The following is a 576,716-nucleotide window of genomic DNA, read 5'->3' as shown; positions in this document are numbered from 1 at the left end:
TCCTTTTTCTTTGTTCTATTCTCTTATGATTAGATGACTGTCTTTAGTGTTATTTTCGGTTTCCTGTTTCTTTTTTGTGTCTTTATGTATTATAGACTTTTGGTTTGCGGTTACCATGAGGTTTAAGTATAGCAGTCTATATATATGTATATGTTCTTGTCTTAAGTTTCTGATCTCTTAATTTCGCATGCATTTTAGATACCCTGCCTTTGTAGTCTCTTCCCCTCAGTTACTGTTTTTGATATTATATTTTACATTTAATTGTTTTGTGTATCCTTTAAGTACTTATTGCTGATACAGATGATTTTACTGCTTTTGTCTTTTACCCTTCCTGCTAGCTTTAAGTGTGGATAATTTCTTGCCTTTATTGTGTGTTTGCCTTTACCAGCGAGTTTTTCCACTTCATAATTTTCTTGTTTCTGGTTGTGGCCTTTTCTTTTCTGCCTAGAGAACTTCCTTTAGCATTTGTTGCAAAACTGGTTTGGTGGTGGTGGATTCTTTTACCTTTCACTTGTCTGTGAAGCTTTTGATTTCTCCATCAAATCTGAACAAGGTCCTTGCTAGGTAAAATATTCTTGATTGTAGTTTTTTCTCTTTCATCACTTTAAGTATATCATGCCACTCCCTTCTGGCCTGCAGTTTCTGCTGAAAAATCTTCTGATAGCCTTATGGGAGTTCATTTGTATGTTATTTGTTGCTTTTCCCTTGTTGCTTTTAATATTCTGCCTTTATCTTTAATTTTGGTCACTTTGATAACAATGTGTCTTGGTATGTTCCTCTCTGGGTTCATCCTGTATGGGACTCTCTGCACTTCCTGGACTTGGGTGATTGTTTCCTTTTCCAGGTTAGGGAAGTTTTCAGCTATTATCTCCAAATATTTTCTCAGCCTATTTCTCCCTTTCTTGTCTCCCTCTGGGACCCCTATAATGTGAATATTAGTGTACTTGATGTTGTCCCAGAGATGTCTTAAACTGTCCTCATTTCTTTTTATTCTTTTTTCTTTTTTCTGTTTGGTGGCAATGATTTCCACTATTCAGTCTTCCAGCTCAGTTATCTGTTCTTCTGCCTCATTTAATCTACTATTGATTACTTCCAGTGTATTTTTTCACTTCAGTTATTGTATTCTTCAATTCTGTTTGGTTGTTCTTTATATTTTCTAACTCTTTGTTAAAAACTTCTTGCAATTCCTTGCTCTGTGCGTCTCTTCTCCTCCTGAATCTTTGATCATCTTTACATCATTACTCTGACCACTTTCTTGTAGATTGCCTACCTCCATGTCACTTAGTTCTTTTTCTGGGGTTTTATCTTTTTCCTTCGTCTGAAACATATTCCTCTGTCACCTCATTTTATCTAAATTGCTATTTGTAGTTTTATGTATGTGGCAGTTTAGTTACATTTCTCAACCTTCTGTAGGAGACGTTCTATGTGTCCCAGCAGTACCTTCCCCTCTCATCACCCAAGGACCATGGTCCAGCTGGTCCCATGGTAGTGTCTGGCCTGTGTTTGCAGACTTGGTCTGCAGGCTACAGGACTGTACTTTTCTTTCTCTGGTGTCTGTCCCCTGGTAGGCAAGACTGGTCTAGAGGCTTGTATAGTCTTCCTGGTGGGAGGGGCTGGTGCCTGCCCACTGGTGGGTAGAGCTGCATCTTGGCCCTCTGGTAGGCAGGGCCATTACTAGGGGCATGTCTAGAGGCAGGTGTGGACTCAAGAAGTCTTTAGGCAGCCTGTCTGTGGATGGGTGGAGCTTGTCCCTGCCCAGTTTGTTGTTTGGTCCAAGGCCTCCCAGCTCTGGAGTCTAAAGGCTGTTGTGTGGGGCCAGGTATTGTTGCCAAGATGTCAGCCTCTGGAAGAGTTCATGCAAATGAATTCTTTCTGATATGTTGGACACCAGTGTCTATGTCCCCAGGGTGAGCAACAACCACTCCCCACCTCCCCAGGAGACCCTCCAAGACCAGCAAGTAGGTCTGGCCTAGGCTCCTATCAAATTACTGCTTTTACCCTTGGTCCCAGTGCACATAAGATTCTGTGTATGTCCTTCAAGAGTGAAGTCTCTATTTCCTCCAATCTTGTGGAGTTCCTAAAATCAAGCCCTGCTGACCTTCAAAGCCAAATGCTCTGGGGGTTCCTCTTCTTGGTGCTGGATGCCAGTTGGGGGGGGGCGTGGCCTGATGTGGGGCTCAGAATTTTCACTCCTATGGGAGAATGTCTGTAATATAATTATTCTCCAGTTTGTGGGTCGCCCACTGAAGGGGTATGGAATTTGGTTGTGTCATGATTCCACACCTCCTGCCCATCTTGCTGTGGTTCCTTCTTTATGTCCCTTGTTGTTGAAGATCTTTTCTGGTAGATCTCAGTCTTTTTCATCCATGGCTGTTCTGCAGTTAGCTGTGATTTTGATGTGCTTGTGAGGGGAGGTGAGTCTAGGGACTTTCTACTCCATCATCTTAGCTCTTCTTCCACTCGCTCATATGCTTCAGTACATGTGTTCCACACTAAAAACCCCTAAAAACCCTCCACAGAAAATTTCTCATTATCAGATACTGTCTTATTTCTGAAGATTTTCTTTCTTTCAAAAATAAAATTATAATACTCTTTCAAAAAGAATGTTCAATAATTTAAACACTTATAGTTTCTTCTCAGTAACTTATTCTAAATATTTGAAAAATAGCCTTTGGACTGAAGACAGAGATTCTTAAAGTTTTACCAACATGATTCATAACATGGACTAAATCCATAGGTAGTATTTCTTTTTTTCACTTTTAGGAGTTGATGGACTGTGGTTGAGGATAGCTTTTCCTAGACCAGGAAAATGTGATATGCTTGCCAGTGAGGAGTGTAAAAACTTTTCAGTTTATTCCAGGACAGCTCTATTACAAGCAGTTATGCTGCAAGCTTTAGTAACATTTCTCTGAGAACAGGCACCATGGGGAGACAAAGGATTTGCAGATAGAGAATGGCAGTTACATTTTAGCATCACAGAGTGAGGGCAGTTGTTCACCTTTGTGGGTAACTTCCCCTGTGGCATAAACTTGCATGTGGTCCCCATGAAGGGGTATCACCTGACTCACCTTGGGCTGCATAAATTAGAAACACACTCTCAAGACAGATAAGGACGAGGGCAAAATGGTTATTCTGTTTAATCAAATTTCTGATTACCACTGTCTGAGAAGCTTGTCTTTAGATAATTTGTTTAGGGTCAAAAAGAAGATTTTTCTTTGAGTGGAACTAATCTGGATTAACCTACCTGGATAGGTGACTGTTTTCACCTTGGGGTAGTTATGCATGCCAGGAAGAAGCTATAGTTTTGTGGCCCTTTGCTGGGCAAAGATGGTCATTCTCTAATCTACTTGCACATCCTTTAAGAAATATCTTCATTCAGAAAGTGAAAACATGACCTTGGATATAATAATTCCCAGAAATTTTGGGAATAATTCTAGCCAAGGGAAAGATAGGGATCTTCCCTTTCAGTCCTTCTCCATAAGCATTTAATTCTCCAAATAATTATTTTATATGCTTTTCTCTTTGAAAATATATTTCTGTCATTCATGTAGTTAGGATATCAGTAGCTCCTCTGAATATTTTCTGAACCATTGTGCAGAAAATGATGACATAATAGCTTAATTATAGGATTATGTAAAGGAATGATTTAGACCCTAGTAAAAAGTACTCAAATCATACATGAAAATTTCCCATTTTCTGGATTCAGAAAAATTCCCTTTCCCAGAAGTTCTGTTGATGATTAACTTCACTCCAGCCTTCAACAAGGAAGTAGATACCTACAATCCACTTAACATATCAAATTAATTAAAATTTTAAAAGCTTGCTAATTTCTGGAGTGTATGCTCACTGTGTATGGAACAAAAGGTGCAAACTCTACTTTGCTGAAATGATTTTGTTTATATTATGCATCTTCCTGGTTCATTAACTCCACTTTTCATGTCAGCATCACACTTCCTTTCTTGCTCATATATGCCCAACGTCTGAATGGTCAGAGTAAAGATGATGCAGGACAGTCAGCCAAACTTTAGAAAATGACTTCATCTTCTATTGGCCAAATTCTTCTAAAGCCAGGGAAGCATCCAGATGGTCATCCATAACCAAGACAGCACTACATCCCCTAACAGAGCCTAAAGCTGTATTAGGTGAATCAGAAGAAAATTTCCTGCACTGCCCAACTGGACATTTTTCTTGGAACCTACCAGCTGTGGCATTTTTCTTTAAGAGTGCTTCTGGTTGGCTGGTCACAGAACATTGAAATAATAAGAATCTGAAGCTATCTAATATTAAAAGAATATTGACTGCTTAAGAAAATCTATGTTTAAAATGTTGCTCCCAGAAGGCCATATTAGTAACATCCCAATTGCTTTCTTTTCTCAGAAAATGACATTATTTTACCTCTTGGATGTCATTAAAAACAAACAAACAAACAAAAACCAAACTAATAATTTTATCAATACTCAGACATAAATTGGGGAAAATGTGGTAAAAATAAATTTTTCTTCCTTTCTTAAATATACTGGCCATTTTTAGGCAGATGTCTGTCCCTGTACACGTCAGACTTACTACCTAAATCATAATGATGCTAATATGTATGAAACACCCATTATGTGTCAAGAATAGGGTTAAATACTTTTGTGGATTGTATCATTAAATTGTTCTACTCAGCCAATGAGTCAGGCACAGTTATATGTAAGGAAAATGAGACTCAGAGAATTTAAGTGACTTATCCAAGGTCACATGGCTAGCAATGACAGAGACAGAATTCAAACTCACAAAAGTCTGATGTCAGACTGCACTCAACCAGTATACCACACCATAACCCTTCTCAGTGTCTTAATAGAGAAAACCCTTCTATTGGAAAAAACCAAACTAGAGAACAGCAATTCTCTCTCTCTCTCTCTCAGAGATATTTTTGGGCATGAAAATTTCTAATTCTACATGCAGAAACAGCTGATAATCATCTTTATTTTTCATGTAAGAAAGAAGTTTGTGTTCATCGAGGACTAGTTTTTTTACATGAGAAATTTAATTGTATATGCCATTTAAACTGTAGACAGTATATTAAGGAGAAATTTTTACTATGGTTTTGGAGACAACTACTTTCAAGGAAAAGGAAAGAGATAAGTATATATCCAGGTACAATTTCCAACTGTATATCTGTATGTTGTTTTTGAAGTAATGAAAATCAAATACCATCAACAATGGTCATTCCACTGAGGAAAACTCACCTTTAGAATGGAGGAATTTGTGTATTGCTTATGCTAATTTAAGAGTTACAAACATGAAAAGGAATCTCCGTAGTGTCTGATCTAATCTTGACATGAACAGTATCCACAAGATCTACTGTCAGTCACAGCTCAAATCTGCTGCCTTGGGAATAAAAAACTGCTTTGATAACTCATTGTGTCAAAGAAAAGGATTTCACTGTGTGAAATATTGATTAAAACTTTAAAATAAAATTGGTACTTTCTGAAAGAACCTTGTAAAGGTAACAGAGAAAATAATAAAGAAAATCCAAAGGGTGCTTTTAAGATTGTTTTCAAAAAGGTTGATCTTTACAGAAAATCTTGTGAAAAAGAATGTGCATTACCTTTTAATACCTACACCAATGTAATTTTTCTGCTGACAATGACAATATGCTTTCTTCACATTGCTGTTATTACTTGTTATTTTAAGATCAAAGGGCATTTGCTGTGCATTTTACTTAATAAAATAAACGTATTCCAGCCATAGCCTTCAGACTATTATTCCTCATGGTACAAACAAGTCAAGGAAAAGTCAATAGTGCAAATATATAGTTTACTGTCAAAGAAGAGCTCTGAGTCTATCTAGGCTTTTCAATTGTTTGACATATTTATAAAATACTATAATGCTAGCACAACAATTTTGGGGGGAGTTTCTATTCTGTTAGGGGATGTAGGAAACTATATAATGTGATGTCAATAAAGACAATAATCACAAACTAATTGGTACAATAGGAGCCCCATGATGATTATATTATTAAGGGGATTTTGAGAAAGGTTTAAACCATGAGAAGTCACCCTGGATAAATTTTATTGTTTCAGGGAAAATGAGGATGAGTGGGAAGAAGGCAAGAAAGTGAATGGAAATGAGGACGGTCAAGTGGAATCTCAGCTAAATTACTGTAAGCTCTTCAGAGCAAGGTAAGAGCAAAGACGTGTGTCAGGCTGCCTTGTGTGTCTCCTTCCAATGACTTTTTCACTCAGTCCACCCACGTTTACCAGGCACCCACTCTGACGACTGCTCTAAAAAAGGTAGGTCTAAAAAGGTGGTTCCTATTCTTTGACAAAAAGAAGGTTTCCAGAGAAGCATTAAAGTGCATAAAGTTTGTCTAAAGATATACATGGTGTTTGGAGAGGAAATGTGATGAGATGAAGCAAGTTATAGTGACACAGTGCCTGGAAAATAGTAAACCATCAAGAAATATCAGTTGATATAGTGTCGGGACCACTGGGGGTCCTGAAACATGGGTTGGGGCCCGCGTTCTAGTTCCTTCTCAGATATTTACCTAAGTGTGTGAATGTGCATCTGCTTCTCCTTTGGGAAGCAAAAAGTGAGCAGCTGACTTCACTCCTCACTTGAGAAGTACTTCTAAAGATGGAGTCTAGCTCTTGCAATATTAATTATATGATTTTGAGAAGGGAGGTGTTTCTCAAGTGTTCTTAGATGCAGCACAGGGAAAATGATAAGTGCCAGACGTATAGGGGTCAGAAACCCAGTGTGGAAGACACCTGGGCTGAGGCTCTGAATTCAAATCCTGAGTTCAAATCCTGTGCCTACCACTAGCTGTGTGATCTTGGGCAAGCTATCTAGATTCTGGCTTTCAGTTTCTCCTCTATGAAATAGGGATATAATTATACCTTCCTCACTGGGTTATTGAACAGAGGAAGAGAGCACATTTAAGGCGCTTAGAATTGTGCTTGGAGCATAGTATATGTTCAAAAATTTTTAGAAGCTGGTAAAATGGCTTAAGCGTGTAATACCCTGAAAGATCAAATGGTTCTCTGATTTTAACCTGGTATGTTTGCAACCACAACCCTATTTTTTCCATACTTGACTTTATCCTGATAGGGTGGTCCTTCTTTTATCCTTTTGACAGGGCCACGGACCGAGCAGTAGTTACACTACTTGCAAAATAAAATGAAGAAATGATACACTAAGCCCACTCATTTAAAGATAGTCACTCCGTTATCCCTTTCTTTTTCCCACCCCTGTTGAAATGAATTTACCTAAAAGTTCCAGAAAAATAAGATAAAACTGTAAAGATATTCCTTTGCTTGGCTTAAGATCTTTGCCTAGGTATTTCACATATCATTCTGTAGTCATGGCATACTCTGGGGGGAAAACAAATACTCTCAAAATACTCGTCTCTTTTTGACTTGGCCTTTCAGACTATTAGTCCTCTTTGCCCTTCAAATCATTTTATATTGCATAGCCAGACAAATTCAATTATTTCCCTAATGCTGAGCTCTGTGACTAACACTTAATCCTTTGGGGTTTGGTCAGAAACATTAGACCTGCATGATGTATAATGTGAAGTCGGCCATATTTACTAGCTGTGACCTTTATCATACATGATATCAATAAACAATTTAAACACAAACACTCAGGGAGAAGGTCAGGTTAAAGATAAAGAAACTGGTCTCAAAAGAAAGGCCTTTGAGTGGTATTTAATTGAATTGACTGCTTTACCTTAAAAATTATGGAAACGTTACCCTTTTCCCACAGGCCAGTTCATGTCCTGCCCCTTCCAGTCCATGATTCTAGCTATAGTACAACTTTCTTTAGCTGTCCCTTGAAAATCAATGTTTGATCATCTTGCTAGATGACAATGTTACTTTCTAATGTATTATAAAAAATATCTTTTGGGTTAAGATAACTAACAGTGGGCAATATATATAAATGTATAATATCATTAATATTTCAACCTCTAACTTTTCTTATTTTCAACACTTCATAGAACGCATTATTGGTACAACTAAATTACCCGTAAATTTACCTGTCCACTGCACTTTATTTCTTCAACGTGGAGCTGTCCACGCTGGGAGTACTAAATGTTCACCCCCAGCTACTTGTATTTCACATCAGTTTGACTTCCTGCCTCATTGACCTTGCTTTGACCTAGTTGTTACAAACTTAAATGCTTATAGGAGCCAGGCAAATAAAATGAATACAGGTATTAGATGCATATTGGTATGTGTTAAAATATATTTTCAGGGAGCCACGTAATACAACATAGAATTAATATTATTCTGCAAATTGTAGCCTACAATTTTTTGACAGTTAAGGTCTGTTTTTCTTAGAGCAGTTGGTTTGCTTAGATTTGAATGAGAAACACTTAAGCATGGATGTTTTTCAGCTATGTCAAAATTCCCTCAAACCACTCTCCATGTGGAACTGTGGCCTGGACCAAGCAAAACTTATTTGCATGGCTCATATTGAGGATATATGGTTATGTGGCTAAATATCGACCTCGTTTGATTCTTGGAATGTTACTTAGCAGAAATCGGCTCGGTGTGCTCTCTAGGCTGAAAAGTTCTGCGATTCTGGTGGATCTGCATTAATGCTTCAAAACTCCATGTCTTTGTCTAGTCTAACAGAACATATTGTGGTCTCCACATTAGGGCCACATGAAAAAGGTTAAAGTGCAGAATCCATGGAAAGTTCTTCAGATGCACATCCTCACACAGGGCCAGGGGCAGTCTTGGTGACCCACCTTTAAGGGTCTTGATACTATTTATTGCTCACTACATCACCCTTGACTTCATGGATTTTTTTTTTCCTGCTTCAATATTCTACTCAAGCCTATTTTCCCAGAAGAAAAAAAAAATCAAAGTACTATAAATCTTTTTATCACCTATTCTGGACACCTGTAATAAATATATAAATAAAGTAAAAAGAATAAATACATAATACAAGCAGTCATAATAATCTTGAAACGTATTTCAGGGTAATACCAAGCATATATTTTATTCAGTTCAAATTTCAATTACAAACGTAGTGTCACAAACCATCTCTTTGTGGGGAAAAAGCTTTCGAGACATTCTAGTAGGTGCTTAACTTACTGTAGTACCACCAGGCTTAACTTCTACTCAGTTACAATGTGTTAAAGAGAAGTTACTGGCCCCCAGAAATGTCCCTAGTCCCAACTTCTGAGAGTCCCGCAGCGGCACTCACAGCACCAGCATTTCATTATGGTGTCCAGCAGAGTCTCCCCCCAAGTAAATAGTTTTTGCAGGGCCTAGGAATTTACCAACAATTTGATTTTAAAGTGCATTACAGAATTTACAGACCCTCGGGAAATATAACGATATATTGATGAAGCTTTAGAACAGTGGACAGAGAAATGGTAGTTAGATATTTAATTTTTGCTCAGTCAGTGCATGTGAAATATCTTTATCCTTTATGGTGAATGGAACTCACCCTAAATCAGTGTGTCAGCACCATTCTTGTGCCCTGATCTCAAGCCATTCAATAAATGAAATATTGCCCTAGAAACGGGGAGTGATCTGCTTTCCAGGGGCCCTCTTGGAACCCCAGGCTGGTCAAGGAGCAATATGACCACCTTATATGCACACATCCTGGAACTCCGTGGGGCATGTGTTTAACCCCACTGACTCGATATGAGCATAGAGGGCCAGAAAGCACCCGGAAAGGGAGAAATAAGTTCAGAGTCCACCTACTTCCCAGTTCAGGCTCTGGGTACTTGCCTCAATAGCAGAATAGCACTGCTGCCCACCTCCTCCCCCAGTTTCCTTCCACCTACCCCACCATGTCTCAGCACTGGGAGACAGAAAATTTCCAGAAATGCAATCTAAAAGCCATAGTTGGGGCTCTGTTTGTCATGGTTTAAATGTTATATGGGTCCCCAAAGATGAAAATCTAACTCGAATTATCCCTGTCCTATATTGTGTTTTCTTTTGTTGTTTGTTGGTTTTATTGAAGTATAGTTGATTTACAAGTTGTGTTAGTTTCTGGTGTACAGTTCCCTGTGCTATAGTTTCCTATGCTGTACAGTAGGTCCTTGCTGTTTATTTTATATATGGTAGGGTGTATCTGCTAATCCCAAACTCCTAATTTATCCTTCCCTCCCCCACCTTTCCCCTTTGGTAACCATAAGCTTGTTTATTTGGTCATGGTCACTGGTCACCCAGTACTACTTGATAGCAAATCTGCTTGGGTAAACCTAATACAGTCAAAAGAACCAGGCTTTAGCTGTGTATGAACCAACTGCCTCATCCTAACTTATTTCTGTACCCATGTCTCTCCACGCAGTGTTAGGGACTGCCCTCCTCTATCTAGCTCCATCTGCAGCCTCGACCTGAGCAGCTGCTGATCACTGCAACAACTCATCTTTACAACAGCATGTTCATCATCCCAAGCTTCTTCTCCACACACTGGCACTGGCAAGAGCCTCACATTCTTTTTTTTTTGCGGTACGCGGGCCTCTCACTGTTGTGGACTCTCCCGTAGCGGAGCACAGGCTCCGGACGCGCAGGCTCAGTGGCCATGGCTCACGGGCCCAGATGCTCCGCGGCATGTGGGATATTCCCGGACCGGGGCACGAACCCGTGTCCCCTGCATCGGCAGGCGGACTCTCAACCACTGCGCCACCAGGGAAGCCCTGCAATGAACTTCTTTAATGAACAGCACACCCCACATGGTTGCCAGGCCTTTTCCCTGAATTTCAGGGGACACAGCTGGAATTTGCATGAGGATATGATGCGACTAACCCTTTAATAGCACACTAAAGGTGAGCTAACAGGTCGGCAGCAGTGTGTCACATGGTTGACAGGATTTGTCATACTTTGGGTCCTCCTCCTGTGGAACTTGTCACTGGTTCTTAACTTTCTCTCCCTTCTTGCCTGGAGATGGCAAATCATCCTTCTAATATTTTCCCAAATGTTTCCATGCTGAGAGCTGAAAGATGTGTGAGGAGATCTTGCTAAAGATAGTTAAGAGACATGTCAGGGTATTATTATGGCCATTTGACTTGGATTGGTCCAAGGAAACTAGATCTCACGTGAAATAAGTCAAAATAGCAGATTTACTGTACTTAACAGTAGTTTTGTGATGTGTGACCATAGAAATGACCAATCTTGATGTATGTCTTGAAAAGTAGCAAGTTAAATGTCTCTGAGAGTTAGCTCATGGAAGGAAGATTTTGAAAATCATAAATGTAACTGCACTAAAAGTACTATTTCACTTTGTTCTGTTTAAAGAAATTAAGATTCATTCCAGTGGTGATAGTAGACGGGTATATTTTAACTTGTTTTTCAAGATGTGCTGCATTTTTAAGAGATGCATTAGGTACTCCATGAAAAGCGCACCCATCAATAGTTTTAGTGTCCACATGAGAGACTATAATTTCACTGTACTGTATGTTTACCAGACCACATCTGAATTATTTGTTCTCCAGTTACACATATAATGTTTTAAAAGGATCAAAGATCAAACAGATTGTGCACTGAGGAGGATGGCTGGAATTGAGATGTGTTTGAATATCCAAAGCACATGAGGACAGATAAAATAGTTGAGGATATTAAAACTAACAACAAGATGGAATAACTGGAAAAATATCAACAGAGTTGTTTAAACAGAGGCTGAGGATGATTCATTAGGAATGTTGAAAGAGATTTGGGCATTAGGTGGAAATTTGGACCAAATGACCTTATGATTCCTTCATATCTATAAAATTAACCAAGCAGAGAATTAAATGGATTACAAGGCCATTATAATTTACATATGGTATGACATCAGGCAGAAATAGACAATAGTCAAGTGAAATCTAAAAGAGGACTGAGAGATAGAAACACAAACATATAGAACCTTAATTTATAATAAAGGGACCCAACAGATCAATTAATAAAAGATAAATTGCTTTAGAATATAGTGTTAAATAATGTCTCATTATATGGATAAAAACAAGATTGGATCACTAAATATCAACACATTACAGAAGATGGTTCCAGGAAATTCCCTGGCAGTCCAGTGGTTAGGACTTGGCACTTTCATTGCAAGGGCCTGGGTTCAATCCCTGGTCCGGGAACTATGTTCCCACAGCTGATGCGGCACAGGCAAAAATAAAATAAAATAAAAAAAAGATTCCAAAAGAATTAAATACTAAATGTTAAAGGTAACACTATACAAATATTAGTAAGATAAGTTAAAAAAATCTTCACGATAGGAAAGGACTTTTTAAATTTCAAAAGCACAAAGCATAGGTGGAAAAGGTTGTTTAATTACATTACATAAAATTAAGAATTTATGTCCAAAATGGCCTCTGAACAAAATTAGTACATATAAAACAGAATGGGAAAAGATATTTGAAGTCTACAAATGGCAGAACAACAAAAGCTAGAATTCCCAAAAATCAACAGGTCAGTGCCAATAGAAGAAGTGACAAAGAGGTTGAAACTGACAGAGTGAATAAGAATTTTACAGAGGAGAAAATCAAAAAAGCTAAGAAACGTAAGAAAGTGCTCACAGTCACTAGTAAACAGAAAATTGTAAATGTAAAGGCAAAAAGATATACCTATTAATGGCCCAAAAATTGAAATGCTGGATAATACAAAGTGTTGACTACTGAGAATATAGATTATAAAACTCATGCTGGAGAGATTCTATTATTTCCTCATAAAATAAAGTTATGCATGCCTTATTTTTGGGAATTCCACTTTTTTTTTTTTTTTTTTTTGCGGTACGTGGGCCTCTCACTGTTGTGGCCTCTCCCGCTGCGGAGCACAGGCTCCGGACATGCAGGCTCAGTGGCCATGGCTCACGGGCCTAGCTTCGCGGCATGTGGGATCTTCCTGGACCGAGGCACGAATCTGCGTCCCCTGCATCAGCAGGCGGACTCTCAACCACTGCGCCACCAGGGAAGCCCGGGAATTCCACTTTTGATGTATGGTTCTAAGAAATTCTCACACAAATCTTCAGACAGATACGTACATCAGTGTTCATTGCAGCAATATTTATAGTAATAGGGATTTTGAGGCAACCTGAGAATGCATTGCTAGAAGTGTAGAAAAGAAAATGAAGTCAATGTACACCACGAAATACTGTGTATGAAATACTGAGCATTGAAGTAATGGATTAGAGGTATACAAAAAAATATGAATGTTCTTAAAATATAGTATTTAATGATAAAATTGAAGAAAGATGATAGATATTGTCAGATACAGCACAATACCATTTAAGTGCATTTAAAACACATGCAGGGCTTCCCTGGTTTCTCGAACATGATTTAAAATTTCCATCAGACTGTAAACAGCTTCCTCAAATTATTTCCCAGTTTGAATCAGAAGTTACACTTCCCTAATGCCTGCCATTAGGGAAAGATAAAACATACCAGAAAGGGGGTTGGGAGGCTGGATGGAACATAGAACGTTGTGGTACACGTATGGTCTGACATAATAGTTTCAAGCTGGATTTATGTTGATTTGGTTGTGTTTTATGAGCTTGCTTAGTAATCTATGTAGAACAATAAAAATGTATGCTTTAAATAAAATATAAAATAATAGGATGATGTTGGTAGACTGATTAAACCACATACCTACTGCCTTATTTATAACTTTAAGTACATGATTCTATCAGACAGGAGTGTAGAAACCAAAAAAAAAGAAAATCACAGAAGCCTAAAAAATATAAAGTATATGTAAATATATAAACATTGTGCTAGATTCCTCTATAAATTAGGATAATGTTTTGCATGTCATAGTGGTATTGACAAAAAATGTGTCATTATAATACGAGTCCATAGATGCAGATTTATTGCTAGAGAGAGAATTCTAGGTCACTGATAGGAGAAAGAAGAGACTCATCAATTCCTTGAGTAGGAATAGAGTGTCAGAAATCCCTGCTCAGAAAAACCTCTCACACACTTTCCATAATTTATGACTAATTTGGCCTTTTAGCAACTGCAGATAGCACAGGGAGTGTGTGTGTACTGGGCTGGGGTTGGGGGAGGGGGAAGCTAGTTTATAGAATATTCACAATTTGCTGTCAATCATTTAAATTAAATTGGGGTTTTACAAACTGTAGTTGTTGACCCAGTAATGAGTCTCCATAAGCAATTTTTAAAAAATAAAACACTGTGGTCCTTTGATACACTTAAAATAAAATATCATAAGCAGAGGAGTGTACACAAATGTGTGTAAATTTTTGAATTTCTTACTAAGTTCCGAATGAATGTCTCATATGACACTGTCCACCTTAGAATTCTAATTATGTGTAGAAACCATTAGCTTCATTGGATGATTTATATTCTTCAAATCTCTAAACATAGTATTCTTTTCCACTGCCAAAATTAAAACATTATTTTCTACTCTGGAATGTTTTAAATATAGAAATAGTTGTGCTATTATTATGTAATATGACATGGTGGAAGACAGAGTTTGGAGTTATACAAAAATGAAAATCCTGAGAAATTAAGTTTCTCAATTTCTTCACCTCTGAAATGGGACCTGTAGAATCAGCAAGGGAAGAAACTGTATTTCCACGCCAGTTCCTATGTCTCCCAGTGTTCTGAGTTGGGCAGAGGTTTGCATGGCCTGGGATAGAACCTCTTATCTGTCACCTGATAGTTGAGTTTATTTGGGAAAATCTTTTCCCTTTCTGAACTTCCATTTCTACATGGGTAAAATGAGGACAACAATGGTACCTACTTTCAAGTATTCTTATTAAAACTACATAAGATTGTACAAGTAATACACATGCTAAATATTTAGTAAATATGAACCATTGCTATTTTCAACTGTAATTCAGGCCATTTCTGTACATTCTCATCATCTGTAACTCTCTTGGTTCTTACACTTTTGTTATTCATTAGATCTTAAGTATTATTTTTGAGAATTTTACTTTCATCTTCTTTCAGATTCAAAATATAATGTTAAACCACAAACTATCCAATATGTCTTGATTACCAGAGTCTCCTCTTTTTTAAAAGAAGTTTTATTCATGCCTCCACCATTTGATTTTTCCAGTTAATCAACATCTCCTTCTGGAGGTAAAAAATAAAAGACAAGGGGAAACTTTTAATCAATGTATTTTGATAAAGTGAGATTTTGGAGGTCTGGATTTCACCTATGAATGGCTATTTAGAAATCTCTCTACATTAGAATTGATTAAATAATTACATAGAATAGTTTGAATTTAAAATAGAATGAGAAAAATAACTGTAAAATGGCCAACAGTTACTGAAGAATTTCCCCTCAGTTCTAGTCAAGTGATTTCTCTCAGAATTCAGAATTTTGTTCAAAACATAAGACAATAAAAAATAGTCACTTTCCAGTCCACATATATCTTAAAAGGGTTTTGTATGCACCAGGCACCATAAGGAAAGATAATTCAAAGCAACATCTTATTTAGGAAGAGGATAACACAGAACCTCCAACAGAGAACTTTCTTCAGGCAGGTCTGAAAGTCAGATCAACTCCCTGAATAACTGGCTCTGGAAGACTTTTATACCTGAGTATCAACTCAACTATATCAAGCACTATATTCAGAGGAGGGAGTTCTCTAAAGTATCCCAAAGCATGTTGTCCTGTATGGATCTATAGGGACTGGAAAAAGTAACATTCAAGCTTGCCTTATGCGATGCATTCCCTAGTGATACTGTCAAATCAAGACATCTGTAAAAGTAGTTAGAATCCTCATGGAATTTTAAGTTCAATGATAATAGTGAAGTAGCTAAAGTATATAATTTCAAGATTTGAGGTTGTTTCTTGAATACTAAAACTGGCGTTTGGATTTCCTCATGTATTACTAAATAATTATTTAGAAGCAGATTTTAACATTGTCTAACCAGCTTAAATGTTTCAGCTCTATCTCTGTAACTTAGTAACTTTATCATCATTTCTGGAGAAAAACTGACTAAAGAACTAGATATTATCTCTTTTAAAGCATAACTCCATTAAAATTTTTTGAGTGATTTGTCATAAATTATTATGTAAATGCAGAATTTGTAACTTGCTTTATTATAAACCTATGGCACAAATAAAACCCGTGTACACAATTTAACTAATGTAATGAAATGGTAAGAGTATTCAATGTCCTCTCAGTTTTAATGTCCTCAAAATCACCAATTATAGTCCAAATCATAAATTTGTTGGCAATTTTTCTATTTTCTATTGGCTATTAAATGTAAAGTATATATTATTATCATCTAAAATCTCAAAATATAGATCCTAATTAAATTCATAAAGTTTTTAAATAAAACAGTGGAATGAACTTGAAGAACTGAGATCAATAGAAAATTAAATATGATATCCATAAATCAAAACCTAGGAACATTTTTCAAGATGATATTTATTTCATATACTGAGTTTCACTTGAAAACCAAAGTAAAACTAACCCTCACAGTCACATCAAAATTTTGCTTTTATTGTGACTCTCTCTACCTTACCATAAAATATTTTCACAGAAAATAGGTCTATCATGATTATGATGGCCCTAATTATGGGGTGGAGGTGCATCTGACTTAAGTTTGATATCCTAGTATAATTATTAATAGTATGCTGTTTACTTTCAAACTTGTCCTGGGTTGGAAGATAAAATTGTATTGCTACCCTAATCATAACTCAATATAAGACAATGGCCATATTTCACTTATGGATATACTGTGTGTGAGAAAAATAGGGGAAAGTTTATAATTGCTCAAAATGATCAAAAGCTAAATTACAGTGAAATTTAATCTTCAACGATATGTGAGATTAGTTCATTAGCCATATTCAAAGATACACCTGACTATTTATTAGATAAAATGTTTACTCAGCTTTGGGTCAACTCTACAACTAGAAAGGGAAGTAGTGAACTCTGGGCCAAGTTTGGTTGGCCAAAATAAACTTGCTAATTATCTCCTTTTCTGAACTGTAAATCTAATCTGTTGTTCAACAAAAGTACAACTAGTGCAACTGCATACATGACCTTCCTTTATAGGGACATCAGCTTCACCTTCTTGCTGAATCACCTTTAATTCAAGGTTATCTTTATAGTTTGATCTCTCCATTATGGCAAAATTACTCTTATCAAGAACATCAGCCCTTTCCCTTGATACCAAAAGAATACTTTTGATATATATCAATGACTGGAACCTTGCTACTAAGAATTATAAATTGCTATGGCTGACAAATTAAAGTCAAACTCTAATTACCTCAATTTGTTGTAAGTACACTAAATTATTATGAAAGGAGTTACACTGAAATCTCTAAGTACCAAGTGTTCTCTTTATAGCTAAAGAATAAGTTGCTGCTTTTCCTATCATGCCTTAGGGATATATTTTATTGTGTAGAAATCTATCAGAAGAGATTAGAAAATAAAAATTTACTTTCTACTTTTCAGTCTTTCACCTTTAACAAGTATTTGGCTACAATTTTGCCAGCTTGGATGGTGGTAGTTCAATGATTTCATTTGTTGAACCTTAAGAACTATCTTCATTTTTTTCCTGATCTGAATTTGAAGAAAGAGAGTCTAGAGAAGTCCTTTTTTATCCTCAGTCTAGTGACAGTGAGACAGACATTTACTTCAAACATATTCAGATACAGAAAATTCTCTCTGTATTATAAATAAGAGGAAAAATACTTGAAATAATAAAGTAACGATGTATATTTCTCTTTTCCTTACTTCATACCCTACTTCCATATAATTAAAAGTAGAATATTTTGCCTGATTATCATTAGTTCCTCAATCTTCAAGTTCAAGATTATAATCCATGTAGAAAGAGTAGCTTTCCAATATTATTAAATGAAATGAGCTCACCATAATTTTAATAACAAATTAACATAATACATGTAGTCTTTTTACAATTGAGCAAAATTGTAAACTAAAATAGCTTTAGTTTGCTACTCCTCCATCCAAACAAAACCACAAAACTCTGTTTTCCTTGACTTACTATGTAGGGACAGTTGGACCACATGGCATTAGATCAATTAGAATCTCTACTCTTCCTTTCTCATGTCCCTCACTTCTCTCATCACAGCACAGATTCTAGACCCTGAGATTACTTGACAGTCCCTTCCTCTCTGATGGCTGCACTAGGACTCCATGTCCCTATATTGGAAATGTCCATACACTTAAAGCATTCAACCCCATTTCTGACTTCCTTTAGAGAGAATATCTGAAAATATTTTCAATAGTGAATGATCTGGGATATTGTCCCAATACAGCCTTCCAATGCCTATTTTCACTACCTGCTTTTCTGAATTGTTTCCTCAACACTACATACTCTCTTCAAAATGTGGGAAGGTTATTTCAAGTTGTGCATATTTTAGGTAAATAATGTGTGTTTTGTTTTGATAAATGGTAATATGCCTGTATTTATCTTTCCTTCTCCTTTGCATTTTTTCTAACATCTTTATTGGAGTATAATTGCTTTACAATGGTGTGTTAGTTTCTGCTTTATAACAAAGTGAATCAGTTACACATATACATATGTTCCCATATCTATTCCCACTTGCGTCTCCCTCCCTCCCACTCTCCCTGTCCCACCCCGCTAGGTGGTCACAAAGCACCAAGCTGATCTCCCTGTACGATGCAGCTGCTTCCCACTAGCTATCTATTTTACGTTTGGTAGTGTATATATGTCCATGCCACTCTCTCGCTTTGTCACAGCTTACCCTTCCCCCTCCCCATATCCTCAAGTCCATTCTCTAGTAGGTCTGTGTCTTTATTCCTGTCTTACCCCTAGGTTCTTCATGACATTTTTTTTCCCTTAGATTCCATATATATGTGTTAGCATACGGTATTTGTCTTTCTCTTTCTGACTTACTACACTGTGTATGACAGACTCTAGGTCCATCCACCTCATTTCAAATAACTCCACTTCGTTTCTTTTGATGGCTGAGTGATATTCCATTGTATATATGTGCCACATCTTCTACATCCATTCATCCGATGATGGACACTTAGGTTGTTTCCATCTCTGGGTTATGGTAAATAGAGCTGCAATGAACATTTTGGTACATGACTCTTTTTGAATTATGGTTTTCTCAGGGTACATGCCCAGCAGTGGGATTGCTGGGTCATATGGTAGTTCTATTTGTTGTTTTTTAAGGAACCTCCATACTGTTCTCCATAGTGGCTGTACCAATTCACATTCCCACCAGCAGTGCAAGACTGTTCCCTTTTCTACACACCCTCTCCAGCATTTATTGTTTCTAGATTTTTTGATGATGGCCATTCTGACTGGTATGAGATGATATCTCATTGTAGTTTTGATTTGTATTTCTCTAATGATTAATGATGTTGAGCATTCTTTCATGTGTTTGTTGGCACTCTTATTATCTTCTTTGCAGAAATGTCTATTTAGGTCTTCTGCCCATTTTTGGATTGGGTTGTTTGTTTTTTAGTTATTGAGCTGCATGAGCTGCTTGTAAATTTTGGAGTTGAATCTTTTGTCAGTTGCTTCATTTGCAAATATTTTCTCCCATTCTGAGGGTTGTCTTTTGGTCTTCTTTATGGTTTCCCTTGCTGTGCAAAAGCTTTTAAGTATCATTAGGTCCCATTTGTTTATTTTTGTTTTTATTTCCATTTCACTAGGAGGTGGGTCAAAAAGGATCTTGCTGTGATTTATGTCATAGAGAGTTCTGCCTATGTTCTCCTCTAAGAGTTGGATAGCTTCTGGCCTTACATTTAGGTCTTTAATCCATTTTGAGCTTATTTTTGTGTATGGTGTTAGCGAGTAATCTAATCTCATATTTTTTAATGTACCTGTCCAGTTTTCCCAGCACCAATTTTTGAAGAGGCTGTCCTTTCTCCACTGTATATTCCTGCGTCCTTTATCAAAGGTAAGATGACCATATGTGCGTGGGTTTATCTCTGGGCTTTCTATCCTGTTCCATTGATCTATCTTTCTGTTTTTGTGCCAGTACCATACTGTCTTGATTACTGTAGCTTTGTAGTATAGTCTGAAGTCAGGGAGCCTGATTCCTCCAGCTCCGTTTTTCATTCTCAAGATTGCTTTGGCTATTCGAGGTCTTTTGTGTTTCCATACAAATTGTGAAATTTTTTGTTCTAGTTCTGTGAAAAATGCCAGTGGTATTTTGACAGGGATTACATAGAATATGTAGATTGCTTTGGGTAGTAGAGTCATTTTTACAATGTTGATTCTTCCAATCCAAGAACATGGTATATCTCTCCATCTATTTGTATCATCTTTAATTTCTTTCATCAGTGTCTTATAATTTTCTGCATACAGGTCTTTTGTCTCCTTAGGTAGGTTTCTTCCTAGGTACTTTATTCTTTTTGTTGCAATGGTAAATGGGAGTGTTTTCTTGATTTCACTTTCAGATTTTTCATCCTTAGTGTATAGGAATGCCAGAGATTTCTGTGCATTAATTTTGCATCCTGCTACTTTACCAAATTCATTCATTAGCTCTAGTAGTTTTCTGGTAGCATCTTTAGGATTCTCTATGTATAGTATCATGTCATCTGCAAAGAGTGACAGCTTTACTTCTTCTTTTCCGATTTGGTTCCTTTTATTTCCTTTTCTTCTCTGATTGCTGTGGCTTAAACTTCCAAAATTATGTTGAATAAGAGTGGTGAGAGTGGGCAACCTTGTCTTGTTCCTGATCTTAGTGGAAATGCTTTCAGTTTTTCACCATTGAGGATGATGTTCGCTGTGGGTTTGTCATATATGGCCTTTATTGTGTTGAGGAAAGTTCCCTCTGTGCCTACTTTCTGGAGGGTTTTTATCATAAATGGGTGTTGAATTTTGTCGAAAGTTTTCTCTGCATCTATTGAGATGATCATATGGTTTTTCTCCTTCAATTTGTTGATATGGTGTATCACATTGACTGATTTGCATATAATGAAGAATCCTTGCATTCCTGGAATAAACCCCACTTGATCATGGTTTATGATCCGTTTAATGTGCTGTTGGATTCTGTTTGCTAGTATTTTGTTGAGGATTTTTGCATCTATGTTCATCAGTGATATTGGCCTGTAGTTTTCTTTCTTTGTGACATCCTTGTCTGGTTTTGGTATCAGGGTGATGGTGGTCTCGTAGAATGAGTTTGGGAGTCTTCCTTCCTCTGCTATATTTTGCAAGAGTTTGAGAAGGATAGGTGTTAGCTCTTCTCTAAATGTTTGATAGAATTCGCCTGTGAAGCCATCTGGTCCTGGGCTTTTGTTTGTTGGAAGATTTTTAATCAAAGTTTCAATTTCAGTGCTTGTGATTGGTCTGTTCATATTTTGTATTTCTTCTTGATTCAGTCTTGGCAGGTTGTGCATTTCTAAGAATTTGTCCATTTCTTCCAGGTTGTCCATTTTATTCGCCTAGAGTTGCTCGTAGTAATCTCTCATGATCTTTTGTATTTCTGCAGTGTCAATTGTTACTTCTCCTTTTTCATTTCTAACTCTGTTGATTTGAGTCTTCTCCCTTTTTGTCTTGATGAGTCTGGTTAATGGTTTATGAATTTTGTTTATCTTCTCAAAGAACCAGCTTTTAGTTTTATTGATCTTTGCTATCATTTCCTTCATTTCTTTTTCATTTTTTTTTTTATAAATAATTTTTATTTATTTATTTATTTATTCATTTATTTATGGCTGTGTTGGGTCTTCGTTGCTGCGTGCGGGCTTTCTCTAGTTGCGGCAAGTGGGGGCTACACTTCGTTGCACTGTGCGGGCTTCTCATTGCGGTGGCTTCTCTTGCTGCAGAGCACAGGCTCTAGGCACGCAGGCTTCAGTAGTTGTGGCACGCGGGCTCAGTAGCTGTGCTCATGGGCTCTATAGCGCAGGCTCAGTAGTTGTGGCACACAGGCTTAGTTGCTCCACAGCATGTGGGATCTTCCCGGACCAGGGCTCGAACCCGTGTCCCCTGCATTGGCAGGTGGATTCTTAACCACTGTGCCACCAGGGAAGCCCTTTTCGTTTATTTTTGATCTGATTTTTATGATTTCTTTCCTTCTGCTAACTTTAGGGTTGTTTTTGTTCTTCTTTCTTTAATTGCTGAAGTTGCAAGTTTAGGTTGTTTATTCAAGAAGTTTCCTGTTTCTTAAGGTAGCATTGTATTGCTATCAACTTCCCTCTTACAACTGCGTTTGCTGCATCCCATAGGTTTTGGGTCGTCATGTCTCCATTGTCATTTGTTTCTAGGTATTGTTTTATTTCCTCTTTGATTTCTTCAGTGATCACTTCGGTATTAAGTAGTGTATTGTTTAGCCTCCACGTGCCTGTAGTTTTTACAGATCTTTTCCTGTAATTGATATCCAGTCTCATAGTGTTGTGGTTGGAAAAGATGCTTGATAAAATTTCAATTTTCTTAAATTTACCAAGGCTTGATTTGTGACCCAAGATATGGCCTATCCTGGAGAATGTTCCATGAGCACTTGAGGAAAATGTGTATTTTGTTGTTTCTGGATGGAATGTCCTATAAATATCAATTAACTCCATCTTGTTTAATGTATCATTTAAAGCTTGTGTTTCCTTATTTATTTTCATTTTGGATGATCTGTCCATTTATGAAAGTGGGGTGTTAAAGTCCCCTACTATGGATGTGTTCCTGTCAATTTCCCCTTTTATGGCTGTTAGTATTTGCCTTATGTATTGAGGTGCTCCTAAGTTGGGTGCATAAATATTTACAGTTGTTATATCTTCTTCTTGGATCGATCCCTTGATCATTATGTAGTGTCCTTCTTTGTCTCTTGTAATAGTCTTTATTTTAAAGTCTATTTTGTCTGATATGAGAATTGCTACTCCAGCTTTCTTTTGGTTTCCATTCGCATGGAATATCTTTTTCCATCCCCTCACTTTCAGTCTGTATGTGTCTCTAAGTCTGAAGTGGGTCTCTTGTAGATGGCGTATATATGGGTCTTGTTTTTGTATCCATTCAGCCAATCTGTGTCTTTTGTTGGGAGCATTTAGTCCATTTACATTTAAGGTAATTATCGATATGTATGTTCCTATTCCCATTTTCTTAATTGTTTTGGGTTTGTTATTGTAGGTCTTTTCCTTCTCTTGTGTTTCCTGCCTAGAGAAGTTCCTTTACCATTTGTTGTATGGCTGGTTTGCTGGTGCTGAACTATCTCAGCTTTTGCTTGTCTGTAAAGGTTTTAATTTCTCCATCAAATCTGAAGGAGATCCTTGCTGGGTAGAGTAATCTTGGTTGTAGGTTTTTCTCCTTCATCGCTTTAAATATGTTCTGCCAGTCCCTTGTGGCTTGCAGAGTTTCTGCTGAAAGATCAGCTGTTAACCTTATGGGGGTTCCCTTGGGTGTTATTTGTTGTTTTTCCCTTGCTGCTTTTAATATGTTTTCTTTCTATTTAATTTTTGACAGTTTGATTAATATGGGTCTTGGCGTGTTTCTCCTTAGATTTATCCTGTATAGGATTCTCTGTGCTTCCTGGCCTTGATTAACTATTTCCTTTCCCATTTTAGGGAAGTTTTCAACTATAATCTCTTCAAATATTTTCTCAGTCCCTTTCTTTTTCTCTTCTTCTTCTGGAACCCTTATAATTCAAATGTTGGTGTGTTTAATGTTGTCCCAGAGGTCTCTGAGACTGTCCTCAGTTCTTTTCATTGTTTTTTCTTTATTCTGCTCTGCAGTAGTTATTTCCACTCTTTTATCTTCCAGGTCACTTATCCGTTCTTCTGCCTCAGTTATTCTGCTATTGATCCCATCTAGAGTATTTTTCATTTCATTTATTGTATTGTTCATCATTGCTTGTTTCATCTTTAGTTCTTCTACGTCCTTGTTAAATATTTCTTGCACTTTATTCTATATCCAAGATTTTGGATCACCTTTAGTATCATTATTCTGAATTCTTTTTCAGGTAGACTGCCTATTTACTCTTCATTTTTTAGGTCTGGTGGGTTTTTATCTTGCTCCTTCATGTGCTGTGTGTTTTTCTGTCTTCTCATTTTTCTTATCTTACTGTGTTTGGTTTCTCCTTTTTGCAGGGTGCACGTTGATAGTTCCCGTTGTTTTTGGTGTCTGTCCCCAGTGGCTAAAGTTGGTTCAGTGGGTTGTGTAGGCTTCCTGGTGGAGGGGACTAGTGCCTGTGTTCTGGTGGATGAGACTGGATCTTGTCTTTTTGGTGGGCAGGTTCACGTCTGGTGGTGTGTTTTGGGGTGTCTGTGGGTTTATTATGATTTTAAGCAGCCTCTCTGCTATTGGGTGGGGTTGGCAGCCTCTCTGCTATTGGGTGGGGTTGTGTTCCTGTCTTGCTAGTTGTTTGGCATAGGGTGTCCAGCACTGTAGCTTGCTGGTCATTGAGTGAAGCTGGGTGCTGGTGTTGAGATGGAGATCTCTCGGTGAGTTTCGCCGTTTGATATTAAGTGGAGTTGGGAGGTGTCTTGTGGATCAGTTTCCTGAACTTGGCTCTCCCACCTCAGAGGCACAGCACTGACTCCTGGCTGCAGCACCAAGAGCCTTTCATCCACACGGCTCAGGAGAAAAAGGAGAGAGAGAGAGAGAGAGAGAGAGAGAGAGAGAAGAAAGGAAGGAAAAGAAAGAAAGGAAGAAGAGAGGGAGGGAGGACAGAAGGAAGAAAGGAAGGAGGGAAGGAAGGAAAGAACAAAGGCAAGAAAGAAGATAAAATAAAATAAAGTAAGATAAAATAAAATAGTTACTAAAATAAAAAATAATTAAGAAAAAAAATTTGTTTTAAAGAAAAAAAAAGCACGGATGGATAGAACCCTAGGACAAATGGTGGAAGCAAAGCTATACAGACAAAATCTCACACAGAAGCATACACGTACACACTCACAAAAAGAGGAAAAGGGGAAAAAATCATAAATCTTGCTCTCAAAGTCCACCTCCTCAATTTGGGATGATTTGTTGTCTATTCAGGTATTGCAGAGATGCAGGGTACATCAAGTTGATTGTGGAGCTTTAATCCGCTGCTTCTGAGGCTGCTGGGAGAGATTTCCCTTTCTCTTCTTTGTTCTCACAGCTCCCAGGGGCTCAGCTTTGGATTTGGCCCCGCCTCTGAGTGTAGGTTGCCGGAGGGCGTCTGTTCTTTGCTCAGACAGGATGGGGTTAAAGGAGCAGCTGCTTTGGGGACTCTGGCTCACTTAGGCCGGGTGTGGGAGGGGTACGGAGTGTGGGGCGAGCCTGCGGCACCAGAGGCCAGCAAGACATTGCACCAGCCTGAGGCGTGCCATGCTGCATTCTCCCGGGGAAGTTGTCCCTGGATCCCGGGATCCTGGCAGTGGCGGGCTGCACAGGCTCCCCGGAAGGGGGGTGTGGATAGTGACCTTTGCTTGCACACAGGCTTCTTGGTGGCAGTAGCAGCAGCCTTAACGTCTCATGCCCGTCTCTGGGGTCTGCGCTGTTAGTCGTGGCTCGAGCCCGTCTCTGGAGCTCCTTTAAGCAGCGCTCTTAATCTCCTCTCCTCGCGCACCAGGAAACAAAGAGGGAAGAAAAAGTCTCTTGCCGCTTCGGCAGGTCCAGACTTTTCCCCGGACTCCCTCCCGGCTAGCCGTGATGCACTAACCCCCTTCAGGCTGTGTTTACGCTGCCAACCCCAGTCCTCTCCCTGAGCTTTGACCAAAGCGCAAGCCCCACCCGCCCCGGCGGTTGAGCAGACAAGCCTTTCGGGCTGGTGAGTGCCGGTCGGCACCGATCCTCTGTGTGGGAATCTCTCCGCTTTGCCCTCCGCACCCCTGCTGCTGTGCTCTCCCCAACGGCTCCGAAGCTTTCCCCCTCCGTCACCCGCAGTCTCCGCCCGAGAAGGGGCTTCCTAATGTGTGGAAACCTTTTCTCCTTCACAGCTTCCTCCCACTGCTGCAGGTACCGTACCTATTCTTTTGTCTCTGTTTATTCTTTTTTCTTTTGCCCTACCCAGGTACGTGGGGAGTTTCTTGCCTTTGAGAGGTCTGAGGTCTTCTGCCAGCGTTCAGTAGGTGTTCTGTAGGAGTTGTTCCACGTGTAGATGTATTTCTGGTGTATCTGTGGGGAGGAAGGTGATCTCCGCGTCTTACTCTTCCGCCATCTTCCTGTCTAGCCCCTCCTTTGCATTTTTATTGAGGTTACCGTTAGCTGTGAATTTTGCTAAATGATACAAGTGAGATGAGAGTATTAAAACACTGATTTATTTGAGCATTTCTACTTTGTATTTTTTTCTTACGATTTATTTTTATTTATTTATTTATTTTGGCTGCTCCGGGTCTTAGTTGAGGCTCAAATGATCTTTTTTTCAGTTGTGGCATACAGACTCTTAGTTACAGCATGCCAGAGTGATCTAGTTCCCTGACCAGGGATCGAACCTGGGTGCCCTGCATTGGGAGAGCAGAGTCTTACCCACTGGACCACCAGGGAAGTCCCTCTACTTTGTATTTAATATACTATTTCTAGCTAAGGTATTAACTCATTCTCTCTAAGTTGAGATATTATAATTCAGTGTCTCATTTAAATTATAAGCGCATAAATATCAGAACTTGTAAACTTCACAAATCCCAAGAAAATCCCCTCCTGAAAAGTCCTACTGTGAAGAAACAATTTATTAAAAGAAAAATATAATTTAGGATATAATACGATTTTCTAAAATGTGATGTGATTTTGTGTGTGTGTGTGTGTGTGTGTGTGTGTATGTGTTACATATTTGGTTTCCTGAAAATAAACTTGTTTTTCTTGAAAAATCAGTTCTATATTTGGAGCAAACTAAATTATTTCTTTTCCAGGTTTTCATGTAAACCATATATTTTTTGCCTCTGAAGTTCCCCAAAATAATTTGGTTTTCAAAAACAATTTATGATTGTATTTATTAAGTTATGACCCATTTCCATCTTTGCCGTGCTTTCTTCTTCCTTTTTCTGCATTTAAATTCTCAGATAATGGAGAATATGCAATAACAAGAAAATGAGATACTGAAGGCCAATTTGAACTAATATAAACAAATTTTCAGTACTCACCCTAAGCATAAAAATACTTAGAGATCTTGTTGGACTCAGTTCCCAACGGGATCTTAAAGCTTATTTTCTTAACTATATTCCAACAAGTTTTTTGTTTTTTTTTTTCGGTACGTGGGCCTCTCACTGTTGTGGCCTCTCCCATTGTGGAGCACAGGCTCCAGACATGCAAGCTCAGCAGCCATGGCTCATGGGCCTAGCCGCTCTGTGGCATGTGGGATCTTCCCGGACTGGGGCATGAACCCGTGTCCCCTGCATCGGCTGGCGGACTCTCAACCACTGCGCCACCAGGGAAGCTCCCAACAACTTTTAAAGGACATTTTTAGATGCCCCATTGCCTTGGTGTTTTACATTAACTAACATTGCTGTTTTTAAAATTTACTTTCTTTGTGAATTTATGAGTCTAGTGACTTCGCGTATATTATATCCTCACATTACCAAATGAATTTTGAATAAGTTTTTAAATGATTTTCATTCTTTAATTAAATGATCTCTACTGAAAACAGCATAAATTTGCATAAATTTCATATGCATGCAAAACTTAATATGCACGTTTCTTAAAGCAATATTCAAGGTAATTACTCAATACTCAAACTTTCTGGCAATTTCTTTATCACTTTTTGCTGAGAACTAATGTCCTACAGGCAAAAGTAAATTGTAAATATTAACTAGAAGATTTATAAATTCATATGCTTTTATAAAATTATACCTAAAAACGAGTCATTAAACTTTGAATAAGTATTGAAGCTGTAATAAATTATATTGTCAGAGGTTAAAATCAAACATATATTGATTTGAGTCCACTAATAGGGACAAAAATTAAAAATGAATAAAAGAAAAGCAGAACAAAGTGTAAAAAATAAAAAAGAGAATCTAAGATTAGCAGTGGAGATATGGGAAATATATTAATATTTCTGGAAATCCATGCTTTTTTTTAATTGTGTAATTTACAAGCACATATATCAAATTGTGTTTTACCAATATACTGTTAATTTATATATCTCTGCATTAATTAATCAAACATTTGTTAAAACACCACCTGTATGCCTGCCACTTTCATGGGTACTGGACATGCAAAGAGGAGCCAATAATCTAATGAGGTACAAACTTAGATAAACAACTGTTTCCATTCTTGTAGAGGAGAAATACTACCTTTCTAATGTTTAATGATTCTTTAGGTCTCAGCCTAACTGCCACTTTGTCTAGAAACTCTACCCTGAGCAATATTCCTTGCCCACAACTAGCTGCATCTAGGCATTTTCTTAACCTTCTATTCTTTCTTTATTGTATCACTTGCCACACATTATTGTAAATACTTGTTTTAAGATTCAACTCTGATTCTGATTCTGGCTTAGCATCAACTAAGCTTTGGGAGGGCAGATACGAAGCTATCTTGCTTACATTTATATCCCTTGTGCCTAGCACAGTGCTTGACACATGGTACATGTCTAATACATACTGGTTGAATGCATGCTAAAAGAAAGAGGGAAAGGGGAAAGAGAGGGAGAGAGAGGAAAGAGAAATGAGGAAGGAAAAGGAAGGGAGGGAGGGAGGAAGGGGGACCAATTTTCCAATGGAAACCTCTCCTTTTTTTCTTCAATGTATTCTTTTATTTATTTATTTTTTTAACATCTTTATTGGAATATAATTGCTTTACAATGTTGTGTTAGTTTCTGCTTTGTAACAAAGTGAATCAGCTATACATACACCTATATCCCCATATCCTCTCCCTCTTGCGTCTCCCTCCCACCCTCCCTATCCCACCCCTCTAGGTGGTCACAAAGCACCGAGCTGATCTCCCTGTGCTATGAGGCTGCTTCCCACTAGTATCTATTTTACATTTGGTAGTGTATATATATCCATGCCACTCTCTCACTTCATCCCAGCTTACCCTTCCCCCTCCCCACGTCCTTAAGTCCATTCTCTACATCTGTGTCTATTTCTGTCCTGCCCCTAGGTTCTTCAGAACCATTTTTTTTTAAGATTCCATATATATGTGTTAGCATACAGTATTTGTTTTTCTCTTTCTGACTTACTTCACTCTGTATGACAGTCTCTGTGTCCATCCACCTCACTACAAATAACTCAATTTCGTTTCCTTTTATGGCTGAGTAATATTCCATTGTATATATGTACTACATCTTCTTCCTCCATTCATCTGTCTATGGACACTTAGGTTGCTTCCATGCCCTGGCTCTTTTAAGGTCAGTTGTGGATAGAATTCTCAATTTCTCTTCATATCAGTCTAATAATAACAATAGTTGGGAGATCAGAAGAAAGTAAAATTCAGAAAAAATTATCACTCACTTCAAATTTAATATACTGGGATGGGGGTAATGGAGACATATGGAAACATAGGATCTGATTCTATTTTCAGTCTATCACCAAATACTAGCCAGAGCTATAATCCTTTGAAAAGTTTGAAAAAGACTCTCACTAAATCATAACTAAAGATGTCTGTATTTATTCATCAAATATTTGCTTGAGCAGCCAAGAAGCAGGAAGATTTCAAAATGTTTTCTACCTGAAATGACTCTATGGGGTACTAGGTAAAAACATCTAGGAGTCATTTTTTTTTATGTAATCTATCCAATGTTAGAATTTTTTTTAAATTACAAAATCAGTAGAAAAATATTTATGCATTTCAAAGGGCAGTGGTCACTTAAAATTAAAAGAGCAAGCTTTCTTTTTTCTGTTTTACTTTTTGTCTTTGGAGCTGTATTTTCAAAGTTTTCTACAGTGAATATTTATTATATTTGTATTTAGAAAAGATAAAGATGAATGTTATCAGAAGTGGAAATTGTGTAACTGTACTGAGCATAAAATCATATAGCAAAGTGTCACATGAGTGTTTGTATTTGAATATGCACATATCCATGTATTGCCCACTAATTATCTTTATCAAGAATGACATAGTATGTATTGAATTATGTCCTATTTAAAATAGATTATCATACTTTAATTTTTTTAATTGATTGAATATAGAATTGTCCCATTCCTGTCTTTTTTGCTTGTAGGATTTTTTAACTTAACTGCATTGTCTTCTGAAAATCATAATTACACTTAAAAAATTGGAATAATTGGGTCCAAAGTATATACATTTTCCAGGTTTTTGAGTTACATTGATTCACACTTTCTAGATAGGTTGCCCATTTCATTACTTCCATGACAAAATTTATTATTATAATCCTTGGAAATATTTGCTAATTTGATAATAAATGACCAATAGCTTAAAGTTATTCTCACTTGAGCTTTTGTTCATTTGTTAATAGCATTTCTAAATATTATTTTACGTATTGATTAGGGAATTTTTTTGTACTATTAGTCTATTTGCATTATTTTTATTCATATAATGTATGCATTTGTGTTTCATCACTTTGTGTACTACCTGTTTAAAATATATTTGCAAATCAAAACTAATTTATCATCTTTATTCAGCATTACTTAAACCCATTATATAAAAAGTATATTGAAATATTAATTTCATCCAGAAGAAAGATTTTGATACCAACTTGACAAATTAATATATCTGAGTTATAAACTATTTGGATCATGTTAACAGGCTGAATTTTTAATCATCAGTCTATGTTCAAACTATATCATTCTGTATTCAACTACCAGAGTTTGGGAAATTAAAACATGAAATTAACAAGTTATTACCTTTGCCAATAAATCTTTTATTTTTACTGCAAGATAGAGTGACCATTTATGCTAAGAAAATTTGCTTTCAAGCTCTAAGATGCTTCTTTAGCAATAGTATCATTGTAATTATGGTAGTAAATGGTTCAAAGTGCACCTAATACATTCAGAGTTCACCAAATTCTTTGCATTTCCAGTCTGACCTGCATCATATTTATTGGGCCTTAATGGCTGTGGATCACAACAAATTCAGGATGCTTCTGGAAAAGCAAAACCTCTCCTATTAATAATGCAGCAGTTGAACATTAAAGTACTGTCACTATGTTATTTTATGATGTGATAAAAATGTTAAAAGTATATAACTATACAACTGCAAGGGTACATTTGGCCATGAGTGTGTTTTAAGTACTAAAGAGAAACATGAATAAAATAAAGACCAACATGGCTTTCATGCAGCTAAAAAAGGCACGATCCATGTTATCAGGCACAATGACAGTATGTGTATGTGTGGTGTGTGTGCATAGGTAAGTGTAATATACTGATTTCATGTCTTTGTGTGTGCTTGGCTATGAATGTGTGCTCATACATGTGCTCTGTGTGTTTCTGTGTATTTGTGTGTGTGTATGTGTGTATGTAAAGGTGGTGTCCAGATTTCATGGCTTGAAGTTGAAGGTTTCTAATGACATGTTCAGAAAGTGAAAGGATGGATGGTGAGGGTATGAAGAAAGGGGATGAATACTTTCTGAGAGCAAAGCTGGGAGCGTCAAACCTAAGTATTCAGCACTATCAGTAAACCCGGCAAGGCCCGGACTAGTTTGTAAAACAGTGCTGATTTCTTTCATAGAAATTGTATATTTAAACAAAACAATTGATTTTTGAGAGGTGTCTGTATTAGTTTTCTATTGTTGTGATACAAATTACCACACATGTACTGTCCTCTGCTCAGAGTCTCGCAAGGCTACATTCTAAGCGTTGGCCAGGCTACTGTCATATCAGTAAGCTTGATTAGAAAATAATTTTCTTCCAAGTTTAAGGTTGTTTGGCAAAATTTATCTCCTTACCATGGTGGACTCAAGGTACCTGTTTTATAGCTGATGGTTGACCAGGGTGACTTTCAACTCATAGAGGCCACCTGCAATCCTGTGCCACATGGTCTTCTCCAAAGACAATTTACTGCATGGCTGTTTGCTTCTTCAGGGGCAGCAGGGGAATCTTGTCTAATCTCAGGAAGGGCCCAATTGCTCATTCAAGGGCTTTTATCTGATTAATAAGGTCCACCAAGGATAATCTTTCTTTTGATTAAAAATCAACTGATTTGGGACTTTAATAATATCTGCAAAGTCCACTTACCTTTGCCATACAATGTAGCCTAGTTAGGATTGATGCCCATCCTATTCACACTTCCCACCACTACTCCACAGTGGGATTATACAGGTGTACACCAGGGGGCAGGAATCTTGAGCACCATCTTAGATTTCTGCCTGCCACAGTGTCAAAACTATTTTAACATCCAATACAATTTACCTCCACCCAATTCCTGCCTCCAATTACCAAGGCTATAATTTAAGAGCTGTTTGCAAACTTCACGAGGTCTCTTTCTAACACTCTCACTTTTGTCTACATTCACCATAATCCAATACATTGCTTCATTCCTTGATTTATGCATAGTCCCCAAACCCTTAAGATTGATAAACGATTGCACAGATCGCTGGTTTCAATTTAGTTTCCCCCCCAAAAACCCGCTCACTGCTCCTGCATACTGTATCTTACAGAAACAGCATGGAAAAGAGAGAGTAAATGCTTTTCCCACAGGCAGGCATGAATTTGATTCTCCTACTTTTTTTTTTTTTTTTTTTTTTTGCGGTACGCGGGCCACTCACTGTTTCGGCCTCTCCCATTGTGGAGCACAGGCTCCGGACGCGCAGGCTCAGCGGCCATGGCTCACGGGCCCAGCCGCTCCACGGCATGTGGGATCTTCCCGGACCAGGGCACGAACCCGTGTCCCCTGCATCGGCAGGCGGACTCTCAACCACTGCGCCACCAGGGAAGCCCTCTCCTACTTTTTATTAGAACTTGGGTAAATCATTTCACTTTTCTGAGTCTCAGTCTCCTCATCCGTCAAAAGAACTCATAATATTTACTTTCACTATAGCTAGATGGAGAAAGTATATAATGCATACATAACACCTAGGAGAATATATGGAACACAAGAAGTGCTCAATAAGAGGAAAGCTCTTTTCTAAGTATACATAGCCTTTGATAGTGGCTCTAGGCTCTGTACTGCTCAGCTATCATAATAATAGCTTCTATTTACATTTTATGTTCTAGGTCATATGCTAAGTACATTCTTCACAATGATCTCATTTAATGTTGCATCAGTTCCCTGTGGCTGCTGTGACAAATTACCATAAATGAGTTGGCTTAAAACAGAAATTTATTCTCTCAGTTCTGGAGGCCAGAAGTCCAACATGAACGGGTCAGCAGGGTCACACTCCCGTGAAAGGCTCTAGAGGGGAATCCATTCTCTACCTCTTCCAGCTTTGGTAGCTCCAGGTGTTCTTTGGCTTGTGGCCACATCACTCCAGTCACTCTCTGCATTGTCACATGGTCTGCTCCTCTTCTGTGCCTTTTTTCTGTATGTCTCCTATAAGGACACTTGTCATTAGGTATAGAGCCCCCCCACCCCGCCGCAGATAAATCCAGGACGATGTCCTCCTCTTAAACTCTGTCAGTTAATTACATCTGCAAAGATCCTTTTTTCTAAATAAGGTATTCATAGGTGCTTGGAATTAGAGCAAGGACATATCTTTTGTGGGAGCAACTGTTTAGCTCACTACCAACATCATAACATCCCTGAATTTTAAGTACTAGTATTATTTCAATTCATAGAAGAAATAACTACATTTAAGAGATATTTAAGTACTTCTCCCATGATCACATGGACAATTAGTAGTAGGAATGGGGGGGGGGCTACATACACACTTCTGTCTCCCAGCCTGTGCCCTGAAACCCTTGCTGCACATTGTTCTGGCACATCTTAGCAAGTCCTAGAGCTCTTGGGAAATCTTATCTTGGAGGACACATTTATTAGTAAAAGAAGAAACTTTTACTCTTTTTTCCTTATAGGATCTTAACATGACTTTTTGAAACTGTCAGAATCATTTCTTCTACTGAAAATTAACCTGAGTGTGGGAGTGAAAGTTGAATTGCTTTAAATTTGAAGATGTCAAAGTGAAGGTCGTGTAGATGCCTATCTTGTTCTTTAATTAGATCTGAGTTCTGTACTAAGATTTTAAAAGCAGGGTGAATCACTTCACCTTTGTGCTGTGATCTTTGATGCTTTGTTGCTGACCCTTGTCACCACAAATTACCATGATCAGAGACAATTTGGAAAAGAAAGTAAGTTCGGGAGTTTTGAAGAATCCCATTGTCTCTCCCATTTCCCATCATTCCATTTTTGTCTCACCTTTCCAACTAACCTGGACTTCTTCTGCCTATGTATGATTGATTGTTCATTATGATAAGTGGTTAATACGTCTCAGTTTATACATATATGACTTTTAAATGAGAACAAATTTCTTTCCCCACAGGACTCTTATCAGTTCATCCAAAAAGAGTCTCTCCAGTCTCAGCAACTAGAAATCACTTTTACATATTTATACTTTATATGTATATTTTATAATGACAATATAATTAAATGTATAAGAAGTCACACACTCTAATGGAAAAGTCTTAGGCTAGGATCTATGAAAATCTGTGTTCTAGTTTCAGTTCTGCACTAATTAATTGTGAGACCTCAACTGAAAGCCAAGATGAGCTTTGTGCATTTTCCTTATTTGCAAAACAGATAACTTCTTGACTCAGAGTATTGCTGTAAGTAAAAGAACTTATAAAATAAATGTTGAAAAGCTCAGGAAACAGAAAAAGTGTGTTCTAATCTTAAACATAGAGGATAAAAGAATAAGAAGCAATTGAAATACAAATTTAAAATCTATAAAAATATTTGGAGGTTTTTATCAGTCATTTTTCTACAGTTATCATGGTTTATTTTAAACTTTGGCATTCTCTGCTAATGACATTGGGGTAGATGATCAAGATTTCAGGAGGCCTGTAATGTTGTAAATGACATATAAATTTGATTCCACTAAAACACTTCATTCTATAATGGCAATTCTGCAAATTCCAAGAAGTGTCTTTGCAAATTTATTCTAGCCTCTGTTTACCCTTAGCCCTTAATTTCCAGATGTGTTACAATACTTTAAGTGAAAGCTCATCAGCCAGCTCTAGGGATCTTTAATTCTCAGGCATTTACTTCAGTGGTTAAATAGTAACCAAGTGTGTAGGCCTTTCCAAGAGATGGTAAAGAGGTTTGTAGGAGAATACAAGTTGATTGAAATGTATTTAAGCTCAAAAGATTAGTATAGTTGTCCAGGGACCAAAGGGACTTGTGTCGAGTGGAGGGGAAAAAGATTGGCCTGCTGTTTTCCACAGATAGTTTGCATTTAAAACATAAAGTAATTAAGTGTTTTAATTTTGATCCCCGTGGTGCCTCTCCTTTCAGAGCTCAGTAGGGAGGGTGAACGTAATTGGTATCATTTGGAAGGTTGAGTGCCTAAGGTTGTAGCAAGCCTTTGTTAGTAGTTGAAAATTGACATTTTGGTTTAATATGTTGCTATATTTATCCATTCCATTCCTATTCAGATTTATTAAGCAGAAAGACTGTGCCTACACCCACGTTCAAAACGTAGCCTGAAGTCTTCAAAAGTTAGGGTAAAATGTATCTGTCATCTGAAAGGTTAACAGTGTGTTCACCTGGGCAGATGCCAAAGCTGAACATGTTTGTGTGTGTGTGTGTGTGTTTTGTTTCTGATGTGATTTTGTACTCAGACAATATTATACATTATTTGTACAGTTTTACTTTACCCTAGAACATATTAATGTGTACATCCTATACGGTCCCTTTGATTTCCTAGTTAACTAAGCCTTTGAGTTAGGCTTATATACCAGGAATAGTTGAATAACAGAATAGATTGTTTTTCAGTTGATATAATAAAGGTAGAGAAATATAAAAGAACATTATCTTTAAAAACAAAGTTAGACTTGTTTACCACTGAGACATCATCCCAAAACAGTGCCTGATATGCCATAATATGCTCCTATAGTTGACTATTCAGTAACTGAATGAATCTGTGCATTTTAATTTCCTGTCATGTGATACAGTATGGCAGCTCTGATCCTGTCCTTGGCTGAATACCTTGAGGATACGATGATGTCCATGGAATGGGTTAGATTTATTGTTTAGGTGAGGATATTTATATCGGGTCTACCAGCGCCTAACTTTTTCTATTTGTGTTGCAGCTAGAGGTGTGTTGGACTAGGCAACTAAAGATCTAGATTTGAATATATGACTCATTTGTCTCAGATGCAAAATGGACGTCTCAGTGTCTTTCCCATCTATTTTAAAGAATAGTCATATAAACCAAAAGAAAGAATGTACACAGTCTAGTTGAAACTCCAAAGATCCTATGTTATCCAAACGTGAGAGATTATTTTTCAGGGTAGATGAGAAGCACATCACCTGCATGAACATTTCTGGTTACGAGGGAAAAAAATATGTGTGAATTGATAAACAAAGAAGTATTGAAATCTTTTTCTTTCATGTGGGATTGAATGGGAGAAACAAGCCTTTAAGCAGTATGTTGAAATGTTGACACAGAGTGTTTGTTAATACAAAACTGAATATACAGTCAATTCACCTGTTATATTGTTTTCTAAACAATAAGATCAGGACTACATTATTTAAAGCAAAGTGTTAAATGCTGAATAAATAGGGGTTTTTACCACATTCATTAATATTTTAGCCAGGGACTATTCTTCCATCAGTTCATTATCCTGCAAAATTATTCTTATATCATTTATTTATTTATGAAATACTGTGCAATCCTGTGACCCAGGTATGAATGAATATTAAATAGTTAAACACAATAAAATTTTCTGCTAGTTTTCTTGTTCCGAAAGTAAACAATCTTTAGAGATATTTTAAAATTGGGAAGTAAAAAAAAGGTGACAGAACAATTAACATGCTAAAGTGAGAAAGAAATTAAATGCAAAATATATAATTTTATAAGTAAAAGAAACTCCTAGTTTCTTTTATAAGTAAAAGAAACTAGGAGTGCATAAAATCTGAAGATTGTTGCAGGTAGCAATGTTCAAAATCAAAGTGGCTTAAGGAAAAACATAAAGTGTGGAGGGGGCATTATTGCATGACAAAACTAAAATGTCTAGGGATACTTCTAAGTTAAAGCATAGCACAGCTGGATCAAGAGGCTCAAACAATATTGCCAGAAAATTTTCACTCTCTATATCTTGGCCCTGCTTTAATATGTGTAGGCTTCATTCTCAGGGAGACAATTTCCTCAGTGCCAAAATGGTCACGGCAGGCCAAGGCTTACTTCCAAAATCTAGCAAACTCAGCCACAGTTTGGCTTTTCTACAAATAGTTCAAGCAAAAGCCTCCAGGTCAATGCCCATTAACTTTGATTGATCAAGCCTGGTTTACATGTCTACTTCTGAATCAATCACTGTGGGGAGGGCAGTGTGGGAATCTCATGGGCAAGCTGTGGATGATGGGCCCGAATCTAAACAGGGGGAGCAGAGTAAGGCTCATCCAAACTACATGATCAGAGAGTCAAAGAAATGAGCAGTTACACAAAGAAGAAGTAATCAATGCTGGGGACACAAAATCAACAAACGTCCACTGCAGAAAGCAGTACAGCAGTGATTATAAAATAATAACCACAATATTAATACAGAAAACAGTCCTCCCTAAAAGCCCACATTATCTCTGCTTAATACTTTTTCTTAATGCTTTTTTCTTAAAATCATGGGGAATTACTTTACACAGTTAAATTACAAAGTTATAGAAAGAAAAATTGAGAAATGTAAACAACAGGGAAAAGCTAAAAAATATTTTGGGAAGAAATGGAGGTGTAAAATTGAAGAAGAAAAATTGGAGAAGAGCAAAAAAATGCAATGATAAGATAAAGGAGGGTATACAAATGGAATAAAATAACTCATTAGCTAGCTATAAAATATGATTCATTCATTTTTTTTCACTAGTCAAAGTAATCTTTAAAAGTCCAATATGTGTAGTCAACATAGAAAATACCTGGGAAGAAGAACATACACCACAGTGTAATGGTGGTTATGAGTGCAAGTCAACTCAAACAACCCATCAACAAGCTCACCAAGGGATAATCCTGTAGCTGCCAGCAAAATGGTTTGAATTTTGTGCCAGAAGACCAGATGCTGCTCTGTTAAAATCAAGTCAAAATTAAAATTAAAGTCCTGTGAAAGAATCTGTAGCCTATAGTGTCTACTTTCACAGGTAGAATAAAGGAATATCCATAGTGAGAAACAGAGACCTGTTTGTGAAAGAAGGAAGTTTACCAGAAAAACTTGTTTAAAGATAATTAAGGTTGTGTGCTCTGTGTGTGTGTGTGTGTGTGTGTGTTTAAAGCCTATTGCCAAATAACAATACCTCATAGTTGTACAGTTCTTTATCATTTTCACTAGAAATTTCAATTTAATACTCTAAAACAAGTTAGCATTATTATTATTATTCTGCTTTCATTTTTTTAAAAGCTGAAGGTCAGAAAAGATAAGTAATCAGTGACCCCTAACCCTAACAGTCTTAGAACCAATGAGGTGGCAAACTGAAAGTTAGAAGATTCTAATTTTGGAGCTTCAGAGATATGATCCCCACTGGAAGCTTTCTTGAACTCTGTTCAGAATTTGGTAAAAGGCAAAGTTTTGTTAGAAAATGGCTCTTTCTTGCCTCATTTCTTATACCCAAGTCTAGGCATTACTCAAGTAGTTAAAAGATCTTATTGTTGACCACTTTTATTTCATGAATATGAAATATTATGATTTATTTTAAAGAGCAATATTTTTAGATTTTGGTAATAATTCCATGATACCATTTTACCATGGCTACATAGATTAAAATAGCAATAAGAAAATACTTATAACCAAGTTTATGAATTTCCCAAATATATTTTTATAGGAAAAGGTATTTACAATTTCTTTTAATCCCTTTAAATAATTAAAAGCAATCCACAATTAATAAACTTATATCATGTTCTTATTTTCTTGGGGAATGTAACAGAAAAAAATGAAAGTTGGATTGGAGAGCATTTTAAATACCATAGAAGTGGCAATCTCTCTCAAAGCAAAGTTTAAAACATGTCAGGAATTATGGTGGTTGAATCGTCCCAATTCAACCTCCTTATCCAAGAAAATAGATAAAGAAAGCAGATGAATTTTAGAAACCAGTTTCATGGCTGCGAACAGAAGCCAACAGTCACAAAACTGATTGAGCAGAAGCAGATTTAGAGAATGGCTATGGTTACAGGTGTGAGGCCTTTAGACCCCAGTAGGAGTGAACCAATTTGTGTGTGGGATCTGGATGACGGGCCAGGGATGCCTAATTGGACCACATTTGTTGAATCAGTTGCTGACAGTGAGATATCACAGATGAGGAAAAGGCTGAATCAGTCCCCCCATTTCACCAAATAATGCATCTTCCATCATTCCCAACAGAATCTACAAAACGTAACCCTAAAGTCAACATAAGTGTAAGAAATTTGGTGTCCCTGGTACTTAGCAATGATGTAGAGTCAGAAAATTCACTTCCAGTAGCTGCCCAAAATTTTCATCGAATAAACAAGTAATTAAGTTGAGGTGTAATTCTTCCTTACTACCTGTCTGTTCCCCATGTGGATACTGGGCCCTCGTACTGCTACCAGTAATCACGTTTGTTTATTCATTCGTCCACGTATCCATTAATTAATGAATACAACAAATAATTACAGAATGCATATTAAATGTCATTCTGGGCTCATTGATGGTCAAAGTAGAAGTCATGGAGGTTATAGTCTGAAAACATAATGATTAGTCCTCCTTATAAAGAGCTCTTACTTGTCATTCCATTTCCCTTTTGCTCTCCTTAATCGCATATACATTGCCCTATCTTCTGTAGGTTAAGATCTGTGCTCACACAACAACAGTTGATTATTGCTTTATGTCTAAACTTATCCTGGGGATAATATAGTTGCATGTTAACTAGAACCTTATAGAGATAATTAAATTAACCAGGGATCTGAGATATAGTAGTATCCTGGTGCAGGACAATTACATCTCTCGTAAACCAGGTTGCTATATGTTTGCCTCCCTCATTTGACTCTTGACCCTATTGAGGCTGAAATTTCATATTTTTGCTTGTACATTGTAGAACAGTGCCTGGCAATGTTCATTAAAACAAATTGAACTGAAATTACTACTTACCTAGTACAGGTTCTACCCAAACCATAAACCACTTAGAAATATATTAAGAATTAGTTTTTTTAAAATTTATTTTCTGGTTTGGGTACTTTATAAACAAAATCTTAGAATAAGAACAGTGGTTTACATATATATAATAATAGGCATTGCTTTTGGTTTGATTTCCTGAGTCATTTTAAGTGTCTTTAATGATAATTTTGACTCTGGAATGTTAGACATTTTGTAGAACATCATTCGCTCAGGCAAAATGAACAGACACACTAAAAAATACAGTTTTTGAATTATTTGATTGCAGTAAATTATAATTTTCCTTCATCAACGATTCTTTGTCAAAAGCTTATTGGTATATAAAAGAAAAGGCACTTATATTCATATAATAGGCATTGTAAAAAAAATTGCCAGGATGGCTACCTTTAACCAAAGTACCTTGCATAAAAACAGAAAAATAATCTTTAAAAACTTACCTTTATTTTGTAACTCTTTTGTTCTTATGACCACTGTTACTCCTCATCTTCCTATATGTTACCCGAAATCTATCAGTGAAATAATGCCATGAAAACAAGAGTACAAGAATTCTCTTGGGGAAACTGGAACTTCCAGGTACAAAAATGGTTTGCAGAAGAAGAAAAAAAAAGCTCTAATTCCACTTGACTCTCCAGCTTTTTAATATTTTCAAAATTAATTTTCATAAGAAAACTGAAATAATTGCTCTATAGTTTAATCGATGGGGGCGTGAAACAAAAGAGATTTATTCATTCATTTACTTATTTGTTAAACATTTTTTAATACTTATTTCTGTCAGGGACTATAGTGGGTGCTGTAGTCAGCAGACAAACTAAAAACATGATGTTTGTGTTCACAGCACATATATTTTGGAAGAGGAGGGGTTAGTTAAATAATTAATAAAAATTTCACCTTTTTCAACTGGTGTGAAGTTCTAAGAAGTGCCTATAACAGGAGGACTTCAGTTGAGATGTTGAACTTAAATGACAAATATGAATGAATTACACAAAAAAGAGGTAGAGTATTCCATTTCTCTTTTTAGAAATAGCATGGTTATAGCAGATTTACAAATGTTTCCACTAACATCCCTGTATGCAAAGGAGAATTAATTTATACCTCAGGGGCCTGGGAACACAGCAAAAAGCTTTTCTCCAAAAAGAAGGTCTCAAAATTCTTGGAAGATCCTTGGATCTTCTAGCAACAATTTCCAAATACACACACACACACACACACACACATGCATACACACATACACAGGGAACTGAAATAAAAACACTAAGAGAAACTGTTCAATGGTTCCAAAGCTCAGGTCCACAGAGCTACTACACATGAGAACAAGCCAGAAAACTTGTAAAAACATAAATTCTCATGTACTCCCCCTAGTATAATGCTTCTCAGGTAGCTTCTCATATACTCTGATATGAGAATCCCTGAGATACTGGACACCATTTTTTCAATAAAAATGGAGCAGGTTTTATATGGTACAAATATTTGAATGCAGAAATTACTTTTTTATATGGTACAAATATTTGAATGCAGAAATTACTTTTTTATAAACTAGAAAAGAATAAACATATAATAAATATATAATTATAACATATAATACATTATAAAAACCAATTTATTACATATAATTACCCTAAATTCTGATACCAAAACATGATAAGAAAAGCCCTAAAAGGGACAGAGACTTGTTACTATAAGAATACAGATTTTAAAGTTCTTAAAGCAAATACTACAAACTTAGTCTAAAAATATGCTAACTTATAATTCTCAAAAAACATGTAAAGTGTATTTCTGGAATGTAATAATGATAATATTAAAAAACAATTGTTAAGGACTTCCCTGGTGGTGCAGTGGTTAAGAATCCGCCTGCCGGGCTTCCCTGGTGGCGCAGTGGTTGAGAGTCCGCCTGCAGATGCAGGGGACATGGGTTCGGGCCCTCGTCCGGGAGGATCCCACATGCTGCAGAGCAGCTGGGCCCGGCCGCTGAGCTTGCGTGTCCGGAGCCTGTGCTCCGCAACGGGAGAGGCCACAACAGTGAGAGGCCCGCGTACCGCAAAAAAAAAAAAAAAAAAAAAGAATCCGCCTGCCAATGCAGGGGACATGGGTTCAAGCCCTGGTCCGAAAAGATCCCACATGCTGCGGAGCAACTAAGCCCATGAGCCACAACTACTGAGCCTGTGCTCTAGAGCCTGTGAGCCACAACTACTGAGCCCACGTGCTGCAACTACTGAAGGCTGCGTGCTTAGAACCTGTGCTCCACAACAAGAGAAGCCACTGCAGCGAGAAGCCCGCGCACTGCAACGAAGAATAGCCCCCGCTCGCCGCAACTAGAGAAAGCCTGCATGCGGTAATGAAGACCTAACACAGCCAAAAATAAATTTTTAAAATTCCAAAACAAAAAAAAAAATTGTTAATGTGTTTAATTACATTGGTAGGACAAAGAGAAATACCATATTTTTTTCAATATTAAAGAATTGATATAATGCAAATTAATTCCAGATTAAAAACAAAAACGCACAGACACACTCACATACATTCCCTTCACTTACAACCCCTAAAACTAGAAGACCTACTACATGAACACAAGAATTTTAAAAAGTTATATAAATTATCCCCATTGTCATAAAAACATGACATCAGGAAATGAGTGCTTAAGTGTGTAAGGCACAAGGCAAGTGCTTTACATTCATAATTTAATTTTAAAACTAGATGCAAAAAATTTCAAAGTCCACTGTTTTGCTATTTCCAATTTTTTTTTTTTTTTTTTTTTTTTTTTTTTTTTTGCGCTATGCGGGCCTCTCACTGTTGTGGCCTCTCCCGTTGCGGAGCACAGGCTCCAGACGCGCAGGCTCAGCGGCCATGGCTCACGGGCCCAGCCACTCCGCGGCATGTGGGATCCTCCCAGACCGGGGCACGAACCCATGTCCCCTGCATCGGCAGGAGGACTCTCAACCACTGAGCCACCAGGGAAGCCCCTATTTCCAATTTTTAATAACAAAATCAGAATGGTAGAGACAGCATTTAAACTTAGTTCTCATAGTCTTCGAAGCAAGAATTCATTATCAATATACGATATTGAGTTAAATCTATAAGAAATTGGAATTAGATAATGAAGGTGAATACTTCTGTAACTAAAATATGACAGCGAAAAGATGATTGATAAAAAATGGCATAGAAAGTAAGAACATAGGGCTTCCCTGGTGGTGCAGTGGTTGAGAGTCTGCCTGCCGATGCAGGGGACATGGGTTCGTGCCCCGGTCTGGGAGGATCCCACATGCCGCGGAGCGTCTAGGCCCGTGAGCCATGGCTGCTGAGCGTGCCCGTCCGGAGCCTGTCCGCAGCTGGAGAGGCCACAACAGTGAGAGGTCCGCGTAGCGCAAAAAAAAAAAAAAAAAAAAAAAAATTAAGAACATAAACAATTCTTTAAAGGGCAGATAAAACACACTGAGGAAAATATTTTTGTTTACTTATTAAAGTCATTGTCTTTAACGTTTAAAAGTTCTCACATATTAATATATGAGAGGTACATACTACATTAGAAGCATTTTAAAAATTTGGAGATAAACTGGGCAATACTGCTGCAGACATATTTAGCTTCACTAGAAGTTATATGACATGCAAATTAAAACAAAAGGAAATATTATTTTTGCCTGTATAGTAGTCTGTGGAAGAGTGAGGTGAAATGAGTGAAATATCTCTTCATACATCACTCTTAAAAGTATAAATTGGTTGTCTTTCTGGGGGTAAGTTAGGTAACACATATCAAATGTCTGAAATCGTTTCGCCATTGTTTACCTAGGGATTCCACTTTAACTAATTTGTCCTAATGAAATAATCTGAATGTACCCAGACTGTATACAACTACAATGACTCCAGTGGTATTTATGATGATATAAAAATAAAGATAATCAAAGTGCCCCCGCAAATGCAGAAAGTTAAAGCTTTGTTGCATACCTATAGGCTAGAATTCTCTGTAATCTTTATAAACCTGCGAGCAAGGTTATGTAATAAATTAGGAACACACTTTTTTTATTAGGTAAAAATAGAAATAATTCAAAAATTGTGCAAAATTGTTATTTGAGGAAAAAATACAAAATGGTTTGTACGGGGCAGCCATAATTTTGAGGAGGAATAAAACCTATACACTCACATTTACTGACTCAATAGTGGAAGTAACTGTAACAATTCTAATAGTGGTTGTTTCTAATAGTACGTTTATGAGTAATTTTACATTCCTCTTTATACTTTTCTGTATTTCTCATATGTTATACTGAACATGAAGTAATTTTATAATCAGAGAAGTTCTGAAATAGTCTTAATAGAACGACATATCTGTAAAATGATTAATCTAGTAAGAACACCATGTCTGTGTCATTTAGCTGCACAAACTTTATTTCAATAATATATGCAGACATAAGTGACACGGAAGTACTCATAGGACTGGTTTCAAAGTTACTTGAAGAATTTTACATCATCTTTATATGGGACTGTTACCACTGGTTTGTCATCAGATAAAAAGAGGCACCAATGATTTGGCTGTCAAAAATCTTTGTATTTCTTTTCCAGAAACATTTCAAAAACAGCATTGCTCACTAAGATTAGAAACATCATCAAATTCATTACTTCTTGTCAGTGAGATGTACATAGCAAAATAATTGTTTTCCTCTTGTCCTACAACTTGGCTGAATTTAAAGAAAAATGAAAATTGCCATAAGCAGAGATAAACACTGTGTATGAGAATCTTACAAAAACATATATCCTTCCAGAATTCAGCTCTCAATAAAGTTCTAGTGCCGCTCTCTCAATTGAGTGCAGGATGTGTTTTATTAAATGGCCACATGAGGTGTAAGAACACTTGAGAGCAAACCTTTACAATGTTTCCACAGCTAGCTGATTTACAGACCGCTGAAGGAGGAAGGAAATTGGGTAGCAGTTTGTGTTCTTAAAAGCCATCAGCTCTGAATAGATATTATCCTCAAGAAAAGGAAATAGCATCTGAGTAGCTTACACTGAACCCAATTTTGTTTTTCATTGTGTAGTTGGCCTTTCTTAAACGGAGAGAACAGAGAAATCTTCTCTATGCTCCTTGCGTTGTCTACAAAAAAAACACATGTTTAATACGGTAAGAGAAAAACTGGCACAGAACTAATTTTCTAAATGACAAATCTGCATTTTCAGTGTAGTCACATTTAGTCAACAGTTTATGTGAAAGCACATCCCAAAAGCATATTAGAAATGTGTCAATACATAAGAACATTCATAAGTATGCAGAGAAAGGCTTACTGTTTGCCAGACACTATGATAAACCCTATGGAGACTACAAAAGACATATAAGGCATGCCTCCTGCCTTCTGTGAGATTACAGTTCATCTGAGACGATACAAATTTATTGAATGCTTTCTCTCTTCCTGGAGCTGAACTAAGCACTTTGCAAGATTACCTCACTGAATCCTCAATAATATCTTAAAATGCATATTATTATCCCTATTTTACAAATGAAACTGTCAAATTCCAAGAGGTTAAGTATTTTGCCTAGGATGGTATACTCATTAAGTGGCAGATCTGGGATTTGGAACTCTGTCAGATTTCAAAATCAGTGATTTTAACGCTCTGCTAACCTACCTCATCCAGACGATTTGAACAGGATTCCACCGTGTCTTACTGCTGGTCTTTACCAGTACTACTGCTTTGCTAAAATATAAGACATTTTTAAGAATGTATATTTTATTAAATGCTCTTTGAGGCAGTTCTCTTCCTTCTGGTTAGTGATATGGGCTTATTGAATCTCAAATCGTTTATATTTATATATATTACATATCAAACTTTATATGAAATTAGTGAACTCCATATATGTGTACATTGAGCTTTTGTTGTATACTCTGACCTGGCATCCAACTATTCTTTAAGTTGTGTAGGCTATTCTTTGCTATAAATCAAGGCTTCAACCAAAATTGATTCAACATCCATTTTTCCCCTCATATGTCACTGCCACCACTAAGGTCAGCTAATGCGTTACCTGTTGAGTCTCAAATATATCCACAAAAACCCCATAATCTGTGTATTTTAAGTGAATTATTATGTATGGAATTATTAATATGCCCTTAGTCATATATCTATTGTGAATTTTAAATGACTGAATTTCTTTTTTTTTTCCCTAACTTTTTTTCCTGATGAGCTACATAGTTAGGATTTAATGGCATTTCACTGCTATTTAATATGTTATCATTTGCAACCCTTTGTTAAACTTATTCCTGGAAATGACTTTTTTTAAATTATGGAAATGTAGATTATACAGAAGTTTGGGTAAGTCGCAATAGAAAATTTCATTGCACCCATTTCAATATTCTAGCAGTACTTATGGGTATCTTGACTATGTTTGGTATTTATTCACCAAGGATAATGTTTAGTACTTGAAACCGCATAGTCTGTAGGGCAAAACAATTACTTTATGGTAAAATATCAAACTTTTACTAAACCCTTCAAAACTCAGTGTGGTAATCCAATTAAGAGGACTACACTGGTTTCAGATCTTTAGAATTTACATTCCCCATTCCTCTCCAAAATGGGTAATGTAAATAGTTCTCAATTGTACTCAAAAGGAGAGCCATAAGTATTAATGCCAACTTATGTAGAACTAAAAATCAAACTTACAGGTTAACTGAGAGAGAAACGTGACTTCCACAAAAATATTGACTGATTTGACTGAGTCAACAGATTATAAGCTACAATATGTCCTGGAAGTCATTTAGAAGTTTCCCAGTATCGCTGTTTGGAAGGAGTTAGAGAGTCCAATGCTATCAGTCATTTTACACTAATATCCCAATCAACCAAAATGTATTTGATGCATTCAACAGTGATGGAAAGTCTGTCATGAAAATATAACCACACCTGTTTTTAAGAAAACAAACAAACCAAAAACACCTCTGTATGGAAACATGAGATAGTATTCATTTTGGTAATGGAGAGGGCTCTTTTCATTTACTTAAATAGGCTTTGAAACAATTTTATTTAAAATTCATATCTGGCAAGTATAGTAATTTCCAGCCAGCATAGTCAGTTGTTCAATACAGGCGCTACATAAGTCTGCTCAACAACGTAAACACGCTGCCTCAGAGCGATCTCACGAATTAAACAGCTTGTTTCCCAGAGACAGGAAAGTATAGAACAAAATTAATAGTACAGCTACTGTATCTCAGTGGGGAACTACCCTCAAGCCTGAATCATTGCAGAAGAAGAGATGTTAACAGAGCTGATCTTAGTGAGTATGAGAGTGAAAACGCCTGTGAACTCAAGAGAGAAGAGTAGGAGGGTTGATTTGGAAGCATGCTGTTAATTAGCTAACTTAAATGAAAGTCATGTAAAAGGCTAATTAAGTGAAATTGATGCGCATGGTCTTGGTCTTTATTTTGAATACAGCTGAATCAATCTCTGAGCCAGAGAATCCAGTTCCAGAAACATGTTTCCGTGGGATGGATGCTGATAAAAGAGGTTGATTTCAGCTGTTTTTTTTTTTGTTTTTTTTTTTTTTTTTTTTTTTTTTTTGCGGTACGCGGGCCTCTCACTGTTGTGGCCTCTCCTGTTGCGGAGCACAGGCTCCGGACGCGCAGGCTCAGCGGCCATGGCTCACGGGCCTAGCCGCTCCGCGGCATGTGGGATCCTCCCGGACCAGGGCACGAACCCGTGTCCCCTGAATCGGCAGGCGGACTCTCAACCACTGCGCCACCAGGGAAGCCCTCAGCTGTTCTTAAAGGTGTGTTAATCATGTGCTGGTGGTTTGCCAAGCCCAGCCATCCATATCAATTCTGTCTTAGGAGACACTTGATTTATGTAAGATTGTCAGACACATTAAAAGTAAGAAAAATTTAATACTGACCTCATTTTATTATCTGTCTAATTATAAATCCCCATGGCCTTAGCTGCATTGCTGACTAGGAAAGTGTTATGAGCTACCATTCCACCCAGAGCTGAAAAATGCAGAGTAAGGTATAGGACTTTTGTTGTACACTTTTAAAAATTATGTCTTCTTCATATTTATTCTCATTGATTTGAGGCTGCACTTTGCTTCATTTTGCACATATGAAAGGCATATTTGAGAATCTACAATGTAAGACATCCTTCTAAGAAAAACTTGAAAATATTCCATATTGTTTTGCTATGACCAAATCAACTTCCAGCAAGTTTAATTCTATGTAAATCAGAGAAATGAAGAAAAGAAGAATGGATAATGCTTAATATCTTTAGGGATTTATACATCTCAATTTTTACAGGTAATAGAGTAAAACCCAATGGAAGCTCCAAGGAAGTTGGGAAGAGCTATTTGAACAAATTTTTAAAATAAAAACAGTGATCATTAATTGAGTACTTTCTGTATGCTAGTGACTATGCTAAGCACACAAAGACATTATCCTACTAAAGCTTGATTTTAAAAAAGCCTCTGTGAAATTATAACTCCCATTTTAGAGCAAATTCAACTGAGAGTAGGAGAATTTAATTAATTATGTATGATTACAGAGTCAGTAAGAAAAATAAAAAGGCTACAAACTCAAGTCTTTCTCCAGAGTCCATGCTTTCAACCCTAAACACCTAGACTGTAAAATATACGGGCATTTTCCTAAAAGACTCATTTGGGGAATTTCTTAATCCCATCCCTTTAGCAAAGTTCAAACTACTGACATATTTGTACCCTGGTAGAAAGTATTTGATATTTCAGCCCCTGCTCTTTCTTTTTTATGAAATTTAACTTGTAGGTATTATTATTACTATTACATATTTACATCCTAAAGATAGGTGACTAGAAGTAGTAGAAAGGCCAGAAACTCTTTTGTACCTTTTTCATTATTAAGAGCTTGAAAATTTAGTCCATATTTTATTAGCTTTAACTGTTTATACACTTTATTGTCAAGCTGAATAACTGACAAAAGGATTTCTTGTAAGATCAGAATTTGTACACTTTTTCAATGGAGTCTAAGCTATGTTTAACCATGGCATAACTGGGCACGTCTGGCAGACTGATTGACAGGGATCAGCCAGAAGTATTTTTTGCATGAGGTACAAAGAACCCTTCAGAGAGAATTTACCTTAAGAGAGACAACCCATAATTCTGCACAATAAGAAATCCTCTTCTAAGCTGTGAGAGGGAAGGGCAATTCAAAGCACAGTGTGATATCTGTCACTCAAATTTGTCTTCCGACCCATCTGTAATGGGGCTAGGACTGAACCTCAGAAATAGTAGGGCTGAAGTATAAAGCCTGGAAAAGAATTCTCCTAAAAGCTCCATAAGATATTGAGGATACAAGACATTATACACAATGAAAAGGGTGTACGTACTATGCTCACAAACATAGTTCCAGTGTGCTGACTGCTGTGAATTATGTCCAGGTTTAGTGCTGCTTTGATATACTGAGGGGCACACGTGTGGAGGCAGTAACAGGACACAGGCCCAGGTGGGAGGACAGACACCTCACTCGATGAAAGGAACCTCAAGAGTAGTGGTATCTGGTGCCTGTAATTTGGTAGCAGCTGGAAATAATGTCAGTGGTGACAGGTGGTACCAAATATGGAATCTCACAGGACCCCCGGCACAGAAAGCAAATCCCTGACAGAGGACACTCAACTGTGGCACTGGTGAGAAAGCTTCTCAAATATATATAGTGAGTTTTATTAAATGAGGTCAGAGCAGAAGAGCAGGGAGAGGAAAAGGGTATGCACTGATATGGATGATAAAGAAAACTCTTCTTTTTTTAAAAAAAAATTACTGAAGTATAGTTGATTTACAATGTTGTGTTAACAGCATTGTGATTCAGTTATACATATATATACATTCTTTTTCATATTCTTTTCCATTATGGTTTATTACAGGATATTGATATAGTTTCCTGTGCTATGTAGTAGGACCTGTTGTTTATCCACTCTTTGTATAATAGTTTGCATCTGCTAACCCTAAACTCCCACTCCATCCCTCTCCCAACCCCCCTTCCCCTTGGCAACCACAAGTCTGTTCTCTGTGTCTGTGAGTCTGTTTCTGTTTCACAGATGAGTTCATTTGCATCATACTTTAGATTCCACATATTAGTGATATCATCCAGTATTTGTCTTTCTGTAAGAGAGCTGTTCTTGAATCATGCGGTAACCCTGACCAGAGCCTCCCTCCAGACAAGAGATGTTGGGCTAAAGTTCTGATAAAATTTGGTAGTTGTAAGAACAGAAAATAATGTTTGCTTTTTTTATTCAGATCAAGAAAATTATAAGATCCTTCTTATGAAAGTTACAAGAGCCTTGCTAGGATACCAAAAATATCTATTGATTTTCACTTTTGCAAGTGAAAGATGATGGGTCTGGAGTTCGGCTGATATCCATTTGATATTTATGGAATGAACATGGCATAGTTTGTAAGTAGAAACAGTGTTGTCTCTTTTTATATTCATGTGCCTTATTTATAGTCATCTTATTAATTATATGTCTTCAATTCTGTTGTCTAGAATATCTCCATGAGACCTAGGCTGTGAATTTTAAAGGGTCACTCACTCAGAGGATTGTGCAAATGTTAACCTTGTCTTTACTGGCCTCACCCGACTCTGGGCCATGGAAGACCCCCTTGTCATGCTCCTGATTTGATTGGAATGCTTTCGAAATTTTACCATTAAATATGATGTTTGCATAATTTTACCATTAAGTATGATACAGATTTTTGAAAGGCACTCGTTATTCAATTAAGAAGGGCATCTTACATTTTTAGTTTGCTATTAGTTTTTTAAATTAATATTGAATTTGGACAGTTGCTTTTTATTATTTGATATTCTTGTTTTTTTAATCCATTATTCAGTCAGTATAGTATGTTACATTAATAGATGTCTATGATGTTCATTTATTGTTACATTCCTGAGCTAACCTCCTTTTCTGTAAAGCCCAATTCAAATACCACTCTTGATCTGTCACACAAAAGTAATGTCTTCCTCCCTCCCCTAAATTGCTACCACTCTGTATTTACTTTTCTATATATTTTAGTATGTTCTACTTTGTAATGTATTTAGATATGTTCATGTTGTTTCGCCTACTCCTTTCTTCATCATAATGCAAAGAATAATGCATTAGAAGCCAGGGAAGTTGAAATGAACTCAAGGTCTTCCACTTACAAAAAAAATTCCTAAGGCTCAATTTCCTTTTATGTAAAACAAACACCATGATGCATGCCTTCCCGGCCTTATAAACATTTTTTTCTTCTTCTTCTTTTTTTTAACATCTTGATTGGAGTATAATTGCTTTACAATGGTGTGTTAGTTTCTGCTTTATAACAAAGTGAATCAGTTATACATATACATATGTTCCCATATCTCTTCCCTCTTGCGTCTCCCTCCCTCCCACCCTCCCTATCCCACCCATCCAGGCGGTCACAAAGCACCGAGCTGATCTCCCTGTGCTATGTGGCTGCTTCCCACTAGCTATCTACCTTACGTTTGGTAGTGTACATATGTCCATGCCACTCTCTCGCTTTGTCACAGGTTACCCATCCCCCTCCCCATATCCTCAAGTCCATTCTCTAGTAGGTCTGTGTCTTTATTCCTGTCTTACCCCTAGGTTCTTCATGACATTTTTTTCCCCTTAGATTCCATATATATGTGTTAGCATACAGTATTTGTCTTTCTCTTTCTGACTTACTTCACTCGGTATGACAGACTATAGGTCCATCCACCTCATTTCAAATAACTCCACTTCGTTTCTTTTTATGGCTGAGTAATATTCCATTGTATATATGTGCCACATCTTCTTTATCCATTCATCCGATGATGGACACTTAGGTTGCTTCCATGTCCTGGCTATTGTAAATAGAGCTGCAATGAACATTTTGGTACATGACTCTTTTTGAATTATGGTTTTCTCAGGGAATATGCCCAGTAGTGGTATTGCTGGGTCATATGGTAGTTCTATTTGTAGTTTTTTAAGGAACCTCCATACTGTTCTCCATAGTGGCTGTACCAATTCACATTCCCACCAGCAGTGCAAGAGTGTTCCCTTTTCTCCACACCCTCTCCAGCAATTATTGCTTCTAGATTTTTTGATGATGGCCATTTTTTTTTTTTTTTTTGCAGTACGCGGGCCTCTCACTGTCATAGCCTCTCCCATTGTGGAGCACAGACTCCGGATGCGCAGGCTCAGCGGCCATGGTTCATGGGCCCAGCCACTCCATGGCATGTGGGATATTCCCGGACCAGGGCACGATGTGTCCCCTGCATTGGCAGACGGACTCCCAACCACTGTGCCACCAGGGAAGCCCAATAATGGCCACTCTTACTGGTGTGAGATGTTATCTCATTGTAGTTTTGATTTGTATTTCTCCAATGATTAATGATGGTGAGCATTCTTTCGTGTGTTTGCTGGCAGTCTGTATATCTTCTTTGGAGAAATGTCTATTTAGGTCTTCTGCCCATTTTTGGTTTGGGTTGTTTGTTTTTTTTGTTATAGAGCTGCATGAGCTGCTTGTAAATTTTGGAGATTAATCCTTTGTCAGTGCTTCATTTGCAAATATTTTCTCCCATTCTGAGGGTTGTCTTTTGGTCTTGTTTATGGTTTCCCTTGCTGTGCAAAAGCTTTGAAGTTTCATTAGGTCCCATTTGTTTATTTCTGTTTTTATTTCCATTTCTCTAGGAGGTGGGTCAAAAAGGATCTTGCTGTGATTTATGTCATAGAGTGTTCTGTCTATGTTTTCCTCTAAGAGTTTGATAGTTTCTGGCCTTACATTTAGGTCTTTAATCCATTTTGAGCTTATTTTTGTGTATGGTGTTAGGGAGTGTGTTCTAATCTCATACTTTTACATGTACCTGTCCAGTTTACCCAGCACCAATTATTGAAGAGGCTGTCCTTTCTCCACTGTACATTCCTGCCTCCTTTATGAAAGATAAGGTGACCATATGTGCGTGGGTTTATCTTTGGGCTTTCTATCCTGTTCCATTTATCTATCTTTCTGTTTTTGTGCCAGTACCATACTGTCTTGACTACTGTATCTTTGTAGTATAGTCTGAAGTCAGGGAGCCTGATTCCTCCAGCTCCATTTTTCGTTCTCAAGATTGTTTTGGCTCTTTGAGGTCTTTTGCGTTTCCATAAAAATTGTGAATTTTTTTGTTCTAGTTCTGTGAAAAATGCCAGTGGTAGTTTGATAGGGATTGCATGGAATCTGTAGATTGCTATGGGTAGTTGAGTCATTTTCACAATGTTGATTCTTCCAATCCAAGAACATGGTATATCTCTCCATCTATTTGTATCATCTTTAATTTCTTTCATCAGTGTCTTATAATTTTCTGCATACAGGTCTTTTGTCTCCTTAGGTAGGTTTATTCCTAGATATTTTATTCTTTTTGTTGCAATGGTAAATGAGAGTGTTTTCTTGATTTCACTTTCAGATATTTCATCATTAGTGTATAGGAATGCCAGAGATTTCTGTGCATTAATTTTGTGTCCTGCTACTTTACCAAATTCACTGATTAGCTCTAGTAGTTTTCTGGTAGCATCTTTAAGATTCTCTATGTATATTATCATGTCATATGCAGACAGTGACAACTTAACTTCTTCTTTTCCAATTTGGATTCCTTGTATTTCCTTTTCTTCTCTGATTGCTGTGGCTAAAACTTCCAAAACTATGTTGAATAAGAGTGGTGACAGTGGGCAACCTTGTCTTGTTCCTGATCTTAGTCGAAATGCTCTCAGTTTTTCACCATTGAGGATGATGTTGGCTGTGGGTTTGTGATATATGGCCTTTATTATGTTGAGGAAAGTTCCCTCTATGCCTACTTTCTGGAGGGTTTTTATCATAAATGGGTGTTGAATTTTGTCGATAGCTTTCTCTGCATCTATTGAGATGATCATATGGCTTTTCTACTTCAATTTGTTAATATGGTGTATCACATTGATTAGCGTATATTGAAGAATCCTTGCATTGCTGGAATAAACCCCACTTGATCATGGTGTATGATCCATTTAATGTGCTGTTGGATTCTGTTTGCTTGTATTTGTTGAGGATTTTTGCATCTATGTTCATCAGTGAAATTGGCCTGTAGTTTTCTTTCTTTGTGACATCTTGTCTGGTTTTGGTATCAGGGTGATGGTGGCCTCGTAGAATGAGTTTGGGAGTATTCCTCCCTCTGCTATATTTTGGAAGAGTTTGAGAAGGATAGGTGTTAGCTCTTCTCTAAATGTTTGATAGAATTCGCCTGTGAAGCCATCTGGTCCTGGGCTTTTGTTTGTTGGAAGATTTTTAATCACAGTTTCAATTTCAGTGCTTGTGATTGGTCTGTTCATATTTTGTATTTCTTCTTGATTCAGTCTTGGCAGGTTGTGCTTTTCTAAGAATTTGTCCATTTCTTCCAGGTTGTCCATTTTATTGGCATACAGTTGCTTGTAGTAAACTCTCATGATCTTTTGTATTTCTGCAGTGTCAGTTGTTACTTCTCCTTTTTCATTTCTAATTCTATTGATATGAGTCTTCTCTCTTTTTTTTCTTGATGAGACTGGCTAATGGTTTATCAATTTTGTTTATCTTCTCAAAGAACCAGTTTTTAGTTTTATTGATCTTTGGATTCATTTATTTTTCATTTATTTCTGATCTGATCTTTATGATTTCTTTCCTTCTGCTAACTTTGGGTGTTTTTTGTTCTTCTTTCTCTAATTGCTTTAGGTGCAAGGTTTGGTTGTTTATTCAAGATGTTTCCTGTTTCTTAAGGTAAGATTGTATTGCTATAAATTTCCCTCTTAGAACTGCTTTTGCTGCATCCCATAGGTTTTGGGTCATCTTGTCTCCATTGTCATTTGTTTCTAGGTACTTTTTGATTTTCTCTTTGATTTCTTCAGTGGTCACTTCGTTATTAAGTAGTGTATTGTTTAGCTTCCATGTGCCTGTAGTTTTTACAGATCTTTTCCTGTAATTGATATCTAGTCTCATAGCACTGTGGTCGGAAAAGATACTTGATACAATTTTAATTTTCTTAAATTACCAAGGGTTGATTTGTGACTCAAGATATGATCTATCCTGTAGAATGTTCCATGAGCACTTGAAAAGAATGTGTATTCTGTTGTTTTTGGATGGAATGTCCTGTAAATATCAATTAAGTCCATCTTGTTTAATGTATCATTTAAAGCTTGTGTTTCCTTATTTATTTTCATTTTGGATGATCTGTCCATTGGTGAAAGTGGGGTGTTAAAGTCCCCTACTATGAATGTGTTACTGTCAATTTCCCCTTTTATGGCTCTTAGTATTTGCCTTATGTATTGAGGTGCTCCTAAGTTGGGTGCATAAATATTTACAATTGTTATATCTTTTTCTCAGATTGCTCCCTTGATCATTATGTAGTGTTCTTCTTTGTCTCTTGTAATAGTCTTTATTTTAAAGTCTATTTTGTCTGATACGAGAATTGCTACTCCAGCTTTCTTTTGGTTTCCCTGTGCATGGAATGTGTTTTTCCATCCCCTCACTTTCAGTCTGTATGTGTCTCTAGGTCTGAAGTGGGTCTCTTATAGACAGCATACATATGGGTCTTGTTTTTGTATTCATTCAGCCAGTCGGTGTCTTTTGGTGGGAGCATTTAATCCATTTACATTTAAGGTAATTATCGATATGTATGTTCCTATTCCCATTTTCTTAATTGTTTTGGGTTTGTTTTTATAGGTCTTTTCCTTCTCTTGTGTTTCTTGCCTAGAGAAGATCCTTTAGCATTTGTTGTACAGCTGGATTGGTGTTGCTGAACTCTCTCAGCTTTTGCTTGTCTGTAAAGGTTTTAATTTCTCCATTAAATCTGAATGAGATCCTTGCTGGGTAGAATAATCTTGGTTGTAGATTTTTCTCCTTCATCACTTTAAGTATGTCCTGCTAGTCTCTTCTGGCTTGCAGAGTTTCTGCTGAAAGATCAGCCATTAACCTTATGGGGGTTCCCTTGTGTGTTATTTGTTGTTTTTCTCTTGCTGGTTTTAATATTATTTCTTTGTATTTAATTTCTGACAGTTTGATTAATATGTGTCTTGGTGTGTTTCTCCTTGGATTTATCCTGTATGGAACTCTCTGTGCTTCCTGGACTTGACTAACTATTTCCTTTCCCATATTAGGGAAGTTTTCAACTATAATCTCTTCAAATATCTTCTCAGTCCCTTTTTTTTTCCTCTTCTTCTTCTGGAACCCCTATAATTCGAATGTTGGTTTTTTTAATGTTGTCCCAGAGGTCTCTGAGACTGTCCTCTGTTCTTTTCATTCTTTTTTCTTTATTCTGCTCTGCAGTAGTTATTTCCACTCTTTTATCTTCCAGGTCACTTATCCGTTCTTCTGCCTCAGTTATTCTGCTATTGATCCCATCTAGAGTATTTTTAATTTCATTTATTTTGTTGTTCATCATTCCTTGTTTCATCTTCAGTTCTTCTAGGTCCTTGTTAAATGTTTCTTGCATTTTCTCTATTCTATTTCCAAGATTTTGGATCATCTTTACTATCATTATTCTGAATTCAGTTTCAGGTAGATTGCCTCTTTCCTCTTCATTTATTAGGTCTGGTGGGTTTTAATCTTGCTCCTTCATCTGCTGTATGTTTTTCTGTCTTCTCATTTTGGTTATCTTATGGTGTTAGTGTTCTCTTTTTTGCAGGCTGCAGGTTCGTAGTTCCTGTTGTTTTTGGTGTCTGTCCCCAGTGGCTAAAGTTGGTTCAGTGGGTTGTGTAGGCTTCCTGGTGGAGGGGACTAGTGCCTGTTTTCTGGTGGATGAGGCTGGATCTTTTCTTTCTGGTGGGCAGTTCTACGTTTGGTGATGTGTTTTGGGGTGTCTGTGGGCTTATTATGATTTTAGGCAGACTCTCTGCTAATGGGTGGGGTTGTGTTCCTGTCTTGCTAGTTGTTTGGCATAGGGTGTCCAGCACTGTAGCTTGCTGGTCGTTGAGTAAAGCTGGGTGCTGGTGTTGAGATGGAGATCTCTGGGAGATTTTCACCGTTTGATACTATGTGGAGCTGGGAGGTCTCTTGTGGACTAGTGTCCTGAAGTTGGCTTACCCACCTCAGAGGCACAGCACTGACTCCTGGCTGCAGCACCAAGAGCCTTTCATCCACACGGCTCAGCATAAAAGGGAGAAAAAGTAGAAAGAAAGAAAGAAAAAAAGAAAGAAAGAAAGAAAGAAGGAAAGAAAGAAAGAAAGAAAGAAAGAAAGTAAGATGAGAGAAGGAAGGAGGGAAGGTAGGAAGCAAGGAATGAAGAAAGGAAGAAAGGAAGGAAGGAAGAAGGAAAGAAGAAGGAAGGAAGGAAGAAGGAAGGAAGTAGGAAGAAGGATGGAAGGAAAGAAGATAAAATAAAATAATGTAAGATAAAATTAAAAAATAATTATTAAGAAAAAAAATTTTTTAAAAAACAAAAAAGAAAATGTACGGATAGAACCCTAGGACAAATGGTGAAAGCAAAGCTATACAGACAAAATCTCCCACAGAAGCATACACATACACACTCACAAAAAGAGGAAAAGGGGAAAAAATCATAAATCTTGCTCTCAAAGTCCACCTCCTCAATTTGGGATGATTCGTTTTCTATTCATGTATTCCACAGATGCAGGGTACATCAAGTTGATTGTGGAGCTTTAATCCGCTGCTTCTGTGGCTGCTGGGAGAGATTTCCCTTTCTCTTCTTTGTTCGCACAGCTCCCGGGGCTCAGCTTTGGATTTGGCCCCGCCTCTGCATGTAGATTGCCTGAGGGCATCTGTTCTCTCTCAGACAGGATGGGGTTAAAGGAGCCGCTGCTTCGGGGGCTCTGGCTCACTCAGGCCGGGGGGAGGGAGGGGTGTGGATGCGGGGCGAGCCTGCGGCAACAGAGGCCGGTGTGACGTTGTATCAGCCTGAGGTGCGCCGTGCGTTCTCCCGGCGAAGTTGTCTCTGGATCCTGGGACCCTGGCAGTGGCGGGCTGCACAGGCTCTCCGGAAGAGGGGTGTAGATAGTAACCTGTGCTCACACACAGGCTTCTTGGTGGCGGCAGCAGCAGCCTTAGCATCTCATGCCAGTCTCTGGGGTCCGCGCTTTTAGCCGCGGCTCGCACCTGTCTCTGGAGCTCCTTTAAGCAGTGCTCTTTATCCCCTCTCCTCGCGCACCAGGAAACAAAGAGGGAAGAAAAAGTCTCTTGCCTCTTTGGCAGGTCCAGACTTTTCCCCGGACTCCCTCCCGGCTAGACAGGGTGCACTAACTCCTTCAGGCTGTGTTCACGCCGCCAATCCCAGTCCTCTCCCTGCACTCTGACCGAAGCCGCAGCCTCAGCTCCCAGCCCCACCTGCCCCGGCAGGTGAGCAGACAATCCTCTCGGGCTGGTGAGTGCCAGTTGGCACCGATCCTCTGTGTGGATATCTCTCCGGTTTGCCCTCCGCACCCCTGTTGCTGTGGTCTCCCCCATGGCTCCGAAGCTTTCCCCCTCTGCCACCTGCAGTCTCCGCCCTCGAAGGGGCTTCTAGTGTGTGGAAACCTTTCCTCCTTCACAGCTCCCTCCCACTGGTGCAGGTACCATCCCTATTGTTTTGTCTTTGTTTATTCTTTTGTCTTTTGCCCTACCCGGGTACGTGGGGAGTTTCTTGCCTTTTGAGAGGTCTGAAGTATTCTGCCAGGGTTCAGTAGGTGTTCTGTAGGAGTTATTCCACGTGTAGATGTATTTCTGGTGTATCTTTGGGATAGAAGGTGATCTCCGCGACTTACTCTTCCACCATCTTCCACGAACCCTTATAGACATTTTAAAGTATCTAAATGAGATATGATGAACATGGTATTCTGTAAATGTAGAAAGCTTCATACACATCACTTTTATTATTGATCATTAAACTTCAAAACTTGCTAAAATTTAACTCAGTATTGACTATGCTTGGAGATAAAAATTACGTTGAAAAGATCTTCAGATTTCTATTTTAATGCCAACCTGGAATGAACAGTAACAGCAGTAGTTATACTGAAGGATTATCAGTTATCCTTTCATATGTTATAAATCAAATTGCCTTGAGGCTCACCATGCAATCTTTGAATGTCATATACCCCCTGCAAGAGATGGCAGATACAAGTAGCGTAAGGGGATCATTGTTCTGCTTTAATCTCAAAGATTATTTTTTGAGGTCCTACTGAGAAAATGATCTTGAAAGGGAGAATTTGTGAAAAGCGTGAAAGAAGTTTCCAAATTCTAAAAATTTCCCACTACATATACAAAACAAACTTTGGATATCAGCACATCAAATATTACAGTAAGTCCTAGTGTAGTAAACTCAGGGTATTCTGAAATTTGCACAGCATCACTTCTGTTCACCACTGTGTACTGGTAAAGGTAGATCACAGGGCCAGCCCAAATTCAGAGTGGAGAAATAAACTCCACCTCCTGATGGGCAGAACTGCATATTTATACTGCAAAGGACATGAATATATGGAGGAATAGAGAGTTGGGGACATTTTTGCAAACTACTGCACCTATCCATAGCAAAACCCTATAATGGGGGTATTAGATATGGTGACAGAAAAGTCAAAAGCCAAGAGGGCTTGGCCTCATTCTCATTTGGTTATATGGAAAGTGAAAGCCACAGGGTTCCAATGCGCAGTAGGAAGACATAAGAGGAGCCTATATTAGAATAGTCAGCTGTCCCTTTCCTCCCATGTGTCGTGAGGTGAGTGTGATTAGATATTCTGCCTGCCCTGTGGGAGACAAGGAAATGATAAGCTGAGAATCAAGATCTGCTATGCAGTCACGTGGCAAGGTGCAAGCTCCAGAAGCTGGGGCTAAAAATTCCAAATAAAGATCATATAGATAATGTTGCTTATACACACAATTTCTGCACCATTAATAAGAAATATAAAAGCTATCAGTCCCTGACTGGATGAAGAAATAGTTTATATGATCTCTAGCTCTAGACTAGCTAAAATACCGAAGTGGAGACCAACAAAGAATGAAAAGGCACACAGATTTTATTGTTCTCCTTCCCCCAACCCTACCCCCACCATAAGGTCAAGCACACTACCCCATATATGCTGGGGAGGAGAAAGATTTCCATCTTGGGGTGGAGAAGTGTTGGAGTGGGACCAGGACACTGAAAACTGAACATTTACTCAAAAGAGACATGAGTGACAAAGTTGTCTGAAAAGGAGATGCACATATCAGAAGGGATCAAGATACCACAGTTTGGCAACTTAAAAAAAAAAATCTATTCCCCGATGACTGGGGAGTTAAGATTATATCAGATACATAAAATATAAAATGTCAGTTTTTTTTGCATAACAGAGAAGCAGTAAGGGACAGTTCTAGATTTTGTGTAGGCTCTGTTCAAGAAAAATGAAACAAAATATATAATGTTTACAAATATGACCCAGACACCTGATTCTGTGAACTCTTCCTGAAGGCTCCAAGTCTCAAAAAGGACTCATCCAACTCCCACAGGAAAGGGACCTGGAAGTGCTGCATCATTAGCGTCACAGTAAATTTGCCTCTGATAGCAGCATATCGAATACAAGAGGTTTCTATAAGTGTACCATCATCGGACTTCTCTTTTTTTCTACAGGAATATTTGTATAGTGAGTTAAGGAGTGCTTGTACAAAGCAGGTGGCAAAGCAAAGGTATTAAAGTATTTAGACCGAACATGTTCCTGTAGGTAAAAAGGCTATTTACTTCCTTTTCTTCTAAGTTCAAATAGGCATGACCACTTTATAGGTCTTGATTGGAAATTGTCTTACATATGTCTTCAAAAGCCTTGAAGATTGAAGTATTATATGCTGTCAGCAAAGCCATATGAATGGGGTAGCCGAAGGCCCAGGATAGAGAGGCCTGAGAGTTTCCTGCAGCTGATAGAGAAGCACCACTGCCTATTCTCCACAGAGCTACCTGTCTCCCATCTTCTCAGGTCTAAACATCATGTCAGCTCCAAAAGAAATCTCTGATGTGCATTGCAGATTTCTCCTCACCTCTCCACAGCATTTCCCTTTGATTCTCAGGACCTAGTAGAATGTGCAAGTTCCCTGTTCTACTTTGGTGAGCCCATATCTGGCCCTCTTCCTCAAATCCTGTTCAGTCTTTCATGGTCCTAGTGACCAAATTGTGATCACAACCAACTTTGTGATTTGAGTTTAACCTGCTGAATGTTCATGTCTAGTCTTAATCATGGAATAGGGTCATCTGTCATTAGGCTGCCTTCATCATTCCCAAGGAAGGATTACATTGTTTCAGTCAAACCTATACTGAAAAAACTTTTATGACACTAGTCTGTTGTAATCTAATAATTAATAAGCCATTATCTGTTTACCTAAGTCACTTGATTTTCCTATTTATATGTAAAAAGAATTTATCCAGTCAAACTTCATTCCATGTGTTTCTCAATACTTTATAACAGGTCAAGATTTTAATATAGTTTGGCATTGTTATTTTATATTCACACAATTACATGAAATACTCTGGTTTAAAATTCAGTAAATTTAAATTTAAAACTGTAATTGTCCTTATTTAGTTGCCACTTCATTTTTTAGAATTGCAGTTTATAATTATGCATGCTAAAAATGACAGGTTTTTATATTCTCCTGTTGACTGACAAAACAACTCTTCCTATACATTCCATCATTTTTGCCTCACTGAACTGTGAAAACTACTCAACTATTTGAAATTTATTTTGCAATATTTACTAAAATATAATCTGATATTCCAATCTCCCAGCACACCATGAGCTCACTCTAAAAGTTTCAAAGAGGTGAGAAGATAGCTGTACAGCATTAATGGAGTGTTTTATACTACTCCTTCTTAAAGCTGTGATACAAGGCAATCTACTCATATAAATTCAACATTCTTCTTCTATAGTCAAAGGCTATATTTAGAAAAACATATAAAAGTTGAATCTATCTTATGTAAGAAACCAATTTTCATGCCCTGTTACTTCCTTCTTAACAATGGCTAAGATAATATGAATGCAGGTACTTTCATTTCAGTGAGAATTCCTATAAACCAGATATCTTCACCGCCCCTGTTTATACAGTATTCAGTCTATTTAATGAAGATGTTATGCTTTCACAAAGTATTTATAACTGCTGGGTTAGAAAGTTCCTCTGACATAAATAGGTCACATCATTAGAAAGACCAAGTATCCATTGACTTGAGCCCATTTTTAGAAACTTGAAGCTTGTCTGCCCAGTCAACAGTTATTAACTCCTCCATTTACAAAATCACCAGGCAACATGACTGAGAGAGAATATTTCTTAAAATAAATGAAAACCAGTGCATGTTAGATGTTATAGCAAAAGGAAACTATCATGGGGTGGAGAGAAAGTAGAGCTTGAGGATATAGATCTGAATTTTAAGTGTCACTAACTCATACTTTGGTGTGAGCTGGTTGAGCAGAGTTCTCTCTTCAGGCCTCAGTCTGCTCATCTGTAACATTCTGTAGTTAAACTGAAGTAACATTTTCTAAGATATATTCCACGAGTTCTACAGTCATGAAATGTTTTCAGAAAAAAGAAAAAAGGAGAGGGGTTTAAGAAGGTATGGAGAGAGTATATACTAAATCAGTACATTCACAGTGCATATTCATGAGACCCTGAGTATCTTGGCAGTAAAGAAATGTCTTACATCATAATTCTTTTATGAATATATTTAACCAGAAATTCCCTTCCAAACTCTCCTTTTTATGTAACATCTCTTCATACACCAAAGAAATACTATTCCAAGAGAGAAACATTATAAGAGGTTGATTTTTAAGGTTCTTCTAGCTTTAACGTATGACATGCATCTCTGAAAGCCCTACTTTCTCCAAAAGTAGATTTCCCAGTCTTGAAGCTCCTGGGTGAAGAGTTTCACCCAGTCTGGCATTCTCCTCTCCAGTTTTGCCTGCACAGAAGCAGTCACTGCTCTGGAATTGCTCCAGTCATCCGGGGGGATGAGACAATCATCTGGCGGGATGAGCCACCCATACACTCATCTTCTTGGCCTCTGGTCAGGTCACCTCCTTGAAACAGGCTCCCTGTGCTCTGCTCAGGGCTCACACCCATGTCCCAGGCCAGTACATTCTCCAACGGTCCACAGCAATCTTCAGGTCTACTCAGACTCTGGTTAGGATCACAGAGCCTGGGAACCTTCGCCCACCACCACCACCCCTGCCTAGCAAGAGCTGAATTTGAGCTCTGCAAGAGAAAGAGCATTCCGCTTTAAGAAGATAAAAATGTCAGCTCTCTGGTAACCTTCCACAGGTCCATAGATGGTTAAGCTGCAAACAAGCAGAACAGCTTCAAAAGGTACAATTATAACTGAAAATGTAACTCATAATCCATTTATTTGGTGCAATAGCTGCTAAAGGATCCATTATCAGAGGCTGGAAAAAGAATTTCTCTCTCCTATGGATCTTACATTCTATCCCAGGCTGCACAGAACTCGTGGTAACTGACTATTCTCTCACATTGTCCTGCTGTTTTCCCAACTTCCGGGGAATCCCCTCACACTCAACTTTACTCTTCAAGGAGACACAGTTTACTGGATATTACCTACATTAAACATAATATTTTGTTTAGAGTTAATACATAATAAAAGCTTAACCCCCTTATTCAATAAAATCTAAGAAAAATAAACGAGACTATGAGTTGAGAATCTTCCATTTTTAAGTAACTTAGTGAAAACTAGGTTAAATAATAAAGGAAATATATCAGCTCAAATAAATGAGATGTTTTAATAAATATGCTCTAAGTGAGGCATAATTCAGAAGCTCAACAATGTTATGAAATACCTGTTTCTTTTCCTTCTTTTTTTTTTCCTTTTTTTTAAAATGTGTTTGACATTTTTTTTTAACGGATGTTTACTTGATTTACAATGTTGTGTTAATTTCAGGTGTACAGCAAAGAGATTCAGTTATGCATACATATATATCTATTTTTTTCATATTTTTTCCCTTATAGTTTATTACACAATATTGAGTAGAGTTCCCTGTGCCATATGGTAGGTCCTTGTTGGTTATCTATTTTATATATACTAGTGTGTATATGTTAATCCCAAACTCCTAATTTATCCCTCTCTCCACCTTTTCCCTTTGGTAACCATAAGTTTATATAAGTTCATTTGTATCATTTTTTTTTTTAAGATTCCACATATAAACAAAATCCTATGATATTTGTCTTTCTCTGTCTGGCTTATTCACTTAGTGTGATAGTCTCCAGGTCCATCTTACTACAAATGGCATTATTTCATTCTCTTTTATGGCTGAGTAATATTCAATTGCAAACATATACCACATCTTCTTTATCCATTCATCTGTCAGTGGACAGTTAAGTTACTTCCATGTCTTGGCTCTGGTAAATAGTGTTGCAGTGAACATTGGGGTGCATATATCTTTTTGAATTATGTCTTTCTTTGGATATATGCCCAGGAGTGGGATTGCAGGATCATATGGTAGTTCTGTTTTTAGTTTTTTAAGGAACCTCCTTACTGCTCTCCATAGTGGCTCTACTATTTATATTCCTACCAACAGTGTAGGCGGACTCCTTTTTCTTCACACCCTCTTCAGCGTTTATTATTTGTAGACTTTTTGATGGTGGCCATTCTGACTGGTGTGAGGTGATACCTCATTGTAGTTCTGATTTGCATTTCTCTAATAATTAGCAAAATCTTTTCATCTGCCTTTTGGCCATCTGTATGTCTTCTTTGGAGAAATGTCTGTGTAGATCTTCTGCCCATTTTTTGATTGGGTTGTTTGTTTTTTTTGATATTGAGCTGTATGAGCTATTTGTGTATTTTGGAAATTAATCCCTTTTTGGTCACATAATTTGCAAATAGCTTCTCCCATTCTGTAGGCTGTGTTTTCATTTTGTTTATGGTTTCCTTTGCTATGCAAAACCTTTTAAGTTTAATTAGGTCTCATTTGTTTATTTTTGTTTTTATTTCCATTACTTTAGGAGACGGATCGAAAAAGATACTGCTGTGATTTATGTCAAAGATTGTTCTGCCTATGTTTTCCTCTAGGAGTTTCATACTATCCAGTCTTACATTTAGGTCTTTAATCCATTTTAAGTTTTTTTTTTTGTATGGTGTTAGAGATGGTTCTAATCTCATTCTTTTACATTTAGCTGTCCAGTTTTCCCAGCACCTCTTATTGAAGAGACTGTCTTTTCTCCATTGTGTATTCTTGCCTCCTTTGTCATAGATGAGTTGATTATAAGTGTGTGGGTTTATTTCTGGGCTTTCTGTCCTGTTCCATTGATCTATATGTCTGTTTTTGTGCCAGTACCATACTGATTTGATTAGTGTAGCTTTGTAATATAGTCTGAAGTCAGGGAGCATGATTCCTTCAGCTCCGTTTTTCTTTCTCAAGGTTGTTTTGACTATTCAGGGTCTTTTGTGTTTCCATACAAATTAAAAAATTTTTTGTTCTAGTTCTGTGAAAAATGCCATTGGTAATTTGATAAAGATTGCACTGAATCTGTAGATTGCCTTGGGTAGTATTTTGACAATATTAATTCTTCCAATACAAGAACATGGTATATCTTTCCATCTGTTTGTGTCATCTTCGATTTCTTTCATCAGCATCTTATAGTTTTCAGAATACACATCTTCCGTCTCCTTAGGTAGGTTTATTCCTAGGTATTTTATTCTTTTTCATGCGATGTTAAATGGGATTGTCTCCTTAATTTTTCTTTCTGATCTTTCATTGTATAGAAGTGCAAGAGATTTCTGTGTATTAATTTTGTATCCTGCAACTTTACTGAATTCATTGATGAGGTCTAGTAGTTTTCTGGTGGCATCTTTAGGATTTTCTGTGTATAGTATCATGTCATCTGCAAACAGTGATGGCTTTACTTCTTCTTTTCCAATTTGGATTTCTTTTATTTCTTTTTCTTCTCCAATTGCTATGGCTAGGACTTCCAAAACTCTGTTGAATATAAGTGGTGAGAGTGGACATTCTCATCATTTTTTTTTTTTTTGCCTTAGGTGGTATGTGTTCCATTATAAGATATACTCACCTCATGGTAAGTGATTCTGTGAACCACATGCTTTATCATTTATATCAAGCAGGATTAGTGTGAAACCGACCTTTCCTGAAGATCATACAAGAGTCTTAAGCTTTATTTTGATTGATTCAATCAGGATATTTCCCCGTCGAAAAAAATGGAAATACTGAATATCTTAGGTCTCAAATTACCAGTTACTACTAACAAGGAAAGTGTTGGGCTGAATGATTTGGAATAGGTCTACTTTGGGAAGTGAGGATGGAGCAATGCCATCTGAATCACATGTTCAGTTTCTTTCAAATGTGTGAAGGGGAGTGGAAGCTTCAGAGGCAACCACAGTGACAACTCTCTCTCTCTCTCTCTCTCTCTCTCTCACACACACACACACACACACTTTAAAATCCATATTTCATGAAAAATGAAAACAAATAAATATGAGAGAATTATAAGCATTCCACTGGATAAACCAAGCCTCAGAATGTCTACCACATACAGAGTTCCCTTTTGAGGTCATCTGTCCCACCCTCAGAATATGCTGAAAGTATAGCCCTTAATAAGTTGTGTTTTATACCATGTAGCATGCCCTATGCATGGGCCTCTTGTCCTAAAGCGGCAAATCCATAGGCTATGAAAAATGACGAGAGCCAGTCAGACACTCTCCTTGACTGTGGAGATACCCAGTTTATTGTTGGAGCTGAGACTCTTAAGTGTGCGAATGAGCTAGATATGGAGCCCTGAGGTCTCGTGGGAATCCAAAGTTATGAGTAACAAGAAGCTATGAGACAGAGAATTTATACGGGTTAGAAAGGGAAGAAGTCTGGCCTTAATGAGAGGAGGTCAGAAGGTACAAGAGAAAAGACACAAAAATGGAGAAGGGGACATAAAGAGTAGCCACATCTGCAGCATCCCCATTCCTGAAGGATTTTAGCCCCAGTTTCTATGAGAGCAACTCCACTTCTCATCCTGAAATCCCTGCTGCTATTGTTGCTCTCCATATGTTCTTTCATAGCCACCTACCCCTTACATATGGTATTTCAAGTGAGTTCCTGTTCCATATAAATAATAGAAGCAAACTGAAAAATATATTATGAAAGGATTCTTTGTTTAACCTAGTAATTCACTATGGGGTTCTTTGAAAAAAACCTGCATTCCTGTTATTTTTAAATTTATAACAAAAATTTACTTGACATATCCAAGAATAATTGTTTACAAAGAGATGGACCATAGTAAATCTTTTTAAAATGTATTCTTTGGGCTTCCCTGGTGGCGCAGTGGTTGAGAGTCCACCTGCCGATGCAGGGGACACGGGTTCGTGCCCCGGTCCGGGAAGATCCCACATGCCACGGAGCAGCTGGGCCCATGAGCCATGGCCACTGAGCCTGTGCGTCTGGAGCCTGTGCTCCACAACATGAGAGGCCACAACAGTGACAGGCCCGCGTACCGCAAAATAAATAAATAAAAAGTATTCTTTTAGATTGCCTGCAAGAATTTTGAAGAAGGAAAATGTAACACCCTCCTCCCCAAATGTTTTGGTCTTTGCTAATACAAACTAGAGAACACAGCAAAGCCCTGGGCTGAAGATACCTGTAAGGCCGGGGATATGTGACTCATTTAAACATATGCTGATTTACTCCCTGGTTGAGTCAGGGAAAGTTGAAATGACTATTCCCAAGGTGTTAAACAGGGTTGTTGATCTGCTTACCCACTTGTTATTGAATAAGCGTGTGCTTTATTTCTAATTTACAAAATATTTCTAAAATACATTTAGATGTAAATAGCTGTCAAGACACTTCCAAATAATCATTATTAAATTTAAGAATTGAATCCAGTTTAAAAATTTTAGTGCTGTGGTGATCTATGAAGCCACAGTTACATTCTGAAAATGAATTGTAAAATTCTTTGATACTCTTTTTTTCTGAAAAGAAAATCTAAATTTGGTAAGTTCATCTACCATGCCAGGAGAGAAGAGCCATTGATACACTGCTCTGGGTCAGTTTTCCTAGAAGCAGGGGTTCCGTACTCCTAACTGACCTGCCAGTTTGAAATCTTTTCTTGGCAACTGTGACTTCCTACAGTGTTGAAAATACTGTCCATCTTGAGCTCACATAGCATATTTAGTCTGAAGCAATATGGTGTTCAAAATAAAACCCCTAGATGAAAGGAAAAATTATGAATTTTTAATGAAAGAAAAAATAATCTATAGCTGTTAGATTCAAAACATTGGATTTAAAATACCCTCTCATATCTCTGAATTATTATTGCCAAGGAAATGCTATTAGTAAACTACATTCTTAGAGAATAAATTTTCACTTCTATGAGAATCATGAACACTTGATCAATTAGTATGATAAATTAACTTGTAAGATTTTTGGTGTAGAAAAAAAGTAGGCCCACTATATTGCTTCAGGCTGACTCTCTCAGATACCATGAGAAGTTTCAAAACTATCCTGTTAAAATGCCTAGCTGTCAAGCTCCTAACTGCTAGAGTAGACATAACTGTGGGTTACCAGCTGTTTGGGACTCCTCTCTTAGTCTATAGCTGCCTTGGTGTGCTCCTTCAAGAGAAAATTTTAGAGTCCTCAGGAGTGAATTTCACACCCATCATGTCATTTCCTCATTCAAAAATTTTATCCATAAAATAGCTCAGTTTCATGAAATACGTTCAGTATGCCCTACTCTTAGATACTCCTATAAGAATAATATTTGTAAAAGTATGAGATAATTTTTATTTACCTGTTTTGACCCAGAATTATATTTAAAAATATATTGCTTATGTTAACCCTAGTCACCTTCCTTTTTTTTTCAGATTTACTTATATTATGGGTATCTTTGGGTATCTTGCTTCTTGTTTGGAGTGAGTCATCCTAAGGTTTATGCTTCTTCCACAACTGGGGCAAAGTAAGAGAGGAACTCCTGTCTAAGACTCAAACTGCAAAATGGCTCTGGAGCCCCTGGGCCTTAGGAATCTTCTCAAGGGACAATAATTAGAATAACAGCTTCTAGTAGTCTACCCCCACATGTGACATTTCCATCCACAGGTTCCATGATTTCACATGATGGAACTGGAAAGTATGAAGAGTTTGGAATTTCTGGAGCTCCTCAGAATATGAAATGTTTTCTTGAAGTGTCTCTGGATCCTCATATTGTCCACGGTCCCAGGCTTAACCTTCAGATGAGACCTAAAGGCTGCCTAATCTGTTCAAATAATGACTATAGTTTAATCCTAACCAGTATATGGTTAATGATTATATGTTAAAAGTCTCTTGGTTCTTCTGATGGGGTGGGTTCTTGGGGTAGGATTGGCAATATTCATTCATTCATTCATCTTCTGCAGGTTAATCACCTTGATTTTCCTCAAGGACTACCCTACACCACTCTTAGACCAAGTAGTTATGTTGGTATCAACACCATCCTTAATCTAGTAGAGGACATAGGATGTATAGGTGACCAATCAGAGAATCCATGCCTCTGGTCACAGTGAAGAGGGTCAAGGAAGAGTACATGAACTAACAGCTAGTAACACACACTATTAGAATCTTTCCCAAGATTATTGAAGAGGAACATTTTCCTCCCTCCCTCCTTCCCTTCTTCCCTCCTTCCCTCTTTCCCTTTCTTTCCTTCTTTCTTTCCTCCTGTTGTTGTTATTTTGTTTTTGGATTTGAACTGTGAAGACCATAAGCCTAAACTGCTGGCATACATACCTCTACCCAAAAAGGAGCTTTCTTGAGAACAGAGCTAGGATAGAGCGAGGCAAATCCAAGAGATGAAGAAAAATCAACCTTGGTAACACCGTTCAAGCCTCTAGATCCAGCCACACATGAAGTCAGCTCTACCTTTGAACTTTTATTTTATGTACGCCAGTATGTTTCCTCTGTGCTTAAAATAGTTTGACTATGTATGCATATATATATTTATTTATTTTTGGCTGCATTGGGTCTTCGTTGCTGTGCACGGGCTTCCTCTAGTTGTGGAGAGAGGGGGCTACTCTTCGTTGTGGTACACGGGCTTCTCATTTTAGTGGCTTCTCTTGTTGCAGAGCACGGGCTCTAGGCATGTGGACTTCAGTAGTTGTGGCATGCAGGCTCAGTAGTTGTGGCTCACGAGCTCTAGAGCGTCAGCTCAGTAGTTGTGGCACACAGGCTTAGTTACTCCACGGCATGTGGGATCTTACTGGACCAGGGCTCGAACGCATGTTCCCCGCATTGACAGGCGAATTCTTATCCACTGCGCCACCAGGGAAGTCCTGAGTATGTATTTTTGAACTTTCAAATTTAAGAGCTCAATTTACATCCGCTACAAACAGGGCATATGATATTCTGATGAAAACTAAACATATATTAGGTTTTCTTATGACCATGCTTTCTAAGCTTTAGCATCACCAACATTAGTATCTGATATCATACCCAGAAATAAAAATGAATTTATAACCTACCAAGCAGAACTGATCCAACTGCCATGAAATTGCTCCATTGGACTGATACTGTCTCTAGATGAACCACTGAGAACCTATTTGGCCCTGGAGGCACAATAGCAACAGCAATTAAGTATCTATGAAACTAATGCCAAGAAGTCTGAGCAGCTGCAAGATGACAGATAAACTCCCACCATCCCATTCATTAGCAACTACAGTGAGTGCCAAGCCAGAAGGGAAAAAGATGACTGAATAATTCTCCATCATTTTTTGTCTGCCAATTACTACATGTACAAAAGCAAAATAACAAATATATCTGGTTTTTGTAAAATGTGTAGTTCAAGAGCTGCACCTTAAATTGTATGAAACACATATACTTTGGAAGAAATAGTCTTTGAGTTACTCTGCCTTGAAACCAGCTGTGCTTGAGTGAGATCTGGAAATCTCATTCAAAGGCGCTTGACTGAAAACACTTTCCACTCAGATAAACCATTAGCATTAATGAAAATCTATAAATCTTCTATACATTTCAAATGAAAACCACCACAAATGCTTAACCACTGGTCTTGACAGGATATGCTTTGTGGAGTCTGTGATGGGAACTTAAATTTGAGAAGAAGCATACAAAGAAAATGTTAGTCATCATGCCCACAATTATAGATCAGTGACTTAATGCTAGTGTATTTAGAGGGAGGGGGGCATAGTCAAGCGATACTTATTTGGTCAAATGCTGGAACAAAAAACATGAGTCGATTTAATGTGTTCCAACCCACACTGGACACTAAACTAAGCTACAGTTACCACAAGAACCTCAGGGGAAAATCTGTGGCAGTGTTGTTGCCAATGTCTAAGCAAAACCAGAGTCTAGTAGATTGAAATCACTCATTTTTGACTGTAGGAACAAGAGAAGGCCTTGCCTCCATTCATTAGCCGTGAATTAATTCTCTCCCAATTCTGTTTGTACTATTCTTATGTGATGCCCCACTGCTAGCATAGCCCTTAGAGTAACTTCTAGGTAAAAAAAAAAAATATGGAGAGCTTCTTTAATATTTATAGTCTTGATTTATAGAAAATATCATCTAAGAATTAATTTAATTGGATTTCTAATCCAGGAGCAAAATGGGAGGGGAGCTCTCCAAGGTTTGTGAGCAACAGAAAAATATACACCCTTAGATCAAGAAGGGTCCCAGTTGACTAGAAGGCTTGGCAGATATGAGCTTTCTTGGGATTGATAAGGTGTATCTGAACACATTCCCATTTTATCAGGCTGTCTGGAGACAAGATACTTTTTTGAAATATCCTTGAGGTCTCGCACTTTATACTATTTACTGAGAGTTAAAAAGATCTGATGGCTGATACATTTAGATAGGACTAGGGGTCTACATCTGAAATAGAGTTATGTCGTAAGTACACTGCTTGACTTACTTACATTTTCTTTTCCAGTGTGTACAAAGCTATTCAGCGAAGAGATTAATTAAATTCTATAGTAATTGGAAAATTATTATTTATATCCCCATTCTATACAAGATATATTATGCTAGATCCTTTTAAGACATAAAGATAATGACAAACTAGTATTCCTCTAAATATAATTCTAGTTGGACAACAAAAACTGGACACTGCAAATATTAGCAATGATTGCTTCAATAGTTGGAGGCACTGCTAGCATTTGAGAGGAGGGACAGTGATGCCAATGGCTTCAGTGCTGAGAAAATTCTGCATCTCTACAGATTTCTGAGTATCTAAATGGAAATGTAGTTTAAAAATCTGTGTTCAGTCGCATGAGTCTGGACCTCTTTTATAAATATACACCAAGAATTTTGCATGAATTTGGTTTATATTGAATTTTCTATTTTTAATATGCAAGGCAAGGAAAGACTACTTTTATTTCCTTAACTGTACCAGGAATGGTTCATCATTTCAGAAATAAGAGCCCCAAAGGAAAAACAATATTTGAGCTGCCAAAACCATACACTTGCATCAGTCTGTATTTGTGCCTGTTGCATCCACAGGTGAGAGATAGTATAGAGACAAATACATTTGTATCCCTGTTTGAAAGTGTCCAGTAGCATGAAAAACTCAACAGTTGTTAGATGAATACTTCAAATTTTGTTTTATAGTACTGCCCATAAATCAAATTTATGGCTCTTCTGTCAAGATTTTTATTCTCCTAATGAAGTAAAAACAAAACAAAACAAAAAATACCAAAATTAAATGGCAAATTTACAATGAAATTTGAGAAGATTATGTCATACTTCCTCATTTTCTCCTATTCAGTTTGTAGTTTGTCTTGCTATGGTTATCCTTTATTCTATTTAAGACTATTTCTCATCTTTCTATTTTCTAATATATCTTAATTCTAATATCTTGCCTGTGAACATTTATCCTAACACTTATTTTTGTATTAGTGTCTAATAATTTCTCTTTGATTTTCCTATAGTTCATGTATGGAATGGTTTTTGATCTTTATTTCTCTAAAATCAAATCTTTATTGATTGTAAATAGGTGAAAGTGTCTGACTACTTCATTAAGCCATCTATTGTGGCCAAGCCTAAACATTCACATATTAAAATATGCATAATCACATTTCTTTCTTTTTCTTTGTGTTTTAACAGGATAAAGTTATACTGAATTTTTTTAGGTGCACAAGCATGTTGCTTTTTCTGTGAATTTCAATGTTGGGACAGTAACGAGGTCACTATATAACACTTGTGAAATAGGGCATTGGATTTGAAAGGACCGAGACCCACCAATTCAGGGTTTTAATGAAAGTTAAGTGCGATGGTATGTGTAAAGTGTCTAACAAAATAATTGATATGCACTATGTCCTCAATAAATATAAAATCTCATAAGATGAGGAGAGATGATCGCTTCTGACTGTTGCAGGAAAGATCTCAAAAACCACAGTAATGAAAATGCATTTCAAACAGAATGTGAAAAAAAAAGAAAAAAAACAAATAGAATGTGAATCACGGTTCACTTGGACAGAAATAGAGACAGAAATCTTACTTAATGGGGAAATGTTTGAGCAAAGGTGTAAAGATACAAAACCACAAGTTATAGCATGTTCAATAAAGGCTGGAGTGATCTAGCACATAAAGTTTTAACCAATGAGCATCTATATGTGAAAAACCACAAAAAGTTATGCCAACTATCTCAAGGAAATATCAAGATAAGAGAACAGAGAGGAGGATCTGAGTGTCAAAAAAATCGATGAAAATAGGAAAAGCTGTAAAGAGGAGAATTTAAAGTGTAGATGGGGGAAAATATCACAGAAGTTTCTTCCCTGAAAGAGGGTAGAACTAGGTAAGCTTTATCCACAAAGAGTTGGTTACTTAGCCATGGGCAGAATGGATAAGAGAAAGACATGAATAGTTTAAAAGATAATGAGTGTCATGGGAGTAAAAAGAAAAATCATGCTGTAAAGACCTCAAGAGCTGTTGCTTCGAATATAGACTACTGATTCTAAGCAGTGTACAAGGGTATTTGGATATAGTATAATGATATTCTCAATAGGGTAAAATCTTGAATTCCCCAGTCTCCTTTGCCAATCTTTGACTGAAGTGCCAGGTGAAAAAAGAAAGCAAAAATAGTGAGTTCAGTGGCTGGACCAACAGGTTTTAGAGAGAATGAATTTGGAGGAGGTTTGTCCAAGTTTTCCATGTCAGTTCACAGGTGAATTGTAGGCCAAAAGAAGCAAGAAACACTAGTGGAGCCTTCTCCAACACCATCTTCTTCAAGAAAGATATGGATCAAGAGTTTTTCAAAAAGGGAAGGAGGAAAGCATGTTTTCTTGCCATTTCCAGGAGTACACCTGACCAGTACTGTCATTTCGTTAGAGGAACGATAAAGATGAACATCATCATGGCATCAGCTCCAAGGATTATGTCGTGAGAATTAATTCCAGTCTAAAATGTGCTTTGAGCTCCTTAGAGATGTTATACATATATATAGAATGTGTGTATGCAAATACGTGTGTAGATACGTGATTGATAGCAAAGTTTGCATTAATTGTATGGCATCTATATGTGATTTGCCAGTTAATTGTATCTAGAGAAAAAGCGTGTATTGCCATGACTAAAGCTCTAAAAACAACTGTAGACAATTTTACAGGATCTTGCCATTTCACACTTCTATAATACCAGTAATATCTTCAGGTAACTTCTTTTCTTAATAGAATTAATTAAATAAGTAATTAATTAATTTTAAAATTGAACAATAGTTGATTCCAGGTAACTTCTTAGCCTGAACTACTCCTCAGAGATAAGAAAGCACAAAGCCCTCACTAACATCACAGAAGTGGAGAGGTGAAAAATCCTGAGGGCAAAATGTAAATAGCAATTTAATTCTTCAACTGTAATAGAAACAAAATAGCAACTAATATCACAATAAATTATCCTGACATAAGCTGTTTTATAAAGGTTAACTCATCTGATTTGTGTACCAATCCAGTTTTACAAAGAGAAAAACTTGGCCTCAGATTGATTACAGTGTAATAATATAACTTACAGAACTGAGCAAGATGAGGTCAGAACCTGGGTGTATCTGCCTGTAAAGGCCAAGTTCTCTTCACAAGACTAGTTTGGAGGGAGACAAGAAGGTTTATTTGGGGGAAGATACTGTTATCATAAATTGGAGGACCAGTTTGGGGTGGGGTGATGCAGTAAAGGGCAATGGCAAAAATCATATCACATAACTGGTAGCTTTGCTAACTAGCAAGATTCATTAAGTGGAGAGATACCGAAATATTAGAAGGGGTTCAGATGCAGGTTTGCCAAAATGAAAGACAAGTGGCCTCTATATTGGATAAAATACAGCTTAGATACTGGTACCTTAATAAAAACAGGAGTTTCACTTGGTGAAAAGGTTTGAAAAGGAAATGGATTGATTCCATTCAGAGTGGTAGCTAACAGAGTGGCTTTGGGGGAAATCATTCCTAAGTGCATTGGGCTGCTTCTTGCTTGCAGAACAGAAATTACTGACTATTGGTTAAAATGCCATGTGAATTAATTTTCAGCCTCATTTATCCTCTGGCTGAGCATAAAGGCAATTTCAAAGGGAAAAAAATGGCCCCAATATGTGTTGCCACAAATCTTTTGAGATGAGAAACATTAGCAACTAGCATAATTTAATTCCAGATTCAAACAACTATCACTATTGTAGTTAACAGTTCTGGGTGTGTACATTTTCAGATTCATAAAAAGACTATTGTTTAATCTTAGATTTGAATTATTTCTTTTGGTATCTAATTTGCTTACAATTTCTCTGGAACAACACAGTATATTTAAGCATTGAATCTACCCTCTGTAAACCTTCTTACCAGGACCTTAGCTGGATGATTTCATTAATTCTCTTTTCTAATTAATGCATCTCCCCTCCACTGTAGGAACAGTTGTCTACTGTTGGTTATTGTTATTGTTGTTTTCTATGACCCCCATGGATTAAGTGAAAGTTTCTCTACTTAAAATAATTTCACTATATAAGGTGATTCTTATGAAGATTAAACAGTGTCTAAAATTTTTGATGAAGCAGATATACTTATTTCAGGTACTAAAAATGGATGAAAAAGTGACATGGCAGTGACAACCTTTGAATATTTTATGTATGCCTCTAATAGTGAAGTAAATTAGGATACATTCATTTCTGGGTGATTTCATGGCAGTAAGTTAAAGATAAAAGAATCTAAAATAAAGGTGATATTTACCTTTTGGAGTCACAGAAGAATCCCCTGGGATAGGCTAATACTGTTCAATTTTTGATATCATTTAAGTTAGACTAAGATGACTAATTCTTTTAATCTCAACTTAACCTCAAAGAACAAACGCCCACCTTTTGCTGGGCTGGTAGAACACTTTACATGAACTTTTGTTCTTCACAACCTGCTTTGCACTGCAGTGATGGAAAAAATTGAAAAACTTTTAACTGTGAAGTTAGGATGAAAGAAAAAAAAGGAAACAAGTTTCTTTTAAGTTGTTTGTACCTGTACCTCTAAGTTTGTTTCTGTACTACTCTTTTTTTCTTTTAATGAGGACTACAAATTTTTTTCACACTTTTTATTATTAGAGTCCTTGGACAATCTGAGAGGTGATTGTAGTATTCCCCTAAATTGATAGGGAATCAATTTTGAGAAAGTAACTTAACCATTCTAATTATTGGGCATAATAAAGGAGATTCTGGTGTGTACTGATTGAGGTGTGAGTGATCCCAGCACAAAATTCCTTTTGGACAAGTTTTCTGATTTATTTTCTGAAGGCACACATTGCACAGCACATCCTGGGTCTCTGTGTTCAGAAGCCCTGGTTAAATAATATTCCAAAATGATAAGTAAAATATAAACCACTGAAGTCCTCTTGTGTATGTTAGTGATAGACCAAAGGGAAACGCTGGATTCACAAAATGCAAATGGAGAGGTGGCTACTGCCTCAAAGACCAGGCATAACTCTGTCTACTCATACTACCTCACAACAGACTGAGTTGGTCCATAGAAAAATGCTTCAGGTAACTGAAACATACACTCTCAGGAAGAAAAGTAAAATAAAATAAGCCTTTATTTAGTCACTGTGACTTATAAAAATCTTTAAACACAGATTATATTATCTCACATCCACAATTTTATAAACAGAGGTTAATGGTTATAAATGAAACTTCTCTTGATATCTCAAATTATTATTATTGTTATTATTATTATTACTGTGTCCAACATAGATTTAGTCACTCAGTAAGGTGTCAAAATTCAGTTTTTCTATCTTCTTTGCTACAAAACTGTGAATTGTTCATCCTCACACATTCATTCTCTTTCTTCAGCAAGATTCCCTCTAACTTTTAAAAAATGATTTGGACAGAAAGATTTTTTAAATAAAAAGATTTTAAAATAATAAAAATAAATTATTATGAGTCAAGAAATAAGGACATGATGGTTTCTCTCAGTCGTGCTCTACAGTTCTAAATTGATTCTCTGGAAATATTTCTCTAACAAAGATGAATTGATTCTTCTGGCTTTAACAATAAAAAAAAACTGGACAATATTTATGAAATAATATTGTTTGGGACACTGGACATTAGGCAATAAAAGTGAATTCTCCCTCAGACACAAGAAACAAATTTCTTTTTTAAAACATTTTTATTGGAGTATAGTTGATTTACGCTGTTGTGTTAGTTTCAGGTGTACAGCAAAGTGAATCAGTTATACATATACATAGATCCACTCTTTTTTAGATTCTTTTCCCATATAGGCCATTACAGAGTATTGAGTAGAGTTCCCTGTGCTATATAGTAGGCCCTTACTAGTTATCTACTTTATATATAGCAGTATGTATATGTCAATCCCAATCTCCCAATTTATCTGCCCGCTTAACCCCTGGTAACCATAAGTTTGTTTTCTACATCTGTAACTCTATTCCTGTTTTGTAGATAGGTTCATTTGTACCCCCCCCCCTTTTTTTTTAGATTACACATATAAGCGATATCATATGATATCATTTAATTTCTATTACTTTTTCATGCTCTTTCTTGGGTTTGGCGTTTTAGGAATACTTTTGGTTATATCTTCAAGTCTTGAATGGAACTGAAATAATGAACACTACTCAATACATTCAAGAGAACTCTATTGCCACTGGTACATTTGTAATAAAAGCCCTTGAAATCCTCCCATAATATTTAAATTTGCATCCGCCAATAATTATTCTGACATATGCTGTGTGCTAAATAGGTACCTATATAAGTCTCCGGTGGGTAATAACTTTGGAGGAACCTAATAAAATACACTTAATATTGAATAATGTACCATGATTACTAACCTGGTATGAGTAAAAGCAGAGCAGGACTTCCTTCTACAGGTCTAGCTGACCTAATGCTTTTAATAGATAATAGTCTAATCAATGACAATGTTTGGACTTTATATAGTAAGATTCGATGATGCTAAGAGATGTCTTCCCAGGGAAAGTTATTAAGGTTATCAGGTAACAATGCAGAGAAAGATACAGTAGCTGACAGAAATTCTAATATTCACAGTTTTGGCAGCAATGCTTTTTTACCACTAATGACCTTTGGCTCATAGATCCTATTCTTTGAGCAAAAGAGCCAGGAAATTCTGCTTTCTTCTAGTGTCTTTATTCAACATGCCTCTATTCATTTCCTTATTCATTTTACAAATATTAATTGAGGATCCTCTGTATGCCTGGTACTGTGCTGGATAAGAGGGATAAAATGATGAACAAAAACAGACCTAGATTCTGAAAACTAAAATTAACCTTCTTTACCTTAAAATGTCCTATCTGTAAAATTAAATAGGTGAGTAATTAGTGATGATTTCAGATTGTTCACAGCTTCAAATACTACATGTCTCTGCCTAGGGAGAGCAGAAGTGAGTAGAGAAAGAAATGCCCAGCTGTGAGGTGCTTAAGAGAGAAAGCTAATCCAAGATATTTCTCCTAGTGGTTTCCTGAGGGTGTGGGATAAAGGAATGACCCACTCTCTTTATTTTACTCAGCCTAATGCTAAAATATAAATAAAATATATTGTAAAGAAATCAGTATTTTGTCATTGAGCCTAACAAAATGAAAAGATGCTTTTCATTATGCTAATTCACTATATTTGTTATAGGCAGCAAAACTTCACCAAATTTTATGGCATTGTGAGAAAAGTTAACCTAGTTGTAGTTGGCTGGTACAATCATAATATTAGTTTTAAAAATATATATTTTGAGGGCTTCCCTGGTGGCACAGTGGTTGAGAGTCCGCCTGCCGATGCAGGGAACATGGGTTCGTGCCCTGGTCCGGGAAGATCCCACAGGCCGCGGAGTGGCTGGGCCCGTGAGCCATGGCCGCTGAGCCTGCGTGTCCGGAGCCTGTGCTCCGCAACGGAAGAGGCCACAACAGTGAGAGGCCCGCGTACCAAAAAAAAAAAAAAAAAGATATATATTTTGGAAAATATATATATAGGCTGAAAGAGGGGAAGTAAAAATTCATAAAGTGGTACCAAATAATACTCATTAAATACAACACTCATAAAAGAGTATGTTTATCTCTATGGTATTATAATGAGCTCCTTATTCTAAATAGTTTATCCAGGTTTAGGATTTGTAGAAAGCTACATAAATGCCTCTGTGGTTAGTTACATGGATAGTGGAAAGTGCTGAGAAAGAAGTATTTCTTTCCTACTTCTCCAGAGAGGAAAGAAATAGTATCACTATACCATAGTTTCTATAAAGACATGGTTTGGGGACTATATCCTAGCTTAACACTCTGGCTTTATTTATTGTCCTCTGGCTTTTTTTCTGGTAGTTGTGTGATATGAGGACCTGCTTCTTATCAGACAGACTATTGATTGAGTCATGGTGACAGAGTGATGAACAGCACACTTACAAGATGTCTCTACTCCCGTGGAATTTAGAGTCTTAGAGTCTAGTGGGACAGTATCACAATTCTTCAGGTCTTAATTGATTAGAAAATACACATGAAGAGAAATGGAAAGATTTATGCTCATAATATTTTTGTTTGTGGTTCTCAACTCTATCCTAATAGAGAATAACATGGTCTCTGATATGGAGAACAAATAGACTATGATTATCTTTGTTAGATTTTGTTCACACCAGTGAATCATGATCACAAAAATAAAACCTTTCAATAAAGATGCCTAATTGAATGAAGTGTAGCCATCTTGACTGCAGGGTCTCATTAGAATGCACAATTGTACTGAAAGAAACTGCTAAGTATCTTGGAGCACATGATCTCTGTCACAATGAAATGTGGCTCTGGTGATGTGGAACAGTGTTTGAATCATGGTCTATAATGTGAAAATATTACCCAGATTTACTTAAGACCCTTTATGTGATCAACATCATTAGCTTAATGAAACTTGACCCATCAGAGTCACTGTCCGCATGCACTGGAGAGAACTTGTTTAACTCTCTGGCAGTTCCACTGGGTTTTGCATTAATTAGTCAATATCCATATAATTACGTATTTCATAATTGATTCTGACAAAACATTCACACAGGTGCAGGCAGAACATTATCTCTGGAACTTCACAAATCATTAGACACATCTTCAAAAAACAACTTCGTGTAGTCAAATCATCTGCTTCCTTGAAAATAAAGGTTATGTCATATTGACCAACCCGGATTCCCAGAAAAACTGTACTAATGGGATCAGGTTAATACAAATTTAAGTTTTAAATTGGAAATCAGCTAGAGAAAAAGATGTGGTCTTATATTTTTACATAATCTGAATATCTGTGTACCAAAGACTATGTAGTCTTATACATGTAATAAATAAATAGTCTGACTACCAGTCTAGACTGAAGAGTGTGTTGTTTTATTATAGATTTATTCATTTATTTTTTTCTAGCTCTGAGGAGCACCTACTTTGGTGGTGGAGAGTGAGGCTTCTGCTTTGTGCATATGTGCACAGGGCAGGCTTGAGCAGAGTGAAAATTATATAACAATATTTGACAAAGCAAATTGAGACTCTATGCAGTAGACTCACTGGTTGTCCCATAAAGAAAAGCACGAAAGAATAATAAAGAGCTTGAATGCATGTCAAAGGGAGAATTACAGGAGAAGTTATGTCATTACAAACTAGGTATTTAAACAAGTCACTTTGTTACTCAGTTCTCTGTTATTACATATGTAAATTTAAAGGACTGGATTAGATGTTTTCTGTGGTTTGCAAAAAGCTACACGAATTTATCATTCTGTGAATAAATAGTAGCAAACATAAATCTGAAGCTTTTATCTATTATGATAACACAAGAAAAAGAAATGAGAAGTATGAATGTCAGACAGGAAAAAAATCAAAATATTGTCAGACAATATGTTTGCATAAATAGAAAATCAAGAAAAAAGATAGATAAAATGTATAAATAATAGGTCCATAAAGGTAATAAACAAATCAGAGCTTTCCATACATTAGCAATAACAAATTTATAAGATAATAAAATAATCTCCTTTTTCATAGCAGAATATATAAAATAAAAGAATAAGTTTAACAAGAACTATGCAAATGTATATGATAAAAGCTATAAACCATTGCAGAAGGGTATAAAGACCAAAATAAATGTGATGTCATATATTATTTCTGAGTGGGAAAACCTAAGATCACAAATATATTAATTCTCCTCAAAATAAACTGTGAACTTAGTGTAATCTACTGTAAATCTAAGAAAAATCCAAGCAGATTTTGAAAAGAATAATAAGGTGAGATATGCCATGTTAGGTATCAAAATGTATTCTACAGCTACAATAGTTAAGTGGTAGGCTACCAGCTCAGGATGGATAGAAATTTCAAAGAAATGGAATAGAATCCAAAAATAAGCTTTCAATTAATATCCAGAATTTTGAAAAAGTTGATTCTAACAAGTTTTGTCAGTTTCATCATTACTTTTATGAAAGAAACAATTTTCAGAGTTTCTTACTCTACCATTTTCACAGACATAACTCCTTCAATGCAATTTAAAATCAGATTTATCAGTGGAGGTGGTATCTAAGGAAATCAATAGAGTGGTGATTTAAAAGTTCTAAATGGCATATATACTCTAAAGAGTACTCATGCATTTAGTTAAAACTTAGGTATCTTTTTACCTATAAATATTTTCTGAATTTCTTGCAGTTTTCTGTATTTCAACTTTAACTTCTCTTGCTCAGTGTCCTCATAAAATATTCACAAAAAACTTTTATTCTACCTTAAATTACTTCTTTGATGGCTTAATATAACTGGATAGGAAACTCATTGGAAAATGTACATGTACTATAAAATTGATGTTATTAACAGACCTCAGAGTATTTTCTGCTGGACATAAGTATTAAATATCAAATAACACTTTTCTGAAGAGGAGAACCATCATGCCCAACTCTCAAGCAAAAAAAGTGTTCAGCTGTATTTTGATGGTAGCAGTTCAGAGTGTGAGATGGTTTGGATACATTTATCATAAAACTAATGTCTGTGAAAGACTGTTTTAGCAACTGAAAAAAGAAATGGAAAATACAAGAGGAAAGAGGATCTATGATATCTTCTCAAATCTTTATAATCATTCTGATACTTATTATTTAATAGCATAAAAGAGAATTACATGAAAGATTTCAGTATCTTTCAAATTCTCTTTTACAGGAGAGCGAGGTTGAGGGAAAAAGAGAAACACATTTTTGGAAAATATGTAAATATATTTTGGGGGATCGAATATTGTATAATATCATGACCTAATTAGTCACTTTTATTTTGCAAAGTTTAAACATTATTTTCAAAAACTCCTAGAATATTTTACAGTTTTTTTCTGTAATAAAAAATAATCTAAGAAATTGTGAAACAGTGACCCTGAAGTTAGTCACCAAGATAATTAACTATAATAGTTCTACAGACATCATTAGAAGCTATTGAGTAATTTTTAGTTTGTAATTATCCATCCATATACTATGTTCATATGCAGTGACATAAAGACTAACATTATATCTGTAAAATAAAGGTAAGCCAAATACAGCTAATCTGTTGATTTTGGCCACCTTAATAATCAGTGTGAATTGCTAAACATGACAGAAATTTGATTAAAAATCTGGAAAGAAAGGAATTGAGCACATATGCATGACTAATGTCTATTAATTTTAATAAGAAAAAAATTGATGATTTTAATTTTCTTCTTAGTTAAATTACATGTACTATTTTCCTTGATGTGCCTTATAATCATCTAGGAATATTATATGCCATACCAAAAGTAAGTAAGGTAAAGTTTCTGAATAGGTAATGGTATACTAGAGGTGACAAAAACAGGCTCAAAATCCAATAATGAATTGAGACAAAAGGTAAATTAGAGAACTTTAGTTTATAGAGCACTCACTCAAATAAACAGAACATTAGAATTTTATTTTAATATTTAAAAGAGGGAGTGAAGACTAGTGCAGGCAACCTAGGCTGGAAGTCCATAGATCTGCATTCTAGCCCTAACCTTTAATAATGATTTTGTGAGTTGGGGAAAATCATTTACCACCTCTGTAAAATTGTTGAACTCAACAGTATGTCATGATGGTGAAGATTTAAACAAAATAGTTGTATAACTATAACGGTTGTAGAGTTTTTGAAGTTTTATTCAGCATTGCCTCATCCTCTAAAGCCTCTTCCTAAGGTCTCTGACATAAAGCTTCAAACATGACAACTATAATTAACTAAGGTATTTAATGTGAAACATTTAAAGGAATTGTGAAGGAGAAAAAAGAAATAACTTTTTTTAGAATGTGTCTTCTTGTATGGCAGCAGATCTTTTCCTCAGTCATACCAAACGTAACTTCCCTTTTAACTATACGTTCTTTCTATAGAACCACAAGGAGAATTTAAAAAGACGACCAAGTAAACAGATCTCATGAACTGATTTAACTACAACTTCTGGTTCTATTACTTATTAGAATGTGAATTTCCTTTGATTTGCAGTGATGTGGATTTCTAATAAGACTTCTATAGTAGGAGACTCAGTTGGCTTCACAGGGTTAGGTAATAGAAACATATAAGGGGCTTCCATGCTTCTTTCTCCTCAAGGGTCAAAACCCATGGTATTCTGGGGCTAACTTATACTGGCAGAGGAGAGTTGAATGTGTCAACTTGGAAACTTGGAAAGAGGAGAGTCTCTTTCCAACTCTGGGTTCAGTAGCATCAAGCATTGTAGCTTGAAATCAGCCATAGTGGGAAGGTTTACACCATGAAAACACTACTAATTAGGGCTTTTGGGTGTGGAGAGAGGGATGTGCTAGGGCAGTGGTTCCCAACCTTTTTGGCACCATGGACCGGTTTTGTGGAAGACAGTTTTTCCACAGATGGGAGAGGGGGGAGGACAGGGATGGTTTCGGGATGATTCCAGCACATTACATTTATTGCGCACTTTATTTCTATTATTATCACATTGTAATAAATAATGAAATAATTATACAACTCACCATAATGCTGACAGGAAGGAGCTCAGGTGGTAATGCGAGCGATGGGGAGCAGCTGTAAATACAAATGAAGCTTTGTTTCCTCACCTGCTGCTCACCTCCTGCTGTGCGGTCCGGTTCCTAACAGGCCTGGTCTGTGGCCCAGGGGTTGGGGACCCCTGTGCTAAGGGAAGCCCAGTTGCTACAAATTTACCAGCCTACCATTAGCCAAATGCTGGTCACAAGGAAAACTGGTCCAAGGAAAAATGACCCAATGTTAAGCATGTTGAGGAAGAAAGAGACACAGTTTTTCCTGCCTTTGAAACTAACATCTCCTACCCAAGAGCCTCAACACAAGTTGACTCTCTAGTAACTGCTAAGTTCTCAAAAGGAAGCATTTCTTACTTTACCTCTAAAGCTAAGTGACAGAGGAGCAACTCTTAATAGACTGAATTCTGAGAAAGCAACAGACAGACATTAAACACTGAGGTCCATTAAATGTTCTTGCCCTTGAGGAATCCTAATCAGTGAGGGGCTGTGAGGAGAGTAGGGAAAGTTGGCAGTTTCCTCCTTTCTTTCCCTTGCCTTCCCCCAGGTGAACACAGGGTAACTCAGCAGTTTTCCTACCTCTTTGGCTTGTCCCAAGGATTTTAATTGGCACCATATGGGGATTTAGGGTAAGGTGAGGAAAGAATAGAAGAGACAGCAATTAATTGACTTTAGTTCATTTTTAATTGATTAAGTCCATAACTTAATAATTAAATTATTTTTGAAGAACTTTTAAACTTGCCATAGGGCTTATCATTTCAGTAACAACAATTCTAGTATTCTTTATTTTGTAAATACTGTATTAGGTTTGCTAGAATAGTCCCCACCCTCCATATATGAATAACTTTAAAAAAAAAATTAAAAGGGGGCTGAAGGAACATCTTGTGTCAGTGATGCTGATGTGTGGTGGAAGGATTCAAAATCACAAAAAGACCAGATAATATCTATTTTTATTTTAAATTTTCATTTTTCCCCACAATCTGCCTCATGGTAACAGTATTAAAATTAAAATAACTCAGAAAAAATCATAGTTTTAATTAAAGCAGCATAAAATAGGTTTTTAAAATTTCTTCTTTTTCAGTTGTTTTCTGTACCTGGTCACCAAATGAAAGGTATTGTCGTTGCATGTACCCTTAAGAAAGATGGGCATAATGGGACCTCACAATGTCACTGCAGGTAAGAAATTTCAGAGCTAAAGACGCTTCACTGAAAATAACCTACATCCAGTTCTCTGATGCTTACATCTGAGGGATATAAGATGGATGTGAAATGGAATTGGGTAAAAAATAGCAAACTAAAAGAATAGAAGAGGAGGAAGGAATGAGTCAATTAATAATCTTGCTCATTAATAATCTTATGTTAATAATATTCATTGATTCAAAAGGGAAGAATGTTAAAATGTTGTCACACAAGATCTCACTGTAGTGAGCAAAAGAAGTGCATTGAACACCTGCATCCTGGTAAACATTACCCTCGAAAGTGTCATTATTCTGAGTGTCTGATACAGAATTCAAATTTGATGGGTCTTGAATAAAGTAGAATTATTTTTTTAATTCTCTACTGTTAAAGCTTTTAGAGATGTTAATTTACTAAATTTCTTACAGCCATCTGACTCTAAGCATAATTCTAAAAGGGATGTATTTCACAGTTAGATCTCTTTGCTTGCAGCAACTCCTAGATTCTCCCTGGAATCTTGGTGATTGATTCTTATAGGTTTTATTATAGTTATACTTAATGGACATTAGAGGTCTGAGTTCTGAAACTATTTGGTACTTTTAGAAGAATTGACTAAAGAGAAAGACTATGTGTATTCAGATAACACTCAAGGGAGGTGAGCAGGAGATATGGTGTTCCCAAAAGGTACAGCAGCCAGTCCTGAGAACTCTGAGAAGTGCAGAGATGCTGTGGAGTGACAGTTCAGGTGGCTTTGAGAATACAATTTTATCGTGAAACCCAGAGGAACTTAAGGAGAAACAGAGAGGACAATGCTCTGTTTCCTTAGACAGTAACTGAATCCAAAGAAACAGCAACAGTTCTGGAGGAAGAGTATAACTGTGACCTAACTGAAAAGGACATAGGACAGAAACTTGGGTTTTTAGGAAGAGCTGGAGAAATGGCCATGGGCTGGGAATGCCTGATTGAACCTGAGTAATGCTTTAGCTCCAGTCAAGCTGACCTGAGAAACTTTACATCCTCATATTTCACTTGTTATCACTGAGTTTGTAACCCAGGATTCTGTTGTTCCTCAGTAGTTTGCTCACTTTGTCAGTTGACTGTGTGTGAAGTGCAGCAGTAAGCACCATAGGGTAGAGGGACAATGAAGTAACGAAAGCCTCAGAAAGTTATGAATCCAGGGGGTAGAAGAAGTTTTACCTTGAAGCTACAGAAGCTTCAGACTCGGAACCCTCACTTGCACCAGCCCCAGTGTGGGCTGCCTCTGAGTGACTGCAGGCATTATGGAGATGCAATTAAGATCTGTTTAATTTGGGTTTAGTAAGATGTATATATCTTTGGTTTGCAATCATTTCCATTTATAGTTAAGTGATTGCTCATCCCAGTGTCAGAATGGCTTCCAGAATATTCCTACTACCACTGTGCCAATTCCTTTGTGTCCTGAAATAAAAGTGCAGAGCCCAACTTAGAACGCATAACCTTCACTACAAGTGATATATGAATACTAATTGATGAATAAGCATCATCATTACAAACCACATTTAATCTTAATCACTGTGCAAGATACCTTGAGATACCTAAAATTTTAGAGTTCATATATGAAAGGAACTTGATAGAGATTTGTCCAAATTTTAAAATACTTTTCTAAATTAAAATATATACATATATGTATATATGTAGTGAAACTGTATGTCAACAGTCCTTCTAAAGGTAAAACCAAATTATCCTTCTCCTGTCCCTAAGGAAAATAATATTATAAATTGTTGGCAAATAGATATTCAAAATGTGTGCAACCAAAAAATTAAAGGAAAACATTGTATTATAAAAGTGTCAATTAATAGAAAGTATATTAGTTCCCCCTCTGAATTTTGTGTTGTTTTGGGTTGTAATGTACATGGAGGTACAATTCCCAGATCCCTCTTTCAGAAGAGATGTCCTCATTTTTCCAGCTGCTGGGAGTAGTGGTTGCTGTTGGCTCATACCTGCAGCACCTTCCAGGAATTGCTCTGCCTGAAGCAGGCTACTCTACCAAGATTATGCCCACTTCTGAGGGCAGCCCACATCCCAGATCAGGTGATTAGCAGGGTACCTGTCTCCCTTGCCCCTTGCCTGACATGGGGCCAATTCTAGTTCCAGAGCTCTAGGTCGACTCTGCTGTGTTCTCTGTTGTGAATGCACCACATTTCAGACTTTCTCTTACTAATCCTGCTGTACCCACCCCCCTACACTTACAGATGCTGTTCCTTAGTATATTCCCCTCAAATTTTCCTACTCCATCATTTCAAGGTAATTTCATTTAAGACAATGATTAATTTCATTTGTTTAAGTTTATAATTTTAAAAATTTTGTGTCTCATTCTAAGTAAATGTTATATGTTTCACCGAAGAAGTCTGTGGTCATAATGTGTTTGACCACCAACTCCTATGACTGTATTTCTTCTGACTGCATTGCAGCTGGGTCTTTTTTCATGTTACCCGATCTCACACACCATAAATTTAATATTGTTCAAGAATATTTTCTAACTTCCATACTCAAGTGTATCCAATTATCCCCCAGATAACTTTATAGTTTTTTTAACTTTTCATTCAAGTAAACAACATCATGCATTTTACCTGATGGTCAAGTTTCTTTAGTCCTCTTTTTTTTTCCCTTTAACATCGTTATTGGAGTATAATTGCTTTACAATGGTGTGTTAGTTACTGCTTTATAACGAAGTGAATCAGCTATACATATATCCCCGTATCTCTTCCCTCTTACATTTCCCTCCCACCCTCCCTATCCCACCCCTCTAGGTGGTCACAAAGCAGCAAGCTGATCTCCCTGTGCTATGCGGCTGCTTCCCACTAGCTATCTCTTTTACGTTTGGTAGTGTATATATGTCCATGCCACTCTCTAACTTCGTCCCAGCTTACCCTTCCCCCTCCCCGTGTCCTCAAGTCCATTCTCTATATCTACGGCTTTATTCCTGTCCTGCCACTAGGTTCTTAAGAGCCAGATTTTTTTTTTTTTTAGATTCAATATATATTTGTTAGCATACGGTATTTGTTTTTCTCTTTCTGACTTACTTCACTCGGTATGACACACTCTACGAACATCCACCTCACTACAAATAACTCAATTTCGTTTCTTTTCATAGCTGAGTAACATTCCATTGTATATATGTGCCACATCTTCTTTATCCATTCATCCAATGATGGACACTTAGGTTGTTTCCATGTCCTGACTATTGTAAATAGAGCTGCAATGAACATTGTGGTACATGACACTTTTTGAATTATGGTTTTCTCAGGGTATATGCCCAGTAGTGGGATTTCTGGGTGGTATGATAGTTCTATTTGTAATTTTCTAAGGAACCTCCATACTGTTCTCCATAGTGGCTGTATCAATTTACATTCCCACCAACAGTGCAAGAGGGTTCCCTTTTCTCCACACCCTCTCCAGCATTTCTGGCTTGTTAATTTTTTGATGATGGCCATTCTGAATGGTGTGAGGTTATACCTCACTGTAGTTTTGATTTGCATTTCTCTAATGATAAGTGATGTTGAGCATCCTTTCATGTGTTTGTTGGCAATCTGTATATCTTCTTTGGAGAAATGTGTATTTAGCTCTTCTGCGCATTTTTGGACTGGGTTGTTTGTTTTTTTGATATTGAGCTGCATGAGCTGCTTGTAGATTTTGGAGATTAATCCTTTTTCAGTTGCTTCATTTGCAAATATATTCTCCCATTCTGAGAGTTGTCTTTTCATCTTGTTTATAGTTTACTTTGCTGTGCAAAAGCTTTCAAGTTTCATTAGTCTTATTTATTCTTGTTTTTATTTCCACAGCTCTGAGAGGTGGATCAAAAAGTATCTTGCTGTGATTTATTGCATACAGTATTCTGCCTATGTTTTCCTCTAAGAGTTTGACAGTGTCTGGCCTTATATTTAGGTCTTTAATCCACTTTGAGTTTCTTTTTGTGTATGGTGTTAGGCAGTGTTCTAATTCCGTTCTTTTACATGTAGCTGTCCAGTTATCCCAGCACCACTTATTGAAGAGGCTGTCTTTTCTCCATTGTATATTCTTGCCTCTTTTATCAAAAATAAGATGAACATATGTGTGTGGGTTTATCTCTGGGATTTCTATCCTGTTCCATTGATCTATGTTTCTGGTTTTGTGCCAGTACCATACTGTCTTGATTATTGTAGCTTTGTAGTATAGTCCAAAGTCCAGGAGCCTGATTCTTCCAGCTCCGTTTTTCTTTCTCAAGATTGCTTTGGCTATTAAGGGTCTTTTGTGTTTCCATACACAATGTGAAATTCTTTGTTCTAGTTCTGTGAATAATGCCATTGGTAGTTTGACAGGGATTACATTGAATCTGTAGATTGCTTTTGGTAGTATAGTCATTTTCACAATGTTGATTCTTCCAATCCAAGAACATGGTATATCTCTCCATCTGTTGGTATCATCTTTAATTTCCTTCATCAGCGTCTTATAGTTTTCTGCATACAGGTCTTTTGTCTCCTTAGGTAGGTTTATTGCTAGGTATTTTATTCTTATTGTTGCAATGGTAAATGGGAGTGTTTCCTTAATTTCTCTTTCAGATTTTTCATCCTTAGTGTATAAGAATGCAAGAGATTTCTGTGCATTAATTTTGTATCCTGCTACTTTACCAAATTCATTGATTAGCTCTATCTAGTAGTTTTCTGGTAGCATCTTTAGGATTCTCTATGTATAGTATCATGTCATCTGCAAACAGTGACAGCTTTACTTCTTCTTTTCCAGTTTGGATTCCTTGTATTTCCTATTCTTCTGTTATTGCTGTGGCTAAAACATCCAAAATAATGTTGAATAATAGTAGTGAGAGTGGGCAACAATGTCTTGTTCCTGATCTTAGTGGAAAAGGTTTCAGTTTTTCACTATTGAGAATGATGTTGGCTGTGGGTTTGTCATATATGGCCTTTATTATGTTGATGTAAGTTACCTCTATGCCTACTTTCTGGAGGATTTTATCATAAATGGGTGTTGAATTTTGTCAAAAGCTTTTTCTGCTTCTATTGAGATGATCATATGGTGTTTATCATTCAATTTGTTAATGTGGTTTATTACATTGATTGATTTGCATATATTGAAGAATCCTTGCATTCCTGGGATAAACCCCACTTGATCATGGTGTATGATCCTTTTAATGTACTGTTCGATTCTGTTTGCTAGTATTTTGTTGAGGATTTTTGCATCTATGTTCATCAGTGATACTGGCCTATCATTTTCTTTCTTTGTGACATCTTTGTCTCGTTTTGGTATCAGGGTAATGGTGGCCTCATAGAATGAGTTTGGGAGTGTTCCTCCCTCTGCTATATTTTGGAGGAGTCTGAGAAGCATAGGTGTTAGCTCTTTTCTAAATGTTTGATAGAAGTTGCCTGTGAAGCCATCTGGTCCTGGGCTTTTGTTTGTTGGGAGATTTTTAATCACAGTCTCAATTTCAGTGCTTGTGATTGGTCTGTTCATATTTTCTATTTCTTCCTGGTTCAGTCTCAGAAGGTTCTGCTTTTCTAAGAATTTGTCCATTTCTTCCAGGTTGTCCATTTTATTGGCATATAATTGCTTGTTGTAATCCCTCATGATCTTTGTATTTGCAGTGTCAGTTGTTACTTCCCCTTTTTCATTTCTAATTCTATTGATTTGAGTCTTCTCCCTTTTTTTCTTGATGAGTCTGGCTAATGGTTTATCAATTTTATTTTCTTCTTAAAGATCCAGCTTTTAGTTTTAATGATCTTTGCTATCGTTTCCTTCATTTCTTTTTCATTTATTTCTGATCTGATCTTTATGATTTCTTTCCTTCTGCTAACTTTGGGGGTTTTTTGTTCTACTTTCTCTAATTGCTGTAGGTGCAAGGTTAGGTTGTTTATTTGAGATATTTCTTGTTTTTTGAGGTAGGATTGTACTGCTATAAACTTTCCTCTTAGAACTGCTTTTGCTGCATCCCATAGGTTTTGGGTCATCGTGTTTTCATTGTCATTTGTTTCTAGGTATTTTTAAATTTCCTCTTTGATTTCTTCTGTAATCTGTTGTTATTAAGTAATGTATTGTTTAGCCTCCATGTGTTTGTATTTTTTACAGATCTTTTCCTGTAATTGATATCTAATCTTATAGCGTTGTGCTCAGAATAGATACCTGATATGATCTCAATTTTCTTAAATTTACCAAGGCTTGAGTTGTGACCCAAGATGTGATGTATCCTGGAGAATATTCCATGAGCACTTGAGAAGAAAGTATATTCTGTTGTTTTTGGATGGACTGTCCTATAATTATCAATTAAGTCCGTCTTGTTTAATGTATTATTTAAAGTTTGTGTTTTCTTATTTATTTTCATTTTGGATGATCTGTCCATTGGTGAAAGTGGGGTATTAAAGTCTCCTACTCTGATTGTGTTGCTGTCGATTCCCTCTTTTATCGCTGTTAGCATTTGCCTGAGGTACTGTGGTGCTCCTCTGTTGGGTGCATAAATATGTACAATTGTTGTATCTTCCTCTTGGATTGATCCCTTGATCATTATGTAGTGTCCTTTTTTGTTTCTTGTAATAGTCTTTATTTTAAAGTCTATTTTGTCTGATATGAGAATTGCTACTCCAACTTTCTTTTGATTTCCATTTGCATGGAATATCTTTTTCCATTCTGTTACTTTCAGTCTGTATGTTTCCCTAGGTCTGAAGTCGGTCTCTTGTAGACAGTATATCAATGGGTCTTGTTTTTGTATCCATTCAGCCAGTCTGTGTCTTTGGTTGGAGGATTTAATCCATTTACATTTAAGGTAATTATCGATATGTATGTTCCTATTCCCATTTTCTTAATTGTTTTGGGTTTGTAATTGTAGGTCTTTTCCTTCTCTTGTGTTTCGTGCCTAGAGAAGTTCCTTTAGCATTTCTTGTAAAGCTGGTTTGGTGGTGCTGAATTTTCCTAGCTTTTGCTTGTCTGTAAAGTTTTAATTTCTCCGGCGAATCTGAATGAGAACCTTGCTGGGTAGAGTAATCTTGGTTGTAAGTTTTTCCCTTTCATCACTTTAAATTTGGCCTGCCACTCCCTCTGGCTTGCAGAGTTTCTGCTGAAAGATCAGCTGTTAACCTTATGGGGATTCCCTTTTATGTTATTTGTTTTTTTTTCCCTCACTGCTTTTAATATTTTTCTTTGTATTTAATTTTTTATAGTTTGATTATTATGTGTCTTGGCATGTTTCTCCTTGGATTTATCCTGTATGGGACTTTCTGTGCTTCCTGGACTTGACTGACTATTTTCTTCCCCAGATTAGGGAAGTTTTCACCTATAGTCTCTTCACATATTTTCTCAGTCCCTGTCTTTTTCTCTTCTTCTGGAACCCCTATAATTCCAATGTTGGTGCATTTAATGTTGTCCCAGAGGTCTCTGAGACTGTCCTCAATTCTTTTCATTCTTTATTCTGCTCTGCAGTAGTTATTTCTACTATTTTATCTTCCTGTTCTTCTCCCTCAGTTATTCTGATATTGATTCCTACTAGAGAATTTTTATTTTCATTTATCGTGTTGTTCATCATTGTTTGTTTGCTGTTTAGTTCTTCTAGGTCCTTGTTAAACATTTCTTTTCTTTTCTCCATCCTGTTTCCAAGATTTTGGATCATCATTACTATCATTACTCTGAATTCTTTTTCGGGTAGACTGCCTATTTCCTGTTCAGGTGTTTGGTCTGGTGGGTTTTTTATCTTGTTTCTTCATCTGCTGCGTATTTCTCTGTCTTCTCATTTTGCTTAACTTACTGTGTTTGGGGTCTCCTTTTTGCAGGCTGCAGGTTCGTAGTTCCTGTTGTTTTTGGTGTCTGCCCCTAGTGGCTAAGGTTGGTTCAGTGGGTTGTGTAGGCTTCCTGGTGGAGGGGACTGGTGCCTGTGTTCTGGTGTATGATCTTGTCTTTCTGGTGGGCAGGACTGCATACAGTGGTGTGTTTTGAGGTGTCTTTGACCTTATTATGATTTTAGGCAGCCCTCTGATAATGGGTGGGGTTGTGTTCCTGTCTTGCTAGTTGTTTGTCATAGGGTGTCCAGCACTGTAGCTTGCTGGTCGTTGAGTGGAGCTGGGTCTTAGCATTGAGATGGAGATCTCTGGGAGAGCTTTCACTGTTTGATATTACATGGAGATGGGAGGTCTCTGATCTTGGCTCTCCCCCCTCAGAGGCACAGGCTTGACACCCAGCTGGAGCACTATGATCCTTTTTAGAGCAGTCTCTCAGAATTATCTGAGTTGCTGTGTCCCAGGCTTACATCCTCAGTTTTGTTTTAAGGCAGAAGTTCTATGCCGGAGAGGGACAGCAGGAAGGAAATGGCATCCTCTGCTGCTGCAGCAAGGTCCAATCCCTCTTTATTCTTCTTTGATCTACAGGAGTTCTCCCACTTTTATTTCCTTCATTACATTGATAATTTTAAAAAAATTTAGGCCAATTGCATTGTAGGCTGTCCCACATTCTAGATTTGTCTGATTGTTTATGACAATTGCAGGATATTTAATGATCTGTATTTGATTGTTTCTCATATTTAAATTCTATTTTAAACCTTTTGAGGAGAATACTAAACAGATGATGATAGGAATTTTCCGTAGCACCACATCACTGTAAACAAAGTCAGTTTATCTATTTGTGTTATTGTTTGTGAGACAATGCAAAATTGGATCACTGTTATCCACTGAGTGTTATCGGAGTTTTCCCCTTTGTGATTGACAATTGATCTGCGTGGTAATCCTTTGAAATCCTGTGAATATCCTTGCACTGATTTTTGTGCTCACAAGTTCTTGGCAAATGCTTAACTACTTATCAAGTAAGCTAGACAAGAAAGAATATGATTCTAACAAATACAAATTACAAAGTGGTACCATATGTGGTGTCCTGTGATAAAATGGACGGAGCTCAGGTAGCTCCTGTCTCAGCAGTACTGGGATTCACTGAGTGAGTGAGCAGGTCCCTGTGCCAGGGTCTGCCACAGTCGAGGAGCTGCACCATGTGATCCAACTAACACTGGCCATTACATCCTATGTTTTAACCTAAAAAGATCATTAGTTCCAGGTTTGTGCATTGCTCTTGGGCTGAATCTGCTCCTTTCCACTTAACTGTGTGTATCCACATTTTCCAGGAAATACTTCTTCGCTTATACTGAATTCCTGGTGACAGTGTCACAGCATGTTTCCAGAGTGTACCAGCTGCCCAAGGGCTGTCATGACAGCTGGGGTCACATTTTCCTGAATGATGCATCACATCCCACTTGCCTGGCTTGACAGTCCCCCTAGTGAACAAAAGATTGATTGATGATTGATTGATTGATATTAATTAGAAGAAGTATGACTGTCTTGAACATGGATTCTCAGGGGACAGTTTTACCATTCTCTACCAGGCGGCGGCAGCTATCTTAGATGTTACTGCTTCACAACAGGGGAACAACAATTTGTGCTGGGGACCTATCCTTTACACTGGACTTTCTCGTTCTGCTGCCTGTGTGGCTGCTGCTATAGCTGTTCTTAGTCCTTGATGCATAATGGTTCTGAAATTATAATAGATATCCATCTCTTTACATTTTTGTTTTCCAAGGGTTGATTCTTATCTCTGTCTATCAGTGGTTCAGGATCCCTTTCCAAAAGATAAGTATTCCAAGCTAATTATTTCTGGAGTGTATTTTAAGCCAAGAGCTTATTTCCTACTGTTCTGTGACAGTGTTGTGCTGGCAAAACATTACAGATATTCAGCATTTCACTCTTGACATGAAACATACAGCCTCTAGTTGGTCTGATTTGCTGATTAGTCTGTACTCTAGAGCCACCCATTTAACATGAGAAAACATGGTTTGTTCCTCTTCAGAAATTTTAGGGGTTTCATTGATAGAAATTTTGAACAACTTCGCTATCCATTAGTAGGGAATTAGTATATAACACAGTATTTCCTTTCACCCTGTAGCCCTATCAGCATTCTGCACAGGAGCAATGGAGAATAGTGATGTTATTTCTTATTCAACAATTGAAAATGTACTCAATAATTTTTTGTAGCAGATGTAGCAAAATGTCTCTTTTTTTCCCAACTAATCCTTCCTCATCCCTTAATCTTTTTACCTTGAGTTACTCATACCTTTCAGAAAAAGGCAGAGAGCAGTTAATATATTTGGAATACTTTTCAGGATTTCTAAAGTGAAGTGATAAACATATTTCCACTCATATCCTCTGACTCACTTTCATTCACATGTACAGTTGTGTTTCCCAGTAAGGCCACTTAACATACTTTAAACTCTAAAGACAAGCTGAATAGTCATGCCAAATTGGCCATCCGGCCTGGAGGCTCACAATGAGGGATAATGGTATGATCAATCTGTACTGTCCTTTTGTCATGATACAATAGCTAAGCTGAAAATTGACCACACAATGGCTCAACACTGCCTGTGTGAGAGACTAATTTACTGTCTTTCTTAGATATTATTTCCTGAGTTATGAAGAAATAAGGCAAGCCCAAAAGTTTCTCATAAGGAATCAAGTCACCTGTACCAACTCTTTGTTCTTTTTGTGCTTAATATCAATGTGTAAACCCTAGAGGAGTTTTAAAAATATATGAATGTCTTCTTTTTTCTGGTGTATATTATCCTCAACCATTATATTTGTCAAAATTCTCCAGAGAAACAGAACCAATAGGAGAGATAGATAGATAGACTATATAAATACAAATACACATACAATCACATATATAATATGCATAATATATTCTAAAATATGGAATATATTAGAATATATAGAAAGAGATTTATTATAAGGATTTGCCTCACATGATTATGGAGACTGTCAAGTCCCAGCATCTGCAGGGTGAGTCAGCAAGGTGCAGAGTCAGTAGAGCCAGTGATGTAGTTCCAGTCTTGAATCCAAAGGCCTGAGACCCAGGAGAGCAGATGACGTAGTTCCAGACTGAAGAGCAGGCTCATGATCTTGAAAGAGACAATGTTTCAGACTGAGTCTGAAAGCAGGAAAAGGCTGGTGTCCCAGTTTGAAGGCAGTCAGAAAGGAAGAATTCTCTTTTATTCAGGGAAGGATCAAACGTTTTGTTCTATTCAAGCAATAGATTGGATGTGGTCCACCCACACTGGGGAGGGCGATTTACTTAACTCAGTCTACCTTTAGATGTGGTTGATGCTAACCTCATCCAAAAACACCCTCACAGGAGCACGAGAATAATGTCTGTTCAAATATCTGGGCACTCTGTGGCTCAGTCAAGTTGACGCTTAAAACCATCTGTCCGCCTTGAGGGTAGTTTGTCATTCGAATGTTTATTTTCAAAGCACTTCCTTTATTTTCATGTGGCACACTACATTTCCCTCTCACCACTGAACTTTATATGGCAGGTGACTGACTCCTTTGGGTGGTGGCAACTCAATACAACCATCTCATGTAAAAATAGTACTGATGGCAGGAGCTATGATTCATACCTTTATGTCAGATGCATCTTATTTATTTTTCCAGATAGGATTCTGTAGTTTAGAGATATGGAAAATCATAACTCCAGTCATTTAACCCATACCATCCATTTATATTCCTGAGCAATATATTCCCATATATATCCCCATATATCCATTTATATCCCTGAGCAGGGATCTGTCACAATTTAAGTGTTTGACCCTAGAGGCAAAGTTTATTTCTGAGAAAGGCTTTGGAGATAGCCAAGCCCTTCATTTATGTTATAGACAAAGAGTTTGAAGTATGAAGAAATGAAATGTCTTGCTCATGGGTGTGGTAGTGGAGGACTGGAAGTCAAAATTGTCTCTTGATGCTCAGGTCTATGGCACCTTTAAGTCTTTTATGCTTTCTCCTATGCTGTAGCACATAAGGAAATGTCAGACAGAAATGCAATAAAATTTCACACTCCTCTGGGTAATCCCAAACCTTACCTTCCCTTCCATATTTAATGCTTCCCATTATTCTCATCCAAATTATTAAGGGAAAATATCAGCAAACTAAGCCAACCTTCCAATAAACAGTTGCTGAGTGAATGTAACCACAGTTATAAATAGAGTGACCAGTGCAGTTAGAATTCTTCCTCTCACCATGTATAATAAATAGGAGCTTCTAGTAAAGAATATTTCAAAGTCATATGGCTATTATCTCCAGGAAAGAAATGCAAAATAACCCATAAAAGGGATATATTATAACCCCAAATAATAACAATGCCTGCTTGAGCAGTATCTTCTTCCCTGCAGGCATAGTTACACAGGAGCCATCCCTAATGGAGAAGAAAATATAATAATAATAAAAAGTCCAAACTTCAGAGTGTTGTCAGAGGTCCACTTTATTTCACAGTAAATTTGTTTTAAATTTGATAGACAAGGAAAAAGAAAACAGAGACTACAATGAGGAAATATATTTTAACCTTTGGGATCTAATTCACCCTATTTTCCTTACACCTATTTACTTGAAAAAAGCAACAGCTGTGAAGATGAGAAGGATAAACAGACATCTAAGTCAGGAGCAAAGTGCAAGAAGGATTTCCGCCCACTTGAATTCTCCTTGCTCTCCCCTAAAGACCCAAAGTGCACTCAGTGTAATTCGTAGCTTTTCTGCCTGTCATATCTGAGGAGAGAGTCATTTTTTTGTGGCTGGTGAATGCTGGCTGCAGGGCAGTTGGAAGCTCAAGTGTCAGAGGAGGGAAGGGGCTGACGGCTAAAGTGTGGGGACAATGGCTTACAGTGTTTGGGTAAGCAGCTGACCTCTCGAGAGGATCAGCGTCAAGCAGCCAAGTGCAGAGAATATCCAGACTAGGAAAGAGGAGGGAAAAAAAGGGAAATGCTTAAAACTCCATCAGGGTAAATTTGAAATAGTCTTTCTGTTATTGTGCCATTTTCTTAGATTGTTTGCACATACTTCATTCTGTAAAAACTTCAGTTTCTGGTACAAAGACAAGTGGTGAGAGCAGTATGACCATGAAACTGGAAAACTACCTTTTAAAATTTCTTTTAACTCCCTATCAGTGTTTAAAAAATATGGCCTGTAAAATAATGCTGAGAGTAATGGTACCCACTCTGATGTTTCAAGAATGACCTTGTTCTAGCTCACCTTTGTTTGAGAAATAAGCCCCAGTTCAATTCCATTTTAGAATGGCTTGGAAGTGACCCAATAGTTTTATTCTTCATAGAGTGGTCTTGAGGAGAGGTTAAGAAAGGTTATGTTTAAAAATATGACCCAAGGGACTATTCCCATTCCTAAGGTGGTGCATCTTGGCTTCCCTGAATCTCCAGAATGAAAAATAACATAGCAAAAAGTATTCTAAGAGTCTATAGAAGCATTCCATACCTCAGTATACTGGGTTCTCAAATCTGTATAATGGAATCAAAAGGAAACTAATATTTCAACGTAAAATCCACCAACATGTGAAGAAAAACATTTAATTTAGTATTATCTATATTTCATTAAGTGTGAGGGCTGAAAATATAAAAATGGCTCTTTTTAAGGAGTCAGGAAGTAAAACAAAGGTACATTCATTCACCCAGTGAGAGAGGTTGCAAATAGTTGAATCAGAGACCAATAGGAAAACATATAATGATTTCTCCTTAAAAAAGTACATTCGGCGTCCTACTCGGAGCCGTGGTTGGAGCACAGCGTCTGGAGTTGCACTGCTTTCTGCTGCTTAAAGGAGCTCCAGAGGCGGGCGTGAGCCGCTGCTAACAGCGCGGACCCCAGAGACGGTCATGAGACGCTAAGGCTGCTGCTGCCTCCACCAAGAAGCCTGTGTGCAAGCACAAGTCACTCTCCACACCTCCCTTCCAGGGAGCCTGTGCAGCCCACCACGGCCAGGGTCCCGGGATACAGGGACAACTTCCCCGGGAGAATGCAGCATGGCACGCCTCAGGCTGGTTCAACGTCCCGCTGGCCTCTGCAGCCGCAGGCTCACCCTGCATCCGTGCCCCTCCCTCCCCGTGGCCTGAGTGAGCCAGAGCCCCCGAATCAGCTGCTCCTTTAACCCCGTCCTGTCTGAGTGAAGAACAGACACCCTCTGGCGACCTACACGCAGAGGCGGGGCCAAATCCAAAGCTGAGCCCTGGGAGCTGTGCCAACAAAGAAGAGAAAGGGAAATCTCTCCCAGCAGCCTCAGAAGCAGCAGATTAAAACTCCACAATCAACCTGATGTACCCTGCATCTGTGGAATACATGAATAGACAACAAATCATCCCAAATTGAGGAGGTGGACATTGAGAGCTAGATATACTATTTTTTCCCCTTTTCCTCTTTTTGTGAGTGTGTATGTGTATGCTTCTCTGTGAAGCATAGCTTTGCTGTCACCATTTGTCATAGGGTTCTATCTGTCGGTTTTTTTTCTTTTTAAAAAATCATTTTCTTAATAATTATTTTTTATTTTAATAACTTTATTTTATTTTATCTTACTTTATTTTATTTTATCCTCTTTCCTCTTTCTTTCTTTACTTTCCTCCTTCCTTCCTTCCTTCTTTTCTTTCTTTCTTTCTTTCTTTCTTTCTTTCTTTCTTTCTTTCTTTCTTTCTTTCTTTCTTTCTTCATTTCTTTCTTTCTCTTTTTCTTTCTAATTTTTCTCCCTTTCATTCTGAGCCATGTGGACGAAAGGCTCTTGGTGCTGCAGCCCGGAGTCAGTGCTGTGCCTCTGAGGTGGGAAGGCCAACTTCAGAACACTGGTCCAAAAGAGACCTCCCAGCACCACATAATATCAAATGGCGAAAATCTCCCAGAGATCTCCATTTCAACAACAGCACCCAGCTTCACTCAACGACCAGCAAGCTACAGTGCTGGACACCCTATGTCAAACAACTAGCAAGACAGGAACAAACCCCCACCCATTAGAAGAGAGGCTGCCTAAAATCATAATAAGTCCACAGACACCCCAAAACACACCACCAGACAAGGACCTTCCTACCAGAAAGACAAGATCCAGCCTCATCCACCAGAACACAGGCACTAGTCCCCTCCACCAGGAAGCCTACACAACCCACTGAAACAACTTTAGCCACTGGGAACAGACACCAAAAACAACGGGAATGACGAACCTGCAGCCTGCAAAAGGGAGACCCCAAACACAGTAAGATAAGCAAAATGAGAAGACAGAAAAACACACAGCAGATGAAGGAGCAAGATAGAAACCCACCAGACCTAATAAATGAAGAGGAAATAGGCAGTGTACCTGAAAAAGAATTCAGAATAATGATAGGAGAGATGATCCAAAATCTTGGAAATAGAATAGAGAAAATGCAAGAAACATTTAAAAAGGACCTAGAAGAACTAAAGATGAAACAAGCAACGATGAACAACACAATAAATGAAATGAAAAATACTCTAGATGGGATCAATAGCAGAATAACTGAGGCAGAAGAACGGAAAAGTGACCTGGAAGAAAAAATAGTGGAAATAACTACTGCAGAGCAGAATAAAGAAAAAAGAATGAAAAGAACTGAGAAAAGTCTCAGAGACCTCTGGGACAACATTAAACACACCAACATTTGAATTATAGGGGTTCCAGAAGAAGAAGAGGAAAAGAAAGGGACTGAGAAAATATTTGAAGACATTATAGTTGAAAACTTCCCTAATATGGGAAAGAAAATAGTTAATCAAGTCCAGTAAGCACAGACAGTCCCATACAGGATAAATCCAAGGACAAACATGCCAAGACACATATTAATCAAACTGTTAAAAATTAAATACAAAGAAAACATATTAAAAGCAGCAAGGGAAAAACAACAAATAACACACAATGGAATCCCCATAAGGTTAACGGCTGATCTTTCAGCAGAAACTCTGCAAGCCAGAAGAGACTGGCAGGACATATTTAAAGTGATGAAGGAGAAAAACCTACAACCAAGATTACCCTACCCAGCAAGGATCTCATTCAGATTTGGCGGAGAAATTAAAACCTTTACAGACAAGGAAAAGCTAAGAGAGTTCAGCACCACCAAACCAGCTTTACAACAAATGCTAAGGAACTTTTCTAGGCAAGAAACAAAAGAGAAGGAAAAGACCTACAATAACAAACCCAAAACAATTAAGAAAATGGGAATAGGAAGATACATATCAATAATTACATTAAATGTAAATGGATTAAATGCTTCCACCAAAAGACACAGACTGGCTGAATGGATACAAAACAAGACCCATATATATGCTGTCTACAAGAGACCCACTTCAGAACTAGTGACACATACACACTGAAAGTGACGGGATGGAAAAATATATTCCATGCAAATGGAAACCAAAAGAAAGCTGGAGTAGCAATTCTCATATCAGACAAAATAGAATAAATAGACTTTAAAATAAAGACTATTAGAAGAGACAAAGAAGGACACTACATAATGATCAAGGGATCAATCCAAGAAGAAGATATAACAATCGTAAATATTTATGCTCCCAAGATAGTAGCACCTCAATACATATGGCAAAACTAACAGCCATAAAAGGGGAAATTGACAGTAACACATTCATAGTAGGGGACTTTAACACCCCACTTACACCAATGGACAGATCATCCAAAATGAAAATAAATAAGGAAACACAAGCTTTAAATGATACATTAAACAAGATGGACTTAATTGATATTTATAGGACATTCCATCCAAAAACAACAGAATACACATTTTTCTCAAGTGCTCATGGAACATTCTCCAGGATAGATCATCTCTTGGGTCACAAATCAAGCCTTGGTAAATTTAAGAAAATTGAAACTGTATCAAGTATCTTTTCCGACCACAATGCTATAAGACTAGATATCAATTACAGGAAAAGATCTGTAAAAACTACAGACACATGGAGGCTAAACAATACACTACATAATAACAAAATGATCACTGAAGAAATCAAAGAGAAAATCAAAAAATACCTAGAAACAAATGACAATGGAGACACGACGACCCAAAACCTATGGGATGCAGCAAAAGCAGTTCTAAGAGGGAAGTTTATAGCAATACAATCCTACCTTAAGAAACAGGAAACATCTTGAATAAACAACCAAACCTTGCACCTAAAGCAATTAGAGAAAGAAGAACAAAAATTCCCCAAAGTTAGCAGAAGGAAAGAAATCATAAAGATAAGATCAGAAATAAATGAAAAAGAAATGAAGGAAATGATTCCAAAGATCAATAAAAGTAAAAGCTTGTTCTCTGAGAAGATAAAAAAATTGATAAACCATGAGCCAACTCATGAAGAAAAAAAGGGAGAAGACTCAAATCAGTAGAATTAGACATGAAAAAGGAGAAGTAACAACTGACACTGCAGAAACACAAAAGGTCATGAGAGATTACTACAAGCAACTCTATGCCAATAAAATGCACAACCTGGAAGAAACGGACAAATTCTTAGAAAAGCACAACCTGCCAAGACTGAATCAAGAAGAAATACAAAATATGAACAGACCAATCACAAGCACTGAAATTGAAACTGTGATTAAAAATCTTCCAACAAACAAAAGCCCAGGACCAGATGGATTCACAGGAGAATTCTATCAAACATTTAGAGAAGAGCTAATACCTATCCTTCTCAAACTCTTCCAAAATATAGCAGAGGGAGGAACACTCCCAAACTCATTCTATGAGGCCACCATCACCCTGATATCAAAACCAGACAAGGATGTAACAAAGAAAACTACAGGCCAATATCACTGATGAACATAGATGCAAATATCCTCAACAAAATATTAGGAAACAGAATCCAACAGCACATTAAAAGGATCATACACCATGACCAAGTGAGGTTTATTCCGAGAATGCAAGGATTCTTCAATATACGCAAATCAATTAACGTAATACACCATATTAACAAATTGAAGGAGAAAAGCCATATCATCATCTCAATTGATGCAGAGAAAGCTTTCGACAAAATTCAACACCCATTTGTGATAAAAACCCTGCAGAAAGTAGGCATAGAGGGAAATTTCCTCAACATAATAAAGGCCATATATCACAAACCCACAGCCACATCGTCCTCAATGGTGAAAAACTGAAAGCATTTCCACTAAGATCAGGAACAAGACGAGGTTGCCCACTCTCACCACTCTTATTCAACATAGTTTTGGAAGTTTTAGCCACAGCAATAACAGAAGAATAGGAAATACAAGGAATCCAAATTGGAAAAGAAGAAGTAAAGTTGTCACTGTTTGCAGATGACATGATACTATACATAGAGAATCCTAAAGATGCTACCAGAAAACTACTAGAGCTAATCAATGAATTTGGTAAAGTAGCAGGATACAAAATTAATGCACAGAAATCTCTGGTATTCCTATACACTAATGATGAAAAATCTGAAAGTGAAATTAGGAAAACACTCCCATTTACCATTGCAAGAAAAGAATAAAATATCTAGTAATAAACCTACCTAAGGAGACAAAAGACCTGTATACAGAAGATTATAAGACACTGATGAAAGAAATTAAGGATGATACAAATAGATGGAGAGATATACCATGTTCTTGGATTGGAAGAATCAACATTGTGAAAATGACTATTCTACCCAAAGCAATCTACAGATTCAATGCAATCCCTATCAAACTACCACTGGCATTTGTCACAGAACTAGAACAAAAAATTTCACAATTTGTATGGAAATACAAAAGACCCCGAATAGCCAAAGCAATCTGGAGAATGAAAAACGGAGCTGGAGGAAGAAGACTCCCTGACTTCAGACTATACTACAAAGCTACAGTAATCAAGACAATATGGTGTGGCACAAAAACAGAAAGATAGATCAGTGGAACAGGATAGAAAGCCCAGAGATAAACCCACGCACATATGGTCATCTTATTTTTGATAAAGGAGGCAGGAATGTACAGTGGAGAAAAGACAGCCTCTTTAATAAGTGGTGCTGGGAAAACTGGACAGGTACACGTAAATGTATGAGATTAGATCACTCCCTAACACCATGCACAAAAATAAGGTCAAAATGGATTAAAGACCTAAATGTAAGGCCAGAAACTATCAAACTCTTAGAGGAAAACATAGGCAGAACACTCTATGACATAAATCACAGCAAGATCCTTTTTGACCCACCTCCTAGAGAAATGGAAATAAAAACAGAAATAAACAAATGGGACCTAATGAAACTTGAAAGCTTTTGCACAGCAGAGGAAACCATAAACAAGACGAAAAGACAACCTTCAGAATGGGAGAAAATATTTGCAAATGAAGCAACTGACAAAGGATTAATCTCCAAAATTTACAAGCAGCTCATGCTGCTCAATAACAAAAAAACAAACAACCCAATCCCAAAATGGGCAGGAGACCTAAATAGACATTTCTCCAAAGAAGATATACAAACTGCCAACAGACATATGAAAGAATGCTCAACATCATTAATCATTAGAGAAATGCAAATCAAAACTACAATGAGATATCATCTCACACCACACAGAATGTCCATCATCAAAAATCTAGAAACAATAAATGCTGGAGAGCGTGTCGAGAAAAGGGAACACTCTTGCACTGCTGGTGGGACTGTGAATTGGTACAGCCACTATGGCAAACAGTATGGAGTTTCCTTAAAAAACTACAAATAGAACTACCATATGACCCAGCAATACCACTACTGGGCATATACCCTGAGAAAACCATAATTCTAAAAGAGTCATGTACCAAAATGTTCATTGCAGCTCTATTTACAATAGCCAGGAGATGGAAACAACCTAAGTGTCCATCGACAGATGAATGGATAAAGAAGATGTGGCACATATATACAATGAAATATTACTCAGCCATAAAAAGAAACGAAATTGAGTTATTTGTAGTGCGGTGGATGTTTGTAGAGTCTGTCATACCGAGTGAACTAAGTCAGAAAGAGAAAGACAAATACCGTATGCTAACACATATATATGGAATTTAAGAAAAAAAATGTCTTGAAGAACCTAGGGGTAAGACAGGAATAAAGACACAGACTACTAGAGAATGGACTTGAGGATATGGGGAGGGGGAAAGGTAAGCTGTGACAAAGCGAGAGAGTGGCATGGACATATATACATTACCAAACGTAAAATAGATAGCTAGTGGGAAGGAGCCGCATAGCACAGGGAGATCAGTTCGGTGCTTTGTGACCACCTAGAGGGGTGGGATAGGTAGGGTGGGAGGGAGGGAGACGTAAGAGGGAAGAGAGATCGGAACATATGTATATGTATAACTGATTCACTTTGTTATAAAGCAGAAACTAACACACCATTGTAAAGCAATTATACTCTAATAAAGATGTAAAAAAAAAAAGTACATTCATAATCATCATTTTTTAAACACAAGAAGATTCTAAAGGCAGGTCAGTCTACCTATACTGGAATCTTAAGCTCATGTACTGCTATTTCAATAGTAAATGAGGAAATGATCCCCTGTATTCAGATTTATATTTACATACAATCTGAACAGCCAATCAAATCAAATAAAAAGAAACTAGTATATATACAAAGATGACCTTTAAAAGTTTACTGGATTTGTCTCTAACAGATTAAGGTAAATTCATCTGCATGGCATTCAAGGCTATTTCCCTAATTTGCACAGTTCTTCCCATATACCTACCCTAGGCTCCAAGTAAATCTATCCAGTGCTATTGCTTCACGCATTCATCTTACACTATTAAGTTTTGCTTGTGTTTTTCCTTCCAATCTAAGTGCTCTAATCTTTGCTTTCAAAATCCTATTCATTTTTCAAGTTACATTTCAAAATGTTACTTCTACTTCATAAAGATAGCCTTATTTTTTTCCTTTAATTTAAAAGCCAAAATGTATATCCTCTCCCCTTTTGACTTCCATCCCATTAAGATGAGAACACGAACAGCAGAGTAGTTGGAGAAGATTCTTAGGAAAAGATTTGAAGTTAAGTAATTTTTCTAAAAGGCTTATCCACATTCAAGTTGTCATGCAATTTTTTTCCAAGTCACTTAATCATTCAACAATTTGCTGACTGTTTATTTTGAGCCAAGCCTTATGCTAGAACCTGTAAATGACAAGATGGATTAAGACATAGTACCTATCCTCAAAAGTTTAACATCTAATGGGCAAGAGGGATTTGATCATTGCCAGACGACAAAAGCAGAGAAAATGGCCAACGAGAGGCAGGGCAGTCGCATATCACATGAAATTTTCAAAAGTATCCACGTGTCTAATTTATTCAAGATTCAGACTGTTGAGATCAGTGAGGATTATTCTGTCATATCATCCATTATTGAAGATACACTCTAGACAGCCAGAAGTGAAAAATAAACGCGATAAACGAAAAACATAAAACCCATATTTGTTGACCTGGGCATGTTTGAATTTGCTCCTCAGTTTCATTTGTTTCAGTTTTTCACATTTCATGGTTCACTTAGCTCCTATGAGTCAGATGAAACTTTAAAAAATCTATTCTTGTCTACTTATTTGCATATATGTTTATTTTATAAGCTTGAAATTCTCAGATTAAATTTCTGACCACAATGTTGAAGTCCCACAGTAGAGCATAAACATTTTAAACAATTTTCTCTATGATCCAATCTCTAAATGTATTTTTTATGTTTAGCACACAAAATGTTCAAGTGTACAAAAAAGTAGACTGATGTATGCTCAGAAAAGAACAAAATTTAATAGGGGCTCAAAAATTATCTAGAAAGCTAGATATAAGACAATATTTTCTCATTTTCCCAAAAGAGCAAAATTATGTAAAGCTTAAAGTGAAATTCTTATGGGACTACAGAAGGCTGAACATTGGGGAATTGGAATAATGGTTTTATTTTCGGAATGAATATTGATTAATTGTGTGAACTTGAATCAAACAATTAACCTCTCTGTGCCGTCCATTACTCATCTGTAATATTGAGCTGGATATTTTTCCTGTGAAGTTTAATGGAGTATTATGTCATTTCAAAGGACAGTGTTTTGATAAGTTCAAATTTTTCAAAATTTGAAACACATTTTCAAGTATCAAAACTTGGGTAAAAAAGATAAACTAAAACTATAATGTTGTAAATTAAAATATGCATATGTATGAAAAAGATCACTTTTCCCCTTTTGGTAACTTATTCTAGAAATCGTAGGATATTAAGAATTAAAATATAAAATGAACCTCCTTATGGTAAGACTGTAGATGGAGTTTGTCAGCCTCCACACCAGTTTAGGTCTCCACACCTGGTCTTGCCACTGTGGCTAACATAGTACCCGATTTTCAGAGACCCTGCATTAAGGTCCTCCCCAATACCTGGATATTATAATAGAATGAAGACCCTTTCCTAAAAGAGAAAGGTGTTTAATCAACTAATTATTTCCATGTTTTATAATTGCCCTGCAGTCAAGTGATCAGGAAATGGAGATGGAGGCTTTGGAACAGTGCCAATGTTTTCAAAGCCAATTCTGTTCAAAGACAACCTGTGTTGATAATACAGCAGGCATGGCCCTTTAGGAACCTGAATTACAGGCCCACTGAAAAGCACAGTTTAACCTGCTCAGTATCCTAAGTCAGCAAAAGGATTTGCTTTAATTCTAGGGCTTTCTTCAGAGCTCCTGGGTCAGAAAAAGTTGCTGTAGGAGTTGGTTTCTGTACTGATCAGAAACAGTCTCAGCAGGAATGTTATCAGGAAAACAAGAAACAGTATGAAGGCAGATAAATAAATAGCTAGCTAGCTAGATAAATAGATAGGTAGATGATAGATATAAGATAGATGGATGATAGATGGTTGATAGATGAATATATGTTGATACTTTTCATACCCTCAATTAAAATATAATAAGCATATTGATATTTTTACAATATGATTTAGTACTGAATGGTAATATATAACAATGGTGGTAAATCATATGACTGAAGTCTTATGATAGCTATAAATGTCACCTAAAGGATTGTATTGTAATGGCATTTGAATCAGTACAATCGGGCTAGTCAAAGACATGTCAAAAAACTTATCAACATAGATGAAATTTTTCAAAATCATTACACAGGCAAATTTTACCCAACCATCTTTTTGCTTGAATTTTGGAATGCATGAAAAAATCAAATACATAGAGACAGAGAGTAGAATGGTGGTAACCAGGAGCTGAGTGTGGCGGGGGAATGAAGAGTTGCTGTTTGGTGTATTTAAGGTTTCAGTTATGCAAGATGAATAATTTCTAGAAATCTGCTGTACAGCCTTGTGACTATGGTTAACAGTACTGTATTGTACACATGAAAATTTGGTATAAGGGTAGATCTCATCTTAAGTGCTCTTACCACACAGACACACACAGATGCATACACACACACACACACACACACACACACACACACACACACATGCACACAAAGAGAGTCAGGTAATGGATAACTAATCTAAGTAAACAGGTATGCCTCTCTTACCTCTACACTAATATACTGCCTGATCAACAAACATAGATTATCCAATTATTTCATTTTTTACTGTATAAAACTATATATTGAAATACAAGGGTTTGTCTAACATAATTAGAAAAGTAAATTTAAACATTAAATAGTGTGTAAAAACAAATTTGGTTATATAGCATATAGCTTTCTGACAACCTCAAATTTCCAAAATATAGTTGCACACCTAGAGGTAAGTGAGCAAGATTCTGATGGGGAAATGGGTTGAAGAACATTGGGGACATCAGTAGAAGAATAAAGACTGCTCCCTGTCTTCTGGACTAGAATCTAATGAATAAGACTGTCTTATTTATAAATAGCCTGGTATATGTGTGGTTAAGGTAACCATAAGTCTTCCTCAGCATATTGGAAACTGAAGATAGAATGACAAAACTTGGAAGAGGAGAGGTCATTTAGAGAGCTGATAGAAGCCTAGGTTAATAGTAATACCTGATACCAAGACATAATATAATTTTTAATTAAATACAGTAATTTAGGGAAATAGTGTAAAAATGTAAACAAAGCCACACATACTTCAGTATATCCTCTGTTTTCATGTCTTTAAAAGGAAAGCCCTCCAATGTGATTTGTCCATATATTCTAAAAAAGACAGAGTTTGAATTAACTTCTACTTTATATCACCAAGTCATCCCTAAAAGAAAATCCATTTATTCTTTATCTCTACTAGAAGTACATTGTGGTAAAGAGAAGGATATGTCCACCCTCAAAAGATGGCCACATTCTAATCTCCAGAACCTGTGAATATGTTATCTTACATAGCAAAAGGGGCTTTGCAGGTAAGATTAAATTAAGCACTTTGAGGTGAGGAAATTATCCTGGATTATCTGTGTAGACCCAATGTAATCCCAAGGGACCTTATAAGAGGAAGACAGGAGAGTCAGAGTTAAAGGAGATGTGTTGACACATCGAGGGAAGGGGAGAGAGAGAGAGATTGTCAGAGATTTGAAGATGCTTCACTGATGGCTTTGGAGATGGAGAAAGGGGCCAAGGAATGCAGGCAGCCTCTAGAAACTGGAAAAGGCAAGAAAAGGGATTTGCCTCTAGAGCCTGCAGAAGGAATGAAACTTTGCTGACTCCTTATTTTAGCCCTGTAAAGTTCATTTTGGACTTCTGACTTCTAAAATTATATGATTCTGTTGTTTTAAGTCACTGAATATGTGGTAATTTGTTATAGTAGCAACAGGCATCTCATACAGACAACTCCATAAGTCAACTCCTTACAACTAAAGTTAAAGATGTTAAAGTGCTTTGATGTGTAGAAAATAAGGAAATATCCATGGTATACTTGGTATTGGAGTGATTTGCTTGTCCATGATTTAGTTGGAGCCTGGAGCTACTACCTCTGGCCACTGGTGTAATTGGCAGACCTCAGACAGGAACTTCAACTCCAGGTTTCTCTTGAATCAGAGTCATTTTCACAACAAAACAAATCCAACACAAAGAAAGGAAACGTGTGAAGATAATTAAATTTCAATTTCTTTCCTGCCAATAATTAATGATTTAAAAAAAATTCACAGTTATGCTCTAAAGAGGTTTGCCACGTGGTTTTGGTCAAAAAAGGACTTCTCAAGATGACATTCTGCTATTTCTTATATTCTTTCCATCTGTGTCTTACATAGCAAATGTGCTCACTGTATAAGTCTAGACAAGATTTTTTTTTCCTCTGACAGTGTTGAAGTTCAATCTTCACTCTAAAAATCAAGCTGTTCTTTCTGTTTCACATTTAGTATAATTGATAATAATCCCTGAAAATTTTAGAAATCAGATGTGCCCTGATAGTTTGGTTGAAACATACAGCTAAAAAAATTTTGCTTGCCTCTTCCACAGATTGTGACAACAGTAGCAATCAGATGTTTGAGGCTCATAAATAGCCAAAATATATTCTAGGAAATGTTTAAGGAACAAAGAAGAAAATAAATAAATACAGAAGTTACAATGAAATATCATTAACTTTTGCCATCTAGAAGGAGGTTGTCAATAATTGTTAGGAAAAATGAAGTCTATGCTAATTTAAAATAAGTACAAATTTGCTCATCTAGAGCATATGCCATAATTCAAACCAAGCTCACAATGTGTTTGCCTTGTAGGAATCTATAAGCCATGTACTTTAATATATGCATAATTATAAAAGGTAAATTGACTTTTAATAAATTTATTACTATTATCTTTATGTAATTAGATGTTTCTAGATAATTTCAAATAGTTCACTGATGATGTTCTTTAAGAATTCATTCTCTAGTGATATTAGTTTTTCTGCCTGCTAAAATGAGGTTAAATCAACCCAGAAAACTTCAGGCCAGTCCACTGAAAATTCTATCAATAGTTAGTCGTGGGGCTTCCCTGGTGGCGCAGTGGTTGAGAGTCCTCCTGCTGATGCAGGGGACACGGGTTCGTGCCCCGGTCCAGGAGGATCCCACATGCCGCGGAGCGGCTGGGCCCATGAGCCATGGCCGCTGAGCCTGCGCGTCCGGAGCCTGTGCTCCACAACCGGAGAGGCCACAACAGTGAGAGGCCCGCGTACCGCAAAAAAAAAAAAAAAAAAAAAAAAATTTCAATGACAAATCTGGGACTTAAACTGTCATCATTAAAATGGAGTCCTTTAGCAGTGTCCATACACTTTAGAATGTTATGAGAAATGACTGTTCAGTCAAAGTTTTAATTGTAACAGTGGAAAAAAAGACGAACTTTAGCAACAGAAATTTATTACAAACTTATTTATTGGAAGGTATTTGGAGAGCTTCAGAGGCTTAGTAAGAGCGTTAGGAAACTCACAGAAGCTGAAAGAGATTAGAACAAACGAGAGCTTACCACAGTAAGAATTTGCTCAGGATGCTGCCACTGGTGCCATCAGCACTGGTTAACTGAAGTCACGTCTGGATTCTCTCATCTCCACCGTCGCCTCTGCAAAGCAATCAGAAACTTGCTTGTTCCTTTGAATCATTCCTTCAAAATTCATAGTTCAAAAATAGTTGTCTAATGCGCTGGACCTGGATAACATAACAAAAATTTTCCTGCCAGGTAGTTGGGAGAGAAATAGGTGTCCTCTTTAACTTAAAGGGAGATCAGGGGACTTCTCTGGTGGTCCAGTGGTAAAGAATCTACCTTCCAATGCAGGGGACACGGGTTCGATCTCTGCTTGGGAACTAAGATCCCACATGCCACAAAGCAACTAAGCCCCCGCACCACAGCTACTGAGCTTGTGTGCCTCAACTAGAGAGCCTGCATGCTGCAAACTACAGAGCCCATGTGCTCTGGAGCCCGCACGCCACAACTACAGAAGAGAAAACCCCAGGCCACAACTAGAGAGAAGGCCGCGTGCTGCAACGAAGATCCCATGTGCTGCAACTAAGACCCGACGCAGCCAAAAATAAATAAATAAATAAATAAATAAATAAATAAATAAATAAATAAATAAATAAATGGAGATCAAAGTGAGAAAGGAGTTAGGATGTTGCATTAGTCATGGTTCTCAGGAGAAACAGAGCCAATAGGATATATTTATATATACAGTTGGCTCTTGAACAATGGTTGGGGGAGGGAGGAGGGGGGTAGTAGGAGGTGCAGACAAAGCTGCACCATTGAAAATCCACATTAACTTAGAGTTGCCCTTTGTATCCATGATTCTGCATCCTTGGATTCAGCCAAACACAAATTTTGCAATACTGTAGTATTTACTATTGAAGAAAATTCACGTATAAGTGGACCTGTACAGTTCCAACCCGGGATGTACAACAGTCAACTATATATATGAAGATAAATATATGAACTAGCATATGTACAGAAGCTGAGAAGTCCCATGATATGCTGTCTGCCATCTGGAAACACAGGAGAGCTAGTAGTATAATTCAAGATTAGGTCTGAAGGTCCGAGAACCACAGAAGCTGATGGTGTAAATTCCAGTTCAAGGACAGGAGAAAACTGATGTTCCAGCTCATGCAGGCAGGCAGGAAGCAAAAGGGTTGAATTCCTTCTTTCTCCATATTTTTGTTCTATTTAGACCCACAATGAATTGGATGATGCCCATCTGCACTGGAGCAATCTACTTTACTGAGTCCTCTGATTCAAATGCTGATTTCATTTGGAAACATCCTCACAGACATATCCAGAAATAATGTTTAATCTGGGCACCCCTTGGGCCAGTAAAGTTGGCATATAAAATGATTAACTATTGAAATGTGAAACCACAGAAATGCCAAAGGTTTTACTGTAGTGAGACTCCCTTAAATCTTGAGGGAAATTTGATTTCTGATTCTGTTACTAAAGTATATCTCTACTCTTGGGCTTTAATATTTTAGGCTTTTCCACATCCAAATTACAAAATACATAGAGTAGGAACAGTAATGTGGGTAATTGATGAGTTTAATTTCAGATTTTTTAAAATTACTTTTCCACATTAAAGTAGAAGATACCTTGTCATATTTAGGAGTTTCAGTTAGAATTTTGTTTTTAATCTTAGGGATGCCAAAACTCTCTGAATCCAACATCTCTATGAGAAGTTTTCACTCCACACACATATGCTAATCAAAAAAATGTTCACAAGTTACAAAGCTAGTTCATAAAAACCTGCTTAGCTCATTATGGAAAATAGCACTGTTTTAAGAGTAAGAATTAAGCTAAACTACTTAACAATAACAACTAAACTTTAATGACATTTCAAGGATGTTTGATGGAAAAAGCTTATTCAATAAGAGAAAGTTGAGTACATATCAATGACTTTTGTGGAAGAGAGAAGAGAAAAGATTTTCCATGTTCAGCAAAAAAAGCTTGAGTACAAGGAGGAAGTAACAGTGGGCCAAAGGAGACTAAGATGCATACATGTGTGAGATTATTTGAAATGTAATTCATTTGACCCAAGAAATAAAATATGGTAAAGGAAAGTGGAGGAAAATGTGACACATCAGTATACAGTAAGCAGGAAAACTGCTACTTTAGCCAAAAAGTGTCACAATAGACCCAGAACTATTATTTGGAAGAGAATATATAAGCAAAGGTAAAAAATAGTCCTTCATATGCAAGTACAGGATAATTATAATCTGAGGACTTTCCCAAGCTAGATATATATCAATCAGGCATTTGTGTTGTCTCATATTTATAATGACATTAACATTGTTTTCTGTACACAATTATTGCTCATTAAGAGTCTCTTTTAAAAAAAGTAGGTGAGAAAAATAATAGCTGACCAACTGATGAAGACCTTTATAGCATCCAAAAATACTATCAAATGTCCTCATGTTACAAATTAAAACCAGTTGCTTATCTTTTTTTGTCTCTCTCACCTCAACTGGTGGAAAATAAAACATATTTCACTAAGGGTCTTAGTATTCTGGAAAAAACAGTTGTGCAAGATAACCATCTAAAGTTTCATATTTAAAATTTTATCTATCTGAATGTAAATCTAGGATTCTTCTCATTTTGATTCATGCTAGGAAAAGATTTTGTCTTACCTTGAAAAGTCCAGATAACTAAATTAAACAAAAATATTGTCATAAAGATTGCCTTTAAGGCAACTCAATGAATATTTTTAAAAATGCACTACTCTTGGGAAAACTCAGCCCATTGCCATAACACATATGTTAGATTTCAGCCTGTTCTCAGCCTCCTCAGATGGGTATCTTTGCATAGTGTACAACCTGCAAAACCATAGATGGCCACTTTATATGGAATATTACCAGGGAAACATTATTTATCCAACTCAGTCTTATTTATCCTAATCTATTCACTTATAAATATGTGTAGATCATCGCACACCATTCATATAATCAAAGTACATTAATTCACATTAAAAAGCTCAATACTCTGGATGTCTTGTTTTATAAAGAAGTAATGAAGATAGCTCCTTTTTAAAAGCAGTCGTTGTAAGAAGTGTTCCAGTAGGTATTGTACATATATATCATTTATTTCTCAAAAAATTCTCTGATGATGGTAGCTTTCCTAGCTTGCTAAAAGAAATTGTGTATATTCTTTTCTTATTCAGGGTCATAATTGTCCTCCACAAAGATATTTAGAGGTATCCAGAGATTTCTAGTGATCCACATATATAGTTGTGACCTATATTTTGATTCAATTTCTAAATTGATTTTTGAGGCATGAGTATATACTGCCATTTTACCCTGTTCCTGCACGTCTGTGTATCTGTGTCAGAGAGATCATCCCAGATTGTGAATGCATGAAGAAGAACTGGAGATTTGATATATGTGTGTGTGTGTGTGTGTGTATACACACACACACACACACACACATATATATATATATATACATACATATAAACACACACACACATATTCTTAATTCATCACTCTGGGTATTTAACTTTCTTGTATATGCGACCCTTCCATTATACTTATATACAGACCTTGTGTATTACCTAAATCAAACTAATTAAATAGGAAACTCTCTTATTATTTGTTGATCATCAACATACATTATTTCCATAGATTTAGGTAAAACATTAATTTCCCCTTGGGTTACCTTTCAATCTGTACAGATTCAAGGACAGGCCCCAAGAATCTCTTAGTTATTGCCTAGTTTCCTCCTTCAGGTTCTCCTGTTGTTTTCTGTCCTTCTGCCCTCCTCACTTTTATCCCTTAACCCACATCCTGATCCTATCCTTGGGGCAATGTGGGAAGTGGAAACCATAACTACCCTCTTGTAGAAACCTATTAAAATATTTTCTTGCTCATATGAACAGATTTTAATATGATTATTCTAAACAACAACAAAACAGGTTTTTCAACCAGAGGTGAGAAGAGAAAGAAACAGAGTGGGTGAGGGGGACAGAAAACTTTGTCCTACTTATCAAATAAAATGAAAGAACTGAAACTTAGAATTCTTACATATAGCAAGTTTAGACTATTCAATTTTTATACACCAAAATTCTCCATGATCTCTAACAGCATCGCAAGTTCTATCATCTTCAATAAAGTACATTACTTGAAAAGGAGAACTTTACTCAGAAAAGTTTCTGTCAGACTTCAAATAGCACATTTTCACTGCACACACATTCAGCCAGGTAAGCCATAGAAATCAGGTCTGCTTATTTCACAGAAGAAAAAAGAGCTGCACTATTATCATCAATGCTGAACTGTGAACTTCTAAAAAGCGAGTTGGATTTTTTCCACCTAATGCAGTGTCAAAATGCTGCCAGAAATATCCTGATCTCAGGATTTTTATTGCTGGTGATGATGTATGAAGTGAAAAAGAACATAGCTTGATTTTCTAATAAGTAGTTAAGCTTGCACTACTGACTACATTATTGAAAAAATAAAAAGAACTTGGTAACTGAGTGAGTATGATAGGAAAGTCACTGATGGGGAAGAAAACTGGAACACTAAGATATGTCAGCTTTATAGAGTCACAATTTTGGAAATATTGTACATTAAATCGAAGAAAGGTTACATAGAATTTTTTTTAGTAAGTTACAGCACTTCTGAATAAAACGTAGTGTTTGCCTTAAAAATGCTTCCAATGGAAAGTATTTGACATTTTTAAACAAGAAATAAGTTATCAACAAGTATAAATCTCCATAGTCAATTTTCTCACAGTAAAACACAATTAGGCTTCAATTTTAATAATGTGTTAGTGATAAGCAGTGATACATCACATGGGCTTGGGAAATAGAGAAGTGAGAAAATATGTGCTTATCTTAAAAGTAAGTTGCTATTTAGACTAATTTACACATACTTGAATTCACATATAATCAAATTATGTAATAAGCAAAATTTGATAATGTCCTGTGCCTCATTGTTAGTTCCTGGGGACCAAGCAATAATAGAAAAACCAGACATAGGCAGAGCATGTTAGAAAAACAGGTAAATCTATTCATTGTATACTTTCCACAGAGTCATTTAAGAATAACTTAAATTGTGTTGGATCATTATGTATTATCAATATCATATCATTATTACATATTATAATTATATATGTACACATACTATATGTATCGTGTATGATCCTATTTTAACATGTTCATATTATTACCTCTTTTCAACCTGTTAAACATTAGAAATACCACTCTACGTATTTCACAGGTTTCATTTTTATCTCCTGTTACACATTTTTTCCCTATAGCAAATAGCTGTACTATAATTACATATCATCAAGATTAAATTAAGATAGGAAAATCAACAGTATTGTCTTGTAAATATCTTTCACTAGTTTATCCTGAAGTCTCATGTCCTATATCCATCTTGGGTTTTTCTTCTTTCTCTCAAGGACCCAAGCTAATGGAGCAGCCCCAGTCTATGCATGTCAAGTTAATGGCAGGGCAGAGGAGCCATGGAAGAACCATCAAATGACTCTTAATTGTTCTGCCTGAAAATAGGAGGCTTCACTTCCACTCACATTTCATTGGACAAAGCAAACCTTATGGCCATGCCTGATGTCTATGGGATGGGCTCATTATGGAGGAGTTTGGTGGGGAAATCTTTGACTATTTTGCCAATAATGTAGATAATCCCAGCGCTAAAATTGAAGTCCTCAAACAGTATTGGCTTTGACTACTAATCTATTACTCACTTTAAAACTGTCTTTCCTTATCTTTATACTAAAACTGTTGCTGCTCAGATCATCTCAGCGTTGGCATATCTAATGAACACTTTTCTATTCTTATATTTTGCCCTATCAGAAGCATTCAGGTTTCCCACTCCCTCCTCACTCTCTTTTTCCTTTTGACATTGAAGACTCCATGATCTCTCCCCACCCAAAATGTGCTTCTTTACATCTTATTTGACAGTATTTGAACTCCTTCAGGTTCTTCTAGACAGTGATCTGGGCTTTATTCTTTAAAACTTCCTTTCCCTTGTCTTTTATACTAATCCATAATAGAATATTATTTATTTTTAAAACAATTTTATTGAGATGTAACTGATACATCTTAGAGTATTGCTCATACAATTAAATCTTCCTAGAATTCTCTTTAATCCACCTTTTTATGCCAAATGTCTATATCCCTTTGGTTTTAGAGTAAAATCACTTCCTTGGAGAGCCCTCTATAACACACTGGACAAAATTTACATTTAATATATGGTTTATACTTTCCTGTTATTCTCTCTCATGGTACCCTGAATTTTTCTTTTGTAATTTTAGAGTGACTACTTCTGGGATTTTTCTTGCTAAATCCTTTAAAATTCCCTTGTTTATTCATTCATTCAATTCATTCATTCATAATTTGCTCACTCAATGAAGGAAAGGAAAAGAAAGAAAAGGAATAGTCTCGAGCACATGCTGAAAGGAGATGAAGGTAAGTAAAGATTTAGTTAAATGTAAAAGTATATATAATCTCATTTCATCCTACAACAACCTAGATATGTAGACAAAAGCTTTTCAATTTTGCAGCTTAATAAATGAAGGTGCAGAGTTGAAGTAATGTCACTGGGATTTAAAACAATATGTGAGTGGCTTAAAAAGCGCTTTCATTAAACTATGCTGCCAAATATGGTGAAATTGCTGCAAATCTGTTCAATGTTATCCTTTGAGCCTTTTATCCCACATGATCCAGTTTCATTGACCTGCCATGTTTTATGAATAGTGAGAGAATTAACTTAAAAGATATATTATGAAGTAAGGGACCTTATATTTTAAAGTATACATCCCCATACACACATATTTTATGACTTTTAACACATATTAAGTGACTACATACCCACAAAAAGTTGAGCATGCAAATATAATGTTTATACAAATGAATGAAAATCAAAGATTAAATTAAATTCATGTAATATATTACAAAAATTATTGATTATAATTACTTTATCAACACAATATAAAACATTCTGCAAGTAAATTTAGCAAGATTTTTGCCATAAAATATAAACAATTCTAAGGAAAGAAGTTTTGTATTATGTATCTATTTAAAAATATGTATTAGTAAATGTGCTTACTAATACAGTAAAGAAATTACAGTGGGATGCCACTTTTCTTCTTAGTTAATGATGAATCCGAACATTTAAATATACTCATGAATATTGTAACAGGGGTCCTGTCACACATCCAGAGTGTATCTGAGTATGACTGGGAAATTTACTTTTTCTTTACATTTTACTTTTTTTTTTTTTTTTAATCTTTTGGCCACACCACGTGGCATGTGGGATCTTAGTTCCCCGACCAGGGATGGAACCCATGCCCCCTGCATTAGAAGGTGGATTCTTAACCACTGGACCACCAGGGAAATCTCCTGACTGGGAAATTGATGAGGATACTATAACTCTTTTTGTAGGAGGGCCTGGAAGCCACTTATCTTGTTTGGTTCCCCCCATAATTTCCCTGTGGGATTAAGCTCAAGTAGCCTCAACTTGAAATGGATCTTAACTACTTTTCCTCCTTTGAACTGCATCTTCAATCCCTGCCAGTGGTTTCTGAACTTCCCAAATAAACTATTATACTCAAATCCTCATCTTAGAATCAGCTTCAAGGGAAACCCATTCTAAGATACCTGGTTTTACTGTCTTGCTAACATATTACAGTCCAAAAGAGGCTCAATTATCTGGATATTACACAGAACATAACTGTAGCCCTCTGTATTAATGACCTCATATTAATCAGAAATGAGAAGTAAAAAGTAATAAGTATTCTTCATGCCTTAGAAAGAAACATACCAGGATGTGAGAAACGAAATATAAAAATTCAGGAACCTGCTGTTGGTGAAGATTTTAGTCAGTCAGTGGTCTGGGTAATGCCAGTATATACCCTCTAAAGTGTAAAGCAAATCATTACGTTGTGTCCCTCCTGTCGCTAAGAAAGAACTTCAGTGCTTGATTGCTCTCTTCAGGGTTTTGGAGGCAATGTCTACCACACTTGCACATGTTGATTCAGCCCATTTATTAAGTAACTTGTTGGGTGACCTAGGAAATTCCAGCTAGCACTGTAGCCTTGACATTAAACTGGCAGATCCCATTAAAATCTCTAAACATTCAGGAAAGAGGATTAATTCAGGAGAAAAAATAATTTCAAATTCCTGAATGTATAGACTCAAAATATTAATCACACTGTTGGCTTTATCTTGATAAAACAAAACAAGGTGATTTTTGTACATAAGAAGTTCATTGAAGCCATAAAGAGGGGAAATTTTAGGAGGGACTACTAGGAATCATGATAGGAAACCAACTATAGATGAATATAAATAATTATAAAAAGTGAGTAAGGGGTCAGTTCAGGTCAAAAACACCAACATATATTGAACTTAACAAGAATGGTTACATTATCCCCTCAATAACACTCACCAGTGTCATATGAGGAGAACAGAAAACAAATAAGACTATCTGAGCTAGATATTGCCAAGGTGAGAATGGAGGAGGAACACTAATGTGGGAAGTAGGGAGAGTGGACTTGGAGTAACTTGAGTGAAACCTACTGTATATCAAATTGGTACCATAACCACAGGAAAAAAACATGTAGCTTTTGAGCACAATTCAGACTGTACATCATTAGTAAAATATTCTTTTAGGATAAAAAAAATTGCAAAGAAATCTTAAACTTCTCTTACTAGATGTATTGTCAGTAAAAATATTGGTTGGTAAAAAACATATATATTGGTATTGTAATTTTGAAATAATTATATTCAAATTGAAAGCTCGAGCAAATAAATATGCTATTTATATCAGTGACTGAGATTTTTCATGTAAGAGAAAAGAGGCAAAATTATAAAATCAGCAAAGTTAAAAATTCTGCCATGTTAAATTTAAGTTAGACACGTCAACATGAACTTATGCTTTTTAGGTCACTGAAAGATCACGACACTCCAGTAGCAATTGTACCCCTAAAACCCAGAAACCTGGATTCCACTGGATTCTTGGTTTCCACATACCCTGATAAAATAAACTAGGGCTCTTAGACACATTCCAAAATCAGAAGAGAGAAAACAAAATATGAGTCTGGGACTTTTGTTGTGCAAGCCAAATGCGGAAGTTGTCCAAAGGACATAAAATCAGCTTGGAAGGGCTCCCACTGGCCAATTAACACATCACAAGTGACTGCACTTGAAGGTAAAACAACGAATAAATAAAAGTCTGAATTCTTTGTGACACTAAAAAAAAGAGGAAAGATAAGAAAAATTTACATTTATATAACAATATAAGGCAAAATAGTTATAATACTATATAAATGTTAAATAAACGTGAAATTATTGTATTGACTATATTCAGGAAATAAATGATCTCTAAAATACATAAATCAGTTTTATGATAAATATGAGGGGTTTTACTTGTAATTTTTACTTTGCCAAAAATAAAAAATTATAAACTTTGCTACCTAAATTATACAATGTTTAACAGGTACTTATAGGAGAAATTCAAATTTATTTATATATTTCCTACTGGTACAAATACTAACTAATAAAAACCCATTGCTGTAAAGGAAGATGAATTAAATACATATTTAACTGGTGACATATTTTCAATGGAAATTATAAACTCTTTAATAATGTCACATTTATAATAATTATAATCACTTTAGCAAATAATTTAAAGTAAAAATAAGAAAAAATCATTGATACAGTTTTAAAAAATGAAAGTAACATCTGTTCAAAGGAGATTCCAGAAGAAAACTCTTAAAGATTCTTCATTCTTGCTGACTTTATTTCTAATAAACAGTACAGCCAAAGATGCTTAAATTCATGGGCAAATTAAAAAGCTCTCTTACTCTGGGATGGAGATCATAAATCCATGGCACTGACATGAAAGAGAGCACGAGTGCTCACAGAGTTTATTTGGCTGTAAAAGTCAAATGGTGGTCTTTAAATAACTTATGTGATTGGGTGGTCGCTTAGGAAGCTGCAAATGTCATTTACAATCTTTGCTAAGAAACTGCACAGTTTCTCCATGAGAACGTTTTGATTTTCTGTGAGAATTGTCTTTTTCAAAAAATAACTTAGTGTTTTCTGATTATGATAGCTTCATAAAATTCCTGCTTTACAAACTCTTATAAAAATAAAATGCACATATTTCCATCTGTAATTTCATGAAATCCCATTATTCAAAAGTTGTTACTGTTCCTTTCCTATGTACTTACAGAGACTGATAAGCATAAACAGAAGAGATCACAGAAAGAGATTCCTTATTATAGCTATATGTTAAATGAAAGCAAATTCTAGTTCTGAATATATGTGGCAAAAGGGGCCAGGAGATAGGGATAATTCAAAGAACTTAGGAATTTAGACATGGTGGTGCATGTAATACATTTCAATACTAAAGGCATGTGGAAATCCAACATAAGTAGAAAAATAATCTAAACCTATCCATCTGTGGCATGTTTCAGAATGCAAAAGAAGACTATGGTTTGTGTGCATGTGTGTGTGTGCGTGCGCATATACATGTGTCTGTGTTTTGAGAGAGGGAGAATTCCTCCAGTAATCTCTCTGGAATTGTTGTTCTCCTTTGTGGATAGTAGGCAAGTTTTTGCCCAATGTTTTACAATGCCTGGACCTATGGGTACAAATAGATGTGGCTAGAAAGGATGTGGTTTACACAAATAATTCACAAGAAACGCACTTCTAAAAATATAAAATTGCTTTCTTTCAGAAAATTGAGGAACACATTTAAGCAACATACTAAATATTTAATTCTAAGAATCTAAATTAATTTGCATAGCCAGTGGAGTGTCCTTTAGGAAGCAAGTTTTCAGTTCAGTGTTTCTCATTCCTGGAAATATGTTCATTTATTTCATGGTTATTTATTAATTCTGTTCTGTGTGCTAGGCATCATGCCAGGAGTTGAATACAAAGTAATGAATTAGTCAAAAAACTTACCCACATGCAGTGTAAGTTGGTGTGTTGGTGGTGAGAGGGAAGGAGACATACTTGCAATTAATATAAATAAGTAAATGCATAAGCTAATTTTATACTGGGATTAAGCAAATGAAATAAACAAGACATGGTAATAGGGAATAACTGGGCTGAATTATGGGTAAAAATGGGAGACCTCTTTGGGACAGTGACATTTAAATTGGACCTAAACCATAGTTGGACCTTTCTAGTTATGTGAAGAACCAGTAATGAATTCCTTAGAGTGACTACTTAAGTAACTTGCCCAAGGCCAACTACCCTGTTAGAATGAAGCCCAAATTCAAACTCAAGATTTTCTGACTAGAATATTACTCTTCTCAGCACAGAACATTCCTATCCATATAATTATGCCTATTCAAAAGTTTCAGATTCCTTTCCCTCCATCTGTTCTCGTCATCTCTTGGTGTTGGAGTCCTCCAAGACATGATCTTTAAAATTTCTCTCTTCTCAATCTTTGCTACATTTATGCCCTTTGCAATCATGTCTCATCTCATACTTTAAACACCACCTATAGGCTGATGGCTCCTAAGTGTATATCTGTAGTCAGGACCTCTTTCTGACCTTCAGACTGATTGCCTACTCACAAAAACGATGGCTAATAGACATATCAAATTTAACATATCTTAAAATGAAATACTGGTAGTCAATCCTCCTTCAAACTGACTATCTCAGTTAAATGCAATTCCATTTCTCCATTTGCTAGAGCAAAACAATTTGGAGTTATTCTTGAACCCTTTCTTCCTTTTATAAACTGTCTCCAACTCATGAGCAAATTCTGTTAGCTATACTTTCAAAAAATGTCTACAAGACATTGTTTTGTCTACAAGAAAAAAGATATTTTTTCTTGTGTTAGCTATGTGTATTCTGCTGCTTAACATATTGTTGATTTTCTAGTCCTAAAATTATTTTTTTCCATTTCTGTCACTTCCATTTTTCTTTCAAATTTGCCTATACATTTCTATGAATCACTTATTTTTTGTTCATCTTTGTGATTGTCCTTTTTTTTCCTTTGTGATATTTTGCACACAGTCTCCTAAGTCCTCTAAATTACTTTTTGTTCAGTCCTTAGTAATCTAACTATGATACTTTATTTCTATGACTGTTACACGTTGTCTTGACAATGTCTATATTTTTTTTTATTTTTGATTGTGAGCTCATTGCTTTATTTTAATCTGTGGGAGTCCTGTGGCCCTAAATTGTGAAAGCCTTCCTCAAGATAAGATTTGCTTCTGCTTCTTTTTAGTAGCTGGGAAGCACCACCCACATGGGTGGCATTCTAACCATTTTCAGGTAAGAGGTTTCACTAAGTCCTAGCCTCAGTTCCTCCACCTTGATTCTAGTCCAAAGCTAAGGGTTCAACAGCTTTTATGCGGGTGATATCCATTGTGCCTCTACTTGTTGCCTGAACCTCTAGCACCAATTCTTGTCTTGTTTGCTCCCTTGTTTGGGAGGGGTTTTCCTTGGAGATCACTACTACCTCATATGAAACCAGCAGTGCTTTACAGAGTGTGTTATATCTATGATCCAGTTGTTTTGAAGTTAGGGCATCTTTCATATCACCAATCTACTATAATATGGCCAAGGCAGGAAAAAATTGGTATTTTTGACCTTTTATTTTGTTTCTAGAAATGGATATAGAAAACCTGACATGGTTGTTAATTTTTTTTTCTCCTTTAATTATCTCAGATTGTACTTTGTACTTTTCAGGTCTATGCTTTAAGTACATACAACATTATGATTGATGATCTTCCTCTTAACATTAAGTAACCTTCTTTAGTTATATCCCATTTAATTAATTTGCCTTAAGTTCTATTTTTCACATAATGCTACTTTTCTATTATTAGTGGTCTAGTAAATCCTTTTCCACCCTTTTATTTTCTCCTCTTTATATTTTTAAAATATGGATGTGTCTCTTTTAATGAGCAGTTATATTTGTATAATTCCAATCTTTGTGTCCCATAAATAAGTTTATTCCTTCTATCTTTATTGTTGATATTAATACTAGTGTGTATTCGGTTTCACTTTTGCAATCTTGTATATATACCATGCTGCCTTTGCTTTGTTCTCCTTTTACCCTTTTTGAATTAAGTTCCTCCTTTCCCCCATTACTCATTATTAAGTGATACATTTTATTTCTAATTTCATTGATTAGCCATAAATGTTGAACAAACTTATTAACTTTATATGTTTTCTGACAAAGTTCAAAGTCAGCACATAAATAAATTTCACCTCCTCCCCATACTCCTCTTTTTCCCATCTTCTTCTTATAAATTTACCTTATTTGTACTTAACAACTTGGTTTATCAATTAGGTTTTTCACCATTTCTTCTCACTTTCCATTCCTTTCTTCTGGGTTCCTTTTATTTCTTGTTGAAGTGTATCTTTTAATCGTCTTTCTCCTAAACTTCCCACAACTACTAAACTCCTAATCATGTTTTGCTTATACAGGTATTTATTTTATTTTCACTTTTGAGTAAAAAATTAGCTAGGCAGAGAATTCTAGGTTTATAACAAAATTACATTTCCATTAAAAAATATAATTCTATTGTCTTCAGACAAAAATATAATTCTATTGTCTTTTTTTATTATAGATGAGGTCTGCTACATTCAATTTTTTTTCTTTAGTTGTTTGTAAACATGATTTTTTCTTCGGTAGTTCTGAGCTTTCTCTATTTGTCCTTGGTATTAGGTAGTTTTATTAGAATGTAGGAAGTGTATCTTTTAGTTTTTATTCTGCTTTTTTTATTATTTGTTAATTTAATATGCTCCACTTTCTTCAGTTCTCAAAAGTTTTAGCCATTATAACTTTGAATTGTATCTCTCCCCACTTGCCTCTCTGTGCTGCCCCTATAAATTAAGTTACACCCTTGTTTTCTTCTATCTCTCTGTTCTAGAATTCTGAGTGATTTTCTCAGTTTTACATTTCTAATTATATGTTTTGATGTGCCTAGTTTACTGTAGAGCTTTTCTATTAGATTTACTATATCAACTATTATATTTTAATTCCAATATTTTAATTTTTATATTAGTCTGTTATTGATAATAACCACAGGCTTTTACTCCATAATTCATTACAGTGTGAGACTCCTAGATGTCCACTAGCAGATTTTGAATAAAAGCATCATATGCCACTTCCACACGTGGCTCATAAACCTCCTGTCCATGATGCCCCATGCTCTTTCCACTTTCCTGTGGCCTTCAAGATGGTGATAAGAACAATTTTTGAAGCCAGCTACTAAAGATGGAACAACATGTACAAGTCCAGGTCACTGAACAATTACATGTGTAAAGTCAGCGCCAAACTAAAATTCCCACTCTGTACTGTTATGTGAGAAAGAACTAAACTTCTTGTCCTTTAAGTTAGCAAATCTTAATTTGAAAACTCATCTTGCATTGGAATATTTCTCTTTTGGTCACCAGATCAGTCCTCTTTGTGCAGTATTTTCTGAGGTCATCTCAGCCGAGCCCCAAGGGATCCAAAGCTCAGAAACAGATCATCCAAATGTGTTGAGAACTCTAGACAACAGCATCTCTGTCTTAAAAACCAGCATATGGTTTGGCCAGGATCCAAGTTGTACTGTGACCTCTTTTTACTCCCTCCACCACGTACAAACAGTTTGTTTCTCCTACAAGTGGGCAAAACTTTACTAACTACTTTCTTGTATCTAGACTGGCTTTATGACTCAAGCATGAGCTGTGAGGCCTCTGTTTATATGCAAGGGTTGAAGTTCTAGGCTCAACTCCTGCTTCTGAGCCCAGAATCTCTTAGACTATAGAGCTTCACTTCCTACTTTGACTTCCGAAATATTTCTTGTTCATGTATTTTTTTTTTTTAGCACTGTGATACTGTTTTAACCTTAAAAACTATTTGTATGTATTTGTAGAAGTGAGAGCAGTTATACTTGTGTACTTAATCTAACATCATGACTTCTATAATTTATCCTAAACAGTGAAATCCATGCAGCAATGTATATACAAAGACATTTATTTTAGGGTTCTTTATAAAAAATCAAAAATGAAATAAATGATTGACAATAGGGTTTGATTAAATAAATTACACTATTCCACAAAATAGAATATGTGCAGTCTGTAAAAATAATTATGTTAAAAATTATTGGCTAAGCTGAACATAGATTAATTTTTTTTAAATTTAAAAATAACTGCTTATACTATAGTTCATATATGTATATTTACACATTTGCATGTTTGAGTGCATGTCTGTGCATATACAGTATGTTACAGGGATAGGACATCAGGTTAAATTTTTATGATGAATATTTTAATGTCAGAAGACAGGATAAAAAGCTAAACTTCTGAAGGTAATATTAGACCTTCATAGTGAAAATAGAGTTGGTGTTAACTGGCAATGTATTTAAAAACATATAATTAAGATATCATTTAGATTCTGATCTGTTCATTCTATGGTTTCTGGCACAAAAACAATACCTATGCTTATTTACTTCAGTCTATGACTGGAATCTGGGATCTTGAGCCTGCTTCTTCATCTGGCATATGTTTCACAAACAGATGGCTCTTCCATTATGCCCCAAGGCTGGAAAACTTGGGCTCTTTCAAGCAAACCAGTAAATTATTTAACTTCCTCACGGTTCTGTTAATGACCTGATAGATCAGCAAAGCAATGAAATGTGTAAAGTGCACTAAGTTAATGATGGTATGAAAAATTCAATGAATATAAAGGGAAGAAACAAACTGAGCAAAGAAGCAGTAGAGAAAAATTTTGCCAACATACATTCCTCACAAAACTCTATGGGAGGGAGTCAGCGGAGGCTTTAGGGAGCAGTGTTGGTGGGAAAACTTGGAGCTTCCCAGGTGAAATCTGAAACTGGACCACTGTACAAGGAGGGCAAGGAGAGAGAGAAGAAAGAGGCAGCCACTCCAGATTCTAGATTTTATGGGAGGACCAGCAAGATGGTGGAGGAGTAAGATGTGGAGATCATCATCACCCCCATAAATACATGAAAAATATATCTACATGTGGAACAACTCCTACAGAATACCTACTGAATGCTGGCAGAGGACCTCAGACTTCTGAAACGGCAAGAAAATCCCCAAGTACCTGGCCATGTGCCTGACAGGGTCTTGGAGTTCCAGCTTGTGGTCAGGCCTGAGCCTCTGAGGTGGGAGCGCTGAGTTCAGGATATTGGACCACCAGAGATCTCCCAGTTGCACGTAATATCAATTGGTGAGAGCTCTCCCAGAGATCTCTGTCTGAACGCTAAGACTCAGCTCCACTCAACGACCAGCAAGCTCCAGTGCAGAACACCCCATGCGAAAGTAGCAAGACAGGAACACAACCCCACCCATTAGCAGAGAGGCTGGCTAAAATCATAATAAGGTCACAGACAACCCAAAATACACCACTGGACATGGTCCTGCCCACCAGAAAGATAAGATCCAGCCTCATACACCAGAACACAGGCAACAGATCCCTCCACCAGGAAGGCTACACAACCCACTGAACCAACCATACCCACTGGGGGCAGACACCAAAAACAACAGGAAATATGAACATGCAGCCTGCAAAAAGGAAACCCCAAACACCATAGGTTAAGCAAAATGAGAAGACAGAAATACACAGCAGATGAAGGAGCAAGATAAAAACCCACCAGACCTAACAAATGAAGAGGAAATAGGAAGTCTACCTGAAAGAGAATTCAGAGTAATGATAGTAAAGGTGATCCAAAATCTTGGAAATAAAATGGAGAAAATAAAGAAACATTTAACAAAGACCTAGAAGAACTAAAAAGCAAACAAACAGTGATGAACAGCACAATAAACGAAATTAAAAATTCTCTGGAAAGAATCAATAACAGACTAACTGAGGCAGAATAATGGATAAGTGACCTGGAAAATAAAATAGTGGAAATAACTACTGCAGAGCAGAATAAAGAATGAAAAGAATTGAGGACAGTCTCAGAGACCTCTGGGACAAAATTAAACGCACCAACATTTGAACTATGGGCGTCCCAGAAGAAGAGGAGAAAAAACGGGGACTGAAAAAATATTTGAAGAGATTATAGTTGAAAACTTCCTTAATATAGGAAGTGAAATAGTTAATCAATTCCAGGAAGCACAGAATGTCCCATACAGGATAAATCCAAGGAGAAACACGCCAAGACACATATTAATCAAACTATCAAAAATTAAATACAAAGAAGAAATATTAAAAGCAGCAAGTGAAAAGCAACAAATAACATACAAGGGAATCCCCATAAGGTTAACAGCTAATCTTTCAGCAGAAAATCTGCAAGCCAGAAGGGAGTGGCAGGACATATTTAAAGTGATAAAAGGGAAAAACCTACAACCAAGATTACTCTAACCAGCAAGGATCTCAATCAGATTCAATGGAGAAATTAAAACCATTACAGACAAGCAAAAGCTAAGAGAATTCAGCACAACAAAACCAGCTTTACAACAAATGGTAAAGGAACTTCTCTAGGCAGGCAACACAAGAGAAGGAAAAGACCTACAATAATAGACCCCAAACAATTAACAAAATGGTAATAGGAACATACATATCGACAATTACCTTAAATGTAAATGGATTAAATGCTCCAACCAAAGACATAGACTGGCTGAATGGATACCAAAACAAGACCCATATATATGCTGTCAACAAGAGACCCACTTCAGACCTAGAGAAACATATAGACTAAAAGTGACGGGATGGAAAAAGATTCCATGCAAATGGAAATCAAAAGAAAGCTGGAGTAGCAATTCTCGTATCAGACAGAATAGACTTTAAAATAAAGACTATTACAGGAGACAAAGAAGCATACTACATAATGATCAAGGGATCAATCCACGAAGAAGATATAACAATTGTAAATATTTATGCACCCAACAGAGGAGCACTTCAATACATAAGGCAAATGCTAACAACCATAAAAGGGGAAATTGACAGTACACAATCATAGTAGGGGACTTTAATACCCCACTTACACCAATGGACAGATCAACCAAAATGAAAATAAAAAGGAAACACAAGCTTTAAATGCCACATTAAACAAGATGGACTTAATTGATATTTATAGGACATTCTATCCTAAAACAACAGAATACACTTTCTTCTCAAGTGCTAATGGAACATTCTACAGGATAGATCATATCTTGAATCACAAATGAAGCCTTGGTAAATTTAAGAAAATTGAAATCGTATCAAGTATCTGTTCTGACCACAACACTATGAGACTAGATATCAATTACAGGAAAAAAACTGTAAAAAATACAAACACATGGAGGCTAAACAATATGCTACTAAATAATCAAGAGATCACTGAAGAAATCAAAGAGGAAATCAATAAATACCTAGAAACAAATGACAATGAAAACACGATGACCCAAAACCTATGGGATGCAGCAAAAGCAGTTCTAAGAGGGAAGTTTACAGCAATACAGTCCTACCTCAAGAAACAACAAACATCTAAATAAAAAACCTAACCTTACACCTAAAGCTATTAGAGAAAGAAGAAAAAAAACACCCCAAAGTTAGCAGAAGGAAAGAAATCATAAAGATCAGATCAGAAATAAATGAAAAAGAAATGAAGGAAATGATAGCAAAGATCAATAAGACTAAAACCTTGTTCTTTGAGAAGATAAACAAAATTGATAAACCATTAGCCAGACTCATCACGAAAAAAAGGGAGAAGACTCAGATCAACAGGATTAGAAATGAAGAAGTAACAACTGACACTGGAGAAATACAAAGGATTATGAGAGATTGCTACAGCAACTATATGCCAACAAAATGGACAATCTGGAAGAAATGGACAAATTCTTAGAAAAACACAACCTTCCAAGACTGAACCAGGAAGAACTAGAAAATATAAACAGACCAAACACAAGTACTGAAATTTAAACTGTGATTAAAAATCTTCCAATAAACAAAAACCCTGGGCAAAATGGCTTTACAGCCAAATTCTCTCAAACATTTAGAGAAGAGCTAACACCTGTCCTTCTCAAATGCTTCCAAAATATAGCAGATGGAGGAACACTCACAAACTCAATCTACGAGGTCACCATCGCCCTGTTACCAAAACCCGACAAAGATGTCACAAAAAAAGAAAACTACATGCAAATATCACTGATGAACAAAGATGCAAAAATCCTCAACAAAACACTAGGAAAGCGAATACAACAACACATTAAAAGGATCCTACACCATGATCAAGTGGGGTTTATCCCAAGAATGCAAGGATTCTTCAATACACGCAAATCAATCAATGTGATACACCATATTAACAAATTGAAGGAGAAAAACCATATGATCATCTCAATAGATGCAGAAAAAGCTTTCGACAAAATTCAACACGCATTTATGATAAAAACCCTCCAGAAAGTAAGCATAGAGGGAACTTACCTCAATAGAATAAAGGCCATGTATGACAAACCCACAGCCAACATCATTCTCAGTGGTGAAAAACTGAAACCATTTCCACTAAGAGCAGGAACAAGACAAGGTTGCCCACTATTATTCAACATATTTTTGGAAGTTTTAGCCACAGCAATCAGAGAAGAAAAAATAAAAGAATCCAAATCAGAAAGGAAGAAGTAAAACTGTCACTGCAGAAGACATGATGCTATACATACAGAATCCTAAAGGTGCTACCAGAAAACTACTAGAGCTAATCAATGAATTTGGTAAAGTAGCAGAATAGAAAATTAATGCACAGAAATCTCTTGCATTCGTATATGCTAATGATGAAAAATCTCAAAGAGAAATTAAGAAAACACTCCTATTTACCACTGCAACAAAAAGAATAAAATTCCTAGGAATAAACCTACCTAAGGAGGCAAAAGACCTGTATACAGAAAACTATAAGACACTGATGAAAGAAATTAAAGAGGAAACAAAAAGATGGAGTGATATACCATGTTCTTGGATTGGAAGAATCAACATTGTAAAAATGACAATACTACCCAAAGCAATCTACATGTTCAATGTAATCCCTATGAAACTACTAATGGCATTTTTCACAGAACTAGAACAAAAAATTTCATAATGTGTATGGAAACACAAAAGACCCCGAATAGCCAAAGCAATCTTGAGAAAGAAAAACGAAGCTGGACGAATCAGGCTCCCTGACTTTAGACTATACTACAAAGCTACTGTAATCAAGACAGTATGGTACTGTCACAAAAACAGAAATATAGATTAATGGTACAGGATAGAAAGCCCAGAGATAAACCTATGCACATATGGTCAACTTAACTTTGATGAAGGAGGCAAGAGTATACAATGGAGAAAAGACAGCCTCTTCAATAAGTGGTGCTGGCAAAACTGGACAGCTACATGTAAAACAATGAAATTAGAACACTTCCCAACATGATAAACACAAATAAACTCAAAATGGATTAAAGACCTAAATGTAAGTCCAGACACTCTAAAACTCATAGAGGAAACATAGGCAGAACACTCTGCCTATGTTTTCACTCATATTTATGCTATGACGTAAATCACAGCAAGATCCTTTTTGACCCTCCTCCTAGAGAAATGGAAATAAAAACAAAAATAAACAAATGGGACCTAGTGACACTTAAAAGCTTTTGCACATCAAGGAAACCATAAACAAGATGAAAAGACAACCCTCAGAATGGGAGAAAACATTTGCAAATGAAGCAACTGACAAAGCATTAATCTCCAAAATATACAGGCAGCTCATGTAGCTCAATATCACAAAAACAAACAACCCAATCCAAAAATGGGTAGAAGACCTAAATAGAAATTTCTCTAAAGAAGATATTCAGATTGCCAACAAACACATTAAATGATGCTCAACATCACTAATCATTAGAGAAATGCAAATCAAAACTACAATGAGAGGTATCACTTCACACTGGTCAGAATGGCCATCATCAAAATATCTACAAATAGTAAATGCTGGAGAGGTTTTGGAGAAAAGGGAACCCTCTTGCACTGTTGGTGGGAATGTAAATTGATACAGCCACTATGTAGAACAGTATGGATGTTCCTTAAAAAACTAAAAATAGAACTACCATATGACCCAGAAATCCCACTACTAGGCATATACCCTGAGAACACCATAATTCAAAAAGAGTCTTGTACCACAATGTTCATTGCAGCTCTGTTTACAATATCCAGGATGTGGAAGCAACCTAAGTGTCCATTAACAGATGAATGGATAAAGAAGATATGGCACATATATACAATGGAATATTACTCAGCCATAAAAGGAAACAAAATTGAGTTATTTGTAGTGAGGTGGATGGACCTAGAGTCTGTCATACAGAGTGAAGTAAGTCAGAAAGAGAAAAACAAATACCATATGCTAACACATATATATGGAATCAGAAAAAAAAAGTTTCTGAAGAACCTAGGGGTTGGGCAGGAATAAAGACACTGACATGGAGAATGGACTTGAGGACATGGGGTGGGGGAAGGGTAAGCTGGGACGAAGTGTGAGATTGGCATTGATATATATACACTACCAAATGTAAAACAGATAGCTATTGGGAAGGAGCCACATAGCACAGGGAGATCAGCTCTGTGATTTGTGTCCACCTAGAAGGGTGGGATAGGGAGGGTGGGAGGGAGATGCAAGAGGGAGGGGATATGGGGATATATGTATATGTATAGCTGATTCATTTTGTTATATAGCAGCAAGTAACACAACAATGTCAAGCAATTATTCTCCAATAAAGATGTTAAAAAAAAGAAAAAACTCTGGGAAATAATGAGGTAAATGAGAGTAATGGAAAGAAGTATCAAGAAAGGATGAGTTTGAATCTCTGAAGATGCCTGTGTGTGTACATTTAGAAAAAATTTAGTATAGAAATTTCTGTTGTGAACTATGTCTTAATATATTTAAAGCAAAATCTAGAGGGCTTATGCAACTAAAAGTTACTGGATTTGATTTCTTTTAAAGCACTATATATAATCTAAGCTACTTGAGTGCTGGGCAAATAACTATCATTTTTATTTCCCAATGTATCAGCCCAGTGTGCTCCATGTAGTAAGTGATCATTAAATCGTTGATGAGTTGAATAGAATGTACTGAAGTTTCCAAAAGTAAAAGGGATTAAAAGCAATTATATAAATGTTAATAATGACAAGGTGAATTCAGGAAATCTGTGCTTTAGTTGAGATAAATCTGTTTTCTATTTGGTTTTTCTATATGGAAAGTACCCTTTAAAAATTCTTGGGTTTTAGAAGATTTATCCTTGCTTTAATTTTTCCTGTGTCATTTACTTACTTTGAAGATCTAAGAATAGTAGGAGTAGAAATGGGTATCTTTTTTTCAAAGTGAAGCATTTTAAAACCCAGCGTTTATAAATAATTAATGCATCTTGGCATAGAATTTAACTGATGCACACAAGAGCTGGCCTACCCAACGAGGCTGACTTTTTCCTAAGCTTTGAAGGCAATAATAGCTTTAAGCTTTTTGGGTAAAGAGAAAAAAGAAAGAAAAGCAAGCCTCCAAGTAGGGGACAGCTGTGTTTATGAACCCTGAAGCTCAGCCGATAGATATTTTTGCCTAAAACAAGGCCTGCTAACCGTGGACACATAAACCTAAATCATGTTAGTCCGCCAGCTTCGATGGTGAGACACAGCTGCAACACAGAGCCTGATTCAAACAGCAGCCTTGGCGGGTTTTCATGTTGCTTCAGCTCATATCCATGGGTAAGCACTCTGCAAGGGAGCATGCTGAGGACAAAAAGCATGCTGCCTGGGTACAAAGACAAAAGAAAGAAATGAAAAGAAAATAAAATCTAGGTCTCCACTAAGGAACACAGCTTGTTAAAGGTCCCTTCCTGATATCCGTCATATCAAATATCATCCCTCATTGTGTCTAATTTTCTTTAGCCCAAAATTTTGGACAACGGTATTTGTTATTTAATGGCAATGCATCGGTGACAAACTACAGTTAACTCCAAGGTTGTTTCTTTTTATACCATCTCGTTTTTATGTCTACAAAAGATAAATATTTTGCATACATCCTATATATGATAAACTATATATCCTTTTATTTTTAGTATTCTCCCATGAAGTATCTAGTTATTCCCCACCATTATTAACTGAGATACCACGAAAATCTTAAGGAACTGCATTTCAGTAGTGATCTCTATTTTTTAATAGTTGAAACCTGTCTTTAAGCCCAACTTTTGTAACCTATAGAAGAAATAGTCTTGGGCCCTATGACCCACTATTTTTTTTGCGGTACGCAGGCCTCTCACTGTTGTGGCCTCTCCCGTTGCGGAGCACAGGCTCCGGACGCGCAGGCTCAGCGGCCATGGCTCACGGGCCTAGCCGCTCCGCGGCATGTGGGATCTTCCCAGACTGGGGAACAAACCCGTGTCCCCTGAATCGGCAGGCGGACTCTCAACCACTGTGCCACCAGGGAAGCCCCTGACCCATTTTTAAAAACCACATCCCATCACAAGATAAATATCAAAAGATTAACCAGAATTAATACCAGAAAGTCTACCAACCTCACAATCATAATTTCAAATATCTCACAACCTCAAAACATTTTCCATCTGGAAAGTTGTTTTTAATATTCCCACCACTTCCACAATATTTTAATTTCTTTGAGATCACCAACCCATTGATATCTTCACTTTCTCACAGTCCATCAAGACTGTCATGTTTTCTTTTCTCTCACTGTCCAGCTTAGATCCCATTGTTAATCATTTTAATCTTCACTTGCAAATACTCCCAAATGCCTTGTCTTCCATTTTTTCTTTTGCATTCACTTGGCAGAACCTAAACTTAGTTATACCCAATTATAACATAAACAGCTTAGTGCCTACACAACAGTCATTCCCCATTCCCTTTCAAAAAGAAGTCTATTTATTATTACTACTATTATTATTATCACCATACTATTCTTCATGAGCAGGTAATTTAGGAAAGGCTGACTCAATCCCAGATGTAGGTTCTGACTAGACCAAGCTACCATGTTTACCCATTCCTCTTGCTGGGGAGTGGCTGAAGCTTGAAAATATGACAGAACTTTGGCCAATAAAAGAAAGTTTTCTAAGTGGTTTCCAGAAACAGTGGAAACTCTTACAAAGAGATAGTGGTGTTATGGTACATCTTTTTTTGCCTAGATGTCTGCATATGGCTCCTAAAACTGGGGCAGCCATTTTGTATCCATGAGGGAGCTAGTCATAGAAAATGCCAACATTTGGAGACTAGCCAGGGAAGTTGAATGAGCTTTGGTTACTATAAACCACTGATTTAATGGACCCTGGACCAATGTAATGTTGAGACTTTTTAATTGAGAAAATAAATCTTCCTTACTGGTTTATTTGGGATTTTGTCGTTTGTGGTCAAAAATATTCTGAGAAACCTGAAATAATAACTATTAAGTAATCACATACCTGGTTTTCCTTTCAAATTATGATCAATAACTTTGAATAGACATTATGTACCACTGAGCACTGAGCAATCCCATATCCTTCTTAGTAATTTTGCTTTTCTACTGGCTCAAATTGCTATTTTATACCATCTCGCCCCTGCCTTTTTTAAAAAGATTTCCTTATCATTTTCTTAGCTCTGTTCTTACTGATTATGTTATCAAAATCAAATGTGCAATCTCTCATTTTTTCATGACTAATTTCTCAATCCTATCAGTGTCTGTGTTCAACTTCCCCTTCCCTCTTGTTGCATCTAAAGAAAATTTTGTGCTCCTATAAAATATCAAGCCTTCCCCATTGAATTCAAGATCCCCATAATCCTTGCTTTCTAAAGGACTTTGGTTCCTTCTCTAGGTTCCATTTCTTCACTCTTGTTTTTCTATATTGTAACTACTTGATCTCAAACTCAGGATTAAACTTACTTTTTCTGGCTTAAGTCTCCATCATTTAATTGATAGGAATCTAGTAAAGCCACCAGTAAATTTCATGTTCCTAAACTCATTATATACTTCTATGTCATGTTATTAAAACTTTCAGAAGTATCTGATTCAGTTAACCACTCCATCTCTCCTAAAGTATTTTCCATTTTCCTTTCTCAGCCATCGTGTCACTAACTCATGGTTTTTCTCTTTTAAAAAAATTCTTTTGTGTATCCTTCTCCACTAAACCTTTGAAAGTTGAAGTTTCTCTGAGCTCAGTCTGGGGCCCTCTACTCTTCTAAATCTATACACTCTCCCTAGGTGACTGGTGACCCCATCCATCTCTAAGACTTTTTCAAAATCAAATATTACTTGCACAGAAACATACCGACTCTTTTTCTGCAGTCTGTAATCTAAGAACATGCATAACAGAACTCTTTACAAACTTTGTACATTGAGGTTCCTTGGACTGTGATCTTATGACTTTTATTCTCTAAATTTATATAATCTCCCTAGGTAATTTCATTTTCCACCCCAAAATAAGTATTTTCTTTATGTCGATAATGCACAACATTTTTATCTCCAACCAAGAGTCATGGATTTAGATATCATTGCATTTTGGCAATACTCAAATTCATATTTTACTACCTCTGTGTTCCTGACCCAGACCCAACTGTCTACTTGAGATCCTTACTTGCCCATCTCATTGAAATCTTAAGGTCAACATGAGCAAAATGAAAATATTGATTTGGTCAATATTGGTCACCTCCCCCTCCCTCACAAAATACTTACTTCAAACCTAATCTTCTGTTAATTTTCCGTATCTCAGTTACAATACTACAACTGACGCAATTACTAAGGCAAAAAACCTGGGATTCATTTTGACTTCTCCTTTTTTTATCTCCCCCTCCAATCTATCAATAGGTCCAGTTGGTTTATATGTCTAAATCGTATGAAGTATCCTTTTCTTAATCCATTTCATTTCTCACCACCTTAGTCCCATACACCACCTACTTATTTCAGAAGCCTCCTAACTAGTTTCTCCAATTTTCTCTTACTTCACTCCAGTCTAGTTTCTATCTAACAGCCAGAGGGATCTTTTTAAACACAAATTAGATGAGACAACTTCTCTACTTTAAAAACCTTTCCATAGCTTCCCATTTGCATTGCAGTTATAATAAAATCCAAACTTCTTGCCAGGCCTTTATAACTCTGCATAATCCGGCCCATGTTGGCTTTCTAACTTTGCACTAGTCTCTTCTAACTCGTTAAACCCCAGGCAGCCTGGTGTTCTCTCAGTTTCTATAATGGTTCGAATTAGTTTCCATTTAGGGAACTTGACATTGTAATTCCCTGGAATGCTTTCCCACCATTTTTTCACACATCTGTCTCTTTTCATTCCTTTAGGTCTCATTTTAAATGTACCCTCTTTGGGATGCATTTCTTAAATTCCATGCTAAGTAGCTTACCCTGCCCCTACCAACACTTGTCTAACATAGCAACTAGGTATTTCTTTCACAGGACTTATCAAAATCAGTAATCATTTTACCCATGTTTGTTTACTGGCATATTGTCTGTCTCCCTTATTGGAATATAAACTCTATGTGAGTGGAGATCTTGTCAGTCTTTTCACCTTTAGGCAAAGTGACTAGCACATAAGTAAGTGCTTAACAAAATTTTGTGGAATTAGTGACTAAATATTGACTCAATAGACTCAATAAAGTTATCCATGGCCCAAAGAGAAATGTGAGCTGATAAACTTGTTTACATAAGACCTTTATAGCTCTCCCAGAAAAATCCTGAGATACTTTCTAACTGCTAAGTCTTAAATTTTCATGCAACTTTAAAAATATTTTAATACTCAGAATTATTTATATTTAAGCCATGTCTCATTTCAAAAAGAAACTTCAAATCCCTGAAGTACCTTTTCAAAATAAATACAGAAAAACTTCAAATTGAATAAAAACTTGGGAGATTGCTTCAAAGTGAAAATAATCTATAACAGCAATAAGTATTACCATTCTTGAGAATTACAACTATTAGTGAGAATTGGTTTCATGTAGACACTATGCAAATAACTAGTACTTGTACTATTCCTATATGGTTGTCACAGTAAGCTTATGATGTGGTATTATTATCCCAGTTTTTCAAAATAGGGATACTAAAGTTTATAAAAATTAAGTAATACCCAGGGGCACACAGCCTGTGGCATATGAACTCTGACTATTGAACCTACTGTGTTGCATTTGCCACTCTGCTATGTTGCTTAACCGGAAGGAAAATACAATAAAAAACAGGTGTGGCAGGGCTTCCCTGGTGGCGCAGTGGTTAAGAATCTGCCTGCCAATGTAGGGGACACGGGTTCCAGGAAGATCCCACATGCCGCGAAGCAACTAAGCCCGTGTGCCACAACCACTGAGCCTGCGCTCTGGAGCCTGCGAGCCACAACTACTGAAGCCAGCGAGCCACAACTACTGCAGCCCACGTGCCTAGAGCCAGTGCTCCGCAACAAGAGACGCCACCGCAATGAGAAGCCCGCGCGCAGCAACGAAGACCCAATGCAGCCAAAAATAAAAAAACCAAAACAAACAGGTGTGGCAGATTCTACACATCCACTTGCATCCTTTTTAGCTTGCTTTTCTGTAAAATAGAGGCTGTAAAGCTAAAAACTACAATCCCCAGACTGCTTTGCGATACCAAGCAGAAGTTTGGCAATAGAATGAAGCAAAATGAGTCAGCCTTCGGGCAGGGAGATCCGATCTTCTGGCATGTATAATCAGAGGTATGTTTTTCTGGGGCAGCTGGAGAAGTTTCTGTTATCAAGTTCCTAGTGTTATAAGTGTTAGGTGACAAGCCATGGTAGCAGTAATGTTTCTCTGTGAACAGGTTTTTCTCTGGCTCTTCTGGGGATTTTATGAACTAACTATTGCTAATTAAATTATTTAAAATGCATTGTTCTGCACACAAGCACTGTGACTGATTCAGTAATTGTTACTACAAATAAGTAACAGGGACTAAAATATGGACTTGACTTAATGGAGAAAGTGGAAAGATGAAAAGTCAACTCTTAGATACTTGACACTGGAAAATTGGTCACACTTCAGATACAATGGAAAATATTTGGTCAAATTGTTATCTGATGAACTTTGTTGAATCAAACTATACATTGACTGAGGCTGTACTGTTGGGAAGAGTGAGGACTGATTGGAATGTTGGCTAGTGCTAGCTCTATTGCCACCTTTAAGAAAATTCTACAAGAGCTAGATGAACCCAGGTGAGAGGTAGATAGCTTGGAAGCACAGATGGGAGGAAAGGCCACTTTTGTAGGAGAAACACTCTCTTCCTACAGTGTAACATCTATATTGGCAGAGAATCCCCTAATTTGGGGCCTAGAAACAAACAAACATATTTCACACCCTAAATAGAAGCCATCGCAATGGCAGCAAAGCAGCAACCTTAGCAAGAGATAAAACTGGTAGGCAGCCAGGCAAATGCAACTAGTATGAAGGCAAAAATGCGATTAAGGATTTGGCCTTACCCCATATACATTATTTTAAATTACTCCAAGGCAATGACCATTAAGTTAAGGGAGGGGGAATGGGCAGAATGTAAAGGCTATTCAGTAAAGAGAATATTCAAGATTAAAAACCTTCACTAGGTAAGATCTTTAGCTACAGTTACATCTACAGGATACTGACTGGACACAGGTAATCTCCTAACTTTCGGACAAAACAGTAGGTGACCAAACACCAGTCTAGATTGCAAAATCTTGTGACTGTCATTGCTCCACTAAAAAAGGTATGAAACAATTCCCAGTCTCCCCCAACACACAATAATAGGCAATTGCTTTTGAAAAGTACAACAGCCTGAAGTATCAGATCTGTGCAGCATCTCAGCAGAGCCAGGGACCATAAAAGTGGAATGAGTACAAGATTGGCTGACCCAGAGCTTACTCTGCCACTAGTTCAGGGAGTCCTTGCTATTCTTATCAGCAGAATTTGAAAATGTCTATGGATGTTACTTCTCTGTATTTTCTTAATCTTATCTTTTTCCAAATGGAAGGTTTCATAATTGTTAATCTATACTTTCTCCAACATTGTGCCTATTTTGGGGACAATTTACCTTTTAGTTAATAAATTGCCAGACAGCCAGGAACTATACATGGCCCTGCTGGTGAAATTACCTATCATCAAGATTACATATCTTAAACTTTGATTTGCATGCAGCAACTAGAAGAGAGTTTGAGATGTCTTCATTGGAAAAGAGGTGGCTCTATTCAAGATAGCAAATGTTGTTAGTTCCCTACCAAATACCCATTCCCTTCTTCCTCATTATAACTCCTATTTTTTGTGTGACTGATTTGACTGATAGGATATAGCAGGAGTGATGGTCAGGAATTTTTGAAACCGGGTCATATGAAACCTTTTAGTTAGACAAAGTTTAGTAACGACATGCTCCAAGTAATGTAGAAAATAGAAAATGGTCCTAATGAACTGATATATCAGGCAAAGGAGATTTCCAGGAAGAATGTTGAAAGTGCCAATTGTTTTCTGTTAGATGAATAGGATAAGATACAGATAGAGAAAGAATGAGCTAAAAAAGACAATATTCAGTGTTTTATAGAAGAATTTAGAGGGAAAATAAAAGAGATAGGATTTATTGGGCTCAGAAATAGAACTGTTTATCATCTCCAGTCTTTGTAGGCAGCAAGAGGTTTCTGAAAACAAGAAATGTCTTCAGGGCAAAACTCAAACCCAGAATATTTCTAATAACATGTAACAGGAGAATAAATTTCAGTTCAATGGTGCCTTTAGAGCACACTTTACTGACACCTCAGAAACATTTCTGATAGGGCCTTAACCAAAACAAAAAAGCTTCTATGACTATCACAGAGTGTCTTACAGAAAATAGGGCTCCTAAGAATATTAAGGATATAATTCCACACTATTGAGTCTTTCAGCCTAAAATAAAAGAAAAAGAATTGTGGGGATGGCTTTTGTCTAATAGAGTGAACCCTAATAAAACTGGACTGAAAGGAATAGAAGCAATTCACAATAAAAAAGAGCCCTTGGGGACTCCAACCTTCTAAAAGCAGCAAGTAGGCTGAGAAAGCTACTCAGCAGCAAACATAGGCCAGTTCTAAATGAAAAGAAGGGAAGTGATAGAGAGCATAGCCCGAAAACTAGAAGGCAGACCCAAGTGTCAGACTCATTCTCAGGAAGCAGGACTCAGCCTCAATCAAGGAACTGGTGACATGTGCTCAGCTAGATTTCAGACTTTTGTGGATGAGTGACTGCTATGTGCCTCCTGTCAGACCCCGCTCCCTTTTAAAATCGGAGTTGTTGTTTGCTTTGCAAATTTCATACCCTTGTATCACCATTGTAATATTGTGTTGAGTAGATAACTTACTGAATTTACTGAGCAGATAACTTGTCTCTTTAGTTCCAAGATCTTCCATTAGAGAAAAATCATGCTTGAGAAACTGCATTTGAGAAACTGGACCCTCATCATCCCCTGAACATCATTTAAATGACAGATCCTACACTTTAAACCAATGTCATAATGGAATACAACTTGGGAGATATTGTAGAGGAATAAGTCTATTTTGCATGTGGAATGAACGAACATGAATACTGGTAGCAAGAGAACAGACTGTGGTAGGTAGTCTTCAGAAATGGTCTCCACTGATCCCTTGTCTCCATGCCCACACATGCTGCTCCTCACATGACAAGGTAGGCTGTAATTTCCTCCCCTTGAATCTGAGGACACTTTAGTTATTTTCTTGACCAGAATATGTGTCAGAAGCAATATTCAAAAACACCTGAGACCAGGTCATTAAAAGTCTTGCAGCTTTCATTTTTAACACTTACTCTTGGGATGTTCGCTCTCAGAACCCAGCTGCCAGGCTATGAGAAGCCAAAGCCATATGTAGGCATTTCAGCTGAGTTCCTGGCCAACAGTCAGCATCAACTGAGCCACGTGAGCGAGTCACCTTGGACTCTGAGCCCAGTTAAGCCTTCAGATGCCTCCAGCACCAGCCACAGTCTGACTGCAATCACATGAGATATCCCAAGTAAGGACAGTCAGTTGAGCCTAGTCAATACACAGAAGCGTATGTGATGATGATAAATTGTTTTAAGCTACTAAGTTTTGAGGAGGTTTGATGTGAAATAATAGACGGTAGGAACACCTCTTATCAGGACCAGCCATGTTTCTTCTGGTCTTTTCCTCCTTCCTTTTGCAAACAAAGGAATGATGCCTACAGCTGGAACAATCATCTTAAGCCCATGAAGGAAATACCAAAACATTTTTAGAGACCTTGACCCTGAATTCCTTGAGCTATAAATGAAGCACTATCAACCACAAACTTCCTGACTTCAACATATTAGGAAAAAGAATCTCCTATTTGGGCTTTTGGTTACACACAGCCATGTACACAAACATACTCCAGGGATGAGGTGAATACACAAAATGATACCATAACGTGTTGTACTTCGCTAAACAGAGGCTGCTGGTTCAGCTTTGAGTTTTGTGCAAAGAAAAAGAATCAGTCACACAGCTACAAAATTGCCAGAGTATATAAAATAAAAAATCAAACTAGCTGTTCAATGGGAACCCAAACATTTCTGATACTGAATTGAAGTAAATATCTCTCATAGATCCTTGTAAAAAAAAAGATATGGTGTGATGCAGTATACAATTTACTCATTGTTAACAAGTTAAATATGACATATCTTTCACAGCTATATATTTTTATAACATCTCTCTCATAATGCCAGACAGTCCAAAGCAATTCTACAAAATGAAAAACAATGAAGTTTTACAGTTGTTGGCAGTCCAAATTAATCTAAGAATAAAATTCAGAATATAGAGAAAGTGGTGGCCAGTGATTTCTACTATCAATCTTTATAAAAACCTTCTTGCTACTAAGCTGTTGATAAATCAGTCTGATAAAATCCAGCAGTATAAGTATTGCATATAATTAAAGATAGACACAAATGCTGATGTGGAGATAGAGTTAGCATTTTCTTAAGAAAACTGAAGAGCCTAGTTAGGATATGTACGTAGATAGGAGACTCTAATTCAATCTGGAGATTGGCTGAGATAGTAACCAGTAACAAAATAAGGGTTTTCTCTTAGAACATTTCTGTTCATTTCACAACAAAAATGGCAAACTAATATACTAATGATCAAGCCCATAGAGTATATGTCCAATAATTTTAACTTGGAAAAAAATTAGATTGGGTACTGCCAGGTGTCCTCTTGGACTGTATGTATATATGAACATGGTGTTGATTTGGATACAGGAGGTGAGGGAAATGCTAAGGCTGACTTTCCCTCTGGTCTCTGTACTAGCAACAGAGTGACACTGAGTGACATTTATGACACCTTTATAACAAATGTATGGAATTTCAGAGCATAGATGTGAGGCAATAAAATCATAGTATGACCTTATTTTCCTACTGTTTGTCTCCCTGTGCCTCAATTTCCTCAACTCCTCAAATTTATTTTATCTTTTTATTGTATATACATTTATAAACAACCTTATCCTTTCTTTGGAAACTGAGATTTACATTAGTAAAAATAAATTTCTTAAACTCATATTCAGTAGGCCATTCTGCTACTTTATAGCTGTTTGATTTGGAGCAAATTCTTCAAATTTTCTGAGCCTCAGTATATTTGTCTGCAAAATGAAAATAATAATCTGAAAGAGCTATTGTGAGGACTGAATGAATTAACAAGTCTAAAGCATTTAGCACACTTGTGTTGTTAGTCTGAACTGTTAGTTATATGTGGAGAATAAGAGACTGTGGAAAACGAAATACGGAAGACAACTAAGTTGAGGAAAATGATGGAGCCAGAATACAGTACAAATCTGTTAGTCTCTGAAGCTCTGCTCTTAATCATGATGTGGTTAATCTTCAGACTGGTAGAGGATCTCAATCTGAGATTACAACAGAATCTTTTATGGAGCTTTCTAATTGTACAGATACTTAGGCCACTCCCTATGCTGATATAACATGAATTCTTCAGTGTGGGATCAGCACATGTATATAGTTTTTAAAATTTCCATAGGCTAGGAACCATCATACTTTCTGCAGAAAAGAAATCTCATTTTTTAACACTTCTATAAAGAGTCCCTTTGGTCCTGCTAATAGTTTTGACTTTCAGGTCCCCAGATATATTTGTTTTTTATACTGTGTACATCATAAAGGAGTTAAAAGTAAATAAAACTACGAACAGATATCCAGAGTGGGTTTTTTTCTAGGAATAATGTTAAGTACCTTGATAGGCAACTAATTCAGGAACAGTAACAGTGGACCTTTATGGATGCTAAAAATAAGTTTGATTGATCTACCCCTCAAAGTCTATTTTACCAGAAAGTTGAAAAAAGAAAAAAACTCAAAACTATGGGATATTGTGAAATTAAATTCACTTATCCATATCTTGAAAACAGAATATTGAAATCCATTAGAAAAGATGAGCCAGAGAATTGGAATGATTACTTTTTGAAGCCCAGCTTGCCATATTCCAAGAAAGAAATAATTACCAACAGAAATGATATAGAGTTTATCTTCTCTGAAAGCCTACACCTATTGATTTTACCTTAGATCTTAGGATTTGTTAAATCCATAGCTCTGGGCATGGTGTAATGCAAATTTGACAAGCCAAGGGCATCTAATTAAAGGTCACATGTTTGTTGCTTAGAAACAAGTATATTTGCAGGCTTCTTGGACCTCCTTGACTACACTGGTGCTTGTCCACCTAAAATTTAGGTCATTTATCCACAAGAAGCTATTAGCCCACATGAAGCCTACTGGGTAAAATACAGTTGGAATTTTAGGAAGGGAGATTAGACCATGCACAGATGAAGAGTAACAACAGAGTCAGTGGGAAATATACGTAAAACAAAGAGATAAGAGCTAAAGTCTGAAGCTTAAAGATTGCCATCCTTCCTGTTTTGGAGATAAAGGATTAAAAAACAAAACAAAAAAAACAGCCTAATCACCCTATGTAAAGAACTTTCTTCAGGCTAGTGGGTGAACAGAGTCAAAGGATAAAATACATTCCTAATCCTTTTTAAGTAATGAAAATAGGTATGGGGCCAGGTTGCCCTAAAAAGGACCCTGGCAGATTAAGAGGAATAACTATCAGAGATGTTTGCTTACTTTGCTTCAAATGCCTATTTGAGAAAAATGCCCTAATTTTGCCTCATCCCTGATGACATGAGTATTGAAGGAACCTGTATAATTAGAATGGAGAGAAATCCAAGTAAAAACACATATATTTAGAGTCAGATGAAAAATAGAGCCAGAAACCTGGCTAGAGATCCTATACTATGCTCTATAATAGGATCTTTTAATGAAATACGCAGCATCCATTGTTTCTTCTTAACCAGCCAGACATGAAAGTTTTGGGGAAGGTCCCTCTTCTATCTTCTTCCCTTCTGCCTTTACCTCTTGCCTTGTAACATGCTATTGATACAGGCAGGCAAAATATATTATAGACTGTGGATTTAAAAATGTTCAACTTCTGATGTAGGGACTGATGTGAAATTACAGGGACTATCAAACATCTATCTTAGTAAGTCAAGCATAGCATCTGTACTGAGAATAATTTTTGCTGGATTTTTATAAGTCACTGAGGATAAAGCTGTTTATGAAAGCCATCCTTGAAAGTGCTGGGATAGGCTGAGGACTATTGGGGAAATAAGTATTCCAATCACACATGTTTATGAAATGGATTATTTTAACTACACTCATCCCTTCAATAATTTTTCTTACAAGTTCTTTTACCTTACAACATGAAACAATTTTTCCTTTATTGCTTCACTTTAGAAAGTAAATTAGGTAAAACTATATTGAATAAGCAAATACGAATAAAACTAAAATTAAAAGAGAAAAGAAAGAAAGAAAAAAAAAGAGGATAGTTGATTAAAGGTAATAGATTATATCCTTGGTAAACAACTAAACTCCAGAACCAGCAAGATAAGGTGTAGGTTGAGTACCCAACCCAAGGATTTGATTTCACAGTAGTAGTTACTTGCCTAATAATTATAATTATGAGAAATTAGGCAGAAAGAAGTGACTTGATTTTCTAGCCACATGCAGTGGTTGGTCAGGCTTCCAGATCAAGTGTAGAACAGCTATATACTCCAAACCTATTCTTTCCCTCCATTTACTCCCCTCCTGAGCTGTGAATGCAATTACACTAGTTTCCATTGATCTCTAATTTTGGTTAGACTCTTACTAATAAAATAGCCAAAAGGAGGTACAAAAGGGAAAGGAGAATAGTTAACATGTTTTCAAACATCAAGATATCACCAGCTATTTTATAATGTGTATTTAGCTTTGTAGGTGAAAATCCTAACCATTTTATCAGCATGCCTGTTACACATCTAATGAAAATTTATTTACATAGCTAAATAAAATTTTGTGTACTATCTGGCACTTTAATCAAAGTGTGACTTATGATGATGATTAAAATAGATTTGCAGTTCAGGAATGACTATATGAAAGTAATGAAATAAGAGCGTTTTTAACCAACATGTCAGAATTTCACATTCAGTTAAAAGATATTCTTTTTAAAGTAGTAACCTAGAGAAACTATATATTTCTTATAAAGTTGCCAGTTAGCATGTAGGTAAAATGCCAACTAAGTTGGCATTTTAAGTGGCCAAATACTCCAACTTACCTCATTGCTAGAGGATTACCTAACCTTGCCTTGCTGAACTCTAGAGTGGCTCCAGGGTTTGTTTTGGCCAATAAAATGTAGATGGAAATGAAATATATCACTTTAGGGCAGAAGCTTGTGAACTAGCATGCAGTTCACCACATCTGGACATTTAGCTACGAGGCAGTATTCCAGGCAGAGGTTTCTCCATCAGCCTTGGCCCTGGAGAAAAGACAATGAAGAGCAGAATCACAGTCCATAACAAATGGGCAGGGTAATGAGAAATAAATCTTTGCTGTTAGTCCACTGTGATTTGGGGACCATCTGTTACTACTATATGACTAGCCTATCCTGACACACACATTTAAATTACCTCCATGGCCCCTCTTGGCAAAGGAGTTTGTGACCCATACTTTTAAGTTCTCCTCTAATTTTTAGAATGTGAAAAACTGAAGCTCAGTAGTGTTAAATACATGTTCAGAAGATAATGAAGTCAGTCTCTGTATCTAGGTCTGTCTGACTCCAAGGTCTATACACATACTTTAATTCCTTACTCTCCTATGTCATAATGTGATGGGAATGTTTTCACCGTTACTTTTCTCTCTCTCACAATACTGTAAATATATTAAATGGCTTTGAAATTCACTGGTTTCTGAAATATCTAATCAAAGTAGTATCATAATTTAACAAGGAAGTTGCTAAAATACAATAACTCTTTTTGACAGATTTTTCTAGAAATCAAATAAAATACATATGTTAATATGTAATTCTATAGTGTTGTGTTTATCTTGTAAACACATTCTGTACCACTTTAAAAGTATTTTAAATCATATTTATTGTTTTGCATACAACTCAGACATTTTTAATATTCAAAAAACCCAAATGCAAAGTAATAAATTTGGCTTCTTTTCCCCACAAAAATGGGAAATACATCTTGGTAAAGAAATTTTTAAATTGTTTTTACACACCAGTTGTTTGTTGGGAATTATAGTTCCAGGAAAAAAAACAAAACAAAACCAAACCTTAACTGGCCAAAAAAAAAAAAAAAATTAACTGATTAGTATGTAAACAGTTTACAATAATAAGGTAAGCAAGAAAGAAAAACTGATCAGAAAATACCCTGCTTTAAAGTAATTTTCAAATTTCTATTATGGTACAATTTATTCCCAACAACTCTGAGCCCATTAAGAGCACTTCTACACAGAGAAATACATAACAAAATGATACAGTATTTATTGCAACAAGAAATTAATTAAAGGTTATCATAATATATGTAACTTAAATACCCCCCCATTGATAAAGTGGCTTTTTATTCCTTAAACATAGAAATTCTGCTCTTCATTGTAGAAAGATGAAGTCCTCTCATCAAAAGGCACATTTTTATCTGCAAGGAAAATAAAAATACTATAAATGCCCATACTGGAACAAATTTAAACACATTTAAAAATATTCCCAAAGATTTGAAATGACAGAAGATAATGAAAGTATTTAAGGAAATGATAATGAATGGCACCAATAAAACACATGATTACTTTGTCTATATTAATTATATCAGATAATATTCTTCAAATTATAATTCTAACTTTTTCAAAGGAATTTTATATATAATTATTGTGGGTAATTAAAGGCTATTTCATAGTCATACTAAAGTTATATCCTTATATAATATTCATAAACAACTTTAGTTGACTTAAGTATACAATGTAGTTATTTATGTATAGTTTCTATAAACACAATTCTTAACTGATCCTATGTCTAAACCTTCAGAAATGAGGATTAATTGAAGTTGCAGGCCTGGAAGTATATTCAATGAAACAAATAAAAAATACTTTTAATATTTATAATACAGTTACAAAATTTATCCATACAGAAGATAATGTTTTCTCTAAACTATATAATGGGCAAATTTGCCCATTTTCTTACCTTATTGACTAGTTTATGGTAATATGAGGCTATATTTTCATCACATATTTTTAATAGACTTTAATTCTAATTATACATCAGGCTTTACTGCTACTTAATCCAAACCATAGATTCCAAGAAACTTCTGCTAATAAGAGCCATTACAACCAAAAGCACGTAGTCCAACCAAAGCCAAAGGTGTGCAGATTTTACTAACTTAATAAACCGTCCTTTATAATCATCATTAACACATAGAACTTCACTGGAGATACCTATGAGAATGAGTAATACTCTCTTCCAACTTATTGTTCTGTCTGAATCTTTAGTAAGCAATCTATAATAGACCTCTAAATGATTAGATTATTACAAGCTAATGAGATTCTAATAAATTTTAATTTGAGGGTAAATTTAAGCTTTTTAAAAATATATATTGAAGGTCATTAAAAAACCTGCTACTCATGAACAATAAATAATTCCTCGGAATTCATGCCTATATTTAGTGACCCCCAACTCCAAACCCAACATTTCTCTTTTGCCAGTTGCCAAATTTAACCTTCAGAAAATACTCTGAATAGCCAGAGTGACATATTATAAGCTGTCTGCTCAATATTTATTATCTCCTTTTTGTTTGCTAATAAAAATACTGATTTTTTTTGTGAGCAAAGTAGGGTGGCAGTCTGTTGGGGGGAAGGGGAGAGTTCTGAGAAATTTTGATTTCCTGATAAAGAGACAGATGTGGCTTGGGTTCTTGCCTCTCACTATTTTGTTTTCTGGAATACAGATGTGATGGCTAAAATGGAAGCAGCCATATAACCACGATAAAACACATCAGAAAAGATTTGGGAAAACTGTATAGATGTAGAGATCCTGTAGTCAAACTGCCATTGAATAGATGCCAGGAGTCAACTCCTGCATACTTCTTATGATAGGAAAAGACTTTCGAGTCTCTGTAATTCTAGGTTCTCTACTACTTGTAGCAAGAAATAGTCAATCTAACAGAAGCAGAAAGTAGAATGGTGGTTACCAGGGACTGAGGGGAAAGGGAAATGGGGAATTGCTACTCTAAAGGGTATGAGTTTCAGTTATGCAAGATGAATAAGTTCTAGAGACCTGTTAAATAACATTGCGCCTAAGGTTAACAATAGTGTATTATGTAACTAAAAATTTGAGAGGGTAAATCTCATGTTAAATATTTTTACCACATGTTTTTCTATGAGGTAAAGCAAGTCTGTAGTATCAATACATTTTATGGAAACCTCAGTGTGAGTATTTTTCAAGCTTCAAGAATGTTCTGTCTCTACACATTATGCAATGATACAATAAAAAAAGACATTTTCAAGGACAAACTAAGAGCTCACTGGGAAAATCTTAAACTATCAAAATGGCTATTAAACCAAATCAAGTTTGAAAGGAAAAACTGTCCTAGTGTAGTCAAGAGTATTGTTATTCTTTGTTCATTTAAATACATTTGCAAATATTAGATTACTGGAGTTTTTTTTCCTCCCTGGTCCTTTTAAAGAAGAGATAATATCTTTGGATTTTAAAGAATGAACACTATCTGAGAATGATGGGAAAGGTTAATGCCTTAATAATTGTGTTTAGGACTTTTTCTGTCCATAAACTTGAGGTCCTTGTCCCTGTACTGTCCTGCAGCTCCATTCACATAAATCAACCTTACAGGTGGCTATGCTCTGCATCCCACGCCCAACTATCCCACTATATACCTCAGAGAGTCTGCAATCCAGACTATCACGGCAGAATATAAATCCTGAACCAAAGCAGTAAGTAAACATTTTATTAAATAGATCGACTGCTATATGAACAGAAACTTGTGATTTAACTGTTCTGTAAGTTTCCATTTGACAGAATTAGTTTAGACCAGATCAGTCAAACACTTTTGTTCTAGGTCTGTACTGTCCAACACAATAGCAATCTGGCAATTTAAATTAAAATTTCAATTAGTTAAAACCCAATAAAATTAAACATTCAGTTCCTCAGTCACACTAGTCAAATTTCAAATGTTGAAGAGCCACATATGGCTAGCGGCTATCATATTAGACAGGGCAACTCTAGACCATGTGCTGAGATGAGAAAACAGCATTACCAAACAGAATTTAATGTTACATATCATTTGTTGAAATAATATACAAATTATTCATGTTCTTAACCAATAAGGACACTGTGATGATGAATGGAGCAAGGCAAATTTTCTTCTAAGGCTCAATGTCCACAAAAAAGTAAAACATACAAAAAACCCCAAAACCCTACATGAAGGTTCTCTTTTATTACCTGTTTAAATAATGACAAAGACAGCATAGTTCCCTTTAAATGGGTAAACTACAGACTATCCTACTAGTAACACACACTGGACATCCTTAAATACCAATTTCTATCTAAAATAAGCATTAGTACTTTGACATATTCCTATACATATTCTATTTACTTTGAATAACCTTAGTGTTTATTCTGATAAAATGTTATGCTACACATTGAAAGTAGTGATTTAGAAATTAGAACTATTTTCAAATTGATAACTGTTTGAATAAGATCTTCTTAATGAGAGTTTCTGGTTAACACACTTATATCAAATCTGCTTCCTGACTATGATATGCTGATGTTAATAACCAGAAAATACTTTGTAGCCAAGTAACATTGAGCACAAATGTAATGAACACATACAATACAATACTAAATTTAATGAAGCAGAATGGAAGTAGCTAAAAAGCAAATATAGAGTTTTTAAAATTACATACTTGGCAGAAATCACTAGAATAGCCTTGAAGTGATAGCAGTACTAGCTTTTAGAAGCTGCTACCAAGATTGCCAAAATGTCCTTTAGTGTACATCAATATAAAACAATAATAATAACTTTACTGTTCAGCAGAAATCAAACAGAATAACAAGGTATTTTTTCCACTTGTGTTGTAAAGCACTGTTTTAAACTGCCTTTTTGAGACTGCTTATGAGTATTTATTTCCAACATTTTTTTAAAGAAAAATGAAGGTAATTTTTAGTTAATATACAGCTGTCTCTGATTACTCATCGGTTTTTCTATCTGAGAGAGCTAAAACGTCCTACACAATTGTTAAAGAATTGATATTTGGTTTTCAGTTTTATAATTCCTTTGCACAAAATGTTTCAGTAACCAAACAAAAGAAATTACCTCTAATATACAAAATTAGGATATCAATAGCAAATTCAAGAGAAGTCATATTAACTAAACTGCTTGAGCTATTTTTTTTTCCACATACCTACAAATTTTCCCAATTTGACTGTATTAACCTCAATGCTTAAATCTAGTGGTAAGGATGGTTAACTCCTCAATATCCATTCAACCCCAGATAATAATTCTGAACTAATCATGGTACTTCCATTTTTCTTGCAAGTGTTTAGTTTAGGAACGATCACATAACCAATGATATGAAAAACAAAAACAAAACTCTGTTAAACAGAGTTTCTGGGGAAACTATTCTCATTCCTAAGAAGGAGACACAAGATAGCTGGTCCCTAACTTCCACTGAAAATTACTATTCTGGGCATGATTATAGGAACTGCTGGCACCATCCTATTATTGGCCTCAGAATGAAGCCCGCACTTGAAGATGGTCAGAGTCAAAGGGATCACAAAGAACAGAAGCCAAGAGCCCTGATGTACTGTGCCTGGTGTTGGCCCTACCTGTTATATCTTATTACATGAAATAATAAACTTCCTTCAGGAAATTTAGGTTAAACCATATACTAGCAGTTTCATATGGTTCAATCTAATGCAAAGAAAGTTAAAAATAAGTACTCCAAATTCTAGCCATCAACAATTACTATTAAAATTTTTATGTACTAAAAGCCACATTAAAAATACCCCTCTCAGAAAGAGCTGACTACAAAAGGATAGTTTTATACTGTGATGAAATTTTAAGCAAGGAAATTAATTTACCTCTCTGGAAATGACTTGCTTCCCGTTATTTTGTGGATAGAATTTGGAAAATGAAGATGAACTAATTTTAGAAAGCACTTAAACAATGAAAGAACCATCAGTAAGACATGATCCAACAAGAATCACCAGCAGTTATACTGTAGACTAATATGATTCTGCACTGCAGTTGGCAAGGCAGGCAAATAATAATATTTATATTCCTAATTTTGGGGGTCCCATTTGAAAAATGAACAATAGCGAGTGCTTGTACAGAAGACAGAATGAACAGACTTTAGAATTATTCTTTTTATGGGTATAAATCAAATAAATATTTGAAAAATGAAATGAGATTTCATCAGGAAGAGAAGCCTAGATTACTTAAACTCTCTGAGCCTCAGTTTTCCTATCTTTTCCTCTGCAGAGCACAGGCTCCGGATGCGCAGGCTCAGTGGCCTGGCCCATGGGCCCAGCCGCTCCGCGGCATGTGGGATCTTCCCGGACCGGGGCACGAACCCGTGTCCACTGCATCGGCAGGCGGACTCTCAACCACTGCGCCACCAGGGAAGCCCTAAAGCTTTTTTTTTTTTTTTTTTTTTGCGGTACGCGGGTCTCTCACTGTTGTGGCCTCTCCCATTGCGGAGCACAGGCTCCGGACACGCAGGCTCAGCGGCCATGGCTCACGGGCCCAGCCGCTCCGTGGCATGTGGGATCTTCCCAGACCGGGGCATGAACCCGTGTCCCCTTCATCGGCAGGCGGACTCTCAACCACTGCGCCACCTGGGAAGCCCCAGTTTTCCTATCTTTAAAGTGAGAGCAATAGAAACTACCCTGCAAGATGGTCTTGATGATTTCATTGTTAAGGAGCCTAGCACAGTGTCTGGTACATCCTGCACTAAGGCAGGTATTTACTATCAAGTGATTATTATAATTACACCTATTATAGTTCTGCTACCCCACTCTGTCCAGGTTTCCCCCTGGCTCAGTGATAGGACCCCTGCCTGATTTTATCCCTCTAAAGACATTCTCTCTACCACTGTCATACATTCCTTTGCTTTTTTCTACCATTTATGTGACTGCTCTGGGAAGCCCTTCCTGAAAATCCTTTCAGGGCCTACGAAGACCTTGTGATACACTCTCCATATAAGTATTGATTTTTCCCTTTTATTGAGAGCAACAAATGGCATTAACCATGATTATCAGCTGTTATTAAAGTGAGTTACAATAGGATCTATACAGATAGTCCCCAACTTATGATGGTTTGACTTAACAATTTTTTTTGACTTTATCATGGTGTGAAAATAATATGCATTCAGTTGAAACCATACTTCAAATTTTGAATTAGATCTTTTCTCAGGCTAGTATTATCTTTCCTCTTTTGTGATGCGGGGCAGTGGCAGGGAACCATGGTTCCCAATCAGCCATGTGATCACGAGGGTAAACAAATGATACACTTAAAACCATTTTGTCCTCATACAACCAATCTGTTTTTCACTTTCAGGGTGGTACTCAATAAATTACATGAGATATTCAACACTTTATTATAAAACAGGCTTTGTGTTAGATGATTTTGCCCAACTATAGGCTGATATAAGTGCTCTGAGCACATTTAAGGTAGGCCAGGCTAAGCTATGATGTTCAGTTAAGTTTGGTTTATTAAATGCATTTCCGACTTACGATATCATCAATTTACACTGGCTTTATCAGGACATGTCCCCATTGTAAGTTGAGGAAGATCTGTGCATCTTTCCCACAAGATAAATTTGAAATGTTGAATAAATTGATGGCATAATGCATGTTTAATATCTAATACCAACATTGGAAGATCAGAGAAAGTCCTGCCATTGAATCTACTTCAAATGAAGTAATAGAATTTGGACTGTATATCTCAACAGAAAATAATCTCTAAGTTACAGAAGGTAATAGGAATACAAACACACCTCTATCCACACTTCTCTGAAACTTCTGTCCATTACTAGAAAAGAAATGAGTCTACCTTCCTCAAAGTGAGAGACAGAAAAAGAGGTCGATGTGTGCATAGACCTTGAAAAAAAATCACAGTAGAGATCTAAAATCAGTGTAGGTGTTATTTAATGCTGTTTGAAGAAGAAAATAAAAGGGGAATAGAAAAACTGGTCTTTGCTTCTTGGCACCCTGAAATATCCATCTTATTGCTCATTTTAAAAGGTGCAAAAGTAGGTCGGGCTTAGAGAAGAGCATTACCTCTGGTTTTAGCAAGGTCAAAAAACAATAATTGGGAATCCTAAGTCTAGCTCAGACTTCTTTGTTCTGTATTTCTGGCCTATGTATGTATATCTATTGTTAACAACATGAGGCTGGGCATTTTGTCCATTTTTGTTCACCACTGTATCCCCAGAGCTTAGTAGAGTGCCTGGGGATACATGGCAGATAGTCTATCATTGCTCTTAGTGAAAAAATGAATGCATCCAATTTGCTATGTCCTCTGGGATATCATAGGCACCTCCAATATTCATGGTTAAAACTGACCTGACACCCTTTGATAATAATCCCACTCCTATAAATTTACCCTGAGCATACACCTCTAATAATATAAAAATATGTATGTGCAGGTTTATTCATTGCAGTATAATTTGTAATTGCAAAATCACTGAAAACTACCTAAACATCAGAGCATAGGCAACTGATTCAATAAATCATGATACATACACAACGTGGAGTACTATGTAGCTGTGAAAAATAAAATCTCTATGAACTTATGTGGCATGACTTACAAGAGATACTATTAAGTGCAACCAAAAAATATAAAAGAATATACACTATATGCTACCTCTTGTGTAAGAAAGAAGAGAAACATAAGAAATAACATATTCCAACCAACTTTCATCAAAAGAACCACAGGAGGACAAACCAGAAAATAATGAAGTTGATTATCTACAATGGGTGAGATGGGAAGAATGGAGTGGAAGGGATATGAGGGAGTGCTACTTCTCTGAGTGTGCCAGAGAGTGAGTGGGTGTATATTCTTAAAATTTTTTGGTATAGTTTTTACTTTTGGAAGCATGTTAGTGTTTTTCATATTTAAAAAAAACAATAAAAATGGGAAGGACAGAATAAATCTAAAACAGAAGCAAGGAAATGACTTAAATTATATTTCAAATGACTATTACAACCACATAGAAGAGGGGAGAAAAAAAAGAACTAAGCCAAATTACTTACTGTATCTGACTACCCTCAGTCCTGGGCAGGATGAGGCTCTGAGGAGAAAACTGCAAACAAATCCTAAACTCTTCTTGGTAGATTTGTTTATTGTAGTGCTCTAGGCAAAGCAATTCTGAAACTCTATTAGTTTTATTATAAGATTGAGCAAAGAAGTAAACATATTGATGTTGCTGGGAGCCAGGATGTTGCTGGGAGACATTCTTAACACAATGAACAAGAAAAATGCCACTATGGAAAAGGAAGAAGGCAAGACAGAACCCAGTGGGGATGGACTGGAATGGTAGAATGGGAGGTGTGAAGTAATAATATCTAAAGTATGCACATATATGCAAATATGCATGTATAAGTGTGCACGAGTGTGTGTGTGTGTGTGTGTGTGCGTGCGCATGTGTGCTTATGTATACATTTCATAAGCTTGTCTGCTGACAGGGCCAAGAAGCAAGGACGCCCAGTAACAAAGAGCTCACCTAGTACCCAAAGGAACTAAGCCTCCTTGGAGAAATGGTTGATTCCATGGCTGTAGCAGGGTAGGTACAAAATGAGCCTGGAACACCTTGTTAGGCCAAAATGTAAGGAAGTGCTTAAAAAAAAAAGGGAGCAAATCACAAGTGCACAGAAGCCAGCTTGAAGAGGCTCCCACTGGCAAGTACATCAGTGAATTATAAACCTTTGAAAAAAGAGAAAATCATGATTCCATAATGTCAATAAGTAGATAGATAGGTAAGTAGATAGATAAGATAGATAGATAGTTAGATAGGCACACGGATAGGTAGAAAAAGAAGAAATGAGGGTAAGCTCTTGCTTACAGTACAGTGTCCATGCTGAATGGTAAATATGGAGGAAATGTTGTGGTTGGAAAATCATTATTTTGCAACTAACATAGTGAAGATTAGATTAGGCAAGAATCATGACAAACGGGTACTAAACCTAGGGGGAAATGTTGATGATAAGCAAAATATTTTCATGATTTTAAAATGTCTATTTATTAGTTGCAAAGGGGAAAAAAACAGTGCATACTAGAGAAATTAGACAAAACCTTGAAGAGGTACATCACAATTACCACTGCTACTGAAGGACAGATGGACACTATGTGTCTCCAGATACAATATCCTGAGAAGGATGTAGAAAGATCTATGTAGTATTTCCACCAAGAATGCATACTCTGAATCTAATTATAAGGAAATACCGGAACATCACTTAAATATAAAATGAGAGGGATGCAGTCTTCCATATCTATATTATGTGAGGAAAGAGAGAACACAAGAGAACAAATAAAGTAAAATGTTAAGGAAAGGTGATTCTAGATAAAAAGTTTAGGATACTCTTTGTACTATTTTTATTCCTATAACTTTTCTGTAGATTTGAAATTATTCCCAGACAGAAAGTTTTTTCTTTTTAAGTAATGTATGAACATATGCTCTTTGAAGAAAAAAAAATCAAATAACATAGAAGTATATAGAAGGAAAAGTAAAAATGAAAATGAACTGTCAACCCCCCAATCTCACCTCTTCCCCACTAGAAGCTAAGCTTCACAAAGTCAGGATTTAAAAAATTTGTCTTTTCTATTCTGTTGCTTTAATGTGTTCCAAGCACCTAGACTAGTGCCAGGCATTAAATAGTTGCTGTATAAACTAGTTGCTACATCATTCATTTATTGGATGAATGAATGAATGAATAGGTAAGTACACTTAACAGTGTGCTGTTCTCCTTACTTAATCTAGACATATGTACGTTAAAGTTTATTCTAAGTTTTTTAAGTAAATGGTATCATAATACTAAAAAATTCAAGCTGATTTCACTATCAATTATCACTGATAATTATCATTATCATTACTCCCAAAACTGCTTCTCCATTATTACCATTTCTCTCTCTTTCACCCCCCAAACACAATACCTAAATCTTGTTGATAATACCTTTCAAAGCCTCTTGAATAATTCACTCCTCTCTACTTCTCTTGCTATCACCTAGCACAGGCCACCCCATGTACGTGTACCATCTAACGGGTCTTCTTCCTGGTCATCTTACTCCTTATCTTACTCTTCTCCAATTTATGCACAGTAATCTTCGAACTATAGCTTTGATTGTTTTCCCTGTCTTAAAATTTTCCAAGTGTCTCTTTGTAACCTGTAGAATAATTTCTAACTGATTAACATGGATCACAGCCTGCCTTCTGATTCTTTGTTCTGCCTTACCCTCTTCCTTTTGCATTCAAAGCTCAAAAATCATTCATCCACCCATTCATTTATTTCACACATATTAATATAGCATATATTTAACTTCTTTGAGTTTCTTGAATACACTATACTATACTCTTTTGCTTCTGGTACTTTGTGACTGCAGTTCTGTCTCCAACTCCTGCCCCTGTATCCACCTTTCATTTAGCTAATTTTTACTCATGTCTCAAGTCTCAGTTTACATGTCACTTCCAAGAGGCTTTTCTGGACCATGTGTTTTTGGTTAAGTGTTCTGTGCCCCCACTATTGGTTCTCACACCACCCTATTTTTATTCTTTCTCTGTTTATGTAACTCTGATTAATGTCTAGCTGCCTAATGGAATGCAAGATTCATGAGAAGCAGGGCATAAGAGAGGGATAAATATGGGAGAAAGGTCTGTGATGAAGCAAAATACAGAATAAAAGATGGATACAGGTAACTATATCTCATGGAAACTGTCCCCTTCTTTATGCCCCTCCTACCTTCCCTAGTTCTGTCCCTCTTCATCACTCCTAGGCCACTTTCCCCCCTACTACAACACAGATCTCGTTATCTGATTACATATATTTCAGTCAAGCGGCATCAATAGTTCTCCAATGATAGCAGGGCACTACCAAACTCCTTAAAAGACTACAAAATTCTTCCCGGCTTCCCTGGTGGCGCAGTGGTTGAGAGTCTGCCTGCCGATGCAGGGGACACAGGTTCGTGCCCTGGTCCGGGAAGATCCCACATGCCGTGGAGCGGCTGGGCCCGTGAGCCACGGCCACTGAGCCTGTGCATCCGGAGCCTGTGCTCTGCAACAGGAGAGGCCACAACAGTGAGAGGCCCGCATACCGCAAAAAAAAAAAAAAAAAAAATTCTTCCTATTTTGCTAAAAAAAAAAAGACCTTGCCCATCCCCATGACTTGTCACAGCTGATCCCCAGGTATAACACCTTTCATGTATAAATACATGTGCACACACAACAGGCTGCATTCCAGACATTTTCTGCTGCTTACATTCTGAACAACTATCATTTTTCACAACTACTAAGCTCTGGGTGGTTGCTTCTGACTGTCAAGCACACTTAAAATAGACAAACTGGGCTTCAAATTCAGTTCCTCTTTGGAAACAACCCCGACTTCCTAAGTCAACAGCTTCCTTTTTTGTGTTCCCTTTCTGTGTGTGTACAGAAGAGGTACCTCGTATGCATTTAGCTTTTTAAAATACTACAAATACCACACTCTTTAAATACTATAAAAACTTTGCTGAAAATTAAAGGAAAATAATTATATAAAAAGTGAGACTTCACCCCCCATCCTCCTCAATGAGCACCTTCTGTAGGGTGAGCCCAAGATGAGAGAAATGGTGAGGTGTTCCCTCAGTCAGTCTCAGTTCCCAACTGTATTTCACAATTACTGTCATTCTAGTGTGTAAAGATTAGTATCTATTACACACAGTGGCTCCTAAATGCATGCAAGCAACTTCATCAGGTTCACACCTAAAGAAGCAGTCAACAACTGGCAATATTAGACTTAATGGGCATTGTACAATACTTTATAGGCAATTTAAGGTCTTTCAGGGGGTATATTTGAATGTTCTAAATAAACTTTAGAATATTCTAAATAAAAACATTTTTATGTATTCTATTCATGTTTATTTTCACTAAGAGACTGAATCCCTAATGAACAAATACAGTTGTTTTGTTCATGTTTATATATCAGGTCTCTAATACTATTTTATGGCATTTCATGAATGTATTTTTATTAAATGAATGAATTACCAGCAACTAAAAGCTCATATGTATTTGATTTAATAGCCCAATTTTTGTTGAGTCTTTTTTTTAACCCCCAGATTTCTGTACTCTTTCTATATGCACCTGATTCTGGACTCCAGTTTTCCTTCATCCAACTAATTTCCTCCTCTATTTCAACATGTCTTTCCCTATTGAGTGGAACCTTTATTGCCTCCTTTCCTCATTCTATTTGCATTGAAACTAGTCTATATCCATATAACTTTGTTTATCCAAACCTTTTAGGAAAGGTCTTAACACTCAGTGAGAATAGATCTGAGAATAGACGTTATAGCCACACTGTCAGACCACTGACGATTAGTCCCACAATTCTGCAAAAAACACTGTTTACAAATAGAATAACCCAGACTAAAACCAAAATATTTTCAGAATGCAAAAAGAAAATCAAGTTTACTAATCTCCCTCCCTCCCTCCCTCCCTCCCTCCCTCTCTCCCTCTGTCCCTCTCTCTCACACACATACACACACACACACACACACACACACACACACACACACACACACAGAATTATTATTATGCAGCAGTTAAAAGGACCAAGCTCTTCAAGGAGATTTACAATAATGATTTCTTTGGGGGATGATATTCTATTGTTTACATCTCTTTTAGCAAAGCAATGCGAATGTGAGCTATTTGTTGGGTATCACAAAGAACTTCATTAAATAGAACTGAAAATAATCATTTAGGATACAAACTGTTAAATGAAATTCTACTTTATTTTTTCAGTTTACTTGTCAAAGTACCTCCTGACTCATGGAATTAAACTGCTCAACACTTACCTTCGAGGATGATTGACATCAAACAATGTGTTATCATCATCCTCATCATCTTGTTCTAAAGGTGTCAATTCCATGTTTTCTATGTTAGTGTCCAAAACTCCGTATCTCCTAGTCTTTCGGTTTCTTCTTCTCATCCTATTAAATAGAACATTAATGAATAAAAATTATTTGAATATGGTATACATGATCTTTATACTTACTTGTAAACTAAAAATAAATTATCCCAGTTTCTGACATTGGAGGCATTCAATATCAGAATGGTTACATTTCAGAAACGAAACCAATTTACCACCTAGGATTATCAATTAAACAAAAGCTACTCCTGTATGTTTGTGTGCCATCACCATTTCTTCTGTCTGACATACCTTCTTCTCTTTCTGTCAACGTATAATGTTGACAGATAATCCCTCAAGTCTTAGTTCTGGTACAATATTTTTACTGAAGGCTTATGTTCCAGCCTTTTCCCCATCTCCTCCATGCCTTACCACTGTGCAGCGTTAGGTACTTTCTGCCCCACTATGAAACTGTATGTATATATGCACTCAAATTCTAGACTGTGTAGCGTACACTCCTGGCTGCATATCAGAATCACCTAGGGTATTTTAAAAAGCTCCTTACTCGGGCCGTATCGCCATACAATTAAATTATAATTTCCAGGGATAGGAACTAGACATCAATAGGTTATTAACGTTCTACAAGTGTCTCCAATGTACTGAAAGCCACTATCCTAGATCAATGGTTCTTGAAGTGTGGTTCTCTGGATCAGCAGAATCACAGTCATCTAGGGGCTTATTAGAAATGCAAATCCTCATGCCCACCCGGACCTAGTGAGTAAGAAACTTTGAATTTGGGGCCCAGAAACCAGTGTTTGAACAACCACTCCTTGTGAGTTTGATGCAAACTAAAGTTTGAGAACTACTGCTCTAGAGGAGAGAAAATATTTTAATATTTAACTATTATCTGTATATATATGAAGGCGTCTCATGATTTAGAACCCCGCTGTCTCCTTCTCTCTCAAATAACTTGTCTTTTCCTTCTAATTATTTAGAAGTTTGCATTTATGTGTGCTGCGTATGTATTTATTTGAGTGTTTATTTGCCTGTCTCTCCCACTAAGTTGCATGAGGGGAGAAGCCATGCCTATCATGTTCAGCACTGTATTACTACTTTGTAGCACAGTGTCTGATTAAGATTCTCCTTAAATATTTGTTGAGGGTCTGAGTGACATCATATTCTAGTTCAGTGATCCAAATCTGACCCTGAAATCAATGCCTATATCACCTCCAACGTAACAACCTCAACTCTATACACAGAAAAATGTTTCTATACAGAAAAATACAGAAAAATGTTTCACACAAGTATCTATGGGAGTTTAAAAACAAAACAGAAGATAGCAAGTAATAACAAATAAGTTTACTTAAATTCTGATTCACTTTGTGTGAGGTAATAAGTGTGATAAGAAATACTACAACTATAGCACCAAGTATAGAGCAATACGAGCCTCTGTAAAAATCATAGTGGGGACCCCTAGGAGACCAACTGTCCCGTGTGTGTATATATATTTGAGCCTTACTAAGAAATATTTGAGTCTTACTAAGCATCAGGCATTGTGCTAGCTTCTGGGTATAAAGTACCTGGCTGAGTGATCAAAATTTACAAAATATTACTAACTTTAGGTAAAAACCAAGATAATTTCCACTAATTACTGCCTAAAAATCTATTCTATGTGCCCACCCAAAGATGGTAGAAAAGGAAACCGAAGTTTAAGTATAGTATTTAGAGCTACAAATATAACCAGTGAAAGAGTTAATACTAATAACTGGCAAAAATGAGGTAGAACTGGTGATGGTATGAAGTATAAGCCTGTCTTTATATAGTGAAAAATTACATGTGTTTAGTTGTTAAATTTACAAGTATATATATGTGTGCATGTTTCTATGCATTGAATATGTGTGTATGCTGATAAACATACACATCCACACATACCTTATGTAGACCAGAAATCTAAACTTTTTTCTGTAAAGGATCAGGCAGTAAATATTTTAGGCACTGTACATCACATATGGTCTCTGTCACACATTCATCTTAACTTCTTCAGTTATTATTTTGATTTTTTACAACGCTTTAAAAATGTAAGACACATTCTTGGCTCATAGGCCTTAGAAAAACAGGTCAGCAGACTGGATATGGCCTATGGGTCAGTTTGCCAATCTCTGATTTAGACTTATGAAAGTAATTCACAGAAGAACTAAGAACAGAAATGATAGAAGTACTGACACTGGAAGTAGGAATAGAAAGGTACAGGGGAATTATAATTCACTATTGGTCTTTTTGAACCACGTGATTTAATAACATTTGCACGCATTGCTTTGATTTTAAAAAGTGAATACATAAGAATGAGTGAAGCCACTTGGTAGCTTAAGTTAAGAATATTCAGAGTCATAATTTCTTCTCTTCCCTTTTGCCAGTCTGTTGCTCAACTTTCTAAACCATATGGCTTCCAAACATTCTGGCATTTTCAGTCATGTGATATGATTTTTGGAAATAAACTAGATTCTTTCAAGTCACATATTACATATCAAATAGTCAATATGTTAATAACCAGGTCATTGTCAGTCACAGGATACCTTGCCAAGTCTTTAAAAAGGAAATGATATGAACATAGAGTTTAAGGACTTTTGACATCTCAGCTGACACTCTTCTCCACTTCCAAGGTCATCATCATACCTTGAATGATTTTCCAATCTTTCAATGAGTGGCTAATCTAATCTGCCCAATAACACTGTTTTCTCTTTCTGTTTAAACATTTGACTGCATTGGTGTGAGCACTTTATCATTTATTTCAGCTTCTACTGTCTTTTAACGTGTATATAAATACCACTTTCTGAATCCAAACTCTTTAATAAGAACCTACTTCATATGCAAAGACTGTGTACTCTCAGGCACCAAATAAATAGGGGAATGCAGTTCAGTTAAAATGAATGTGGTATTTTAGTAAACGTCGCTAATTCATACAAGAATAAGTCAAATAAAAAACTATATATTGTTAAATAGAATTTAAGCTTGAAATGCAACTTCCCTAAGAATGTCTTTCCTAAGTCCAAGGATATAGGCGGTGATGGCTGCATGGTCATGACAGCTTTATGGCCATAAAAACATCAAATATAATAAAACACATCCATATGCAGTGATTTTTCTCAGGGAAAGCCAGAAACACTTATAAAGCTTTAAAATTATTGGGCTGATTCAATGAACCGCCTACTTAAAATACTAATAAATATGAAGTGAAAAATACAATACACATAAAAATATACTGAAACTTTAAGTAAAAAGGCTACTTCCATTTTTTAATATGCAGTGTACATTATTTTTAAACAAAAGAGAGGAGGATTTAAAATTCATGCAATTTTAACAGCTATGGCTCTTATCCTACAAATTAATGTTTTCATTAAGCTCATGATGCCCAATTTGTCCAAGTATGTTAATAACTACATACATATAATCATAGATATGCAGTTTTCTACCAGACATAGTAAACGCATAACTGCAACATGAAAAAATATTTTGTTGGCTCTTCAGTTAACAAAAAAATTGGGACTTTATCTATAAATGTGTAGAGAGGAAAATATGGACGCCTAAGAAGGCAAAAGAAAATAGCAATATGGTTTATTATTATATTGAATTATATTCATTCATCACATGGCAATCACAGGTAAATGATCTTGATTAGATACCTTCCAGGTATTCAAGTTATTATTCAAATAGCTATCTAAAATAGATGCAGATTCCTCTATGTTCCATTATACTCAGGTCGGTAAGAATTATTTCTGTTTAAATAACATGTAAAAGCTACAGTAGAAAAATAAAACTAAACTACTAAGTAAGGTTGATAAAATTTTATGTAAAAATGTATGGTGCCACATAAAATAAACACAACAGAATAAAACTCCATTTCATTTTACTACTCTGTGAAAGGGAGAAAATCAATCAATGTAACCTGCTGTAACTTGCTGTACCGATCTGATTTTCTTGTTTTAACTGAATGCCTGTAGGGTATTATTAAGTAAGGAATTATATAAGTAATATTATTTCTTAATTTCTTCTATTACGCATTCAAAACTGACTGAGGAATATAGTATTTAGTGTATATTTTATAGACATACACTCTCCTATATGATTAGGCACAATGATAAAGCAGAGTAAATCTTAATAAAGGTACGACTAATGATACAGAATTTGTTTGCCTTGACTTTTTTTGGCAAGAAAAGTGAATTACTGATCAAGAATGGTTTTGGAACTCATTTTTTTTGCACTGAGACATAACTAAATAAAAATTGGTGAGCCACAATTTTAGTTGTCTATGATATTCATGAAGAAATTCAACCCAATATATAACACACAGTAAAAATTATTTTATCTGAAATCTCTTTCATCTTCATCTCCCATTCACCAAACCTAATCACGTTTTTCAAGAAGCAGACACCAGTAAGAGATGAGTATGTTATGAGTTGAATTGTGTCCCCTGAAAATTCATATGTTTAAATCCTAATCCTTAGTTGCTCAGAATGTGATGTTGTTTGAAAACAGGGTCTTCACAGAGTCAGTCAAGTTAAAATGAAGTCATCAGAATGAGCCCTACTCCAACATGACCAGTGTCCTTATAAAAAGATGAAATCTGGAGACAGATAAGGATACAGAGAGAACACCAAGTGATCATGAAGCTGGCCCATCTAAAAGCCAAGGAGAGAGACCTGGAACAGAACCTTCTCTATATTAGTCTGCTCAGTTTGTCATAACAAAATACCATAGTCTTGATGGCTCAAACAACAGAAATTTATTTATCACCATTCTTGTGTCTGGGAAGTCTAAGATAAAGGTATTGCAAGATAGGTTTCATTCTGAGGCGTCTTCCCTTGGCTTGTAGGCAGCTGTCATTTCACTGTGTGCTCACATGATCTCTTCTTCGAGTATAAAGGAAGAGAAAGAGAGCAATCTGGAGTCTTTTCCTTTTCTTATAAGGGATCAGCTCTATTAGAGAGGGCCCCTCCCCTATGACCTCATTGAACCTTTTTTGCCTCCTCACAGGCTTTATCTTCAAGTACAGTCACATATGAATTTGGTGGGGGGTGGGACGTAAACATTCAGTCACTCCCTCATAACTCCCAGAAGAAACCGACACTGCCAATACCTTGATTTCGAATGTCTAGCCTCCAAAACTGCGACATGATAAAATTTTGTTAAGTTCACCTAGTTTGTGGTACTTTGTTATAGCAGCCCTGGCAAACTAATACAGTATGCAGAAGATTTATCAGGGGAAAGGCTTCTGAAGGATAAAGAGGGAGGAAGCTGGAGACGAGGAAGAAATCCTACAGAGGGTGATACAGGTCTGACACCTGTGAGAGTAGAAAGGAAGGATGACAGGATAGGAACAGCAGTACCAGTGCAATACAATTCTGAGAAAGTTTTGACCAGACCAATGGTATGTCCTTAAGCAAAGGTTGCCTATTAGAGAAGGGAGTCCTCTTTCAGTCACGATGACCAGATTTGGCTACATTCAATCATTGGCTGGAAGCAGGTTTAGGAATCATGGCACTGGCATGGATGTTGTGACAGATCCAAAGCTGTGGAAACTAGAGGCTATCCCCACAGCAGGGTCTCTTAAAGGGAGGTTTGATCAGTGTACTTCCACGGCTGCCACAATCACAAAGTCCAATTGACTGAACTTCCTAAGAATCACTGAAGTTCACTTATAGTGCTTACCACTGCTACTATCTATTGCCTTAATTATTAAAATAGCTTTATAACTGTCTACCTGTGTCTACTCTGGTCACTCAGCAGTCTCCCCTCTAAAATTACCAGTGGTTTCCTACTGCTTGGCAGTAAATGATTCTGTAATAAGGCCTATAAAGTTCAACACAGGATGGCTCATACTTTTCTCTCTAGCCTCACCTTGCTCTTGACTCTACATTCTACTTCACTTTCTATACTCCATTGACAAAGCCTTCCCTCATTCCCTCATAACAGCTATGCTTTCTCTGACATTGGCACCACAATATTGCTGTGGTACTGCCCATTCATTTTACAAGGAAGGCTTCCCTAATCTACCCAGCTAGGTCACAAGCACCTATTATTGGCTTCCATACCACCCATACACATATCCTTTGAAGAACTTATCAAAGATGTACTTGCACACTTATTTTTGTAACTTTTTACCTTCTCTATTAGACCATTAATTTCATGGGAACAGGAAATAGATCTGTTCTTATCCCTCTGCCTACAGCACACAAGGACTGGCATAAAGCATATGCCTAGGGCTTCCCTGGTGGCGCAGTGGTTGGGGGTCTGCCTGGCGATGCAGGGGACGCGGGTTTGTGCCCTGTTCTGGGAGGATCCTGCATGCCGTGGAGCGGCTGGGCCTGTGGGCAATGGCCGCTGAGCCTGCACATCTGGGAGAGGCCGCAGCGGTGAGAGGCCCGCGTACCGCAAAAAAAAAAAAAAAGCATATGCCTAATAAATATCTGTTAAATTATTTAACTGAAATATTCAGATTCACAATAGGTCTTGCATTTTCTCTGTATAACAAAGACACCTAGAATTTTATATGCAAATCATCACCTCTGGTATAAGAGAAGCCAGAAAGAACACCATCTCCAGAACCATACCACAGCAAAACCTAAGGGATCTAGCCAATTTTTATATTGTAATTTGGATAATAGCCCCCTGGCTCAGGACACACACACACAGTGCTAGAATAATTAAGCATATTAAACATGCATTCACTCCAGGACCTCTAAGATACTCATTTAGGATGTGTTAGGTAGATTAGCCTACCTGCTTTAGCCCAGGTGATTCTCATATGCTACCTCAATTAGAACCACCAATATTCAACTTGTATCCTGTGCTGTGGAGTTTCATTTTTATCTTTTGGGTATGTAAATTTACCATATTATAACATGTAGTTATTCTTCATTTACACACTAAATAATTGAAGTTTATCCTTTCAAAAGCCAAACTATTGTTTTTCTTTTAAAATCTCAGCATTCTACATGGAGCCATATCCAACACTAGAGCTATCCATGCCTTAATATATAGGATAAAATGAGTTAATTCTACTCTTTTTGATCTCTCAAGGATCATTGTAATTATACCACTTTAGTGTAAAGCAATGGTGCTGTCATAAGTTATTGACTCCAAGTTGATAGACTACAGAACTTTTGAATCTTTTTGGCTTCTTTTCATAATTATTCTTGGGTCCTCTCTTTTGGCTTATAAGTTACCAGGCTCTGTCACTATCACAAGCTTGACCAAGTGCAGCACTAAATAGAAGATTCCCCAGCAAGGTATCCTGCCACTCTTCATCTCCCGTAACATGTTCACTGCTAATACCTAAAAGTTAAAAAAGAAAAGATCAAATGCATGTTTATCTATGTTTAGGTTATTGGAATGTTGCTTTCTCTGATAGACCCCTTTTCTAAACAAGCTCCCTGTAATTCAGCATGTACAATCAGTTCTTGTGTTTAGGTCTGTCTCCCATTTGATGGTATTCTGGTGGATACCCCCAGGTGAAGTAAACCTTAAGTAAATGTCATATAGCTTAGCTATGAAGTATCCTACATGAAGGTGCATAGCACATAGCTCCCTTGTCATCTTTCCTCTTTGTCTTTATATAGATTTCCTAGTGTTCTCTTTTAGGCCCTAGAATTTGGGATGTGAAGACTGATAATTCTCCTGACCTCCACCTCTAACAGTTCAGCATGGGTTTATTCCCCAACCGACTTTAAAGTCTTATTTACAAACCAGCGCCTCTAAGATTCATCCCGCCTCACCTTTGACTGGCTCTATGACCAACATTCTAGCAGATTTCTCTTACAACCTCCTTTTTTCTCCTTGCTCCCACCCCATCTCTAGCCTTGTCAGACCTAACCTCTTGCTGATTATAGTTTAAGAGGTCAAACACCACAGAGTATGGTAATGGGGGAAATACATTTTTTTACAGAAAATACTGTAAAAAACCCCCAAATATATTACAATAGCAATTCTAGATACAGAAAAATTTCACTAAGAATATTACTATTTACCGAGTGTACACATATGTCAGGCATTGAGCTAAGCAGCTTGCAAGCATTACGTGATGTAATCCTCACAACAATCCTATAAGTATCCTCATTCTAAACATAGAAAGTCAAAGCTCAGGAAAAATTAAATTTGGGACAGTAAATGGTAGAGCTAGGATCCAAATACAAGCAGGTTGATTCTCAAGTCTAGGTTCTTAAACATTAAGCTATATTGTCTTCCTAATGATTCAAAGTAATTCTAACCAACGTCCAAAATTAGCTACCAAACAGTCTTCTGATCCCTTATACAATGATCTTACATTATACCAGTCTGGATATATTGTTTTAAGTGAATTGCATTTTCGGGTTCATCCTTTCATGGTAAAAAGTAATGACTTGGTAGCTACTTACAATAATAAGTACATTTATGATGTTCTGGTTAGGCCATCTCTTAGTTTTGATCACTGTAACAGTATCTGCTTTTTGTTTATCCTAAAGGAAACTCTCTTCTGCCTTAACAGTACCATGATTTTGGTTAGACAGCAATTGAGCCCAGCCCTAAGAGATACATAATGATCATAATAATTGGTGCAACCAATCATGAAAATATAATTTCCCTTTTGCCAGTCATTGTCTAGGGCTAAGTAGATGAAGCAGTTCAGACAAATGAGACAGAAGGGGTTAACTCAAGTAGTGGGGTTTCTGGGAAAGATTTTTCTCCTTGATAAAAAAAGAACATAGGAAGAGAAGGCCTCTTTTCAGGCCCCCTTCCCTCTTTCCTATTTGAGATACTATTGTGTGGGAACATAATGCTTAAAGCTGAGGTAGCCAACCCATGGTGAGACAAGGAAAGAAAAAGCCAGAATCCTTGATAATCTCACAAAGTCACTGAACTAAGCCTAAGCCTGCTCATATTCATGATAAGAATCAACTACAAAACATGTCCTTATGTTAAAGTCACGTTTAATTGGATATTCTATTACTCACAGGTAAAAACCTCCTAACTGATAAGGGCGTTGAGCATCCTAGCTTCTCTGAGTTAGGTAACCAGTGTTCCATCACCCACTTGTATGTTTCCATATGATTCTCTTCATTTTAAGAATCTGGATTTAAAGGTGGCCCATATGATAACTTGTCCAACTACTTCTTTACATAGTCCATATTCAGCACCATTCTATAAACACTTCACAACGACTGTGTCATACACGCAAATGGTTTACTGATGTGCCAAAACAAAGATCTCCTTAGCCCTTTGGAGTAGCTAACAGGGTCCAACGTAGACAGAGATCAGGGCAAATAGTCTCAAGCATTTACCCTACATGAATATCAATTTCTAAGTGTGGCATGGCACGAAAAAGGTGGGGGAGCACTACCCTGGCCCAAATTCCCCAACAAATTCACCTCATTACTTTTATCTCCCAGAACTGCACATGATAAATATTGTTTAAATACAGAAAACCCCATTATCACATGTAGAAGAACAGACTAAAGAGATAGCTTTAGAAGCACGAAATCATCTGTGTGAAACTTCTGAAAATTGTAAATCACTATAGAATTTAAGGACTCTTTCATTCAATTACAAATAAATAATTAAAAGAAGCACTCTCAGAAGCCTAGATTTTTGTCCTTATTATAAGAGAAAATGGAAAAGATCCATGGAAAAGACCAGAAAAGAGTGATAAGAAAAATAATAATCATTATCACTAGTAAAATTCATTGAGCAGTTATTATGTGCCAGGAACTGTGCTAAGTACTTGGTATAGGTCCTTGAAACAATCCGTTCTGGTAAATACTATCATTTTCTCTATTTTACAAAACCTGAGCTGAACTTAAGAGCTGCTGTGTAACTTACTCAAGAGTACACAGCTCTTGGGATTAGAACTCAGAAAGTCTGACTTCCCATAAGACTATACAGAAAAGGGGTTAAAATAGTAAAAAGGATCAGAAGCCAATAGAGGAAAATTACTCAAGAATTAAATGATTGGTAACAAATGCAGTAGAGCTATTCAGAATAAAGACCCTTCTGGTAGAATAAAGAACATTTGGTAGCTTGGAGGTGATTAGTGACCTTACAGACTGCTGGTCAAATTGCATGACACTTTTTGAGCCACTCATAGGGACTGGCATTTTAAACTGCTAGGCTAAAAAATATCTAGCAAGGTGGGTATGAATAGTTCATATTCCTCCTTGATTCCTAGAGCAAAGATGGATCAGGGAGGTGTAAATATGTTGTTTCGGTGATAGTATTCTTTTCTTTTTGCACCCATATTCCTTTATTGGTAGTATCTCTACCACAATAAACTGTCTGGTGAGATGATAATTAAGATTCCCACCACCTCTGCCAATAGAGAGACTTAATTTATTTCTCCTTCCATGGAATTTGGTTCCTAAGCTGAGGGACAAAGAAACTGAAAATTACTGCGTATCTATACAATGGTATGTTCCTGCAAAGAAACCTGTATGGTATTTTGATGTCTTGTCTCCTAAACTGACTTAGTTTCTGCCTGTTCCCAGAACCGATTCTCCAGTTTCTCTTTAACTTTCTGAGATCTCAACATTCTTCCAGTAAATCCCCATTAGTTTAAGTTAGCCAGGCTTGTTCTATCTGTTTAACTAAAATAGTAACTGATAGAAGCAGTAATCTAATATTCCTTTAATATTAGAATGAAGCATGAAAGGAAAAGTGTACAGGAGGAGAAAGATGGGGAATGTTATTTCTTTTGAAAAACGTAATAAAATAATTGTTTTCCCTACCCAAACATTTATTTTCTCAGTCTAATCAAACTTAGTTCATTTACTAAATGTCTGAGTGCAAACACTGTACTTAGCCTTGGATAAAAAATGATAAGTAGGGCTTCCCTGGTGGCGCAGTGGTTGGAAGTCTGCCTGCCGATGCAGGGGACACGAGTTTGTGCCCCCGTCTGGGAAGATCCCACATGCTGCAGAGCGGCTGGGCCTGTGAGCCATGGCCGCTGGGCCTGCACGTCCGGAGCCCGTGCTTCGCAACGAGAGAGGCCACAACAGTGAAAGGCCCGCATACCGCAAAAAAAAAAAAAAAAAAAAAAAAGAAAAGATAAGTAAATAGCCTTTGTTCTCATGTTTTTGAGTCTTCCCCAGACTCACACTGATCCCCGACAAGAACTAAGAACGCTCATTCATTAGGCAACTACTGACTCAGTGCCTACCCTATTTTGTACATAACGTTCAGCACTGGGGATATAATAGAGAATGAGACAGCCTCTTCTCATAAAGACTATGTATTAATCTTAGGAAGCCTACTCTGTTCCTTCTCTCTATATATATTTCAATTTCTACAGAGAGAATCTAATTGTTATTTGGAATATTTCCAGACTCAAAGTGAAAGTTATCTCTAGTTACACATTCATTATAACTGAATTAGATTAAAGTAAAACAATATGGACTTCAACTACTTTACAAGTAAAATATTCTGTGTTTTCACATATCAGTTAATGAAATGATGATTTTGGCCCATTCTTCCCCCTTGGCACAAATAAATAATGCTGCTTTGTTGTCACAACTATTTTGGAAGTTGGGGGGTCAAAATGGGCATTCACCAAAATGAATAGTTTTCATCCCATAATCTGGAAGCAAAAAGCATAAGTTCTGAACATTGCCCAGACATTGTAAGCATCAGTCAAGCTTTGGACATCAGGTGGCCAACTAAATTTAGGACTTGGACTAAATGAATGTACTAGATGCTGGTTAAAGAGTCCAGTTTTTCTTAGCCATAGGTTCAGAATTTGGCTGTTAACACACAATATTAGTGAGTCATCCAACAGAATCAGACTGAAAAGACTGTACCCTTCTGAGCTTTACAGAAATGAAGATAGAAAATCAATGGCGATAAACAATTATATATGATTATACATAAGGCGGAAGCAAAATGAAAAAAGATCATCCCCAAAAAGTTATCATCAGACCCATTATTTATATGTATATGAAACATAACACTTAGGATACTCTGGATATTTATAGAAAATATACAGACACCATTAACTAACAATTATATAGTGGGAAAAGTAATTACTGCTTCAATTTTCTTCTAATATTTCTTTATATCAAGACAGAAGTCTCAGTTTAGTGGTAATATGTCTGTAACACCTCATTTTCTAACTTCCTCTTTAATAGAAAGTGGGCCTGGATTTGCTGGGTTTTGTGAACCAACAGTATATAACTCAAATAATATTGTTTCCACCAGTGGTTCTCAAATGTTTTGATCTTAAAATTCCTTTCCGTTCTTAAAAATTATTCAGGACTCCAAAGAGCTTATAAATATGTGGATTATATATATATCAATTATGTGGATTATTAATATGTTAATTAAACCTAAGAAAACTTTAAAATATCATTTGCTTTTTAAAATTAGAATAAATCTACTACATATTAACATAGTTTTTTGTGAAAAATACATTATCAAAAAGAAAACAGAAAAATGAAAATTGGCATAGATTTAGATTTTTTCAAATCCCTTTTATGTCTGGCTTAAATGGATAGAACTAGATAGAAAATGAAAAGAGAGAAAATAGAAAACAGCTAGATTTTCATATCTGCTTCTGCCTTCAATCATTTGCAATGTGTTGTTTGGTTGAAGGATATAAAGAAAATCCAGGTTCATGTAGATATGAGCTTGGAGAAGGGAGGTGCATTTTAATAGTGTTTTCAGATACTGGTGTTTATGCTATTTTGATAGTACACCAAAACTCAACAAGAAGTAGTTTCTTAAAAGCTAGTTGCAATGTGCAGTTTGAAACTGTATCAATGAACTTCTTGTGCCCTATAAACTTAGCATGTATTATTTTGAAAGTAGTTTTGATCTTGCAGATCCCCTGAAGAGGTCTCAGAGAACCCTCCCACCCTCCAGGGTTCCCTGGACCACATGTCTACCACTGGCTTACACTGTACTTCTTCAATCAGTTATTTAAGCCAAGGGATGTTGGTTTTCTGTTCACAAAATAATAAATAGATATGTTTAAAAGGAAACTTTCAGTTTAAAATAAATCCACTTAAAGAAATATATGAAATAGTAGAGGGTAGGCAGTTACAGGAAAAAATGTGAAATAGTTTAGAAAACAAACCAGTGCATTCCTATAAACCTACCCTCTACTGTATTTATACAGGAGGAAACTACACAGTGCTTCCTCAGCTCTTCTCTTGGCTGGCTCCTTTTAACAGTGACGTCTTGGCTCTGCATGTCAGCTCTTCAGAGAGGTGGTACACAACTAACCCAGTTAAAGAGGCTTTATTATAGATTTCCAAATCAGTCTTACTACATAGTTGAAATATTTTAATATCATGATTGATGCCATAAAATAACTTTACTTCAGTAACAGTGGAATGTATCAAGTGGAAGTTACTTACAACAGTAACAAGTGTCACTAATTGAATTATATAATTCCTTTTCTACTTGATAAGGCATTAAGAGGAATAGAAAAATAAGTGACAGTCTTCTACTTTTACTCATAACCTGGTACAACATAAAGACCTGGTCTACTTCATCTAAAGGTTGATCATAGTCTTAGGACACAGACATCACGTTAATGGGAAAAAAAGTCAAACAAAGCAAACAATGGATTTTACAATCATAGATGGTCATTAGACTCCATGGGACACAAATTAAACCACTTTAGTCTTCTAGGTCAGTTTCATCATATATAAAGTGAAAGATGTCATTTACATGTCCGTATCTGTACCAAATCTGAAATTTAAGTAATTCTATAATCTAACATTCTGTAGTAAGAATAGGCTAAAAAAACTATTCATTTGTAAGTTTCAACTTTTGAATGACTTAGATTTATAGATGAATTCACTTTGCAAAGGTTTTTTGTGTGTAAGATATCAAATTTATCCATTTACTAATTCAAATTTTTGTAAATTTAAAATCAGGATAGGATAGTTAGGATATTAAACATATGTACCAATATTAAAACAGGATCATATTTATGACATCCCCCCCACATAGGTATCAGTTTTCCATCTAATCATGCAACCGGTAACACTTTGCATTGAAATATTTAGTGCCATGCGAAAGAATGCTAGATGTTTCTAATAGGGGCTATGACAAAGAGTGAATCATACAAAATTGTCAGTATTCCCGGTTAAAAAGGTGGAATGTAAGAAATTTCATATGGTACAACTGAATTACTAAGGTGGTGGAGGGGGAAGATGGCAGAAGAGTAAGATATGGAGATCACCTTCCTCCCCACAGATATATCAGAAATACATTTACATGTGGAACAACTCCTACAGAACACCTACTGAACGCTGGCAGAAGACTTCAGACCTCCCAAAAGGCAAGAAACTCCCCCACGTAGCTGGATAGGGCAAAAGAAAAAAGAATAAACAGAGACAAAAGGATAGGGACGGGACCTGCACCAGTGGGAGGGAGCTGTGAAGGAGGAAAGGTTTCCACACACTAGGAAGCCCCTTCACGGGCGGAGACTGCGGGTGGCAGAGGGGGGAAGCTTCGGAGCCGCGGAGGAGAGCACAGCAACAGGGGTGCGGAGGGCAAAGCGGAGAGATTCCCGCACACAGGATCAGTGCCGACTGGCACTCACTAGCCCCAGAAGCCCAGAGGCTTGTCTGCTCACCCGCCGGGGTGGGCGGGGCTGGGAGCTGAGGCTTGGGCTTCAGGGAGAGGTCGGAGCTCAGGGAGACGACTGGGATTGGCGGCGTGAACACAGCCTGCAGAGGGTTAGTGCGCCACGGCTAGCCGCGAGGGAGTTCGGGGAAAAGTCTGGACCTGCCAAAGAGGAAAGAGACTTTTTCTTCCCTCTTTGTTTCCTGGTGCGCGAGGAGAGGGGATTAAGAGCCTTGCTTAAAGGAGCTCCAGAGACTGGCGCGAGCCGCGGCTAACAGTGCGGACCCCAGAGACGGGCACGAGACGCTAAGGCTGCTGCTGCCGCCAACAAGAAGCCTGTGTGCAACCACAGGTCACTATCCACACCCCCCTCCTGGGAGCCTGTGCAGCCCGCCACTGCCAGGGTCCCGGGATCCAGGGACAACTTCCCCGGGAGAACGCATGGCGCGCCTCAGGCTGATGCAACATCACGCCGGCCTCTGCCAGCGCAGGCTCGCCCTGCATCGTGCCCCTCCCTCCCACCCGGCCTGAGTGAGCCAGAGACCCCGAATCAGCGGCTCCCTTAACCCCGTCCTGTCTGAGCGAAGAACAGATGCCCTCCAGTGACCTACACGCAGAGGCGGGGCCAAATCCAAAGCTGAGCCCCGGGAGCTGTGCGAACAAAGAAGAGAAAGGGAAATCTCTCCCAGCAGCCTCAGGAGCAGCGGATTAAAGCTCCACAATCAACCTGACGTACCCTGCATCTGTGGAATACCTGAATAGACAACGAATCATCCCAAATTGAGGAGGTGGACTTTGAGAGCAGTATTTATTATTTTTTCCCTTTTTCCTCTTTTTGTGAGTGTGTATGTGTATGCTTCTGTGTGAGATTTCGTCTGTATAGCTTTGCTTTCACCACTTGTCCTAGGGTTCTTTCCGTCCGTATTTTTATTTACTTTTTGAAAAAAATTTTTTCTTAATAATTATTTTACTAAAATATTTATTTTAAATAAAATATTTATTTTATTTTATCTTACTTTATTTTCTTTTATCTCCATCTTTCCTCCCTTTCTTTCTTTCTTTCTTTGTTTCTTTCTACTTTTTCTCCCTTTTATTCTGAGCCGTGTGGATGAAAGGCTCTTGGTGCTGCAGCCTCCCAGCTCCACGTAATATCAAATGGCGAAAATCTCCCAGAGATCTCCATCTCAACACCAACACCCAGCTTCATTCAATGACCAGCAAGCTACAGTGCTGGACACCCTATGCCAAACAACTAGCAAGACAGGAACACAACCCCACCCATTAGCAGAGAGGCTGCCTAAAATCATAATAAGTCCACAGACACCCCAAAACATACCACCAGACGTGGACCTGCTCACCATAAAGACAGGATCCAGCCTCATCCACCAGAACACAGGCACTAGTCCCCTCCACCAGGAAGCCTACACAACCCACTGAACCAACTTTACCCACTGGGGACAGACACCAAAAACAATGGGAACGACGAACCTGCAGCCCGCAAAAAGGAGACCCCAAACACAGTAAGATAAGCAAAATGAGAAGAAAGAAAAACACACAGCAGAAGAAGGAGCAAGATAAAAACCCACCAGACCTAACAAATGAAGAGGAAATAGGCAGTCTACCTGAAAAAGAATTCAGAATGATAGTAAAGATGATCCAAGATCTTGGAAATAGAATAGAGAAAATGCAAGAAACATTTAACAAGGACCTAGAAAAACTAAAGAGGAAACAAGCAACGATGAACAACACAATAAATGAAATTAAAAATACTCTAGAAGGGATCAATAGCAGAATATCTGAGGCAGAAGAACGGATAAGTGACCTGGAAGATAAAATAGTGGAAATAACTACTGCAGAGCAGAATAAAGAAAAAACAATGAAAAGAAGTTGGGACAGTCTCAGAGAACTCTGGGACAACATTAAACGCACAAACATTCAAATTATAGGGGTTCCAGAGAAAGAAGAGGAAAAGAAAGGGACTGAGAAAATATTTGAAGAGATTATAGTTGAAAACTTCCCTAACATGGGAAAGGAAATAGTAAATCAAGTCCAGGAAGCACAGAGAGTCCCGTACGGGATAAATCCAAGGAGAAACACGCCAAGACACATATTAATCAAACTGTCAAAAATTAAATACAAAGAAAACATATTAAAAGCAGCAAGGGAAAAACAACAAATAACACACAAGGGAACCCCCATAAGGTTAACAGCTGATGTTTCAGCAGAAACTCTGCAAGCCAGAAGGGACTGGCAGGACATATTTAAAGTGATGAAGGAGAAAAACCTACAACCAAGATTACTCTACCCAGCAAGGATCTCATTCAGATTTGGCGGAGAAATTAAAACCTTTACAGACAAGCAAAAGCTGAGAGAGTTCAGCACCACCAAACCAGCTTTACAAGAAATGCTAAAGGAACTTCTCTAGGCAGGAAACACAAGAGAACGAAAAGACCTACAATAACAAACCCAAAACAATTAAGTAAATGGGAATAGGAACATACATATCGATAATTACCTTCATTGTAAATGGATAAATGCTCCAACAAAAATACATAGACTGGCTGAATGGATACAAAAACAAGACCCATATATATGCTGTCTACAAGAGACCCACTTCAGACCTAGAGACACATACAGACTTAAAGTGAGGGGATGGAAAAATATATTCCATGCAAATGGAAAACAAAAGAAAACTGGAGTAGCAATTCTCATATCAGACAAAATAGACTTTAAAATAAAGACTATTAGAAGAGACAAAGAAGGACACTACATAATGATCAAGGGATCAATCCAAGAAGAAGATATAATAATTGTAAATATTTATGCACCTAACATAGGAGGACCTCAATACATAAGGCAAATACTAACAGCCATAAAAGGGGAAATCGACAGTAACACATTCATTGTAGGGGACTTTAACACCCCTCTTTCACCAATGGACAGATCATCCAAAATGAAAATAAATAAGGAACCACAAGCTTTAACTGATACATTAAACAAGATGGACTTAATTGATATTTATAGGACACTCCATCCAAAAACAACAGAATACACATTTTTCTCAAGTGCTCATGGAACATTCTCCAGGATAGATCATCTCTTGGGTCACAAATCAAGCCTTGGTAAATTTAAGAAAACTGAAATTGTATCAAGTATGTTTTCCTTCCACAGCACTATGAGACTAGATATCAATTACAGGAAAAGATCTGTAAAAAATACAAACACATGGAGGCTAAACAATACACTACTTAATAACGAAGTGATCACTGAAGAAATCAAAGAGGAAATAAAAAAATACCTAGAAACAAATGACAATGGAGACACGACGACCCAAAACCTATGGGATGCAGCAAAAACAGTTCTAAGAGGGAAGTAGCAATACAATCCTACCTTATTAAACAGGAAACATCTCAAATAAACAACCAAACCTTGCACCTAAAGCAATTAGAGAAAGAAGAACAAAAAATCCCCAAAGTTAGCAGAAGGAAAGAAATCATAAAGATCAGATCAGAAATAAATGAAAAAGAAATGAAGGAAACGATAGCAAAGATCAAAAAATCTAAAAGCTGGTTCTTTGAGAAGATAAACAAAATAGACAAACCATTAGCCAGACTAATCAAGAAAAAAAGGGAGAAGACTCAAATCAATAGAATTAGAAATGAAAAAGGAGAAGTAACAACTGACACTGCAGAAATAAAAAAGATCATGAGAGATTACTACAAGCAACTCTATGCCAATAAAATGGACAATCTGGAAGAAATGGACAAATTCTTAGAAATGCACAATCTGCCAAGACTCAATCAAGAAGAAATAGAAAATATGAACAGACAAATCACAAGCACTGAAACTGAAACTGTGATTAAAAATCTTCCAAAAAACAAAAGCCCAGGACCAGATGGCTTCACAGGTGAATTCTATCAAACATTTAGAGAAGAGCTAACACCTATCTTTCTCAAAGTCTTCCAAAATATAGCAGAGGGAGGAACATCCCAAATTCATTCTATGAGGCCACCATCACCCTGATACCAAAACCAGACAAGGATGTCACAAAGAAAGAAAACTACAGGCCAATATCACTGATGAATATAGATGCAAAAATCCTCAACAAAATACTAGCAAACAGAATCCAGCAGCACCTTAAGAGGATCATACACCATGATCAAGTGGGGTTTATTCCAGGAATTCAAGGATTCTTCAATATAAGCAAATCAATCAATGTGATATACCATATTAACAAACTGAAGGAGAAAAACCATATGGTCATCTCAATAGATGCAGAGAAAGCTTTCGACAAAATTCAACACCAATTTATGATAAAAACCCTGCAGAAAGTAGGCATAGAGGGAACTTTCCTCAACATAATAAAGGCCGTATATGACAAACCCACAGCCAACATCGTCCTCAATGGTGAAAAACTGAAATCATTTCCAGTAAGATCAGGAACAAGACAAGGTTGCCCCCTCTCACTACTCTTATTCAACATAGTTTTGGAAGTTTTAGCCACAGCAATCAGAGAAGAAAAGGAAATAAAAGGAATCCGAATTGGAAAAGAAGAAGTAAAGTTGTCACTGTTGGCAGATGACATGATACTATACATAGAGAATCCTAAAGATGCTAGCAGAGAACTACTAGAGCTAATCAATGAATTTGGTAAAGTAGCAGGATACAAAATTAATGCACAGAAATCTCTGGCATTCCGATACACTAATAATGAAAAATCTGAATGTGAAATCAAGAAAAGACTCCCATTCACCATTGCAACAAAAAGAATAAAATATCTAGGAATAAACGTACCTAAGGAGACAAAAGACCTGTATGCAGAAAATTATAAGACACTGATGAAAGAAATTAAAGATGACACAAAGAGATGGAGAGATATACCATGTTCTTGGATTGGAAGAATCAACATTGTGAAAATGACTCTACTACCCAAAGCAATCTACAGATTCAATGCAATCCCTATCAAACTACTACTGGCATTTTTCACAGAACTAGAACAAAAAATTTCACAATTTGTATGGAAACACAAAAGACCCCGAATAGCCAAAGCAGTCTTGAGAACGAAAAACGGAGGTGGAGGAATCAGGCTCCCTGACTTCAGACTGTACTACAAAGCTACAGTAATCAAGACAGTATGGTACTGTCACAAAAGTAGAAATACAGATCAATGGAACAGGATAGAAAGCCCAGAGATAAACCCACACACATATGGTCACCTTATCTTTGATAAAGGAAGCAGGAATGTACAGTGGAGAAAAGACAGCCTCTTCAATAAGTGGTCTGGGAAAACTGGACAGGTACATGTAAAAGTATGAGATTAGATCACTCCCTAACACCATACACAAAAATAAGGTCAAAATGGATTAAAGACCTAAATGTAAGGCCAGAAACTATCAAACACTTAGAGGAAAACATAGGCAGAACACTCTATGACATAAACCACAGCAAGATCCTTTTTGACCCACCTCCTAGAGAAATGGAAATAAAAACAAAAATAAAAATATGGGACATAATGAAACTTCAAAGCTTGTGCACAGCAAAGGAAACCATAAACAAGACGAAAAGACAACCCTCAGAATGGGATACAATACTTGCTAATGAATCAACTGACAAAGGATTAATCTCCAAAATTTACAAGCAGTTCATGCAGCTCAACAACAGAAAAACAAACAACCCAATCCAAAAATGGGCACAAGACCTAAATAGACATTTCTCCAAAGAAGATATACAGAGTGCCAATAAACACATGAAAGAATGCTCAACATCCTTAATCATTAGAGAAATGCAAATCAAAACTACAATGAGATATCATCTCACACCGGTCAGAATGGCCATCATCAAAAAATCTAGAAACAATAAATGCTGGAGAGGGTGTGGAGAAAATGGAACACTCTTGCACTGCTGGTGGGAATGTGAATTGGTACAGCCACTATGGAGAACAGTATGGAGGTTCCTTAAAAAACTACAAATAGAACTGCCATATGACCCAGCAATCCCACTACTGGGCATATACCCTGAGAAAACCATAATTCTAAAAGAGTCATGTACCAAAATGTTCATTGCAGCTCTATTTACAATAGCCAGGAGATGGAAACAACCTAAGTGTCCATCGACAGATGAATGGATAAAGAAGATGTGGCACATATATACAATGGAATATTAGTCAGCCATAAAAAGAAACGAAATTGAGTTATTTGTAGTGAGGCGGATGGACCTAGAGTCTGTCATACAGAGTGAAGTAAGTCAGAAAGAGACAAATACCATATGCTAACACAGATATATGGAATCTAAAAAAAAAATGTCATGAAGAACCTAGGAGTAAGACAGGAATAGACAGAGACCTACTAGAGAATGGTTTTAAGGATATGGAGAGGGGGAAAGGTAAGCTGTGACAAAGTGAGAGAGTTGCATGGACATATATACACTACCAAACGTAAAATAGCTAGTGGGAAGCAGCCACATAGCACAGTGAGATCAGCTTGGTGCTTTGTGACCACCTAGAGGGGTGGGCTAGGGAGGGTGGGAGGGAGGGAGACGCAAGAGGGAAGAGATATGGGAACATATGTATATGTATAACTGATTCACTTTGTTATAAAGCAGAAACTAACACACCATTGTAAAGCAATTATACTTCAATAAAGATGTAAAAAAAAAAAGAAACTACTGCTAAAAGAACTTTTCTTCTTTTACATTTTATAAAATAAAGTACCCATATAATAAGGTCATTCTGCATTAGTATTAATTTACTCAAATAAAGATTGATTTAGAGGTTTGGTACTAATTTATAACTTATAAATGAAAGGGAGCAAGTACTTGGTGGTTTAAATACTCCCAAAGGTACCACAGGCTTTTAAGACATTCATCCTCACAGTCTTTCACTCAGGCAGGCACTCATGATACTGGGGGTGGGAAGAGGGCAACGCCAGGTCAAAAGATAGCCCATTTCAGGCCTGCGAGGGAGGCTCATCGAGGCTTCGCCTCACCTGACCGTTCTGACGACGAAGTACACCAGCACCGCGCCACTCACCACCATCAACACGGTCAGGGCTCGTTGGGTCATGGGCTTGTCGCCGGGATTGGGGCTCACAGCGAGGACGCCACCCACCGGGCCTTCTTCCCCCGCTTTCCCGCCTGGGTCTTCGGCTGCAAGCCCCGCACTGGGAGTGCTGCTATTGACGCCCTCGGCGCCCCGTGGTCCCTCGGCTTCGGCCGGAGCGCGGCCCGGGGACTGGGCAGCTGTGGGGCCGGACGGCAGAGGTGGCAGGGTTCGCGGCCCACGGTCCGGAGGCATGGGATCCGGCACGGCCTCGGCCGCCTGCAGCAGTACCTCCAAGGGCCCTCTCAACTCAGGCAGCAGTAGCAACAGCAGGAGGGCGGAGGCGAGCAGGTGGCTGAGGCAGCAGCTACAGTGCGTCGCCTTCATTTTCCCCGGACCGCCCTCTCACCACGTGGGAGCTGCCGGGCCCGCCGCCCTGGCTCCAGGTGGGACCATGGGCGCAGTGAAGAACGAAGGGTGACCAAATCCCGGGCTAAGACCCGGCCACAGCAGGTGGCAGAAGCGTCAGCGGCTGCAGCTGCCGGGATAACCGGAAGTTCGTACATCTCAGCAGCCACTGCTACCAGGGACGCTTTCGGTTGCTAACATGCCGGGGCTGGCGCGTTCCGTGACGTCAGGCGCGCAAGACCATCTGCGCACGCGCCCTGCCAGAGGCGCGGGGAAGAGTTCCGTGGTTGGCTCACAAGTAAGAAAGTAAGCAAAAAAAAAGGTGTTTAAAGTGTGCAGCAGCTCTTTGCATGAAGAAAACATGAGAGATTGGAAGCTCGTAATTTGAGTTCGTTGGTGCAGAACTGCAGAAACACAGCTAATCATTTATTAAGACCGCCTTGACGTTTCCCTCAGCTCAGGTACAAATTTTAGACAGGTTTCTTCCTGCCTCTAGGTCCTTGACCTCTCTTTCCTTAGGGTATTTACGTTAGAAAACTTGTAAGTGTACATTGATTCTCTGCATTTTTGAAATATAAATCTTTAAAAAAATTCTTGCCGGTGTTACAACCCAGGGCTGTCTTTCTTAAGGAACAAGGAGCCATCCTTTTGAAAAATGTCAACAAAGAAGATATCCCTATTCCCCAGTCTCTTTGGAAGGGTAGGAGCCTAACTTAGGCAGGCATCTTGTTTCAATTTGTAAAACTACCTCCTGCCACGAAGCTACGAGAAAATTTTACTTTTTCTTTGGGTAAGGCTAATTAGTAAACAGAATTGGCCTAAGAGCCTCCCTACTCTTAAAATCTCATAAGCTTTTTGTTATTTTCTGGTGAGTTGAGCTCAGAGTCCTGGCCCCTCTTCTCTATTGCAGTAATCTTGGATAAGTCTTCCTTGCCTGTTTAACTTTTTTTTTTTTTTTTGCGGTACGCGGACCTCTCCCTGTTGTGGCCTCTCCCGTTGCGGAGCACAGGCTCCGGACGCTCCGGCCATGGCTCCCGGGCCCAGCCGCTCCGCGGCATGTGGGATCTTCCTGGACCGGGGCACGAACCCGTGTCCCCTGAATCGGCAGGCGGACTCTCAACCAGTGCGCCACCAGGGAAGCCCTGCCTGTTTAACTTTGACATCAGTAACACGGAACTTTGGTTTGAGCAGATACAAACACACACCAGACCAGAAGTCAAAGTTAGTATTTGTTCTTTTAAAAACTTATTCATTCAACAAATTGTTTAGACTTTCTACTCCTTTCTTAGCACTGGGTCTGAGTATTGAATAGTAGGCAAGTAAGATATGATCCTTGCTCTCTTAGCACTTAGGTTCAAATGGAGATAACAGAATAAACACTTGCATTCATTCTGATTCTGAAGTGTGTGTTATAAATGACAAGTACAGAGTCCACAGTAAAAATTGTGTAAAGGACTATTGTAGGTAAGGTGGAGAGGATAGTGTCTTCTAGCTGCTTGGGGGTAGCAGAGCAATGCAATTGCTCTTGCCACGTAGAATTGCAGGGACTAGGCCTCTTAATGCTGGGTTCCAGTGTGAGGAAGACCATCGGTGACACACCCTAATTTTAGCTTCCAACCTGGGCATTTATCAGTAATGAAGTGGCTCCTTGGGTTTCTTCTCTCCCTTATTCACAACCTTATTCAGAGTCATATGTGGAAGAGAGTTAGTATGTAATGCCACTCCCTTCCACTCCTCAAAAAAGTCCAATATTCAACAATCAAAAAACAAAAAAAGTTCATCATCATCTTTCTTTACAGTATCTCATTTTTACCATTTTGTTCCTTGTCTTGATTAATGGCATTATTCTTCACTCAGGTGTTCAGGCATAAAATCTTGGAGTCATCCTTTATCCTTGGCTTTCCACTGGCATCATTGCTTGCCAGTAACTGCAAAGTGCTAAATAATTCTGAAATAGCAGAGTTAAACTAGTGATTCCAAATAGTTAGAGCATATCATGTTCTAGTGTTTCTCCAAATGTGATTCTTAGCTACCTGAATCAGAATCAGAAATGGGATTTGTTAAAAATGCAGGTTCTAGGTCACTATTCCAGAAATTCTAAGCCAGAATTTTTGGGATTGAGGACATGGACTCTGTATGCATTTTTATTAAGCTCTCAGGGTAATTTTTATTTGCACTAAAGTTTAAGAATCTCTTCTCTCTCTCACCACCTATGTCCAAATGTTGTCAAATTTTCTCCATTTTCCTAATGTCTCTGTCACTAATCAACTCTTTTCTGTTCCCTGCCTCTGACAAGGGATTATTTTTATATTGCTAGAGATCTTAAACCTGCAGATTATTGTGTTTTTTGCATAATACTGTATTATTTGTAAAGTGGCATGAAACAGTATTTTCAATTCAATCACAGGAACTAGGAGCAAGTTTCCTGGGAGAAAATATTGTATTTTGCTTGTATAATATAAAGTGACAATTTGGGGGCACACATGTCTATTTAAAAGACAGATTGTCAAACTAAGTATAATTGGTGTTTCTGAATTTTTTCTATTAATAATAATGATATTTGTTCATTTACATGTTTTAATTTGTCTCACAAACAAGTTGTGCCAATCACTAGAGGTTTAAAAACATATAGGGGAGAAAAATTATTAGAACAAGTAATTTATATCAATTTACTTAAATTAATCTACATACTAGGAAAAGACCACCATTATTCTAATTTATCAGGGAACACTCCAGCTGACAGAACAACAGTCTTCCGTGGAAATCTGTAAAATACCACTGGCCTGATAAGTAAAATCTAACCCTCCCTCCCTGCTCTAGTATTGAATAATAATTTTGAATATTAATTAAGCATCTATTGTGTACCAGATATCATTTTATCAAATGTTAAATGACTATCTTTGTTTAGTCCTTACCAGAAAAAAACAAACTAAAACTAAACCATTATTCTGTTTTACAATTAAGGAAACTGAGATCAAGGATAATCAAAATGGTAAAAATCAACATGAGTAAAAACAATAGAGCTGGGCAGTGAACCCAGGCAGTCTAGCAACAGAGGTGGGCTATTGCGTGCTGCATTTTATCTTCTCCTAGTTCTAGGTTTCCATGATTTGAGTCTAGCTTATTGTCTCAATCAGCTATTGCTAGATTAATGCTGCATAGCCAGTAACTATAAAGATATCAGTGGCATACAGCAAATAAACATTTATTTTTTCTCCTGTGTTTTTGGTAAAGGTGGGATTGACTAATTTAAGTTGACCTTGTGGGTAAGTGGAAAGGGGATAGGGAATGGGCATAAGGAGAAATGAGGAGCCATGTATGTCTTTTTTTTTTTTTTAAACAGTGAAAACAACTGGTTACCCAAAGTCCCACCTGATGCCCTGACACACACCTCACTGGAGAGAGAAGGTATGTCACATGGCCACTTCTAGCTTCTGGGAATCTTGGAACTTTAATGTTAAAATGGGCATATTCTAGTCCCTGACAAAATTTGTTTATGTTAGCAACAAAAAAGAAGACAATTTATATTGATAGGCATTTCATTTTCAGTTCTATCTAATAGAGAACAAGGCTCAAATGAGTGTTCTCTGGTGTCAGAATTCCCTACCTTCCCTCTTCCCCTCCCATTAAGGAAGAGGGAAGGTAGGAGGTTGGCTCAACTGGAATGGTCATTCATAGCGACATCTGATAGATTGAGTCTCTTATACTTTAAGTGGCAGTTTATTTCCACATCAGGTGGGACTGTCTATACCCTGAAGTCCAAAAAGAAAAAGAGTTCAATATGAAAAGAGAATACAAACTGATCACAAAACCAGGAAGTCAAGAGAATGTACTAAAGAGCTCAAACGTGAAGGCAGAATTGGAATGTCAGAGGACAACTAAAGAGCAACAGTTCAAGAATAAGAAGGAACAGTGTTGTTGCGGTAGGTACCACATAACCAAGTAGGAATATGAATAAATATTAGGGTTAAATATCTAAAAGAAAATGACCATGTAAATGGACTATGGTTCCTGAGAGGAAAGAAACAAGGTGAGCCCCACAGTTTCCCTGGATCTCTGCCTGGGGAAGATTTCCCAGCTATAGTGCATCAACCTGGAGTTCAATCAGAATGTGCAAGTCTCTCTTATCTGAAGAGGCAGAGGTCAGAGTTCTGGGCTTTTGAAGTGGTTGGGATCTGTGGACCAGGGCATTAAGAGAAGGAGTCTGTGGAGGTCATGAAGTTCATGTGGTGGTTTCCCACACACCCTTGACTGAGAGCTGGGCAGTACCACCAAACACAGCCACACAAAGTTAATAAGAGACTGGCTGTTACAGAGGTAAGAGCAGAACAGAGAGATTAGACATTAAGCAGTGCTGGGGACTTCGAACTTAGGGCCCAGACTTCCTGAATAGACCCTTTAACACCTCCTAACAAAGTGGGAATCAAGCTGAATCACTGCTTTATGATAAAAGCCACACCCAGAGAAAGGCCCTGTTTATACCCACTTTAACAAAGCTTAAAACCAAGCCCTAACGAGATTCTTAGAGGAGGCAGAGTTTTGAGATTGGATCTCACCAATTTACAGGGACTTGGAAAACAGATAAACAGAAATTATACAGTCTCAAGAACAGAGATCTAAAAAGATTCAAGAAAAAATGAACAAACCCCCTTGAACTTATGGACCAATATTACACAGTTTAATATATATGCATTGGAGCTCCAAAAGAAAAAACATTATAATGAGGCAATAAATATTTTTGAAAAATGATTGAAAAACTTTCACTTACAGTTCCAAGAAGGTCAGAGAGCAGTTAGCAAGATAAATACCAAGAAAACTGCATATAGGCATATCAGAGTCACACAGAGAGTCACAGATATCAGAGTCCAAATTAGAACGTCTTGAAAGGAGCCATAGAAAAAAGATGCATTCATTACAGAAGAACAATAATATATATGAAGGCAGAGTTCTCATCGGAAACAATGAAGACCAGGAGCGGTAGCATCTTTAAGGTGCTAAAAAGAAATTAAAAAGTTATCCATCTTGAATTATATATCCAGTAAAATTGTCTTCCAAAAAATATGGCAAAATAAAGATATTTTCAGGCAAGTGAAAGCTGAGGAAACTCATTTCAAACAGACGGCACTACAGGATGTTTTTCAGGCTGGATGGAAGTGATACAAGATGGAAATTTCGATTTACAGGAAGGAGAGAATGGCAAGTGGAAATGGAAAATCACTGTGTAAATGCAAAGATCAATTTTTTAATTCTCTTCTAATTTTCTTAAAAAGAATTTAATGCTTTGCATAAGGCCACGTTTATGATGCATGTACCTGTAAAAACATGGCAATAGAGCATAAAGGTAAAGGACAAGGGAGGTGAACTAAATGGAAATATACTTTCCCATTTGTGAAGTATGACATGTGACATGTGAAGTTTGAAATGTCAGATGTGAAGTGGGATTATGAAGTAGGAAACTCCTAAGGTTAGAAGTGGAATGTTTATAAGTAGAATCATGCTGTTGTAAGGCTATAACATTTGTGAAATATGAGGTGGGAAATGTCAGGTGTGAAGTGGGGTTTATGAAGTAGGAAGCTCCTATGATTAGAAGTGAAAATTGAAGTAACACAATATTGATGCTAAATAGGCATTGTTAAAATAATAATAAGGAGAAATATCGTTAGACTTACAGCAACCAGCCAAAAATAATGAATAGAGTTATATCTATGGAAAGATAATATAAATATATAGCTACAAATAAAAATATATCTTTGGCAAGTATTTCTTACAGTAGATCATGAAGATGGCATTTTTTCTAATAAAAAAAGTGATACGTTGATACTATTGAAGTTTAGAAACTTACAGTTTAAAGAAGCAATAATTCTACCACCCTGAGAATTTCCTTTATTCCAATATTATATATGTGCCTGTATGTATGTATATATACATATATAATTTTTTGCTTGTATATTTAGTCCAATAAGTATATATAATTTTTACTCTATTTTTATATTTATGTCATAAATAATATTTTGTCTCAAATATCTTTGTAAACATGAATTTTAATGATTTATTATACGTAATCACTACGTTGGACAGTTTCCCTTTAGCTGGAGCACTGTTATGAAAAATATCACTAAAGTATTATTTTATTTAAATATTTTCTGCATCTCTGCCAGTGAATTATTTCTTAAGGGAATATATGCCAGTGACCTCATTTTAGGGTTTTAGGTAGACAGAGTCTCTCTGTCTTAAAGATTTAAAAAATAAATTTGTTGTGTCAGTTGTTTGAAAAGCAGAAGTGGATAGAGCTGAGGCAATACTAAATGGTGAATGGTCTCATAAGCTGTAACTGAGCACCCAATCCAGTGAATAATAACTGTGGGAAGTAAACCCAAGACTGTGGTCTAAGTACAGGCAAGAATACAGGAGGGTGATGTCTGAGAGTGGAGCCAGTATGGAGTAGGGTGATAACACCTTTGCCTCCCATTCATTGCCATCATCACTTGGGAGAAGGTAAGGCCTCATTGAGGAGGGTTATATTAATTAACATTTCAGCCTGTGCAGCAGTTTAGTGTTCCTAAGGTGAGGGATAGTCTATTGGCAATGAACCTAAAAGGAGAAGTCAGTGTCAGGCTTGAGGGGAAAATAGAGATTATTTTGTGAGACAAGGCAGTTATGACTGGCTTTATATGTGCACAGTATAATCTTCCTTAGCACGAGTGTCACCAAGTGGGTTAAAAACTGCATTTATGGGGCAGTGGGAATTTACTGAGGCATGAAGAGACATTGGGATCATAGGGTCATGAAATTTATAATCTGTAACAGATATGTCTGCAACTGTCTGCTCTAGGGCCTCTTCAGTGCAATATAGGGTGGTGGTTGATATTAGTAGGGCAGGGGAGGAGGTGCAGTTTTTGTCTTAAAGCTGAGAAACAGGGCAGGCACCTCAGAAAATAACCAAATTCACCAAGGCAATTAAATATGCAAGCCTTTGTGAACAGATCTTGCCATTCTTTGATAGAGCTGAAGCCAGATTTAGAATTTGTTGGAGACAATATACTTGTGTTTTTAATTCCAGAAAGAGCATATGATATTGGGATAGTAAGCATTATATCTTAAAATGGCTCATTAATTTGGAAGGATATACTTGATGCCATGTAAGAGAGAGAAGTGCTTCCTAATGATCAGTTGCTTCTGTATGATGAAAACCGACTAGTTTTTAAATATTTTTATTTAAATACTTTAAAAATATTTTTAAATTTTTGAGAAATATTTAAAAATTTTAAAATATTTTTATTTGAACAGATACTAAATTTATATGGTTCAAAATTCAAAATGTACAAAAGGATATTTACTGAAAAACTGTCTTCCATCCCTATTTACCAGATAAACAGTTCCTCTCTCAGAGCCTAAATATTTTCAGTTTCTCATGCATTTTCCAGTGATAAACATATGTATACAAGTTATATAAAAGTGTCCTTTTTAACACAAATGAAATGGTAGTATTCTTTACATACAGTTTGGTACTTTGCTTTTCCGTTGGTGTTATTTTTTAAAATACCTTGGAGATCTTTCCATATCAGTACATCATGAGATTTATCGTACTGTTTTATTCAGGGCTGAATTGTGATTTTTGTGAGCCCTAGGTTCTTTTGCCTTCTTTGACCCCTTTCTCCATAAATAATAGTAATAGTAACAGTAATGGTAATAGTAATAATAATAATGTTCTATTTTATGACTGTGTTGGTATAAAGATGAATATAATCAAGGTTGGATTCATTATTATTTATTATTATTATATTTATTTTTTCTGATTTTAAAAGAAATTTAAATTAGCACATTTTCATGGGTCCCTAAAAGTACTGGTGAGCCTTAGGCACTATGTCTATTGTGACTAATTGAAAGATAAATCAGCTCTGGCTGATTTACAAAGTTTTCCATAATAAGGACATTATTTTAATCAAGTCCTTGTTGATGAACAGTTAGGTTGTTTCCAAACTTTTTGATTTTTTTTTAATAGTAAGGAGTTTAAAAACTGTAAGCTAAACAAAAAGATGCAGCCAAACATAATAAGTATTTACATACTAATTTAGAATTGTACTACCTTGTAAACTAAAATTATTATTTTATTTTATTTTCCTGCATTTTTTAGCTGGCAGTAAACCAAATAGTCACCAAGTGCTAGTGGGGCATGTGAAATAGCACTTTTTGTTTCTCTGTCATGATTTTTATTTTCTTTTTCTTTCTACATACACCATCCCCTTCTCTTTGCCTCCTCCTCCTTTGATTCAGATTAATATTACTATTCTCTTTACAGTTCTTCCTTCTTTCCTATTGGTTCTTTAAGTTTGTCCTAAAGGCTTATTTATATTTAAACACTTTGGTAGAATTCAAAGATGAGGAAATGGCCAGTATTGTTAATATTTGAAATGTGCCTGCATAGAATTTCCCTGGGCTGAATTCATAGATAAATAGCCTAACACAAAAATTAATTCATATGCTGTGAAATGTCTTATAAACGAAATGATCAAATTGTCTTATATCCTTGATTCTCACAAGTTTATTAACTGTATTATGTCTTTCTCTTTATCCCATCCTTTATGCCTATCTCTTGACAAAATCATTTCTTAGGTCTATATATTGGCTATCTTAGCATTAACATGAAACTCTTACAGCATACTTAGCTGGCTCAGTATGGCTTCTCTCAGTGAGATATTTTCCCAATTAATTTTATGTTTGTAGATCAGCGGTTAAAACTAAATGAGGTTGGGGGTGGGTAGGTAAATGCATATATAATCAACTAGGGATTGATGGTCCTGTCTAAAAGTAGATGTCATTTACTTTTAGTCAGTTTTCATCATACAAGACAAGAAAGCATAAGTTGATTTTTTTCTCAAAATAAACCATAAATTCATATATTTATGTGACATCACTTTTTAATTAGCAAGTAAAATAAATAAAAATATCAAAAAAACACTGTGCAGTCAACACTGCACACCAAATCAAATATATCTGTAAGCTGTAGAACTCATTGGTCGGCAGTATGAAACTTTTGTGTAAACTCTTCAAGGACAGGAATTTTTCACTGCCTTTGTATTTAACAAGTATGCCTGCATGTGGTTGGTGTTCAGTAAATATAGGTTAATATACAGAATTAATAAAAAGTAAGATTTCTAATTTTGAATAGTAGTAATAATGTTTCTTTTATTCATATACCACAGCTCTCTAGATAGAAAGATATAGTGCAAATTCTTTAGGTTAATCAAATTCCATTACTTGAAGGAAAAAAATTAACACTAAATAGATTTTCATATGTAGAGTCTTAGAATTCTTACATACTATATAGAAGTAAATGTAATCCTCTAAATTTTGTTGAAGAGCAGAGGAATGTCTAGCGAGGTTCTATAAATTTTTTAGTGGACAAAAATACTGAAGGCATGACTAAGCTTAAACCTCCTGATTTTTAAAATTGGACCCTTTTGTACCACACAATGTTTTCTACTCTGTCACTAGTGCTATCTGTCAACAAACAGTTGGATAATAAAAGGACTTACTTCCTACATCTATAAGGGGTTTAGATTTTTAAAAATTGAACCTTTTGTTAGTAAGGAAAAAAGCTTAAAATTAAAAGTAACTGTTTTTTCTTATTCTAAATGGAGTTAATATAACTACCAGATTTATGCAGCAAAGTTCGATTTTATGAGTACAATACATTAAAAATTATTTAAGCCATAATGAAATTTGTAACTGGTCTGAAAACTAGTTTTGCCATGGTTAATCATTCACAGCAGTGAATGATTCTTCCTGTTTTATCAAGTAAACCCATCTAATTTAAAGTTGAAAATGATATAGCATATCCATAATGCTCATCTCAAAGGATGACAAGAATCATTGAGCAAATATGTAAATCTGCAGCTTAAAAAAATTAGGAATTTTCCTTTAAAAATCATCATCAGATATATTTGCTATATAAATATTTTGTTGCAGTCCTAACAAGGATTCCTTATTATGCTAATAAAGATACCCAAGTAATTAATTAATTATTTATTAATCTTATAATTAGATACCCTAGTAAGGATATGCTAATCAGGCTTCCATGCTCATGATCACTACCAGCAATCAGCACAGGCATACTAAGAAGTGGAATATGGGAGATAGTCAAAGAAGTATTTCCTTCCCATGAACGCTATTGCAATTTCCAATTTTGATTTTGTAGGAAGGGTACAGTAAAATAAAACTATGATGGCAACCTACCTGTAACCTCAGGAATGCCCCAGAGTGTGTATAAATCTGCTGAGTGGGTCCTAAAGGTGGGGGAGGAGGAGATTAGCCTGTGCCTAAAACTTCTAAACGGAACCAGGTGGTACATCCACCCACCTTGGCATATCAAATAAATGATCACAAGCCACAAGCTCATGATGTAGCTCAGATATTTATCCAGCATCACTCTCCTGCTTATGCACTCTACTTATTCATTTACTTCTTGGCATACTTCTTGGTTTGGTTTTACTTATGTTTCTTTTGAAGGCATTTACCCTACACTTGGCCTGCATCCTGGCTTAGTGCACTGCAGCTTCAAGAAAAACCTCTGAAAAATTATAGAATATGTATAGAACTATTAATTAAAATTTTCATATATCTTATTGTGTCTGTGCGAGAAAACTTCACTAAATTAGGTAAAGGCAGTTAAGGGAAGTAGAAACTAGGAATTCCATTATTTAATATCTGCACTGTTCCTATGTTTTTTAAACAAACAACTCTGTTCGGTGTGCATCACTGGAGGATGCTAATAAATATAGCAGTTCTAAAAACATACACTGAACATCCTGTCATGTGAAAACTACATATTCTCTCACAACAGAAGAAACAATGATGAAAAGCCAATTCTGTACTTTAAAGTCAAGACAAATACAGCAGAGGGAAAAGGAAGGAAAACAAGTATCCAAGAATGATGTCAATCTTTGATGATGCTTTAATTATTATCTTGCTTATCACCAGGGGAAAAATACTTTCCATTCCTGGATATATCAGACCTTATTGATGAGAACTTTTAAAATAGATTTTATGCTTTAGTGTGATTCATTCATTCATTCATCCTTTGAATTTATCAAACCTGTATGAGCACTGCATGAACATCTTCAGTACCTCCTCTTTGGAAGATGCTTCACACTCACACTTCCATGGTCACTGGGCAGTCTGACCCCACTTTTGATCCACATCTGGCAAGTTCTAGGTGGGCACCTGACCCAAGGTAGGCCATTCATAATTCATTACAATGAATTTGGAACTGGCACTAAGATTGGTCTCATACCTGGGAATGTTTATTGAATGGTTAAAATGTAAAATCTCAGCCAAGCTTTCTGCGATGTGAGCTAGGGTGTAGCCAAAGCTGATACGAATATTGAAAAAAAAGTGACATGATAGGAACAAACAAGATGAGGAGTGGATAGCGACTGTAAGTTTGTTTGCTTTTGTAGGTTTGTTTGCTTTTGTTCATTTTGTTGTTTTATTGTTTTTATTTTGAAACCTTAGCTTAACTTGAAGCTGCATTTACTCTCACATTCTTGTATGCATCTCATTTAAACAATTTGTCTTTCAATGTAAAACTCTTAAGAGCAGAGAATTTTAGAAACACAAAAATCTCACTCATACAATACTGTCCTGTTTTGTTAAACGTATTTTGTGAGGGCAATATTTTTGTGTAAAATTATCTAAAACTCTGATTTGTCAATACATAATACAACTCAAACCCTCAAATTAGATAGTTCTGTAACACATCCTATCTAATATATTTCTAAATAATTTTAAACTGTGCAAAAAAATCGATTCATATATTTAAGAGCAACTTTCTTTGAACTTTAAACAGATGTATTTCAGAAAAATATTTAATTAGATCTAAAGGACAGATTTTTCAGTAAAAAAACAATAATTAATTGCATTAAGAATTTCATGTATGAGGTTAATATGATTGCTTTTTGAAAACCAATATTACAGGGTGGTGAATAGGTCTTACCTGTAACTGGGAATTGGTAACTAGGAACCAGAACTGAGGACAGGGAGACTTAAATACTCTGTATTCTAGGGAGAGCTGAGGACAAATGAAGACTAGACACTTCTTTGGGTTTATTTAGAGGACATTATCACTCCTGTCCTACTGTGGACTCAAAGATGTCCTTAAGGAGAAAGGTAGAAAAAGAGGATAGTTGAAGGCAAGGAGCAGAAAAAAAAAAACAAAACATTTCAAGTTTCTAACCCACTAAGTTTAAATTCAGTAAAATGGTTTGCTTTAACTGGAGAGTTTTCATTATCATTTTTGGACTGCCTTCTATGAAAGCAAGATTCTCAGCAGTGTAATGCTACATACCTACATGTTAGGCTTCCATGTAAGAATGACTTACGTGCAGAATTCCTCTTTGAAAAATGGAAGTTGTATAGACTGTAGCTTTGAAGCTTCTGCCTCACATAGCTTAGAAACATAAAAAGTACATCATTAGGCAATAGGGCAGTAGTCACATCTAAAATATTTAATTATTATTAGCATTTTTAAAACTTTTAGCTATAAACTATAATATGCAGTGTTAAAGTGCAACACACAAATCTATATCATATGATCTGAAACTATCAATTACATAAATCAATTTATGGCTTAGCATTATTAGAATTATGTGATCTAATAGAACAAAAAACTATTATCCTATATCTCCAAGGTGGTTTAATAAACTCTCAGTATAAGTTGTTCCAGGAGTAATCCTCATAAAAAATTCTCCGAAGCAATTATTTTATTGGGTTTATGTAATGCAGACAAATCAAAAGATAATAGTTCAAACTCTCCTTTGATTATTACAACGTTTAACATTATATTTCACTGGAACCTGTTAAGAAATGATGTGTTCAGGGTTTTATTTTTCAAGTGCTAAGAAAATTAAGAATATTTATAGAAAAACTTTAAGGTCACTACAGAGGTTACTGATTTTATTTATAATTTCCAAGCTTTCAGGTCAGAACAGTAACTTCCAATGTGAATTTTTCAGCATTCTAGGATTTTTCTGCTTAATTGGAGTGCCCCAAAGTTTCAAGCAGTTTTCTTTTAAAAAATCAATTTTAATTCATTTAAATTAAATTAAAATTATTTTTACTGAACTGTTCATGCTGTTTTTACTGCTTAAATAACTTTATTTAAAAAGTGAAAAACAGTTACCAGAAACATATTAGTGTACATTTTATAAATTAAGCATGTGTATAAATATCAACAGTAGAACAGTTGTTCTCTTAGAGAATGAGGCCCATGGCATAAGCATCACTTGGGGATGTGTTAGAAGTGAAAATTCTCAGGTACCAGTCTAAGCTATTGAGTCAGAAACTTTGGGCTGGACCCAGGAATCTGAGATTTTCCAAGCCCACTATGTGATCTGGAAGCACACTGTGTTTTAAGAACCACTACAGGAGGGTATTGCTACTAGGAAAAGATTAAAACAGATTAACAATTGGTTGTTTTCTGTAAGTTGAATCTTCCGATTGTAAAACTAGTTTCAGTCTTGGCTACACATTAGAACTGGGGAACTTTAAGAAATTCTCATGCCAGGGCCACAACTAAAACCAAGTAAGTGAGATTCTCTGGGGTTTGGGACTCAGGCATATTTTGTAAAGCACCCCAGGTTATTATAATGTGCAGTCAAATTTGAGAACCACTACATTTTGGAGTAAGCTCTTGTAAGAGTAGTGCCCTGCGAGAGCTATAAAGATATTTCCTAAATATTAATGCCACCTTTTGAGGGTGCTTAAATGCTGAGATATCACAGGTACCCTCTGCCTTGGGCATTCTGCATCCTTCAAACCATCTGGAATGGCCAAAGTTAATGCATCCCTAGATTTTTCTCCACCTCCCAGAATTTACTGGAAGAAAAAAAACAACAACAGAAATTGAAGATCACAGCTATAAAAGAAAGATAACACACTATGACCTAGACAAACCAGAATTAATAGAGAAGGTAGTTCAATAATTTAAAATAAACATAATAAATATCCTCAGAAAACAGAGAATGTTGGTAGCATGAAGGAGGAACAAGAAATTATAAAGAAGAATCAAGCAGAAATACTAAGTATTAAAAAAAAGAACTCTTGCCTCATTCTCTCTTTCCCATCACTGCCTATATTCCTCTGGAAAGTTATAATGAATCAGTTTTAGTTCTACCTTATTTAGAAATTGCCTTCCTCCCTCCCTCCCCCCTCCCTCTCTCCTTCCCTCCCTTCCTTCCCTCTTTCTATTTCCAATTTTGATGTTTGCTTTGTAGACACTAATAGATTTAATTAAATTAATTATTCACCATTACTTCTTATATATCTGTCCAATGCACAAAAAAGAAAAGACAATATCTAATAGGCAGTATCTCTGCCCTTTAATCCTAGATGGCAATAGCAACCCCTCCCTCTGTATTGACAATAAAGAATGTCTTTGGAGATTGTCAAATGTCCCATGGGGGACAAAATCACCCCCAGTTGAGAACCACTGGTAAACAATATTCTGGCTTCTCTCACCATAGAATGATTTTGCCTGTTGCTAAATATCACATGATTGGAATTAGATGGTATGCAGTTTGGTTTATCTTATCTAATCAACCCATCACTGTCCTTGAGTGTAGATCTATTTGTGCTGTTAGAGTGGATGTTTTAACCATAGTCCCGAGATTGATCTCTATTGTTGTGTTTGGCTGAATTTTGTTTTTTTTATAAATGCAGCTTTCCATTGTATGAATATACTACAACTTATTTAACCCATTCTCTCATTGATGGGCATTTGGTTTCTAAATTTGACTATTATGAATAAAGCTGTGACCATTTTTGTACATGTCATTCTGTGGATATGCATTCGTTTCTGTTGATGTTCTGTTGATGTTGCTGTTCATTAAATCTAAGAACTTCTATTATGAAAAGACACCACTGAGAGGGTGAAAAGGCACTCTGAGAGGAGATATTTCAATACATATTTTCATCAAGGAACTCATATCTAAATATATAGAGAGAGCTCCTATAGATCTATAAGGAAAAGACAATCAAACTGGAAAAATGAGTAAAAAACTTGAACAAGTTCTTCACAAAAGAGAATATGCAATAAATGTATGAAAGGGAGCTCAATCCAATAGCCATAAAAGATATGTAAGTTAAAACAGTAATTGGATAACCCTACACAGCTACCAAAATGGCTAAACTTAGAGACTGACATTACAAAGTATTGGGAAGAATATAAAAAAAAACCTGGATCTTTCACATTGCTTACTCTATGAGACATTCTCACTATGAAATATACAAAATGCTCTGACATATGTTTGGGTTGTTCTTAATATTTTGTCATTAGAAACAATACAGTAATATTCTTGTGCTTTCGTCTTTGCACTTCATGTGAGAATTGGTTCTAGATTTCTAGAAGAATCTGTTTCACTGTGACTTGTAGGACTTTTTAATATATCATGGATATTAACTCTTTGCGGTACGCAGGCCTCTCACTGTTGTGGCCTCTCCCGTTGTGGAGCACAGGCTCCGGACACGCAGGCTCAGTGGCCATGGCTCACGGGCCCAGCCTCAACGCGGCGTGTGGGATCCTCCTGGACCGGGGCACGAACCCATGTCCCCTCCATTGGCAGGTGGACTCTCAACCACTGCGCCACCAGGGAAGCCCCTATGGATATTAACTCGTTAATGTTATATATGTTGAAAATATTTTTCTTCTTATATCACTTCTTTTAACTTTGTTTTTAAGCTCTGGTAATATATAGAACTTTAAAATTTTACTGTCATATCTATCACATTTCTTTTATGACATGTTCATATCTTGGTTAGAAAAATGTTTTATCTCAGGAATATTCAAAAATATTTTTCTAATACTATATTTTACATAAAATTCTTATTTGTTAAATCATTTATAGTTTATTTTTCATTATGATATATGGCTGGAATCATCCTCATATTATTATTATTATTATTATTTTTTTCGGTATGCGGGCCTCTCACTGTTGTGGCCTGTACCATTGCGGAGCACAGGCTCCGGAAGCGCAAGCTCAGCGGCCATGGCTCACGGGTCCAGCTGCTCCGCGGCATGTGGGATCTTCCCGGACCAGGGCACGAACCCGTGTCCCCTGCATCGGCAGGCGGACTCTCAACCACTGCACCACCAGGGAAGCCCCATCCTCATATTATTTATTCCCTGTTGAAACAAAATTTTCTCTTTTCCACATAGTAATTCCCCATATATGTATGTGTCCTTTTCTTAACTCCTCAGTTACTTTTTTCATCCGTTTGTCCATTATTGCATAATATCACATTTATTTTTATTTTCTTCCTTTTCAAAAATTTCCTGGCTATTCTTGAGCATTTGCTCATCCAGATAAGCTGTTGAATAAATTTGTTTTTCTCCCCCTAACCCCATAAAAACCCTCTGAGAATTTGATTGAGTTTGGCATTTACTCTGAGTCATTTTATATTTTTATGATATGGAATCTTCTTATCTAAAAGTACAGTATGTATTTCTCTTAACTTTTATATTTGTAACAAAGATTTACAGTTATTTTCAGAGATCTTACACATTTCTTGTTTGGTTTATTCCTATGTCTTTTATAGTTTTTGCTGCTATTATGGATTTCAATTATTTTCTTTCAAAACAATTTTTTGATAGTTTATGAAAAAGACATTAATTTCAGTATATTGATATTGGGCCTGCCACTAGTTACTAAGCTCCCCTAGAATATCTAATAGCATTTTTTTCTTAGTGTAATTTTATTTTTCCAATTTAGTATTATATTTTTGGAAATAATGAAATTTGCCTCATTTTAAAAAAGTTTTAATTCTTATTTATTTCAGTTGAAATATTGCTTCAATCATGAATGCCAGTGCAATGCCAAACTCTGGAATTCTCCTGATGTTAATGGATGTCATTGCTTCTGTCTTTTCCTTTTCTTTTCTTTTTTTCACTTAAATGGTATTGGTTCTAGTGTACTACATATAAGTACACAGAGTTTTGCATTTGTTTTCTGGGTATGGGTTTATCATGATACGTAAGTTTCCTTCAAGTGCAAAATTACTAAATGCTAAATCTTAACTAGTATGGTCAATTCTTTCTGCCATTCCATTCGGTGCATACATTCTCTGAAATTAGCTTTATGAGGGAAGATAGGAATCTCTCTATTCAGATGAATTCAGTTCCTGTTTGCCTCTCATTGTGGAAGACTTTTCTAAGATAAATTTTTGTTCTGGTGTTTAACCGTATGTATTTTTCAATGACCAGGGCCCCTAAATGCAAAGCAAATATTTACTAAGCTATAATCTGCTGTACGTACTGAGATATAGTATTGACAAGGTTTACAAACACAAAGAAACATATTATGTTGTTATGAGCATTTTAAGGGGGTCTTCAGGAGTATTTTCAAATATTAAAAAACAGATTTTACCTTAGAGACTGAGTTCAGAACCTAATCCTCTTGTAAAATGCAAAACCACTGCACCTTTGTAAATCAAATGAGTCTATGATTTTCTTTTTTTTTTGCTATGTTTGTTAGCATTAGGTGTCAGAGTTCAAATAGATTTCTAAAATAGATTGGAGAGCAATTATTTTTTATTTATGTTCTTAAATATTTTAAATAACTTGGAATAAGTAAAGGTAGATCATTTGTTAACTTTTCCATTTATTTTATATAATTTGGTTTATTTACCTTTTCTACGGTTTTCAATCAGCTCTGGTAGTTTATGTTACTATATATTTCTTATATAACTATTTCTAAATTTAACATCCTAATACAATTTTATTCCCATATATTTTTTAATCTTATTCGTATCTGTCATTATGTCCCTGTTATAATTGATAGTGTTTACTTTTCATTTCTCTTTGATTTTTTTCTTTGCTTACTAAGAGTTTGTCTATTTTGTTGGTCATTTCAGAATTCCAGCTCTTAGTCTTATTAACCGTGCTTTTAAAAAAATGTGGTAAAAATACTTAACTTGAGATTTTTCATTTTAACAAATTTTAAGCATACAATACACTGTTGTTGACTATAGGTACAGTGTTGTGCACAGCTCTCTAACATTTATTCATCTCGCTTAACTGAAACTTTGTACCTATTGATTAATTACTCCCTATTTCCTACTCCTCTCAGCTCCTGGTAACCATCATTCCAATCTTTGATTTTATGCATTTGACCATTTTAGGTACCTCATGTAAGTAGAATCATGAAATATTTATCTATGTCTGGCTTATTTCACTTAGCATAATTTCCTCAAAGTTCATCAATGTCATCACAAATTGCAGAATTTCCTTCTTCTTTTATATTTTAAAGTTGAGTAGTATCCCATTGTGTGTATAATACCACATTTTCTTTACCCATTCATCTGTCCATGGACATTTAGTTTGTTTCCATACCTTACCTGTTGTGAATAGTGCTGTAATGAATATGGGGGTGCTATTATCTCTTTGATATCAATTCTTTTGGACATATATACAGATGTGGGGGTGCTAGATCATATGGTAGCTCTATTTTTTAATTTTTAGGAACTTCATACTGTTTTCCATAGTGACTGCACCACTTTGCATTCCCACCAACAGTGTACAAGGGTTCCCATTGTTCCATATGCTCACCAGCACTTGTCTTTTTTTTTTGATAATAGCTATCCTGACAGATGTAAGGTGATATCTCACTGTGATTTTGACTTGCATTTCCCTGATGATTTCTCATATATCTGTTGGCCATTTGTATGCTATCTTCTTTGGAGAAATGTCTATTCAAGTCTTTAGCCCATTTTTAAATTGAATTATTAGTTTTGTGGTTATTGAGTTATAGGGGTTCCTTATATATTTGGGAGGTTAACCCCTCTCAGATAAATGATTTGAAAATATTTTCTCCCAATCAGTAGGTACCTTTTCACTCCCTTGATTGTTTGCTTTGCAATGCAGAGATTTTTATGTTTGATGTAGTCAAAGTCCCAAAGTCATTTTTTTGCAGAATTAGAAAAAAACAATTCTACAATTCATATGGAACCACAAAAGACTATGAATAACCAAATTGATCCTGAGAAATAGCAAGGCTGTAGGTATCCTAGTTCCTGATTTCAAAATATATTATCAAGCTACAGTAATCAAAACAGTATGGTACTGGCATTAAAAACAGATTTATAGACCAATAGAACAGAATAGAGAATCAAGAAGTAAATCCATGGTCACTTGATCTTTGACAGGAGCACCAAGAATACACAAGGAGGGAAGGGTAGTCTCGTCAACAAATGGTTTGGGAAAAAATGGGTATTCGCATGTAAAAGAATGAAATTGGACCCTTATTTTACATGATATGCAAAAATCAACTCAAAATGGATTAAATATTTAAAACCTGAAAATGTAACACTTCTTGAAGAAAATGTAGGGGAAAAGCTTCATGACATTGATCTTGGCAATGATTTTATGGTATGACATCAAAAGGACAGGCAACAAAAATGACAAGTGGACTACACATTAACTTTTTTGAGGCGTTTTACTTTTAAAATCCACCTTAATATCATCCACCTAAATTCATCCAATGTATTTTATTGCTTTTTATCTACCTTCTTAAGGGCATAATTCATTTATTTTCAACATCTCTTTCTAATTAAATGAGTTACTGTGCACATTTTTTACTACATTGAGCTTTGGCTGAATCCTATAGGTATTCCATATAAAGTTTTCATCAATATTAATTTTAAGCAGATTTTTTAAAATTTAGTTTTTTCTTTTAGGAAAATTTATTTAGAGGATTGATTTTTTAAAATTCTCTGTTTTATATTAATTTTAAAAATATGTTTTATTATATACATTGAAATAAGGGAATGTTGACTTTATAGTTATTACTTGGAAATTTTATTGAGATTTTTTTGTGGCAAAAGACATAACTGATTTTATAAATAGTATTTTTCAATTTTAAAAGAATATATATTCAGGGTATGATATAGAATTCTAGGGATATTAAGGATGATACTTAAATTTCTTGTATCATTTGTCTCCTCAGCCTATTGAATTCTGAGGTAAATAAGTTATTGTCTCCTAACATGAATTCTTTTTGGATGGAGGGAGGAAGGGTGACAAACAGTCATTGTTTCTAATACTTTTGCTTTGTATATTTTGCTGCTATATTAAAAGAATTTATGTTTGTAAATGTTTATAATATTGTAGCTTTTCCCATTTTGAAAGCTTCACATTTGTTCCATTACTGCAAAATAAAATTTTTTTCTTGAGTACTGTGTCATCTAATATAAAACTGCCATCTTACAATATTTTTTGTTTACATTTATCTGTTATATTTTTGCCTATGTATTTATTTATTTGCTCTTTTTGTTTTTCTAGTATAAATTACATTTACGTAGGTTTATTGATACTTTCCTCTTTTTCTTTAATAATATATAAAAGTTTAAAAATCTTATTTACACTTATTTTAATAACCTTTTATTTGTATTATTTATCCTAGTTGATTTTACATTTCATGTTTATTAAGCTTTCTTATGGGTTCTTGTCTTTTATTAATTTTGCTAAAATAAAACATCTTTTCATTTTTCCCTTTCATGATTTGAATGTTTTTGTGTCAAATTTGTATTTTCCTTGTGGTGTCCTTAATTTTTAGAAAACATAAATAGCTATAGATTTTGAGAAGTGTGATGCATTTCTGATCTCCCATCCTTTGTGTATAATCTGTTTTTCTATATCTAAAAATTTTTAAGATCAATTTCACGTTATATGTGTTCTGAAATGTTACCGTATGGTACAATGGTGGGATTTTTGTGTATGTCATTGTCACATTGTAATTTATTAAAAAGGTAGTTATTACGATTATTCTCACTTTTATAGTCTTCCCAGGATCTCAAAACTTCATATATGAATGTTGAAAATTTCTCTTATTATCCCACTGTAGCCGTGAAACAATGATTTCAGTCTGAGCTTTCATGTGCAAGAAGTTCTAGATGACAGGGTCTACAGGGGAAGAAGAGGAGAGTTGTGAAAATGAATACCTTACTCATGCCCTCGAAAACCCGTCAGTTTATTTTGGGAGATAGGCACGTAACTGACCTATTCAAATCCAAACATATCAGTGATGAATAGTGACGAGCTGGATTTCTAGTCAGGAAAGAAAATAAGGACAGAAGGAAGAACATGAGCAAAAGAATAAGGGAAGGTGTGAAAGTGACTGGCATATTCACATACCAAACAATGATGGAGTGAATGCAAAGCCAAAAGGGCATGGAACTGAGTGGCAAGGGGTACAACTAGAAATAATAATAGATACGTGAATGAGAGGATTGGGAGTATGGGCTTTATCCGGTCTGCAGTTAAAATAATTTAAAGATTTTGTTCAAGGAACTAATATGAAAAGGTTTATGTTAACGAATGATAATTCAGGAAGTGAGTAAAAGATGATTTAGAGAGAGCTGAGATTAGAAAGTGTTGAGCAAGTGGTACTAGAAGAGAAAATGGAAGCAGGGAGTTTATTTAAACACAGTTTTGGTACCCATTTATCAAAAACCGTAAACAAGTTGAACGTGGGTATTGTTAGAGATGGAGTGGTCAGAGCAGTCTCTTAGATTTCAAGTATGAGTGATTGGTGGATGCTGAAGTCATTACCTGAGTTTTAAACAAAGTGGAAAGACAGGTTTCATTGTATATAAAATTTGTTTGCGGAAGCAGTGGAATTTAGCAGTTAGATAGACTTGAATTATAATCACTGTACTTACCTTTACTGTTTTTTTTTTTTTTGACATTGTGCATGTTACTTAACCTGATTGTTAGTTTTGTTCATGGTAAAACATGTAGAGTAATTCCTCTCAAGGGGTTTTTATGGAGATTAAAACAGCTAACATATGTGAAATGGATTACTATTTCTATCATAATATTATTATTACTATTATTACTGTTACTATTTTTGTTAATAATATACTTGAATTTTCTATTGGAGAACTATATAGATGTTCAGAATTTGGTAGGTGAATTAAAATGAACTTTGCACTCAGGAGAAAGTTTAATATTGGAGAAATAACTTTTGTAGTTGCTATCATGGAAGGGACTGTAGAAAGACCATAACAGGAACAAAGATATTGTTCATCTCTGGGGAAGGGAGCAGATGAAAAACTAATGCTAAACCAGCCAGGTAAATAATAGTGATAAGAAGGAAAATCAAAATAGTACTGGCAGTTAAGCTAAAAGAAGAGAGAATGTCCAATAAGACAGATATGACAAAGAAAACAAGGTAGGTGAAAAATAAAGTCTATTTGATCATCCAGAGGTCAATTTCATAGACTTTCTCTGGAGTGCTAGAGGAAAAGAAATAGCAGTGCAGTGGATTCAAGACACTGGAAGGCATAAGCGTGAAAAAAGTGGGTAGAGATTGCTCTTGAGAGTCTATATCAGAAGAGGAGGAAGAATGGAAACTGAAAAACACGAATTATTTCCTCCATTTTCTGAGTGGAAAGGACTGACCATGTTTGAAGGCAAAGGTGAGGGTGACAGTCAAGAGGCAGGTTAGGGATTCAAGGAGAGTAGTAAAGGTATAGTAAAAACCTGAGGAGAATGAGAAAGGAAGTCAATAAGAAAGTGTTGATTTACCTCATTCATATAAATGATTATGTAGTTATACGCTCAAGCCAAGAAAGAAAAAGGTTTGTAACCGATAATTTGAATAAAATCTTAACACATGGTTTTGCATCTTATATTTCCTGTAGTTCCTACTAGTGTGTCCTGTTATAAGATGTATACATCTTTCTGAGGCTCTCATAATTGTGAACAAAAACCATAGAATACTCTTGGATTTTTAGATTTTGTTTTAGCTGCTTCTTTCTTATCATTTCTTATGCCTCACCCATCCTATATCTGACTATCCATGTTTCAAAAGCATGCACATTTCACAAAGGTTATATTTTTATTTTCTGCTACAGGCACATATTCTGTAGAATATGTTATAATTCAAATGCAACCTTTGGGAAAAAAGGAATCAGTAACTCCTGTAGGTCACAGAAACATGTTAGAGAACAGTCAATGTAATTATCTGTTTTCTGCTGCTCAATACTGACAGAGTGGGCTAAATAACAATTGCTGTCCTTGAGAACATTGGTTTTGTCAAATGCAGCATCTAAAAAAGAAAAAACATAGACAAAAATCAGTGTTTTCCTTGGTTTGTTTATTCAGTGGCCAATAGTTATGATACAGGATTAATTTTATTTTTGTGGTTCTTTTACCAAGTACAATAAAAATCCCAGTGAATAAACATAGATAATAGATATTCATTAAGTACAGTGATGTTTGTGGAAGCTTCACTTAATTCTAGATAAGCAAAATTATTGTACCATATAGTATTAGGAGAGATCTAAACTGTGATTGTATTGTTGGACATTTTTATTATGATTTTGTCCTCGCTGGTCCCTACTGCAAACAGCAGAGCTAATTTGGATGGTATAAAACTGCATTTACCAATATTGAGCTATAATGATGTAACAATTTTCGATTCAGTGGTCATGTCATATTTGGTCAATAGCCAGCAATTGCCATTAGTGAGAATTGAAGCACCTACACAAAGTGCCAGGTCAGTAAGAGAAACAAATCAAAGGAAGATGAAGTGATCCATAATGAGCAGGGAAAAATCAGTAAGATAAAAAAAGAGCCTATCTCTTAAAATGAATAAAGAAACTGGCTGATGTTTGAACTACATTTATGCCATGTAAGTAGTCACTCTGAGCAGTAAAGCTTAGCACAAAAATACTTCTTGCTTGCTGTAATTCTCCCTGATTGTGATCCTATTCTAAAACTGTATATAGTGACTGTACCTGGTAATACATTGAGAAAATGTATGTCTTATTAAAAAATCATGTTTAAAGAAGCAAAGTTAAAATAAGGTCTACACTATGCAAAACCCTCTCTCTATATAATAGTAAGCCACACACCTGATTGTCATCCTAGACATATCACTCCTAGTAGCTTAATTCAGATTGACTAAAGAGCAGCATGTGAATAGTGTGTAGGTTGGCCTTGAGGCTAACTTAATTCAATGTTCTGTCTTGAAGCATGTAGAAAACTTCTCAGGAAAACATCAAAGAGGAATTCATCAGTCCTTGAAAAGCTAAACTATTTCATGGATCCTAGGAGGATAAATGGGAACTTTGACAAGAATGGAGAATGTGGTACTTCAAAGGTGTAAGTACAATTGCTTTGCTACTCTGTTCAGCTTCTCCTGTTAAGAAAACTGCCTCAGCTTCTGATTAACAGTAAGCTTTTCTAGTAAATCCATTGCTTTAACTGGAGAATACACCAAAGCAAGGGAATTCAGGATTTTACGGGGGCATTCAGTACATCACTTCACTGCTCGAATACACTATTGCTTTATGTCTCCCATGGATGAGACAAAATCAGGAGGATATTCAGTGCCTCTAAAATCAAAAGGCAAGGGGCATCTTTTCTAATCATGGAGCTTCTGGGAAGAATAACGAAAGAGTGGGTTTTCATCTTCCTCTACTACCCAGATGACTTTATTAACTCAAGTCTTTGGATTCCAAGTCAAGAGCTCTGTGGTAACCAGCCTTAAAAATTGCCCCTGATGCCTCCTGATATCCAACCCCTTTCTGTTAAATGACTAGGGTTAGGTTATTTGATGAATCAGATATGGCAGAAGCAATGGGATATCACTTCTGAGCTTAAGTTATAAGACAGCTTCCGATTTGGATTCTCTCTCTCTCTCTCTCTCTCTCTCTCTCTCTCTCTCTCTCTCTCTCCCTCTCTCCCTCTCTCCCTCTCCCCCCCTGCCCCCGCTTCCCTCCCTCCCTCTCTCTCTCTCTCTTTCTCTCCCCTTTTCTGTCTCTATCTTATCGCCTGATTTGGGGGAAGACTTATGGAGAGTCCCTCATGGTGAGGAACTGAAACCTCTTACTAATATACTAATAGCCATGTGAGTGAGCTTGGAAAGAGATTCTCCAGGCCCCATGAATCCATAGAGATGCAGACCAGCCAGCCAACAGCTTGACTGCAACCTCGAGAGAGACTCTGAGCCAAAAACACATGGCTAAGGATTCCTGACCCTCAGAAACTATGACATAATAAGTTTTTTGTCTTAAGCCACTAAATTTTGCAGCAATAGATAGTGTAGGCTCTTTCCGTCTACACTGGGACACACCTTTTCATTTGTGAAATGATTTTTTTGAAAAATAAGTGATGTCAAAAATTCTTTCACTTTATGAATGTCACTGATTGAGTGGAGCCACACCCTTTCAGTAACCATGATCCAGGAGATTTAAAAGAAAAGGTTCTCTTCTTGTTTTCAGAGTTTTAGTTGTCTTATTTATTTAGTTCATGGTGTCTGGCACACATGGCAGGCACTAAAGTTAGGGAATATCTCTATAAAAATTGTAAAGGTCTACATTCTGCAATTATGCATATTTATTATCATTCTTCGAGTAATTCTTCTTGCACTAGTCTATATGTATAAGTTGAAGATAATAATAGTACTGGATTGTTGGAGAGATAAAATGAGTAAATATATGTAAATTACTTCAGTGTCTGAAATTTTTGTAATTACTATACATGTTCCCCTTCCTGTGTTATCTCCTTCTCTTCATCCTGACAAATAGGGATATTATTAAAGAGACCTCAACCTGTAACTGTGATCCTCACTTCTAATCCAGAGTATATTGGCCAAGAATGTGTTCCCCTGAATGCCTATCATGATCTTGCTTCTTAAGATATTCAGCTGAACACGCAAGATTTTGGGCCTGTCCTTTGGCCAAGATCAATTTATTAGAAAATATTCAAATTTAAATATAGCCTACCTATTAACTAAGATCATTTAAAAAGCATTTTAACCACAAAAAGGAAATGTCAATAATTGTCAGTCCTTTTATGAGAAAAGGAAGCACTGGTTGATTTAAGGTGTACAGTGTCGATTAACCCAAAAGAGTGATAGAAAAGAAACATTAGCAAACTAGATTTGAATGCAGACTCTGCCATGTAAGAAGGAAGTCCAGAATATACCTTCAGTACACATTTTGGCTTAATATATATCCTTTTTTAAAAAAATAGATTTTTCTTATTGTAAAAATTACTTTAACAGTACTTTAACATTACAATAATTTAATCAGAAAGAATTAAGGAAGTAAAGTTATAAAGGAACTAAAAAGTCATACAAATCCCTATATTGAACTTGGAAATAATCTTCCTAGTGCTTGGTCTGTACATATGTTATATTTCATCCAATCTAAGGTACCATCAATTGTAGGATGCTCCATTATGTTATGATCCATTAAGAAAGAAAAAGATATACACTGCCAATTAAAACTATGATAAAATGCTTGCCTATGACATATTGTTTTTATTTTTATGTATTGAAAGGGCTTATTTAGACATTTTAGCAAGTACTTTAATCATATATCACACTTGTACATGCAGAAAAAAGAAAATATGAGCAAAACAAATTGGTTAAGATACTCCTAAACTGTCTTACATGAAATTGTATCTTTTATTTTTTTTGTCTCAGAGTGGTCAATATACATGTTTTTCCACATTATATCTGTTGCAACTTCAAAAGTATAGATTATGCAGTGTTTCTTAAAACTTTTCTATTATCTTCTCTGAGATTTTCCTTTAAGCTACTGACACTCATTCTGCAAAATTTGATGCACATACACAGGCAATTGTAAATAAGTCAGTTTTGCTATAGCATCAAAAAAAAACAAGATCCATTCTAATATCAGAGATTTTAGGACAAAAAAATAATGAATCAGTTAGTGTCCAGTCAGGAAACAGAACTAATGCCAAGAAATTCAGTAGAAAGAATTTAATACAGAACTGACCAAGATGGCAGAGTAGAAGGACGTGCTGTCACTCCCCCTTGTGAGAACACCAGAATCACAGCTAGCTGCTGGACAATCATCGACAGGAAGACACTAGAACTTGCCAAAAAAGATACCCCACATCCAAAGACAAAGGAGAAGCCACAGTGAGACGGTAGGAGGGGCACAATCACAGTAAAATCAAATCCCATAACTGCTGGGTGTGTGACGCACAGACTGGAGAACACTTACACCACAGAAGTCCACCCACTGGAGTGAAGGTTCTGAGCCCCACGTCAGGCTTCCAAACATGGGGGTCCAGCAATGGGAGGAGGAATTCCTAGAGAATCAGACTTTGAAGGCTAGTGGGATTTGATTGCAGGACTTTGACAGGACTGGGGGAAACAGAGACTCCACTCTTGGAAGGCACACACAAAGTAGTGTGTGCATCGGGACCCAGGGGAAGGAGCAGTGACCCCAGGGGAGACTGAACCAGGCCTACCTGCTAGTGTTGGAGGGTCTCCTAGAGAGGCAGGGGGTGGCTGTGACTCACAGTGGGGACAAGGACACTGACAGCAGAAATTCTGGAAAGTACTCCTTGGCATGAGCCCTCCCAGAGTCTGCCATCAGCCCCACCAAAGAGCCCAGGTAGGCTCCAGTATTGGGTTGCCTCAGGCCAAACAACCAACGGGAAGGGAACCCAGGCCCACCCTCTTACATAGCCTCATCCACCAGAGGGCAGACAGCAGAAACAAGAACTACGGTCCTGCAGCCTGTGGAACAAAAACCACATTCAGAGAAAGACAAGATGAAAAGGCAGAGGGCTACGTACCAGATGAAGGAACCAGATAAAAACCCCAGAAAAACAACTAAATGAAGTGAAGATAGGCAACCTTCCAGAAAAAGAATTCAGAATAATGATAGTGAAGATGATCCAGGACCTCAGAAAAAGAATGGAGGCAAAATTCGAGAAGATGCAAGAAATGTTTAACAAAGACGTAGAAGAATTAAAGAACAAACAAACAGATGAAAAATACAATGACTGAAATGAAAACTAGACTAGAAGGAATCAATAGCAGAATAACTGAGGCAGAAGAACGGATAAGTGACCTGGAAGAGAGAATGGTGGAATTCACTGCTGTGGAACAGAATAAAGAGAAAAGAAAGAAAAGAAATGAAGACAGCCTAAGAGACCTATGGGACAACATTAAAAGCAACAACATTCACATTATAGGGGTCCCAGACAAGAAGGAACATAGAGAAAGGACCAGAGAAAATCTTTGAAGAGATTATAATCGAAAACTTCCCTAACATGTGAAAGGAAATAGCCACCCAAGTCCAGGAAGTGCAGGGAGTCCCATACAGGATAAACCCAAGGAGAAACAGGCCGAGACACATAGTAATCAAATTGGCAAAAATTAAGGACAAAGAAAAATTATTGAAAGCAGCAAGGAAAAACGACAAATAACATACAAGGGAACTCCCATAAGGTTAACAGCTGATTTCTCAGCAGAAACTCTACAAGCCAGAAGGGAGTGGCATGATATACTTAAAGTGATAAAAGGGAAGAACCTACAACCAAGATTACTCTACCCGGCAAGGATCTCATTCACATTCGATGGGGAAATCAAAAGCTCTACAGACAAGCAAAAGCTAAGAGAATTCAGCACCACCAAACCAGCTCTACAACAAATGCTAAAAGAACTTCTCTAAGTGGGAAATAGAAGAGAAAAGGCCCTAAAAAAACAAACCCAAAACAATTAAGAAAATCGTCATAGGAGCATACATGTCAATAATTACCTTAAACGTGAATGGATTAAATGCTCCAACCAAAAGACACAGTCTTGCTGAATGGATACAAAAACAAGACCCATATATATGCCGTCTACAAGAGACCCACTTCAGACCTAGGGACACATACAGACTGAAAGTGAGGGGATGGAAAAAGATACTCCATGCAAATGGAAATCAAAAGAAAGCTGGAGTAGCAATGCTCATACTAGATAAAATAGACTTTAAAATAAAGAATGTTACAAGAGACAAGGACACTGCATAATGATCAAGGGATCGATCCAAGAAGAAGATATAACAATTATAAGTATATATGCACCAGATATAGGAGCACCCCAATAGATAAGGCAAGTGCTAACAGCTATAAAAGAGGGAATCGAGAGTAACACAATAATATTGGGGGACTTTAACACCTCACTTATACCAATGGACAGATCATCCAAAATGAAAATAGGAAAACAGAAGCTTTAAGTGACACAGTAGACAAGATAGATTTAATTGATATTTATAGGACATTCCATCCAGAAACAGCAGATGACACTTTCTTAAGTGGGCACGGAACATTCTCCAGGATAGATCACATCTTGGATCAAAAATCAAGCCTCAGTAAATTTAAGAAAATTGAAATCATATCAAGCTTCTTTTCTGACCACAATGCTATGAGATTGGAAATGAATTACAGAGGAAAAAACGTAAAAAACACAAACACATGGAGGCTAAACAATATGTTACTCAATAACCAAGAGATCACTGAAGAAATCAAAGAGGAAATCAAAAAATAACTAGAAAAAAATGACAATGAAAACACGATGATCCAAAACCTATGGGATGTAGCAAAAGCAGTTCTAAGAAGGAAGTTTATAGCTATACAGGCCTACCTCAGGAAACAAGAAACATCTCAAAAAAACAATCCAACCTTACACCTAAAGGAACTAGAGAAATAAGAACAAACAAAACCCAAAGTTAGCAGAAGGAAAGAGATCATAAAGATCAGAGCAGAAATAAATGAAATAGAAACAAAGAAAACAATAGCAAAGATCAATAAAACTAAAAGCTGGTTCTTTGAGAAGATAAACAAAATTGATAAACCATTAGCCAGTCACACCAAGAAAAAGAGGGAGAGGACTCAATAAAATTAGAAATGAAAAAGGAGAAGTTACAAAAGAGACCGCAGAAATACAAACCATCCAAAGAGACTACTACAAGCAACTCTATGCCAATAAAATGGACAACCTGGAAGAAATGGACAAATTCTTAGAAAGGTATAACCTTCCAAGACTGAACCAGGAAGAAATAGAAAATATGAACAGACCAATCACAAGTAATGAAATTGAAACTGTGATTAAAAATCTTCCAACAAACAAAAGTCCAGGACAGATGGCTTCACAGGTGAATTCTATCAAATATTTAAAGAAGAGCTAACACCCATCCTTCTCAAACTCTTCCAAAAAATTGCAGAGGAAGAACACTCCCAAACTCATTCTATGAGGCCACCGTCACCCTGATACCAAAAACAGACAAAGATACTACAAAAAAGAAAATTACAGACCAATATCACTGATGAAATTAGATGCAAAAATCCTCAACAAAATACTATCAAACAGAAGCCAACAACACATTAAAAGGATCATACACCATGATCAAGTAGGATTTATCCCAGGTATGCAACGATTCTTCAATATATGCAAATCAATCAATGTGATACACCATATTAACTAATTGAAGAAGAAAAACCGTATGATCATCTCAATAGATGCAGAAAAAGCTTTTGAGAAAATTCAACACCAATTTATGATAAAAGCTCTCCAGAAAGTGGGCATAGAGGGAACCTACCTCAACATAATAGGGGCCATATGTGACAAACCCACAGCAAACTTCATTCTCAATGGTGAAAAACTGAAAGCATTTCCTCTAAAATCAGGAAGAATACAAGGATGTCCCCGCTCCCCACTGTTATTCAAAATAGTTTTGGAAGTCCTAGCCACAGCAATCAGAGAAGAGAAAGAAATAAAAGGCATACAAATCGGAAGCGAAGAAGTAAAACCGTCACTGTTCACAGGTGACATGCTACTATACATAGAGAATCCTAAAGATGCCACCAGAAAATTACTAGAGATAAACATGAATTCAGTAAAGTTGCAGGACACAAAATTAATGCACAGAAATCTCTTCTATTCCTATAGACTAATGATGAAGAATCTGAAAAAGAAATTAAGGAAACACTCCCATTTACCACTGCAACAAAAAGAATAAAACACCTAGGAATAAACCTATCTAAGGAGACAAAAGACCTGTATGCAGAAAACTATCAGACACTGACGAAAGAAATTGAAGATGATACCAACAGATGGAGAGATATACCATGTTCTTGGATTGGAAGAATCAAGTTTGTGAAAATGACTATACTACCCAAAGCAATCTACAGATTCAATGCAATCCCTATCAAACTACCAATGGCATTTTTTACAGAACTAGAACAAAAAAATCTTAAAATTTGTATGGAGACACAAAAGACCCCAAATATCCAAAGCAGTCTTGAGGGAAAAAAACGGAGCTGGAAGAATCAGACTCCCTGACTTCAGACTATAGTACAAAGCTACAGTGATCAAGACAATATGGTACTGGCACAAAAACAGAAAAATAGATCAATGGAACAGAAAGCCCAGAGATAAAACCATGCACCTATGGTCAACTAATCTATGACAAAGTAGGCAAGGATATACAATGGAGAAAAGGCAGTCTCTTCCATAAGTGGTGCTGGGAAAACTGGACAGCTACATGTAAAAGAATGAAAGTAGAACACTCCCTAACACCACACACAAAAATAAACTCAAAATGGATTAGAGACCTAGATGTAAGACCAGACACTATAAAACTCTTAGGGAAAAACATAGGAAGAATACTCTTTGACATAAATCACAGCAAGATCTTTTTTGATCCACGTCCTAGAGTAATGGAAATAAAACCAAAATAAATGGGACCTAATGAAACTTCTAAGCTTTTGCACAGCAAAGAAAACCATAAACAAGACAAAAAGACAACCCTCAGAATGGGAGAAAATATTTGCAAACGAATCAGTGGACAAAGGATTAATCTCCAAAATATATAAACAGCTCATGCAACTCAATATTACAGAAACAAACAACTGAATCCAAAAATGGGTGGAACACCTAAATAGATATTTCTCCAAAGTAGACATACAGATGGCCTAGAAGCACATGAAAAGTGGCTCAATATCACTAATTATTAGAGAAATGCAAATCAAAACTACAGTGAGGTATCACCTCACACCAGTTAGAATGGGCATCATCAGAAAATCTGCAAGCAACCAATGCCAGAGAGGATGTGGAGAAAAGGGAACCCTCTTGCTGTTGGTGGGAGTGTAACTTGATACAGCCACTATGGAGAACAGTATGGAGGTTCTTTAGGAAACTAAAAATAGAATTACCATATGATGCAGCAATCCCACTACTGGGCATATACCCAGAGAAAACCATAATTCAAAAAGACACATGCACCCCAACGTTCATGGCAGCACTATTTACAGTAGCCAGGTCATGGAAGCAACCTGAATGCCCATTGAGAGACGAATGGATAAAGAAGATGTGGTACATATATATAATGGAATATTACTCAGCCATAAAATGGAACGAAATTGGGTCGTTTGTTGGGATGTGTATGGATCTAAAGACTGTCATACAGAGTGAAGTAAGTCAGAAGGAGAAAACAAATATTGTATGCTAATGCATATATGTGGAACCTAGAAAAATGGTACAGATGAACCGGTTTGCAGGGCAGAAATTGAGACATAGAACAAACATATGGACAGCAAGGGGGGAATTCCGTGGGGCAGTGGTGGTGTGTGTGATGAATTGGGTGATTGGGATTGACATGTATACACTGATGTATATAAAATTGATGACTACTAAGAACCTGCTGTATAAAAAAATAAATAAAATTGAAAAATTAAAAGAAAAATGGAAAGGAAATAGGAAAGATTTCCAGAGAAGCAAAGAGTTAACTTGGAAGCCTAGGGGGAAAAAAAATGCAGAGTTTAATAGAGAACGACTTATAAAAATGTTAGCGAGCTAAAAAGCAAATAGACGTAGGTAAGACATATAAAATATTTCATAAACTCTATTCTTGACAGTTAGTAATCTGGGCTCTTATATCTACTTTTCTATTTGAAGAGTAGGCTAGCTTAAAGTATGATGGTTTTATTATCAAACTCTGTATTATTCATTACTTTGTTGAAATATTTGTTAATGATAATATTAGTTAATGTGGAACTTTTGTTGACCTTGTCTTTTATCACTGTGACTTGGACTCAATCACGGTTACATACGCCTGTACTCTTTGGTTAAAAGTGACCAAAACTCAAAATAGATTAATTAAAAACGAACTTATTGGCCCAAGTAAGTCAAAACTCTATTTTTATTTATTTATTTATTTTTAATGAATATTTATTGAAGTATAGTTGATTTACAATGTTGTGTTAGTTTCTGCTGTACAACAAAGCAAATAAGTTATACATACACATATATCTGCTCTTTCTTAAATTCTTTTCCCATATAGGTCATTACAGAGTATTGAGTAGAGTTACCTGTGCTATGCAGTGGGTCCTTGATGGTTAACTATTTTTTTTGTTTGTTTGTTTGCGGTAACGGGCCTCTCACTGTTGTGGCCTCTCCTGTCGTGGAGCACAGGCTCTGGATGCGCAGGCTCAGCGGCCATGGTTCACGGGCTCAGCCGCTCTGCGGCATGTGGAATCTTCCCGGACCGGGGCACGAACCTGTGTCTCCTGCATCGGCAGGCGGACTCTCAACCACTGTGCCACCAGGGAAGCCCAACTATTTTTTTTCTTAAACATCTTTATGGGAGTGTAATTGCTTTACAATGGTATGTTAGTTTCTGCTTTATAACAAAGTGAATCAGCTATACATATACATATATCCCCATATCTCCTCCCTCATGTGTCTCCCTCCCACCCTCCATATCCCACCACTCTAGGTGGTCATAAGCACCGAGCTGATCTCCCTGTGCTATGTGGCTGCCTGCTACTAGCTATCGGTTTCACATTTGGTAGTGTATATATGTCCATGCCAGTCTCTCACTTTGTCTCACCTTCCCCTTCCCCCTCCCCATGTCCTCAGGTCCTTTCTCTACGTCTTCATCTTCATTCCTGTCCTGCCTGTAGGTTTTTCAGAACCAATTTTCTTTCTTAGATTCCATACGTATGTGTTTACATACGGTATTTGTTTTTCTCTTTCTGACTTACTTCACTCTGTATGACAGACTCTAGGTCCATCCACCTCACTACAAATAAGTCAGTTTCGTTTCTTTTTATGGCTGAGTGATATTCCATTGTATATATATGCCACATCTTCTTTTTCCATTCATCTGTTGATGGACACTTAGGTTGCTTCCATGTCCTGGCTATTGTAAATAGAGCTGCAAGGAACATTGTGGTACATGACTCTTTTTGAATTATGGTTTTCTCAGGGTATATGCCCAATAGTGGGATTGCTGGGTAGTATGGTAGTTCTATTTTTACTTTTCTAAGGAATCTCTGTACTGTTATCCATAGTGGCTGTAGCAAGTTACATTCCCACCAACAGTGCAAGAGTGTTCCCTATTCTCCACACCCTCTCCAGCATTTATGGCTTTTAGATTTTTAGATGATGGCCATTCTGAATGGTGTGAGGTGATACCTCACTGTAGTTTGATTTGCATTCCTCTAATGATTAGTGATGTTGAACATCCTTTCATGTGTTTGTGACCATCTGTATATCTTCTTTGAAGAAATGTCTATTTTGGTCTTCTGACCATTTTTGTATTCGGTTGTTTGTTTTTTTGATATTGAGCTGCATATGCTCCTTGTAAATTTTGCAGATTAATTCTTTGTCAGTTGCTTCATTTGCTAATACTTACTCCCATTCTGAGGGTTGCATTTTCATCTTGTTTATGGTTTCCTTTGCTGTGCAAAAGCTTTTAAGTGTCATTAGGTCACATTTCTTTATGTTTTTCTTTCCATTTCTCTAGGAGGTGGGTCTAAAAGGATCGTGCTGTGATTTATGTCATACAGTGTTTTCCCTATGTTTTTCACTATGAGTTTTATCGTGTCTGGCCTTATATTTTGGTCTTTAATCCATTCTGAGCTTATTTTTGTGTATGGTGTTAGGGAGTGTTCTAATTTCATTCTTTTACATGTAGCTGTCCAGTTTTCCTAGCACCACTTACTGAAGAAGCTATCTTTTCTGCATTGTATATTCTTGCCTCCTTTATCAAAAGTAAGGTGACCATATGTGCATGGGTTTATTGTGGGGCTTTCTATCCTGTTTCATTGATCTATATTTCTGTTTTTGTGCCAGTACCATACTGACTTGATTACTGTAGCTTTGTAGTATAGTCTAAAGTCAGGGAGTCTGATTCCTTGAAGCTCCGTTTTTCTTTCTCAAGATTGCTTTGGCTATTCAGGGTCTTTTGTGTTTCCATACACATTGTGAAATTCTTTGTTCTAGTTCTGTGAAAAATGCCATTGGTAGTTTGATAGGGATTGCATTAAATCTGTAGATTGCTTTGGGTAGTATAGTCATTTGCTCAATATTCATTCTTGCAGTCGAAGAACATGGTATATCTCTCCATCTGTTTGTATCATGTTTAATTTCTTTCATCAGTATCTTACAGTTTTCTGCATACATGTCTTTTGTGTCTTTAGGTAAATTTATTTCTAGGTATTTTATTCTTTTTGTTGTAGTGGTAAATGGGAGTGTTTCCTTAATTTCTCTTTCATATTTTTCATCATTAGTCTATAGGAATGGAAGAGATTCCTGTGCATTAATTTTGTATCCTGCTACTTTAACCAAATTCATTGATTAGCTCTAGTATTTTTCTGGTAGCATCTTTTGGATTCTCTATGTATAGTATCATGTCATCTGCAGTGACAGCTTTACTTCTATTCCAATTTGGATTCCTTTAATTTCTTTTTCTTCTCTGATTTCTTTGGCTGAAAGTTCCAAAACTATGTTGAATAATAATTGTGAGAGTGGACAACCTTGTCTTCTTCCTGATCTCAGAGGAAATGGTTTCAGTTTATCACCACTGAGAACGATGTTGGCTGTCCGATTGTCATAGATGACCTTTTTTATGTTGAGGTAAGTTCCCTCTGTGACTACTTTCTGGAGGGTTTTTATCATAAATGGATGTTGAATTTTCTCAAAAGCTTTTTCTGCATTTATTTAGATAATTTTATGTTTTTTCTCCTTCAACTTGTTAATATGGTTTAATCATATCGATTGATTTGCATAAATTGAAGAATTCTTGCATTCCTAAGATAAACCCCACTTGATCATGGTGTGTGATCCTCTTAATGTGCTGTTGAATTCTGTTGGCTCGTATTTTGTTGAGGATTTTTGCATCTATGTTCATCAGTGATATTGCCCTGTAGTTTTCTTTCTTTGTGACATCATTGTCTGGTTTTGGTATCAGGGCGATGGTGGCCTCATAGAATGAGTTTGGGAGTGTTCCTCCCTCTGCTATATTTTGGAAGAGTCTGAGAAGGATAGGTGTTAGTTCTTCTCTAAATGTTTGATAGAATTCGCCTGTGAAGCCACCTGGTCCTGGAATTTTTTTTGTTGGAAGATTTTTAATCACATCTTCAGTTTCAGTGCTTGTGAGTGGTCTGTTCATATTCTCTATTTCATCCTGGTTGTGTCTCAGAAGGTTGTGCATTTCTAAGAATTTGTCCATTTCTTCCAGGTCGTTCATTTTATTGGCACAGAGTTGCTTGTAGCAATCTCTTATGATCCTTTGTATTTCTGCAGTGTCAGTTGTTTCTTCTTTTTCATTTCTAATCTGTTGATTTGAGTTTTCTCCCTTTTTTGCTTGATGCATCTGGCTAATGGTTTATCAGTTTTGTTTATCTTCTCAAGAACCAGCTTTTAGTTTTATTGATCTTTGCTATTGTTTTCTTCATTTCTTTTTCATTTTTTTCTGATCTGATCTTTATGATGTCTTTCCTTCTGCTTACTTTGGGGTTTTTTTGTTTTCCTTTCTTTAATTAATTTAGGCGTAAGGGTAGGTTGTTTATTTGAGATGTTTCTTGTTTCCTGAGGTAGGATTGTATTGCTGTAAACTTCCCTCTTAGAACTGCTTTTTCTGCATCCCATAGGTTTTGGGTCGTTGTGTTTTCATTGTCATTTTTTTCTAGGTATTTTTTAATTTCCTCTTTGATTTCTTCAGTGATCTCTTGGTTTTTTAGTAGTGTATTGTTTAGCCTCCATGTGTTTGTATTTTTTACAAATTTTTTCCTGTAATTGATATCTAGTCTCGTGAGTTGTCGTCAGAAAAGATACTTGATAATCATATCAGTTTTTTAAAATTTACTAAGGCTTGGTTTGTGACCCAAGATATAACCTATCCTGGAGAATGTTCCATGAACACTTGAGGAGAACATGTATTCTGTTGTTCTTGAATGGAATGTCCAATAAATATCAGTTAAGTCCATCTTGTTTAATGTATCATTTAAAGCTTGTGTTTCTGTCTTTGGATGAGCTGTCCCTTGGTGAAAGTGTGGTGTTAATGTCCCCTAGTATGATTGTGTTACTGTCGCTTTCCCCTTTTTTGGCTGTTAGCATTTGCCTTTTGAATTGAGGTGCTCCTATGTTGGGTCCATAAATATTTACATTTGTTATATCTTTTGCTTGGATTGATCCCATGATCATTATGTAGTGTCCTTCTTTGTCTCTTGTAATAGACTGTATTTTAAAGTCTATTTTGTCTGTTATGAGATTTGCTACTCCAGCTTTCTTTTGATTTCCATGTGCATGGAATATCTTTTTCCATCCCCTTACTTTCAGTCTGTATGTTTCCCTAGGTCTGAAGTGGGTCTCTTGTATACAGTATATATACGGGTCTTGTTTTTGTATCTATTCAGCCAGTCTTGTCTTTTCGTTGTAGTATTTAATCCATTTACATTTAAGATACTTATCAATATGTTTGTTCCTATGACAATTTTCTTAATTGTTTGAGGTTTGTTTTTGTAGGTCTTTTCCTTCTCTTGTGTTTCCTGCCTAGAGAAGTTCCTTTAGCATTTGTTGTAAAGCTGGTTTGGTGGTGCTGAATTCTCTTAGTTTTTGCTTGTGTGTAAAGGTTTTAATTTCTCCCTCGAAGCTGAATGAGATCCTTGCTGGGCAGAGTATTCTTGGCTGTAGGTTTTTCCCATTCATCACTTTAAATATGTCCTGCCCCTCCCTTCTGGCTTGCAGAATTTCTGCTGAAAGGTCAGCTGTTACCCTTATGGGGATTCCCCTGTATGTTATTTGTTGTTCTTCCCTTGCTGCTTTTAGTATTTTTTTCTTTGTATTTAATTTTTTTATAGTTTGATTAATATATGTCTTGATGTGTTTCTCCTTGGGTTTATCCTGTATGGGACTCTGCGCTTCCTGGACTTGATTGACTATTTCCTTTCCCATATTAAGGAAGTTTTCAACTATAATCTGTTCAAATATTTTCTCAGATTCATTCTTTTTCTCTTATTCTTCTGGGACCTCTATAATTCAAATGTTGGTACATTTAATGTTGTCCCAGTCATCTCTGAGACTGTCCTCAATTCTTTTCTTTCTTTCTTCTTTATCCTGCTGTGTGGTAGTTATTTCCACTATTTTATCTTGCAGGTCACTTTTCCATTCTTCTGCCTCAGTTATTGTGCTATTGATTCCCCTAGAGAATTTTTAATTTCATTTTTGGTGTTGTTCATCACTGTTTGTTTGCTCTTTAGTTCTTCTGGGTCCTTGTTAAATGTTTCTTGTATTTTCTCAATTCTTTTACCAAAATTTTGGATTATCTTTACTATCATTACTCTGAATTCTTTTTCAGGTAGACTGCCTATTTCCTCTTCATTTTTTGGTCTGGTGAGTTTTTACCTTGCTTCTTCATCTGCTGTGTTTTTCTGTCTTCTCATTATGCTTAACTTACTGTGTTTGGGGTTTCCTTTTTGCTGGCTGCAGGTTCATAGTTCCCATTGTTTTTGGTGTCTGCCCCCAGTGGCTAAGGTTTGTTCAGTGAGTTGTGTAGGTTTCCTTGTGCAGGGGACTGGTGCCTGTGTTCTGTTGGATGAGGCTGGATCTTGTCTTTCTGGTGGGCAGGGCTGTGTCCAGTGGTGTGTTTTGGAGTGTCTGTGACCTTGTTATGATTTTAGGCAGCCTTTCTGCTAATGGATGGGGTTGTGTTCCTGTCTTGCTAGTTGTTTGGAATAGGGTGTCCAGCACTGTAGCTTGCTGGTCGTTGAGTGTAGCTGAGCCTTAGCATTAAGATGGAGGTCTCTGGGAGAGCTCCCGCCGATTGATATTACATGGGTCAGGAGGTTTCTGGTGGACCAGTGTCCTGAACTCGGCTCTCTCACCTCAGAGGCACAGACCTGACACCCAGCCAGAGCACCACAACCCAGTCAGCCACATGACTCAGAAGAAAAGGGAGAAAAAAAGAAAGAAAGAAGGAAAACAAATAAATAAATTAAATAAATAAAATATAGTTATTGAACTAAAAAATAAAAAAAATTAAAGATAAAAACAATTTTAAAGTGTTAAGAAAGGAAAAAATATCACACAAAGAAGTATACACACACACAGTCACAAAAAGAGAAAAAGGAAAAAAAATATATATATCTATATATATAAACATAAAGGAAGAGACTAACCAAATCAATAAACAAATATATCAATGATAATAAACTAAATAGTAAAGTAAGTTAAACATAAAACCAAACAAATTAGATGCAGAAAGCAAACCCCAAGTCTATAGTTGCTCCCAAAGTCCACCTCCTCAATTTGGGATGATTCATTGTCTCTTCAGGTATTGCAGAGATGCAGGGTACATCAAGTTGATTGTGGAGATTTAATCTGGTGCTCCTGAGGCTGCTGGGAGAGATTTCCCTTTCTCTTCTTTGTTCGCACAGCTCCTGGGGTTCAGCTTTGGGTTTGGCCCCGCCTCTGCATGTAGGTCACCTGAGAGCGTTTCTGCTTTGCTCAGACAGGACGGTGTTAAAGGAGCACCTGATTAGTGGGCTTTGGCTCACTGAGCCTTGGGGGAGGGAGGGATACGGATGCAGGGCGAGCCTGGGGCGGCAGAGGCTGGCGTGACGTTGCACCAGCCTGAGGCACGCTATGTGTTCTCCTGGGGAAGTTGTCCCTGGATCACGGGACCCTCGCAGTGGTGGACTGCACAGGCTCCCGGGAATGGAGGTGTGGATAGTGACCTGTGCTCGCACACAGGCTTCTTGGTGGCTGTAGCAGCAGCCTTAATGTCTCATGCCTGTCTCTGGTGTCCATGCTGATAGCCGTGGATTGCGCCCGTTTCTGGAGTTCGTTTAGGTGGTGCTCTGAATCCCCTTTCCTCACGCACCCTGAAACAATGGTCTCTTGCCTCTTAGGCAGCTCCAGACTTTTTCTTGGACTACCTCCCGGCTAGCTGTGGCGCACTAACCCCCTTCAGGCTGTGTTCACCCAGTCCTCTCCCTGGGGTCTGATCTCCGAAGCCTGAGCCTTAGCTCCCAACCCCCATGTGCCCCGGCGGGTGAGCAGAGGAGCCTCTCGGGCTGGTGAGCGCTGGTCAGCACCGATCCTCTGTGCGGGAATCTCTCCGCTTTGCCCTCCGCACTCCTGTTGCTGTGCTCTTCTCCGCGGCTTCGTAGCTTCCCCACCCCACCCCCCATCTCCGCCTGTTTAGGGGCTTCCTAGTGTGTGGAAAGTTTTCCTCCTTCACAGCTCCCTCCCACTGGTGCAGGTCCCGTCCCTATTCTTTTGTCTCTGTTTTTTCTTTTTTCTTTTGCCCTACCCAGGTACATGGGGAGTTTCTTGCCTTTTGGGAAGTCTGAGGTCTTCTGCCAGCATTCAGTAGGTGTTCTGTAGGAGTTGTTCCACATGCAGATGTATTTCTGATGTATTTGTTGGAAGGAAGGTGATCTCCATGTGCTACTCCTCCGCCATGTTGAAGGTCTCTCTCCAAAAGTCTATTTTTAGATATAATTCATCACTGGTTGCATCTAGGTACTTAAAATGTTAGTGGAATACTCTCTAAATTTATCTCACACTTATACAATACCTGAGATGAGAGCTATTTGGAATCAATTTAGACACCTCATTATTGATTTTTATACAGTACTCATTTTTATACAGTATTTATACAGTACTTTTTTAATGCCTAAGTTTGCAAGGAAAAACCTTGACTTGCTGCTACTTTCACTTGAACTGGAAACGTGTTCTTCATAGAAAGGATAGAAAGGTACACACTCTCTTCTATGCAATTGACAGAAATGTATTTTCTTAAGTTTGGAGACAACTGAATTGATTATGTAATCAATAGTAAGAAAAATGACTTCAGAGCGGCTATTCCATAACCGAGGCATATTTTGGTTTTTGGTACCTGTCTTCCAATAATTTACTGCTTTGTATCCAGCAATTGACATGTAGTTTGGAACATGCACTTTGATCTTTTACTATTATATATTTGTGTGTGCTTTACTGGAGAATACATACATACACAGATATACCCTTTTTTACAAATCAGGAAGTATTACTAAAATGAGCTGCACATATTTTCTAGACTAATTTTCTTGTTGCCATCGTTTTTTGCTACACTATCTATGCACTCCTTTGATGGTATGATTTCCTCTGGAAATCCCTGTGGAGACCCTTTCAGGAATTCTTTTATATCCTATCTCTGTGCAGAGGAAGAAAGACCTTCTATTAAATTAGGCATTTGTGTGTGTATCATTTTAATTTTCTTTCTCTCTTTTGTAAAGTGGTGTCCGTTCTACCCCCTGCCTAACCTGTTAACTCCTGCTTGGTTTTGGTTTAAGCCACAGCACAGAATACGTGCACTAGAAACTTATTAGGGAGAATGACCTCAAACTTAGTACTGCTCAGTGTCTCAAAATCTTTGTGGAAATAAATAATATTTACAAAGGATTTTCTGAAAATCAAGTAGTCCATCCATTTTTCTTGCTCAGAGATTCTTAACTTTGGATAAGGGAAGATCTAAGAGCACCTTAAAATTGCACATAAATTCTATGCATATGAATTTTAATGGGCTGTCTGTTATTTTCACCAGGTATTCAAAATGGTCTATAACTAAGAATTGGTTAAGAATCATCTCAGTTTATATTTTCAAAGCTATATTTGGATTAATACAAAAGACCGGAAGGCTACAGCCTACATACCTAGACTTCAGTTTTCCAGAACTACTGCATATGATTAATTATCCCTAAGTCAACTGTTAAAATTATATATATATATTTTAAAAACAATAACAGAAACATACCACTTTGTCTAGTGAAGGTATTTATCTTTAGTGTCCGTGTAAGCAATGAATGTTCTTCTTTGAGAAACTGGCCTATCTTCATATTTTGGAATCTATGCCTCAAAGAACCAGTTGTGTTTCCTCTGGCTTTACTATTATAGTGTACTGCCAAATTAGAGGCTCAGTGTTAGCTACTGTACTCCAGGGCATGCATTTTTGTAACTCTTGAATTTATTCTGTTGTCTCTACCCTTATTTACCTTTGCCACAAATTCTTTACTTTTTTGATAAGCATTTTGTTGTAGTACGTATTTTTATAAGTTGCCCTAAATCATTTCCAAAAGCACTGAGTGTACAAGTACAGATGAATAAATAAATAATAATAGTGACTGAGGCAGCACATAAATCTTTTTGTTTATTTCATGTATTTTTTTCACATGGTCCACAGTTTTAAATTGCTTTCAGAAATGGCTTCTTTAATAACATACTTTTGGGGGGAAACGGGGGAGTGCGATGAATTTTGGGAGATTGGGATTGACATATATATGCTACTATATATAAAATAGATAACTAATGAGAACCTACTGTATAGCACAGGGAACTCTACTCAGTGCTCTGTGGTGACCTAAATGGGAAGGAAATCCAAAAAAGAGGGCATATATGTATATGTATAGCTGATTCACTTTGATGTACTGCAGAAACTAACACAACATTGTAAAACAACTGTACTCCAAAAAAATTAATTAAAAAAACACATACTTTTGTAGTTTTTGTTGTAAATATTTATTATTAAAGTTTAAAACCTACTAATGTATCCTTAATAAAGTAAGAAGAGCTAAGGGGCCAACAATGAAAAATGAATCCAAAGTATTTTAACTTGAATGGTAAAAGAGGGAAGCTCTTTTTTCTGGTTTAAAGTATAAAAACATATTTTAGGCATCATTGCTTTAGGTAGATGTACTATTTTGCAGTCACTTGTTCAAAAGATCTAACAAAATTGAGTATATTTTCAGAAAATGTCTACTCTGTCTTCTTCTTATAAACATAAGACATACATACATACACAGATATACCCTTTTTTACAAATCAGGAAGTATTACTAAAATGAACTGCACATATTTTCTGCTTTGGGATGTATTTTAGTGCACACTAGTGTACTTTTGTGTGTGTGTATGTGTGTGTGTGTATGTGTGTGTGTGCTTTGGGATGTATTTTAGTGCACACTAGTGTACTTTTGTGTGTGTGTGTGTGTGTGTGTATAACTAAGCTTTGTCTTTTAGTGAAATTGAAGTTATTTATATAGTCCTTGTTTTGCTTTCTTTTAGTTTTAAACTTGCATTTGTAAAAAGTTAGCAATACGTATTGCTTCTTTGTTGCTGTTTGTCAAAAATGGGTTGCTGACTACTGTATTATTGTATTGTGGTAGGGTGTACTGATGAATGGAAAACGAGTAAAAAAGGGAATTGATTTTTATTCTTATGTCCTGAGTAGGACTTCCCAGTCTACAATGCCATCTATAGAATTATCATTTGAACGTACATTTAGTGGATAAGGTAAAAGACCAGGCCTAAGACACAGCATATCTAATAAGCAAACCCTAAAGATCAGCTGTAAACCATTTCTTCCCAGCTACATATTAATTGTGCTATAATGGAAACACTGAGGGTTAGCTTAGAGAAAAGAATGGGAAATCCTATTCCCATTATATAAAACTTTACCAGTGACAGGTTAGGTAAAATTTTTAAAGCAGCATAAAATGCATGTGTTTTAACCTCAACAAAAGGTACTATAACTCTCCTCTTTGAGTAGTCTGTATGCCCAAGCATATGCCATGTCCTCAGATAAGCTGAAGAGGTTTCCCTCATCATATATCTTATCCCAGTGTAGGCCTAGGCTAAGTTCTGTGCCTGGTACATGGTAAATGCTCAGTAAATACTTATAATATTGAATATTTGACACTGTTAGGAAAAAGAAAGGCCATGCACAGTGAGCGTGTGACTCAGAAACAGCTGTCTGGGAGGAAAAATGAAGTGCCCAGGTTGCCAAAAACCAAGTCTGCTGGAATAAAAGGAAATGTCTGTGTGGTAGCTCCTAGTCAAAGAGCTGATATGCATTGCTCCCTTTCACAGCATGGCTGATTTAGCACTGTGCTACAAGATGTGGTCATTGCTCTACTCAGCTTTTCCTATTGGCTGACCCTTATAGAAGGAAAAGGAAATGTGAACATCACTTCCTTCACAAGTTTGCAGTGAACTGCTAAAGTATAAAGACTTCACTCTTAATACACAAAGAGAAAAATTTGCGATAGTTTTTTTAAGGACTGCTAACATAGCCCGAGGGACAGACTTTACAAGTAGTCATCAAGTAGGCAGGAAAAAGTGGAACAAGGACACTTAAGACTGAAGACTTCAGTTAGTTTGAGAGTGAATATTTGAAGGAGGAGCTACTAGGAGCTACATTCTTTCTACCTTAGGAGAAACTAGGTGTTATTGTGTAAAGTAGTCTCTAAAATAAAATAAGAACTATAGAAGTATACATTTAGGGATATGGAATCAAATCAAAGAAGGTAAAGTATGCTTCTAGGTTCTTCTACTAACCCTCTTTGAGAGTGTTTGGCAATTAATCCCTTTGATTAATTTCTTCATGTCTCTGAATTACTACTTTACCTGTCAGGATTTAGCCTGAGAAGTAGAATCACTATGAGTGATGTAGAATAGAGATTTATTATAGAGGCTTTCACTTCACACAGTTGTTCCTGGTGCAGAAGTCTGTACAAGGCTGTTGCCTCTGCATCTTGTACCAGGTCTCAAGTCTCAAAAGGTCAGGTTAGTCCAGCAGTCTGAGAGAAAAGCTGAATGTGTAGTAGGGAAGAACTGAGAAATTTGGAACCTAAGAGGACAAACTGCAGCCCATGAGCCCAAACGGAGACCCAGATCTGTCTTTTATTGCTTACAAATCTATAGTGCACGTAACCTGTAAGATAAGCTGGTGCCATTTGCCATAGAACTGAATACAAATCTTAAAGTTCATGGTTAGCCTGAAGTTCTTCAATAATAGCATTTTATCAGCTTACTTCCACCCTCCCCCCACACACACTCTTCAACTCTCTACAGAGCATTAAAAAATGCCCTAAAAGGTTTTTTAAAAGGCTACTAAATCTTCATCTGAAATTGATCCACAATTATCTACAAGAAGCCGAATCCTTTCTGAGGGTACTTTCAGACTAAATTGGTTTCCCAAGAGGATGATTCTCAATACAATGAAATGGAATCTTTCTCTTGCATTTTTAGGATCTATGTGCAGCAGTGGTAACATTAAAAAAAAAGGGTCACTGGTCATATGAAAAAGATGACTCTCCCCATCCCTGCTCCTTCAGAATTCGTGCTATATTTTCTAGCTGTTTCTACAAAGGCCATGTCTACCAGATTAATCTCTGACAAATGAAGACCATACATTCATAGTCATCTGGAAGACCTGTGTTGCACTACTATGCTGTTCAGGAATTTAGTGCCAGCTAACACAATGACTGGTTGACCAATGTAGTTTTGATGTGTACAGTAGTAATACGGTTTTTATTCTCCCTCTAAGGAGGAATGTTGGAGTCTGGCTCTTTAAAAATAACCAGGTTAGAATGAAGCAGCCGTATGGTTGATTACAATGATGCTTTTCATTTTAGTTCAGTTTTGATTAAGTTAGAATCTGATAATGTAAGTGCTCCCATATAACAACAGAACAAAGTTTAGGCATTTCAGTCTTAGCATTTCATGTTTGTATATAAATGTTGAAATTCTAAAGATAATATGAAGGATCAAGCATTATATACATTTAAAATTCTTGATATTTAAAAAGTTTTTCATATTTACATAATTCCTTACTGTAGTACTTAAGTTTTTCATATTTATATAATGCCTTACTATACTATTTACTCCAAAATGATTTGAAGTTTAGTGAGAAATTGAGGAAAATAAATTAACATGTAAATATTCCTTAAGAAAGGAAGTTATAAGACAGTTTACCTAATGCAGGTGAAACTGGAATTGAGCAATATATATCTAGATGTTCACATTTTTAGGTTCAGTTCACATTAATAAGGATATTAAATAAAGAGATTCTTTGGTCACATAAAAGCTGATTTTCACTCTCCTTTCTCACTAAGAACCAATGTTGTCTTTCGTAGTAATTTATTGTCTTTTCTTTGGTAATGTCTTCTCATAATATAAGAGATGTAGAAATCAAAAAGAAGGGGGAATCAAAGGAATATGAGATCTATGTACATTGCTGCAATGATTTTTAATTTGTTCAAATGTTTTTGTATGAAGCTTGCAAAAAACATTTTTCTAAATCGTGAATTGCAGAATAAAGTGCATCAACTTGCTACAGTTGTTTTAGATAGAAAAAGTTGTTATCATTAATGTTAAAGTTTGTATTGAAAAGTTGACTTTTGAAAGCCATTGAATTATGTGCAAATCTTGAAATATAAATGTTATACTATTTTTGTGAGTGTCATAATATCACAATATTATGCCCATAGGTCTATCACATAGTATCAGGTGTTGATGTTGAATTACTCACTATATAATTTCATTTTTAGATATTGAACATAATTTAATTTTCTAATTAGTATTTTTTTAAAGGAGTATAATCTTTTATTTTTATTATTTTTATTTTTTACATCTTTATTGGAGTATAATTGCTTTACCATGGTGTGTTAGTTTCTGCTTTATAACAAAGTGAATCAGTTATATATATACATATGTTCCCATATCTCTTCCTTCTTGTGTCTCCCTCCCTCCCACCCTCCCTATCCCACCCCTCCAGGTGGTCACAAAGCACCGAGCTGATCTCCCTGTGCCATGCGGCTGCTTCCCACTAGCTATCTACCTTACGTTTGGTAGTGTATATATGTCCATGCCTCTCTCTCACTTTGTCACAGCTTACCCTTCCCCCTCCCCATATCCTCAAGTCCATTCTCTAGTATGTCTGTGTCTTTATTCCTGTCTTACCCCTAGGTTCTTCATGACATTTTTTTTTCTTAAATTCCATATATATGTGTTAGCATATGGTAGATCTGTAAAAAATACAAACACATGGAGGCTAAATAATACACTTCTTAATAATGAAGTGATCACTGAAGAAATCAAAGAGGAAATAAAAACATACCTAGAAACAAATGACAATGGAGACACGACGACCCAAAACCTATGGGATGCAGCAAAAGCAGTTCTAAGAGGGAAGTTTATAGCAATACAAGCCTACCTTAAGAAACAGGAAACATCTCAAATAAACAACCTAACCTTGCACCTAAAGCACTTAGAGAAAGAATAACAAAAAAACCCCCAAAGGTAGCAGAAGGAAAGAAATCATAAAGATCAGATCAGAAATAAATGAAAAAGAAATGAAGGAAATGATAGCAAAGATTAATAAAACTAAAAGCTGGTTTTTTGAGAAGATAAACAAAATTGATAAACCATTAGCCAGACTCATCAAGAAAAAAAGGGACAAGACTCTAATTAGTATTTTTATATGAAGCAGAAAAAAATATGAGGGGATTAAGAAAAATTTGAAGAGTTTTCAGTTACATTTAGAAAAATTTTCCCTGAAAGCTTTTCAGTAACTTTGGTACTCCAGGTATCAGGTTTGTCAGTTATGTTTGACTCTGGAGGTTTATTTGAGGAGCCTGTAGAGAATGGTAACCTTGACCCTCCCTGGGAAGCCCTAGTCTATCAGGCAACCAGTTAGCCTTAGCCTGTAAGTCAGTCAATCAGCTAGTCAGTCAACCAGTTAATTTACATTTACTTGTTACAAGGTAGAACATTTTGGAACCTAAAAGAGAGCAGAAACCATTCTGGGATACTGCACAATCTTAGGCAAAACAGTAGGCTATACTGTACACAGCACTAGGTCCAAAACTTAGTTCAGCAGGCAATCCATTTTATGATTTTTATCAAGTCTAGTTTTTGATCCATGGACTGTTTAATTAGCGTGTTGGCCTAAATAGCTCCTGTACCTTATAATTCTAGAATTCTGTGATTTTTTCTTTATTTGTATCAATCCATAGAATAGTAATTCCCAACAATTTCCCACAGCTTTCCAGTGTACTATGAGCTCTTTTCATTGCAACAACTCAAACTGATATTGAATATCATTTCATTTTGTTAAGTCAACTTTACAAACTGTTTTTAGTGATGTCCATCAAGTAGATCATTAAGTTGAATGGTTGGTGGTATAGAATTGGGAACAACTTGCTACAAATAAAAAGTAACATAGGATAATATTAATCCAGTGCTAAAGAAAGGTAATTTCCTTAAGAGGGTGGGTATTAGCCCTGTCATATTAAGATAGTAAACAATTATTAGAACAGCAGCACGATGCTATGTGTGAAAATGTGCATGGTAGAATAACTGTGAATGGTTTTCTAAATAGATACTGTGACAACTTGTTATACTTTAGTAGTGATTACTTTATAATTATAATTGCCTTTCAAAAAATGTTGTATTGGGTCTTTTAAACTTTACCAACTAATTCAGGCATTCGTAGGTGTTTTTACAAATATAAGAATTTTAAGATTTACTATAGAAAGTTGGATAATGGAGCTGATACATAGTAAATACACCTCAAATTAGATGGAACTCTCTGAATCCAGTCTTAAAATTAAAAAAAACGTATCTAGAGACAGACCACTTTAAGTCCTCTCTGGCTTAGTGCAGGATGCTTTTCTGAATTTACTGTAAATAGGAATTGTATAAAAAGGAAGGCATGTGTCTACATTTTGTTATGGTACTTAACTTTGAGGAATGTATACTCCAAGTTGCTATGGTGAATAAATATTCAACTTGCAGTCATATTCAAATTTTGAGATTATTTTCTTGATAATTAAATATTTTCCTAACTTAAAAAATTCTTAAAACCAGAACTATTGTTTTTAAAAACATGTGAAGTTAATAATAAGTATGAAAAAATACCTTGGCTCAGAAATGGAAAAATGAAAAGCATGGATCAAATTGCATAGCACCTCTTTGTTAGTTTGACATGAGGCCAGAAGCAAGAGTTTATACTAAACGTTGTTTTTAAAATGCACCCTTTACTGTAATTTGATATTTTCCCCAAGCAAACTAAGATGTGAAATTTAATAATCCTTTATGACAATTTTATAAAAATGGACTGCCATGCTTAATTGATGACGAGCCGCTTCATCTGCCACCTCCAGACATTCGCTGTAAGTTATTGATACAGGGTTCACAGCCTCTATCCATCAGATCTTTGACTGCATCTGTGTCATTAACCTTTGGGTTGATCTGAGAGTGGCATCACCCGACTAACTGGCTGTCATGTCAGCTTGGCAGCTGGGCTTCACATGTTCTCTTTCACTTTGTCTCCCAAGAGCATCTGAACAGATAGGGACAAAGCGATGTAGCCAATTAATTACCTTGTGATTTCTAGATTGTCCAGCTTTTCTTCTGAGATAATGTCAGGAGGAAATAAAATCTAAAATATGTGAGTACTTGATGCACTAGAAATATGAGTCAAAAGTCTTTTGTGCCGTAGAGACCCAGGTTCTGATTTCAGCTCCAAATCTATGTGACTTTTTGTAAGTTACTTAACTTCTCTGGGCCTCATTGGAAATTATTTAGAGGCAGAGACAGTGAATTTTCCTCCAGGATTTATTCTCCTTGTATTAGTTTATAGATAAGTCCTACCTGTTGGGGACTAGATCTATCTTTTGGAAGTGTTAAGGACAAAAGGGTATAAAATAAATAAATGAATATGTTGCTAGTTTCCCCTCCCTCAGAGTCTTGGAAGAAGCACATGGGCTCTGAAAGTTATACCACCCTAACTTCACAGTAAATCTGCCTTGACCAATTCTGCCACATACACATAGGTTTTAGTAGGACTTCTGCTCTCCTAGCTAGAGACATTTCTTAACCTGCCTTATTCTTGAGTGAGATCATCTGACTCAGCTCTGGCTCACAGGAGAACACAAATGTTACATGCAACTTTCAGATTCTGTTCTTAAAATAACCCACTTATACCACCCCTTCCCCCCCCTTTTTTTCTTTTTCCACTGGCTGGAGAAAGCAGTACCAGAGCAATAGTTGGGCTTGGGAACTGGCACCATCTTGGACTCAAGAGATGGAAGCTCTACCTTGAATCTGGCAGAACCCTCTTGGGATAACACATTCTGGATCACCCTATATATCTAAGTATTCTTTAAAAAAGAAATAAACCTGTATCTTTTTTTTTTAAGTCAACGTATATTCGGGTCTCTTTGCTAAAGTAGCTTAGTTTAAATCCTAATAAATATAAACACCTGCATTCTGGTATTTTTATGAGGGTTAAATTATATAAGCCATGTAAAATGCTTGCATGTGGTACTGTGCAAACACTCTCTTTGCAGATGGAATTTTTAAATTATCTAGTTTTGTTTGGACAAGTAATCCTAAAATCTATAGAGAAGTTAAACCTCAGTGTTAATGGTTTTAAAAATCTCTATTTCTTTATCTTAGTAATAAATGTTTCACTGGTTTAGCATTTACAGGGCAAAGGTACTGCCCAGTATCATCCCATACCATCTTCATATTTATTATCCTTTATGGATATTTTGATGAGTTTATAATGTATATAATAAAGTTTATAGGACATGTAGTAGGTGCTCAACACATGTTAAAATAGTTTACTTCTTCCCTTTCATCACATTCTACATTAGATATAAAATATAATGGCTTTCAAGCTCACAAATATTCACCCATTAGCCTTCGTATTCATTTGAGGAACTGCACCTTCTCCCCACATTCTAACAATATGATAAAAGGGAACTGTTGGGATCTTGCCTCTTTCTTCATAGCCCTTAATGGACTTATGAATATTTCCCTAGGATTTCTAAAATATTGGTAAGAGAGAGGTACTCTTTCCTGTGGTTCTGCTATTTTAGAAATGTGAAAATTAAAGCTTTCTGTAGTTTTGTCTGCTGTCACACAGCAATAGTTGTGGTAATAATTGATTTACTTGTTCTAAATGGGCAAGACAAGTTTCACTCTAGCTTTTCTTGTAATTCGAGTCCATGAAACAAAATATTTCTCCTTGATTAAGGTGAATTAAGGTGGGTTTCTTTCACTTGCTGTGAAAATAATCCCTGAATAATGAGGAGCCTCTTTGCTTCAGTGCAGTGTCTCCCATGGGCTGTTGCTGGAACAAAGATCACTATGCCTGAATTCTCTGCCAGATTAAGTCGGCAAGTGCCCTGCCTTATACAAAGAGAGTTGTTCTCTAGGACACAATCCTACCCTCAAGGGGTTTACCATAGAGAAGAAATGATATGAACAAAATAAGTAGCTAAATAACAATACAAGCTTTAAGTAACTGTGAAAAGCAATAATAAAAAGAGATATGACAATGTAGTGCAGTGTTATCACGAATATAATTTCCTGTGGAACTTGAGGTTCAGGGCAATAAGCAAAGCAAAGCATATCATAAATCATTAAGAGAATATTTGTTTAAAATTTCTGTGGGATAGTACCTGCAGGCTATGCCTTCCCTTTTTCTGCAGCCTGAATAAGGTAAATAGAATTAGGTCAGCAGCCATGTAACAGAGCAGGACCCTATGGGGTCTTCCCGGGACAGGCCCTTCCCCCTATCCTCTGCTTTAGCTCCTCTCTGTTACCTAGATAACAGTATTTCCTGAGTTGTTTTACAGATGTGAAAATCCCCCACCAAATGGAAGATGTTAACTACTTGATGACCAGGTGGACATAGCCCCAGGCCTCCTGGAGCCTAAGGACTGATACCGTTAACCCCCGTGACACAGATGGCCCTGCAATAAACCTTTCTTTGCTCCAAACAAGGACGTTTTGGTTTGTTTGGCCTCACTGTGTGTCAGGCACATGAACTTGTGCTAACAGCAAAACCATAAAATCTGAAAAGATATGAAGCCTCTAAAGGTTTTTCTCCCCCACTCCCCACCACCCTTATCACTCCTCCCCTCCCTGAGTATACTGCCTTCTTTAGCTCTCCCTTAAGAGCTAAGCTCTCTCCTTTTCCTTGCAGAAAAGGCTGCGCAAGTCTACGCACTGGCCCAGCAGGATGTAGCACTATGTGCATCCCCAGAAGCATAAAGGTTCTAGAGTTTATTGAATTAACTGTGCTGCATAATATTCAGTGAAATATAATTAAGCCTCACATTTTCTGTAACTCCTTGGTTGTAGTTTTTGTTTATCATTCCAGGCCTTACTGGGAGTGCTGGGGAAATTCTCCTGAACCACAATACATTTGTCTGGGTATTTGTTTGCATACCTGCTCAAAGCCTTTCCACAAGTTCTGAATATTTTTCCTATATGTCAGCTACTCACTGAGTTTCCCTCATGGGTCACATCTGTAACACCCACTTCTTTTATTCTCTTATAAATGAACTGGTCATCCAAACCACGTTATCGACTGACTTAGAATGTTTATCACCATGATCACGTTGATTAATTTGCTAACCTCAGGGATTAAGCTGTCTTGACTATTAACAGTGGTTTGAAAAAGCAAGAATTTGCCACTTCCTTTGGTTGATACTATGTAGACTGCTTGCCATATGGCCTGGGCACACATGACCTAGTTAAGAGAGGCAGAGCTACATGTTGGCGAAAGAATCGGAGGCCTTGGAGCAGGAACTGTATACTTAGACTGACATGGGTTTAAGCTAGGCCCTACCACTTAGTAGCTGTATCACCCTAATCAAGTTACTTACTATCTTTAATTTCTTTAAGTTTCACCAGTTGTAAGACTAGCAAACACAACTTACAGACTTGTGGAACTTTAGAATGACAACATTCATAAAATATTTACCAGGTCTATAGTGAGCACTCAGTAGTAACCATTAGTTGTGATTGAGATGACAGTGAATATGAATAAGCAACAAGTAAATGTATAAATATGATTCTGTGATACTTTTTATATTGTAAAATTAATTTAGCAAATTAAAGGAACCATTTGGGGGCTTAGTTTGAAAGCTTAGTATTCCTCTAAAGAAAAAAAAATGAGGACAAGATTCATCCTTAGATAATTTTAAACTAAAGTTATTCTAAAATTTAATCCAATAAACAATTACTGGGTTTGGAATAAAGTCATTCTAAAATTTAATCCAGTAAACAGTTATTGGGTGTTGTCTGTGCCAGGAAATATGCAAGCATCAGTAATACAAAATTAAGTATAGTTTAGTGATATAAGCATACTGATTGAGCATGTACATGAGATAACCTGAATGTAAAAGTGAAACAGATAATTGTTCAGACATGAAATAAGTGTGTGATATTTTCTAGTCTGCATAACTGTTTATTTCATTTATACCTTCATATTTTACTAGTTGTGGTTTTTCAACATATAATTGAACTTCTACAGTAGGAGAGGAGAAGCATTTTAATTTCCATCAAGATTTAGTATATGTATTTTTCACTGCAACATCCATGCTCTTACTATTAAACTAGGATAAATAATGTGTAGAATTTATTGTTTGATCATGATTGCTTACCTATGCAAAATAAAAATTGGAAGAAATTTACTTGTGTATAGATAATTAATCTTGCTCAATTGTCTAAAAATAACATCTATATGGATAACTGATTATGGTACTTTCGTTCCTCACTTATTTTCTCATCCTGTAAATTTTTATCTTCAACTATTCAGTTATTGGGAGATAACATTTTGTGATTTTAAAAAGGCAGCTAATTTTATGTAAATGTTTTGGTTCTTGATATGTAAAGATGTACAAATACAAAATAAAAGGTTTGATTCTCCCTGTGAAAAATAAGGGAAGAGATGTTCTACCCTCCCTTTTCTTAGATATTTGCTTTAGAAAATTTATAATTGTAAATACTTTCTCAGTCTCTTTGAAATGTATGTAAACCTTTTTAAAGTTAAATAAGTCTTTTGTCAGTTTTACAATTCTGGAATATCTTTCTGTAGGACCTAGGAACCATACCTTTGAAATATAATCATCAAGGAAGGTAGCACCCATATTTCCCAGTTTCTGTGAGAGCCCAACCATGACCAAGTTGCAAAACTACCACCTGTCATAGAGGTAAGAATTTAATTTGCCTTTGGGTAAATCCAGTTAACGAATATAATGGATCATCTCAGGTGAATTTAGAATGAACTGTGTGTGACAATGGTGCTGTCAAGTCCTCTTACTTGAACAATACTTATTGTTTACCTTGGGAGCATGTATGGAATGGGTTGTGTCTGCTTGGCTGTATAAAAGGGTGAGATTTCTTTCTGCCTTTGAAATCTCTTAGTGAGTTACCTGTAAGGCTCATCATGTTCTGGCTTAATACTCATTCAAAAATAAAATTATTTTCTCTCACTTCTGCCTTCGTGAAGCCATTTTTCTGGCTCAGCAGATTTTTTAAAAATTATATTTTCCCAACAAAGGTGAACACAAATATTCACTCATTAAACCATTCATAGTTTTTTTTTTCATTCATAGTTTTTAAAATGTTATTTAAGCACTGCTCAACAACTATTTGAAAATAAATAAAAATCTGTATACATGCACATATGTATTAAGTTGAATCATTTGATAATGTTTTGCAAGTGAAAAACAGTAGAATATCAGCAGTTTCATGTGTTATAACCTAAATTATATGCATTTAGAGAAATGTGTGGAAGAACCTACAGCTAACTGTTAATATCAGCTAATTAGTTGGGGAGAGATTATTACATTTTCTTTTATGTATCTGTCCTCATATTTTTTGACTTATTGCAATAAGTTTGTATTATTGTTTTTCTTGGTTTACAAAGTAAATTGATTTTTAAAAAGATGCTAATTGCACTTCCAACATAAGCGTCATTAATCAAGGCAGGGACAATTCCCCTTTTACATTTTATTTTAATGTCTAGCTCCTAATGTAGTGCTACATAAATATTTGTGAAAGGAAAAAAAATGAAAAAAAATGTGTAAATGAATGAATGACCATAGCCAGAGAGATTTTTGAGGGAATAGTGAAGACTTAAATAAGCTATACTGAAATCGTTGACAGGTGTTTGGGGGTAAAAAAACAAAAAAAAACAGAGGCCATATATAAATAAATAAATACCTTTTTGGAAAAGTTTGGCCAATAATAGACTCGGTAAAGTGACTTACATTGTTCAAAAGAGAACCTTTTGTAGTTATGAGTTCTCAGAGCATATTTGCATGCTTATTAACATCATTGTTGGTGGCAAAGAGGTTGAAGATAGAGAAGGAGACAGGATAACTAAAAGCTAGAGATCACTGAGAAAGCAGGAGGAGGTACTGGTCTTAATTTGGTTCATACAGAGTTCTTCCATTATTCCAAAAAAGAAGAAAAGGTTGCAGAGGCAGGTCTATTTGTGCATCTGTTGGAAGATTGGGAGGATCTTGGCTGATGATGACTTTTCTGTCTCTGCGAGGCCTGGAAATGAGATATGATGCATCTGTTTTTCATGTTGCAATTGCTCTTTCTGAGTCCAATATCTGTACAAACAGAAGTAGTACCTTACATGCTTTCAAAGCTACAAGTTTTAGTGGTCATTTGCATGCCCAGCTACTAATTCTGAAGAATGGTCATTGTGCCTGAGTGCCTAGGACAGATGGTTTTTCATCTTTAGTTACATATTGCCAAATAAACTCTCCCCCTATGGACAACCCTGGAGTTGATCACAGATCATCAGCCCATTTTCTCCTTTCCTCTTGGTGAGTTCCCATTTGGGGTCCTTGGTTCCTTTCTTCAGTCAGGACCACCAAAGGACTTGAAAAGAAGGGAATGAATCCTGGATCCCTTTTCTTCCAGAGACTCTGTATTAATTGGGGTTCAGTCAGGAAACCAGAAGTAACTCCAGGTATTTCAAACAACAAATGGCTTAATAGAGGGGATTAAAAAATATTAGAAGGTCTGGGGTAGAAAAGATTAGGGAAGCCACTCTACCATTGAGGAAATCAGGAAATTATCAAGTTATAGGAAACCACTGCCGTTGATTTCACTGCCCACTGTACTGAAGCAGGTGAATCTTTGGAGGACACTGGGAAGTTGCTGGAAAACTCTTGATGCTGAAGCCTTAGTAATTGCCAGCCACAGCCATGAGAATAATAATTGCTTTTACTTTTTGCTTTTCTTCCAGATTTACCCTAGCTCCTCTCATTGGCAGAATCTAATCTAGGGCCATAATGACAGTAATTCTTGAAAATGCAGTTCCCAGGCTTCCAGCTCCTATGATAAAATGAGAACATAGAAGGGGAAAAATAAGCTGAGTGGCCCACACAATTCCACACAATCCAGCACATTCCTCAGCCAAATTACCTACATCCTTTCCCAGGGAACAGTTCCCACTTGACCTACAGTAAGAGGTGCTGAATATGTGTTCTTGCTAATTTGGGTGAGACCCTAGTAGAAACTTATGCCAAAAATTGATAACCTTAGAAAGTTGAAGCTAGTCAAGCGTTAAAGGGCTGGGTTGATTTGCCTCTAACTGCCATTATCACAACTCTCTTAGCAGTAGCCCCAAGGGCATAGCAAATTAGTGTAGGAGTCATTCGTAGGGCTGCCAAGCAGAAACTCAGTAATATTTCTATGCTTCCTCTAACTCCCACTAAGTTGTTTGAAAACCGAAATGGGGAAAAGGAAGTACCACTTTCAAAGGATCACTAAACAGTTGCATTCAGAATAAGTTATACTTCTCAATCTATGAAGGTAACTCTGTTGCATGTAATAATTTAATAAAGACAATTTATAAGAAAGTTTAAGATAAAAAAATTTATAGATGAGATTGCTTTGAAGATTAACTTAAAGCAACCTTGTGAACTAACATTGGTAAAGAAAGTAGAAATTTAAGAAAATATGAGCAGGATGCAAAGACTAAAATTACAGTATATTCACTTAAGTTATTATACTGAGTAGTCCACAAGGAACCATTACAGTTAAAATTAGTAATAAAATTTGGAAATGAGAATATCATAATAAAATCAGAGTTTTATGAAACCATGATCAACCCCTTCAGTTTTATGAAATGTCAAGAATTTTTTATTTCTGCATTTAAATCTGAATGTCTTAGATAGCCTGCTACTTATTTCTTCCACAAGAATATTGGCAAGCGTATCAAACAACTATCTTGCTTTGTAGAAACCTCATTTTATTTCTGTTTAGGAAAAAGTCCAGATTCTGGGAGGAAGATAGTGGTCATAACAGGACCATTAGATGCTTAAATTGAGGCTGATGGAAAAAGAAATGGAAGACTTAAAACACATTCTTCAGTTTTAGGAGAAACTGAAATTTGAGGCCATGCTTGGCAATGCTTGAATTTCAGTCTTAGTTAAATACACAGTTTAAGACCTCTGAAATACAACACATACAGCTTTTAAAACATGGGAATGGCAAAATAAAAGTCCCTTATTTCTCACTTCTTTTATTCTCACAGTTGAATAAATTTTCCATTTTTTTTTGTCCTCTGCAGTCTAAGAAATGTGAAAATCTGGTTTTTAATAAAGCATCATTTATTAAACACTGAGGATTTAAAAAGTACCTTCTCAAAACACTGAGAGTGTCTTTATTGTTAATTGTTCTAAAATCTTCTCCCAGAGATTTTGTAATTTAAAATTAAGAGCAATTTAACCTGATGTATATGTGATGTGATGTATATGATGTATATGATAATATATATCACACGTATCTATGCACTGCCCATTCTATTTAAAAACATTTAGCAGTAGTAGTTATTATTTTAATTTAGTTGCTTTAGTAAAATATTTTAATTTTGTGCAAAATGCATAAATCAAAAGGAAATTCGTACTATTTTTTTCCCTCACGTGACCATAAAAAAACACGCTGCTCAACCCAGAAGAGTATTTCTAGTTTCACCTAGTGATGGTATATATTTCTTCCAATAAAACTATGTAGAATTAAATAAGTTTTGACTGATAGATTAGAAAATCTAAGTTAAAAAATTGAAATTAAATATTAAAATTTGGTAAGATAGTGAAGCTTAAGAGTTCTTTGCCAAGTGAAATGAACACAGCATTGAACAGTGTTTGAACATCTCATGATTCAACAAAAGTTGAGGAGGCTAATCTGGCTAGAGGAATGGGCTGTCTCATTGGAGAGAATAGTGATTAAAATATTCAGATGTGTGAAGGCTTCCATATTGATCTTTATTTCTTTCAAGGCTTTATATCATTTGCTGTTTGTACCCTACACTTAGTACTTGTCTTAACTTATCCTCTGATTTATATATTATTTTACGTGAAATCTCTGCCTTAAATAAACTCTTATAGGCCATGAGCCATATTTCATACTTCTTTGTATTTCTCAATTGTGCATGGCACAGTACATATTATAGGCATGCAATAAACATTGCAACTGGCATGGTTGATGATGGTGATGTGATTATGCTGGATAGGTAGATTAAAACATGATTGGGGAATTGCTTGAATGCCAATCTGATAACATTAGATACAGTTTTTTACCTAAGGGTAGAAAAGAATTATGGAAGATTTAGGTGATGAAGTCAAAATTTTAAGGAAGAATCTATAGTCGCATATATAATGAAATCAAGCTCAGTGGGGAAAAGAAAATCTATTGGCAGGAAATCCAGTTTAAAAATGTAGATTAGTTGCCTGAGGAAGAAGAAAATTAGCAATTCAGGCTTTTTAGAAAATCATAAATGAATTAAGAAGAACTTGAACCTCAATGACATTTGTGACAATGAAAATAATGCAGTGAATAATGTGAATTGTGACTCCTGATGTGAAATCAAAGTGTTTATATGATCAGAATCCCCCAATTTCTAATATATCAGTGCTACTGTCACCTTTGCTATATTGCAAAGAATGTAGAATATGTGTGTAGGACTGCCTCCTTGTCACTAATGGCTGTCTCACCCTCAAATGTAGCGTAATGGGTTGGAATATTTGTGCTTTGCAAATACATATTCTTTTGTCCTTTAAGCTAGAGAGTGAAATGTACTGAACAAACTGTTCTATAACACTTTTATGTTAGGCTTGCAACCTTGGGATCTTAGCACACTTTGTGTTACCACTCTGGCTATGATAGATATAAGAAGAGACTAGAGGGAGGAAGAAGAATGGCTCCATTTCCCTATGGCCAATTGCTAGAGCCAGCCTAAGATTCTGCTTGCTCCCTCTTTTGCCCCCTGATTGTTTCTAATCCTTTTTGCATTTCAAGTGAAACATCAACTCCTAGTATGGAGGCATTACCAAGGTCTATGTGATCATTTCAGTCACTGAAGAGGAGAAAGAATCTCAAAAAGAGGCAAACAGATAAAAGATTCAAAGAGAGAACAAAGGAGTAAGAATTTTTACCATATTCAAACTCCATTTGCAACCTCTTTACTCTTCATACCCGAATTTTGCCATTTATTATTGCATCTTAACTGTGTTTCTCTGGTGCCTCCATTTTGCCCTTGATAGGGTGTAGGCTGTGAGAATGGAAAAGGGATCTAAATCCCATGTATTATGTAGTTTCTTAGTTCTTATTCTCTCATATACAAAAACACAATTTTTTGCACACTACTTATAATACTTGATACAATTTTAAAAATTAAGTAACTTTTAAAACTTTGGCAATTTTATTTCAAAAGTTGATTTCATATCATAAATGATGGGTTCAGGACATGCTACCTCAAAATATGACACCTTAGTATATTGAATATTTTAAGTTGAAGGAGTTTGAAAAAAACAGCAGAAGCAGAAAGGTCTCTTTAGCTTTCCCCTGCCCTTCTCACCTGAAACAGGTGGCAAAATCCTCATGTGAGAGGTGTCCTGCCTATATCCCAGAAGAAAGGAGCACCCTTATCTCCGAAGACAAAGGGATGCCAAAAAGAATTCAAATAGGCCTTGCTAAGTTTTCCCCAGTTTACTGCACTTACTTCATACCCTCTGACCTATCATATTTCTACATGACTGCCCACTCTTCATCAACTTAGCATAAAAATACTGAGGTCTGTTTCTTTGAGTCTCCATTTCCTAATGTAGACTTCCATGTCATATAAAACTTATATTAAATAAATCTGTATTCTTTTCTTCTGTTAATATGTCTTTGTCAATTTAATTTTCAAGCCCAGTTAGAGACCCTAATGGGTGTTGAGGAGAACTTTTTCCTCCCCTACACTACCGTAAAAAATATACTTAGCATAAAAGAGAGCAACAATAAAAATGTATAAATTAAATAGTATCTCTGTAATAACCTGAAATAATTTTGTGGATCTCTAGAGGTACATGCACCACACTTTGGGGAGCATGGCATTAGAGGCTAGAATTCATCATGAAAGAGTTTCAAAGGCAGAATTATCAAGGTATTTGGTGATTGATTCTGGGTAAGGAGGGCACAGTTGGCACAAATAATAATTAACTGTAATATTTGAGTAAACTAATAACAATGAAAAAAGTGAAAATACCAAGCATATCATTAAAGATTATAAACTGGTATTTGTGCAAACAGCAAGGAAGGAGATATAGGTTTAGAATTCATTGATTGATATTTGATGATCCAAGAAAGGATGTTCTAGTTCTCTTTCACAGGAAGAATGAAGAAAGAAACAACATATAAGCATTTCAAAATGGCATATATGCATTCCTGAAAAACTTTACATTCTGCAGAACTGTACCCTGCAAATAAGGCTTACATGAAAGATAAGACTGGGTCAAACCTGTCAAACTCTTTGCAACATTGTAACCAGAGCACTAGCATAAACAGAAACAATCCTAATTTTAAAAGACTTTGACAGGTTTTTAAAAAGGCAAATTTCTAATAAATAAATTATACTGTAAAGATAAGATTTTTAAAAGAAACCAAAAAAGGGAAAGTAGCTTGATGGAAGGTATATAGAGAAGAGTGTAGAGTTACATGATGGGGAGAAGTTGGTAATAAAGACAAAGCAAGTGGCCAAACTGAGCCAAGACAAAGAATGTGTGATGATAAACACTCCTCAGTGGCTTGCTGTCATTTAGCCCCTTGTGGTAGGCAGAATAATGGACCCTCAAGGATGTCCATGTCTTAATCCATAGAACCTGTAGATGTATTACTTCACATGGCAAAGGGAAGTTCTTACGTGTAAAGACTTTGAGATTGGGAGGTCATCCTGGATTATTTGGGTGGCCCCAATCTAATGACACAGGTTCTTAAAAGCAGAGAAACTTTCCTGGCTGTGGACAGAGGCACATGTGAATATGAAGAATGGTCAGAGAGATACAACATTGCTGGTTGTGTAGATGGAGTAAGGGGACTCAGAGCAAGAAGTGTGGACAGCCTCTAGAAACTGGAAAAGGCAAGAAAACAGATTCTCCTCTAGAGCCACCAGAAAGGAATGCAGCTCTGCAGGCAGCTTAATCTTAGCCTAGTGAGATACAAGATTCCTGTCAGATTACTGTTGCTGCTAGCACTACTAATACCACTACTACTACCACTACTATAGATCTGTTAAGACAATAAATCAGATAAGATACCGATTGTGCAGTTAAGTTTGAATTTCAAATAAGTGATAAATAATTTTTGTTTTTGTTTTAATATAAGTGTATCTCATACAGTATTTGGAACATATTTATACTAAAAAGTTATCCATCATTTATCTAAAATTCAGATCTACATAGGCATCCCGTATTTTTATTTGCTCAATCTGGCAACCCTACTTGTTCTAAAAACTCTTAACTTTAAGACACTTTTAATATTAATATATTTGAAATCAGAAGGAATCTTTCAACTTAGGTATTTGATGTGTTTCACTGTACTTTTCAAAAAACCTCATTAAATTTATGGTGTATCTTACAATGTATGGCATCTTAAAATCATGGAAATACGTATGAACTTTTCTTGAAAAATGTCACCTCTTTTTTTTTTAATATTCCATATGTTTAACATTTGTATCTAATTGGTTAATTGATTTTTACATTTAATTATCCGAGAGTACATTTGTATCTATTTTTTATGAACTACTTCTGGGATATTTAAATTTAATCCATGATAGCAGAAAATATTAAGCAAAAAATTTCATCCTGTGATATGCTAAGATATGAGGGTAAGACAAATGTATTTGTGTGAGGCGGCTGCTATTTAACATTTGAAATCATGATTAGGTTCCAAGAAGAGTCTGAAAAAGAACTGAAAATATCAAATAATAAGATGAACTATATTTTCAGTGGTAAAGTATGTTGGAATTATAATTTAGGATTCCAGAATCCATTTATCTATTCCTTTCCCCCCTCCCTTGCTACATGTTACAAAAAGTAGTAACAAAAAGTTACATCCATGAAAGAATAACAAAAAGTTTCATCCATGAAAGAATAACAGTTTTGGAATAAAAAACATCTAGGTTTGAACTGGGGTTTACTTTTGGCAAGTTCCTTGCCATCACTGAGCTCTATTTACCTTTTCTGTAAAGCAGGGATAATGACAGTGTGCCATTTTGAGGAGACAATTCTCCTTTTTTTTTTTTTTTTGTTTTTTTTGTGCAAGGTCTGGGCTTTCTGAACAAAACTCACTGGAAAACTTTGTTAAAACATGATTAATAGCAAACATGCCTTGAAACCTTAAGATGGTGAACTGCTCCAAAGATATTTAGACTTACCTCCCTTGGGGCCATTTGCTGTTGTTCCAGCTTGGAGGGCTGGGGACTTTCCACTCCCTTCCCAGGCAAAGATTTGTTTACATCCCAGCTTGAAGGCCTCTCTCTCTCTCTTCAAGGGAAGGAGGGACAGATGTATTAACTGCCCTACACAACTTCTGAGTATCACAAATTAGGGCTCCTCCTCTGTGGTGCAACCCCACTGCAAGCACAGGGTAACATCAGGCTCTCACCACATTGCCCAGTGAAGGCTGCAGTTTGGGGGACCAGCACTAAAATGCTCTGTGCATAATGATCTGTTCTCTGATCCAGGGGCCTTATGTATCCCATTAAGCACAAAATATAAATATATAACTTAAACAGTCATTTGTCTCGTTTCCTACGAACCTAAAATTTATTCAGCAGCAATATGCCCAACCCAGAGCATAAAGCATGTTTTGGTGACTAGCATGAGCTTACATAAACTCCTTTTCCTCTGGTTAATTTAGGGATAGGTTAAATAAGCCCAAAGAGATTAAAGGAGAAATCTGCCAAGTTGATGATAGTTCTGTGAAAGATTTTCCTCCTAAGTGAGAAAGAGTGCCTTACAAAGAGAATCCCTTTCATTCCAAATTACGGTATTTTGAGCTTGTCATATGAGGATGTGATGTTTGGAGAGGCAGCAGACATGTTATGACTATTAGAAACAAGTTTGAAGAAGGAAACTAATAGATTGAGGGTGAAAGAGCAGAAGAATGTCAAATGAATGAGCAAAAGAGCAAAAGAATGTTCTGGATGGCATCTTTAAGCTGTTGAATCAACCCTGAACTCATTTCTTTGTATATTTAAAAAATATACAGTAACTGCTCCTTATAATTCAAACAAATTCTTGTCGAGTTTTCATTTATTTAGTACTAAAAGCATTCTAAGTAACACAAGAATCTAACTCAAGGAATTGTGAAGACTAAATGAAAAGAGAGAAAAAGTAATTAGAATATATATATATATATATATATATATTAGATTATGTATATGTGTGTGTATGTATATGCTGCCGCTGCTGCTAAGGAGACTCTCTCAGGTCCAAGCACCCGTTTGTCTATAGTATAAGTGTCTATATCATATCATACCATATCATCATATATCATATCATATCATATCACAAGTCAAGGGCTCCAGTTTGGGAGGGTTTGTGAAAGAGGGGTCATTGAAGCACAAGGACAGAAAAGATGGGGCATAGTGGTCAATAACGGGAACATTAGAATAAAATATAAAAGTAAAAATTTAATTAGAGCAGTTGTTCTCGAGTAGAACCCTTTATATTCTTAACAATTGTGTAGAACTCCAAAATGCTTTTTATATGAGTTTTCTATATCAGTATTTACTAAATTAGAATTTAAAACTGAAATATTGAAAAATATTTTTTGAGTACCTTATTTTAACTTTACTATACTTTATTTAAAAACACATTTTATATACAACTTTTTTCCCAAAATTAAAAAAAAAAGAAAAAGGTCAGTGTTTACTTTTTGTTTGTTTTTGCAAATCTCTCTGCTATCTGGCTTCTCATATCTGCTTCTGCTTTCAAACTGTTGTGTTATATAAATTTGACTGAAGTGTAATGAAGTTTTGGCTTTACATAGATATGGACTTAGAAAAGGAAGGTGTATTATAATACTCTTTTAAGATAATTGTGGGTTTTGTTTTTTTTTTTGGGAACTACACCAAAGCTTGGCAATAGATGGTTTCTTAAAAGTTGATTGTAATGTAGAATCTTGACCTGGCAAATATTTCATAGCAACAAGTGTGAAATACGTTGATCTGTCTTACACCTTAGTTATTCTTTACCCATGAATAATTTTGTAACCATGCACTGACTAGTAAATATTGATTAACTGAGTTATATACATCTTCTAAAAGTTGACAAATTCGTTGTCACATTTGTTAACATCATGGGTGTTCTTATCAGAATATTATTTAAGTATTGGGAAACTAGTTCATAGTGACAGACCTACATTTTCCAAAATTCTAATTTTTTCTTGAAAGCTTGATATTTATCATCACAACAAATATTATCAGTTGTTTTCCTTGAAATGGAGTCCACTTCATTAATTTTTGAAAAAAAATGACTGTCAAAACATGTCTGAATAATTATAGTACGTCTGTCAGTTGTGTTTTCAAGTAAAAACGGTGTTCCACTAAAAAGACAGCTACTTGAGCTTGTATTTGAGACAAATTGCACAAGTGCTTTTACTTGAGAAAGCCATCATACTTCAGAATGTAGAAGTGTTTTATCTACATCTATTTTGTCATATAGATGATAAAAGAGGTATGTTATGCAAAGGTCTGGTTTAATTAAATTAAAATTTTACTGCTTCATTAAGAACACTGTTATGTGAAAGTCAATGTTTTTCCTTTTTTTTTGTTTTGCGGTGTGCGGGCCTCTCACTGTTGTGGCCTCTTCCGCTGTGGAGCACAGGCTCTGGACGTGCAGGCTCAGCAGCCATGGCTCATGGGCCCAGCCACTCCGTGGCATGTGGGATCTTCCCGGACTGGGGCACGAACCTGTGTCCCCTGCATCGGCAGGTGGACTCTCAACCACTGCGCCACCAGGGAAGCCCAATGTTTTTCTTTTTTTAAAAAAATTATGAGTGCCTGGCAATAAAGAATAGAATGACTAGTACACTACTGATATAATTTGGTGCTGGTATTGAATATTTTATGTTAAAGTGATAGCATTTTTACCCTCATTATTTTTGTATCATCAATGTGTGTGTCAACCCAGTAAAAAAGGCAAATTATGTCTTAGTATTATTATGGAATAATTTTGACCTCATTGATCCCTGAAAAGTTCTTATGGACTGTTTTCGGCTCCATATACTGTACTTTGAGAACAACTGAATTCTCAAAGGGTGGGATAAAAATGTAACAGTGTATCTCAATTCTCCCTAAAATCCTGATATGTGCTACTAGAATGAAGACCTGACATCTAGCTCATTAAAAAAGAAACCTGTTTATTTGGGTTCATCAGCCATCCATCCCAATAGATAGGTTTATTTGTGTCATATTTTAGATTCCACATATAAGTGATATCATATGGTAGTTATCTTTCTCTTTCTGACTTACTTCACTTAGTATGACAATCTCTGCTTTTATCCATGTTGCTGCAAATGGCATTATTTTGTTCATTTTTATGGTTGGGTAGTATCCCATTGTATTTATGTACCACATCTTCTTTATCCATTCACCTGTTGATGGACATTAAGGTTGCTTCCATGTCTTGGCTACTGTGAATAGTTCTGCTGTGAACATAGGGGGTGCATGTATCTTTTTGAATTAGAGTTTGTCTGGATATATGCCCAGGAGTGGGATTTCTGAATCATATGGTAATTCTATTTTTAGTTTTCTGAGGAACCTCCATGCTGTTTTCCATAGTGACTGTACCAACTTACATTCCCACCAACCGTGTAGAAGGGTTCCCTTTTCTCCACATTCTGACTTGTGTGAGGTGGTACCTCATTTGATTTGCATTTCTCTAATAATTAAAGGTGTTGAGCATCTTTTCATGTGCCTATTGGCCATTTGATTGCTTCTTTAGAGAAATGTCTATTTAGATCTTCTGCCCATTTTTCGATTGGGTTTTTGATTTTTCTTGTTGAGTTGTATGAGCTGTTTGTGTATTTTGGAAATTAAACCCTTGTTGGTCTCATTATTTGCAAGTATATTCTCCCATTTTGGTCAGGTTTATTTGTAAGTATTTTATTTTTTTGGTGTGATTTTAAATGTTTGGGTTTTTTTTATATATTCCCTTTCTACTGTTTCATTGTTAGTATAAAGAAATGCAACCAATTTCTTTATGTTAATCCTTTATGTTAATTCTTGTATCCTGCTACCTTGCTGAATTCACTTATCAGTTCTAGTAGTTTTCATGTGGAGTCTTTAGGGTTTTCTGTATGTAGTATCTTGTCATCTGCATATAGTGACAATTTTACCTCTTCTCGTTGGATACCTTTTATTTATTTATTTTCTTTTTCTTGTCTGATTGCTATGTTTAGGACTTCCAATACTATGTTGAAGAGAAGTGGTGAGAGTGGGCATCCTTGTCTTGTTCCAGATTTTAGCAGGAAGGCTTTCAGTTTTTCACCATTGACTATTATATTGGCTGTGGGTTTGTCATAAATAGCTTTTATTATGTTGAGATATGTTCCCTCTATACCCACTTTCGTAAGAGTTTTGATCATGAATGGGTGTTGAATTTTGTCAAATGCTTTCTCTGCATCTATTGAGATGTTTGTGTGGTTTTTGTCTTTTCTTTTGTTGATTTGGTTTATCACCTTGATTGATTTGTGTATGTTGAGCTGTCATCGTGAACTTGGGATGAATCCCACTGGGTTGTGTTATGTGATGTTTTTTATGTGTTGTTGGATTCAGTTTGCTAGTATATTGTTGAGAATTTTTGCATCTATATTCATCAAAGATATTGGCCTGTAAATTTCATTTTTGGTGGTATCTTTGTCTGGTTTTGGTATCAGGCTTAATAGAATGTCTTTGGGAGTGTTCCCGCCTCTTCAGTCTTTTGGAAGAGTTTGATAAGGATTTGTGAAAGTCCTTTGTATGTTTGGTAGAATTTGCCTGTGACGCCATATGGCCCTGGACTTTTGTTTGTAGGGAGGTTTTTGTTTGTTTGTTCGTTTTTTTTATTACAGATTCTGCTTCTCTTCTAGTGATTGGTCTGTTTCTTCTTGATTCAATTTTGGTGGGCTGTATGTTTCTAGAAACTCGTCCGTTTCTTCTCGGTTGTCGAATTTGTTGGTATATGATTGTTCATAGTATTCTCTTATATTTTTTTGTATTTCTGTGGTATTCATTGTTATATTTCCTTTTTCATTCCTTATTTTGCCCATTTGGATTTTCTCTTTTCTTCTTGGTAAGCCTGGCCAGAGGTTTGTCAATCTTGTTTACCCTTTTAAAGAAACAGCTCTTGGTTTTATTGATTTTTTTCTATTGCTTTTTAAAATTTCTATTTATTTCCTCCCTGATCTTTATTATTTCCTTCCTTCTGCTGACTTTAGGTTTTGTTTCTTTCTCTTTTTCTAATTCTTTTAAGTGATGGGTTAGGTTGTTTAGTTGAGATTTTTCTTACTTTTTTTTTTTTTTTTTTTTTTTTTTTTGCTGTACTTGGGCCTCTCACTGTTGTGGCCTCTCCCGTTGCGGAGCACAAGCTCCGGACGCGCAGGCTCAGCGGCTATGGCTCACGGGCCCAGCCGCTCCACGGCATGTGGGATCTTCCCGGACCGGGGCACGAACCCATGTCCCCTGCATCGGCAGGTGGACTCTCAACCACTGCACCACCAGGGAAGCCCCAAGATTTTTCTTACTTTTTGAGGAAGACGTGTATTGCTGTGAACTTCCCTCTAAGAACTGCTTTTGCTGCATCCCATAGATTTTGTATGGTTGTGTTTTCATTGTCATTTGTCTCAGGGTATTTTTTAATTTCCTCTTTGATTCACATTGACCCATCGGTTTTTTAGTAGCATGTTATTTAATATCCATGTAATCATTTTTTCTTATTTCTTTTTCTGTGGTTAATTTCTAGTTTCATGCTGTTATGGTCAGAAAAGATGCTTGAGATGATTTCCATACTCTTAAATTTGTTGAGGTTTGTTTTGTGCTGTATGTGGTCAATCCTAGAGAATGTTCCATGTGTACTTGAAAATAATATGTATTCTGATTTTTTTTTGTATGTAATGTGCTGAAAATATCAGTTAAGTCTAACTGTTCTATTGTATCATCTGAGATCTCTGTTGCCCTATTGATTTTCTGTGTAGAAGATCTGTCCGTTGATGTCAGTGGGGTGTTAAAGTCTCCTACCATTATTGTATTCCTGTCAATTTCTCTCTTTATGTCTATTAGTATTTGTTTTATGTATTTGGGTGCTCCTATATTAGGTGCATATATGTGGACAACTGTAAAAGCCTCTTCTTGTATTGATCCTTTTATCATTGTATAGTGGCCTTCTTTATTTTTCTTTATGGCCTTTTTTTTGAAGTCTGTTTTGTCTGAAATGAGTATTGTGACCCCTGCTTTCTTGTCATTTCCTTTTTCATGAAATATCTTTTTCCATCTCCTCACTTTCAATTTATGTGTGTCCTTTGCCCTAATGTGGGTCTCTTGTAGGCAGCATATTGTAGGTTCTTGTTTTTTAATCCAATCTGCCACTCTGTCTTTTAATTGGAACATTTAGTCCATTGACATTTAAGGTAAATATTGGTAGATATGTACTTATTGCCATTTGAAACCTTGTTTTCCCATTGATTTTATATTTATTCTTTGTCCCTTTCTTTTTCTTTTTCTATTTGTGGTTTGATGATTTTCTTTTGTATTATACTTATGTTCTCTTCTTTTTGGTTTTTGTGGACGTATTATATGTTTTTGAGTCGTGGTTACCCTATTTTTCAAGTATGTGAACCCCTTCTTATATCTGCTTGCTGTATAGTGGTAGTCATATAGGCTCAAGCACATTCTAGGAAAAAAACCCTACATTTTCTTATTCTCCTCCCACACATTTTATGATTTTGATGTCTTCTTTTACATCTTCATGTTCCTCCTTTTGCTGTTCCCTGTGTTTATCATCACTTATCACAGAAATTATTTGACTTATTTTTTTAAATCTGTGTACCGGCCTATTTAAGTGATTTACTTTCCAGTTGCATTTTCTCATTCTTATTGATTCTTATTTCTGTTCTATTTAGAGAAGTCCTTTCCATATTTCCTTTAGGATAGGTTTAGTATTGCTGTATTCTTTTAGTTTTTGCTTGTCTGAGAAATTCTTTCTCTCTCCTTCTATTCTAATGATAGTCTTGCTGGGTGGAGTATCCTAGGTTGCAGATTTTTCCCTTTCAGAATTTTGAATATATCTTACCACTCCCTTCTAGCCTGTAGCATTTCTGTAGAGAAATCAGCTGACAGCCTTATGAGGGTTCCCTTGTAATTAACTATTTGTTTTTCTCTTGCTGCCTTTTGAATCCTCTCTTTATCTTTAACTTTTGCCATTTATATTATATTATGTCTGTGTAAGTCTGTTTGAGTTTATCTTGTTTGGACCCTCTGTGGTTCCTCTCTTGTTTCCATCTTTAGGTTTGGGAAGTTTTCAGCCATAATTTCTTCAAATACATTTTCGATCCCCTTTCATCTTTCTTCTCCTTCTGGAATCCTTATCATGTGTAGATTGGCACACTTTATATTATCCCATAGGTCTCTTATATTGTTTTCATTTTTTTTTTTTTTCAATTTGGCTTTCTGTCTGCTATCCTGATTGGGTGATTTCCATTGTTCTATCTTTCAGGTTACTTTTTTGTTCTTCTGCATTGTTCATTCTGCTATTCATTGCCTTTAGCTCAGCTTTTGTCTTGGCAAGTGAGTTTTGTACTTTTTCTTGGTTTCTCTTTATAGTTTCTAGTCTCTTTTTACAGTATTCTGCATTTCTGTCAATGGCCTTTCTTAATTCCTTCAGTATTTTCATTATCTCCTTTTTGAAATCAGTGTCTGTTAGATTGAAGAGGTCTGTTTCATTGTTTGTTCTCTCAGGGGAATTCTCTTGGTCTTTTAACTGGGAGTGGTTCCTCTGCTTCTTCATTTTACTTATACTTCTCTTACTCTGTGAGTTTAGGAGAAACAATTATCTACTGTTGTTTTGGAGGGCTATTTATATGTGGGAGTATCCCTGTGTAGCTTGTGTGGGTTTAGTTTTTTGGTGCAGGGCTGTTTTTAGTATGGATGCCTATCACGTCTTTCCTCAGCATGTGCTGGCTGTTATCCTCTTGATAGGGGGTGTGCAGATGTGGTGGCTGGTGCTCCGTCCTGGGGTTCTCGGTGGTGGTGGCAGTTCATGTGCACCCCTGAAGCATGTGATGGGAGTGGAGGTGGCTTGCAACTGCTCCTGGAGCTCACGTAAGCAGTGTTCTGCTGCCTGAGACCACACACGGGGAAATATGCTGCAATTGCAGGTCCCGTCCCTCTCCTTATGCACCCCCCCCCCAAACAATGGCTCCTGGCCTCTGAGACAGCTCAGGGTTCCTCCATTAACCCTCAGTTGAGGCTGCACCAGACTCCAGCCCCTGCTGGAGTTTTCAGGCAGCCAACCCCACTCCTCTCCCCAGGTCCAATCTCTGAAGCACAAGCTTCAGCACCCAGCCCCTGCCCACACAGGTGAACACGTCCCAGGCTGGGGAATACTGGGAGATGGCACTGACTGTCTGTGCAGGTCTCTCTCCATTCTGGCTGCTGCAAACCGGTTGCCGTGTTCTCCTCCAAGGGTCTAAAGCTCTCCCTCTGTCCCGGCTGATCTCCCCGCTGGTGAGGGGCCTTCCAGGGTGCAGGAACCTTTCCTCTTTTACAGCTCCTTGTCAGGGGCACAGGTTCTGACAAGATTCCTTTGTCACTTTCTTTTTTTCTATTTTCTTTTGTCCTACCCGTTACATGGAGATTTTCTTGCCTTTTCAGAAGTCTTAGGTCTTCTGCCAGTGTGCAGTAGATATTCTGTGAGAATCATTCCACATGTAAATATATTTCTGATGTATTTGTGGGAGGTGGTGAGGTTCATGTCCTACTCCTCCACCATCTTGATTGCTCCCCTAATTGTACTTTATAAAACATTTTAAATTATTTTTGTAATATGGTGTTGTATAAGTAAGTAAATAAGTAACAAAGTAAATAAATAGATAAAGTGAGTTCCAACAACTACTTTTCACGTACTAGTCTGTTCTCATTCCCATTTTATCCCATTTTTTCCTCTGATGGCAATTTCAAATGGCACAAAGGGTCTAATTGTGTGTCTCTGATATTTATGTATGAAGACTTATGTACCAGACCATGATTCTCATGGCTATATGACCCCTGAAAATGAAACAAGCAATGGCATTTTGGGGATAAATGATTGTATGCACACTGAAAATATGAGATAGTACTATAAGCAATCCTCAGGAAAATTAACCCATGGGAACATGAAATCTTCCTAGTCACTAATCACATAATAATTTTTCTTTCATGTGAGAATTAGTAGAGAACACCAATACCTTTAGATGATTGGTCTTAAACAATGTATGCTGAAGGCCACTGCAAAGAACATCTGCATTTTATACTAAGGAAGAATGAATAATGCTTTTAAGTACTATACATTTCTTTGTAGATTTAAATGTCTGCTTAGAAGATTCTAAGGTTTAATTGGAACTCTTCATGTGTATTTAAGTAAATTTTAACTTTAAAAAAATTTTGCCTTGTCTTAGAGGAGTACTTTTCATTTTTTCACTGTTAAGTATGTTAGTTTTGGGTTTGTCACATATGACCTTTATTCTGTTGAGGTATGTTCCTTCTATACCCATTTTATCGAGAATTTTTTAATCACAAATGGATGTTGAATATTGTCATATTCTTTTTCTGCATCTATTGAGATGATCATATGATTTATATTTTTCATTTTATGTGGTATATCGTTTTGATTGATTTGCAGTTGTTGAACTATCCTTGCTTCCCTGGAATAAATCATACTTGATCATGGTGTATGATCCTATTAATGTATTATTGAATTTGGTTTGCTGTTATTGAATTTTTGGCTAAAGATTTTTGTATCCATGTCATCAGAATTATTGGCCTGTAATTTTCTTTCTGTTATCCTTGTCTGGTTTTGGTATGTTCATTGCAGTGTTGTTTACAATAGCCAACATATGCAAGCAACGTAAATGCTCATTCACGGATGAATGGATAAAGAAGATATGATATATATATATATATATATATGTATCATATATATGTATCTACACATATATATTTGAATACTATATTTGAATACTATTCAGCCATAAAAAGATGAAATCTTGCTATTTGCAACAACATGGATGGACCTTGATGGTATGCTAAGTGAAATAAGTCGGAGGGAGAAAGGCAAGTACCATATGATTTACCATATGATTTCACTCATATGTGGAATATAAAAACTAATTAAGTAAATAAGTGAACAAACCAAACCAAATAAAAACAAGCACATAGATATAGGGAACAGAGTGGTGGTTACCAGAGGGGGCAGGGCATGGAGGGAGGGCAAAATGGATAAAGGTGATGAGCAGTATGGTGATGAATGGAAACCAAACTTTTGGTGGTAAGCATGCTGTAAATATATACAGAAATTGAAATATAATATTGTACACATGAATCTTATATAATATTATAATCCAATTAAAAAGAAATTAAAAATTATAAAAAAACTTCTGCCTCAGGAAAGATATTGCTCCAGTTCGAGCAAATTCTAAAATAGTTTTGGACCAAGGATAAGATACCATCACATGGAAATGTTTTGGCAGCACATGAAGAGGTATTTAGTGTCCTTTCCTGTATCTCCTTTGTTGTATTTCCTTTCCTGTATCCTACACACTGCCAGTCTCATTACATAGCAAGTACGTTCCAGAATGTAGTGACTGGGAGATGAATCATGGAATTTGGGAGAGGAAAACAAGTATCATAAGGCAAAACAGTGCATCCTTCCAAAGAGTGCAGGAACCTTTCCAAGGTTGTCATTCATACATGAAAAACTTATTTAAAGAATTTAAATATAAATCTGGGAGTGTCTGAAAGGTATTGACCTCATGCAGAATGTAACATTTTCCTTCTTTTTTCATCTTTCAAAGACCTATAATATTTAATGTGAAATTAGCAAAGCCTGCTCATTCTTATTCATTATTTCTGGATATGGTATATTGAGAAAAAAATAAAAATATGTTAATGTATAAGAGTCTCATATTTCTATAGAAATTCAGTGATTACCTCCACAAGATGTTTTTGCCCTTAGTGTTGCTATTGTACAGCATGACTTTAAAGCTTGTATATGGGAGATTTAGAACAAGTGTTCTATAAAGAAGTGATTTTTTTTCTCGATTTGCTAGACTAGAAAGTGCACCCCCATCCACCCACCCATGGTACAGGGAATATTTCAGATTATTTCATTTTCCCAGATATCAGAACATCAAGGGAAAAAAAAACCCAGGTACTAAAAAATTAGTCTTAAAATGTTCTGCTCATGATTAATTGCTATAATGCATTTTTAATTTGTTACGCTAAGGTTCTTCTTAGAGGTCAGAGTTTTAACTTTTATGAAAACAACCTTATTGAGTTATATAATACAAATCATAAAATGTACCCATTTTAAGTGCACAGTTTAAGAATTTTTAGTAAATTTAAAGAGTTGCACAGCCATCATCACAATCCAGTTTTAGACCACTTCCTTAAACTCAAAAAGATTCCCTGTGCCCATTTTCAATCCTCATTCCCACTCACATCCACAGGCAACCACTAATCTACATTCTGTCTCTAAAGATTTGCTCTTCTGGACCATTCATATACATGGTCAACCATACACTATGTAGTCCTGCATCTGACCTTCTTTAGCTTCTTTAGCTTAGCATAATGTTTTTGATGTTCATCCCTGTTGTAGTATATCAGTAGTTTGTACCTTTTTATTGGTAAATAGTATTCCATTATACGGATATACCACATTTTTTGTTTAGATATTCATCAATTGTTGGGCATTTGAATTTTTCCCACATTTTGGCTAGTATGAATAATGCTGTTATGAACATTCACATGCAAGTGCTTGTGTGGCTATATATATATTTTTTCTTTTTTTTTTTTCACACACATCCCATATATATTTTTGTGGGTTAGAGACCTAGGAATAGAATTGCTGCATTATATGATAAATTTATGTTTAAATCTTTAAGAAACTGGCAAGAGGCTTTCTCTCCAAAATAACTGCACCACTTTACATTACTACTAGCGATATATGAGGGTTCCAGTTTTCTACTTTCTCACGAACACTTGTTATTGTATGTCTTTTTGATTACAGCCATTCTAGTGAGTGTGAAATGACATCTCACTACGGTTTTAATTTGCATTTCTCAAATGGCTAATGAGGTTGAGCATCTTTTCATGTGTTTATTAGATGTTCATAAATCTTCTTTGTTTAAATGTCAGTTCAAATCTTAATTGTCAGTGACTCTGCAAGTTGACAGCAAGGTTCAGGACCTTGTTGAATTCACCTTTTAAAGCTTCTGGTTAGTTAGCCTCCCAGTTTTTTCCTGGTAAAATGCTACTTTACTCTTCAGTGAGATAAGTGGACCTTTTTATGTGATACTGTGATATCTTATATTTCTCTTTTGCTTACAACAATTAGGGAGAGAAGCCTAGTTTCATAATTCCATATTCTCCTGCAGGGCTCTGACTTTACTCTGACCATGTTACAGTTTGTAGGCAAATAATCACGTATCCCTGTCCAAAAGTGGAATAGAGTAGCACAGAGTTCAGTGCTGCATGGTGATTCTTGTGTTGGTCATTCATAGCCCTGTAGAATTTGAATTGAGAACATTTGTGTACTTACGTCACCTCCTGGACTTGACCCTTTACCTGGTTAGACCTGTGATGTCTACAAGACTTGCACACATAAACTTGAGGACTTGAACCTGGATGCTCCTCACTCTTTGCTTTCCAGATTTCTACACAACACTTCTATTCCTATTTCCAGAAATAAGACAGGAGCATACTATTTTTTTCAAGAGTGAGATTGCCACTTTATTTTTTTATATATATTTTGTTGCCTGGAACCACACACCGGAAATACTAATTTAATGTTTATAAAAGGAGTTTGCATCATTTTGACAAGACTTTGTTAGATAATATTTCAGAATTTCTCCCCTTGCCCTCTCCTACTGTGATATATGTATATCACACAAGAGACATTTGGCCTACCGTGTTACCAATAGCTATGTAGTAGAGTGGAGTAGAGTACAGTTTTATGATTCCACTTTTTACCATCACAGAGTAGCTGCTATTAGACCTGTTTTGCCACAGTAAATAACTTCAAAACTGGACAAAATATTTGAGCTGTTTCCAGACATTGAATAAACAGGTGCCATGGGAGTGCAATCATTGAGAGAAAGGAAACAAGTGAGATTAGCTGCATGATCACTCTGGTTTTCTGCCTGAATGCATGTTTCTGACTATAGTTCAGGGAGAGGAAGCCCGAAAGTATTCTCACCAAGCTGAGGATACAAAGGTTATTTGTATATAACTTAAGGCTATTGAGTTGGCTGGAATTTACAGAGCAGGGTATCAGAGAAAAGATATCTATGTAAAGAATGAGATTCAGAAATCTGTATATATGACTTGCCTTTGGTCTTTGGCTAAATACCAAGCTGAACATGTGCAAATTGAAACTCAAAGAGGATGCATAATGATACCAAAAGATACACATCTATTAGGGAGTTGTGAACTGAACAACTCCTGCAGCTTGCACAGAACAGATGTTCTACTTCCAATTAGCCAGTGTGGAGAGAATTCATTTCATATGATAGGTAGCAAAGAGGCCATGCTTTAAGAGTAGGGCTATTCTAGCCCTCAGCTAAAGGCTGCTTTCTATTTTAACTAACAAAGATTTTTTTTAAAACCTTGGAAAGTTGAAAGATATGTGTAAATAAATTAACTGTCAGATTAATAACAAATCTGACAAAATAAACAAAATAGTGACAAAATAAACAAAATAGTAACAAAATAAACACTATTAAGGAAAAGAATAACATCTAAATAATCAATAATATAGTATTCATAATGTCCCGTATACAGTGAAAAATAGACATGCAAAAAGCAGTTAATGAGGTCCATAATCATGAGAAATATTAATCAATAATGAAAGTGACAGAATTAGCAGATGAATTTATAACAGCTATTAAAAATTAGTTCACATTTTAAGAGCAATTTTAAAGGGCAATATTGACAATAAAATTTAATCCCCCACGTAAACGTTGCAACTTTTCCAAACCTCACATTAAATAAACACATAGTAAATATAAACAAACAAACAACACATGCACACATACATACAAAAATACATATTTTTGGCCGAGAGGGAACATGAGAACATTCCAGGTAAGAGAAAGATCAGAGTAGGTGATAGGAAATTAACCTGTTCTATATGATTGGTTGTACAGTGTGCTTGAAACAGTAAAAGATGAGGTTAGAGAGTTATTAAGGAGCCAGTTAGTATAGATTTTGAAACCAGATTAATGGGCTTGAATTGGCTCCAACTATAGGAGCTGTCAACCTAAAAGGAATAGACTGCCAGATATTTCTCCAGCAAAGATGAGTTTATTTGGGATCGTCGAGAATTGCCATTTAGTGTCTGCAACCATGGCGAGCCACATGGAAAACCCCACACAGCAAGGAAAGAACTATTTTATAGACAGGAAAAGGAAGTTGGGAGGGCTATAGTAAACAAAGAGTCCATGGCTGAGTACTTGCCAGGGAAGAAGAAACACCTTTCTTCTTTTTATTGGGCTCTGCTATCTTCGCCAGGCATGAGGGCTCTCCCTTCTGGTCTCCTGACTCTATTTAATGGAGGTTTCTGTTTATTAATTTTTTAACACTTCCCCCTTTTGATCAAGATCTTGCTCTGAAAGCATTGCTGATCATGTCAGATTTTCTAGTTTTAGCAGCTTTTGCCCCTGTGTCAGGAAGGACCTTTCTTGGGTGTAGTGTCTCACATTGGACCAAAAGCGCGTGGATTGGAAATCTATTGAGGTCACTTTGAGTAACAAGGAGAGGTAGGAGGGGGAACTATAAGGTACATTTTATCTAAATTCCATATGTTATCACTATCATAGATATTAGAGAGCATCTGAAGTGTTATGTCATCATCAGAGGTTTGATGATAAACTTCCAACAGGACAGATCTGGATATCTTGGGAAAGCTTTCTCATCAAATATTGTCTGCTTCAATTTCAGGAAATCTTTCCTTTTACATTACCAGATGATGTGCAGGTCCATTTAGGGTTTGGTGCTTTCTTTAGGTATGTCACGTGAACCCAAGAGTCTATTCCTTGGAGTTTGGCAGCACAAGGATTGGTTAGCAGTACCTGATAGTGGTCTCTCCAATGAGGTTGAGGAGAGTTCTTCTGTTCTTTTCCAACAGATAAAAACCCCAGGTTGCAAGTTGTGATGCTTAAAGTCTTCATCTTCCAATAACACTCTATGAAAAGACTGATCTACCAAAACATGGTTATTTTATTATTATAAAGCAATTAGCCCTTTGCAATATTGAAATAGCCCCCTTTTGTTAGTTGTGTATCAAGAGAAGCAGAACCCAAGTGCATTGGGTGTCCTGTGACTATCTCAAAGGGTGAGAGTTCATAAGTTCCGAAAGGGTTGGTTCTGATATTTAGGACAGCAATGCTTTCAGCCAAGGTATCTGTGGTGGTGGTGGGGGGCCCTGTAAATTTTGCCACTGGAATCTTAATAATGCCCTCAGTGCGTTTGACTAAACCAGAGCACTGAGGGTGGTAAGTGCAGTGAAAGTGTTGTAAAACCAGCTAAACAACACAGGCTTGTCAAAGCACCTGGCCAGTAAAATGGGTACCTTGCTCACTGTGAAGTGCAAGAGGAACCAGGTAGGGATAATGTTTTCCAAAAGGATTTGAGCCACAGAAGAGGCAGTAGCCTGTCTGCAAGGGAAGGTTTCAGTCTAGTATGAAAACATATAGACCATGACTGAAACATATTTATATTCATGAGACAAAGGAAGTTGTATGAAAAGCATTTGCCAGACTTTAAATCATCCATTGTGTAGTTGAAAATGTCCAGGAGCAGTACAAACAGGCTTCCCTGGGTTGAACTTCAGACAAATGGGTTAATTGAAATAGGTACTTTTTATAGCCTTGTTAATGTTTCCCCACAAATATTGATTCATGAATACTATCATTTTGTTAGTAGACCAAGAGTTTAATGTATATTGAGGGGTGAGGAGTGAATTTTAGAGTCTTCAATAGGACTGGGTTGTTATTTGGTCCAAACCAGAGCTTTATCGTTTTTTGTTGTTGTTGTTTCGTTTTTTTTGTTATATTCACTAGTTATATTTTTAGATTACGCATATAAGTGATATCATACAGTATTTGTCTTTCTTTTTCTGACTTATCTCAATTAGCATAATACCCTTTAAGTCCATCCACATTGTTGCAAATGGCAAAATTTCATCCTTTTTTATGGTTGAGTAGTATTCTATTGTGTGTGTGTGTATACTTGGACACTTAGTTGTGGACTAAGTGTCCACACTTAGGACACTTAGTTGATGGACACTTAGGTTGCTTCCATATCTTGTTAATTGTAAATAATGATACTATGAATATTGGGGTGCATGTGTGTTTCCCAATTAGTGTTCTTTTTCCTTTTCTTTTTTTTTTTGAATATGTACCCAGGAGTGGAATTGCTGGATCATATGGTAGTTCTACTTTTAATATTTTGAGAAACCTCCATAATGATTTCCACAAAGGCTGCACCAATTTACATTCCCACCAACAGTATACAGAGTTTCCCTTTTCTACACATCCTGTCAACATTTGTTATTTGTGTCATTTTTGATGATAGCCATTTTGACAGGTGTGAGGTGACATCTCATTCTGGTTTTAATTTGCATTTCTTTGATGATTAGTGGTGTTGAGCATCTTTTTATTTGCCTGTTGGCCATCTGTATGTCTCCTTTGGAAAAATATCTGTTCAGTTCTTCCACACATTTTTTTTTTTAAACACCTTTATTGGAGTATAATTTCTTTACAGTGCTGTGTTAGTTTCTGCTGTATAACAAAGTGAATCAGCTATATGCATACGTATATCCCCATGTCCCCTCCCTCTTGCGTTTCCCTCCCACCCGCCTTATCCCACCCCTCTAGGTGGTCACAAAGCACCAAGCTGATCTCCTATGCCATGCAGCTGCTTCCCACTGGCTATCTAATTTACATTTGGTAGTATATATATGTCAGTGCTACTCTCTACTTCGTCCCAGCTTACCCTTCCCACTCCATGTGTCCTCAAGTCCATTCTCAATGTCTGAGTCTTAATTCCACTGCTACCCATAGGTTCATCAGAACCATTTTTTTTTTTTTTTTAGATTCCATATATATGTGTTAGCATACAGTATTTGTTTTTCTTTTTCTGACTTACGTCATTCTGTATGACAGACTCTAGCTCCATCCAGCTCACTACAAGTAACTCAATTTTGTTTCTTTTTATGGCTGAGTAATATTCCATTGTATATATATGTCACATCTTCTTTATCCATTCATCTGTCAATGGATACTTAGATTGTTTCCATGTCCTGCCTATTGTAAATAGTGCTGCAGTGAACATTATGGTGCATGACTCTTTTTGAATTATGGTTTTCTCATTGTATGTGCCCAGTAGTGGGATTGCTGGGTCATATGGTAGTTCTAGTTTTAGTTTTTTAAGGAACCTCCATACTGTTCTCCATAGTGGCTGTACCAATTTACATTCCCACCAACAGTGCAAGAGGGTTCCCTTTTCTCCACACCCTCTCCAGCATTTATTGTTTGTAGATTTTTTGATGATGGCCATTCTGACTGGTGTGAGGTGATACCTAATTGTAGTTTTGATTTTCATTTCTCTAATGATTAGTGATATTGAGCATCTTTTCATGTGTTTGTTGGCAAACTGTATATCTTCTTTGGAGAAATATCTATTTAGGTCTGCTGCAACCTTTTGGATTAGGTTGTTTGTTTTCTAGATATTGAGCTGCCTGAGCTGTTTGTATATTTTACAAATTAATCCTTTGCCCACTGATTCATTTGCAAATATTTTCTCCCATTCTGAGGGTTGTCTTCTCATCTTGTTTATGGTTTCCTTTGCTGTGCAAAAGCTTTTAAGTGTCATTAGGTCCCATTTGTTTATTTTTGTTTTTATTTCTATTTCTCTAAGATGTGGGTCAAAAAGGAACTTGCTGTGATTTATGTCATAGAGTGTTCTGCCTATGTTTTCCTGTAAGAGTTTTATAGTGTCTGCCCTTACATTTAGGTCTTTAATCCATTTTGAGTTTATCTTTGTGTATGGTGTTAAGGAGTGTTCTACTTTCATTCTTTTACATGTAGCTGTCCAGGTTTTCCAGCACCACATATTGAAGAGGCTAACTTTTCTCCATTGTATATTCTTGCCTCCTTTATCAAAAACCAGGTGACCGTATGTGCATGGGTTTATCTCTGGACTTTCTATCCTGTTCCATTGATCTATATTTCTGTTTTTGTGCCAGTACCATACTGTCTTGATTACTGGAGCTTTGTAATATAGTCTGAAGTCTGGGAGCCTGAATCCTCCAGCTCTGTTTTTCTTTCCCAAGGTTGCTTTGGCTATTCGAGGTCGTTTGTGTTCCCATACAAATTGTTCAGTTTTTTGTTCTAGTTCTCTGAAAAATGCCATTGGTAGTTTGATGTTTGATAGGGATTGCACTGAATCTGTAGATTGCTTTGGGTAGTATAGTCATTTTCACAATGTTTATTCTTCCAATCCAAGAACATGGTATATCTCCCCATCTGTTTGTATCATCTTTAATTTCTTTCATAAGTGTCTTATTTTTCTGCATATAGGTCTTTTGTCTCCTTAGGTAGGTTTATTCCTAGGTATTTTATACTTTTTGTTGCAATGGTAAATGGGAGTGTTTCCTTAATTTCTCTTTCAGATTTTTCAGCATTCGTGTATAGGAATGCAAGAGATTTCTGTGCATTAATTTTGTATCCTGCTACTTTACCAAATTCATTGATTAGCTCTAGTAGTTTTCTGGTAGCATCTTTAGGATTCTGTATGTATAGTACCATGTCATCTGCAAACAAAAAAAGTTTTACTTCTTTTTTTCTGTTTTGGATTCCTTTTTTTTCTTTTTCTTCTCTGATTGCTGTGGCTAAAACTTCCAAAATTATGTTGTATAAGAGTGGTGAGAGTGGGCGACCTTGTCGTGTTCCTGATCTTAGGGGAAATGATTTCAGTTTTTCACCATTGAGAATGATGTTGGCTGTAGTTTTGTCATATATGGCCTTAATTATGTTGAGGAAAGTTCCCTCTATGCCTACTTTCTGCAGGGTTTTTATCATTAATGGGGGCTAAATTTTGTCAAAAGCTTTCTCTGCATCTATTGAGATGATCATATGGTTTTTCTCCTTCAATTTGTTAATATGGTGTATCACATTGATTGATTTGTGTATATTGAAGAATCCTTGCATTCCTGGAGTAAACCCCACTTGATCATGGTGTATGATCCTTTTAATGTACTGTTGGATTCTGTTTGCTAGTATTTTGTTGAGGATTTTTGCATCTATGTTCATCATTGATATTGGCCTGTAGTTTTCTTTCTTTGTGACATCCTTGTCTGGTTTTGGTATCAGGGTGATGGTGGCCTCGTAGAATGAGTTTCGGAGTCTTCCTCCCTCTGATATATTTTGGAAGAGTTTGAGAAGGATAGGTGTTAGCTCTTCTCTAAATGTTTGATAGAATTTGCCTGTGAAGCCATCTGATCCTGGGCTTTTGTTTGTTGGAAGATTTTTAATCACAGTTTCGATTTCAGTGCTTGTGATTGGTCTGTTCATATATTCTATTTCTTTCTGGTTCAGTCTCAGAAGGTTCTGCTTTTCTAAGAATTTGTCCATTTCTTCCAGGTTGTCCATTTTATTGGCATAGAGTTGCTTGTAGAAATCTCTAGTGATCCTTGTATTTCTGCAGTGTCAGTTGTTACTTATCTTTTTTCATTTCTAATCCTATTGATTTGAATCTTCTCTCTTTATTTTCTTGATGAGTCTGGCTAATGGTTTATCAATTTTGTTTATGTTTTCAAAGATCCAACTTTTAGTTTTATTGATCTTTGCTATCGTTTCCTTCATTTCTTTTTTATTTCTCTGATCTGATCTTTATGATTTCTTTCCTTTTGCTAACTTTGGGTTTTTTCTATTCTTGTTTCTCTAATTGCTTTCGGTGTAAGGTTAGGATGTTTATTTGAATTTTTTCTTGTTTCTTGAGGTAGGATTGTATTGCTGTTAACTTCCTTCTTAGAACTGCTTTTGCTTCATCTCATAGGTTTTGGGTTGCTATGTTTTCATTTTCATTTGTTTCTATGTATTTTTTGATATCCTCTTTGATTTCTTCAGGGATGTCCTGGTTATTTAGTAGCGTAATGTTTAGCCTCCATGTGTTTTTGTTTTTTATAGTTTTTTTTTCCTGTAATTGATATCTAGTCTCATGGCATTGTGGTCAGAAGAGATACTTGATAGGATTTCAGTTTTCTTAAATTTACCAAGGCTTGATTTGTGACCCAAGATATTGTCTCTCCTGGAGAATGTTCCATGAGCACTTAAGAAGAATGTGTATTCTGTTGTTTTTGGATGGAATGTCATATAAATATCAATTAAGTCCATTTGTTTAATGTATCATTTAAGGCTTTTGTTTCCTTATATATTTTCATTTTAGATGATCTGTCCATTGGTGAAAGTGGGACGTTAAAGTCTCCTACTATGATTGTGTACTTTTGGTTTCCCCTTTTATGGCTGTTAGCATTTGCCTTATGTATTTTGGTGCTTCTGTATTGGGTGCATAAATATTTACAATTGTTATATCTTCTTCTTGGGTTGATCCCTTGACCATTATGTAGTGTCCTTCTTTGTCTCTTGTAATAGTCTTTATTTTAAAGTCTATTTTGCCTGACATGAGAATTGCTACTCCAGCTTTCTTTTGATTTCTATTTGCATGGAATATCTTTTTCCTTCCACTCCCTTTCAGTCTGCATGTGTCCCTAGGTCTGAAGTGGGTCTCTTCACTTAGACCCTCTCACTTAGAGTGTCTAAGTGAGACCCTCTAGGTGAGACCCTCTCACTTAATGCTCTCACTTAGTACAGAGCATTAGTATGGGTCTTATTTTTGTATCCATCAGCCAGTCTGTGTCTTTTGGTTGGAGCATTTAGTCCATTTACATTTAAGGTAATTATTGATATGTATGTTCCTATTACCATTTTCTTAATTGTTTTGGGTTTGTTATAATAGGTGTTTTCCTTCTCTTGTGTTTCCTGCCTAGAGAAGTTCCTTTAGTATTTGTTGTAAAGCTGGTTTGGTGGTGCCGAATTCTCTTAGCTTTTGCTTCTCTGTAAAAGTTTTAATTTCTCCATCAAATCTGAATGAGATCCTTGCTAGATAGAGTAATCTTGGTTGTAGGTTTTTCCCTTTCATCACTTTAAATATGTCCTACCCCTCCGTTTTGGCTTGCAGAGTCTGTTGAAAGATCAGCTGTTAACCTTATGGGTATTCCTTTTTATTTTATTTGTTGCTTTTCCCTTGCTGCTTTTAGTATTTTTTCTTTGCGTTTAATTTTTGATAGTTTGATTAATGTATGTCTCAGCATTTTCCTCTTTGGGTTTATCCTGTATGGTACTCTCTGTGCTTCCTGGAATTGATTGACTATTTCCTTTCCCATGTTAGGGAAATTTTCAAGTATAATCTCTTCAAATATTTTCTCAGATCCTTTCTTTTTCTCTGCTTCTGGGACCCCTATGATTCGAATGTTCGTGCATTTAATGTTATCCCAGAGGTCTCTGAGACTGTTCTCAATTCTTTTCATTCTTTTTTCTGTTTCTTTTTTTTTTGCGGTATGCGGGCCTCTCACTGTTGTGGCCTCTCCCATTGCTGAGCACAGGCTCTAGAAGTGCAGTCTCAGCGGCCATGGCTTATGGGCCCAGCTGCTCCGCGGCATGTGGTATCTTCCTGGACCGGGTTCACGAACCCGTGTCCACTGCATCAGCAGGTGGACTCTCAACCACTGCGCCACAAGGGAAGCCCCATTCTTTTTTCTTTCTTCTGCTCCCTGGCAGTTATTTCCACCATTTTATCTGCTAGCTCACTTATCCATTCTTCTGCCTCTGTTATTGATTCCTTCTAGTGTATTTTTAATTTCAGTTATTGTTGTTGTTCATCGTTTGTTCTTTAGTTCTTCTAGATCCTTGTTAAATGTTTCTTGTAGTTTCTCCATTCTGTTTCTGAGATTTTGGATCATCTTTACTGTCATTGCTCTGAATTTTTTTTCAGGTAGATTGCCTATTTCATTTTCATTTATTTGGTCTTGTAGGTTTTTACCTTGCTCCTTCATGTGTAACAATATTTTTTTGTCATTTTATTGTTTTTTGTTTTGATGGGTTGTGCTGTATTCCTGTCTTACTGGCTGTTTGGCCTGAGAGGTCCAGCACTGGAGTTTGCAGACAGTTGGATAGAGCTGGGTCTTGGTGCTGTGATGAAGACTTCCAGCAGGCCTCACTCTGATATGCCCTGGGGTCTGAGGTCCTGCGTTACACTAGCGGTTTGGACTCAGAGCTCCCACCACAGGAGCTCGGGCCCAACCGCCAGCCTGGGAACCAAGATCCTGCAAGTTTTGTGGCGCGGTAAATAAATAAATAAATAAATAAAAAGGAAGAAAGAACGAAAAAAGGAGCAGTACAATATCTAAGAATAAAAAACAAAATAAAATTAGAAAGAAAAAAATACATTAGGGAATATAAAACTATATTTGAAATAACTGCAACAAGGTAAAATAAAACCACAACAGAAAAAAGGACAACAGAAAAAAGGACAACAAAAAAAAGGGGTTGGGGAAATAAGCCAAAAGGAGAGATTGCTAACAAAGTATAAAGAATACCATAAAATTAGAGAAATAAAAGATTTATTAGGAAAAATAAAAATATAAAAAAATCAACAGCAGTGAATCAACAAGGTAAAACAGGACCACAATCTAAAAGAGTAAAAGAAAGAAAAAAAAAAAACCCTTGGCTATGGGGGCAGAGTTTAGGTGGGGGCTGGAACTTAGGCATTGGTGGGGTTTAGCATGGGGTGGGACCTAGGTTTATGGGGATGTGACATTTGACCGTGGGGTGGGGCCTAGGCGGGGCAATATTCAAGTGTGGGGTGGGGCTTCTGCTTAGGACCTTCAGAGAAGGGCAGAGGCAGCACATGGAAAGGAGAGCCTCTGGAGTGTGGAGTTCCGGAGTTTGGAGGTTGGGCCCTGAGTGAGGGTGTGTGGGTGGGGTTTAGGGCCAGCTCGTTGAAGAGGGTCTCCGAGTGTGGAGGTATGGCCCTGAGTGGGGGTATAAGAGAGGGGATTGGGCACTGCATTGCAGGAGGGAGGCTCCGAGGGCAGAGTATTAGGCCTAGGAGCCCAACAGGCTTCCTAGTACCTAAGTGGGCCCCCACCGTCCCCCAGGGTCTCCCCCATTGCCGCTGGACCCCTAACCGTGGGTCGGTCCCGCTGGGTGTAAGAACTCCTACCTCCCCCAGCCACCCCTCAGGGGTGCCAGTCCTGGAGGTCTGGCCTTTACTTTTCCTCCCCCTTCCTTCCCTCCCATTCCCTCAGGACCCGCGCAGCTTGAGGGGTCCTAGGTGGGCAGAGGATCAAGCCCGGGATCTCAACAGGTTCCTGTGGGTCCAGGTGGGCAGGGGAAACCTGGACATGCTCCCTTTTGATACTCTGCCCTCCCAGTGGTCCCCCAATTTCCCCCTTCGGGTGTGGAATCCCTTTCCCTCCCCCAGCTGCCCCTCAGGGGTGCCTGTCCCTCCCTGCCTCCACTTCCCCTCCCCCTTCACTCCCCCCATGCTCCACATTCTACCCAGTCACTGGGGATTCCTCACGTCCCTTAGGTGTCCGTGGTCCCCCACCAGCGCCTGGTAGCTGCCCTAGTTGTGAGGAGACATGAATTCCCCATCCTTCTAGTACGCCATCTTGACTCTGTCTCAGAGCTTTATCTTTGGACCAAACCAAAAATTATTGAATTTCTAGTCTTGTTTTTTTCTTTTTTGAAGCCAACTTTTGGGCTTCTCTAGCCAGTTTTTCTAAATTATCATTGGGGTAAATAACCCTTTGGATGATGACAGAGGTTTGGCTACTGTTGGTCCCTTTATGGGAAGCATTCCTTATGAAATATCAGCAAAATGATTTCCCTTAGCTTCCAGAGAGTCAAGTTTTAGAATGCCCTAGAATCTTAATGCCCCAGGTAAAAGCATTTTTTCTAATAATTCCCAAACATAGGGGCCGTTTTAAATTTTTTCCACTGGAAGTAAGGAAGCACATTGCTTCCGTGACATTCCAAAATTATGAGCTACTCTGAAAGCACATCTACTATCAGTATAAATATTGCATTTTTGTCCTTGGCTAAAGTACAAGCCCATCTAAAAGCATATACTCTATCCTCTTGGGTGGTTGTAGCCATAGGTAAAGATGCTGCCTCAACAACATCAAAAGGAGTGCCAGTTAAATACCCAGCACAATATTTGCCATTGTCACCTTTTAAATGAGAACCAACAGTGAACCATGACAAGTCAGAGTTATCCAGAGGAATTTCCTGTAGATCATCACAAGGAGTCAGGAGGTGGTCCATCACTGTTAGTCAGTCACGAGAGACTTCACTGGTGATGGAGGAGAGAAGAGTAGTGGGGCTAAAGTTTTTTACAGTGTAAAAGAGTTATGTGAGAAGCAGTTAACAAAAGGACTTCATGGGAGGTAAGGCAGCTGACTGAGAAATGTTGAGTGTGATGAGAATTAAGGAGAGCTTCTAGTGCGTGAGGTATAAAAATGGTTAAAGGCGGGCTTCCCTGGTGGCGCAGTGGTTGAGAGTCTGCCTGCCGATGCAGGGGACACGGGTTCGTGCCCCGGTCCGGGAGGATCCCACATGCCGCGGAGCAGCTGGGCCCGTGGGCCATGGCCGCTGAGCCTGTGTGTCCGGAGCCTGTGCTCCGCAACGGGAGAGGCCACAGCAGTGAGAGGCCTGCGTACCGCAAAAAAAAAAAAAAAAAAAAAAAAAAAGGTTAAAGGGGATGCAATAATGATTTTCTTGGTGGTCTTAACGAAAAGGGCAGAGGCAGTAATGCGTCCAAGCCAAAGGGGTTGTCCTCATGCCACAGGACCCAGTTGCTGGAAGTAATACTCAATGGATCAATGGTGGTGCCTGTGTTTTTGAATGAGTACCCCAAGTATATTCCCTTCATTTTCATATAAAAAATGAAAAAGGAAATCTTATCATTGGGATGCCCAAAGGTAGGTGAATTCATCAAACTCTCCTTTAAGGCCTTGAAAGCTATGTTGTCTGGTTTACGTCATAAAACTGGGTTGGGAGTATTGTTTAGTAAAGCATACAGAGGTTAGGCATAAGACAGAAATTTGGAGTCCAATTTTTTTTTTTTTTTTTTTTTTTTTGCGGTACGCGGGCGTCTCACCGCCGTGACCCCTCCCGCTGCGGAGCATAGGCTCCGGACGCGCAGGCACAGCGGCCATGGCTCACGGGCCCAGCCGCTCCGCGGCATGTGGGATCCTCCTGGACCAGGGCACGAACCCACGTCCCCCGCATCGGCAGGCGGACTCCCAACCACTGCGCCACCAGGGAAGCCCTTGGAGTCCAATTTTGGCAATAACCTGTTAGCTCAAGAAAACCTTGCAGTTGGTGCTTAGTTTTAGATATTGGGAAACTTAAGACATCATGAACTCTATCTGGATCTATCTGGATATCAGTTCTTGTTCTGATATCAGATGCCCTAAATATCAAACCTGGGTTTGGGCAAACTGCGATTCTTCTTTAGCGAGCTTTTGTCCCTTTAAGTCTAAAAGCTTTAGCAATGGGATGCTGGCTTCCTGTGAGGAGGCTTGAGAAAGAGAGCAAAGTAGCAAATCATCCGCACTTTGCAACAAAATAAGACCCCTAGGGAACTCTATATCATTCAGATCAGCCTTCAGGATTTGTGAGAAATGAAAAGGACTCTCAGTAAAACCCTGAAGTATTACTGTCCAGGTGAATTGTTTTTCTTCCCAAGTGAAGGCAAAAAGGTATTGGCTAGCTTCATCAACTAGAATACTAAAGAATGCACTGCATAAATCATTTACAGTAAATAATTTGCAACCAGTGGGAATGGATGTTAGTAGCATATAAAAGTTAGAAACAACAGTTTCAAGGCATAACAGTGTTGTTTATTGACCAGAGGTCTTGGACAAACTTCCACCCTTGGCCCTTAGGTTTTCTCACCAGTAAACTGGGAGTGTTACAAGGGCTAGTACTAGGGATAATGAGTCCTTGAGCCTTGTAATATTCTGGGCTTTATGCCTTGAAGGGCTTCTTTACTTGTAAGGTATTGATTAATTCTGGGAAGAAGTTTTGAAGGATCTATTTGAATCTTGATGGGAGGTATGCTATGAATTTCACCAATATCAGGTGGAGATTTTGTTCAGAAGGGAGATGATAGCTGATTTGATAGGGATAAATGGTGATTGTTTCCAGAATCAGCTCTAATACTCTCAGAAATAGAACAACAACAAAAAAGTCAAAGGGTCATTTAATTCACCTGGTTCATTACTTTGATGATTAATGTCAAATTCTAGACTTATTTCCCCTTTTGGGAGAAATTCCAGCATGATACTTCTCTAAGGCATCTCAGCCTAATAAATGGATAGGGGTAGAGAAACCAAAGAGAAAAGGGTATGTATTTCTCAAAGGGCCTAAACAAAAGGGAATAGGTCCATAGACAGAAACCACTTGAGGTTCAGTAGAGATTCCCACTATTTGAGCTGTTTTAACACTCATAGGCAGGGGAGTTTTATGGTAGTGGGGTTGAGCACTAGAGTGTGGCTCTGGTGCCGATTAGGACTGGAAGAGATCCATCCCAATCTGGAGAAATGTTTTTCCAAGTCAATTAAGAGGGACGATTGGGAAGAGCTCCTGTACTTCCTAGGAGCCCCATCATTGAGAATTGGGAGGACATTGGAAAAGCTGGTTAGAAGGCTGAAGGCACCTAAAATACTTAAATTTGTAACTATCTCTTTTCCAATGTCCTGGCTCTTTGCAATAATAGCAGGAAGTAGGAGGGTTTTGTTTTCACTTAGGAGCATTCATTTGCTTGAGTTGAAGATGAAGAATTTTGGCATTCTTCTTTTTAGGTGACTCATCTAAAGTGGGAAAGAACTGGTTTACCAGATGAACTACATCTGGAGTGGACATAGTTTTCCATTCCATCCTGGTCCTTTTTACTAGAAGGGAAAGGTCCTCGTTCAGCCCATTAATAAATATAGAATTAAAAGCTACCTGGGTGGAATCAATATCAGAAAAAAGTCCAGAATTTTAAAATAATCTGAAGTCAGTTGTAGTAGTCATGAACAGATTCATCAGATTTTTGTGTTCAAGCCTAAATTTTATTCCAATCAGCGGGCTTTGGAAAAGCCCTAGGAATTGCCCAAAGATGTCACTTAGGATTGCCTGAGCCTGGATCATATAATAAATTAGTGGGCTTGTCTCCCATTTGTAATTCTAGAAACTTTTCAGGACTCTTCCAATTAACAGTTTCCATCCAGTGCTGGGCCTGGGCTTCACAGACGAGCATATGAACTAGCTGATATGAGTCAGAGAAACTGGGTTGATAAGTTTGGATGACTGTATTAAATTCCTCAGCAAATCTGTGAGGATCATCAGTTACTTTGGGAAAATCTTTGACTATGGCTTACAGTTCAGCATTAGTCCAGGGTACATAAGAATTTAAGGGTTTAGCTTCTGGATCCCCAGAAGGCTTAATTTAAAGGGACAGGTTCTGACAAATTTAGAGGAAAAAGTATTGGGCAGAGTTTCAGAAAAAAAGGGGAAGTTCAGCAAGATAATTTGTATGCGTGACCAGTGGGTATAGAGGAGGCATAGGTAGTGTAAAAGAGGAAGAAGAAGATGGCACCAAAGTCAGAGTCGAACCGCAGGGAGCCACGGGAGAGAGACAAGATGGCACCAGAGGTGGAGCTTGAGAAAAAGAAACCAAGGAAGAAGAGCCTGAGTCTTTAAGACCCATTTTATCTTTCTTTAATAGTTTGTTTGACTCTGTGGATCTTAAAAATCTTATTTTGCAAAGGCAGAATTTTAGACTCCTGATAACTTTTGCAAGCCTCAAAATACCAATCAAAATAGGCATACGAGTCAATTCTAGAAAGTTTTGAGTTATTTAATACAATTCAGTTTTAATGAAATTAAGTTTGGGGATTTCAAAAGTTCCCCATAAAGACCACTGATATTCTAAATTTGTTTTGGTCATATTGGTCCATTTTGTTATAAATGCACATGAAGAATGACAGTGGTTTTTAAACATAAAATAGGCTGTATTGTGGGTGCCCTTAAAAAATTTAAATAACTGGGATCCCATTTCTCAGACGTTTTTCTCTATAGAGTTAAGAACAATTTTCAAACAGTTCAAATAGCTCAACTCAAGCAGCTTGCAAGCTAATACTAGCCAATTCTAAGGAAATATCGAAGCCAAAGGCTTTTCAGCCAGTTTACAGAAAACAACCCCTATTCCAAAGGAATGGGTGCATAGCTGAATTGGCACAGTTTCTGTGAAGCAGTCCCTGTTCTGGAAGGAATAGGCCACTGGCTTCTCAGTCAGCTTTGGCTGAAACAGTGATCTCAAAATCAGACCAAAGTGCCAAAGGAGCATTTGCATACAGAATAACACCTTAACCAGAAAGATGAAACCTTAAAATTGATCCCAAATAAAGCCTGAAGAGTTTCAAAAACAAAGAGGATGTGAGCTTGGATCCAGGAAAAAGATGTAGGTTCAAACTCCAGGCTCAGCGAGAAAAGCATTGAGTGACAATGGGCTCAATTGTGGGAACTGCACCTGGTTGCTCACCAGGCCCAGTGCCTTTGGGAGTCTTCTCTGTTTCCTCTACAGGCCATCAAAATGTTTACCTGACAGACAGCCAAGTATTTCTCCAGAAAAGATAAATTTATTCAGGATCAACAGAGAATTGCAATTCAAGGTCTGTAACCATGTTGAGCCACACGCAAGTTTCCACACAGCAAGGAATGGAGAACACTTTTATAGAGAGGAGAAGGAAGTTGGGAGGGCTAGAGTAAACAAAGAGCTCATGGCTTTTCATTGGTTAAGTCCTACCAGGAAAGAAGAGGAGTGTTTCTTTTTCCTGTTGGGCTCTGCTATCATTGCAGGGTGTGAGAGCTCCCCCTCTGGTCTCCCGATTCTATTTAATTGAGGTTTCTGTTTATTTTATTTTGTTTTTTACATAGGGACTCAGGAAGTATCTTGATTTATCCAATTTTTAATGTGTGATAGGTCTGAAAAAGATTATACTGAACAGGTGTTTTGCCGAAAGCCTTACTTTCGGTTTCAAGGTTCATAGGATTCGCTGGCAAAATAACACTTAAACAAGAATTTAGAGAGAGTTTATTGAATTAACAAAGATTACAGTATACTAATTAAGAAAAGAATAGTATAACTAAAAAAGAATAGTAAAGACAGAGGTTTATACATCACTAAATTGGAGAAGCAGCTACATCCAGATCCAAGCAGTGCTGCGAAGTCCCTTGAACAGCAATCTGGAGTCCCAGTTGGGAAGGTTCCGGGCTGTGAGTCCACCCCATGGATGAGACTTCAAACTGTAGTTCTGGGGGCTTCTGTTTATAATCCCAGGCTGCAAACTGATATCATCAGTGTGCGTGCAAAAATGAAGCTCTGGTTCAATATGCTGTTGGTTCAATGCAGCTCTGGTTCAATATGCTGTTGATTTCACCATGTAAGTCACAAGATTTTCCAGACCCGGGGGGGACTGGCCCGGTTCCCAGGGCTCAAGAAATTCCAAGACCCACTCCCCTTCTAATTGTACATGCTGCTTGAGTTGTTAGTAACAGTTGTTAGGTGTGCAAGCAGGCACCCAGTCCAGGCAGGGTCACAAGGTGGTCAGAGGCCTTCTTCTGCCTCTGAAGCCTGAACAGGACTACTTTACCAGTTTTCCCAACAACAATGAGAACTTTTTGCCATTACTACAGGGTAGGAAAAGGTATTTGCTGTGTGTGCATAGAGACCCATGTGTGCCCACATGTTTAAATTGAAAGAGCTATACAGTTAAAGAAATTTGTCATCTGATGCACTCTGACTGAATACAATACAGAGAAGAAAGGACTATTTGCTCAGTTACTTCTTCAGATTATTGCTTCTAGGCAAATTAGTGGAATGATTTCCAGTCAAGACTCAGGATCATCTATGTCAGGGAATAATCATTGTCAACAATAAATGAATACAAGCCATGCCACAGAAAACAGTTGTCCCTTGCTATCCACCAGGGATTGTTTCTAGGAGCCCCCTGACGCTATAATCCAAGAATGCTCAAGTCTCTTATATAAACTGGTGTAATACATTGAATACAGTTGATCCTCTATATCTGCAGGTTTTACACCACAAACTCAACCAATCAAGGATTGAAATTGTCTTATTGATATTTCTGTGTTATTATAACTTTGACTTTCAAATTTATTATAAGGAGGGCCAGCAATTTTATTATTGATAGTGATTCAACTTTGAAGTGCACATTTTTCTGTTATACTTTTTGTAAGCATTATGTCAAGTTAAAGAATATCTTGAAATTTTAAGTTAGCAGTTGTAGCTGCTTATCTGTTTGAATCAGGATTTTATCTCTATTGTGCAATGCAAACAAACAAAGACATTAGGTGTTAGGCTAATGTACAGTAGCAACCATCATTTAATAATCTTAAAAGATTATTAAACTTTTAACTCTAAACAGCTTCAATTTTCTCATTAATTGAAATGATAATAAATATATGTTATCTTAAGAATAAACTTATACTAGTTACCATGTTTATATTTTTATATATTGAGATTCTATATAGATTTTGTTTTAAAAAATTACTCATTTGCTAACAACATTTAAAACCACTATTCTGAGTTATTAATCAAAAGCGAACCTGAAAAAGAGAGGTAGCACTGACAGAGGGTTAGGAATTCTAGGATAAATCTAATTTTAGACATTTAAGGTTTGATGCAGTGACATTAACCTACATAATAGAATATATTTGTAGGTTACCATTATAGTTTTCCAAGAAAAGTAAATGTGGAAAAGGTCCCCAAAGAAGTTAAAAAGGAAGGAGAATACAAAGAACTAAGTTTAAGTCTTGAAGGCATCTCACAATTGAGAGAAATACATAGAGGAGAAATTGCATAGTATATATTGAAAAAATTTACCTCACAGAAATCCAGTTTGAAATACATAGAGTACATTTGCATTCATGCTGTAAAGCAAATATTGTTATTACAATTATGCCCTAGTTTGAAATCCCTGGTTCAATGTACCAGTGATGCTCTTTCCATTGGGAGGTGGATTCTATTTCTCTACCCCTTTGAATATAGCCTTGGGTCTTGCTTTGATTAATGGAATGTGTCAGAAATGACACATTTCTGTGCTGTGCAATTTCTGAGCCAGTCACTAGACCTTGTATTCTCTTGTAATGTAGGTATCGCATGTGAGGAAGTTCAACCTGATCTAGTCTCCTTGAGGATAAAAGACACCTAGAGAGAGGCCCAGGTACTCTAAATGTTGCAGATGAACCCAACCCCAGCCAACTTCTCAGCTAGATGCAGCAGCATTAAGGAGCACAGTTGAAACAGCACAGGAATTACCCACTTAGATCAAAGATTTGTGAAAAATAATACACTGCTGTTTTAAGCTACTGCATTTGAAGTGGCTTCTTATGTAGCAAAGTGTAACTGTCACACTGGGCAAAACAGGTTCTTTATGTTATTAATTTCACTGAATTTCAAATTCACATGTGTCATATTCATAACTGTGGTTTAATGAACAGTGCGATATTGTATAAGGTTTTCTGTGGTAGTTGAAATTAGTAGAAATGTTAACAATTATTTACTCCTGATGTGTATGAAGGCATATTACAGCTAAAGCTTAGGGATCAACTAAATTTTCTAGAGGAAAGAATGCAAGGTTTAGAGATAAAGAATCAATTTAAGGTGACAATTTGAGAAGAATTTACTAGCTGGGTGATTTTGGTCAAGTTATTTCATCTCTCTAGTTCCCTATTTCTTATTTGGTTAAAAAGCATTTTAAGGCACATAATTCCCAAGTTTGTAAAATAAATAAACAAACAAGCAAGCAAATAAATAAATATATATAAAAATATATGTTGTTGTTGTTTCTGTGTCTGTTTCTAAACTGTAGTTCGGCAAGTCCCTTAGAATTTGTTGCCAGGATTTCATTTCCTTTGTTTAGTATTATGTATAGTTGAATGTAATCAATGAGCAGATTACTGAAAATACAGCCCCAAATGTTTTACTGAAAAATATTTTAAGATGATTGAAACAAGTTTTATGACAGGTTATCCATTTCAATACTAAGTTATAATATCATTTTATTCACGTTAGTGTTAAAAAGAATAGAATCTGAGAATTAAATAAGTGAAACTAATGTATCTCAATGACACTGACAGCCACAAACTAAAACTATGAATACTGAGTGAATAGATGAAAGCTGTATAAGTAAGTAAATAAATACGATATATCATCTATTTGCATTTGTTAAATAATATCATATTCATGTGGTAAGAATTCTTTGCCACAGACTTCTGGGTGTGGTATTTTATTCATTCATTGCCAGCATGATAATCAATCATCTTTGACATATGTGACAAGTCAAATAAGGAAGAAAAAAGTACTTGCCAAAATATTGCTCACAAAGAGATGACACCAGAAACCCTTAATGTTGTCAATTTGAAAAATTATGTCAATCATAAGCTTTGATTTTGCTGCCTGTGTTTATTACAATGTTTGGTAGGTAATTTCATTTGTATGGCAAAAATCATTCTTTCATTTTTAGATATACCGTATAATGTAGCACATTTAAAATTTTCACTTTTATTAGAATTTTCACTTGAAAGTTCAGGGGATAAAGGAATTTAGAATAATGACTAGAGGAATTGTGTGGAGTTGAGATACACAAATATTATTAGTCTCTTTGAACTACTTATGAATGGCTTATATGCTGTTGAAAAGTTAACTAAATTAGGGTCTATTTTGTTTTATGATATTACTTGTTACGTTTAAAGACACTAGCTATTTCAAAATTGTAGTTGTCAATGGCAAAGAATGAAAATAACTTTTTGAAAAATATATGCAAAGAATTTTATTTAAAATAATTTTAGATTGATAGTGGAAATAGTTAAATAAAAGTATTTAGTCTCATAAAAACTCAGTTTTGTTTATAAAAGTTGCTTAGCCCTAATTTTTAAAAAAATTTCACTTCTTCATAAATGTTTTACAGCCATATTTACCTATAGATTAAAATAACATCATGAATTTTCATGCAGTCATTTGGGTTTCTTTCTTAAGTTTATTTCTACAAGAAAAAAAAGAGGAAAAAATGGAAGAGATTTATTATATTCCATTAATTTTCTTTAAGGCATATCTAATATTCTTGCCTGCTATGAGAATGGTACTGTGTTTATTTTTGTACTAATTTAATTCATATAGTCAAATAAAAATTTCTTGATTGGAAAACCACTATTTCTGTAGACAAATAGCTATATTTTTCTCTCACTTTAGAAAATTATGTTAGACAATAATTCACTGTGCAAGAGATTTCAGATGCTTTTCTCAAATTGACATACCAAAGTACCTTAATCAATAGTTTACATTCTTAATATCAATGAGATTGTAGTTATTCAATGATATGAACTGTACTCTACATCACACATATATTTAATATGTTTAATCAATCATTAAAACCTCATGTTGTAGAATGAGGATGAGATGAGAAAAATCCCTCCAAAGCACTGTCAGCCTTCATGGAGTGTAATGCCAAAGCTCTGAAGGCTGAGACAGGGCAATGGAGAGGAGAATTTACTGGATCTCCTGAGGTACAGAAAGTAGAGCAGAGAGATATCACCAGTCATCCAGATAGCTCACATACAGGCTTTAATGCAGAGAAGAATCCTCAAGGTTTGAACACTGATAGCTGGGTTTTAGTATTTAATTCATTGGAAGCAAGGTTACTCTTTGAAGAACACTATTCAAGGTAACTAAGAAATGTCGTATGATACATGTGATGTTAATCAAAATGCAAATATACATATGTTTGAATAAGGAAAGTTGAATAGCAAACTGAATCTGAAGTTAGAAATTCCCAGTCTTGGTTTTCCAAGGACTATTTGGCCACTGGAAAATCAGTTATTCTTTTTAGACCTAAGTTTCCGTGTCTGTAAAATGAGAGATTTGGACTTAGTGATCTCTTTCAACCTTAAAATTCTGTGATTCTTTGTTGACCTATGTCTCTTACCTTAAGTTCAGATTGGTAAGTCATATTTAATAGAGAAATTAAATGATAAATCCTTATTATTCCATGAAGTTAAATTAAGATAAAGATATAATAGTAATAGAATTATTATTATTATTTCTTGGGCATCCACATCATGCTCTTAACTAGTTATGTGCTTCTTTCTTATTTATACCATGTATTATTTGGGCATCAAAATACAAATTTTAATTTAAAAAGAAGAAAAGTAAAATACAAAAGCAATTAGTTCATCTTTGATATTATGAGTTATCAGCAATGAAGAGAAGATGGGAGCTATTGGAACTGGTAGCAATGAATTAAAGTGAGGACCAGAAAGTAACTGTATATCACCTGGAAAATTATAGAGATTTAAAAATTCTTATTTATGGGTCCTTGAACTTGATAATGAACTCTTTGTGTAAGATAGATCTCAAAGTAAAAAAGGTATGTCATACTTTATTTGCTCACATATGAGATTAAAAAGCATCTTCCTAAAGTACAGAAAGTTGAGGAGCTTATCTTACTGTGCATTTTTGGTGTGCCACAGATATTTATTGAATCAGTAACTGTAAAGAACTACATTGTTACTTGGTTAAACAGCAGAGATCTCGTATTCCTGGTCATGATCAAAGAAGAGCCATGAAAAGAGAAATTTAGAGTTTGTTTTTTGCTTTTAATAGAGGAGTTTCTAAAGGAGCATACATTAAAATTTAACCGAAGTGGAGAGCAAGAGAAATGAGACTCCACAGAGTAAGACAAAGAAGATACCAAGGAGTATTGTGGGTCTCTTGCATCTGCTGAGAATGTGATTTTATTAGCAATTTATTTTATTGAAAGAATGTAAGAAATGTGAACTTAAGGTCGAAAAGATACATTTATTAATTTATTTTGTCCATTTCCTAAAATCTCTTGAGGCTCGGGCTTACCTGTGGTTTTTGAAAAGATTTCTATTATCATCAATAAAGTAGTCTCCTACATGACAATAAAAATTTGTGTAAGATACACACAAAAATGAAGAGGATATAAATGCAGAAGAGAGCAGAATTTATTAAACCATTTGGACCATTTAATATAATTGGAGGAAATATCTAGGCCAAGTTTTTGAGAATGAATAAGTACTCATAAAATGAATAATAGTAAACGGTATTTTAGCACATAAATATGCATAAAGATATGAAATAAAATAGTATATTCAACTAACTACTAGTAATTTTACCTTCCTGTAATGTGATGTCCAAAGATCAGGAAACAACAAGAGAGGAGGAAGAGACAACTTAAGAAGCCAATGCAGTAATCCAGGCAAAAAGTGAAGAGGACCAGATCTAAATTAATTGTGGAGAATTGGAGAGAAAAAGTAGATTCAAGGGGTACTTAGGGAACAAGATCTTTGGGATTTGGTGATTATTGAGAAGTAGGGGATCTTTTAACCACTTTATATTTTAAGACCCTTATTGATCTTTAAATAAATATGATGGCAGGAATTATTAGGTTAAAAAAATTCCCTGAAGTGTTTACATGTGGTTATTACGTTTATATGCTCACCATTTAAACACCTAGATAATTAATCTTTCACTTTCATCCAGATATTTTGTCGATGAGTAGACAGAGAAGCAGTTAAGATTACAGTGTATGTTTTACAAATTATAACGAAAAAAGAGAAAACTTATTAAATTTAATCAGTGTGGATTTATTTAAATTCTAATGTCAGTTAAATGACATAGAGCAACTTTTTTTTTGGCTGCGCCACATGGCATGTAGGATCTTAGTTCCCCAACCAGGGACTGAACCCGCACCCCTTGCAGTGGAAGCGCACGGTCTTAACCACTGGACTGCCAGGGAAGTCCCAACATTTTTATGATATTCAAAACTTTTAAAATCCTCCTCACTATTTTAAGAACATACTTCAGAAATACCCAGAAACATCTTTGCTTTTAGTTCAACAATATAAAAGGATGAAGTAGTAATTCCTTTCTGTCAGTGTAGAGGTATGTTTTAGCTCCTTTTCTCATAAAAACAAAACTACAGCAACTTTCCTTTCTTTGATATATTCTGCACCTTTTTAAATATCTCTATCTGTGTCCCCTTCCACAATATAGCTAATTAAATTGTTGTTTTCTTACACACCGTAAAGGCAGCTGTAATGTCCTGGTTACTAAAAATGACTGAAGTAATATAATTCTTGTTAGAACTTGTTTGATTACAGACTTGCTCACTAGAATCAGGCATCAGCAATTCCTTCTTGAGAAAAAGAGGAAATAAAACCTATTTCAAAATATTTCATTGTTTAGTAATGATCTTTGCTGGGCACAGTCCTGACAGTTGTTTTGTTGCTAAAAAAAAATAGAAAACGGGAAATTATAGTTTAGTAATATAAGAAATACTTATAAAAAGATATTCACTTTATTTAGCTTCCTCCTAAAATACAACCAGTATCAAGAAATATTTATGGACCTGGGGTTTTATACACACATGCACACATTTCTGTGTGTGTATACATATATATGTGTGTATATAATTATTAGATATAATCAATAGATGTATTTATTGGCTATATTTTGTGCTTAATTAACAACCATAAAACCTAGTAGATTTAAACAACACTTCTTTTAGCTTCTAATTCTGTTCATCATCAGTTTGGGTTGGACTCAGCAAGAAAGTTCTCATGATGGTTTAACTTGAATCTTCTCATATATCTGCAGTCAGCTGCAGGTCTGGTGGACAGCTCTGCTTTTAAGGTTTGAATGACTGTTGGCTGGGGTAACAGCAGCAAGTGGGTTTATGGATCTCTCATCATCCAGTGGCTAGTCCAGGTTTGTTTCCATGATGGTGACAAGTTTCAAGAATGGAGAGAAGGCAAGCCCCAGTGCTTAATTACTATTGAAGCCTCTGCTTGTGACATATTTGCTACTGTCTCCCATTGGCCAGCGCAAGTCACATGGCCAAGTACAAGGTCAGTACAGGATGGAATCTTGCAAGGGTGAGGGATACAGACGAGCATGGAGACAAGAATAAATTAGAGGCAATTGTTGTGCACCAGTTTACCACAACATGGTACTCTGAGGGTAAGCATGTGTCTATCTACTTATCTATTTATCTATCTATAAATCAGTAGAATAAATGACTAAACTCAGCTCCTACATTTAATGGTGCAACCACTGACCCATAATTGACCATTTCACTGAAGCTAAGGGTGTGATTTGAAAGAAATGATGTGGCCAGAACAGCATTGTAGTGTATGACCTCTTCAGGTGGCATTTTATATGTTCTGAACTCTTCCTTCCTAATTACTAATGTATCTACTTGTTTATAATCTGGAAAATTATGTGCTTTTGCAAATTGCAGTGGCAAACAGACCCTGAGGTGGCCTCCAATTATTCCCACTTTTGAGTATTCATGCATTGTGTAATCCCCTTACCTGTGACTTGCCTTTAACATGTGGACTATGGGAAAAAGGATGTCATTCCTCCGATTACATTACATTTGATAAGACTGTCTTGCTAGCAGTCTTGCTCCCACTGTACTGCTGGCCTTAAATATGTAAACTGCCCAAGAAAAAGGGCCACGTGGCAGGGAACTATGGCTGACCTCTTTCTAGGAGCTGAGGGTAGCCTTTAGCTGACAGCCAGCAAGAATCCAGGGCCACCAGTTTGGAAGTTGATTCATCCCCACTTATGTCTCTAGGTGAAAATAAAGCCCAGGTGGACACCCTGAGTGTAGCCTGTGAGAGACCCTGTCAGAGGATCCAGTCAAGCTGTGCCTGGACAAAGAAACTATAAGATTATAAAAATGCATTGTTTTGAACCACTAAATTTTTGGTAGTTTGTAATACAGCAATAGAAAACTAATACACAGGCAAATATCTACTTGAGTTAACATCCACATATCCACATTAAAAATGTTCAAATTTGGCCTTGTTTTTCTTTAAGGCTAATTTTTACACAAAGCTTATCAAAAAAAGCAATAGCTACATGGAAATGTATAAATTTCTTGCATTACACATTTTCCGACTCTGTCAACATATTTTAATACATTATACTTCAGATCAAGACAAAAGTCCTGTTTAATTAGCTTTGGGAAGAGAAGACTTAATCGAAACAATTTAAAAATTATTGTTTTCTCACTGTGTTCAGCTCTTAGCCCTGACATGACATATGTGGTTACAATCTTATTTTTTCCAAAATAGTAGGAAATAATTACTTTCATTTTTATTGTATAAAGTACTATAAATTTACAATGGCTAATCTTCAAGTTAATTATGTATTTAACTTGAAACCATTTTAAATATATGCAAAGTTCTTCATGTTTCATGTCAAAAATAAGTGTTTTCTTCAACTATATAAGGATGACTTTAGTGAAACAAAGAACTAGAGCCTGTTTTTGCTATTTGTAGCCCACAGGAAAAGAAAAAATTTAATACTAAGAGCTTGTATTTTGAGGTTTCTTACAGAAGAATATTTGATCATTATAGCTTATAAAAATATATCAATTATAAGTAAAAAGTTTTATCTTTTTCTGTTACACAATTATTTTAACAAAAAGCTGTTCTTAACATTTATTTTCATCTTCTGTAAATATAGGCACTTTGCTAATTTTTATGTTGTGTGAAATGAATATCAGATGGTAAAAGATCATTTTGATATGATTTTGACATTAAAGCATTCTGTACCTGTAAAATTAATGCTATGGTGGTACTGTTAATGAGTTAGAAGCCCAATGGAATTGCAAGGGTAATACTTGGAAGGAAAAGGCAACAGTATTATTAGGATTAATATTGCAAGTACTTCCAGTTATTTTCCCTTTAAGACTTCTTTCCTTTTTCTTTCTTTTTTTTTTTTTAACTTTCCACAGTTAACATGTCTATTTGAAAGGGAAGTTTCAAAATCAAGTCCTATTATGTCATACAGTAAAGTAGCAGAGGCAAAAAGACTTCTGCTGTCTTTAAGAGTTATTCTGAGGAGAAAGAAAGCATGAGTGAATAGAGGAAGAGAAAAGTGCAGGTGATGACAGCCTTAGAACTATGTGAATAACATGCAAGATTTTATTTTTATTTTTTCTCAGCAGCTATTCATTTTATTTTTTTAGGTTGTACAACATGATTTTCTTTTAAAGGTGTACAATGTGATGTCTTAATATATGTATACATTATGAAATGATTGCTACAATTAAGTTAATTAATACACCCATCACTTCACATAGTATCACATTTTTGTGCATGGTGAGAACACAAGATATATTATTTTTGCAAATTTCAAGTATACATAGTATTATTATTTCAAGTATTATTAGCTATAATCACCATGCTGTACATTAGATGCCCAGAACTTAGTTCATTTTATAACTGAAAGTGTGTACACTTTGACCAACATTTTCCCATTTCCCCCGCCTACCAGGCCGGGGAACCCAGCATTTTACTCTCTGATTCTAATAGTTCAACTTTTAAATTTATGTTAATTAATTAATTTTATTTTTAAAATATTTATTTATTTTTTATTTCTTTATTTATTTTGGCTGCGCCGGGTCTTAGTTGCGGCTGGTGGACTTCTTAGTTGCAGCATGCATGTGGGATCTAGTTCCCTGACCAGGGATCAAACCCGGGCCCCCTGCATTGTGAGTGTGGAGTCTTACCCACTGGACCACCAGGGAAGTCCTTATTTATTTATTTTTAATGGAAGGATTCTTTAAATTCTACAGTGCTTTATGGAGTTCAACTTTTTACATAATGCAAATAAGTGAGATCATACAATATTTGTCTTTCTGTGTCTGGCTTATTTCACTTCACATTATGTACTCCAGGTTCAACCATGTTGTCACAAATGGAAGGATTTCCTTCTTATTTATGGCTGAATATTATTTAATTATATATTATACATAAAATATAATATATACAATATACAATGAATATATGACATATACATATATTGCAAATATATAATGTTTTCTTTATCCATTTATCTGTCAATGAGCACTTAGTTTGTTTCCACATTTTGGCTCTTGTGAATAATTCTGCAATGAACATGGGATTGCATGTATTTCCTTGAGATATTGATTTCATTTACTTTGGATAATCCAGAAGTAGAATTTCTGGATAATATTATAGTTCTATTTTTTTATTTTTTGAGGATCCTCCACATTGTTTTTCATAGTGGCTATACCAGTTTACATTCCCACAAACAGTACAAGGGTTCCCTTTTTTCTGTACACTTGCCAACACTTGCTATCTCTTGTCTTTTTAATACTACTTATCCCAATAGATGTGAGGTGATTTTCATTGTGGGTTTGATTTGCATTTCCTAGATGATTAATGATGTTGAACACCTTTTCATGTATCTGTTGTCCATCTGTATGTCTTCTTTGGTCTGTTCAGGTCTGTTGACCATTTTCAATCAGGTTATTTGTTTTCTTGCTATTGAGTTATATGAGTTCCTTACACATTTTGGATATTAACTTCTTATAAGATATATGATTTGCAAATATTTCCTCTCATTCCATAGGTTTCCTTTTCATTTTGTTGATTGTTTCTTTTGCTATACAGAAACTATTTAGTTTGATGTAGTCCCACTTATTTACTTTTGTTTTTGTTACCTGTGCTTTTGGTGGCATATCCAACAATCATTTCTAAGACCGATAGAAAGGAGATTTTTTTTCCTTATGATTTTTTTCTAGGAGTCTTAGGATTTTGGGTCTTACATTTAAGTTTTTAATCCATTTCAAATTAAATTTTATATATGGCATAAAATAGAGTCCAAATTCATTCTTTTGCATGTAGTTATCCAAATTACCAACACCATTTATTGAAGAGACTATCCTTTTTGTATTTTTCTTGGTGACCTTGTCAAAGATTAGTTGAATATAAATGTGTGGGTTTATTTCTGGGCTCTCTGTTCCATCAGTCTATGTGTTTGTTTTTATGCCAGTGCCATAGTGTTTTGATGAATAGAGCTTTGTAATATAATTTGAAACCAGAAAGTGTAATTCCTCCAGCTTTGTTTTTCTTTCTCAAGATTGCTTTGGCTGTGTGTGGTCCATTTGGCTATTTGTGGTTTCATGAAAGTTTTATGATATTATTTCTATTTCTGTGAAAAATGTTATGGGAAATTTGATAGGGATTGCATTGAATCTGTAGATCACTTTGCATAATTTGGCAAGTTTAAAAATATTAATTCTTGCAAACCACAAGCATAGGATATTTTCCATTTATGTCTTCCTCATTTTATTTGTGTCTGCCTCAGTTTATTTCATCAGTGTCTGATAGTTTTCAGTGTGCAGATCTTTTACCTCCTTGGTTTAATGTACTCTTAAGTATTTCATTCTTTTTCATACTATTGTAAATGGGATTGTTTTCTTAATTTCATTTCAGATAGTTTGTTGTTTGTATATAGAAATGCACCTGACATTTGTATATTAATTTTGTATCCTGTAACATTACTGAATTTTTTTATTAGTTCTCAGAGTTGTTTGGTCTTTAGGGTTTTCTCTATATAGATCTCTATGTAGATCATGGCATCTACAAAGAGAGACAGTTTAACTTCTTTTGTGATATGGATGCCAATTATTTCTCTTTCTTTCTTAATTTCTCAGGCTAGGAACCACAGTACTATTTTGAAAAGAATAGAGACAAAGTTGAAAATTATAGAAGTGTTAAAAATGGTCACTCTTGCCCCTGATCTTAGAGAAAAAGCTTTCAGCTTTTCACCATTGAATGTGATGTTAGCTGTCATATGATGTTCTTGTCATATATGGACTTTATTATGTTGACATTCACTCCTTCTATATCAAGTTTGTTGACAGTTTTTGTCAGAAAATGATGCTGAATTTTGTTGAATACTTTTTCTGTCTATTGAGATGATCATATGGTTTTTATCCTTCATTATTTTAGTATGTTGAATCACGTTTATTGATTTGCATATGTTGAACTATCTTACTATTTTTGCATTCCAGTGATAAATCCTACTTTATCGTGGTGGATGATTCTTTTAATGTCTGTTGAATAATGTTGGCTTGTATTTTATTGGGAATATTGGACTGTAATTTTCTTTTCTAATGTTGTCTTTTACTTCCATTGTTATGAAGATGATGTTGGTCTCATAAAATAAGTTTGAAAGTGTTCCCTCTCTTCAGTTTCTTGGAAGAATCTGAGAAGAATTGACATTAATTCAGTTTTAAATGTTTGGTAGAATTCACCTGTGAAGCCATCTGGTTCTGGGCTTTTCTTTGAAGAAGTTTTTGTTTACTGCTTCAGTCTCCTAACTTTTTATTAGTGTGCTTTAATTTTCTGTCTTTTCATGATTCAGTCTTGGTAGGTTGTATGTTTCTAGGAATTTATCCATTTCTTATTGTTTGTCCAATTTGTTGGTGTATAATTATTCATAGTAATCTCTTATGATCCTTTCTATTTTTTTTGTAACAGTTACAATGTCTCTTCTTTCATTTATAATTTTATTTGAGTTCCTTCTTATTTTTTGTTAGTCTAGATAAAAGCTTGTCAGTTTTGTTTATCTTTTCAAATAAGCATCTTTTATTTTTATTGATCTTTTCTATTGTCTTTCTAATCTCTATTTCATTTTTTTTTTGCTTTTATCTTTATTATTTGTTTTCTTATACTAATTTTGGGCTGCATTTGTTTTTCTTTTTATATTTCCTTGAGGTATAATGTTAGGTTGTTTGAGTCTTTCTTTTTTCTTAATGTAGGTGATTATTGCTGTAAAATTCCCTCTTAGAACTGCTTTTGCTGCATCCCATGAGTTTTAGTATGTTTTTTTCCATTTTCGTTTGTCTCAAGATACCTTTTGATTTCCCTTTTGATTTTTTCTTTGGTTGTTCAGAAGTGTGCTAATTTTCACATACATGTAAATTTTCCATTTTCCCTCTAGTTATTGATTTCTAATTTCATACCATTGTGGAAGGAAAGGATAATTGGTATGATTTCCATCTTTTAAAAATTGTTAAGACTTGTTTAGTGGCCCAACATATGATCTATGCTGGAGAATGTTCCATGTGTATTTGAGAAGAATGAGTTTTCTAATTCTATTGGGTGGATTGTTCTGTACATGTCTATTAGGGTCATTTATTCTATAGTGTTATTCATGTCTGCTGTTTATTGATTTTCTGTCTGGATGGTCTAGACATTGATGAAAGAGGGGTAATAAAGTCCTGTTGTATTATTGTATTGCTATCTGTTTCTTTAGTTCTATTAATGTTTGCTTTGTATATTTAAGTGCTCCAATGTTGAGTGTATATATATTTACACTTATTGTATCCTATTGATGAATTGACCCATCTGTCGTTGAATATAGACCTTTTTTGTTTCCTGTGACTGATTTTGACTGAAAACCTATTGTGTCTGATAAAAGTATTGCCTCCTGCTCTATTTTGGTTACAATTAGCAAAATATCTTTTCCCTTCCCTTCTTTTTCAGCCTATGTGTTTTCTTAAAGTTAAAGTGAGTCTCTTGTAGGTAGCATATTGTTAGATCCTGTTTGTTTTAACTGTTCCACCACTTTGTGTCCTTAGATAGGAGAATTTAATCTATTTACATTTAGAGTAATTATTGGTAGATAAAGACTCCTATCGCCACTTTGTTAATTGTTTTCTAGCTGTTTTGGCATTCCTTTATTTCTCCCTTCCTCTCTTAGTATATTTCTTTGTGATTTGCTGATTTTTTAATAGTGGCATGATTTGATTTCTTTCTTCTTCTCTTTTGTGTGTCTACTAGAGGTTTCTTCTTTGTGGTTACCATGAGGTTTACATAAGACATCTTATAGTTATAACAGTCTGTTTTAAGCTGATAACACCTTAACTTCAGTTGCAGAAACAAAACAAGCAAAAAACTGCACATTTACTCTCCCCAGCACACCTTTTATTCTACTGATGTCACATTTTAGATCTTTTTATATTTTGTGTCCATTAGCAAATTAGTGTAGCCATATTTGCTTTTAATACTTTTGTCTATTAACTTTCATGATAAAGTTAAAATGATTAATATACCACCATCACAGTACTAGAGTATTCAGGATTTGATTATATGTTTACTTTGAGTTTTTTAATTTCATATGTTTTCATGTTGTTACTTTAGTGTCCTTTTGTTTAAACTTGAAGATCTTCCTTTGGGATTTCTTGTAAGGCAGGTCTAGTGGTGATGAACTCCCTCAGCTTTTGTTTTGGGGAATATTTCTGAAGGACATCTTTGCCTTTACCAGATATAGTATTCTTGGTCAGCATTTTATTTTTCTGTGAGCACTTTGAATATATCATCTTACTCCCTCCTGTTCTGCAAGGTTTCTGCTGAGAAATCTGATTTCCTTGGGGTCAGTGGGGCTCAGTCCTTGTATGTGATGAGTCTCTTATCTCTTACTGCTTTCAAAATTGCTTTTCCTTTTTTTGATCTTTGACAATTTGGTTATTATGTGCCTTGGCATAATCTTCTTTGGGTTACTCTTTCTTGGTCTTTGAGCTTCATGTAGCTGCATGTCCACATCCCTCCTAAGATTTGGGAAGTTTTCAGCCATTATTTCTTTAAATATGCTTTCTATCATTTTCTCTCTTTTCTAGTTCTCAGATTCTCATAATGTGTATAAATTTGCCCTTTTGATAGTATGTCATAAGTATGCTTTCTTCACTCTTTTTCATTCTTTTTGTTGTTGTTCCTATAACTAGCTAATTTCAAATGGCTTGTCTTTGAGTTCATCTATTATTTCTTCTATAGGACTGAGTGAGCTTTTGAAGCTCTCTATTAAAATTTTCAGTGTTTTTTTTTTTTTTTTTTTCTTGTCATACGCGGGCCTCTCACTGCTGTGGCCTGTCCCGTTGCGGAGCACATGCTCCGGATGCACAGGCCCAGAGGCCATGGCTCACGGGCCCAGCCGCTCCACGGCACGTGGGATCTTCCCGGACCGGGGCACGAACCCGTGTCCCCTGCATCGGCAGGCGGACTCTCAACCACTGTGCCACCAGGGAAGCCCAAAATTTTCAGTTTTGTTATTGTATTCTTAAGCTACCGAATTTCTGTTTGATTCTTTTTTTTTATTGTTCTATTTCTTCATTAAAGTTCTCATTTTAAAAAAAATAAATTTATTTGTTTATTTATTTTTGGCTGTGTTGGGTCTTCATTTCTGTGCGAGGGCTTTCTCTAGTTGCAGCAAGCGGGGGCCACTCTTCATCGCGGTGCGCGGGCCTCTCACTATCTTGGCCTCTCTTGTTGTGGAGCACAGGCTCCAGACGCGCAGGCTCAGTAGTTGTGGCTCACGGGCCCAGTTGCTCCGCAGCGTGTGGGATCTTCCCAGACCAGGGTTCGAACCCGTGTTCCCTGCATTGGCAGGCAGATTCTCAACCACTGCGTCACCAGGGAAGCCCAAATTCTCATTTTTTTTCATTCATTGTTTTCTTGACTTTGTTTACTTATACATCTGGATTATAGCATCTCTTTGAGCTTCTTTAAGATGATTATTCTTAATTCTTCGTCAGACAACTTGTAGATCTCCATTTCTTTGGGGTCATTTACTGGAGTTTTATAATTTCCTTTATTGGTGTCATGTTTGTCTCATTCTTTGTGATCTGTGTCGCCTTGTGTTGGTGTCTGTGTATTTGAAGGAGCAAACACTTCTTCTGGTCTTTACAGACTGGTTTTAGCAGGTGAAGATCTCCTGTTAGGTTCCTGGGCTGTCTCTGTATTGTCTCTATGATTACAGTTGAGCAGGATTGGAGCCAAATCTCGCGGTTGCTGCTAGGTCCACTTTAGAGTCTTCTAGTAGGGCAGGCACTAGTGCAAGCCATTTCAGGGTCTGCAGATAATGGGCTTGTTACCAGGTGTGTGGATGGCTGTGGCTCCTTACACGTCTCTGGGATGGCTCCTGACAAGTCACTGGGCAGGTCCCTGGGTGGATAGAATTGGCCCTGGACCATGGCTGAGAGGGACTAGAAACATCACAGGGTTGCTTCAACATCCACTGTAGAGACTGAGGTCAGCGGGTCTACCTCTGGGGGAACAGATCAGCATGACTCCCAGTGAATCCCTGGGTAGGCAGGGTTGCTGTGTGACTGCAGCAGTGAGGGTCTGGAGTTGGGTTACAGGGCTGCTTAAAGTTCCATAGTTTGGTGGGCTTACCTCTTGGGTTCAGATGGCTGTGTCTCCAGGAAGGTCCCTGGGTGTGCAGGAGTATTCTCAGTCTGCGGTCGAGAGGAGCCAAGTTACAGGGCTGCTTCAGGATTGGCAGTTGGACTGAGGTCAGAGAGCCTGCCTCAGCAAGGACAGGTGTGTCTGCTGACTGGTCCCTGGGTGAATATGAGAGTATGACTGATGGCCAAAATGGCTGGAGCCAGGCTTCAGGCCACTTCAAGGTCTACCAATGGGGCCAAGGTTGGAGGGCATGGGCTTGTTACCTGTGGCATGGGTGAATGTGACTCTTGGAGGGTTCCTGGTAGATGGTGGTGGTGGCAGGACCAAGACCAAACAGGGCTATAACTGATTCTACAGGGGGACAGAGCTGTTTCCGGGTCTGTATCTGGAACCACTGTCGGTGATCCTGTCACCTGGGCATGGGCCTGGCTTCTCAAAAGGTCCTCCTCAGTCTTAGGCTCCACTGGGTTTCACAATCTCCTCCCTGGATCCAAAAGCTCCCACAAAGTCACTTTGTCTGTGGATAAGCTGTCAAATTATTGTTGCTGAGAGAGGATATCAATGGGGGACTTTCTATTCTGGCATCTTTCTGATGTCACTCAACATACAGTTTTTAGTTGGGCATGATGGTCACTCAGAATGTAACAAATAGCTGGAGTAGTATCCACTTTCTCAGTATTGTTTAAGGACATGGTTTAAAGGTTATGTTGATAAGGTAGAGAAGAATAGGGAGAATGTAAGCAAGCAGTTTAGGTTGAAACTTTATATATTTTTTTCAAAGGTCATTATGGTATTTCTTTTATTTTCTTCTATTTTTTTTTGCGGTATGCGGGCCTCTCACTGTTGTGGCCTCTCCTATTGTGGAGCACAGGCTCTGGACGCGCAGGCTCAGCGGCCATGGCTCACGGGCCCAGCTGCTCCGCGGCATGTGGGATCTTCCTGGACCGGAGCACGAACCCGTGTCCCCTGCATCAGCAGGCGGATTCTCAACCACTGTGCCACCAGGGAAGCCCTATGGTATTTCTTAAAAACTAAGCTGCCTACCAAATAAGCACAATGATGAATAACATCAAAATGTTGTGGCAGGAAAGAGTCTTCATGGGGGTGAGTAAGAATCAGCCAGTGTCAGTTGGCATTTCTCTAAAGCCTGTAGAGCTGATTAGACAGGGGAAGATTCATGATTATGTTGCATATACCATTCCACATTTTCATGCATTTTTCTAGGTCATTTACTTGGAGACAGATTTCAGCAAAAGCAAATATATCTCATTTCATTTAGGATGCCAAGATGGTGTGACATTTTTGCGGTTGAGATGGTATTGGTGGAATAACACAATTCAATACTTGATAAATATCATTTTCTCAAGCCAAAGGAATTTAAAGTTTGAGTATTACAAAGTCCATTGCAGAAAAAAAAAAGACAAAAAAAAAAAAACCATGGTGGATATAAAAATAAATTATTCAAGTTTCAAGGAATGATAATAAATGAAGCCACTTAAAATTTCACCATATTCAATTAAACAAATACTACAAGACAAATGGTAATGCATTTGAGCAAAACAAACAATAACATTTCAAAATGGCAGTATTTATATTAAAAACATTGAGTATCAATGATGCTATAATATTTTTCAAAACAGTCTTTTTCAGAAGAATGTAAATAACTACTTTAAATAAGTTAGCTCTCATAGAATATATGGAAAGGACGAGAATTTAGAAATGACCTAATGAAGTTTTCTCATTGTTTCGATGAATAAACTGAGACCAAGGATAATCAATGACTCATTCTAAAGTACTAATTGTGACAGTCAGAACAAGGATTCTTAGCACCTGATCTGAACTCTATGCTCTTAATCTATATTATGCAACAGTAATTGCTTAATGCATATTATTATGAGAAAATGGAATATTTTATAGCTCTAAATTTAATACTTATATATCAGGTTAAATGTTTAAATTTTTGTGAGCATGTAGAATATAACATTTATAACTATGGATCTGTATGTTTACTATAACTACAGACCTGTGTATATATAAATATATTGTATAAACTATGGATCTCTGTTTATAACAAATATGCTGATTAAAATTTCTTTGATTTATTGTATAAGGTTACTAGTGTTAATAGTTAAAATATTTATCCAAATAATGAATAACACTGTGTGACTATTTCTTCTATTCATTTCATGAGTTATCTCGTGAGATCTTATATGGTTAGGTAGATAATCCTGATGTGTGATAGATGTTAGGAAAACTAGATGGATTAATAATTGATTAATGACCATCAGCTATTGGTAATGATATCCAAAATTTCTTGGTAGATCTTATACTTGGGAAAAAGTGTCTCCAGTTGTGTAACGATTCATCATGACTCTCTTACTCTTTATTTTTTCTAAATAATTTGAGGATTTAAAAAATTTTGTGTAACAAAATTTTGTGTAACAAATTTTGTGTAACAAAATTTTGTTAGAATATATCTCAAGATGATAACGTTTTGTTAGTATTAGAAACAGAATCCAGAAATACTGTAGAGAGAGAAGGAGTAAACTGAATTTGATTAAATAAAATTTAACAGAAGTAAGTATAAGACCTTCTATTTGCACTGAAAAAAAGGAATAAATATCAGTGCCATAATTTATGCAAAAATATAGATATTTTAGGCAGCCATTAATTACCTCACTGTGGGGCATTTAAGTTAATTATTTTTTGCTAAGTCCTCAATTAATTAAAGAGTAGTAAATGAAAGATGCAGAACACTAAGAAATATGTACCAATAAAAACGTTTTTCAATATGATTGTTGAAATTTAATGTAAATTACACAATAAGGTATTATTCACAATTTCATCAGCTTTAAGCTGTCAGTTTGTTTAAACTGTTTCATGTATACATTCACAAGCAGAGGAGAGTGCCACCTCCTGCCCACCATTTTAGGTAATGTAGAAAAAAAGGATTAGATCACAGAAAATTTCTTCAGTCTTCCCCAAATCCATTTATCAGTTGCCTGCCTTCCTAAGGTAATAAACAGAGATGATCCCCAATTGCAGCTTCAGCGTTTCCATTTGAAAGGAGGGCATCCTCTGTCATTTATAGAAATTTTTTAAAGTAGAAAAATGCAAAATCCTCATGTCATATAACTATATTTAAAGTCAAAGAGCATCTCACATTTTTGTTTCATCTCTTTGTAATTTATACTATTCATCTCATTGGAAGTGGACAGCCTAAGCCTTATGTTGCCATATTCTCCTAGTAAAGTAAATAGAAATAATTTATATGAATTGATAGTGATGCTCATCTTTATTTTTGCCTATAAGTTCATAGTATTTGGTTAGCTCTAGGTATTAAACTTCTAGGAGATACTTCAACAAGTAGAAGAACACAGGTGATAACGATGAGACAGAAGGATGTGTTGAAATAATGTGACATGAAAAATAATTGAAGGATATAGGTTTTATCTTAGTGTCTATGTGTGTTATGGTAGCTGCCTTCAAATGCATTTCTGTACAACTTTAACAGTGGAATTAGTGGAGTTAGGATCTATAATTATAAAGTATAGTAAGACAGAAACAGCTCACAAAATGAAGGACCTGTGTAACAGAGAAATCTGTATATGACCTAGGCAGTCTCAGGGTTTGAAAATTTCTGATTGTGGAAAAGGTTCATGCAGAGGCTTGACAGTCATTTTTCAGGATGCTGATTCTTTAGCAATAGATGTTCCTTCCCTTTAAGCTCAGAAATTCTATGATTTTGTGTGTTTCTTAGTATTATTCTTCATCCAGCATCATAGTCTAACACAGAATTTATTTGGCACAGATTTGTAATTCTTACACATTATGAGGTAAATATAACCATCTGTGAAACTGGAGATAAAAGAAACATCAAAATTTTAAATGAAAAAAATCCTGTGCTGCTTTTATTCAAATTATGAATAAGCCTCTCTTGTGTTTCTTCTTAGCATATGAATGTGTTGATATTAGTGTGCATATGTAGAGCAGGGGCGAGATGAGCAGATAAACACCTCATAAGTAGTAAACTCACCATTCTCTCTGGAGTCTAGGAAGTATTACACATTTGAAGAGTTACTTCTTTATGATATTTGGCCCAAATTTTCTCATTTTAACTCAGTACATTTGTTCATCTCATACCTTAATAGTCTCCTCAATGAAATGCTCAATAATTCTTTATCCTCTCTCTTCTTATACCTTTCAGATATTTGTAGGCTTTTATCATCTTACCTGTTAGTCATCCTTTTGCACAGTTATAGAGACTTCGATTCTTTAATCATCTTTCATAAGTCAAAACCTATATTCCCTTAATCATTTCTTTTACGCTTCTCTGAACTTCCTTTACAAGTCTTTTATCTATAGTGTTCTGGTACTGAGATGTCTAAAGCCAAGTCTTTCATACTAAGTAAGGATGAGTAAGTGTAGCAAACCTGGTCTTGAGGTTTTCTACATTGGGAAATAAAGAGAGTTACTGTTTTTCTGTGCTATATTTTTCTATAGAACACAGAAAGACTTAAGTTTCTTCAAAATATCTTGGTTAGAGGGAGAATCTGCATTGGTAAGAGGCAGTTGTTTTTTTTTTTTCCTTTTCTGAATCTGGTTGCCTGTGTTATATTTCTTGTCAAAGTATTATTCATGCTTTCTGGTTCTAATTCGAAGATCAGTGTTTACATTTACTCAATTTCTAGTTCCCCCTTTTCCTTTTTTTTAGCTCTATTTATTTTAAATTATAACTTGGATTCAAACATTTTGTAAGATGATACCGAAATATATCTAATACATTGTGAAATATGGGAATTTTCAGAATAATAAAGGTAACTGCCTTAAAGGAGTAAAATTTAATTACATCCTGGACATTAATCACATTTGAAAGTAGCTGCTTCAATTTTTAAATTCCTGTTTTTGGAGTTTATAGCTGGAAGAAGAAAGGATGCAGTTTTACTCTTTCTTTTTTTTCCCCCTTATATTTCTTTTAAACTAGCTTCTGAATATGAGCTCTGATTTCTACAATTGTCACCAACTCACACATCCTAGAACCATTATTTAATTTGATTAGGGGCTTTATTCTCCTCTGCCCTATAGTCAAGTTCTTTCTACACTCTGACTCTAGGTCTCCAAGAGACATTAATGTCTTTGAAATCTATCTTCTCCTTTCACTGACCATTTTCCCTTCTTCAGCATTGTCATTTTCTGATCTCTAAGCTGAAGGGAAAAGTCACCAAACCATGGAATCAATGGAGAATTGAAAAGCTAGGAATTCTTTAAGTACTACCTCAGAAATATAATAGATTTCTTATAGCTGTCCATTAGATTTTGACTTGGCAATCAGTTCTTACCATGCAACTAAAACACAGAAATAAGTAGTTTTGTAGTAATGGAATTAATTTGCAATATGCTGACAATGAATTGTAGTTAATAAGTACATGAATCACCTTGTTAGTATTTCAAATGAATTAATTTACTTCAGGCAATGATGGCAATCATGAACTGAAGAGGAGTTTTATGTATGCTTTTTAACATGAGAGAATAAGACAACAATTTAAGTAATTCCTTCAAGACCAGTGATTCTGGCTGTTACGTTTTTTAATTCAAGTTACTTGGATAGCAATAAAAGCTTGTTTTGAAAACTCGGAACCAGCTTCATTGTTGAAACCATGGTCTATAGCTGAAGTTATAGATATACTTTGTAATTTACTACACACACACACACACACACACACACACACACACACACACACACACAAAGGGTTAAAAATTCAAAGCAGGCAGTGCACGCATCAGGTAATTAGGATTAATATGTTGTTTGGAATTAAAGTCGAATCCTTTTAATTGGCACATCTCAGTGGGAATAGAAATACAAACTTGTAATTAGGTGATTGGCCTGATTATCAAAGCTTCATTGGCATAGATTGTGCAGAGAGAGTCTTTTTTCTTTTGGCTTGAGTTTTTCAAACAACTATAGCATGTTAAGGGAGAAGCTCTGAACAGCCATAATAGGGCTTCGATGTTGCCTAAAATGAACAAATGTATACAGAGTGAATCATCTAACCCTGCTAAAGTATTTCATAACTGTATGTGAGAATCAGCATTTTAGAAATAAAAATGCCTGTGCTAGTTTAGTAAAATAATCTAATTTTTAATATTGATAATAAGTTAGATATATTGAACTAAAGCCTCTACCAATTAAATGGATTTGAAGTAGGTTTGTCATTGTTAGGCACCAATCAGTTTCAACTCTGATCTATATTCAGGAGTCCAACCACGTAACTATGGGACATGCAGACAGAGGTCAATAAGCAAGAATGAGAATTCTTTTCTTTAATCTAATAAAAAGGCTTATGGGGGGAAAACCCCTCTAAAGTTAAAGAGCTGTAAACAGTTAATTGGCCACTATAAATTGTTTTTATGAGTATTATGTAGTATTATGTTATGTAGTTATTTAACAACATGTTATTGTCATTTTCTTCCCCTCATGCTGTTCTCTGTGTTCCTGATAGTGGGAATCAGGATTTCAACAGATAAAGTCATCTAATTCATATTGTGATACAACAGACCAAAATAATTCATTGAGGATCACTTAGGCACTCTTAGTTAGGAATTTGTAGTGAAACAGAAAGGGTCTGGGCACAAGTTCCTATACTTAAGAAAATGGGTTTTACATAATAGTAGTAATTCACATAAAATCTTAAACATGTTGCATATTTAAGAGAATAAACTATATCAAGCACTTTAGAAAACTCATTTACACTGAATTCCAATGTTATTTAGGAATTAATTTTTATGTTCCCTAAATGCTGTTTAGATATCCTATTTCCTGTTACTGTATATAGCTGAGTTTGAATGGCATGTAAGTGCGTGTGTGTGTGTGTGTGTGTGTGTGTGTGTGTATGTGCATGTGTATTGACTCAAACTACATTTCCTGCAAATAAGAGAAGCTCTATGACCTATAACAAATTGGATTATATGAAAGCATGGAGGACGAGATTAAAATATATGAGTATAAGTTATTTTCCTTGTCACATATACTGAGGGGTAGTGTCATCATTTTCAAGGGACCACAAAGGACTCACCTTTAAAAAATAGAAAACAAGAGGAAGTATAAAGTCTTATTTATTGTAGTTATATAGCATAGACAGGTGTTCTGGGTGAGATAGATACTACCTCACCCCTGGTCGTTCACATTAGCTCTCTATGCAGTCAAAAACTACTTATACTGTAAAGATTGTTTCTTGTTATTTTATAGTGGAAATCTGGCTCAATAATGCCTGTGTATTACTCTACTCCTTGAAAACAACATTAAGAGACATATCAGTAAAAGATACAGATGAACTTGGACTTTTGTCTAAGTTAAAAGGTCACCTCAGGAAAAGATAATCATTTTCTATTAATGCTCAAACTACTATGCACTTCACTGAACTATGTGGAAGGACACAGTGTCTTATTAGAAGATTAGTTTACATTATAGTCTGACAAGAATGGCTTGTAAAGTGTGATTCATGCCCTGAAACAGCACACTAAAGATAATTTCTCCCCTGTCTAGTCTGTAATAATGAAAATAACCAAGAAACTACATACTAGACTTTATAGGTCCATAAACATATACAAAATCAGGTCACCTTATGCCACCATTGTCATTCCGCATTCATATTTACTATGGTTATTCCATTTATTCAGAACTATACTCGTATTAAAGAGGGAATATAATCAACTGTTTAGTTTGGGGGAATACTTCCACATTTCCAGAATGAGCAAGGTATCAGCACCAAATGATAGGAGGAGAGACTACCAATTAAATATGCTGTATGAATTTAATGTATTATTTATTTATTTACTTTATTTTTATTCATTTTTGGCTATGTTGGGTCTTCATTGCTGCTTGCAGGCTTTCTCTAGTTGCGGCTAGCAGGGGCTACTCTTTGTTGCGGTGTGAGGCTTCTCATTGCAGTGGCTTCTCTTATTGAGGAGCGCAGGCTCTAGGTGTGTGGGCTTCAGCAGTTGTGACACGTGGACTTAGTTGCTCCATGGCATGTGGGATCTTGCTGGAACAGGGCTCGAACCCATGTTCCCTGCATTGGCAGGTGGATTCTTAACCACTGTGCCACCAGGGAAGCCCCTGTATTATTTGTATATTGATCTATTCAGTGTAAGAATAATTTTGCCCAGTTAATGTACTCAAGACCAAACAATTAAAATATATTGAAATATATTTAGAGAACTATCAAAACACCCTAAAAATAATAGAGACAACCCATAATCCTTATTATTGGTCAGGGTTTAAGTATGAAAGGATTCTTAGTGGTACATTTATTATTATAATTTATTTCATTATCATTGTATGGATTGTATAGAAATATGGAGGAGGAAATTTGCAATATCTCAGCCTGTTATAAAAATTTCCATATACCTAGAGAGAAATACAATAATTATGAATTAATTTAGCTGTATAGTGACTGATTACTTACTGTAGAATTATTTACTGTATTAGTCAATGAATCAAAATGCAGTAACTTTTTAAAGTATATTATTAAACAGAATATAGCTTAACTAAGACAGATATTATTTCGCACATCTTTGTTACAAAGTTGATAACTACATTTGATGGTTTCCTGTCACCCAAAATATAATATCATTTAATATTATCATTAATAGTAATTAATGATAATATAGATATCATTTAAATGTATTTTCAGAAATCCTAGTTATTCTTCAAAACCCAGTTCAAATTCCATCTTATTAATAGAGATTTCTCTGGCCCATCCTCAGAAAGATTAGCTACTCCTATGTTTCTTATGCAGGTTTCTATTATATATTTCTCAATTTAATTTAATCATTTATTTACATGTAGACTCCCTTTTGAGGTCTTGAACTTATAGAAAGAATCTGTCCATCATCTCTATGTGGGGGAGAAATTACTGGCTACGTGGGACAAGAATTCTTGAAATAAGACACTATAATATGGCAAAGCTCTGGAGAGGAAGTAACATTGGAAAAAGTTAAACTGACGACTGGCATCAGAGATAAAAGTTGAGGTGAAATGAGTGTATTTTAAGCTCTTTTCAAGGGGCTATGGATGTTTGCATGCACCCAGCTGCACATGGTCATAAGAAAGGCCTACCTGTCCCTCCAGGCCTTAGGAGACGTGCAGTGGGAATACACTCTAGAGTGAAATGCTCCATGTGACTGGAAGAGGGCTGACTGTGTGCTGACTGCAAACGGAAGGCTTGAGAGGTAGGAGAGATCTTCTTTCTGTTGCCTCAGAAGAGAGCTCACAGCTTGCCTGACCAACTAGAACAAAAGCATGTGACTCCCTCCATTTCTGGTTTGCCAGTGCCTGAGGGAATCCAACAGTCCAACCTGAATGAGTACTGTGGGAACACCAAATTGCAAACAATCTTTTGATTGCAAACAATCAGAAGAAAAGTATCAATCATTATCAAAGTAACTAGAGGGATAAACATCTAGCCAAAAATGTAGACAAGTGGAATATGCTGAGGCAGAACTGATGATGAGAGAGAGGAGAATTTCCAGAAAAATATTAATAATGTTCCAAGAGAGGCACTTATAATTAACTCTTCATCCAAAATCCTTCAGGAATCAGAAAGTATGATTTCCAAATGAAAGAAGTCACTATATAAACAAACAAAAAAGACTATGATCACTGTTGAGGAAGAAATGTCACCAATGTGAAAGAAACATGAAATATGAAAATCATGAGTAAAGAACCCTAGAGCAGAATTTTCCAACTGTTGGGTTTTTTTCATATTGTTGAGCAGCTGATGGGGTACATGTGTGCTGAAATATTGATTCCGCACAACCTGTGAAGGCCTCTGGTAGCCAGGGTGCCCAGGCTGCTACCATGTACAGCCTACTTCATTGGCCACTGATGCTGTGAAAAAGAAATGAAAGACATTGGGAGCTCTGGTTCAGAAGCTAGACCCAAAGAACTCATGTGTGAATATCCGAAGTTCTAAAAAGAGAATAAGAACAAAGAGAAACAATAAAAAAACAAACAATTCCATCAAAATCAAGTGGACTCTTCATTTGAAAAATCTCACTGAGGTGCAGACAGTATAAAGGAAACAGCACAAACACAGAGTATACTGTCATATACCCAATTTGAGGAAAGTACTTGAGAAAGTGCTGCAAAGAAATGAAATTTGAAGCAGAACAATATAGAAAATGTAGAAGTAGGAAGAAAATTTTAAAATTCATATTAGGACATTAATTAAAATTATAAATTAGTATTGCTATTAGGATTATATATATTAATATTAGGATTATGTAGTTACATAAAAATATATGATAATTATGTGGCTTGGAATTTGTAATACAAGGATTAGGTAAACCAAAGAGACATTGGGAAAAAATTTTGCCCCTCTAAAAATTCTTGAGTTGGAGGAGGAGTGTGGTGAGGAGAAGGGAAAAAGAAAACATTCTAAAGATTTTGTTAACATGGGAGAGGGAATTGAGGAAGTTAGTCATTGTTGTGTTGGGTTCACAGTTATTATTAATTTAAATGCGAAACTGGTGAGGTACTATGGTTTAGTTTAGGATGGGAGATGTAACAATTTGTTTCAGTACCACTGCAGGTTTGTGCACCTGCCTTGTTTTCCTGCCAAAGCAGTCTTGACAATGGCTTAAGTTGGTAAAGCCAGTTTGCTGCTGCTGCTGTTACATACTGATGGGATGAGAGTACTGGAGAATGGGGACTGAGGAGGAGGGACCACTGCACTAGGAGCTCTGTGCACCTCCTATATCTGGTCACAGTGTCTTGCCTTGCATCCAGGCTGCCTGCCTTCAGCCCCCATCTTGAGGCCTGTACAGCTTTCAAATATGTACATCTTAGGACTGCTGGTGAGTTGACACCTCATAGAACAAATTTTGATGATAAATTTTGGGATAAGATACATCCTTCCTTCTATCACTCTTCAAGGAACTGTGGCCAGCTCGGCCGTGTATTCCTTCCTTCCCTGCCTCATTCCTTTTTTTTAAAATTTTGTGTCCCTGGGATTGCACTCACCAATGGTGTTAGCATATAAACTCTTGCTTTAAATGCTGACTTGTAAGGCATTCAGGTTAAATCTGAAGATAAACACTGGTGGCACCAAAAAGAATTGTGGTACTTCCAAGTTAATGGATTAGAAAGGAAAGGGAATGAAGAGAATTAGGTATAATTAAAAAAAAAACCATAAAGATACAGGCAATTAAGAAGTGACAACAAAAAAAGTAATGTAAGTAGTAAAAACACAATAATAGAGAAGAATGCAAAACAACATTATCAATTAATGATGTTTTTAAAGGTATTGATTTTCCTATTAAAAGGTTCAGGCTTTATGATTGTGATAATTAAACAAAATTCAGCTGCATAGGTTCTATTAGAAACATCTAAATCCTAGTAACAACGTGTAAGTAAGGGGATGGATGAAGATGTTTTAGGCAATTGCAAACTGACAAGTTTGCAATCATAATTAAAATAGGTAAAGTTGAATTCAAATTAAAAATATTAATTGGGGCTGTTAAATTAATTAAGGAGGCCATTAGACTGAGGTGGTTCTCAGAGGTGGTTCTCATAAGCCTTTAATGCCTCAAGGTTAAGAAATGGAAACTTAACAAAACCAATTTCAAACATCCAAGGAGGCTTTCCCAAATACTGTACCCACTTAAGCCATAGCCTATCAAATAATTTCCTTGCTTTGCTTCTGCCTCTTCTTATGAAAGTCTCTACCCTAAGCTCGTGTCAGTGGAGTGCTCCTGACCACTTCAGGTTTGGCACTGCCTGATTTGAGTCTATTTTTGCTCAAATAAACTCTTAAAGTGTTTAATATCCCTCAGTTTATCTTTTAACAGGACAAAAGAAAGTATAATGCAATAACAAGAGGTACAGAAAACATGCCATATTTATAACAGTTTGTGATGTCATTATGTAATTCTACTACTTAGAGCCTAACACATGGAGGCTAAACAATATGCTACTAAACAACCAGTGGATCACTGAAGAAATCAAAGAAGAAATTAATAAAGTACCCAGAAACAAATAAAAATGAAAACACAATGATCCAAAATCTATGGGATAGAGCAAAAGCAGTTCTAAGAGAAAAGTTTATAGTGATACGAGCCTACTTCAGGAAACAAGAAAAATATCACATAAACAATCTAACCTTCCACCTAAATGAAGCAGAAAAAGAAGAACAAACAAAACCCAAAATTAGAAGGAAAGAAATCATAAAAATCAGAACAGAAATAAACAAAATAGAAACAAACAAAAATTACAAAAGCTCAATGAAAGTAAGAGCTGTTTCTTTGAAAAGATAAAGAAAAGTGATAACCTTTAGCCTGACTCATCAAGAAAAAAAAAAAAGGCCCAAATCAATAAAATCAGAAATGAAAAAGAAGAGGTTACAACCAATACCACAGGAATACAAGGGATCATTAAGAGATTACTATGAATAATTACTTGCCAATAAAGTAGACAACCTAGAAGAAAAGGACAAATTCCCAGAAATGTATAATCTCCAAAGACAGAATCAGAAAGAAATAGAAAATATGAACAGACCAATTGCCAGTAATGAAATTGAATTAGTAATTTAAAAAATCCCCACAAACAAAATTCCAGGACCAGATGGTTTCTGCCAAACATTTAGAGAAGAGTTAACACCCATCCTTCTCAAACAATTCCAAAAAAATGCAGAAGAAGGAACACTTCTGAACTCATTCTATGAGGCGAGCATCATCCTGATGCTAAAACCAGACAACGATATCACGTACACACACGCACACACACGCACACGCACACACACGCACACACACACACACACACACACACACAAATTATAGGCCAATATCCCAGATGAACTTAATGCAAAAATCCTCAACAAAATATTAGCAAACCAAATTAAGCAATACGTTAAAAGGACCATACACCATGATCAAGTGGGATTTATCCCAGGGATTCAAGGAGGCTTCAATATATGCAAATCAATTCATGTGATATATCACATTAACAAGTTGAAGAATTAAAATCATATGATCATCTCAATAGATGCAGAAAAAGCTTTTGACAACCAACATCCATTTATGGTAAAAACGCTTAACAAAGTGGATATAAAAGGAACATACCTTAACAAAATAAAGGCCATATGTGACAAACTCACAGCTAACATACTCAACAGTGAAAAGCTGAAAGCATTTCCTCTAAAATTAGGAACAAGACAAGGGTGCCCACTCTTGCCACTTTTAATCAGCATAGTATTGGAAGTCCTAGCCACAGCAGTAAGACAAGAGAAAGAAAGAAAAAGCATCCAAATTGGAAAGGAAGAAGTAAACTGTCACTGTTTGCAGTTGACATACTATACATAGAAAATTCTAAATATGCCACCTCAAAACTACCAGAACTCATCAATGAATACAGTAATGTTGCAGGATATAAAATTAACATACAGAAATCTTGCATTTCTATACACTAACAATGAACTATCAGAAAGAGAAATTGAGGGGAAAAATCCCAATTATAATCACATCAAAAAGAATAAAATACTAGGAATAAATCTAACTAAGGAGGTAAAAGACCTGTACTTGGAAAACCATAAGACACTGATGAAAGAAATTGAAGACTCAAACAGATGGAGGGATATACAGTGCTCATGGATTGGAAGAATTAATATTAAAATGACTATACTACCCAAGACAATCTACACATTCAGTGAAATCCTTATCAAAATACTAAAGGTGTTTTTCACAGAACTAGAACAAATAATTCTAAACTTTGTATGGAAATACAGAAGATCCTGAATAGCCAAAAAATCCTCAGAAAGAAGAACAAAGCTGGAGACATCACACTCCCTGATTTCAAACTATACTACAAAGCTTACAGCAATCAAAACAGTATGGTACTAGCACAAAAAACAGCACACAGATCATTGGAACTGAACAGAGAGCACAGAAATGAACTCACTCTTACATGGGCAATTAATTTATGCCTGAAGAGGCAAGAAAATACAATGGGGAAAAGACAGCCTTTTCAATAAATGGTGTGGAGAAAACTGGACAGCTACATGCAAAAGAATCAAACTGGACTACTTTCTCACACCACAAACAAAAATAAATTCAAAATGGATTAAAGACTTAAATGTAACACCTAAATCCATAAAACTTCTAGAAGAAAACAGGTGGTATGCTCTTTGACATCAGTCTTAGTAATAATTTTTTGGATATGTCTCCTCAGCAAGGGAAACGAAAGCAAAAATAAACAGATGGAGCTACATCAAACTAAAAAGCTTTTGCACGGTGAAGGAAACTATCAACAAAACAAAAAGGTCACCTACCAAATGAGAGAAGATATTTGCAAATGATAGATAAGGAGTTAATATCCAAAACATATAGAGAACTCATACAACTCAACATCACAAAAGCAAACAACCTAATTAAAAATTGGTCAGAGGATCTGAATACACATTTTTTCAAAGAAGAGATACAGATGGTCAGCATCACTAATCATTAGGGAAATTCAATCCAAAACTAGAATGAAATATCACCTCATATCTGTCAGAATGGCTGTTATCAAAAAGACAACAAATAGTAAATGTTGGTGAGGATGTAGAGAAAAGGGAACCCTGTGCACTGTTGCTGGGAATGTAAATTGGTGTAGCCACTATGGAAAGTAGTTTGGGAGTTCCTAAAAGTTAAAAGTAGAACTACCATATGATCCGACAATTCCACTCCTGGGTATTTAACCAAAGAGAAGGAAAACACTAATTAGAAAAGATATGTGCAACCCTATGTTCATTGCAGCATTGTTTATAATAGCCAAGAAATGGAAGCAACCTAAGTCCCTCTCAATAGATGAATGATGGATAAGATGTGGTGTATATATGCTATGTAATATTACTCAGCCATAACAACAGAATGAATCTTGCCATTTGTGACAACATGGATGGACCTAAAGGGTATTATGCTAAGTGAAATGTCAGAAGAAAAAAAGGGAAATACTGTGTTTTCCTTTATATGTGGAATCTAAAAATCAAAACAAATGAACAAACACAACAAAACAGAAACAGAGTCATAGATACAGAAAACAAAACAAAAACAAAACACAACTAAACCAAAAGAACTTGAAGCCATATCATAAATACTGTCATAGGAAAGCGCACTAAGATGAGACATGGCAATGTGCCTGCTCAAGTCAACAATCCAGGCATTTTGCAATTTCTCTTGTCATGCCTCGGGCTACTGTAATTGAATAGTAGACTACTAATTAATAATATAACTTGCCCACAAATTGTTATCATGCCATAACTTTCCATTTAAAGTTCACACCTTAAGTGGATGCTAAAAGGGCAGTATTTATGATCTATTTAAATTTGACATTTCCCTTGAAAAGAAATGAGAAGGATAAAATGCAACTAGAACATATAAAGTAGCTAATCTGTAGTCGTTTATTGATTGACCATGCATTGATTGATATCAAAAGTAACCTTGGCGTGGGCATGTCATATATGAAATTTTAATTGAAAGAGGTATTTACAAGATGTATAATCTTTAGTCATCAAGAAAACGTGCAACCTAATTGTCAGTATGTTGGACTCAGTTAAACACATATTAAAACTCTGGCCAAATTATAGCATATTGGTTTCTTACCAAAGAAGCCAAAAAACAGCTTTTTATATCCCTATAGTAAAGTAGAAATGGTGAGGAGTCCTGCTCCTGGTTAGAAACCTGTGTATGATTTTCAAGCTTCATCGTAGGCATTGCAAAGCCTCCACCTGGCAGGACTTACTGGGAAGCTGCCTTCCCCACGCCAGACTTGTCTGAGATTCTCTCTTTGCCTGATGCCTTGGGCAGAAATCTTCTTCAGATGCCTCAGCCAAAGCCTGCTTATGGGGAAACCTTGAGCTTGTTCTCCATGGGTGGTCTTAGTTTCTTCTGTTAATGAAACTACCACCTATGTTCTTCATAATTTCAAATCTATCTCTAGTTTCTTCTATTAATGAAACTACCACCTATATTCTTCATAATTTCAAATCTATCTCTCTAGCACATACCTCCAGCCTAAAGTCTTGGCTTTACATTTACATTTGTGTATTAGTCACATGCATCTGGATATCTTGGTAACATTTCAGTTACCCACTAACAAAGTAAATGGATAATAATAATCATCATCATTGTCATCATCAAATTAACTTCTCCTTTATTATATGCCTTTTATAGAATTCTTCTTCTAAGTTATTTCTCACATTTGTTGTTTCTTGCCTAATTACACTGTTGACTCCTTGATTCACATCCTTATCATCACACTTCTGTATTATTTCAAAAATTTATCCAGTCTCTTTGTCATGTGTACTCCTTTATAATAAATACTCTTAATGTTGCCGTTTATATTTCTAAAAGAGCAAGTCTTGATAGCAATTCCCTATTTTGAAAGACCCATTGCATCTCTGTTACCTTCCTAAAGAATGAAGTGAAATGTCTTAGCATGGAATTTAAAGACTTCAAGCAGGCCCAAACTTCTTTTCCTCTCTCTCCTGCAAATACTCCTCTGTACATCAGTTTTGGCTAAAAGAAATTAGTGAAGAGGTTGTAAAAAGAGGTTAAGAACCTTCTTGTTATTGTCTTCTTTTCATATTTCAGTCACTCTTGTGACAATCAATATCTGCTAATGATTTGTCTAGAGGGCTAAATACTATATTCTGAATTACTAGAATGTTATTTTAATCTGTGCAGTCATTCATTCAATTATGCACTCAACAAGCATTTCCTGAAAGTTATTTGCTAGGCATTCTGCTAAACATTGGAGATATGTGGTCCCTTCCTTCACGGACATGAACATGTATATTTGACCTATTTCCCCTACTCTTACTTCCTATAATGCCCTGCTCAAATATTATTTCCCCTATAAAACCATCTATAACACTTTTGCCAACCCCAGCATAGTTTACTTTCTTCTCTGTGCCTCATAGACATGGTTGTATTCTATATTAAAAACAAACAAACGAAACCGTATTCTTAATTTATATGGAGTAGACATATGTAATTGATATCTGGTTTTAAATGTTACTAATAATAAAAACACTATAGTGAGTATGAGTACCAAATTAGTCCCACAAGTTAAAACAATATAGCTTGGTGCAAAAAACACAATACAAAATAGCTTGGTGCAAAAAATACAATACAGTATTCTTTTTGCCACTTACATTTGATCATTAAGAGCCTCTCATTCCGAAAAGCTGTCTTTTTCATGTTTACATATTTTGGCAGCATGTCTAGAAAAATAAAACATTTATTTAGCCTTCCAGTTTTCCCTTTCCTTTCCCTTTTCTGTCACTGCAGTCTAAACACTAGGCCAGTGAATGCCATCAAGCTATCTGCATACCTTTAATATTCAATGATGTATGAATTTACAGGATATTGTGAAGGGAACCAGGTAGGACTGAGATTTTGTCCCTGTCCTTGAGGATTTTGGAAGACAAATGTCAGTGGCCATTGCTTAGACCTACTTGGGGCAGTTAGGGCCAAATATGCTACTCACCCTATGGTACATACTTAGGTGTTGGTATGTATACATTGATATACAGCTAACAAAGGGTCAGAAATCTTAGGTGTGTTTATTTTTAAAAGTTTTCTGACACATATAAAAATGCACAAAAAAGTATTTATGAGCAAGGGATAAATGTGATTATATTATGCATACTCTTTGGAAACAATCTTATTTCTTTTTTTTCTTTATTGCTTGACTTTTCTTCTTCCAACCTCTATCCTTACCTATCTGCTTTAGTTAACCTGTTAATTCAAGTTGCCAACCTAGAAAATATTATTTTCTATTTTTCTTCATTCCTATTTAATACATATTGTCACACCCTCCCTCACACATACATACATACTATACATGCTTATCTAATAACATAATATCTAATAGGTATCTATCTATCTATCTGCATTATATTTCTGGTCATTTGCTTTACAAATATGAGATAATCCACGTTTCTCTGAATCTTGTTCTTTTTCACTCAGCAGTACCTTGTGAAATTCTTCCAAGTCAGTTTGAGTAGTTCTTGTGAATTTTTGTTAATGATAGCTGATATATCATGGCACAGATATAATGAAATTAATCAAAAATTCTTCTATTAATGGGCATTCTACTTTTTAAAGTTTTATTTGTTTGAGTTTGGTCACTGAACACAATGTTTCAACAATCGACTTTTGACTTGCAAGCTTACCTACTGGTGGCTTTATTTTAGTATATAGGTTCACTGCATTGAGGAATATATGAACCTATATGATATATATGTGTGTTTGTGTGTACATGTATATATTTATATTGTTCCAATTGCTTTCATTAAAGCCTATACAAGTCACATTTCTATCAACAGTGTACGTGAACACTTTTCCAAAACATCCTTTCAGGAATAGATGTTACCAAGATACCACACAGATAAGAGGTGTATTTGAAAATTTCTTTATATTAGCATTATTCAAAATTTAATGATCATCTTTAATATTCCAGGGTCTTAGGAATAACAGTTAATAAGGACATCATGACTCTTGCCTTTATAGAGCTTTACAGTTATACTGGGGGCAAAGACAATGAACAGTATTATGTACTAATGATAGGGGAAGTGCATTCATATAGAAAAACATAGGAGGGGGTGCTTCTGGTACAAAGGTTACTGGAAAAGATGGTGCCGCTGGCGCAGGTCTGTCTGCTCATCGAGCTCTGCTGCTAAGGGCTGCAGTTACCTGAAACCTCAGGCAGAAGAGGAGAAGAAGAGGATAGCAGCTGAGGAGAAAAAGAAGCAGGATGAAGTGAAACGGATTGAGAGAGAACTGGCAGAAGCCTGAGAGGATCGCATATTAAAGTGCATTTGCCTTTGAACCATCATGGATGAATAGAGTTTTCTGTGCTGTGTGAAAAGAAGGAGAGGGAGAGAGAGAGAGAGAGACAGAGACAGAGACAGAGACAGAGAGACAGAGAGAGAGAGAGAGAGAGAGAGAGAGAGAGAGGGAGGGAGGGAGAGGGAGTGGGGGGAGAGAGGGAGAGAGAGTAAAACAGGTGAATTATAACTCCCGTGTTTCTGGGTTATAAAACTAGGTGGATAGTGGTTGTCATTCACTGAGATTGGAAATGAACTCGTATATGCAGGTGTGAATAGAAGGTAAAGAATTCCATTCTAGACATGCCAAAAGTGAAGTGGTTGTAGCTTATTTACATAGGAATTGGTTTTGAAATAAAATGTAGGATTTTCAACCATTCACATATATCTCTGAAGTCTTTGAACCTATGGATGGTTTTAGAAGATCCCTGAGCAACCTAAAATGGTAAGCAATACATAATGTATGCACATTTCCAGGAGAGAGCTGGTTAATTTTCATCAGATTCTCAAAGGATTCTCTCATCTATTAGTGCTTTTTGAAGTCTTGCAAAGGAATGAAATCACTATAATCTAGCAAAAGTTGATGTAGAGGAGTGCCTGTATTATATTTTTGGACTAAAATTTTTCTCCATGTTGAATGGCATTTTATGAAGCTACTAAATTTATGAGCAATATCAAGTTTAATCAAGAGTAGCATGTTTGATACGCGTTTGAGTCTATCCTGATCCAAATATTTAAAAAATCTTTGGCCTCCAAATCCTAGAGACACTGTTAGAAAATGTCCCCTACTTTATATAGTTCATAAGCATTTTCAACCAAGACACTCTAAGCTAGCAAAAATAACTCCCTTATTATGACATAAAAGATCTTTTTAAAGAGTATTTTAAAAAATATTATAATTGAACGTTTCCAAAAGTAACATAGCAGTATGTCAATGTGCCAGTTGTATGAGTGTGGGTACCACAGGGAGATGCCTGTGGGACAACAGCCCTAAATTATTTTTGCAGGAATCACATATTTCTTTTATTTAGATCTCTTTGCTGCTCCAATGAGAGTAAACTTGCTTTCCCTGATGACAACGTTCAGGAAAAACCCGAACGAACTTCTTGGCCAACCCTATAAAATCCTCTTTCTTCTCAAGTGTCTTGCTTAAAAATGCAGAGTGAACCATCCAGAAATCTGAGGCTCTGACCCAGTGCAATGGAACACTCCTTCTAGCACTGCCATGACTCATTTCTTTGAGTGTACATATAGTAGAAAGTAAGTACACATTTATTGAGATTATCCCTGTGTATTAGACAATGTGTTTATCACTAGCAATGCTTAACACAACATAGTCTCTGATTTCATAGAATTTATAATCAAATAGAAGACACATACAAGCAAAAAGTAATTCTATTGTTATTTTGCACGCTATAATATCAGTAAGGTAGTAAGGATTTTAGGAGTATTCATTCAAAAAGCACTTCACCCTCTCTTTGGGGTTTCTCAGAGAAACCAATATTTAAGTCTGGACTTTGGTATAACTGGACAACCGTCGAATGGTTTTAAGCAGAGGAGAGATATAATCAGATGTGCACTTTAGAAAAATCAGTAGTGTGTCAACAATTCTTGCAACATTAGTACCTCTGTTTATAGCCATGTTAAGAGTTTCATTGCCCCTGGAACTTCAGTTAGGATTACATTTAGTGACATATATAAGATGACCATATGTCTGGTTTGTCTGGGACAGCTGATTGCACTCAAAAGTGTTCTTTAGATTCAAAATACATGGTCACCTTTATAAAATCCCTAAATAAGTGTGGATTAAACTAAATATGTGTTCCATTCTGAGTCAAGTCAGAAAACAAAACTAAGACATTTTAACATGAGATAATTGAATATAAAATTGTTTTAATTAAGATATCACAGAGATAGCAATCGCAGGTAGCAACTACCATCCTTAGAGCTGGGTATTCAAAGGGAAGTGATTGAAATTATAATTTTGTAGCTTGGGGAAGGGACCCCATGAAGTTGAAAACCAGGTATCTCAGGAGGGAGCATTGACCAGTAGGTGCTATTGTCTCTAAGGTCCAGTGATGGGCCTGTGATGGTGAGAAAAATGCAAAGTAGATTCAATTGCTGGAACCACTAGAACAAACTGACAGATATAAAAATGCTGGGCTGGGGTGAAGCAGGCAGAAACAGCAAGCTCAAAGGAAGCAAACAGCCTCCAGCCCTGCAGCAAACAGCCTCCAGCCCTGCAGTCTCCCTATAACTCCTCCTACTGGCAAAGCCTAACTGGCAATGCAGGCTTGCAAAGCAGAAATGGGGTTTGCAGTACTAACCCCAGAACTACACACTCATTTACTGCTAATTTACATTGGAAAATGCTTATGCTGAAAAATAGGGGTTATGTTTGATGTGATTTTAAAATTTGGCCCTATGTAGTTGGATATCAGAGTATCAGAACCATTAACTGTGTTTTTGCTTCAAAATGTATCTTAAAAGTAATGCAAATATTAAATATTGACATAGATGTTATGGTGCAAGTAAATACTTTGTATATGAGCCTTTGAAAGCACTTCTTTCACTAATTTACTTAATCTATTTTTCCATATGTGAAATAATTCTGTTTAAATAAAGTAAGCATATCCATGTTAAGTGTTTTGTTTTTGAAAAATTAAACTTTGCTTTGCTCTGTTTTTATTGCAGATACACATATATACACAAATAGATATGCCTTGAAGCATAAGAAACACATTTGTAAAGCTGATTGAATTTTCACCTCTTTTGCAAGCATGGCCATGTTTTTACTTTGCATGTCCTTCAGGCCTCATCAGAGCACAAGTGACTTCAAACGGTTTTCCGCACTCAGATCAGCTCTATGGGGCATGTAGGAAGATGAGAAATGAACCAACACCAGAGGTGCAATGAAAAGTAAAAATCCTAGCATTACCATAGCTCTTGAGCTGAGCAGCAGGCTAAATTACTGCACCTGAATATAGAAATCTCAAGGGTTCATGAAGGAAAAGATGGTAAACATTTAACGCAGAAAATAAATCTAACTTTATTCATTGGATTTAGAGAAAGTTTTCCTTTAAGTAACATAGGTAACATTTAACTATTATTGTCATGGAAATCTGTCAGCTTTCTTGTTTAGAGAAGGAAATAACAGATAAATGTAAATGATCAAAATTAAAAGCAAAATATAATACCTAGCTATAGTGCCTACATATAGTACAACAGCCAATCCATATATGCTATTTGGATGAAAACAGGTCCTTCCAGATCTGACATTTTAAAAACATCTTTATATTTACAGTGCTAAGAGTTCTAGGGATATTGAAGAATTAAAGAAAGAGCCAGAGACATGTAGAAGAAATCCTATGTATCCATTTATATCAACCTTTCTCTTCTCTGAAAGATTGGCCTTGATAAAGGGAAGAGAGAATAGGTAGAAAATGAAGGTTGGATTCAGATACTATATCCTCTAACACAAATTCTTAAAATAACTCCTTATAAATAGACAAGTATAAAATTTAACAGTGTCTATATACATATCAGTGTTAAGATAATATCTCAAAGTAAAGTGGCTTATATTTTTAGGTAGATTACATATATTTGATAGAACAATTATGAAGACTTGAATTTTTGAGAACTTAATTCTTCAATTTGATTTTTACTTGAAAAACATTAAGTATAGTAATATTTTTTCTTTTTTTAACATCTTATTGAACTATAATTGCTTTACAATGGTTTGTTAGTCTCTGTTATATAACAAAGTGAATCAGCTATACATAAACATATATCCCCATAACTCCTTCCTCTTGCGTCTCCCTCCCACCCTCCCTATCCCTCCCCTTTAGGTGGTCACAAAGCACCAGGCTGATCTCCCTGTGCTGTGTGGCTGCTTCCCACTAGCTATCTATTTTACATTTGGTAGTGTATATATGTCCATGCCACTCTCTCACTTCGTTCCAGCTTACCCTTCCCCCTCCCTGTGTCCTCAAGTCCATTCTCTACGTCTGCGTCTTTATTCCTGTCTTGCCCCTAGATTCTTCAGAACCATTTTTTTTTAGATTCCATATATATGTGTTAGCATATGGTATTTGTTTTTATCTTCACTGACTTACTTGCCTCTGTATGACACACTCTAGGTCCATCCACCTCACTACAAATAACTCAATTTCGTTTCTTTTTATGGCTGAGTAACATTCTATTGAATATATGTGCCACATCTTCTTTATCCATTCATCTGTCAATGGACACTTAAGTTGCTTCCATGTCCTGGCTGTTGTAAATAGTGCTGCAGTGAACATTGTGGTACATGACTCTTTTTTTAAAATTTATTTTTATTATTGATTTATTATTTTTATTTTTGGCTGTGTTGGGTCTTCGTTTCTGTGTGAGGGCTTTCTCTAGTTGTGGCAAGCGGGGGCCACTCTTCATTGTGATGCGCGGACCTCTCACTATCGCGGCCTCTCTTGTTGCGGAGCACAGGCTCCAGGTGCGCAGGCTCAGTAGTTGTGGCTCATGGGCCTAGTTGCTCCGTGGCATGTGGGATCTTCCCAGACCAGGGCTCGAACCCGTGTCCCCTGCATTGGCAGGCAGATTCTCAACAACTGTGCCACCAGGGAAGCCCCCATGACTCTTTTTGAATTATGGTTTTCTCAGGGTATATGCCCAGTAGTAGGATTGCTGGGTCATATGGTAGTTCTATTTTTAGTTTTTTAAACAACCTCCATACTCTTCCCTATAGTGACTATATCAGTTTACATTCCCACCAACAGTGCAAGAGGGATCCCTTTTCTCCACACCCTCTCCAGCATTTATTGTTTGTAATTTTTTGATTATGGCCATTCTGGCTGATGTGAGGTGACATCTCATTGTAGTTTTGATTTGCATTTCTCTAATGATTAGTGATGTTGAGCACCTCTTTATGTGTTTGTTGGTAATCTGTATATCTTCTTTGGAGAAATGTCTATTTAGGTCTTCTGCCCATTTTGGGATTGGGTTGTTTGTTTTTTTGATATTAAGCTTCATGAGCTGCTTGTATATTTTAGAGATTAATCCTTTGTCAGTTGCTTCATTTGCAAATATTTTCTCCCATTCTGAGGGTTGTCTTTTCATCTTGTTTATGGTTTCCTTTGCTGTGCAAAAGCTTTTAAATTTCATTAGGTCGCATTTGTTTATTTTTGTTTTTATTTCCATTTCTCTAGGAGATGGGTCAAAAAGGATCTTGCTGTGATTTATGTCATACAGTGTTCTGCCTATGTTTTCCACTAAGAGTTTTATAGTGTCTGGCCTTACATTAAGGTCTTTAATCCATTTTGAGTTTATTTTTGTGTATGGTATTGGGGAGTGTTCTAATTTCATTCTTTTACATGTAGCTGTCCAGTTTCCCCAGCACCGCTTACTGAGCTGTCTTTTTTCCATTTTATATTCTGTCCTCCTTTATCAAAGATCAGGTGACCTTATGTGCATGGGTTTATCTCTGCGCTTTCTGTCCTGTTTCATTGATCTATATTTCTGTTTTTGTGCCAGTACCATACTATCTTGATTACTGTAGCTTTGTAGTATAGTCTGAAGTCCAGGAGCCTGATTCCTCCAGCTTTGTTTTTATTTCTCAGGATTGTTTTCGCTACTCAGGGTCGTTTGTGTTTCCATACAAATTGTGGAATTATTTTGTTCTAGTTCTGTGAAAAATGCCATTGGTAGTTTGATAAGGATTGCATTGAATCTGTAGATTGCTTTGAGTAGTATAGTCATTTTCACAATGTTGATTTTTCCAATCCAAGGACATGGTATATCTCTCCATCTTTAATTTCTTTCATCAGTGTTAAATAGTTTTCTGCATGCAGGTCTTTTGTCTCCTTAGGTAGGTCTATTCCTAAATATTTTATTCTTTTTGTTGCAGTGGTAAATGGGAGCGTTTCCTTAATTTCTCTTTCAGATTTTTCATCATTAGTGTATAGGAATGCAACAGATTTCTGTGCTTTAACTTTGTATCCTGCTACTTTACCAAATTCATTGATTAGCTCTTGTAGTTTTCCGGTTGCATCTTTAGGATTCTCTATGTATAGTGTCATGTCATCTGCAAACAGTGACAGTTTTACTTCTCATTTTCCGATTTGGATTCCTTTTATTTCTTTTCGTCTCTGATTGCTGTGGCTAAAACTTCCAAAACTACGTTGAATAATAATAGTTAGATTGGGCAACCTTGTCTTTTTCCTGATCTTAGCGGAAATGCTTTCAGTTTTTCACCAATGAGGACGATGTTGGCTGTGGGTTTGTCATATATGGCCTTTATTATTCTGAGGTAAGTTCTCTCTATGCCTACTTTCTGAAGGTTTTTTATCACAAATCGGTGTTGAATTTTGTTGAAAGCTTTTTCTGCATCTATTGAGATGATCATATGGTTTTTATCCTTCTATTTGTTAATATAGTATATCACATTGGTTCATGTGTGTATATTGAAGAATCCTTGCATTCTTGAGATAAACCCCACTTGACCATGGTGTATGATCCTTTTAAGTGCTGTTGTATTCTGTTGGCTAGTATTTTGTTGAGGATTTTTGCATCTATGTTCATCAGTGTTATTGGCCAGTAGTTTTCTTTTTTTGTGACATCTTTGTCGGGTTTTGGTATTAGGATGATGGTGGCTTCGTAGAATGAGTTTGGGAATGTTCCTCCCTCTGCTATATTTTGGAAGAGTTTGAGAAGGATAGGTGTTAGCTCTTCTCTAAATGTTTGATAGAATTCTCCTGAGAATCCATCTGATCCTGGGCTTTTGTTTGTCAGAAGATTTTTATTCACAGTTTCAGTTTCAGTGCTTGTGATTGATCTGTTTATATTTTCTATTTCTCCTGGTTCAGTCTTGGAAGGTTGTTCTTTTCTAAGAATTTGTCCATTTCTTCCAGGTTGTCCATTTTATGGGCATGTCGCTGCTTGTAGTAATCTCTTATGATCCTTTGTATTTCGGCAGTGTCAGTTGTTACTTCCCCTTTTTCATTTCTAATTCTTTTGATTTGAGTCTTCTCCCTATTTTTTTTGATGAGTCTTGCTAATGGTTTATCAATCTTGTTTATCTTCTCAGAGAACCAGCTTTTAGTTTTATTGACCTTTGCTATTGTTTCCATCATTTCTTTTTCATTTATTTCTGATCGGACCTTTATGATTTCTTTCCTTCTGCTAACTTTGTTTTTTTGTTCTTCTTTCTGTAATTGCTTTAGTTGTAAGGTTAGGTTGTTAGTTTGAGAATTTTCTGGTTTCTTGAGTTAGGGTTGTGTTGCTATAAACGTCCCTCTTAGAACTGTTTTTGCTGCATCCCATAGGTTTTGCATCATGATGTTTTCCTTGTCATTTGTTCCTTGGGATTTTTTGATTTCCTCTTTGATTTTTACAGTGATCTCTTGGTTATTTAGTAGTGTATTGTTTAGCCTCCATGTGTTTGTATTTTTTACAGTTTTTTTTTTTACCGTAATTGATATCTAGTCTTATAGCATTGTGGTCGGAAAAGATACTTGGCATGATTTCAACTTTCTAGAATTTACCAAGGCTTGATTTGTGACCCAAAATATGATCTATCCTGGAGAATGTTCCATAAGCACTTGAGAAGAAAGTGCATTCTGTTCTTTTTGGATGGAATGTCCTATAAATATCAGTTAAGTCCATTTGTTTAATGTGTCATTTAAAGCTTGTGTTTCCTTATTTATTTTCATTTTGGAAGATCTGTCCATTGGTGAAAGTGGGGTGTTAAAGTCCCCTACTATGATTGTGTTACTGTCGATTGCCCCTTTTATGGCTGTTAGCATTTTCCTTTTGTACTGTGGTGCTCTTATGTTGGGTGCATAAATATTTACAATTGTTATATCTTTTTCTTGTATTGATCCCTTGCTCATTAGGTAGTGTCCTTCTTTATTCTTGTAATGGTCTTTAAGTCTATTTTGTCTGATATGAGAATTGCTACTCCAGCTTTCTTTTGATTTCCATTTGCATGGAATATCTTTTTCCATCGCCTCACCTCAGTCTGTATGTTTTCCTAGGTCTGAAATGGGTACCTTGTAGACAGCATATCTACAGGTCTTGTTTTTGTATCCTTTCAGCCAGTCTGTGTCCTTTGGTTCAAACATTTAATCCATTTATATTTAAAGTAATTATCAATATGTATGTTCCTATTACCATTTTCTCAATTGTTTTGGGTTTGTTATTGTAGGTCTTTTCCTTCTCTTTTGTTTCCTGCCTGGAGAAGTTGCTTTAGCATTTGTTGTAAAGCTGGTTTGGTGGTGCTGAACTCTCTCAGCTTTTGCTTGTCTGTAAAGGTTTTAATTTCTCCATTGAATCTGAATGAGATCCTTGCTGGGTAGAATAATCTTGGTTGTAGGTTTTTCCCTTTCATCACTTTAAATATGTCCTCCCACTCCCTTCTGGCTTGCAGAGTTTCTGCTGAAAGATCAGCTGTTAACCTTATGGGGATTCCCTTGTATGTTATTTGTTGCCTTTCCCTTGCTGCTTTCAATATTTTTTCTTTCTGTTTAAGTTTTGATAGTTTGATTAATATGTGTCTTGGTATGTTTCTCCTTGGGTTTTTTCTGTATGTGACTGTCTGCACTTCCTGGACTTGATTGACTATTTCCTTTCCCATATTAGGGAAGTTTTTAACTATAATTTCTTCAAATATTTTCTCAGTCCCTTTCTTTTTCTCTTCTTCTGAGACCCCTATTATTCGAATGTTGGTGCATTTAATCTTGTCCCAGATGTCTCAGAGACTGTCCTCAAATCTTTTCATTCTTTTTCTTTATGATGCTCTGTGGTAGTTATTTCCACTATTTCATCTTCCAGGTCACTTATCTGTTCTTCTGCCTCAGTTATTCTGCTATTGATTCCATCTAAAGAATTTTAAATTTCATTTATTGTGTTGTTCTTCATTGTTTGTTTGCTCTTTAGTTCTTCTAGGTCCTTGTTAAATGTTTCTTATATTTTCTCCATTCTGTTTCCAAGATTTTGGATCATGTTTACTATCATTACTCTGAATTCTTTTTCAGGTAGACTGCCTCTTTCCTCTTCATTTTTTTTTGGTCTGGTGGATTTTTACCTTGCTCCTTCATCTGCTGTGTATTTCTGTGTCTTCTCATTTTGCTTAACTTACTTTGTTTGGGGTCTCCTTTTTGCAGACTGCAGGTTTGTGGCTCCCGTTGTTGTTGGTGTCTGCCCCCAGTGGCTAAAGTTGGTTCAGTGGGTTGTGTGGGCTCCTGTTGGAGGGTGCCTGTATCCTGGTGGATGGGGCTGGATCTTGTCTTTCTGGTGGGCAGTACCCCATCTGGTGGTGTGTTTTTGTGTGTCTGTATACTTATTATGATTTTAGGCAGCCTCTCTGCCTGAAAGGTGGGGCTGTGTTCCTGTCTTGCTAGTTGTTTGACATGGGGTGTCCACCACTGGAACTTGCTGGTCATTGAGTGGAGCTGGGTCTTAGCATTGAAACGGAGATTTCTGGGTGTGCTCTTGCCTATTGATTTCACGTGGGGCCGGGGGGTCTCTGGTGGACCAGTGTCCTGAACTCAGCTCTCCTACCTCAGAGGCTCAGGCTTGCCACCCGGCCGGACCACCAAGACCCTGTTAGCCACACGCCATGAAAGTGATATGAAATCATGCTACTGCTAAACTGGCAGATGTTCTTTCCTGCTCTTGACTGAAAGACTTTCCACTGAGGATCTTGGGTGTCTTTTCTTTTATACTTCTCTGGATTCATCCACAGTAAATAATAACCATGATGATGGTGATGATGATGATGATGTAATGTGTGGTATGTCTTGAAAATCCAAAGATTTTCTCATATGAAATCTCTGTACTTCTTCCCAATTCTCAGTTTTGTGTCCAGTGGTGCTATCTGGCAGAAGCACCTCTGTGCCACTTTCCCCGAGGGCTGCTGCCCGCCTTGGCCCCAGCCCAGCAGCCTCTTGGCACCCAGGAAGTGGATTACACAGCCCCAGCGGCAGCCCATATCTGTTCCAACCACTCGTGGGCACCGTTCAAACGATTTTGATTTGACATTAATCAATCTGAAATTTCCGAATTAGGATTTTTATCCCCTATCAATTCAAATATTTGAACTTGTGGATTTAAACTTTTCCTTTATTTTCTGAGCTTTTTCCCTTTTGCAGTTATGACATTAGGGGTTCCTAGAGCTCATAATGTTATTACCTTAATTGATAACGGCATGGGATTAGGAATCATCCGAGACTTTTGGAAAGCTACTATAAGCAGGAACAAATTTTTCTTCTGCTTTTACCTGAATGACATAGGATAGCTTTTGAATGTGAACACTTAAGAGCAGCCATACCTCATTCTTTATGCTTATCGTTGACCATGATTCTGACTGGAATATCATTTTTTCTGGAATTGTGTCATAGAGTATTGGTAATAAAGATTGAGTGAGATATATATTAGGCTCAACAAAGCACGTTAAAATTATTAATTCTTCAGTCATGTCTAAAATCATTGCTTATAAAACAAAATTACATAGACTTGTTGTTTTAAAACCAGCCCTGTTCCATCAATCTCTCTCACCGTCAAAATGTTTTCTCTCTCATGCTCTAGCAATCACTCTGTCCAGTTTGTATTTTCTATATCTTACTTCCCTCTCTATTATCAGGATACACTTTTACTAGAGATTTAGAATATTACTAGTAGCTGGGGATGAAATTGTATGGTTGGAAGAAGAGATTTTTTGTAATTGGGAAAAGATTTCCTCCTCCAGAATGTTTAGTTTTTTTCTTTATTTCTAGGATTTGGCTTACTGGTACTATTTGATGTTTACCGTGTTGTATACCTCTGGCAATTTCCCAAATACCTGACAGCTCAACTGGGCCCTCATTCCAGCTATTGCTGCCGCCGTTTTCTCCAGACTTCATTTCTTGAAACATCCTCCACCTCAGTTTCATGTGCAATTCTTTGGAAAGAGCAGCAGTTTTTCACTCTAGAATCTACATCTCCAGTTCTGATCTCTCTTATTTATGCTCCATTATTTCTGCTTGAATAATCCACTTTTACCATAAATTTAGCCTATGAAACTTTGAAGGAACAGTGCTAAAGCCCACCTATGTGGTCTAAGGTTTTGTTTCCAACCTACGAGAAATTTATTTTAAGGCAAAACAATGATATTCCTCCCCAGTCTTGTATCTGTGGGTTTATAATTCACACACTAGTAAAAATAAGAAAGCAAAAATAAAAAAGGAAGTTATTCTAACTGGAGGGTGCACAGAGAGGACAAGGCATGAGTGGTGTTGGTGCCAACAACCTCAGAAACAACAGGAGCCAGGTCCATCTCCTTTGGTGCCAGTTTTCAGACCTTACTTGTTAGCAGTCTTCACACAATCATTGACAGAAGTAGCAGTGCTTTCAATACCTGCAGACCTATTAGCAAAAATAGCCCCTTCAACAGAGACTGGCAAGAATTTCAGTGATTCACTTCATAGGACTTGATAATTTTGAAAACTAGAAGTAAATAGGGAAAATGATAGATGTCATATGAATCACACTTAAGAGGACTAGATTTTGGAGCACAAGTAAAAGACCCTCTAGCGACTTTCAGAACTGGGAGGAGATTGATAGACATTTTTGGAGTTCTTATAAAATGTTCGGTAATGGAGTGAAAATGATACTATATGTGATGTTTATTGTGGCTCCGCGTTTACTTTTTTTTTTTTTTTTTTTGTGATACGCGGGCCTCTCACTGTTGTGGCCTCTCCCGTTGTGGAGCACAGGCTCCGGACACGCAGGCTCAGAGGCCATGGCTCACGGGCCCAGCCGCTCCGCGGCATGTGGGATCCTCCCGGACCGGGGCACGAACCCGTGTCCCTTGCATCGGCAGACGGACTCTCAACAACTGCACCACCAGGGAAGACCCTCCATGTTTACTTTTTATCTGGTGTACCTTGTGAGATGCAAGCCACATAAAATTCTTATACTTAATAGTCTGTCATTCTTCATGTTCTTGATTTTCTTGCTGTGATGGTAAATGGATGCTCAGCAGGATTTCCTTCTCCAGGAAGAGGCAAACAAGTGTCTCAAGTTGCTAATTTATTCATCCAAATGCCTCACAGTAGGTGATCTTTGCTTCATGCTGTAATGGTTAGTATTAGCCATTTCCTCATAGTCTTAACCTAAAATTGCTTTCATTAACATAAATATTCCTTCTTAACTTCCAAGTCCATTTGGCACTATCCTTTCAGTATTTCAGGCAAAAAAAAAAATTATTGAAGAGTATTTGATGACAATATTATATTAACTTCAGGTGTGCAACATAGTGATTCAATATTTTTGTAGATTATACTCCAGGCAAAAAATTTTAGTCACCTTTGACTACTGATTCTCTGTCTCACATGTATGAAATTATATTATAATTCATATAACAGTAAATTGTATCATCACAAATCACTAACATACAAATCTTAACCCTTACAACCAGAACATTCATTAGGAACTAATTTTTTTTTGTTACTAGATCATAATAACAGCTTCTTAACAGTCTCCTTACCTCTATTTTTTCCCTTTTTAAATTCTTTCTGCATGTTACTGCTAGCTTACTCTTCCCCAAACTAATTTTATCTTGACAATAACAGGAGGAAAATATTTCAATTCTCTACTAAAAATCCTCTAATATCTTTATGTTGTCTATCATATTAAATTTAAATTCCTGTCTGATTTGTGTGATTTTTAAATAATCTGGTCCTAGATTATTTTTTTCAATTTTGTCCATTACTTAGGAACTGTTTCAGTGACCTAATGAATATAGTAAATATATACTACTGATTTGGTAATTCCTGTCTTCCCAATAAGAATGTAAACTTCACAAGGGGAAGGATAGTATCTAATACTTCTCTTTATTTTTCACAGAATCTATAATAGTAATAAAAAAAGTTTTTAAATAATCACTTGATTTGTACATTAAATTAAAAAATAAATCAATTTCTAAATGTCACTGAAATCTATTTGTTTTAAATCAATTAAAATCATGTTAGGTCAAAGGAAATAAAATTTCAAGCTAAAGAATTTATATGGCCTAAGAATTAAGTTATTATGTCATCCCTATTTTAATATTCTTTGCTCATAAATGAGAAAATTAACTCACCATGTTTTCTGAAAGACAAATGCTTTTAAGTCATAAATTGTTTACAGACTTCTTTCCAGAGCTCTATCTACTGTCATTTAATAGGAAAATTGCTTTCTGTGTTTCATAATAGTTGTGGAAATTTCAGTTTATGGCTTATAATCTTTTTTATAATTGTCCACTGCTTTGTCACTGCATATGTTAAGCTCCCTTACAAAGTTGAATCCCATTTAGAATTTAATAAAACTCAAATTGTATTAGTGTGTTGATTGTTTATAACAAATTTTCTTTAATCTACTTTAAAAAATACATTTTTCTTGGGCTTCCCTGGTGGCGCAGTGGTTGAGAGTCCGCCTGCCGATGCAGGGGACACGGGTTCGCGCCCTCGTCCGGGGAGACCCCACATGCCGCGGAGCGGCTTGGCCCGTGAGCCATGGCCACTGAGCCTGTGCGTCCAAAATACATTTTTCTTAATGAATAGCAACTTATGCTCACCTAAGAACCACCTTACATTTCATCCATCAATGTCATAATACTGTCACTACTTTTGCAGTTTATTCACAAATTTCCAGCTTTCATTTTGTGTTGTGTAGAGGAATGAGTTAATTCTTTCAAAAGACCTTGTGGCATGTTAAATCCATTCCTTTTAACACCTTGAGGTGTATTTGTTTTTCTTCCTACAGTGCACTCAACTAAATGCTCTTTTGTTGACACCTAATACCTAACATGTTAGAGACCAAATTCATTATTTTCACCCAGCAAATTCCTTCTTTCTCAAATACCCCAAAAGTTCACACTGGTGCTTTTCCCTCTTTCTCTTTCAGGTGATTTGTTGGATAATTGTCTTCTCTGAATATCTTAAAAGTGAGTGAGTTTATATATAGATATAGAGGTAGAGATAGAGATATTTCAGACATGAGAAAATTCCAACTGTTTCTACCTTTCATTTCTATTGAATTAGTTGGTATCTGATTACTAAATGGGCATAAAAATCTGTGTCAGTAGAAATCTGGAAACCTGGAATCTTCTCCAACTCTACTAAATGGTGACTAGATGTTGTTTAATCTCTTTGGTCCTCCATTCCTTCATCTGTATTATTAGGTTATTGAAGTATCTCTCAGAGGTCCTTTTAATATTGAAACTGGTCATAATTCAGTGGGTGGTGGGAAGTGTGTGAGGTGCATCCTCATGGCTGAGTAATCATGGATAAGGTATATTGGGACTCTCACTAACAGTACTGCCCATAAATGTGGGTTTGTCTCAGACAATCACCTGCCACATTGCGTATAAATTTTGTATTGATAAACTAAAGGAATAACAGCTTTTAATCATAGTACTCTGAGGTCTCCTTATGATATTTATTATGTAAATATGGATGCTTATATTTAGCATGTCTCCTCACAAGCATTTGAATTTCTTAAATTCAGTCTCCTTTTTACTAGTGTGGAATAAGAAGTCCATTTCATTCTCTGAAAATGGAATGAGTTTAGGAATGGAGAAAGAAACTACTTTCCTTTGGCAAGATCCCCTGAGCTAAGATGCCAGCTTCATTTTTCTTCGTTTTTTAGTGTTAATTTGGTTCAGCTTTTGTTTGCTGCTGGTGCACTGTCATTTGAAATCCAGAAAACAAGAAAAGAAATTGCATCCTATTAATTCAATATATTTAGAACTTGGAAAATTCTTAACTTCTGAGGGTTTAATAATTCATTTTTTCTATTTATGATATAATCATTGGGGGAAAAAGAGCATTTTAAATTTAGAGAATATTGAACATATCTCTGTAAAATCTTCCATGCAATGTTAAATGTTATACCTATCTGACTCAGTTGGCTCAGAAATTCATAGCCATCATGTTTTATCTTCTCATGGGGAATTTTTTTTAAATGAGAAAAATCTACCAACAAATATATGCTTAAACAGAAGAAATGATTCTATTTTTATAACTTTCTATTGAAATTAAAATGTATAAACACATAATTATTTTGGAGTGGATTCTACAGTAGATTTTATGGAGTATACATAAAAGGAGATACTGTTAGTAAAATTATGTTCTGCACAAAACTATTTGGTGTATGAAAAGAAAAGTTATTACAGTGATGTTTCCACTAATGATCTGTTTGGTTTACTGCCATGTAAGAATAAAAGCATATTTTGGACTTTTATTTCAGTTGCATGAAATTTCCTTCAGAGAGAGAGTTGTTTAAAAGAATTTTCTGTAATAATAAGTCTTTTTGAAGATATAGTATTATTTAAATACATTTTGAAAGAGGCAAGATTAGGAAAATAGGAAGAGATGGCAGCTTGACCACTTCTGCCCTGCTGTCATTATCCTAATTTCCATCCAACAGCTATATCTCTTCCATGCTATACACAAGTTAAACTGAGGGTTAGAGGCTGGTAGCAAGGCCTCAGGCTTAACGGGAGTCCTAGAAGAGAGAGTATGGCTATTTTCCCCTGGGGCTTGATATCACTTTGGGAAAAGTGGAGGGGAGTTTAGGGTGAAGATCTAAAGGACCAGATGGGTTCCAGATAGAACCTGACCTGAAGATAACCATGAATCCTATTCCCCACAAGGGGAGAAGCTGTGTATTTCCTTCAGGTGTGCTTCAAAGAAGACTGGTTGGTCCCTCTGCACTGGAGGTGCTGTGAGACAGCAACCCTAGCATGCTGAGTTCTCTGTACTACTGAAAATTAGAGTGGCAGGGAACTGACAATTTGATTGTTGCCTCTTCTTAGACTAGGAATAAAGTGCTTTGCACCACTCCCCAGGTCGCTGTCACCTCACTCCAGTATTTGGACTAAGTCTTTATGAGCAGGCAAGAGAAAATTTTGTAGTTGCTAAGGAGCTCCAGCAGATAGAACAGACCAAAAGAAACAACTTAATCAAAGAAGACTGCTCTTAGGAGGAAGATATTTTAAGTAAAAGCAACAGTTTTAGTTTAACTAAAACACAATTTCAATTTAAAAAGGAATTTTAAATTTGTGATTTTGATCAGATTTGAAAAGTTCCACAGCCAATATTTTTTCAGTTATTGTTCTGTCCTGTTATTCCTCTCCTCCTCTAATATAAATCCAATTATATGAATGACAGGCCATTAGGTCTTTTGTTCTTTTCTGTATTTTTCTGGATATTTATTTTTATACCAACTTCAGCTTCACTGGTCTTCTCTTCTGTTTGTTATTCTGTTTTTAACCCCATATTTTTGTGGCCACACCTCGCAGTTTGCAGGATCTTAGTTCCTTTACCAGGGATAGAACCCAGGGCAACAGCAGTGAAGGTGCAGAGTCCTAACCACTGGACTGCCAGGGAAGTCCCTTAACCCCATTTTAAATGTTTAATTTCAGTTATTGCAGTTCTCAAATTTAGAATTTCTCCGATTTTCCTTTTTTTATAGATTCTAGTTTTTTGGTACAAATTTCTGTATTTTCCCTCTTCTTTTAATTTATTTTTATTTTTAAAATTAATTTTTATTGGAGTATAGTTGATTTACAATGTTGTGTTAGTTTCTCCTGTACAGCAATATGAATCAGTTATACATATACATATATCCACTCTTTTTTAGAGTCTATTCCCATATTGGTCATTACAGAGTATTGAGTAGTTTCCTGTGCTATACAGTAGGTCCTTATTAGTTATCTATTTTATATGTAGTAGTTTGTATATGTCAATCCCAATCTCCCAATTTATCCCTACCCCCCTTTCCCCCTTGGTAACCATAAGTTTGTTTTCTACATCTGTGACTCTATTTCTGTTTTGTAAATAGGTTCACTTGTACCATTTTTTTAGATTCCACATATAATCAATATCATATGATATTTGTCTTTCTCTGTCTGACTTACTTCACTCAGTATGACAATCTCTAAGTCCATCCACGTCACTGCAAATGGCATTATTTTGTTATTTTTATGACTGAGTAATATTCCATTATATATATGTACCACATCTTCTTTATCCATTCTTCCATCGATGGACATTTAGGTTGCTTCCATGTCCCAGCTATTGTAAATAGTGCTGCAATGAACATTGGGGTACATATATTTTTTTCAAATTATGGTTTTCTCCAGATATATGCCCATGAGTGGGATTGCTGAATCATATAGTAGCTCTCTTTTTTATTTTTAAAGGAACCTCCATACTGTTCTCCATAGTGGCTGTACCAATTTACATTTCCACCAACAGTGCAAAAGGGTTCCCTTTTCTCCACACCCTCTCCAGCATTTATTGTTTGTAGATTTTTTGATGATGGACATTTTGACCGGTGTGAGGTGATACGTCATTGTAGTTTTGATTTGCATTGCTCTGATAATTAGTGATATTGAGCACTTTTCATGTGCCTTTGGCCATCTGTATGTCTTCTTTGGAGAAATGTCTATTTAGATATTCTGCCCATTTTTTGATTGGGTTGTTTGCTTGTTTTTGAGCTGCATGAGCTGTTTGTATATTTTGGAGATTAATCCCTGTTGATCATTTGTTTGCAAATATTTTCTTCCATTCTGTGGGTTGTCTTTTCATTTTGCTTATGGTTTTATTTGCTATGCAAAAGCTTTTACGTTTAATTAGGCCCCATTTGTTTATTTTTTTGTTTGTTTGTTTTCATTACTCTAGGAAGTGGATCAAAAAAGTTCTTACTGTGATACTGTGATATATGTCAGTGTTCTGCCTATGTTTTCCTCTAAGAGTTTTATAGTATTCAGTTTTACTTCTAGGTCTTTAGTGCCTTTTGAGTTTATTTTTGTGTATGGTGTTAGAGAGTGTTCTAATTTCATTCTTTCACATGTAGCTGTCCAGTTTTTCCAGCACCACTTACTGAAGAGACTGTCATTTCTCCATTGTATATTCTTGCCCCCTTTGTCATAGATTAGGTGACCATAGATGTGTGGGTTTATGTCTGGACTTTCTATCCTGTTTCTATCCTGTTTTTGTGTCAGTACCATATTGTTTTGATTACTGTAGCTTTGTAGTATAGTCTGAAGTCAGGGAACCTGATTCCTCCAGTTCTGTTTTTCTTTCTCAAGATTGCTTTGGCTTTTCGGGGTCTTTGTGTTTCCATACAAATTGTAAAATGTTTTGTTCTAATTCTGTGAAAAATGCTATTGATAATTTGATAGGGATTGCACTGAATCTATAGATTACTTTGGGTAGTATAGGCATTTTGACAATATTGATTCTTCCAGTCCAAAATCATGGTATATCTCTCCATCTGTTTGTGTCATCTATGATTTCTTTCATCAGTGTTTTATAGTTTTGTGAGTACAGGCCTTTTGCCTCCTTAGGTAAGTTTATTCCTAGGGATTTTATTCTTTTGGATGCAATGGTAAATGGGATTGTTTCCTTAATTTTTCTTTCTGATATTTTGTTGTTAGTGTATAGGAATGCAGGAGATTTCTATGTATTAATTTTGTATCCTGCAACTTTATTAAAGTCATTGATGAGCTCTAGTAGTCTTCTTATAGCAGCTTTAGGATTTTCTATGTATAGTATCATGTCACCTGCAAACAGTGACAGTTATACTTCTTTTCCAATTTGGTTTCCTTTTATTTCTTTTTCTTCTCTGATTGCCATGGCTAAGACTTCCAAAACTATTGATGTTGGGTAAAAGGGGAGAGAGTCTTGTCTTGTTTCTGATCTTAGAGGAAATGCTTTCAGTTTTTCACCATTGAAAATGATGTTTGCTCTGGATTTGTCTTATATGGTCTTATATGGACTTTTTTTTTCCTCTTGAATTTCTGTCATTTTTACCCCATCTCCTGACAGTCCTGGAAATTATTTATTTAATGCCAGTGGTGTGTTTGAAAAATTGTGGAGGGCTCTGCAAGATCCTATTTTCCTCTTTGATCTATTTACTTTACTTCTAGAATGTGCTAGAAGTAAGGGCAACTTTTCCTGGTCCAAGTAAGGATAGCTATTTTAGTCTTTATTTTAGTCTTTATGATGTTTAGCCAGTTTCCTATTAGCTTTTGTTTAGGGCAATCCTTGTTTATTCTTACCCTTGTTTTCCTAGCATTAGTATCAAGAAAATCCCCCTTGTAATTAAAATTGTTTGGATGAGACCAGGTATCAGCAGACATTTTAAGTGAACAGCAAAATAGTAAATATTTTAGGCTTTTCAGAACATACAGTCTCTGTCATAACTACTCAGTTCTGCTACTGAGCCACAAAAGCATCCATTAGAGAAACCATAAACAAATGAATATGTCTTTGCTCCAATAAAACTTTATTTATAAAAACAGATATTGGGCTGAATTGAACCTGTGGGTCATAGATTCTGATCTCTAGTTTAGACTGTAAATATGTATTCCTTTAATTTCTTAGCCTTTGTCCCATGACTTGAAGAAATGAATAAGGCTTCAAGGAGAAAAGCATAACAGAATGTTAAGCTCATTTTTCTACAGCTCTCTTTTCTACAGTGTCTTTCTCCTCCAGATATTAGATCACTTTGTAGGCTTGAATTACAATTATTTGCTCCCCTGGTTCCTAGAGGCCACCATAAGTTCTGACCTTATTTATGCTTGTTTACTACATTTCCTACTGTTATTAATCAACATATACTTTGAAAGAAAAGTGATAGAAAATATTGGACTCTGGTCAATGCTTTTGTCTACTCTCTAGGATCTTTGCCCTGTAAAACTGTGGTTTTCTTAATTTTACTCTATTACCTTTCCAAGAGCTGATTTTGTTTTTTCTTACAAATTTTATACTTATTCTTGAAGGGGCAAGTTGGTCTAATACAAGCTAATCTATCATAGTGGGAAGCAGAAGTCCCCAAAGGAAAAATTTTAAAAAGCAATTTGTAGCATTTGAATAAATTAGCAAAATATGGAGGTAGAAAACCATGGTAACAATGAAATGACGAAAAAAGCAAACATTGACTAAGGAACCAAGTATTACACTATATACCGGAAACTACTCAATCTTAATAATGTAAGATATGATCTGAATAGTTGAATGAGATGTCATGCTTTTGACAGAAAGATTAATGTGATGAAATTTTCAATTCTCTCTGAATTATATTATAAATTTAATGTAATTTCCAATGGGATCACAGCAATCAGTTTTTAGTTGTGTAAAATGATCTCGAATTCTATTTGAAAATTAAAATCTTGTGAATAGCCAAAATAATTACAACAAAGAAAAACAAAAGACTGGCCTTGTAAGAAAGTGAAACAATTTAAAGTCATCAGAATTTTTAAAAAATTGTTTTTGGTATAAGAATAGAAAATCCAAGAGTGAAACCAAGTGGAGAACAATAGATTCCAGTGTATACATAATTGAAATTTTATATTTGACACTGGTATATTTTAATTTTGTGGGAACATAATGGCTGATTTATCAAATGTGTTGACCCAACTGTCATTCTAAATAGGAGAAAATAAAGATTATTATCTCATACTATTCAAAAATAAATTTTAGATGAAACACAACATAAATGTAAAAATTAAACATTTTTTAATAAAATGTAAGAGATTAAAGGAATATCCTATTGGTTAGGAAGAATTTTAGCCATGTCAGAACACCTAGAAGCTATGGAAAAAAAGATATATTTGACTATATGTTTTTTTAAAATATGCTACATCACAAAATACACCATAAGCAAAGTTAATATACCTAGTATTGATTACGATTAATATTTGCAACTGAGAATCTCTCAGGGGCCTGAGGGTGTCTCTCCACATTTTATAGTCTCCGGGCAGGTGGTCACATGGTGACAAAGGTGACCCTCACCCAGAGCCACATGGTTCATTATAGAATTCTCAATATGATATATACACTCCAACCCTTATATCAACCAATTCTTCAAGTATTTACTCCTCTTCCTTATCACTATACTAATCCTTGTTACAGCCAACAACCTCTTCCAACTTTTTATTGGATGAGAAGGAGTAGGAATCATATCTTTCCTGCTTATCGGAAGATAGTATGGGCAAGCAGACGCAAACACAGCTGCTCTTCAAGCAATTTTATATAACCGCATCGGAGATGTCGGATTCATCATATCAGTGGCATGATTTTTATCTAACACAAACGCATGAGACCTACAACAAATTTTCATACTCAACCAGAACTCTTTAAACCTACCCCTCATAGGACTCGTACTAACCGCAGCTGGAAAATCAGCCCAATTCACACTTCACCCCTGACTCCCTTCAGCAGTAGAAAGCCCTACCCCAGTCTTGGCCCTACTCCACTCAAGCACAGTGGTTGTAGCAGGAGTTTTCCTGCTTATCCGATTTTACCCTTTAATAGAAAGCAACAAACTCATTCAAACAATAATGCTCTGCCTAGGAGCCCTTACTGCCGTCTTTACAGCTGTCTGTGCCCTCACTCAAAACGATATTGAAAAAGTTATTGCCTTCTCTACCTCCAGCCAACTAGGTTTAATAATAGTAATGATTGACCTGAACCAACCTCTTCTAGCATTTTTACACATTTGCATGCACACTTTCTTTAAAGCCATATTATTTCTATGCTCTGGGTCTATCATTCACAACCTAGTCAATGAGCAGGACATTCGAAAACTAAGAGGGTTATTCAGGACCTTGCCGTTCACTGCAACAGCCCTTATCATTTGATGCCTAGCACTAACAGGAATACCATTTCTCACTGGATTTTACTCTAAAGACCTGATTATTGAAACCGCCACTATGTTTTATACCAACGCCTGAGCCCTATTAATGACTCTAACCGCTACCTCCCTCACAGCTATCTATAGCACTCACATTATCTTCTTTGCACTACTAGGACAGCCCCGCTTCTCTCCTTCTGTGCCTGTTAATGAAAACAACTCCCTCTTAATCAACTCCATCAAGCGCCTATTAATTGGAAGTATTTTTGCTGGCTTCATCATCTCCAACAGCATTCCTCCAACAACCATCCCCCTAATAACCATACCCCTACATTTAAAATTGACTGCCCTTGTAGTAACAACCTTGGATTTTGTACTAGCATTCAAAATCAACCTTAACACACAAAACTTAAAATATATATACCCCTCAGACTCCTCTAAGTTCTCCACTCTTTTAGAATACTTCCCCACCATCATACACTGCCTACCTCCCCATCTAAATCTATTAATAAGCCAAAAATTAGCAACCTCCTTACTAGACTTAATCTGACTAGAAACCATCCTACCAAAGACTACAGCCTTCATTCAACTAAAATATTCCACATTAGTCTCAAATCAAAAAGGCCTTATCTCGGTGCTTTGTGACCACCTAGAGGGGTGGGATAGGAAGGGTGGGAGGGAGGGAGATGCAAGAGGGAAGAGATATGGGGACATATGTATATGTATAACTGATTCACTTTGTTGTAAAGCAGAAACTAACACACCATTGTAAAGCAATTATACTCCATAAAGATGTAAAAAACATTTTTTTAAAAAAGGCATTATCAAGCTCTACTTCTAATAATTCCTTATTTCTATCACCCTCAGCATGCTGCTATTTAATTACCCTGAGTAATTTCCATAATAACCACAACACCAATAAATAATGACCAACCCGTAACAATCACCAACCAAGTACCATAACTATATAACACCACAGTTCCCATAGCCTCTTCACTGAAAAACCCAGAGTCACCCGTATCACAAATAACTCAATCTCCCAGCCCATTAAACTCAAACACAATCTCCACATCCTCAAGCTTCAAAATATAAAGTACTATTAAAAACTCTACTACTAACCCTAAAAGAAATGCTCCTAGCACAACCTTGTTAGAAACCCAAACCTCAGGGTATTGTTTGGTGGCCATAGCCATTGTATAACCAAACACGACCAATATTCCCCCTAAATAAATCAGAAATACCATTAAACCTAAAAATGAACCACCAAAATTTAAGACAATCCCGCACCCAACACCACCACCCACAATCAACCCTAGACCCCCATAAATAGGGGGAGAAGATTTTGAAGAAACCCTCACAAAACTAATCACAAAAATAATGCTCAAAATAAATACAATGTATGTCATCATTATTCCCACATGGACTTCAACCATAACCAATGACATAAAAAATCATCGTTGTCATTCAACTACAAGAACACCAATGACCAACACCCGAAAAATACACCTGCTAATAAGAATTCTCAACAACACATTGACCTCCCCACCCCATCAAATATCTCATCATGATGAAACTTTGGCTCCCTGCTAGGCGTCTGCCTACTCCTACAAATCCTAACAGGTCTATTCTTGGCAATACACTACACACCAGACACAACAACTGCCTTGTCATCAGTAACACACATCTACTGAGACGTCAACTATGGCTGAATCATCCGGTACATACATGCAAACAGAGCTTCCATGTTTTTTATTTGCCTTTATGCCCCCATAGGATGTGGCTTGTACTAAGGATCCTACGCCTCTCAGGAAACATGAAACATTGGAATTATCCTGCTACTTACAGTCATAGCCACCGCATTTATAGGCTACATCCTACCCTGAGGACAGATATCATTCTGAGGTGCAACTGTTATCACAAACCTACTCTCAGCAATCCCATGTATCGGCACCACCCTTGTCGAATGAATCTGAGGTGGTTTTTCTGTAAATAAAGCAACACTAACACGATTCTTTGCCTTCCACTTCATTCTCCCTTTCATCATCACAGCACTAGCGGCCGTCCACCTATTCCTCCACGAAACAGGATCTAACAACCCCACAGGAATTCCATCCAATACAGACAAAATCCAATTCCACCCCTATTATACAGTTAAAGACATTTTGGACGCTTTACTATTAATCTTAGCCTTGTTGGTACTAGCCCTATTCTCACCCGACCTGTTAGGAGATCCTGACAACTACACCCCAGCAAACCCACTCAGCATGCCACCACACATCAAACCAGAATGATACTTTCTATTCACATATGCAATCCTATGATCAATCCCCAACAAACTAGAAGAGTCTTAGCTCTGCCACTCTCGATCCTAATCTTGGCATTCATTCCAATACTCCATACATCTAAACAACGAAGCATAATATTTCGACCCTTCAGTCAATTCTTGTTCTGAGTACTAGTGGCAGACTTACTGACACTAACATGAATCGGAGGACAGCCTGTGGAGTACCCGTATATGACTGTCGGACAGCTTGCATCTATCCTATACTTTCTTTTAATTCTAGTATTAATACCAATAGCTAGTCTCATGAAAAACAAGCTCCTGGGCTTCCCTGGTGGCGCAGTGGTTGAGAGTCCGCCTGCCGATGCGGGGGACACAGGTTTGTGCCCCGGTCTGGGAGGATCCCACATGCCGCGGAGCGGCTGGGCCTGCGCCTCCGGAGACTATGCTCCGCAACGGGAGAGGCCACAACAGTGAGAAGCCCGTGTACCACAAAAAAAAAAAAAAAAAAAGAAAAGAAAACAAACTCCTGAAATGAAGAGTCTTTGTAGTATAACGCAATACCCCAGTCTTGTAAACTGGAAAAGGAGAACAGCACATCTCCCCAAGGCTCAAGGCTGAAATTCTATATAAACTATTCCCTGAAAAAAGATATAAGACATTCACAAAACTACAGTGCTATGTCAGTACTAAAAATAATTTATTTTACTGCATACATGCTATGTAAGTCGTGCATGCTTGTACTGCCACATAATCAAAACAGTGTCTCTCTCGTGTATATGTACATGTACATTGTATGTATAATTGTGCATTAAGTTGTTTGCACCATGAATAATAAGCATGTATAGTCTATTATTAATATTACGTAGTACATAGTTATTATTGATCGTACATAGTACATTAAGTTAAATCAATTCAAGCCAACATGTCCTATAATCCTGTCCATTATATCGCGAACTTAATCACCATGCTGCGTGAAACCAGCAACCCGCTCGGCAGGGTTCCCTCTTCTCACTCTGGGCCCATGAACCGTGGGGGTTTCTATTAGTGAACTTTATCAGACATCTGGTTCTTCAGGGCCATCCCACTTAAAATCACCCACTCTTTCACCTTAAATAAGACATCTCTATAGACTAATGACTAATCAGCCCATGCTCACACATAACTGTGATTTCATACATTTGGTATTTTTTATTTTGGGGGGAAGATTGCTTGGATTCAGCTATGACCTTAAACACAGTCAAGCAAATTGTAGCTGGACTTGTATGTATTTGCTCTCTGGCTAGCACAACCAACGTGTGCAGTTGAAATAATGGTTACAGAACATAATACTTTACTATCCCCCCCCCACAGATTTGAATAATTGTATATTATAACGAATTAAGCCTCAACCCCCCATATCATACCAATGAACTACTTAGATATTCGCCACCCATATAGACAGACTCCCCCCTGGATTCACCAATCATCCTATCGAAAATCTAATACTAAATCTGACATAAGCCACATAATATAAACATACAAACATCACCTACGTACAGCAAGTTAATGTAGCTTAAACACCTCGTAAAGCAAGACACTGAAAATGTCTAGATGGGCCTACTAGCCCCATAAATATAAAGGTTTGGTCCCAGACTTTCTATAAGTTTTTAATAGAATTACACATGCAAATATCCACATCTCAGTGAGAGTGCCCTCTAGGTCACTAAGATTAAAAGGAACAGGTATCAAGCACGCCACACCAGCAACTTACAACACCTTGCTTAGCCACACCCCCACGGGAGACAGCAATGATAAAAATTAAGCCATGAACGAAAGTTTGACTAAGCCATATTAATTAGGGTTGGTAAACTTCGTGCCAGCCACTGCGGGTCAATAATCATACGATTATTGACCCAAGCTAATAGAACTATGGCGTAAAGTGTGTTAAAGAGCCACACAAGATAAAGTTAAACCTTAATTAAGCTGTAGAAAGCCATAATTAAAACTAAAATAAACTACGAAAGTGACTTCAATATAATCTGATCACACGATAGCTAAGACCCAGACCGGGATTAGATACCCCACTATGCTTAGTCCTAAACCCAAATAACCATAAAAACTAGATTATTCGCCAGAGTACTACCAGCAACAGCCTAAAACTCAGAGGACTTGCCGATGCTTCACACCCCTCTAGAGGAGCCTGTTCTATAACCGATAAACCCCGATTAACCTCACCAACCCTTGCTACTCCAGTCTATGTACTGCCATCTTCAGCAAACCCTAAAAAGGAGCAAAAGTAAGCATAACTATAATATATAAAAACATTAGATCAAGGTGTAACTTATGGGATGGAAAAAACGGGCTACATTTTCTATACCAAGAACACCCTTTATATTCACACGAAAGTTTTTATGAAACCTTAAAATCAAAGGGGGATTTAGTAGTAAATTAAGAATAGAGCCCTTAATTGAATAAGGCCATGAAGCACGCACACACTGCCCATCACCCTCCTCAAATGCCATGACAAAGCCCTAGTCCATCAACACATGCTAGACAATTATATGAGCGGAGACAAGTAGTAACAAGGTAAGCATACTGGAAAGTGTGCTTGGATAAAACAAGATATAGCTTAAATAAAGCACCTAGTTTACACCTAGAAGATTTCATAAGCTATGTATGTCTTTAACCAAATCTAGCCCACACCTTTCCCACCATTACTAGCACAAACCAATCAAATAAAACATTCACCAGACATCTAAAGTATAGGAGATAGAAATTTAAACACTGATGGCACTATAGAGAAAGTACTGTAAGGGAATGATGAAAGAAAAATTAAAAGTAATAAAAAGCAAAGTTTACCCCTTGTACCTTTTGCATAATGAATTAACTAGTAACAATTTAACAAAGAGAACTTAAGCTAAACTACCCGAAACCAGCCGAGCTACTTATGAACAGTTAATAGAATGAACTCATCTATATGGCAAAATAGTGAGAAGATTTATAAGTAGAGGTGAAAAGCCTAACGAGCCTGGTGATAGCTGGTTGTCCAGGAAAAGAATTTTAGTTCAACATTAAATAATACTAGAAACCATAATAAGCCTCAACGTATATTTAGATGTTAGTCTAAAAAGGTACAGCTTTTTACAAATGGATACAACCCTGACTAGAGAGTAAAAACAAACAATACCATAGTTGGCCTAAAAGCAGCCACCAGTTAAGAAAGCATTCAAGCTCGACAACAAAACAACATTTTAATTCCAATATTAAGTAAATCAACTCCTAGCCTAATTACTGGATTAATCTATAAGACTATAGAAACAATACTGTTAACATGAGTAACAAGAAATATTTCTCCTTGCACAAGCTTACATCAGCAACTAATAATATACTGATAATTAACAGCAAATAAATATAATCCAACACTAAATTATTTATTAAAAACACTGTTAAAGCAATTATACCCCAATAAAGATGTTAAAAAAAAAAAAAAAAAAACACTGTTAACCCAACACAGGCGTGCACCCAAGAAAAGATTAAAAAAAGTAAAAGGAACTCAGCAAACACAAACCCCGCCTGTTTACCAAAAACATCACCTCTAGTATCACCAGTATTAGAGACACTGCCTGCCTGGTGACAATCGTTAAACGGCCGCGGTATCCTGACTGTGCAAAGGTAGCATAATCATTTGTTCTCTAAATAAGGACTTGTATGAATGGCCACACGAGGGTTTTACTGTCTTACTTTTAATCAGTGAAATTGACCTCCCCGTGAAAAGGCGAGGATAACAAAATAAGACGAGAAGACCCTATGGAGCTTCAATTAATCAATCCCAAAATCACAATCTTGAACCACCAAGGAATAACAAAATTTTACATGGGTTGACAATTTCGGTTGGGGTGACCTTGGAGCACAGAAAACCCTCCAAATGATTAAAGCCTAGACCTGCTAGCCAAAGCATAGTATCACTTATTGATCCAAAAAATTGATCAACAGAACAAGTTACCCTAGTGATAACAGCACAATACTATTCTAGAGTCCATATCGACAATAGGGTTTACGACCTCAATGTTGGATTAGGACATACTAATGGTGTAACTGCTATTAAATGTTCGTTTATTCAATGATTAAAGTCCTACGTGATCTGAGTTCAGACTGGAGGAATCCAGATTGGTTTCTATCTATTACGCATTTCTCCCAGTACGAAAGGACAAGAGAAATAAGGCCCACTTTAAATAAGCGCCTTTAATGCAATTAATGATCTAATCTCAGCTTAATAAGTGAGCACAACCTAATCTACCTGAGACCAGGGTTTTGTTGGGGTGGCAGAGCCTGGCAATTGCATAAAACTTAAACCTTTATACTCAGAGTTTCAAACCCTCTCCCCAACAAAATGTTTATAATTAACATTTAAATGCTCATCCTCCCTATCCTCTCAGCCGTAGCATTCCTGACACTAGTAGAACATAAAATCTTAGGCTACATACAACTCCAAAAAGGACCAAACATTGTAGGCCCTCATGGTCTGCTCCAACCCTTTGCTGATGCAATCAAGCTGTTCACTAAGGAACCCCTGCTACCAGCCACATCCTCCACCACTGTATTCATCATTGCACCTATCCTAGCCTTGACCCTAGCCCATGGTCACAGACGGGAGTTGTCCTGCCGCTACTTCAGGAAAAGGGCTTGTGTGTGGTAACAAGACTTCTTCAAGGTTTGGTGTGGAGATTACTGATGAAGATGTTGAGTTGCTACTTGACAGAATCCACCCTGATGAAAATGGAAATGTCAGATACCTCCAATTCACGGCCATGTTTGATTCATGGTGAGGTTAAGGGATGATCTCAGAAAAAAGTTTCAAGAATTTGATCCCTCTCACACTAGATTTATCAGCAAGGCAGATTTTAAGGTGATTTGAACTGGGCTGTGCAACAACCTGAATGAATGTGAGTGTGGAATGCTTGGAAGGAGATGTGATACTAAAGGAGATGGAAGAGCTGTTGGAACTTTGATGTGTACTGACTTATCTAATGTTCACCACAGTCCTTTGAGGTGTCCCCCTGGCTAGCAAGCTCTATCTAGAATGCTACTTCCCTGCACTTCCTTTTCAGAATAAAGAACAGCAGGGGAAGCCGGATCCCACAATGGCGGCATCAGGGTTCGTGGCAAGAATCATGGCTTGCAGTCTGCCCCGGGTGGTCTTGTCTTCCTGCAGCTTGTAGACCCTTAGACTTAGGAGCTGTTTCAAGCACACAACCTTGAGAGAGTAAGGTGTTCTTGAGACCATCGGTACCGAATCCATAACTGAACCCAGTGAAGACCTCTATGAAAACGTTGAAGATTCTGGGAGAACATCCAGAGACCTACTCTTTTAGCCACCGGCTGCTGGAGACAGCCTCCTAGACAAATTACTACCAAGTCAGCCAGAACAGCTATTATAGACCCTCATAATCTGACTTCATAATGGAGAATGCCACATTCACTGCTGTGCAGCTGACAGGGTCTTGGTGCTCTGGCCGGGTGTCAAGCCTGAGCCTCTGAGGTGGGAGAGCTGGGTTCAGAGCATAGATCCATCAGAAAATCCCAGATCCCCATAATACCAATCAGGGAGAGCTCTCCCAGAGATCTCCTTCTCGATGCTAAGACCCAGCTCCACTCAACGAGCAGCAAGCTACAGTGCTGGACACCCCATGCCAAACAACTAGCAAGACAGGAACACAACCCCACCCATTAGCAGAAAGGCTGCCTAAAATCATAAGTTCAAGACACCCCAAAACACACCACTGGACAGAGTCCTGCCCACCAGAAAGACAAGATCCAGCCTCTTCCACCAGAAAACAGGCACCAGTCCCCTCTACCAGGAAGCCTACACAACCCACTGAACCAACCATACCTGCTGGTGGCAGACACGAAAAACAAGGGGAACTATGAACCTACAGCCTGTGAAAAGGAGACCCCAAACACAGTAAGTTAAGAAAAATGAGAAGACAGAGAAATACACAGCAGATGAAGGAGCAAGGTAAAAGCCCACCAGACCAAACAAATGAAGAGGAAATAGGCAGTCTACCTGAAAAAGAACTCAGAGTAATGATAGTAAAGTTGATCCAAAATCTTGGAAATAGAATAGAGAAAATACAAAAAACATTTAACAAGAACCTAGCAGAACTAAACAGCAAACAAACAATGATGAACAACACAATAAATGAAATTTAAAATTCTCTAGAAGGAATCAGTAGCACAATAACTGAGGCAGAGGAACGGATAAATGACCTGGAAGATAAAATAGTGGAAATAACTACCACAGAGCAGAATAAAGAAAAAAGAATGAAGAGAATCGAGGATGGTCTCAGAGACCTCTGGAACAACATTAAATGCACCAACATTCGAATTATAGAGGTCCCAGAAAAAGAAGAGAAAAAGAAAGGGACTGAGAAAATATTTGAAGAGATTATAGTTGAAAACTTCCCTAGTATGGGAAAGGAAATAATCAAATCCAGGAAACGCAGAGGGTCCCATATGGGATAAATACAAGGAGAAACATGACAAGACGCATATTAATTAAACTATCAAAAATTAAACACAAAATATACTGAAAGCAGCAAGGGAAAAGCAACAAATAACATACAAGGGAATCCCCATAAGGTTAACAGCTGATATTTCAGCAGAAATTCTGCAAGCCAGAAGGGAGTGATAGGACATATTTAAGGTGATGAAAGAGAAAAACCTACAACCAAGATTACTCTACCCAGCAAGGATCTCATTCAGATTCGACAGAGAAATTAAAACCTTTACAGGCAAGCAAAAGGTAAGAGAATTCAGCACCATCAAACCAGCTTTACAACCAATGCTAAAGGAACTTCTCTAGGCAGGAAACACAAGAGAAGGAAAAGACCTACAATAACAAACCCAAAACAATTAAGAAAATGGTAATAGAACATACATATTGATAGTTACCTTAAATGTAAATGGATTAAATGCTCCAACCAAAATACATAGACTGGCTGAATGAATACGAAAACAAGCCCTGTATATATGTTGTCTACAAGAGACCCACTTCAGACCTAGGGATACATACAGACTGAAAGTGAGGTGATGGAAAAAGATATTCCATGCAAATGGAAATCAAAAGAAAGTTAGAGTAGCAATTCTCATAGCAGACAAAATAGACTTTAAAATAAAGACTATTACAAGAGGCAAAGAAGGAGACTACATAATGATCAAGGGATCAACCCAAGACGAAGATATAACAATTGTAAATATTTATGCAACCAACATAAGAGCACCTCAATACAGAAGGAAAATGCTAACAGCAATAAAAGAGGATATTGACAGTAACACAGGCATAGTAGGGGACTTTAACACCCCACTTTCACCAATGGACAGATCATCCAAAATAAAAATAAATAAGGAAACACAAGCTTTAAATGATACATTAAACAAGATGGACTTAACTGATATTTATAGGACATTCCATCCAAAAACAGCAGAATACACTTTCTTCTCAAGTGCTTATGGAACATTCTCCAGGATAGATCTTATCTTGGGTCACAAATGGAGCCTTAGTAAATTTAAGAAAATTGAAATTGTGTCAAGTACTTTCTCTGACCCCAATGCTATGAGACTAGGTATTAATTACAGGAAAAAAATCTGTAAAAAAATACAGACACGTGGAGGCTAAACCATATGCTACTAAATAACCAAGAGAGCATTGAAGAAATCAAAGAGGAAATCAAAAAATACCTAGAAACAAATGAAAACACTATGGCCCAAAACCTATGGGATGCAGCAAAAGTAGTTCTAAGAGGGAAGTTTATGGCAATAGAATCCTACCTCAAGAAACAAGAAACATCTCAAATAGACAATCTAACCTTACACCTAAAGCAATTAGAGAAAGAAGAACAAAAAAACCCCAAACTTAGCAGAAGGAAATAAATCATAAAGGTCAGATCAGAAAACAATGAAAAAGAAATGAAGGAAACAATAGCAAAGATCAATAAAACTAAAACCTGATTCTTTGAGTAGATAAACAAGATTGATAAACCATTAGCTAGACTCATCAAGAAAAAAAGGGAAGAGACTCAAATCAACAGAATTAGACGTGAAAAAGGAGAAGTAACAGCTGACACTGCAGAAATACAAAGGATCATGAGAGATTACTAGGCACAACTCTATGCCAATAAAATGGACAACCTGGAAGAAATGGACAAATTCTTAGAAAAGCACAACTTACGAGGCTGAACCAGGAAGAAATAGAAAATATAAACAGACCAAGCACTGAAATTGAAACTGTGATTTAAAATCTTCCAACAAACAAAAGCCCAAGACCAGATGGATTCACAGGAGAATTCTATCAAACATTTAGAGAAGTGTTAACATCTATCCTTCTCAAACTCTTCTAAAATATAGCAGCGAGAGGAACACTCCCAAACTCATTCTAAGAGGCCACCATCACCCTGATACCAAAACCAAAGATGTTACAAAACAAGAAAACTACAGGCCAGTATCACTGATGATCATAGATGCAGAAATCCTCAACAAAATACTAGCCAACAGAATACAGCAACACATTAAAAGGATCATACACCATGATCAAGTGGGATTTATCCCAGGAATGCAAAGATTCTTCAATATACAGAAATCAATCAATATGATACACCATATTAATAAACTGTAGGATAAAAACCATATGATCATCTCAATAGGTGCAGAAAAAGTTTTCAAGAAAATTCAACACCCATTTATGATAAAAACTCTCCAGAAAATAGGCGTAGAGAGAACTTAACCTCAACATAATAAAGGCCGTATATTACAAATCCACAGCCAACATCATTCTCAATGTTGAAAAACTGAAACCATTTCCACTAAGATCAGGAACAAGACAAGATTTCCCCTCTCAGCACTGTTATTCAACATTGTTTTGGAAGTTTTAGCCACAGCAATCAGAGACACAAAAGAAATAAAAGGAATCCAAATTGGAAAAGAAGCAGTAAAACTGTCACTGTTTGCAGATGACATGATACTACATATAGAGAATCCTAAAGATGCTACCAGAAAACTACTGGAGCTAATCAATGATTTTGGTAAAGTAGCAGAATACAAAGTTAATGCACAGAAGTCTCTTGCATTCCTATACACTAATGATGAAAAATCTGAAAGAGAAATTAAGGAAACACTCCCATTTACCACTGGAGCAAAAAGAATACAATACTTAGGAATACACCTACCTAAGGAGACAAAAGACCTGTATGCAGAAAACTCTAAGATATGGATGAAAATAGTTAAAGATGATACAGACAGATGGAGACATATACCATGTTCTTGGATGAAGAATCAACATTGTGGAAATTACTACAGTACCCAAAGGAATCTACAGATTCAGTGCAATCCCTATCAAACTGCCAATGCTATTTTTCACCAGAACTGGAACAAAAAATTTCACAATTTGTATGGAAACTCACAAGACCATGAATAGCCAAAGCAATCTTGAGAAAGAATAACGGAGCTGGAGGAATCAGGCTCACTGACTTCAGACTGTACTACAAAGCTACAGTAATCAAGACAGTATAGTACTGGTAGAAAAACAGAAATGGAGATCAATAGAACAGGATAGAAAGCCCAGAGATAAACCCACGCACATATGGTCACCTTATCTTTGACAAAGGAGGCAAGAATATGCAATGGAGAAAAGACAGCCTCTTCAATAACTGGTGCTGGGAAAACTGGACAGCTACATGTAAAACAATGAAATTAGAACACACCCTAACACCATAAACAAAAATAAACTCAAAATGGAAAAGACCTGAATGTAAAGCCAGACACGATAAAACTCTTAGAGGAAAACATAGGCAGAACACTCTATGACATAAATCACAGCAAGATCATTTTTGACCCACCTCCTAGAGAAATGGAAATAAAAACAAAAATAAACAAATAGGACCTAATGACACTTAAAAGCTTTTGCACAGCAAAGGAGACCATAAAGAAGAAGAAAAAACAACCATCAGAATGGGAGATAATATTTGCAAACAAAGCAACTGAGAAAGGATTAAGCTCCATAATTTACAAGCAGCTCATGAAGCTCAATATCAAAAAAACAAACAAACAAACAACCCAGTCCAAAAATGGGCAGAAGAGCTAAATAGAGATTTCTTTATAGAAGATATACAGATGGTCACAAACACATGAAACAATGTTGAACATCACTAATCATCAGAGAAATGCAAATCAAACTACAATGAGGTATCACCTTACACCGGTCAGAATGGCCATCATCAAAAATTCTACAAACCATAAATGCTGGAGAGGGTGTGGAGAAAAGGAAACCCTCTTGCACTGTTGCTGGGAATGTAAATTGATACAGCCACTATGAAGAACAGTATGGAGGTTCCTTAAAAAACTAAAAATACACCTACCATACGACCCAGCAATCTCACTACTGCGCATATATCCTGAGAAAACCATAATTCAAAAAGTGTCATGTACCACAATGTTCATTGCAGCACTATTTACAATAGCTAGGACATGGAAGCAACCTAAGTGTCCATCGACAGATGAATGGATAAAGAATATGTGGCACATATATACAATGGAATATTACCCAGAAAAAGAAACAAAATTGAGTTATTTGTAGTGGGTGGATGGACCTGGATTCTGTCATACAGAGTAAAGTAAGTGAGAAAGAGGAAAACAAATACCGTATGCTAACACATATATATGGCATCTAAAAAAAAAAGAAAAAAAATTGTCATGAAGAACCAGGAGCAAGACGGGAATAAAGATGCAGACCTACTAGAGAATGGACTTGAGGACACGGGGAGGGGGAAGGGTAAGCTTGTACAAAGTGAGAGAGTGGTAGTTTATATATGGACATATAAACACTACAAAATGTAAAATAGGTAGTTAGTGGGAAACAGTCGCATAGCACAGGGAGATCAGCTCGGTGCTTTGTGACCAGCTAGAAGGGTGGGATAGGGATGGTGGGAGGGAGGGAGATGCAGGAGGGAAGAGATATGGGGATATATGTATATGTATAACTGATTCCCTTTGTTATAAAGCAGAAAGTAACACACCATTGTAAAGCAATTTTACTCCAATAAAAACATGAAAAAAAAAGACAGCTTAACAGGAAAAACAAAAATACAACAACAACAAAAAGAAGATGTGGCACATATATACAATGGAGTATTACTCAGCCATAAAACAAAACAAAATTGAGTTATTTGTAGTGAGGTGGATGGACCTAGAGTCTGTCATACCAAGTGAAGTAAGTCAGAAAGAGAAAAACAAATACTGTATGCTAACACATATATGGAATCTAAAAAAAAAAAAGGAAAGGTTATGAAGAACCTACTGTCAGGACAGGAATAAAGACGCAGATGTAGAGAATGGACTTGAGGACATGGGGAGGGGGAAGGGTACGCTGGGACGAAGTGAGAGAGTGGCATGGACTTATATATACGACCAAATGTAAAATAGATAGCTAGTGGGAAGCAGCTGCATAGCACAGGGAGATCAGCTCGGTGCTTTGTGACCACCTAGAGGGATGGGATAGGAAGGGTGGGAGGGAGATGCAAGAGGGAGGGGATATGGGAATATATGTATACGTATAGGTGATTCACTTTGTTATAAGGCAGCAGCTAACACAACAATGTAAAGCAATTATACTCCAGTAAAGATATTAAAAAAAAATATTTGCAACTGAGTTAACCCCTGTAATATAGTGTGGCCAGTATTCTGAAAATTGGCAAATATATATAATAAGTGGTTTATTGATTTTACATTACAAGATATGATACATTCAATGTATATTTTTCTGATTAGCAATACCATTGTTAACAGGAAAAAGAAAGTCCTATAATATATTGCTAGTAGAAATATAAATTGTACAGTACTTAGAAATCTCTATGACAAAATCCATTAAAATAGAAATATATATAGTCAAATTTCTTCTATGAATATACCCTATAGAAATATGTCTCACTCATACAGTTACAGGATGTTTATTGTAACTGTGCTGTGGCAAAAAATGAAATAAGATGGATGCCTCTGTGTAAAAGAATTGCTGTACAAATATGGCATATCCAAACTATGGAGAATATGAAGATATTAAAAAGAGTAGTCACATAGAAGTTTTTCATCTTGATCTACTACGTGAAAACTGTAAAATGCAGAGAGGTAGTTTTATTATGATCTCATTTTTCCAAAACAAATTTAAAATTACACCTCTAAATATAATGCTTTATATAATTTTATTAGCATGGAAAAACAATAGAGGTGAATATAAATTTCTTTGAGTGAAGATGAGGTAAGGGAATGTGGTCTGGAAAGGGGGAATATTCAATTTACTCAGACCTTACAAACAAAATTCAATAATAAAATCTATGTAGCTAAGAGATTTTGGATATTAATGGTAAAATTAAAAGAAAGAAATATGAAAGAATATGGGTGAGAGCTCTCTCAGCACACACTGGGAGGCATAAGTCCATCTGGGACACATGAAAGAGGTTCTTGAATGGTAACCAGAAATAGTCTCCTAACCACACTCATTATAACCAGTTCTTTAAAGCCTTGCTTCCTAAAATGTAGTTTATGGTTCTCAGCATTACCTGGGAATCTGTTAGAGACTCTGACACATACTTCACACAGTCCAAAATTATTGAATCAGAATTGGATTTTTACCAACCTCCCCAAAAGATTGATATGCACATTAATATTTGAGGAGCAATGCCTTTGTGGGTGATGACAGACTAAGTCAGAACCCACTGTATATTTTTCCAATTTAAGTATATACTAGTATACATAGAAAAGTGTGCCAAGTTCTGATTTTTAAAATCTTTATACGTTTGTTCTCTATGTCTCTATCTCAATTTCTGCTTTGTAAATAAGATCGTGTATACCATTTTTTTTCAGATTCCACATATATGTGTTAATATACGATATTTGTTTTTCTCAAGGGAGAAGGTGGGGTGGGAGCAATTGGGAGATTGGAATTGACATATATACACTATTGATGCTATGTACAAAATAGGTAACTAATGAGAACCTACTGTATAGCACAGGGAACTGACCTAAATGAGAAGGAAATCCAAAAAAGAGGAGCTATATGTATACGTAAAGCTGATTCACTTTTGCTGTACAGTATAAACTATCACAATGTTGTAAAGCAACTATACTCCAATAAAAAAAATAAAGTAAAATATACACATGTATCACAAAAAAATTTAAAAAATAAAATCTTTAAAATAGACAAAGTACATTTTAGTGAAAGCAATAGCAGTAAATAATGCCAACAGTAACTCTGTGGCATATTTTAATTACTAATTAATTACTGTGTAGCCAACATAATACTCAGCATTGAAGCTATTAGAGTCTCGGTTCTCTCAATTACAAGATGGACTCTTTTTTTAAAATTTATTTTATTGAAGTATAGTTGATTTACAATGTTGTATTAATTTCTACTTTACAGCAAAGGGATTCAGTTATACATGTATATGCATTCTTTTTCATATATTTTCCCATTATGGTTTATCACAGGATGTTGAATATAGCTCCCTGTGCTATACAGTAGGACCTTGTTGTTTATTCATCCTATATATAATAGTTTGCATCTGCTAATCCCAAACTCTTACTCCATCCCTCCCTACCCTTGGCAAACACAAGTGTGTTCTTACGTCTGTGAGTGTGTTTCTGTTTAATAGATAAGCTCATTTGTGTCATATTTTAGATTCCACATATAAGTGATATCATATGGTATTTGTCTTTGTCTGACTTACTTCACTTAGTATGATAATCTCTAGGTCCATCCATGTTGCTGCAAATGGCATTATTGCACTCTTTTTATGACTGAGTAGTATTTCATTGTACATATGTACCACATCTTCTTTATCCATTTATCTGTCAGTGGATATTTAGGTTGTTTCCACATCTTGACTATTGTAAATAGTGCTGCTATGAACATAGGGGTGCATATATATTTTCGAATTATAGTTTTCTCTGGATATATGCCCAGGAGTGGGATTGAAGGATTTTGTTGCAACTCTGTTTTTAGTTTTTTGAGGAACCTCTGTACTGTTTTCCATACTGATTACACCAATTTACATTCCCACCAACAGTGTAAGAGGGTTCCCTTTTCCCCACACCCTCTCCAACATTTGTTATTTGTAGATTTCTTAAAATGATGGCCATTCTAATCGGTGTGAGGTGGTACCTCATTCTAGTTTTGATTTACGTTTCTCTGATAATTATTGATTTTGAGCAGCTTTTCATGTGCCTCTTGGCCATCTGTATGTCTTCTTGGAAGAAATGTCTGTTTAGGTCTTCTGCCAAATTTTTGATTGGGTTGTTTGTTTTTTTGTTACTGAGTTGTATGAGCTGTTTGTATATTTTTGAAATTAAGCCCTTGTCAGTTGCATCATTTGCAACTATTTTCTCCCAGTGTGTAGGTTGTGTTTTCATTTTGTTTATTGTTCCCTTTGCTATACAAAAGCTTGTAAATTTGATTAGGTCCCATTTGTTTTTATTTTTGCTTTTATTTCTATTGCCTGGGAAACTGATCTAAAAAAACATTGGTACAGTTTATTTCAGAGAATGTTTTGCCTGTGTTGTCTTCTAAGAGTTTTATGTCATGTCAATATTTAAGTCTTTAAGCCATTTTGAGTTTGTTTTTGTGTATGGTGTGAGGGTGTGTTCTAACTTCATTGATTTACATGCGGCTCTCCAACTTTCCCAACATCACTTGCTGAAAAGACTTAAAAGATGGAATCTTAATAAATAGAACTTGTTTCATCGGACTTCCATTATAACCAAAAATGTATCCAAAAATAATTTGAATATTGAAAATTTTTATATAAACATAAAGGCATTGTTATTGGGGTCTTAATTAAATGCACATATATCTTTTACTTTTTTTTGTTTGTTTCAGTGTTTTTCATGTTGGAATTTCCCAGAGCATCATGAAATAATTTTACTCAATCAAGAATACTGAAGGCCTAAAATATTATGTACCTATGCCTTAGCACATGTCTATAGATTCTTAAAAACTAGGAGACTCTGTCTCCTACATCTTATGATTTCTACTAATCTAATACTGCTTTTTAAAAACATTTTGTAATCTTCAGTATTTATAAATGAATACTAAGTAAATTATATACCTCTATAAACTGCATTACTTCAACAGAAATAATATATCTGAAAGACAAAATAATGTGATATGTGATTTTGTATGTGCATCAATAAAAATTAAAACAAATCATATTACAAAATGCAAAATGTCTTCAGTAGTAAATGAAATAATTTATAATTTTTAAACTTACCAGCAGCTAATAACAATGCGTCTCATTGTAAAGATGTCTTTGTTGTATAAACAATTTTTCTTTGTCTTTCCTACATGAGTATTCTCATTTCATGTCTAGCTGACACCAAATATTTCAAATCTTAGGTTAAAGAGTCATCAAAAGCTGCAGTCATTTAATAGGCCCAAAAGAGATGTAAGCATGCTCTTTGCAGTTTAAAAAGAGAGGACTTATCACATAAATAGCTACAGTAGAAGCACCTATCAGGCTGACCAAGAAAGAAGCAAAAAAAAAAAACCCAAAACAAAAAAACAATAATAACAACAGCAAACAGCCTTGAAATACCTGTTAATAAAAAGGCAAGTGGAAAATTAAGGAAGACAACCGGATTAGCAATAGAGAGTTAACTTTAAAAGGCATATGTAAGAAAAGAGCAGGAACAGAAACTATTCAGTATTTCTGGACCAGTAAAATAGATGGTGAAATGAAAGTACAGGGTGATATAATTCAAACAGTTTTAAGAATACTAGAAGATAGGGTACAAGTACTGAATAAGCAAGTACAGAATAAAAATGAGGATGCAAAAAACCTGCATCCACAATAAGAAGGGTGCTAAGGAAGTATAAATCACAAACGTAAAAACCTTTTATTCAGTCCTTGTTATAAATTAAGTATATCACAAAGGTATGTAATAAGCAATGCAAAAATAGATTCCTACTTACATGAAGTGCTAGAGCTACTTTTTGCAACACAAAGGCTTTATTCCCTTGTTGCCTTTATAATTTACAAAAATTAATCTAGGGTCACCCATCAGTTTTACCTTCAATCCAGTAGGATAGAGGATGCTAGAGGAAAGGGAGAAGCTTGTTTCCATTCAAGGATACTGTCCAGAAGTTATACAATTCTTTCAAATACATTTCATTGGCTAGAACCTAATCATATGGCAACACCATACTGTAAGAGAGATAGCTACCTATAGTCTTTATTTTGGATAGCCATATGCCTAGCTAATGTTAGGGGTCTTTATTACCACAGAAAATAGGAGAATAGATTTGGGACGAAATCTGGCAAAGGGTTATTAGGGGAGAGAACCCAAATCTCAATTAGCATATGAGGAAAGTAATGTCTAGAGGAAAGTAATGTCTAAATAAGCTTATCTTCTTATAACTCTGTTAGAGAGTGGTAGAATCAGCACTAGACCCTCAATTAGTTGCTTGTTTTCCTAAAACTGATTTTCTCATAAATTAAACTCAGTGCTGAGTAGATTTAAGGAGCAGATCTGGAATTGGAATATTAAAACTTTTTTTCCATTGTAACTGATTACCAGTGTGAATATGAGAAATTGGCACTCATATTAGCCAGTTTGTATGTTTTTCTTTAATTCTAGAAAAATTTTTGAATAGTCTGAGGCTAAGCTCTTCTAGCATCATGGTGTAATACACTTTATTAGTCTTTAAAAAGTAGATCTTTTGATTATATATAAATAACTAAAGCATGAAAATTGATGCCTTCTGGATGAAAATATGTTACAAAAAAAGAAGAAAGCTCCCAAGTTATTAGATACTTCATTTTTAATAGTCAAATACACCACATTGAAAAAGAATAGTTTTATAACACTTCATGTGCCCACACACACACATCTTTTAATTTATCCCTCTAAGTTATACCATGATATCAAAAACATGTCCCAACTTTACTCGTTTTTACTTAACTCTACTTAAGCTAGAAAAGAATCTACAAATGGCCCTTATTCCTCACTGTTTTTCTGCAGAGTTTTGCAAGAACAATGGCAGTGGGAAAGAATTATCTTGGTTTGTTATTGTGCTCCTTGGAGCATGGCAAAACCTAATCAGAGATGGAACTGGAAGCTGTCCATCTGGAGTGGTTTAAACAGTCAAAGAATTTTGCTCAATTAAACATGTATAGATTTTTTTAATGTCAATAATACCTCAAGATAGTAGTTTTTAGAAAAAGAAAAATTAAAAGGAGCAACAACCTTATTCTGAAAGGATCCTAATGCCCCTTGAACAAAGTATACCGCTTTCTGTACTTTTTTCCCCTTTACTGTACCTACTCTTTCAGCTCAACTAGTAAAGTCTACTTTTCTTCATGGCTTTAAAAAAAAATACAGAACCCAAAGATCTACCATGAGGTTTATAATATCTACTGTTGGTTAGTGATTTATATGTTTGTTTTTAAGACTCATTTCTTAGATTAAAGCTCCTATTTCGGTATAGCACTGCTAAAATGAAACTATATTCCATGTAATGCAAAAGATAATTGAGTCATTAATAGAAAATATCTGAACACAAATATCAATTCTCGTAAAAGAGGACCAGATATTTACAGAGAAAAATGGAATTCAGAAGGATTCATGTATGGTGTATAATCTAGGGAAGGAGATACTATGTGAGATAGCACAATGATATCTTAGGCAATTATTGGATGCTAGAGTTGTCAGCACAGAATGACATTCAAGGAGATGTACAGAATTTTATGGAAAAATTTGCTTTACATACAATTCTGTATAGAATATTTCCAAACAGTGGAAATAAAATGAATGTCACTTTCTTCTTTCTTCTTTTTACCTACACTAAAACAGCAGATGAATTTTTCTATAGATCCATGTTGGCCCAGGTTCTGATGGATCATAGATTCATGGATCATAGATTCTAGCTAATGCAAAGAGCACAGGTTTTTAGATTATATAAGTCCTGATAGATAAGATGACACAGGATTTTTTGAGATTTGTAAAAGAAAATGGAAAGTATAGATTTACCTGAGCATGTTTAATTAAGCATGTCAAGTGAAAAAAAAAATTTTAATTTTCTACCTACTGAAAGAAAAGACTGAGTTTGATAATACTGATGATCCTGTGAATTTTTTTATCATAAACTTAGCTCTATGTCTTGGACAAATTATTTTTATTTGAAAGTTCATTGAACCCGTTTCCTTATTTTGTAAAATGAAATATCAGCACGTAATCTTAGATCCCTTTAACTTTAAAAGAATTTTTTATAATTTTTGGAAATAGTATTAAAATTTTAATTTTATCTTTATTTTTTAGACTTTCTGTAAAATTCTTTTCATAAAGCAAAAATGATTGAAAGATACATTTTTACAGAATGTTGCAAATAAGTCACATTTGAGTCAATTTCAGGAAAATATATGAAACGTGATGAAGAGGAGAAATCTGTTTTGTGGGGACCACGTGGCCCAATAAAAGGAATATAATTAGAGCTGTGGAGGCCAAAATTCAAATCTTAAAGTTTCCATATTTCTGACTGAAGTAGGATTTAATAGAGCAAAGTGGTCAGCATGGACTCTGGAGCCCAACCTACCTATATTTAAATCCAGGTCTTCCTTTTAATAATTATTTGACCATCAGCAAGTTTATTAACTTCTTTGCACCTCAGTTCCCTCATGTGTAAATGGGGGTTAGGAGGATGAATGATTAAATGACTACATGTACAGTGCTTAGAAGAATGCCTGGCACTTAGAGTTTACCACTATCTTTGTTTTATTTTTATCGCTGAACTACTGCCATCATATTTTAAAGTAGTAAAGACATATAATATTCAAAAGAAATTTTGAACTGTGGTGGAGGTGTTGTGAGACAATTTAGTCAGGATCTTTCTCTTTATATGGGATTTTTAAACTATTTAAAAAGTATAAAACCTGTCTTCTTTTAGAACCCCCATTGTCCTGGTATTGGAAGACAGGAGAAAGATCAGGTTTTTATCATATATTCCTTAAAATGCAGTGATTAGTTTTCAAGAGTCTGAAGAGACAAGGAGTTGAGGCCCTGCCCTGGGGAACTCAGCATATGTCCAGGAGATCATTTGGAGGAGAGAGAGCATCAGCAAACTTAGTACATTAGACCTAAGGGAAAGAGCTGGCCTGTAAGAGGCCCTGTATGGAAAGTGATCGCCAAGGGGCTTGTCAGTAGTGCCCGATGTTCACTTGTATTGTGATCTGTATTCTACTTATTATCGAACATCTTTCACTTTTGGGAAAACACTACTAGATAGAATAGTCTGGTGGTCAATGAAATTTGAGGAAAAAAGGAGGACACCCTGCTCTTAAGATAATATGGTGAAGTAAGGTAAGAATGAACATGACCTTTACCCAGGTGGTTGAGATCTGAGCCAGACACAACAAGTCAGAATGAAAATAGGTAGATAGCCATTAAAAATTTGTCATCCCACCACCCTCTCCAACCACCAGATTCTACCTGGAAATCAAGAGAAATATTTAGGAGGTTGCTGAATGCTCAGGTGTTTTGTAATGTTAATGAAGAAAAGTTGATTATGAACATGAAAGTCACGCAGGGTCTTATAGGAAGTATATTAAAATCCTTCAAAAAATGCAAAGTATTCTATAAATCCATTTCCAATACCAAATTTTAAATACATTTATTCTATTAAATACAAGCATCATAAAAGCAGGTCTTCTCAGTTTTGTTTACTGCTACCATCCCTAATCCTAGATCACTGGCTGACACAAAACAGGTACTCAACAATATCTGTAAATAAATGAAGACTTTATAATATACAAGTAATAAATTTCTCTTGCAATTTGTTAAAAGTTGTTTTTGATAATTTAATTGGAATTTATGCCGAGCCACAAATATTTTTCAAATATAATATTTTAAAATAGTTTTCAGCATGATACTTTTTCAGTTTATTTATCAGAAAGTACAACTTACCTCTCTTTGCATAAGTTCTTACTTTTTTTAAGCTGCATGTGGTTAAATTCACATTAAAAGTTGAAAGAGGATAGTTTTTAAAAAATATGTACAAATAATTTTTAAGTAAATATTTTGTGAAGCAAATAACTGATTTTTCTTTTTACATTTTTTTGCCTAGTATTTGGATTGTATTATAGTCTTTAAAATGAGTCTTTGCACTTTTCTTTTTTTCTCTGAAGACTGATGTTTCTGCCATAGTTAACTAGGCAGAACTTTAAGAACTTTATCAGAAAACAAACAAACAAACTGCAGAAACGAATGCTTTTCAGGGAAATGGGGCTGTGTTTTTTCTTTGGAGCCTAGTCAGAATTAGTTAACACTAAGGAAATAAGAAAATATTTCTGTTCTTAACACATACCACATTTGCCACAAGCAGTAAAGTAAAGCTTTACATTTACAACAACAGAATTTGGCCTGACATTTCCAGCCCTGATGCTCTCAGCAGCATGGTACAGCCCCCAAAGAAATGAGCAGCTATTGTTGTCTATTGCCAAGACCAGAATTTTGAACTGTAACCAGGAAGAGGTATTTTCCCCATTTATATGCACACTGATAATTAGGTTCAAGGAAATGAAGTGCCTAGAATGGAAATTGAGGTTTTGTTTTTTAATGTGAACTTGTTTGATACCAGCTTCCTCTCTTCTGACAGATGGATTCTTTTTGGCAGATGATTATGCAAACTGTTCCTTTCGTGCTTGTCTACATGAAATGTATTCTATAAACACATTGAAGCATCATGCTCCTCTGAGTCTTCAGTGCTTGGGAATGTATTAGCACCATGATGATTTGGATGACAGGATTCAAAAGTGTCTGAAAGTAGAAGCTGGGGTAATACTCATGCGATTGCTTTGGTTCTGTCAAGGGCCCTGGTAGATAATAATGTGGTTCCCTTGAAATTTTAAAAGGAAAAGAAACGAACTCACAGATAATAGAGGAAAATCCAAACATGCAAATTGTAAATTGTTTTTAATAAGTGTTTTAACAGATACTAGAAAACTAATGCATTTGGAAAGCAGTGCTCAGGCACATTTAAAATGAATGTCAGGCACTCACAGGAGTATTCTGCCTCTCATGATCTAATTATAAGGGTCATATTTTCTCATGATTTAGCAGTTTTAATGATTGTGCCAATATTTCGACTACCAAGAGACCTCCCTGTTTGTATTTCTGCAATCAAGGATATAAGACCTGACACAATAGTACTTTTGCAACCCAAATTTTAGTGAGAGTTTTCTTGAGGAACTACTACTACTGCTGCTGCTACTAACACACAGACACACACACACAACTCCTTATTTTAGGAGAGAAAGTCACACTGCTTTAACTGAGGCATGGGTAACTTGTGTTAATTAAACAGTTCTGGGCATTCACTTGGGCAGTCTGAGAGCGCTGTATCACACATTCACTGGGTCGTTGGGAGGCTAACCCACACTCCGGTCTGCCACCTTAGCTAAAATCCTGAAAGCTAGTCTCCCTGAGGGCATTATTAGAACCCTAATATTTCTTTCTTATTAACTGACATTATAGGGGATTTTGTAGGAGACAAAGGGGAAGGAAATAAAGATGAAAGACTTCTGATATCCTTTCAGTAAGGGTTTGCTGAAGACATATAGGACACTAAGGGGAAGAAAAGAGAGTAAAGGACTATGTCCTTTGGATTCCACAAGCATGATATACTATCTGAAAATTAGATTTTTTTCTTGAAATAGACTACAACCTTTTATCTTCCACTAATTAAAGCTGTTCGTCACAAAAGGATGACACATGGTTATAGATGTTCCTGAACAAGTGTGGTGGTGACAGCAAGTGCCTTGAATTATGCAGAAAAGAGTAGAAGAAAGCGTGTGTGTTTGTGAGAATGTGTGTGTTTATAAAATTATGATCTAACTCAAAATGTTGTGTGAGACCAGCTCCCGTGCAAAGCAAACAGAGAGGCAGCCAATCCATGAGAGATACTCAAAACACAGCTGTAGCCATATACTGGGCACTTTCTTGTGATTGAATTAGGGATTTTGATGTTTCCAATTAATCACTACACATTTAAGCAGGCCAATTCAGATTGCTTTGGTTTGTGATAATTAAACCAACGCTATCTGGATGTTTGGCTTGTAGGTGTAAAACATCATTGTTATAGACCAGTTATTGAAATCTAATTCAGTTAGAATCTAGTTTCTTAATTTGGTGGACCCATATTTGAGAGACAATGAGAAAAGCATTTGAGGTTATAAAGGATGAAACTATAAGCTTCTAGTATTCTTTACCCCATTACTACATAATCAGATTCTCTTTGATAGTCAAATTAGTAGAACAGAAATAGTAATTTATTAAATTAATATGTATTGAGGCATTGCTTTGGGTGAAAGAGATATAACAAAGAACAAGGCAAACAAATTTCCTTATTTTATGTACCTTGTTTTCTACTTTGGGTGGGAGTGGACATATATATATGTATATATATATTACAGAAATAAACAATGAAAGGATAATGTGATAGGTTTGAGAGAATAAAGATACCTAAGACTGGGAATGCATTTCTTATACTATTTCATTTAAGTGAGTACCAAATGCTGAACATAAAGTAACCCTGCAAAGATTTGTGTGAAGAGAATTCCACAGAGAGAGAACAGAAACATTCTACTGTGAGGATACTCTGGGGTTCCAATTGTTTATTCCTATGTAATAATGCCAAAACTCAGTGGCTTGAAATATGAATTTTAATTTGCTCATGACTTTGTGGATGAAGAATACAGGATGGGCTCTGTATTGTGCACACCTCTGTTTTATGTGCTGTCACCTGTGGTGAATCAGTAGGGCTGGAAAATCTACTCACAAATCTAATAAATTTGTACTGGCTGATAGCTAGAAGCTTAGCTGGGGCTGCTGGCTTGGGGCCTCAATTCTTCCTCATGTGGATCTCTCCAAGGGCTTGCTTCAGCTTCCTTGCAGCATGATGGCTGGCATCTATGAGTGAGTGTTCCAAGAGACCGGAAGTGGAAGTGTCCAGTCTCTTAATGTATCACTTCTGCCATACTCAAAGTAGTCATAGAGCACATAGACTCAAGAAAAGTGGGTACAGACTACAATTGTTAATTATAGTAAGAGAAGTTGAAAGAATGTATGACCATTTTTAATTTGTCACAGTTAGCCTTTTGTCCAAAAATTATTTCCATTGCTCCCATATGCAATATACACTCACCCCTCTGCCAAACCTAACAGTTGTATCCCAATACAGCATCAGGTTCAAGATAGGATCCAGGATTTCATATTCTAAATCAGGTTTAGGTGTGGAGGAGGCTTCTCACATGGAAGAGCAAGTTGGTGCTGGCTGCTGGCTAGGAGCTCAGCCAGACTAGTCCTCTCCATGAGGCTGCTTTGGCTTTCTTACAGCATGGTGACTGACTTCCAAGACTGAGTCTTCCAAGAAACATGAAGTAGAAGCTGCCAGTCTCTAGAGGCCTAGAGCAGAAACTGGCATAGCAAAACTTCCAATATACCCCATTAGTCAAAGCAGTCACAGAGCCTACCCTCTTTGATGGAAGGAGCATCAAGGAATTTGTGGCTTTCTTTAATTTGCATATCTGGTGTTCTCAAAAGGCAGAAAGATGAATCCTTAGGCAATATCCAGTACTGTCCTTTGTGTGCTTATAATTTAAAATTAAATCCCTTCAAGAACTCAGAAAATGTAGATAGTGCTCTAAATGGTATCTGAGTATGTACTAAAAGATACCTCTGAAAGCTATAAAATCACTTTGACCATGATAAATCCATCTGAGTGTCAGCCAACCTAATGGGCACAGAGGTCTTGCTTCTAGAGTACAAAAAGAAAAGGGCAAATGCATTAACCCCAAGTAGTCAGGAGCAGAAGGAGCAATAGAGCAAATAAAACCTCAGTACTGAACTGAGAGCTGAAATTAGAGGGAATCCGCTTAAAGGTCCGCTGGATGGACGGTGAGGCTAAAGATTACAGATTGGATGTCAGGTTTCACTGGGACACAACAGGAAGTGAGAGCAAAGGGAGGACAATAAGGAACTCTTGTTCATTGTCATAAGCAAGAATGTGGTAACACCTTCCTAATATTGCCTCCTAGATCCTCTATGAATGTTTAGTTAGACTTGTTTTTAAAGTACGTGATCAGAGCCAGAAGAAACAATGAATGATTTTCTTCCTCTGGACGTTAAGTGTAGATAATTATATATTGCTTACAGTAAAACATTTCTTCAAATATTATGTGGAAAAGGTAGATAACCAAAATGCAAAATATTTACCTGTATTTTTTAGAATACAAGAGGAACTGATTTGATATGTTAGAGGATACTCTTTAAGGTTGCTTGTGAGATTTCCCTGATTGTTTTCTTGCACACAGAAGTGTAAGACTGGAAAGAAGAAACACAAGCACCAAACACAGTGAATAGAGCAATCTATTTTTGAAAATGAGTATGACCAAGATTATTATCATTTAGCTTCTTTGCAAGTGCAGAAAAGGATCTAGCTGGCTCTAACCCCTATTTATCCTTCAAGACAACTGCTTTTATTTCCTTTAGAAAACGTTCCTAGATGTCTTCCCATTCCTTCTAATCTGAGTTACAGATTTTCTATGTTCCTTTAATCACCCTACGTCTAATATTATACTTTTCATGTTGTATTTAAGAAATATACTTAATTGTTTTTTCCCAGTATTATGAAAATGTGAGTATAGTAGCTGTTTCTTACTGTCATAGATCTGCTCTGTCCAATATGGTAGCCATTAAACACATCTGGCTATTACTTAGATTTAATTATAAAGTGTTTAAGTTTACATTTAATTAAAATTCAGTTCCTCCGCTGCACCGGCCACATTTCTGGTGCACAATAGCCCTGTGTGGCTAATGGCAACCACGTTGGAAGGTTTAGATAAAGAACATGCCCATGTTCATAACCATTCTATTGGAAAGTGCTGCTCAAGATTTTTAATAATTTTTATAGAATAAAAGAAAAAGTCTATGACTTAACATTATCACAGTCATTTGGCCCTCATGTGGGAAACTGTGCATGTCTACACAAACATTTTATACATATATTAAACTTCAGTTTTCTTGGCATGATATTAATAGCTATTCATGAAATATAAATTAAAACTTGGACATACTAAATAGAAGCACTTTAATTCACAGAAATGGTTAATGGTCACATATAAATGTAAATTCTATTTGTTCCTAAAATTATTTGGGCAGTCTGGCTTGATTAGTCCCTGAGATAAACTCTTAGACTCTTTCATAGGCCATATTGAGGACCCATACTGTGGAAAATGGAGTGGGTAAGAGGGTGGATCTGTATAAATCATCATTCCAAACCTGAATTTAAGTCATACTGAAAGATGCCTTGTATTTTTTATAATAATTAGCTTTAAGGTATAGAATGCTTTCAAGAAGCAATCAGAGAGACAGTGATATAATGAAAACTGCTTGGAGTTCCAAAAGTGCTTTTCAGACACAAAGAGATCTGAGTCATATTAAATAGACATAATAATCAGCAACTAAGTGAAAAAATTTTCTAAGGTCTTATTTTTAGCTGTTTGGAAAATTACAGAAATGATCTTATAAGTTGTTGTTCTCTTCATTGACCCAATAAATAGGATAATAATTTTAAAACGGTTGAAGAAGTGTATTCATTAGTCCTTAGTGGAACCTGTGCTCTTGCTCAGTGACTGTCCAGATTTATGCATTTTGCTTATTCAGCTGGAAAAGTATCCCAGACCCTCAATTCTAAATGAAGAGGAGAGAGAAAACCCCTATGCTCTGGAAAATATGAGAGAAAGAAAATTAAATATTGACTGAAGAGGAAAATTTCTAATTGGATAGGAAAAGTTATTTCACTGTGGGATAGAAAATGAGACCATATCTCAAAATGGTTTCAGATAAATGAGCATTTACTAGTCATATTTTTCAGTTATGGATTGCCATGTATGGCAGGGTAAACTTTTCATTTTCCCTATATAGGTGTTCCTATATTACATGCTTTCTCGTTTCCACTATTACTATACAAGTAGACTAAACAGCATACTCCTGGTTAAATGCATACAAAGTAACTGTCTCTAATTGTAATAATTATGCAAGCAGAATTTATTGCTTTTGCTTACACTTGACTGAAACTCTTATATCCAGGTCTTTATTTTACCTTATGTAGTCTTAAGCCTTATTGTTTCTTAATTTCACATTTTATAGCCTGACTCCTTATGCAATGCTCTTTCATATCTACCCCTATAAATTTTAGGCCCTCCCTTCTGAGCTACAAAGTAGTCTTTAGCTGTACTGAAGTATTTTATTCCTTGCTTAGATGATCTGATGTGAGTATTTGGGTGTTGGAATAATAATCTGAAGAGCTTCCAGAGTAAAAACAAAAACAAAAATCCATGCATTGTAGTTTATCTTGACATAAAATCCAAGTCTTATCTTTTGGGAACAACGATATACATAATGGGAATAAAAACAGGAGCTTTTGTTCTATTCTTTGTACCAAGATCATTATATATTAAATTTTTATTTTATGTGTTAAAATTTTTAATCTGCCTGAGCACTATGAGATCTCTAATTTGGTCATTATTTTTAGTCAATTTTCATGATTACTATGGACTATACTCTATTATTAGGTCCAGAATTTTGGAATTTGACCTGCTTCCTTCCTACTTACTACTAGAGACTTAATCATATTCTGCATTTATCACAGATGTCATAAAATTTTAACTGATTTTTGCTATCATTTCATATTTTAAACATAGATGGATGGAATCTACCATGAAATCTTTTTGCTGTAACAGTAGTCTTTCTCTGCTTGCAGCTCTCATTAAAAACTTTTCAAGGTCATTTTCTATTACAGGAAATTTGGAAGCACAGGTAATTGGACATTTGGATAGTGAACAGTTACTTTTTGGAAATAGAGGAGGCCTTTTTACTGGAGAGGGATCCTATGAAGTTGTCAGTGTTTGAGAACAGCAGAGTTTCTCTTGAATCTGTTTTCAAACTGCAGTTTCAATGACCTTTCTGAAGCACAAATAAAATGTGAGCATATCACTACTCTACTTAAAAACTTTCATGTATTCCTAGAACCCCTAGAATAAAGTCCAAATTCCACAGCATGTTTTTCAAGTTTAAAATGCATTTCCTAATTATTTCACCAGCTAAGTATCCTACTACTCCCTGCCTCTTTGCTGTTCATTCCGCAATAAGCAACTTGCAGTTTTCAAATCACCATACTGGTTTGTTCTTAGGTCTTTGCATGTATGCTTTTCCCACTGCCTTAACAACTCACCCACCATGTTCTCTCCCCATCCCCAAGCATGCACCTAATTTCTGCTCTTTTGTTTAATTTTCAAATATCTGCTCAACCTTTTTTTTATTTCCCCGTTTGTGATGAACTCTCTGACCACTGTTTCCTCTATACTCAACTAAATAACTAGAGTTGCCCCTTTATGAACCTGGAATGGGTAAAGAGGAAGGAAAAAGGAACATTTTTAATCAAAATATAAAATACATGTCTATCATTATTTCATCTAGATAATCTGATTGCTGCCAAATAATTTGATCATGGGCTATCTATGAGGCACTCTTCCTTTTATCTCCTTCCTCAACTACTCCATGTTTTCTGCTAAGGAAGCTGTTGTCGTATTATATTTGTGGTAGATAGAGAGACATACTGCCCACATCCTCTTCAAAGAAGGACTTGCTGTCAGGCTTCAGGGTGTGTGGTCAACACACAGCCTCTATTTGTGAGCTTCTTCAAGATATACCTTAGCTGCAAAAAGTCACCTTGCCTGAAGTCATACCTTTTCCGGGGTCAGCCTATCTGGTGACTGATTGAGATCTGGCTATAAAGGCCCAGCCATTTTATTCAGATAACTGTGCACCAAGGAAAGGGAGCTAACCAAATTAGGAAACTGAGGACAAGACTGCCTGGAGTAGAGGCATAGGAATGGACATACAAGAGTGGGCACAATGTTCATCGTCACCAGAAAGCATTCACCACAGACGAGGCTGTAAACTTCCAAGTGGACAAAATGGACTGTCAGATGAAATCAGTTTGTGCCTGTAATCTGATCTCCCAATGCCCGCAGAATGGACACAAGTGTTAAATGGCTACAGTGGTGGCTTTAGAGGCTGTGTGTAAAGCAAATAGCACTTATCCACTAAATTTGATCTACTAAGAGTCAGCATCAGATATTAATACTGAGTCTTTGATAGGTACTAATGCTTGAGGAGATAGACTGGTCACTTGGTGTCAAGTTAATGACTGTTCTCCTTACATCCTGGAAGGAGAATCATCAGAAGAATAGACACATATTCTCTCAGTAGGTTTGCGTTTCTTGCCCACAAGCTCTCAGCCAGCAGTATTATTTGAGTGCTTACAGAGTATTTTAATGACTGGCACTGTATCCCACATAACGTCATGTCAGATAAGATGACCCACTTTATACAAAGGAGGGCAGAAATGAGCCCATCACATACGATACCACCCAAGCTGCCAGCATGATAGAGCACTGGAAAGGTTTACTGAAGACCCAACTGGAGAGACAGCCTGGTGACAATATTATGGGGTGTTATAATTCAGTATGCAGTATATGCATTGAATTAAAGACTTTTATTTGGCTCTGCACTTGCATAGAAAGAATACATGGCTTCAGGAACCAGGAAGAAAATAGGAGTGGTCCCCCTACCTTCACTCCCAAGTGTTTTGTAATTCACCAAGTGTTTTTATGATGGATATGGTAGATATGGGAATGAGCAGCCCACACCTCCCTTTAACTAAAGACTTGGCTGTCCAGACACTGAGAGTACCTTCAGAGGCAGTTTCCATCTGTCAGATCCTCAGGGACTGCCCAGCTACAGAGATCACCTTTGCCCAACATTATAGGATTTCTTGTGCTGCCTGCATTTGATGACTGACTAAAGCTGGAGTACAAAGGCCTGGCCATATCACCTCCAGGTAGGACACTTTGATGGTCAATACTTGTTCCAAAGCTCTCTACTGAGGCCAAGGCTTTGATGGTCCTGTATTATAGTTTGACTTCCTCCACTGCCCAGTTCCGTTACCCCTCCCCTTCATTTCACAGATGTTAATCCCTATTAAACATCTTGCACCCCCAAATTCTGTCTTAGCATCTGCATCTGGAGAACCCAGCTTGTGACAGTATTATAAATGTAGCTTTTTACCTTTTGTAGAAACAGTGCAGTTGTGAAGCTGGAATCATGTCCTCTTTACCATTTTATCTACAGAAACTGTCGCAGTGTTTGGTAGAACATATATTCTCAGTGAATATGGAAAGAATTAAAAAATTTTGAATGTGTATGAAAGATAGGAAACATGTAACTGCTACAGAGTAGTACTTAAATTAGAATCCTAAAAAATTACGTTATATTGGTTCAAATAAAAAATAACTTTCAAAATGATGGCATATTACATAACCTACTTTATATATAGATGTGGGTTACTCCATAATTTTTTAATCTGTAATCTAATTGGATTGATAATAGATCTCTCTAAAATTTCATGATGCTTCAATGATAACTCTGCAGTTTTCTCTCAGGTTATTTATATCTCTAAGTAGTTAGGGGAAAAGAATATCTAAAATGAATCCACAAATGGAAAAGGATATAAGATCACTTTAAGTTTCTGCTTTAAATTTTTGTTACATTTTCTTCTTTTGAAATACTTAAGTTTTGGGTACATTTTATTTTGTTTAGCAAAGAAAACAGTATCTTCTATCTCTGTCAGCAAACACAAATTTTTGCATTGGATTTGAATTTGTTTTAAATGTAATTCTGCATGATATAGCTCACTATAGCAAAATTGCTTCATAGTAGGGAAAGGCAGGTACTGTGATACTTTGTTAATTTATGATAAATTTCTCATAAGACTAGTGCTTCATACATTTTCCCAATATAACCTCATAAAAAATAACCATTTTATGACAAGTACAAGAAATATCTTTTTTTTTTTACTTTTGTGTTTAAAAAAAATAGAAGAGGGCCTCATTTGATTTCATGAATGAATAGTTAAATTTTTCATCTACTAGAATTTTGTATAATTTTGTAATAAAAGTTCTTGTTTTGAAGAATGAAAGTCACTGTTAAAGTATATATTTAATCGTTTAATTAAAAGTGTTTGCATACGACATAAACTTTTAAACTGCACTATCAGTGTCAAAATGCTAATATGAAAAAAAAGTTATCACAAGCAGCATAACTAAAGGATACATCTGGTTAAAATTACAGGAAAGGACAATTAATTCATTATGGTTTTTGTGGAATAAAATCAAGTGTTTCTTTAAAGCATGTATTATATACTTACATTATGGGGATATTTTGGAAGTTGAAGACATAATCCTGACCCTTAAGAACATTATAGTTTGGCATGATGGCTTCACAATACAGAGAAAGGGCACACTTTGGGAGTCAAAAATACTAGGGATAAAATCTTGATTCAGACAATTCCTCGCTATAATATTTTAGGCAAGTTACATTTTTCTAAGGCTCAGAGTCTTCACCTGAAAAAATCAGGATGAAATACCTACCTATCAGAATTATTGTTGTGGTTCTTCTCATCCTCTTTTGTAGGCTTCCCTGTGATGACCTGTAATCCAAATGAGAGGGTTTGTTCCATAAACGTCTATTCTTGGTCCATTATTTGTCCTCTCTCTTCACATTTCTGCATGCTGATTCCACCACTCACAACATTTTTACTACTACATATTTACTGATGAATACCAAGGGTAAGTCATCAGGAGGTCTCCCCTAAGTCTAAGCTTTCCCACTGGATATATTCACTTGGTTGATCTCACAGGCGCTTCACACTGAATCTGCATAATTCACTTCCTCATTTTCTGCTATGCTTCACTCTCAAAATTTTTCTACGTACTACCAATACCTTCATCGTCACTTTACCAGGAAAATCTATCCAGATGGAACTTTATCCCTGACAGTTCTCTTAACTCTCCTCATGAAACATGCTTTTATGGAATATGAAGATGCCATTCATTGTTATAGTCACCCTCGTAAACTAGAAATCAGACCATCACAACTTCAGGTTAAAACTTCTAAAATGTCCTGCTTCCCAGAGTACATTTGTTGTCTTAGTTGGGCATATAAGGCCTTAAATGAGCTGGTCCCTACTTACATCAACAATTCTACACATTTTTCCTCTCTCTTTTGCAATCCAGTAGCATGAATTTTTTAGAATTAGCTTGTTTCTTATTACTGGTCATGTTTCATACCTCTACGTATGCCTATGCTTTTTCTTCTGCTTGGAATATTTTTCCAGTATTCTCTGGTTTTCAATTAAAGCGTCTTTTCACTCAGAAGGCCTTCTCTGAATCTCCAAGTTGAGTTTAGCTCTCCTCTTTTTAGCACCTATCACATTTTAATAGAATTATTTGCTTATATACCTACCCTCACCCAACCCTCAACAAACTTGGTTGTGATGTTTGAAGGGCAGTTTTTTGTCTCTTTTATTTTATGTCCACTCAGCATCTAGCAAACTGCCCAGCAGTAATTGGTGGCACTAGGCTGTTCAGTAGTTGGTAGCATTCGGACTCTAAAAAATAATAAGAGTTAGAAGCAGCTGGGGTGAGTGGCTTTATCCAACTCCATCACCATTAATTTCTCTCAAAAATCACCCCAATAAATATTCAATATATCAACTTACTAAAAAATGTTTTTCACTAGAGAATAGTAGGTTTTAGATAAATTCCTTAGCCTTCAACTTCCAACCAGAATGTCACCTAAGCCCTTTGGATCTACGAATTGTGACGATATCATTGAATATTGATTAAGATACTTACTTAAAATAAAACCAAAATGCTTTAGTTGCTTTTTAATAAAATGGTTAGCTGCCTTTATTATAATTTTTATCATACTGAGATTTACCATTGTTTCAAATCACAAATTACAAAATTTTAAAGGCAAGGAATAGACACTGTAAAAATGATAAGAAATTATTCCACAATTATCTATTTGAGGCAACTTAATTTCTGAAGATATTTCCTCTTTATTATTTAAATAATGCTCCACCACCATCAAAATGCTCTATCATTTACAGATATGACAGTAAGAACAAAATGGAAGAAAAATGAGTACTTTAACAACCTTACAACTCTAAACTTAAATTACTTTCTTCTAACCTTACCATTTATTTATTCATATTTTTGTTCAATTAAACTTTATTCTAGAAAAAAATTAATAAACATCCATTACTATAATCTTAAATAAAATGTTTAAATTCATATTTGAATCAAAATCTGTTTTGGTTCAATATGGCTGGGTGTAAACAAGGGAATAAAAATAGCCTTTATTCTTTTTTTTTTTTACTTGCTTTTTAATGTTTCATCAAAGAAAAGTTTTCAGTGCCTCAGTACTTTCCAATGGGTTATTTACTCTGCTAAATAAGAGTATCTTTACAAAGCCAGCTGCAATTTTTTTAATAGTCCTAAATGGACTAACAACTTGCATTGAGCCCATCTTCTTCAGCTTTTGTTAGGAAGATATCTTTTTGCAGAAGGACAGGGATCACCAAAGATGTGATTCATGCACCTCAAGACTCCAATTATAAGAAGGTATCACATAGAATCACCAAATCAATTACTTGGAAAAAAAGAACAAAATAATTTTAACGGCAGAAAGGAACAAAGAAAGGAAGTAATTATTATGGTCCTATTGCACTTATCTTGATTCTAAAGAACAATTCATTAGCGTTGTGACACAGCGTGCCTTGTTTACCTTACTATTAATGAGAACATCTTAATGTGTTTTGAATTTCTGCCAAAGAATACAATCTTAGTGATACTGAAACAAATGACCATTTAGTGACATAAATGATACTATTGAAGGCACAGTTATTTGGTTTCAACAAACAAATAATTATAGTTGATCACAAAAATCGTAATCAGAGTGTTTATTCATAATTTTGATTATTTCTTACTGAAAATATTAGTTCCTAGTTAAACTTTTAGATATAAGATTCATCAACAACTATGCTTTTCTTTTAACAACTATGCTTTTTAAAACCTAGGCTTATATATATTAAAAATGAAGATGAGACCACTTGTTTAAAAAATAAAAGAAATTATACTGTATAACATGGCATGATTTCAAACTTACTTCATTATTAAAAAGCAAAAACATGATTTCAAATGTCAAGCGTTGGTTGTATGAACGAGCTTCCCATAATCCATCATCCCAAATAAACTACATTATTTAGAAACTTTGTGAATGTAGACAAGCTAAAATTATGCTTCATAAATGAAAGGGTTTATACTAAAGTTAAAGTTTTAATCTGTCATGAACTCAAAATGACATTTTAAAGATGTGTATGTGAGCTATTGCTTCTTATTTAGTGCTGTCAAAGTGGCTTCATATTTTCAAGCTCTGCTCTCAAGGCTTACTCCAGTTTTTATTAAAATCACCTGGCCAGTTAAATAAAATTGATGGGAATTTATATAAACAGTATTGATGAAGGAAGGAGAAAGTCATTGAGCAATATGTACAGGGTGATCTTATGTGGAGGGAGATGGTAAACATATATGCATATATAACATGAATTAAAGGAAGCTTTCATATTATATGTCACATATGTCCATGGTGTTTGAATTTTTTTTAAATGTTCATCCTAAATTACTTCTGAAATTAGGAAAAACCTATATTTTTTAAAAAGAAGAAAGTTCTGTAATATGTAAGTACTAATACTCTTCTTAGTGAGCTTTCCTTGATACCTTCTCTAAAATTCACCTGCTTTACATATTCCTCCCTCCCTGATTCATTTTTTTCTCCTTAGAACCAGGCACCACTGAAAATAATACACATTTTGCTTTTTTATAATGTTCACTTTCTGGCTTCTATTAAGAATATAACTCCAGGAAGGTAGAGGTTTTTATCTGCTTGTTCACTACTGAATCTCTAGCGCCAAAACATTAACCTATAAAAAGTGGGTGCTTAATGAATGAATATGTATAGTTTTATTCATGAATTTATTCCAAATACATACATGTGCATACTAATATATACATATTTATATTAAATAGAAAAAGTCACGTTCTCCTACTTTTTTCTAGTCCACTACCTGCTTTTTAAAGAAAGGAAAAAAAAAGAGATACAGAAAACAAAAATTTCCAGACCTCATGAAGAATGCTGTTTATGTAAATAACTTCTATTTTTATGACACATGACAAAATTGCAAGACTACCCTATGAGAACATTTGAAAAGTAATCTTTGAAACAACACAAGAACAAATGAGGCATTTGATATATTTATGATTGTGGGCATAATTGTTGCTGCCGAGTAAGAATATATCTGAGTTTTCAAAATACATTTCATTTCTATTACAGTATTTGAAAATAAAGCAATTTTCCATGATGCTGTTTGTGTCCTGCTGAGGACAAATGTGTACCCAGAATAAAAAATACGTCAGACATCAGGAAAGTTGTCCTTTGTCAGAATCGTGAGGCTTTTGAATTTAAACTATGAAGGTAGTTGATTCACAAATACTCTTTATCTGCCTACAGAATGAAAAGGTTGTGATGAAGGTTGTGATTCTTGAAGTCAGAATCACAGGCTGGCCATTATATATGCATATGAAGAAGATGCTACCTGGTTATCTGTCCTTGCTAGAGTGTATAATTTGAACAGTTTAGTGAAGAGTTATTAAGAACCAACTATGTACAAGACACTGTGGTAAGTCCTAGGGAGGAATACAAAGATGAGCATCATATGGTCTCTTCCCAGTAATACCATCACCACCATCCACAACTGCTGCCATTTTTTGAGCACCTTTCGTATACCAGACACTATATGAGACATGTTATTTTTTGCACATGATGACTATTTCTTGAAATATCCCTTTGGACAATGTATTGTAATCATCATTTTACAGAAGAAGAATTTGAGATTCAGAGAGGTTAGGTAATTCATTTCAAAATTAACTGATGTTAATCACCTCTTGGAGTATGTGCCTATTTATATGAGAACTGTTTCCTCACCTATAACAGATATTATTTATGCTTGCCATGTTTATAATATGTGGTCCTTTCTCAGCTACAATTCGTTGGAGTAGGAATAGACACTAGAATTCATCTAGACTATTAATATTCTCTTAGGAATTTGAAATTGGAATTGAGAGAGTCCAGTTCATTTGACCAGACTACTTAAACTCACCTTAAATAAAGTCAGGATCTGTTGGATGAGTCTTCATCCACAAGAAGAAGCAGAAAGTGCCTATCTGTAAGGAGAAGAAAAGGAGAGGTGAGCTACCTTTTGAGGGTATTTTAATTTCCTTTGGTCAAGGTAAGGTACATTTGATTATTGGCAACTTACTTATTTTGAGAAAGATCTAAGATCTAAGTTCAAAAAACACCTGCAACCATGTGGTAATAATTTGCTAGTATACAAATCAAGCTTCCAGTCTAGTGTGGTATTGCTTTTATGTCTCATTATTAATAATTTTAATAAGAAGTTATTCAATGTGCCCACTCATTTTTCTCTATGCTGATACATGTTCATCATGATTATCAGTTTCCCTTTTACATTTTGCTACATAAAGGCATTCATGGACACTGAAGAGATCAGTATATATCAAATTTGGTTCCTTCTTTGGGTGTATAATTTTAATATTATGTCATTTTTGATTCAACACTATAGTATATGTAACTTACCCATTCTCTTATGAAACAAAGAAAGTTTTACAATGCTGAACCTAAGGATCTATAGAAATTATTGGTTAAAAGATATATTAAGAAAGATGCATTTAGAAGGTGTAAATAGCCCTGTGTTTCTGTTGACTGGGAAATTTAATGCACAAAAAAACTTCTAAACTGCAGTTCTGTTGCAGATATATTCTCACAATACATATGGGAGAAAATGGTGCAGTTGAAACACTACCACTACTACCTGTTGCTTACTGCTGTTGCTGCTGTTGCTGCTGCTACTGCTACTACTAAAATTACTGCTAGCAACACCACCACCAAACCCACCACTACTGCTATGGCTAACACATAATAATATTCATCTCTGTCAGCACTGTTACAAAAATTAACTCAGAGCTCTGGACACCAAATCAGACATTAGTTCATGCAGTTCATATTTAAAGTTGGTAATCTATTGTCTTTGATTTGGGCAAGTCATTGAAATTATTTGAGAGAAATCTTCCTTATTTGTATAATCTCAAAAGTTTTATAACAATTAAATGAGATAAAGCATATGAAAGTGCTTTCTGAAATGTACACATTTAATTATTATATACAATTTAATTATTTATACGATGCTCTAAGTAAATGCTTACCATTGGGGTTATTAACTTTAATAAATAGTAAGGAAAGTTACACTCATGATAATTGGAAAGTCATATACTAATCATATAATTTGTCCTGCAATAATCAGTTATGAACAGAAATGTCTACCATTTCTGTCTTCAAGTGTATTTATTTTTCACTCACTAAAATGGTTAAACAATCACTCTGAAAATATATAGAATAACTACTATTATTTCAGTAACTTCTACACATGTGTGGCATATTTGAATTTCCATCTCTACCAAAAGTCGACATTTGGTGTAACGGATCCCTGAGTTTCTTCAATATGTTTCACATCTAGCCACATGAAATGAATAGCTCTGTTCCGTAATTAATGATGTAATATACTCCTTTTAAATAAGGATTTTATCAGCCTATATAACTAATGACAGCATCACCTAAATGACCAGTTGGCATCATTAAATTTACCAACTACTGTGCTATCATCAATTCCAATTAAATCCTAAGCATGTTTCTCATCAACATGTAAACACATTTTCTAATTGGGAATTACCATCGTGAGTAAATTTAATGGTGCCAAGTTGACCATTTAAGAGATTTAGTATAGTGAGAAATCATTTGGCTTTGAAGGTAGTATTCCTTTTTCTATCCCTCACATTTGTTGCACTTGGGAATATCCATTTGATAAAGATGGTTAGAGAAACTAATACTGGCCTCATATAAAGCAAGTTTACTACATTTAGCAGTGATCATAGGTATCTTTTGGGATGGTGTGTTAGCATAGCAGCTGAATTGAAGTTATGAAACCCCCAAAGGAGATACTAGATAGTCAGCACATGTAGGTGGGACAAATAAAATTATCAGGAGTTTGACTGAGCTGATCCTGGAGAATTTTTTTCCCCATGAAGTATCAAAAAAAATTTGGATAGCCATCCAGCCTTTTCTTATTTGCTTGTTTACCTTCAGCACCTAGAATACTGTCAAACACGTAGGAGAGGTTTGTTGAATGAATGAACCACAGAAGTAGCTCAGTGACAGTATCATTTTCTTGTTTGGACATCTAAGCAGAGGATTTTCAATGAAAATAACAGCATCTAATACTTACTGAGCTAATTATGTTCTGAGGACTGGAAGAAGAACTTTTCACATGTCTTATACTTTGATGCTCACAATAATCAAAAATGGAATCAGCCAGGATTTTGGACAGAAACTATTTCATATATATATATATTGTGTTCATCACAAACTTTATTATTCCCATATCCAGTTACAGGAATTATGAACCAAGTAGTTTAGGTAAATTTCTCACGATCATAGAGCTAGCATGCAGTGAAGCAGGGATTCAAATCTAGGTGTATTCATAGATTAATATACTAGGATAAGCAGTAGAAAGAAAAACATGAACATTTCAAAATTTCAGGGGCTTATATTAACAAATGGTAAGTTGTCTTCCTCATTCTGGAATAGCCACAGCCTGGAGTATTTGGGTCACAGTGGAGAGGAAAAAAGAATAGCTCATGGATCACAGTCATACAGATCATGATGTGAGTCACAGAAGTCCACAAAAATAGTATTTTCGGAGAGGGATACTTCAGTTGTGAGGGAAAAGGGGGCTCCTGGTTAGAAAAATCAATGATTTTCCATTGACCAGGATAATTATTTTTCATCCTTCATATATTTGCCAAGACATATTATCTCCTTCTTGACTGTCAGAACTAGACTACATACCTCTTCTATTGTTCTTGTACTTATGTCCATCATGATAAACAAAAATATATTCTACTTGCTTGTTGCTATCTGTATGCCTTACAAACTAAGTTCCTTGAGGGCAGAGACTTTACTTTGATAATATAATAGCACAAAGACTGGCACAAAATATAATGATAATAGAAATTGATCTTCATTTAAATTGGATATATATTGTAGGCACTGTGCTAATAAATTTTTATGCGGATTATCACAGCTTTCCTGATAATAACTTTGAATAAGTTACTATTATTATCACCATTTTACATAGAGGAAAATTTGAGACTTTGAGAGGGCATGAAGCTCAAGGTTATGACTAAAGTGTGTTAGAGCTGGCATTTGAATGCAAACAGCCTGACATTAGAGTGTTTTTTGGGGAGTTGTTTTTTTTTTTTTTGCGGTACGCGGGCCTCTCACTGTTGTGGCCTCTCCCGTTGAGGAGCACAGGCTCCGGACGCGCAGGCTCAGCGGCCATGGCTCACGGGCCCAGCCGCTCCGCGGCAGGAACCCGTGTCCCCCGCATCGGCAGGCGGACTCCCAACCACTGCGCCAACAAGGAAGCCCTAGAGTGTTTATTTTTAATACGATGCTAAAACGGCATTCTTTCAGCTTTAAGAAACATAAACAGACATAAATCTGAAATATTTCATTTTGTTTTATGAAAGCTTTAATCATGAAAATTTATTGTTTATTCAAAGAAGAGAACTTGATTAGCTCTAAAAAATGTTGGCTAATGGCATCTGTGTAGACAAAATGAAGAAAGAAACCAATTATTTGCAAAATGTAGGAGAGGAAAACAAAGTAACATGGAAAGCAGTTACTTTTTTTTAAAGTTTAACTATGTCAGTCACTGTGCTGGAAATTTAAACATATATTATTTCCCCTAATCTTCCCAACAGAACTGTTTAACTAAATGATGGCTAAATTGATGCTGAGGTAGACATAGTAATGAGTCTAAAACAAGAGTTTTTAAAAGATGCCATTGTTATTATAATCATAATGTATTCACTGTACCATACTAGTTATGGAAGTGTAAGATACATTTGTATGCAGAGCTCAAATGGACTAGATAATTTCACTTTATAACCAGAATGTTAGGTAACAAATGCAGATAGTAAGTCTTACTGTGTTTTGGCCAAAATATTTTATAGATAATGTGTATATATCCATAATCATGTATTTAGAAGCTCTATTTATTAAAGAGTTAAAGTATTAATAGATATGTTTGCAGTGACAATGATCATTCATCTCCAGGTATAGGCATAGCAAAAATCTTAACATTTTATCTCACTTAAATTGTAAACATATGAGATAGTTATCATAAGATAACTGTGACTACAGACAAAATAATTGGGATGAATAACCCATACATCATGAAATATACTAACACTAGTTTTGATGCATAAATAAATTCCTCTCTTGGAATGTTCTATGGCATTGCTATAAATTTACAACTCCTTTTCAATTCACCATTATCAGATAATGAAATCAAACTAACTGGATCTTTGGATTATTTTGGTAACATTTTACCACAATGATGTTGAAAATTTTGTAGAAGCTTTTAAAATTGATTTAATTTAATTGGAGGTATTAAAATTAGAATTCAATTTTTTCAATTGATAAGATATATTGAAACAGAAAGATTTATGTTGTTTTATTATGCTAGATAGATTTATGATGCTAGATACATCTAGCACACAATTTTAAAATGAAAAAGGAAGGTGAATCATATTTTTACTGAATACTGTATATTATGAAAAAATATATAGATAATATTTAGATCCAGGGGCATAAGTTGATCATTCAAACATAATATGTGGCCCATACCTATCCAGATATCTTGTGGCTGGTTTGAAAATTCCACAAATATTGATTTTCCTAGTCTTTAAAAAAAATTCAGAATCTATTAAAACTCTCTGTGGTGGAATTGCCAAAAGCTTTCTATAGCTTTTGATATTAAAATATCCTAAACTTTAGACTTTAATACATGTCCTATTTACATCTACAAGTTGTCCGATTATTGCATAACACAAATGCCATAATATCAGACACGTCTTGACAAATGCTAAGCCTTAGAAGTTTTTTTTCTACCCATTGTTGGTTTCACAAGGCAATGTACACTCAAAGTTTTGTTCAGATTAAATATTGTCACTGTTCTATTTTATAAAAATAAAACAGTGCCAACTACTAACAGCTATTGATACTTTTAGGGTTAGACCCCTCTCATAAGAACATAACACTACAGTTTTTTTTTTTTAATTGTTAATCCAGATGAATCTTTATTTTTCTTGTTCCAAACAAATCTGATGCAATATAGAGAACTTCTCCCCAGAAAAAAATACAAAACCTGTGCAGACACACAAAATTTATATACAAGCTTGGGGGTTTTCAAGGCTCTGTGAAGTCCACTCATTCCTCATCCACTTGGTGGAATCTAGAGGGATCCACCTGGGGCAGCACAAGCCTGGACTTTGGAGTCAGGCTGACTTGGTTTGTTTTTTTTTTACATCTTTATTGGAGTATAATTGCTTTACAATGGTGTGTTAGTTTCTGCTTTATAACAAACTGAATCAGTTATACATATACATATGTTCCCATATCTCTTCCCTCTTGCGTCTCCTCCCTCCCACCCTCCCTATCCCACCCCTCCAGGCGGTCACAAAGCACCGAGCTGATCTCCCTGTGCTATGTGGCTGCTTCCCACTAGCTATCTACCTTACGTTTGGTAGTATATATATGTCCATGCCTCTCTCTCGCCCTGTCACAGCTTACCCTTCCCCCTCCCCATATCCTCAAGTCCATTCTCTAGTAGGTCTGTGTCTTTATTCCTGTCTTACCCCTAGGTTCTTCATGACATTTTTTTTTCTGAAATTCCATCTATATGTGTTAGCATACGGCATTTGTCTTTCTCTTTCTGACTTACTACACTCTGTATGACAGACTCTAGGTCTATCCACCTCATTACAAATAGCTCAATTTCATTTCTTTTTATGGCTGAGTAATATTCCATTGTATATATGTGCCACATCTTCTTTATCCATTCATCCAATGATGGACACTTAGGTTGCTTCCATCTCAGGGCTATTGTAAATAGAGCTGCAATGAACATTTTGGTACATGACTCTTTGAATTATGGTTTTCTCAGGGTATATGCCCAGTAGTGGGATTGCTGGGTCATATGGTAGTTCTATTTGTAGCTTTTTAAGGAACCTCCATACTGTTCTCCACAGTGGCTGTATCAATTTACATTCCCAGCAACAGTGCAAGAGGGTTCCCTTTTCTCCACACCCTCTCCAGCATTTATTGTTTCTAGAATTTTTGATGATGGCGATTCTGACTGGTGTGAGATGATATCTCATTGTAGTTTTGATTTGCATTTCTCTAATGATTAATGAAATTGAGCATTCTTTCATGTGTTTGTTGGCAGTCTGTATATCTCTTTGGAGAAATGTCTATTTAGGTCTTCTGCCCATTTTTGGATTGGGTTGCTTGTTTTTTTGTTATTGAGCTGCATGAGCTGCTTATAAATTTTGGAGATTAATCCTTTGTCAGTTGCTTCATTTGCAAAGATTTTCTCCCATTCTGAGGGTTGTCTTTTGGTCTTGTTTATGGTTTCCTTTGCTGTGCAAAAGCTTTGAAGTTTCATTAGGTCCCATTTGTTTATTTTTGTTTTTATTTCCATTTCTCTGGGAGGTGGGTCAGAAAGGATCTTGCTGTGATTTATGTCATAGAGTGTTCTGCCTATGTTTTCCTCTAAGAGTTTGATAGTTTATGGCCTTACATTTAGGTCTTTAATCCATTTTGAGCTTATTTTTGTGTGTGGTGTTAGGGAGTGATCTAATCTCTTACTTTTACACGTACCTGTCCAGTTTTCCCAGCACCACTTATTGAAGAGGAACACTACAGTTCTTATTTTTAAAAATAGCTGTCATGGATATAGAAAACTCTCTGCCTTCCTTTGTAAATAGACTCTGAGTTCCTAATGGCCTAACCTTGGTTTATATAAGGACTCTCAGTTTCAGATGCTTCCATAAGACTGGCAGGTAATGGTAATAAACAAGTGAAATGGCCAGGTATTAGAGAACATGGGGAAAGGGGAGTAAGTGTGGGTGACCATAGCAAATTGAAAAGCTACTTATTTGTTAAAAAGGGCATGATGTCATTCTACTGCAGTCAATTCTGTTATTGAAAGAATTTGGAAATGCACATTATCTGTGAACTTCCTTGATTTTTCTAATACCGAGTATAACTCACAAGGCATTACCTATGGGCCACTAGTTGACAAACCTTGGCTTATATCCCATCAGTTAATGAGAAAGGTAGAAACATACCTCATTGTCACCCCAAATTGTATCCACAGTTTGGAAACTAGAGGCAAAAAGGAACATGGAAGGGGCAAAAGGAGACACAATCACTTTCTTATTTCATCATGTTAGCATGATTTGATATTTTATTGAACTGTCTGCAATTAAATTAAAATCTCAGAGAATGTGCTGTTTTAAAAAAATAAGTGATTAATGCCTGGGCATCTTGCAAGGACTAGTCTTTTTAACTCTTTTAAAGGGATTTTTGTTCATGTGGTTGAATTTCATGGTCAGTTTCCTCCTCCACTGAGTCATCATTTTTGGGACAATTTAGAAAAGAAACAGCCCCTGAGAGGACTTCTAACCTATGGTTGGGCTTAGGATGGTCAACTTAGGGACAGAACCTATATAGAATATAACCTTCCTATAGGCTTTTGTCTAATTAGAGTTTACCATTTTGCTGCCTTGGGAGCAAACAGTGCTATCCCAATATAGGATGAGCATATTTATTGAGTGTGTGATAAAGGGATGCAGCTTCTGGGGTATATATTTTCTCTGTTCATAAAGTTGATTATAGCACATTCAACTGGTTATCCTGGAGAACCATGGAAGACTGAAGTATTCAATAGCTTCAGTGTACTAAGAAACTTAGACAATTAAAAGATCTAAAGTCACATTCCAGAGACAGCTATGCTTTTTCAACTGTAAAGGCAATTTTAACAATACTAACACTAAGATTATTTCATTTAGTTAGGCTTTGGAGATTTGCTTTTTCTTAATGCATGGTATATTGAGTCAAAAAAACAACTGGAAAGAGAAAGAAAGAAAAAAGAAAAGAAAGAGAAAGAGAAAGGAAGGGAGGGAGGAAGGAAGGGAAGAAGAGAGAGAGAATAGGAGAGAAAAAAGAATGCAGGAAATAGAAGAAAGAAAGGGTAAGTAGAAAGATGGAATGAAGACTGAGTAATTCGTCACATAATTTTATTGAGCTAGTATTTATTGAGAAAGTGTTCCTTATAAAGTGCTCTGTTAGGCATGATTAAGTGTTATCCTGTATGATTCCCTGTTATGGAATGACTACACCTAAGTTATAGGATGAACTTTTAAGCAATAATGATTATCTCAGTGTGGGTCAAGCTATGTAGATTATCTGGGGACTCCTATTGTGAAAATAATGTATAAACCCAGAACCTGTCACTGGTATGTATTTCTATGGAATGGAAAAACATATATAATCTTATCTTAGTAGGAGTGAAAATTTATTATACTACCACTAAGAAAATCTTATTGGTAGTGAAGACTATAAAATACAAATAATTAGCCAAATAATGGGCCCAAAATATTCTTTTCATAAATGCATTATCATAGAAATTGATTATATTTCAATTTCTCATTTTTCCAGACCCATAAAAAGAACACAAATAATTCTAACATATATAGACATTGACATTTTTTCTTCATGCATTTAGGTATGATGAGTATAAATGGTGTCAAAAATAATACCCAATATCAATGTTTAATACTAGAGTCTTCTTTATTGATAATGCTTTGAAGACATAATGCGAACAGTACATGCCTTGTGATTACTGTAAGGTCACATGGACCTGGTTTTTGTCTGTCATGTAGCTGTCATGATGATGTGTTAAAACAGCTTAGGGCTGCACCGGACAGACTTAAAATTTTAAAAACGTCATTGAAGTTTTATATTTTTGAAGCTCTCGCTTTATAATTTCAACAGTAATTGGATATTGTTAGGACTGGAATGTTAAAGTAGCATTTATTAGAATTAGTTTTGAGTGCACTACCATTTCATGTTGTTAAAAGATGAAACATAATTCAGAAATTGTTGGTCAAATAATTCTTTTTTCTTTTCAGTTTCTTTCCTAGTCTTGACATATTATCAAATGCTTTATGTGGCTATTTAAAACATGATGTAGCATTATTGACTTCTAAACACATTTTTTCTCTGGGATCATAAAGCAAACACATGTACATATTTCAAGGTGCATTGGCTATTAAGTTGAACATGTTTTTTTACAAATTGGTTATAAACTGAGACCAAGTACCTCTGCTAGAGCATGTATTTTTATCAGGCTGTATATTACTGTTTAAATACATGATCTGTGGAGCTTGGTAAAACAGAAGTCATGCAGCCTACAATAGAGTGGTCTCCAAAGTTTTTACTCACGTATTACTAGCAATAAATTGCTTTAGCACACTCACACACACAAACACACATATCAAATTTTCATATATGTATATATATCCACTATTATACCAGTGTATAAAATATAGACATCATAAACCATTTATAAAATTAGGAATTAAAAACGATTATGCAATATGTGAAATATCATTTTCTTGAATTAATTTAACTTAATTAAGGTAAAGACCTTTCTTTCCCTGATTAGATATGATGATATATGTGTCATTTTGTAAAACTTGTTTTTTATTTTATGGTACAGTTTTTCAAAGATTTAGTCCAAATTTAGTTAGTTCTATATCTGGTTTTAATGGCTGTCATAACTAAAAAAATCACTTCACAAAAATAACAGATGCAAATGGAGGAAATTCATCCTGCATTGTGAGTGCTAAATCAATTTAATACCATCCTCCAGTTATGCAAAAGTTTTTGTCAAAATTTGGTTAATACTTTTCTTGAAATTGAATTGTAGGGCTTATAATTTGAAGGCAATGAATTTAATTTTTTTAATAAATGAATTAAAAACTTAATGACACTCATTCTTTGAAGATTTGTTATACAAGATAGGATATATTGTTTCTATTTTTCTGTGCTTGAAGATTGAAGAGATCTTGCAATTAATACAAAATATTTTCGAGAATAAAACTGTGTAACAATCAAAATATGTCCAAATATTTTTTTCAAAGTTTCCCCTATATCTCATGTTAAGCACAACTAAAACCCCTAGATATTACCTATAAAATAAGCATAAGACTCTTGAAGGTGGAGAGAAGATGGACTGGCTAGAAACTTGAAGAACAGCACAATAAAATTTCCTGGGTTTTTTTGGTTGTTTTTTTTTTTTTGCTCATACATTCAAGACTTAACCTGGAAGAAGCTGGCAATCTGGAAATACCAGTGACTGCAAATAACCTCTTGGCCGAAGTCCTGTTCTTTTTAGCAAAGGGATCAAGAAAGGGGCTGGCTAGCAAGACAGAAAACCTTTAGACAGAAACAGCCCTACTCCAGTCAAACACCACAGAAAACATTGTGTTAGCACCCCCATTAATGCCAAGCAAAGTGGGAAGCCTAGACTTCTACCTTGTGAGGCTATAACAGGGTGCCCAACACCCCCATCATGCAGGTAGAAAGAAGGCTAAGTACGGAGCTAGAGTTTCAGTCATGCAGTTATGAGGTCATTCCCTCATATTGTCTCTGGAGAACTTGTGGGGATCCTGGTCCCCAGGGGTACCCCACCCGGCAGTACCAAGGAGTGATATCAAAGATAGTGGAAGGTGATGACATGCATTGTGGACCAGTGATAATGAGACCACCCCCACAACAGTGTCAGAGGAGACCATGTAGGAAACTAGAATATCTTTTTCCACTCAGCAATAACAATGAGACCTTACACTGGGTATCAGCAGAGGTTGAGTGGGGAACAAAGACTTGTGTTTGTGCCCAGTGGTAACAAGGCAGCGTCAGAAAAAGCCAACTACAACAGAAGGCTTAAGAAAGATCCAGAATCTCAAAACATAACATTAAAATGTTCAGGTTTCAATTTAAAAAATCACTCATCATACCAAGAATCAGAAAGATCTCAAACTGAATGAAAAAGATAATAAATGGATGCCCAAACTGAGATGACAGAGATGTTAGAATTACCTGACAAAGATTTTAAAGCAGCCATTCTTCAACAAGCAATTACCAACACCCTTGAAAAAAATGAAAAGATAGAAAGTTTTTGGGAAAAAGTTTCAGCAAAGAAATAGAAGATATAAGGAAAAGTCAAATGAGAATATTAGAACAGAAAAATACAATAATTGAAAATAAAAGCTCAGTGGATGGGCTCAACAACATAATAGAGAGATTGGGGAAAGAATCAGTGAGCTGGAAGATAAACAATTGAAACTACCCAAGATGAAGAACAGAGAGAAAATACACTGAAAAGAAAAACACGGAACCTCATGGACCTGTGTCTTTGGAGTCCCAGAAGGAGAGGAGAAACAAGGAGAGTCTGAAAAAGTACTAGAAGAAATAATGGCAGAAAACATCCCAAATTTGGAAAGAGAGATAAATCTGTAGATTCAAGAAGGTAAGAAATTCCCAACATGATAAAACCAAACAAATCTGCATCAAGACACATCATAATGAAACTTCTGAAAGCTAAAGACAAAGACATTCTGAAAGCAACCAGGGAAAAATCACACATTATAGAGGAAAACACAATTAGAAAGACAGTGGATTTCTCATCAGAAATCAGGGAAACCAGAAGGAAATGGCACAATATAGTTCAGGGCTGAAAGGAAAGGACAATCAGTCTAGAATGCTATTATGCCCAAGGCAAATATCCCTTTAGGAATGAAGTGGCAATCATGACCCTCTCAGTGAAAATAGTTTTTCTCCAGGAGACCTACTCTAAAGGAATAATTTTTAAATTTTTCTAAATAAAAAGGAAAAAACAAAAGAAGAAACCTTGGAATATCAGGAAAGGAAGAAGCAAAAATCAAGGTAAATGCAGTAAGTTTTTGATCTCTTCTTGAGCTTTCTCAAGAAGATCTCTTCTTGAGCTTTCTAAGTTTGAGCAATAACTTAAACACTGTTTAATATGGTTCAAAATACATGGAGAGAATATTTAAGATATTTGCACTAAAAATGGAGAAGGGCAAAGTGATGTAAAGAAAGATAAAATTTCTGTACTTCACTAGGACTGGTAAAATGATGACACCAGTAGATTGTAATTTTATATATATATATATTTATATATATATATATATATATACATACATACATGTAATAATACGTAGAGTAATCTTTAAAAAGCTATACAAATAGATACACTCAAAACACTACAGATAAATCAAAATGAAATTCTAAAAAAACTTCTGACACAATAATGCAGGAAAATAAAACAGAGACAGAAAGAACCAACAGGAAACAAAAGTAAATTGGCACAACCCCTAATGTATCATTAATTACATTAAAATATATGGTCAAAATGCACTGATTAAAAGACAGATTGGCAAAGTGAATGACAAATTATGACCTATATACTGTCTATTAAAAAAAACCCCTCATTTTAAATATAACAACATAGGCAGGCTGAAAGCAAAAGGATAACAAACATGTATCATGAAAATATTAATTTTAAAATGTATTAGTGGCTATATAATTATCAAAGTGACTTCAGAGCAAAAAGGGTAATCAGAGCCACAGTGGGACATTATATAATGGTAATGCACCAAGAAGACAGCAATCCTAAATGTGTATGTACCAAACAATAGAGGTGCAAAATATGTGAAGTAAAAACTGATGGAACTGAAGAAAAAAAATAGACAAATCCACAGTTATCAATGGAGGCTTTACCACCTCTTTAACAACAATGCATAGAATAATTAGAAAACCAACAGCGATATAAAACTCCACAGCACCATGAAACCAACAGGATCTAAAGGGCGTTTATAGAACACTCCAACCAACAACACAAGGATACATTTCTTCAAGTGATCAAAGAATGTATACCAAGGTATATCATATCCTGGGCCATAAAACAAACCTCAGTAAAATTCAAAGAACTGAAATCAAGCACAATGTGTTCTTTAACCAGTGGAATCATACTGGAAATCGGTAAGAAAAATAACAGGAAATTTTCCAAACACATAGAAACTGAACAACACACTTTAAATAATTGGTGGGTCAGAAAAGAAGTCTCAAGGGGAATCAGAAGATACCTGGAACTCAATTAATATGAAACTTTAACGTATCAAAATTTGTGGGACATAGCTAAAGGAGTGTGAGAGGAAAATTTATAGCATTCTATGCTCACATTAGGAAAGAGGAAAATTCTTAGATCAATAACCTAAGTTCTCACCTTAAGAAAAAGAAGAGCAAAATAAACCCAAGGCAAGCAAAAAGAAAGAAATAACAAAGATAAGACTAGAAATCAGTGAAATTGAAAACTGCAAAACAATAGAGAGAACCTTTGGAACAAAGAGTGGGTTCTTTGAAAAGATCAATGAAATTACCCACCCCTCAAGCAGGATGGAGGAGAGAGAGGAGAGAGAAACACAGATTTCCAGTATCAGGAATGAAATAGGGGATATCATCATAGATACTTCAGAAATCAAAAGGATATTTAGGAATATTATTGTCTTAGTCCAATGGAACTGTTCTAACAAAATACCACCGAATACATGGTTTATAAACAATGGAAAATTATTTCTCACACTTCTGGAGTCTGACAAGTCCAAGATCAAGGCACTGGCAGATTCAGTGTCTGGTGAGAACCTGCTTTTTGGTTCATAGACAGCTGTCTTTTTGCTGTGGCTGTACATGGTGGAAGGGATGAGGGATCTTTCTAGGGTCTCATTTATAGGGTCACTAATCTCATTCCCTAAGGCTCTGCCCTCATGATCTAATCACCCCCAAAGGCCCCATCTCCATCACCTTGGAGGTTAGACTTTCAACATATGAATTTCGGGGGGACACGAATATTTAAACCATAGCAAATATAAATAACACATAAATTTGACAATGTAGATGAAATGGACCAACTTCTTGAAAATTACAAACTACCAATATTCATCCAATATGAAATACATATTTTGAATAGGCCTATAACTATAAAGACCAAGTAGTCCAAGTGGTTTCTGGAAACTGAAATGTGAAAGTTCTATTGAGAAGGCCAGGTGAAAGGGTGATGCAAACTTTAGTTGAAGGATTCAGTCACCCTAAGCCAGTATCAGTGTGAGAGAGCCAGGGGAACACATATGATGGTGCTAATTTCTTCCTTCTGCCTCCTGATATTCCCCATTGTCCAAGCCCAAAAGAAAGCCAGAGAACAAAGGTAACCATTGATTAGTACATATGAGTCTGCCTGCCTCCTTTGGCAGAAAACATAAGGGCAAATTGAGATATTTAGTACATTTATTTAGATAAAATATAATTATTATTTACTTCTAATTTTGCTTCTTGTTGCCATATGTATTGTTATCATACTCTAGCATATGAACTCACTTTGTATACAACTCTAAAATATAATGTTAACTCTTCAACTACACTGAGAGCTACCATGTAGTATCTGATGGAACTCTTAGAGGACAACATAGGAAAAACACTCTTTGACATAAACCACAGCAAGATCTTTTTTTGACCCACCTCCTAGAATAATGAAAATAAAAACAAAATTAAACAAATGGGACCTAATTAAACTTAAAAACTTTTGCACAACAAAGGAAACCATAAACAAGATGAAAAGACAACCCTCAGAATGGGAGAAAATATTTGCAAATGAAACAATGGACAAAGGATTAATCTCCAAAATATATAAACAGCTCATGCAGCTCAATATTAAAAAAAAAGAAACAACCCAATCCAAAAATGGGCAGAATACCTAAATAGACATTTCTCCAAAGAAGGCATACAGATGGCCAAGAGGCACAGGAAAAGAAGCTCAGCATCACTAATTATTAGAGAAATGTGAATCAAAACTACAATGAGGTATCACCTCACACCAGTCAGAATGGCCATCATCAAAAAATCTACAGACAATAAATGCTGGAGAGGGTGTTGAGAAAAGGGAACCCTCTTGCACTATTGGTGGGAATGTAAATTGATCCAACCACTGTGGAGAACAGTATGGAGGTTCCTTAAAAAACGAAAAATAGAACTACCATATGACCCAGCAATTCCACTACTGGGCACATACCCTGAGAAAACTGTAATTCAAAAAGAGACATGGACCACAATGTTCATTGCAGCACTATTTACAATAGCTAGGACATGGAAGCAACCTAAGTGTCCATCGATAGATGAATGGATAAAGAAGATGTGGCACATATATACAATGGAATATTACTCAGCCATAAAAAGAAATGAAATTTAGTTATTTGTAGTGAGGTGGATGAACCTAGAGTCTGTCATACAGAGTGAAGTAAGTCAGAAAGAGAAAGACAAATACCGTATGCTAACACATATATATGGAATCTTAAAAAAAGAAAAAAAAGGTACTGATGAACATAGTGGCAGGACAGGAATAAAGAAGCAGACATAGAGAATGGGCTTGAGGACACGGTGGGGGAGGGGGAAGCTGGAACAAAGTGAGACTATCATTGGCATATATACACTACCAAATGTAAAATAGATAGCTGTGGGAAGCAGCAGCATACATAGCACAGGGAGATCAGCTCCGTGCTTTACGACGACCTAGAGGGGTGGGATAGGGAGGGTAGGAGGGAGGCTTAAGAGGGAGGGAGTATGCGGATATATGTATGCATATGGCTGATTCACATTGTTGTGCAACAGAAACTAACAGCCCTGTGAAGCAATTATACTCCAATAAAGGTGTATTAAAAACATAAATAAGTGAATAAGCACATACACAAAAATATAATGTTCCCTCTTCAAGTACATTGAGAGCTACCATGTAGTATCTGTTGGAACAACATTTCTGCAGTATATTTTTCACTATCAAACCTGCAAAAATATTTATTGCATAAATATATACCCTCTTTGTCTATCTCTATGCCTCCCTCTCCACACATATACACAAGTATATATATATATATACATAACATATATATATATTTGTTATGTATACATATGTATATATATAACATTCAACATATATGTGTACATTGTAGTTAAGTTTATTACCCAGAAACATGTACAATATGCAGACATGGCAAGATCATGGGAAAATACACTTTGTGGTATAATGCTTGGCAATGTAAACTTTCACTGCAGGTAAATTTGATAGAGTGTGTGTGTGTGTGTGTGTGTTAAAAATTCAAATGAGTGCATATCTTCTATAAAGTATATCCACTTCTATAAAATTATTTTAATGATATAATTAAGGTGTGTACAAAGATTTAAGTTCAAGAATGACAGTACCATTTATAAGGAAAGATATAAAACAACTTGAAAGTTATTCTGTAATACCGGGCTGCTGAAATGAATGTTTGTGTATCTATGGAATTAAGTATTATGTATCTGTAAAAATTATATTTTGGTGTGTTATTTGTTGACAATGAAATAATTTCACTTTGTGTAATTGAGTCTTTTGAGGTAATATGAGTTATATAGTGTTTAAAGGCATGTTTATGTGAAATTTACATTCCAACCCTAACACTTATTAGCTCTTTAACCTAGTCTAGGTTTCATAGTCTCTGTAACTCTCATCTATATATTGGGTATAAAATAAGAGCAATTATGTCATAGGGTTATTTTGTAGGTTTAATGAAAAAGTGAATGCAAAATACTGAATGAGCATTTTGCATATAACATGTGCCCAAGAAAAATGATCAGGGATCCAGGAGATTTTATTGGATTCTCAAGTAATTTCAACATGCAGAAAAAAGCACATAGTTGAAGGTTTAATTTATTTGAGGTGTATGTTAAGTACATACTTTAGAAAAGTTGTGAATATTAATGGTTAGGAAAAATCAATAGAGGGGAATGTTATTAACTCTGAGGTCTCTCAATTTTTTGAGAGTACCTGCTTGCCTAGAAAATGGGACCTAGAAAGGGATAATCTAGCATATACTTCATTATTTTGTCTTAATTTTCTTAGACAAGAAATAAAATTATTTTCTACTTCACAAATTGAGTTAAATTTTGTGAATCAAGAGAAAATATTTTTAATCCGCAAAGTGTAAATATTGTACCCAAGTTCTGAAAAAACCAGGAGCATATTGATTCAGAGGAGAATTGCCTAGTCACACAATACTGGAAAAAGATCTTCTGGCAGTAAGAACTTCATATTTCTGTCAAGTATCCTGATTAAAACTTTGAATTGTTATTTAAAAACAACTCATATGTAAGGTAGATAGAACAGACATATATTTATATATGAGGAAACTGAGTCAACAGAAAATCAGAGTCTTGTCCAAGGTCAAACATTGATTTTCTTCTGGAGTTACTGAAATGAACTTTCTGGACTCACAGCCTACCATTCTTTCTTTCATATTGTGTCTAATATCAATAGATGTGATGATAGTTATATAATAAACCTATGTTCTTTCTCAAATGATTACATTTATATAAAATTATGTATAATATACATAATTTTCATTGCTAAAATGAAAGATACTGGCCTAAAAAATGATGACTCTGACTTTTGTAATAATGACTCCTTTACTCTAGATATGATTTAGCTTATAGCTCAGCATAATTAACAGACCATTAAATATTGTATATAATTGAATTTAAATAAATTTCTCTTTATCTGGGTTTCATTGGGCTGGTTTAATTGGCCTTATTAAAAAAAAATTTGTAATAATAGTTAAGGATGGTGTGTGTAACCTAATTTTTCACCATGAATATTTAACCAGTGCTTTAATTGAATACTTAGATTTAATAATAAAAATTAACAATTTTAGGGTAAATGTATAATTATCTTATAAATATGCGGGTAATAAAAATTAAAATAACAGATGATTTTAAGTGCTTTATTTTAAAAAATATGTACTTGAGTGGCCCTTTGAGGAACTTTTGCCTTAAAAAAATGCACTTAATTAGGGATCAAGATGGCAGAGTAGGAAGATCCTGAGCTCACCTCCTCCAATGGATACAGCAAAACTACAACTACATATACAACAACTATCTTTGAAAATGACCTGAAGACTAGCAGAAAAGATTTTCTACAACTAAGAATATAAAGAAAAGGCCACATCAAGACTGGCAGGAGAGAGAGAGACATGATCTAGTCAGAGCCCACATACCCGGTGTGATGACCCACAGCACAGGAAGGATATCGCAACTGCAGAGGCCCCCCTGAGGAGCAAGGGGTCTCAGCCCCACCTCAGGCTTCCCAACCTGAGGGGCCTTCACTGAGAAGATGAGCCTCCATAACAGCTGACTTTGAAAACCAGCAAGACTTATGTCAGGAGAACCAGAGGGCCATAGAAAACAGATTCTTCTTGAAGGACTCATGCACAAACTTACTCACTCCAAGTCCCAGCACAGAGGCAACAGCTTGAAAAGTGCCTGGGTCATGTGAGAAGGAGATTCATTGACTTAATTTTAGGTTGTGTGCTAGAGGGACAGGGAGCTGGTGGTACTTTCTCTGGGGACAGAAGTTCTGGTAGCCACTATTTTGTTTTTACTGTCTTTCTACCAATTATTCTCCAGCAACCTAATGCCACGCACCCCACCTTGATGTTCCCCTAAGGAACAGCAGCTCACAACCATCCTGCCCCAGCCAATCCCTCCAAAGTGGCTCACACACCACGCAGCAGCCATTCTGCCCAGCAGTGGTACCCCTCCAAAGTGGCTCCTGCCACGTCCCAACCAGCAAGTAGCCAGGGAGCACCAGCGCCCTTCCAAAGCACATCCCACTTCAGGGGGGCAAGAAATGTACCCCTAGCAGTTGCAGCCAGACCTCTCAGTCAGCCAGGCTGGGAGGCAGCCCAACCCACCAGCACACACACAGCAGTCATGGCCAGGCACTGCAGCCAGCTCACCTGAGGGCCAGTCCTACACAGCAGCACATCTGCAGCAATCAAGGTCAAACCACAATAGCAGGGTGTACACAGCCCACAGAGGAGATACCCCTGGAGCACCTGGTGCTGGTGACCAGGAGGTATTGTGCCACTGAGGCCCACAAAAAAAACTTCTACTTAAGGCCCTTTTTTCAAGACTGGAAGACATAGTTGATTTACCTAATGCAGAGAAACAAAAAAGAGAGTTACACAAAATTAGGAGACAAAGGAATACTTTACAAATGAAAGAACAAGACAAAAGCTCAGAAAAAGAACTGAACAAAATGGAGATAAGCGATTTACAACATAAAGAGTTCAAGGTAATAGTCATAAAAATGCTTACTGAACTTGGGAAAAGAATAGATGAACTTAGAACATCAACAAGAGATAGAAAATATTTTTAAAAAATCAAAACTGAAGAATACAATAACTAAAATGAAAAATACACTAGAGGGAATCAACAGCAGATCAAAGCATGTGGAACAGAGCAGTGATCTGGAAAACAGTGTCGTGGAAATCACCCAATTGGAATAGCATAAAGAATAAGAAAAAAATTAGGATATTTAAGAGACCTCTGGGACAATGTCAAGTGTAGTAACACTTGCATTATAGAGGTCCTGGAAGAAGAGAGAGAGAGAAAGGGCCAGAAAACCTATCTGAAGAAATAACGGCTGAAAACTTTCCTAATCTGATGAAGGAAACTGACAGGTAACACAGAGTCCCAAACAAGATGAACCGAAAGACACCCACACTAAAGTACATTATGATTAAAATGTCAAAAGTTAATGACAAGAAGTGAATCTTAAAAGCAGTAAGAGAAACAGTTATGTACAAAGGAACCCCCATAAGAATATCAGCTTATTTTTCAACAGAAACATTGTCCCAAAAGGACCGGCAGAATATAATCAAACTACTGAAAGAGAAGAACTTACAACCAAGAATATTCTACCTAGCAAGGTTATCATTCAGAATTGAAGGAGAGAGAAAGAGTTTCCCAGACAGGCAAAAGCTAGAGGAGTTCATCACTGCTAAACTAGGCTTACAAGAAATGTTAAAGGGATTTAATGATGGAGGGATCAGTCCAACAAGAGATGTAACACACTTGTAAATATCTGTGCAGCCAACATAGGAGCATCTAAATACATAACAGAAATAAAGGGAGATCTTGACAGTAAATACAATAATACTAAGAGAATTTAACACTCTTTACATCAATGGATGGGTCATCCAGACAGAAAATCAATAAGAAAACACTGGCCTTAAATGACACATTATATTAGATGACCTTAAGAGATATACACAGAGCACTCAAACAGCCAAAGAGCAGAATACACATTCTTCTCAATTGCACATGGAACATTCTCCAGGATAGATCACATGTTGAGACACAAAACAAGTCTCAACAAATTTAAAATGATAGAAATTATATCAAGCATTTAAAAATACTTCCTTAGATTTTTTATTGAAATACAGTTGATTACATATTATGTAAGTTTCAGGTGTACAACACAGCAATTTATATGTATATATATATATATATAAAGAATAATATAATAAGAATCTTTTTCAGATTCTTTTCCCTTATACATTATTACAAAATATTCACTATGTTTCCTTATTCTATAGAGTAGATCCTTGTGGGTTATCTATTTTATACATAGTAGTGTGTATATGTTAATCCCAGCCTCCTAATTTATCCCTCCCACTACCCACTTTCCCCTTTGATAACCATAAATTTGTTTTCTTATCTGTGATTCTATTTCTGTTTTGGAGATATAGTCATTTGTGTCTTTTCTTTTTAGATTCTACATATAAGTGATGTCATATGATATTGCTGCAAATGGCATTATTTCATTCTTTTTTATGGTCGAGTAATATTCCATTGTACATATATACCACATCTTCTTTATCCATTCATCTGTTGATGGACATTTAGGTTGCTTCCATGTCTTGGCTGTTGTAAATACTGCTGCAGTGAACATCAGGGTGCATGTATCTTTTCAAATTGTGGTTTTCCCAGGATATATGCCCAAGAGTGGGATTGGTGAATCATATGGTAGCTCTATTTTTAGTTTTTTAAGGAACCTCCATACTGTTCTCCATAGTGGCTGTATCAATTTACATTCACACCAACAGTGTAGGATGATTCCCTTTCCTCTCTTTCCCTCTCCAGTGTTTATTATTTGCAGACATTTTGTTGATGGCCATTCTGACCAGTGTGAGGTTTTGGTGTCAGGGTGATGGTCGCTCAATAGAATAAGTTCAGAAGTATTCCTTTCTCTGCAATTTTTTGGAATAGTTTCAGAAGGATAGGTACTAACTCTTTTCTAAGAGTTAATAGAATTTAATAGAATTTACCTGTGAAGCCATCTGGTCTTGGACTTCTGTTTATTGAGAGTTTTTTAAATCACAGATTCAATTTTAGTACTTGTAATTGGTCTGTTCATATTTTCTATTTCTTCCTGATTCAGTCTTGGGAGATTTTCTAAGAATTTATCCATTTCTTCTATGTTGTTCATTTTACTGGCATATAGGTGCTTTTAGTAGTCTCTTATGATCCTTTGTATTTCTGTGGTGGTGTTTGTAATTTCTCCTTTTTCATTTCTGATTTTATTGATTTGGGCCCTCTCCCTTTTTTTTTCTTGATGAATCTGGTGAAAGGTTTATCAATTTTGTTTATCTTTTCAAAGAATCAGCTATTAGTTTCATTGACCTTTTCTACTTATTTCTTTGTTTTCATTTATTTCTACTCTGATCGTTACTATTTCTCTTCTACTAACTTTGGGTTTTGTTTGTCCTTCTGTCTCTAGTTGCTTTATGTGTAAGGTTAAGTTGTTTATTTGAGATTTTTCTAGTTTCTTGAGGGAAGCTTGTATTTCTACAAACTTCCCTCTTAGAATTGCTTTTGCCAGATTCCATAGGTTATAGATTGTTTTGTTCTCATTTTCATTTGTCTCTAGATATTTTTAGATTTCCTCTCTGATTTCTTCAGTGATCCATTGGTTGTTTAGTTGAACAGTGTTTAGCCTCCATGTGTTTGTGTTTTTTGCAGTTTTTTTTCTTGTTGTTGATTTCATTGCATGGTGGTCAGAAAAGATGCTTGATATGATTTCAATTTTCCTAAATTTACAAAGATTTCCTTTTTGGCCCAGCATGTGATCTATTCTGGAGGATATTACCTGTAGACTTGAAAAGAATGTGTATTCTGCTGCTTTCAGATGGAATGCTCTATAAATATCAATTAAGTCCATCTGGTCTAATGTTTCATTTAAGGCCTTTGTTTCCTTATTGATTTTCTGTCTGGATAATCTGTCCATTGGTATAAGTTGAGTGTTAAACTCCTAAACTATTATTGTTTTACAGTCAATTTTTCCTTTTATGTCTGTTAACATTTACCTTATATATTGAGGTGCTCCTGTGTTGGGTGCTTATATATTTTAAATTGTTATATCTTCTTCTTGGATTGATTCCTTGATGATTATGTAGTGTCCTTCTTTGTCTCTTGTAACAGTCTTTATTTTAAAGTCTATTTTGTCTGATATGACTATTGCTACTCCAGCTTTCCTTTGATTTCCATTTGCATGGAATACCTTTTTCCATCCCCTCACTTTCAGTCTGTGTGTGTGTTTCTAGAATTGAAGTGACTGCCTTGTAGACAACATATATAAGGATCTTTTTTTTTTTCAAATCTGTATAGCCAGTCTATGTCTTTCAGTTGGAGCATTTAATCCGTTTACATTTAAGGCTTTATTTGATAGGTATGTTCCTATTGCCATTTTTTTAATCTTTTTTGTGGTACGCGGTCCTCTCACTGCTGTGGCCTCTCTCGCTGCGGAGCACAGGCTCCGGACGCGCAGGCTCAGCGGCCATGGCTCACAGGCTCAGCGGCTATAGCTCACAGGCCCAGCCGCTCCACGGCATGCAGGATCCTCCCGGACCAGGGCACGAACCCGTATCCCCTGCATCGGCAGGCACCACCAGGGAAGCCCCCTATTGCCATTTTGTTAATTGTTTTGGATTTGTTTTTGTACGTCTTTTATCTTCCTTTCTTCTTTTGTTCTATTCTTTTGTGTTTTGATGACTGTCTTTACTGTTATGTCTGGTTTGCTTTTTCTTTTTTGTGTGTTTATTTATTATAGACTTCGTTTACGGTTACCATGAAGTTTTAGTATAGCAGTCTATATATATACATGATTATTTAAAATTGCTGGTCTCTTAATTTCAAATGCATTTCAAATATCCTGCACCTGTATTCTCCTCTCACAGTTGCTGGTTTTGATGTCATATTTGTATGTGGATGATTTCCTATCTTTACTGTATGTATATTTGCCTTGGCTGGTGAGCTTTCCCATTCATAATTTTCTTGTTTCTAATGTGGCCTTTTCTTTCCCACCAGAGAAGTTCCTTTAGAATTTGTTGTAAAGCTGGTTTGGTGGTGCTGAAATCTCAGTTTTTGCTTGTCTGTAAAACTTTTGATTTCTCTGTCAAATCTGAACATGGGCCTTGCTGGGAGAGTGTTCTTGGTTGTAGGTTTTTCCCTTTCATCACTTTAAATATATTGTGCCACTCCCTTCTGGCCTGCAGAGTTTCTGCTGAAAAATCAGCTGATAACCCTACGGGGATAAACTTGTATATTATTTGTTGCTTTTTCCTTGTTGCTTTTAATATTTTCTCTTTGTTTTTCCATTTTTGTCAATTTGATTTATGTGTCTTGCCATGTTCCTCCTTTGGTTTATACTGTGTGAGACTCTCTGTGCTTCCTTGACTTGAGTGATTGTTTCCTTTCCCATGTTAGGGAAGTTTTCAGCTATTATCTTTTCAAATATTTTTCCAGACCCTTTCTCTCTCTCTTCTCCTTCTGGGACATTTATAATTCAAATGTTGGTGCATTTAATGTTGTCCCAGATGTCTCTTAAACTGTCCTCATTTCTTTTTTTTTTTATCAAACCCATGCCCCCTGCAGTGGAAGCATGGACCACTAGGGAAGTCCCTTGTCCTCATTTCTTTTCGTTCTTTTTTCTTTATTCTGTTCCATGATGGTGATTTCCACCATTCTGTCTTCCAGCTCACTTATCCATTCTTCTGCCTTATTTATTCTGTTATTGATTCCTTCAAGTGTGTTTTTCACTTCAGTTATTTTATTGTTCAATTCTGTTTGATTCTTCTTTATATTTTCTATCTCTTTGCTAAGAACTTCTTTTAACTTCTTGATCTGTGCATCCATTCTTTCCCCAAGTTCTTGGATCATCACTACAGTCATTACTTGGAGCTTTTTCTCTGGTAGATTGTCTATCTCTACTACACTTAGTTGCTCTTCTGGGGTTTTACCTTGTTCCTTTGTCTGGAACATATTCCTTTGCTGTCTCATTTTGTTTAAATATCTTTTTGTATTTTTATGTATGTAGTAGCTTAGTTACATTTCTCAACCTTGGAGAAGTGGCCTTCTGTAGGGGATGTCCCATGTGTCCCACTCTCTTCTTATCACTCAAGGGCCAGGAACAGCTGCTCCCAGGCTAGGTTCTGACCTGTGTTTGCAGACTCAGTTCTGCAGACTGCAAGACTAGTTTCCTTCCTTCTGGTGTTTGCCCCCTGGTAGGTGAGTCTCATCTAGGGGCTTGTGCAGACGTCCTGTTGGGAGAGGTTGGTGTCTGCCCACTGGTGGGCAGGGTAGTGTCAAGGGGCATGTCTAGAGGTCGCTGTGGGTTCAGGCAGCCTGTCTTCTGTTGGGTGGGTCTGTGTTCCTGCCCTATTCATTGTTTGGCCTAAGGCATTCCAGCACTGGAACTTACAGGCTGTTGGGTGTGGTTAGGTTTTGGTTCCAAGGACCCAAAATGTCTGTCTCCAGCCAGAGTTCATGTAGATTTCCCTATGTCTATCAGCTTTTATGACCCCAGAGAGAGCCACAGCTGCCCCTGTCTCCCCAAGAGACCCTCCAAGGCCAGCAGGTACATCCAACCCAGGCTCCTATGGAGTCACTACTTTTGTCCTGGGTCTTGGTGCACACAAGACCTTATGTGTGCCCTCCACTGGCCTTCAAAGCCAGATGCTCTGGGGGCTTCTCTCTGATGCCAGATCTGTAGGCTTGGGATCCCAGTGTAGGGCTCAGAGCTTTCACTCCTATTGGAAAATTTCTCCAATGTAATTAATCTACAGTTTGTGGGTCACTTACCTGGCGGGGGGGGGGCATGGGATTTGATTATATCGCTAGTGCGCCCCTCCTTCCATCTCATGGTTCCTTCTTTATGTCTTTGGACGTAGAATATCTTTGTGTGTGTGTGTGTAGATTTCAGTTCTTTTATCAATGGTTTTTCAGCGGTTAGTTGTGATTTTGGTGTGCTCATGGGAGGAGGTGAGCTTAAGGTCCTTTTACTCCACCATCTTGTCTAGGTTCTCAGGCATTTTTTCTGTTAAGAACAGTATGAAACTGGAAGTCAATTACAGGAAGAAAGGTGGGAGTAGCACAAACAGCTGCGGGCTAAGCAACATGCAACTGAAAAACTGATGGTTTAATGAAGAAGTCAAAGAGGAAATCAGAAAATCAGAAAATAACTCAAGACAAATGAAAGCAGAAACACAGTGTTCAAAAATTATGGAACACAGCAAACTGAATTCAATAATACATTCAAAAGATCATACACCATTATCAGGTGGGATTTATACCAGGTATGCAAGAATGGTTAATATTCACAAATCAGTCAACATGATAAAAATCATGTGATCATTTCATTAGATGCAGAAAAAGCATTTTACAATATTTAACACCTATTTATGATATAGATATTCAATAAAATGGGTAAAGAGGGAATGTACTTCAACATAATAAAGGCCATGTATGACAAGTCCACTGCTTACACCCTACTCAATGATAAAAACCTGAAAGCTTCCCCCCTAAGATCAGAAACAAGACAAGGATGCCTACTATCACCACTTTTATTCAACATATTATTGGAAGCCCTAGGCAGACCAATTAGGCAAGAAAAAGAAAGAAAATCATCCAATTTGAACAGGAAGAAAAATTGTCACTATTTGCAGGTGACATGATATTATATAGAGAAAACCCTAAAGACATCACCAAGAAACTGTTAGAATTAATCAACAAATTCAGTAGAATTGCAGGATGCAAAATCAACATGCAGAAATCTATTTCATTTCTATAAACTAATAATGATATATCAGAAACTGAAATTAAGAAAACAATTACATTGACAATTGCATCAAAAAGAGTAAAATACCTAGGAATAAATTTAACCAAGGAAGTTGAAAGACCTGTTCTCTAAAAACTGTAAGACATTGATGAAATAAATTGAAGATGACGCAAATAAATGGAAAGATGCACTATGCTCATGGATTAGAAGAATTCATATTGTTAAAATGCCCATACTACCCAAAGGAATCTGGAGATGCAATGCAATTCCTACCAAAATGCCAATGGCATTTTTCACAAAAATGGAAAAAATAATCCTAAAATTTGTATGGAATCACAAAGACCCTGAATAGCCAAAACAATCTTAAGAAAGAAGAACAAAGCTGGAGATATCACACTCACTGATTTCAAACTATACTACAAAGCTATACTAACCAAAATTGTATATAGTACTGGCACAAGCACAGACACATAGATCAATGGAACAGAATAGAGAGCCCAGAAGTGAACCCACACATATATGAGCAACTAATCTAGGAGAAAGGAGGCAACAAAATAGAATAGGGAAAAGACAACCTATTCAATAAATAGTTGGGGAAACTGGACATCTACAGTCAGTAGAATGAAACTGAACCACTATTTTTTTTTTACATCTTTATTGGAGTATAATTGCTTTACAATGGTGTGTTAGTTTCTGCTTTATAACAAAATGAATCAGTTATACATATTCATATGTTCCCATATCTCTTCCCTCTTGCGTCTCCCACCCTCCCTATCCCCCCGCTTCAGGCGGTCACAAAGCACCGAGCTGATCTCCCTGTGCTATGCGGCTGCTTCCCACTAGCTATCTACCTTACATTTGGTACGGTATATCTGTCCATGCCTCTCTCTCACTTTGTCACAGCTTACCCTTCCCCCTCCCCATATCCTCAAGTCCATTCTCTAGTAGGTCTGTGTCTTTATTCTTGTCTTACCCCTAGGTTCTTCATGACATTTTTTCTGAAATTCCATATATATGTGTTAGCATACAGCATTTGTCTTTCTCTTTCTGACTTACTTCACTCTGTGTGACAGACTCTAGGTCTATCCACCTCATTACAAATAGCTCAATTTCGTTTCTTTTTATGGCTGACTAATATTCCATTGTATATATGTGCCACATCTTCTTTATCCATTCATGCGATGATGGACACTTAGGTCGTTTCCATCTCCGGGCTATTGTAAATACAGCTGCAATGAACATTGTGGTACACGACTCTTTTTGAATTATGGTTTTCTCAGGGTAATGCCCAGTAGTGGGATTGCTGGATCATATGCTAGTTCTATTTGTAGTTTTTTAAGGAACCTCCATACTGTTCTCCATAGTGGCTCTACCAATTCACATTCCCACCAGCAGTGCAAGAGGGTTCCCTTTTCTCCACACCCTCTCCAGCATTTATTGTTTCTAGATTTTTGATGATGGCGATTCTGACTGGTGTGAGATGATATCTCATTGTAGTTTTGATTTGCATTTCTCTAATGATTAATGAAGTTGAGCATTCTTTCATGTGTTTGTTGGCAGTCTGTATATCTTCTTTGGAGAAATGTCTATTTAGGTCTTCTGCCCATTTTTGGATTGGGTTGCTTGTTTTTTTGTTATTGAGCTGCATGAGCTGCTTGTAAATTTCGGAGATTAATCCTTTGTCAGTTGCTTCATTTGCAAATTTTTTCTCCCATTCTGAGGGTTGTCTTTTGGTCTTGTTTATGGTTTCCCTTGCTGTGCAAAAGCTTTGAAGTTTCATTAGGTCCCATTTGTTAATTTTTGTTTTTATTTCCATTTATACAGGAACAGGGTCAAAAAGGATCTTGCTGTGATTTATGTCACAGAATGTTCTGCCCATATTTTCCTCTAAGAGTTTGATAGTTTCTGGCCTTACATTTAGGTCTTTAATCCATTTTGAGCTTATATTTATATATGGTGTTAGGGAGTGATCTAATCTCATACTTTTATATGTACCTGTCCAGTTTTCCCAGCACCAATTATTGAAGAGGATGTCTTTCTCCACTGTACATTTCTGCCTCCATTATCAAAGATACGGTGACCATATGTGCATGGGTTCATCTCTGGGTTTTCTATCCTGTTCCATTGATCTATCTTTCTGTTTTTGTGCCAGTACCATACTGTCTTGATTACTGTAGCTTTGTAGTATAGTCTAAAGTCAGTGAGCCTGATTCATCCAGCTCCGTTTTTCGTTCTCAAGATTGCTTTGGCTATTCGGGGTCTTTTGTGTTTCCATACAAATTGTGAAAATTTTTGTTCTAGTTCTGTGAAAAATGCCAGTGGTAGTTTGACAGTGATTGCATTGAATCTGTAGATTGCTTTGCGTAGTAGAGTCATTTTCACAATGTTGATTCTTCCAATCCAAGAACATGGTATATCTCTTCATCTATTTGTATCATCTTTAATTTCTTTCATCAGTATCTTTTAATTTTCTGCATACAGGTCTTTTGTCTCCTTAGGTAGGTTTATTCCTAGATATTTTATTCTTTTTGTTGCAGTGCTAAATGGGAGTGTTTTCTTGATTTCACTTGCAGATTTTTCATCATAGGTGTATAGGAATGCCAGAGATTTCTGTGCATTAATTTTGTATCCTGCAACTTTACCTGATTCATTGATTAGCTCTAGTAGTGTTCTGGTAGCATCTTTAGGATTCTCTATGTATAGGATCATGTCATCTGCAAAGAGTAACAGCTTTACTTCTTCTTTTCCGATTTGGATTCCTTTTATTTCCTTTTCTTCTCTGATTGCTGTGGCTAAAACTTCCAAAACTATGTTGAATAAGAGTGGTGAGAGTGGGCAACCTTGTCTTGTTCCTGATCTTAGTGGAAATGCTTTCAGTTTTTCACCATTGAGGATGATGTTCGCTGTGGGTTTGTCATATATGGCCTTTATTATGTTGAGGAAAGTTCCCCCTATGCCTAATTTCTGCAGGGTTTTTATCATAAATCGGTGTTGAATTTGGTCGAAAGCTTTCTCTGCATCTATTGAGATGATCATATGGTTTTTCTCCTTCAGTTTGTTAATATGGTTTTTCACATTGATTGATTTGCATACATTGAAGAATCCTTGCATTCCTGGAATAAACCCCACTTGATCATGGTGTATGATCCTTTTAATGTGCTGTTGGATTCTGTTTGCTAGTATTTTGCTGAGGATTTTTGCATCTATGTTCATCAGTGATATTGGCCTGTAGTTTTCTTCCTCTGTGACATCCTTGTCTCGTTTTGGTATCAAGGTGATGGTGGCCTCATAGAATGAATTTGGGAGTGTTCCTCCCTCTGCTGGAAGAGTTTGAGAAGGATAGGTGTTAGCTCTTCTCTAAATGTTTGATAGAATTCGCCTGTGAAGCCATCTGGTCCTGGGCTTTTGTTTGTTGGAAGATTTTTAATCACAGTTTCAATTTCAGTGCTTGTGATTTTCTATTTCTTCCTGATTCAGTCTTGGAAGGTTATGCATTTCTAAGAATTTGTCCATTTCTTCCAGGTGGTCCATTTTATTGGCATAGACTTTCTTGTAGTAATCTCTCATGATCTTTTGTATTTCTGCAGTGTCAGTTGTTACTTCTCCTTTTTCATTTTTAATTCTATTGATTTGAGTCTTCTCCCTTTATTTCTTGATGAGTCTGGCTAATGGTTTATCAATTTTGTTTACCTTCTCAAAGAACCAGCTTTTAGTTTTATTGATCTTTGCTATCGTTTCCTTCATTTCTTTTTCAATTATTTCTGATCTGATCTTTATGATTTCTTTCCTTCTGCTAACTTTGGGAGTTTTCTTGTTCTTCTTTCTCTAATTGCTTTAGGTGCAAGGTTAGGTTGTTTATTCGATATGTTTCCTATTTCTTAAGGTAGGATTGTATTGCTATAATCTTCCCTCTTAGAACTGCTTTTGCTGCATCCCATAGGTTTTGGGTCGTCGTGTCTCCATTGTCATTTGTTTCTAGGTATTTTTTGATTTTCTCTTTGATTTCTTCAGTGATCACTTCGTTATTAAGTAGTGTATTGTTTAGCCTCCATGTGTTTGTATTCTTTACAGATCTTTTCCTGTAATTGATATCTACTCTCATAGCATTGTGGTCAGAAAACATACTTGATACAATTTCAATTTTCTTAAATATACCAAGGCTTGATTTGTGACCCAAGACATGATCTATCCTGGGGAATGTTCCATGAGCACTTGAGAAAAATGTGTATTCTGTTGTTTTCGAATGGAATGTCCTATAAATATCAGTTAATTCCATCTTGTTTAATGTATCATTTAAAGCTTGTATTTCCTTATTTATTTTCATTTTGGATGATCTGTCCATTTTTGAAAGTGGGGTGTTAAAGTCCCCTAGTATGAATGTGTTACTGTCGATTTCCCCTTTTATGGCTGTTAGTATTTGCCTTATGTATTGAGGTGCTCCTATGTTGGGTGCATAAATATTTACAATTGTTATATCTTCTTCTTGGATCAATCCCTTGATCATTATGTAGTGTCCTTCTTTGTCTCTTGTAATAGTCTTTATTTTAAAGTCTATTTTGTCTGATATGAGAATTGCTACTCCAGCTTTCTTTTGGTTTCCATTTGCATGAAATATCTTCTTCCATCCCCTTACTTTCAGTCTGTATGTGTCTCTAGGTCTGAAGTGGGTCTCTTGTAGACAGCAAATATATGGGTCTTGTTTTTGTATCCATTCAGCCAATCTGTGTCTTTTGGTGGGAGCATTTAGTCCATTTACATTTAAGGTAATTATCGATATGTATGTTCCTATTCCCATTTTCTTAATTGTTTTGGGTTCGTTATTGTAGGTCTTTTCCTTCTCCTGTGTTTCTTGCCTATAGAAGTTCCTTTAGCAGTTGTTGTAGAGCTGGTTTCATGGTGCTGAACTCTCTCTGCTTTTGCTTCTCTGTAAAGGTTTTAATTTCTCCATCAAATCTGAATGAGATCCTTGCTGGGTAGAGTAATGTTGGTTGCAGGTTTTTCTCCTTCATCACTTTAAATATGTCCTGCCTGTCCCTTCTGGCTTGCAGAGTTTCTGCTGAAAGATCAGCTGTTAACCTTATGGGGATTCCCTTGTGTGTTATTTGTTGTTTTCCCCTTGCTGCTTTTAATATGTTTTCTTTGTATTTAATTTTTGACAGTTTGATTAATATGTGTCTTGGCGTATTTCTCCTTGTATTTATCCTGTATGGGACTCTCTGTGCTTCCTGGACTTGATTAACTATTTCCTTTCCCATATTAGGGAAGTTTTCAACTATAATCTCTTCAAATATTTTCTCAGTCCCTTTCTTTTTCTCTTCTTCTTCTGGAACCCCTATAATTCGAATGTTGGTGCATTTAATGTTGTCCCAGAGGTCTCTGAGACTGTCCTCAGTTCTTTTCATTGTTTTTTCTTTATTCTGCTTGCAGTAGTTATTTCCACTATTTTATCTTCCAGGTCACTTATCGGTTCTTCTGCCTCAGTTATTCTGCTATTGATCCCATCTAGATTATTTTTAATTTCATTTATTGTGTTGTTCATTGTTGTTTGTTTCATCTTAAGTTCTTCTAGGTCCTTGTTAAATGTTTCTTACATTTTGTCTATTCTATTTCCAAGATTTTAGATCATCTTTATTATCATTATTCTGAATTCTTTTTCAGGTAGACTGCCTATTTCCTCTTTATTTATTAGGTCTGGTGCGTTTTTGCCTTGCTCCTTCATCTGCTGTGTTTTTCTGTCTTCTAATTTTTCTTATATTGCTGTGTTTAGGGTCTCCTTTTTGCAGGCTGCACGTTCATAGTTCCCTTTGTTTTTGGTGTCTGTCCCCAGTGGCTAAGGTTGGTTCAGTGGCTTGTGTAGGCTTCCTGGTGGAGGGGACTAGTGCCTGTGTTCTGGTGGATGAGGCTGGATCTTGTCTTTCTGGTGTGCAGGTCCACGTCTGGTGGTGTGTTTTGAGGTGTCTGTGGAATTATTATGATTTTAGACAGCCTCTCTGCTAATGGGTGGGGTTGTGTTCCTGTCTTGCTAGTTGTTTGGCATAGGATGTCCAGCACTGTAGCTTGCTCGTCATTGAGTAAAGCTGGGTGCTGGCGTTGAGATGGAGATCTCTGGGAGATTTTCACCATTTGATATTATGTGGTGCTGGGAGGTCTCTTGTTGACCAGTGTCCTGAAGTTGGCTCTCCCACCTCAGAGGAACAGCACTGACTCCTGACTGCAGCACCAAGAGCCTTTCATCCACACGGCTCAGAATAAAAGGGAGAAAAAGTAGAAAGAAAGAATTAGTAGAAGTAGAAAGAAAGAAAGGAGGGAGGGAGGGAGGAAGGAAGAAAGGAAGGAGGGAAGGAAGGGAAAATGGAAAGAAAGAAGATAAAGTAAAATCAAATAAAGTAAGATAAAATATAATAGAGCTATTGAAATAAAAAATAATTATTAAGAACAAAAAAAAGGAAAAAAATTAAACAAAACAAAAAAACGGACGGATAGAACCCTAGGACAAATGGTGGAAGCAAAGCTATATAGACAAAATCTCACACAGAAGCATACACATACACTTCACAAAAAGAGGAAAAGGGGAAAAAATCATAAATCTTGCTCTCAAAATCCACCTCCTCAATTTGGGATGATTCGTTGTCTATTCATGTATTCCACAGATGCAGGGTACATCAAGTTGATTGTGGAGCTTTAATCCGCTGCTTCTGAGGCTGCTGGGAGAGATTTCCCTTTCTCTTCTTTGTTCTCACAGCTCCCAGGGGCTCAGCTTTGGTTTTGGCCCCGCCTCTGCATGTAGGTCCCACGAGGGCATCTGTTCTTCACTCAGACAGGACAGGATTAAAGGAGCCACTGATTCGGGAGCTCTAGCTCACTCAAGCCCAGGGCAGGGAGGGGCACGGAGTGTGGGGCGAGCCTGCGGCGGCAGAGGCCGCTGTGACGTTGCACCAACCTGAGGCACGCTGTTTGTTCTCCTGTGGAAGTTGTCCCTGGATCCCAGGACCCTGGCAGTGGCGGGCTGCACAGGCTCCACAGAAGGGAGGTGTGGATAGTGACCTGACTTAGCACACAGACTTCTTGGTGGCGGCCGCAGCTGCCTTAGCGTCTCATGCCCGTCTCTGGGGTCCGCGTTGTTAGCCTCGGCTTGCACCATCTCTGGAGCTCCTTTAAGCAGCGCTCTTAATCCCCTCTCCTCGTGCACCAGGAAACAAAGAGGGAAGAAAAAGTCTCTTGGCTCTTTGGCAGGTCCAGGCTTTTCCCCGTACTCCCTCCCGGCTAGGGAGTGCACTAATCCCCTGCAGGCTGTGTTCAGGCAGCCAACCCCAGTCCTCTCCCTGTGCTCCGCCCGAAGCCCGAGCCTCAGCTCACAGCCCCGCCCACCCCAGCGGGTGAGCAGACAAGCCTCTCGCGGTCGGCACCGATTCTCTGTGCGGGAATCTCTCCCCACTTTGCCCTCCGCACCCCTGTTGCTGTGCTCTCCTCCTTGGCTCCGAAACTTCCCCCTCCGCCACCCGCAGTTCCCCCCCCACCCCGCAAAGGGGCTTCTAGTGTGTGGAAACCTTTCCTCCTTCAGAGCTCCCTCCCACTGGTGGAGGTCCCGTCCCTATCCTTTTGTCTCTTTATTCTTTTTTGTTTTGCCCTACCCAGGTACGTGAGGGGTTTATTGCCTTTTGGGAGGTCTGAGGTCTTCTGCCAGCGTTCAGTAGGTGTTCTGTAGAAGTTGTTCCACGTGTAGATGTATTTCTGGTGCTTCTGTGGGGAGGAAGGTGATCTCCGTGTCTTGCTCCTCCGCCATCTTCCCAGAAGCCTGAACCACTTTCTTATACCATATACAAAAATAAACCCAAAATAGATTAAAGACTTAATTGTAAGACCTGAAACCGTGAAAGTCCTAGAAGAAAACATAGGCACTATGCTCTTTAACATAGGTCTCAGAAATATATTTTTGGTCTGTCTCCTTGGACAAGGGTGACTAAAGCAAAATGAACAAATGGGACTACATCAAACTAAACTTAGACAACACCAGTAATGAAAAATTGTTGAATTCTCATCATACTATCCACCCATCCCATTCTTTCCATTGATTTTCATGTGTCTTCAGGTTCTTCTCTTATCATTTACTATTCATTTGCTTTCTGTAACTTTTCTGAATCTATAAATAAGTGTGCTTAAATTTTTATTTATTGTAGTTGACATACAATATTATATTAGTTTCAGGTGTACAGCAGAATGATTTGAATTGATGTGCGTTATCAATAAGTATAGTAACCATCTGTCACCATTCAAAGTTATGGCAATATTATTGACTATATTTCCTATGTTATATAGTACATCCCCATGAATTAATTTATTTTATAACAGGAAGTTTGTGTCTCTTAATTCCCTTCATATATATATATATATATATACACACACACACATATATATATACACATATATATATATATATATGTGTGTGTGTGTGTGGCATGCGGGCCTCTCACTGCTGTGGCCTCTCCCATTGCGGAGCACAGGCTCTGGACGCGCAGGCTCAGCGGCCATGGCTCACAGGCCCAGCCACGGAGCGGCATGTGGGATCTTCCCAGACCGGGGCATGAACCCGTGTCCCCTGCATCGGCAGGCGGACTCTCAACCACTGTGCCACCAGGGAAGCCCCCTTCACCTATATTTTTATCTTTAGTCAACACATCTTTTTGATATCTACTATTTATCGATGCTGTGTAAATTTGGCCGAAATTTTTAAATGTATTTTAAGCCCATTTTGTGTCAGTAATTTATAAGTAAAGAGAAAGTAGAAAATAATGTAGTATTTATTGTATTTTTTGCATAAGTTACACATATTACTGGAAAATTTCAGATACTTTATTAGAAACCAGTTTTATAACCTGGCTTTTATAGATAGAATTAACAGATTACTGAACCTGGATGAGGAAAATACTACATCTTTATTTTCCCTAATCTTTAATTGAACTTTAGTCTTTCATTTAATTATAACTGTAGACAACAAACCATGGTGATGTTAGTAATACATATGTCTTTTATATCACATGATTGTGGCAGATACTTTGAAATATTATTTATGACACCATATATTCACAATTATTCACCTAACTGCCATCTTCCTTTCTTCAGATGTCCAATGAATCTGGCCAACTATTGGGCAACTCTGCATCTAGATCATCTTCCAGAGTTTCAGGTTCTCACATTAAAGATCCAGACTTCTAAATTTCTTTCCTCTATTCTGTATCTTCCTGTTTGTTAATTGATGTGTAGAAGGCGATAAGTCTTTGTCTTTCCATATTAATTTTTTTAAGCCTGCATAATTCAAATGAGAACAACTCTTACCCTTTTTTTTGGTTAATCAACATTTAATTCATTTATGTGTATTTATTTTTAGCTTTATTGAGATATGATTAACAAATAATCATTGTATATATTTAATGTGTACAAGGTGATATTTTGAATACATATACATTGTGAAATGATGCCCCCAATCAAGCTAATTTACCTATCACCACACATGCTTACTTTTTTGCATGTGTGTGGTGAGAACTATAGTGAATAAAATGTATTATATACTTGAAATTTTCTAAATGAGATCTTGACACAATTCTTTATGTTTTCTTTAATGTAACTTAAAATATTTAGTAATATACTGTGCCATGATATGAATTATTTACCATGCTGAAAGTTCTAAGTCTTCTTTCTTTCTTTTATTTTTTTTGTCCTTAGCTCCCTTTTTAGTTCACCATCTATGTTATGAAATAACAGAGTAATATGCAAGCAGTGTCTTTGTATTATAATTTTGTGAAAAATGCTACACATTTAAAAAGTAGCTTTGCAATAGAATCTCCAAAAGATATCAGAAATTAAAATTATAATAAGGCCTAAAATACATATTTCTCCACCAAACTCCTCCATTCTAACAATATAATTCCATTTATATTGAGGCTTGTGTGACTTTTGTCAGTGTTACATAATTTTGGAAAGAACAATATATTTAAAGGATGGTCATCTGATCTAAATATCACCTAATTGTATGCTTAAGAACCTCAGTTTTAGGGAAGCAAGAATAGTGAAAAATGCATTGGAATGATAGAACTATTTTGGAAAGTAATACTATTTAAAATGGATTAAAAAATAATAAAATGGATTGATGATTTGAATCAGTTAATAATTTCAAAGTCCTGGTGCAATGTGGCTGATACAATAAATTGCAAAAGATGAAGGAATATGATACTGTGATAAATAATATTGGGAATTTTAAAAGACATAGGGGAATAATAATATTTCCCCAAGTTTGAACTTTAGGCATATATAGATTTTATTGGGAATGTTTAAAATATATTGAACTATTATTCTGATATAAGGGCCTGCTGTTTACTTTAAGACAGCTGTTTAAGAGTAAGAAGCATAAAGTTGACGTCTAATAACCATTCATCAAGTTCTAATGTGACTATCATTAAAACACTTAATTTTGGTATATGTAGGTTAATAATTCAACTAGTTTCAAATACCAAAGCCTGTCAGACAACCAATCAAACACGTGCGAAGGACATTCTTATTTTAGACCCAACAATTTTACCTAGGAGTCAGAGAAAAGAAGAATTTTAGTTTGTTCTGATCCTAAGTAAGCAAAATGGTACAATGCATATATAAATACTGAAGAGGGTATATCTTCCTATCATTATTTGTCATATTTGATAATGCACTAGTAGATTACATACCATAATGTAAGACTCATGCTTTCAAAATATTGACAAGAGACAAAAGACCGTTAGTATAATGGAAATAAGAGTTGGACAGGTAAACCAGAAGAACGCAGTTCTGGTCCCAACTCCGTTTTACTGTGTGACAAGGACAAGTGCCGTTAGGGCCAGTCTACTTGCCTCTCTGGACTTTGGTTTACTCAAAGAGAAAAAGAGAAAGAGAGGCAGAGGGAAAAAGGGGGGGGGGGAGAGAATGTGTGTGTGTGTGTGTGTGTGTGTGTGTGTGTGTGTTATAATAAATGTGTTCTTGTTCTTTTTGGATCAAAGTCCTCTTAAATAATCTGATAAAAATCTGTAGGCCATCTACCTAGATAAACTCACTTATGTAGACACACAGTTTTGATTATGATTTTAGCAGTTCAAGGATGCCCAGAAGATAATTGCCATGGATACTAATTAAAAGAAAAAAATCGCTGAGCTAAATTGTAACATTCTTTTCAACTAGAGGTTTATAGTTCTTCTTTGTCAAGTTCTGATATAAATTTATTAATGATAACTCACAGGCTACTCCAGTCAGGTATCCAGGAGTGGCTAGAGTCTATTCCAGGAACAGCAATCTTTAATTTCTGAATTTATCTATAATCATAATCCCATCATAGAGCTAATAATGCTTAGATTCTTCTCTTAGGTCCCAAGAATAATGAAAGCACTTGAAAGAATAAGTCAACTAGTAAACAACTGAAAGTTTGTAGATTGGCTTCTGTTAATGAAAATATCAACCTTAAAATTACTTGGTAGAGTCTATCTATACCTGTTGAGAATTACTAAAAGCTCAATGCATTTCTTCTTATATTTGGTTTTTAAAAGAGATCAGTTTATCATGACTATATTAAGTGTACACAAGAAGTTAAACAATTAGAATTCAATAAAATCATCTTTAAACCCCTGTGACATATTAGATGTTTTGAACATGATAGTGGTTAGAATGATGCAGAATATTTCCCTAATATTTCCCTAGCCAAGAATAGTACATAAATTGTATTAGTATTGAGTGTTGCAGTATAAAGGTGAATAATAAATTCAAAGAAAGGTGTTTTCCTGTTTAAAAAAAGGAGAATATATGTTTATACAATCAAAGCCTATTAATATTAGACAGTGATGAACTGTTCTTCTACACTGTCTCATCCCTTGGTCATAATCTTATAAAAAATTAATAAGCAGAAACCTCAATTAGATAAAGTCGAGAGACCAGAAGGGGGATCTTGCATGCCCTGTGAGGATAGCAGAGCCCACCAGGAAGAAGACTCCTCTTCTTTCCTGGCAATCTCTCAGCCAGTGAAAAGCCATGGACTCTTTGTTTACTATAGCCCTCCCAACTTCCTTTTTCCCTCTATAAAAGAGTTCTCCTTCCCTTGCTGTGCCTTGACTTGCACATGGCTCACCATGGGTGCTGGCCCTGAATTGCAATTCTTTACTAATCTCAAAAAAATTCATTTTTGTTGCAGAAATATCTGGTAGTCTGTTTTAGGTCAACAGTCTTCATCAGCTTACACTTCTCCCACCCATTCTTTGATGAAGAATGTTAATTTTCTCAATCTCATCTAAAGAGTCATAAAATATCTTCAAATCTTCCCTTTACCAGCGAATTGTTGGACTCCTCTCTACAATTTCTAGAACCCTATTTATGTTTTTTTCGGTGGACTTAACTGAGGACTTAAACGGGGGAGACAGCCTCTCAGATAGCTCTGAGGGACTGTTCTGAAAAGGTAAGGGAGGAGCCAGGATATGTAGGAGTTTTTGCAAAAAAACCCCCAGGTAGTCAGAACATCAAAAGATTACTGTTAAAGAAAACCAGACATCTTGAGTTAATGAATTTAGTGCTTTTCTATGTATGGGAAGATGCAAGAGTCTGGGCTTATTGAAATTATTCCTTTGATATGAACCTTAACTATCTAGGGCCAATATTCTGTTCTTCTCTATCCTGAATTTCCTCAATATGTGCTGTTGTTGGTGGATGCAGTGGCTAATGGCTTGATGGCCGCACATTCTTTGTTTTCTTATATGGTAGGCAACATTCTTGATCTGCAAAGGCAAGATAAGAAGTATCTAATTATTGTCTCCACTCAGATATTCAGATGGTCAGTTTTATGGTTACTGGGCATAAAACATCTAAGTAACATTGTTGTTTTCCTTTAATTTTCTTTATATGGAGTTTATATTGTTATTTTTCAAAGCAGAAACTGTTTCTTAGTATCCTAAAATGAACGTGGATTATATCTTTTTATTTCAAAAAATGATATCCATTTTGTTGATAGCAATAAAAAAAGATTAATGACCCATTTTTCTTTGGCAGTAGCTGCAGTTTACATTAATATAGAGAACCTCAATCAGTCTAGAATTGACAGTCTTTGGTCAAAGAAATATGAGACCTTTATAAGAGTATGGATCAAGCACTTAAAATATATTTGTTGACAAGGTAGGAAAATTCAATTCTTTTAAGAATTACCTGGTGGATAACTTATTTTTACATCAAGTATTAGGTGGAGACACGGTATTCTTGGATTTCTTAAAAAATAGTGAAAGAGCAAAATGCCTTCTTTCCCAATCTTTCACTAATCCTTGACTTGTAAGGTCTTGTTTGAATATAAATTGAGTATAAATTTTTATAGCAGGGTATTTTTATTCCCTTTTACATTAGCATGTACTGGGACTTAGAAAGGTAAAATCAGATTTGTCAGATCAAAGTTGGCATTCAAACCTAAATGTGTCTGGTTCCAAATACTGTCCTTAACCATTACCCTGCCTTGCAGTTCTTCTTTCAGAGGACTGAGATGTGTGGATCTGGGCTGGGTGTAAGCATGGTTCAAGAGAGTGATTTGAGGAAAAGATATCCATTTCATCACCGTATCCCCTTCCAGATTCAGATTACTGACTTTTTATAGCTCCAACAAAGATTCTTTGCTCAGACAGTCTAAGAGGTGACTTTTTATTTTTTAACTTTTAAGATACCACCTTTCCTTGTCATAAATTCTCTGCTAGAACACAGAAAAAGTATGAACACTGTCGGTTCTTTCCATGACACTTATTACATAACTGTGAACCAAAACCTGATAAAGAAAGCATGCAAAAGAAAAATATTGATCTATCTTATTTATTACTCCATATTCTTCAAAAATAATCACATTCAATTCAGCAGAAATTTTGAACACTAAGCTACTTTAGTGGAATAGAAAGTGGCTTAGTCTTTCTAAGACTAAGAATGGGCCAATATAAAGAAATCTCTTATAAATTTCATCTCATCTGTATAGATGTTTCAAAAACTATTTCCAAAATTTAAAAAAATCAAAATAGAATAAAAACTTAGAGTAAACTAAAAATTAAAAAATAACTATTATATGAAAAGTAATATTATATAAAACAACAATAAAGATATTACTTATTTTGAAAATTAAAAGGCATCCCCATTAAACTCCACAATAAAAAAGGAGTCCCTTATACCATTATTAAACAATAAAATAATAAATGATCCAGAAATACTGACAGAAGTTTAGCCAAAATGTTAGTAGTACACAAGAGAAATTTCAGTCAGATTCATATTAATAACATTTTTAAAAAGGGTCAATTCAAAAAAAAAAAAAAGGGTCAATTCTATAAAGGGAGCAGCAGTGATTTTCTACAATGATAAGATTCTCCTCAATTTATACAAAATATATTTTAGATGGATTTAATATTAAAACAGAAAGAATCATAAAATAATTAGAGTACCCCTGAATGATTCTTATATTTGACTGGGGAAATGATCTCTAAGCATAAAAGTAAGGAAGCAAGCAGTAGAGACTGAATAAAAAAATACAAGTTTTCTGTACATCAAAAGATATCATAAGCAAAATTACAATGCAAGTGGCAGCCTTGCCTCCAGCTGCCCAAGAGCTCCCATTGATTTGGGTATTCTGGCTAATAAGCCAGGCCTGAGAGGCATCCACAAAGCAACAAAGGCAGGGTGAAGGGGCCAAACTGTTTCTGAGACAGTTGCTTAATAACACAGTTGCTCTCAAAATTTAACAGTCATCATACCCATAGCAAGTGAATACCTTCTGTTACCCAACAGCCAAAATTCTTGGAAGAAAAAAGTCATCGGCCAGATGTCTATCCTGCTAATTAGAGAATCAGATCAATTAACAGCTACAATTCCCTAATCCATTTTTCAAATCCCCATTGAAATGGCTGTGCCTGGAATTGCAACGTAGAAAACAAAATTTATTTCTTTACTAAATATGCTGAATTCTACTCTCTAATTTCAGTAATAAAAATTGAATCCAAAATATTTAAGAATTCCCAAAATGGCAAGTTTGAAAAGCATTGGAAGTTGTTGACTAGAAGGTGGGAACAAATGTCAAATCTGTTGAAAGTCAAGTGAAAAAACAAAGTGAGATAGACATCCAAACTTACTTAGTCAAAATTTAAATATCTTAAATGTGGCTTAGGATAGATGAAGACCTAAAATGTTATCTTGGAAGTAAAAACTATAAAACTTGCCTTTTTTTGGCAGGGGGCGGGTGTGCAGTGGGGAAGGAAAGGGATATGGAATGAGGACTAAGATTCCACTTTTAGTCATTCAATCTAAATGACCATAAATGATTAGATGATATAAAATTTATTTCTTTACTAAGTATATTTATTAAAAGGAAGCTCCAGATTTTAATGAATTGTTTCAGCATTACTAATTTAATGCTGTTATACTCTAGACAAGTTTTAATATCTCAAGGATTCTCTGTTGTTCTGGGAATTTAATTTCTCTGCAGTTTTGAATTTGACTTTGCATTTGATTTGTATAATAATTAGTGTGTGCTAGAGCAGTGATTGATTAGGACTGTAGGGGAGCAAAATTTGCCCCCCCCACACACAGTATCTCTTTCCCATAAGGATTAATTTAGGCTGATTATTTTTAAGAAACAGAAGAGTCAGGAAATCTTTCTTTTTACTTCCCCCTTGAGTGCCTAAAGAGTTTAAATAAAGGGCCAGTTTCCAGAATAGAGATATTACCAGAGATATTTGCAAAGAGTATGGATTAAGGGTGGTGTGGCCTAAAGAACAGAGTTCATGCTGAGTCCCACTGTCTCAGCCTGGGAGCAAATATTTGCTTTTCCATCAACTACATGTGAATTGCCTTCCTTTCCTCTGAAGTTCCAAACCACTACCCCCAGCATCCTCTTATTGTCTTTAGCTGAAAGTGGTATTTAATGTGAAGGTTTTCATTTTGGTTAATTACTCCGTTGTGCTGTGTCTCTCCAACATATACATGTTATTAAACTTCTGTTTGCTTTTTTCCTGTTAATCTATGTCAGTTTAGACCAGCCAGAAGAACCTAGAAAGGTAGAGGAAAATTTCTTCCTCCCTGACAGAATCTCCCACAAATTCAAATATAATCAATAAATCTTCCCTAAGCACTATAATGTCAAAAGGTAGAGGTTTTCCATCTAACAAAAACATGTAATAATCATTGAGCTACCATGTTTATTCTAACTCCAAGAATTAATCTAACTCAGATTACCTCCAAATGCTGCTTTTTATTTCAGCATATGTAGAATAATTGTAGCAATTTAACAATAGTCCAATTTGAAGATATATTTGAATTTTAAAAAGGAGGCAACATCTGAAAGAGTCAAAAATAAGGCAAAACTTTACAAATTAGAATGTCTGCAACTGGAGGACTTACTCCATTAGTCAATATTTTTAGCTGTTTAAAACTGAGATTGTAGGCTAATATCAGACGGATTCTGGAAAGTAAAATATTACATATGCTTTTATGTACAGGAAATTTGGTCAATATGTCCAGAGTAGTTTTAAATTTCCAAAGAAAGGAGATATTTTTCATCCATAAATCCAACCTGGAAACAAATCAATCATAAGAATTTCAAGTTAATATCTATAATGAACATAATTTTTTTTTTTTTTTTGCGGTACGGGGGCTTCTCACTGTTGTGGCCTCTCCCATTGCGGAGCACAGGCTCTGGACGCGCAGGCTCAGCGGCCGTGGCTCACGGGCCCAGCCGCTCCTCGGCATGTGGGATCTTCCCGGTCTGGGGCACAAACCCGTGTCCCCTGCATCAGCAGGCGGACTCTCAACCACTGCACCACCAGGGAAGCCTGAACATAATTTTATGCTTCATATTTTTTGCACTTTGTTTTGGATTACACATTGTGTTTGTATACTTATATAATGGTTCTTTGAAAGTTTTACATTACAGAATTTATTTGCATTACTCACAAAATATAATTTTAAAAAGCAGCTGAAAGATGGAAATGACATACTGGGATAAATTTGCAACATGCTTAACAGATAAATATTTGCACTATTAAAAATATTTATAGGATCTGAAATAAGCACAATTTGAATACCTGAATTGGGAGACAGGCCAAGATCACAGATGGAAATTAAAAAATAAGTATCAATATTAATTGCAAAAGAGACTTTTGAAAAATTATTTTATTTTACTAGACAACAAAGAAATTTAAATGAGAACTATAAGATACCAGTTTTTTATCCATCATGTTTGAAAATATTCAAACTCACTAATTAAACCAGTATCTATAAAAGTGCTATAAAATTGGCATTTCCATACATTGCTGATAAGAGTGTGAAAAGGCATAACTTTTATTGAGGAAAATTCAGGTACATGAATCAAAAACTGTAAAGTTTTTATCTGTTCATCCAATTATATACCCCTAATAATTTTCCTAAGAAATAAAAATAGATATATGATACATTTTTGAAAAGTAAATTTATTAAAGATGTCCTTTTAATAAAAGGAAACTTTGGAAATACATCTGGGGATTGAATAAGAGTACTTCTGTCACTTTACAATAAATAGAGTTAAGTTTATAAATGTATTTTTTTAAAGAGTTGATGTTGATATTCCAATTTTAATTTAAAATTACAACTGCAGAGTACTTCATTGTAGGTGTAACATATTTTATTCATCAGTTCTCTATTGAGGGTCAATTTTGTTGCTTTTGTAGGGAAGCAAAATTTACCACCCCAAAATATATCTTTGACATGTCAATGAAAAATTAATCATTTATCAATCCAAGAAAGAAATGGAAAACTTTATTTAAGCAAACTTGAGGATTATAACCCAAGAGACAGTCTTCCACAAAGCTTTGAGGACCGTTCTGCCAGTTAGAAGTCAAAGAACAGTTATATAAATTTTTGAGACAAAGGATTATATGTCAAATCACAGGTTATTGACAATTTACACAATCTAGTTCTATACCTACAAAGCTGTAGTGGATCATGGGTAATTGTGGCCACTTACAAGATTAAGAAGGAAGGTTATCTCCTAAGGAGTTATGATCTTTGATGAGATTAAGAAAGAATGTTATCTCCTAAGGAGGTCTGGTTAATGCAGATGCACAATACACACTAAAGGGAAGGGAGGAGGCCCAAAAGGGCAAAGAAAAATTTTACGTTAAAATTTTTCTCCTCTTGCCATAAAATATGAATTTTATTTCATCAAACATGAAGATTATTTCAAGCTGAAAACAATCAAGGTCTGAAAGTCTCAGGAATAGCCTTTGGCATTCTCTCTAATTGCCTAAAAGTATTTAGATAAAGGGCCTGTTTGGAGCATAGAGATATCACCAGAGATATCAGCAAAGAATATGGGTCAGGTGTGGTGGGAGTGGAAGCTCAGCAGGGCCTAGAGATCAGAAATGTAAGTGACTTCCTATCGATGATAAATTACCCAAGATCAAAAGAACTGCTGGTGGATGTTTCCCAGTGTTGAACGTAGGTGAACTGGTCTTCAAAATTACTTGAAAGCCCAAAACTTGATAGAGCATCAGCTGTAAACATTTGGTAAATGTTGACAAATACATAGTCATGTAACCACCGCTATTTAAGATACAGAAACTTTCAGTCATCCCCGAAAGTTCCTTCACTGGCCTTTACAATCAATCCTTCCTACGCTATGGCCTGCTAAAGATCTGGTTTCTGTAACCACAGATTATTTCTGCCTATTCTAAAACTTTATATAATAGAAGCCTGCTAGATTCCTAATCAAAAGAAATCATAAAATGTGCAGCAAGCCATTGTCTCAAAGACTTGAGAGTTGCATGGTGGAAAATGAAATGTACAGGACAAAGATTCTATTAGTTTAGGCATTGTTAAACAATGAACAGTAAATGTGTGTGCAGCCTTTATAGGCAGTGACTTGCCAGGCATATTGAGCTACAACATGCCCAAACTGTTGGGCATAAAATATTTTTTAACATTTTAGTTACATAAATGATTTTTTTTGCCTATTTGCTAAAAGACAAAAAATATCCATTTCTGGACTGTGCTTTTTCATGAAGTTCACCTCCCATTGCACTCGTAAAAATAGTACATTTGCATCAGGCATGATCTAATTAGCTGATTAATGTCAACAAAGATTTAGAAAATAGTATACTGTAAAAAGATATAAACTAGGGTCTAAATTTATTTATATGTTTGAGATGAGTCCTTTGTTACATGTAAGGTTTGCAAGTATTTTCTCCAGGTTTGTAGCTTTTTTCATCTCTTAATTGGGTCTTTTGCAGAAAAAAAATGCTTTGTTGAAGTCCAATTTATTGATTTTTTTTTTTCTTCTACTGATCACTCCTTTGATGACTGTCTAGGAACTCTTCACCAAGCCCTAGATGCAGGAGATTTTCTCCTGTGTTATCTTCCAGAATTTTTATAGTTTTATGATACACATTTGAATCTATAATGCATTTTGAGGTACTTTTTGTTTTTTGGCTAATTACTCCAGCACCATTTGCTGTAAAATGCTTTTGTTTTTTTCATTAAATTGCAAATGTATCTTTGTCAAAAATCAGCTGACCACACTTACGTGGGACTATTTCTGGATTCTCTATTCTGTTCCCCCAATCTACCTGTCTATACCTCTGCCATTACCATGGACTTGATTATTGTGGCTTTATAAGTCATCAGATCAGGTAGAATAATCTTGCTAATTATTCTTGTTTTTCAAAATTTTGTTGCTATTCTACTTCCCTTATATTTCCATATGAATTTTAGAATGATCTTAGCTATATCTACAAAAAATTTCGATGGAATTTTGATAGAAATCGCATTAAAACTCTATAAATTTGAGAACTGACTTTTACTATGTTGAATCTTTCAATCCATTTAAATGGTGTTTCTCTCAATTTATGTAGATCTTATTAGTGTTTCATCATTATCAATATAAAGTCCTATACATGTTTCATTAAATTTACACAAAAGTATTTCATATTTTTTGAATTTTTGTAAAATGGTATATATATATTTTTTACTAAATCGTGGTTGCCATGTTTTCCGTGAGTTGCCTCAGCCTGGGCGGGGAGAAGCAGTAACAACATGGCGAGGAGTGCCCAACACCTCCTCAGCTCACACTGCAGCACCACAACAGGCTCCACCTGGCTGCCCCGAGAGGTCGCCAGCTAGTGAGAGCAGGTGCAGAGAGACCCTTGCTACGCATGCGCACTGGAGCACCTCCTGGGCAGGTGCGGGAGCTGTGGGAGGGCTCTCCAGTTGTGACGCTGGCGCTCACGATGAAGTTTCTGGGGAGCCCCTTCCTGGGACCTTCGGCGTGCTGGCACTGCCTTCTACGCTCACGTTGCTTCCGTCCGCTTCTCACTCGTACCCTTGCGCCCAACAATGACGGTATTGTGTTTTTTATTTCATTTATTAAGTATTCATTTATAGGATCTAGAAATTCAACAGATTTTGTATGTTGATCTCGTATACTACAGCTTTGCTGAATAACTTGTTAGTTCTAGAAGTTTGCTTATAGATTCTTCGGAATTTTCTACATAGATCATATCATCTGCAAATAGAAGACAGGGTTTATTTCATCTCCTCTCATGTTTGCATGTTATTTCCTTTTCTTGGCTTATTTGCTGGTTAGAACTTCCACAGCTAACTCAAAGACCAGTGGTAATTGTGGGCACCCTTGCCTTGTTCCTAATCATTGGTGGAAAATTTTAAGTCTTTTATAAGTGCGATATGTGCTATAAGTTTGTTTGTTTTGGTAGATATTTGTTATCAATGTGTGGAAGTCCCTCTATATCCTTATTTCTCTGAGTTTTATCATGAATGGGTGTTGATTTTTTCCAAATGCTTTGTCTGCATCACTTGATATTGTCATGTTATTCTTCTCCTTTTGCTTGTTGATAAAATGGATTACATTAATTAATTTTACAGTTTCGGACTAGCTTGTATACCTGAAATAAAAACCACTTGGTCATGATTTATACTTTAAAAATGTATTTCTGAATTATATTTACTAATATTTTGAGAATTTTTACATCTTGATTAATGAGAGATATGGTCTGTAGTTCTCTTTTTATGTTGCCTTTTTCTGGTTTTGATAAATAAAATTGGATTCATAGAATAAATAGGAAAGTGTTTCCTCTTGTTTTTGAAAAGATTGTGTAGAATTGATGTTAATTCTTTAAATGTTTGGTGGAACTTGTGAGTGAAATCATATGGTCCTGGAGGTTTCTTTCTTGAGAGTTTTTAAAGAAAAATTTCAATTTCCTGAATAGTTATAGTGTTCATCAAATTATCTATTTTAAATTGGGTGCATTGTGGGAGTTTGTACTTTTCCAGAAATTGGTCCATTACATCTAAGTTGTCAAATGTGAGTATTTGTTTGTAAATTACCTTATACTTTTGTTGTGTGTAGGGTCTGTAGTGGTATCCTCTGTTTCACTGATTTTCTTTATTGCCTTTGCCTTTTCATTTTCATTGCTTTCTGCTCTTACTGTTATTGTTACCTTCTTTCTGCTTGCTTTGTATTTTTAATTTGCTCTTCTTTTTCTAGTATATTGAGTGGCTTAGATTTTTGATATTTTCTTGTTTTCTAAAAAAACATTTCATGCTATACATTTCTCTCTCAGAATTATTTTAGCTTTCTCCATGAAATATTGTTATATTTTCATTTTCATTGAGTGCCATGTATTTAAAATTTTTTTTTCTTTAGGCTTTATCTTTATCTTTATCTAGACCCTTTCATTATGTAGGTGTGCTGTTTACTTTCCAAGCAATTTGAGATTTTCCTGTTATCCATTATTTCCTCAAATATTTTTCAGGCCCAATATCTTTTTTCCTACTCTTCTGAAACTCCCGTAACATGAATGATAGACCTTTTGTTATATTCCTACATGTCCCCGAGTCTCTGTTCACCTTTTTTTTTTTTTCCAGTCGATTTTCTCTGTTGTTCAGGTTGGAAAATTTTTATTGTTTCATCTCAAGTTCACTGATTTTTTTCATCTTTCTTCGCCATTCTGCTGCTTAGCCCATTCAACTAGTTTTAAAATTTTGGTCATTGTAATTTTCACTATAAAGTTTCTACTTGAATCTTGTTTCTACTATTTTTTGCTGAGACTTTCTATTTTTTATTTCTTTCAAGGATATTTGTAATTGCTGTTGAAGCATTTTCATGAAGGCTGTTTTTAAATCCTTGTCAGACAATTCTCATATTGGTGTCATCTTCTTGTTGACAAGCTGTTGATTGTCTTTCCTCACTGAAGTTGGGATCTCCCTTATTCTTGGCGGTTTTCTGTCAAAACTTCTACATTTGGGGCATTGTGCATGAAACCGTAGCTATTATTTAAATCTTGTGTTTTACCAGGCTTCTTGTGATACAATTCCAAGTTATGGGAGATGAGGACAATTCCTCACGGCTGGAAGTGGTTAGAATCTAGGTTTTCTGTTTTCCTTTCTTGACATCCAGGATTGGGCAGAGAAGGATTCCTCCTCACGGCCGGGCAGGTGGCTGGATAGGTTGCTGTGCTGGTTTGCTAATTCAGGCTCCCTACTAGACCGCTGTTAATAGTATCCTGTGTGAGAAGAGGAGGTTACCTCATTACTGCTGAGCAGTGGTGGAAATCCTGATTTTTCCCTAGGCCTCCTCTGAAACTGCCCCTTTGGAGTGAGGAAGGACACCTCCTCGCTGATGCATCGGGATAGAAGTATGGGCTCCCTAGGTGATCTCCACTGACGTCACACTGGGGGCTCATTGTCACTCATTTGGGATGAAAGTCCCAGCTCCATACTCTGGTACCACCCTGGCAGAAATTTGGAGTGAGTCATTACTGTTTGATTAATGTTCACGTCTAGGCTCTGCACTTGGAATTTCTGGAGGGTTGGTGGTAGGATCACAGTTTTTTCTTTGGTGCATCCCTGAAGTAGAATGGTTATTGTTAAAAGTTTTTCTGTGTTGCTAGCCTGCCCTTTTTCTGGCCCTTGTACTAGAGAGAAAAGCTTTTGTTCTTTTGTTGTTATTGTTTTGCTTTTGTTTTGATTTTTGGTCTGCACGTATTGATATTTCTGGTTTGGCGCCTTGACCAGAACCCAACCACTCTGTCTGATATATATGAGGCAGAAGGAAATCCAGAGAGATCGCCACTGTCCTCAGGTCCTGAGGACCTGGTCTACCCTTTTCTCTCCACTTTCGTTATTACTCTTAAGGGACAAACAAACAAACATACAAACAAAAATAGGAAAAAAACAAAAAACATAAAAAACAGAGTCAGTTCAATTAGATAATAGGCAAAGGACATGAGATTTTACTGAAGAGGATATACAGATGGAAAATAAGCACATGGAAATTAAGCGCATGGAAGGATGTTCGACATCAGTATCTGTTAGGGAAATACAAACTAAGGACCATGAAGAGATATCATTACACATCTATTGCATCAACTAAAATAAAACATAATGACAGAATGACAGTACCAAATGCTGGCAAGGATGCAGAGAAACTGGCTGGTTTGAATGTAAAATGGTATAGTCACTTTGAAAAATAATTTTCAGTTTCTTTAAAAAATAAACATATACTTATCATATGACCCAGCAATCACACTCCTGGACACTTATTCCTGACAAATTTAAGAACATAAAAGCCTGTCCATAAATGTTCATAGAAGCTCTGTTTGTAATCAAAATTGTCCCTGGGTAGGTGAATGAATGATTAAACCTCTGCTACAGCTACATTGGGGACTACTATTCCATGATAAAAGGGAATGAACTATTGATACATGCAGCAACTTGGATGGATCTCAAGAGTATTATTCTGAGTGAGGTAGCTCATTTCAAAAGGTCACATACTGTTTGACTTCATTTATATAGCATTCTCTAAATGACAAAATTGTAAGAGGTAGAGAACATATTAGTAGTAGTCAGGATTTAAGAATAGTTTATTTAGTTTCCAAGGGCTGATGTAACAAAGTCCCACAAACCAGGTGCTTAAAACAAATTTATCCTCACAGTTCTGGAGGCTAGAGGTCTGAAATCAGAGTGTCAGCAGGGTTTCCTCTGGAGCCCCTGAGAAACATTGTTCCATGCCTCTCCTAGCTTCTGGTGGCTGCTGACCACTCTTGGCATTCCTTGGCTTGTTGCATAACTCCAGTCTATGCCTCTGTCCTTATGTGACTTCTCTGTGTTTTTGTGTGTCCTCTCCTCTTCTCCTAAGGATAGAAGTCATTGACTTTAGATTCCATCCTAAATGTAGGATGAATTCATCTCATGATCCTTAATTAATTCTTTCTGCAAAAATCCTATATCCAGATAAGGTCACATTCTCAGGTTCTGGGAGGAAACAAATTTTTAAGGAGTGCTATTCAACTCACCACAGATGGTGAGGCGGAAGGGGGTGAATGTGACTAGAGGGGGGTAGAACTAGGAAGATCTTAATGGAGGTGGAATAGAGCTGTATCTAGACTGTATTTAGGTTCCATGAGTCTACATTTGATAAATGGCATAAACTTTAAGCACTGATTCTACCAATATCAATTTTCTGGTTTTGATAATCTATTATAACTATGGAAGATGTAACCATTGGGGGAAAAGGGTTTAAAGGGTACCTAGGACCTATTTGTACTGTTTCGTAACTTCTTATGAATCTATTCTTCTTTCAAAAAAAGAGGATCTAGTAATTTTCTTACAGATGACAACTTTTCCTTTCATTATGTGTAAATATTCCTTGCTTTCCTTTGTGTTTAATATAAGAAAGAGATTTTTTCTGCTTCTTCAAAAAAGGGAAATAATATATAATTGCTATAGTGTATCATGAGTCATGTGTTTAATATTGTAATAGATTGCTTATGGTGTCACAGAGTTTATATATCTGCTCAGAATGCTGTAAGAATGAGATCCAATAATTGTCTTATTGCTTCTGAATTGAATATCAAGCCTAGGGTGTCATTTTCTTTTCTCTCTCTTTCTTTTTTAAGAGTGTCATTTTCTACATAATGAAGGTAAATTAAAACCCAAATTAACTGTAAAATGTCATATTGCATCTTATGTATTCAAAATTCCTTTCTACCCTCAAACTGATTTATGTATATTTAATGGGTTTTGTTGAAAAGAAGATGATAGAATGATTAAAGATTTTTAAAAGCACAGAAGCTTTTCCCTAAAGGTAAAAGGGGAACCTAAGCAATCTCTGTATTTACATAAGCCTTTTACAAAATAGATGAAATGGAATAATGTTTGGGGAAAATCATTAGCATTGGAAATTTATTTAAAAAAAAAGAAAGAAAAGAAAAGAAAACCTTCAGTGGTAAATGTGTCATTTACAGTGATTTCAGTGTTATTACTAAAAACTTATTTGAAAATCACTTTTCTTACTAAAATTTTTTGAATTTCTAAAATATACAGAAGAATTTCTCTAGGGCTTAAAACCATGTGAAAGTTATATTTAGATAACTGACTGGCAGATGTCAGTTCAGTTAAAAATGAGATTGCTGCTCCTCTGTCCACCTCAAATTTAACACAAAATACGTTACCAAGGAGAATTTAGACCTGATTAGGATTGACACTTTTCAGAGAAAACTCCATAAGTGAAATCAAAATGTCATAAGGGAAATAAAGCTGTAACAGAACAGAATTGCAAAGAAAGGAAAAAAGAATCACAACTCAGTTTATGGATCGTTTGTAAGAATGATGATGCTATTTTCTAATTAGACTTGACTTTCAAATTTTCTATTTGCAGATAGAAATGAGCCATGAATTATTACTTTGAACTATCATTCTTAATCTCAATGATAGCAGGCTTACAATGAATTTTTTAAATGATACTTTTTCCTACTTAGTATAATAGTATAAATATTAATAACAAGAAGAGTACCCTATACTTATCTAGTAACTTCAGTGTTAGAACATCAAAGGATATTTTACAGATTAAGTGCTTCACCTTTGTGGTAGAATTCACTAGAAATTTAAAAGCAGTTACAGTGCATTGCAAACTGGTCTCATGTAAGGTGAAGTATATAATTTATTTTTCAAAATTGAATCAAGGGAAAATGGCCAAGATAAAATAATTAAATAAGGAAAAGTGTTAAATGTATTTTATGAATAAATATGGAACCAAGTATGAAAACCATTGCATTAAATAAACCATATAACGTTTTCAGGAGGTTATTCAGGATTCACATATTGTTTCAGTACCCTTACTATGCAACCTTATTGACTGTCTTGGTCAGCTCAGGCTGCTGTAACAAAATACCATAGACTGGTCTGTAGTTTAAACAACAGACATTTGTTTCTCCTAGTTCTAGAGGCTGGAAAGTCCAAGAACAAGGTGCCAATATATTCCGTTCTTGGTGAGGGCCCTTTTCCTGGTTTATAGAGGGCTACCTTCTTGCTGTGTGCTCATGTGGCTTTCCTCAGTACTTGCATTTGGGGAGAGAGAGAGATCTCTGCCTTCCTTTTCTTATAAGGGTATTAATCCCATCACGAATTCTCACTCTTGAAACCTAATCTAAGCCTAATTCCATCTCCAAATACTATCACACTGGGGATTAGAGCCTCAACATATAGATTTTCAGGGAACACAAACATTTAGTTTATAACATTGACCATTCAGTGTGATGCTGAACGCAGTTGGTGATGAGTTAATCAAGAATGAGATGTTGCAGTGCCTGAGCTTTTGTACGGCACTTTTCCTTTGTGAATTACATTGTTAATACAGTAAACTAACAAGGGGTTCATAGTGTTCTGTTTAACACTTACTTTACTGCAGTAAAACTACTTAAGTATTGATTCTCCGTCACTAGTTGGTTAGCTCCCTGAGAATAAAGACTGTGAATTATTCGTGTTCATTTTCCCACCTGCTTAGTGCAATTCCTGGTGCATCTGACACCCTTTTGTTCTAGACTGCCTTCTTAAAGATACTTTTGTAGCAAACAGCCTTGGAAAATAGAGGTAGTATCTACTTCCAGAGCAAGGACATGTATTTTTCTCTTCTTTTCTTACTGTTCAAGATAATAAAGATATTGTCTCCCTCCCAGGCAAAGGACAGATTTGCTTGCAGTCCTTTATAGTTCCTCAGCTATGATTCAAACCCACTGCATGCACAGTACCTATTTGGACCACTTAATGTCCTCCCCACGGGATTTGGTGGTTAAAGGAAAATAATGATACAAATGTGAGGTTCATACAGTTCTTTGTACCCATGAGTAATAACGTCTCTTGGCTCTGTCCTGAGACTCTTTTGTCACTTCTGACAACATCCATGAAACTATGTCAGGCTAACTTCTTAGCATTCAAGAAGAGTAGAATCTCAGATCCTGCACATTTATGGACATTTAGGTACTCAATGGATGTATGTTAAATGTTTTTCACTGAATTATGGATGACAAAAGGGAAAAAAAAAACTCAGTCATCTAGTCTACATTTCTCTTCACCCATTCAACACATGAGGAATCTGAGGTTCAAATAAGTTAAATGACTTATTCTCCAAGGTGATGGTTAAAACATATTTTTGTGAACATTTAGTCCATGGGTAATTATAAACTTTATCGTTTTGCTTTATTTAGAATATCTAAGGAATTTTATGATCATGTAGAATATAACTATAAAAACATTTTGCCATGTGATGTAGTGCTGATGTTTGTTTTTTGCATTTACAAGCAGATTGGCAGTAATGAGAAATGAAAAAGGAAGACAATATATACGTAATGAATTCTTGATGAGTCCAATTTTTTCATAGTTTAATTAGGAAAAAAGTGAAAGAATTAATTTTTCACATGGTCCATGGTAAGATAAGTGTACACATTTTGGCAAATCTATATTATCCAACACATTAAATCAATGCTATTGATTTAAATTTTATTGATGTTAAAATTATGATCATATTCAATTGGTAATTTTGTTTTTTAAACTTGTATGAACTATGAACATGATATATCTATAGTTATATTTTTATATAATATAAATATAAGAAATATTATAAGTAATATTATATTCTAATAATCTAAATTAACAGGGAAAATACATAATTAAGTTTTCTAAAGAAATCTGTACAGGTGCCTCAACTTACATTTCAGAAACTGCTCCAAGCCATAGACAAAACATAGATTACTTTAAAGCCAAGATCTTTCCATTGTGTCATTTTTATCTCCTCATTATTTACTATTTCTCAAAAGAAGAACAACAGAAAAATTTCCCTCTTGTCATTTAAACATTGATGAAGTGAAACAATTTCAGAACCTAAGTTATTTAGTTTCAAAGCTAGTAAATGATCTGGTAGTTGTGATTGAAATGTTTGAAGTTCCATTGACAAAAGGATATGGTAAAATATAAATCACTGCCATATTATTATTGATTCTATATTGCAATGCACTTGAATGCAAATTTGTGAAAATCAACATTTAGCTAAATGTTATACAATCCCTTCATTTTCTTACAAGATCATAATTTAAACACATAATATTCTCCCCTCTTCTCGAGCATTCAAAATATTTCAAGTTAACAGTGATCATTTTGGATGTAATCCCACCTTCTAGTAAAATTGGTACATTTTCTTCTTTGGCTTATTTATTTAAATTGTTATTTATCATGTATAGTGTTAGTTATGCTATGCTCATTCTTTGTGATACAAGCTATTTATCTTCAGACCGCTTCTCATGTTATCTGTTCTTACCTTTTATCGTTTCTCATGTTATCTGTTCTTACCTTTTATCGTTATTATAATTATGAGATGACAGAATAAAGTAAATGAGCCTTAAGTTATGTAAAAATGAATATATTTTAAAGTTATACGTATTTTAAATTGACTTTACATATTGAAATTTAATCCATGACTTATGTTAATGTAACTTACACCACAGCAGTGATGACTTCTTAGTGGCAGAGCCAGAGATACTTGATCTTTGTCTGGCAAATGTTAACTTTAAAATTTATTTTTCTTTGGCTTCCCTGGTGGTGCAGTGGTTGAGAGTCCGCCTGCCAATGCAGGGGACACAGGTTCGTGCCCCGGTCCGGGAAGATCCCACATGCCGCGGAGCGGCTGGGCCCGTGAGCCATGGCCGCTGAGCCTGCGCATCCGGAGCCTGTGCTCCGCAACGGGAGAGGCCACAACAGTGAGAGGCCCACGTACTGCAAAAAAAAAAAAAAAAAAGATTTATTTTTCTTAAAAAGTGGTAATATTTCATCACCAATATTTAAATTGACCTTCTCTTTAAAGCAATATAAATCTCAACAGCAGAACCCTGCCAAAGGAACCTGTATGTTGTATGGAGAATTATTCTGACATTTGTTATATTGGACTAAATTTGGGTTTCTTAAGCCACATTCTTATGTATTGGTTAGAATCAGAAGGCATTTAAGAGGAAACAAAAAACCTAACTATACCTTTGTTTGAATAGTAATAATATAATAATAATCACAAATTCTAATTTTTTGACTCAAAATCTATTGATTGCTACTTATTGATTATGGAAATCCTGTAACCCAGGGTCAGTAAAACTGATGGGAATAATATTTACCAATCCCCAAGTCCTGGGAGGTAGGTAGAGGAAAGATTTGAATGGCCCTAGGGGCTCATTTCCTTTCTCACTTTGAGAGTTTAGTGGAGGTGAACATGCTCAATAGATCTTGAGTTAGCTCCAGAAGAGAATAGGCTGATACCAGCAGCTGTAGTCTAGAGACTAACCCATTCTAACCTGACCAATTTCTTAACAAGCAAACTTGCATTATCACAATTCACATAGATCTCCCTCCTCCATCTTGTTCCTATAAAATGTAAAACAGTACGGACCCTGTTCCTATAAATGTGTAAAACAGTATGGAACAGATGTTCATATAAATATGTAAAACACTATGGATTTTTCTCCACTGGGGTATTGGTTTTAATGTATGTGGATTACTTTTGCCCAGCATAAGGTTTAAGATAATTAGATTTCCTGAATATATACTATACACTTCTCTACTGTTTTAATATTTAAAAACTCTCATATCTAAACCATATACACACACATTACCACCATTAACACCACCACCATTACCACCATCACCCCCACTAACAAATAGTAATTGGAGTCAGAATAGGAATATGCTATAAATATAACCTTAATTTCCATGAATAAAATTATATGTTGGCTTTAACTTTAAGAAAGGCATAGCTGATAGGTAGACAGATGTAAGTATAGATATATACATATCTATATCTATATCAATATATGTATCCTTTTGGTTCTGTTTCTCTAGAGATTATGGTAATGAGAGTGGTTCTAGAGGAAGAGAATTTTAAGGATGAGTTTTATGAATTGGTTTTAAGGTTTCTGGAACTGGTTCTTTAATCTGATTAGATGTAAAGATCTTAATGACACCGATGATCCATAGCATGAACTAGTAATAGAAATACACAAAATATCAACATTGGATGCTTCCAGTCAATCACTTATAAGACTCAGGGAGCTGGGGGACTGAACATTGGGATGCATGTGTCTTTTTGAATTATGGTTTTCTCTGGGTAAATGCCCAGTGGTGGGATTGCTGGGTCATATGGTAGTTCTATTTTTAGTTTTTTGAGGAACCTTCATACTGTTCTCCATAGTGGCTGTATCAATTTACATTCCCACATACAGTGCAAGAAGGTTCCCTTTTCTCCACACCCTCTCCAGGATTTATTGTTTGTAGATTTTTATTACGGCCATTCTGACCAGTGTGACGTGATACCTCATTGTAGTTTTGATTTGCATTTCTCTAATAATTAGTGATGTTGAGCATCTTTTCATGTGTTTGTTGGCCATCTGTATGTCTTCTTTGGAGAAACATCTATTTAGGTCTCCTGCCCATTGTGGATTGGGTTGTTTGGTTTTTTGATATTGAGCTGCATGAGCTGTTTATATATTTTAGAGATTAATCCTTTGTCAGCTGCTTCATTTACAAATATTTTCTCCTATTCTGAGGGTTGTTTTTTTGTCTTGTTTATGGTTTCCTCTGCTGTGCAAAAGCTTTTAAGTTTCATTAGGTCCCATTTGTTTATTTTTGTTTTTATTTTCATTACTCTAGGAGGTGGGTCAAAAAAGATCTTGCTGAGATTTATGTCAAAGACTGTTTTGCCTATGTTTTCCTCTAAGAGTTTTATAGTGTCCGGCCTTACATTCAGGTCTTTAAGCCATTTTGGTGTTTATTTTTGTGTATGGTGTTAGGGAGTGTTCTAATTTCATTCTTTTGTGTGTAGCTGTCCAGTTTTCCTAGCACCACTTATTGAAGAGGCTGTCTTTTCGCCATTGTATATTCTTGTCTCCTTTGTCATAGATTAGGTGACCATAGGTGCATGGGTTTATCTCTGGGCTTTCTATCCTGTTAAGGAAGAGATTTTAGTACCTTATGTGCTAATAATTTGTGCATGCCTGAGAACAAGCTGCTAATATTTGGCTTCTAGTTTTTGAGTAGATAAAGCAAAGGGGTCAATGGAATATGTTAATTCAATGCCCATAAGATGAAAACATACGGTTTGATTAGGAAAAGCAAATAAATGCTTGGAAGAATTTTATCCTCTAAGGCCTCATAAATGGACGTTAGCTAATAAATGTTCTTAATGTTAAAGTACAGTATTCTGAGTGAAAAATCATGAGTATCATGCAAACATAACATTAAAATGACAAATACCTTATTCCAGAAATTCATTTATGGAGAACTAGTAAGATTTATGATGGCTTCAAAGATCATTTGAAAAACTAGGCATTTATGTGTAGTGTTAGGGTAAGATTTCTCAGTTAGATACAAAACTGGCTAATATCCTACAAGGCCCTACCATGTAATCTATTTCTTCCCCTGGAAAGAAAGTGTTTGCCTCTCTGCCAGACAAATTCTACAAGTTAATCATAGGTTGGAGAGGTGATAGAAAAGTCAAGCCTGGCACTGCACTGAAAGTACAGCTAGTAATCTCTTAATAAGTCATTAAGGCTCAAGAGACTACCACTGAAAAAATAAAGAATAAAAAGAAAAGATGTGGTGAAGTCTAAATAAGCAATAGCAAAATAAAGAGAAAGTAATATAAAGTGATGAAAGGGATAAACACGAAAGAGTATTTTCAGAAAAAATTTGAAGTCTCTTTCTCTTAGTTGAAAATTGCTTTATGTGTAAACTTTTCTGTATTTAATATAGCCTATTCAAATAAAATATGCTGTGAGTTTTATAGAGGAATTTGTTTAATTAAAGGCAGCTTCTCATGCATAAAATCATTTTCCTTAAGAATGAAGAAATGCATATTCAGAGGATTCTTTTTTCAGCTAACAAGTTAAAATCCCTTAAGTCATTTTGAAAATTCTAATCTCTAATTATGTTTAGTTTATTATTCTCAGAATCTGTAATTGACCTCTGGTGCATAAATATAGGAGAGAGTTTCACATGGATATATTTGGGGTGCAGAATGCTGGGCTTATAGATAGACACTCAGTAGGTATTCTTTATCTTATTTGAGTAATCATAACTATAAAACTCTCTCATATGAGCCCTGTTCCATCCCGATTTTTAATAAAACTGCCTTTTGAAAGAATAAATTATTTCATCTTATTTCTGCAAATTGTAAATATGTCACTGACTGATGACTTAGATTATATCTGAACTGATGACCTTGAGCTAAAAGGTTTAACATCCCATTATAAATCAATCCCCTGAGTCTTCTTTCTTCCCATTTGTGTTTTGTTATTATGTGCATGCCTGAATACTGTTATTTAAAGATACATTAGTGCTCTTAAGCACATACTGCTAAGTAACTCTAGTCACTCTCTTGTTTCCAGGAGAATATATACTAAATATTTATCATCAGAATAAACAAAAACTACTTACATTATAATTGTGATTCTCCCAAAATAAATCTTATCATACAAGAGTACTTAACCATCTGTCAGCACTCAGAGATTTGTTTTTATCTCCAGATTAAAAACAAAATTGTTAATATAGTAACATTTTTGAATATTATTTCATTCAAGGAACAAGATTTTGTGCTGGAGAGAGTGTGGAGAATAGGAACCCTTCCTGCACTGTAGGTGGGAATATAAATTGGTGCAGCCACTGTGGAGAACAGTATGGAGGTTCCTCAAAAGACTAAAAATAGAGTTGTCATATGCTCCTGCAATCCCACTCCTCGGCATATATCTGGAGAGAACTATAATTCAAAAAGATACATGCAACCCTATGTTCATAGCAGCATTAGCCACAATAGCCAAGACATGGAAACAACCTAAATGTCCATCAACAGATGAATGGATAATGAAGATGTGGTACATATATACAATGGAATATTACTCAACCATAAAAAAGAATGAAATAATGCCATTTGCAGCAACATGGGTGGACCTAGAGATTATTATGCTAAATGAAGTAAGTCAGAAAGGACAAATACCATATGATATCCCTTATATGTGGAATCTAAAATATGATACAAATGAACCTATCTACAAAACAGGAACAGACTTGTCCTTGCCAAGGGGGAGGGGGAGGGGGAGGGATGGATTGAGAGTTTGGGATTAGCAGATGCAAACTATTATATATAGAATGGATAAACAACAAGGTCCTACTGTATAGCACAGGGAACTATATTCCATACCCTTTGATAAACCATAATGGAAAAGAATATAAAAAAGAATATATATATATGTGTGTGTATATCTATATCTATATCTATCTATATCTATCTATATATATATATCTGAATCACTTTGTTGTACAGCAGAAGTTAGCACAACATTAAAAAAAAAGGAACAAGAGTTTGTCATTCTTTAGCTAAGTTAGCAAGGAAAATTATGGAAATGTGTGTTTTCCAAAGAGTAATATCAGAGCATGTATAATTTTCTTTTTAAAAGTATCTATCCGTTTGTTCATCCATTATCCATCTGTCCATCATTCATCCATACATCTATCCAAGAAATATTTGCTGAAATCTACCATGTCCCAGATACAGTTCTAGGTACAGAAATAAAATGAACCTCTGTTCGTATAGGAACAGTACATTTACTATAAATTTAAATTTTGATTGATTAGAGTAGACTTCTGTTCCTTTTAATGTATAGAATGTTATCTGACACACAGGGATATGGGACATTCTGGGTTTGATTTATCTTTTTATCTTTGCTTTCTCTCTTCTCTCTCTCTTCCTAAGTTATGCTTTTTATCTTTTTCATCTGCTTTCTGTTTGTATACCTATAACTTACCTCCTGTTACACTGAGTTATTTTACTATTCACATCCTCTATCAATATTTTTTTTACTTTAAGCAATTATGTTTCTCTTGCCACACAAAATTTTCCTTATTTCAAAATTTTTCATGATAATTTGAATTCATTTTATTGAAAGTGTAAATGCTCCCATTAAAGTGCTTTTATTTTAAAACTTGTATGGAAGTACAATGAACACATTTTTAAAAAATTCTCCTTTTATATTTTTTTCACTATTTTTGCCTTCACTGCAGTGCATTTGCTCTATTCCCCTAGGTCTCTATTTTTCAGTTATTCATTCTCTTTGTCAGTTGACTTTAATTTGTTCAAATTGCCTACTTATATTTATATATCATAATATATACTATTTGGTATTAGTAGCTAGTATGGACTCTTGACATCAAATATTTTTTTCACAATTTGATTTTCCCTGGTAAGTCATGCTCACTTTTGAACTCCAAGCAGGGTCCAGTGATGGACTGTTGGGCACCTTCTGTAGGTCAGTATAAAGTTGCCTCACCTTAAGTGGGATGAAAAAGAATGACCTTAAAGGCAGCCTACTCTTCAGTTCAGCTGGAGGCTTCAGGATTTGATAGGCAGGTAGAACCCTCAGTAATCCTCTTCTGACAGCAAGAAGGTGGTTAATTAATAACTTTAAAATTTGTGGTGAGTATTTTTCTGAGAACATTAACTAGAGTAAAAGTCAATAAGCCTCCTTAGAATGAGGAAGTGGATGTAGAGATTTTAGGCCTGGCAACAGAGCATAGTCCTTCATAACTCTTTCATCAGCACCTCTTGAATTTCTAGGTGGGGTTGATACTTCCCCCCTTTCCAATTGGTCACTCTTAGGAAAGTTGGGGGAAAAGAGACACATTTATATGCTTAGGTCACCTTCTCTGTCCTCTCTTACTGTAGTTGCTAATTTTCCGAGTTCATTCTAACATAAAGAAGGAAAAAACTACATTAAAAATACTATACATTTTTAGCTCTAAAAAATAAGGGTATAGGATGCAGAATTCGTGTCTCTGCACAACTAGGGCACCTACCAGGCACTGGTGGGGGACCACAGACACCTAAGGGAATGGGAGAAACCCCCAGCAACCAGGTAGGACGTGGGGAGTGGGGGGAGTGAAGCGGGAGGAGAAGTGGTCGCCAGACAGGACTGGCGCCCCTGAGGGGTAGTTGGGGGAGGGGAAGGGATCCCACGCCCGAAGGGGGAAATTGGGGAACCATTGGGAGGACAGATGATTGAAAGGGAGCATGGCCAGGTTTCCCTTACCCACGTGGGCCCTGGAAGCCTGCTGAGATCCCAGTCCTAATCCTCTGCCCACCAAGGCCCCCCTCCAGCCACGTGGGTCCAGAGGGAATGGAAGGGAGGGAAGGGGGAGCAAAAGTAAAGCCTGGACCTCTGAGGCTAGCACCTCTGGGGTGAGGCTAGGGGAGGGAAGGAGTTCCTACACCCAGCAGGACCCACCCACATTTAGGGGTGCAGCAGGGATGGGGGAGATGTTGGGGGGGGTGCGGAGGAACAGAAGGGAACGCAGCCAGCTCTTTCCCTGTCCACTTAGGCACCAGGGAGCCTGTTGGACTCCCAGACCTAATCCTCTGCCCTCGGAGCCTCCCTGCTGCCACGCAGAGCCCAAGCCCCGCCCCTACACTCCCACCCAGGGCCTTACCTCCAAGCTCCAGAACTCCACACTCCAGAGGCCCTCCTTTGGAGGTGCTGCCTTTCCCCTTCTGCACAGGTCCTAAGCAGAGGCCCTGCCCCATGCTTCAGTGTCACCCTGCCTAGGCCCCGCCTCCAAGGCCTTCTCCTGCTGGCTGCGTGCATCCTGAGCCTAGGCCCTGCCACACGCTCAAACGTCATGCCCCCACTGGCCTAGGTCCTGCCCCACCCTAAACCCTGCCCCTGCTTAAGTTCCACCCCAGCCTAAACTCCACCCCCATAGCCAAGGCTTTTTTTTGCTTTTCCTTTTTTCCTCTTTGAGATTAGGGCTCTGTTTTACCTTGTTGATTCATTGTTGTTCATTCATTTATATTTTTATTTTTCCTAATAAATCTTTTATTTTTCTAATTTTATTTTATTCTATATACTTTGTTATTGTTCTCTCCTTTGGCTTGTTCCCCTCGCACCCCCTTTGTTCGGAGGAATCAGGCTCCCTGACTTCAGATTATACTACAAAGTACAGAAATCTATGGTATTGGCACAAAAGCAGAAATATAGATCAATGGAACAGGATAGAAAGCCCAGCGATAAGCCCACGCACATATGGTCACCTTATCTTTGATAAAGGAGGCAAGAGCATACAATGGAGAAAAGATAGCCTCTTCAATAAGTGGTGCTGGGAAAACTGGACAGCTACATGTAAAAGAATGATATTAGAATACTCCCTAACACCATACACAAGAACAAACTCAAAATGGATTAAAGACCTAAATGTAAGGCCAGACACCATCAAACTCTTAGAAGAAAACATAGGCAGAACACTCTATGACATAAATCACAGCAAGATCCTTTTTGACCCACCTCCTAGAGAAATGGAAATAAAAACAAAAATAAACAAATGGGACCTAATGAAACTTAAAAGCTTTTGTGTAGCCAAGGGAACCATAAACAAGACGAAAAGACAACCCTCAGAATGGGTGAAAATATTTGCAAATGAAGCAACTGACAAAGGATTAATCTACAAAATGTAGAAGCAGCTCATGCAGTTCAGTATCAAAAAAACAAACCACCCAATCCAATAATGATCATAAGACCTAAGTAGACATTTCTCCAAAGGAGTTATACAGATTGCCAACAAACACAGGAAAGGATGCTCAACATCACTAATCATTAGAGAAATGCAAATCAAAACTACAATGAGGTATCACCTCACACCAGTCAGAATGACCATCATCAAAAATCTGCAAATAATAAATGCTGGAGAGGGTGTGGAGAAAAGGGAGCCCTCTTGCACTTTTGCTGGGAATGTAAATTGATACAACCACTATGGAGAACAGTATGGAGGTTCCTTAATAAACTACAAATAGAACTACCATATGACCCAGCAATCCCACTACTGGGCATATACTCTGAGAAAACCATAATTCAAAAAGAGTCATGTACCACAATGTCATTGCAGCACTAACTATTTGCAATAGTCAGGACATGGAAGCAACCTAAATGTCCATCGACAGATGAATGGATAAAGAAGATGTGATGTGTCACATATATACAGTGGAATATTATTCATCCATAAAAGGAAACAAAATTGAGTTATTTGTAGTGAGGTGGATGGACCTAGAGTCTGTCATACAGAGTGAAGTAAGTCAGAAAAAGAAAAACAAATACCATATGCTAACACATATATATGAAATCTAAAAAAAGAAAAAAAATGGTTCTGATGAACCTAGGGGGCAGGGCAGGAATAATGACGCAGATGTAGAGAATGGACTTGAGGACACGGGGACAGGGAAGGGTAAACTGGGACGAAGTGAGAGAGTCTCATGGACTTATATACACTATCAAATGTAAAATAGATAGCTAGTGGGAAGCAGCTGCATAGCACAGGGAGATCAGCTGGGTGCTTTGTGACCACCTAGAGGGGTGGGATAGGGAGGGTCGGAGAGAGATGCAAGAGGGAGGGGATATTGGGATATATGTATACATATAGCTGATTCACTTTGTTATAGGGCAGAAACTAACACAACATTGTAAAGCTATTATACTCCAATAAGTATGATAAAAGAAAAAGTATGGACATTTTGAGAACTCATGGTAATGACATAACCTCACTCTGAGTAACTGTTTTATTAGTGGGTTTAATAGTTAGAAAGTTATATTAATTATTTGGAATTCCAAGATAATAAATAATAAGAATGTAATATAATAATTCTGCCTACCCTCTAAGTTTTTCATAATATGTGTAATCTGGTCCAGTATTTATTTATAAACCAAGTATTTATGGCTACAGGAGAAAAAACAGCCTTTTATTTTCTCTATTCTATTCAGAAAAGACATGCTATTTTAGGTGAGTTTAAACCATTTTTGTATGTGTACTTCACTGTTTCGTTATCCAAACTTAAAAAAAGCAAAACCAGTATAATTTAAAAGAGATTTTCAAAATTATTTGACAATTTGTTACCACGATTTCCAGTTTTCAAGATATAACCTGTTTATGTTAGTAATAATTTTTACTGATATTCAAAATGTTCTTTTTGAATCTGACCCTCCTCTTGACAGGGACAAAAACTACACTGTTAACTCAGAAAGGCGACATTATTTTACATAGTTTTATATAGCCTCATGGCTCTTTAATGATATGACAAAGCATCTCTCTGCCAACCTGAACTTGCAGCAGGGAAACGTGATTAGAACTGCCACCAGAGGAGTCTTTCAGTCCTAAAGTCTCAGCATGGACAATTCTCCTTTCATGCCTTGCAGATCTTTCTGAAGGGCACAGGTATCACACCACAGCATACATGGAAGCCATATATGAGGGGAGTAAATATTGGTTAGAACCAGGAGCAAAAATATAGTTCTGAATGAGAACAATGATACAGAAACCTGACAAAGGATTCCCTCATGTGGCTGTATAAGGTCCTTTATATAGGGTCAGTGTGCAATGTGATGATCTAGATTAATCTTATATAAGGCTGTGGGAGTATGGGTTAAAAGTAAAATATATAGAAGCTTTGAGAGTCCTTTAATATTTTCTACAATTTATAGTGAATTCTTTAAAATTTTGCTATCTATCACAAACTGCATAACATAAAATAAGTACAAAGTTATATGAGTTTCTCGTGGGTTCAGGAGCAAGTCTAGAATAGTGCTCAATGATTATTTGTGAATTTGCATGAATTTTCACATAGTCAATGCTAAATGATATCAAGCTTTTTACATACTGTAATAGTATTATAAATCTGTAATAACTTTATTATTTTTCATGACATTTTCATTCTAACAAGATTAACTATCCCTAGTAATCCTCACAAATATCAAGTTATCAAACTTTAAATACAGACTTAGAATGTGGCAGTGATTCACTATTTATATGCCAGTGCAGTTTTTATTTGTGGGTGTGTTTCAGGGAGAATCCCAGGGGGAGTAACTCTGATGACTATCTTTGTAATTGTGTTTCTAATCTTGTTTTATATATCTGTGTGATATATGAAGCAAGATTAAAAGGTAAGTTATGAAATTGAAAACAAAAAGAATAGATAGAAGGAAATAAGTTGTGATAATCACATTGCTATTTCCCTTTGAGAGGTGTTTTTGGAGTCTTTCCCTCTCTGAGAATAGGTTTTAAAATTTGTTTATGATGCTTTGTAATTAGCATAAGTCCCCAGAGAGGAGAAACTGTCTCAAGAAGAGTTCTCTTCATCTTTTATGAGAAATGCTTTGATACCAATGACTCTCTCACCCCTTGCTTTATATTACTTTAGTGAAGAGTCTCCTGGCTACTGTCATCTTGTGAAATGGAAGCATAATCCATTTGCTTTGCCACATAAGCCATCCTTGAAATTTGGTCAGAGCTCGTTATGCTGCCTGTGCCTCATTTGGGCCGAGGCGTGGAGGAACATAAAACTAAAAACTTAGCTTGAGGCACAGACAGAATGGATTTCAGTTTTGTAAAGAATTAGAAATTGCTTTAGGATAGATGGATTTTACACAGATAGGAAATAAATGTCCTCTGAGAAGAACTTGCAGGTAGAGAGAATGAGTGTAAAGTATAAGGAGAATGCTGGGAGAAGGGACAAGTACACAGAGAATGAAAATGACAAAGAGGTGTATATGAAATGCCATTAAGAAGGAATATTATGAAAGTGTGCATACTAAAACAAGAAACAAGTGCAGCACTAGCTGTCTAAAGGAAAATATTGCTCATATATCTGGCCAGAACTGCAATAGGAAATAAATTTGAGAAAGTTAGTTATTGAGTATGTATACAAAACAAAATAAGGCAGTAAAATATGTAAAGTTTGGAATCACACGCACTTTGTTACAAGTGTGAGATTGTGAGAGTAATTTAAATTTGACAGAAAAATAAATAACTGGAGTATCAGTATAACAAAATATAAGCTGATTTGGAAATACTCAGAGGGTAGTGAGAAAATAGAACTAAGAGAAACACATACTCTTCCTGTGGCTATAACTTTCATATAAGAAAGTATATTATACTTACATTTTATACGCAATTGATTACCTTACAGAATACAAACTGAAGTTAAATTATATTAGTATTCTTGGTCCAGGTTAGGCAGTAAAAAGAACCAATGCCCTAAGCATGCTTTTAATAATGCTGCACTTTTAGTGCTTCCTAAATGCACACTGTAATTTTTCTTTTCCTGTGACTGTGAATATTTCTTTTCTTCCCTGCTTCCCTCCCTCTTTCTTTCTCTCTCTCTCCTTCTCTCCCTCCCTTCCTTCCTTCCTTCCTCCCTTCCTTCCTTCCTTCCTTCCTTGCCATTTACCTGTGACCAATTTCCCCACTCTGTGTAACATCACAACCATGCTGCTTTTCCATGATACTCAGCTTTCTATCTCTCTGTCTGTCATCTATCCATGTATTTATTTATCTATCAATTTTCTAATTCTGTTACCGAACTCAGGTTCAGCTGCTTGCCACTCAAAAGCCAATAATCGAGAGGCAACTGTCAGTAGAAAGGAAAGATGCTTTAATCAGAAAAGCCAGCAATCTGGGGAGAAGTTGGACTCATGTCCAGAGACCAACTCCAAAGATTCTGCTCAGCCATGACAGTTTTTTTTTTTTTTTTTTTTTTGCGGTACGCGGGCCTTTCACTGTTGTGGCCTCTCCCGTTGCGGGGCACAGGCTCCGGACGCACAGGCTCAGCGGCCATGGCTCACGGGCCTAGCCGCTCCGCGGCATGTGGGATATTCCCAGACCGGGGCACGAACCCGTGTCCCCTGCATCGGCAGGCGGACTCTCAACCACTGCGCCACCAGGGAAGCCCGCCATGACAGTTTTTAAAGGAGAAAAAGGTGAGGTGTGGGGGAGAATCTCAGTGAATCATCTAGGCAGGAGGTGGGTTCTGCATCATTCTCTATTACTTGCAGACACTCCAACTCTCTGTTTGGATGTTATCTTGCCCACATGATTTGCCTGCAGGATTGCTAAGGGAGCTGTTGGGGGTGAAGAGCTGGTCATTATTTAACTACTTAATTCTTCTTCTTCTTTTTTTAATTCTTCATTCTTACTACTTTTTATCTAGGAGAAGAATCAGCAGGTTAGGCAAGGCACAGTGTGTATTCAGGAGAGCATGTCAGAAGTTAGTTTAAATTGCCTAGTGATCTTGTTCCTATAATTAGGTTCTTTCAAGGTTGGAAAGGGACAAAAATGGGCAAGCAGGAAAGGGGAAAAAGAGCTGCTTTCAATTCTACCTATCACTTTTCTAATTCTATGAACACAAAATGCGTATACATATATAGATATTTATTTATTATTTTGAAATTTTATCTGCTCTAGGACAGGCTGAGAGGCTTCTAAGCTCTTTCTGTAAAAAATTTAAGGACAAGATTTGGGAAGTTTCTGGGTTGCCTTAAGTTACCTTGTGAATGAAAACTTACTCAAATTTACCACTTTCTTTGTAGTGTTTGTCCACAAAATGGATAAACTTGTTTAGAGGACTATCAAGTAGATAGGCTGATTTCCTGGTCATACTACACTTTCTAATTTCATGATGATAGATCTTTATCATCCATAGAAACCTGTATTGAGTGCCTTCTTTGAGTAAGAAAGTGAAAACCTGTGTGTGTGTGTGTGTGTGTGTGTGTGTGTAATTATTATTTTTAGTCTAATGTGGTAAAGTCTAATGTGGTTACTGCCTCTAATCCACCATTTTTAGTTGCCTGAATGAGGCAAGTAACTTTACTCCTCTGAGTTTCTGGTTTCCTCATATGTAAAATAGAACATATAATAAAAACTGCCTTGAATTGTTGTTTTTAATAAAATAATAAATATGTGTTTAGCACAGTACCTGGCATGCAAATAATACTCAGTGAAAGTTAGCTATTATTATAAGGTGATGATATGCATATATATAAATATAGAGATATATAGTAAAATTATAAAGTGGGTCATGCTAAAATTTCAGGATATTCCACCTAACACAGGAGTGAGGGAGATAATGAGATGGTTTGCATATATTGGAGGAAGGCTGTCTAGACAGGGTAGATGGAAGTGATAACAGAAGAAACAGAATGTGGAAGCAGAAGTACAAGCTGGACAGTGCCACAGAGACCAATTTTAACATACTGTGATTTAGAAGAAAGAGTATGTAGAGCGCTTTGGTTTTGTAGCTTACTTGATTGTTTGAGATACATTAAGTTTTGAATATAATGATTGTATGTATCCTGACAGTCTTGAAATTTTATTTGGGACCAGCTGGAATATCTTGTAGCATATTTAATAATGTTCTTTGTCCTGAAAGATAGATGAAAAAGTTCTCCAGTTGTTGAAACAATCAGATTTTTCTTTTCTTTAATAACGTGAAATCTGATGCTGTCTCCCCAAACAGGCTATTTTTCTTTACACTATTGACCACGCCCCAAATTAAGGAAAAGGTCACATTTAAGATTTTTCTTACCATTATTTTTTTTTCTGTCTTCTTGAAACTCTTCCAAGACATGTCCTGGGGTTTTATTGAAGTTCATTATGTTGTGAAAGGTGATCTTTGTCAGCAGTGAGAATCAAGAACAAAATGCTGAGTGTTGGCAAATTCTTGGATATTTATAATCTCATCAGCGATGATAGACACTGTTGAGAAAAAAAATGTAAGCAACATTTTAATAATTACCATGAGACTTTCTGCTTCTTTAGTTATATGAAAAAGCTTTTTTGTTTTTTCAGAGCAATAGTTATAGTATGTATCATGTACCCCTTCTCTAAACTCCAGATTTAAAAACTTGAGAAGTTTGTTTCTCTTTGGTTTGCACTTTTGTGTTACATTAGTTGCAAAAGCCTTAAAGTTGAAAGCAAATTGAGAAGTATTGATTCAACCTAGGTTTAGAGACAGTAGTTTAGAAAAATAAAATCATATGGTTGTATTGTACATCTCTCTTATAAAGTGGTAATTTCTTTCTTTGAACCAATGCACTTTCTAAAACAGGTTTGAAATAATTCTTAATACAGACTTCATAGACTCTTTCTCAAAATGAAGACACACTGTATTACACTGAATAGATTACTAATGTTTAAGTAGATTATTTAAAATATTTTTTAGCAATTTGTATTTTATCTTTAAAATAAAGTGGTTTCTAGAATGTGTGGTGACCAACTGCACCAATTTGCCTAGAACTGAGAGGTTTCCTGGACTGGCCTTTTAGTGCTCAAACCAGACAGTCCTAGGCAAACTTGGATGGTTGCTCTTACCCTAAATGTATCACACAGAAAAACAGGTAGTGTATAAAAAAATAGATGAACATCTCCTATATGGCCTGCATTTGTCATATATTCACATTTCAAATTCAACCAACAGAAATTAGTTCAGATTCTTAGAAAGGATTCAATATATTCTATTTATCTTAACAAATATATTTGTATAAAGAACAACTACTTTTGGAGTATCTATGGGCATATTCAAATGAAATATATATGCACCAAGGAACTCACCATTTAGTATTAATGATAATATTCACAAAGTTCTTGCTGTTTTAATTAAGGTGAGATCATAATTGAATTTTAAGTCAGATTAAATGGGAAAACAAATAACTGTGATATGAAACTGAGCAGATGGTGGTCACAGATAATAAAGGAAGAAAGAAGTAATAAAAAAAACACAGAGTTGAAATCTACCCTTTTTCTGTTTATCTCTAAACTCCTATTTAATTTCTAGAGTTCATTAAATTTTAAGGTAGCAATTTAGGAAAACCCAAGACAATTAGATGCTAATCTAGAATAATTTGTTTCAGCTGGAATATTGATTGAACCATACAATATTTGTAGTCAAATACTTTGCATTATTGATGAGCATTAGCTAGCAAGCATTTTATATATTGCTTCCACTATGTTAACAAGGGAAAACAACACTAACAACAGTAAGCAGATGCATAGGAAGTTCTCTGAAAGTCATTTGGGACAAACTTTTTTTTAGTATATAAAACTTTAAATCTCCCATTGACATCAATTAAATATCCAGGTATTGCTCCGTTTCTTTGCTTTTCATTACAGCAAGACTTCGTGTATGTATAGTCCATGTTTTCAGTCTCTACCTTCTCACATATCATATTATTCCTATGTATATACTTATTTATATCTTTAGCAGTGATTTTTTCCATTTTGCTTAAAATACATAACAAAATGTCCATTAGCCTCTTAACTTTTTTACTTTGTTGTCAAGGTATCTCAAGCATAATGAGGCAATATATAATTTTGATTCTAATCTGTGCCTTTCTTCCTCAGTTCAGTAGCATGCATCATCAAACCAATCTATTAACTGAACTTAAAATCCAAGAGGCATAATTGATTCCTTTCCTGCTTCCTAGAATATTGTATAGTACTTAGTTGAGTTTAACAAAAAATTGTTAAATCTCTTACTAAAAATTTAATAATATTTAGAAAAACATAAAAGAGAAGTTGAAAACCATACTGTATCAAGCACCTCCTCTGGGTAAGAAACTTTACACTTTTATTTTTTATTGAAGTTTAGTTGATTTACAATATTACATTGGTTTCAGGTGTACAACATAATGATTCAATATTTTTATAGATTATACAACATATAAAATTATTTTAACATATTGGCTGTATTCACTGTTTTGTACATTAATTCCTTGTAACTTATTTATTTAAAACCTAATTATTTGTATCTCTTAATCCCCTTCACCTATTTCGCCCCTACCCCAACCACCTCTGGTAACTGCTAGTTTGTTCTCTGTATCTGTGAGTCTGGTTTTGTTTTGTTATATTCGTTCATTTTATTTTTTAGATTCCACAAATAAGTGAAAACATACAGTATTTGTATTTTTCTGTCTGACTTATTTAAATAAGCATAATATCCTCCAGGTCCATCCATGTTGTTGCAAATGACAAAATATTATTCTTTTTTATGACTGAGCAATATTCCATGATATATATATATATTATATATATATATAATATATATATATATATACATGGCACATCTTTATCCATTTATCCATTGATGGACACTTATGTTGCATCCATATCTTGGCTATTGTGAATAACGCTGCAGTGGACATTGGGATGCATATATCTTTTGGAATTAGTGTTTACATTTACTTTGGATAAATATCCAGGAGTGGAATTTCCAGATTGTATGGTAGTTCTATTTTTAATTTTTTGAGGAGCCTCCACATACTGTTTTTTCATAGTGGCTGCACCAGTTTACATTGCCGCAAACAGTATACCAGGGCCCCTTTTCTCTACATCCTCTTCAACGCTTTCTATTTGTTGTCTTTTTGATAATAGCCATTCTGACCGTTATGAGGTGGTATCTCATTGTGGTTTTTGATTTGCATTTCTCTGATGATTAGTGATGTTGAGCATCTTCTCATGTACTTGTTGGCCATCTGTTTGTCTTCTTTGAAAAAATGCCTGTTGAGTTCCTCTGACCATTTTTCTAATTAGACTGTTTATTTTTTGATATTGAATTCTATGAGTTCTTCATATATTTTGGATATTAACCAGTTATCATACATGTCATTTGCAAATGTCTTCTTCCATTCAGTAGGCAGCCTTTTGTTTTGTTGATAGTTTCCTTTGCTGTGCTAAAGCTTTTAAGTTTGGTTAGGTCCCATTTATTTTTGCTTTTGTTTCCTTTGCCTGAGGAGACATATCCAAAAAAGTATTGCTAAGACCAGTGTCAAAAAGCATACTGCCTATGTTTTCTTCTAGAAGTTTTATGGTTTTAGGTCTTCCATTTAGGTCTTTAATCCTTTTTAAGTTTATTTTTGTATATGGTGTGAGAAAATATTCTAATTTCCTTCTTTTGCATGTACTGTCCAGTTTTCCCAGCACCACTTATTGAAGAGACTGTCTTTTCCCCATTGTATATTCTTGCCTCCTTTGTTGTAAATTAATTGACCATAAATGCATAGGGTTTATTTCTGGGCTTTGTCTTCTGTTCCATTGATCTATGTCTGTTTTTGTGCCAGTACCATACTGTTTTAATAACTGTAGCTCTGTAGTATAGTTTGAAATCAGGGAGTGTGATACCTCCAGCTTTGTGTTTTGTTTTGTTTTTCTCAAGATTACTTTGACTATTCAGGGTGTTCTGTGGTTCTATACAAATTTTAGGATTATTCTAGTTCTGGGGAAAAAATGTCATGGGTGTTTTGATAGGGATTATGGTAAATCTGTAGATGGCTTTGGATAGTATGGACATTTTAACAATGTTAGTTCTTCCAATCCATAAACACAGGATATCTTTCCATTTATTTGAATTCATGCCCTTATAAAAGAGGCCCAAGATATCACCCTTTACCCTCTTTTGCCATCTGAGGATACAAGAAGTCTGAAATCCAGAAGACCCTCACCAGACCATGCTGGCACCCTAATCTCAGACTTTCAGCCTCCAAAACTGTGAGAAATACATTTCTGTTGTTTTTAAGCTACTCAGTCTGTGGTATTTTGTTATAGTAGTCAGAACAGATGAATACAAACGATTTCTAAACTAGTAATAGAATCATATGTAATCAGTGAATAGAGTGATAAGGGTGGTGCCGGCCAGTAACTTGAAGGAGGATATCATGCTTCCAAAGGTCCTATGTTATTCCAAAGCAACCAGTGCATATCACTGCCATAATGCCTTCCATAATTATTTATTGCAATTCTCTGTTTACTTGTCTGTACTCTAGTTAGACTGTGATATGCCTGAGAGCAGACAAGGGTTTTTTTTCTAGCATCAGCCTCATGTAAGTGTGTTTTCAGAAAGAATGTCTTTTAAAAAAAAAAGTGAGGTAGGAAGGAAGCAAACTGGAAGGGATAGAGGGAGGAAAAGCAATAAAGAGTATGTCCATGACAACCAAAGACTGCTCTTGAAAATTTTATGTCCATTTGTTCTGAGGTATTCTATTACGGTGATGGCTCTTTTAAGGTAACATGGCCCTTAACCTGTAATGCGTCTTTCCCTGTGTGTGTGTGTGTGTGTGTGTGTGTGTGTCTGTCTGTCTGTCTGTCCAGTTGTCCCTATCTCTAGCCCATTTGTCTCTATACAGACATACCTCGGAGATATTACCAGTTTGGTTCCAGACCACTACAAGAAAGTGAATATCACAGTAAAGCAAGTCACACAGACTTTTTGATTTCCCAGTGCATATAAAAGTTAAGTTTACACTATACTATAGTCTATTAAGTGGACAGTAGCATTATATCTAAAAATATAATGTACACGTTTTAATTAAAAAAACTCTTTATTGCTAAAAAATGCTAACCATCATCTGAGCCTTCAGGGAGTTGTAATATTTTTGCTGGTGGAGAGTCTTACCTAGATATTGATGGCTGCTGACTGAGAGTTGGAGTGGCTGTAGCAGTTTCTTAAAATAAGACAACAATGAAGTTTGCTGCATTGATTGACTCTTCCTTTCATGAGCACTTTCTCTGTAGCATGAAGTGCTGTTTGATGGCATTTTACCCACAGTAGAACTTCTTTCAAAATTGGAGCTAATCCTCTTAAATGCTGCCACTGCTTTAGCAACTAAGTGTATGTAATATTCTAAATCCTTTTATTTCAACAATCTTCACAGCATCTTCACCAGGAGTAATTTCCATCTCAAAAACCATTTTTTTTGCTTATCCATAAGAAGCAACTCCTCATCCATTTAAGTTTTATCATGAGATTGCAGCAATTCAGTCGAATCTTCAGCCTCCATTTCTAATTCTAGTTCACTTGCTGTTTCTTCCACATCTGCAGTTATTTCTTCTGCTGAAATTTTGAACCCCTTCAAGTCATCCATGTGCATTAGAATCACTTTCTTCCAAACTCCCGTTCTATGAACAGGAGTTGATTTTTTGACCCCTTCCCATGAATCACAAATGTTCTTCATGGCGTCTAGAAGGGTGAATCCTTTTCAGGTTTTCAACTGACTTTGCCCAGATCCATCAGAGGAATCACTATCTATGGCAGCTATAGCCTTACGAAATGTATTTCTTAAAGAATAAGAACTGAAATTCTAAATTACTCCTGATCCATGGGCTGCAGAATGGATGTTATGTTTGCAGGCATGAAAACAACATGAATCTCCTTGTCCATCTCCATCAGAGCTTTTGGGTGACTACCAGGTGTATTGTCAATGAGCAGTAATATTTTTGAAAGGGAATCCTTTTTTTTTTCTAAGAATAGATCTCAACAGTGGGCTTAAAATATTCAGTAAGCCATGTTGTAAACAGATGTTGTCATCCAGGCATTGTTGTTGCATTCAGAGCACAGGCAGAGTAGACTTAGCATAATACTTAAGGGCCCTAGGATTTTCAGAATGGTAAATGAGCACTGGCTTCGATTTTAAGTCTTGGGCTGCACTAGCTTCTAACAAGAAAATCAGACTGTCCTTTGAAGCTTTGAAGCCAGGCATTGACTCCTCTCTAGCAATGAAAGTCCCAGATGTCATCTTCCGATATAAACCTGTTTCGTTAACATTGAAAGTCTGTTTGTTTAGCGTAGCCACTTTCATTCATTATCTTAGATCTTCTAGATAACCCACTGCAGCTTCTACATCAGCACTTGCTGCTTCACCTTGTACTTTTATGTTATGGAAGCGGCTTCTTTCCTTCAACCTTATGAAGCAAAATGAGCTTCAAACTACTTCTGCAGCTTCCTCACCTCTCCCAGCCTTCACAGAATTGAAGAGAGTTAGGGCCTTGCTCTGGACTAGGTTTTGGCTTAAGGGAATGTTGTGGCTGGTTTGATCTTCTATCCAGACCACTAAAACTTTCTACATATCAGCAATAAGGCTGTTTCACTTTCTTCTCATTTGTATTTTCACTGGAGTAGCAGTTTTAATTTCCTTCAAGGACTTTTCCTTTGCATCAACAACTTGGCTAACTGGTACAAGTGGCCTAACTTTCAGCCTATCTCGGCTTTTTTTGTGTGTGTGACAATTCCACAACTGAGATATTTTAATGTAAATATTATAAAATACATACAATAAAAAATACAGAATGATAATACATGATATAAGATGGAAAGTAAAAATCCTCCTCCCCACCCTCCAGTCTTCCAGTGGTGCAACTGTAAACACAACAGTTTCTTTAAAATACTGAAATTTAAAGAGTGGATATATGTATATGTATAACTGATTCTTTGCTGCACACCTGAAACCAACACAACGTTGTAAATCAACTAGACTTCCACAAAAATTTTTTTAAAAAAGAAAAATATACTGAAATTTATAAATATTCTAACAAGTCACAAGGCTATGTTTCTTTGGTATTGGTTTGTTTTACATAGTGTTGAGATACATTTAAAATATTAAGCATCACTACTGTTAGAGTAGGAGTGAAACTTAATTTTATAATGAAATACAGTTAACCCTGGGTTGCCAAAACCCATTTTCTTCATATTTTATATTTATTCTTCCTCATTAAAATAATATTTCTCAGTTAGGTTTTTATTAGTAAGAACCTGCTGTATAAAAAAAAAATAAAATTCAAAAATTCAAAAAAAATAATAAAAATATACGTTTAGACAGAAAAAAATATAATATTGCTCAAAGCATATACTACCCGTATTGATCACCAAAATTTTATTGTCTTATCTTACAAGTGTAGCACATATATAATTAAGCAGTTGGTAAACCTGTACAGATTGAGCACAAATAAGGCCCACAAGGTACTGCTGTGTAATGTATCTACCAACAGGTTGACTAGGGCAGTTGTTACATTTGACTGCAAGAAGAAAATTAACTGGTTTCTGTTCATTGCTGTGATTAAACAAAGAATGCGTTCCTTTCTTTCAGCTTCAGAGAATAGAGATTCTGAATGCTTTTTATTTGCAGTAGGTGACTGGATAAGTTTCTAAGAACATGGTACTGCTGCCCCTTAAATTAGAAATTTGGCAAAACTCAAAATTATATCACCCAGTAATAAACTACTAAGAAGGATCAGGCAAGAAGCAACTATCCGAATACAAAAGCCTAAATAGGCCTTTCTTCCAGATGCTACTTCTACATTTACCTAAACTATGTAAAGAGATATGAAGAGGCCAGTGGCTGTCAGTAGAATCCAATATGCTACTTTTATCCAGTCTTTGATGTGTGATCTTTTTCTAAGCATGTATGACTCTGTTTGAACACCAGCCATGTGTATTGCCATGTACCCCAAGGTAGAAATTATTCCTTCTCGGTTGGCATTTAATAAACCAACCCTTGTGCCACGGCCATCAGTGCTATATAAAATTAACTGTTTCAGTGGGGTAAAATCAAAGGCTAGCTGGTATAATACAGTAATGCTGATGGCCACAATCCAGGATTTATTTAGGGAAAAAATAATCAATAGCATTAATATTATCAATTTCACAACTATTAAGGTAAAGAAAAAGTTCCAGTGAACTCCATACTCAGTTAAATGTTCCTGATAGCCTATGGATTTTATAATGACTAATCGTCCCATTCCTAGGAAAAGTAATGGCCAAACAGAGTACAATGACTTTGTAAGATAACAAAGTCTGGACCCTTTTGTATATTTTCTCCTAACCTTTGGACAAACCATTGCAGTCCCTAAAATAAAACCTCCTACTCCAAAATCCATTGCTCCTATCCCATAGAGCTCAGTTTTGGCAAATCTTCTGGAAAAAAGTGGGAAGTCCACAGCCAAAATGGCAACAGCAATAAATGCACTGTTAATTACACGGAAACAGAGATGGCTGGGACTGACTTCCAAGAATTTTTCAAGGATTTTCTGAACAGGCATTCTGGCATAGAAAGTTCTCCCGCAGTATATTTCATAGAGCAGCCCTGCCCCCAAGATAATTACAACGAGGTCCTCGAGGAGGACAAATGAAGAGAAAATGGTCAAAGTGATCACTAGAGGAACTCTTAGGAAAGCAAAGTGAACGAAGAATAGAGTTCTCCAGGTATGTGAAGAAGAACATAAATGCTGTGAGAGAATGATCAGGAGCCTTCTACACAGGATACAGAGTAGAGGACAGAAGACATTTTTTCTTCTTCCTCACGTGCTCCTGGTGGTCTCGGTGCCCCGCTGTAGAGAGCCATGTAAGCTTCTGCCTTCCAAGCAGTGCTTCCAGCTGATGCAGCTATCTCAGCTTTTGACATGCCTTCCTCACCAAGCTTAATCAGTACTAGCTTTGGATTTAAAGTGAGAGATGTGTGACTCTTGCTTTCACTTGAATATTTAGAAACATTTGTAGGGTTATTAATTGGCCTAATTTCAATATTGTGTCCCAGGGAATAGGGAGGCCTGAGGAGAGGGAGAGAGATGGGGGAACTGCCTGTTGGCGGAGCAATCGGAACACACACAACATTTGTTGATTGTTCGCCATTTTATATAGGTGTGATTGGTGGTGCCCCCAAACAATTGTAATAGTATCATCAAAGCTCACTGATCACTGCTCACCATAACAAAAGTAATAATAACGAAAATGTTTGAAATATTATGATAATTACCAAAATGTGAGAGACTTGCAGTCAGCACATGCTGTTGGAGAAATGGTGCCAATTGACTTGCCCGACACAGGGTTGCCACAAAGCTTCAATTTGTAAAAAAAGCAGTATCTGCAAAACACAATGAAGCAAAGCACAAGAAAATGATGTATGCCTGTGTCTACATTTATTTATCTCTCTATTGTTTTTTCATCCCAATTTTTTTCAGCTAAATTCTTAAAGATGAGTAGGATGTGTAAGTAATCACAGGCTCAAAGTCCTTTGCTTCACATATTTATTTAAATTAAAAATACTATTAGGAATCATTAATTTGAAGACATAATTGACATATTTTGTAACTGAGTACTAATTCGTTCTGTCAGTGGTTTGACAAATTATTGGTCTTACTCCATATTAATCTTTTTTTCAAAAAATTTTTATTGAAATATAGTTATTATTATTATTATTATTATTTTTGTGATATGTGGGCCTCTCACTGATGTGGCCTCTCCCGTTGCGGAGCACAGGCTCTGGACGCGCAGGCTCAATGGCCATGGCTCACGGGCCCAGCCGCTCCGCGGCGGCATGTGGGATCTTCCCAGACCGGGGCACGAACCCATGTCCCCTGCATCGGCAGGCGGACTCTCAACCACTGCGCCACCAGGGAAGCCCTATAGTTGATTATTAACTCTAGTTAATAAATTTGTTTCTTACAGGAGAATTTGTGATTCTGAAACATCTTCATTTTTACTTACGTGTGTCACTACAGTAAGTAAAAATATTGTGCATGACAGTCAGGTTTCACACTATTAGAGAAAACAATTACAAATAAGGAAAGGAGGAAGCCTAGAGTGATCCCTGTAGTGATAGATTGGAATGAGAGTTATCAATGTGATTACACACACACACACACACACACACACTCACACAAATGGGTAGACATAGAAATATATAGATGTACATGTTCGTATGTAGGAACAGTATCTAATGGCAGTGAGCACAACTACCATCCAAACCTTGCTTTCTAAATACTATTTTCCAATAAAAAAAAATCAGGGCTCCTTGGAAAAATCTTGTGAGGTTAGGTGAATTACAAGGTAAGTCTAGAACATCAGGATGCTAATTAATGAACTGCTCAAAAATATGGTAAAGTCATAAAAAAAGACACTAGCACCAACATGAAGATCTCAATGGCCAAATCTGGGACAATTTGAACAACAAAATGAATAACGATATTCATTTTTGAACAGTTTATGATAAATTATGGATATACAAATTATGGATAAACTGTGGACTAATATAAATATTCATGATCCTCCTTATAAAAATGAATAATTGAAAAAAATAATGGAGAAGAGCAGGTCTTTCTTAAAGTAGAATGTAGAAGGAACAATGGAAATAGGAAATTTCCATTAGGCAAATACCAGAGAAAGAAATATTGTATACAAGATCCATTGATGATGCTAAAGTTAGTGGGTGAAAGTGTCATAAGAAACAGACTATTTGCGTCTTATTGTATTCAAGGACACTGAAAAATTTGTTGAGGAAAGAATGAATAAGGCTTAAATTGAAGTATTTAGATGTTATTATTAAAATGATTATGGGAAAAAAATTTGATCAATGATATGGTACTGTACTAGTATAATTAGGCATGAATATTTGGAAATCTTTAAGTAGAAAAATGAAAACTCACTGCTATGGAAATACTGTGAACAAAACTGCAATCTGTTAGATGCCTGATCCTAGGTTTTTTTAGATCAACAACTTCGTGATGGATTGTGAAGTGGTAAATATTAGAAAATTGTGAAATCAAACTTTCAACCTCTGATTTACAGCTTTTGTTTGACAGTCTTTGGGCATTTGGTTCTAGTTTTCTGTGCGATATATTTTTGTAAGACAATATCTTTCTATCACCTCCATTTTTTAAACATTGCAAGTGAAAAAAATAATGTATGCAGGCAGTTGCTCTCCCTTTCATCAAAACTATCTGAAAGAAAAATGCATTGGAATAAAATTAATTAATTATATCTGAGAGTTAAAACACATAGTAAACCTTTCTTTAGAATATATGCAGATTTATATTTAATAAAGAAAAATAATTAAAAATGGAGGTAATATTAATAAACATATTTCATTCTCTCCAGACAAGTAAAATGAAAATTATCGTAGGGAATTTGTTTAAAAGGATGTATTTTATTTGTTTCCATAAGAAAATACTAATCAATGAGTTATACCCAAAGTAAGCTCTGTTTTAATCTAGGGCAGCTCATGTAGTATGAGAATGTTCTATCAGAAGACTTAAAGAAATAAGCCATATATAAAAGACTGTAGATATTAAAATATTTAACCCAATTTCCAGAGGGGAAGTCCAGTACCTTGAAATCTTACTGAGTATATAAACAGTAAAAACAATTTCTTATGGAATTAAAATAAACTATAAGTTCTACTACAAAGGAGTAAAAAGGAGAAGGAAGAAATAATAAAAACTGAACAAATAAATAGGTTAGGAAATTGACAAAATGACAATGGATAAATTAATCAACAGTTACAAAACAAGGCTCCACATGGCATTTTTCCTTAATATAGAATATTTTATTTATATTTCATATAAATTATTAGATTTACTTCATAAATTATCTCACTGCATGCAGTATCTCTTGTCAACCTTACACAAAATGTAAGCTAAACCACACATTTGATGCTGTTACTCCCTCGTGAAAAACTTGTACAGCCTCTCTTTGTCCTGAACAGGCTCAGCAAAAAAGGTTTCTATTTTTGGCTTAAATCCATTGTTCAGAGACCATATTGGCTCAGCATGAAAGTGTGCTTTGATCAGTGACAAAATAATTAAGCCTGTTTGGTTTATTTGAGAAGGTAGTGATAGTATTAGTGCAAGTTTATGCCATCTTTGTCCTTCAGGCATGGATTTTAGCTCCTTACCAAGGGAAACATAGCCTATCATGTTTTGGATAAACCCTAGTTAACTTTCAGGCTTCCATCTCCAGGAATGCCCTGTTTGGAACTATATCACATGTGGCACCCCACACCTATCAGGCTCCATACCTTGGCTTGTGATCTCCACTCAGTGGATCCACAAATATCCTACCCCATCTTTCTTTCACTTCAACTTCGCCCTTCCCAGCAAACATTTTTGCCCAGCTAATTCAACTTATCTTTTTTTTTTTTAACTTTTTATTTTGTATTGGAGTAGAGTTGATTAACAATGTTGTCCTAGTTTCAGGTGTACAGCAAAGTGATTCAGTTATACATATACGTGTATCTATTCTTTTTCAAATTCTTTTCCCATTTAGGTTGTTACATAATATTGAGCAGAGTTCCCTGTGCTATACAGTAGGTCCTTGTTGGTTATCCATTTTAAATAATATTGTATGATATCGCTTATATGCAGAATCTAAAAAAAATGGACACAAATGAACTTATTTACAAAACAGAAACAGACTCACTGACTTAGAGAAAGAACTTATGGTTATCTGGGGGAAATCGTGGCGGGGAGGGATAGTTAGGGAGTTTTAGATTGACGTGTTAACTTATCTTTTGATCACAACTTACACAGAACTCATATTACTTGCTATTTTAGTTAACAAACAAGAGTACCTACTGTGTGCTAAATACTATGCTGGACTCTGGAGGTAAAGCTGTCAAAAATAGACTTTTTCACCATCCTCATGGACCTTGCAGTCTAGAAGTAATGAACTTATACAAGTAATTATACATTTATACTTGAGATAGGTTTTATTAATGGCAAAGGTCATATAAAAAACATCCTAAAACCTTCCAGGGTATGCTAAGAGTCCCTCCTCTATGCTTACATATTTTTTCTGTTTTCTCACTGTAATGATAGTCTTTCCTGGGGCAGGTCTAAAGTACTGAATATAGTGCTTCAGCCCTAGCAGGTGTTTAATAAATGTCTCTTTAACTTAAATATGTGAAATGATCATCCGTAAATCATCAGTAAATTGACTTCCTTGATGCCTTGTTAATAAAAATATTTATGAGGGCTTCCCTGGTGGCACAGTGGTTGAGAGTCCGCCTGCCGATGCAGGGGACACGGGTTCGTGCTCTGGGAAGGATCCCACATGCCGCCGAGTGGCTGGTCCCGTGACACATGGCCGCTGAGCCTGTGCGTCCGGAGCCTGTGCTCTGCAACGGGAGAGGCCACAACAGTGAGAGGCCTGCGTACCGCAAAAAAAAAAATAAAAATAAAAATATTTATGTCTCAAAAAAGTCTTTGCAGATGATACATTCATTTTCACTTAAGTGAGTTTTCACTCTTCACTGAGACCTGGGTGGAAAAAAAAAATTGCCACTTCTACCCTATGCTGTTTTCCCCCTAAATGAAACTTTCTATTAAAGACTGGCTTATACAGTTCTCAAGATATGGACACCTGGAGCATTTTAGGTAAAAAAAAAAAAAAAAAAGGCATGTCAGGACATAGCAATATCTGGAATGGCTTTTAAAAAAATTATTTAAATTTGATTGGTTTATTGCCTGAGGCTTTAGAGACAAATATCTGAAAGAATATGGATGAACTCTGAACATTTATTGAAGTTTCTTCACTAATTTATTAGACGATATCAGAAAATGGGCTCCACTGTAATTACAAAGTCTGTTCAGGGTTGCCATTGGCTATCACTGGTTTACTAACACAGAAAGTAAAGAACATTATATACATTTCTCTAAAAAATGAACCCTAACCTCCACCATGCCCAAGTGGACTAAGGCATGCAGGCAACTCAGCAAGAGAGTGGAATGAAATCAGTTCAGCTTATTAATAACATGGTTCAGAATATGATCAAATATTTGCCTGATATTTAATTGGTTCTTGCTTCTATCTCCATATTTGGAAGAGGTCTCAGACCAGGAGATAAATCTTGTCCCTTAGAGTATTAGGCAGAAACTACACATACAGTAGTTGGCACATTTCCCACAGTAATAGGACTGTTTTTCTATGGTGTTTTCATTTCGTTGTAAAATTGAGCACTTAGGGCGCACCAAAATTTAGTAGTGAAGCAATACAGAACCTAACGTGCTGCAAGATGTAAGCTATTCAAGTTAGCTATAATTAAAAAAAAAATTTTTAAGTGTATTGAATATTAGGTGAAAATGTTATATGATAAAGTTTAGCATATTCTGATTAACATGGCAGGTAATATATTTAGGTACTATATTGACAGTTATTGCAGTCATTTGATTAAAAAGGACACACAAACCAAGCATATAATGAACAAATATACTAAGAGAACATCTCTGACATATATGTTGGCCTTCTAAAATAATTAATGCAACTTTCATAATAGTTTGAGAGAAATGTTGAGTTTCTAATATACAATGAAGATTTTATCCCGATCTGAATAGCAGAAGTCACTTTTTAGATTAATTTTTAACAATGTTTCCAGAAAGACCTCTTAAAATAATATACATACATCCATGGAAAACATTTATGTATCTTTTCTGGCCCTACCTTGAGTCTCCATGCTCTAGATTTCACCTACACTCAGTACATCTCATGCAATAAACCTGAGCCTTAGATTTTTGCTCTCTCATTTGCTTAATGAATTATTTTTCTTTAATTCACTGTGAATTACGATATTTGGTCAGTTTTCTCTGATATTCTATTTGACGGACTCAATAAAATCTAACTTCTCTTTCATTGCTTCATAAATAAAAAGTTAATCAAAATAAATAAATAAAAAGTTAATCAAATATTAATTTAGTGCTTGTTATGTGCTAGTCACATACATAGTTTTGACAGGCCAGTCAGGGAAGCCATGGAGGCATACAGTGACATGCTACCTCTTCTGGAGATGATTTTTGCAGATATACTGTGTTGTACGTTGTAAACATGTACAGCTCACGTCATAGTCTTCATACCAGTGTCATTCAATAAGGAGTCTTTATCAAAATTTCCTCTAGACATTTTTTAACGTACGAATTCTTGAGGGTCTAGGTCAGAGTTACATAATCACAATTTCTGGGGATGATTTCTGACCATACTTCAGTTAAGGACCACTAATTTTTATTTTGACCCCATTTATAATCACATATATTCTTATATAATTCTTGTGTGTATTATATATTTTTTATAGATAAAGTTTTAAAAAAATTTATTAGAGTATAGTTGATTTACAATGTTGTGTTAGGTTCAGGTGTACAACAAAGTGATTCCGGTATTCATATACATATAGTCATTCTTTTTTAGATTCTTTTCTCATATAGGTTATCAGAGAATATTGGTAGAGTTCCCTGTGCTATACAGTAGGTCCCTGTTGGTCATCTGTCCTATATGCAGTAGTGTGTGTGTGTTCATCGCAAGCTCCTGATTTATCTCTCCCCACAGTGTTTCCCCTTTGGTAACCATAAGTTTGTATCGTTTTTTTTTTTAATTAGATTCCACATGTGAGTGATATCATATGATATTTGTCTTTGTCTGACTTACTTCACTTAGTATGATAATCTCTAGGTCTGTCCATGTTGCTGCAGATGGCATTATTTCATTCTTTTTATGGCTGAGTAGTATTCCATTGTATATATGTACCACATCTTCTTTATCCATTCATCCATCGATGGACATTGAGGTTGCTTCCATGTCTTGGCTATTGTAAATAGTGCTGCAGTGAACATTGGGGTGCATGTATCCTTTTGGATTATGGTTTTCTCAAGATATATGCCCTGGAGTGGGATTGCTGGATCATATGGTGGTTCTATTTTAGTTTTTTAAGGAACTTCCATACTGTTCTCCATAGTGTTTGTACCAATTTACATTCCCACCAACAGTGTAGGAGGGTTCCCTTTTCTCCACACTCTCTCCAGCATTTATTGTTTGTAGACTTTTTAATGATGGCCATTTTGACCAGTGTGCGGTGGCACCTCATTGTAGTTATGATTTGCATTTCTCTGATAATTAGTGATGTTGAGCATCTTTTCATGTGCTTTTCGGTCATCTGTATGTCTTCTTTGGAGAACTCTCCATAAGTTAAGTTTTAATTATGTACTTTAATACCACATTTATATTTTGGAACTAAAGTAGTTAGTGTAACATAGTTGTCAAATTATTTCATGTGTGTTAGAGTCCATTACACAACTAGACTGCTAGTATCTTGCAGGGGAGAGCATAGTTTATGCTACTGAAATATCTAACCAAAATTTCAATTCTGTTTTCTCTTAATAATTTTTCTAGATTGATTGACGTACTTTTCGTAGTAATGAACTATATTCACCCTCCCGCTTCTTGGTCCAATTTCTCTCCCAAGGTGACACTCTTATATGTAGAGATTAGAGCTCTAGAGCAAGAGCATACTGCCTCACTAATTAGTGGGATTCTAGGCAAATTTTCAAGGGGAAGAGAGCAATAGCTATTGATCATCACTCTTAGAATATTTACATAGTTGATATCCAGAGTATTTGAAGGTCCTGCACTGAGAAAAAAAACTAAAGTTCTACCACTGTGGTTGAAGTATCAATATAGTGGGTAATAGGCTATTTTTGGTACCATTGGCACAGAAGAAATAAATCTAAGCTCTAAAGTGTTTTTAAGGTTTTGAAGAGTTCTTTTTCTATGAATGATGAGGTGGGCAAGTCTGCCCCAGAAAAGTTTGCAGATCCTCATTCCTTTGTGCTTACTATTACAAAATCACTTTTAATAACAAACAACAACATGATTATTAAGGTCAAATATTTAATAGTACGTCACGGATCCGGACTTGTTAAGTGCTGTATAGGCACTGTCAAACTTAATTCTGACAATATGTGGTAGACACTGTTATAGCTTTTATATTATGAGTGTTTTTTCTTATGTAATATTGACATGAATTTTATGAGAGTAATTGGTCATAAATTATAGATTCTCTGAACTCATTCTACAAGCATTCATTGAGCCCCTTTATAAGTAATATACAGAAATAATGATGACAATCACTTGAGGCAGCCTGAAATATGTTCAATACCTTTATCTCATGAATCAGCCACAACAGTGTGTTCATAAAAGAAAAGCTGTGTGGTGATATATGTTGTTAAATGTGGCTCACTTCCTTTGCTTCAGTAATTTGGGAAAAAAATGAGAACTCAGAATTGGTATCAAAACTGAACATAAGGATAAATCAATATAAAAATTTACAGAGTAAATGATTGGATGTATAAATCTTAATCAGAATAATCTGAGTGGGGTAATTAGAGAAATTGGGTGGGGATTTAGGTGAAACAGTACTTGCTGTGACTTATTGTTGAATCTGGATGCTTGGTGTATTTATATAATTTTACATAATAAAATGTTAAAAACTAGAAAAAAGATAGATCGATGTGTAATTTAAAACTCTGATGAGTTCACAAGCAACCAAATAGTTGTTTTGTCTTAATGTGTTAGTTCAATTCAGCAAATGCATGAATTTCTCTTCCTCAACCAAGATGCAATTAGCAACCATGAAAATATACAATTTTCCATTTGCCTTTGCCCACCTATAATAATTGTGCCTAATGGCCATCTAAATTATTCATTTTATATGGTGAACAAGTGATTATTCTTAAAAAAGATCCTGTGCACTTTTAAATTGCTTTTCTTCATTCTCCAGTTGGCCCAGACCATTACTGAGTTAACTGTTTCTTAATGAAAATACTGCCTCACTGAACTTTGCTTTGTCTGTGAATCAGAGGAATAATTTAAAATTCCTAAAGTCCAGAACTGCATCTCAAAATGAGATGGCAAAATGCTAAAGTTTTGTATCTTTTCACTAATGGCCTTTTTCTGAAATGCATTTTCCTTTTCTTTAGAAACAGAACACTTTCAGAGGATATACTTAATATCTATAAACCTGGATACAAATAGTCTGTGTGCTGATGATTCTAGGAAGTTAATTTTATCTATTAAGACATAAACAGAACTTATAAAATGAATAGAAACAGGCAGTATGAGGGTAGAGGGGCAAAAAGAAGGCTTAGAATAATGCTTTTACTTCCTTCTTTCTGCCCCCGCCCACCAGCACTTCCTGTAGAGGAGAAGCTACAGATCAAATTGCTTGAGTCCAAGGCATTGATAGGGTGATACATTTTAGAAGGTGAGATCATTGTGCTAAAGCTGTGGTGCTTCCTCCATTCTTTCATATTTTCCATTTCCTTTGTGTACCATCCACTTTGGTATGGTTAAGGTTTGCCTAAGTGGGCTGTTGGCTGTACATATCTGATGATCTCACTTGCCCTGCTACTTTGATTCCTGTTAGGGAGGCAGATGAAGCAAATAAAGCCCAAGTTTAAGAAACAAGGAAAGTAAGGGCTTCCATTAAACTATGTTCTGCATCACAGCCTTTACCAGACCTGTTTCATGGTGTGACTTCAGCTTATATGCTAATACCCTGGAATTTTAATTTGTATATTGTTTCTTTTGTATATCCATCTCTTCGTGTGTGTGTGTGTGTTCAAGTGAGGACCATCAGAGGTGATTGGTGAGATGTTCCTGGTATCCTGGGTCAAAATAACAAAACTACCAGCAGAAAGCCTTAATTCTACAGACTGTACATGAACACTTAGCAATGGCATAATTTTAACACTATATTATTTTTTGATTTAAAGGCTGAAGACTTGGTTTATTTTATGAAATTATTTCAGAGAGCAAATAATTATTTTTAAGCTTGTGGGCCTGACTCAATGGCTATGTAAACAGTTGGTGCAAACCTACCAAATTAGAACTTGAAAGTTACAAAATCCAGAAAGATTTACTTTTATACCACCTGTGTTTTCTTGAGCTTCTGGTTGACACAGCATGTATCTAAGATATGGAAATCCCTTCTCCTCCTTTGTTCCCTTCAAGTGCCAGGAATTGATTTGCCAGCCAGCAGGAGCATCATGCCCATCTGTGTCCTTTTTCATTTTTGCCTTTCCCTTGACTTTACCTTATAGTTAGTCAGAAATCAATCACATAACCCCAATAGTGTCAAAACTGTAGTATTCTAAATGTCTCAGCTATGCACCTCCAAACTTCCAAAAACCCCCTATTTTTATGATCAAGGACACATATATGCCTAATCAAGTGCGTTCATACAGAGACACTCATTTAGCTAAATTATTATGTATTATAATCAAAAAGTAATCATTTTAATGCAAAACTTTTTACTATAGTGATAAAATAAATATTCATATAATATTTAAATATGAAGTGAAATTAAATAAACATGTAGACACAATTTATTATAACTCATCAATGTAATAAATTAGCATTCTTTGAGTATACAATTTTTAAATGAGAGTCTTTCCCTCTCCTTTGATAATACAAGAAATGAATTTAAACTTTCTTTAAAATAATAAATATGAAGGCATAATCAAATATAAAGTTTGACTTCTAAACTTAAATTTTTTAATCCATAAACATTCTCGCTTATTGTTAACCAGAACAATTGCCTGAGAAAATAGACTTGAAATAAACATTTTATCAACTTATGTGGATAATAGAACAGGCATACCTCAGATGTATTGCAGGCAGGTTTGGTTCCAGACCATCACAATAAAGCAAACATCGAGTTAAAGAAAGTCACACAAATGTTTTGGTTTCCCAGTGCATATGAAAGTTAGGTTTACACTGTACCATAGTCTATTAAGTGTGCAAGAACATTAAGTCTAAAAAAAAAACAGTGTACACACCTTAATTAAAAAATACTTTATTGGGCTTCCCTGGTGGCGCAGTGGTTGAGAGTCCGCCTGCCAATGCAGGGGACACGGGTTTGTGCTCCGGTCCGGGAAGATCCCACATGCCATGGAGCGGCTGGCCCCGTAAGCCATGGCCGCTGAGCCTGCACGTCCGGAGCCTGTGCTCTGCAACGGGAGAGGCCACAACAGTGAGAGGCCCACGTACCGCCAAAAAAAAAAAACTTTATTGCTGAAGAATGCTAACCGTCATCTAGCCTTCAATGAGTCGAAGTGTAGTAAAACAAAGAACGCCTGTACTGAAAATCCTGTGATGCACAAACGTATTGGACTGTTGAAGGTACTTTGTGGACTTATATGGGGTAGGATATATTCTAGGAATGGGGATACAGCTATTAGATTTCAGCTGTCTCAGATATACCAAAGCCATGGATAAATGAAATGTACTGGTGGGAGGCATAAATTCAGAGCAGAGGGAGCCACAGCTGCTAATTCCAGTGTCTCAAAATATGATACTAAGTCTTTATCTGTAAACCTACTACAATTGCTGAGTAGGAATTTATGCTTTCTGTTTATGTATCTTCTGAATTCAAATAAACCCTAAAAAAGTCATAAGTCTGCACTTTGTAATTGTGATATGTCCAATTTTGTAAATGTTGGCAAAAAATTTTTTTGGAAAACCTCTGTATAGACTAACTCTATGGAGGCAAAGTTAGACATATCTTTCAGAGGAATTCCATCAGTAAATGTGTTGATACCAACATTTTATTATAAATTATTGATTTGATCAATTCTCCACTTAAAATCTTTTAAAGTTTTTCTGTAGTCCACCAATTAAATACTGATTTCTCAGCAAGCCATTTTCTCTCCTCCACAATATAGGTACAACCTCCATTAAATCCTTATATCCTTCTTTTCCCATGTTTGCAAGTACCTTTCATCATACCATTTTCATCTACTCTACCAGTGCTGGGCCGAAAGTGGTCTCTGCTGTATTTCTGCCTTTCAGTCATGCTTTTCATCATCACTTTGGGGAACACCAGTTTCTCCTTTGGGGAGGGAACACAAAGTCTCTGGGAGACAGTGGTTGTCCTTCAGAAAGTTTCTTTTTTTGATGTATCAGCATTTGATTGAGGTCCTCAAATGTTTATCATATAATTTAGAAGCAGAGAAAATGTCCTTTGGTAAAGGATTTAAAAGACAGATAAAGATAATTTGAGATTGAGAGTTTAGATATCTGAAAATCTAAATTTATCTCAATGGATTTAATTTCTGTTCCTAATAACAGAGCAATTTGGGAAAGATCATTTGTGATTTGGCCACTTTATACATGTTATCTTATAATCTTTACAAGCACTTTCCATCTACTACCCTTGTAGGTATTCGTATTTCAACTTAATAATCTCTGAAAAGTAAAAAGATTTTCTCAAGTTTAAAGAGAAAAGGGTAGCATTCAAAGTTAATTATGACTGCTATCAATGCTCTTTCTTCTATAAAATAACACTCATTTTTTATGTTTAAATTTATGCCAGTAGAAAACGTTAAAAACTTATTGTGATTTTTGCATTGTTTAAAACTGTGGAAGGAAGGTAAATGGAAATAAACATGTTCCAGTTAAACTCTATAAAAAGGTAATTCTAAGTATATATTATTGTGAAAGAACAATTTACATTATTTAAATGGTGGAGAGAGGATTATTTGGCAAGTATTCAAGTTACTCATAGGGGAAAAGCAATAGTATTTCACATTGCGGACAATTATTGTTACAATGTGTACTTTTTTTCCCGTTAATAATTGCATGTTCCCTCATGTCACATCTGCACAAGACAGAATAATTAATGTACATTAGCTGCATTGTGGAAGGGATGTTTGGTTTTAATTAACATTGGACCATAAGAAAGGCAATTTACTTTATATTACCATTCGTTATTTGATGCACACATACACATACAGAGTCTGCAAAGAAAGGCAACTATGTGAAATGTTAGAAAGCTTCTCAATCTGGAGTTACACTAAGCCTAACTAAAAATATACAAAATGTTTTTGCAGAATAATTCCTTTCTTCTCTTTGATGTTTTAGACAGTTGTGTGGCATTCTAATGTAAAATGATTTAAAGCCAGAAGTTGGTTGTATAGTGATTATTCCAGAAGTGAACTGGACAATCAACAAAGCTCCTGGTGTTCATATGGCAAGAGCAGTAATGCAGAACTCACCGGAGACTAAAATCACAATGCAGGGACTTCCTGGTGGCGCAATGGCAGGCAATAAGAATCTGCCTGCTAATGCAGGGGACGCTGATTCGATCTGTGGTCTGGGAAGATCCCACTTTCCACGGAGCAACTGAGCCCGTGCGCCACAACTACTGAGCCTGCTCTCTAGAGCCCACGCGCCACCACTACTGAAGCCCGCATGCCTAGAGCCCGTGCTCTGCAACAAAAGAAGCCACCACAATGAGAAGCCCGTGCACCTCAAGGAAGAGTAACCCCTGCTTGCCGCAAGTAGAGAAAGTCCGCGCGCAGCAACGAAGACCCAATGCAGCCAAAAATAAATAAAATTAAAAAGAAATCACAATGCATATTCATTTCAAATTATAACTTAAAGAAGCAGGACTGATACCTCTGACTTGTCTAATACTTCTTTTTTTTTTTTTTGCGGTGCACAGGCCTCTCACTGTTGTGGCCTCTCCCGTTGCGGAGCACAGGCTCCGGACGCACAGGCTCAGCGGCCATGTCTCACGGGCCCAGCCGCTCCGCGGCATGTGGGATCTTCCCGGACCGGGGCACGAACCCGTGTCCCCTGCGTCGGCAGGCAGACTCTCAACCACTGCGCCACCAGGGAAGCCCTGTCTAATACATTTTGATGAAAAAGAAGTTTATCTTATAATTGAGTGAAGTGTCAATTAAACTTTTTACTATACATAGGAATGCATTTAGATTGCCTGTGTGATAAACTACAGTAACCTTATTCCTTCATCAGGAGGATATTGACCATGTGTATCAGTTAGCTTTTGCTGTATAGCAAATGACTCTAAATCTTAGTGGTTTAACTGCTGAGTCTATGACTTGGCAGTTGGGCTGGTCTTATCTGGGCAGTTGTTCTTGTCTTGGCGAGGCTCACACATGTGTCTGAGCTCAACAGGATGGTCAACTGGGAAGTGGTTAAGTAGAATTACTGTAGCCAGGAGGTTGTCTCTGTTCCCTGTTCTTTCTCATTCTTCAGCAGGCAAGCTGGAACTTATTTACATGATAACTGAGAAGGATTTCAAAGAAAAGAGGGGAAGTGACTCTGGACTTGATCCCTACACTCAGAATTGGCATGCTGTCACTTATACTACATTCTAATGGCCAACCATGTCACACAGACAGCCCATATTCAAGAGATGGAAAAAGAAACTTCACTCCTTGATAGAAATAAATGTAAAGCAACATTTAAAAGGTGTGAACATAAGGAAGACTGAGGGATTGTAGCCAGTTTTTCAATCTACTATTCCACATTGGGAAACAAATTTTGTTGGTGAGGTTGTTCCTTGATAATGAAGTGTCCTACGAACAAAAGTAGGCTTCAGAGGATGGATGTATGTATAGTGCTTTTCCAGTCTTCCCAAAACTTCTTCATTGTCACCTCTGGCTCAACATAAGTATCTCTTGTGTCTCCTTAGCGAGATTCATTCTGAGCACCATAGACTGATGTTCAGCAGTTCTACTTCTATCAGTTTAAGTTATTTTAACATCCAAGTCTTCTACATAAATATTTCTAAGTATGGCCTTTCTGCTTTCCAAAAGTAGATTCTCTGAGAATCTCTTATAAAACCCAGGTTTTTCTGTGTTTTTCATATAGTGTTTTCATGTAGTACAGTCGTTCCTTGGTACCCACAGGGGATTGGTTCAAGGACCCCCCTCATCCCACCCACCCCTTGGATACCAAAATCTGCGGATGCGCCATCCCTTACAGAACATGGCATAATATTTGCGTATAACCTACACAAATCCTCCCATATACTTAAAATCATCTCTGGATTACTTATAATATCTAAAACAATGTAAGTGCTGTGTAAAGAGTGGTAAATACAACATAAATGCTACATAAGTAGTTGCTGTTGTGTGGCAAATTCAAATTTTGCTTTTTGGAAGTTTATGGATTTTTTTTTTTTGGTCATTGATAACTGTCATTTTTTGAATCCCAACTGTATATATATTTTTAATTTTTTTAATTAAAAAATATTTTTGGAGTATAGTTGCTTTACTGAAGTTTATGGATTTTTTTAAATATATATATATATATTTTTTGCGGTATGCGGGCCTCTCACTGTTGTGGCCTCTCCCATTGCAGAGCACAGGCTCCAGATGCACAGGCCCAGCGGCAATGGCTCACGGGCCTAGCCACTCCGCGGCATGTGGAATCTTCCCAGGCCAGGGCACGAACCTGTTCCCCCTGCATCGGCAGGTGGACTCTCAACCACTGCGCCACCAGGGAAGCCCTAAAAAAATATTTTTAATCCATGGTTGCTTGAAACCATGTATGCAGTACCTGCAGATATTGAGGGCCAACTGTGTTCTGTGCTTATCACTCTGTAGTATTATTCTCAAATTTACTTCATGTTTTTAGATATATTCTCTACATCTGAGGTCTTCCATGCATAAGACTCATTGCCTTGAAAATGTATTCTCTAATTAACTACACTTAATCTTTACATTCATTTGAATTTAGAAATTGCCTATATCACATGTGTTTTATGTGTTGATAGTAAGGATTTTGTTATCTTCCTAATCTTCCTATTGCCATTATAATACTCTGTAGGGTAAGGATAGGATAACATTGTTTCGTTTGCAGCATTTATACAGTTTACTACTCTAGGTATCTAATTATTATTGGGGCTAAATTAATGTATGTCACCTCTCTTCCTCTGTCTATATGTATGTGTGTGCGTGTGTGTGTGTGTGTGCATGCATGCACCTATGTAAATACACATAAACAATATGCATACACATATATATGTGTGCTTGTGTGTATAAATGTGTTTATAGACAGATGGTTATATAGATTAGATCAATAGGAAAAGATAGATATTGACACTTAAATTACCCATTTGAATGTTAGATATAATAATCAACATATTCTTAAAATTTCAATATATTCATAGATCAAGGCATTCTGTTTTCCTCTTTTCATACCATGATATATTCCTGATGAACAATAATCAGTTATATGTGTGTGCATAATTGTTTCCATGGTAAAATTTTAAAAATTATTTTTGACAAGAGTGACAATAAAATTTATGCTCTGAAATAAGGAGTCAATAAAGGGCAATGAAATGTGGAAAGAAAGTAGTAAGACTCTTGAACAAAAATGTACTAGTTTAAGTTTTTAAAAATTTAATATTCAGTACCTAAAATAAATGAGAATTAGAATTATATTCCTCTAGATTATGCCAGGAAAAAATATCTTTGGCTAATTTTGAATCTATGTAAATAACAGAATATAGTTATTGTAATAGTCATGACTTTATTATGCTTCAATGCAATAGGAGTCAAAATCCCGAATTCCTTTGAATATCGGGGAGATTAAATCATTTGTTTTAAGACTAGAAAGGAGTCCTTTGTTTATCCTGATGATTTGTAGTTACATATTTCTGATCACACTTAATCTGTGAACCTTGCCACCTTGAGCTATACTAATAAAAGTAGTTGTTAGGAGTGGAAGCTCTTGTGTCACATGATCTTGGGGATAAATCCTTATTTTATCAATTAAATATTGTTTTTGATAATAAGATACTTAAGCTCTTTAGTGCCCTGTTTTCTCATCTGTGAAATATGAGTAAGAAACACACCTATTTTTCTGGTATGGTTAAATTAAAAAATGCATGCATTATAGAAATGGTGAAGAGTCAATATTCAACTCAAGATGATGATACAAAAATCAGATGAACTCCCCTAACTTTCCTATATACCAATGTGCATTTGTTGTAAGAAAAGTAAATTTTTCTTAGTTTTCTTTTATTTGTGAAAATGGGAATTAAAAATAACTACTTCATGGTATTATACATATTCATTAATAAGATAATATGTATGCATGCACCTAGAATTGTTTCTACTAAATCAACATTCAGGAAAGGTAGCTCCTTGCAAAAGAACATAGAAGAACACTGATATTTATCTACAAACCACAGAGCAAAGAAGTTTCTGAGGGAGACTCAGTGAAGCTAGAATGCCAGCTCTCACCTGTGCCTCCACTAAAGGTGCTCTGGAAAAGAAATCATGAAATGGTTCAGTTCAGCACTGACTGAATAGGCTGATAGCATGATAACTAGATTAGTTACTTTACTGATAAAAGATATAAATAAGGAAGATACAGGGTGACATAGTGTCTACAGTTGCTGAAGCTAAGTTAATGAATGACTGCATATAATACCTAAAACTCTTCCAACTCCAAAGCAGTTATAGATTCAACCAATTTTCAGCAAATATTTAGCACTTGAAAGGTTTGGATATGAAACAAACTTTTAACTTAGAAGGAGAGTTTCAGCATCTGGAGCTCAATTTGGACTTTATGAAAGTGGAAAATTTGAATAACTTTACCAACATTGAAAACACAATGACTACACTGCTAGTAATATAGTTGCTTGAGTAACTATTTATAGGTTATGGTTTTAATTAGGTAATATAACTGATATACACATATATACACATGCACATATAACATTATGCCTATAATTACGTGTATAATATTTACACATAAATATAATGCATATATATTTATAGTTACGTATATTTATAATATTATTTATCCCTTGGCTCTTGCACATTTGAGCTACTTCTCTGGTTTATGAAGCCTACAGAAAATCTGGGTTTATAATTGTAGATTATAAAGGTGCGATTTTAACATTAAGTTATACACATTTAACAATTGCAGATTATGAATTAATATCAACTTTAATAACACATCTAATGCTTCTAATAAAGTTTACTGGTACTGCTTTCTAAATACTGTTTAATACATTTTCTCTTGTACTTACTAACAAGGTATAGATGATCCATAGTTTTAGACAAAAACTATGAGTGTTCCATAGTTTTATATCAAAAGAGAATAAAATTTGAAATATTTAAAACAAGCAACAACAAAAAAATACATTTCCTCTTACACCAAAACAAATAGCTATTTATCTAAGTGAGTTTTATCTTCTTTCAGCTCTATTCATAATTCTCCTACTATTTTATTTTCCATCAGATTCATGTTTTTGAAGAAAATATTTTTTAGAAAACTATATAAATTGTGCTAACTTTTAGAGTTAAGAAAACTAACAGTGAACCCCGGAAGGTGACTAAGTATAATCACACAGTCAATAAGGCATCATCTGATTCTTAGATTTGCTTACTTATTAGAGTTATAATGTCAAGATGCTACCTTTAACTTTCTGCAAAAAATGATATATATAGTTGATTTCTTGAAATCACTAAAATATACTTTTGTTAATTTCTAATTCAAAATGATGCCTAACAAATAGAACAACTTACATATTAGCTGCCAGGAGAGAAAGTGAATAATGTTTTAATATTTAGTGGGTCAGTCATTATGATGCTTTACATTTATTATCTTATTTGGCTCTTTAAAAAATCTTGCGAAATAAATGTCATCCGCACTTTACAGATAACAAATGAAGACTTAGAAGACTTAAGTCACTTGTTCAAAAGGATGTATCTATAACTGGGAGTGATAGGATTGTTTCTTGAACAATGGGTTACTTGAAGCCATACTTTCCAAATATGGTTATGATAGTTAACAACTAAAATTCAAAGGGCATTAAAACAACAAATAGATTTATACAAACTCAGTTTAAAAAATCATATTTGTAGGTAACTTATGAAGCTACCCAAAGCTTTATGAAAGGCAGGATAATCTGTTCCATTTCTTTTGGGTACAGTGGAAAAATAATAAAAGAAAAGGTGCTTTTTAAAGTGTCTCACCCTTATTGTCTCTTGTATATGAAATAGAATATCCTGTTTCTTAAACTGAAGAAGATGGAGTTGAGGTTAGGAGCACAAGGCCAGCGGCAGAGACCAGGAGGTCTATTCAGTTTTCCAGAGCCTTTGTAAGAATGGTTAAATACACGAAGTTTTCAAATAAAGATAAAATGGATGAAGGTTAGTATGAAAAGAAACCTTCACAAAGATAAATGTTAGTTGCTCATTTTCAACTAAAACTTCAAACTAAACATGAATAGACATTTCTCCAAAGAAGACATACAGATGGCCAAGAGGCACATGAAAAGCTGCCCAACATCACTAATTATCAGAGAAATGCAAATCAAAACTACAATGAGGTGCTACCTCACACTGGTCAAAATGGCCATCATTAAAAAGTCTACAGATAACAAATGCTGGAGAGGGTGTGGAGAAAAGGGAACCCTCTTACACTGTTGGTGGGAATGTAAATTGGTACAACCACCATGGAACACAGTATGAAGGTTCCTCAAAAAACTAAAAATAGAGTTGCCATCTGATCCAGCTGTCCCACTCCTGGACATACCCCAGACAAAAGTATAATTCGAAAGGATACATGCATCCATATGTTCACTGCAGCACTATTCACAATAGCCAAGACATGAAAACAACCTAAATGTCCACCAACAGAGGAATGGATAAAGAAGATGTGGTACATATATACACTGGAATATTACTCAGCCATAAAAAAGAATGAAATAATGTGATTTGCAGCAACATGGTTGAACCTAGAAATCATCATACTAAGTGAAGTAAGTCAGAAAGAGAAAGACAAATATCATATGATATCACTTATATGTGGAATCTAAAATATGACACAAATGAGCTTATCTACAAAACAGAAACACACAGACGTAGAGAACGCACTTGTGGTTGCCAAGAGGGAGTAGGGGAGGGGGAGGGATGGATTGGGAGTTTGGGATTAGCAGATGCAAACTATTATATATAGAATGAATAAACAACAGGATCCTGTTGTATAGCACAGGGAACTATATTCAATATCCTATGACAAACCATAATGGAAAAGAATATGAAAAAATTATGTATATATGTATAACTGAGTCACTTTGCTGTATAGCAGAAATTAACGCATTGTAAATCAACTATACTTAAATATAAATTAAAAAAAAAGTTCAAGCTAATTCAAAACTGAATTTCAAAATTAGCTTAATAGTTGAGCTGTTATATAATAGATAATATATATTATTTATTATAAATAAATAATACTTGGAAAACATATTTTTTGATGAGATTCTTCTTCATTTTATGACAAATGGCTTAAAAACAAATAGCTCTTATTAAATCTTGTACTACTCTCATAAATATCTAAGAAAATGAGAGTGTGTAATGCAGATAGCAATAGATTTCTTTTCCTCAGTGGAAAACATTTGCATCATTTTTATTTTCACATGCATTGTAATTATAAACATTGACACATTAAAGCTCTAAGTAAATCAATAACTTATTAACAAGTTATTATTAATGTGAAAACACATTTACTTTTCTCAGAGATTTTAGTTCCTGATTTTCATTGAATGTTTTATTTATACACAGTTTGTTCTTGTCTGGTTAACTTCATTTTTCTCAAGTCTTTGAAGGGATGTAGGCAAAGAAATGTTAACCAATGTAACCTCATGTTTTGTTCACTGTAACTCTTACTTCCTTATGTTGTTGGCCTCCAGGAATATTATTTGAAAAACAAATCCATTATATTTGATTAAAAATCATGTCATATCTGGACATATTTGACTTTTATGTCACCTAGTTTGTACATTGAGCAAAATATTCTTTCCTTCTTTTCTTTTTGAAATGGATATTCAACTCTAAGGATATTTTTAGAATGGTAATTGTAGTTCACTAATTTCTTTTTTAACTTACTATGCAGATAGCAATACCTGAAAAAACCTTTTTAATAAAAATGACAGTCTCTTCTTTAATCACTGAGGTTGAATCCAGTCACAAGGTGCTGTGAAGAATTTTGTTCTGTTGCTTCCTATGTGTTAATAGGTAAATGAATTAATAATGGGATTTGATTTCAGGGATGTCAGTTTGGGATGTAGAGTGTATAATGGTAAAATATTACAGGGTGGAAAATTAGCTAAAGAGTTCATATGTCCCTTTGATAGCACTTAGTGTTTTATGTCTTTCGATGTGAAAGTTGACTTACTTTATTAGCAAAGTTCACAACCCCTGAATCATCTGCCAGCCTTCTGCTATAATCTTCTACTTGAGGGTTATCATTTCCAGGACTATAATATTATTCTATGGGTTTTAAGAAATTTTTCAAATTATGACAAACTAAGTCATGGGACATGGAAGGCTAAGCAATTTTTTGGGTCAGTGAACACTGATCCATAAAATCTACTTTTTTAAATTACCCTCTTGAAGCTTCTTTTAAAGAGTTTATAAAACCACGTCTAAATACATCTGTTAGAAAAATGAATGGTTTCTGCCAACCATATTCTGTAAAACCTTGACCCATTTGAAAAATTCTTATACTCTTTGTTCCTGCATTACCTTCAATTTGTTTGATCTTCCCCCATGCCAGTGAGAATAAATTATTTTTTATTCCAATGGAATGTTATTGATACTTCTATTTGTGTTTATATCACTGTGCTATAGTCATTTGTGTGTCTTCTTTTGTCACTTGTTTCAGGGTGAACTTGTTGAGGGCAAGGGCATTATATTATCATTCTTTTCTCATGTATTCATTTCATTTACATGGTGAACTGTACCTGAAACAATGAACATTTTTCAAGGAATTTTCCTGAAGTATTGTTGACCCATAATAGCGAGATTAATTCATATTTGTTGAATGGACTGAATGCCTTTGTTTCTTTATTATTTTTTAAATTTTTATCTTATATTGGAATATAGTTGATTAACAATGTTGTGTTAGTTTCAGGTGTAAGCAAAGTGATTCAGTTATACATATACATGTATCTACTCTTTTTCAAATTCTTTTCCCATTTAGGTTATTACAGAATATTGAGCAATGTTCCCTATGCTAAACAGTAGGTCCTTGTTGGTTATCTATTTTAAATATAGCAGTGTGTACATGTCAATCCCAAACTCCCAATCTATCCCTTCCCTCCACCCTTCCCCCCCTGGTAACCATAAGTTCGTTCTCTGTGAATGCCTTTGTTTCTTATTGAACAAAATATTGTGAATTAGAGAGCAGTGGACTACAGTGGCTATACGTATATAAGAGACAGTTTTCCTATAAGGGAACACTCTTCTAGCCTATTTTGCAAGATACTATCTTTACATACTCTTTGTTTCCTTGAAATTTGTGTCCTTTCAGTCCTGTGGCAGAAATTATTTGCATAAATGATGTTCATTTTCTTCTTTCTTAATAATATGGACCCATTCTGAGGGGGGCAGCTGTGTGGCTGGATAAGTTTCCTGATCTCCCAACTTTTCATGCAACACGGGTGGCCTGTGTTACATTTTTGACATTGGCATGTAAGCAGGAATTTTTAGTTAGAGCTCAAGAAATCACTTTAAAGGAAGATAAAATCAGCTGGTTTGGGTTTTTCCTTCTTGTAGTTAAAGATATTTGAGTAGGAAGATGAAAGCCTGCATTGTAAAGCTGCCATATCATCCCTGAACTGTTTTATACACTTATTTGGTAAGCCAAATAAATCCAGTCAGATTAAACATGTTTCTATTTCATGAAAATAAACCAGGAAAAAAAGTTTTAGTAAATAGTGCATTTAATAGAATTAGAAATTGCAAAATTTATTTTATAATTTTCAAAAGAAAATCATATGTCTAAATGATTTCAGCTTGATTCAGTAGTGTTAAAAAGAGAGAGAAATGTTTTCAGTTGTGTTTTTAATGATACTTGATAATAAGGAAAGACCTCATATTTTTGAGAACATTGTTCATAAAAGCATAGGATGTGTATTACTTAAAATGAATATATAGATATCTAATTTATTGAAATAATCCAGCATAACTAATATAAAAAGGATAAAAGTTAGTGACTTTAACAGAGAAGAACTGATAGAACACTAATTACCATCATAAAATTAAATTGTGCAAAATATTACTTACCAATGGAGAAGCTATTCCAAAAGCAGTAGGAAACAGAAACTATTAGAACACACGAGGAAATTTTCAGACCATAGGAATGGAAGAGGAAACCATGGAGATACCATATTAGATACTGTCTGAGACATGTATGGCAAGATGAATCTCTAAAACATCCAAAGGAGATGCTATACTATCATAAAAGATTCCCTGTTATGAAAGTTTCACAACCTCTCTCCTTAGCCTGTCCAGCACTTAAAAATTAATAGAAGTCTATTAGTCTGTCCTAGCAGAATACTCTTCATATTGTTTGAACCCATTGTCATATAGGAAATATCAATGACCAGTCTTTGTTCTCAGAAGAAACCATTTTGAAAATCATAGACAATTATTGATCTCTTGATTATGTTTTTTCAAGATTATATAAATCTGAATTATTTTCTATAAAGAACTTTGTTATTCTACTAATTGTCAGTGTTCTCTCCAAAACACCCTTTAAACACAAGATTAATAAGGGACTATAAAACTTTAACAGAATATTATAATTCTAGGTTTAAGAATAACATTCTGTCACCAACCAATCAATAAGTAATCTCTAGCTTCTGCATGGATTGTTTAATGAAGGATTATGTATTTTCCTCAATTCTAAATGAATGAAATAAACTTTTTGCCTGTTGGTTCCTAGATTCTGCTTTTACTCTCTTTTTTACTTGGTAACCGTCTACCTATTTGAAGAGTTGTTATGTTCCCTCTGAAGACTTCTTTCTATTCTTTAGGCTACATCTCCAGCAACCACTTCAAGTATCTTTAATATAAAGAGTCTTTTTCAGTGTAACAGCATGTATCAGTGGCCTTTTGGTACAATATACATTGTCTAAATTTTTTTTCCACTTCCACTAGTAAAAAACTGCATGCTTATAGTTGATTGCTTAAACCCAAATATGGTACTTCACATGAATCGAGTTTTCTTTTTTGAGAACTCCAAATCTTTACTCTTGCCAGCACATGGAGAGCCTTCAATAGACATTGCAGAAGTGAATGGGTGAAGTAATGAAAAAATAAATTAAATTAGTTTTCCATGACCACATCCAGATAAAACCATGTTGGCTTCCCTCCATAACTGAACCCTTTCTAAAGAGAAGAATATTTTAATTTATCCATTACAGAATTCTCCTTGAGAATAATGGAAATCTCTACATTTGTATTTTGGAGGCTATACTTTGTTTTCATCGGGATTGTTTTTTTCATCTCCAATCTTCCTTCAGCTCTTCCATTCCCTATTGTCCTCTTAGTTCACTGCCATCAGTTTAGGCATCTTATCTCTACATTATAATAATCCTGTGGGAATGTAATGTGCCCAAGTCCAAGTATTTAAATCCATATGTCTTTTTCTTAAGGCCCTCTATTTTTCTTCGGTCTTAAGCTCTACCAAATACCACTTGTTATCTCCTTTATAGCTTTATGATTATTCTTCTGGACAGAATAGTCAGAAATGAAATGGGAGCTGAGGAATTAATTATGTTTTCTCTGTTGTTCCTTTCTATTACAACATTTATCCCAAGCTGCAGGCAGATGAATTCCTTATGTTTCTGCTTTCTAAGAGGGTAACTCATCATGTGCTTCAAATTTCCAGTTAATCTTTTATATGTTAATTATGATGGTCTATCTTGCCTCTGAGACTCACCATCACTTTCTGTATTCAAAATTTTCATCATTGATATTACGCTATTGCAGATTCCTCATCGATAGTAGGAATGCAGTATATAGTCCCTACAACTTAGTCCTATATTGTGATTTTACTTCTCTTTCCCTCTCCTTTTATTTCAACTCAAATGTCTTTGGTGCTCCTTCAGACCCCTATTACTGGCATATATCAACATCACTTCTAGTAAGTCAGTTTTATTTAGCATACTATACTTCTTCATTACTTTATTTTTTTTCTGTCTTCAATCTCTTCTGACTTTATTTGATAATTTACTTGCATTCAGTGTGTGTCTTTTTAAGTATATATCTTCAGTTTTTGCATGTGTATTCAGTGACTAATCAGATGAATTTATTTTTTTAACATTTAATTCATTTAATAATCTTAATTTAACATCAACTGCATGCAAGAATTTTATAAAATCATAGACATAAAAATTAAAATGACAAAATTTCTGACCTCAGTTGTCTATTAGAAGATATAAAATTTGAACAGGTATAATATGTATCCTGCTCTCTATTAAAAGAATGTTTCCCTTCCACTCTAGATCTTATTCTTATTTTTCTGACCTGGCTCAGTTTTAGTAAAAACTCTTAGAACATTCCTCTTTCAGACTGAGTATGGTGATCAGCCTTTGTGGTATGACAGCACCCCATGCATAGTATAACTAAGCTACTTATCATGAAATATCATAAAGAGTGTCTTGCATGTCTATCACCATTATGGCCTGTGGGCTCCTGGAATACGTATATACATCTCTATTCCCAGTGCTTAGAGTTCAGAGATGATACTCAATAAATTAATTTTGACTGCCCAAATGAATGAATGATTACATATTATGATAAAGATTTGAGGTAGAGATCATTGATAAGGACGATTGATGGATTATCATCCTTTGCACAATATTTTTTGTTTGCTTTTCCATAGCATGAGTTCTTCATTTAGTTCATTATCATGTTTTAATTCATCCATATCAAATTTAAGAAATAACCTCTGCATTTTGTAGAACAGAAATTTGTGGATTATTTATATTCACCTTCTTAGAGTTATAACAAGTTCTAACTGAATTAATCCTGAGAGATTTTGAATATAATTTTTTATTTTATCAAATCATGATTCAAATTAGATGCCTACATTTACAATTATATGAGACCCACCCAGTTAAAACTCTCTCTGTTGATACTGTGGGTATCATGACTGTCATTAAAGATGAATGGTGGTCTCATATTAATATCATGATATTAATTTTTATTTTAAGAAGGACCTTCTAGCAGTTCTTATAATAAACCCTTCAGATAAGCACCAGGCACATCTTACTCTGTCCTGAGTTGAGGAATGTTTCCCCCGTATTTTGTATCTCAATAGCATCATTAAGTTGCTGGCTCAAACTTTACTTGTCACTATGAGTTTCTGTAAATGGCCCCTGTAGGATGTACTTTTGTAATTTTCTGTCAATGGGATGTGCTTTTGTAATTTTCTGAGGTACCTGAGTAGAGGCTTCCAAGAAACATGAAGGACTGCATGGTCTGCTATTTGTAGAGATCAGGAATGAAAAGTTGCTAGGATGAACAAATTAGTTTCAGCTTTTTGTGAATATAAATCTAAGAAATATATTTTAATTCTCAAGATTTAATTTTTTCCACTTGAGTGTAAGTAATGAGCAAAGTACAGTTAGTCCCCTACATATGAACGAGTTCTATTCTGAGAGTGCATTCATAAGTCCAACAAAGTTAGCCTAGGTACCCAACTAACACAATTGGCTATATAGTACTGTACTGTAATAGGTTTATAATACTTTTCACAGAAATAATACATAAAAAACAAACAAATACAAAAAATAAAGACAACATTTTTAATCTTACAATACAGTACCTTGATAAGTACAGTGGTACAGTACAACAGCTGGCATACATGGGGCTGGCATTGAGTGAAAAGGCAAGAAGAGTTACTGACGGGAGGAGGGAGCGGGGGTGGGAGATGGTAGAGCTGAAGGATTGTCAGCAATAGGAGACAGAAGGCAAGCTGCAATCTCACTCATGCCTGATGTTGATGGAACCCATGTTAGCTTCTTTGAAAGTTAGCAACTTTAAGGTTCATAGGTAGGGGACTTACTGTAAAATGATGCAGATTGATTCTGAAACTCAGTTGTGCCCCAAATTAAAAACAAAAAAAGGTAAAAAGAAGGTCTGTGGGGGTTTTTTGTTTGTTTCTAGCCTCTTTAGATATTTATAGTTATGTATCTAAATATTGTCATTTGCAAAATTAAATATCTGGATATCCTGAAGGTATGACTGAATTCACCTAGTTTCTGCCTTGCTACGTTTGAAAATCGGTATCAAAGTTAAAGAATCAATAGAGAAAGGTAACTCAGGCCCTTGATAGAATGTTTTTTCACGAGCTCAAAGGGTTTGGAGAACTATTGGAATACCAGTAACACTTAACACTGGTTTACTTGTTGGGCACAGGGACTTTTCTCCTGCCGTTACCAGCCCCTTGAGAAAGTCAACAGTACTTTAAGAGAGAGACTGTAAGAGAATTAAATTACACATCAGATTAAGAAGAGCTGATGCAAATAGATTGTTTACATGTCTAATTCCTTATCCAGCTCTGAGCACAGTGTTCTATCTAGCAGAAACGAGTGATCAACTTTGAGGATAATTAAACATTTTCTGCTTCCAGAAGACATGATCAATTCATGGGATAAAGTACCACAGAGCCTGTTATTGTTTTGAGATTTTCACAAATATGAGATACATTAAATTTAGGCAGATTTACTCTACACTTTTTAATTGAAAATAAACACGAATAAAATTAGGGGGTTTCAGTATCTGTAAAACAGCTCAAATTGTTGTGTGTATCCATTGATGGGGAACCAGGACCCTGCCCCAAGGCTGCACTATTGTTTCTCTTGACTGTTTTTCCCTTGTCTCACATCCCCTCCCTTCCCTAATTAACAACTGCTTGAATCTGCCCATTGGAACTCAGGGAAGGTCATGGAGGCTGAATGAAGGCTATTTCCTGTAATCAAAGAAATGGGGGACACAGAAAGGCTTTGTGCCCAGGAGCCCCACAGGGCCCTGCTGGGTGTCATAACTACTAACAAGTCCTTGTTGAACATTCCTGATTCTTTTCCCTAAATATCATTTTACTTGTGTTTAATTTCCCTTAAATTCTTAGCCAGCATGTGCAGAGACATGTATGTATAAAAAAGACAACATCCTTTAGGAAAACAGGTAAATTTTTTAATTAAACTTTAACTATGAGAAGTCTTATTCTATTTTTTAATTGCTAAAGGAATACAATCACATTTTCAAGTATATCACATGGCAAGTATTGATAAGTGATGAATCTAGTAAGTAATTTATTTTGAAAAATTTTTTAAATGTCTGTCAAATTAACAGAGATAAAAGTGATTCTCAATCTATTTTTGATTGAGTTGTCTACAACTGCCAATATTTGATAACTTTTGAAATAAACTTAATATTTCCCATTTTAACAAGAGACCCTAGTAATCATGACTTAAACGTTGTTTCTTTTCCCATTTTTGAGAAAGTGTAATGAATGTTAACATTGCAATGGGAAATATACCATATATCTTCTTTTGCTGTGAAAGTTTTCCAAGTTTTAGATGCAAAGTTCTTCCATATAAAGAAAATACCCCTTTACCATTTTCAGACAATTTACTGGCAGTTTCATGTAGAGGAAAGGGCTTGGTCTCTGGAGTCAGGGAAAGACATGTTAGGATGCTTGCCCTGCCATTGTATGACCTTTGTCCTCCATAGTCTTGACTTCTCTGAGTCTTGTTATCTCTGTTATTTGTTAAAAGGACACCAGAACCTTTCTCTGTGATTAAAGTGAGTGACAGATATGAAAAGCCTAGTCCCATGCCCAGGACAGTGTAGACACTCCCTCCTGCTGACCTAATTTGTAAGCACTGAATGTGTCTTTGGTGTAACCCATGCCTTCTGTCATGCTTTGTTTTGGTAAGCTAGAAATGCCCTGGATATTGCTCTGGAATGCTTTCTTTACAATAAAATGTAGCTAGCATTCTCTAAATTGGCATTTTGTTTTGTTTTTATTTATTTTTTTCTTTATTAAGAACAGTGGTTATTGAACAATGAAAGAGCCAAGTACAACCTTACATTGAAAATGCAGACCTGGGGATGAGTGTGGGGTGAGCTACACAAGTTCCAGGCTTCTAAGAGGATGAATCTGGAATCCTTTTGTGCTGAGCTTTTTGGGGAAATCATAATCTTTTGCTACCTAGAGCCATAACCTGTGAGGACTATTTTATAATGAAAATATTTTAGCTGTCTTATTACCCGTGCTACAACTAATAGCAGATAATGTTGAGTGATCACTCTATGCTAATTGCTCAACTAAGGCATTATCCTATTTATTCATCACAACAAGTTTATGAGTTAATTATATCATTGTCATTTTAAAGATGCACTAGTGAGCTTAAAAAAGTGATAGTGTCAGAATTTTAGCCCAGGATTGCCTGACATCTTAGTAACCAAGCTCTGAGTCATGTCATATTCACCTTCTTATTACAATTGAATATCTGGATCATATATGGAGAAAGGATATTTCTCTTTCAGAAAAGCTGTCAAATTTATCAGAAGAGATCAGTTTTTGCTTAGTTTTATTTATTCTTTTAGAAATGGTTTTAAAAATAAATACATGTGGGGTCCATATTTTCATATTCCAAGGAAAAAAATGAATTTGTTGTTAAGAAAGGAAGGCATAACACAGGTAATCTGTTTAACCTTATTCCATTTCATTAAAAAATAATTTTACTAAAGATGTGGAGATATAACTAGGTTTGGCGTCAAAGAAAATTGTCTCATGTTTCTAATCAGTTCTCCCAGGTAGATTTCTAAATAACAGCTGTTACTGAAGCAACTCTCCATAAGTGTAACATCATAGCTATAGCACTCTGTAACTCTCCATATTGCTAAATGTCAATAGCTTAAGGTTTAAAAAAGCAATGTATGTTATTTTCTTTTTTTATTGTTGTTAAAGATCACATCAGGATAACTGTTGGAATTTAGCTGATAGATGTGTGACCCTGTGCTCCCGGGTTTTCTGAAAAACCAGGATCAAAGGGACATTGGATTATTGCTAAGTCCTGAAATGGGTGGTGAGATAGAGCTTCTTTCCATGTGCTAACTCTAGATTCCCTTTAGAGGGGCACTTTTTAGAGAAGTTCTAGGCCAGTGGCCCCTGTCCCTCTCTGTGCCTGTGGGTCAACCTTGAGAGATAAGTTAATCTGCCACTGTGCCAACTGAAAAGAAATAAACTACAGTGTGAGGAGGCAGATATATGAAACCTAGCCTGGTCCTGCCATTTGTTAGCTGTGTTCCTAAATTTCCTCATCTATAAAGTGACGATAATAGCATTGTTGATTTGCAGTTTCCTCCAGAGCTTCCTGCCTGTTACCTGAAACTGGCCCCATTCATGGAGGGCAGGGAGAGATCTAAGAAACAGGCAAACTCTCCAGATTGGTAGGTGGTTTAATAAGCAAGAGAAATTATTGAAAGACAAGTTTATTTCTGAACCTGCCTGTTCAGGATCTCGAAAGATTATATAGAGACCTTAACTGGGTTTAGTCACGTACACAGTCCAGACCATTTCATCCCTACACTGTTATCTCAAGACTGTGTCCTTGGGGTACCTTCTGACTGTCGGGTCCAGCTTGTGGGCCAGACTAGAGATCACGTCTTTTTAATGACTTTCCACAATAAGTATCTGCATTACAGGAATGTTTTGGGGTGAGATAGATAAGAAAGGTAGCACTATTTATTAAATAGATAGTACATGCCAAGTATTGTGCTTACGTGAACTATCTCATTCTCTTAACCTCCACATTTGGCAATACCATATGATTAACATATGTGCAATTAGAGCTCCATAAGAGGAAAGAGACCCAGGAGGGAGGAATATTTGAAGAGATAGTGGAGAAATTGTTCCAAATAGGAAAAAAATTAAAAAATAAATATACAGCCCAACACAAAGGAAGCAGAGATGAAAGAAGTTCAGGAACCTTAGGCAGGATAAACAGTACAAAAACGCATACCTTGGCCCATCATAGTCATACAGCTAAAAACTAAAGAAATAAATTCTGTAAAGCTGGCAGAGTAAAAGACAATTCACATTCAGGGGAACAATGATATCTGCTTCTTATCATAAACACTGTACAGGAAAACAAACAAAAAGAAAATTCCTGAAACCTTAAAGTTCACACATGAAAGAAACTCAAAAGAGGTTTTAACAAATTTGGAAACAACCCTGGAATTTATATAACATTTCCAATAGTAAGTTTGAGTTGAAAGAAACTTTTCTAGGTAATAACTAATAATAAAAGTTTCCATCAACTATACTAAAGAAAGACTGAATAATATTTTTTATTACTACATTGACAATGGTATTACAAAATGCTTTTCATTTGACATGGTGATCAGAACAATCAAAATGTAAGACAAAAGTATTATAGAGGTGGTGAGATAGTTATTGGATAAAAATATTATATTTTTCTGGATTTTGTGATCCACTATTTGTAATTTTCTGAAATTTGCTATTCATTGTGATTTATATAGTCACTTTTGGACTTAATTTAAAAGTTGTAATTATGCTTTCTTTTACAAAGGACACATCAAATTTTCTAAGCTTCACAACCTGGATACACCTCTGATTTTCCTCTAAAGCAGTCTGTCTTAGTATGTCATGGAGTATTTTATAAACATCCTTCCTTAGACAAATGGGCAGCTTATAAAAAAGAAATGGAGAAGGTTTCTGAGATTTCAGTAGAACATGTTGTTTGCATTTTAATGTTTATGGAGCTGGTTAGAGAGCAGACATAGTTTTAGGATCAATGAAAGTGAGCCTGAGGAATAACAGATGGAGGTGGGGGTGGCAGGAGGGTGTTAAGTACCTAGGAGTGTACAGCATAGTCCCACCTTAGGCTGATGTATAACATGAGGCCTTGAAGCTGCATTGCAAATCTAGGATGAAAGAGTAAGAGTACATAATAGGGAGAGCATAGGAAGATGAGGGGGAAGAAAACAGCACAATTATTTATTGAGTCTATTTGGCAGTTTAATACTGGCAATGGATATTGTTGATGTAATGATCTCTCTATGGCTTTTTCAAAAATGAACCCAATTGCAGTACAAATAAATGAGGACTTCCCACAAGTTTAGTCTGGTAAGGAAAGCAGTTTGTATTAGGAAAAACTTGTAAACAAAGGATCACTTTCATACACTGTGTCTGTCTTAAAATTCAATCATTTCCCAGCTTAGATATTTCCCTGTGGTCCATTTTATTTCCATTCTGGGACAGTGCAAGGTGTAATGCAACAATGGGCTCAATGTTGATATCATTCTGGACATTATTTGACCATCAGCCTGTTTGGTCATGAGGAAAACCAACACAACATTATAATATAATAATGATCACAGCAAGAGAGAGAAGACTGGGGAGAGAATGAAATGATTCTGAGAAAACTCACTATAATTATATTTAAAGAAGATTAAATTTCCACAAGTTAAATTGTTTATAGAACAGAATTTATTGTTTCACTGTCCCTGGTATCATGGTAGCAAATAGTCATTCTCAATTTTTAATATATATAAAATTTTAAATTTAAAAGCAAGTACAATTCATCCCATGCTTTGTTTCAGGTACAAAACATCTTCGCATGTTATTTGTGCTTTAATAATTTAGTTTTTTATATTAATTGGAAAAAACTGAAGCTTTTAATAAATAGCACTAAGAATCTCAAAGGACATGTGTGGACATACTGATTATTTTCCTTATTAGCACATATTCTTAAAATTGATTTTTCTTAGTCAAGAAAAGTCTTACTTGATCTGAAGATCATATATTATCCTCAAACTCATATCTGGTTTTGGGCTAAGAATTACATTCTTTTGAGCATCTTAGCAAGTCTTGTATTGCATATTGAATATAACACTTGCAGTATTATCTAGCTGTGTAAAATAACTACAAGTGGAATATAAATGAATATGTTTATGAATAAGCCTAGAGCATTGTTGGTGAGTTTATATAATCTATACCTATAGAACTCAAAACACTGTAGATGTTACACATATTTCTAACACTAGACATCAAAAATGAAAAAATAATGTGAAAAATAAATTCATATTTATTTACAGGTATAATGACTCATGCATTGATAACAAAGAAGCAGCAATGTGATTGATTCACTGTAGCCTAGCCTATATACTAATGAATGATTGTTATAACATTTTTATGGTACATAGTATTACAGTCATACTGATAATACAGTATTGGAAACATTGTTACATTTTTAAAAAACAATTTACCTGTGACAATAGGTCACCATGCATTTTCTTCAGTTACCAGAAAGAGAGAGGCATATACTATATGGTAATACAGTCTTTTGAAAGCAAAGTTATAAAATAGTAAGAAAACTGACACATTATTAGTTTCTTATTAACTATCACCTAATGCCTATATAAGGATAGGCTATTCACTTCAATACAAGTCTTACACATGATGTTCCACCTGATGGATACTTAGGCAATGATGATGATGACACAAAAATGGCTCAAACAGTTCTTGCTGGACAGTTATTAGATTTTCATTTCTCTCTTCTCTTCCATACTGTTGACAATCCTTTTGTACTGTGTATAATAAGCCTTAAAGGTCCTTGTGACTCCCTGATCTAGAGGCTGAATTAGAGACATTGTGTTTGTGTCAAGTAGACCACGTCAACACCTTTGATGTTGAACTCATGGGGTTCTGGGAGGCCACAGGCATTGTCCAATATCAAAAGAACTTTAAAAGTCCATCCCTTACCGGCAGGGCACTTCCTTACTTCAGGGACAAATCAACGATGGAATCAATCCAGGAATGGGTTCTCATTGTCCAGGCCTTCTTGTTATACAACCAAAAGACTGGTGTTTATCTTTTTCCTTCAAGACTTGGGGTCTAGAAGCTTTACAGATAAGGGCAGTCCTGATTATAATCCTGACTGCATTTGTACAAAACTGTAGTGTTAGTCTGTCCCTTCCTACCTTAAATCTTGGTGCTCACTTCTCTTCCTTACTAATAAATGTCCTTTGTGGCTTTATTTTTTCAGAATAGGGCATTTTCATCTACATTAAAAACCTGTTCAGGCAAATATTCTTTCTCTTCAATGATTTTCTTAATGGCATGGGAACTTGTCTGCTGACTCGTGGTCAGCAGAAGTTGCTTCTTCTGTTATCTTGACATTTTTAAAGCCAAACCTCTTTCTAAGATTATCAAACCATCCTTTGCTGACCTTAAATTCTCCAGCTTTAGATCCTTCACCTTCTTTTTGCTTTAAGTTGTCATATAAAGCCTTTGCTTTTTCTCAAATCATATTGGAATCTATAGGTATGCCTTATAGCAATCCTGCACCCACATAAAAGCTGCATTTTCAATATGAGATAAAAAGTTATTTTGCAAAAAGTGCTAAGTTTTCCTGCCTGCTGGCATAGCTGCAGTGACAGATTCATGAATTTCCTTTTCTTTTTTTACAGTGGTCTTTATGCTAGATTCATTTATCTTAAAATGCGGGCAACTGAAGCTGCAAACCTGAATCCATGGTACACATCAAGCAATTCACATTTTCTTGTAATGTTGTTACTTTTCCCTGCTTCTTGGGAGCACTTCCAGCATCACTAGTGGCATTTCATATGGGTCCCATGGTGTTATTCAAGCTATTGCACTAAACACAATGAAAAATATGTAAGGACCATGAAATATTTTTTTTTTTTTTTACTTTTTATATTTTATTTTCTTAGCTTTTTCAGGACAAATTGTTGGGTCCCTTGGAAAAATCATTTCCATGATCTCATAGGTAGTGGAGCCTCAATCAACTTGGAATTTTGTTACTGCCCCCTCTCTCCAAGGGGAAGAGGGAGAAGATTCCCCTGTTAAAGATCATTATTGATTTTTGTGGTTTGAACTCATTCTGACTATGATCACTAAGAATAGGCAAGAGATTAAATACTTTGCTTGTACTGAATTGCTGGTACAAGCAAAGTTTACTGACAATGCTTAACAGGCTTCAGGCTCTGAGCTATACAAAGAAATGTGCCCAAGGTCACAGTTAATAATTGGCTGAGCCCAAACTCGAACCCCAGGCTGTCTGATTCCAAAGCTCATGCTCATTCACTGTGATCCAAAATTGGATCACCAGTACTTAAAACTGATGTCCTGTATGTTTAATAAATAAAGTAGGGAAGAAGTCATCAAATAAAAATCTAGCTTAGACCTTTATACTTGTGCATGTGAACGTACTCTGCTTTAATAATTTAAATGATTAGTTTATAGTTTGAGGAGACATTAGGATGAGGATGCCAATGACATCCAGTTCCCCAGGCTGCTTTTAAATTTTGGTGCCCTGCTGCCAGTGAGGCCATGGAATCAATTCTTCCAGTGACCCAGAAGTTTGCCAGTAAACATTAGGAAAATCAAATGTAAAATGTATATTTATAGCAAGGGTAAAATTCTATAATGTGTTTTGAACATGGGAGAAAGCAACAAGGACATTTTTTTCCTATCTCAGTAACAAATTTGGAGGAGGTGGGGGAAGATGGCCCTTTGCATTTTTTTTTTTTAACATCTTTATTGGGGTATAATTGCTTTACAATGGTGTGTTAGTTTCTGCTTTATAACAAAGTGAACCAGTTACACATATACATATGTTCCCATATCTCTTCCCTCTTGCATCTCCCTCCCTCCCACCCTCCCTATCCCACCCCTCCAGGCAGACACAAAGCACCGAGCCGATATCCCTATGCCATGCGGCTGCTTCCCACTAGCTATCTACCTTACGTTTGTTAGTGTGTATATGTCCATGACTCTCTCTCACCCTGTCACAGCTCACCCTTCCCCCTCCCCATATCCTCAAGTCCGTTCTCCAGTAGGTCTGTGTCTTTATTCCTGTCTTACCCCTAGGTTCTTCATGACTTTTTTTTTCTTAAATTCCATATATATGTGTTAGCATACGGTATTTATCTTTTTCTTTCTGACTTACTTCACTCTGTATGACAGACTCTAGGTCTATCCACCTCATTACAAATAGCTCAGTTTCGTTTCTTTTTATGGCTGAGTAATATTCCATTGTATATATGTACCACATCTTCTTTATCCATCATGAAATATTTTTTATGCAATTACTGGAGAGACGAACTGCTCACTCGGAGATGGTTATTGTCACCTGGCATTTTAAGCTGATACTGTCAACACGTGAGCTCAGCACAAGAGCAACAGGAGGTGGCTACGAAATTATTACAGTAGTAGAGTATGTACTGCAGTTAATTATGAGGTTATGATTTAGTACTGTATCTTTACATTTGTTTACATTTCTCTCACCTGCAAATGGTATCATCTGTAAGTGCTAACATAGGTAAGTTTTGATAAATTTTGACTTTTATAATAGATTTGTGTATTTTTTATGTTAGTAAATGATAAAATAGACTAGTATCTACATGTATTTTATGCATTCATGACTTACCTAACTTTTTATTCATTTTTTGATATGTCTAAGCTGTGCCCTTTGTGAGGTTTTTCAAATTATCACAAATCTCCAAAACTTTTCCAATATACTTATTGAAAAAAATCCACGTATACGTGGGCCCACACAGTTCAAACCTATGTTGTTCAAGGGGCAAGTGTACAAGAAAGACGGTGTATGCCAATCAAAAGCCAGTCTTACTGGTACGAACTGATAGGAACAGATGTAAACTGTGACAAGAGAGAAAATGCCCTATCTAAAGGGTGTAACCTTTATTAATCTCCTTGCACATGGAGGTTTGGGTGTAGACCTTCCAATTTTTCAAGAAAAACTGAAAATTTGCAATTTTTAAATGAGATTTTCTTAATTATAAAAACAGCTTAAAAAATTACCACCCCTCAGATCAAACAAAAGAGGACTCAGTGAATGTCTAGGTCATAGATCATTGATTGGTAACCTCCAAAACTGGTCTTAAAGGAACAGATAATCAAAACTGTCCTAAATCATGACTATGGCCGTTAAAATTTGCTTGTACTGTAGAGCTATGATAATTTTTGCCAAAGCTTTAAGTATAGCAAATAAAACCTCCCTCTACCATTTTAATCTTCCATCAGTACAAGCAAAACTAATAAAAAAGGAAGAGCCTTGCCTCACCTTGCCTGAAGTTTTGCTACCTATCTTTATTATTCCAGGCTAATGTGATTCCTATGGCTTTTGGTTATTAAAATACTTTTATCATCACAATTTTACCATCCTGCTCAGCTGATTGATAGAAGCAATATATAGGAAAGAGTAACAATTTGTTAATTATCAAAGAAAATTCTGGAGAGTAAATTCAGTACTTAATTTGTTCTTGTTTAAAGTAAGGCTCAACAGTTTTTTTCTGAGCAGTGATGCCTAAATCAGGGCTTAAACAAATAGATGCATTCTTTAGATTTCAGTAATTTTGGCATCATTTCTCTCTTTTCCTAACTCTCCTCCAATAGTTCATTTAAATGTCAAAATTTTGTGTCACAACTCAGAAGTAAAGACTGAAAGTCCCATCTATACAGAAGATGGCAATTAATATTTGAACTGGCTATAGTAATGAGAGTTAAGTATTAATTCAATTTTCTTATTTTGAATTGTTAAGGGGAAAGAAAAACCTTTTATAGTGGCAGCATTTCATTTGTTTTGGTTTCTAATCCATTATTCTATTAAACCAGTTTTTATTCATGTGAATATTGATTCGGACTTTGTTTTGTAAAAAGAGAGAAAGATTTCTTTTAAAAAGAAAATAAATGAACATAATATAAAACCAAATGCCAGTGCAAAAGCCATTTATACTATGGTTGAAAAATACTTTGTAAATGAAAACATACTCTTTATAACACCTGTAAAAGAGAACTACATTTGTAGAAACTATTTATTTGCCATGCCTTAACACTTTTTGGGGAGGAAAGGTTATGGATTTTTCTCAGAAGGTGCCAACAGTACAGGTTGTCCATAAACTGTTAGTAATTAACAGGCTGCCAGCGTTGCCTCTGAAACCACCCAGGTCCATCCTCTAAAAAGAGACATGTTTACCTGCCTACATGCTGATATCTGCACTTCTAAAATTATTTTTGGAATATAATTTACGAATCCTTTTTTTGCTTTTGATTGTAAAAAACTTATCTATAGAAATAACATCCTTTTAAAAATTAGTGTTTATGAGGCTTCCCTGGTGGCGCAGTGGTTGAGAGTCCGCCTGCCGATGCAGGGGACACGGGTTCGTACCCCGATCCGGGAGGATCCCACATGCCGCGGAGCGGCTGGGCCTGTGAGCCATGGCCGCTGAGCCTGCGCGTCCGGAGCCTGTGCTCCGCAACGGGAGAGGCCACAGCAGTGAGAGGCCTGCATACCGCCAAAAAAAAAAAAAAAAAAAAAATTAGTGTTTATGTATACTGTGGGCTTATGCTTATGACAAAGCATGAATCTATTTAAACCACAAGAATAAAAGAGGCATCTTTCTCAGAATTCTATACTATTTGCTTTCTTTCCTTGATGATTCTTCCCAACCCATCTCAGAGTACAAGATATTCTCTAGAGAATAGCTGCAACCCTAAAGTACCTCCAGGGACTGACTGCTATCATCTGCCAGTGACTATCACAGGAGAATTCTGAGAGGTTATTTTGCCCTGCCTAGCTTCTCAATCATGCAGAGCTTACAGTGCAGACTTTTGACAGTATTTCTGAATGAGGCCCAGCTCTGCACGTTTGCATGCATGCTTGGTTTTGCATGTTGTTATATAAATGTTAAAATAGATCACAATATGTATAATACTGTTTGATAGATAGATAGATGGCCTTCAAGAAGGGAAGGGAGGGAAGGAGGGAGGGAGGAAGGAAGGAAGGGAGGGAGGGAGGGAGGGAGGGAAGGAGAGAGTGAAGGAAAAAGCCCAGGTCATTTTGACCTCTTTGAAGTCTCGTCCATTATATTAATCCTTTGATGAGTATTTTGTTTGGTATCGACTTTTGGTTTTTATTTCTTTGGTTTCATACCCCAGGTCCCTGCTTTCCTATCCACTTTCGATGGATACATATGTCCCTAGATGATGTATCTGAATACTTGGAGGAGTTACTTCCCAAGATATTACCTCTCAGAAATACCATCCCTCTATTAACTCAAAGCAAGAAATCATGAGAGTTTGCAGGTTCTTCCCTTGTATTCTAAATAGGCTTTCAAGAAATTGCACATGGCTGTGAGCCTTTTCATCCCCATCTGGGGATGGAGATCTGATACTTTCCTAAGAAATAATAACAAAAATCAATGTATAAATAAAATTTCAGTTTAAAAAATTATCACTTTTTCTGAAAAGATAAAGCAGAAAAATAATTGAAGTTTTATCAATTCTTAAATGGAGAAGGAAATTGAAAGCACTTTATGCTGTGGAAGCACAGAATAATTTTGTTCCATCAAGTTAGAGCTTATTCTTTAGGAGTTCAAGATATAAATGTAGGGAAACAAGAAACAATGGAGCCAGGCTATAAATGTAACCCTCATCTTGTTGCATTACTGACCTTACTTGAAATATCAATTATTCCAGGAGCTATAGAAACATCTGATTGGGTAGATTCACAAGGCAAGTATGTTTAGGTAAAATAAATAGAGATCAATTAACATTTTGTTCTAAGTTAACCAGCAACTCTGTTCCATTTTCCTTATATTTTGTGAGTATGGACTGCAATGCGAAGTGAGCAGCCTGTGATTTGATGAGGCTGTCTTTTTCAAAACAAATATTAAGCAATGGGATATAACTCAAAATGTGAACATAATGACACCATTACACCCCCAGGATATTTTCAAGGCTTGACATGCACTAAAATACTTCTAAGACCTAGGAGGGTGATTAATATATTTTGCATGATAAACTTATCCCCCCACAGTTACCTCATTTCAAAGATAAGGAATGCAATTATTAGAAATAAATATTATACCCAGAGATAAAAGAGCATAGTGAGGCAGTATGGAGGGCTGCAAGTGCTGCACAAGAATTTGAGAACTTTAGTGTACGATTTTTAAATATGTATTTAATTGATTTAATGGCAGAGGATACACCTTCTCATTAAATTGCACTTTGACTCACATCCATAAAAAAGTGACAATCCTGAAGAAATTGTTTAATTAATAGCCTAGAATTCCATTCTTAAGAAACATTAACTCTTCCTTACCTCCCACTGTAATGTCATATTACTGTATACAGTTGCCTTAGATTTTAGGGTCTGCTTGCCAAGAAAATTGTCAATCTCCTCTAGTTCCCTTATTACAAATCTTTCCATCTCATCTAGAACATTTCTTATGCCTCTAGGCTGTAAAACACTCTTGGGAGAGGGATAGAACACCATATAAACAAACATGTTTTCGGAAAGAAAAGTCCCTGAAGTTATGTAAGCAATTTTGCTACTTGTTGGTACAGATTTATCTTTTACTAAAGAATATAATTCACAGAGAAATGAAATATAATGGTTTAGGTCTTTTAGTATATTTAGTATATCTACAAGCATGTCTCCATTTCTACTGCTCTAGATAACTTTAAACATTAAATAATAATTGTGATTAAAGAATTAAAGTATCCTCAAGTGGATTGTACCCCTGGATTTGGGGAATGTAGGATTAAAGAAGTCATATAGTTTTCTTTTTAGAGAAAGGATAGGTTACTAACAAACTGTAATTTCTAAGGCTGCTTCAATATATGCATTTAGAATGCCTTTATCTTTCATAACTGAAAAGTTATACCCTTCAAACAACTCCTCGTTTCCTCTTCCCACCCAGTCTCTGGCAATTATCATTCTACTCTCTGCTTCTGTGAGTTTGCCTATTTTAGTGACCTCATACAAAGGGGATCCTGAAGTATTTTTCCTGTGACTGGCTTATTTCATATAGCATAATGCCCCCAGTTTCATCCATATGTGGCATTTGGCAGGATTTCCTTCTTTAAGGCTGAATAATATTCCACTGTATGCATATACCACATTTTTTTTCTTCCAGTTTCATTGAGATATAATTGACCTATAGCACCATGTAAGTTTAAGGTATACAGCCTAATGATTTGACTTAATACATCATGAAGTGATTAGCACAAAAGTTTAGTGAATATCCATCTTATATAGTTACAAAATTAAAGAAATAGAAAAAATATTTTTCCTTGTGATAAGAACTCTTATGATACAGCAGTGTTAATTATATTTATCATGTTGTACATCATATCCCTACTACTTATTTATCTTATACCTGGTAGTTTGTACCTTTTGATTGCCTTCATCCAATTTCCCCTCCACCTACCCCTCATCTTGTGAACACAAATCTGATCTCTTTTTCAATGAGTTTGTTTGTTTTTGAAGTATAATTGACCTAAAACACTATGTTAGTTCCTGTTATACAATGTAGTGATTCTATATTTCTATACATTTCAAAATGATCACTATGATGTCTAGTTAAATATGTCACCATACAAAGATATTACATAGTTATTGGCTGTATTCCCCACACTGTACAATTCATATCTGTGACTCATTTATTTTGCTACTAGAAGTTTGTATTGATACCTTTTGATCTTCCTCACCTACTTCTTTCCTTTGCCCACTTCCCTCACCTCTGGCAGCCACCTGTTTGTTTTCTGTATCTTTAACTCTGTGTCTATTTTGTTACATTTGTTCATTTCTTTTTAAGATTCCATGTATACATGAAGTCATATGGTATTTGTCTTTCTCTGACTGACTTATTTCTCTTAGCATAATGCCCTCTAGATTCACCCATGTTGTTGCAAATGGCAAGGTTACATTTTTTCATGGCTGAGTAATATTCCATTTTATACACAGACACACACACACACACACACACACACACACACACCATATCTTCTTTATTTATTCATCTATTGACGGGCACTTAGGTTGCTTCCATACCTTGGCTGTTGTAAATAATGCTGCATTGAACATGGGAGTGCAGATATCTCTTAGTGCCTGTAGTTAACAAAACCATATTGTACACTTAAAATTTTGTTAGGAGGGTAGATCTCAAGTCAGGTGTTCTTACCACAAAGCAAACAAACAAAGAAAAACAAAGGGACAAGAGGAAATATTTGGAGGGGATGGATATATTAATTTGATTGTGATGGTGGTTTTATGGGTGTTTGCATATGTTCAAACCCATCACATTGTATATATGTGCAGTTTTTTGTTAATTTACGTCTCAATAAGACTAATAAAAATAAATATATTTAACACCCATACAACTATTATTTGCCTAATGGATATCACTACAATTATTTTGAAAATTTTCAATAACTCATTCCTTACTCAGTTCTTGTGATATTAAGATTAAAAGGCTTTAGAAGTGACAGATAAGAAAAAAGAAATCCACTTAGAAGAGATGTGAATTATGATCAGATTTAGTCATAAACATATGATCTATGAATGGAAAAATCGATAAATTGGACTTCATGGAAATTGAAAACTTCTGTTGTGAAAAATATACTTTCAAGAGAATGAGAAGATAAGCCAGAAACTGGAAGAAAATATTTGCTAAAGACGCATCTGATAAAGAACTGTTATCCAAAACATATAAAGAACTCTTAAAAGTGAACAATAAGAAAAGGAACCATTCAGAAAATGAGCCAAAGATCTGAATAGACACCACACCAAAGAAGATATATAGATGCTGAATAAGCATATGAGAACACACTCAATATTATATGTAATTAGACAATTGTAAATTAAAACAGTGAAATACTTCTACACACCTATTAGAATGGCAAACTCCTAAACACTGACAAACACCAAATGCTGCTGAGGCTGTACAGCAACAGAAACTCTTATTCATTGTTGGTGGGAATACAAAATGGTACAGCCACTTTGGAAGACATTTTGGCAATTTCATACAAAACAAAACATACTCTTATTATAGACCAGCAATCATGCTACTGGGTATTTATCTAAATAAAATAATTTTTTTAGCCAGTTGAAAATATATGTCCACTCAAAAGTGTGCACTCAGATATTTCTTACAGCTTCATTCATAATTGCCAAATTTTAGAAGCAACCAAGATGTCCTTCAATAGGATAAAGAAAATGATATGTCTAGATTGTGCACTATTATTCAGCACTAAAAGGGAATGAGCTATCATGACATGAAAAAAAATGGAGGAACCTTTAATACATATTACTATTATTCAGAAAAAAAATTAGGCAAGAAATTTTGCCTGATTTTGCCTAATTTTGAAGGCAAGAAAAGACATGGAGGAAACTTTAATGCATATTTCTAAATGAACTAAGCCAGTCTGAAAAGACTATATATTGTATGATTCCAGCTATATGACATTCTGGAAAAGACAAAACAACAGAGTTTGTTAAAAGATCAGGCATTGTGGTAAGGCAAGATAAATAGCCAGATCACAGAGGATTTTTAGAGCAGTGAAAATACTCTGTATGTTACCATAATGATGGATATATGTCATTATACATTCATCCAAACCCACAGAATGTGAAACACTAAGAGGGAACCATAATGTAAACTGTGGACTTTAGGTGATTCTTTTTTGTCAATGTAGGTTCATCAGTTGTAACAAATGTGCCACTCTGGTGAGGGGATGATGATAATGGAGGAGGCTATTCATGTGTGGGAGCAGGGAAGTACATGAGAAATTTCTGTAAAAATAGCCAGTCATTCTATCAGTGAAATCAGAGTTTATTTGGGAATAGTAGAGGAATTACAATTCGGGACAAGCAAACGATGGCAAAGCATAGGCAAGTTCAGATTACAAAGGAGAGGAGTGTTCTTTTGTAGGGGAAAGGGGATCTTGGGGGAGCTTTTCTGAGTGAAAGTTTGTTGGATGTGATCAAGAATTCAGGATGCTGGTGGCTTCTAATTGGCTGAATTATGGCAGCTTCTCTTTGGCTGAGCTCTTGCTGGGTGAAGAGAAAATCCTTCTTCTTCCTGTTGGGATTTGTAAAGTAAACTTCTTCCTGGTGGTGGATGCAAGGTACACTTTCTCAGGCTGGAGTAAGCAAGCTGTGTGATGAGTGGTCATGCATGAGAGCTCCCCCTTAGGGCTTCCTGACCCCATTGGAAATGAGATTTCCTTTATTTTCAGACTTCCCTCAACTTTGCTGTGAACCTGAGACTGCTCTAAAAAAATTGTCTTAATTAAAAAAAAAAAAAAGATTTCTGCTTCTATGGAGCTTACACGAGATAGTTTAAAAAGGAAAAGGTGAATAAATACAACAGAGATAATTTTAGACACTAAGTGTTATGAAGATTATGCTAGTTTAGGTCAAAGAAAACATTTTTAGGTGATGATGTTTGATGTTTGTAAGACATGAAGTCCAAGGAAAATCCAGCCATGCAACTATTTAGAGAATACCACTGCAGGCAGGGACATCAGGAATTGCAAAGGTTCTAGTGAGAATAAGCAGAAATAATGATTCATGTGCAAAAAGCTAAAGAAATCTAGTTTTTTAAGTACGGTCCTTTATCTGAAATATGAAATTTCTTCAGCTTATGCTATTTCTGATAACAGTTTCCAAATAGTAATATAATAGATATTGCTTTAAGAGTAAACTATTGTGGAGGCAATTCAATTTATTGGTTCACTTCATTTGATGATATTGGCAAGCTCAGTTATTGTAATTGTTAAGGGAATATTAAGAGAGGAATATTATCTGACTCACTGGAGATCAAATTAAGTTATATGACAAATTGGTGCAAAGAGAAAAACATGACTGGTTGTACTTATATTTTAACTTTTGTTGCTTTTGTTTGTTTTGTCTATTTTAGCTCATTTAATTCTCTCAAAATATGTCATAGATGCAATGTGAAAGTTAATCAAGTTTTACAGACTCAGATATTGTATTACTGAGTGGAGTTATATTCAAAATTTTCTGGGGTGGATTTTTGGGTTCACTGCTTTCTTAAATGAACTTCAGGGCTGTCTTGAATATCAGGAAGGATAACATTGCATATCTCTTGAATCTCAAGCAGGGTAACTTGAGAAATAGATAGATGACAGCAGGTATTTACTACCTGAGTAGTTAATAAATATTGTAGACCAATTTTCTCTTAACCGTGCTTCATCAACAGTAATTTATAAGGTGTAGCCATCAATTAATTCAAATTGCACATGTCAGTTTGAGCAAAATATTATTTCATCAGGTTCTAACACTGACATCTAAAATGTGGAACTGTCTCTTAAAGAAGCTAAAGTGGATCTTGAGGATATTTTAAGGTACTTTAAATAGGAAAGAACTTCTTTTAAATCAGAATCGTCTTTTAAATAAATTCTAACTGATTTTTAAAAATTTTAAATGGGTTTTTCTTAATTAAAGGCAATAACAAATTATATTAAATATGTAGTCTGATTATGCTCTTTTGTAATGTATTAAATTGGCAGCATATTATAAACATTATGTCATATGCATTTTGACATACATATTTGCATTGTACACATTCTATGAATATGTTTTAAATGTTAGTTTATATTTTTATTAATATTTATATATTTGTAAATCCATTATGTTGGAAAGGCTGCCACTGAACATGTATTAATTATTCTGCTAGACATTACTTGGTAATATAATGAGTAACTCAGTTAAGTATTGAATTCTGAATGGGTTCAAAAATCATAGATTCCTAGAATAAAAAGTAGGTTGTTCTTTATTTTTAATTAGTATTCATATCTGGAACACAAATTCTAGGATGTATATAGAAACTATGACTTTTTATCTATATTCATTATAGGCCATGATATTTTGATAATCTTTGTTATTTGAATTTTATTATAATTACTAAAAATTTCCTAATATTTATAATAGTAAACTAATATATAATAGAGATGAACATATAAGAACTTAAACATATTTAAATATATGAGAATGATAATCGTAGTATTTCATAGTTGTATACTGACTTTGGTTTCATAAAGTCTACTATTTTAATTAATATGTTTTTATTTCTAGTACTCAATGGTTGAGAAATTATATTTTGCTTCAATAATTCATGTATAAGAATAGTATGTAAAACAGGAAAACACATGGATACAAATGTTCAGAAAATACTGAAATCCATAAGTGATTTATTAAAATAAATTGAACTATAGTATTATAAATCATTTCATTAAAAGAACATGAATGAAAAATAGTTTGATAAATAAATTGCAGGGAACTAATTAACTGGTCATAATTTCTGGATTTTATTCAGATTAAATCTCAATACTATTTATTCAAGTTGTGAAAGTTTTTGATCTTTTGTATAAAAAGACATATTCCTTGTCTCTGCTTGGAATGTCCTTGTCTCTGGACATTCCTTATCTCTGCTCATTGATTTTCAGTAGCCCCAGCTTAAATTTGCATCCCACCATTTATCACCCCAGCACTCATCTGCCCAGAGTGTGCTAGACTTAGAGCCACGAGCTATGGCTACAGTGTCCATGGCAGCTAACTAGATCGTTTGAAGATTAGCTCATCAACAGTAATTTACTCTATTCATCCCTTCTAAATATAAAGCTCGAGAGGCAGGTTAATAAGCATTTACCTCTAAATTTAACAAGGCCTTGACTTGTAGTAATAATCTTGACCGATTTGGCCTTGATAATCCAGCAATATCATAGGGTACTAGATAATTATATTTAGTAAAATAACTATTTTTATAAGAAATAGGTGAATATATATATCTTGTTATTTAGCTCTTCTCTTGATGGCCTTTAAGTCAATTAAATTAATAATTTCAATAACCACATTCTGAGAAGCTAATCAAATTCTGTGCAATTCATCCAAAATAATGCAGAGCAAACTTTATCTTACAAGGCATGGCTTTTGAACTTTAACATGAAAATTACTACTCTGAGAAGAGTAGATGTGACAGAAATGAGCATATAAGATTTTGTTGTGCAAAAGCATTTATCCAAATGTTATATTTTTGAATCACAGATAAAATAGAAAATTTTATCAACTAGTGGACATTTGGTCCTGCCCAAAATGTCCACTGAGACACTTAGCCCACACCAAAAGGTCCTTGAAATTTGTTCCTATCCAAAATATCCAGGAGCATATTTGGTCTGATGGCTACAAAAGAAAAAAAAAAAAAACAAAACCCTTCTTTTGTTGCTTGGCAATACATCTTTATTTAAAAATTCTCAGTGGAATATGTCAGAAATAGTATGTTCACACACAAAAAAGCCAATGCTACATTATTAATATTTTTGTTACCATTTTTATTACTTTAACAGAGATAGCAGTAAAAGGTACAGGTACCACAGAGAGAGGAGAATCTGCAATGCTTGATGTACAACTAATCAGGATTTAGATGAGATTACAGTCATTCAGGATAGGACAGGAAAACATCAGCACAACATTGGTGTTGAAGGGGAAGTAAGGAAAACCCTGAATGGGTTAAAATAGCAGAAGAAGAACCAAATGGAACACCACCACAGGTACTTGGAAGAACATTCCATGATATTCATGATAAAGAGATCCTGTTAATGCTAGCAGAAACAAACTCATTAAAGAGGCAAGTAAAAAGAATTAAAAGCCCACCTTGATCTCCAAACCCAACTTCACTACATGGAGTTGAAATTCTAGAGGCATATAAAGTAACCAGATATGGAGAATCATTTCTTATAAACAATTCCAGTGCTCAAGATGAGAGAAGAATTCTTATTTATACAACTTATGAAAATATTTGATTTTATAAGTACCAGTTCCACATTATTCAGTGATGGCACCTTCAAGATGGCACCGACACAGTTCACTCAGTTACTTACTCTGCATGGTGTAGTATGAGGTTATACTATGCCATAGACTTATGCACTAACAATGAAGAAGCAAGAAGACACTTACAGATATATATATGAAAGTACTTGCATTTGCATGGGAAAGAAATCTCAACATTAACCTTTCATTGTGCATGATGGATTTTAAAATTGCAAATATGAATGTGATTCGACTACTCCTACCAAATGCATGAGTAAAAGGATGTTTGTTTCACTTTTCACAATCACTGGGCCTAAAAATATCTTCTTTGGTTCTAACATATGAGTATTTGACAATGGAAAGTAACACACATAAGTGTGCATACTTATTGTTTGGATTTCCATTTGCATCTTTGGAAAATGTAAATGAAATTTTTGAGTACCTAGTGGAGAATACAGAAGAAAATTAGGATGACCTGATGGATTATGTTTTCAGAATGTATATACATGGAAGATGTGGCAGAGGCAGAAGAACAGAAGCTCCACGATTTTCACCAGAAATTTGAAATGTTTTTACATCAGTACTGAATGACAATCACAGGATGAACAATGCAGTGGAAGGCTGGCATAGCAAATTTCAAAAGCTGGTGGTAGTACATTATCCTTCAATTTGAAGATTTATCGAAGTGTTAAAAGATTAATAGCAAAACAATGAACAAATTATCAGGTTCTTGGTGGTCACACTCAAATATAGCCACCAACTTCACAATGTTACTGACAAAAGTAAATTCATAGAACCAAAATTGTTAACAGATATAATGAATATAAAGCTAATAACAGGTCATACATACTTGATAGCAATTGCTCACCGACTTGAGTGTAACTCTGTAAAACTTCATGATGAGGAAGAATAAGAATAAATGTGAAATTCAAATTCCATAAATTACAATAAAAATAATGTAAATGAAATTTTAACAAAGTTAAATGTTTGTGTTATTTAATGAACCATGGCGCAAATGTCTCAATGGACACTTTGGACAGGATCTAATTTCAAGGACTTTTTGATGAAGTTAATTTCAAGGACTTTTCAGCATGGACTTAGTGGATTTTTTGGACAGGACCAAATTTCAAGAAGCTTTTGGCATGGACCAAATGTCTCAATGGATGTTTTGGACAGGACCAAATGTCCTGTAATGATTTTATTGCATTGTTAGGCATAATTAATTTCTTCTTCATATTTTAAAATAAAAGTACATTCAAATTTTATTTTAGTGATACCAATATATTTTTAGAAACTATTTCACAAAGTTGCTAAAGATCAGGCAAACTTAAGAAAAAAGCCAAATTCAAGAAGTGAAATTATTTATACAAATGTATATGTCTTACTTCCTTAGGCAATAATAATTTAAAAAAAAACATATTGTATTACTTTGCTAGGACTGCCATAACAAATTACCACAAATTGGGTGGTTTAAAGCAAAGACATTTATTCTCTCAGAGTTCTGGAGGCTAAGTCTGAAATCAGGGTGTCATCAGGGCCAGTGCTACCTCTGATGGTTCTAGAGAAGAATATTTCCTGCCTCTTCCTAGCTTCTGGTTCTTGCAGGCAGTCCTTGGCACTCCTTGCATTGTGGTAGCATCACTCCATGCCTTCTGTCTTCACATAGCTGACTACTCTGTGCGCCTATCTGTCTTTCTGACATCAGTCATTGGATTTGGGGCCTATCTTAATCCAGTATGACCTCATCTTACCTTGATTACATCTGCAAAAACCTTATTTCCAATTAACATCACAGTCATAGGTACTGAGGGTTATGACTTCAATGTACCTTTTTGGGAGGACACACTCAACCAACAGGACATACCATGAGCTTAACTTTTACATTAATGGATAACATAAATAATGTTTAACTCACACTAATGTGTAACATATATAAGACAAAATAATTGAATTTTTGGAAATATTGGCATGCATTATTAAGGTAGTACCATATCTGATTCCACTGGTAGACTAGCATTACACTTTTTGAAAAGTAATTTAAGGTTAGTCAACATTTGTGTTTCAGCAAAGGAAAACAAAATGTGACCTGAGAAAACTACCATATTTATCATCTTATTTATTTATTTGCTGATTATAGCTGCTACTTCAGTAGTGTTGAGTCATTACTTGTCTTATTTGAAGAACTAGTAGAGTAGATATTGAATACCTGATTTTTTGAGAGTTCTACATTCACAGGATTTGTGCATGTAAATGAATCTTTGCTCTCCAAATCCTAGTTAAATCTCCCAAGTTAACAGTGCTCCAACTACTTATGGTTCTTTAAAAAAAAATTTGAATGCCTCAGTCCCTATCATAAAAGTTTCCCTGAATATCACAACCTTTAGCATCAAAGTGCCAGAGACTATATACTACCAGTTCTTTCTCTGAGTTTATCTTTGTTTCCAGGATTGGAATGTGCTAGAACTGTACTACTGAGAGAATCCTAGTGATACAGATGCTATCAAACTGAAAGAATAGTTTTTAACACTTTTGGAAGAAAACCTCTTAATGTACACATTTTCCTCCTTTCATAGTATTTTTATAATTTTCTAAAGTGGGAAATTATCTTAAAAATACATATCATTGGGCTTCCCTGGTGGCGCAGTGGTTGAGAGTCCGCCTGCCGATGCAGGGGACACGGGTTCGTGCCCCGGTCCGGGAAGATCCCACATGCCGCGGAGCGGCTGGGTCCGTGAGCCATGGCCGCTGAGGCTGCGGGTCCGGAGCCTGTGCTCCGCAACAGGAGAGGCCGCAACAGTGAGAGGCCCACGTACCGCAAAAAAACAAACAACAAAAAAAAACATATCATTACTTCTGTTGCAGACAGACATGATTATAACAGAATACCTTATATATAAGCAAACATTCTGTGATATTTATAATAATAATAATACTCCTCTGTATGTATCCCACTTTATCCACAAAGCTAAAACTTTATACAATAAACATTAAACATGTAGTTTAAAAATATAGTATTTAAACAATAGTATTTAAATGAATTATTCATTCTTAAGAAATACTTCATGTAGTTATAAGCCCTAAGAACATGTTAATAATGTAGATGTATTTTATTAGTTTTATTATATATAGGTTATATATTTTATTGAGGCAGTATTAATGTGCAAAAAAATTCACAGATCTCAGTGTTCAGCTGAAAGAATAACATAAATATAAATTAAGTGACAATTTATATTCCCTGGTAAACACCTCTTGAATCAACTGAGAGTGTTTTTATTGCACCACAATGTTTCTCTGTGCCACTTTCCAGACAGTTCTACTTCAACTTTATTTCCCAAGAAGTAACTTCTTTGTGATTTTTATCATTACAGATTAGTTTTGTCTCTTTTTGAATTTCATATAAATGGACTTATGAAGTATGCACTCTTTGTATTTGACTTTTTTTGCTTAATATAATGTTTTCGAGAGTCTTAATATAATGTTCTTTGAGCTTACTTTGTGTCAGTAATTCATCTTTTATTATTGATTAGTATTCTATGATTATATTATAATTAATTCTTAATCTATTCTCTTATTAATAACTTTTGTTTCCAGTTTTTTAATTATGAATAATAATGCTATGAGCATTCCCATATAAGTATTTTTACTAAGTAAATACATCCAGCTGTGGAATTGGTGGATCCCAGGGAAGATCTGTTTAACTTCCTAAGAAACTACTGAACAGTTCTCTAAAGTAGTTGTACCATTTCACCCTTCCATCAATAATGTAAGCAAGTTCTAGTTGCTGCATGTCTTCCAAATTTTAATGTTATTGTTGACCTTTAAGAGTTTTTATATATTTTGAGTAATTATCTTTTATCAAATGGGTTTTTTGCAAATATTATCTCCCACCTTAACTTGTCTTCTCATTGTCTTGACAGTATCTTTCACAGAGCAGTGGTTTTTAATTTTAATGAAATCTAACATCTATTATTTCTTTTATGGATCATGCCTTTGGTGTTGTTTCTAAAAAGTCATTGCCAAATTCAAGATTATCCACGTATTCTCCCATGTTATCTTCTAGGAATTTTATAGTTTTGCGATTTACATTTATACCTATGATCCATTCATGTACAATCCATTCATAAGTAGATTCATTTTTTTCATTTTCCAAATATTCCAGGAACATTCGTTAAAAAGGCTGTCTTTCCTCTACTTTGTTGTCTTTGCAACTTTGTAAAAGAACAGTTGACTATATTTGTGTGGTTCTATTTCTAGGCCCTGTATTCTGTTCCATTAATCTATTTGTATATTCTTTCCTCAATACCACACTATCTTAATTACTATAGCTTTACAATAATTCTTGAAGTTGGATAGTGTCAGTCCTCTGATGTTCTCCTTCAATATTGTGTTGGTTATTTTGATTCTTTTGTCTCTCCATATAAATTTTAGGGTCAGTTTTTCAAAATGCACAAAGTTTGGATTATGATAGTATTGAACCTGTATTATGATAAGATTGGGAAGAACTGACATCTTGATAATATTGAGTCTTTCTGACCATGAACATGGAATGTCACCCCATTTATATAGTTCATCTTTGATTTCTTTCATCAGAGTTTTGTAATTTTCCTCATATAGATCTTGTACTTATCCTGTTAGATTTACACCTAAGTATTTTATTTTGGGGAGTGCTAATGTAAACGTTATTTTTTAAATTTCAAGTTCTAGTTGCTCTTTGCTGGTGTATAGGAAAGCAATTGACTTCTGGATGTTAACCTGCAACCTTGTTACAATCACTTATTAGTTCTAAGAGTTTTTTTCAATTCTTATGCAGTTTCTATATAGAAAATGTTTTCTATGTTATCCGCGAACAAGGACAGATTTGTTTCTTTCTTCCCGGTCTGTATGTTTTTTTCCTTTTCTTTCTTATTCCATTATCGAGGACTTTCAGTATGATATTGAAAAGGGAGGGTGAGTAGGGGCATCCTTGCCTTGCTCTTGACCTTAGCGAGAAAGCTTCTAGTTTCTCACCACGGAGTATGATGTTACCTGTAGAGTTTTTATAGATTTTAAAAAATAAATTTGAGGAAGTTCCCCTCTATTTTTAGTTTGCTGGGACCTACTGTTTTTTTAAAATTGTAACTGCACTGAATCTGTAAATCATTTGGTAAAAAATTGACATCATGTAATTATTCAATTTTTAATCCATGAATGAGGCATATATTTTCTATCAATTTTTTATCACTTTGTATTTCCCAAGTATTTTCAATAGACATTGATATACTCAATCTGAAAACAATAAGCCGGGAAATAATGAAATAATGAGATAGCAAACCTTATTAGACATAACGTTTTATTCTCATGACTATCACTATCCTCATTTTATACATATTGGATCGTTTTGTATCAAGGAGTCAATTCTGGTCAAAACTGTGAAAATTTTCTACCACCTTTAACCAGCTACTTCAGTATATCAAATACTGGGATCATTAAACCCCAGCATGAGATTTACTTTCTTCAGAGTAGAAGGCCTGTTATCTGGACTTCAGAGTTTAACATTCTGTGTTTTGATACTAAATTGTATGTATCCTGTCATTTGGTATTGTGTAATATATAACAGAATTCATCGTGATTCACTTGCAGTCATTACATTCGTGATTTTACACTGAGAGTTACTTGTACAATCTGCACCCCAGAATTCGTATGGAAGACTTTTGGGATGTGACTGCAGATTTGAGCAAGCATCTCTGTGTATTAAAAATTTGTGGGTGGCCCTAAACTTCGAAATACATTTTTAAGCAGGTCAAGTTCAAGAATTTACTAGATTTTAGAGTATAAATGTGTTGACAAAGTATGAAGCACTGTTTGCCAACCTAGTGCAAATATTTTACTAAATATTCATTGATAATTTTATTGGTTTATTCACTGAGACAGGTTTTGGAGGGGGGAAATACAGAGTGACCTGGAGTTGAGTAAAAATAAGTAAGTTTAAAATTGTACCCTACACGTGTTATGCAGCCTCTTTGCCTTTGTAGTTTTGGGCGCACACGCGCGCACACACACACACACACACACACACACACATCACATTCCTTAGTTAAGCCTTACATCTGTACTACAGATCAAGTGTCAGGTAGATCTTTAAACTCTATAGAAGGAATCATAGTTGTCACTGCTCTTCTAGACACAATTGTAGTTTTACTGTTAGCAGTATCAAATACAAGAGCAAAGATACTATAAAGTTAATAAGAGCATTGTTCAGAAAAGCTGATAAAGAGTATAGGAGAAACAAGTCTATAACCTTGGAGCAGAAGAGAGAAAGCAGGAAAAGCTTTATAAAACTGCATAACTAGCAGAGAAGATATTTTTAAAGTGTCATAAAATGAGTAATTTGTTAATAATTTTCTCCAAATAGGTTTTCATGAGGCAGAATATATGTGGATGGGTGGCCATATGTGTGTGTGTGTGCATGTGTGTGCATGCATGAATGTGTGAATGCGTGTGTATACATATGTGTGTGTGCTTATGTGTGTTTGTGATGGTAATACTGTATGGCTAGAATTCAGTCTGTGATTACTTAATTAGATTTTGCTTGACAATTAAAGATTGAGAACAGAATACAATAAAAGCTACAAGTCAAATTGATTAGAATATTTGGGGATTACTCTAATGATCATGTACCTTCACAGAGCGAAAAAAATTCTCTTAAGAACCTACAGTCCCAAGGTAAGAAAGAGAAAAAGAAAGAGAGAATGCTTGGATATACCCACTCTTCCCCAAACACACAGTCCCTGGATGGGGACATTCCAATCTTCTATATGTACCATTAACGTAATTCTCAATCTGAAAAACATTAATCATAACCAGAGGATTTTTCAAATTCATCATGAAATTCCCATTGTCAAAGAGATGCCAGTGAGAGAATTCAATACTACATAATACTGTTTGGCCAAAAAGGTATTAATTGGGGAGGGAGGGACAAGGAGTGAGGGGTTTCATTCAGGGTAAAAGCTAGAAGAATCCAAATAAAAGTCAAGTAAAAATAACTGATGACAGAAACATTCAATTTAAATGACAGATTAAGGGAGCATACCACATTATAACTGTATCGACTATAATTTGGCAAATTTTTCCTTTTTTTGAAACAATCAGAGTTGAAACTGTTGATCAGTAATGCTGTTTGGGAGAGTAATAGCAACTCCAAATGCGGGTCAGTGAGTAAATGGCATTTCTTATTGACAAAGATTGCATAGAAAGGACTCCTAATGTAAAGTGGGTCAGTGATATTAAAGGAAAGTTTGCTTTGGATTATTGGAAAAGAAGGGAGATTGAAATTACATATGTTCTTAATGATATGATTGAGCTATTAGGAAAAGAAGCCATCATCACTAGTTATTAGAGAAATGCAAATCAAAACTACAGTGAGGTACCACCTCACACTGGTCAGAATGGCCATCATTTAAAAGTCTGCAATAACAAATGCTGCAGAGGGTGTGAAGAAAACAGAACCCTCCTATGCTATTCGTGGGAATACAGCAACTATGGAAAACAGTATGGAGTTTCCTCAAAAAACTAAAAATAGTTACCATATGATCCAGCAATCCCACTCCGGGGCATCTATTCAGACAAAACTATAATTCAAAAAGGTACATGCAACCCAGTGTTCATTGCAGCACTATTGACAGTAACCAGGACATCAAAGTAATCTAAACCTTTATCCATTCCTGCCACTGACAGAGGAATGGATGAATAAGATGTGGTACATATGTACAATGGAATATTACTCAGCCATAAAAAAATGAAATAATGCCATGGATGCAACTAGACATTATCATACTAAGCTAAGTAAGAAAGAGAAAGACAAATAACATATGATATCACTTATATGTGGAATCTAAAATATGACACAAATGAAACTATCTATGAAACAGAAACAGCCTCACAGACATAGAGAACAGACTTGTGGTTGCCAAGGGGGAGGAGGGTTTCAGTTATTTGTTATCTAAGTAATCATCGCTGACACAACAGTTGAATTGTTGTTTAAGGTAATAAGCAAAAAATTAGGGTGAAAAAAAGTAGCATCTGTAATCTTTTTCCCCTTGAGTTCTGCAACTAATCACATTTCTTTAAATGTTTAATTCTTCATGTAGTGAGCTAATGCTAGCATAGGGTCAATCTGGTAATGTAAAACCACTGCTGTATTCATTCACATGTTCAGTATTTGACTAAATATTATGAAAGTCTTGATTTTCTTCTTTCTTTATAGTCTAATTATTGTCTTTCTCTAGGAGAGAATGGGAAGAGGAAACTATCCAGCAAATCTCCTTGGTACTGACATAACCTGGCCTTATTTTACATGACCCTACAGTATAAAAATCTATATGAAAATCTCATATTTCTGGTTAGCATGAGAAATTCAAAGATAACAATGACCAGAACCTCAGAAGGAGAATGCACAGTAACAGCTTCTGGGAAAAATGGTCAAGGGCAGTAAGAAAACAGCTAAGATGTTGGCAGTTTCTGACTTAATGGTAACACCAGAATACCAACAAGCTCAAAGATGCTCTCCCAAGTCTATTTTGGCCATGAGACTGGTTGTGGTTTTGGCTTTAAACACATTGTAGCATCTCCTTCCCCTAAAGGCTTCATTATGCAGAGCCTAATTTCTCTGTTAAAGCAGGTTTCCCTACTCTGGCAGAAGGTACATATAGCTTAGCTCTCTCTCTCTCTCTTTTTTACTTTTCCACTATCTGTGAATCATAATGGTGCCGATTCATGACACAAATTAAAGGCTCATCTATTGAAAAACAAATTGTAAGCAATTCTCATATGAATAGTATTATATGTGACTGATTCTAAAGTTTGGAATGCTATAGTAATAATTTCATTTTGACTGTTACCCTGGTCTCCCACTATGTGCTGAGATCTCTTCTAAACCCGAAATATTTTAGCTTTCATCTCATAGAGAGTAATTAATAAGGGACAATAAAAACATTAGTACTTCCATATAGGAGTTTTAAATTATTAGTCATAGTGCAAAGAACAAAGGAACTAAATTATTTTTAGAAGGAAGCAAAATATTGATTTAATATAGACTTTTTTAAAAGAGTAAATTACCTTTATATTCAGTATTTTTCTCTCAACCTAAAGGGTTGCAGTGCACATAGGTTTAGCTATTTAAAATATTAATAGGGACTGAGTAAAATAATCTTTTGTGATTATGTCAAACATTCAGATAAATTTGAAACATTTTAGTCACTTAGATATTTTAAAGTAGGTACAATCATGGTATCACATCAACTAAATTTTAATTGACTGATGAAATGTTTTACTTTTCAGATATTGAAAAGATTGTTAGTCTATACTAATGGATCAACAAAGTACTTTCTTTTAAAGATCATTCCACTAAAAATGGAAAGTCAGTATGTACACATGAATATTTCTTATTACAGCTCACAGAGTTTTGATTATTGATTTATAGAAAAATATATGTTTACAATCTAACTTTAAGCCATTTAGAGGCATTTAGAGGATTAACTTGTTAAAAGTATTAAAACTTTACCTGTTAGGAAAATTAATATTTAAAGAAGAATCTGTTTTAGGATGCTTCTTATTAGAACAAAGAACATGCTATAAAATAATATTTTTGTTAATGTAGGTTATTGAAGTGACCTATAGGGAACCAAATGAAGTTTGATAAAAATCCAAGATTAAACGTAAAATCAACAGGTATGTGATTTTACCCATGTATTATAGTAATTTTCTTTCATTTCATACTTATTAATAGAGTCATATTAAAATCGTCTGTATATTTTATGGGCATATTTGAAGGGGTAAATATCTTTTTTAACGAAGAGAGTTGTAAAATGATGGAATAATTGCTGTTCCACAAGAGTGCAAAAATAACCTGGCTTTATTTTAACCTAATTATGTTGAATACATCCTCAAATATTTTGGAAAATATTAAATTGTAAGTGATTTTATACCAAGTATAGCAAAATATGAACTCCCCATCAGCTCTAGGGAATGTACCTTACTCAAAAAATTGGCTCCTGAATCCTACTATGGAGATAAAGGAATTTCTAACATAGAGATTGCAATTTCTCTCTGTTCTGCTGCAGCGTGTTTCTAACAACCAGCCATATGTGATTGTTAAATGGGAAATGATGTTAGTGTGACAAGAAAGTTGTGTTGATTCATCAACATTTTGACTTAGGCGTAGTGGGGAATTATTATTTCCATTGACAATAAAGGAAAAAATCTTTCAATTGTACTTTAAACACAGACATGAACTCTCTAAGGTAAAACTGAAATAGAAACTCTTGAGCTTGATTTTTATGAAATTAAAAATTAGGGCCTGATATACTCATTTCCAGCTATGATGTGAGATTGTGCTCATGATATAAGAAAACACTGGATAAGCAAACAAAATAACACTTAACTTTAAAGCCTTCCGAGTGTATTGGATGCAACAATATCTAAAGGACACAATTCCAAAGAGAAGTGAGCTTTTCCTAAATGAGAAATGACTGCGTGCTACAAGATAAGAGAGAGTAAAGGAGGAGGCATGCCATAGAAAGAGAGACTTTTTCTGGAATAAGGAGAAACAAGACTAAATTTTAAGGAAAGCTTGGGCTTTCATTAAAAAAAGCCCAGGTATGACTGTTTGGAATCTGGAAGAGCCCCAGTGTAAAACTAAATCTCTTGGCCAGGCAGTTATAACCCATAAGAATTTGCTAAGTAAGCATCTGTGGGTATAGAGTAGAAAACACAGATATTGCAATGCTATCAGAAATTTAGGTTCAAGGATGCAGCTGGAATTCAATTCAGAGTTGAATTGAAATTAAATAAAGCTTCAACCCAGTCCCAGCTCAGCTCGACTTATGATTAGCTTCATCTTAACTCCCTGCACGAGGAAAGGACAAGCCCTTACTGGGAAAACCAAAACAGAATAAAGGCAAACATACTAAATGATTCAATATTTATCGCACCTGTATAAAAAAAATTGAACATATTAAAAATAAAAATGCATGTAAAGATACAAGAAAGTGTGACCCTGTAATAAAGTTAAAATAATAATAGATTCTCAGCTTCAGCTTAGGATATATAAAACTGGCAAGAATGCTGCTCTTATTGTAATGTAAAATCCACATGCTCTGTAAAATACGATGTTTCCTGAACACTTCAGAGAGCTGAGATCACAGGACAACCAACTCATCTGAAATCCAAGGAAAGGCAGGTGCTTCCATGGAGAGATGGACCGTGAATGCTTTCTTCCCTGGGACAGGCATTGGGAAAATTACTAATTGATAAGAATTCAGTAATGCTTTAACATATTGCTGAAGGCAATTGCAGGGTAGCATATGGGTATGCAACAGGCACGAGCAAGTGGTGTTTGCATTAGCAGGCTCTTCTCCACAGACTGTCTGGGTCCTCAGGAGATAGGGTCATGTGAGAGTTTGGAAAAGCCTTCCCCCAGGAGAGGACGGTGTGACTCAGCCACTATTGGAAAGGCATACTGCCCCACCCAGTTCTGTCTCCCCTGCAGCACTGCATCCAGTGCTCTTAGTTGGCTTTTTATTTTCTGGGATAGGGCACAAATGAAGACTACTTGCAGCTAGAGGAACAGAATAGAACAACAGCAACAAAAAAATCTTGTATGCCTGGGGGAGAGATAGGAAAACGTCATGTTTCCAGACCATTAAAGATCGCCTACTACTTGGAGGAGAGCGGGATAACTGAACCACCCTCTTTGAGAGCCAGGAACACAGTGCCTCCCTACCGCTGAGGTGAGCCAGACCAGTTTGCTCTCTCAGTCACAAGTCAGGCTAGCACTCTGAGTAACAGTTGACATCAGAATACTACGGGGGTAGGGATAAGAGCGTGGAGAGACCTCTTTGAGGCACAAGTGTAAAGGGAAGTCTTTAGTTAAGAGGGAGCCGACTGAGAAAATCCCCCCAGCCCACATTCCAGGCTCAAGGTGGCATGAGAAGAATTCAAAGCTTATCATGCACTGAGAGTAAGTGTAAGCAGAGCAGAACTAAAGCACAGCTCAGTATCTGGCTATGTAGACTCAACTCAGCAAACCAAAGGGAAATTGTAGAATTGAAAAAGACAGTATCTGAATTGAAGAATTCATCAGACAAACTTAATAGCAGATTGGATACAGCAGTTTTCTGTGTCTAGGCCATTGAATGCAAAGACAGGTCAATAGAAAATATCCAAACTGAAGTACAGCAAGGAGAAAGATACCAATAACTAAACAGAGATTTAGCAACTTGAAGGAAAATACCATATGATTAACATATGTGCAGTTAGAGTTCCAGAAGAAGAAAGAGACCAAGGAAGGAGGAATATTTGAAGAGATAGTGGAGAAATTGTTCCAAATAGGAATAAATAAATAAACAGCCCAGCACAAAGGAAGCAGAGGTGAAAAAAGTTCAGGAACCTCAGTCAGTATAAACAGTACAAAAATGCATACCTTGGCCCATCATAGTCATACAGCTAAAAACTAAAGAAAAAAGAATTCTGTAAAGTTGGCAGAGTAAAAGACAATTCACATTCAGGGGAACAATGATGTCTGCTTCTTATCATAAACAGAGGATGACAAAATAAACATAATGACAACTTCATGATGCAATATCAACCTAGAATCCCATGTTTAATGAATTCCATGTTTATCTTTCAATTTTTAAAAATTATCCTAGGTACATATGCATCATGGCTCAGTTTACAAATGGAATAAAGTAAGAGGATATTAAAATACATTTGTTTCAGACATTAAGAATATTATCCCCATTATAGGAGCCCACACGTTAGTCTTTAATATATGCCATTTGAGTAGGTGCTAACAGAAGTTAAATGAAAAGTCAAATATGAGAAAATTTATGAAGATATGCAACGGAGGGTAGTGTTGTTGATGGCCATTATTGCTATACATAATTTTGCAAATACCTCTTAATACACTTGTTTAGCGTTTCCCTGGGCATATACAGAAGTAGAATTCCTAGGGCTATAGGGAATGAGATTTTTAAACTGTAATAGATGAGGGATGCCAAGTTTTTGTGAAAGTGTTTAATACCCTCATCAATCTAAGTGTCCAGTTTGCTTTAAACTCTTACCACCAATTGATATGGTCAAGTTTTTTGTTTTTTTAAAATTTCTAACAATGTCATGGGTATAAATTATATCTTAAGATTGTATAAACTTATGATTTTTCTGGTTGGCAAGCTGTGCATATTCTTTCACTTAGTTACTTGCATTTTCTCTTCTTTGTGGTACTTTTTCAAAACATTTACTTTTTTCTATTAGGTTGTTTATATATTTTAATGCTACCACTAGTGTTTGTAGCCATCATTTATTTTTATGGACTTAAATCCATTAGGAGTATTATGTGTTACAGATGTCTTCCTCCAGTTTTATCTTGCTGTTCCGCTTGCTTTATTATATGTTCTGAGGAATAGAAGTTTTTAAAAGTTTTATGTCTTTATCTTTCTCATATAGGTTGGTAATGGTGGAAAGGATTTTGGTGTATGTGTGTTTGGCTTCCAGTTTCTCTTGGATGTCTCAGCATTATTTATTAAATATTAAAAACCTCCTCCATTAAACTGCAATGCTATTTGTATGGTAAAATTTCCATTAAGTTCTATTGATCCTTAATCTATTCTTATTCTAATATTGCGCTTTCTAAATTATTATAAGTTTACACAAATTCAGGCTTGTTCTCACATATTGTTTTCATTGGTGCCTTGATTATTCCTTAATCTTTACCATTCCATAAAATTTTAGAACATGTTTTTGAAGTTTTAGTCATGCACACACACACACAAACCCACACCATTACTTGCTAGGATTTTATCTGTTTTCATTGAATCTGTAGATCAATTTGGGCAAAGATGAGGACTTTAGGTATTGGAACTTCTAATTATGAATATATCTTTATTTGCTTGGCATTCTTTATTATATGAAGTTTTAATAAGGTTTTATACTTTTCCAGAAAGTTGTTCCATATCCTTTGTTAGATTTGTTTCTTTTTTAGTTTTCAATTTTGAAGCTTTTTTAAGTGGTAACATTTCAACATTTATATTAGCATCAAAATGTGAAAGAGAGATAAATCTTTTTTTTTAAACGAAGCAATTTACTGATTCAGTGTTCAAGTAACCATGAGTGGATTGCTTATTTAACGTGTTTACAAGGTTTATGTTAAATAAGGACCCTGGTTTGAACATATTTGATCAGGGTGAAAAGGCATCAAAAAATTTAGCAACATACCTCTTCCAACATTAGGATCATCAAATCTTTAGAAGTTACATTTTTGAAGAGAGAGACTTCTCCTTTCATGATGTGTAAACTATTCCTTGTTTTGGTCTTTTTTTTTTTTTTAACATCTTTATTGGAGTATAATTGTTTTACAATGGTATGTTAGTTTCGGCTTTATAACAAAGTGAATCAGCTATACATATACAGATATCCCCATATCCCCTCCCTCTTGCATCTCCATCCCACCCTCCCTATCCCACCCCTCTAGGTGGTCACAAAGCACCGAGCTGATCTCCCTGTGCTATGCGGCTGCTTCCCACTAGCTATCTATTTTACATTTGATAGTGCATATATGTCCATGCCACTCTCTCACTTTGTCTCAGTTTACCCTTCCCCCTTCCCGTGTCCTCAAGTCCATTCTCTACATCGACATCTTTATACCTGTCCTGCCCCTAGGTTCTTCAGAACCTTTTTTTTTTTTTTAGATTCCATATATATGTGTTAGAATACGGTATTTGTTTTTCTCTTTCTGACTTACTTCACAAGAGAGATAAATCTGATATCATATTTCTAAGACCCAAACACTAAAAACTATAAACACTGCTGGGAGAAATTAATGAATAAAATAATGTCTAGATAAATGGTGATATATACTGTGTTTATGTGTCAGAAAAGTCAATATTGTTAAGATGTTAATTCTCCACCAAATTGCCTACAGATGCAGTGCGAGCTCAATGAAAAAGTACAGCTGGCTTTTTTTTAGTAGAAGTTTGCAAAGTGATTATAATATTTATTTGGAAGTCCAAAAGATTACGTACAATAGCGAATACAACATTGAAAAGAAGAACAAAAGTGAAGGAGTAACACTATCTGATATCAACATTATTATGTAACTAAAACTATAATAATAAAGAGAGAGTGGTATTGGGGTAAAAATACAAAAGCAGACAAATGAGGGACTTCCCAGGTGGAGAATCCACCTGCCAATGCCAGGGACATGGGTTCGATCCCTGGTCCGGGAAGATCCCACATGCTGTGGAGCAACTAAGCCCACGAGCCACAACTACTGAGCCTGCATGCCACAACTACTGAAACCTGCATGCCTAGAGCCCGTGCTTTGCAACAAGAGAAGCCACAGTAATGAGAAGCATGCGCACCATGAGGAAGAGTAGCCCCTGCTTGCTGCAACTAGAGAGAGCCAGTGCACAGCAATGAAGATCCAATGCAGCCAAAAATAAATAAATAAAATAAATAAATTTAAAAAATATTTTAAAAAATGTATTAAAAATTATTTTTTAAAAAAGTAGATGAATGAAACAAAGTCTATAAATCCACACATAAGGGACCACTGATTTTTGACAAAGGTGCAAAGACAATTCAGTGAAAAACAGGGTTAGTCTTTTCAAAAAAGGTTACCATGACCTTTGTATATCTTTATATAAAACAAATAAACAAACAAAAAATACCTTAGTTCCATATCTTGCACTAGACACAAAAGTTAACTCAAAATCTATTGTAGAACAAAAAGGACAACCTAAATTATAAAACTTCTAAAAGAAAATATAGGAGACAGTTTTTGTAAACTTAAGTTAGGGACAGACTTTTTTAATATAGGATGCCAAAAGCACTAACCATAAATGAAAGAAAAGGACAAATTGGACTTCATCAAAATTCTGAATGTCTTCTCTTTGGTCAAAACTGTTAAGACAATCAAAAGAGAAGCCACAGACTTGTGAAAAATCATCTTTTTGCAAGTCATCTTTCTATTAAAGGAATTGTATCCAGAATATATAAGTAATTCTCAAAACTCAATAATAAACAATTCAATCAAAAAATAAGCAAAGGATTTGAACAGTCACTTCATCAAAGAAGATATATGGATAATAAATAAACATATGTAGACATGCTCAGCATTATCAGTCATTACAGAAATGTAAATTAGTTTCACAATAAGAAACTACTACATATATATTAGAGCAGGTAAAGTTAAAAAGACTGACTGTACCAAGCATTGGCAAGGATGTGGAGGACCTCATGTCTTGTAACAATTATATGATGGTAAAAATATTTTCAGCTATTCCTTTTCAAATGTTCTTATTGTAGTACAATTTTCATTTAAAATATTTTCACTCATTTTTAAAACAGTGATTTTAACTTGACAGTGCTGTAAACTGATTATATGTATATTATTTTTTCTACTATAAAGGTGCTTGGCACCATTTACCTACAGTCACTTATCATCACCAACTATATCAGCAAATTTGGAACAACTGTTTTGAATGGAATACTGAACAGGTGCTGTGCAGTGCAACTGTTTTATGGTTCATCCCCATTTCAGGGAAAGTATTTTCACGATTGTATTCCATTCTAAATGTTTTGAGTATGTAAAATCAGTAACACCGATGACAATGTATAATACTTTGAGAATGCTGGCTCAGTTTCTCAGAAGCATCATTTCATTTGTGAATCATTTAGTGAATGAAGCACGTAGTATAAATTCAGTAAATTTATCGCTGAGTCATTATAGTGCCAGTCAAATCAACCAACACATCAATGGTTACATTCTCCCAGTTTTTTCATAAAGCATCCTATTAGTTTTTTAAAAATAATTTATTGTTGAGTACATATCTTTTATGAATTACCTTCTTTTGACTTATAAAAATTATAGCTTTGGGGCATTTCATTTTTTAAACAGATTTGAGAGATTTCCATCATTTTCCTGATGTTTGTCTTCTTTATCTCTCTTAACATCATTTGGTAAGAGAGGAATGCATTTTAGTTTATTCCCGTATTGTTTTGTATATATCATTTTATTCATTTGTGTAGTTGGAATGGGAAATGTTTTCTCAATGGTTTGTGGTTATTAGGTTATAAATGACAGTGGAGTTTTTCAAGTATGAATTTTTCAAATATTGTTAAATTTAGTGAAATTTGTAAAATATTGGAATGATGATTATATTTCTTTAAATATCAATGAACTAAATGGTAGACATGTGGCTTCACATTCTAGTTACTTATCTCAAAGCATAATATACTACTATTGGGATAAAATTTAGTATTAATGATAGTGGATCAAAATAATTACTTCAATAGTCACTGTCCTGATTTTAAATAAATTTTCTGACTTTTTGTCATATCTGATTTTATTATCATTTTTTTGACTCCTTAATGTGACTTATGGTATACTCTTGATAGGATTAAATATCTGGTTTGCCAGTTTTTCATTCTCCTGGAGGTTTATTATTAGTAATATTTCAATATATGCTTTTTGAAGAACTATTAAAAAAACTGTTTTCTATTTTTTAGTATTAGTTTAATTGAAGCTAGACCTATATTAATAATTATATATTATACATTAAGTATAGAATTATTATTTATATAAAATATGATATGAATAATTATATATTGAATATATATTACATATAAAGTTAAAATGTATAAGATATAGTAAATATATATATAAAATAATTATATTTATTTATATACTAAATATGTTTTAGATATATAATATATAATAAGTATAAATTTTAACTTCAATTAAACTAATATATATCTAATACCTATTGAAACTAATGAATATTTCTAACTTCAAATACATATAATAATCCACATATTTTATATATATATATGTATATATACACACACACACACACATAACACACATTTTTAACTTCAGTTATTTGGGAACAGGTACACTGCAGTGCACTACAGTTGGATCACCCTGAAGATGAATATTTGCACCAATTTCAGATTATGGAATTAACACTCTTCCATCATGGTAACATATGTAGCAATCATCCCTTTGCTTAATACATTTTTTAGTACTTACGCTCTGCTAGATTCTGTATTGCAGTGAGTAAAATACAATGTCCCTTCCCTAATGAAGCTTACATTTTAGTGGTACATAGACAACAAACATATATAATATAATATAAGCTAGTGATAAATGCTGTGAAGTAAAATACAGATAATGAGCACAGGATGAGATATGTGTTAGGTATCTTTAATAAGATAGGTCAGGGAAGGACTTATGAAGTGACATCTGAATTAACTGTGACTTGGTGCCATGCCAATATTTGGGAAAAGAGTGGAAGAAAGAGCAAGCTCAAAACTCTGAAGTAGGTATTTGCTTGGTGGATTCAAAGAATCATAGGGAAAGCAGTCTTGACTGAAATGACAAGAGCAAGGGAAAGAGATAAGCCAGGAAGTTTGGGGGGTGCAAGTTCATACGTTGTAGCCATTGTAAGGTTGTCATATATTATCTTATGTGTTACAGAAAACTAATGGAAGAGTTTGATGGAGAAATGTTATGGTAAGAATGATATATTCAAAAGGTCATTCATAATCTGTGGAGAAGGAGATTATGTATGGGAAAAAGTGGAAACAGGAGAGAAGTTGACTGTAACAGTGTCCAGGCAGCAAAGGATATTGACTGGAACCTGTGACTGAAAAGCAAGAGGAACTGCTGATGCATTTGCTATGAGACAAAGAGATGATTCAAGCTTGCTGTAAAGTTTTTTGGGTGAGCATCTGGATAAGAGGAGGCATCATGTAGAGAAGAGCAGATGTGTAGGTACAAATGTGTATTTTAGGTCTGGCCTAGTAATTCTTGGATACTTGTTAGTCATCTACATGGTGATGTCAAGCAGGTACTAGGATATATGATTCAGGATTTCAGGAGAGTGATCAGAACTGTAAATAAAATTGAAAGTTACCAAAGTGTGGATGGTATTTAAACTTAAAGGAATGAATGAGATAACCTAGGGACAGATGTAAAGAGAGAAGTTATCAAGAACAGAGAAAAAAAGGCACAGCAACATTTAGAAATGGGAAAGAAGAAGACCTGGTAAATGAGACTGAACAGGAGCAGAATTGGGTGGGGAACCAGGGTACTGAGGTGGCCCAGAGATCAAGTGCAGAAAGTGTTTAAAGAATTAGTCAATAGCCAGCTATAATAATTACCACTGAGAACTTGAATATAATGCAGATTACGAGTTGATCTGTGGAGTTTGGCACTGTGGGATCATCAATGATCTTGTCAAGGACAGTTCAGAAGAATTTGGGGCATAAAAATTTGGAGTGTTTTTTAGTTGAGAATAGAATTTAAAGTTGTAGTTCCTTCCTGCACCGCAAGGGATCTTCTTTTCTTTTTTGGCTGCACTGCGCAGCATGTGGGACATTGGTTCCCTGACCAGGGATTGAACCCATGTCCCCCGCAGTGGAAGCACAGAGTCCTAACCACTGGACCACTAGAGAATTCCCCACAAGGAAATCATTTTGTGCCATCCTAAAAAATATACTGGCTTGTATTCACTAGGATGTTTTCTTTATGGAAATGGCATCTGTATCTAATGTTGTTCACTACTATATTTCTATTTCCTAGAATTTTACCAGTTACATAAATGTTGCATGAAATTGAGAAGACTATCGGTGTAAGTTCCTTAACTGCCTTTTATTGATTGAGAAATTAGAATATCAGGAAAGTTGATAAGTTTGAATTAAGTAGAAATTTGAACAACTTCATTTTAAATCCAATTTTCCACTATATAGGAAACTATATAATCTCCTTGTCCATTTCTTGATTATCTTCTAAGAACTAAGAGTGATTTATCTTCCTTCTCAATTGGAATCTCAAGTTAGTAATAAGAATGTAAGTAATATTTATAGCTTCTCTTGCCACTGTGCCAATAGAGATATCAATAAACTTGAATTTATAGCTCTGGTTTAATGACAAATTTGTTATTTTTGAAATGAGATGTCAAAAGAGTGGGTTAGTTTTTATAACCTCTAATATAGGAAAGAACTGATTAACAGGACTGCAGTCAGTGCTCTTATAAAATTTCAGTTTCACAATTACATGTGAAATCCATTATATTACACTGCTTAGACTCTTGTGATAGTTGTGAAACTGAACAGAAAATACATGCATGCCTAAAAACAAAAATCCCTCTGACTTCTACAGATAAAAGAGCATCTGCTTTGATTCTGTTCCCCTCTAAATTACATTCCTTCTGCATTGAACACCTCACCTGCTTAGAGATTTCCTGACATCATGGATATATTTGGCAGATTTGAATTTTTTGTTTTGTTTTGAAGAATTCAGGATTTCTGCCATCAATGTTGTCAGCCAGATTTAAAAATTCAAGTTGGGAGAGAAAACCTATCTATTGTGTTGTTAAAAATACATTTACCTTCAAGGATATTTGTGTGTATTTTAATACCCAGATGGAGTTTTCTTTTCTACTGTAACCAGCATATTGGACAAGCATGAATCATGGGATATCAATAAAAAACAACTTATCATTATTTCCCAGTGACATAAAATTCATGTAGTAGAGAAAGTTTTTGTTGTGACAGTGCATGAAAATTGTGAGAAGAATCATGATTTTCAAATTTTTTTAATTGAAATATAATTGACATACAACATTATATTAGTTTCAGGAGTCCAACATAATGATTTGATATTTGTATGTATTATGAAATGATCACCACAATAAGCCTACTGAACATCCATAATTATACATAGTTACAAATTTTTCTCTTGTCATTAGAACTTTTTATTTTTTAATATCTTTATTGGAGTATAATTGCTTTACAGTGGTGTGTTACTTTCTGCTTTATAACAAAGTGAATCAGTTATACATATACATATGTCCTCATATCTCTTCCCTCTTGGGTCTCCCTCCCTCCCACCCCTCTAGGTGGTCACAAAGCACCGAGCTGATCTCCCTGTGCTATGCGGCTGCTTCCCACTGCTATCTATTTACATTTGGTAGTGTATATATGTCCATGCCTCTCTCTCACTTTGTCCCAACTTATGCTTCCCCCTCCCCGTGTCCTCAAGTCCATTCTCTAGTAGGTCTGGGACTTTATTCCTGTCTTGCCCCCAGGTTCTTCATGACCATTTTTTTTCTTTTTTTTTTTATATTCCATATACATGTGTTAGCATACGGTATTTGTTTTTCTCTTTTTGAATTACTTCACTCTGTGTGACAGACTCTAGGTCTATCCACCTCACTACAAATAACTCAATTTTGTTTCTTTTTATGGCTGAATAATATTCCATTGTATATATGTGCCACATCTTCTTTATCCATTCATCTGTTGATGGACACTAAGATTGCTTCCATGTCCTGGCTATTGTATATAGAGCTGAAATGAACATTGCGGTACATGACTCTTTTTGCATTATGGTTTTCTCAGGGTATATGCCCAGTAGTGGGATTGCTGGGTCATATGGTAGTTCTATTTATAGTTTTTTAAGGAAACTCCATACTGTTCTTCATAGTGACTATATCAATTTACATTCCCACCAACAGTGCAAGAGGGTTCCCTTTTCTCCACACCCTCTCCAGCATTTACTGTTTGTAGATTTTTTGATAATGACCATTCTGACTGGTGTGAGATGATATTTCATTGTAGTTTTGATTTACATTTCTCTAATGATTAATGATGTTGAGCGTTCTTTCATGTGTTTGTTGGGAATCTGTATATCTTCTTTGGAGAAATGTCTATTTAGGTCTTCTGCCCATTTTTGGATTGGGTTGTTTGTTTTTTTGATGTTGAGCTGCATGAGCTGCTTGTAAATTTTGAAGATTAATCCTTTGTCAGTTGCTTCATTTTCTCCCATTCTGAGTGTTGTCTTTTTGTCTTGTTTATGGTTTCCTTTGCTGTGCAAAAGCTATTAAGTTTCATTAGGTCCCATTTGTTTATTTTTGTTTGTATTTCCATTTCTCTAGGAGGTGGGTCAAAAAGGATCTTGCTGTGTTTTATGTCATGGAGTGTTCTGCCTATGTTTTCCTCTAAGAGTTTGATAGTGTCTGGCCTTACGTTTAGGTCTTTAATCCATTTTGAGTTTATTTTTGTGTATGGTGTTAGGAAGTGTTCTAATTTCATTCTTTTACATGTAGCTGTCCAGTTTTTCCAGTACCACTTATTGGACAGGCTGTCTTTTCTCCATTGTATATTCTTGCCTCCTTTATCAAAGATAAGGTGACCATATGTACGTGGGTTTATCTCTGGGCTTTCTATCCTGTTCCATTGATCTGTATTTCTGTTTTTGTGCCAGTACCATACTGTCTTGATTACTGTAGCTTTGTAGTATCCTCTGAAGTCAGGGAGCCTGATTCTTTCAGCTCCCTTTTTCTTTCTCAAGATTGTTTTGGCTATTCGCGGTCTTTTATGTTTCCATACAAATTTTGAAATTTTTTGTTCTAGTTCTGTGAAAAATACCAGTGGTAGTTTGATAGGGATTGCACTGAATCTGTAGATTGCTTTGGGTAGTACAGTCATTTTCACAATGTTGATTCTTCTAATCCAAGAACATGGTATATCTCTCCATATGTTTGTATTATCTTTAATTTCTTTCATCACTGTCTTACAGTTTTCTACATACAGGTTTGTTGTCCCCTTAGGTAGGTTTATTCCTAGGTATTTTATTCTTTTTGTTGCAATGGTAAATGGGAGTGTTTTCTTAATTTCACTTTCAGATTTTTCATCATTAGTGTATAGGAATGCAAGAGATTTCTGTGCATTAATTTTGAATCCTGCTACTTCACCAGATTCATTGATTAGCTCTAGTAGTTTGCTGGTAACATCTTTAGGATTCTGTATGTATAGTATCATGTCATCGGCAAACAGTGACAGCTTTACTTCTTCTTTTCTGATTTGGATTCCTTTTATTTCTTTTTCTTTTCTGATTGCTGTGGCTAAAACTGCCAAAACTATATTGAATAATAGTGGTGAGAGTGGGCAACCTTGTCTTGTTCCTGATCTTAGTGGAAATGGTTTCAGTTTTTCAAATTTGAGGACAATGTTGATTGTGGGTTTGTCATATATGGCCTTTATTATGTTGAGGTAGGTTGCCTCTATGCCTACTTTCAGGAGGGTTTTTGTCATAAATCGGTGTTGAATTTTGTCTAAAGCTTTTTCTGCATCTATTGAGATGATCATATGGTTTTTATCCTTCAATTTCTTATTATGGTGTATCACATTGATTGATTTGTGTATGCTGAAAAATCATTGCATTCCTGGGATAAATCCCACTTGATCATGGTGTATAATCTTTTTAATGTGCTGTTGGATTCTGTTTGCTATTATTTTGTTGAGGATTTTTACATCTATGTTCATCAGTGATATTGGCCTGTAGTTTTCTTTCTTTGTGACATTTTTGTCTAGTTTTGGTCTCAATGTGATGCTGGTCTCGTAGAATGACTTTGGGAGTGTTCCTCCGTTCTGCTATATTTGGAAGAGTTTGAGAAGGATAGGTGTTAGCTGTTCTCTCACTATTTGATAGAGTTCGTCTGTGAACCCATCTAGTCCTGGGCTTTTGTTTGTTGGAAGATTTTTAATCACAGTCTCAGTTTCAGTGCTTGTGATTAGTCTGTTTATATTTTCTATTTCTTCCTGGTTCCATGTCGGAAGGTTGTGCTTTTCTAAGAATTTGTTCATTTCTTCCAGGTTGTCCATTTTATTGGCATATAGTTGCTTCTAGTAATCTCTCATGATCCTTTGTATTTCTGCACAGTCAGTTGTTACTTCTCCTTTTTCATTTCTAATTCTACTCATTTGAGTCCTCTCCCTTTTTTTTCTTGATGAGTCTGGCTAATGGTTTATCAATTTTGTTTATCTTCTCAAAGAACCAGCTTTTAGTTTTATTGATCTTTGCTATTGTTTCCTTCATTTCTTTTTAATTTGTTTCTGATCTGCTCTTTATGATTTCTTTCCTTCTGCTAACTTTGGGGTTTTTTTGTTCTTCTTTCTCTAATTGCTTTAGGTGTAAGGTTAGGTTGTTTATTTGAGATGTTTCTTGTTTCTTAAAGTAGGATTTTATTGCTGTAAACTTCCCTCTTAGAACTGCTTTTGCTGCATCCCGTATGTTTTGGGTCATCGTGTTTTCATTGTCATTTGTTTCTAGGTATTTTTTGATTTCCTCTTTGATTTCTTCAGTGATCTCTTGGTTATCAAGTATTGTATTCTTTAGCCTCCATGTATTTGTATTTCTTACAGATTTTTTCCTGTAATTGATATCTATTCTCATAGTGTTGTGGTCGGAAAAAATAGTTGTTACAATTTCAATTTTCTTAAATTTTTCAAGGCTTGTTTTGTGACCCAAGGTATGATCTATACTGGAGAATGTTCTATGAGCACTTGAGAAAAATGTGTATTCTGTTGTTTTTGGATGGAATGTCCTATAAATATCAATTAATCCATCTTGTTTAATGTATCATTTAAAGCTTGCATTTCCTTATTTATTTTCAGTTTGGATGATCTGTCCATTAGTGAAAGTGGGGTGTTAAAGTCCCCTACTATGATTTTGTTACTGTCGATTTCCCCTTTTATGGTGGTTAGTATTTGCCTTATGTATTGAGGTGCTCCTATGTTGCGTGTATAAATATTTACAATTGTTAGATCTTCGTCTTGGATTGATCCCTTGATCACTATGTAGTGTCCTTCTTTGTCTGCTGTAATAGTCTTTGTTTTAAAGTCTATTTTGTCTGATATGAGAATTGCTATTCCAGCTTTCTTTTGGTTTCCATTTCATGGAACATCTTTTTCCATCTCCTCACTTTCAGTCTGTATGTGTCCCTAGGTCTGAATTTGGTCTCTTGTAGACAGCATATATATGGATCTTTTTTTGTATCCATTCTGCCAGTCTATGTCTTTTGGTTGGAGTACTTAATCCATTTACATCTAAGGTAATTATCGATATGTATGTTCCTATTACCATTTTCTTAATTGTTTTGGGTTTGTTATTGTAGGTCTTTTCCTTCTCTTGTGTTTCCTGCCTAGGGAAGTTTCTTTAGCATTTGTTATAAATCTGGTGTGTTGGTGCTTAATTCTCTTAGCTTTTGCTTTTCTGTAAAGGTTTTAATTTCTCTGTCGAATCTGAATGAGTTCCTTACTGGGTAGAGTAATCTTGGTTGTAGGTTTTTCCCTTTCATCACTTTAAATATGTCCTGCCACTCCCTTCTGGCTTGCAGTTTCTGCTGAAAGATCAGCTGTTAACCTTGTGGGGATTCCCTTTTATGTTATTTGTTGTTTTTCCCTTGCTGCTTTTAATATTTTTGCTTTGTATTTACTTTTTGACAGTTTGATTAATATGTGTCTTGGCATGTTTCTCCTTGGATTTATCCTGTATGGTACTCTCTGTCCTTCCTGGACTTGATTAACTATTTCCATTCCCATATTAAGGAAGTTTTCACCTGTAATCTCTTCAAATATTTTTTCAGTCCCTTTCTTTTTCTCTTCTTCTTCTGGGACCCCTATATTTCGAATGTTGGTATGTTTAATGTTGTCCCAGAGGTCTCTGAGACTGTTCTCAATTCTTTTCATTGTTTTTTCTTTATTCTGCTCTGCTGTAGTTATTTCCACTATTTTATATTCCAGGTCACTTATCCATTCTTCTGCCTTAATTATTCTGCTATTGATCTCTTCTAGAGAATTTTTAATTTCATTTATTGTGTTGTTCATTATTGTTGTTTGCTCTTTAGTTCTTCTAGGTCCTTGTTAAACGTTTCTTTTATTTTCTCCATTCTATTTCCAAGATTTTTGATCATCTTTACTATCATTATTCTGAATTCTTTTTCAGGTAGACTGCCTATTTCCTCTTCATTTGTTAGGCCTCGTGGGTTTTTACCTTGCTCCTTCATGTGCTTTGTGTTTCTCTGTCTTCTCATTTTGCTTAACTTACTGTGTTTGGGGTCTCCTTTTCACAAGCTGCAGGTTTGTACTTCCTGTTGTTTTCCATGTCTCTCCCAAGTGGCTAAGGTTGGTTCTGTGGGTTGTGTAGGCTTCCTGGTGGACAGGACTAATGCCTGTGTTCTGCTGGATGAGGTTGGATCTTGTCTTTCTGGTAGTCAGGTCCACTTCTCGTGGTGTGTTTTGTGGTGTCTGTGGCCTTATTATGATTTTAGGCAGCCTCTCTGCTAATGGTTGGTTTTGTGTTCCTGTCTTGCTAGTTGTTTGGCATAGGGTGTCCAGCACTGTAACTTGCTAGTCGTTGGGTGGAGCTGGGTCTTGGCATTGAGATGGAGATATCTGGGAGATTTTCACCATTTGATATTACATGGTGCTGTGGGGTCTGTGGTGGACCAATGTCCTGAAATTGGCTCTCCCACCTCAGAGGCACAGCCCTGAATCTTGGCTGGAGCACAAAGAGCCTGTTTTCCACACAGCTCAGAATAAATGGGTGAAAAAAGGAAAGGAAGAAAGGAAAAGATAAAATAAAGTAAAATGTTATTAAAATAAAAGATCAAAAATAATTAAGTAATAAACAGAAAAAGAAAGACAAGAGGAACCAAACCAAAAAACAAATCCACCAATGATAACAAGTGCTAAAAACTATACTAAAAGAAAAACAAACAAACAAACGTACAGAGAGGACCCTAGGACTAATGGTAAAAGCAAAGGTATACAGACAAAATCACACAGAAGCATACACATACACACTCACAAAAAGAGAAAAGGGAAAAAAAAAATATATCGTTGCTCCTATAGTCCACATCCTCAATTTGAGATGATTCGTTGTCTCTTCAGGTATTCCACAGATGCGGGGTACATCAAGTTGATTGTGGAGATTAATCCACTGCTCCTGAGGCTGCTGGGAGAGATTTCCCTTTCTCTTCTTTGTTCGCACATCTCCTGGGGCTCAGCTTTGGATTTGGGCCTGCTTCTGCGTGTAGGTTGCCTGAGGGCGTCCATTCTTCACTCAGACAGGACGGGGTTAAAGAAACACCTGATTAGGGGGCTCTGGCTCACTCAGGCCAGGGGAAGGGAGGGGTACGGATGAGGGGCGAGCCTGCAGTGGCATGGGCCAGCGTGATGTTGCACCAGCCTGAGGCACGCCGTGTATTCTCCCAGGGAAATTGTTTCTGGATCACAGGACCCTGGCAGTGGCGGGCTGCACAGGCTTCCAGGAGGGTAGGTGTGGATAGTGACCTGTGCTTGCACACAGGCTTCTTGGTGGTGACAGCAGCAGCCTTAGTGTCTCATGCCCATCTCTGGGGTCCGTGCTGATAGCCGCTGCTTGCACCCGTCTCTGGGGCTCCTTTAAGCGGCACTCTGAATTCCCTCTCCTCGTGCACCAGAAAACAAAGAGGCAAGAAAAAGTCTCTTGCCTCTTTGGCAGCTCCAGACCTTTTCCCAGACTCCCTCCTGGCTAGCTATGGTGCACTAGCCTCCTTCAGGCTGTGTTCACACAGCCAACCCCAGTCCTCTCCCTGCAACAGACCAAAGCCCGAGCCTCAGCTCCCAGCCCCCTCCCATCCCGGTGGATGAGCACACAAGCCTCTCGGGCTGGTGAGTGGTGGTCGGCACCAATCCTCCATGTGGGAATCCCCACACTTTGCCCTCCGCACCCCTATTGCTGTGCTCTCCTCTGTGGCTCTGAAGCTTCCCCCCTCCACCCCCCGCAGTCTCTGCCCGCAAAGGGGCTTCCTAGTGTGTGGAAACCTTTCCTCCTTCACAAGTCCCTCCCACTGGTGCAAGTCCCATCCCTATTCTTTTGTCTCTGTTTTTTCTTTTTTCTTTTGCCATACCCAGGTTTGTGGGGAGTTTTGGGAGGTCTGAGGTCTTCTGCCAGCGTTCAGTAGGTGTTCTGTAGGGGTTGTTCCACATGTAGATGTATTTCTGATGTATTTGTGTGAAGGAAGGTCATCTCCATGCCTTATTCTTCCACCATCTTGAATCCCCTCATTATTAGACCTTTTAAGATCTACTTTCTTAGCAGCGTTCAAACGTAAAATGTAGTATTATTAATTATTGTCACCATACTGTACAGAATCATGACTTTATGGTTACTCTCAAGTAATGAAAACAAGTTGCAATTAAGTAATTAAATTCCTAATTTCATCAACTAATCATAACTACAATCTTGGTTGAGAGTTAAATCTTCTCCATGTTCACTAATGGGTCATATTTATGGAGGACATATTTTCTGCTAAAGTGTGTTGTGATGAAGGGTGTGGACAGTTTCCTCTTCCTCTGGCTTACTTGTCATGAATTTTGACCCCTGTAGGGTTAAGAATATGGGTAGAAAATAAGGGGAAATAAAGACTTCTTTGACTTTATAATAACTTAAGATGGCCTCAAACACTCTGGTCTAGGCAAGGGTTTAAACCTGATTCTCATGTAGGGCATTTTATGGGTTTGTAAACTCCTTACAACTTCCATTTCACAGGCAATAAAGATTTTGTTACTCTAGCTGCTGCTCTTTCCTTAGTTCCTTAGGAGTTTCCGCATTCTTCCTTGTCATCTGAAGATCTTGGGGGACTAAATATAATATCTTTCTTAAATGACCCATCTCAGTCCTTGGGAAATACAGTTTGTCATGCTGTTGACAATACTACTTCCTAAAACATGCTCTGTCTCTGTCTTTCTCTTCCTCTCTCTTTCTGTCTCCCTCTCTGTCTCTCTCTCCCTCTCTCTCCTTCTCCTCACCTGCTTCCATATTACCACATGCCAATAGGGATAGAATCTAGTCTTAAATTCTTCAGGCATGTATATCAAACACAAGCCCAAAGGGACCCATTAAATAGAGACAAGTACCACTCTTTCTGAGTTGTCTCACTGTTGCTGTTCTCAGGTTTGAGGCAAGGACCACACACCCCTCTCTCTCCTTCTTGTGAATGTTGAAACTCAAAACAAAGTAGCAACTCTTCCTTAAAATACATTTTCCGTTCATTTTCTCCCACCAAATCTCTTTTTAATGCTTTGTATATGCTTAAAGTTAGTGAGAGATTTCAAGAGTCATCTAAAGAGTTCTAATTTATTTCCTTTATAAATGTGCATATTGGTTTACCTCCCATCTCACTGATACCTCATATATAATGCATCTCAGGCATCAATCAAAACTTTCAATTTGAGATCTTATAACACTATGATGATAATTCATATGTTTATGGTGTGCTTAACCAATCTTTTGAAGTCATAGAAAATCACTTTGTTGTGCTTGATTGCAATTCATGCCACCACCTTATAAGTCTTCTATTTATTACATTTTAAAGTAAGTTGTCTTATCTTTAACTTAATTTTATTTTATAAATTTTAATCATTTAAACATTTTGGTGTAAATATGGACATTTTAGGTCATTAAACAACTAGGAATTACTGATATTAGATTTATAAGCAAGAGCATAAACTCATGATAGTCCAAGAAATGATTATAATTTTACTTCATTAATTCCAATATTATTCATTAATACATATGACACATTATGCATTTAAATTCTGTTGTTTCTGCTACTAAGCAGGAGGGCCTGACTCTTTCCCAGGAAGCTTTTTCCATGATGCAATAGATGCTAGACCACTTTGAAAATATATGATTTAATGTGTTGCAGTGGGAAAAGATAGTTCTGGTGATGCTTCCATCATTTTGTGAACATTACTTAATGGTATAAAAATCTGAATAGAATCTCTATAGTGAAGGGAAAAAAGAACCAAGGAGAATATTAAATATTTTTCCATCTTTATGTGGATATTACTCATTCTGAAAAAATTGTCACTTCTATGGGGCTGTGGATTTGATAATAAACACTTCTTACTTGAGATAAGAACAAGTTTGGGCATTACCCTTGGATAAAGTTAATCAGCCTGTTTGTCATTGTTACTGGTTTGATTTCTTCCTACTTTTAGACAAAATAGTTTCTATTTTTCTAAAATATATTTTATGAGTGAAGGTAACTCTAACAAACTAAATCTGTACTTTGCCGGAGAAGAATTCCCTAGTTTACACAAAGCATTATTTCCTCTATGGCATGAAAATAAACTGAGATCCACCCCCACATAGGAGGTGTAGATATTCCAGATAGAAGGATTTTTTTTTCTGCAGAAGAACGGATTTATTAGTGTACTTTGCTAATGTAAAAATTTGACTAAAATATGAAATTATGATATTCTGACATTCTTTACATATAAAAAATAAACAACGTGAGGAGTTTATTTTTGTGGATGGGATTCTTTAAAGCAATTTCAAGTTTATTAAACAATGACATGTAGCAGGTATGAATATTTAGTTTTGTGAAAATAAATTGGGGTAGTTTAAAATTTATGAACAAGAAAGTTACATTCACTTTAGATTATAAAGAAGAAAAATGAAGTAGTACCTGAATGAAGTGGTGTCTAAAATGATGCTTTTAACAAGATTAGAAAATTATTGAATTATGAAACATGTGTGGCCATAGTCATTAATCTTAAAGTGCTATCAATCTGTGACCAAATGAATCACTTTAAAAACGGAAATTCTATACTTTTGAAAGGATCATTTAACTTATATATGCTTTAGCAAGCTGATGCACTTAAAACTTTTAAGGAATTAAATATAAAACTGTAATTATTTATAAGTAGTTGGATTTGGCAACTTTTGAATTCTTACAGAATATGAATCATATTAATTAATGGTTTTGTTTTTGTCACTTGTGACAGTCAAGACTTACTCATTTTTGGTTTATTTGTTTGTTCTAAAATGTTATATAACAGCTGAATTGGATTTAATTCCTTATTTATCTTCCAATTGAATTTAAACTTAATATCCCTAGAATAGAAAACAATCAGTATGAAAAAGTGATAAATTAATTATCTAGACTCTTCACAGATAGCCTGATTTAAATTCATATCATAGTGCAATTTACAGTAGTCTAAATTATAGGATGTTCTGGGGAGAAGTTTTGAAAGATTGCAAGTTCCCTTCCTCAAAATTGACCTTGATGAAACTAAGTAAATGAGAGAGAAAGTATGCAAGAGGTAATTAACAAAAAGGACAAAATATTAGAAACTGTTGGGGAACTAAATGTTCTTGTGAACTTCTGTGTGTGTGTGTGCGGGGGAGAGAGGGGAGTGTTCATGGTTGCAGCCTGGGGTGAAAGACACCTAGGGGCAGCACTGAGAGTACCAAGTGAAGGTAATTCTTAAAGATTGGTTCTGGCCATGTCCCCATACCATCATTGTCATCTAATAATAATTTTTCGCCTCTTCACCACAGAAATTGGTAACAGCAGTCCAGTTCTCCCATATAGAACTTACCAGGCAGGGTAAAACCACATTGGAATGCACGATTTTTAAAACAGTTTGAAGACTGATCAAACTGACTTGAGTTCTTATTCCACAAATGCATTATCTCTCCTTCACCTTCAGGGACACTGGTTTAGAACCTAAGGTAACTGTTTCCTTCCAATTCTTCATATTTCTAAGAATTTAATAATGAACAGAGAAATTGTCTATTGGAGTAAAAGCAAAGGAATATGATCCTCACTGAATCTGTGGTGGTTGGGATCCTCATCCTAAGACTGATTGCCTCTCCTCTCCAACTCAACTGGAAGGGTAAGATGTGTTCCTAGCTTTATCCCTTCCTCAATATATTCTATATGTAAGAGTAGCTGATCTGGTGATGTGTTGGAATCAGTTTGTACCTATTACGGATAGCCAACTGTGAACCTCTCTTCCCAACTCTGAATTCAGTGACAACACTTTGGTAGTTTGTTACTGGACATGGTAGAAATATTTAAGAACAGAAATCAGAAAACACTTCAAATCATACTTTTTTTAAAAAAGACTTCTGGCTTACCAGGTTACTGCCTCTGACAATGAACTCACAGGTAAAAAATTATAATCAACTGAAGAATGCAAATATAATAAAGCAAAAACAACACACTGGACATAAAGAACAGATAGCCTAAAAACAAAAAAGGTATGAGCCTCCTGGAGGAAGGAAGACAATGGATTAATATTTTTAAATATTTAAAGAAAATATAAAAACAGACAATTAGAAATATTTTAGAACTACAGTTTTTTATCCAGCCAAGATATTATTAAAATTCTAGAGTAATATAAGAATATTCTCAGACAAGTAATGCCTTAGATTGTCATACAATCATATTTTGAAAATACTCCTGGAGGAGCTATTCAAAGAAGAGAAATAAATTCAAGAAGAGGGTAGCAGAAATTAAGAAAGTAAAGATAATTATTTACGTTATGTATACTTAGTAGCAGTTTACTTTTAATGTGTTTTATGGATGACAAAACTAGATCTAGTAAAGAATGATGAAAGAAAATGTCTCTAAGAACTCACTGTCAACATTTCCATGAGAAAAGAGAGAAAAAGGAGCTGTAATGATTGAAAGGTAGAGATCAGTTTCTCATTATTTACAAGTGATATAATCAACTACCTGAAAAAAAGAAACCCAGTAAAATTAATAGTAAAAGCTACTTGAAATAATTATGTCATTCAGGAATATTGACAAGTACATGATCAAATAAAAATAGTATTTTTATATGTCAGCAATAACCAACTAAAAAAATCAAATGATACACAATTTGCAATACGAACAAGAGAACAATTTAAAATGAATAAATAATATGTACAATGATCTGGATAGTTGGCAAGAGGCATTGCAAGTAGACTGAAAATCAGCAGGGATATGGAAGACTTGTATAATACTATCAATTAACTTTTTGACTCATAGACCACTTCACCAAAAATAGCAGAGCACCCAATCTTTTCAAATGCACATGAAAATTTTACTAAGAAAAGCTATATTCTGGGAATCAAAAGAAGCTTCAAAAAAAAAAAGAAGCTTCAATAAATTAAAAATAGAGTCACACACGAAGTATGTTTACTGATCACAATAGAATTGCATTAGGAATTAATAACAGTAAGATCTTTAGAAAATTTGTTAAGTATTTGCAAACTAGAGTACACATTTCTAAATAAGTCATGTGTCAAAGAAGAAACCAAAAGGGAAATTAGAAATACATATTAATCTGAATGAAAATGGAAGCCAAAAGGGAAATTAGAATACATATTAATCTGAATGAAAATGGAAACACAACTTATCAAAATGTATGGGATGCTGCTAAGACAGTACTTAAGAGAAAATTTATAGCTCTAAATGCCTGTATTTCGAGACAGAAAGGTGTGGAATTATTGGCCTCAATTTCTATCTTAAGAACCTAGAAAAAGAAGAGCAAAATGAAATGCAAAGTACGGAAGACAAGAAAGATCAAAGTTTGGAAATCAGTGAAATAGAAATCAGAAAACAATAGAGAAACCCAATGAAATAAACAGTAAATTATTTGCAGACCACACTAAAATTGATAAACCTCAAGCCCCTAAAAATTACTGCAATACATTTCATAACCTAGATGAAATGGACCTATTCGTTGAAAGAAACAAACTATCAAAACTTACTCAAGAAGACACAGATAACTGTGTCTACTGATATAGTAGCCCTATATCTTACAAAGGAGTTGATGTTTTAGTTAAAAGCCTTCCCCCAAGGAAACTCAAGACCATATGTCTTCACTTAAGTATTCATCAATATTTAAGGAAGAAATAATGGTGAAACACCTATACACAAAGATACTAAAGAGAACACTAAATCTTAGTATCTCTATAAGCATAGATGAAAATATTATCTTAAAAATTTAATAAAATCCTGCAATATATACAAAGGGCAATACATAATGATTTATCGGCATCTATCCCAGGAATGTAAGGTTGGTTAACATTTAAAAAATCAAATAATATAATTCATCATATTTACAGACTAAAAAAGAGAATAGTCATATGATCATATAAATGACAAATGCAGAAAAAGCACGGATAAAACCCAACATCTATTCTTGGTAAAGCCTCAGTAAACTAAAAAGTGAAGGGAATTTCTTCAGACTGGTAAAGGCATCTGCAGGCTTTCTCCTGAGATCAGGAACAACGAAAGAATGCCAGTACTCACTGCTTCTGTTTGCCATTGTGGTGGAGTTTCTAGCCATTCTAATAAGTGAAAAAATAACTAAATGAACCAGCTAAGAAAGGGAAAATTTCGAAAGGGACATGAAAAAAACTTTTAGGTGTGATGGCTATTTTCACTATCTTAATTGTGATGATAGTTTCATGTGTCAAAACCTATCACATAAGCCATTAAAAAACAATAAACTATAAAATAAATGAACCCATGGAGGAGCCACAGCGCCCTGCCCACCCTGAGCATGGCACGTAGGCACCCAGCCCTGCACCTCCCAGAAGGAAGTGGAGGGGGCATTGCTGTTCCCCAGAAGCCCACTCTGTCCCCACCTTATTTTTTTAAAAAAAGGTGGTGGGTGGGGAGAATGCCCCGGCAGTCCAGCGGTCAGGATTCTGCACTTTCACTGTTGAGGGCCTGGGTTTGATCCTTGGTTGGGGTATGCAATTTAAATATATTCTGTTTCTTGTACGTCAGTTAGATATCAATAAAACTGCTGAAAAACATTTAAGTATCACCTTATGCCTACTAGCCTGACAAAAAGTTAGAAAGCTGGATAATGCAAACTTTTGTTTTGGAACCAGGGACATAGTAAGTCTCATGCACTGCTCTTTTCTGGAGCAAAAACTGGTAGTTCTTCATTAAATAAAGTGCACATACTCCTCATAACAGAGCAACTCTTCTGCTAGGTATACATCCCAAATAAGTCCTCACAGGTAACATAGGAGGATATGAACAAGAATACTGATTACAGTGATGTATGTTGTGACAGAAAGTTGGATGTAACGCAGGGGACCCTCAGTGTGGCGTTACTTAGGAAACTGTGGCTGATGCACTGAATTGAATACCACATGACAGCTGGACATATGTTAATATAGAATGAAGTGAAACAAAGTAAAACCAAAGCCACAGACAAGGTGAACTTAGCAATGCAGTATAGACTGAAACAAGTAAACAAAAAATTTTGCAAATTATTATACAGGAACATTTGTGTTAGTAAAAAATTTATTAAACTAAAAAAGGACCTGTTTTAGCATGACACATACCAACAGAAGGATACACAATGAACACATTAGATGGTTGCCTTTGGGGGTGGTTAGAGATCAGGGAAGTCGTAAATGGAGAGAAAAGTTCTCCCTGGTGGCGCAGTGGTTGAGAGTCTGCTTGCCGATGCAGGGGACGTGGGTTTGTGCCCCGGTCCAGGAAGATCCCACATGCCGCGGAGCAGCTGGGACCGTGAGCCATGGCCGCTGGGCCTGTGCGTCCGGGGCCTGTGCGTCCGGAGCCTGTGCTCCGCAACGGGAGAGGCCACAACAGTGAGAGGCCCGCGTACCGCAAAAAAAAAAAAAAGGATGAATACATAAATGAAATTGAAAAAACAAAAATGATGTAGGTCTTGAACAGATTAATAATTATAATATTCCATGAACTATATAACTAAGTCAATCCTTTATAGGTACATTTAAAAATAATAATTAAAACATAGACATGTATCCATTCTTTTTCAAATTCTTTTCCCATTTAGGTTGTTACATAATACTGAGCAGAGTTCCCTGTGCTATACAGTAGGTCCTTGCTGGTTATCCATTTTAAATATAGCCGTGTGTACATGTCAGTCCCAAACTAGATACCTGTATATGTGTAACTGAATTACTTTGCTGTACACCCGAAACTGTCACAACATTGTTAATCAACTCTACTCCAATATGGAATTTAAAAAAAAATAAAATAAAATAGGAAGTTTGTCAGACAATTGCAAATTAAAATACTGACTAGGTATTTGATGATATTAAAGAATTATTTTTAATTTTTTAAGATGTGACAATAGTACTGTGTACTTTTATTTAGAGGCTTTATTTTTCTGAGATACATGCTTAATTATTTATGGATGAAATAGTATGAGGCCTGAGATTTGCTTCAAAATAATATGGGAGGGGGGAATGGAGGATTTAGATGAAATAAGAGTGTTCATGGGTTGGAGCTGAGTGGTGATGGGTACCTGGGAGTTCATTATACTATTCTATTTGTATTTGTTTGAAAATCTTCCTTAATAAATAGGGCTTTTTAAAATAAAAAATAATAAATAAAACACAATAAATTATTGCTGCTGCATGTTCAGGAACTACTGAGATATTACAGATTTGGTCATAGCCATTATAAATAAGTTGATTGTGGACTGGCCGTGTTTCACTGGTATCCCATGTCATTTTCTGGTTGCTTGAAAACCCCAGGTTTGGCAGGGCAGATGAGCTCACAGCTTGGAGCAGTAAGTAGAGTGCAGTCCCTAAGGGGACTTCCTCGAATAGCTCAGTCGACCCTCTGTTAGGGAAACATGCTAGGATCAGACAGGGTCTTCTACAGTTACCATTAATGAGATTAATGATCCATGCTGGAATTTTTCAAAATGTTCCTACACCCAGTCCAATACACATTTCTTTTACTGAAGATCCAGATGCAAGAGAGGAAATCTTGATATTAAAACAAGAATCTTTTTTTGTTTCAAACAAGAATTGTCCCTAGAGAAGGGGATACAGATCAAGAAAGGTGGGGAATCCAGAAAAAAAAGGTCTTTCTGCAGTTTTCCTCCTACTGACTGCCAGGAGAGTAGGGAAATTAACAAGAGCCAGGTAAGACTTCTGACTCAGTTGAGTTGTGTCAAGCTTGCAAAAAGGCCCGAGGAAACAGGAGAAAGGGCTCTTTGTCTTTTTCCGTTGGCTGGTTGAACTTGAGTTATATGAGAACTCTAACAATTGGATGTAGATTTTTCTATTTACTGTGTCACAGCTACCATTGAATAGTCTTAATGAAATCCCAAGGGACATAACTGAGCTGTACAGGAACCGTGATGGTCGGCAGCATGGGGATTTCACAACTTCTGGCAGAGTGTTCCTCTTTTCACCTCCTTCCCTACAACCTCCTTGAAAACGAAGATAAAGGACCGGCTTCTTTACAAAAGACCCTGTCCTTTGGGAATTTTGCCGAATGTAAAATCTTGTGTATTGTCAGTGATATCTACAAAAACAAAGAATGTGGAATAGATGCCAAAGGCTTTAGAAGTAGAAGGAGGATGGTAGTGGGGGAGGGTGATAGTGGAGTTAAGAAACAAGGTCTGTCTTTGCTGAGTTTCCCTGAAAATTTAGCTAAAATATAATGTGGAGTATGGGAAAATTATAAAAAGGAATATAAGCCAGAGTGTTGGGCTTGTCTCACTCAAGTTGTTAAATGGTTAGTAAATGTGCTGTGAAATGCATGCACTAAATCTGTTTCCTTGCAAGCAACAGTATCCTAAAGACTTCAAAATGTATGAAAGTCTTGAGAGCTGATTTGTGTAAAATTATCATTGAGAGAGATCAGAGAGCACAGAGTAATTAGGTGTGAACAAGACTTAGTAACACAAAATTCCTGTTGTAAAAATTAAGCAAATTCCTTTATAAATATTCACTTAAAACCTATAACTCAAATAAAGTGGGATATTTGATAAGGATATTTGAGAAATCTAAATACCTTAAACTGTGCCATTTCCAAGTTGCTTATTATACTATAGTAAACTGGTTTTAGAACAATTCAGTTATATTATTATATAAGGTTGTTATAGGTCACTTATTTTTGTGTTCAGGCAAATATTTGTTTTAGATGCACCCAATCTTGCTTGATTAAAACTAACAGATGTAAGTGATTGGATTTGAGACTAACAGGAATACCTAAATGACAATCTGAAATCTGCAGAGAATAGTGAATTTCTATGAATTTTTATCCAAAATTCAAGTTATGGGGAATGATATTTTGATTCACCTTGATTTGAGGCTACAGATTCTGAGCTGAGGTGGCAAACTGGACAAATTTCTCCTCCCTTCTTGAGCAGTTTTACTTGGATGTATGTATTTTAATGTAATTTCCTTTCTGGGCATAAATACAAAACATTGAATTTATAACACACATTTTAACCCATTTTCAGATTTAAGAGGGAAGCATAAGAAGGTTAAGAATTCTCTTTTCCCTTAAGTGTCTTTGATATCCTATTTGTACTCCTACTACTTTTTTCATTCCCTTTCTTTTTGGACATTAGGATTACGTTGCCTCCTCTAAACCTTGACATAGAGGTTATTTCTGTTTTCTGAATAACATGTTACAGTCCAAACTCTACAAACATTACTTTTCCCTCTTTCACATGAACTGGCAAAGATGGACTTTACATATCTATATATGTACAAAACTATTATTTCAGCAACAATAATTTAAAACATTTGATTGTTCAAATGTGAATAAAAAGTTATTTGAAAAAACAATTCTCCTTTATGCCAAAAAGACAGTGATGCTTAATTTGTAGTTTTGGTCATATATTTTTAGGAATTTTTATTATGGGTCTTAAGAAAATAAATTGAATTGCTAATCATCAAGTTTTAGCCTAGATCTTCAGTTAATAGATGAATATTTTAACTTTTTAATAGGACTGGGATACAAGTACTTGAGGATCTTAAACACACTTATGGGAAGAAAAATGTTTTCTTATATTTCTTTGGAATCATTTAAGGCACGTTGCCCCAGGAATAGAAGAGTAAACTCATCCATTTGACAGATCTTTATATAAACACATTAATTATTTTGGCTAGGTGACTTTCTGTGCCACCATCTAAGGATATAAACATAATTTAGGTTAGATCTGCAACTAGTTCACTACGTTGTCTTCCTCTGTTTCTATTTGATGGGTTTTTCATACTTTAAATATCCATGAAATTTCTCTGTGGATTATGAGTATGATTACATCTAACCACCTCTGTTTAATGATTCTGATAAGATTATTTCTTGTGTCTGCATATAATAGTAGAGCCAGTGTATCATGAGCAATGTTTTGAAGTTTCAGTTTAAAGTATACTCTAATTACCTTGTAATTATTTTACATGACATTAAGGCAATTAATATTTTTTTAAAAGCATATAAAACTATCAATTGCTATGTAAGAGTTTTTTTTTAAATAATGCCTCTAGCTGGTATTACACTGTGTACATATGTATACATATGTACATACATATATATGTAAATATAGGTAGATAGATATAGATGCACAGTCTTTATTCCTTTTCTTCTAAGGAAATTGAGCTTTTTATTGTTATTGTTTTATTCCCTGCTATATTCCCACATTATAAACAATTCCTAGCATTCAATAATATGTTGTATTAATGGATACTGAATCAATTATTGAACTAACCATGGCTATCTGCTAACATCCTTCAGCTATAGTTAGGGGAATAGGAAAATCAAGTTTGATGGTAGCAAAACAGGAGGTACTAGCTTAGTTTCCCCAAACTAACGTGGCTGAAATATCCATGCTGAACTGAAGAGGAGTAGGAGGAGGAATAGGAGGAACAGAACAAATAAGCAGTGGGGGAGAGCTTTTCTATAACAGGAATAACAGACCCTTAAGGTGTCTGTCTCTGTTTCAGACTTACCCACTTCCCTCTTCCAAGGAAAACTTGATATCATAGTCACCAAATACGTTCATATGTGAGCTCTGCCTGACCCATGCTATATAACTTTGGGCACATATCTTAACTTCTATAAGCTTTACTTTTCTCGGTTGCAAAATAAGGATAATGATAGGTCCTACCCCCTAAACGCTACCATGGGGATTAAATAAGGGAGAAAAGCACTTAGCACAGTGGTTGTCATGGGGAGAGTGCTCAAAAAAAGACTGTAGATAGATCGATAGGTTTACTTGGCAGCATAAAATACTTGATAGATCAGTAAATCATGCAAATCAGAAAACATGTGGGAGATTAAAATAGGGGTAATAGAATTCCTAAAAGACAGGAAGAACTTGATGACAGTGTAATAGAGATTCAGGAAGCATTTAGTGAGCAATCGTGCATATCATTAGCACCATAGTGGAGCCTGGCCTACCCATTTAGAGTTAAAGGAAAATATTACATCTCTCAAGAAAGCAGGCCATCACCTGGGCAGTGATTTTGGCCCAGAGTGAATTGAAACGAACCAAGTGGAGACTAGAGTTATATATTTATGTTTTAAATTTATGAATATGAATGTGCCAGACTTGATTCTAAGCAGTTTACAACTAAGAATCCATTTCATTTTTATATAACCCTGTAAGGTTAGCATTATTATTAGTATCCCTAGATTACAAATGAGAAAGCCTGGGTAGAGGGGGATTAAGTGACTTGTTCAGGGCCACACAGCTAGTGACCGGAGGAACTGGGGTCTGAAATCTGGCTATTTAGCTGTAGAGTCCAGAATCTCTGTCACCCTGCTGTTCTGCTTCTTTTGTTGAGTTCCAAATACCACAACTGGATTTCTAGACCAGCAACAATTGCACTAGGTAACGAATTACATTGTGTTGGCTCAAAATTTATTTTGCCTCTCTTCATGACTGAGTTTAGAGGTAGTGGACAGAAGCGACTGCAAGTTAAAGGCCAGGTGTCTCAGATGTGTAGAGAGTATGTTTCAAGAATCTGTAAACACTGCAGGACCAGAGATATATATGTCAGGCCATTGAGAAATATTATTTCATTGCATAAGTAATTCTATATTGTAGTTTTTAAAATAACTGTGCATAATATGTATACTTTCCACATTAGCAAGTATTGAGGTTTTTTTTTTAAACTGAGAATATTTTCTATAACAAATAATTTTATTAACGGCACAGTTTATGAACTTATTGCCTTTCATGAGCTGTGGACATTTGCATGAAAGCCATATATTTAATTCCAAAACAGAATTAAATGTATTAAAATTTATAAATAAGGTCAGCTATATAGCATCAGCATGAAATTGCTGCCTACTGTCATTCATTTAAAACTAATCTGTTTTCTCTGCATTCATGCTTGTATAATAAGGCATAATAGAAGTCAGTTTTCAAAACCCCCAAATGCTCACATTCCCATGAGTTCCATGGTTAACTAGAAGTAGAAAATGCCATCTTTGGTGGCCCATTATATTTCCCTCTACCTGATAGGGACAGAGTAAAGGGACAAAGTAGGTGATTAAATAGTTAATTCCACTAGGGGATTGTAAGTAAAGAAAAAAGTATGGGAGACCCCTGTAAGTTAATGATCACTCAAGAAAGCAGGTTGGCTTAACCACAAAACCAAGCAGGCCTGCTTAGCAGCAAAACCATGCCATAGAAGCAGGAGATGTGCCCCCAAAACAATAAAACAATGGTGGCATAAGACCCACATCCTGCCCAGTAAGCTCAGTAAGTTAATGACCCCTAGGACATGTTCTCTGCACACAAAAAAACCAATAATTTATGGAAAGGTGACATTTCAAAGTGAAAGATCCTCACTGTACTGAGACCTAAAATAATTTTCCACAGTGCCATGACAGTCCTAGCTTGACCATGTGGGGGAAAGAAAACTCCCCTGCCCAACCCGGAGGAGGAGCTGATGATGGAAGCGTGACGTCTACTCAAGAATGAGGAGGAAGGTGGTCTTCTCCCCCTCCCCACTTTTCCTTTGATTATAAATCTGTAGCCCGCTAAGTTCTCGGCCTGGCATCTCCTCTCCTGCCCACTTGTAAGCCTCACAAGCACCCTATTCTAATAAATCACTTCTTATCTATCACCTTGCCTCGCACTGAATTCTTTCTGCATTGAGACATAAAGGACCCGAGCTCCTCAGAGCCCCCCGAAACGATATCTGTCTGTTTTATGCCCAGACTCTTGGAAATGTCTAAGATGAAGATTTCTGAAAACTCCCTGACCTTTAAGATTGTAGCAATAAAAGTTTGATAGTGTTTGCCATAAGTAAACTGAAAGCTACTAAATGATACAGGGAAGCTGAAAATCTGTACCTAAGTCTGAGTTTAGGAATGCCTTTTGTTCCACTTAAGTTACCGTAACCCCTGTGTAGCTTCAGTTTGTCTCCTCCACTCCTTGCATTTTAAACTCTTGTCCTTTCACATTCTCCAGGGACTTGATTATCTGAGTCAACTTCAGATCAAGTGAAATAAGAGAAAACTTTGCTTCTCTGGTCCACTCTAAAAGTTATATCCTGTCCCTGTAAATTAATGGGAAAAAGAAAAAACAAAAACCCCACCAAAACACAAAAACAAGTAATAGTGGATGTTTTATTGCATGAAATGATTTCCTTTGTAATGCAATATCATTTCTTTTTCACTTCCCCATTTTGTGGACAAAGAATCACTTCCACTTTTGTGCTAGGCTTAATTAGCTAGGTATTTATTCCCCATTCATTTGCCTTTGAATTTTAGACTCATGTGAATGAAAATATAATCTGGATTAAAGTAGTTTCCTAAATCAGACATTTTATTTAGGACAAAACCAGAGGGCATTAATTTATCAGATCCATGGCTTTGTCATGAATAAAAACTCTAATTTTATTATATCTGTTAAAAAGTAGCATTGTAATTAAAAAGACATTGCATTTTTCTCTCTCCTGATGTTTTTGGTCCATGAACCAGGAAAGACTGAGTAAATGTGTTCCCAATCCAAGAGGAGGTCACTCCAACTTCAATATATAGTTCTCAGTTATTCTGAATCGAATGCATTCAATTTCCACTTATGTTTAGAAATGAGGTATTTATTGTTAAGCATGCATTTAAAATACAGTCACAAAGATCTTGAATTCAACCTTTTAAGTCATGTGAATTTTTACCCCTCTTTTCTCTATAGCAAACGTGATGCTTTTCTAGGAATCATTGTCTAAGAGCTGATTCTACTGCTTTCAAACTCTACATCCTAAACAAAGATTTCAATGTGGCTCCTTTTCCAATCTGTAGAATATGAATATAGTTTTTTATTCCATCTAACATAATTCTTTTTTTTAAAGTAAAATTCTATGGAACACATACAGAAAAATAAACAAATCACAAATGGTCAGCTCAATGGATTTTCTCAAAATGAATGTACCCTGGAACCACAAGCTTGATAAGAAATAGATAGTTACTGTACCCAGATGCTCCTTTCTTGGATCCTTCCAGTCAACCCTCTTCCCTAAGAACCCAATATCCTGAATTCTATCACCATTGTTTAGATTTACCAGTTTTACATCATTTATCTGTCTGGCTGTTTTTAGTTAAACTTATTTTTATGAGATTCACCTATGTTACTCATTGATTGTGAAAAAGTCCACTCATTTATTCTTATTAATGTACATAATTCCATTCCCTTAGTATAACAATGTTACTTAAATCACTCTGCTTGGCATTGTTAATTTTTAAAAATTTTCGTCATTCTGGTGGGTGTGTTATACTGTCTCATGTGACCACTGAGTTGCTTTGAAAACTTTATATAACTTCACTAAAGCAAAGCCTAGTTGCTTTAACTTGGATATGATTCCAGCAGGCTTCCTAAGTCAAATATTTATTGTGCTCTTAAAATTAGATAAATATCGCTCCTAATACACCCATTAATTGGACCAGGAAGAAAATGAGAATATTCTTTCTGCTGAAACTGAAATCTTTGAATTTTCCTTTTGTCTTGTTAGCGTTTTCAGACTGAGAAAAACTCAGATGTATCTGCTCTGTAATATTTAATTGAATTTCAGACTTTAATGTAAAATATGGCTAAGATGTCTACATCATATTTTCTTTTTTTTTTATTGAAGTAAGATTGCTTAACAATGTTGTGTTACTTTCTGCTGTACAATGAAGTTAATCAGCTATATGTATACCTATATCCCCTCCTTCTTGGGCCTCCCTCTCACCCGCTTATCCCACCCATCTAGGTCGTCACAGAGTACTGAGCTGAGTTCCCTGTGCTATACAGCAGGTTCCCACTAGCCATCTAGTTTACACATGGTAGTGTATTTATGTCAAACCTAATTTACCAATTAGTCCCACCCTTCCCTTCCTGCCCTGTGTCCTCATGTCCATTCTCTACGTCTATGTCTCTATTCCTGCCCTACAAATATGTTCATCTGTAACATTTTTCTAGATTCCGCATATATGCTTTAATATATGGTATTTGTTTTTCACTTTCTGGCTTACTTCACTCTGTATGACAGTCTCTAGGGCCATCCATGTCTCTACAAATGACCAAATTTTGTTCCTTTTTTATGGCTGAGTAATATTCCATTGTATATATATACCACATCTTCTTTATCCATTCATCTATCATTGGACATTTAGGTTATTTCCATGTCCTGGCTATTACAATGAATGCTGGGGTACATGTGTCCTTTTGACTTATGGTTTTCTCAGAATATATGCCGAGTAGTGGGATTGCTGGGTCATATGGTAGTTCTATTTTTAGCTTGCTAAGGAACCTCCATACTGTTTTCCATAGTGGTTGTATCAATTTACATTCCCACCAGTAGTACAAGAGGGTTCCCTTTTCTCCACACCCTCTCCATCATTTATTATTTGTAGATTTTTTTGATGATGGCCATTCTGACCAGTGTGAGGTGATACCTCGGAGTTTTGATTTGCATTTCTCTAATATTTAGTGATGTTGAACATCTTTTCATGTGCTTCTTGGCCATCTTTATGTCTTCTTTGGTAAAATGTCTATTTAGGGCTTCTGCCTATTTTTTAATTGGGTTGTTTGGGTTTTTTTGATATTGAGCTCCATGAGCTGTTTGTATATTTTGGAGATTAATCCTTTGTCAGTTGCTTCACTTGCAAATATTTTCTCCCATTCTGAGGGTTGTCTTTTCATCTTATTTATGGTTTCCTTTGCTGTGCAAAAGCTGTTAAGTTTAATTAGATCCCATTTGTTTATTTTTGTTTTTTTTTCATTGCTCTAGGAGGTGGGTCAAAAAAGATCCTGCTGTGGTTTATGTCAAAGAGTGTTTTTCCTACATTTTCCTCTAAGAGTTTTATAGTGTCTGGTCTTACATTTAGGTCTTTAATCCATTTTGAGTTTATTTTTGTATATGGTGTTAGGACATGTTCTAATTTCATTCTTTTACATGTAGCTGTCCAGTTTTCCCAGCACCACTTATTGAAGAGGCTGTCTTTTCTCCATTGTATGTTCTTGACTCCTTTGTCATAAATTAGGTGACCATATGTGTGTGGGTTGACCTTTGGGCTTTCTATCCTGTACCATTGATCTCTATTTCTGTTTTTGTGCCAGTACCATACTGCCTTGATTACTGTAACTTTGTAGTATAGTTTGAAGTCAGGGAGCCTGATTCCTCCAGCTCCATTTTTCTTTCTCAAGATTGCTTTGGCTATTCAAGGTCTTTTGTGTTTCCATACAAATTGTAAAATTTTTTGGTCTAATTCTGTGAAGAATGCCATTGGTAGTTGGATAGGGATTGCATTGAATCTGTGGATTGCTTTGGGTGGTATAGTTATTTTCACAATATTGATTCTTCCAATCCAAGAACATGGTTTAATTCTCCATCTATTTATGTCATCTTTGATTTCTTTCATTAACGTTTTATAGTTTTCTGAGTACAAGTCTTTTGCCTCCTTAGGTAGGTTTATTCCTAGGTATTTTATTCTTTTTGTTGCTATGGTAAACGGGATCGTTTCCTTAATTTCTCTTTCTGACTTTTTGTTGTTAGTATATAGGAATGCCAGAGATTTCTGTGCATTAATTTTGTATCCTGCAGCCTTACTAAATTAATTGATTAGTTCTAGTAGTTTTCTGGTGGCGTCTTTAGGATTTTCTATGTATAGTATCATGTCATCTGCAAACAATGACTGTTTTACTTCTTTTCCAATTTGTATTCCTTTTATTTCTTTTTCTTCTCTGATTGCCATAGCTAGGACTTCCAAAACTATGTTGAATAAGAGTGGCGAGAGTGGACATCCTTGTCTTGTTCCTGATCATAGTGGAAATGCTTTCAGTTTTTCACCATTGAGTATGATGTTTGCTGTGGGTTTGTCATATATGGCCTTTATTCTGTTGAGGTAGGTTCCCTCTATGCCCACTTTCTGGAGAGTTTTTATCATAAATGGGTGTTGAATTTTGTCTAAAGCTTTTTCTGCATCTATTGAGATGATCATAAGGTTTTGTTTTTTTGTTTTGCGGTACGTGGGCCTCTCACTGTTGTGGCCTCTCCCATTGCGGAGCACAGGCTCTGGACGCACAGGCTCAGCAGCCATGGCTCACGGGCCCAGCCGCTCTGCGGCATGTGGGATCTTCCCGGACCGGGGCACAAACCCACGTCCCCTGTATCAGCAGGCAGACTCTCAACCACTCTGCCACCAGGGAAGCCCCGATCATATGGTTTTTATTCCTTAATTTGTTAATATGGTGTATCACATTGATTGATTTGTGTATATTGAAGAATCCTTGTATTCCTGGAATAAATCCCACTTGATCATGGTGTATGATCCTTTTAAGGTGTTGTTGGAGTCTGTTTGCTAGTATTTTGTTCAGGATTTTTGCATCTATGTTCATCAGCGATATTGGTCTATAATTTTCTTTTTTTGTGATATCTTTTTCTGGTTTTGGTATCAGGGTGATGGTGTCTTCATAGAACGAATTTGGCAGTGTTCCTCCCTCTGCAATTTTTTGGAAGAGTTTGAGAATGATCAATTTTAGCTCTTTTCTAAATGTTGGATAGAATCCGCCTGTGAAGCCCTCGGTCCTGGACTTTTGTTTGTTGGAAGATTTTTAATTACAGTTTCAATTTCATTACTTGTGATAGGTCTTTTATATTTTCTAAATCTTCTTGGTTCAGTCTTGGAAAATTCCACCTTTCCAACAATTTGTCCATTTCTTCATGGTTGTCCATTTTATTGGCATATAGTTGTTTGTAGTAGTCTCATAATCCTATGTATTTCTGCGATGTCAGTTGTGATTTCTCCTTTTCATTTCTGATTTTATTGATTTGCATCTTCTCCCTTTTTTTCTTGATGAATCTGACAAAAGGTTTATCAATTTTATTTCCCAAAGAATCAACTTTTAGTTTTATTGATTTTGCTATTGTTTTCTTCATTTCTGTTTCACTTATTTCTGCTCTGATCTTTATGATTCCTTTCCTTCTACTGACTTTGGGTTTTCTTTGTTCTTCTTTCTCTAGTTGCTTTAGGTGTAAGGTTAGATTGTGATTTTTCCTGTTTCTTGAGGTGAGTTTGGATTGCTATTAACTTCCCTCCTAGAACTGCTTTTTCTGTGTCCCATAGCTTTTGGGATGTGTTTTCATTATCATTTGTTTCCATGTATTTTTTAATTTCTTCAGTTATCTCTTGGTTATTTAGTAGTGCACTGTTTAGTCTCCGTGTATTTGTGTTTTATACAGTTTTTTTCCTGTAATTGATTTCCAGTCTCATAGAGTTGTGGTCAGAAAAGATGCTTGATAAATTTCAGTTTTCTTAAATTTTCTGAGACTTGATTTGTGACCCAAGATGTGATCTATCCTGGAGAATGTTCTGTGTGCACTTGAGAAGAAAGTGTATTCTGCCACTTCCAGGTGGAATGTCCTATAAGTATCAATTAAATCTATCTGGTCTATTGTGTCCTTTAAAGCTTGTGTTTCCTTATTTATTTTCATTTTGGATGATCTGTCCATTGGTGTAAGTAGGGTGTTAAAGTTCCCTACCATTATTGTGTTACTGTTGAGTTCCCCTTTTATGGCTGTTAGCATTTGCCTTATGTATTGAGGTGCTCCTATATTGGGTGCATAAATATTTATAATTGTTATATATTCTTCTTAGACTGATCCCTTGATCATTACATACTGTCCTGCCTTATCTCTTGTAATAGTCTTTATTTTAAAGTCTATTTTGTCTGATATGAGTATTGCTACTCCAGCTTTCTTTTGATTTCCATTTGCATGGAATACCTTTTTCCATCTGTTCACTTTCAGTCTGCATGTGTTCCTAGGTCTGAAGTGGGTCTCTTGCAGACAGCAGATATATGGGTCTTGTTTTTGTATCCATTTGGCCAGTCTGTGTCTTTTAGTTGGAGCATTTAATCCATTTACATTCAAGGTTATTATCAATATGTATGTTCCTATTACCATTTTCTTAATTGTTTTGGGTTTGTTTTTGTGGATCGTTTTCTTCTCTTGTGTTTCCTGTCTAAAGAAGTTCCTTTAGTGTTTGTTGTAAAGCTGGTTTGGTGGTGCTGAATTCTCTTAGCTTTTGCTGTCTGAAAAGCTTTTGATTTCTTTGTCAAATCTGAATGAGATCCTTGCGGGGTAGAGTAATCTTGGTTGTAGCTTTTTCTCTTTCATCACTTTAAGTATATCTTGCCACTCCCTTCTGGCCTGCAGAGTTTCTGCTGAAAAATCAGCCAGTAACCTTGTGGGGATTCCTTTGTATATTATTTTTTGCTTTTCCCTTGCTGCTTTTAATATTTTTTCTTTGAATTTAATTTTTGTTAGTTTGATTAATATGTGTCTTGGTGTGTTTCCCCTAGGGTTTATCCTGTATGGGACTCTCTGTGCTTCCTGGACTAGGGTGATTATTTCCTTTCCCATGTTAGGTAAGTTTTCCTCTATAATCTCTTCAAATATTTTCTCAGACGCTTTCTTTTTCTCTTCTTCTTCTGGGACCCCTATAATTTGAATGTTGGTGCATTTAGTGTTGTCCCAGAGGTCTCTGAGGTTGTCTTTAATTCTTTTCATTCTTTTTCCTTTATTCTGCTCCTTGGCAGTTATTTCTACCATTCTGTCTTCCAGCTCACTTATTTCTTCTTCTGCCTCAGTTATTCTGTTATTGATTCCTTCTAGTGTACTTTTTATTTCAGTTATTGTGTTGTTCATCTCTGTTTGTTTGTTCTTTAGTTCTTCTAGATCTTTGTTAAACATTTCTCATATTTTCTCAATCCATGCCTCCATTCTATTTCTGAGATTCTGGATCATCTTTACTATCATTACTGTGAATTCTTTTTCAGGTAGACCACCTATTTCCTCTTTATTTATTTCGTCTTGTAGGTTTTTACCTTGCTCCTTCATCTGTGACATTTTTTCGTCATCATTTTTTTTTTTTGATGGGTGGGATTGTGTTCCTGTCTTACTGGTTTTTTGGCCTGAAGCTTCCAGCACAGGAGTTTGTAGGCTGTTGAGTAGGCTGTTGGGTCTTGGTGCCAAGATGAGGACCTCCAGGAGGCCTCACTCTGATGAATATTCCCTGGGGTCTGAGGTCCTCTGTTAGTCCAATGGTTCAGACTTGGAGCTCCCACCCCAGGAGTTCTGGCCTGACCCCTGGCTCGTGAACCAAGATCCCATAAGCCATGTGGGTGGCGAGAAAAAAAAAGGAAAAAGAGAAGAAATAAAAAAGGGGCAGAACAATAACAAAGAGTATAAAATAAAATTAGAAAACTAAGAGATATGTTAGAAAGAATTTTAAAAAAATAAAAATATAGATGAAAAAACAACCAGAAGGTAGAACAGAACCACAGTAGTAAAACAGAGGAGGAAAAAAAAAAATGCTGGAAAAGGCCTTGACTGTGGGGGTCAGGGCTTAGGCTGGGCCGGGGTTTAGATGGTGGGCAGGGCCTATGCTTAGGACCCCACAGGTCTGGAAAAGGCCCTGGGGGGTTGGGTTGGGTGGTGGGGCTTAGGCTCAACAGGAGCAAAAAGGGGCCCAGGCGTGCCTTTGGCCTTGGAGGGTGGGAGACCTGGCCTGGGAGCCCAGCAGGCTTCCCAGGGCTGAGTGTTAAGGGGAAACTCCCACCATGCCTCCCCTGATCCTCTGATCCTGGAGAGCCCCTCCCTGTCTGCCTCTCCTATTCTCCCCCCACCTCCCTCCTATGCCCCTAGGACCATCATGGCCCAGAGGGGACTTCGGAGGGTGGAGGACCAGGCCCGGGAGCCCCACAGCCTTCCCGGGCCTGATTTGGCAGGGAAAACTCTCAGCGTGCTCCCCCCTGTACTTCTGAGCCCCTGAGGGTCCCTCCAGTTGTGGGAAACCATCCCCCCTCCAAGACACCCCTCAGGGGCGCCAGTCCTGTCCAGCCTCCACTTCTCCTCTCCCTCATGCCCCCCACATCCTACTCGGTCGCTTGGGTGTTCCTCCCATCTCCTTGGGCATCGAGGTCCCACACCAGCATCCAGCAGGCGCCCTAGCTGTGGGGATACGTGAACTCTGCGTCCTCCTCCGCCACCATCTTGACTCTGCCCCTCCATATTTTCTTATCTTTATAATTTTTCACTTATATTAGTTTGTTTCTCAGATCCAGAGATTCTTTTTCCTCCATTTTGAGCCAGTTTTCCTCAAGTGTCTTTACCTACAACCTAAATATTTTAAATAAATAATCCCAATGATCAAGTGCTAATGGCTCACCATAATATTTATATATGTTTTTGTGTGTTTGTGTATATATGTGCCCTATTGGATCAATTGTATAATAGTTTCCAAATCTTTATATTAATATTTCATTCATAAGCATTATTTTCAGTTTTTGAGCATCTCAAGTAATTTTGCTAATTCATCTGATGTTTTCACCAACTTAATTTTACATTCTAATACACAATGAACAAATGCAAAATAATATAAAAGATACTTTAAAAGGCAGATTGAGGCTCTATGTTATATATTTGCACTTTAAAGTATTGGGTGGGCCAAAAGGTTCGTTCGTTTTTTTCCATAAGATGGCTCTAGTAGCACTTAGTTGTCTTTAACTTCATTCGAGACAGTTTTGTTAGATTGTATGTGATAGCTGTCATATCAGCGTGCATTTAAAAAAAAGACATCAAAATTGGTGAATTTGGGGGTAGTCATTTTAATATTGAAGACGGAAGAAAAATAACATTTTTGGCATATTATGCTTTATTATCTCAAGAAAGGTAACAACGCACCTGAAATGCAGAAAAAGATTTGTGCAGTGTATGGAGAAAATGCTGTGACTGATCGAATGTGTCAAAAGTGGTTTGTGAAGTTTTGTGCTGGAGTTTTCTCGCTGGACAATACTCCATGGTTGGGTAGACCAGTTGAAGTTGATAATGATCAAATCAAGACATTAATTGAGAACAATCAACATTGTACCACACAGGAGATAGCTGACATACTCAAAATATCCAAATCAAGTGCTGAAAATCATTTGCACCAGCTTGGTTATGTTCATTGCTTCTATGTTTGGGTTCCACATAAGTTAAGCAACAAAAGCCTTGACCATACTTCCACATGAAATTCTCTACTGAAACGTAATGAAAATGTTCCATTTTTAAAACAAATTGTGATGACCTATGAAAAGTGGATACTGTCCAGCAATGTGGAACAGAACAGATCATGGGGCAAGCAAAAAAAACACCACCAACCACACCAAAGGCTGGTCTTCATCCAAAGAAGGTGATGTTGTGTATATGGTGGGATTGGAAAGAAGTCCTCTATTATGAGCTCCTTCCAGAAAACAAATGATTAATTCCAACAAATACTGCTCCCAACTGGACCAACTGAAAGCGTCACTCGATAAAAAGCGTCCAGAATTAGTCAACAGAAAATGCAAAACCTTCCATCAGGATAACACAAAACAGCATGTTTATTTGATGACCAGGCAAAAACTGTTACAGCTTGTCTGGGAAGTTCTGATTCATCTACTGTGTTCACCAGACATTGCACCTTCAGATTTCCATTCATCTCAGTCTTTACAAAATTCTCTTAATGGAAAAAATTTCAATTCCTTGGAAGACTATAAAAGGCACATGGAACAGTTCTTTGCTCAAAAAGATAAAAAGTTTTGGGAAGATGGAATTATGAAGTTGCCTGAAAAATGGCAGAAGGTAGCGGAACAAAAGGGTAAATATATTGTTCAATAAAGTTCTTGGTGAAAATGAAAAATGTGTCTTTTATTTTCACTTAAAAAATTGAAGGCACTTTTAGGCCCACCCAGTATCTTTCTCTGTTTGGCCCAATTTTGGTCATGTTAAGAATACACAGATAATTAACTTAAAGATATATACTTTTACCTTCATATTCCCAATAATATCTACTATATTTGTTGTACCTATGAATTTAATTACATTAATATTTTCTATTTTCACTGTTTATGTACTCATGTTTTTCATTTAGTATACATTTTGATTATATATGGATTTTGATAAAACTTGCATATATAATAAGTTATAATATTTAAAATATGCACTTTATGTTTCATTAATGCCATTTACTATACTACTGTATCTAAAATTGATACATAACTATCATTGGACTAATTTTAAAAGGTTTTATGATTTATATTTAAAGTATTATCTTTCATGTGCTTGCAAATAAATTGCTGCTGAGCTTAAAAAAGCATAATCTCCTTATCAAATAAAATTTAGCAAATGTAGACATACAGCAAAACAAAAATATCCATCAGTTCCTCAACTAGTTACAATTACTTTTAAATATTGGTGTATTTACTTCACTTATTCAGTGCTCCTTAAAATTTTGACTAATAAAACATTTGTTTAAAATAAGATTTTGGGGGCTTCCCTGGTGGCGCAGTGGTTGAGAGTCTGCCTGCTAATGCAGGGGACATGGGTTCGAGCCCTGGTCTGGGAGGATCCCACATGCCGTGGAGCGACTAGGCCCGTGAGCCACAACTACTGAGCCGGCGCGTCTGGAGCCTGTGCTCCGCAACAAGAGAGGCCACGATAGTCAGAGGCCCGCGCACCGTGATGAAGAGTGGCCCCCGCTTGCCACATCTAGAGAAAGCCCTCGCACAGAAACGAAGATGCAACACAGCAAAAATAAATAAATTAATTTTAAAAAAAAATAAGATTTTGGGCTTCCCTGGTGGCTCAGTGGTTGAGAGTCCACCTGCCGATGCAGGGGACACGGGTTCGTGCCCCGGTCCACGAAGATCCCACATGCTGCGGAGCGGCTGGACCCATGAGCCATGGCCGCTGAGCCTGTGGGTCCGGAGCCTGTGCTCTGCAACGGGAGAGGCCACAACAGGGAGAGGCCCGCGTACCGCAATATATATATATATATATATATATATATATATATATATATATATATATATATATATATATAAATAAAATTTCTTTTTCCTAAAGCACTCAAATGTCTAAGAACCTCCTGAGGCTGTCAACTGTTTCTCTTTTGGAGCTTTAGCTTTGAAAATAACCTCAAATAACCCCAAGGGTATGAGTTAATGAGATTTGAAAGCATTCATCCAAATTGCTTTATATGTAGCTCTAATCTGCCTTAAGACACAGTTTTATCTTACTTTTATATGTAATATATGATTTGAATTTTTCCTTATGTAGCTTAATAATAATATCATCTAAAAAACCGATATTTAAAGTGGTTTATATATTTTTGTTTAATTAGGTTGGGTATTTATGATATTTTTAACTTTCAGTCCTGAAAATTTTGGATGATTATGTTTTATCTGATTTTTAATTTTTTAAATTGGGTTGCAATTGATAAAATCATGCTGCAATCTATTTTCTTTTATTGCAGACAATTATAGCAAAAATGAATCGAGCATCTATTATGTGACTGACATTCATCTAAATACTACCAAAAATTAATGAAACAGTAAAAAACAACACTCAATTCAATTGTATCAAGTGTGGGTATTTGGGATAAGAGAATGGACCTAATGAGATCTTTCACAAAAGTTCTTTTATTAAAAACAAAAAAAGAACAACAAAAAACGTAAAAGCATGCTATGGGTATCATAAAAACAATTTCAAATATTTACAAAGAAAATGGAGAACAAAATATTGTAAGAGAAGCATGAAGGAGACTTAGGAGGCAGAAAAAGGGGAAAAATACTGAAAGAAAATCACCAGTGTTTGAAAAAGAATTTCATTTCTGCAGTTTCTGATGGGCAGATGAATCATATGTTCCAGCATGATTTGTTCAAAAGCTAAAGTGATTTAGCCTACCTAAATAATGGTAGTTTCATTGCAACTCTGCACTATCAGCCTACTGGAACATTAGTGTTAAGTTCTGCATACCATCTTTTAGTATTCACCTAGGTAAAAATGCACATGAATGGTTAGTGTGACCCAGAGAAGGTAGGATCTAGATTAAATAATGTATGAAAAACTGTTAAAAAGAGATGAATATTTAGTCTAAAAAATAGTTAAATGGAACGCAAGTTCTCTGAAATTTAAAATGTCTATTCTTTCAGTGAAGAAAATCTTTTTATAATAATAATAATTATTATTATAAGTATTTTTCTGAAGGCAGAATTATATTCTTTAAAGAAAATTATATATTCTTTTTTAAAGGATGTGTGACTTTGAATGAATAAAAGGAATCCCACAGACATACTCTCAGTGAGTCTGATGCAAGTAATCACAGAAAATCATGCTGAATGACATTTGTAGATCCCTCAATAATTTTTGGAAAATTATTTTTGAACGTTTAAATTTCCTTCAGGGAGAATCTACAAAGAAGAGTAATAACACTGGAAAGAATTTTAAAAGAAATTTAAAAGTTTCTAAAGAAGAAGGAGAAGGAGAAGAAAAAGAACAACAATATTGCTGTTTTATTAAAACAGAAAATAATTATTTTTAATCTAAAAGGTTGTGATAGTTCAAAGAAGTACGTTCGCCCTTCAGTAGATTCAAATTGAAGAGCTAAACCTAAACATAAGCTGCATTTTTATCATTAGTTCAGAAACACCACATCAAGATAAGGTAACAAAAGCCCTGGAAGGATATTGATTTAGACCCTACACATTAATTTAAAGGTAAGATTGATAAAAAAGAGAACTTGAAAAAATAAGATAAACCAGAGAAATTGTAGTTTGGCCTTTATTTGTCCTTCTGAATTTAAAACTGTAGAGCATTAAAATCTATATCTGTACACATATATATAAAATATGAAAATAAATGTGATTTATCTCTTTAAATTGTATACCTGTAAGATAAATGTAAATATGCAAACAACCCACACATGTCGAGCACACAGTATATGTCATTTTATAGCCTCTTTGTTAAATTTGTTCATATTTTAAGAGAGGAAACCTTTGGTTACAAAATTTATTTTCTTTATTATTAATGCCAAATGTTTATAAAAGGACTTAAGCAGTAATTTTAAATCATATCCGACTAAATGTTATCTTCATCAAAGCTCTTTTAATCAATACTTGAAAGATAAAAATCCTATATAGAAAATTATCCACTTATAGGGCTCCTCAGAAGTGAAGTTTGTCAGATGAATGTAAAATTTATCAGACAAATCAAAGCCCATCTATATCAATATTGTTTGTTTCTCTACTAACCATAATTATTTTCAACTGAGAAAAGAATTTTAAAGTACTTATTTAATGTGTTCATTAGTTATTCAGAGCCTACGTAAGTTATAGAACACCTATGTGCCAGTGCCTTTGATAGAGATGTAAAGGCATTCACAACCATCAGGAAACTAAATTCTAATAAAAGCAATGGATTGATAAAGTAAAATTATACAACATGACATTTTTTTAAATTATATAAATTTATTTATTTTATTTTTGGCTGCTGTTGGCTCTTTGTTGCTGTGCACAGGCTTTCTCTAGCTGCGGCGAGCGGGAGCTACTCTTCGTTGCGGTGCCCGGGCTTCTCATTGCGGTGGCTTCTCTTGTTGCGGAGTACGGGCTCTAGGCATGCGGGCTTCAGTAGCTGTGGCTCATGGGCTCTAGAGCACAGTCTCAGTAGTTGTGGCACACGGGCTTAGTTGCTCCACGGCGTGTGGGATCTTCGCGGACCAGGGCTCGAACCCGTGTCCCCTGCATTGGCAGGCGGATTCTTAACCACTGCGCCACCAGGGAATTCCAACAATGTCTTTTGACATATGCACAGAGAGTTGTGGCAGCAGAGAGTGGGAGCACTCAACTCAGTTTTGGAAATCGGAGAGGATTTAATTCAAAAAGGCATCAGAGAGAAAGTGTGGTTTTAGCTGAATCTGGGAAGAAAAATTTACAAGACAAAGAATAATATTTCAGGAAGAGAAATCAATGCAAACATACAAGGTTGAGGGGAAGCAGACATTTAGGGAAGAAGAAACAGTGAGCAAGGCTGAAATCCAGGGTATACAAGATTGAATAAAATGTGTTGCGATTGAAAAAGTACACCATGACTTAAAAATAGAAGACTTGGCATGCAGTGTAAAGGATATAAACCTTATTCTGTAACTGTTGGGTGATCACTAAGGGAATAAAGAAAGAGACAATCTATTTTGCACTAAAGCTCTTTCCGGTTGTGTGGGGTATGTACTTGAAGGTACAGGACTAGAAAAGATGACCTCATTTAGGAGGTCTCTCTTTGACCTCATGTAGAAATGATAGACTATAATGAGGCAGAATCAATGAAGATGATAAAACTAGATGCATTTTTTATATAATTAGAGGTACAACTGAAAATATTTAAGGGGTGATGTATGGAAGGATAGCATATAGGTTTTTCTGAGCAGACTTTGAGACAGTTTAGTGTTCAGGGTGTTTATAAGGGTTGATGATGTTATCAGTACCTTTAGAAAGGGGAAAGAAGAAGTAAGGGATGGGCAGAGAGAGAAATCCAGCTGTGATATAGTCCAAACAGTCTCAGCAGACCTAACGGGGATCCTGAGGCTGAAATTCCTGGTCAGAGATGTCCTGCTTTGGGCTAAAATTAGTGGGTTTCTATACTCCCTGTAAAATTAATCATTGGATGTAGGTCACACTCCCAACAGCATGACTTTGGCTGAGGCAGTTCATTGAAGCCAAGGCAACCCCTGAAGGGGCCAACTGCCAAAGACTGTCTGGTGACAGCCTTTGTTAGTATCTGGGAAACAAGAGCATCTTTGCAGGGAGATTTGGGAGGTGGAACATCTCTGAGTCCATCATAGTAGGTATAAGGGAGGAAGAGAACCCAAGGTCGATTCCAATGTTTACAGTTTGAGGAAAGGATTCTGGAGTGATTCAACAAAAGAGGTTTACAGAAAGAATGACAGTGTGTTGGTGGGGAATTGTGTCTGGCTTAGAGAACTCAGTTTCTGATCCACTGAGTTTGACCCAATATTTGTAGGTAACTATTGTAGTGTTTATAACACCATCATCATGGTTCACATCTCTGCATATGCCTGTTAGTTTAATTTTGTTAAATAAATCTCAGTTCTATAAATAAATGTATTTAGTAATATGTGGGTCAGGGAAAGTGACTAAAACTGAAATGCATCTTGTTTACTGGAAAAACAAAGCTAAATACATGCCCTATCTGGGAAGGAGTCAATGACTTCTTCCTTATTAAAAAATAACAGGTTAGTTTCCATGAACAGTGACATTACTGGAAGTCTTCCAAATAAATGTTAAATGTAAAAACACAAAATAATAAAAAATGCCCTGTATTAAGAAATTAAATAAAATGAACAAAGTTTTTTTTTCCCCCCTAAAAATAGCTGTAGTTCACTGGGGAGTTTTAATACTACAGAATCATCTTCAGGAGCTTCATGCAGAAAGTGACCATTTTTTAGTGCTCTGTCATGACATTTCATGAGATTTGGCATGATACCTTGTAATAACTTCATTTTCCTTACAAGAAAAAAAAATGAGGCTACTGCACAGGAAGAATTTGCAGTAAATCTTGCAAGAATTCAGTAGCTTGGCATTTATTGCCCATCGCTTCCCTTTGATTTAGCAGATCTGCCCTTCAGTATTTCTTTTCTCCAAATACTTGCCCAACTCCGTTTTTAAAACAATTTATACTGGTGGCACATTTTACAGCCTTTGGCAGTTTGTGGCATACGTTATTGTGTCAGAATGGTCCCACTCTAGTATATTTAGAAAAACTTTTGGACATCTTTGGTAAAACTCAATTATTTTAAGGGTCTGTATCTGCAAGAAAGAAGGGCATGGTACCATTTAGTGTTACTCCATGAGGGGAGTTTTACTTTAAATGTTGCTCTATATGTCACTTTTGATTTGAAGGAAAACACTAACTGGAAGTGGACCTGTTGGAATTTTTGGTTTTTATTTTTCAACTTACTGAAAGTATGAATTCTAAACTAGAAAGACATGCATTATAAAAGTAAAACATCCAATAGTTTTGTATTAAGGCTTGAATTTAAACATTTATGATAGAGTGTAAGTCCACTATGTATTGAACTAAAACTTAGACTTGTTTTTGAGAGTTGCTATTCTACTTGAATATACATATTTCTTTCATACTTCTAATTATCTACTGAAGTTTTGATGTGTTCATTAATAGGAGATGACTCATAACTATTCAAGATTTTCCATTAAATTCTATTGAAATTATTCTGGTAATAGAAGTTGATTTTACTTAAATGAAATAGTATTAATATTTCAGAATTTCAAATAGAACTTGATTAAAACATGGCAGTGGTCCCAAGATCTTATCACTAAAAACCACTCTTTGAATTATTGAGAACCACTTGTAGATACATATCAAGAAATTTCCTCTCTCATAGTTAAATTTATGCGTTCCAAAATAATGTGTCTCTTTATAAATATAAGACCTACATATAAAATTAGAGTGGAAAAAGTACCCTTTACAACTGTACAGTAACTGTTCCTCACTACAAAGTATGTCAGGTTTGTTTGGCTTTTAATGATAAATGTGAATTCTGGAATTATATAGACCAGGATTAATTTATATCTTGTTTGTCTTTTTTTAAAACTTTGGTGATAGATAACTAGTTATACTTAAAATGTCCCTAAAAGAGTTTAAAATACGAATGGACCTTATTTAAGACAGCTAAAAAAGATGGGGAGTATTGCTTTATTCTATGATTATAATTATATACTATGATTATTTCTACATAATCTTGTTTCCGTATGTGATTCTTGTACCATTTGGTTTGATTGATATGTAACCTGAAGAAAACAACACAGATAATAGTATGAAATGAAATTTACTTAATTTTGTGATTCCATTTCTTAGGACCCATGATATATACCTAGCCAATGATGTGGAAATCCCTTAGCCCTAAACAGAAAAGGCTGGGTACAGTAAGGGCTTCCTTCAGACAAGAGACAGACAACCATGGTTTGCACACTGTATTTCCTCCTCTTCAACAGTGAGGCCACTGCCTATCATTAACTGTAAGGTATAAATGACCAAATGTAACCTCACAGTATTCATATCAAGTGAGCTAAGCATTAGAGATACATTATCTCGTTTTATCTGCATGATTTAAAAAATATAAAGTAGTTATTACTATGTCTTCTGTTGTGCAATGAAGAAATTGAAACTCAAGTGAAAGCCAGTGTTGTTTTTTGAGATTTTTTCCTTCCTGAATCCAAATAGAAGAGCATAAGATGCAAAATATTGCATTCAGGTATGCTGAGATAAGAATATAGGCCCCATTCTCATAAACTAGATAATTTGATAAAATCTCTTACTGTTGTTTCCTTATCTGTAATATGTACAGTATAAAATCTCCTCACCAGAGTTCCTATCATTTCAGAAGTACTCAAACATTTGAGTTATATTTTCCCACCATGTTCCACTGTTTCTCAAATACTTGCACTAATATTTGGTTAAGATTATTATCCAAGATAGGGGTAAGGGATTAAGCGGTACAAACCATTGTGTATGAAGTAAATAAGCTATGAGGATATATTGTACAACATAGGGAATATAGCCAATATTTGATAATAACTATGAACAGAGTAGAACTTTTAAACATTGTGAATCACTATGTTGTCCACCTGTAACTTACGTAATATTGTACATAAACTATACTTCAATTTAAAAAAAAATTAAAAGATTGTGACCCATTTAACAAACATAATTTAACAGTTAACATATTCCAAACTATGTGATGAGATAGGACACAAAAATAAGTTATATGTCTTATCTTCAAAAAATCCTATTAAGGTAAGAGAAAAGTTTTAAAAACTGTGATAAAAAATTCATAGCCAATACTTACTGAGTACCTTCCATGAGAAAAACACTTAAATTCCAGCATAAAAACCAGAACAGGAAAAAAAAAAAAAAACTATGCAAAAGACACATCTGACACAGGACTATTATCCAAAATATACAAAGAACTCTTAAAACTCAACAATAAAAAAAACAAACAACACACTTAGAAATGGACTGAACAGACACCTCACCAATTAAGGTATACACATATAAATAAGCATATGAAAAGATGCTGCACATCATATGTCATCAGGGGGATGTAAATTAAAACAATGAGATACCACTACATACTTACTAGAATGGCAAAACTTCAAAACATTGATAACGTGAAATGCTGATGAAGACATGAAGCAAAAGGAACTCTCATTCATCACTGATGGGAATACAAAATGATATAACTCCTTTGGAAGACAGTTTGGTGGTATCTTACAAAATGAAACATACTTTTAGTATACAGTCCAATAACTGTGCTCCTTGGTATTTTCCCAAAAAAGTCGAAAACTTATATCCATATGTAAAACCTTCATGTGTATGTTTATAGTAGCTTTATTCATAATTGCCAAAATTTGGAAGCAACCAAGATGTTCTTTAGTAGATGATTAGAGAAATAAACGTGATACATCCAAACAATGAAATACTGTGCAGTGCTAAAAAGAAATGAGCTGTCAAACCATGAAAACACATGAAAGAAACTTAAATTCATATTACTAAGTGAAAGAAGCCAATCTGAAAAGGCTACGTACTGTATGATTCCAACTGCATGACATTCTGGAAAAGGCAAAACTATAGTCAGTTAAAAGAACCATGGTTACCACGGTTTGTGGGAAGAAAAGGATAAATAGCCAGAGCACAGAGGATTTATAGGGCATTGAAAATACTGTATATGTTACCATCATGATGGATATGTGTCACTATGCATTTGTCCAAACCCATAGAATGTAAAATATCAAGAGTGACTGTAATGTAAACTATGGACTTTGAGTGACTATGATTTGTCAGCGTAGGTCCATCAGATGTAACAAATGTACAACTCTGGTGGAAGATGTTGATGGAGAAGACTATGCATGTGTGAGACCAGGAGATATATGTACCTTCCCCTCATTTTTGCTGTGAACCTAAAACTGCTCTGAAATAATTGTCTTCATAAAAGATTCCTGTCTCCATAAGAGTTTACATCGAGTACATGAGATAGTTAAAAAAAAAAAGTGAATAAATACAACAAAGAGATAAATTTAGACACTGAAAAGTATTATGAAGTTTATACTGAGTTAAAGTCAAGGAAAACATCTGTGAGGAGACAAAATCTGAGTTAAGACATGTAGACCAAGGAGAATCCTCCAGGCATACAACTATTTAGAGAATATCACTGGAAGCAGGGAAATTAGGAACTGTAACGATCCTAGTGGAGATGAGCAGAAATAATGATTGATGTGCATCTTGGGTGTTCAGGGAGAATGAAGAAAGGCATCATAGGGGAGGTAATACTTAAATAAGATCTTTAAGAAGTTCAGCTACAGAAGAAGGGATATGCCCTTCACTTTTAGAACTGATGCAAACTCATGTGGGTACCTGAAATATTCTGGGGCGGGAAGCAGACAACAACAGATGAATATTATTATGCATAAGGGAAAGTAAATTAGGCCATACAGTGAAGTACTACAAATTCTATAAATAAGCTAGTGAATGATTTGACAAAGGGGCTGGTATGAAAAGAACTGTGATTTTGAAGTGTTAGTCTGGCAGCGGCAGTGGTAAATATTGGGTATGTGGAAGGCAGGACGGAAAACAAGTATAACAGAAAGGTATTGAATTAGTCTGTGGGAAGATGATGAGTATCCTTTTCTGGAGCAGTGGCAATAGAAATAAAAAGGAAAGAACACATTAGCTAATCTTTTAAAGGAAGAATTAATTACAACTGGCTTTGAGAGTTGCATCTGGTTTTAGAAGACAACTTGGACAAGGCTGTTAGATCACGACAAAAGAAACAAACTGAAAAAAAAGAATGAAGGATCATCAAAGTTAAATATTCTATCAAATAATCTAAGAGCAGAAAAAAAATGCCACTTTTGTCAATTAGGAGGTTATAGATAATCTTTAATGCAGAAAATTCAATTGTATGTTACAAAAGGATTGGGATGATATGGAAAGTATGAAAAGAGATTATTGATTGGTAGTTGTTCCCGTTAGTCAATGATTATGTCACACAACATTTTAATTGGCAGAGTAAAGCAGATTGTACTTCAGAATATGAGCAGGCCTCATCCAATCAGCTGAAAGCCTGAATAGATCAAATAGAATGAGCCTTCCCCGAGTTAAGTGAATTCTTCAGCTGACACCTTCAGACTTCATCTACACCATTGGCTCTCCTAGGTCTCAAGTCTGCTGGACCACACTTCAGACTTAAATTTACCAGTCTTCATAATCCTGTGAGCCTATTCCTTATAATAAATAAAACCAATCTTTCTCTCTTTCTCTGTCTTGATAGATAAATGTACATGCCTATGCATATATATGTATATGCCTATGTATATGCATGTGTATATGCATGTGTATATGTATGTGTATATGTATATGTATAAAACACACATCTTATTGGTTCTGTTTCTCTGGAGAACCCTGACTGATAGAGATTTAAGCTTATTTTCATATATTGACTCTAAACATTTCTACAGTAAAGTTATAAATATGACCTTGCTAAACCCACTTGTTTTGAAATTTGATTACTAAAAGGTTTATTCACTGAATTCCTATAAAATCACATCCAAGTGGTTTGCCCTTGGGAAATACATACACACACACACACACACACACACACACATACACATTCAAAATATGTAAAAGTATAGCTACGGGAACCTTGTCAAGCAGTATCATGTAACCAGTAACCCCTAGTACTGTCTGTGACACGTACAGTTGCTCAGTTGCTACTCAAAAGTCACAACTGCCTGGAAGTATGTAACATCATGGCTCTTCAAGAGACAGGATTCCTGTGTGTCCTGACCAATCCATGCTACATTGATCTATCCTTTCTGACCAATATATGAACCCAAAGTGTAATTTCAATTGATTATATGAGAGATTAGGAATCATGTCCTCCAAAGAACACTCAGAATAATCCAAGAGGTCTAATTTAATGGAGGTGATGACTATGCATGAATTTTGGTTATTTTAACACAGTTAGCAGTTGGAAATCTTTGATCAAAATAAGTAATTATATACAAAATTATATGAATGCAAATGACATGAAAAGCCATGTTACTACTCATAAAAATGGTCATTCTAAGTAGTAGTATGCACAAATGATTGAATTTCAATGGTTCCAGAAAAACACATTCAGTTGATGGAAATGGGACTTTTATAGCAGTGATCAAATTGAATAGGTTCTGTATGCTGTCTTTTGAAGCATGAAACCCATTCATAATTATTCTGTTGCTAACTGCCTTTTTCTTTATTGATTCACCACTTCTGTCAGAGTATTTCTGTATTTACTCAAGATTGACTTGTACTATATTTTTATGAACAGACTTAGTAATGCACCATACAAATATATTTACACAGTTTTATAGCATTAACTATTGTGCTTCCTGTTTTTTGTAATTTGCTTTGATTATTCACTGTAAGTGAATATCCTTTTCTTTGGGGAGATTTCTGTTTTGATTTATTTCTTCTTTGGGATATGTCTCTTTCTACTATCACATTAGTACTTTTGATTCAAGAGCTTAATGGGAAGTGTGGATATTCTGACCTAGGAAGAGCAACTATGAAGTAGTTTGGCATTGATTACAAAATCAATCGAGAAACCAACAAATCACTTTAATAATTTTCATCTTCCAAAAGGCTAAGTGTGTAAATCATGAGAAGGTAGTAAGCTTTTGCCCTGATGGAGATTAAAGAGCACATCAGAGGAAAGTGAGTTGCCATCTAGCTGAGACAAGTCCTAAAGAAAAATTAAAGGGAGAGACTTGAAAATGTGAATAAATTATATCATTAAATTTTGGTCTTGTGTACTGTTCTCTTCAATTCTGATATTAAGTTTTGAATTGGACATTAGTTTTAATTTTGTTGATTCTCACCAGTGTATTTCCAAAATGTTCAGATGGATAGAATTATTTTCTAAATTACTTACTTTCAATGACTAAAATTGATTAATTTAATATTGGGTACTTCTTTGTGATCTTCATTGTTGCAGATGTTAAGTAATGATTTTGAACCTGTACTTTCTAATGTCCAAGTCTATTGGATAATGAAGTGACTAGACAGAGTATCTTTAATTATTAAATGCAAGAAAGAAAATATTCAGTGAGCTATAAATTACCTGCCATTGTTATTACTTCAAGGTACTATTCAGTATACAAGCACTCAAGTTTTAATGTATTGTGATACACAATTTTTTGTTTACTAAGAAATTGCAATGGAACAATATTCTTTTTTTATAAAATGTGCAAATATATTTAGGTAATTATTCAAAAATTTTGGTGGTTGTTTAGTACCATCAGAAAGTACTTTCAAAGGTTATTATCACCATTGAGAATACATCAGGAAGATTTTTTTCTCCATTGAATGTTAGGTAGCTAAAGGAAAAACCTTTTTAATTGTAGCAGTTAGAGATATATGGGCATGTTGTACTTTTCACAGTTTGAAATATGAAAGCTTAAGTAATGAAGGAACGAAAGTATAAGAATTTTTGTGAGATAATGCTAATTTGTTTAAAGGTATTCATGTATTGGATTTGAATTATAAGACAACATGATACATAAGAATTGACACAGGAGTGAAGTCAACAGAATGGCAGATGATAAGCTCCCTTTGGCTCTCCCCTTCAATCTACAATGAATAAAACATCCACAACTCAACAAAGGTGCCTCTGCCCAATGCACCAGGACACGAGAGAATTCCATACACTTGTACACCTAAAGGCGGGTGACTGGAAAACGCAGAGGAGGTGGAACCGTGGAGAACAGAAGAGGTGGTGCCTGCCATCCCAGCCCTCTGCGCAGAGCAGCAGAGCCTGCAGCCCCAGAGAACATGACTCCAGCCTCCTGGCCACAGTGGTGCCCACGGCTTCAGGTAACTGGGCAACAATGGTGGTGGGGCATGGGACTCCGTCCCTCCAGCCACTGAGGTGCCAATGACTCTGGCCCCCTGCCCCCTCCACCCACACTAGCAGAGCCTGTGAACCTTACAAATGCCAGACAAGGCAGAAGGACCCAGGTAATTCCACCTCCCACACTCCCCTGTGGAGGTGGAGCCTGTGAGTCAAGGGATCCCAGACACAGTGGGAGAGCCCACCATTCCAGTGTCCTAGGCAGCGATGCCAGTGACACTGGCAGCAGAAAGGCACCAACAGCTCTGAAGGCACAAAAAGCAATAATGCGGCCATGGCACAACCCCTCCGACAGAGGTGGTGGAGAGTGCTGACTCTCATATATCACCAGAGGCAGCTCAGAAAAGAGAAACCAAACCTTCTGCTATAGCGCCACCTACTGGAAAACAAGAAAAGCCTCTAATTTCTAACCTATTGAATCATTAGAATCAGATAGAAAGGCACTGTTGCATCAGATATGTCAGCAGAGGAACAACTCGTGAACTCATGAAGAATCACAGTAACATTGTACCACAAAAAGAAAACAACAATTCTCCAGAAACCAAACTTAACGTCACGGAATATCGCATCATGGAATATTGAGAACTCAAAATAGCTGTCACGAAGGAACTTAGTGAGCTACAAGAACACTTGGGCAGTTCAATGAGCTCAGGAATAAAATTAATGAACAGAATAAATACTTTACCAAAGAGACTGAAACGCTATAAAAAGAACCAAATAAATTCTGGAGCTGAAGAGCACAATAAATGAGATGAAGGATGCATTAAAAAGCCTTGGAGGGACTTCCCTGGTGGCACAGTGGTTAAGCATCTGCCTGCCAATGCAGGGAACACAGGTTCGAGCCCTGGTCCTGGAAGATCCCACAAGATGCAGAGCAGCTAAGCCCATGCGCCACAACCACTGAGCCTGTGATCTGGAGCCCGCAAGCCACAACTACTGAAGCCTGTGGGCCATGACTACTGAGCCTGCCCACCTACAGTCCATGCTCCACAACAAGAGAAGCCACCGCAATGAGAAGCACACACACTGCAATGAAGAGTACCCCTGCTCGCCGCAAGGAGAGAGCCCCTGTGCAGCAATGAAGACCCAATGCAGCCAAAAATAAATAAATAAATTAGAAAAAAAAAGCATTGGATACAGAACAGAGTATATGGAAGAGAGAATTTGTAAGATCAATGATGGAAATCTAGAAATGATACAAGTAGAAGAGGAAAGAGAAATTAAAAAAATATTTAGGAAATTGTATCAGAAGTATCTAACTCTTTTAGGAAGGGCAACATTAAGGTAAAGGGTATCCCAGAAGGAGAAGAGAAGAAGAAGATAAGCAGAGAGTTTATTTAAAGAAATAATAGTTGAAAACTTCCCAAAACTGGGGAAGGAACTGGATGTACAAATCCATGAAACTAAGAGGACACATAATTACCTCAATGCAAAAAGACCTTCTTGAAGGCATATTATATTAAAATTGTCCAAAGTCAATGGCAAAGAAAGAAATTTAAAGGCAGCCAGGGGAAAAAGAATGGTAACCTACAAAGAAACCCCCATTAGGCAATCCACAGATTTCTCGGCGGAAACTCTGCAGGACAGGAGAGAGTGGAATGACATTCTCAAAATACTGAATGATAAAACTGTCACCCAAGATTACTCTGTCCAGAGGAGTTATCATTTAGATATGAACGAGCAATACTTTCCCAGACAAACAAAAGCTGAGGGAGTTCATCAACACTAGACCTTTATAAGGAATGTTGAAATGTGTTCTTATACCAGAAAAAGGAAAAAGTACACAAAACTTTGAGTAAGATGATAAATGACAGAACCAGAAAATTACAACCTTTAATCAGAATAGGTTTTTAAACACATTATTATAGCATAAAGTTTAAAGGGAGAAAAAGGGAAAAAATCACTATAGCTACTTCAATTTGGTAACAAATTCCAAATATAAAAGGGATAATTTGAGACAACAAAAACACAAAAGGGTAAGAGGAAAAGGATGGAACCTGTATAGGTAAATGAAGATAAGATGCTTTCAGCAGAAAAAGGACTATTTTATCTATGAGTTGTTTTATACAAACATCGTGGTAATCACAGGTCATAAATCTAGAGCAGAGACACAAAACGTAAAAAAAAGAGGAAACAGAAAAACGTGATAGAAAAGCACCAAAGTAAAATGGCAGACAGAAACACAAGGAAAAAGAAACAATGGAGATATAGAACAACCAGAAAACAAAAGATGAAATGGCCATACTAAGTCCTCATCTATTAATAAGCACCCTAAATATAAATGGATTGAGTTCACCAATCAAAAGACAGAGTAGCTGGATTGATTAAAAAACAAAACCAAATTATATGCTGCCTTCGGGAGACTCAACTCAGCTATAAAGGTAAACATAGGCTCAAAGTGAAGGGATGGAAGATGATCCTCCTAGAAGATGGCAGCCAAAAGAAAGTGGGTATAGCCATACTCATATCAGCCATACTCATATCAGACAAAATAGACTTCCAGCTAAAAGAAGTAACAAGAGACGAAAATGGACAATATATAATGATAAATCAATAAGACAAAGCATAAAAAGACATAACAGTTATTAATATATATGCACCTACCATAGGAGCACCAAAATATATAAAACAATTATTACCAGACCTAAATGGAGAAATTGACAGCAACAAAATAATAGTAGGGGACTTTAATACACCACCTTCATTAATGGATAGATCATCCAGACTGAAATTCAACAAGAGTAGCCTTAAATGAAACATTAGACCAGATGGATTTGATAGATTTGTGTAGAATATTTCATCCAAATAAAGCAAAATACACATTTTTCTTAAGTGCGCATGGAACTTTATCAAGGATAAGCCATATGTTAAGACACAAAACAACCCTCAACAAATTTAAGATTGGAATCATATCAAGCATCTTCTTCAATCACAATGATATGAAAGTAGAAATTGAATACACGAAGAAACCTTGTAAAATCACAAATACGTAGAGACTGAACAACATGCTACTGAGCAGTTGTTCAGTAGGTCAATGAAGAAATCAAAGATACATGGAACAGCACAGTCAACTAGCAAGATCTACATGTTACATATTGAATAGCAACCAATAACAGCAAAATAAACATTTTTCCAAAATGAAATATTCACCAAAATAGCCCATAGCTTATATCATAAATTTAAAGAATTGAAAGTATAGAGAGTGTCTTTTCTGTTCATAAAAGAATCAAATTAAAATAGAAAGACAACAGGAAAATCTCTATAAACACATGGAATATTTGTAAAAATCCAATTAGAAAATGGGCAAGTGGCATGACTGGACATTTCACTGATGAGGATATGCAGATAACATATAAACACATATAATGTCATTAGACATTAAGGAAATACAAATTAAAATCATAATGAGATATCACTACTTAGCTATCAGAGTGACTAAAATAAAGAAGAGTGAAAATGTCGAATAGTGGAAAGGAGTAAAGAAACTGCATAACTCTTACACTGCTGGTGAGAATGTAAAATGGCACAGGCACTCTAGAAAATACTTTGGCAGTTTTCTATAAAACTAGAGCTGTAATTACAATTCAACCCAGCAATTGCACTACTGGTTGTTTATTCCATAGAGATGAAAACTTGTGTTCACACAAAACCTCTACATGAATATTCATAAGAGTCAATCTTATTTTTAATAGCCCAAACTGGAAACAGCCCAGGTATCCTTCAAGAGTTAAAGAGCAAAACAACTGTATAAATACATACCATGGAATATTACTCTGCAATAATTGAGAATGAACTATTAATATACACGACGACTTGGATGAATCTCCAGAGAATTATGTTGTGTGAAAGCCAATCTCAAAAGTTATATAATGTATGGTTCTATGTATGTAACTTTTGAAATAAACTTTAGAAATGGAGAATGTATTATTGGTTGCCTAGATTTAGGGAGGATAAAGGAAGGGCAAGAGCGTATGGTTACAGAAAGGCAAAACTGGGATCCTTGTGACCAAGGAACTGTTTAGTATCTTGGCTGTGGTGGTTGATTCAGAAATGTACACAGGTGACAAAATTGTATGGAACTAAACATGTGCATGCGTGCACACAAAAGCACAGGCAAATAAGAAGTGAAACTAGGGAAGTGTAAATAAGATTAGTGGATCGTATCAATGTCAGTATCCTATCACGATATTGTACTAATTTTTCAAAGTATTACCAATATGGGAAGCTGGGTAAAGGGTACACAACATTTCTTTGTATTTTTCTTAAGATGGCATATGAATTTCAAATTAACTTAAGAAAAATGTCAACTAAAAATGTATGATGAGATACTTAATATTTTAATATTGTTTTAAGTGGTATCAAAATTAAAATCACAGGACTTCCTTGGTGGTGCAGTGGTTAAGAATCCACCTGCCAATGTAGGGGACACGGGTTCGATCCCTGGCTGGGGAAGATCCCACATGTCGTGGAGCAACTAAGCCCGCGCACCACAACTACTGAGCCTGCATGCTACAACTACTGAAGCCTGCTCGCCTAGAGCCCGTGCTCTGCAACAAGAGAAGCCACCGTGATGAGAAGCCCGCGCACGGCAATGAAGAGTAGCCCCCACTCTCCGCAACTAGAGAAAGTCCGTGAGCAGCAATAAAGACCCAACACAGCCATAAATAAATAAATTAATTAATTAAAAAAATTAAAATCACAGAGGCCCACTTAAAATATGAATCTAAATATGCCATTCATCTTTTTACAATTTAATTAGACTCTAGAAAAAAATGCCATACATTTTTATTTAATAAGTCTCCATATCTGTCTGATGCTCTAGCTTCATTGTTGTCACTCAGGTTTTATATTTATGATGTTCTATGCATTTACATCATCCCATGCTTGGCTTTTTTGGATGCATGATCTCTGTTTGAAATGCTTTTCCATCACCTTTTCACCTGCTGAACTCCTTTTTACCTATTTAAATTGATTTTAGACTGTGAAAGCTATCAGTGACTCTTTCACTCTTTCCCCTTATCCCCTTACCGTCTATGTTTTTATAATACCCTTTCCACATCTCTCATTGCACTTATTTCGTTGTATTGTAAGTGATCTATTTAAAGAATCTATTTCAGTCCTCCTACTCCACCTCATGGGAACAGAGATTAGACATCCCCAGAACTAAGCAAGTTGACATATCACATATATTCAATAAATATTTATTAAGGAAACAGGAGTTTTAGATTTAATTTTAAAACATTCCTTCTAAAATTTTAGTACTGTGAGATGCAAAACTTCTCTTTGCATACAATTGTTTCTGCATAGTTTCATCTCTTAAAGCAATTTAAATGACTTAAAGATTCATGTTTTACAGTCTTTCCCTTATGGTCTTGATGGTATGTATTGATAATTACTTACATTCGCACCAGGAGATTACAGTAACTAATAATTGCTAGAGTTGTGTTCTTCCTATGAAATTATACCCAGGCATCCCTAAGGAAGAAGAGCCTTTGAAACTCATATGTTCTAAAGTTAATTTTTAAGTTTACTTTTACAAACCTGTCAACTCTTCATTTCAGTCTATCTCCTAGTACACACGGCAGTTATATTCAATGTATTGATATTAATTTAGATCTATAGCTGCCAGAGTATTTTTAAGTGAGCATAAGGAAGTGTGATATAAAATTTTAAATGTCCCAAATTGGAATCAATAAACTTTGGTCAAATCCAGAAGCAGATTAATAACTGTGTGACCTTGAGAAAATCAATACTTTTGAACCCATTACTTCATTAATAAATTTATGGTGCACCTCAAAGTATGTTTTGAGGATTTGGTAACCTGAAGATATGAAAACCTGTGCTATTTAATAGAAAAATAAATATCATTAGATCCTATAAATTTCACATTTTTTAGAACTTATGATGTTATATGTATATGATTTTGTATAAATTAACTGATATGTTGTACATATGTGTATACTGAAGCACTATAGCTCTATAGTACTCTCAAAATAAATGCTTAACCCTTGTAAAGCACACAAATACTTAGAATGTATGCATGATGTAGCTTTACTTTGCCAAGTATTATACATTCATTTGGGGAGATATATTCAAAATATTTTAAATAAGATGTAATGATTAAAATGCAACTTTTTAGTTTTATAAAGTATTCATAACATTTTAATTCTATGTTATGTGCATACTGTATGTTTTTGACAATCCCTTTTTGTAAATTTGTCAATGTGCTGATGCTCTGTTGTTAGGTGCATATATACTAAGGATCATTCTGTCTTCTTGGAGGATTTTCCCCGTTATCATTATGTATGCCCCTTTTTACATACTGCCCCTGATACCTTTCTTTACTTTGAGTTCTGCTTTGTTTGAAATCAATATATCTACTCCCATTTCTTTGGATTACTGTTAGTATGTTATATTTTCCTTTATCCACTTTTAATCTATATTTGTCTTTTTACTTTAAGTAGGACCCTTGTAGACAACATATAGTTGTGTCTGTTGTTTGATTCACTCTGACATCTATCTTCTAATTGGTGCATTTAGACCATTGACATTCAATATGATTATATAGTTGGATTAATATCTACTGTTACAGTTTTCTATTTTTTCCCCTTGTTGTTTGCTCCTATTTTATCTTCCACTCTTTCTCTGCCTTTTGTGGCTTTAATTGAGCATTTTCTATTAATCTATTTTTCTCTTTTCTTAGCCTATCAGTTGTAGTTATATTTCTTTTTCATACTTTAAAAATTTTCTTTCTTTACTTCTTTTTTTTAGTGATTGCCCTAGAGTTTGCCATACACATTTACAACTAATCCAATTCTACTTTTAAATAACACTATACTGCTTCATAGGTAGTGTATCATAATAAAATAATCCTAATCCCTCCCTCTTGTTCCTTGTCTCATTGCTGTCATACGTTTCTCCTATACATAAACATATAAAAGCATACATATCAAATACAATGTTGCTATTATTATATTAACAAACTCTTTATCTGTTGTGTCAGTCCCAGCCTGTTGATGGTGATGCTCTCAGCTAGGAATGCCTGAGGCACTTGCCTGGGCCCATATTACTCAGAGGGAACCCCACACACATTTCCCCCACTGGGGCCAATACTATGGCTGGGACACCCCTTCTGTTTTCTATTATGATGCATATTATGTCACAGGACACATTTCAGCAAAAAACATCGGAGAACTTTGTGGAAAAAGATTGATTACTCAAAGGTCTTAGAGAACACATGGCATGCCCAAGGGTCACAGAGTGAGGTTGTGAGGAAAGGAGTGGTGGGGGGAAGGGGGGAGAGAGATAACATGGATTTAGGCTCCACTTTTATTAGGATCTGAGGGTGGGTTGTCTGGGTTTCACTGTATCACTCATTACTGGCCAATCTGTAGCATAAGAGGTGGGAATTTGGGCATGGGAGGGTGGAGCTGGGGTCACTGGAGTGGTGGCCCAGGGTTTTCTGAAAAGGAAACTTCCTGGGTGTGGAGGCCTAATTTCTTATCTGGTTGTTTTGCTAGGAGCTGTGTCATACAGCTAGCCATGTATTTATTCAAGACGGATGTCTTTTGAAATGAATGCCTTGGCAATCAAAACCTTAGTGTCAGGCACTTATACTACATCTTTAGATTAATTAAGAATAAAAAAAGTAATTTTTTTACCTTCACTTATTCCTTCACCTGTGTTTTTTCTTTCTTTATGTAGATCAAAGTTTCTGACTTATATTATTTTCCTTCTCTCTAATGAACTTTTTAATTATTTCTTACAAGGCAACTCTATAGATAACAACTTTCCTCAATTTTTGTTTTGCTGAGAGAGTCTTTATTTCTCCTTCACTTTTCAAAGATAATTTTGCAGAGACCAGAATGCTACATTGTGTTTTTATTTTCTCTTAACACTTTAAATAATTCACTCCACTCTTTTCTTGGTTGCATGGTTTCTGAGAGGCAGTTGGATGTCATTCTTATATTTGCTCTTCTTTAGGTAAGGTTTTTGTCTCTGGCTTGTTTCAGAATCTTTTAATTTATATTTGATTATCTGTAGCTTGAATATGATATGCCTAGGTTTAGGTTTTATGATATCCTGACAGGTGTTCTCTGAGCTTCCTGGATCTGCAGTTTGGTGTCTGACATTAATTTAGGGAAATTCTCAGTCATTATTGTTTCAACTATTTCTTCTGTTCTTTTCTCTCCTCCTTCTGGTATTCCCCCTAAATGTATGTTTACACCTTTTGTAGGCATCCCATAGTTCTTAGATACTCTGTTATGTTTCTTTTTCAGTCTTTTTTTTGTTTGCTTTTCAGTTTTGGAGGTTTCTACTGAGAATTCTCAAGCTCAGAGATTCTGTTCTCAGTCATGGTCCAGTCTGCTAAGTTCATCTTCATAGGCATTCTTAAAGTCATTTTCCATTTTTGTTGCAAGGTTTTTGATCTCTAGAATTTCTTCTTGGTTCTTTCTTAGATTTCCATCTGTCTGCTTACATTACCTTTCTGTTCTTGCATGCTGTCTAGTTTATCCATTAGATCCCTTAATATGTTAATCATTGTTCTTTTTAAATTCCTGGGTTGATGTTTTCAACATCCCTTCCACGTCTGAGACTGGTTTTGATGCTTGCTGTGTCTCTTCAAAATGTCTTTTTGCCTTTCAGTATGTCTCTGTCTCTTCAAAATGTGTTTTTTGCCTTTCAATATGTCTTGTAATTGTGTGTGTGGTGTGTGTGTGTGAGAGAGAGAGATAGCCAGGAATGATGTAATGGATAAAAAGGAACTATTGTAATTAAGTCTTTAGTAATGTGGTAGTAAGTTGTGGGGAGAGAAGTGTTCTACAGTCCTACGATTAGGTCTCCGTCTTTTAGTGTGTCTTTGCCTCTAGAACGTGAACTTCACATGTGCTTCTCAGTCCCTCCCCACCACTTTTAGGATTGGCAGGATGGCTAGATTTCGCTAGAACTGAGTACTTCACTTTCTCCACATGGAAGAATAGAATCAGCTGGGTTGGATGTTTCCCTTCCCCCATGTCAATTAGATGCTGATGAAACTTCAGCAGTTTTGGCTTTGGTTAAATAGTTTCTCCTGAGTGCAGGCCTTGTTAAGAAAAACAGAATGCTCTGGGATGTATCAAAATGGTTCTCTCTCTCCCGGGACAGAAGCCCGAGGGAATTTTTCTCCAATAATCCCTTTGAGAACCTGTTAGAACTTGAACAGGTGGAACTCATGAAAGTGTGGGTGGGGTCAGTGATGATTGGGTCTCCCTGGAGTTTTTAAGTCTCCCACTGAGCCTCCAGTAAGTCTTCAATCACAGTTCGGGTTTCCCTACCTAGGAGCTGGTTCCCATGGTGTTTTCTGCGCAGTAAGTTGTGATTGTTTTTTTTTCTTTTTATTTTGTATTTGCCTGTTCTCTCCAGTTTGGGGGGCAGCAGTTTGGTTAATGACTTTACTTCTCTTATGGATCTAAGAAGAGTTGTTTGTTTTTTAGTTTGTTTAGCATTTACTTGTTGCTAAGTGAGAGTGGCCACTTCTAGGCTTCCTACATGCTGGACTGAAAGGCTTGTTTCTTTTTCAATAGTTTAAACACAATGCTGGTATCTAATAATATTTAACAATACTAAAACGTTAGATGTGCAAGCATTGATAGAAATGAAATATAGCATTGATAGATTATGAATTTGAAAAGTATATTCAGGTTTGATTCAGACTGGTATCCCTGAAGATATCTCCAGTGAAGCACTTTCCCCAGATCTGTGTGACTTTAAGGTTGAAACTTTGGTGAATTAAATTCTCGTTATTGCCTTGTGTTCTGAAGTTATGGTAGTGATTGACAGATGCTTAAATTAGGTTCCCAAACCTGCAGGATACACACAATAATGAAGTAAAAAAAAGCGTACACTTTATGAGCAAAATGATCTCCTATTTATTTAGTATGAGAAAGATATTTAATCACTCTAAAATTTGTTTTCTCCACTTTCAAAATGGAGTTACCTAACTTACAGTATTTTTACGAGGGTTAAATTATTTATGATTTAGAAAGTACCTAGCACTTAATACATTATTTTATTTTCTTTCTTGTCTTATGTTAATGTAGTGCTTCTCCAAATTTCCTGATTATCTGTAGTACTGATATGGTTGTTAAAATTTAGATTCCTGGGTCTTACCTAAGAGTTACTAAATTAGAATCTTTAGTATATCTGTAGTGAGATTCAGCAGACGTGTTTCTTACAAAAGTCATTGAAGAGATACATCCTATTAGGTCTCAGCTGAGCACAATCTGACCTATCTAATACAAAGAGCTAGAATATCTTACCAATAAAGAAACTCATCCAAACCTAGATTTGGTGAATGATTTCGGATTCATTTGCTTTTTCCATATGTTGGTTATCATAAGAGTGTACCTTTAGTTTGTTTACTTAGTGGAATTTTGGCTAAAGAAAACGTTTATGTAAAAGTTGAGGACCATCTGATTATTTTCTGGAATACAATATGAGAAGTGATTATACTGAAATGTCTTCTGGGGAAAGTGTTGCTCATCACAACCTTCTTATTCCATAATATGAACCAATGATTGATAGTTTTCAAGTAATAGGTCATGTACTTTTGTGATATAGAATCTAGATTGTTTTAGAAATATTTATGTAATTCTATTCTTATATTCCACTCAAAGGAAGTCCTATTACAGAGACACTCAGATACATACTCACATACAATAATACATATTAAAACCCCAGCTCTGATATTTGCAAATTATGTGACCATGGACCAATTATTTAACCACTTAGAGCATAAAATTTAATATGTCAGAAATGGAAATCAAAATAACTATATTAAAAAGCTATTTTGAGTATTAGATCAGATCTCATTCTTATATACCTGGTATAACATAGATGCAGTTCCTTGCTCCTAGATTTCAAATTAGTTCAAATGCTTGAGGGTAGTTTTTGCATGGAATTCTACTGAAATGCACCAAAGGGCTTTAAACCTGTACAGCTCTGTAAAACACATTCCAACTTCTGCTCTATTTATATCCAAGCTATTGAACAGCTTTTTCCACAAATTTGTTTATCTCATATCTATGAGAGATAATTCAGAATGGGATTTAAAATAACAAAATAGAATTTAAAACTAAGTTATATAAAATAAAGGAAAACGTAAAATAGGCAAAACTGAAAACTCTTCTGTTTAAGCAAAAATTGCTGAGTACCAAGGAAATTGATTCAAAATAAGCAAATTCAAAGATGGAAAGTAGATTCAAAGGTGGGAAGAGATGCTTTAAGCAATTGAAGTAGCAAAAATTCTTTTTATGTGTGTTTAAAGACAAAAATTGGAGGAGGACCTTCAAGATAGTGGAGGAGTAAGACATGGAGATCACCTTCCTCCCGTCAAATACATCAAAAATACATCTACATGTGGAACAACTCCTACAGAACACCTACTGAACACTGGCAGAAGACCTCAGACCTCCCCAAAAGCAAGAAACTCCCCACGTACCTGGGTAGGGCAAAAGAAAAAAGAATAAACAAAGACAAAAGAATAGGGACAGGACCCGCACTAGTGGGAGGGAGCTGGGAAGGAGGAAAGATTTCCACACACTAGAAGCCCCTTCGCGGGCGGAGACTGCGGGGGGCGGAGCGGGGAAGCTTCGGAGCCGCGGAGCAGAGCACAGCAACAGGGGTGCGGAGGGCAAAGCGGAGAGATTCCCGCACAGAGGAGCGGTGCCGACCAGCACTCACCAGCCCGAGAGGCTTGTCCGCTCACCCACCGGGGCGGGCGGGGCTGGGAGTTGAGGCTCGGGCTTCGGTCGGAGCGCCGGGAGAGGACTGGGGTTGGCGGCGTGAACACAACCTGAAGGGGTTAGTGCACCACGGCTAGCCGGGAGGGAGTCCGGGAAAAAGTCTGGAACTGCCTAAGAGGCAAGAGACCATTGTTTCCTGGTGTGCGAGGAGAGGGGATTCAGAGCACCACCTAAATGAGCTCCAGAGACGGGCGCGAGCTGAGGCTATCAGCGCGGACCCCAGAGACGGGCATGAAACGCTAAGGCTGCTGCTGCAGCCACCAAGAAGCCTGTGTGCAAGCACAGGCCACTATCCACACCTCCCCTCCCGGGAGCCTGTGCAGCCTGCCACTGCCAGGGTCCCGGGATCCAGGGACAACTTCCTTGGGAGAACACACGTTGGGCCTCAGGCTGCTGCAATGTCACGCCGGCCTCTGCCGCCACAGGCCCGCCCCGCACTCCGTGCCCCTCCCCCCCACCCCACCCCCACCCCGGCCTGAGTGAGCCAGAGCCCCCGAATCAGCTGCTCCTTTAACCCCGTCCCGTCTGAGCGAAGAACAGACGCCCTCAGGCGACCTACACGCAGAGGTGGGGCCAAATCCAAAGCTGAACCCCAGGAGCTGTGCGAACAAAGAAGAGAAAGGGAAATTTCTCCGTGAAGCCTCAAGAATAGCAGATTAAATCTTCACAATCAACTTGACGTACCCTGCATCTGTGGAATACCTCTGTAGACTAGGGGTTTGCTGTATACGACTGACTAGTTTCTGATTTATATGTTTATTTTAGTTTAGTTTTTAGCACTTGTCACTGGTGGAGTTGTTTATTGGTTTGGTTGCTCTCTTTTTTTCTATTTTAATAATTTTCTTAAATTTTTTTATTTTCATAATTATTTTATGTATGTATGTATTCTTTTTCTTTTTTGTTCCTCCCTTTTCTACTGAGCCGTGTGGTTGACAGGGTCTTGGTGCTCCGGCCGGGTGTCATGCCTGAGGCTCTGAGGGAGGAAAGCTAGGTTCAGGACACTGGACCACCCCAGACCTCCTGGCCCCACGTAATATCAGTCAGCGAGAGCTCTCCCAGAGATCTCTGTCTCAACACTAGGACCCAGCTCCACTCAATGACCAGCATGCTTCAGTGCTGGACATCCCATGCCAAACAATTACCAAGACAGGAACACAACTCCACCCATTAGCAGAGAGGCTGCCTAAAATCATAATAAGTTCACAGACACCCCAAAACACACCAGATGCAGTCCATCCCACCAAGACAAGATCCAGCCTCATCCACCAGACTACAGGTAGCAGTCCCCTCCACCAGGAAGCCTGTACAACCCACTGCATCAAATTTACCCACTGGGGGCAGATACCAAAAACAACAGTAATTATGAACCAGCAGCCTGCAAAAAGGAGACCCCCAAACACAGATAAGTTAAGTAACGTGAGAAGACAGAAGTACACAGCAGAAGAAGGATGATCAAGTGGGTTTTATCCCAGGAATGCAAAGATTCTTCAGTGTACGCAAATCAATCAATGTGATACACCATATTAACAAATTGAAGGAGTAAAACCGTATGATCATCTCAATAGATGCAGAAAAAGCTTTTGACAAAATTCAACACCCATTTATGATAACAACTCTCCAGAAAGTAGGCATAGAGAGAACTTTCCTCAACATAATAAAGGCCATATATGACAAACCCACAGCCAACATTGTTCTCAGTGGTGAAAAACTGAAACCATTTCCACTAAGATCAGGAACAAGACAAAGTTGCCCACTCTCACCACTATTATTCAACATAGTTTTGGAATTTTTAGCCACAGCAATCAGAGATGAAAAAGAAATAAAAGCAATCCAAATCGGAAAAGAAGAAGTAAAGTTGTCACTGTTTGCAGGTGACTTGATACTGTACATAGGGAATCTGAAAGATGCTACCTGAAAACTACTACAGCTAGTCAGTGATTTTGGTAAAGTAGCAGGATATAAAGTTAATGCACAGAAATCTCTTGCATTCCTATATACTAATGATGAAAAATCTGAAAGAGAAATTAAGGAAACATTCCCATTTTACTATTGCAACAAATTGAATAAAATACCTAGGAATAAACCTACTCAAGGAGACAAAAGAGCTGTTTGCCAAAAACTATAAGACACTGCTGAAAGAAATTAAAGATGATACAAACAGAGAAATATACCATGGTCTTGGATTGGAAGAATCAACATTGTGAAAATGACTATACTACCTAAAGCAATCTACAGATTCAATGCAATCCCTATCCAACTACCAATGGCATTTTTCACCAGAACTAGAACAAAAAATTTCACAATTTGTATGGAAACACAAAAGACCTCGAGTAGCTAAAGCAATCTGGCAAAAGAAAAATGGAGCTGGAGGAATCAGGCTTCCTGACTTCAGACTGTACTAGAAAGCTACAGTAATCAAGATAGTATGGTACTGGCACAGAAACAGAAATATAGATCAATGGAACAGGATGGCAAGCCCAAAGATAAACCACGCACATATGGTCACCTTATCTTTCATAAAGGAGGCAAGATCATACAATGGAGAAAAGATAGCCTCTTCAGTAAGTGATGCTGGGAAAACTGGGCAGGTACATGTAAAAGTACGAAATTAGAACACTCCCTAACACCATACACAAAAATAAACTCAAAATGGATCAAAGACCTAAATGTAAGGCCAGACACTATAAAACTCTTAGAGGAAAACATAGGCAGAACACTCTATGACATAAACCACAGCAAGATCCTTTTTGACTCACCTCCTAGGGAAATGGAAGTAAAAACAAAAATAAACTAATGGGACCTAATGAAACTTAAAATCTTTTGCACAGCAAAGGATACCATAAACAAGATGAAAAGACAACCCTCAGAATAAGAGAAAATATTTGCAAATGAAGCAACTGACAAAGGATTAATCTCCAAAATATATCAGCAGCTCATGCAGCTCAATATCAAAGAAACAAACAACCCAATCCAAAAATGGACAGAAGACCTAAATAGACATTTCTCCAAAGAAGATATACAGATTGCCAACAAACACATGAAAGGATGCTCAACATCACTAATCATTAGAGAAATGCAAATCAAAACTACAATGAGGTATCACCCCACACCAGTCACAATGGCCATCGTCAAAAAATCTACAAAAAATAAATGCTGGAGTGGGTGTGGAGAAAAGGAAACCCTCTTGCACTGTTGGTGGGAATGTGAATTGATACACCCTCTATGGAGAGCAGTATGGAGGTTTCTTAAAAAACTAAAAATAGAACTACCATATGACCCAGCAATCCCACTACTGGGCATATACCTGAGAAAACCATAATTCAAAAAGAGTCATGTACCACAATGTTCATTGCAGCTCTATTTACAATAGCCAGGACATGGAAGCAACCTAAATGTCCATCGACAGATGAATGGATAAAAAAGATTTGGCACATATATACAATGGAATAATACTCACCTGTACATATATATGGAATCTAGGGGCAGGACAGGAATAAAGACTCAGATGTAGAGAATGGACTTTAGGACATGGGGAGGGGAAAGGGTAAGCTGGGACAAAGTAAGAGAGTGGTATTGACATATATACACTACCAAATGTAAAATAGATAGCTAGTGGGAAGCAGCTGCATAGCACAGGGAGATCAGCTGGGTGCTTTGTGACCACCTAGAGGGCTGGGATAGGGAGGGTGGGAGGGAGACGCAAGAGGGAGGTGATATGGGGATATATGTATACATATAGCTAGTTCACTTTGTTATACAGCAGCAACTAACACAACAATGTAAAGCAATTATACTCCAATAAAGATGTTTAAAAGAAAGGGAAAATTGGATCAGTATTCTGATTATGAATTTATAAACGACTGTAGAAGTTCAAATAATATAGGAGAATATATAAAGAATTTATTAAAAACCACATAAAAGTTACATAGAGCTAATGTCTACTAACTATTTTATATTATGAAGAGTTTAATAGAGGAAATGCAGGGGTATATTATGTTCTCGAGACTCAGGGCACCAAATGATCAGATGTTAGCTATGGGTGATTTTCAGATTGTGGCTTTGGTTTATTATTACGAACTTGTATTATCAAATATATTAAATAATTAACTAAATAAATAGAAGTGTGCCATTAATAGACAAGGTGTAAGCAAGTGGAAAGAACCAAGGATTGTGATTAATAGGATATCCAAGAGAGAATAATCATACTTTATTATTTTAGTTTATATTTCAATGATTACTTTTTTTAGTATAAAGAAAATTGAATATATTCAATAATGTGTTCACCTCTGTTTTTACATCCATTTTTTAAAAATTGATTTTATTTATTTTTGGCTGCCTTGGGTCTTTGTTGCTGCGCATGGGCTTTCTCTAAATGCGGCGAGCTGGGGCTACTTTTCATTTCAGTGCATGGGCTTCTCATTGCGGTGTCTTCTCTTGTTGTGGAGCACGGGCTCTAGGCACGCGGGCTTCAGTAGTGTGACACTCAGGCTCAGTAGTTGTGGCTTGCAGGCTCTAGAGTGCAGGCTCAGTAGCTGTGGCCCACGGGCTTAGTTGCTCGGTGGTATGTGGGATCTTCCCGGACTAGGGCTCAAACCCACGTCCCTTGTGTTGGCAGGAGGATTCCCAACCACTGCGCCACCAGGGAAGCCCTATCATCCATTTTTATATACTTGCCTATTATTTGATTCTGTAAATTAACCTCACCCAAGTCCTTAAAATCAGGGATGACATAAACATAAATGAAATGATAGTACATTTGAGAGAGCTGGTAGATTCAGATTCAGAGATCTTTCTGTAGAAACAATTTCTCACCAACTGTGCTTTTGAATCATAGCTTTGTGTTGAATAGATTCACCTTGTGAAATTGATTATTCTTTATGCTATTCACTTCTATCACACTAAGAAAGCAAAGCATTTTATTGCCTCCTCTCTTCATGGACAGACCCCAGGCCCAGGAAATTGTGCCCTTAAGAAGCGTGATAATTTGTGGAGAGCCCATGCCTTTCATAACCATTTTACTAGAACTTGAGGAAATTCACATGGGTGGAGTATAGAGCAAAAGACAGTACATGTTAAACCAATAATGTTGGATTCAAAAACTTTCTAGAAAAGTTACAATCTGAATAAAATAAACCTTAGGAGAGAATTGGCCTCTAAACATCCTTATCCTGGTTTAATGATTACTATTGAGTTTGACATTTTTTCAAATATTACATGGCCCTTTTCATTCTCTCTTGTCTTTTACCTCTCCATTGTTTGGTTGGGTTTTTTGTTAAATGTTTAATAATAACAGATTCTATTTTTTTTCCATGAAGGAGCATTTTCTAATTATATTCAAGTACAGTCTTTTTATTTTTTTTGTCATTTTGGCACACTTTGTGATAAGTGAGATGGATACTATGTTTTCATTTTAAAATCACTGTTGTGGACCTGTTTGTTTCTGTACTAAGGACACATCTATTGTACACCTTTAGAGATGAGACAATTTTAAAGGTACTTCAAGTTAGATATTTTTCTTGGTTACATCAAAAAATATTTAGATACTTGCTCGAATTTGTCTTTTGACTCTGAGTTATTAATATAGGTTAAGCATTTTTGCCTCATTAAAAAAAATTATCCCTGCATCCTCAAAATTTTTGGAAAGTGCTAGAACATTTTATTTATAGCTAGCCTTAAGATATCAGTGGAATTTAAACTCATTTAACTGCATTAGCAAATACTAAAAAAGAATGTTGCATTTAGACTAACTAAAAACTATATCACAGTGTTGTTAATTTGTAACATAAGCAGTAATATATGTTCCCATAGATAGAAATCTACAGAGAAAATAAGATAGGACATTTACTGAAATTAGAATATTTATCAAAAACAAATTGCATTTCCTTACGTGTTTACTGAGATTAAATGTTAATGAAATTCTCCCTTTCAAATTATATCCACAAGGCAAATATTAGATAAGACCATGTTATCAAGGATAAAAAATGATTGAATTTCTGGTTTTACACTTAATCTGGAACAGAGATGTAGGTCAATGGGGAAAAAGGGTATTTAAGATGTTACTGTTGCTTAGATAAAG

The 576,716-nt window shown here is 36.0% G+C and overlaps 1 protein-coding gene, 1 long non-coding RNA gene and 1 pseudogene across 3 annotated transcripts; 1 reads left to right on the top strand and 2 right to left on the bottom strand.

Annotated features, from left to right (window-relative positions):
- Window positions 1-147,731: 147,731 nt before the first annotated feature.
- FAM174A (family with sequence similarity 174 member A) lies at window positions 147,732-182,966 on the bottom strand. Of its 2 annotated transcripts, XM_030848471.2 has the most exons (3): window positions 182,341-182,961; window positions 160,707-160,841; window positions 147,732-148,298 (listed from the first exon to the last, which is right to left on the bottom strand). In XM_030848471.2, exons 1-3 carry the CDS (start codon window positions 182,778-182,780, stop codon window positions 148,295-148,297), a joined length of 579 nt encoding a protein of 192 aa, XP_030704331.1. In that variant the 5' UTR covers window positions 182,781-182,961; the 3' UTR covers window positions 147,732-148,294. The 2 variants fall into 2 exon arrangements, with proteins under 2 accessions (XP_030704331.1, XP_030704340.1); XM_030848480.3 differs by lacking the exon at window positions 147,732-148,298 and having other exon boundaries at window positions 160,703-160,841; window positions 182,341-182,966.
- Window positions 182,967-183,077: 111 nt separating this feature from the next.
- Window positions 183,078-542,510, top strand: LOC115848100 (uncharacterized). Its single transcript, XR_004037583.2, has 5 exons — window positions 183,078-183,262; window positions 186,145-186,209; window positions 206,832-206,961; window positions 236,612-236,726; window positions 542,377-542,510. It is a non-coding gene; the product is annotated as an uncharacterized lncRNA (long non-coding RNA).
- On the bottom strand, window positions 445,133-450,146 carry LOC115845285 (phosphatidylinositol-glycan biosynthesis class W protein-like; annotated as a pseudogene).
- Window positions 542,511-576,716: the final 34,206 nt, after the last annotated feature.

This window comes from Globicephala melas, chromosome 3 (assembly GCF_963455315.2).
Source record: "Globicephala melas chromosome 3, mGloMel1.2, whole genome shotgun sequence".
NCBI classification, from domain to species: domain Eukaryota; kingdom Metazoa; phylum Chordata; class Mammalia; order Artiodactyla; family Delphinidae; genus Globicephala; species Globicephala melas.
This window is presented reverse-complemented; position numbering and strand designations above follow the sequence as displayed.

Bases quoted from the DNA above. Each gene is read 5' to 3' on its own strand.
- FAM174A (XM_030848480.3), bottom strand. From the start codon at position 182,780: ATGAAGGCGACGCACTGTAGCTGCTGCCTCAGCCACCTGCTCGCCTCC. The intron at 160,842-182,340 runs GTGAGGCGAAGC...TCTATTTAATAG, and splicing joins TTCGTCGTCAGAACGGTCAG to GATGAGAAGAAGAAACCGAA.